Below are 562,650 nucleotides of genomic sequence, written 5' to 3'. Positions count from 1 at the left end.
ACTGTACATTTCTAGATAGCATGACTGGACATCTTTGCACTTTGCTCTCCTCAGAGACTGTAAAACACTATATGATGGATTGCTTGGATTCCTACAAAGTGTTCAGGGCAGCTGAGTCTTTTGTGCCACCCAGTGGAGAGCACCCAGAACACAGGAGCAGCGTCTCTGTGTGTTTACTCATCGTCTCTACCTTTTTTGGCTGCAGGAAAAAATAAAAGCATGGACAGGTCAGCAGTCCCTCACAGGGCTTATACAGATTGACAGACAATCTTTCACGCTCATGTTTGTACCTGTTGGCAGTTTTTAGTCTCAGCTCCTGACCTGAATGTCTGTGGACAAACACCCAGAGGAAATCCACGTGAGAGCACGCTGAGAACATGTCCTCTTAGAAAAGGCCACAGCGGGGATTCCGCCTAGTGACTTTATTGTTAATTCACAGTTTTTGACCACTGAAACTTCACTTTATATCCTACTCACAGAAGAAGACTTTAATGCCATGAAGTATTTTTAACAGAAATCAGTGGGCTGAAGGTGCCGTTGTTGATTTTATTTTGATCTTTGGTTTAATCATATTTCATTCTAACAGGGTTTGGTGTCTATTAAGATTACAGTGCTGTGTCAGTAAGAGTGGGTGGTTTTATTTCATTTCAACCAGAGCAAATCAAATCTCAGCTTTAATATAGATCTTGTTCCCAGGCTAATACATAGTCTGTCACTGTCAATAAAGCCTGCGAAAAGTCCAAAATTCAGATAGAAGTCTGGCATATAAAACCTCACCTAACAACAAAAGTATAAGCATCAAATATAATTCAGCTACCTAATGCAAACATGTAGAAGTGCTGTATATATTACTGGAGTATTATTACTATTAGTGATCAGTTAATTTTTTTGTGCACATTAATTTTTAAATTAAAAATGTAATATAGTAATAATAACAATACTATAAAATGTGGTAGAGCAGAAGCATAAATATCCTGCCTCCCACTTTTTGACCTTATCATTTAAATGTCGCAGCGGAAAGTGAGACTCATCATTTTCATGTTTCTATTGTCCAATCTATTGTGACTCATTGATATTTTCCACTGATCTCTGGCATCCACAAGACATTTTTGCACAAAGAACTGCCACTCACTGGATATTTTCTCTTTTCTGGACCATTCTCTGTAAAGTCTAGAGATGGTCGTGTGAGAAAATCCCACTAGATTAGCAGTTTTGGAAATATTTAGAGCAGCCTGGCACCAGCGACCATGTTCAAATTCACTTAAACCAACTTCTTCCACATTCTGTTGCTCAATTTGAACTTTAAACACATCTAAATGTTTTGAGTTGCTGCCACATGACTAGATGATTACATATTTCTATTGAGAAACAGTTGAACAGGCATACTTAATGAAGTGACCAATGAGTGCATTTAATATAAATTATTGTAAAATGCAAAGTAAATTTTTGCTGAAGGAGCCAGAACCTCCCACATTATGGTAAACCTAAAATGATGTTAGCTTGTTAGCATTATTTATCACAGACTTCAAATTTTTTTTTGTTTTTTTTTTTTGTTTTTTAACCTGTCCCGTTTGGTTCTTTTGCCATCAGAATTATTGTCTAAAGGCGAAGAAAGATGCCCAACGGATTTACTTTACCAAATGGACCATCCCAGCCTTGCCGTAATGGTCCATCTGATTCACCTTTTATTGTTTATTTTATTTTCACTTGCTGAATACGGGACAGACTTGACTGGTGGAAAGAAAGGGGAGAAAGAAAGAGGGAAAGAAAAAAAAAAAAACCTGAGAAGAGGGACGGGGAAAAAGGGCAAAAACCAAAAACCAACAGAATAAGCAGACAAAAAAATACATATCGATCACCTGGATCACCTGTTGAGAAAGAAAAAAGAAAGCAAGCAGAAGAAGACGAGAGTAATAAACAAGATCACAATGATATATGGGAATATGACAGTAAATACTAAATATTAAACATTATGGTGCAGCACGTGAGATCGACAGCGCACAGTGTGCTTTGAGGTAGGAGCTCAAAAGGGTGTAGTTTGTGTGTGTGATCACCCGTGTGTACACCTGTGAGCATGAACGCGCTTGTTTTTAAAAGGTTCCTTCATGTAATGATCTGCTAGAGGGTGTGGGGGGCCACTGCCCCGACCTCCAGGGCATGAAGCAGGTATGGAGGAGATCAAAACTCCAGACATCCAGAGGCCCCCAGAACACAAGAGACCAAGGAAGACCAACAGAGGGGCAGCCGCGCCACTATCCCAGAAAGAGCTGAGGAGAGTCCCAGATGAGGGGTCACTCAGCAGCCGCGGAGCAGAAGCCAGGGGGGGTTGCAGTGACGTGCCCGTGAGCTCCGCCGGCAGCCAGCTGTGCCTGAGTGACCGAGCCCCGGGCCGAGAGGCCGAGGGCACCCCATCCCCGAAGTGGCCCGAGCGAGCCCCAGGCTCCAGGCCCCGATAAGCAGCCGCCAAGGAGTGAGCCGGTGGGTACCCGGGCGCCCACCCCCGGACACAAGACTTCAAATTTTTATATTAACAACTGAATCCGATCTCCATCAGCTAAGATTAAAACGCTATCTGGCATCTGTCTTTTTTCTAAAGGGCAAAACTGAAAAGTTGTTTTTTTCACCTCAACACTTCGTGGCCTTCATGTGATTTATAGACATAGTTATGATTGGCTGAAGATTGCAAGCATTTCATTGGTGGCAGATCCGAAGAACAACAGTCTGAAACCAACACTGTTTTCTCAAACCTCCCAATTTCCGTAAGTGTGTACGTACTAAATAAAGTTAGCATTAGAGCTAAATGCTAACATTATCATGACAACATGCACAGTGCTGTTGCTAACGCTAACTCAAATATTAAAGCACGCATTTACATATTCCAGGAGTAAAACACCCAGTAGATAAGGCTGTTTAATGAGCTAACTGTATAAAATAGGACAGAAGACAGCAGTGTTTCCATCTGATAAAACAGTGCATCCACAGTGTAAATAAAGGCTCTCTTGCCTTTGAATATTTTAATTTAAAATGAGCATATATAGCATTGGGACAATTGACATTTGGGGAGCAGGAAATGTGCATTTTAAGTTCCTTAAATAGCATCTGAAATAATTCAAGCCCTGTGAAAGAGTCTAATGTTTCTAGAGCATTTCATGCTCCACATTAACACCGGCCTCAAACCAGAGAGAAAGCAAATATGCAAATGCTTTCTGAATCCACACATAATCAAATTTACAGTTTAGTATCGCTGATAATACATTTGTTCTTTACCCCTCTGTGATGCTGTTGACTTATTGTGCTATGCTGTGTCACATTCACTGCATGTTGTGGCCTAATTTCTATTTCCCCGACTAAAACAGGATCTTACAGATCTTTGAACATTCCCGTGAAGCAGCTTTAGCCTCCTTACATTCCCTGATAGAGAAGCGGCTTTTCATTGATAACTGCTTTTCTGACAACCCTCTGCCCATGCTGCAATTTCATTTGAAAATGAATAAATAAAGATAATGATAATAGCTTTTTGAGGGATGTGATATTTCGAAGAATGGCATTAAAATCCACCTACACTAGATCTTTGTATACACAGACAATGGTTACTTCAACTACACTAAAAGCAGAGACATTTAAGAAACATTTCTTTATATTTTGCCTCCAATCAGCCTAATTCTTATGCTCTTCAGCAATAGTCCACACTTTTTCTTTAGCTAGCCGCTGTTTTTTTATCCCCTTTCTGTCCTGACCATGTATGTACCTGCCTTTTTCTGTTTGTTGAGCCACTTAAGATTGACCTATGATTCATTCAAGAAAAAAAAGGTCCTAACTCGAGGGATAAACTGGTATTGTGGTAAACATAACAGACATCTTAGCACAGAACCAATAAATCTTTAGGCAGGTTGTTACCAGCAGCCTGTGGCAAAAACTACATCATTTGTTCTCATTTCTCTAGTAGAATTTATGAAACATTTTAAAAATAACACAATTTGACAGGTTTAAAATGGTAGTTTGAACCAACAAGGTGATTCCCAAAAAGCTATTATCTGAAAACCTGACATATTTCTAGACAACAGGACAGTGGAGGACAAACGAATAAGTGTCCATAGCAGATGAACAGCATCTGAAAATTATGTTAATTCAGGAACAGGAAAAAACCCACCTGACACAGGACCTGAGAGATGCATCTGACCTCATCAGATACATTGTCAGTGGAAGGCTGGCTGTCAAGAAGCAATTTATAAAGAAGGGAAACAGGAGGAAAACACTCATGTATCCCAAATATTTAATGGCTCAGTCATGGATTGGCCTCCCCAAAGCTTTGAATGTCCTACATGAAGGCTGAAGAACTGCTCCTGAAAACTACTTTAAGAAATTACAATAAGGTTTGCCTGAGAGTGTTCAGGTTGTGCTGAAGAATAAAGGTGGTCATACCAAATATTTCAAGCTTGTTAGAATTGTGCAAACTCAGTTTTTTCCTTAAATACTGTATTTCTGTGCGTTTTTACACATTTTTTTTTAATAAACTGCTCCACTTATTTCCCATTTTCCAAGCAAATATTAAACAAACCAAAGAGTGTCACAGCGCTGTACATTTGCAAAGACTAACTCGTTCCTTGAATAAGTGAACCTCCTTTGTTCCCGATAACATGCTGGAAACATCAGAGTTTAGAGATGACAGGAGTTTGAGGAATTCTCACTGTGAATTCAGAGCTATTAGTTTACTGTGGACATTGACTGCTTCCCTCCTACATTTCCATTAAAAATGTATGAGTCACAGTGACAAGCTCATATTGTGCAGCCTGGACACAGCACTCTAATAGAAGCTGTGTGTGCGTTTGTGCGCGTGAAGCTGGATGTCTGCCACAGGTTTTCTGATATGAACCCTGAGTATAATAGGCCCTCTATCATTTATCACTCTTTACCGTCACTACAGAGAAGATTAGATTTTGACGAGCATACAGAATATACAAAATGACCTTGTCTTTGCTGGAGACATGCATCTAAGTTTTATTTTTCTGTTTTTTTCCCTCCAAAGGGAGATAATACAGTTCTACTTGTGCAGCAGAGTGTCACACATTCCCAACCCCTCTCTGTAAGTTTGAATGTACAATTTACATTAATTGTAGTCAGAAGTAAGTCTACTGTAATGTGAGTCAGGAAAGTCATGCTGTGAAAGTGCACCATCCTTGTTCAGTTTCTCTCCAAAGGCTGAAAACATTCTGATTTAATCTTAATAGGCAATTTGCTTCATGCTAGCAGTGCATCTGTTTGAGCTCTCCCTGTGATGCCGCACGTGTCAGAGAGCCTGAAATAAAACAATTGCTCCCATCTGAGACTCGCCTTCCTAACACTGAACCCAAATCTGTTCCTTCCTAAGTATTTTCTTCAGACTAGATTAAACTCCAGGGGTAACAAAAAACAGCACAGAAAGACATTCATAATATGAAAACTGCCCTCTGAGCCTTGTCAGTTGTACTCTAAGTCAATTAAAACGTCTTCACAGCAGCCCCTGCTTGATAAATTTCATCCGAAAGTTGCTGGCAGTGAGCTGAGATAGATAGAAAAAAAGTGCACTTGCTGTACATGTTGATATAATACTGGGCAAAATGACACGTTTCAGTACAGATGCTGCTTGTGCAATGGGAGGAGAAGTCTCTGAAAGAGCCCACTTTTCTTTTTTTTTTCTTTTGTGAAAACATAAAAGAGTGATTGTTTGAGGAGAGAAGGAGACACGCTGTCACTGTATCAAAAACCTGGGCTTATTATGTGTCATTATTTTCTCAATTAGACTATTACATGACTAATCATTTGGTCTATAACATCATGTAATAACACGGTAAAAGGAATCTGTGCAGCTTCTGAGTATCGTGAGATAAAAAACAACATGTTTAAATGTTTTGTTTTGTTTGACCAAAACCCAAATAACTACAGTTTATTGTTGCACAAACAAAGAACAGCCTCAGATACTCTGGAAGTCGTTTTGTTTCCCCTATTTACAACTAAAAATTGCTTGTGCAGCAGCTTGTTTGCTGCACATCCATGATGGGACTCGCCTGTGAACCTCATCCTAAAGGTGCTCTATTAGATTGAAGCCTGGTGACTGTGTAGGTCATTTGAGTACACTGAACTCACTGTCATGTTCAAGAAATCAGTCTGAGATTATCTGACCTTTGTGACATGGTGTGTTATCCTGCTGGAAGCAGCCATCAGAAGATGGCGACAGCAACAATACTCAGGTAGGTTGTAGATACTCAGTTAGAGGCCAGTAGACATCTCTGACACTAATACTCCTTTTGAGAGCAATGTCTGTAATCCCTAGAGATGATTGGGTGGAAAATGCCAATATCTCTCAATCCAGCCTATTAAATCCCCTTTCCTCCCAATTCTGATGCTCAGTTTGAACTTCAAAATGTTGTTGTCTACATGTCTAAATGCTTTGAGATGCTGCCGTGTGATTGGCTGATTATATATGAGTGAACAAACAGATGAACAGGTGTAACTAATGAAGTGGCTAGTAGATGTAAGACCAACTAAATTTTAATGCATTATTTGTTTCCAATATGCTGCAATGCATGTCTGATTCTTTATACTAAGAACTGCTGAGCAGAACATTCGTTGCCCTATAATAAAGTAAATCAAAATTCAATATGTCAACACTTTGCTTTATTCATGCAGTTTTTCAAGCGATTTTTGCACATCCAACAAAATAGTTATCCCCAAACATGGTGATTGTTTCTACCTATCGACTCGGATGTTATGTTGTGTATGTGCTGTTGTAAAAAAAGTTTCTGTTTGGTGATTCTTCCTTGTAGGTGATGTTTGTGTATCATAACTGTACAGCAGAAAAGTGCCCCACCGTGTATTAGCTAAGCCTTCCTGCAGCTCCTTTATAGCCGTTTTCATGATCTTTCTGATGTTGGCATCCACAGCTCGCCTTGTTTTTGCTTTCTCTCTGACATTTCAAACATTGGAAATTTCATGTTGAAAGCACTGCGGTGACTTTTAATATCCTCTCCCTGATCGGTTTTTCAGATCCTTGGTCAGTTAGGCTATAATTATCGACTGTTACCGCGAGCTTTGAACAATCAGCTCCTTCTTAATGATAATTCATGACCTGCTTTACTACCTGCTTTTAATTGCTAATGAATCAATTAAGAGTTGTTTTTTTTATGTATGCTTTCTGCAGGGTTTCTATGTAGTTCACTCGTCAAACGTAGATTGACCTGATGGCCAATATATTATAATATTATAATATTCTGATACAAATCTTGCAAATTAATATGATACAAAAATCCCAAATGCAAGTTTAAAGCATTAAAAGTAACAAAATATAACTAATGATAAAATATACAAAACCCACAAAAATCAAAGAAAACTAACTGTTAAAATTACATCTTCAAATTTTTATAACATTGTTATGGCTTCACATTATTATTAACATGGAAATATTTACGATCCATTGTTCATAATTTTGTAGACATGTTCCCAAACTTCGTTGTGAGTAATTCTATCAGTTTACTTTGAATAAGTCAGTTTCTCCTTTTTCTAATTAAGTGATAATGAAAATCTGTTGGTAGCATCTCTGCTGTTGTTCCCTGCATGCACACATGCTGATATTTATTGATGCCTCCGGGTTTTGTGAACAGATTGTTAATTTCCCAATAATGAGATATTCTTACAAGGGACATTTGACAACTAGTGCAAGCACGGAAACCAAACAGGGCTGTAGCAGTGCTGGTACCTCGGTGATATTATGCAGCCTCCGTGTCGAAGAAAACAGGTGCACTTATGAATTCAGGCCAGCAGAGGACTCCCCTGAGCCTCTGCTGGAATCAGCTGCTGCTTAGTGTGCAGTCAGAAAAGACCCTTTCCTCCCTTTTGTTGTTTATTCTTTCCAGCACTCCTTCATGAGCGTTGTTGCACAAGGTCATTGTTAACTGGCTTCACACAACTGCTGCAGAAAACACACGAAAGAAAAACAGAGAAGAACATATCCACGCATAGCACATGATGTGTGTTTTATATCTAGCAAATGTATTACATTTGCGATACACAGACAGTATTTTCACCGTGAAACATGGTGGAGAAGCAAGACTTGAGGCCCGTGATGCAATCTGGCAGAAGAGATAAATGGACTCTCAAGCATAAGTGGCAATTACATGAGAGTTCTATTTGTACCAAGCAATCAGTGGCTGAAGATCTGGAAACCGAGAACACTTTTTTCCCCTTCATTTCTGCAAATATCAGATTCAGTAGATACTGTTAAGTGGAGCTCATCGAATCTAGTCTGCGTTTCACAATCCCGTAAAACAAGTTACATTTTAATTGCTTTTCCATAAAACATGATTTCCCCTAAAACAACAGGAAAAAACTTACACTGCAAACTGCTGTCTGAGCCCCTGAATATGTATATAACAAAAAGCTCAGAACCACGTATGTTAAGCGGGATGTTTGTGACAGAAGTGAAGCGCTGATGATGCGAATTTTAAGCTGTAAATATGCATGCATGGATGCATGGATTACAGCTTGTGTAGCAACAGAGATAAGACGAGGAGATGGGCATCAAAATTATCTTGAACTGAGCCTAACTATGGAGCCAATTTTCTGCCTGGAAAAGAAAGATATAAATGCAGACATTTTTGTTTTTACTTGACAAAAATAGACCAATTTTTGACTACTACTTACATCATTTTGGTCTGTATACCTTCGGTTTATTTGCCTATATATTCCAGCTACTGTAGCTTCTCTCCCAGTGTCCCTTTGAGCTTTTCTTCACTGTAAGCAGATCCAATCAATGAATTGAAACATGCCAAAAACAAACCTCCAGCAAGTTTCTGCTGTTAATCAACCTGCTGACCTATAATCTTCTGACTTGGAGACATCCCAAGGTTGTTGTTTTTTTGTGTTACTTACAAAAAATAACTTCAACACATCGTAATTTGCGTTTAAGAGATACTTCTGGAGTGATAAACATGAACTGTTCTCACCTTTACCTTGAAACGATCAACTGAATGAATAAACTACTGAGAATTCACTTGACTCATTCTGGTAAAAGACGCTGATTTACTCCCCACCGTACATTGTTGGGTAAAGGTTAAATTTAAAGGTTGAATCTTTTTTGTAGTTAGAAGAAAACATTCACAATGAAAGCAAGTTTGTTTTCGGTACATCTTTGTTGCATCTTTGCATAATAATAAACACAGTACTAACCATGATGAAAGTTAATTTGAACTGAGCCCCCTGTAAAAACTGAGAGAAGCCTCACATGGATGTGTTTAGTAACCACAAGTTCTTCCTGATGTATATTTACAGTTTTAATCAATGTGATGTTATGCGGTCATGTACAAAAGAAGGGACTCTACGTGGTTCTGAGAAAAGTTACTCTCTGATTCAGTTGCTTGTAGAACCACGTTTAGCACCAATAATCTGAAGTAATTGTGTTCTGTGTGATTTCATCAATCTCTCACATCGTTGCAGAGGAATTTTCGCCCACTCTTCTTTATAAATTTACTTCAGTTCATTGAAGATTGTTGGCATTCGTTTATGCACAGCTCTCTCACCACAACATTTCAATCAGGTTCAGGTCTTTGATTGTGGGTCATTGCAGGAACGTGATTTTCATCCATTCTGTTGTAGATTTACTGCCCGTGCATGCGATCGTTGTTGCTGTTGGACAGGCTCACATTTGACTCTTGACAAGCTCATGGTTGACTGCTAGGTGCCCAGATCCTGTGTCTGCAAAACAAACCCTCCAAAGGACCTTGTTGCAGAGGTCTTGTGGTTTGTTCAGTGACTTTGCAAATCTAAGCTGTGCTGCTATATTCCTTTTAGACAGAAGACGGTTTCTCCTGCGAACCCTTGTGAACATGTCATACTTCCTCAGTCTTTTTCTTTTTGTGCTGCTGTTTTAAGATTCATCTCTTGGGATTTCTGCAGTTTGTCTGAGTGTCACACAGGTGAATTTTCTGGGACATCCACTCCTGGAAAAGTAGCATTCACACACACCTGAATGCTCGAGATCAGCAAACTCCCAAAACTTCTGCGTTTATACAGGTGCTCATCCTTCAAGTCAAGTGATTAGCTGGCAGATTTTGCCTGCCTCTTACACTCTTAATTCCTATGGAAGCAGTAAATCTGCACTTAGTTTTTTCCCCCACAGAGTCCTGGGAAAGCTTTCTTTTTTTAAACAGGACTGTGGTTGGTATATCTGCCCCATCACATGACACAAGCTGTGTTGAAATCAATTTTTGTAAGTTCAAACAACTAATAAAGAAGTTCAGTAAATGGATGAATCAAATAATCCGATAAATCAAATAAACTGGAAATTAAATACGACCGAGGTTTGAGCGAACAAACCATCTTAATGAAGCTGAAAGAGCGTCACCAAACCAACAAAACTACGCTGTCAGTGCTTCGTTTAATCAAGGTAGAAGAATGGCACAACATCAAATTTTCACACAGCTTTTTTGCTCATGTTTTTTATGTTTAGCTGATAAGTTACATCTTTTAGTAAAACTAACGCCCAACAGATTTTAATGTGGATCCCCAGTAAATCAAAATTATGAGCTGGTAACTGAATCTCCTCCTAATATGAAAGCCATTAAAGAAGCAGTAATGAATTAATAAGTAAGACTTATGAGCTGGTAATTCGACTTTATTTGTTTTTATAATCACTAACTTTTAATCCATTTAGGCATTATAAGAGTTCTGATGGAGAAGATGTGACTACTGGGAAAGACAATTATTTAAAGTGAAGGCAGCACGCTGTAAATTATTGATCTCTGCAGTGCCCGTCTGCCATTCTGTCTGTAGTGCATGAATGATGGCTTGGGATTAAAAATACATGTTAAATGAGCAGATAGAAGCTGTAACATTCGTCACACAGTGCACTGTACTGTAAGCGGCCTCATACAGGCTCCTTTTATATAAGCTTATCAGATGCAGCAGGAGCCAGGGCTCCTCCAGGGCTCTTCCAGCCACGTGCACAGCTCAGTTCAAACCACTCTAAAACAATATAATGTGACAGCACCATTTAAGAGCGTGACAAAGGGGGAGCCATGTTGCCATGTATTGCTCCCTCTGCTGGTCAGGGTCCCAGCAGATTTAAGTAGACAAAAAAAAAGCTCTTGAGTCAAATGTTGGTGCAGTAGTAGCTGCTTACCTTTGCACTCTGGTGCATTGAATGTAAATGACTTTCTGCTGTCGGCCCCGTGCTGCTGTGACACTCAGCCTATAAATAAACTCTACAGTCCCCCCGGCTATTTTCTCACACACACATACAGTGTACACACACACACACCGGGGAAACAAAACCCCTGCTCCTGTGACTAATGAAATCTGCTGACAAGATATCGTAGCAGGTCAGCAGCTAGAGGACCCTCGATCATGTAAAAAGAGATAAGAGGAGCTTAATTAGTGGCAGCGGACCGGGATCCAAACATCCTGAGAGGGATGTCAGCTTTTATCAGCGAGATTCGAGATTTTTTTTTTTTCTTTGGTAAGTGCCGTGGCTGCTGCGAAAGTGAAACAGTATGGAGTTTGTCATAATGAGATGGAGCCAGACGGTGATCAGAGCCACATAAGGTCAGAGCCGGGGGGTGAGAGGCCGACAGCTGAATCTCACATTCTTCACTGCAGTCAGACAGACTGCCACATCCCACCATCTGTACCTCCCTGTACTGTCAGCACACACATATATACACACATATACACACACCTACAGCACAGGGCGAAAAAAAGACCAAGTGTCACCTTAAATCCTGCTTAATCCTAAAAGGGGAAAAAAGATACTGAGTAGAGTCTGGATTGCATGTTAAGTGCTACAAGGATGTAAGGATGTCTATCTATCTATCTATCTATCTATCTATCTATCTATCTATCTATCTATCTATCTATCTATCTATCTATCTATCTATCTATCTATCTATCCAAAACTGTATATGAGTGTCAAATCTGACTTTAAAAACTCATAATTAACACCTGGCACCATTGTAAATGTTCCCATCAAGTTTTCCCCATAGTTCTCTGCGTGACCCCTTTTTGGTTTTAATAGCAGAACTAGCACCACTGACCTTTTATCTCAACGATTAAGGATAAAACTGCTTTAATTTCAGTGGTCACGCATAATTCATTCAAATTTTCTTTTTCACATTTCCCCCAAAATTTGGTTGTAATTACAACACATTCAAACAGAAACCCAGCCAGTGTCAAACCTTATTGTTGAATGAACTCCACAACCTTCTGAACACAATAGGTGCAACACTCTCTCCCACAGCATCTGCTCCTTTAATTGAAATGTTTCAAAGCTGAGTTGATCAGCAGGCCTGTACAAATGACTACAGCCTTGGCTGAATGTCTAATGACTACCACTGATTATTCACTAATGCACTGAAAAACAAACTGATTCATAAGAACTCTTCCAATTTAATGAAAGATGCAAAAGCAAGTAAAACAGGGGAGTTTTGGAAGTACTCCTGTATTATCTTTGCATGTTCACAAAGGAGAAAGGAAAACATCAAACACACAACTCTAACTACATCCAAGCAGAATGCTGTTAATCGGGTCGGCGTTATTTACTGATTACTTCTCCAAGGTTTTCCACAGAAAATAAGACCTTTATTTCCACCTGATACCTCCAAGACTCTAGCCGCTCTCTTGTTGAGATGCCTCTGTGTTATACCTACTTTGCCATTGTGGCCCTTAATAAGGTCCACACTTCCACAGAGGCAGAGATCGAATCTATTGTGGGGCCCCTCTTTGTCTCCCACCGTGCAACAGACATCTGGACCCCCTTTTCTGTTGCACAATTTCCAGTCCTATTCAAAGGAACAAAGGAAAGCAGGCATCAAGCATCCAAAAGTCACTCTCAATCATGCTGGACTTTCACAACCTGACATGAGCACAATGAGGTGGAGGGAGATGAAGCAACGGCACCGAGGAACCGGTCTGGGCCCTGCCCCAAGGGAGCTGTTTGTGTCCAGAGCTCCCCGAGAGAAAGACCCCAGCCAAACTCCAGAGGCTACAGCAGCGCCAGATTGTAGAAGAGTGGGTGTGAAACAGCAGCTGCTGAACAAATCTCAACAGAATCAGGGAGTGGATGATAAACAGCAGGACTGAGATGATGTGAAGTGGAGAGGACGCAGGACATGTTAGCACACACGGTTGACGCTCTCTGTCATCATTATCAGCCTCAGCAGCAGCGACAGTGATGATGAAAGTGAGAAAGTGATTATGGCTGTGCTGAGGTGCTGGAGTGATTATGGATAAACAATGGCAGTTGTCGCAAATTCAGATTGTTACTTCTGCGTCGGAAGCACCTCTCATTAGGGGCTTTATAGCAAAAGGGAAAGATGCACAAGCAAGCATGAGGAACAAGTTTCATCTTTGTGAGCATCCAGAAACTGAGACTCATTTATGTGAAGTGTCAAGAAAAAGGAACTAACAAAGTGAAGACAACAACTAGTGGCTAAAAATGACTCAAATATCAATTTAATAGGTGATAATAGAAATGAAAAAAACTCAATTTAAGTTTTAATCATTAAAAACTTTACCTCACTGACACTGTTTTGGTGTCACTTTGAAGGAAAACGGAGCCTTTTACTTGAATAAATTTAGCTTTTATTGAGGTTGAGGAAACTTAAAATAGCATTGTGCAGAGCATGGAGTCACAAATCAGTGTTCCTGAGCAAGACTCTGAATCCCAAAATGCTTTTATGTCCATGTCTGCCCAGACTCTTATAACATCTGTAGTGATGACTGTTAAATAATTAAGTTAATGTTAGGCGGCATGGTGCAGTGGTGTGGTTAGAGCACTGTCTGGGCTTGAATCCACCTGGTGCTGAGGCTCTTCTGTGTGGATTTTCCATGTTCTGCCGGTACCTTCTTCTCCCACGCTTCCTCCCACAGTCCAAAAATATCCATGTTAGGTTAAAGGCTGATTCTAAATTGGCTGTAGGTGTAAATGGTTGTCTGTCTCTCTGTGTTAGCCCTATAATAGACTACAATCTGGTCCAGGTTGTATACCTGGATGGAAGTTGATGGAAAACAAAGCCGCCAAAATTAGAAACATCCTGAATCAGATTTATGAAAAACTATTCTACTGTATTTCGAGCTATTTTCCTAAAAGCTCCCTGAAAAACACTGAAGTACACAGAGTACTAATGGAAGCTAGAAAGAGAGATCATATTTCTCTCTTATTATTATCTCTTCATTGGCTCCCGGTTAAGCCCAGGTTTGACTTTAAATCCTCTTCCCCGCATACAAAATCTTAGATGATCAGACAGTATCATATCTTAAAGACCTCAGAGTATCATATGGTCCCAACAGAGCGCTTCCTTCTCAGACAGCAGGCTTCTTGCGGTTCCTAGTTTCTAAAAGTAGAACAAACTACCAGGCTCCTCTCTTCAGCTCCCAGTTTGGGTTCAGGAGGCAGACACCCTGTCTACTACTAAAATGATGGCCGGATCCGGTGGCCATGAAACATCCCTTAGTTATTCTGCTGTAGTCTCTGCTTCTGCTGAGGACTTCCCATGACACTCTGAGTATTTTCCTCCACTTTCCTCTTATTATTTTCACAGCTTCATGTCAGTAACTGCTGTAGTCTGTGCTTTTTCTGTCATCAGTGAAATCTTTCCTCTTAATCTCAGACTGCTCCTGCACCCGCTGTACCTTTTGGGCTTGATTTCTTGGCGATCGCTTCCTGTGAAAAAGGAGTTCTTCCTTACCACTGTCCTCAAGTGCTAGCTCAGTAGAGATGGTCAGATTGGCAGTGTTTCCTCTGTAATGTTGGACTGTCTTTATCTTTCAATATAAAGTGCTGCTCGATGGCTGTGGCTGTGAACTGAACCTAAATAAATAAAACTGAATTTAACCTGTCCTGCTGTTACCAAGTTACGGCTCTGAGTAAATGACCAGAAAAACGTCAACACTTCAGCGCTTTATCCTGGGATGTTGATCTAAAACATGTAGTTTTTCATAGATTATTGAGCTGTAGCCAAAATAAATTTTTATTGTTAAAAGGAACTTTTGACCTGAATCACCCAAATTAAAGGAGGTTATATCTTCCAGGTCCAAGTATTTGTTTGTTACAAATTTGAGGACATTTTTTTTCAGGCATTAAAGAGATGGATGGACTCACAAGTCAAAAACGTAATGCAGTTCTGGCCAAGCTATGCTGACGCCAAGGCATTAAACATCCCCATGTTTGCAATGTAACTTATTCTACTGAGATTTTAGATCTTGGAATCTGAACATCAGTTCTAGAATTTACCCCCTAACCCACTGGTTCTGGTTCTCAACCTTTTTGTCTGACTCTGAAATTGTGATGCTGCCCTACATTACAACCCAAGAGCATTTCTATTGGCTTACATTAATATTAGACATAAAACCACCTTTAAGGTCTTCACATTATTAGCCATAATTTTCAGTATTTTTGTCATTAGCCAATATAGACATTAAAAACACACCCTTTACCTCAAACACAAGTATCATTTCTAATAAAAGTGACTTCCACACTGACGCTTATACTACCACAGTTCATAAGAAGACCAGCAGCTGTGCCCCTTCTGCAAGTTTTATTTCTCGCTCCCGTCCTGTGAGGACACTTTGAGAGCGCAGATGTCGTGTCTGTCTCTTTAAAACACAGACTCCTGGAGGTTGGCGAGGATTGTTGCGGATCTGGGAGTGCGCAGCTCGGCTCGGCATGATCAGCGCTTCATATTCGCTCAAACTGACGCTGCAACCCGCAAGTGCCCGACTCAGAGCAGAGGAAGAGGAGAGGAATTGTTTTATTTATGACCGGGCTAAATATAGTTAACCCCCCCACCCCCTCTTTTTTATTTTATTTTATTTTTTTTTATTTTTTTGTTTTGTTTTCGGCAGCAGCAGAGGGGGCATCTTAGGAAGAAGTCGCTGTGCGTGTGAGCGACCATGCGGACACTAAGAAGTGATGCTGCTGAGTTTTGTTATTAGGTTCCTCCTGCCGGGCGGTGCTGATGCTGATGCTGATCCTGCTGCTGTCATGGGTTTCTGGGAGTGACATCAAAGTTTTTTTCGGGCTGATCTCAAACGTTTGAATATTCCAGCTGAGACTTCGTTTTCAAATCCATCAGCTCGGCTAGTTTTCTTTAGTAAAATCCGTTTTTTTTTCTTTTCTTTTCTTTTTCCCCCTTTTTTCCCATGACTGGAGTTTTGGTTTAACTGATCATTTTGACGCTGAGCGGTCCGTCAAGAGAGCTGCAGACTCCGGCGGATTTGGCACCGGGAGAGGGAGGAGATGAACGTTGCCAATTTACTACTTGTGACTGTCTCCTTCGTCAGCGTTTCTTCAGGTAAAACGATTTCAATTCTACAAAAGTCTCGTATAACTGGCTCTTTCTCTCTCACACACGTGCACGCGCACTAACAGCCCATATGGCGTGACTGCCTCCTAGTTGTGCTTGGCTTGTCTTATCGTGTTTTCTGTCCCTCCAGATGGATGTAGATGTTGTGTTTAGCTTCATTTCAAACACCCCTACAGCTGTGGGAACTGAACACGTCCTCCCCAACAACAGATGGATTTTAAACTGGAAATGTCACATGTGCATTCATTTTTATTTATTTATTTTAATACCACCGATGAATGCCAGCAAGACTCATGTTCTCAGTGTCCCCTTGGTCCCTGAAGTGGCCACACAGCGAAACCATTAGACCACAGCAGAGGTCAAAAGAAGCTCCACTCAGGCAAAAGCGAAACCATTAAACTCTCACTTTTAATCCAGCTGTGAGCGCAGAAATGGTGAGGGGTAGTGCAATAGCCTGACAAGCCACCACCCTCCAGGCGTGCTTATAGAGGCGCACACATATTACCAAAGATGCTTTTAAAAGATCATTTTTGATTACCTTTGACAAAAGGATTATATTTTAACCGTTGCTCTAGTAACAGCTTAAATTTCCAAGCCTTAATCCAAAGCATAAATAAAAGCAGGGCTCAGAAAAAAAAACAATTCATGAGAGTGCAGATGTTTTGTTTTGTTTTTTTCATTCTCAATGGGGCTCAATTTTTTAAATGTTAAGGAAAATAAATTTTGACTCAGACATGAAAGGAAATAAATCTCTCATGATTAAATGATGTATTTACATTTTAGACCAAAGCCTCATTAATACTGGATTTGCACAGCCAGTGGAAACACTGATATTTTAGAGTTTTTAAAAGATTAAAAAAAATTACACAGACAGTTCTGGAATTATTTAAACTGTACCTCCAAAAGGATCTATTGGTACTGCTGTAGAACTTTTTGTCGCATAGTTTACTTGATGGCTTGAGTGACAGCTTGTGACACAGATGTTATTCAGGATTATATTAGATTTAATAACTGGACTCAAAGACGGTTAATCCTGAAAACAGTCCTCAGAAAACTTTTAGAGTTAATGATGGAAACATTTAAAACCCTTGTTTAAAGCTGCAACAATGTCCACACATATCCCCAAAATTAGGTGCAGAGAAAATGCTTCACAGGAAGCTTTTTGTTGCTTTTTTGACAAAAATGATTATTAAGCCTTTAAAGTAACACATTCAATTTGGTTTGCAACATCTATTTGAATCATTATGACATCACAGGCCTAGAGACTGGTTGGCAACCAGTTACAAAAAAAAGAAGAAGAAAAATACGTATTCCCTTACTGGTTGGTGATTGGTTGCTGAAGGTTAAGCAATTGCTTTGGTCACTAGCAAACAGCCGCATTCATTAGTTAGCATGGAAGAAGCCAACTTATTTGCAAAGACTGTCTTTGAAGGCAAATGTTTTCCGTTTCTTGGTTGGTGACTGTTTGCAAACAAGTTGTCACCTTCCATGCAAGCACTAGATTCCTCTTTGCAACCAATTTCACCTCGCCACTTATGGCAACCACTCACCTGTCTACACATTTTTAACTAATCACCTGTTGTTTTGTTTAGTTCTGACCAACTCTGGGGCTAAAAGATTTGTCTTCTGCTGAACTGTGCTTGCACGCTTGTTTTTGCTGGCAAGTTATAGCACCCGGGGGTTTTACTCGCATTGCTGGTAAATGTTAAAGTTTTGGGCCATAAAACCAAGTGCAGCTCTATTTTACAATGTCTTCAGTCATAAACTAAAAATTTTGCTTCAAACCCTGAGCTCTTTGACCCCAGTAACTTTGCTTGCAACCCACATTGCTTCATTATTATAAACTGGAACCACCTCTGAACATTAAAGGTACTTCTCAACACCCACACCATCTGCCCACATCTATTGATCTGGAGTGGGTATTTCCTCTTGTCCCGCCTCTACGATACAGCGTGTTCCCATATGTATTTTCATAAAAGCACTCGTGAAGAGGATCCGAACAGGCTTCATGACTCCTGCTTGAACCGCGCTGAGACAAAAACACCACCGGTACACACAGCCTAGCAGTTTTTCACAAAGCCTCCGTGTGATTGCGAACAACAATGGCCTGCCTCACAATGTGCATGTAATTCAGCCCAGCAGCTCGCCTCTTGCGCAGACATGCAAACCGAACCTCAATTAATAGACTTCAATAAGTCTCATTGAAATTTCTGTTATCTTGAGCTGTATTCAGACTCAGCTGTTGTGGTGCTTGCTGCAGAACTAATCGATGCTAAACAATCCTTAGCTGGTGATTTGTGTCCGCTCCGATCCCTGCGGTCATTACTTAGCGACAAATATGGCTCAGGGCTGACTAAAGCTTCCTACAGTACTTCTTGATAAAAGGAACACAGATGATGAAACCGGTGCAGAGGGGAGGTAGTCGTCTAATGTGCCACAGCCTCGAGTCATGTTGCCGGATGCTGATGATGTCCCACTTCTGGTACAGTGGCTGATGACATCATTTAGAGTTTAGATGATGGAAGAGGAGGACGGTTGCTAAACAAAGGCTTCAGTTCTCAGTCTGATGCCAGAAGAAAATCAAACCCGACTCCTCGGCTTTGAAATGTAGTCTGCTGTGACATGTTATCACCCTCCCGCAGAGATTACTTGGCAATGTCACAAGAACTCCTTGAATGTTTTTGGGCCTTTTAAGTATGTAAATGAATTGAAATGAAAAAAAAAGAAAAGAAAAAGACATGAGTGAATTTCAGCAGACAGCCACGAGCCCCAACAACAAGCTGCCAGCCTTCTGCTGCTGTCTCACTTTAACTTACGTGTAAAGTTCGCCTCTGAGCTTTCTGCAGCTTGTTGTTGGTTGTGTTTCTGTTTTTGTTTTTTCCGCCAGATATGAAGCTGTGAGCTGAGACAGGTCCAGGTGTTTTCGTGTGTGTGTGTGTGTGTGTGTGTGTTTAACTCCGAGCCTGGGTGTTGATAAAAGGCTCTGAGATATGAAGCAAAACAGGACGTCCCCTCGGTGTCTCTGTTGTTTTCACACATTAGCATGACTGCAGTACACTTCTGCCGCTGGGGAGGATGCGGGGTTAATATTTGTAAATACTAATTAATGAAAGCAGCCTCCAGCCTAATGAAACACCACAGCTAAGAGCCAAGAAACGCCAGATATAGCCCGAATAACCAGCTTGTAAAATGCAATCTTGATCTCCCTCTCAGCTCCTACCCGGCTTACTTTGCGTGTTAGATGAGGCAGAGATGTAGGAGACGCCATGAGCAAACATGTGGGCGTGTGTCAGAGAGAGAGAATTAGGACCAATGCAATAACTTGTCTATCAGATCTGCCTGTGGCATTAATGAGCTTTCATTAAACTGTGGTTGCACGCTTTCTCTGGATTTCTTTCTCGGTTTTTTGTTTTTTCTTTTTCTTTGTGTATAAAAGGGAAAATTCCCACACATCAGTTGCAGTTACTACAATTATTCCATCCAATCATCGTGGATGATTCATCACGGATCATCAGTTCATAACGAGTTAAATCTGTATCAGCTCTAAATCTGCTTAGATTTTTTTAACACCACTGAAAAGAAAACAAAAAAATCCTGCATGAATTTATGTTGTGTGTTGCAGATACCATCACGGACATGATAACACTCACAAACCACTCTTTTAGGTACATCTGTTTAACTGCTCAGTAGTATAAATATCCAATCAGTCAGTCACATGGTAGAAACTGTGCATTGAGGCACAGCTTAAGATGTCCTGCAGTATAGTTCGACAACAGTCACCTCAAGGCACTTTATATTGTAAGGTAAAGAGAAAATCCCAACTATCAAACGATCAGAATGGGGAAGAAATGTGATTTAAGTGACTTTGAAGGTGGCATGTTTCTTGGTGCCAGACATGCTGGTCTGAGTATTTCAGAAGCAACCGTCTCGAGGGTTTACAGAGAATGGTCAGAAAAAGAGAAAATATCCAGCGAGCGGCACTTCTCTGGGTGAAAATGCCTTATTGATGTTAGAGGTCAGAAGAGAATGGCCAGACTGCTTTGAGCTGCTGGGAAGACAACAGTAAGTCAAATAACCACTCGTTACAACCAAGGCAGACGAGGAGCGTCTCCGAACGCACGACATAACGCTTGAAGCATGTGGGCTATACTGCTAACACCAAGAATTTCCCGCTGCTCAAGTAAAACCAGGTTACTTGAATGTATGGTGCTATTGTGCTTATTGCTAAAATTAGCCTGTTTTATCATATTTACTTAAGGTAGAAATGAGATTAACAGTGACAAACTGAAGGGTTCAGGTTTCAGGTCAGTGCATACATGTCTCGTAAATGTTTTGCAGCTGCACCGGGCTGACTTTTTCAGGAAAACAAAGCTTTAAGATCCACTCTCAGCAGTGTTACTTTGTAATACGTCAGTAATGGCATTACATTTCTGTTTAATGCACTAATGTCAGGCAACACTGCTCCTAAATTAAGTAATCACATTACATTTACTCCATCCATTTTCTGCCTGGTTACTAGGGAAGCAGTTTTAGCAGAGATGCTCAGACCTCTCCAGCATGATAAAAACCTAATGTGCCTTTATGTGTACACACACATGCACGTAGCCTTTAATTTTCTGTGCAAAGGTACAAACATTACAGACTGTACTCGGACTTTTTCCACATATACAGGTTGTTTTTATAGGCCAGAAGCCTGGGGTGGGGGAAGTAATAAGGTGAACAAAAATGGTGCATAGATTCCAAAGCGAGTCTTACATTTGGATCAACGGGAGGGTGAATGTGCCTCAGTGCTACACTAGATAAATTAAAATTCTAAAACACAAGAAAACATGGACTCAGAGACTTATCAGCGGAAACACACTGACATCCACGCTCTCTTCCTAGAGCAACACCAGTCTGCAGTGTCTCAAGATTTTCTCCATCACTAAAGAAAATCTTCTCATCCAAGCAATAACATGACGCACAGTGAGATAAATGTGCGCACCTCTGACATTGCGAGACAAAATCTTTGTTGCCGTCATCCACATGCAAACACAGAAATCTTCATTTTACGGAGCTTTTTCAAAAGCTGTTCATGTGTGGACGAAAAAGCCAGGCTGTAATCCACCATCCACTTCTGCAAAAACAGCATCAAAGCTTCCCAAACACCGAGCTACTGACAGAAAACCCCCGATGCAAAGTGATGCTCCACATTTGAGTGTGCCAGTGCCATCACCCGAAGCTTGGTTTTTGAAAGGGTAACAAAAGCTACGATGAACCGGCTTACGGCACCACACCTGGTTTAACATGAGTGGTGGTAGGTTTGTGGGCTTGTTTTTGCTGACTTTGCTGTTGGTTTGTGGTGTTTTTAAAGAAGGATCAATTTTGAATGGATTCGTGCTGATCCGTGGGCATATATAACATCAAAGTGTCTGAGACTTCCATGGCACTGCATTCATAATGCCAAGATAATGTCACGAGTAGTGAAACAAATTACTTTCTACAGGCAGTAAATAAGTGCAATCAACTTTTATGCAAAAACAAAATCTTTTTTTTTAAATAACAAAACTAAGACTGAATATTGAACCCTAAGTGTAAATAGGCAGCCTTTTCAATAGTTTTAAGAGCTGATTATAAATAAATTACCATAAGGATATTGATACAGCCAATATTTATTGAAGTGTTTCATTTAAGAGAGAAAATATCTCTTTTCATGTTGAAGTGTAAACATGTATCAGATGGAATTGACTGCATTTCTCTCTGTAAATCACCTCTTGCTCTGATACATTCGTGTGTTTACCGCTTAGCCTTGAGAGTGTTCCAGAGTGTGATAACCTTGCAGGGGGGCGGCACACTCTCGCTTAAATAAAGCTCCCTTCATATTGGACGTCAGCTCAAGGTTGACTGCCATTCACTCTTATGGCTCAACTTGCCTCTGCATTGCCCCTCACGCTTGCAGAAGTTAACATGTTTAAAAGCTTCTCATTGATTCGTCCGCTCTGACGCCGCAGCACAGCGATGAAACATGTTTAGTCGCTACAGGGGGCCGAACAAGGTTTTGTTTTCTGCTTTAACTTACAATTGAGGGTTGCTGGATCAACACGCACGTTAAATTGGATATTTCACCAGTGTGGTGCTCATATCTGCCGATGTCCTGTTGATTTTAGCTGTACTTTCTGCTGAGAGCTTTAACCCTCGGTTTTTTAAAATAGCTGCTCTCATAAATGTGAGTCTGTGCACTAAATGCTGCAACAGACTCAAGTCAAAGCTTTGCATTTTCTGGGCTTATTTTGAAACTCTGCCGTACAGCTTGCTTAGCCAGTGCACTTCCTAACTTGTTCATCTCTTTTAAATTAAGTCATTTCACACCAGGATGCGCCAAATTAAAATTTTTCACACAAATCAAGTCACACTCTAAATTCCCCTATGCACTCAGAGATCTCCGAGGACCCGCGGGCTCTAATGGGCCGTGTTTATGATCCGACTAAAAACATACTTTCTCTGAGGTCCCCATTATCAGCGGTGACATTTATTTTTCCACGACACAAACAGGTTGACAGAGTTTCTTTTTTGCCGAAAGGTGCTTTCAACCACCGCACCGCAATCTTCTTGTCACGAGGCAAGCATTGCTGTGAAAATATTCTTTCTCACAAAGAAAATGTGCTGCTGTCATGCTCATAGCGGCGTAGGCTTTTCACTGATTGCACACTTGTCGCAGGAGCAGGTTGCTGCTTGTCACTTTGGTCACCTGAAGCTGTTTTGCTGTTATTTTTCTGCTTTGACAAGACTATTTTGTCTGTAACACATCAGCATGGTGCCACGCTGATTCTGTTAGCTGTAGTAAGTGCCCGTTGACTCTTATTAATAATACCAAAGCTGGCTATTTGGTTGGAAAACGTTGCCTCTAATGCACTTTAAGACACAGCTGGGCTGAGTCTCCCAAAATGTAAGCACTGAATTTGCTTTCAGGATTTGGAAAAGTATCCAATTCAAATATGAGAAAACGAAGACACAAAGATTTGTCACAGTGACATTTGTGCTATTCAAATCAAGTGAATGGGACGAGGGCACAGTGAGTACAAGGACAGCTCAACATTGCAGAACAGAGAGCTTTAACTACGGTATTATACACTCACAATAAAGGGATTAAAATGACCCCTTGTTAACAGTTGATAGCATTATTAATGGCAGACAGATGGCTTTATGCAGTAGGCGAAATGATGAGGTAATCGCTGAGATTAGCTGGTATTACTGTAAGTATACATAATGTCATTTGTCTGTATTAATCTGACTTTTTATCTATTCTTCTTGGAGAAATAATTGTAGATATTCATAGAAATAAACGGCTTCAAGAGTTTGTTTTTATTAGCAAAGCTTTATTTAGTTAAGATAATATTAGATGAGACTTCATCGCCCTGAAGGAACTTTGTCTTGAACACAAAATTAGAAATACATAGGGCATCCATTCAACATCAAAATGTCCTCTGCAAGAGAGGTCCCATGTGCATCTGTTCCCATGCCACGATCCCTCAAAATGACAAATATAATACACATAAGCGTGTCCCACGGAGGAAAAAATGTGTTCCACTCAAATTGCATTAAAGAAAGCATTAAAGCTGCACCGATATATTATTGATGTGAAGAGTGGATGTGTAAAAGGGTCACTCTTAGTGAGAAACCCACTGAGAATCACCAGCCAACAGCACACTTCCTCTCTACATTTTCAGCTCATTGTTTAGCTCTCCAGTCCACAGTGTCGTACGGTTCATATCAGCCAACAGTTTTTACCAAAAACGCTCTTTTTCATAAACCTGCCAAGTGCTGTACTGAAGATTGATGCTGCTAGCAACTAGCTGCAGAACAAAATGGGGCATCTTGTAGCTAACGAGCCAGAGCACGATTTCACTCCTGAGGTGGTGAACAAAAACGGAGCATAAAGGATGTTTTGACTTGTGTTCATCAAGTGAATTTTGTTTGTTTGTTATTAAGAGTTACTCGTCGTAACTATAAAGTAATAACATGTTAAGGTTGTATATACCAACATCAGATGTCATTTTCTTTGCTCTCTCTAATACAGTTTGAGTTTGCTTTGAAAGTGCACAGAGTTCATTCGTCCACGTTTCATCAGTGATTTAAATTGAAGGTCTGTCTTTTATTAAAGATTTGCCTTCAACAATAATTGAACAGTAAATAGTAGAATTTAATAGTTCATTTCACTAAATTTATGGATGATGAGCTTGATGACTCACTTGCAGCATATATGAGGTTGTCAAGTCTTAAAAAAAATCATGCTGATGTCCTAATGATGTCATGGTGAAGTCATGGAGATACTGAATATGAAACCAGGCTTCCAGGAAACACAAACAAGAGGCTATGCTATGCTTTGTGGCCAGTGGACACATCAATAAATCAATGTGATGATCCCATTAAAGTTTTTTTTATGCCGTTCTTTTTTCTTTATATGTATGTGGCTCAAATCCTTTGAAATGGCTCTAATCTGATCAGAATGTGATCCATTGTTTCCATAATGCTGGAAATCTGGCCTGTCGTTTCAGTCGTACGTACGCTCTACCAGCTTGAGTCGGAGAGATGCTGTGCTCTATGGGCCCAAAATTACGGAAGCGTGAGGAACACGGAGGAAGCTTGGCATTTATTTTTTGATATATGCACTACTGAGCAACTCGTGTTCAAATAACTGAGGCACCATCTTGTCATCAATGCAACATGCACCTGAACCCGTGGATGTGGATTTGAAAAGGTGGAAGGAATCTATTCAAATACGCTTGCACTACGCGGTGCCAGTTTAAGTGTTTTGTTTTGCTTTTTTTTTAAAACAAGAGTTACTCATTAAAAGTGCCTCAGCAGTAGAGCTTGGCCTTTTACTGCTTTGACCTTTATTTTATGATTTATATTTCCACCTCAGTTGAAATGCAGCACTGAGCTCCTGGGACCTCTTTTAAGAAGTCTGGTCTCTCTCAAGTACATGTATATATAGTGCTTTTTTAAAAAAAAAATAAAATCCAGTTATCACTCAAGAGGAAGTGAGCACAGAGTGATGTAACTGTATTACATGATCTGGGATTAGAAATCCTTTATGTGCTTACAAACAAGGTTCAACACCAGGACATCGCTGGGCTGCAGATCCTCCCTTTATCAAATGTTGTTCCAATGTCTCAGTTTCAATATAATATATATTATCCTGTGTATAATATAACAATATAATATATGTAAACAAAGTGTGTTTTCGCATCAGTAAAGGTGCCATATCTTATTTTAATGGCTCTGCTAGCATTCATCCACAAGCCTGCATTAGTGTTGTGAGCTGTCCTGGTTTGTGACCCTGGTGCTGTGAGTGCTCAGATCGCGCTTTAGATGTTTACTTCAGGTTTGTGCCATAACAGCGACTTCTGCCTATGAAAAAACATAACCATAAATCTGCTTATAGCTAAAAAGTGAGGATTTATCCTGAAGCCTCCTGATTTAAGTGTAATGTAGCAGCAGCATGTGTGTCATTAGGTTACTCCTGTCTGTTCCTCTCCAATGATAATGGAGGATTTCCATGCAGTGTAGATTATGTGCTAAGAATAAGTCCTCAGAAAGAGCAGCACAATAATCAGTGGCACAGTGACCATTTCATTTTCTCTCTTTCTTTCTGTCTTTTTTTTTTGGTTGGGGGAACTTGAGCGGCAGACCATCTGCTCCTCAGAACCAAACTAAAAGCGGCAGTCTTTTGAATTATTCATTTTTTAAAACGAAGCACATTGTTAGAGACATTTGGTCGTGGTCTAAAAGCTTACCTTGGGTCCTGAAGAAGTGGGACTTTCTCTCACAACCGAGCGAAGATAGTAATGGATCCCCCAGAGAGACGGGGATATGGGAGTTATCTACGTATGTCACTCTGCGTAGCTTCTTCCTTCAACTTTTTTTTTTCCTTCAAATGCAAAGACCTTGTCTTATACTCAGCGTTCAGCCAGCTATCATCTCTACAACTATCCTGCCTGACACAGAGATTGGCTATTACCATATCATATGGCTGATTGAATCCTCTGTGCTGCCGGTGGCTTTGCCGGTGGCTTTCTCTGCAGCGTATGTACACTGCGTCCTGCTGTTTAGAGAATATAGAAAGAGCAAATAGATGTCAAATTGATTTATTTATCTAAAAGGCACAGGTTGTTGTTGTTGTGGGAAAATGTAGCATCTTACTTTGAACTTCAAACAGAGATTACTGATGATTTTCCCCTTCACCACACAAATTTATCCAGCATCTCCGAAAGAAGATTTTTCTCTCCTTTCAAAAAGGTTTCGCTTTTGTCTGTCCCCTCACAAAGAAACTGTTTTCATGAATGACAGCAGGTCATCCCGATAGATAACATCTCACCTTCATCTCGGCTTCACAGGGTCTCGGCCGCGTTTTGAAGACAGCCCGCCGCGGATTGCGGAGGACCCCTCGGATTTGATTGTCTCCAAGGGGGAGCCTGCCACCCTCAACTGCAAGGCAGAGGGCCGCCCCATCCCCAGCATAGAGTGGTATAAAGATGGTGAACGTGTGGAGACAGACAAGGATGACCCGCGTTCTCACCGCATGCTCCTGCCCAGCGGCTCCCTTTTCTTCTTGCGCATCGTGCACGGCCGACGGAGCAAACCAGACGAGGGCGTTTACACCTGTGTGGCCCGCAACTACCTGGGAGAGGCCATTAGTCGCAACGCTTCACTGGAAGTTGCCGGTAAGGCCCTGTGTTATTGATCATCGTGCTAACAGTCTTTGTTTTTCCTTTTGCACTATATCTTGATGTGTATGTTATGTGTACACAGATGCCTCACAGTTGTGTCCCAGATCTTTTTGCAGCTGCCTGCCAGCTTTATGGAGGTTCACTGGAGAAGTGGCCGTGCTTAAAAATAATGACATGAAACACACAGATAGTAGGAAGGAACTTCTAAAAATATTGAGGTGTAGGTAAAATCAGTGATAAGTAATGGCCTGTGGATTCGTCCTTATTTTTTGGCTACTTTGGCAACAGTGATGCAATTTGTCTTCAAGTCTGTGTGTGTTAGTTGTTTAATTGCATGTTTAGAAGAGGCAGTCATGCAATCATTTTGTGCCACATTAAGCAGCTTAGCTACTAAACATAAATATTAAGATATAACAATACACAACACATGAAAATGATTTCGGTTTTTTGAAGTGAAACTGTGGTATATAATGTAATGGGTGCGGATGCTGACCATAGTTAGTGGAGTTTGTGACACTACCTGATTTCACAAGAAACTTGACCCTTATAACTTATAATGTTGGACTTATTTCAGCTTTAATCAAACATCTGTGGCTCCATTCTGCACTATTGTGTCGACCATAATCTCCACAGATGGAAAACTGTTTATTACACATTTGCTAAAAAGAGGGCAATCTCAGTCACCCACTGCAGCTGATGAAGATTATTTGTTTATAAGCTTCAGTTCCCTTACTCCGTACTCATCTGCAGAACAACACCCATCTTTGACTGATTGTTGTAGCTGCAGCTTGCACAGTTTCTGCATAACTGCATAAAATTTGTTTTTATCAGTGCAGTTATCGGTGAAAAATGTGCCTTCAAAAAATATTAGCAAATGTTTTATTTGATAGTAGCAACATGTTTCATCAAAGCTGAATATCTATGAACTGAAAAGACCGTTTGGGAGAGGAATGTTGCCTGGTTCTTGTCTCATACAGGATTCTAGCTGCTCAGCAGTTATGGTTTTTCTTTATTGTATTTTTCATTTCATGATGTGTAAAATGTTTTCCGCCTGGACTGCAGGCAGGTAAGTTCATCTTTACGAAGCCACGCTGTTGTGATCTGCATTTCAGCATTGTCCTGAAGAAATATGTTGTTCTAAAAGCTGTATCATTCCATCGCAAATCGGCGAATTTTTAGAATTTTTCCTGTTTGATCTCCAAGTTGAGCAAAAAATTCTGTGCTCCAAAGATTGAACATTTATAATGAGCACTGTGAATTTCCAGCTCCACACGTCAAGCACTCTTTAAGACATATTCTTTTGAAAAATGCTCAGTTGACCCACACCAGAAGGCAAACATCTAAACATTTAAAAGAGCCTGCACATTTCTGCAACAAATCTTTGGACACCTGAAGCCAAGATAAACTTGTACCTGAATGATGGGAAGAGAAAAGCATGAAGGAGGCAAACGGCTCATTATGCGAAGCATACCGCATCATCTGTCAAACATGGTGGGGGAGACGTGACTGCACGGGCATGTATGGCTCCCAGTGGACCCGAGTCACTGGTGTTTATGGATGTTGTGACTGCTGATAGAAGCAGCAGGATGAATTCTGTAGTGTACAGGGATATACTCTCTACTCAGATTCAGCCAAATGCTGCAAAAGTGATTGGAGAGTTTTTCACAGTGCAAATGGATAATAACCAAAAAAATACTGCAGGAGTAACCCGTGAATGTCTCAGGGCGAAGAAAGTGGGTATTTTTCAAGCGAGTCACCTGATCTTTAATCATCAGTATTCTTTTCAGTTACTGAAGATAAAACTGAAGGCCGATGGCAACAACTGAAGGCAGCTGCAGAAAAAGCATTTCCTCCAACTCAATGGAGGAAACACAGGATTTGGTGATGGCCATGGGTTCATAATTTCAGGCAGTCAATGACTGCAAATGACCTTCATCCGAGATTAAGAACAACCATTATATTTTACATTTTTTTTAGTTTGTGCAGTTACTTTTGAGTCTCTGAAAAGCAAAAGATTTTTTTTTAAATCACTTGAATCAAAGTTGAAAGTTTGCGCTTCAATCAGATCTTGATTGTTTAGTTTAGAACAGTGTAGTTGTTGTCGGAGGCCAAAATTACAAAAAAGTGCAATTATCCGCTCACTTGTGGAGATGAATGTAACTGTTCAGGAGATGCATGGTTGTATGTTTGCCATGTTTCTTATACGCTGACACTATTGTGTCTACAGATTACTGTGAATGAGACTTTTGTTGGAGAGCCGAAGCACCCAGAACCATCAAGGAGGTCATCACTTTTCTCTTTTTTAGTGAGACCTCACCATATAGAGGAATTAATCCAAAAAATACATTACAATACGTATGATTATGTGTAAAAAACATTATAATTGTATGTGATAGAATTAGAGAAATTGGTACGTCCTAAAGTTAGTCTCTTAATGAAGCATTTCTAGGTTGATAAACACTGTTATAAAGGCTGTTTGTAGCTGATTTCAGCCTGGCATGGTTCCTGTAACGTGGCTTTGTATTGTGCTTCTGTTGGTCTTCAAAGTGCAAGGTCCCCGCAGCTTCTCAAACAATTGTGACTGAAAGTAACACTGAAATTAGCAGCGCTGATTAGCCATTTTGCTAATTGCAAGCAAGCACACACCCAGCATGACCCATGGAGCCAAATTTTAGGAAATAATGCCAGGCTGACATAAATTATGCTTTGATAAAATGAGATCATTATGTTGCTATAGTTCAAGTCTACAAACTACTTAAGGAAAACCTGAGCCAAAAAAATAAAAAATGCAGATAGTCATTATTTGCTAATTACTTTCTCTGTGATTTTCTGTCTTAATGGATTTAACATTTAGTAAAGGAAATGCCAGAAAATTCCCCATTATAATTTCCTAAATCTAAGTTCACGTCTTCAAATGTCATTTCGTCAAACTCCTCATATTTGAGCAATCAGAAGTAGTGAAATATGAGGATTTTTACAGCCGACACTGAAGATAAGGCATTACTCATCTTTTCTGTTGGGGCTGCACTGATGAATGTTTATGTCGGCTGTACTGGACTTCTCTGTGGCAGTTAGATTACCATCTCCTCACCTCAGAGTCACCTCTCAGTGTGTACAAACAAGATCAGGAGAGCATGCCTTTAAAGCTTTGTTATTTGTTTGCTTGCTGCTGAGCAGTACAGAGTGTGAGCTTCCTCATCTGTTGGTGGAAGTGCACTGAAGTAGAAAAAAAGACTCCCTCATGGAGCCGTGTCTGTTATTTTTTCTCCCCCGTCCAGGACACGTGCCATTGTCTTCCCCTCTCCTCGTCGCGCCGGCGTGACTCGGCCCTGGGCTGAACTGCAGCTCTCTTTGGCACGAGGAAATGGATTAGTCAGTGGGTTGATTAGGGGAAGGAGCCTAACAGATTAGCAAGGTCGAATTGTCCTCGTTAAAAAACACAAAACAGCAATTTGAGCAAGGCCTTATCTGCCACCATACTGAGGCTTCTTTTCTGGCAGTGTGTGTGTGAGCGCTCACGGCTGGCTGACCTCATCTGTGGCTTGGGTCCAAAAATAGGGACAGCCTCCTCAGATATCCTGCATATTGACAACCATAAGTGTCTGAAGTAATGCAGATATCCAAGCTGGGAGGAGATATAAGGCTGTCATATTGCCTCTTTTGAGTTGTTGATAATAAATGTAGCTTTGTGTGCTGCTGATTACAGTGCAGTCATACTGGTGAAGGGATGATTCACCTGCAGGCACCGAGTGACTAACAGTATTAATAAGTGCCTGTTTTGCTCTAATCTCAGTGCCTGCAGCCTACCAGGGCATATGCTAGGACAGCATGATGGTGGTCTTGGATTCCCCCTCCCCTCTGTGTGAGGTTGTGCTGACTGTGGGGTAAATAGTGACCCAATTAGCACTGGCATCGGGGGCGGGGGGAGTCTGCAGTGTTAATGAGAGGCTAGTTTTAAGCTGGTGGCCTTGCAGAAATGTGTGTCGGTTGTGGCTCGGTGGCAGGAGTCTGAGAGACAACAGGTGGGAGGAGGAAGAGCTTAAACCTCCCACTGAGCAGAAATGAATACTGATGCATCTGTGTGAATGCTGCAGCTCAGAACAGGGAGCAGGAGTGCTGACACTAACCTGGTTTTCACCACATTAATTACTCATTTATTGCCGGTGAATGATGCATAATGCATTTGGCTGCATGACTAAGACTTTTATCTGCAGTGCACTAGCCACATGCCATACTTTTGTTTGAACTACTTGGGCAAATTGTTCTTATTCCTCTGAACTGCAGGGTGTCATGGATAACTGTAGGGCCCGGAGACTTGTAGAAGCCCACGTGAATCATATTTGGAAACATTTTTGGAACGTAAGCCACATTTTTTCAGAGCACCACTGCTACAAATTAAATTCTAGCTGATCACAGAAAACTAAATTAGAGATGCTTAACATTTTGCCCATTGTTTCATCTTTCTGTTCATTCACACTGATACATTTAAATTCTTTCACAGAAGTATTTGTTTGCTGACACTGGGGTGAAGCACATTTCCATTTTATTATTTTTCCACATTTTTTCCACTGTGGTTGGTTTTATTCATGCAATGCTTCTTCTCAGGGGACACCATGGATGTGTTAAGAGAGCTGACTATGGGCGCGACTCAGTGGCAGAGTACATATCACATGGGCTAAAAAGCCCTTAGGAACAGAATTGCTGGTTCAGGGCCTAGCGGCTTCTAACTGCATGTCATTTCCCTGCTCTCTTGTCTGTCAGTCTCTGCTGTGCACGGTCAAATAAAGACTAAAGGCTGCCAAAAACATGTAAAATAATAGAAAAGACAGCTAATAATTTGCTGTCACTCACCAATTTGCATTTCATGTGGGCAACATTTCTTTCCAAAGTGTCACAAATTGAATAACTGAATTGAATTATTTCCTGGCGTAATGCTCTTTAGATAGTTTAGTTTGAAGGTTGGATTGAAATGTTTCAGGGACTGATATTTTGCCCATCTGTTCTGCAGTCAAATTAGGGAAGATGGTGGTTGAAGCCTGTGGTTGTGGCCAATGAACTTGTGATCTTGTTACTTTCAAAATGATTGCTTTGAAGTTTGGGACCAGGTGTGCAATTACCTGGAGTCAGTTGCTGTCTTCGGAGCAACTTTTGTGCATCAAGTCAGTGTGCCATCAATCTGCAAATGAATGGGGTAAAGTAGGCATGAAGTGTGAAAATCCAATGAAAATTGCAAATCCGTTGTTGTCTACATGCACAGAAATTCACATTCCCTACTATGAGTACAAATTTGAAATAGAAATTCAGAAATTCCTCAACAAATACTGAGTAGTTGCTACAGGATGGCAATTTAACTGAAAAATGATGTAGGCTTTACTTTCATATTGAGATTTTGCAGACATGTGACCACCTGACTAAATGAGTATTCTGCGGCTGGTTGCAACTGATAGGACAGAAACAGAGTGCACTGAAACATGTCCACTAGAGGGGAAAACATAGCAACATTAGTGAAATTTATTTCCACTGAGATACAAACGTTTCTATGTGAGCTGTGCTAAGAAGCTATCTTAGCAGGCTATGCTAGCAGTTACAAACTAATGCTAGCAAATGTCTGTAAACTATCGAACAACAATTGTAACAGTAGCAGTTCTGAAACCGAGGCTGAAATCTCCTTAGAAATGTGTCGTTGTTCCAGCTTTTCATTTGTTAAAAAACCTTTCTATAACTAAGCTGTTAATGCTTAGTTAAAGCATACTAGTGTTGTGTGTTTTAATGTTAATGAATAACATTAATAATGAATTTTAATCTCGATCCTATTTTGATCAGTTGATCAGTAAAAAGATTTTTCTCCATGTTTAGCTCATCTGGTCGAGGCTCCATCCATCCACAGTTAATAAGAATTGCTACTCCTCCTGTAGCATTGGTCAGAATCTAATCAAACTTGCACATAGTGATCACTCAGTAGGTATTCACCAAAATATTGCTCAAGGTCAAGGTAACATTTAGTTGCAGTAACTTGTGAATTAAAATGGATTGTGAGACAGATGAACTAGTAAATGACTGACGTATGTTCTGGTCGTTATTCAGCCTCTAATTTTAAAAGCAGGGTGTGAATGATGGCTCAGAAATGAAGGCATGTTCTCCAACATGATTTGGAGAATCAGCTATAAGTGGTGTGCTCTTAAAATGTTAAAACGATTTCCCTACTAGAACTACTAAAACCGACGTTTGGATATACGATTAAAGTGCTTCCTGCATTTTATTACAAGTAAGTATCAGGATCAAAGGCTTTACTATTATTTCTGTTGATATCTCATGTCTTATTGTTTATTGTACACCTTCCTCAGATTAAAGACTTAGCTTTTCAATTTGACACCTTTTGAAAACTCTGTTCTGGGTCATTACCCCATTGTTGTTGTTGCAGTGCTTTCCAGTAGAAGAAAAAGGCATGATCACATTAGCTGCCAGCCATTTTAAGATGTAACAGGTTTTCTTTGCAGAGCTCATGTTTCCACAGAAACTCTAAGAAAGAGGTTTCTATAGTAGAACACTTGAAGTTGTGGCCTTGATTCACACAAAAGAGATGAATATGTAAAGTGTAGCAGAAATGACTGCTGGCTTCACTGAACCATGAGATCTGTCCATAATTCCTTAAAATTATCAAAAAATTTAGAGTTCTGTCTTCAGGACTATTCCTATTTGCAAATTTGCTGTTTAAGTAATGTGTTTTATACTATACTATGCATTTTTTGCACCTATGGTCCAAAAGTTACAGTTTTTGTGTAGCTGCTGCTGCTCTCTTCCAGAGTACCTTGTAGTAAGGAACGTGCACAGCTGCGAAATGCCAACAGCAGTCATAATTCTGCCTTTTTTCCTTCTCTTTTCACCGTAGGGCTGCCAGTAACCGGCTGCCTTGCCTGCCTGTTGAAAAACCAGAATAATGAGACGGTAGGAGTGGACTGAAATCCATTCCCTTATTCTTCCAAAGCGGCTTTTTTTGCTTAAAAAAAAGAAAGAAAAACAAGCGGGGGGGGGAAAGTAGTAGTTGTGCCTATTTAGAAATCATGAATGTGAATGTCTGGCTGTCTCGGCAAGGAGAAAGTCACATGGTGTGCCAGGATTAGAATAAAGTAGGACAAATAAAAAATAAAACTTGCTTAAAAGGCTTTAGAGCCAGATGTTCCTCTTACTCCTGATGAGGGATTATGAAGGAATCAAAGTTCTGTTTGCAGCTTGCTTCTTGGCTTCTCCTGCTTTCTGTTTTCCTTTCAGCATAAAGAATGCGCAGGTATTATCTCTGATGAATACAGTTTATAGAATATTTGTTTTTTGGTGCATGAAATCAGTCAGCCTAAATTTTAATATGCAGTTGTGCAAATATGAACCACTGGTATGATTTATATGAATCCTGTCAGGGATTACTAATATTGCAAAATGTCTTCACTCAGTGCCGATTTGTAATTGAAACAGCATCGCATTTTTGGAAAATGGAAGGATTCATGACCAAGTCTTTGTCATAATGGCTGTTTGCCCTGGAGTGCCTTCTCATCACCCATCAACACCATCAGACAATGGGTGGATTAAAGCAATCTCTCTTCTCTGTAGGCAAAGTCTCCATTAGCTATGACAGGGCAGTATCACAGCAATGGGATTAGACCACCTCCCTAACGGGTTTTCTGCTCTCCGGAATAAAAGAACAATCGAAGTCAAGCAGCGGGTCGTCTGCGACTCTCCAAAATGTGCGCTTGCTGCTGACCTTTTACCCCTCTGTCCACCCTCCTACCTGTCAGCCATGAAAACACAGAGCTAGTTGTGCGTTCACACATCTGTCAAGGCCCATGCTGTCTACTGTGTCTCCTTCCCACACTTGCTGTCACCTCATGTTTTGCACAAAACCTCTGCAGATTTTTCCCCCCCACTCTCCTGTCTGTCACACTCACGCATCATGTGTTGTTTTTTTCAGCCGCTGCATATAAAGAATCCATGGACTGCTAGTCATCCATATACAATATGCAATACAAAGACCTTTTCATATGATTAATCGCTATTGTTCATGTTTCCAAAAAAACATTAACAGATGGCCTTTCTGCAGTGTTTAGCTCTCGTCTGCTCAAGTCTATAATATCACTTAAAAATCAAGTGATGAATATTTTTGGGGAGATTAAGTCTCTTAATCTGTATATCCCTGAAATATTAAAGTAGTTGAAATGAACAGGCGCTCCTGGAATACTCAGCACATAAAAGAATATACCACCAAAAGTCATTTAGGTCTGCTTTGCTGTTGTTTAAGCTCACAGAAAGTGCCTTGGGGAATATGAGGATTTGTCTCAGCAGAGGCAGGGTCAGCTCTTAACTGCCCTGCAGTAACCACACTGCTTGTCTGAGCCCAGTGTGAATGGATAGAGGAGAGAGTGCGGGGCCTGGTTTGGAAGATTGCTTGCTAGACCCAGTCGTATTATGTCTGAGAAGTTATATTAGGGACAGCGGCCCCTCAGGAGACGCGGTTCGTCTGTGTTTCTGAAGAAGTTTGTCGATTTCGTGCTGGGACCGTCATTGCATACAAACATCCATGGGAAACTCTGTTTGGCATGGCAGCCTTTAAAGTCGGAGCAGGGAAGGATCACATTAACTTGAACACAGCTTCAAAGAACATTTTGGAGCTTGTGTTGTAGTGTTTGGGGGTAATGATGGCAGAAATTCTGCTCTCTGGCGTTCGTTTCGACCCTCAAATGTCCCACTTTCTGTGAGACTGTGCCTGGGGACTCTGGGACTTAAATGCTAAAGGTGTGTACGTGCATGGGCTTTCTGTGTGAACTCATGTCTGTGTGTGTGTGTGTGCATGTGTACAGTTCAGGGATTAGCTCCTTGCCCATAACTTTTTCACTTCAGTCACCGTGGCAGTGAAACAAAGGCCTCGGCGCTCCTATCTAACCAGGCCTTACAGACTGAAGTCTAAAAATAATGCAGCACTTTCAATTAGCCCTTCAGCTCTGCAAAGCATTTGAAATAGGCAGCCAAGTGAGCAGCTTCAGGGTTATTTGATGAACAGACTGTTGTAAGGAATATCGTTTTTGGTTATACTCCATCCATTTTAATATCTTAGAAAACCCAGACATATTCTGTGAGTAGTTTTCAGTTCACGCTGATTGCTTTTAGTCATTGGTGGGTTTGGTAATTTGTTTATTGAGCACAAATGAGCTCACTCGTACGCCTCAGAATTTGTTCAATTTACTGCATTTTAAAGCAGCAGACTCAGATCAAGGGTTGTCATGATGCCAGTATTTCAAAGTCATTGCTGATACCAAAGAAAATACTTGACAGCATTGTCAATACCACATAGGAGTGGGGAAAAAGAAAACAAAAAGCTGCTGGATGCTGAAATCTGTCTTTGGGCTGTTTGCTGGAGCCTTCATTTTCATGAGAAAACCATCTTTGATATGATTGGAAATCTGTCTGGACAGAGGTACGAAGGTCTAACCTGTACTTGTGCCCTTCCTGCTCGGTCTCACGGCAGTTTGTGAAATGAAAAATTAATCTTTTTTTTTCAGGTTCATAGACATGAATAGTTACTTTTTGTGTAAGAGAAAACAAATTTATAAGTAATTTAATGTATTTCAATAGGAAATATATTTTGTGTCAGAAGCAGCTTTTCAGAAGCAACCAAGAGATGATTGCATGGCAACAAGGGAAAAAAGTTTTAAATGAAATTAAAACTTATTTTATTTTTCTAAATCTAACCAAAACGTTTAACAGCTAAACTTGACCGAACTGCACATTTGTTAAAAAAAACTTATGACTTGAACTTATATAACAGGCATAAAAGGCAAGAGAGCTTACTCCTCCACCAAACATCCAAAAACTAAATGTGGACTTTTTTTGCCTTTTAGTGAGTGCATATACTGATGTTCAGGGGACATAAAATAATTGGGAAATTCATGTTAAGGAACACAAAAACAAAATTCAAACGGCACAATTAAAAAAAATAATGATCATGACTAGATTGCAACCTGCCACAGACCATGCCCTGCAGCAGGATACTGTGCCCAGCCCACACTGGCAGAGAAATGCAGACCTTTCTGGATCAAGAGCAAAGCTAGTCCCTATAAGCTTCCTATCCAAGATGCTGGGTTGGTGCACTAATAAGAGGCAGACACAACCAATGATCCACAGCTGTAAGCTGCACTCATCCAGGAATGAAGAGCGACAACAGAGCCACCCAGCTTGTACAGTGCATGCATCAAGAAGCGCCCATACCTCATATTAAACACGATGTATATATTGTATCTACACATATGATAGCTTTGGTCTACATATAATATTGTGTTTCTTTCTTTGCTTTTGGTTTTGCTGAAGTTCCTCAACTGTCGTGTTGGGAACTTTTTGGAGGGTATTTTTCTTTGTGGCAGATCTTTGGTCCATGGATGCATAAAGAGCTTCTGTACCGCATTGTTTGACTGTGAATAATAATTAGTATATCACTGAGGGTAAATGAGAAATTTAATGATGTCAAAGGGGTCAGAAGTCTTAATTTCCAAAAGGCTTCTCACTTCAAATCTCGTAGCATGAAACAAAAAGAAATTGGAAAAAAAAAAAAGATTTCAGTGGGTAAAGAGGGTAAACTTCCTCTTTGTTTTCAATACAATTTCGTTACAATACAGGCTGAGTTAAAGAGAGATGGGCAGAGAAGGTAAATGAATTGACCGTCCGGCACTTCACTAAGTATTGAATATTTATTGCTGATTACCCCGAGACAATCGTGCCTGTTGAACAAGAGTGAGAAATTATTTTCCGTCTTTAAATAGCTGCGATAAAGTGATTTCAAATGAGATTTTATTCAAGCCCAGTGGATCTGAATATTGATGCTGTATTAAAAGGCCAGGGCCGCCATGTTGACACGGACCTGTCAGGCATGCCGGTGGATAATTAATGTTGCATAGATTAAGTCAGGTACTCAGAGTAATTGGCTGAGAATAAACTAAGTGCAAGTCGATTTAAGGTGGCTTACAGAAATGTCACAATTCTCAGTGACTAAAGACTCCACTAGCTACCGTAACACTTTCTGCAGCTCAACAGTTTACAATGAAAACCAGTTTTACTGGAAATTTAAAGTTCTGCCAATCTTAATTTTCACACAAGTGAAAAAAGCTGCAAGTCGTTTCAGATTAAAAAAAATAAGAAGCTATTGAATAGCAAGGTATGCTCATTCTGCAAGTAAATAAACTGGAAGCAATTCATAAAAACACAGAGAAAAGCAACTTTTAGCTCTGCAAGTTTGATTTTGGCAGATTTTTACACTAGATGCCCTTCATGACACAACCCCAAAGAGATTTGTGTCTTTTCTCCTTGAATGGGGGACTTTTTGCTTGTTAAGTGAATGTGTAAACTACTACTGCTACTACTACTGCTACTACTACTATGGAGCCACTCATGCAAAAAATAACAGGAGTAGAAAAAGATTGCAAAAGTGTTATGTTATAATTCTGAACAAATGAAAAAAACACCTTGAAAAATATTAATTTAAACCATCCAAGAGGCAAAATATTTTCAACCGAGGCAAGAGGGTTTTAGTATTCTAATAGCGGCATTGCAAATACTTACAAATGACCAAAGGTTTCTGAAATAACCTCTAAAAAAGCAAGAGATTAGCTCTGGTATGCAAATGATAGCCACTGGGATATTATGTCCTCTTGACTTGCAGCAGGCAAACTTATTACTTAGTGTTTCCTCTACCATTGCATCAGAGTCAAGGATGTTGCAGAGCAGCACTGTTTCTCAAATAGATAACAACTTGTTACCGTGCCCCACCAAACCCATACAGTCATACACGCCTAGGAGCGTGACCCCCCCTGACATCCACCAGTTGTGTACTCATGGATGCCAACCACGTAATGAATGGAAACTTTAAGCCTAATGATTAGAACCAATGATGCTACCAGTGCTCAACACTCAACTTAACCTGTATGTTGACACGTATTTTAAAAAAAGCTTTAAGCAAGTTTTTAGCAATTGTGACTCTAAGGCAGCGGTGAGCAATTAATTTTCCCAAGGGGCCTAATTGTAATATCGGCTAGCAGGTTATAAATAGAACCAATTAATATTGAGCAGAATTGAATTCAGCTTATTAGTGCAGCCCTCCACAGCAGTGCCAGTTTCTCATGTGGCCTCTTGAGAAAATGATTTGGGAAAATTGGCCACCCCTACTCTAAGACAAATTTGGGCTTTCATTGCTGGAGTGTTGGCTAAACTTGCCAAAATCAATAACTCTAACCCTAAGTGCAGGGCAGAGCCACAAACACAGCCCTATATTCAGAAGAAGGCTCTTACTATTGATGAGTCATCCACAGCGGACATTCGGAGAACTGCAGTTCTTAGCACTTGATTGGAGAAAGTGAACTCACATTTCTTTTTTTACACTTGTTTTGCCTTGTAAAGACTTTAAAAAATCCTTTTCAAATGTGTGTCTCGCTTGGCCAGCTGAGAGGTGTTAAATGATTTGTGTTTGGTCTGCTGCAAAGGCAGTCATTGAGTGGAGATTGGCAGAAAAGCACAAGATCTTTTATCTTTGCACCTCAGAAAGATCGATGAAATATTCATTACAGTGTAAAAGCAGACCGATTGATTATACTGGAATAATACACTTTGGTTCAGAAAGGATCCTGTAGGAGTGTGTCTATTGAAAATGTGAGCCTGTCAATTCGGTTCAATTGTACAGCAGGTCTCTTGAGAGCGTTCAGTTCGCGGCTCTCACTGAGGCTTTCGTCTGTCAATCACAGCACAAGATTAGAAGATATCAGAGGTCGCCGTGTCAAACCTGTCGTCATCCACAGGGTGGCGGGAGCTCAAACTTTAGAATTGACACGAGCGGATAGGCTTTGCTCGGTCGGTGCTGATTTCTCTTGACTCAGAGCTGTGCTGCAGATTTGTAAGATAGCACTTGAATCAGAGACACAATCCTCTCGTTGATTCAGAGGCAGCTTTTCTTTTTTCTCTCCTCTGCACACGGGCTAAATTATGAATGTGCTGTTATTTGTTTACTCCATGTTGGAATGAGAGATGTGCATTATTCATCTGTTCTGACAGGAGAGACATCAGAGTAGGATGCAGGCTTTAAAACATAGCACAGGCTAACAAGGACAATGCTGGGGATGTAAGCAGTCATGCACATGCAGACACAATAATTGACTTTCTCTCTAAAAAAAAAATGTGTTGAGAAAACTCAGAAAGATGGTTCACCTAGGAGAAAGCAGCCTTAATTACTTCCAAGACAAATTGGTGCTTCATTTGTTGATACTGGTTATATGGCTGTGTGCCTGTTTGCTGATATGTGAGTCTGATTTCCAGTCCTTGTTTTAAATACATTACTCACACAGGGCCCTCTGAAGCTAATTAGATTTCTTTGTGTTTTCTTTTTAGTCCTGAGAGATGATTTCCGGCAGGCCCCGAGTGACGTGGTGGTAGCTGCCGGTGAGCCTGCTGTGTTGGAGTGTGTACCTCCACGAGGTCACCCCGAGCCCACTGTGTCCTGGAAACGCAACAACGTCCGAGTCAGCACCAAAGATGAGCGCATCACTGTAAGTTCAACGATCATTAGAAAAAACGGTCATTTTTAGTGAAAAATGCAGTGATTTGTAAACCCGATAAACTCTACTGCATTAATCTTTACATCTCTGGACCATCTCCAAAATCTAACCCTCAGAGGTCAAATCATAGCCGGTAACCCTAAACCTAACCATATATTTGGGAGAAAGCCAAATTTGACTTTCTTTTGTAAATACTGTTTGATCTGTGTAAGTAAGAATGATGATTTTTTTTTTTGTTCTCTAATTGCAAAGACTTTGGGGGATGACTAGAGAAAACAAAAATTTAACCCTGTGTGCCTAGGGTTAGAGTTCTGGTCATCACCAATGGTGACCCAGACCTCAAACGGTTAACCAGTTTTAAATTGGATGCACTCTCACCTCTGGTAAAAATCTCATTCCATGATGTTTTCAGTTGTCCTGCTAAACAAACAACCAAATAAATTAAACCAACCTCCCTGGCAGAAGAGGTAGAGGAAGATGGATGTCTGGTTTTTGGATTTGGTCATCAGACAGTGATCACGAGGGGCTGCGTGGACATCTCAAAATTATGATGGTTCAACAATTGATTCAACATGTGCCCCAGGCGGTGGATTTCAGGTGGCCTTCAAAGCTAATAGATCCAATCTTTCCCGCATGTCCCGAGCCTGTCTCGGGGTCTCCTCCCTTTAGGGAATGCTTCAACCACCTCATCTAATCAGATGCCTAAACCACTTTAACTGGCTCCTTTTGGAGGACTAGCGGCTCTACCCTGAGCCTCTCCCAAATGACAGAGCTCCTGAATATTGGGGTGGAGGGATTGGTATACCCACAAGAAAGAAAGACGTACCTGTGGGCTGTCCTGTGGGCCACCAGATGAAGGAGGAGTCATGGGAGTTTGGTGCTTTGTGGATCAGGGGCAGAGGCACAGTGATCTGATCCTTGGTTGGGAAATGTGGCTAAACTAACCTGCTAAAGTAAATTCTCTAGAAAGGTACTGAGGCACAAAAATAGCTACAATGTTTTTATTTCCTTACTGTTACTTAATTACTGATCTGTTTATTATAGACCTACTGTAGTTTCCAATTACTAACATCCATGATCAATAATTCTGGATATAAATCCAATGAAAACCAACATCAAACTGTACTTAATAACAGCCATAGCCTTTATACATGAATCTAAATATTACTGGTCTGTGCTGTGAAGCTCCATTGTTGCCAAAAATACAATAGAGACCTACATTTGAAATGAACACGAGCCCTGAAGTTTATTCTGAGTTAATCCCACATACTCTCTAGTGATGTGAGTACTTCGCAGAGCTCCAAATGCGTGTGAATCCATCTCCGAAAATAGTTCACAAAGGTACAGTTTCACTTCTGACTGAGTCACACTTAATTAAAATCTGTGATCTGTCTTTCATTATTTAACTTTAAAAAATTATCTATATAAATATCTATAGATTGAAAAACTACAGATATTTGTAGCAGACTGTTTTCATCCTTAAGGTGTCAAAAAGTTGCTGGTGTTTTACAAACATCCCAGCAGCTCTGGTGTCCTAATGTGTGTGATTAAGGGAGATATTGAGACAGATCACCCACATCATCACATGGTTTCTTTTTCTAAATGTGACCAAAGTCATTGTTAGCATCAAATCAATATATTTTTTTTGCCTAAAATATGAGTTTAAAAAACCAGTAAGCAACCTGTGATTTATTGCAGAGTCACTACAGACTGCAAAGGTAGACTTTGCATACAGTTGGCGGTGTTTGAGTACCTGGGGTAGGAATAAGTTGAAAATTTAAGGTTAAAGAGGTGTTCAAAAAGGAAAAGTCTTATGAAAAAATTACCAAACAAAATTAATTTAAACTTAACATGTACAACTGTGAGCATAGGTTCTGGTTTGTATTTCTTTCCTCAGGACTGATAAATATTCCCTCAAATGGTCTAGGAAAACTCTGTTGTACAAGTGGGAGAGATATCAATTCAGACTGACAACAGTTTCTGTTGACTATCATTCAATGCGGACACCTTCGTACGCTGCGGAGCGTAAAATGTCTCTGATTCTGCTGTCGCTTTTCTTCTGTCCTCTCATGTGTAAAAACAACAGCTGGACACAATCTCTGGTTGTTGAAAAGTAGATTTGGAAATGTGAGAAGTCACAGGCGGATGAAACATATTGTTTACGTCAGTAGCTCAAGCAGGAGCTTTAAATTGAACTTAATTTCAAGTAAATCTGTGCTGAGAACCTCAAGCATAAGAATGTAGGTAGAAAGTAAACCTCACAGCAACGTATACACGTACACCTACAGTGACTCATACAGTGTTTTGACTACGAGGGATTAATGATCTTTGCATCAGTGCAAACATAACTAAACATGTGATTACTCAGGGGATGCTGAACGCTAATCGCTGCCATTGTGTTTTTCAGATGCGTGGTGGCAAACTGATGATCTCTCACACCAGGAAGAGCGATGCAGGCATGTACGTCTGTGTGGGCAGTAACATGGTTGGAGAGAGGGACAGTGATCCTGCAGAGCTGGTGGTGTACGGTGAGGTTCAAACAGTTACGTAGTCAGTCCTTCGAAGAGCATAAAGTGGTCATGTTTAAAGGCATCTGTTGTCTAGCAGAGCGCCCCGTGTTGGTGCGAAGGCCTGTTAACCAGGTGGTCATGGAGGAAGAGACTGTTGACTTTCTATGTGAGGTCCACGGGGATCCCGCTCCTACTGTGCGATGGCGGCGAGAAGAAGGAGAGCTTCCCCGCGGGAGGTGAGCTGATGGGCATGACCGCAGACAAATAGAGAGACAGACTGTTGATGCACACACAGCCTGAGAGCACTCTTGTATTAACACATGTGCCCCAGAAAACATAAATATGTGCAGGAGCTGTTTATTAACTCGTGCCTTTCTATTACATATCACACCTGCTTCACATCACACTTCTGAGGCAGCAGAGCGCCTTCTCCCTCAGACTGATTCCACCTCGCTGCCATAACGAACACGTCGGGAAATCATTCCTACCGTTCTCTATAAAACCGTATAACACCGTTCATTCTGTGACAGGTGATCACACCTGTCAGGCATAAGATCCCAAACATATTTTTGTATTATGTCTTCATGCAGCTGTTTTCTAGGATTTATCAATACATTTGCACTTCTCTCTTACAAGTCATTCGTACTTTTACTCTCTTTAACAATCTTTGTTTTTTAATCACTCTTGTAGAAATATATATAAATTCCTGCACTATCTCATAGTAAAAGACCTTTATAAGGACTTTTACTATGAGATAGTAAACCACATGTGTTGTTTATTTGTTGTTTATTGTCTACTGTATCATCTTTACTCTTTATCATGCTGCTGTAACACAACAATTTCCCTTGTGGGATCATTAAAGTATCTATCTATCTATCTATCTATCTATCTATCTATCTATCTATCTATCTATCTATCTATCTATCTATCTAATCACAACTAAATACATGAGTATTTGGACAATTACAATTTTTATAACTATCTCTGTACACCACCACAGTGGTTTTTAAATCAAACAATCAAGCTGTGATTGAACTGGAGGTTTTCAGCTTTGATTCAACAGGATTGACAAAAATACTGAATTAAGTGTTTAGGAATTAAAATTTCTCCAATTTTCAGAGGCTGGATAATTTACTGACAAGCATTTCCATGGCCACATGAGGCCGGCTCTGTTGTTATACCATCAAAAATTAAGCAGTTAAAAGTCCTGGAATTGATTCCAAGTAATGATCTTGTATTTGATATCTTTTCACTGGAACTATCAACATGAGAGCCCAAGAGATGTTTATGCAAGTGAAGGAAGGCAAAGTTTAAAAAAACAAAATAAATCAGAATAAGAGAGACAGCAAAAACTTTTGCAGTGGCCAGATCAACATTCTGCTACATTCTTTAAAAAGAAATGCCCATCTTAGAAATACTAAATGGACTGAAAGGCCACAGAAGAGAACTGAGGAATTACTTCCATGAAAATCCACTAAGTCAAAAGGTAGACTGTCCATGTCAAAGCTTGCAATCAGATGGCTTTGTGAATGGAAATACAGAGGACAACAAACCACTGGTTACACTCAACAGGAAGAGCAGCAAGGCCAGATTAGACTCCGGAAAAAATTCTTTGGACAGATGAAGCCAAGAGGTATCAGAATGACAGGACGAGAAAAGTATGGAGAAGCATACTTTGGCGCTCTGATCCAGCGTACCACAACATCTGTCAAACATGGTGGAGGCAGTGTTATGGCATAGGCCTGTATACCTGCCAGTGGAAACATCACTAATGTTTACTGATGATGTGACGGCTGATAGAAGTAGCAGGATGAATTCTTACGTGTACAGAGATATACTTTCTGCTCAGATTCAGCCAAATGCTGCAAAACTGGTTGGGCCACACTTCACAGTACAAATGAATACTAGCCTAAAGCATACTGCAAAAGCAGCCTAAGAGGTTCTCAAGCCAAAGAAATGGAATAATGTTCAATGGCTAAGTCAGCCATTTGATCCCAATCCAACACAGCATGCTTTTCAGTTACTGAAGACAGAAACAAAGGCAGAAAGACCCACAAACAAGCAGCGAGTGTAGGCGGCTGCAGGAAAGGCCTGGCGGAGCATCTTAAGGGAGGAAACACAGCGTTTGGCGGTGACCATGAAATCTAGACTTTAGTTTGTCACATTAATTCTGAGCCTCTGAAAAAAGTGGATTGTGTGTAAAAACCAGTTTTAATCCTTGATCAGTTTTTGTTAAACGCCTTGAATTAGTGATGAAAGTTTGTACTTTAGTCACATCTTGTTTGAAAACTTAATAAAAAATGAAAAGACTGAAAGAATTTTATCGAGAGAAGTTTCATCCTTCTTATAGTAATGACGCTACAATAAACTATCATTTTTAGCCAAGGCTGATAAATATTTCTATTATTTTGAAACATAATGTTGCTTAATGACTTAAACAGCAGAGATAAGAACTTTACATAAAGAATTTTCACATTTTATGTAGATATAGTTTTACTTACTTCAATTTAGTGAATTAATGCAGTCTTACTCCACAATGGCTGCTGCTGTTAGAGTCTTTTACAGATTACAGCTTAATTTGAAGCTTGCGATAGCAGCCACTAAAGGGATGTGTTACTGGAAATGGGGGAAAGCTAACTGGCTTTGACGATTTTCCAACAGTTTCACACAACTGTGTCAAACATATGGCCCTTGATTTATTAATTATTATATTCTTATATTTAACATGACCTGCACACACTGGGGATTGTAGGGAAAAATGTGATAGTCAGTAATATTTCATAAATGAATAAATATTCATGTTAGATATCACAGTTCTTTGGCTGATTTTTCTGTGAATTGGGAAGTCTTACTTTAAACTTGGTGATCCCTACAAAAGCCTGGTGTAAGAGTCTTTATATAGACATTTTAAAATGCTACTCATATATGTCTCATTAAACGTGTCCATATACTGTATTATCCATTAATGGGAGACCAAATGCTTAAATGTATGTCCTGAACAATTTTGGCAAAACCTGCACAAAAAGCAAAGTCACGGTGACTGCGGTGTAAGAGTTTATTTGTCCAGTTGGCGACAGGATGATGAAGATTGTTGTTTCATGTTTGCAAAGAGCTTTTCTGTCTTTTATCTTTGACTTTTACGTATCTTTCATCTTTTTCCATTTCATGTCTTTCTTCGGTTGCTCACTGATCCATGAAATAAATGGAATTAAACAGATTTTACTCTTTGTGTTTCAGTAATTGTACGCCTTGTGTAGACAAAGAGAGTTAAAATTATCGGACTGTACATAATATAAATAATTCTGCTCTGTCTTTATGTTTAATCTACTGTCCGTACAAAACCAAGTGAAAAATCCTTCGATGTGTTGAGGTAATCTCATTTCTTTCTAATTGATTTTCATCAGTTTCAGTCATTTTCCTGGAGCCTGTGACAATATCTAAAGCAGATAAGACACATTGTTCCACCGGTTTCAAGATAATGCCACCTGATAGCAAAGAAATCCTTCTAAGGACAAGAAATTCCATTACCCCAAATCACTGGCAGAATTTTTCACTTTGTGCAGATTAGTATGGTTACTTATTTATTTATTTTGCTATGCATCTGCCAGATCTTTCATTAGCTCGCTTTTTATTCACAGGTTTGAAATCCGCAACGGCAACAACCTCCGTTTGTTCCGCGTGAAAGAGCAGGATGAAGGGACGTATACCTGCACATCAGAGAACAGTGTGGGCAAGACGGAGGCTTCAGCCATGCTGCAGGTGCACGGTGAGAAGCACATCATGCATATTGTATACAAACTCACACACACACACACACTTAGACATGCATAAAAAAAAGCTCTCAATTCAGGGCCATTTTCACGCATAAGGTAGAGTCACATGGCGGCTGCATCATGCAAAGCCTGTTCCCACTTGATGTCCAACGCTCACTGTGTTATATCAGTCCCTGTCCAGCGGTGCTGCCAGGAGCTTATGCTAAACCGTATGGATTACGCCATTTGACAGATGTTTGGTAGATGTGTGGGTTAACTCACTGCCAGAGAGCAGTCTCAATATTAATAAGACATGACTCCCCCTCCTCTCTCTTCCTGTCTCTTTATCTCCCTCCTCCCTCCTCGTCCTTTTCACTCACTCGGTGTCTTGGTTTAAATAGTCTCAGACGACTTCATCCGCTAATGCCTTTTTCAGTGTAAATGAAATCCGAACCAAGCGGTTTTCTGTTCACACTTTTCTGTTTTGTTTTTTTTGTGCTTTTACATGCTATACTTTCCGTGTAGTTGCTCAGCATTTCATCCATCTCATTAATTCTCCATCTCTCTCCATCGTGTTTCAAACTCTATCATCATTCCGGTCGGCCGGCTCCGTGAGTTCACTTTCCATCTAATTCTTATCCACAGAAGGGCATTTATGTTGCTCATTTGTCTAGAAAAAAATAATATTTTCTGTGTGACGTTCTTAATGGTTTTTAAAAGCAACTATAAATGCCTAATGGTGTAAATGAGTTCCTCCATTAGGTACTGACATGTTGACAACATGCCTGTTGCTGCAGTCAGGCATTAAGTAAGCCCCAGACACAGTGACTTAATGTACAGCAGATTAAGGACTCCTATCAAACACACATCTGCTGTGTTGAGAAGAGTGTGGCACCATAATTTCTAAATCCTTCTCTCTTTTGCAGCTGGAGGAGTTCAAAATGCAGCTGAAAGGCTTTTAATTACAACTAAACTGAAGTCTGAGGCTGAAATAACAACGTATTTGACCTCATACATTATTACAGAGCACTTAAACTAATATTCTATCATTACACTTAGTACTAGCAATATGTTTGGTAGAGATGCATCAAGCTGTGGACCATCAAGACCAAAATTACCTTGATATTTATTGTGCTTTTGCGCCTAATTTGGGTCAAGCTCCAAAAACAATGTTGCCTACATTTCCCATAATGCATTTATAATATAATATAATATATAATATACTTATATTATACTATAATATAATATATACTTACGTTGATTTAATACTCCTCAAATTTGAACTTTTTTATTAATTTGTTTTTTATTGTAAGCTTTTAATTTTGGTCTTTAGTCAGGACAAGACATGACATCATTAGACTTATTTTCTCAATAAATCAGGTCCAGATCAAACTTACCTTCTTATCTCTGCTTTATAAAACCATAGTAAAGGAAGTGGTCAGAAGGTAGTCAAATAACTGACGAACACACAGTACTTGCAAAAGGTACCCTTCATATCTTTATATTTTGCTTTGAAGGAGCCAGATTTTCCTGTAATATTTTGAAAGTGTCGTGTGCATTAGTTCTCCAGGCTTTCTGAAGGTCATTCAAGGGTTTTCTTTGGACACTGGTTGATTTTTCACTCATTTTCAGCCCAGTCCTTGGAATTGACCAAGAAAGAAGCACCTTGACACTGACCTATGAATCATTTAAGCACGAAAAAAAGGCACCAAACTCAAGGAAACCAACATGTCTGCACAGAGATTTTAAAGAACCGATTTTAAATTGTATCTTTAGGCACTTTGCTGCTTGCAACCTGCTGCAAAAACACATTACGTCTTCTCATATCTTTATGTGAAGTTATGAAAAATGGCAAAGATAACAAAGACTGACAGGCATAAAATAGAATTTTTGCACCAACAAGGTGGCTGGCAACACAATACTAGAGAATTAAATATGGATTTAAACCAGCAGTTGAACTATCGTGATTGAGCTAGACAACAGTAACACAAAGTTACACATAAGCAGTCTCCTTGTTCAGGACAATGTACACATGCATTCAGTTGTGGTACCAATATAGAGATCTGGACTGCCAAAAACAGCAGATAAGAAATAAATCAGGTGCCAGATATGGGGAAAATAATAGGCTTTCCAATTTTAAGCACCAATTTACCAGTAAATCCCTAATTGGGACATAAAGCCAAGAGCTCAAATTCCCAATATCCTTTCTCCCAGACGGACTACTTTGCACCAGCTGCTAGACTTCTAACTAAAACAGGACTTACAGAATTAAACTGATGACTAATTTATATCCATATACATTGCAAATCTTATTCAAAATCTACATAAAATCTTTAAAATGGTTTAGAGTCACTTTAAGACTCCATGATAAAAAACAGCCACAAGTAGCACCAAAGTGAATATGAAATAAATGAGAGCAATCTTGTGCTATATGTGACTAACACATCAGATCTGCTGAAAGACATTATAACATCTGAAGAAAGAGAAAAAAAAACTTCACAGAAAGATCATCACAACACTTTAATGTTGATAAAAGATGTTCTGCGGCTGGGAAAATGCTCTCGGTGAGAATATTAAGACACGACACAGATGACTCAGTTCTCTTGTGTATTGAGCCAAATATGCATTTGTGTGCTCTAATACGAGTGTGTGTGTGTGTGTGTGTTTGTGTGTGGAGCTACATATGCACTATGCAGAGATTTGTAGAGAGGATGCATCCAGGCTAGAGAAGCTTCCCATTTGGTGGGAAGTGAGAGCCAATTATTCAGGCGGGGGCAGAATGCAGTGGTCAGTGTAAATCTACAGAGGATGTGATGATGTGGATAACATGGTGATCTGACCCAAGCTGGAAATTGGCAGCTCTTCTCAGACCTTTCCCAAAATAACTCAGTAAATGTCATCAGAATGACGCTGGCTTTTGCTGCCATGATTTTCTTTCATTCCCCCCCCCCTTTTTCTCTTTAAGAGGACATGGAGGTGGTTTTTCTCATTAAGGACGAGAGGGCGATGATGATGAATATGTAGCAACAGATCAAAAAACTCAGAAGGTCAAAGAAAGACTCTTAAATCTCACTCGTTAAGAGCTAATGAGCGCTTTATCGATCCAGCTCGGGGTTAACAGCGGTGGCGGAAAATAACTAAACCGAGAGACGTTCAGTATTTCAATATCATTACGTTTTATAGATCCACTTTATTATATGACTTTATTTTACTTCACTGCATTCACTTGACAACTGTTTGCTTCCTTCCTGCTTCATTAAGCAACTTAGGTCTTCAGAGAGTTCCTGTTTGGCAGTTTCTCATCCTGGCTTGCAAATCGAATATATATTTAAAACAAGTTCAAGCAGATACAAATGCTTAGAAGCAGTTTGTTTGCTGCTGTGAAAATAATGTGCCGAATACAGCGAATCAGCAAGTATGCGCCCTTATGGATGGCACAAAGAGTAAGAAACTACCGTTTTGCTGTGTTCGCATTCCTAAGGAAAAGGGGGAAGTAAAGAAATATTGTTGCTGTAGTGTTGGTGTCTTTAAAATGGTTTGCCATATTGGATTCAGAATGGTTCCTTCCCATTGAAATTAAATGAACACTTTCCCACTGATAAATTATAGAGGAGAAAATTGGGTTGGCTTTTCAGCAGAAAGGGAGCGTTCAAAAAGCAGGCCATTTCATGCACAAGTATGACTTTTAATGGGTGGTCACACTTCTCCTTCTCTTCCAGTACCACCTCAGATTGCTACAAAGCCCCGAGACCAGATTGCCACCCAGGGGAGGAGCATCACCTTCCAATGCGGCACCACGGGAAACCCTCCACCTGCCATCTTCTGGCAGAAAGAGGGCAGCCAGGTAAGGCTGGAGCAAAGCACAAGGTGCTCTCTAATGCTAAATACTGCAGCAGCAGAGACATCCAGGACACTAAATGAGTGAATATAAATACATTTGCTCCCCTAACAAGCCCGGGCTTGCTCTTCATGAGGACTTGGGGCTTTCTTTGTAAACTTTACTTCAAGTATTCTTTATCACATCAATAGTCAAGAGTTTCACACCTTCTTTGTTTAAAAGGCGAGAATGACTCACCACAATGTGAGCAGGTTTTTTGTCTGATTTAATCTTACTTTTTCTGACACCTCTTTTTTAGAGTTGCCCACACTGATCAAGACACATTTTTCCAGGCGAAATAAGCAAGAGGCGAGCGAGATAATGCGGCACATTTGCATTTGGCTCAGAGATATGCGCAGAGACAAAGTGTTGGAAGATATTGCAGTATTGCGTTGGCGAGAAATGTTTCTCGGGTTTGCGTGCCACACTGGTTGGGGGGGGGGGTCGACGGGAGAGGGAAGAGAAAGTAGAAGAGACTGAAGGAGGGCTTGCGGGAAGCACACCAGGTGTGGAAATTGCTTCTTCAGGCCAGGATTGCAGACGAATGCTGCCCTCCTTCCACATTATTCCTGACCACAAATGCCACGTTGCTTAATGGCAGCTGGGGTCACTGAGTGGAGGAGAAGCTTCAGGTGTTTTTGGAAAGGTTCCACAGAGTAAACAGGAAGTTGAGCTACTGATTTTGTGAATAAGCTTCAGTCTGCAGGATGGGTTGATGCCTTGCTTGGCTGTTTGTAGGGCTTTTTGCTGTATTTGTGGGATTATCTGTAGCCTTATAACCTCGGTCCCTCCACTGGAGTCTAAGCCTCTTAGAGGAATGAAATGGATGGCTGAATGGATTGATGCATCCCTCCCCCTTGTTCCCATCTATCTCACTTACAGGAAAACAAGACGGGATAGCTATAAAATGTCTGTCTCTTGGGCATCATCCCCCCAAAAAACAACACAACAACCAGAGTCTTTCAGGGCTTTTTTCTTTTTTCAAATGTGAGATTATCATTAGAAGTTAATAGTTTGAGCCCCGGATTTGGGTGAAAACATGTAAAATAATGTGTCAAAACTAATTTGACAACAATTTTACTTTAATGATTTATTAATTCTTTACATAATTCATCAACTAAAAGTAAGGCTCCACAGCTCATCTCTGCGAGGATGTAATTAATGGAAGACGTACTAATTAGCAGTAAAAGTACAAGCAGAGCTGAGTCTGATGGGAATGTCATTAGCTTTGCAGGTTTTTATTCATTAAGCACGGCGACAAATTTCATTTTGATCTTATGGTGGTGTTGCATGAGAAGTTACAGGATCACCAAATAATAATAACTAATCTGGAGCTGCACATGAATATCTGCAATATTTTTGAGGGACTTGAGTCCATGAGTTATTCATTTAAGGTGGTAACTGTTAAACTCCCTTTAACAGGAAGAAACGCCCGGCAAAAACAGACTCAGGAAAGGGAGGCCATCCACCACCACTGGTGAAGATCTTAAATCTCACCTGACTTAAATGCGGCCAGTGCTCCACTTCAAGGTCACCTCCATCAGCACCTCTGGGACACTTTCAAATGTGCTGCTATTTTTAGAGTTCTCCAAAATCTAAAACCGCTGATCATAAGTGTCCAGGCCTGAATGTGGTGCACAGGGTGAGGAGTGGGATATCAGTGTGTGTGTGTGTGTTTTCTTTTTGGCAACGTTAGTGAGGTTGTCCTGGAGTGCATGAGAAGAACATTGGCAAAAGAAAAATCTGAACTGCGGTACATGCTTTTGTGCATGACTCAAAGAGAAAGAATGAAGCTTCCAAAGACTGATCTAAAAATACCACATATGCTTTTGATGAGTGGATTTCTGGGAATTTGTGATTGTGATTTTTTCAGTTTTATTTGGGTCCATATTAAAGTTGTCCTTGGACACAACCAGCCATTTCAAACAGCCAATTTGAGCTGCAGGAAATTGCGACTGAAATTGTTCTATTCTTATTTCCTTTTCTATAAACTTACTCAAATAGCTGAGGTAAATGATTTGACAATAAAAACATTGATTTACTTTTTGCTGCATGTATTTTTCTGTTTAGATGTTGTTGTTCCCCGGCCAGCCGCCTTCCCAGTCTGGTCGTTACTCTGTTTCCATGAGTGGCGAGCTGACCATCACAGATGTCCACCCTGAGGACTCGGGCTTTTATATCTGCCAGGCCATCAGTGTAGCAGGAAGTGTTTTGACCAAGGCACTGCTGGAGGTGGAGGGAGGTAAGACCTCAATAGGTACAGTTACTTTTAAACCTGAGGGGTTGATTCTTTGTTCTGCACCATCAGCTAATGAGGGGAAAACATATTAATTACTTAGTAGGTGCACAACAATGAGCCTCATACAGACAGAGACGGTGCGCAGTTAGAGACCCCATGCTGGATGAGCAATGAATTGAAGGCTTAATGTTTTCCCACAGGCAGCTTGTAAGCACCAGATTTAAGCTTTCTTTCACTCCTTATACAGCCTATTGTTTTCTGCTTACTAAGCATCTTAAGTATTTTTACCCTTTGCTCTCCAGCTGCTGGCGACTTTATAAAGTCGTCCTTCCTGCAGACCTTTTATATGCCTTTCGAATGTTATCTGTCCGTCTTGACTTTTCTGCACTGTGATCTAATTGGAACAAGGATAACACCCCTGACATAATATTCCGCCTCTTCTTCACTCAAACTGGCAGGTCCTTCAGGTCGTATCCCGCCAATCATTCGCCAAGGCCCAGCCAATCAGACCGTATCTCGGGGTGCAACGGCACAGCTGTATTGCCGTGTGAATGGAGGTACCTCAGTCGAGATTTCATGGGAGAAGGACGGAGAGAGACTTCAGGGAAATACACCTCGACTGACCTTGATGGAAAATGGCACGTTGCAAATCGCAGACGTAAAGGTGTGTATGCGTTTGGGTGTTTGCGGACGAGGCATTTGTTGGAAAGGGCACGGAACGAGCGACTTCTGAAAGGCAGTTGCTCTTAAATGGAAGGAACGGAGGGAAAGTGTGAGTGTGCACGGAAAGATGGAAATTATATTTTTTTAGAAACTGTAGAGAATAAAATACCTGTGTGATCTCTGACCGTCTGTCACCTTCCCCGCAGCCCCCATAGTAACCCATTTCTTCCTCATTTCCATCAGAAATTCCATTTCTGTTTGTAAAATTAAAGTGAGTCTGAGTTAAAAAGACCAATCTCTCTAAGGCGGTGCGTATCTCTCCAGTGTAATTATGTGCTCATGCGGTGTGTAATTGTAATGTTAATGAAGGTGCTTGTTTGTAAATGCTAATGTGTTCTGCTTTGATGGAAGAGCAGTCAGAAACCCCTTTGTGCTATAACCCCACCTGGAGGTCAGCGAGCCTGTGCAGGACAGAGCAAAGGCAGCATCATTTACATTAATTGACTGGCGATAGATGATTCATCATCTAACAGGCTTTTAATTAAATCTCCTGGCTGGAATGTGCTTATTCACGTCCTCCTTCATCCTTTTTCTCAGCAGTGGTGCTCAGCTAACTTGGAGCATTAAGGTTTGGTCCGGTGCACCGCTGAGGCAGGGGAAATCTGCCATGCCAATGTGCTCAGTGGAACAGAAGAGATGCATTAGTGTGGCATCAAGGGGTTGACAAAGGGGGAAAAAAATGGGGACACGGAGATGATGAGTGAGGGACTAAAAATATTTACCCTGCTGCTGCCCCAACCCACCATCAATATTTTAGCTGTAGTTGGAGTCATCTAAAGAAGTTCACCTGCCCACAAGCTGTGCAGTCTGTCAGCCAGAGGTCAACACTGCGGTGGATGATCTCATACGGTCTGACGATAGTTCCAGCAGACTGGCTCTCAGCCAGGACACGGCCAGAGCGAACAGCACGAGTATCAGTGAAGCATGCAGGCACATACTGTACACTTCATAATATAAAAAGAAGGTCGGGTAGGCTGTAGTGTCGCTCGGTGACAGTTGCTTAATGTAGATGGAGTGTGCGTGGCTTGCATTTAATTGCACAAACATGGCTGCTTAATTGGGTCCAGTTTCACCTGGAGCTTAAAGGTATAAGTGCCAATTTTTACATTTTTAAAATATTGTTTAAAATATGTGTTTTTGCTTTTTTGTAGCAAACCTTTAAGTATGCTTTTTGAATAATTTATTGAAGCATAGAAGCTTAAAGCTGAACAACAGTCGCAAGCAGGTCTAGCATTTTAAATTCGCCAGCGGCATTATCGGTGTTTTTATCTTAACGATAATTCAAATGTCTGTGCGTGCTGTGAGAAAGGTGCTGGCTCTTGTGACGGAGCTGAAATTGATTAAAATTATCACCTTATTCTGCAGCTGCACTCAACTCTGAAGATAATCTTTTTTTGGGTGTCTTTCACTGTGTTAACTGTGCTGGTTGCGTCTCACTGCTCTCATCAGCGTCTCGCACTTGTTGTCAGTGAAAATGCACCAAATGGCAGACACCTCCAAATAAACGTTGACGTGCTCCGTAGCCGATGGTTGCAGAAATCACAGAAAAGTGTGTTGTACCCGTTTATAATGTCATTGCTAATATAACGACACGTATGAGTTGTTTACTGCTCGCTTCTGATTTAAATGCTTTTGCAGGCTGAAGTGAGCCACTTAATAGTTTCCTCAAAAAAATGTCCAAAACAACTGATGGAAAGATCTACATTTATATTTTGGTACTAATTAGACTCAGCTGGTCCACTGGCACAATTGCTGTAATGATTTCCAGCGGAGGGTCAGATCACCTCGCAGAAAAACAGCACATTATGTGAGAAATGCAGCATTAACAATGAAAGAATAATTATCTGGTTTTAAATGAAGCAGCCCTCTCAAGGACATTAATATTCTGTGTATAATTAGAAAACTGCTCTTCACAGAGCTTCGAATGGACAACATTATGAAATTTCAGTCAGGCAACTATCATTTGCAATAAATTATTACATCAACTGAAAGAGCATATAAGTGGGCAGTTGGGGTCACCTAGGAGGTCCTGGAAATCATGGTTTCTGCCTTTTTCTCTCATTCTTTAGTTTAGTTTTCAATCACTTTGTTTTTTGTTCGCTGTTTGGTCAGACTTAGGAACTGTTTGCGTTAAAAGTCCCCTGCTTGTATCGCAGGACTGAAGCCAAGGAGAGTGCAGCGGTTTTGACTATGTGGCAGCATTTAACACCGTAGGAGTTATAATGATCACGCTGATCAGTAAAAACTCTTACTAACATCTAGTAATCCTAAATAAATACATCCTACATAGGATATCTTGTTATTCTGATGTCTTCAGAATTTAATCACAGTCTTTTAATAGTTGATGTCGTACACAACACAGCATATAATGCTTCTTTTGGCTGCTCCCTTATTCACAAGGGGTCATCACAGCAGGTAGCTCAGCATGTTTGATTTGGCAGATTCTAATGACAGATGCGCTTCCCCACAAGGATTTGTGTGTCCACCCAAAATCAGATCACAGATCTTTAACTTGGTTGGCAGATGCATAAAGCACTACTGCATGGAGCCAATACACAAGCAATATATAATAAATCACTACTATTTTCATCACATAAGCAAATTAACACTATTACACCAATAACAATCACTGTAGCCATTATTAATGATCATTTTGTTGTGATGTAAAACTATTAATTGCTAAAGTTGTACTAATTAAAGCTAAAGCTACTTTCAGCTGCTCCCTCATTTGTAAGGGGTCGCCACAGCGGGTACGTCTGCATATTTGATTTGGCAGATTTTCCCGCCAGATGCTCTTCTTGATGCGGCCCCAAAGAGAGACACAGCAACACATTAACTAAAGTTGTTTAAACTCTCGGTTTATTATCTATTAAGAACTAATGCTTTTTTAATAAGTGAGAGATGGCTGAATATTTACTGCTCAAAAACATTAATACAACACTCAAGTTGCACATCAACTCTTAATAAATTAAATTTTCAAGGTAAAAATTGTTACTGACATAAAATGCTTAGCAAATTCAGTGTAAGGTTTATGCCATCAAAATCATTCTTTTTATGTTTCTGTAATGTTTAGTCTGCCAGAAAACACAAAATGACATTTTTAATGCTAAAATATAATTACCATAATAATATAATCATTTGTTTTGGGGGGTTTTTGCAAAACAGGAGAAAATTATAGGAAAGCACATTGTTATTTATTGATTAAAATGCAAAATTACATTTATTCATTTTATTCATGAAAAGAAAAAATATATTTTTAGTGGCTGAATGTTACTTTTGATTAATTTTTGACTTTCTCGGCTCAAATTTGGCAGATTAGATTCAAAATCGCATCAAAGTTAAAACTGTTTAAGTCTTTCCTTTTAAGCTGCAATGAGTTAGATAAGGAGAGATCACTTGGAAAAAATGAACATGATTTGTTAAGATACAGAATTTGATTAACAAGCTGTTTGGCGATTAGACTCTGATAAACCATAACAGCAGAATGGAGTCCCAGCAGTGATAGGAATTATGATAGGACTCCACTAGAGTATAGCAGAGGGTGAAGATGAAGATGGAGGCGTGGATGGGGCGCTGAGTGACCAGGGTGAGGCAGAGATGGGGGAGGAGGAGGTGGGCTGCAAGGGCCTGAAAGGCAGAGTGACAGAAGATCGCTGAGATTTAAAGTACGCTGACAGAGTACTTTGATTGGCTCTTAAGAGACAATCAATGATTGGCTCTTAAGAGACATGCAAGAAAATGATTGGACTAGATGCACTATAGCAATGTTGGAATGAATTTGACACTGTGGGAAAGAGGAAGTGATGTAATAGACCCAGGAAAGCAGGCAGATGAGTGATTACTGATATTACTCACACATAAGCTTCATTACAGTGTTACACTCCCCTAAAAAGGTAAAGTTACAAAAAAAGTGTTGATGAAAGAGAGATGAAGGCAAAATTATGAAAGTAAAGCTTTTGATTAATAATTAAAAAGAAAGAGATGGACAAGCTGCTATCCACTTCAAAAGAAGAGAAACATAGCAAAGCCCAGGAGGTCGTCACTAAACGAAAGCACAAATTAAAAAGGTTAATGACCGACAACACAAACACAAACAGCTCACAAGCTTCAAAACCAGAAAAGCCTCTCTGGCACTGGAGCTCTCTTCTCTCTGGTCTTAAGTACTTTGGCTTAATAGCTGAGTAGAGTCAGTTGCACGAAAGTGGGTGGCATCTACTACTGAAGAAAGAACAAGACACAGCCCCAAGGTCAAAATCACAGCAGGCCCGTAGCAACAGTTAGAGCGTGCTGTCTGCAAGCTCCTCGCTCCTGCAGTAGCATTACATGTAGAAACAGGGCAGAGATGAGTATGAATCACCCTTGGAGCTTACAGGTGGATGTTGGGGTGGTGAAGGGGTTGAAGGAGCAGGTAATGATGCGGTGACACGCTACTTTTACAGCTTAAACAAACCAGTAAGGGAGGATGAGTTTGGTATGTGATGTATGAAAAGCTGTGCAACTCAAGCTGCCTGAACTAGCTTGCAGGCTTAGCGTCTTTATTTTTGATTTACTTCACTACTGCTGCGGTGGATGCTATAGCTAGCTCATGCCTTGTATAAAACTGTTTTTGACATGTCGTAAAAGTCTAGTGGAGTGGAAGCATAAAGTGAAAATTAACAAAAATTGCTGAAAAAGTGAAAATGTTTGTGCCATTTATTCTGTTAAGTTCTTTTTTTAAAAGTCTGTCTCAAATGCTGACTGCTGTTTAACAGGACACGGACTCGGGCATGTACACGTGCGTGGTTTCCAGCACCACAGGAGAGTCGAGCTGGAGTGGGATGTTGACTGTCAGAGGTACTTAGACTGAAACTCGCCACAGTCTCTCTGTCTGTTACACTTCACACTCTGTCACTCCTCCACTACACCTCCTTTCCCAAGAAACTACTTAGTCTGCCAGTGTTCTTCATAGGAGCACAATCTGTAGCCTCCACGAGACAAAGTACAGTTTGAGATAAAATGTTAATCAAACTCAACCCACTGATATGATGTAATTATGGGTTGTTTTTTGTGTGTTTCTGTAATGAAAGATGGAGGTTCTTCAGTGTCCAGAGCTTCTGAGTTCATCCAGCTTCCAGGACCTCCGCAGAAGCCTGTCATAACGGAGGTGACCAAAAACACAGTCACCCTCACCTGGCAGTCCAATCCACATGAAGGCGGAGCCGCTGTCACCTCCTACATTATCGAAGCCTTCAGGTGAGTTTTCAAAACAGGAGCATACTTTAGTTTTTCAGTCTTTTGTAAACTTGTCTCCATTTATCTGAAACTTCTGGATCACAGCAAATACAGGATAACTATCCATCCATCCATCCCACCAACCATCCATCCATCCCACCAACCATCCATCCATCCATCCATCCATCCATCCATCCATCCATCCATCCAACCATCCATCCATCCATCCATCCATCCATCCATCCAACCATCCATCCATCCAACCATCCATTCATCCATCCACAGTAAACTATATGCAAAAACAAAGCTCTGGTCAAATGTAAAACAAGACAAAGCTTTTTAAAATTTTGTTATAGTAGTAAAGCTTATTAATAACTTTTTGCTTTGCTGTAAATAGATTTGAACCCTTAATAATGGTGAATTTCCTCTGCTTAACAATTTCCACTCTCAGATCTTCTTCTTCTACTCTCACAGACATTTTCTCTATTTGTACCCTTTACCAAATCTGGTCTGAAAAGAAACATGACTGACCAAAGTCTCTCATCATGGGTTAGATTTTCTAAAGCCTCAAATCAGAGGAATGGCAGAAATCTTGTTCACACTCAGTCCTCTTTGAAAAAAAAGCCTGCTGAAAGGTTTTTATGCTTTTTTATGTTGTTGTTCGTTTTTTTTGTCCAGTAATGGTGACACGTTGACTTGCTGAGGTCAGGTCTATATTGAGTCAGAATGTCATTAATAGAAGATGAAGAAAGACCATGAAAAACTACTGGTGCTACCAGACGCTTTAACAAGTGTAACTGGTGAAATGTGTTTTAAAGCCCTAAATCCATATACTGGTAGTTTTGCCTCTGCACTCCACTATAATGGATTTTTAATCAAACAACAAATATGTGGTTGAAATACAGACTTTCAGCTTTAATTCAAAAGGTTTCACAAAAACTGTTTCGTAGTTACAGACATTTTAATATACAGAGTCCCCAATTTTCAAAGGCACACGATTAACTGCACTGACGAGCAGTTTCATGGCAAAGTGAGGCCTGTTCCCTTGTTACTTCATGGCAAATGAAGCCATGTGAAGTTGATTAAAAGTGTAATTATATTTGTATTTTCTACATTTGGCTGTAATTTTGATTATGAGGCCCAAAGAGATTTTAGTGCAAGTTAAGGCTATTACTGGATGGAACCCCACCCCCACCCACCCAAAATACACCAATTAGAGACAGCAAAAACTTTTGGAGTGCCCAAATCAACTTCTTTTTCTTACGGCTGCTTCCTTTAGAGGTCGTCACAGCAGATAATCTGCCTCCCTGTCCCCGACACTCAGCGCTCTGCATGTCCTTTTTACTGCATGCATAAATCTTCTCTGTGGTCTTCCTCTTTTCCTCCTGCACGATAGCTCCATATTCAACATCCTTTGTCCAATATATCCATTATTCCTCTCTGCACATGTCCAAACCATCTGACTATTGCCCCTCTAACTTTGTCTTCCAACCGCTGAGGTGAGCTGAGCTGTCCCTCTGATGTACTCACTTGTCATCCCGATCACGCCTAAGAAAAATCAACTATGCCAACCTCCAGCTTGGCCTCCTGTCTCCAAACCATACATCATAGATGGTCTCATTACCATCTTGTTAACCTTCCCTTTTACACTTGCTGCTATCCTTCTGTCACAAATCTTTTTTTAAAAAGACAGCTAAAATGAGTGATGACAGAATTATTTCCATGGTTAAGAAAAAACAAAAACAAATCACAAACACTGTCAGTGTGGTAGCTTTATCATTGCTGACAACCAAAAGATGCCTTCATGAATGGAAATACAAAGAGTTTACAACAAGGTTCAAGCCAGAGGTTAGACAAAATATTTAAAAAGAGTACAAACCTTTCTAAGAAATTCAAATGAACCAGAATGAGGGGGAAAGAAAAAAATTGTAAAAGAGAGAACAGGTCATGATCCGGGTGGCGGAGGCAATGTCATGGGCATGAAACTGGATCACTAGTGTTTATCGATGATGTGACTGCGGACCAAAGTAGCAGGATGAATACAGGTGATGTACACAGGGCTATACTCTGCTCAGATTCAGGCAAATTCAAATGGAGAAATGGGATACTCTTCAATGGCAGAGAGACCCACAAACAAGGACAAACTGAAAGGAGCTGCAGTAGAACACATATTATTTTGTTTTTTGAATTTTATGTACTTAATTTTTACCTTGATATACTGTCTTCCTGACTTAAAGTTCAACAGGCAGCCTCGATTTAACTTTCCACCCTTGATAAAGGTCTCACTGTCTGACTGACTCTTCCCAGATAATGAAGTCTTCTTCATTTAGACTCATTAGACTTTGGAAATGACTCATCTCTGCCTGAGGGAGAGACACTTCTGTTACCACACGTTGCAAAGTGAAACCCACCGCATCAGTGTTTAGCCGCGGCTTTTCCGGGGAGAGCCATAGCAGCCCTAACAACCAACTAGAGTCCTGAGCGAGACAGGGAGAGTGAAAGAGGAGACAATTACTGCAGTGGTCAGCTTGGCAGCTCTGTCCTGTCCTGGGGCAATGGCAGGAGGGGATGTGAGCCGAGCTGGAGAGTTCACTCATTATAGAAACAGGACGGGGGGTACAGAAAAAGTGTATAGACACAAACATGCACGCACACGTGCACGCATATATTTCTTTCTGTGCAGGCAGAAAGCTCAGTCTGGCACGCTTGCACACAGAGCTGATAAAGATCCATTCAGTGCTACACGCTCCAACTCCAATGAATTGTTTGTTTTTGTGGATCAGAAGGAACAAAGAAAGAAACACTTTTATGATTGCAGTATGCCTTTTAATACCAAACATAGCAAGAGTTATGTTTTTGATTTTAAAAGCGAGGCAATCTAGATGGAGTATTTACTATATAAACGTAGCAGTTACATTTTCCTTTTTTCACTGAAAACAAAACAAAAAAAAGATTTTATAAAAAGAAATGCCAAAACTGTGGCAAAACCTGCTTGATGTAATTGCCTCGCCATTTCCTCCTCCATGGAGTTGAGGAAAATGTTAAACTGCGCTCATGCTGCTTGATAGTGCCCGTACCTGCACAGCATAAAGCTGTTGTATCCTCGCCGGGCTCATTCAGAAGTCATCATTATAACCTGCTGCAATTAAAGAAGGAATAAAACTTTGTTAGCAAGCTGAGAGAAGCAGCTATGAGGGGGTTTTTTTTTTCTTCAAATGAACAGAAACTCGTGAATCCAAGAAGCGACTGGTGATTTCTTTAATTTGTTTGCTCATTCAACAGAGGCTGCTGAAACATTTCTTGTTCACGTGCCTGCTGAGCGTCAAGCGAGAAGATTGATATCTGTTCATTTAATATGGGGCTGCAGCCAGAAGAAGATTAGCACTGATTTGCATTAAGACTGTGGTGCCATTTTTGTATTTTTAGTTTTTTTTTAGGAGCCTAAAAGAAATTATTCACTGTTTTCCATTTTAAATATCACGTGGGGAGGGGGGTTGGAGCCTATCACCGCTGTCATTGGGTGATAGTTGGGGTACACCCTGGGCAGTCTATCATAGGATTAAACTACAGACACAGACAACCCTTCACAGTCATACTTACAGCCAATTTTTATTCACCAATTAACCTAACATGTGTGTCATTTTACTGTGGGAGGAAGCTGGAGTAGGTAAGCACATGCAAACCACACAGATTCAAACACAGAACCGCTTTGCTGTGAACCATCAGTGCTAACCACTGCAGCACTGTAAAGAAATGCACTTAAGACTCTCTGTTGCCTTCAGAACTGCCTTAATTCTTCATGGCAGAGATTCAACACGGTGCTGGGAACATTCCTCCGAGATTTTGGTTCTTATTGACATGATAGTGTCACACAGTCACTGCAGAGAAATCTCCTGTTGGACAAGGGTAGCGACAGTACTCAGGGAGGCTATGGTGTTTAAACAATGTTCAGTTGGTACTAAGGGGCCACCAGCAGCAGCCTGAACCATTGATACAGTACAAAGCAGGTTGGATCAGTCCTGTTTATGTAAAATTCTGTCCCTACCATCCAAATGTTGCAGGAGAAACTGAGACCCAGACAAGACTTATCTGCTCATTTTGTCCACTTCCATTTCCTGTTTTTAGCAGTAGTGGCAGCTGCTGTGGTCTTCTGCTGCTGCAGCTAATCTGCTTCAGTGTTCAGAGAGGCTCTTCTGCATACCTTGGTTGTAACAAGTGTTTTTTGAGTTAGTGTTGGCACTCTGGCTGTTATCCTGAGATCTCTGACATCAGCAAGACATTTTCACATAGAGAACTGGCCCTTATTAGATATTTTCTCTTCTTCAGACCATACTCTGAAAAACAATAGTAATCCCGGCTCGTCTGGCACCAACAAGCGTACGATATTTAAGATCACTTATGTCACCTTTCTTCCTCATTCTGTTGTTTGGTTTGAACTTTAGCACATCATCTTGACCTTATCTCCATGCTGAACAGCTTTTACTTACTGCTTTGTGATTGGCTAATTGGATACTTTTAAGAACAGGTGTACTTAATAAAATAAGTGTATCTAAAGTATATCTAAAAAAACTAGATATGAAACTGCTTAAAAGAGATTTAACTTTTTTTGCCTTTTTTTTATGTTTTTGTTCTGACAAAATAATTTTCCATTTAATTAAGAAGAGAAAAAAAACAACTGTGGCTCATATTTATAGCTTTCTTTCTCCGGGTTATTTCTATGCTTGCCTTGAGATATCGCACTTCATTTTGTTATGCTCACAAGATTAAAAAATGTATTTATCCCTTAATGAGGGTGACTACCGTAACTGCAGTTGCCATATTTCCTAAGTATGCAAAATTCAGATCTCTCCTGACATCTCTCCTGGCTGCTCTACTTTCATCTGTCTGTGCAATTAGGGCATGAGCAGAAGAGCTGTGATCAAGCCCATTACCTTGTTATCTCGTGGCAACACGACAGATAACGAGAGAGAAGAGAAGCATCTCTTGAAACTGTTTATTGTAGTCCTCGTGCCAACTTTACATGCAGTTATCTGAACTCTTTCAGGCAGCAAACACACTCCCGATAAAGACTTGACCTACCCTTTAAGTCATGTTCACACACTCTTGTTTTGATCTCAGTCGTTCACTCTGACAGTCAGATCTTCATCACAAGAAATTCAATTTTAAGATAGTGAAGGTCTACATCCTCTTTTCTTTGACGTTATCCGTGTTGCAGCCAATCAGTGGGCAGTACCTGGCAGACCGTAGCGGACCATGTGAAGCAGGAGAGGCACACTGTTGTCGGACTCTTCCCCAACACCGTTTATCTCTTTATCGTCAGAGCAGTCAACTCGTACGGCCTCAGCGACCCCAGTCCGATCTCCGAGCCTGTCAGGACACAGGGTGAGTTACATAAGACAAAAGAAAAAACAATCATTTTTTGATATAATGTTTTTCATTATATTATTCACAGTTCAGTCTTGGTTTCAGTTTCCATGAGGCAGTATATTTTAGATACTGGATGTAGAGCTGAGGCAGAGATAATGTGCTACATGCTTTGGAAAAAAAAACTTGCTTTGCATGTGCAGTCTCAAAACTAATTGCTTTCTCAGTGTGATGCTCTTCTGCCGGGAGCAATGTTGAATTTCATCAAAAAGTTGTTCCCTGCTTTTGCTGAATTTCTGCTATTCAGCTGTTTTGTTTTCATGTTGTCAGGCTGGACTGATTAGATTTCTTTGCTGTCTTAGATGGGAGTCCGACTGAACAGGGAGTGGACCACAGACAGGTGCAGAGAGAGCTGGGAGAGGTGTCTGTCTACCTGCAGAAGCCGATGGTTCTGTCTCCTACGAGCGCCAAGATTTCTTGGAGTGTGAGATTAATACTGATGGGTTTCAAAGTCAGCTTGTAGTGTGCGGAAGACAGGCTAATCTCCAAACATTAGCTTCAGAAACTCTGCTCAGCATTATAAGACACCAATAGATCAACTTGTACAGAATAAGCTGGTTACGCTTCCCTGCTTTTGATAACTGATTTAAATGTGAGGCCATGTTTTTGTGCCTTTTGTCTTCCACCTTTTTTAGGTTGCCCGTCAGTCACGGTATGTTCAGGGTTACCGTATATTTTATCGAACGATTGGCAGCTCCTGGCTGGTCCAAGATGTGGAGGCCACGTCCGACTACAGTACCATCTTAGCAGATCTGCACAGTGGTACCGAGTACGAGGTCAAAATCCGGCCTTACTTTAATGAGTTACAAGGGCATGACAGCCTCATGGTTCTCCTGCGTACCTCGGAGGAGGGTAAGCAATGCGTATTAATAACCTAATCATTAGCAAGTAATGCTAACTAGTAGTAAGCAAGTACAGTACTGTGCAAAAGTCATTTGGACATTAGCTGCTTTCTAACTCAGTCCAGTCCTTGTACCTGAACATGTTCAGAGGAACTTTCTTTTTTTTGCTTATTAAGCCGCTTATCCATTGACTCATTCAAGCATAAAAAAGGCACTGAACTCAAAGAATGAACCAGCGATGTATCGACACATAACTTGGGAAAGAACCAATTTTAAACTGTATTTTCATGCACTTGGTTATTAGCGGCCTGTTGCAAAAACCTATACAGATCTACAGCAGAGGGAGAGTATCTGAAAGCCATGTCCTTAAGAGACCGAAAAAAATATCCAGACCTGACACAGGACCCAAGAAATGCATCTCAACCTTCAGTTGATCGCTGAAGCCTCGTCACAAATGGTCTCAGTGGAAGGATGGCTGTCAAAATGCCATTTTTAAGGAAGAGAAAAAGTGAGAAAAGGCTGAGCTGTGCCAAATTACACAAAAACTGAAAACCAGTGGAGACGTCTTATGGAGCAAAGAATCCAAATTTACATTTTTTTTTTTTTGTTCAAATCATCAATTTATACAGAGGATGTCAGGAGAGAGGTTAATGTGGACAGAAATCTGTGGAGGCTCTGTCATTACTTGGGGCTGCATTTCAGCCAGTGGTGTTGGGGATCTTGTCAAAATTGATGGAATTATGAACATGGATAAAGTACCATCAGATTTTGATCTACATATCAATATCATGTGGAAATTAAATCGGAAGACTACTTAATAAAATTAAAAGAAATCTTGCCTAACAGAGTTCAGGCTGTGTTGAAGAATAAAGGTCTTAATTCCATATGTTGACTTTGGGCTTGATACAATTTTACAAACTCTGTTTTTGTCTTATATTTTACTCAGTTGCTGCTCCTGTTTTTCATTTTCCCAGCAAAAATGTTAAAAAATGAGGAGTGGCTCATGGCTTCTGGACAGTAGCATATGTGTTTAAACAAATTTGAGATACCAGTTAAATCCACTTTTGTTTCTTTGTAGTCAATGTGAAGCCACAGCCAGCAGCTTAGCTTTGAATAGAAACTGGAAATAACAATAATAATAATAACAATAGTTAGCCTGGACTCAAAAGCTTATAGGTAGAGTTTTAATAAAAAGGGGTTAGTGTTATGTTAGTTTAGGAGCTTTAGAGGTATGATTTTAACCATAATCTCTAGATCAAGCCACTTGTGTCCAGCTTTTGTTGAGCAAAGCGAAGGACTACTGCCAAGAAAGTAAAATAACACGTTTCTCTAAATGTCCCTTTCAAAGCTCTTTCATTTATTGCTCGTTTTTAATTATGAACTATTTTTTATTTATAATATTTAGTCACATTTATCAGTGTGGAGGGATTTATTAGTAAAGCAGTTTAAAGTGCTTTAGATGAGGCAAAGAAATCCTTTAAAAACAGTATTTTTCCAGTGGAGTTAGCTTATCAGACAGCAAAGGAACAAATGAGTTCCAATTAATTTAGCAAAAATTCTAAAGTAACCTCTTAATTTTGCAAAATAAAGACACTGTTTAATTTGTATGCTTTTGTTATAGAGAGTGCTTATAAATAAGTAATTAAGGATTATTTTCTTTCAGGTTCTTCTAGTTTCTATAAATTATATCTGTTATTTGCAGGAAATTGTGCAGGAATTACGGACCTGTAAACATAGTCTTATCACAGCTCTGGTATGCATTAATAACTATAGTAACATCTCATGTTTTCTTATCTCTGTTTGTAGTTTTGAGTGCCCCTCCACAGGCTGTATCAGTGGTGCAGCTCACCAACAGCACCAGTATCAGCGTGTCCTGGGAGCCTCCGCCTCATAATATTCAGAGCGGCATAATTCGGGAGTACAAGGTGAGGCCACATTTGACTGTTTGTCTTCTTCTCCGGTGTTTATTTCTGCTGTTAAGCTCGTCAGCAAAGCGAATAAAGGGAGCAAATTGTTCTTTCGATTTGCATTTGTGTGCAGGCATTACTCAGTGTTTCCCAGGTTTGGTTGTTTAGATGCTTGTGAAAAACACAGATTTTACTGAACAATTAGTAATTAGTCATTGCCTTTTATGTGTTGCCAGTGCTTGCGATGCTGCTCGGTTTTGTGTCATCAGATTCTCGGCTGAACAGTCACTGTCCCTGTCATCTGTTTGCTCTGTGAAAAAAAACACAGAGTTCTCATTATCTGTCTCTTAGAATGAGCGCAACACTGATTACTAATCATCAGGCTGCTTATCCAGAGCGTGGAAAAAAAACATCAAAATAGAACATGGAGTACTATTGTTTTGATTCCCTCTCGCTGTCTTGTGTCTCCACGTAGACAGTTATGAGTCTGATCATGAGAATCCATATTCTTTTGAATGTGTGACGGCTCATCAGCCAAAGGCAGGGATCATATTTAATCCCCTTAAATATTTCAATTTCTCAGAAATACACCTAATATTTTGTTCAAGTCTTCAAAGGCTGACGTGAGAAAATATTGCACGGTATTACCTGACACATTTTCATTGTAACTCCCAGTGTCTTCATCACAGATACTCTATAGGAGATTTAGAATAAATAAAAGGTTTACTCAGTGTTGATGAATGTGGACAGGTGTGGGGATTATGGCAGAGGTGATGAGAAGCCTTGGAAGGGAAGATCTTACATACTAAGCACTCCTTGTACCTATTGTTTATATCCTACGGATAGTAGTCTTGTACCATTGTAGAGCAACTTTCATGTGCGAGTTGCCTAAATTGTGAGGACCTTAAACTCTGGTGTCACTCAGGTCTGGTGTCTGGGCAGCGGCGTTGAGCAGGAGAACCAGATAAACCGAACCGTGGATGGAGCAGTCCTGTCCATCCTGCTGACGGGCCTGCTGCCTGAAGTCCGTTACACCGTGATGGTGGCTGCTGTCACCAGCCTGGGTGTGGGCGCTCAGAGCCCGCCTGTCAGCCTGCTTCTCAGTGAGTCAGTCAAACTGTTACAGTTACTACACATGCCGAAATATGCCAAGACGCACTCTGCAAGCTGAGTTTACCACATGTAAAATGGAGAGTTGACTGCGCTGTGTGAATACGATTAAAGCTGGTGCATCACCAACACTAATTTTTGCAGGGTGTTTGTCACGAATTCGAGTCAGTAGTTGTGATTGCATAATAAGTTTGGCATTTATTTTGTTTAGTTTTGTGTCTCTGTGGCTCTGCTTTTTAATTCACCTGGCTATATTAGTCACATACTCAGAGAAGATGTGCTGCTTCCAAAGAACACGTTTTGCTTCCAGTGTTTCCTGAAATGTTTTTCTTTTATTTGTAACCCTTTTAGAGAAAACATGGGAAACTTACCTATTTGATTTATTGATGAAAGTTAGGTGAGAACTTCTATATATCGGATCTAACTTGGCTTATCAAAAAGTCTAAAAACACCAAAGGTGGAAAAACTAGCATGTCTTCTATGTCTTGTTAATCTGTACCAGCACAAGTTACAGTTTTATGATACAGTCACACTAGGGAAAGATAATTCCCTAGTGTTGGGTTGTACCCCAAAATAATTGCAACCATGTGTAGTGAACTTGGGAGTCTCCACCAGAGCAACAGATTTTAAGCCCTATGGGAGTGTCCGCCAAGAGGGTCATGGACCCCCTATTGATCCTCTACCTAATCACACACACAGCCAAGGTGTGAAAACGGTTGTGAGTCACAGTCAGCCAAGGTTTCGGGTGAATCCACTGTGAAACCTGGCACCACCCTATTTCCTGAGGTCAAATGGCCCAGGATGTGAGTGGGCGTTAAGGCATCTGGGAAAGGATCTCAAAACTGGATTATAGATGGCTAACATAAACTGCTTGTAAGTTGTAACTTTCCACCTGTTGTTCCTTTGGGGTGTCACGTCCTTCCCTTAAAATCGCCGACACATCTCCTAATGTGTGTCTGTGTAGGCAGGAAGTATGTCCACAAATCAATCAATCAATCAATATAACTTCCTTCGCGTTAAACCAGTTTTCAAGTGCTCTAATGCCCCAATTTGATCCTGATCCCCTCGACTGTGCCGGCCCATTAAAAGACGAATTTACTCAGTTTACTATTTACTCAATCTGAATGATATACGAGGAAACAAAACCATTTAAAAAGCTTGTTTTTTCTACTCTGAAATGACTGACAGCTCTCTGCTTTGCCTGTGTATCATATGGCTCCATTAACTGGATCGCTTCTCTTTCAGCTCCCCCGCTTGAGAAGACTTCAACGACTGTGACTAAGGGTGATGACCTCAGCATAGCAGAGCAGATCACAAGCGTCATCAGCCAGCCAGCCTTCATCGCTGGGCTGGGTGTGGCTGCGTGGTTGGTGCTGATGGGCTTCAGCGGGTGGCTATACTGTCGCCACCGAAGGAGGAAGCAGCTGGGACACTATACCACATCCTTCGCATACACCCCAGCAGGTGAGGGCGTGAGGGGGAGGGGGGATTAACTATGACTTACCTGCTTTGGGTGGGTTCATTTGCAGAAAGAGAAAAAGGTAAAAAGCAGGAGAGGTTATTGTCACAGGACTCGAGATGATTTGATGAACCCTGTCACAGACTACTCGTTATGTAACAGAGACATAAAAGAGAAAAAAAAGACGCAAACCATCAGATTTTGTTTTCATCCAGTGACAGTGACAAAGTTCTTAATAGACCTCTGGGGATATCTGGAGCAGTGATGAATGTTTTCAATTTTGGTTTGTACTTTGCAAAGCGATGCCTGCACTTTAATCGCATATTCAGTTAATTAAAATATATTTATTCCCACCGGGTAGTCTTCATGGCAGGAGCAAAGAAAAAAAAAAGAAAACCCTCAAGAGACACTCTGAAGCATATGTAAAAAGCACCGCGCACACTTTACTTGATGCCCTTTGGCTCAGAAGCACACAGCACATCAGTTCTCAGTTCTTCTCTGACTTTGAGATGTATTTGTTCAATAATGGCTCAAGGCCTTAGGAGCAAACATGCAATTTAATTTTCCCATTAATATTTCATAGTGTTGCATGTATTCTTTCACTTTATGGTATGGATTTATTTATTTAATTAAAAATGGATTTTAGCCATCCCTAACTCCAGATACAGCAGCAGAAAAATGACATCTGCATTTTTATGTATTGCAGGCATACTCTATATAGATCTGCTGTGTTCCTCTTGGTGTATGTAGGTCAACAGTGCACCCTCATAAAATATCAATTCAAATCTGCTTTCTTAAACCCCCGTGTGGGATAAACTGTTTATTTGGTTATGGAGCATGATAATTCGGTCCAAAACATCTTTATCTTTCAGTGGCTCTTTGGGGAAAAAAAAAGGGCTTAAGGCAAAAGCTTTATCTTCTTTGCTGTTTTCCAAATTTATAACTTTGCTCTTTTTCCTCTTGCAGTTGGCTTCGCTCACAGTGAAGGATCAGGAATCATTAATGGAGGGTAAACTCTACGTTATGATTTGATTCATCAGATGATTAGTGTCACTGTGTGTTTCATAGAAGCAGTATTGATATAATCTCATCTTTCTTCCCAGGCCTGGCTTGTTGGGATCAAATATGGGCAACTACCCCTGGCTGGCAGACTCTTGGCCCACTCCAAACCTCACTCACAACAGCAAAGACTCGGTCAACTGCTGCTCTGGCAAACTGGATTCAGAGAGATATTACAACAGTAAGAGCTCTCTGATGTGAAATGCTCGAGTGCTGAATAAAAGATTGTCATTGTTATTGTAACATAGTCATTTGCTGTGCAGCTGTTGGGATCATAAACTACCCGAACCAGTCAGAGAAGCACAGCGCGGCGTCCAACGACAGTCCCATCTACAGCACCATCAACACAACGGCTGAAGACGACCTCCTGGCGTACTACGACACCTACTCGAGCACGTCCTACAACCAGGGTCCAGACCCGTACAGCAGCAACCCAATACTGTCAAACAGTGGGTTTGGAGGTCTGGAGCAGGACCTGGATCACTGGACCATAAAGTCTGGTCACTCTGGATCTGAATACGCCAAGCTTCAGTACACCAAGAAGAGCAACGGTGAGAATTTTGTGGAAGCGGAAAAGATCAAAAAATGTAATTTTGGACAGCTTAATTGGAAATGTGGTTGTCTGTCTGGCTCTTTATACGCAGTCATGTGAAAAATAGATTTCCTGTAGTTGTGGTTATGGCAGCTTTATGCTTCTTGTAAATCTGTTGAGACGGTTAATGACCACTTGAAAATCTCATATTCATTTAATTTTGCGGGGAGCAAAACACCTGTTCTGTTATTCAAAATGGATAATTTGTAACCACCTTAACCTTTTTAAGATGTTTTAATTATGAGATGGCACAGTAATGAGATCTTTTCTTGGACGATATAGAACGACATGATTACACGAGAAGGTCTGCCTTTATTTTCATTTTCTGAACGCATTCCAGTTCCATAGTAATAAGTTAACTTCATAAAACTGTGTAGACTTGTGATTACGTGTAACAACCTGAGACATGTTGCTTGTGTAATTACATTCATTAGAGCGCGGCAACCTTAAAAAGGAAATATTAGTGAGTTGCCTTTTTTCTCTGTAGCTTGACACTGGCCAAAAATGTGCTTTGTTTTATAGATAGTTTATATGGCTGCCATAGTGCAATGTTTTCATCACTTTTCTTATATGCAAGTGTTGTAACTACCTACAACACTTATACTTCCACCCACATGTGAAAGCTTGGGTAGCTTCATTAACTCACATATGATATATACTTAAATTCCCTTTTATATCCAATATCCTGGGCTTTGAATTGGCTTACTGAAAGATGCTTTGCGAATAAGCCTGCCATGCTCTGAAACTTTGAAACATACTGTGCGAATGGAAAGGTATGCGGAGGTTAAGTGCTTCATTCCTTTTGATATCCAGTGATTCTACAGAAGCTTAAGGTGCCCTTGAAGATATAAAATGGTCAGTAAAAGGAAAATTCTTTGAGGTGCTAACGGCTATGGACACAGAAAGGACATATCTAAAAACCTTTACTTAGCAAGCAGTTTGAGCTTTAGAGTGGAAACGAGTAACACAACGATTATGGCTCACACATTGCTTTTTTTTTTTTAGACAAACTGGTAAAGCAGAGGTCTACTGGGTCATCATCCAAGTCAGGTCCTCTCACCTGGGTGGATGTCTTGTCTCTACCTCTTCCTGCCAATAAAGACGGACACCGTATAAAAACACACAAAGAAGATGAGCAGCACAGGTGAGACAAATCACTGCACTGTTAAATGCTATTCAAGCTGAATGTCAGGTTGTTGTTAAGGCCCCTTCTTTACCCCCCTCCAAGAACAGTGACATTTATTTTTGTGTGATCAGTCAGTTTATTTTTAGCATGGAGGCCTCTGCCTTCACCTATATGACAGAGGCAGTTAAGGCAGATGGATATCAAAACTGCCCTAGAACTGTGCTGTGACTGCCAAGCAAAACTTGAGTGAAGTTTGGAGTCTGGGGAGTTTTCAAATTAACAGCTGTGTCTGCAGGCAGTGAGTAGATTGTGCTTTGGGGCTGCAGAAGGGAGCGTCCACTCTAACTAGTTCTGACAGATTAGATTGCGGACATATCGGGGTGGGATCGGAGGGCTGGTCTGACTGTGCCGTGTCTTTCCTAACGACATTAGCCACCATCTGACAGGTTGGATTAGTACTTTGCCTTTTCAATGACACATCGTTCATTAAATTAGCCCTGACGGCATTGAAGTGACAACAGAAATTATGGAGGTGGTTCTGGTCTTCGGGAATGCTACACTGGTTCCCTTTTCCCACAAGGACTTGAAATTAGGTTATTATTTTTTTTAATATATATTATTATTGAAGGGTCTTTATGTTGCAGTATAAAGCGCCTTGAGGTGACTGTTGTCATGATTTGGTGCTATATAAATAAAACTGAATTGAGTTGATTATTTATATATATATAGTCTAGTTAGTGTTATGTCTGTGCACAGTTATTGGAAGTATCTCAACACCAGATGTTTGTTCCGACATGTGTTACAAGCTTGTGTGATCTAGCAGCTTGACATTTGTGTGTTTTAGTTTGCAGATTATCACAAAATCCTCATAGACGGAAAAATCAACAAGTAAACACACACATCTGTAGTAGCTGTAAGCGCAATTATTTGTTTTAAATCTAAAATCTTGGCTCATTTCAGCTTCTTTTCTCAACGTGCTGGTCTGGGAAGCCTCTGCTATGAGGAAAAAAGTAAACAGAAATTTAAAAAAAATGTTGTTTTCCATAATTGGTTCAGTTTCTAACGACCCCACTTCAACAAAAGCAAGGCTGGTATTAAATTCTAAATGAGCTGATGTTTTACTTGTAAGTTCAAACATAACAAATGTTTGAACTTAGTTGTCTATGTGAATAAAATGCAGGTTTGTGAGAGTGAAAAAACATTACATTGCTGTTTTTGTTTTTCTGCCGCCACAGCAGGTAGCTTTACATCTCTGATTGTTTAATACTGGGCGGTACTTTGTGAAAGACTTGAGTCGCCCTTCCTTTCTAAAGTTTTGGCTTTCTGGAGGTTTTTCAAAGGTTTTTTTTTTTTTACCTTGGCTTGTTTCAGTCTAGTCCTTGTACCTGACCATTTTCAGAGGAAAGTTTTTGGTTCCTTGGTGCTTGCAACAACTCAAACGAGAACTTGAATGGACTAATGAACCCAAAGGAGAGAGGCGCAACAGTGAGTGTCTACAGCCATCTGTAAAACATGGTTTTACTCTGTCATGGTTTGGAGCATTTCAGCCAGTGGTGTTGGAGATCTTGTCAAAATTGATGGAATTATGAACACAGAAAAGTACCTTCAGCCTTTTATCAACCATCTAATACCATCTGGAAAGCATGACAATGACCTGGATAGGAACACAATGAGTCATGGGTTGGCTACTCCAGAACCTGGATTTGACAGAGAATATGAAGTCAGCAACATCCAAAGAAGATCTTTGAATAGCCTTCGAAAAGCCTGGACAACTTTCCCCGGACTTAAAGAATCAACAAGAGACTTCAGGCTATGTAGAAGAATAAAGGTGGCCAAATATTGATTTTCAAGCTCACTGTAACTGTACAGCCTCTGTTTTTGCCCTATATACTGTATTTCCATGTGTGTTTACACGTTTCAATAAATTGCTGCAAGCATTTCCAGTTTTCCTGGCAAAGTATAAAGAGATAAAGGGTGGCTCAAGACTTTTGCACAAAACCGTATGATACTTAAAATATTCAGTAAAAAACGAATAGTGTAAACCAATGACAGGGATTGGTGGTTAGTTCAGCCATCCGCTCACATCTGCACTGTTGTTTATAAGCAAGTTTTTATATGTGGTAATTCCCTCAAAGACGCACACTCACTGCCTTCTCTCGTCTCTTAGCTCTGAGGAGGACGACGATGACTGGTGTCCTCCTCTGCCAGCCAGAACCTACCTGATGGACACTTCCAGGGAGGAACTCCCCAGCCTGCCCTCTAAACCAGATGAGCTGTCCTACACTGCAACTTTGACATCTCCCCACCAGCAAGATGCATCCAAGCCTAATGACAGTCCACGGCTGCAGCATTTTGACCTCTTGGCACGTCACCACTTGGTCTCCCAGTCTAACCCCGATCTGTTTACCAACATGAAGGCCCAGGATGCCAGTGAGGTGTACCGCACTAGCCAGTGGGTAGATGATTTCAAGGGGGAAAGCCTTGGTAAAGGTCAGTTTGAATTCAGCTTAATGCTTCACAGCATCCACACACAACCACGTAGTGTCATGTATAATTTAGTTTATGATGTAACTAAACGGAGAGAATTTGTACATGAAAATCATGTTGCATTTATTCAGAGTGACGCTCAGCGTTTCTTAGTTTTCCCTGTTCGTGTCCTGAGGATGACATCAGTGTTCTTTCCCGTCAGGACAATTTCCTGTTACAGCTGCAGAGTCGAGCCCCACAGCCCCGACGCACAGATCCAGGAGTAAGAAGAAAACGCCCAAGGATGGACCAAACAAGAGAGATCTGCAGAGTGAAGCAGGTATGATGCGCTCCACCTCATGCTTCTAATTTCTGTTTTAGGCTGGAAAAACGAATGAGGTATATTAACCACTCTGGTAGCTTGGCTCTCTGGAGTGCTCTGTTAGTGTGTTAGGTCACCAGTTAAGACTGTGTATAAAAAAATGGTTGTAGCCTCCAGATCTGAAAAGAGAAGCCAGTGAGGAAGTGGCTCAAATGTGAATTCTTTCTAGTGGCCAGCAGGGGGCGAGTGCTGCAGTTTCAAAAAGAAGTCTGATTGTAGAGAACAGAAGTTGGTAACCTGTGGTTTACGAGCCTCATGCGGCTCTTTAGCCCTTCAGCTGCTGTTCCCACAAGCTTTGAAAAATAATTATGAGAAAAAAAACTAATTTGAACTAATTTATCCTCTCCCAATTACATCCATTATCCATCCGTCTGATACCCCAGCCTGTGCAACTGTTTTTCTCCCATTGTTTGGTAGGAGGGGCTAAAATGGCTCTTTTGGCTCTTTTGATGCTGAGGGTTGACGAGCTTTGTAGAAGTCCAAAGAAAGGGTACACTTAATTTATGACCTCTGTAAACACCTTTCTAAAGAGTTTATAGTCTTTAATGCAACGTAATGCCTTTGCTTACTAAACTTCAGCCTTTCAAATGTAAGTTGACTTAAAATGACTTAAATATCTCAACAGCTGCTGGCTGGACTGCCAAATTGACTTTGTTTGCTTTTTTCCTGACCTTCATTTTCCCCAGAGACTGAATTCTAATAGCTTTGGTGATGTTTATAAGGCACTATAGTCTATTCAGTGTTATAAGTTATCTAACAGCCACACCTTACAGTTACTTAACAAATATCATCATGCTAATATACTGCTTTAAGACTTTCAATACCTCGAACATTATACTTGGCGAACTCTCGGAAGGTCATCAGTGTTATTGTGAGCATGGCAGCATTCTGGTGTTAGCACTTATCTCAGTAAAGCACCCCAGAGTGGTTAGCATGGCAGCAGACTTCATAATCAAGCGCAAGAATTCACTTTGGATTATTTCTGTTCTTTTTGATATTTGTAAATGTTTAGTAAAGCTTATTTATAAAGTAATAACTTTTTGGCAAATATGATCGTTCATTTAGTCCCTGAGAGTTTTAAATAATGTGTTCTCTTCTGTGAATTTGGCTAATAGCACCATGTAAAATTGCCATTTGTAGTTTTCCATTGCTGCTTTTTTCCTAATTTAACAAACAAGATATAATCAGTTAGCCTTAGAGGCACTGCTGCTGCTGCTTTAGAGCAGCGCTAAGTTAACCGTTCCCTACTGTTTCCAGTCTTTGTGCAAAGTTAACTGTGTGCACTACTATGTTTAGCTTCATATATAATAAACAGACACAAGAGTGGTATCTTCTCATCTAACTCTTGGCAAGAAAATAATTAAGCGTCTTCTTCCTAAAATGTCAAACTATTTCTTTAAAGTGGAAATTCTCTGTTTATTTATTTTTTTAATCATCAATTATGCGCAGAGCTCCCCCCTCCACCGGCGCCTCTCCGCACAGATGACTCCCTGCAGCTCTTGGCTGATGTGTTGAGCCGCAGTCGAGCAGACAAAGAGGGGAGTGACTCACCCACTCTTCAGAAGAGGGGAGAACATTTCTCACCCGAAAGGAGAGGATCTACAAAGTGGTTATCGCAGGGTAAGCACATAATGCAGCATCCTGGAGCATCATTCAGCAAAAAGATAAAAGAGCAACATCTGTCTTTGCATGGCATGCTGCCTTGCTTCAACAGCTGGACCTCAACTCGATGTGTATTAATATTATTGTGATGCTCCATGCAAATCCCTTTGGGCTTAGAAAGAAACAACTGCCGCCGAATGTTTGCACACTTATCATCCCATAGTCAAGCAGCCTTGCTTTTAGTAGCAGGGGGTCTATTTTCACTGTGCTCCATCACTCAGGGTTTAACCTATATAAATACAGCTGTGACTTTGAGTGATCTGTTTGTCATCTGCAGATGAGAATGTAATCCCGTATGGACAGTCAAGCATCGTGCCCAACGTCCAGACGTCAAACTACGGGTCCCTTGGTGGAGGAGTGTTTCAGCAACCATCTAGTGCTGGTCTGAGGAGAGATGAGGTACACTGGGGCTGATACCGCTGAAGAGACATAGCCTTTATAATGTGGGTCACAGTCCGTTCAGCAGCAACCTGAGGGCAGGCTGAGACAGTGAATGGCAAAAGTTTACTGCAGGTTTTGGAGGAGGTATAAAAATAGTTATCTAAAACTCAAAAAAGTACTGCAGTATATATGTATAAATGTGGTGTTTTTTAAACCTTTAAACTAACGTAAATAGATACAGGTGAAATAATTCTATGCTTTACCAATAAGCATGCAACACACTCATTTGCTGAAATCTGTCTTTTTCTAATTAAAGTCGCTATCTTTAGGCTTAAAGTTTAGCCTGTTTGTTGTTTGCTCAGTCACACAGCCCCAGAGACTGCGTGACTGAGCTCTGACAGCCGCAGGTCACTAGGGAAAAAACCTCTCTGTGATTGCTCCCGTAGTTTGCATAGCTAACTAACTGTGAACAGCATGACACAAACTAAAAATGCAGAATGTTTGCCTTCAAAGTAAAAGTTTGACTTTTTTAAACATGTTGGTTGCATAGACAGAATAAAAGATGGATGTAGCTCCAGTGATGTCATCCTTGAGATTAGTGTTTTTACCGATGTGACAAAGAGGAGTAGTCTGGCTGTGAAACTGCTTGCTCATTGGCTAACAACTTGTCCAACACAAGTTTCTTTCCAGTTTCACTGCCACTCAGTGAGCAGACGTGTGACTGTCTGCTAGATACTAAAGAAACTACAAGAAGGTTTTTGGTTGCGACTAATTTCACTTTGTGGCTGGCCAACAGAAATGAATCAGGGGACACACATTTTTCCCAAATGACCAAGAAGGTTTGCTAACTGGTCTCTAGCCTGTGTGACTGACGCCTTAATTTTAAGTAGTGCTGTTGAAACGTCCAAATATAATCCTCTTATTTTCTAGACATCCCTCTGCCTGGTATGTCCACGATCACTGTTCAAATCTCATTTTCAGAGCATGATTTGGTGCCTGTTATTGAGATATGATTCAATATATCTGGTGTATATATTTTTTTCAGAGTCTTTGGGAAATAAAATGTAATATAGTTGGGAACATTTAAGAAATACATCAAAAAAACCATAATGCCATCTGAGTTATTGTTTTTGGGATTCCTCAAAGTATATTAATTTTAGCAATTTGTCTTTTTTAAACAGTTTTTTAAAGAATGAGCAGTTTTCATACACTACCTACTAAACAACTGCAGATAAAATATCATATAAAGCCTCAGCTTTCAAAAAAAATCATTCAATCATTCAAGCTCATGCTTGTTATAAACTCTATTTAAATGATGTTGATCTGTGCAGTCATACACTGTCGTTCCATTAATCTCTGTTGTGTCTTTCCTTTCCAGAATCTCATGTAGACAGTCGCCGATTACGCCATGTGACACCGTCCATTTTTCCTCCCTGATTTCCCGTCTTTGCGAACCATCAATCTGTTGCCATGGTATCTTCTGAAAAACTGAAGACAAAAGGGAAAGTGTCGAGGCTTGCCATCTGCCTTTTCACAAACTATTTCTATTCTTTTTTTTTTTATTTTAGTGATTTAATCTTTATTTTTTGTGATTTCCTTTACTCCTCCTCTGTGTATATAGACATCTTTCCAATTTTTTTAAAAGATATGGTTAAATATATTACAAAAATCTGCGGATCTGCGGGAAAATATTGTATTTTTAAGAAATTGTGGGGGTGGGTAGGGTTGAATCCAAGTATTACATTGTTGTACAGCTGATTATTGAATGTATCTTCTGTTTACTCCTGAACCATCAACCCATAATGATGGGAGACGTCACGAGGCAGATAATGTGCTAATAACCCATCATGTCGGTGTGCGTGCGCGCGCATGTGTGTCGTGTTTGTGTGTGCTACTGTTTTTTCTGTAATCTTTGTGTGACTGTGTACTGTGGTACTCCTGTAGATCACCGGTGTGTTCATTTTTAAACCAACCAATAAAGCATTTGTTAGAAAAACGTTTCCATCCATCTCTGAGTTACACTGAATGATGGTGATCTGTGCACATCGTGCACTCGGCCCTCTTTATGTGCATACATGAGTAAGCGTTGATTTAATGCCGTATTTTTGCTTTTCGATAACGATATCCACAGTCATCATTAAAGAGTCACCAAACTGTGTTTAACGGCCAAACTCATAATGAGTATTTGGTAGCGAAAGATCAAAATAAAAACCTTATTAAATCCAAGCGAGTCTGAAGGGTTCATATGAGACAAGAAATTTACCATGAAGTTAAAAAGCTATGCTAAATCAAGCATGTAAATTATTAATTACACAGCACACATTTCCTAAATGTTTAAGTGGAATGAAATGTGTGCTTTCTTTTGTTCTTTCTCTCCAGGATGCACGAGGTCTGCTGTGTGATACAATAGTATCCCGAGAAGACTGCTGCTGTGAATTGGCTTTGTGTAAATAAAATAAATTATTAACACCTGCAAAGCTTCTCCTCACCCTCACCTGTATGTTGCGTTTTACTTAAATTAGTAAATCTCAGCAGTACTAACACAGTAAACTGAGGTGGTGAGCGTGATAAACAGTAATATATGCACTAATCAGTAAACAACAATGCGCTTGCTTTTAGTTTAAAGCCACTAATATGGGAATGTTTGTGAATGTTTATCTTTAAGATTACCTTTTTGATCAAACTTACAGGTGGAGCTGGATTGTGGGACTCTCAACCATTCTTGGTGCAGTCACAGTAGGAAAAAAAGAGTTTTGGGAGCACAGTACAACCAAAATTATTGCAGTGGTGTGAAATGAACTTGATCTCACTGCCTTTGAAATGGTCGATTGAAAAATGGGGATCAGGTCTGTACGACTACTCTTAGCTGATGTCTTTTATTAACTTTGAAGCATCGAGATGATTGAATGGGATCCATTTGACTATTACATGAAATCTGTTTGTGATAATATAGCAATTGACATCTGTTGTTGTCTACGTGCACAGAAATTTGCATTAATGTGAATTCTGCACATTAATTCTGCACATCTAGTGTATGAATATTACCAATTAGGGACCAGTTGAGTCAAGTCCCCCATTGCCAATAGACACGCTGCAGATAGGTTGTGTTCATCGGTACAGTCTGACTCAGTGAATGTGTTGGCAATCCGTCTGCATTTGTAAATAAGATGGCAATTAGTCGCAAACTTTCATCTGCCTGAGAGTGACTGCAGTCAGTCCAAGTTAGACTGTGATTGTTTACACAGAGGTTGCTTCCCACCAGGCGACCTGTGCAACCTTGCGATCAAAAATGATCTCCCATAAGCATGCAACACCCTCAGCCTCTGGGTAAACAGTTGTTCGCTGCAAGTATTTGCAAAAAACTGAAAGATTCAATGCAGTAACCAACAGGCACCTGCCAACGTTTCCTGCTTGGAGGTTACTGCCCTACTTTTTCTCTAGTGTGACTAGGCCAGTAATTATGGCTGTAGGCTCAGGCCACTGGAGGAACTCCAGTGCACTGAGACTTTCTTAACTCCCTTTGTTTTCCCTATGAGGCTGCTGCATGTCATTAACATCTTGTCTAGTGTGCATTATTATCCTGTTTGCTGTATGTTGCCTCTTTATGTTTCTCTTACCGTTATCCCCTTTTTATTATCCCTTCAGTCAGTCAGTTCCTGTTAAAGGACCGTTCTTTCTCCCCACTGTTGCCAAGTGCTTGCCGACTGAGTTCAATTGTTCTCAATTTAGCCTTGTTTATATACAGCTAATACATAACAACAGTCCTCTCAAGGTTCCTTGGAAGTCTATACATTGCTGGGCTGACCTTGTGAACTATAAATATAAAATCGAACCAAACTGAGAGAAATCATCTTGGGCTTTGTATGTTTAAATAATGATTGATAACGATTAAAGACACCCTGAATAATTTAAACACAACCATTTTGTAATGCAAGCAATGTGATCAGGAGAAGGTTTAAAGAGCAGAGTGAGGAAAAAGGAAAATGGCAGAGGAGTAAATTACAGTTTTTTCCACCACAGCGAAATGTCCCTGAGGTCTGAATGAACTTGGATATTGTTATATCATGCTCCCTGTAAAATGTCTAATACTTCATACTGTATGTGATTTGATGCCTTCTACGGATTGCAGTATTCTGAAAATGCCTGCTTTTGAATGCGGTTTAATGAGAGGAGGAAGCCTTCATCTTTCTGTATGTCTCCTGAAACGTGACAGCAGCGAGATATAAAAGGCTTTTCCTCGTGTCTGCACCGTCATCTGCTGCATGTGCCTCTTTTGTGCAGATCTTATTAGTGGAAGTACTACAGTGTTTTGGCAGGGAGACAGTGGATGGCGTGGAAAGCGAGTTGGACTCCACTGCCTTCGGCAAATACACGCTGGGTCCCACCAGGCTAGGATGATAATGGTAATCCGATGCAATTTGAATGGGTTATGCAATTTAGAAGGGTTCGACAAATTTATGCTTTTAGCCCTGTAGCGTGGATTAGGGTCTCTGTGGTTTGCTGACCCCTCCCACACGCACACAGGCTCAGTTTGTAAAAGAGACCACTTTTACATGTATCTAAAAATGTACAACATTAGGTCGACAGTAGATTTGTCATTTTTTGCTGTAGAAAGATATTTTGCCTTATTGGAAATTTAGTTCTCTCTTCTCGTCTATATAAAAAAAAGTGCACGTGCATAATAACTACAATATGAACAACTGTAAATTGGAGCACAAAGTGTCTGTGATGTACGAGCAAAAGTAGCCCGTTTTGAATAGGGGCTGAAGATGAATTTGAGGAAGCTTTCCCAGATTAAGGTAAAAACAGTTTAAGTGTTGAGCCCTGTTCATGCATCAATCTGTACACAACAGAGTGCTTTGGTTAACAATAGTAAACACTATTTTTTGTACAGGGGATTTTTAATACGTGAAGGGCAAACTGCACCAAAATGCTCTGTATCTGGGATCCATGTGGGATTAATTGTCATGATTTGCAGGTGCACGTCATGTATTTGAAGTGAGGACCCAAAAGCGGACAGTAGGATTAAATTTAACCAAAGCAAACCACATTTTAAGGCTGCACAAAATCAAACGAAATACAAAACAAAAGGCAAAAGGAGGCGCAGACTTTCACTAACACTAAACTGGGAAGAAACTAAACACTAAGGATGTGAAACATGAAACCTGAAGCTGAGAACGTGGAACACGAATGAGACACATTGGGGGAGAACTAATGATCTGGCGCAGGACAAGAGGAGACTGGGAAGAGACACTGAGAGATGACAGGGAAACAGACAACTTAGCAACAAGACAAGACTGACTTCACAGGGAGGCACCAATGACTAACACAGGAAACAAGACACAAGAGGATGGGGAACAATGAGGGAGGAATTATTGTAACACAATGTATAACAGAAGAAGACTAATATACACATTACACAACCGTAGGATTCATAAGCAAACAAAACTAGAAAACCCACTAAACTCAAAACGCTGGGTCACAGACCCGGGACCATGATAATACATTAACCTTACTTACTGTGTGGAGCATTGGATACCCAAACTGCAATGTAAACCTAATATGGGAAGGTAAGTTAATGTGCATTTAAGAGAAAATTAAGCGTACAGCACATTGGTATATTTCTGCAAGTCAAAATGCAGCTAATGAGTCAGTGTTTGGTGCAAGATTAAATAAAATGCACCACCTAGTGGTAATAACTGAGACAAGCAAGTGATGGCCTTTGACTCAGTTATTACTCAGTTACTACTATTTACCTTTTCCTTTACATGGTTCCCAGTAAATGCTCGAGAATTTAATTGTGTGAATGTTTTTTGTGAAACTAGGATTAAATTCAGAACAGGTCCACTAGTATTTATAGCAACTAAAAGTACAGACATATTGGCTGGTTGCCCTTTGAAGCTCATTGTCAAGGGGGATATAAAGATAAACTGCTGCTGTGCTACTTGATTGAAGATGTCACAGCAGCAGACATGTTAGTACCAACACATTTTACATGGGTTCAACCTTTGAATTTTATAGTTTGCATTAAAACCTAAACTTGCTCTGAATAAACGTACATATGTTAAAAAGGGTTTGTGTAAATCATAATAAAATGATTGAAATGCAAACAATCAAACAAAATGTTTCATAAATGGATTTTATCCTATTCTTGTGCTACCAGTGGTCCTGTGCAGGCCAAGCTCACTAATGAACAATGCTGAACCAGGCTGCTGAATCCATTTCCATTGTGTACACCTGTGTGTGCTCTAAATGACCTTTATGGAAATAGCCAGTGACTCTGACTAAAGAAATTAAATAACCACCTTTACATAAACTCCACCCACTAATTTTTTACACATTATGCTTAAATAAATTTCATCATTGTTCAGCATGACTCAAACTATTAACTACTGTTAATTAACTGCTATTGTCATGTTTTTATAGTTCTGTTATATGGGCTTAAACAAGATTTGGATACACCAGATGAGACAGAGCTGAGATTGATATAAAATATGATTTCAGTTTAAGGAAGTTAAATTGTTTAGATGTTTTTTTTATCTTATGTATTTTATCTTGTTTATTTTTAGAGAGATTGTGCTGAGTTTTTAACAACTTAGGCGTCTCCTCATGAGCCTAAATCTACATGTAGGTGACAGTAGTGTGACAGTTTCCCTCCTGTCCTTATAAAAGAAGCTCAAGTTTGAATTTTTCTATTTTCTGTCTGCACTTTTTTTTGTGTGTGTGTTGTGTTGTGAATAAGTAACCATACTAATAAAGAATTAGTCCAGTTGTGTGTTACATTAACGTCTGCCTTAACTCTTTCCACCTTGGACACCTGCTAGGCGTAACCCTTGTTTGTCTTTTCTGAACTGAGTGGTTTCTGTCATATTTCAGACCTGCTTTTAGAACAAAGTGACTTGGTGTGCATCACAAGTTATTAAGGGTGGCTCTGCCTAACTGGGGACCCCACTGGAAAAAGCCTGAAATTTTGCTTTTTGGTCTTTATTTGATACCGAGGTGTCAAAACACACCATTAACGATACAGGGAAGGAAGAGCTATGCCAGACTTGGAATGACTTTGTGTTGCGTTACTGATTTATTCCAAACTCTTGGAAAACAAACTCTTCATAATTGGTTCTCTGATTGTGCTCCTGATTGGAAACTCATCTGTCCTGACTCTTTCAACAGTAACACCTCTTCCTATAGAATATGCTACACTATCAAGCAACCAAATGAAATGTTAATTTCTGACACGCAACCCTCTCTTTTACAGCCCGCTCTTTCTGCCAGGTGCTACAGCAAAGATAAACCACTTGTGCTGCAGCTTCTTCACCCACATTATACAGTTTTATTAGCTGCACTCATCACACTTTCACGTCAACTGCAGGCATATGGTCCAGCAATTTATTTTGTTTATTTCATCTATAATTAAATGAATTCCTCTGGGCTCACTAGAGCTAAATATAAAAAATATATCAATTTAGATGATCATAATTTGTACTTTCAACATTTTAATGGAATTAAAATGATGATGAGATAGTTGCGTCATCATTTTATTCAGCCTTATAAAAGTTTTTGTGAGGTGTACAATTTGAATTTTAGTAATGTCTATATCAAAGAGAGAAAGACCCCAATATTTATTAAAAACAATACTTTAACATGTGAATAATGGGCAAAATGATTTACCAAAGTCACATTACATAATTCAACACTGCAGAGGATTCTGTTTCTACATTTTGCACTATGTTAAATAATCTCTCTTTCAGCAGTACTACGGTTGAGCAGCGCAGGCCACGGGTTTACTGTGTATGGTTGTGGAGCGTTTTGAATTAAAAGCCCTGTGTCATCAGTATTGCCGAGATGTGCGCAGCGCTTTAACGGTTTTGTATTTTCAGCAGATTCCCTAAAACACAAAACTCATCCTCTGTGATTGGTTGTGGCTCAGCATGCTCCATTGTTCCATCAGCCCGTTTGTTCGCTTGGTTTCCTATGCACAAACAAAACTTTCCTGCCATCCTGGGCAATATTGGGCTCCTCCGTGCTTTGACAACCCGAATTATTGGAATCTCTGACTTTTTCTAAGGGGAAAAAGAGGTATGTGATCAATATGGAAACATAGTGCAATTAACTGTATTTCGTATGGAGTAAGAAAGAGGTTTTTTTTAATGTTGTTTGAATTGAGCTCAGTGGGTGAATCCTTGTTTCTCTTAAATTTCACTTCAATTAAATTTAAAACAGGGTGGAAAAGCCCACTTTATATAAAATATTTAAACAATATGCCATGTGTTATGGATGCACCACTGAATCTAGATGGAATAAAATTCCCGAGCTCGTGTGCATCATTTACACACTGTTCACTGTGCCATGTTTGGCAGACTTGGGTATAATTTAACATAAATATATGTGGCTTTGAAAAATGTTTATCAGCCCTGCATGTGCTTTTAAAGATATAGACACTTCCTGCTGCAGCAGAGTTAGAGGTTAATGATTTGTCAGATTGAGCTTGCTGCTTGTCCATGTCTTATAAGAAGGTTCTTTTTTTCTTTTTCATATATATGCAATCAGATCTGTCTATAGCTCCAGCATCTTATTTGTGGCATCCTGCTGAATGTATTTAGATATTGTTTTATTCATGCCCACTGTTACTCCTCTCTGTAACAGGAAGTACTTGCTCTAATTGGTATAGCCGGGGCTCAGATGTGGTGGTGAGGCCCTGACCTGTTTTCTGTCTATGTGTCAGTCAGTGTTTTTTGGCAGGATGTACAGCTTCATGGGAGGTGGGTTGTTCTGTGCCGGAGTTGGGAACATACTCCTCATTGTCTCCACGGCAACTGACTACTGGATGCAGTATCGGCACTCCAGCAATTACATGCACCAGGGCCTGTGGCGGTACTGTGTGCCCGGGAAATGCATGACACATACAGACAGTATTGGTAAGACCTGCTGGTTGTCTTACACTGCATGTCTACAGACAGGCATACCCTCATTAATATGTCTTAGTTTGCACACAATTAGTCCAGAACCTTGATCAACACTGGAATACTTCCCCTCTGGACTTCATGAGTATGGAGGACCAAAACTTCCAAAATAAAATAAAATAAAATAAAGGACTTAATGAATAAATTAATGTTACAATAAAAGCTGAAAAAAACAAATAATAATTTATTTGTTATTTAATAAATATATTTTGTTATTTCCAATTGTCACTATGGTTACTTCCTTTAGAGTTGATGGGTATGGAGAACTGAAACCCCCCCCCAAAAAAAATGTATTAATCAATAAAATAATTAAATAAATGACTCTCTGACTAAAGAATTTCACAGTAAATGAAGAAATAATTCATATAGCCATTAACTAATTGTAAAATGTCAAAACATTTATGCTTTAAATAGCACCTGCAGTTATTTATCTCTAAAATTAAGTGGTTAATAACATTTATTAATGAATATAGATGCATTCATTTTAAAAACATTTCCCCTTTCCATTTTACCTTTGTTTGGAATAATATAAAATTATTTGACTTAGAAACCTGCCCTGAGAAAACATCACATCTACACTTCTTTATGTGCACACATAAAAACTGTGCATAGTCCAGACAAACTGTTTTATTTGTTGGCAAACATTTCTGAACCTAGTGTTGATCGACAAAACCCTGAACCCACAACATATTTTGATGTTTGGTAATGAAGTAGGAATGCGGGGAGTGATGTAAAAAGAGCATTAAAAAATAAGGGAAATACTTCAAAATTGAAAATAATATAATAAAGACATGAAAGGCTTGCATTGAATTATTTATTCATTTATTTATGGCTTTGGCACTTTCAGTCCTCCATACAGTGGGACTGCGAAATTGTGCTTCCACCTCAAGTAGGTGCGAGTCACACTAGTGGCACAGATGTTTTTAGGAAATCTATTTTCGGTGGGGAGCCTGTATGTGAGATTTCATCATATGCTTTTATTTGCACCAGCCACACAACATAAAACAGCTTTCCATTTTCTCTTACTTCATCAAATTTTTTGACATGCACTAGATGGCAAGCTAGATCTGTCTCCTACATTAGGACAAGCAAAAATACAGGCGAAATATAACTTCACAAACTGAATGTGTAACAGAGAATAAACATACTTCTAAAGTCTGCATTTATTAAGTCTGGCCTGTCTTGCTCTGGCTCACAGCATACTGGGATGCCACCCGGGCCTTCATGATCCTTTCCCTGCTGGCTTGTTTCATTGGCATTGTGATTGGCGTCATGGCCTTCATCCACTACTCCTCCTTTGACGGGTTTGACAAGACATTTGCAGCTGGCATCCTCTTCTTTATCTCCTGTGAGCTCCTCACATGCAGTCATATACAAGCTTTCCTGGTATAGCAGAGAATTAGCACCTCCAGTACTTATGCTATCTTTTTGTGCAGGCTTCTTTGTGTTGCTGGCGATGGCTGTATACACAGGGGTGACGGTGAATTATTACGGCAAACGCTATGGCAGCTGGCGATTCTCCTGGTCCTATATAATGGGCTGGGTGGCAGTGGTGCTCACGTTCTTCTCAGGTTTGGATCTCATGATGCTTTAAGTGTTGAGTTATGTGTTTTTATTTTATACTAAACTATTTACCCTGCCCTGTTTCCAGGTATCTTCTACATGTGTGCCTACCGGATGCACGAATGCCCAAGAAACTCTAACTCGCGCTGACCTGCCGAACACTTCAACATATGTTCTCACACGTGTACCAGCACTGGTCCATAACCTGCGACCAGGAGGAACCAATACACCCCCTTGAACTTTCCAACATCTTCTTAAATAGTCAAGACTAAGCAAAATAAATGAGAAAAATGTTGTTGCCTGTCTTGTCTCTGCTCTATCATTGTGCACACTATCAGGACCAGCAAATAAACTTGATGGTAAACTACCCACAAAAACACAAAGGAAGCCTTGAAAAACTACAAGCATATCTGCTTAGTCATCGGCTTTGATGCAGTTTCAGATTTAAACGTGAAGGTTGAAAGCCATGCCTGAGAAAACACCCCACAGTGATGCTCAATTTTCACAGGAAAGCTTTGAGGTTATGAATAAATGACTCGGAAATCATGAAAATATTTCATTTTGTTTAATTTAGCTAATCGTTGTGCAATAAGCAACAGTTTTAGCTTCATATATCAACCCAGAAAAACACTGGGAATGCAAATGTGAACCATCTTAACTTAAAGGAACTTCACTGCCAAGAGAGACTGTTTATCAATAAAGTCACAGTGCAGATACAGCCTTAAGCCTGGCATACAAAACAAAGTTTAAAAAAGATGAAGAAAAAAGTCAAAACAGTCAACAGAGAACGGAAGTTAATGTTTTGAGTATTTAGATAATGCTGCGATAACATGAATGGTGTTACTCTCACACGAACATTTCAGGAGCAAAGGGAACAGGCTCATGCACATCTGTTCAAGCTGCGGCTTAGTCGACCTCCTCAATGGTGGGGCCGGAGGATCCTCCTCCTCCAGGAGCGGCACCACCTCCGGGGAAGCCGCCAGGCATCCCCCCTGGAACTCCACCTGCACTTTGGTACAGCTTGGTCATGATGGGGTTGCACAGCTTCTCCAGCTCTTTCTGCTGATGTTCAAACTCATCTTTTTCTGCGGTCTGTAGAAAAGTTACAAGAGGGACTCAAATGCAAGTTTATCCTGAGCATTTATTTTCAAGGTTTCTAATCACAGATCAGCACAAACTCATACCTGATTTCTATCCAGCCAGCTGATGACCTCATTACATTTATCCAAAATCTTCTGTTTGTCTTCGTCGCTGATCTTGCCCTTCAGCTTCTCATCCTCCACAGTAGACTTCATGTTGAAGGCGTAAGACTCCAGACCGTTCTTGGCAGCGACCTTGTCTCTTTGCACGTCGTCCTCAGCCTTGTACTTCTCAGCTTCCTGGACCATGCGCTCGATGTCCTCTTTGCTCAAGCGACCTGAGTAGCAGAGCAAAAAGATGGCTTAATTGCAAAGGACTCGATTTCCACAGTCAGGATACAGCGCTACAGTTTACTTCCTAGTTACCTTTATCATTGGTGATTGTGATCTTGTTCTCCTTGCCGGTGCTCTTGTCGACTGCAGACACATTCATAATGCCGTTGGCGTCGATATCGAATGTCACCTCAATCTGTGGAACCCCACGTGGGGCTGGCGGGATTCCGGTGAGCTCAAATTTCCCCAAGAGGTTGTTGTCTTTTGTCATTGCTCTTTCACCCTCAAACACCTGATGACAAAACATCAAAAAAGCATTTTCAATGTTTCAGTCTTCCATTTAAGTAAACAAATGGAAGAGGGGACTGAGGTTTTAGTTTTACCTGAATGAGCACACCAGGCTGGTTGTCTGAATAGGTCGTAAAGGTTTGGGTCTGCTTTGTGGGGATTGTGGTGTTTCTCTTGATCAGCACAGTCATGACCCCTCCAGCAGTCTCGATGCCCAGAGACAAGGGGGTCACATCCAACAGTAGCAGGTCTTGCACATTCTCAGATTTGTCACCTGCCAAGATGGCTGCCTGCACAGCTGCAAAAAAACAAACAAAAGTGAAACCAAGTCTTAAATGTTGCTCATTAGTAGCTCTGTAGTGCAAGACAGTTGTTCTATTTCTAAGCACACAGGGGCCATACCTGCACCGTAGGCCACTGCCTCATCAGGGTTAATGCTCTTATTGAGTTCCTTCCCATTGAAGAAATCTTGCAGGAGCTTCTGGATCTTGGGAATACGAGTAGAACCCCCCACTAGCACAATGTCATGGATTTGGGCCTTATCCATCTTGGCATCACGGAGCGCCTTTTCCACAGGCTCCAGGGTTCCTCGGAACAGATCTGCGTTCAGCTCCTCGAACCGGGCTCTGGTGATGGAGGTGTAGAAATCGATGCCCTCGTACAGAGAGTCGATTTCAATGCTAGCCTGAGTGCTGGATGACAGGGTGCGCTTGGCCCTCTCACATGCCGTGCGCAGACGACGCACTGCCCTCTTGTTGTCACTAATGTCTTTTTTGTACTTGCGTTTGAACTCAGAGATGAAGTGGTTCACCATGCGGTTGTCAAAGTCTTCCCCGCCCAAGTGTGTGTCACCCGCTGTGGACTTCACTTCAAAGATGCCGTCTTCAATTGTCAGGATCGAGACGTCAAATGTGCCACCGCCCAGATCGAAGATGAGAACATTTCTCTCTGATCCAACCTAAAAATTTTGCATTTAATTGTAATTTGTAGATTTAAGATAAGATAACCTTTATTAGTCCCACGCGTGGGAAATTTGTTAAGACATATGCCCCGTGTGAGGCTCGAACTCACGACCTTCAGATTATGAGACTGACGCGCTGCCTACTGCGCCAACGAGGCCTGAGGATTTATCACTTCTTTTTTTTTAAATTAGGGCTTTCAACACAAAATCAAAATACTCTACCATACCTTTTTGTCCAGGCCATAAGCAATGGCAGCAGCGGTGGGCTCGTTGATGATACGAAGGACATTAAGCCCAGAAATGGTCCCTGCATCTTTGGTGGCCTGGCGCTGAGAGTCGTTGAAGTAGGCAGGCACAGTCACTACGGCACTTGTTACCGTCTGGAAAAAGAAAACAGTAGGTTAGAAATTTTAATAAGACTTTCAATGAGAACTGTGATGAGCAGGTTTTTCGAGTTAATTTTAAACCAGGAGGTATCTAGGCTGTTAAAGTAAACATGACACAAGCAGTGCAGTCTACTGTTGACATTTCTGTGTCTTGCTGGCAAAGAGAGACTTAAAATAAAAGATTATAAATCTTTTTGTTCAGAAGTACCTTGCCAAGGTATGCTTCTGCAATCTCCTTCATTTTAAGCAGCACCATGGAGGAGATCTCCTCTGGGTAAAACGTCTTGGTCTCACCCTTGTATTCCACCTTTACTTTGGGCCGTGAAGCATCATTGATCACTGTAAAGGGCCAATGTTTCATGTCTGACTGGACAACGCTGTCATCAAACCGGCGTCCAATGAGACGTTTGGCATCTGGGAAGCAATAAAGGATTAATACGCAGAAACATCACAGCTCATCTTCTATTCTTGACTTTTCTAAAGAAAAAAAAAAGCATACCAAATACTGTGTTGTTTGGATTCAAGGCCACTTGGTTCTTGGCTGCATCACCAATCAGCCTCTCCGTGTCAGTGAATGCAACATAACTGGGTGTGGTTCTGTTTCCCTGGTCATTGGCAATGATTTCCACTTTGCCATGCTGAAAAACGCCTACACAGGAGTAGGTAGTGCCCAGGTCAATACCAACTGCTGGTCCCTTGGACATGGTTCCTGAGAATAAGATCATTATTTATAGTTGGTAATCACAGACTGGCACTAAAGTGACAGTGTGGATATGTAACAGATGAGTAACTTAAGCTCTATCTAAGCACTGGTGGGGTGGGGATACCATGATGCACTCTTGTAGTATGGGGTAATGAGGCTATTATCAGAGTCTGAGCTGTTCAAACAAATGGTTTCAGTGAAAGTTAAGTCCACCACACCTGTTACTAGGCCTCCTCCTTTCTGAGAACTTGGTATTAAGTGCCTTTATTACATTAACAAGGGACGACAGGAAAGCATGGGCCTCTTCCAAGAATAAGGTATTTGGACACTTATAATCAAAATCAAAATTTTTATCTCTGTGTTTTTAGTGTGCAGACTGCTGCTGGTCTAACAAGAATGTGCCATCCAAAATCACTTCTAGTGGCCATTATAAGAAACTAATATTCTATATTCTGTTTTATAATCTCAAAAATATAAACTACAAAAGGGATTCTATCAATACATTTCTGAGTGAAACTACGTGGAAAACGTTGGGAAAACAGATAAATAGGAAAAGCCATGTTTACTGTTGCTACAGTAGCAGATTACCAACACACTGTAATGATACCCTAATCTTAAACCACATGGGAGGTCATTATAACAAACTTTTCATGCCAGTGGGTGGGTGGGTTCCTCCTGTGGGGCATGCTGCCAGTAGTGGTGCAGCAGAAATGTGGAGACTGGCAGTTTGATAACAGCCAGGGCTTTATGGCTTGGGTTAGCAAAATGCAAAGCAGAGCTGATTGATATATAAATATATATATAAACTGATTAGTCTCTCAAAAAGAGCAAACTTAATAACTTGGATAAGTGGTAAAGCCCCAGTTCGGACTGTGATTAACAGTGGGTTGATTTTAGCTATGATTTATTACAGTCTGCATGAACATTCCTATATTGATAAAGATAATGACAGGTAGGTTTTAGCTTGCATTCTTAATTTGCAAATTGCACTGACTGCTGTTTATACTGATGTGCTTCGCTAACACTGTTTATGGACACTGCAATGCATTTGTTTTGGGAGTGATGACGGGAAAGAGTGACTGTGCAGCAGCAAGTCCATGCCAATCTATCAGCAGCAGTGCGAGTGGGCGTGCCCTTTCATATTTCAGAAGCCTGCGAACTTTCTGGATCTTTCTTCCCACTTTATGCAACTTTAACGCATATTAGAAACTTCATCCCGACAGTTTTGGGTAAGAGGGAACATGCAGCAGCAGTAGCAGTTTATACCTGTTGTTTGTCATTCTAACTGTCAAGCATCCTATCGGTTAAGCTAGACTTAACATGCATACTTAAGGATGTGTGGCAGTAAGATAAGCCTAATAACAAAACAACAGCAAACAAAAGCACCAACTAGCTTAGATTACCACACTGCAGCCGTTAATGATGTTAACGTGACGCTAACCACTTGAAGTTAGCATGCCACACGCTTCTCCTCTCTATACTCACCTCTGTTGTTTTCCTACTGTGGCGCAGGTTGCCTTCGCCCTGAGTGACTGGGTGTGACGGGTCCTGATCCCCGCTATCAGTCAGTAGTGTGTGTGTATGTGTGTGGGAGCGGCCGGACCTCCTCAATATTATTCCCACTCCGAACTCTCTAGAACACAGGAGGAGCGATGCTGGCCAATCCTCTCCCGTCAGTTTCGACTGCCTCGACCAGCGGTCCAATTAAAAATACCGTCAGCAGATTTCCAAAGCAGTTGCTATCAGGAAAATACAGAGTGAAAAAAAACTAAAGTTGAAGTTTCGTTTCTAGCAATTACTAGCAAACACACTGAGGAGAATGACCCAGCAGTGCCAAACAGTTTCTGGTTTATTCCACAGGTTCCCGCCTCAGGTACTCCTGAAGGAGTTATTTTCGTTGCTGGAGTTACCTGATATGGCGTCCTGGGCAAAAGTGACCTTGTGGGCACCTTTTCCCTCTTTGTTCAATGTGCAAATTTGCTAGATTTAAGCACACAAACTTGTTATCAGTAGTCTTTGGGTCATTTTAAAATCTTTCACGTGTTACAAATATTTCTTGGACTTGAACTATACCTAATTCAGCCATTCACACCAACCCGCTTAATTTCACTGGTTGATTTTGCAGCATTTAACTTTTCAAAGCAAGCTTAATTTTTAGATCCTAAAAAACAGATCTGACCAGACCATTGCATTAAGCTTGATTAAGACTTCTCAAGGAAAACTATCATTCGCTCATGAGGAGGTACTCTTCAGGTTATGTGGAAGGTTAAAAGGAGTTTCCAGGTACATTGTAAGAAGCATAGTTTTTTAGGCATTAGGCAACAAGTGCGCTTGTTGCTCAAAAAGCACACCAGTACTATATACACAAATAGTGAAACACTACCATTTTACCTCAGACGCACAGCTAGGCACTGCTCTGTTGTGCTGTGCGCTTCTGCGATCTGATACTAAGTGAATACTTGGCCAGTATTGCCAATACCAATACTGATACTTCTAACTTATAAAGGTAGCTTATGTAGAGAGCAATGTGTCATGACGTATGAGATGAATCATCATCAGTTTTCAGGTTCTATACACATTTTAATGAACACTAAATAACTGTGATTTACACTTTTCAGAATAATTATTTAACATAACAAACACAGCTTTATAGATATAATATAAATGACAGTATAATATAGACACAATATAGACACAATATAGACATGACAGTCAATACAGAAAGGTTCTGAAATTTTTCATACTGAATTTTTGAGGTATATTTTTTCATTTCCCCATGATTCAGTCAGCTACATACTGAAATTAGAGGCTAGAAACAGAGTATCAGTCCTATCGTGCTAGTATCGATCTGATACCAATATCAGCTTTGGTACCGGTACTATCAATATTTAGATCAATCCATCCACCTCCACTGCTCCAGGTGAATAGGCCCTCTGACGTTATTTCTGCCTCCTCAGATGTGGTCCCCACTCTGCCACCAAGAGTTCAAACTACCCCACTGACAGACTGATATATGTATGAAAGCTGCTGTGATACAGCTTCAACTCCTGGATGAAACAATGAATTTCCCCTGCTGCTGCATTCTTGTAAAAAAATTGATTAACTCGTAATAAATCTCTTTTTCTTCCTTTTCTTGTTTAGAAACATCAGTACCTGCTCACCATCACTCAATGTCAAGAATGTCAAGAAGGGAAGAATTTTCCCCCGAAGTACAATGTGTATATTTGTTACACGACAAGGTCAACATTTCTTTTCCCTCTTATAACCACAGACCCTGAACATGCAACACAATGCAACCTATACACAAGAGTACAATTACACAATACAGTAATACGATTATGCTTGCAACTCATATTGTTTATTATATATATACAGCTAGAATCAGAACATTACATAAACCTGAAGGAGTCAAACACACTTTAAAAATCTTCTGGTGTCTTTTTGGCACTGTATTTAAAGCTTTAATTGGTTTTGCACCTCCTGCCACAAGATCATTAAAGTCTGCTTCCCAATCATTCTAGACCATCCTGCAGCCCAAGCTTATTTCAAAAAGGGCATCTTTGCTGACCTCGCACCAACATTCTGGAATGATTTCCCAGGTGACCTCAGAAATGCATCAACCTTGGCTGTCTTTTTTTTTCTCCAAGCTTTTGGAAGCATTTGTTTTAGGAGTCTAGACTGTGGTTGTGGTATTTCATGTAAATAGTGTGCGTGTGCATAGCAAGAATTTTTAGAAACTATTTTATTTTAATTATTAAAGTCCAGCTGCCACATAGTTTAGTTTCAATACCCATAAGTGACAGGTGCCCTTTAAAATGTTGTCCTTAATTATTTTTTTGTCATCTTAAACATTTCCAGAGAACCATTCTTCTTGTTTTAGTTTAGTTTTAGTTAACTATAATAACTTTGGTCTCAGTGCTGGAGGCTTTATATGAACAGGAGGAGTGCACAGCTTATCAGAGGGCCTCATTGTCTCCAGGGTCCTGGGCATGTGTCCACTTTGCCCACATAACAACACAGTGTCCTGTATCTAGTTTATATAAGCCAGTTACATAAGCCAAAAATATGTGGCTCTGTAAAGGATGAGATTGTCACATAATTACCTGATAGAAGAGCAATAAGCAATAGTTAACTTCTTGCATGAGCCCTTAAAAACAAAAACAAAACCCTTCAATGTATTGTATGTGTTTAAGAGGGAGTTAGGACATTGAATTCAAGTAAAATACAAAGCACTAATAAACCATAATAATACTACTCATATCTGGTCTTCAGATCTTGTCACCCTACTGCAATGTTGAATTCATCAAGAGAGCTGTCACTCAGCTCCGCTGAGCAGAAAATCCCAATGGATACTATGACCCTATGAAGTATTTTAAAACTTTATTATGTTCACCTGGTGGTTAGAGTTTACAAATTAAAATTTTGCATATAAAACATGGTGACTTTACATTACCTTCCAGTTTCCAGTAACAGTATATACAGTCATGGTAAAAAAAAAAAAAAAAAAAAGCACACCTGTTGTCATTTCAACAGTTATCAACTAAGATCATTGCTGATGTCTTTTCTCCTTGACATAGTTAACACACAACTAAATGCTTTAGTCAAAAGAAGTGCCAAAACAACTGCTTTTAGGTGGTCGTACTTGCACGTGCTCAATTAATCAAGTACATGTGATTAGTGTCATCTAGCTGCTACTTATTGTCTTAATTCCACTCTCTTAATGGCAGCAGTAAGGGTGTACTTAGTTTTTCACACATTACTTCTGCATTTTGACTTATTTTCTGTTAAAAAAAATAATGACAATAACCCCATTTTGAATGTTAATCTGAGGTTGTATTTAACTAATTAACTATGATTTTTATTATATCCTGATATGTAAAACCTTAGAATTGACGGAGTGTGTACTTTTGTCTCACCAGCCCCACCCTCACCCACCCCCCCCAAAAACTGCTCTAAATGCTAATATTACATTTTAATTTTTCTTCTGGAATAATTTTATTTTATTTTATTTTTTTAACATTGTAGTATGCTATGGTACAATTAATAAAGTAAATATCAGAAAGTGAAAGAATATTGCTCTTTGCAGTCTGTGAAGTACAGACTGAACCAGAAAGCATTTGCTTAACCACGCCTCTATGTGCCATTGCTAAATAAGTATTAAGGACACTGCTGGAGGCTTCCTCTAAAGTACACAACCTGAACCAACACCTAAAATTTATGTGAGAACAGACACTGAGATCAGGGTGTAGTTCTTAAAAAAGCACAAGTGGGTCACAGATCATCAAGCTTTATAAAAATAATGGTAAAAAAAAATCCTGGGATTGGTTTACCATTTTCAGTACAGTATGAGCTAGTGCTATGCTCTGAGATGACCTTTTAAACAAAAAAGGACACCTCCTATGTTACAAAAATGTTATGATACTGCTCAGGTGTTGCATATATTCATGACTTTCCTATAAAGCAGGGAGTAATTGCAGTCAGTAGGTGTGGTGCTAAACGATTCAATGCTTTTAGATTAATTTTACCCTATAAAGTTACAATTATAAAAAAAATCTACATATTTGAAACTATCATTAAAAATAGAACTAATCAGTTCATTTGCATTTTAAAATAATGTAAACCATGTGAAATCTGACACATAATAAAAGATATCAAAATTTTTCTAATTTCTATATTTATACAATATAAGCCCCAGGATGTATGTCATTTACTGTTTAGGGCACAGCCTGCAACAAGCTACACAAAATTCATCCCACAAGCCTGTAACAAAGTGTATCCATATGCTTGCATCAGTATTACAATCATGGAATATAGAAGCTATACAAAAATATGGTAAAGTAACATATATAAATTTACTTATATTTTCGATTACATAATTCAAGGTATGCACTGTTAGGGACAGTATACAATTTTTTTGGATAAAGTTAACAACTTGACACAACACTGAGAAAAGAAAAATGATTATATTGTAGTGATCGTCATAGACATATTCTTTATTTAACATATCCATGTGTTAAAAAGACATTCTAAGTAATTATAAGTCTTACATTTTATTTTAACATTTTTTACAAAAAATCTCAATGTTAAATAACAATTAGTGTGGACCCAGTGGACAAAAATACCTTGCTTTTTGCACTCAAGCAAAAAGAAGCATGAAAAGCATGAAACACGTGTCATTTTGTATTAGAGGAAATGGAAATGTGTTACAGCATAAGTTGAAGTTTACAACAATTTTACAACAACTATAAATGCGATGATTGCAACCAAAGCCTGTCTGAACTTCATCACTGGAATCAACTTTATCAAGACCACCTTATTTAAATTGGTATTATTTACCTTAAAATGCTATTGTGTGACACTGGTAAACCCAGTTTTACCATCTGATTGTGGCTGACCCATTTGAGAAGAGAATATGAAATGAAAGTAAATCAACTTTGACTTGGAATTTTTGAAATCTGTCAAGTTCCCAAAAGCTAACACAGGTTAAGCTGAAAGGTAAAGTGTGGACCAATAAGAGGACCATCAGTGAACATTCCAGGCTCTGACTGAGCAGGTAATACTAGTAAATGTATGTACTACCCTGTCATATACTGATCCTGCTGATCTGACCTGACTCACTACTCCAAAAATGCTGTTCAGAATTTAATCTAGCATAAAATCAGTGATCACCTAAAAGGTCTTCATCCAAACTGCGCTCAAAGTCTGATGATCTCTATATTTATTTTTGTTTCAATTTTAAGTGAATGAAAAAATTATAACCTTTATGCTTTTGCATTAAAGAAATATTTTCATTGCATTATTCTGTGCATTTGCGTATCACAATATGGGTTTAAGGTCCACACATAATTCCTAAGTAAAGCTGATGACTATTTAGCTACTACCTTTCCTTGAAAACACAGAAATTTAGAGTCACCTATTATTCGATCACTCTTTACTTGCTAAAGTTTGCCCTGTCATCAACTTTATGTCTATTTTATGTTCTGATGTTAGCTTGCATAATTGTTTGTGTTTGTATAATTGTATAACTGGCCATGTTTCAGCCTAATATACTGTTATAATGTAAACATTTTTAGCTCCTATTTGTGAGATAAATAAAAAATAGCATCTCCTCCTCAGTATTGAAGTGTTTCTTTAAATGTAATTTGAATTCAAAAGAACTTTAAAGCCATAATTTTGTATAATTTTGTTACATTTTCTAAATGCCTGGAAACAAAGTTGTTGTTACACACTGGCCCACATACTTGCACTGCTACTGATGCGTCTGTGATAAGCTAGGTCTAGAATCTATGCGTCACACCTAAACGCACTATGTGTCTTTGTTTGTTTTTCCCATGAAGCAAGTATCCTCAGGTTACCAGTCACCAGGGATCCCTTGGCTGTGCTTCCGAAAATATTGTTTGCTCATCTTCAGTTTGTTCCTTTGTTGTATTTTTATTTTTATTTTTAGAGAATCAGGTAGAAATTAAGATTTGTTTCATAATCAAGTATAACAATCATACTTTTATTACTGAAACTGAGCCCGTTTTGCAGAAACAACATGAGTGTCACAGACTTACAGACTATCAGCACTCTTTTAGAACAACCTGTTTTTGAGGACAGGTCCTGTTGCAAATCTGCCACAGGCTTGAACCAGGTTAGCAATAGTGTTTCCCAAGGGGTCCAGGTTTTGACCTAGCAATGCCTTGAGTAACACTGATGGTGTTGCTTGCAGACAAATGCTTTTTTTTTTGACAACAAAGAAGAGATTATAAACGGCATTTGACATTAGATCCCTGTAATCTTGCTCAGGTTGTCCCTTCATGTTGTATTATGGTGGTGTTCTTTGGGGACTCGGGAGTCCCTTTCGTATCTTGAATGCTTCACAAAAGACCTTGGTTTTCCTCTGAGATAGGTGTGTCTTTAAGTTGGAGACTGTACACAACAGTGCTGAACGTTCTACTTTCAGTTTAGCGCCTGAGGCCAAAACAACAAACGACCCATTACAAAACTCTGACGACAGTTACTTCTGTTTTTATAACATTATAAGATCTCCAAGAGGACTTGTGATCAAATCACTGATCAGGGCTTTTCAGACACCTTTGAAAACAGAATTTTATTTGTTTGTATACGTTTCCTAGGCAACACGCACTCAGCTCATGCCCAAGACTGCAATTAAATGTTTTTCAAATTCGTAAATTTATTAATTTAAAATAGATCATATATGTTACGTTACGTTAAACAGCACAGTTTAATGAGTCTTTGTACAACGTGTTGACACTCCTACAAAATCCTATAGTGCAGTTTGTTTTTTGGCTATGAAACTAAATATGATGTTTCACTTCAGATAAAAAACATTAAATTAATAAAATAATTAAATTAACATAACAAATGAACACAAGGTGAAATATTATAAATCCTTGGCATAAATGTCAACATTTAAATAAAGAAAGTGTATGGAATGTTTTTAATTCATAGACTAACTTTATTATGTGGAACTTAAATTAAAGGGCAACATAATATGCAATAGTGCAGCTGCTAATGAAGTAAAAGTCTGACATTATTGTGCTTGAAGAGCACTATTCCATTTTTTATTGTTGTCAAAAAAATCCACAGCTCGATGTTCAATTCTACACAAAAGAATTTCCTAAAAATACTTTGATATTTTCTTCAAGATCAAAAAAAAAAAGAAACCAAAATGATTTGAAAAATGAAGATGTTCAAGGCTCAGTGTTCAGGTTACACTATTGTTTTCCATCACCCGCCCCTGTGGGGACAACGGTATAAATAGGATCCTAATCTGGAAGCTGAGAGGAAGAAGACCCAAGATGAAGGCTTATCGGTGAGTCTAAGAATTTTTTTTTTTTTTAATCTGATATAACTCAGATTATATTTATTTATGAAAATTATTCAAATTAAAGTGTCTGCTTCAGGAAAAACATTTTTATGTATTAGCACAGAAAAATATGAATTTTAAAAGTTAAACCTGAGAAATATCAAGTGTATTGTGAGTATTTTGAGATATTTTTGTACTGAGACAACATGATGAATGTGTCTATGCAGAAGTACAATTACTTTTTTAATCATCTGAACTATGAATATGCTATCAATTTGATGTTAATGAACTTGACTGAAAATAGTGCATGTATTCCGAATTCCTCTCAAGTGGCTTCTTACTGTGTGTTGTACAATGGCCTTAAGAAACTAATACCTCTGTAAGCTTTGCCCTGGAGGGAGGTTACTCCGTTGTCTTTGACACAGAAAAAAAATCTGTCTGTTTTTGAAAAGTTTTTTTTCTACATAAACACTTTTTGTTAAAAGAAACTGGTGAATACCTTATTCTCATTGTTTTGGTGTTTTCTCACAGGTCCACACTGAGAACAATGAAGCTGCTCATTCTTCTGTTCCAGCTTGGTCTAATTTTGAGGGCTGATGCTCAGATACCAGATGCTTGTATTGTAAGTCCTACAAACAGAGCTCCAGGTTTGTATCATCATTTTGTCCAGTTTAAAAACACTCTCAAACTTCCCATAATTTGTTCTAAATATTTTATTTATTTATTTTCCTAGAAAACTCTGACATATTTGTGACCTGTGGCACTGAGAGTATGGACCTGAGCATCTACCTTTGCCCGATATACTATGCTTCTTACAACGAGTCCCTGATGGTCCTCAATAATCAGATCACCAATCCTAGATGTTATGGGACTGCTAACTTCAATGTCACCCCACCAAGATTAAGATACAGCTTTCCCATAAATACAACCTCTCTATCTTTCTGCAATAATAATTTTGAGGTAACCTATGCAATAGCTTTTTGCTGCAGATTTATAATAATTTTTAAAATAAATTTATTGTACGCTGTCATTCTAAAAACTACTTCTCTCTCAACAGATAACCACTCAAGTTGGGACTGGGCAGTTTTCTGACTTTTCAAATATCCAGTACGTCAACGTCTCTGGCACTGTTACTTCTATAGACCCCGCTGCGGGCACGATCACCTACAAGCCCCAGATCCTGTATAAGTTCTCCTGCAAATACCCCATGCAATATCTGCTCAACAACACAAACTTGGCTGTGTGAGTATGCAATGACACATGCAAAAAATATGTGCACAAATGTATCTGTTATATTAAATGCATAATATGATTTTCTTTTTCATTAACTACAGATCTGGTGTGACTCTGGCCATTAAAGACAACAATGGCACCTTTCTCAGCACACTGAGTATGCAACTCTACAAAGTAAGACCCTTTAAAACTTTTGGAAGATTACAAAAAAACTTTTCAAACTCAGTTACTCAGTTACTTTTCTGTGGAACAGGATCAACAGTACCAACAGATCTTAACCATCCCAGAAACAGGACTTGACTTGAAGACGAAGATTTATGTTTCAGTGAAAGCCACCAATCTAACAAAGAAGTAAGCTTTAACTATTTACATTAGACTGGCTGCATTAACAGAAAAGACCCATAAAAAATCTCTGTCTGTCCCTAAAGGTTCAATGTGCTGCTGGACAGATGCTTTGCAACAACAAGTCCATATCCCATGCAAAGCACCTCTTATGATCTGTTTGTGGGGTGAGTTATACAAATGTAACGACAATTCATCTAATCATTCACATACACTGACACTCATTTCAAGCGAGCCCTTGATACCTTCTCAAGTGCATGTATTTTGTTTCACTCTAGGTGTACACGGGCTCCACAGACTGTGGTGGAACTAAACGGAGTGTCACATACTGCAAACTTCAACTTTGAGGCCTTCAGATTTGTGGAGCACAAAAATCGAACAGTTTCCACTTTCTACCTGCACTGTGTCACCAGACTCTGTGAGGCATCCACATGTAGCTCATTGATGCCTGTGAGTGGACGTGACTTGTTTTTACCAGACATCTTGAAAGAATTCATTTTTTTTGTATTACTAAGATAAATAAAATGTATTTCGTTTATCTTTATTTTCCATAGAGCTGTGGCACCCCTCAAAAAAGGAGAAAGAGAGAGGTGGAGACTGTGTCGAGCAATGCTACAGTCACCTCTCCCATCATAGTTGTGGGCAACCAGAAAACTGGTATGTGTGTAGAGCAAATTACAACAGATAAAATATGTATTCTTGTGTTATTACCCTTTTATGCCGCTTAATAACGATATAAAAGATTATTTTTCACCTGATCAAATCGGGCAATGCAGCTAGTGGATGAAAAGAGGTTACATTAAATTACAATTAGTAAAATAATAAAATAATATTTTTGCACCATGTATAAAATTAAAATTTCGTTAAAATGATGTTAACGCCATAACTGCATTAATGCAGCAAATCTCCGTTAGCGAGTTAGCCCTGTGTGTGGGGCTGCATGGCGTCAACGCGTTAGCGCGGTTAGCTCGGTGCAGCCCCATGCACGGGGCGATCCGCGCTAACTTGCTAATGGAGATTTGCTGTGTTAATGCAGTTATGGCGTTAACATCAATTTAACAGATAAACGCTGACTGCACTAAAAAAAAATTATCAAAACTTAGTCTTTGATGGTGGATTTTGGTTACCCTGTCGAGTCTGAGCCAAGTTATTTCTCCTCTGTTTTCAGGCTTTATGCTAAGCTACCTGCATAGCCTGAATGCCCCTAGCATCAGTTTATGAGATTTCTAGTGTGTTTTCAGTTTTCTAGTGTGACTTTTTGCAGAAAAGCAACTAAGCAATTTTTTTTCAACAGCACAATAAGCACAAATTTTGAATTCTGTCCATTTCTGACCATGACTTTTGATTCACTTTTACAGGAGAAGATCAAAATTCTGACGGTAAGAATGTATGACATTTCTCTGTTTGTGTGTACAAATTTATTCAGAAGGGATTACTTGTTCTGTCTGTAATAAGCAATGCTGACCCATTAGCTATACAATGTTTTGATACCTTGCTTTTCTCTGTTCCTGTTTGTGCTGTTTTTTTTCAACAGCACAATAAGCACAAATTTTGAATTCTGTCCATTTCTGACCATGACTTTTGATTCACTTTTACAGGAGAAGATCAAAATTCTGACGGTAAGAATGTATGACATTTCTCTGTTGGTGTGTACAAATTTATTCAGAAGGGATTACTCGTTCTGTCTGTAATAAGCAATGCTGACCCATTAGCTATACAATGTTTTGATACCTTGCTTTTCTCTGTTCCTGTTCACAAAGGTGTGAGAAATGGGGGCAGCTATAGCGGGCCTCTGGCGGCTGTCGTCATGTGCTTCGCCATATTTTCAGCACTGCCCTGACCATTCACGGCGGGAAGTACATCAGGCGCACAAAGAGGAAGTTCTAATATCTTCTGAGTCAGAGTGGAGTCCTTTTACAGATCTCCGAAACTGCTAGTGCAGTATTTCATCATCTACAATGCATGGTCATTATACAGTAGATAATAAAACAGGTCATGGGGAACAATAGTAAGGAACATTGCATGGTCTTTTTCACATTTCTATGTAGCTTTTTCATTTCACAAACATTTTACATGGTGGTCGGCGGTTATCTAAGCATGCAACTTCAGCATAAATCATATATTTGTTTATGGGGAGATAAGGGCTCAGAATAATTTAAAATAACTGTGTATGACAAATAAATGATTTGAACCAGGATGTCAAGAGTCTTATTGAAGATAAGGAATGATGGCACCTTGAAATCAATGACAATGAACTTTTAAATGGGTTTTGAGTTGAGAATGGTGAAAAAAGTAGCTGCTCATGCTACATTGTTTTGTTTTTTTTCCTCTTTCGGCTGCCTCTTATTGCAGAGGGACAGCAGAGGGAGCTAATATGTTGATGTTAAATAATAAATACTTGTTGACATTTATCAAGTTGCATATTTGTGTCGTCCTTATAGATCTAAACATCTTTGCTATATTATAATCCCTGACTATTATTATTATTATTATTATTATTATCTCCCAAAATGCTTCATTCACAATTTTAAATGTGGAAGAATGGTACTGAATATGTTTCCGACAGAATAATTTAAAACGCCGTATATTCACAGACCAGCAACAGCAGATATTTTGATACAAGTCTTGTGCATAATATATATATAAAAGTAGAGACTTACTCCACCATTCATTTTGTTTTAACACTCTTTTGGGGGGTTTTCCAACTCCAGAAAGAGGTATATGCCATTTTAGCTGCTAAGTGAGCCCTGCTGCTTGTTTATCAGGTGACTGTTGACTTTGTGCAACTAGCATAATGAGAGGGACAAGGGAAGTAAAGTCTTAAGTAAAACAGATAAACAAGCAAACCTACAGCCTAAAGCTTTGTAAAGCTGAGACTGAACTCTTTCATTTTATCATATTATTTCTCATTTCCACATTCTGTGTTTCCATGATGTTCTAAAAACAAGTACTAACTATCAATTCATCCATTTTCTCATCTGTTTAGTTAGTTGGGGTGGAGGACAACATATCTTACCTGTAATATGACGAATGGTGAAAAATCCTTCAAAGGGCTGACATAGGAGAGAAAAGCAGTCATCCACGCTATGTAGACAATTTAGTCCAAACACATGCATCTACAGTTGTATGGAGGGGCTTACTTACACTCATGTCATTGTAATTTTGGGGGGTTTTAATGATTTCTTTGAACTTTTCTTTTGCCAGGGTTGAATGATTATATAGCATACAGTGGCTTGCAAAAGTATTCGGCCCCCTTGAACTTTCCCACATTTTGTCAATGTGCTCTGGTCAGATGAGACCAAAATGGAACTTTTTGGCCAAAATGCAAAACGCTATGTGTGGCGGAAAACTACCACTGCACATCACTCTGAACACACCATCCCCACTGTCAAATATGGTGGTGGCAGCATCATGTTCTGGGGGTGCTTCTCTTCAGCAGGGACAGGGAAGCTGGTCAGAGTTGATGGGAAGATGGATGGAGCCAAATACAGGGCAAACTTGGAAGAAAACCTCTTGGAGTCTGCAAAAGACTTGAGACTGGGGCGGAGGTTCACCTTCCAGCAGGACAACGACCCTAAACATAAAGCCAGGGCAACAATGGAATGGTTTAAAACAAAACATATCCATGTGTTAGAATGGCCCAGTCAAAGTCCAGATCTAAATCCAATCGAGAATCTGTGGCAAGATCTGAAAACTGCTGTTCACAAACGCTGTCCATCTAATCTGACTGAGCTGGAGCTGTTTTGCAAAGAAGAATGGGCAAGAATTTCAGTCTGTAGATGTGCAAAGCTGGTAGAGACATACCCTAAAAGACTGGCAGCTGTAATTGCAGCAAAAGGTGGTTCTACAAAGTATTGCCGTTAAGTACCTTTGTAACTTGAATTTTTCATTAAATGGGGGTATTTGTAAGTCGGGGTTCCACTGTACTAAGAAATCACCCAGCAATAGTATAATTATGTAGTTGTAAAAAGCTTGATAATATATTAAGTAATCCAAAGTATTCAGAATACGTTACTCTCATTGAGTAACGTAATGGAATACATTACAAAATACATTTTGGGGCATGTATTTTGTAATCTGTAGTGGAATACATTTTAAATGTAACCTTCCCAACACTGTCGACAGTCCAGTGGACGAATCCATGTACCTTAAAATCTTGGATGAAAACCTCCCTCCCTCAGCCAGAACACCGAAGATGGTTCATGGATGGGTCTTCCAGGATGAAAGTGACCCAAAAAATACCACCAAGGCAACAAAGGAGTGGCTAATAAGAAGCAAATTAAGGTCATTGTACACGCCTTAGCAGTCTCCAGCCATCAGTCCAGTAGGAAATCTGTGGAGGAAGCTGCCAAGCAGGATTTAGAGAGTTTCTGTGAAGAGGAGTTTGCCAAAATCCCCCCTGAGATCTGTGCAAACCTGGTAACCAACTACAAGAAATGTCTTCCCACTGTGCTGGACATGCAGGTCAGTTTCTAACTTTATGTGGATTTTTAGTTTTATTCAGTCTCTTTCAGTCTAAAATGAAACTTACATAAAAATCAGAGACTGTTAGTTTTTTTTCTTTGGTTAGAAATAGTTCATACATCCACCAGCTTTTTTTTCTTTACACGTTTAATGCTTCCTCCCAAGCAGGTAGTGTACGGTGGCTCCTGTGGAATTTTTAGCTAAAAACATTTTGATGATGTGGCAAGAAACCTCATGAGAACACGAGGGGACAAAAGAAGTGAGGTCACAGGCCTGACAGACAAAACAAGTCCTGAAACTTAATATTGAGCTCTGTAAAGCCAAGGAGTGCAACCCTTTTTCACATGATCATATTAGGGTTTGTTTTTTTTGTGCTATTTTATTTTTATTATAAACAACAGCAAAAAAAATGCCTTGGTGGTGGGACGTGATCAGCAAGCTGTTATTATTATCATTATTATTATTATTATTATTATTATTATTATTATTATTATTAATGACAGTACAAGAAACATCTGGGCCTCTTTGTCTTGTACAAAGTGAATTTCTTTACAAAACAATTAAATTTAGACCAGTGACATATGATGTATAATCACAAACACAGTGAAATGTAGATGGAAACAATGAGCAAGTCCTTTATGCTTGATGTTCTCAGCTAATGTTACCACATTGTCTGAAGAGTCTACACCTCTTTCTCCTCCTCCTTCGCCTCCCCCTGTTTGTTCTGAGACTTTTATACTATAAACTGAGAGGTTTTCAAAGACTAGCCACGGGACACAAAAGGAAGTCTTACAGGTGAGTGCCATAAAGCAAAACGTTACTAAATCTAATCATAACATAACACAGTTAAATATGTTTCTCCATTTGTTTTGTTGTTTTGTCACAGAGAACAATGAAGCTGCTCATTCTTCTGTTCCAGCTTGGTCTAATTTTGAGGGCTGATGCTCAGATACCAGACGCTTGTATTTTAAGTTCTACAAACAGAGCTCCAGGTTTGTAACATCGTTTTCTGCAGCATGTTCTCTAGTTTAAAAACATTCTCAATCTTCCACTGATTTGATTGAAATCTTTTATTTTTCCTCTCCTAGAGAACTCAGATGTATCTGTGACCTGCGGGCCTGAGCACATAGACCTGAGCATCTACCTTTGCCCGATGTACAATGCTTTTTACAACGAGTCCCTGATGGTCCTCAATAATCAGACAAATAATCCTAAATGTTATGGGACTGCTGACTTCACTGTTGACCCACCAGTCTTAAGATTCAGCTTTCCCATAAATCAAAATTCTCTCTCTTTCTGCAGTAATAATATTGAGGTAACCTATATAATAGATTTTGCTTCGGTTTTAATTTTATAACAAATTTATTGAAAGCTGTCTTGCTAAAACATATTTCTCCATCAACAGATAAGCAGTCATATTGGGAGTGGACAGTTTTCGGACTTCTCATATGTCCAGTACGTCACCGTCTTCGGCACTGTTACTTCTATAGACCCCACTGCAGGCATGATCACCTACAGGCCTCAGATCCGGTACAATTTCTCCTGCATATACCCCATGCCATATCTGTTCAACAACACCGAACTGAGTGTGTGAGTATGCCATGTGACGAACAGAGTAATACCTGCAAACTTAATCTGTCATACTCTAAAATAATATTTTTATTTGGTTAAATGAAGATCTGGTGGGACTTCAAGTATAAAATACAACGATAGTAGATTGATCAACATGCTGAGTATGCAGCTCTACAAAGTAATCTTTAAAATCTTTTAGAATTAACCAAAATATTTAAAAAATACTTTCAAAACTTCATTTTCCCCATTAATTTTCTCTGGAACAGGACAAACAGTACCAAGAGATCCTAACTATCCCAGAAACAGGACTTGAAGTGAAGACAAAGATTTATGTTGAAGTGAAAGCCATCAATCTAAAAGACAGGCAAGTTTTAAAATTTACATTAATAACCTTTTTTTTTAATTGTCTTTAAAAAAAAAATAAATCTCTGTTTGTCCTCAAAGGTTCAATGTGCTGCTGGAAAGATGCTTTGCAACAACAAGTCCAAATCCAATGCAAAGCGGCCATTATGGCCTGTTTGTGTGGTGAGTGAGATACATGTAATATGTACCCATTTACACACTGACACATTTCAAACTTTCTCAAGTACATGTTTATCATTTTACTATAGGAATACATGGGATGCACAAGCTATGGTGGAGATCAATGGGGTGTCGCAAAAAGCGCTCTTCTCCTTTGAAGCCTTCAGACTGGTGGACAATGAGTATGAGGCAGTTTCCACTTTCTATTTGCACTGTGTCACCAGACTCTGTGAGATGTCTAAATGTCGCTCCTTACTGTCTGTGAGTCCGCTTCATAGATTTTGATCTTTAAAATATTATGTCTTTAACTTTTGCTCAGTTCTGTGAACATTTCCATTACCTGTTTGAAGATGGTTTTGCATTTTCCCATCATTTTACGTCCTGTCTTTTCATGTTTTTGACAGAAATGTGGATCTCTTGAGAGACTGTCCGAGAAGAGAAAGGCCAACAAATACGTCTCAGAGAGCACTATAGTAACTTCACCTGCCATCCACGTGAGAAGCCAGAGGAGGAAAGCCGTGACGCCTGTGTTGAGTGACATAGGTATGCTTTCGTACTCGGCAGTAACTAACAGCACAAACATAAAAGGAAACAAAGTAGAAGATAAACAGTGTTATATTTTCTTGTTTGTTTGGTACTTATATATGCATTTCCAATATTTTGGGGGTAAATTAAACCTCTGAAGGCTCAGGTGAGCATTCATATTCATTCATTCAAGATTCAGATTATACATCCATTCCAATCAGTCAGAATTAAATTAAAAAATGTCATTTTTTTAAAACCTGTTAGGCTGCTCTATGTTTTCTTATCAGTTGCATCCTTTTAATTCAACTAATTTACACAATAACAGCAAGAATTCAAAGCTTTATAGCCACTCTGTTTCAAAACAGGCCCAAACCTCTGAATACATATTTTTGCTTCACTTCATAATTGTTCTGTTTTCTTAGTAATGCATTTTTTTAAATGTGTTTTTAGTTGTATAATTTTATAAATGCAAGAAAAACATTGTTAACACATTTATAATAGATTGTGTGGCCTGTATTGTTAGGCTCAAGCATGTCTTGAGGTTTTGAGGCTTTTTTTGCAGTTGTGTTTTTGGCTCATTTGATTTTAGTTAGGGTTAGGGAGTCACTGATGATGACTCAGTCCTAAGAGGATTCACTCCACGTTTATGTTTCTTTTAAAAGCAAAATTAGCTTTAAAATGAACCAGTTAATTAACATTACGTGTGTTCTTTCCTTTAGATCAGGGGTCCCCAATCTCAGTCCACGAGGGCCGGTGTCCCTGCAGGTTTTAGATCTCACCCTGGGTCAACACACCTGAATCACATGATTAGCTCATTACCAGGCCTCTGGAGAACTTCAAGACATGTTGAGAAGGTAATTTATCCATTTAAATCAGCTGTGTGGATCAAGGACACATCTAAAACCTGCAGGGACACCGGCCCTCGTGGACTGAGATTGGGGACCCCTGCTTTAGATTTTCCTACAGATCTGCCAGCTGACTCAGTCTTTGATGGTAAGAATCTGTGTTGAATGTGATGTGTGATTGTGTTGAAGTTGTACAACTCATAAAATGGTCATGTAGGTTTAATTGAAATGGATTAATTCATTGTTGAGGACTTTTAGATCATGACAAACATTAAACTGAGCACAGGGCAGAATATATTTTCTGAACCGTTATGAGCTTGTTCCATGGAAACTGCTCTGATTGAACAATTTGATGCACTTAATTAAACAGAAATTAAGATTTAACACAAATTTAGAAAAATATAACCACTAAATCACTCTGGTCCAGTATATTGAAACCAAAAAGAAAGGGAAAGGTCCAATTGCACAAGTTTATTTTAATACGTCATAAAATTGTATAAATTTTTTGTTACAATAGTACAAAAATCCAGGCATTCATTTATAATGTTAAATATTACGTGTATGTTTATTCACATGTGAAAAAGTTATGCATGAATATTATTAAACCCTTGAACCCTACAGAGAGGGCTTTGTTTGCTCTGCTCTGCTCTGTGGGAGGCACTTTGCTGCTATTGTTTGGTCCACTTGGCGTCTTAAATGGAAGTGTTTACTGTAAATCAGTACCACGTTGTTTTGAATCGTGACCTTTTCCTCAAATAAAACAAAACTCATCTGATGGGAGTGGTTACCTCTAATGGTGACAATACCTCCATTCGTAGTGCACATATCAAATGATGGGAAACGCATGCGATCGCCTTTCGTACTGAATACCAACGCAGTTTCACATCTATGGGAGGGAATACGTTTCGAAAGAAAAGTGTTAAATTGCTTACAAATGATTATACCTAAGAATCAGTGTCACTGCGTATTAAAGCTGTATGACCAAACATCTTTTAAAAAGTCTTTTAGGCTTTATATTAGTGTGTCTTTCATTTGTTGCCTGCTTGTGTTATATCTACACCGTACATATACATGTGTATCTGTATCTATGTGTATGTACAGTCTGTATTTACACATGTATTATCACCTTGGTTCAGTAACATTTTTTATGCGTTTTGTGTTAATAGTTCATTGGTTTGGCTGACCAAATCAGCTCCTTTAGACTCTGACCTCCTGCCCCTGGAGCATTCGAGAAAATATCTAACTGCGAATCATCTTCAGCCAGTTTGCTTCACAGCTAAACTTGCAACGGTGATACGTCATTACTTCCTGAATGTGCCAGATGCTGGCCAATCAGCTTCTCCAGCGTAGCTTTGTTCCAACCTGGGTTATTGACTGTTAGGTTTGTGAAAAGAAGCATCTATCAGTACTACAAGAAATGTATGAAATGTATGCAAGAGTGTTGGAGATGGGTGCAAAACAATCAAATGTGGTAACCTTAACCAATCACAGGCGTCTACTACAAAGCTAGTTGGACTTCTTTGCATTAGATCAACCTAAAACTACAGTAATAGGTATCATCACAGTGGCATTCTCTCTTTGTTAACCTGATCTTTCTGCTTCAAGGTCCGTGCACATCCGCATATTGTTTGATTCTTCCTCTGCATAAAATAGAACAGTTGAAATAGAGCTCAAATGGAGGGTGCACAGGTGCGTCCTTTATGTTTTAATCAGTGAAGCATAAAAGAGATATGACACAAAACCATGGCAGGAAGTCGAAGACATGCTAACAAGTACTTGGCACAAGTTCTTTTTAGGTTTTAAAGATGATTTGGTTTAGGAAAAGTTGGTTTGATATCCGATATCCTGACATTTTGATGTGAATATCAAAAGAAGCTCCACGTACAAGTTCTCAGACACACTGTTAAACTCCATTCACATTTGATATCATAAAATACAGTTGGGCTTGAAAAACTGTTTATAAGTTTATTTATTTGGCACAGCTTTAAAATGAAAGATAACTCTCTCCTTATGTCTCGTCCTGAATTTGCATGTATGGCAGGAGGGACTAACAGGAACTGAAGATGTATGAACTGAGAAAAGAGGCGAGAGAAGTCTAGAAATCATGCCTACATAGTCTTAGTTACTCTTTCCCACCTCGGGTGCAGCCTTTTCTCTGAAAATTCACTCTTCTAACTGTATGTACCTGTAATGTTTTGCTTTGACAAAAGCCTACAAAACCCCCATGGGCCTCTTTTCTTTTAAATATGCAACATTTTTCAGTATAAAAATGCAAGTCCTGATGTTTTTTTTGTTTTTCTCATACAGATTCTCCATCGTTGAAGTGCAACAGGATCCCTGTAATGCTTGTAATTGTGTGCAGTGTCATCAAAACTGTTTTACTGTCCATTTGAAAAACAGTCATCCCATTATATCCCACAGTCATGAAGGAATATTGATTAAAAAAAATGTAATGCTGGATAAAAGAAATGTCAGTTTGGTCAGCCATTATTTAGGCTCAATATTTACTGAAGTTTGGAGATAATAGTTCATATTTTATGCATTGAAAAAAATATTTAGTGAAACTGTTTTAGCAGTTGGATTACATTGAATTCAGTCTGTATGGCCATTTTGCATTATGAATACATGTTGCTGTTAACAAAAACAGAGGTTTACAGTCATACTGGAATGCCTGCTGATGTGCATACTGCTCTGTACACTTCTGTCCTGTATGTAGGTTTAGAATATTAACACGTTTCAACATTTGCAGGTAATTTGTCAAAAACATCAAGAGAAGTTCAAGTTTATTGACGGTGGATCCAAAACAAAAGTTAATCTATGAACAAATTAACCTGACGTTTTATTCAGCATGACAAAATGTAACTTTGTTGCCAAACCACTAAACTTGAGCTGTGCCTCTGAAACACTCCTTTCCATGTCCTTCCTGGTGACTCTAAATGAATATCTTGACATCATCTCAGCCTCCTGTCTTTTTTGCCAGTGCCACCGTCTCCAAATCATACATCATATCTGTCCTTCTGCCACAAATCACTGCTGACGCTCGTCTCCACCCAATCACCCAGCTTCACCCAGTTCTGCTACTTGCAGCTTCACTGTTACACCTGCTTCCCTCCTATCCTCTCTCCCTTCAACTGACTTTCATTCCTCGTTTCTCCAGCGCATACCTACACCTCTCTTGGGCTTCGCACATCACATGAGCCAATTCTGAACATTTAAAGCTCCTTTTAAAAATCCCTACTACCACCTCTACATGCCAACCTTTTCTTCTCTCTCACTGCCTCCAAGCACTCCCCCCCCTCCTCCTTTGGTTTTGTCCAACAGTAGCATAGAGTTTACACCAAATACCTTCACCGACACAACCCTCCACATTTATCTGAGCCCCGGACTGGCAGTAAAAGTGCACTGACTTCTTGTTATCTGTAACGGTTATACAAAAACAGATGTTGAGAAATATCAGAGCTCTAAAAAAACACTGAGAAAAACCTGCTGTTAAATTTTAAATTTCTTATAATTTACTGAACAAAATAAAAAAGAGACTTGTTCAAATGATCTGTATTAAGTGTCTTTTATTGCACTTGTGGTTAATATAATTAACACGGCCCTTTAACAGTTCATCACACGTGAGATCTGTTTTTGGATTGAATTATATTTTTGAAAATACTGTCAATAATTGTTAGTCCAAGAAGCCATGTTTTCTGAAGACTCAGCTAAGTAAACGAAGGCTATATTGGCACTTCCAGGTGATATAACATTGATAACTTATAGTATATACTAAGGGTAAGTTCGTCCAAATAACAACACAAATAAAAAATACCCAGTGTCTTATTAATGTTCGGTAATAGACAGATGAAAGTGATGTTACTGTGTCTTATTAGAACAGAACAAACAACTTTAAGGTGCTGGAATTGTAAAAATAATGTCGGCATTGGTCGATCCTCTTCTTAATTCTCATAGCTGTGAAGGATATGAGTCTAAAAACAAAACTCACTCTCCAGAGGTTTCTCTAAGTGTTCATACCACCTTTATGCTGGGTGGCCCACAGGTTTCTGTAAAATTTCAGCCAAACTGATGACTCCAGTGTTTCGCTCCGCTGCCTTTCATTTATTTTTAAACTTTGAAATGTAAAAGCAGTTTGACTTTATACTCGTCTGTAATCTCGTCACAGTTTGAGATACTCATTTGAAAGCAGTCTTTGCAGAGTTCAGCATTCTCAGCGGGAGTACGGCTTCCACCCATTCATTCGGGGTAGCCATCATGCGCTCCCACAGCGCCACCTCATAAGGACTCGAGTCCATCCAGTCCACCACTGCTCCGTAACTTCTGCCTACAGAGAGAAAGAGAGAGACAAATACAAGCACTGAAAACATCGTCGTTCCAGCATGAAGCTGATAAATTAGAATAATTATCTCTTATCTACATCATATAAAGCCTTTGTTTTCTTTCTACACACTTTGATCTAGAAACATTACTCGCATTATGTCACTGCCTTATTTCAATCTCGGCCCACTTCAGGCTTCTGATGTCTTTTACACACATTCTGTTTTTGAAAATTACATTCTGTACACTTTTATGTTTCTCAGACTATAAAGGCTGTGCATGCGACCAGCCAGCGAGAATGATCAAAGCATTGAAGATTAAAGATATTTCACATATATATACTAAAATGAGCACGTCTGGCTGCTTTCACTCATAATGTAAACATCAAAGCTCCAATAACTTCACAACAGAAGGTATTTTCAGTTTATCGTTCAGGTGCCACCTCCACTGGCAGCTGGAAACTTTGTCTGTCCCATCTAACCCAGGTTGTCGTCATGATGTCTACACGACTGAAAGCACCGAGCTGATACCATGTGTCGCCAATCCAATATTTGCATTTGCATTTGCTTGGACAGGTGTACCTAATGAAGCGGCCGCTGAGTGTATCTCATCAGATTGCGTATTTTAACAAGTACTTCCTCCATCAGTAGCCTACCTGTTCCAGTCCCCAGCCTCAGGCCCCCCAGCAGGTTGCTTGCGAGCCTGTCTCGGTCCCACACAGTGAGCTCCACGCATGCCTCTGTTAGATCAGCCTCTCTGATGCCATCATACACCATCGTGTGGTTAAACACCGGATCCACCGTCCTCCGCAGCACACGCGTCTTCTGGCGACCTTTCCTGCTCGTGTCTGGCAGGACGAAGCTTCAAATAAGCGGGCAAAAGAAAACATGTCGTGACTAATACAGAAGAACTCCATATATGACCAACTTGAGATGAATCAGCTGTGCATACCACTTTACATATGGGTCGATGGTAGCCCTGATTAGAGGCAGGTTCTTGCATTCTTTCACCCAAATGTGAATCTCTCCAGTGCTGGAACTGTCTTTAGCTACACCTTTAAAGAAAATGACATTACATTTTTATGACTCTGGTATGAATCTGGTATTTCTGTTATTTCTACACAAGTATAAGACTGAACTCAAAAACTAAAACATACTGCAGTAATGGAGGTTAATAAATAACATTTTATTACTGGATTTAAATGATGCTTTACTTTCCTGCTTTTAAATTTCCTAAACTGGTAATCTGGTCTTGCACACACTTTGTACAGTGATAGTCAGCTATAGTGCTGAGTATTTACGCTGTTCCCGATTTCTTTGGTTTGTTGCATATTTGTCATGCTTAAACGTTTCAGATCAAACACATTTTAAATATTAGACAAATATAACCCAAGGAAATACAAAATGCAGTTTTTACCCCTCTGCTGCAAAAGGCTGATGGGATATTGTCATCACCCTTCTGGGCGAGTTTACCCTCGTACCTGGCAAAGTAATTATACCCCTAAATCTAATAACTAGTTCTGGCACCCTTTTCAGCAAGAACTGCAATCAAGTGTTTGTGATAACTGGTAATAAGCCTTTCATGTCACTGTGGAGGAATACAGGCCCATTCGTCTTTGCAGAATTGTTTTAAACAAGCCACAGTTGAGGGCTTTAAAGCATGAAAAGGCTTTTAAGGTCACACCAATCAGATTTAAGTCCAGACTTTGGCTAGGTCACTCCAAAACCATCATTTTGTTTTTCTTCAGAGCCATGCCGAGGTGGACTGTGTTTTGCATCACTGTCCTGCTACTCAAATCTGCTTGAGCTTCAAAGCATGAATTGATGGTCAGATGTTCTTTTTCAGGATTTTCTGGTAGGGAGCAGAATTCACGGTTCTTTCAATTATAGCAAGCTATCCAGGTCCTGAAGCAGCAAAGCAGACCGTCACACTACAACCAGGCTCTATTTAGTGATTTAATTTTATTCAGGCCTGGCAGTAATCAGGCCTGAGTGTGGCTGATCACAGCATTCCCAAAAAAAGTCCTAATCACAGTTAAATCATGATTTAACATGGGAGGGACAAGCACTTTTTTAAAAACAGGGTCAGCTTGGTGTGGGTAGGTTTTTTTCCCTTAATAAATGACGCTATCATTTAGACATTTAAATATGAAAAACAGTAATAATAATAATAATAATAAAAAAATAAGTAAAACAAATACTTTTTTTTTTTAAATGAGGAAGGGAATGACACTTTTTACTGCACTACAGTACCTAAATTTCCAATATCATCTATGTAGGCTAGATCATGTCATTATGACAAAAGAAAAAAAATCCTGCTTGACCTTTGCTAATTTGGCTAATTTAAAAAAAAAAAAAAAAAAGTATTTATTTATTTTTTGGTCAGGGGTCGGCAACCTGCAGCTCACAAGCAACGGTTTAGAATTTTAAATATAACCCTGGTAATACATAGACTATACGCATTTATTTATTCTCTCTCAATTATATTATATCATCTGTCCCCCACATGCTCTTCTCTCCCGTTGATTGGTAGGAGGAGCTAAAATGGCTCTTTTGATGTGGAAGGTTGCTTACACCTGACATATGCAGTATATTGGGAAGCTATGGATAGGTGCTAATAAACACAATTGTGATACCCTAAATTAAACATAACACAAAGCACAAGATGCGACAATCAGGTAGCAACAGTGAAGCTGAAATCTCTTAAACCTGTATTCTGTCTGAAGGCCACCAGATGGCGATAGCTGTGGCTGCAAACAAACTTCCTGGAAAAAGTTCCTTAGGAACTCCACTTTTTTACTCATGCATGATTAAAAGTTCAAAATAATTCTTATTTATCGTTCACATTACATGGTTTGTTTGTTTGTTTTAAATTGGCAGGTGTCAACTTTCATCATTTAAAGAAAAAACAGTCCACAGAAGCACTGTGAAAAATATCTCCATCCAGACTGAAAATGTCAAACAAAAGATGTTGATTTAGAAATGTTGGCCAATCAGAAGCCGAGCGGAAGGCCTGAGTTTTACATTTGAATCAAGAGTGAGGTTCAACTTTTCCTAAACATCAGACTTGACTGAAGACTTGTCAGGGGAAACACTGACATCCATATTGTATTCATGCAACTGCAGATATTAAATATCTTGCCTTTGTCTGCCACTGCAGGAAATCGCCTCATATAAAAAAATGACGTGTTCTGCAGTCTGATGTCAGAAAAGGAAAAAGGCGCATGCCTTTGACGTTATAGGACAAAATCTGTTTCCTTGCACAGAAGGAAATGCAGAGTATGAAAATCTTCAGCCTAGAAAAAGTTTTTCAAAAGTCAAAATGCAAAGAAAAATACCTGTGTATGTGTGGACAGGGCATGACACAAGCCTTTTTTAACACCTGTCCCTTTAACCCGACTTTCTTCTGATTGGCTCCATGTCAGAATAACAGAAGCTTTGACAAACAGGTGAGCGAGGCTGCTGTGCTCACTGTAAACAATACTGCAAATCCAATTTATAAAAAACAGAGCAGGATTACTTGCAGACCTTCGCTGTGGATTATCTGTGGCAGGAAACGTATGGCTAGTTTCATCTCTCCTCGATCATTTGATGGCGCTAGCGTGGGCGTCGTCTAAGACACGGGAGACATTACATAAACACCTGAAAACTTCATCATGTGACATCTGATATAATCAACTCAAACAAGACTCTGGAAAAAAATGAGCAGATGGACCACATTCTCCAGATAAACAGCCGTTATGCGATGAGAAAACAATGCCGCAGATAAAGAAGCCTTTGTGTGTGTTTATTTTTTTTCTTACCCTGGCTTTCAGGGCTAAGTAGTTCATCTGGGTGTGGTCAAAGTCCCACTTAGACAGTTCCACGTCTACCTCGCCCAGGAAACTGTTCTTGCCAAACGTGTCATGATGCCAAACAGAAAGAATGAGTGTCTGGGTCCTGAGATACTCCATGCGAACTCGATACTGGGAGGACAGGAAAGAGCAGGGCGCTTTTATTTGTTGTCAGGCAAGACTTACAGTGTGGGAATATTTGTGTGTTGGCAAAATATCCGCATATTCTTACTCTGAGGATCTCGTTAAAAGTCGGGTTTAACGTCTTCTTTTTTACAGATGTTTTCCTCTTTCCGAGATTAGCTTTATCAGGCGCCAGGTAGCTCTTGACATACCTTAAAAAGTAAGAAAACAAATCTTACAGAATATATGGAGGAAGTAGTCACAGTTAGTGGCCAAAAATGGGCTTTCTGGTTCACACACAGTGCTAAAATGAATAATAACCTATTCATTTTTGTGTGATATGGTGACAGAATATAGTAGAAATGGATAGATACAATAAGATAAGAAAAAAACCTTTCTTACACTTCAAGTTTCTAGTGAAAGCTGAGGAAACATCATGAAGCACATGCACTGCTGTTCTTACCTTTCCACTTTGCTATATAGCAGGTAAATGCTAGTGCTATAGTGGCTACACCCATCTCTTATACACAGTCAATACTCTGTATTATTATTTTACAGTGACTTAAAAGAAACCTGGTGTCCTTTTTTGAGGGGGACAGGTGAAAACATGATGCATGAATATCACGTTTCCTTTCATTGGTTTATAATCTAGTATGGAAGTAGCACTCACGGATCTGAGCGGCCCCTTTTCGGGTCGACAGCGGCCAAGTCTCTGCACTCAGCCACAAAAATGTGAAACTCTCTGAGCCGCTGGACGTAGTTGATGGAGAACTGGATGCTTCCCTGGACCTCCACATTCGCAAAGTCTGCACTGTACATGGTCATCACACTTCCACTTAGCTGAGCGCATACACAAACATGAAGATAAACATTGTTTATTATAAAACAAAGCACAAGAAGGTCTGATGCATGCATGTTTGAGCTTTTGGTTATTGAGTTTTATTGTGCAGCAGGTACAGAGAGAAGGAATGTGTGAGGTACAAACAGTGACCAGAGTTCTTCTTAATGTACTTTTCTATACTTTGACCTGATCAGTGCTACAAACCTTAGCGCTGGAAAGTTGCTGTGAACTGCACTGAGGTATGGGGAAGATTCAAATTTACATCTGTCAGAGCTATCAGTTTTCTCCTTTAAAATCATTTCTATGCATAAGCTTAAAAAACAGCCCTACTTGACAAACCTCATATCTCACTCAGTGTTTCAGTATTTGTTGCTCCAGGGCTCACTGGAGCTTTCTAAGGCCTGAAAAGTGGTAAAATCACAACAAAACTTCAGTTTACGCTTGATTAAAAGTGTTCACTAATGAAGATTTGGCCAAAGACCAACTTTGTTTAGCTAATGCACATCTGCTCACATCTGGTTAGCCTCCCACTGTTCAGCTGAGGTGCAATGCACAGATGCTTGGCAGCTTTGGGATCTTTCTGATTCTGGCTGTCATCCCGACATGGATGCAGTGGTGGTCGAAACATTTATTTATGTGAGTGTCAATACAACTGCAGATATTCTACTTCACATAATATTCAAAGTATAAGAAAACGGATGATTAATGCTCATATTAAACATGGCCAAAGTTTACAAAAAACTGAGGTCAGTATATCACTGACCTTATAAGCTCCAGTTTTGCCCCTCCCACCTTCTGTTCAAATCTTTTGTTTGCAAAGAGCAGCAAATAAGGTGAAGATGGACTTAAGAGGGAGGCTTTAAACCAAGATGAGCTAAAAGGGCTGGTTTCAAATAGTGGATAAACTGTAAGGGTACACCAAGGTCCAAAATAATGATTTTCTTTCTTTCTTTTTTTCCAGGAGCTGGAAATGAGCGCTTAAGTGTCGTAGTAAGCCATGACATGTTTGAGGCTGTGCCAGTAATAGCATGAATGCTAAGTGGAATGCAGCCTTCAGTACACCTGTATTTTTACTGTAAAGCTTTTGCTGTGAAAAAGGTTTCTCTAGTCAGCTTAAAGCCAAGAAGCAGTTAAAGTGACAGATGAGTGAATGGGAAGCATGCGCATGCAAAGCGATGCATTCTGCTGTGTATAAACATACAGAAGACACAGACGGCCTGCCAGAAGAGATGGTGAGGTTAGACATTGAGCTGCCCATTATTAGTCTTTCTCGGGGGTAACTGTCCTCGCAGGTGGAGTCAGTGGTTTCGCCAGGATCCTACAACACAGACAGCAAAGAAAGCTCTGTGCTCGTAGATGCAGTGCAGGCTTTTTCCTACGGGACTAAAAGATGCAAGAAGTCATTTTACCTCCTTCTGTAAGAATGAAGGAACTGATTTGCTCATCTTCTTCAGGTGGTCTGGATCCGAAAATAAGGCCGAGGAGGGTGATGCGATAACAGAAGCTAGAACGTGGTTAGTTGGGAAGCAGAAGATTAAAATACTGATTACATTTCCATTACGATTGCAAGAAAATGTATATCCTCCGGAGACCCAGCCTAATTATACATGTCCTCTGTACTAGACACAAAAATCTGAGAAAAAGTTAAACTGAGAGACACTTTGTTTTCATTGGTTCTCAGGAGGCTAAAATAAGATAAGGATTTGTCTTATCATATGTCTCACACAAAGTTCCTAATGTTGTAAATCTGTTCAACATTTGGAAATAAAATCCCTTCTGAAAGAAAAAAGGCAGTTTCTACCATCGCTAATGCGCCTGAGGTCAGAAGTTGAGTCTTGTCGTCTTTCTTGTCCTTTGAGAAACAGAATTAAGAATCAGTCATCTCAAACTGCTTCTACATATGGAAGATTCGAGCTTTAACATTGAGAACGTGCTCACGTGGTGATAATGATGCGGTGATATCCTCCATACTTTTAGCCAGAGTTTTGGGCCGTGTTTCTGCTCGCCGCAGTGCTTTCCTTATAGGATTCTGGTCATCATCATCATTTTCACCTGCAATCAGAGGAAAACGCTCTGATTAACTGATTAATGGATTTGAAAGCTGAGAAAGCACCATGAAGCAAATTAAGGGCACTGATTAATGGCTGTCGTCTGGATCCTGCATACATGGAGGAAACTTTTAGACTTGGCAAAGGTAAAAGGAAGGTTTGTCTATTCTTATTTGAATGATAAATAGTCTGAAATATTTTTAATAAACTGTTCTAGTAAACAAAAAAACAGAAGCATGGAAAAAATGACAATCACAGTATCCCACTACAGTGTTTTTCGGTTAACGGCATTGCAATGCAAAGAAAAGAGGCTAATCTGCTAATCTTTGGCAGCTGATTATGAAACAGCTTTTGATCAACCGATTATTGCAGCTTCGTTTACTTTGAATTCACAAATGAAAATCCAAGTGTTTGAAGTTTGACGTTTACAATTAGGTAATAATGAAAATACAAAAGAAATAAACCTCTAAAAGGTTTGAGGTTTGAGGAATACTACTTTAAAACTACTGTTGGTGAAATGTTTTTTTGTTTTCTGGTTTTAATTAAGTTACCCAGCCCACAAACTAAACACAGGCAGCTGACTGCAGGTACACAGTCTGTTTACTGAGATTTACTGTTGCCAACACAGATAACCCGACACGGACACAATGTTAAGGACACAGCTGGATCGAGGCCATGATGACAAACTGTATAGGAGTGTACACACAGGAGTCCGACCTACACAAAACAGCTGTTGAAAAAAATTAGATTGATATTTGTGATGAATGGGGGGGGGATGCTCGTTTATTTATTTTCTGGTTTATTTTTTGCAAACTAATTAATTTAAATTTCTTGCAAATGTTTCCAGCAACCCACTGGTACTATTTGCAGAGGTCACCCATAGGTTGATACAGATCACCTGACGAGAGGATAATCTGTCTTCAAACAATCCCGGGCCACCGTGAGCACACCTGGTCTGCGATGTGTCTCTCTGAAGTAGGGACTGCTGGTTGTATTCTACTTATAGACAGTCTCTGTCTGGGCTATTCAAATAACCAATTTAAAAAGGCAACAATATCACAAGGTCATTGCTGTTCAACCACTATTTTCCCTAGCATAACTGTAGCTGAAGGAAAAAACTTTATGAAGACATGTATAAAACTCTATTTTAGAGAGGAGTTCTTGCTTTGAGTTGCAGTAGAAAGTAAAACATCAGAATGAAAACTGGTGCTTACGGTTTGAACTGTTTCTCGAGTTGGACCAGGTTTCTGATGTGCTGCTCACAGAGGACTCCTGGCCAGTGTCTGAGCTGCTGTAGTTTGCCCACAGGGGGCGTTGACTCATCTTGTTGACCTTCCTGCTGTATCGCTCCTCAGAGCTCACCGGTGTGCTGGCCCTCACTGGCCCAGTCAGGTCCAGTTCATACCCAGATTTGCCCTCTGACCCCTCGTCCTTCACGGCCGGAGCGAGCGAGGTGTGGACGCTGGTCTTATCCGTCATCCCCAGGTAGTGGCGGTAGTCTCTAGGAACAAAGGCGCGTGCTCGTGGAGTCAGAGCCTCCGTTTCCTCTGATCTTCTCGGCACTATACCTTTCTCAGGGTTCTGTCTTTGCTTTCTGCTCTGAGAGTGAACAGGGCTGACATCCATTTTCAGTTTGCTTTGATCTTTTTCATCGGGAATGCTCAGAGCGAACATGCTGGTGGCACGGCGCATAGAATTACCCCGACTGCTCGAACAACCAAAGCTGTCTTTTCTGCTCTTAGGAATACGACTCTCTTTTCCTGAGCTGTTTTGTGGTTTTGAAGTTTTCTCCTCTCTGCTGGAATCTTTTGAGCTCTTTCTGGACAATCTTTGTTGGCCTGACTCAGTTGAGTTATAATTAGGTGGGTTGTTTTTGCCATCACCCAGTGCTCTGGACCCAGAGCCCGTCTGTCTGTCATGTGGCGACTTTGATCGATTCAGAGGAGGTGGAGATGATTTCATCACAGCTGGTCTTGTTTTCTCGACAGCAGATGATAGTCTGTAAATCTCTGGATCAACAACCTTTACGTCCTGAGACGACAGCTGGGCACTTATTCCCTCTTTCCTTTTGGGGCTTTTGGGTTTGTCAAAGGAAAATGGTCCCTTGGAGTCTGATGTGGCCTCATCCCAGAACTCGCGTAGAGTGTTAAACTGGGCCCGGCTTGTGCCGAGGCTCGGAGACAGCCTGTCTATTCTCTGACTCAGTGGCATAATAGAAAAATTATGATGATTTTTGTCATAGTTTTCATTGTCACTGCCTGACTCATTGCCAATTGACCTCAGGTCATATTCTGATTTTGTGAATCTTTTATTCAGCTTCGCCTGATTTGCTCCACGAGCCACCTTACCGTCTCCGAAAGCTCTAGGTTTGCCGGTATAAAACATGGGCTTGTTCCTCTCCTGCTCCCAGAAGGATTTGAGCTGCTTTATTCTCTCTGCCGTGCTTTCTTGGTTTTGCAACGCCTGCCTATTTAGATGAGGACTGTTAGTCCTGTCTTTATTGGATGAGTCCTCTTTTCTTTTTGGAGACATGCTCGAATGAATGCTTTTATCCTCACCTGAACCTCTTTGAATTTGTGCTTTTGTGGTGATCTGCACATCATTCCCAGGTTGCTTATAGTCCATGTACACATTGTTTCTGGTTAAACAGAGCTTCTCAGAATCCAGGCTGGCCCTTGTTAGAAGGTCTGTATCCAGCTGAGACACAGGGAGACTTTTTGAGAGCTCTTCTGGCAGCAGGACTTCTCTTGGTTCAGAAAAGCTGTCAGGTTTGACTAAAGAGATGCTCTCAGACTCTGGACTGATGGCCGTCCTTGCCGGTGCTCTTGTTGTGCAAAAAACCTCAGCATCTGAGCCTCTTCTGTCACTGGATAGCAACATCAAATAGTCTGACTTGTATGTTGAATCATCATTACCCTCTTGGGGCAAATTAATCACCAGATTGTCTGCTTGCTGGTGGTTATGTAAATGAACACTCTCTCCTACATCTGTAGTGATTAGCAGCTGCTGCTCTCTTTCATCACCTGGATTTGAAGCGTATTTATCATAAATCTCATTCCCGCTGTATATTCCAGGAACCGATGCCATGTCAGACCTTTTCTCTGCCGTCAGCTGAGCAGATTTTTGACCTTTGTCGCCAGATGAGACCGACTTCCCAATGAGTATTTTAGGGCCTGTATTGCTTTTCTCCCAGAACGACTTCAGATGAGATATTTTAGGTGGTTGGCTTTCATCTGCATTATCTTTCACATCTTGTGAATGCATCCTCTCTCTGGTACCCATCTTCACCTCCTCTTGTGATTCAATCACTTCCTTGCTGCCTCTTCTGTCGGCAGCTCTAAGCTCTTTGTCATCGTTGATCTGTCTTTGCAAATGATTCCTCTTTGTTTCAAGTGTTTCCTTTTTCCTGTCACTTATCATATCCACAGCATCTTTCGACAATAAATCCTCAGCTCTTAATCTACTGACTTCCACATGTTTGTCAGGGCTCTTTGTAACCACTGGATCGTCTGAATTTAGCCAATCGCTGCTGTCCGTGCTGCGGCTGAACCACTCCAGCACCTTTGCAATGGATTCCTCATCCTCACCAGTGGGACTGGTGGCCTGAGTGGAAAGCTTAAACACATTTGCATGATTTGACCTCTGGGTTTGCTGATGAGACTTATCAATGAAGTTGAGATCATAGGATACAGGGAGATCCGGATCTAAAAAGCAACGTGGGAAAATAGAATTAGATACTTGGCTCTACTTCAATAAGCGGCGGGATTACAACATCAATTTAATGAATAAATAAAACAGTATTAGTGTACAAGGTGTAACCAAAGAGGGCTACAACCCAAAGAGGAAAAAGCTTTTCTGACTTCAATTTCAGCTCTCTGCCCTTCAAGGTCTTCTCCTTGTTCACCTCTGGACTTATTCCAGCACTCCTGTGTTTTTAAAGTCACTCTACAGAAGTCAAGTTCTAATCACTTGTCACTGTGATGCTTTTTGCATAATTTGACACATTAAATTAAGTTTAAAGGCCCCCAAAGGTTCTGACCTTTAACTTTCTCATCTTTAAGTTGGTGGGAGTCAAATTTGTCTCTTTCTTTTATGTGTTATAAGCCGGTGCACTGTTCTCCTTCGGCTGCCCTGGTACATTACAGAAGAGTTTAACATTGACAGTCTGACTCACTAAATTCACAGCACACAGTAGAAAAAATGTGAAAAACAAAGCAAAACACTGACTCTCTCTCAGATAAGCTCCTAATTTGATGTGTCACCTTCAAGTTTAGACTGCTGATCGATCTCTTCACTGGTGATGATCCCCGGCATGAATGTCGGGTCACCTTAAACCTGAATTTGAGGTTAGATTTCTGGTGAAATCGCAGATGTGTGAGTGCATGAGGAGTGCTTGCGTACTGTAGGAGTGCTGGAAGCTTGCAGAGGTGGAAAATAAGATGACCCTGAAGGGGAAATGGACCTCATATAGCAGTATAACTTTGCAGTGTTGCTATATTGATGGCAGTGTGATTTCATATTTAGTCTAAAGTAAAACATTTTAACAACATTTTAAGAGACCTTAGCAAACCCTTGATATTTCATTCAGGCGATCGTCCCTTTTAATTGTGTCTTATATTTTGTTTTATGGCCTAATACATTCAGATAATCTTATTTTCCTAATTATGGTTTAGAGCTCACTCTTGAATCTTAGCACTTTAATATTCAAATGGTGAATATTGTGCTTATTTTACTTGCTACAAATCAGTATGTTAGATAGTCGTCCACAGTGGAGTTAAATTGGATTTGCTGGAATTAAGATATATTATCTTCTGTTAAATTTCTGGACATTGGCTGAAGTGGGAAAAAAAGATTAATTGTATGTCTGTAGCAGACAAACAGAGGAAAATACCAGAATATGGAAGATACACTCGGGGTCACAAGATAACTAAAAGATTAAGAATGAAAAAAATATTTTCCAAAAAAATCGATGTCTGTTTTTCAGACTTTTCTCTGATTTTATTTATTTTTTAAACTTTCACCTCTTTTCATTTCCTCCAGTCCTTGAAAGAGAAATAAATGCCTGAAACCCCTGCCCTGTCGTACCTTGTTACTGAACTTACCCACAATGTTTTGGGGCGAACTCAGCTCCTCCTGCCTCATTGCTGGCCCCACACGGCCGTTGTTTTCTTTGTCCTGAATGTTGGTGGTAGGCAGCGTGACAGAATTCAAAGGTGGAAGCTCTCTTTGAGGTTGGTCATCTCGTTCCTCACTCCTCTGCGATGTTCCCGTCTCAGTGGACGCATCACTTCTTGTGTATCTGGATGCCCTGAAAAAAGCCCAGGTTGTGAGTTACAGTGGAAGGATGCCAACGTTTAATTACAGGTTCCCAGTATAAGTTTTCCACTGACCTGTCTCTTGTTATAGGGTTTCTCTGTCTTTCCAGACTTGAATTGGAGGAAAGCTGAGAGTTGTCACACAGTGACTGCAAGGAGTTTTCATCTGCAGATGTGGATGACCAAGCTACCTGATTAGACACCGCACTTCTTTGAGGCATTTCATCTTGGCTCTTCAGGCCAGACTGATTAGAGCTCCCGCTGGATCCCCGCTGCAGCCTCCGTCGTGGTGTAGGAACAATCCCCGCTGACCCCGGCTGAGCATCCAAACCCAGGCCGTTGCTTTCAGACTGACCAAGAGGACGTCTGGAGAGAAAGGTCCTCTTCTTTGGCACTGGCCTGAAACCTACAGAGGAGCCCTCTGATGTGTGATTGGCCTCACCTGCTGGGTGATTCTTCAGTGGAGAGACAGGCTCTGAGGACAGAAAAGATAAGAGGCTCACTGCGGGATACCCTCAGATAGCCTCGCAAAGATCTGTATGTTCAAATTTCAGTTCAGACCTGTCTCCAGTGACTCCTGGTCTCGACTGGCTGACAGGTAATGATTATTTTCAGGAGGCTCAACAACAACAAGGGAAGCACGGTTAAAAGGGTTATGCCTCGGCTTGAAGACAGAAAAGAATGAAATACGCTGTTAACTATACAACAGGAAAAAAGAAAGGAAAAAAGAAAGTCCAGCCTGTTTTTCAACACGTACCATTCTCGGGGAGCGGATACCTGAACTTTGATTCTCTTTTTCTGCATCACTGGAGAAAAAAGAATAAAAAAATAATTGGTGTATTTTTTTTATCTAATATGTAAACAACACCGTGCATGACTGAGACTCGCGACATTGTGGAGTAATGATATTAAAGAAGCAAAACATGTCTGCCCAACCAAACCACCCAAACATCAAAGGAGCAAACATATGAGAAACACTTGCAACATGTTTTCTATGTTGTGGCTGAATTAAATTAATCTAATGCAATTCATTTGACTGCATTTAAATCTCATGTGATGTAATGAAGCAATGGGGAAATAAATGCACTGCAAACCAACACTGTCAGAGTGCAAATACCAAATATTGACTGCACTATAATACAAGTGTGCTGAATGTGTGGCACAAAGTGACTTCACTACACAGTCAACGGTGTGACTAATCCAGTCTTATATTAACAATAGGTCCTAAAAAAAACAATCTTCTCATTTAAATTAGAACCACAGGACAGGACGATCCTGACATTTTTTTCTTTGCATAACTTAATTTCAAAGATAACAACAACATCTCGTAATGTCCCAATCGGAGTAATTGCTCTGAGAGTTTTATCGAGTTAAACACTTTGCCGAGAAGGTACAGTAGCTGCTGCCTGGCTATAAAACAGATGTATTCCTTGTCAGCACCACCTATGTTTACACAGGCTGAGTCACAAGACTCCCGAGTACATATTCACACACGGTGACGAGAGAGATAAACAGAGCTGGTTCAGCCTCAAGTGATAATATCAGTGTCTGGTAGCGTTACATGTGAACGCATCCTTCACGTTCCGTTTCTCGAGTCAAAGTGAAGCTGGTACTGGTATCAGATCGATATTAGCACGGCAGGGTCAACTTGTAATTTTGTTGTATACAGTTTGTTTTGGATATCATTGAATAGACCTCAAACATGAGAAATGCCTGAACCTTTTTGTGTTGACAGTCATGTCTGTTTTATTCATAGCCTACAGCACATTTAAACAACAGAACTTGACCCAAAGTGCTTTAGAGGGCGGCGCATGGCCCTGGATTTTCTTCTGCTGCATCATATCGATAATAACATTTGCAGTATTGCACAGCACTATAGGAAACAACTGCGTACCTAATCTGCTGTGGCTGCTCTGCTTCCAGCTGTCTGGCAGGTTTCGGTGGAGGAACAATGTCTGAAGCTCGACTGCTCGCGACCTTGGGTCTGTCAAGTCTAAGAGAACCATCTGCAGGAGAGAGCGGTTTGGAGAAGTCTGTGGATAACGACACTGTCCAGGTCGATGAAGCAGAATAATTTTCACCACATGTTCAGAGGGAATTCATTCCTGGCCTCATTTCTGACCTCAGCACTCTGTATGTATTTACCCCCGAAAGGCTAAAACATTTAAATCCAGCAGATCAGTAAAATCTGCACTTGCCTCTGTTGTGATAACAGGGTGCTGAGGTCAAAAAGAGGAAGTGATTTTTTTTCCCTGAGCACGAAATGAGCATTTAAAACTTTTAGCGAACACTGCAGAATGAGCAGACCTAAACTAGCCGCTTTTCCTTGTTTCATGGAAGCCAGAATGATTTCCGAGCCGTGGATCTTGTCCCTGTGTCTGCGTGACTTGGCCTCGTAAAACCACTCTCCTGTCAGGTACTTCAGTTTAGTGTCGGACTGGGAGGCATTGTCTACTACGTTCTCCAGTTTCCTGTTAGGATATAATAAAAGAATAAAGAATAAAATAAAATAGACATACACAAAAGAGAAATGAAGTGAAAACGCTCAAGTGGAGAGGTTTGTTCTGTATAATTTCTAGTTCTTTTATGCAGTCTGTTAATCCTAGCTGAGTGGCACGTCTTGCTGAATGGCTACAGACACAAAAAAGAGCAAAAGCGAGACAATGCTCGCTTTCGGTTGCACTGAATGAAGAATCTGACACCATTTTAATTCACTTTGAGCAGGACTAATCTGCAAATATGGGGTGAAATACAAAGCCAAGAGCGCACAGAGGACAGACAAACCACCAAAAACCTTATAAAGGTGTTCACAATGCAATCAACATAACACAAATTCTCTTTTGTGTTTTTAATCGTGTGCAGCATTTTTCAGATTTCAGCTTAAGCAAATGAAAAGCTTCTGATTTTACTGTGCAGGAATTCGGAAAACATTTCCATCAACTTTAAATTGAATCAAAGAGGGAACAAAAAAATTCCTCCGCCTTGAGCTGACTGCTCCAACTCATCTTTCCTCCCTCACAGAGGAACTCGGCGGTCATGTGAAAAAAGGGTAGCACATTATTACAGACTGTTGGCTTAATCCTTTTACACTAGACTGGCCGAGACACAGCGAGCATTCAGCCCCCCGCTGATGGAAAAAGTCAGGCCGGCCAATTGCATTAAGGCCACAATAAAAAGCATGCTGTTTGATGGCATTCTCGATTTTTGAAAATGAAATCAAAACATGGTACACAGCATCGGGGATTTTTGATAGTTTGCACGCATGGTTGCAATTTGAAAGACGAAGTGTTTTGTTGACGAAGCTTTTGTTTCAGGACATGGGAGAGGTCAGAGAAGATGTGAGCTTCTTGTTTGTCTTCACACACCCTGAATATGCACAGCTAGGAAGGCCTGACCCCGCCCAAAGGTGCTAAGACGACAGGGAAACAGCAGATGTCAACTGTTTTAAAAGTCCTAAAAAGATATGACCAAATTAAACTTCTTTTCCCCAATCACGTTCGACACACTTGATGCATCTCCCATCACTGAGGCCTTTAAGGGTTTCTATTCCTGTCCATCAGACCAGCATGATCCTCTCCCACGTGTGGACTTGGCTGTAATCTAATTGCTCATCTCACATTGAGGTTTCTCAGCTACGGAGGCAGCGTCTGTGTCCAGCCAAGCTGTTACTGTGTTATTGGATTATGAGCAGACAAATATTATTTTGACGATCCGACAAAGGCCTCTTCTCACAGAAGGGTGACAGAGGGACTTGGGAGTTCTTATTAAATCAATAAAATGACATTAGCTCAACAACATGCCATTAACTTAAGAGTCAGCCCAAAATGTCTCAGTGCATGTAAAGAACAGAGCCAAGCAGCGACGCACGAGTAAACAGTGGCTTAAAGGACGTCCAAAAATATGACTTCATATCGTCATACTGAGACTCAAATTTCAACCTGACTCTCTCCTCCTCTGCCTTCTTCAGTTCAGCATCCCTCCTCAGCACCGTCATGATCATCGCCTGCTCCTCCTCTGTCAGGTGGCTCAGGTCTATCATGGTTCCTCCTCCTGCTTTTCTCAGCGGACACGTGTGGAAATGGTTGCTGGTTCTGTCAAAGTAGCAAAGTATACAGCAGTTAATTCAGATCCTGTAAAGTTCTCAAAGTTTAGAGCTGTACCCTTAACTCTTTACCCCTTGAAAGCCTACCAGGAGTAACCCCTAGAAGCTCTTCTCTGAACTAAGTGGTTTCTTTAATATTTCAGGTCTGCTTATAGAACAAAATGACTGGGTGTGCATTAGAAGTTAATGAGGGTGGTCACTGTCTATGCAGCTACCCCTCTATACAGCAGGCTTCTCATTAAGAGTGACGTGGAGCCCATTTTTTCCAATTTAAACCAGAAACAGGTCCAGTATTTAAAGCAATGAAAATAATTCCATTAGAGGAGTTATTGTTAAAGCTGTAGCTCCTATATTTTCTACTTTACCCAAGTATATAGCTGCCTTAAGCTGCTTTAAACTTCTAGTGCACTGCTTATGGTTCTATCATGTGACTGATGGAGGTTTAACAAGGTTTACACAGAAAGTTAAACCTACAAAACCATCAATGTTAAAGATCAAATCAGGGGTTCCTGTTGTTTTTTGGCTTGTATGTAGTTTCATAGTCACATGTTATAGAAGTTCACACAGTGAACTTCTGGATATTGAATATGGGAACTTAGTGTTTTTGAGGAGCAAGGAGGAGGTCAGGTTGGAAAGTAACCAGCTCCTTAACCACCGGGAACAGCTGCTTACACACTGATGCTATTGATAAACAATAGTCATATATATTAATAAATATTAATAAATGAGCCACAGCCACGTATTTTACTGTTACTTTAAACATAATTTGGGTACTTATTAGAGTAATAAGGGTGCCTGAGGAAAAATATTCCATCAGTGGTGCTAAACTTTAGCTTGTGTGCTCTTTTTTATTAAAAAAAAAAAGTTTATCAAGCGAAAGAGATGCTGATACTTTAACACTCTAAACTTTGATATCTGGACAGTAACGCGAGGAATCGTCTGGTCTTTGTGGAGCTGATGATTCCTTCAGAGATAAAAGGGAACCAGCAACAGGGCGGGCGCAAAAGTTTTCTTTGGCTGAGCAAACTTAAGCACATGAACGTTGCATAGAGTTAAAACTGGTTTTAAATGAAGCACACCTGAGAAGTCTCATGTTAAAGTATTAACGTGAGTGGCAGAGGTTTACCTTAAATCTCCGGAGAGTGTCACTTCCTTTCTTTCCACTTCAAACTCAACAAGTGACATCGGGTTTTTTTTTTTTATATATATATATATATATATATGCCTACCTTACAGGACACCTGAGGACTTCTCACAGCCCGCTTCTGTCTTTCCCATCTTCATGTTTAAAAAAAAAAAATCACACGGGAAATAAAGTTTTTACCTCCTCCACAGGTCTCCTGCTGCTGGATGCGCCGGATCTCCGGACATGCGCGTGGGAGGGGGCGGACTCAGAGCGCGTGCATGGGGAGGATCTGATGAGCAGTAGGGTGATCTGCAGTTTTTATTTGACTTTCAGTTACTGTATAAATATTTATCTTTATTTACTGAATGTCTTTCATGTCAAGTTCAAGCTTTAATTTTAACTGATCTAACACTTAAATATGAATGCATTATGCAGTCAGTGGTGTAATGCCAGGTAGTGTCCAGCAGGTGTCTCCAGTTGACACACGTTGACATCATCGGTCTGTTTGACAAAAGGGTGTGAGCATCCTCACGGGCAGGCGAGGCTCTAGGACAGCCCAAACCTCAAATACAAGCTTACAGCAAGGCACTGTTTTCCCTTCTGCCTGCACTCTGAATACTGTGAAATTATTTGGAGTAAACAGACCATAAATATTCCCACGGTGGCCCTGATGTGGTTTCAGGACACAGCCACAGTTTCAACACCTGAGTCTCTCCTGGTTTCATGTTTTCAGCTTAGGAAGAGCACAAATAAAAACGGTCGGAAAGTGAACTGTGACATAAGCTGCACAAAAATCCTGTTATAGGTTTTATATTTGAATAGCTCACAGATTATACTTATTTTATTTAGGTCTAATACATTTTAGACTATGACTTCTCTAGTCAGCAAATTAAACCTTACTGTATAGAATATTTTTCTCTTTATCATTTAACCCTCTTGTGACCCCTACAGCCAAAAACAACATGGTTAGTAACCATGTGACTATGTTGTCTACTAAAGCAGGATGTCATCTGTTGGATAAGATCCTTCAGGTGTCTCTGATCTTAAAGATGAAGTAGGCAGAAACCCATAAAGGAAACACTCTCCCCTTTGTTTTAAGCTCCTTCCATCAGAGCAGCTGAGGGTGTGTTTAACTCATCAAGCCCTCTCCCTCATCCCAAGCAGCAATTTACTGAATGGCCATTTGTTGACTGGCTTCAGAAGCAAGTTGATGTCCACAGACTTCTAATGAGCGTGTTTACAGCCTGGAATAAAAAACCCATTATAGTCTCCATGTTAAATTCTCTTCTTCATAAAAACAAAAGTCTGGATCTTTTTATAAACCCACTAAAATAGACTTTAGGAATTAATGATAACTACTAGGGACACGAGGGTTCACAGGACGGGTGTTAATCTGCAGTGTTTAACCCTTAATCCTACAAGAAACCATATTCAGTCACTTCAGCACTCAAATTGGCCTCCCAGTTGAGATCAGGATATCCTGCATATAGTGATGTAGCACCCCAATCCTAACACTACAGCACAGGTGGGCAATTCATTTTCCCCAAAGCCACACCAATGAGTTCACAGAGAGATTCAAATTTATACTGAGCAGAACTGAGTTTAGTTTATCCATGTGGTCCTCCACACCAGTCCCAGTGCATGCAGCCCCTTGGGAAAATTAATCTCCCAACCCTGCAAGGTGTGATCAACATAAAAATTAAATGTCAAAAGCTACAAATTCTTTTAATATCTTCCAATTAGACTTAAGGGTTGAAAGACTTAATACTAGTGAGTTAAACTGGAGAGTAAATTTGTTTCTATTAGTATGTTACTATGATTTAAGTATAGACTATATACAAAAGATTGACTGATTTTTTTTAGGAGCCAGATGTGAGCATATTGGATGAAAGGCCAGTGATACAACCATAAAGCGCTAACATGTGTATTTGCTAATTAGAGCCAATTAAAATACCTGAATTTCACTCACTAAAGCCGAAAAACAAACTTCTTGGAACAGACTGCGCCCACACAAGATTCAACACGTAATTTAGTGACAGCCTGTTGTGTGAAAACGTGCTATAATCCAGTGCTATCAGGTAAACAGCTTCAACTATAAACTAGCAAAACATAAACAGGAGTTTGTGGAAGCTGCTCTTTATTTGAAAAAGAAAAGAAAAGACTTCAGTCATTGTCTGCTACACGTTCTAATTACATAAAGAAAACATCTGCGGAGACAAACGCAGAGAATATCCTGAATCAAACTTAGGTAGAGTCAAATTTGATTGAATTGCTTTCATATTTCATACATCTTTCAACGTTTGCGTTCAAAGAACAGTCAGGTTTTATATACACAGAGCACCGATCAACAGTGCGTCTCCTCTGCCACCCTGCCCTCGGGATCTTTTATACAATTAATTTACAACTAATCTGCGACTCTTTTCCCCTCCACTGGACGCGCCATCCGCCCTCCCACCCCCGCCCCTCTCACTGAGGAACTGCAGTGTGGAAAGATGTGTGCAACATGAAGACAACTCGTTCACATTCAGAGTAAAGGCAGCCTTGATTACAGTCAGTGAGTCAATGGCATGCCAAGCTTAAAGCAAATGGAGCCCACCACCCAGTGCGACGCCTCAGATTCATGGATGAAGTGTGTTATTTTTTTGTTTTTTTGTTTGTTTTTTTCCAACTAGTCAGAAAAACGGATCCATTGCAAAGTAAAACCCTAGGCACAGAATCAACTATATACTGTTAACTGACTTGTACTCTAACCCCTGCATTTTAATTACAATGGGGACTGTGAAGTCCTTCACCTAGTAGAAAATTTCTTAACACAAAAAGAATATTTAGTGCTCTATCATTCCGCTTAATAGGTGTCATTTATATAATAGCTATTATTTTTTTTTTAACTCTATCTCTTAATGATAGTCTGAGATCCTTGTTTAATGCTGAAGCACTCCCACGTGTTCTGTAGTTTTTACATTATTATTATTTTTTTCCCCCAATCTTAAACCAATAATCATAAATAAATACAAACAACACACAAGGAATGTCTACTGTAAACACGGTAAAAAAGACAAAAACTAAACAGGTGTAAACGTCATTAGCATCACTACTTAGTGACAGTTAAATAACCGTAGGGAATAGATGACTGATGACTGGATCAAGAAAGGGAAGGACTGCTCTACTTTCCCTTCCACTCCCTCCCCTCTGAACATCAACCCTTTACATCCAACCACAGCATGTCCAAATACATCAACATTTAAGTTTCTCAGCACCCAAAACTATCTTTACAGATTACACTGTAAAACAGATAAGGAGTCCTCTTAAGGGGTGGGTGGGTTAGACAGCAGCATCACTCGACGTCTCGGACAAGTTATAGAATAATGGGTGTGAGCTATCGCCAAACGTCATCTGGACATTGTTAGCATGGTTTCTGACAGTCGCTGCACCGTTGTGTGAATGTTTCTCTGAAGACTGCAACGAGGACAAAGTTTTGCTGCTTGGGTGCTTTCATCTTCCAAGAGACACTTCCTTCAAATTACATGAACTGCATCTGCAAGAAAAGGTCATGCACAATGTTAGAAACTCACTAAAGTGCCTGCAGACATAATCCAGTCCAGCAACTGTTAACAGTCAAAACCTTACACTTCCTCCCTCTCACAGCATGTCTGATATATCCTGGCAGTGATAACAAGTCAGAGAGGAGCCTTCTCTGTTAAGGGCCTATGCGACTGAGGCCTAAGACCAGTTGATGACTGGTTGCTTGGGAAAACCAATGTATTCCCTGACTGGTTGGCAAGTGGTTCCTGAAGTTTACAGGTGAAATCTGTTGAAAAGAGGGTGCTGCTCCAAAAAACCCCTCCTTGCTTCGATCACTGACAGATTGCCATGGTCATCTGTAGTTTGGATGGTAGATCCTGAGCTGTCAGCTGCTCACCCAGTGGAAGTGAAACTGGGAAATGTGACAAACTGGAAACAGACCATTCACCTTTAACGTACAACTTTTGCCTTACTGTTGAATCCAACAGTAGCATCTTTTATACAAACCGCAAGCAACCAAAGCAATCAAAAGGAGATTTTTGACCAGTTTCATCTTGCAACTATCAGCAACCACTTGCCAAATGGTTGGGGGATGAATATTTCTTTATCCAGGTTGCTACTGATTAGTCTCTGGGCCTATAGGACTGGGGCCTTAAATTAACCCAAAATCTTCATATCTAGGAGTCTTAACACTGTTAACCATGAACCAGCCTGTTCATGAGCACATTCTCTAACGACAGCACCATGAATACAAAGAGCATTCAAATTTATGCTGAAGTGTTTCTTAAGTGCAGGGCTTGTTGTTTTTAGACTTCCTGAGTACAAAAACAAACAAACAAAAAAGGTATAGAAATTGTTAGCAGTGTTGAACTTCTCCTAATTTAAGCTAGAGTAGTTAACAGAATTAGGTCCACTATTAATTAGTGTGGTTACACTAAAATAATAGAAACTTGATGGAAATTAGTCTGACAACTGTGAAATTCATATTAGTGGCTAAATCCCACATAGTCGTTAATTTCTATTACACTATCTGCTAACGCCATCATTTCAAACACAATGTTTGTTTCTCACATAAAATAAAAATAACTCTATTTGGATCATGATGATTAATTTAATTTTTCTAACACATGGATAGCTTCATTAGCAACTACTGCTTATGTAATTTTTTGAGAGCAAAATCAGACATTTATCATTAGTGTATATATATATATATATATATATATATATATATATATGTGTGTGTTAGGTCAGAGCTTAGCAAACATGTTGTTAGTTCACCAATGGTTACACAGTTCAGAGAAAACAGGTTTGAGCAACATGTGGTGATAGTGAATGAACTAGGGGTTAGAATGAGTATGGCTAAATCTGTCAATAAGGCAAGAAATCCGAGCAACACCACGTTAACATTAGTAAAAAGCAATACATCTAATCAGATGGAGCAGATGGATTTATACTGAATACAAATTAAACAAATGGATAACTGGACATGCAAAGCATGCAAGTGCATCCACAAGCAAAGAGCATGATGTACCTAAAGAGATGCTCTACAAGAAATCCTTGAGAGAGAGGTGTGCAAACGGGTCCTGTCCAGGGGCTCGGAGAGGACTCTGGCTGGAAGGACTAGAGGCTGCAGAGGGCTATTTCAGGGAGAAATACAGGAGGTAGGAGGACCAGAGGAGAAGTCAGAGTCAGTACAGAGACTGAAGGAGGGATGAGATTAGTCTGGAGAAGCTGTGATGTATGAGAGAAGGGTTAATAAAAAAAAGGCTTTTTTTTTTTGGAACAGGGAGTCAAAACAAGGGAGATGATTCACAGTTTTTGTCCCATTCAGCTCTACAGAGTGAAGGGTTCATTTGTTAAAACTGTCATCATCCTCAGCAATATCACACTGACAACAAAGCTTACACAGTGACTAATCATGGTACACATCACAGCACAATGGACACACCAGTTTACTCAACCTGATAACTGTGCAAACTTTACTGTGCATCAACCCGGAGCAGACTAACGTGCACCCACCTGAGCACTAGACACAGAGCTAAAGGGGTTGGGTGGCCTCATGACCGGCTGGGAGTACATCATGGTGGGCGGATTCATCATCCCCATAGAGCCCATTTGTTGAGGCTGCAGCAAGTTAAACATCAATTTCAGAGGGGTCAGTAGTGAGCACAAACAACACAATCACATCATCCTGAATCTCTCAGCTCTATCTGCTGATGAAAACTGAATATTAATATTTATAGACTGAACTAAATAAAAAACTACTGAGAATTTACCTCTCACTTTATTTATCAACCTTGCGAATATTTACAACAGCAAACAGTGACTCACTTGACCCACTTTAAGTGCATTTAATTAATTCTCCAAGTGATAAAGAGCACAGGAAATATTTATCTAACAAACTGATTTGACAACATCCTGAATGGATATGCAGCTCATTTTTCTTTCACACTTCAAAGCAAATGAGGAGTTTTACAGAAGCTTTCCATGTACTTACCATGCCATATCCCATCATGCCTGTGGGTGTGGTGGCAGGGAAGGCCATGATCGACGGAGGCTGAGGAGACACGAACAGGTCAGGTAAGACAGGACAAGGCAACAACATTAAATGTGACAGCCACGGTGACAGGGGTACAAAGGTCGCGACTCAACAGCTGGTCTAGCTCCTTTTTAATTACCTCCTCCTCGTCAGTGCACGCTGATTCTTTACTTTTCATACTGTGAAATATGGAGCGCAACAAATGGAAACCTTCGAAGCTTTGACAAAATTAAACGATGGTTACTTTATGAGCAGATAAAAACCTCTACTCCCACGACAATAACGTGCAGCCACACTTTGTTTTCCCCATTTTACCAGTTTTCCAGCACTAATGTCTGCCGTCTAAAGCCCTCCAGGGCTTGTTAAGCCCTACTGATTGTGCGAAACGTCCATTAAAAGAATCGTGAACAACATAGCTTTACACTGCTGTAATTTTGTCTCTGTACACCTCAACAATGGGTTTGAAATAAAGCAATCAACATTTGATTGAAGTGAAGACTTTCAGCTTTAATTCAAGGAGCTTAACACAAGTATTGTATTAATGTGGCTGTGGTAAAGACCTGACGATGCATCTCAAGGGAGGAAACTCAGCATTTTGCTTGATTTAGCATCCAAGTTTTTCAAAAAATGCCCATATCTTTATGTTAATTTGTCCAATTATTCTGAACCTATTAAAAATGGACGTAATTTGTTAAAACCTTGATTAAAAGCTGAGGACTTGCACTTCAATCACAGCCTCATCACTTTACTTCAAACCCATTAAGCTGTTGTGCAGAACCAAATTACCAAAACTGTGCTTTTGTGTAAATACCTATGAGTGTATCTGACAGATGGTTTGTTTAAAGCACCAGCTACCTGTTCCAAGGTTCTGTTTATAGCTATGGGTGTAATTAGTAACAGAGTTGTATCATTTATGTAAGAGAACCCAGATGTTCTGGTTTCATGTCAGCTCTCTATTTGACAGCAGAATAAGAGCAAAAGATCTGCAGTGAAAAGTTTGTTTATGTCACCATGGAGACAGGGTTCCAGGTCGTAGTTGGCGCCGCCTTGGGCTGCCAGTTGGTGCCGCCGGTCATCCTCTTCTCCCCTGGCTGGCTCCAGTGGATATCACTGCGGATTAACACAGCCAATGTTAGCACCAGCCCTTAAGTGGCCCGAGAGCACAGAGCCGCTAAAGCGCATGTGCGCATACACATACACACAGAGCAACGAAGCATCACTTACTTCTTCATCGTGCCATTTCCAATGCCGAGGTCTGAAAAAGGAAATACAACGAGCAGCTGTTAGCCTGCAAATGTTTCCCCCCGTTTAATGAACACGTGCTTTAATTAGAGCAGCTAAAAGCAAAGCATCACACTCACTGCCCACAAGGTTGGCCAGGGAGGAGTCAAGGTCATCTGACACCAACTTCTCTGGCTGCTGATTGGACGGCTGGTTAGAGCCGGCAAGAGTCGGTTTCAGGATGCCCCCAGTAATATCTGACAAGACAGAACAGAGGACTGGCTCAGAAAAGAAAAGATATTAGTCACAATGTAATAATGACAAAGACTGTCAGTAAAAAACGTATAACTGGGGCTTATTTTCTTATTATAAATTCTATTATTCATGAATTTTAAATCTTTCTGTGCCAGCTGACACAGTATTGCCTTTTTAGTTAATCTAGTAAACATAAAATTACTACAAATGCGACTAACGTACCTCCAGTGTTAGTCTGGAGAAGCTGTGATTATAAAAAAAACAACACTTTTATTCATTTGGATTTTTGTTTTCAGCCCTTTAGCTCAGTTTTTGGCTTCTACCTATTCCTGAAAAAAAGATATGGCCACAGCTGCCAACATCTGGAATCATTAAAGCTCCTGCAACACTTGTGTTATACCAGAATTAACAAGTATTCAGCGGCCGTGATCAGGGTCCCTTTATCCTCTTTTCCATGCACACCTTGGTGTCAGCTGCCAGCGGTATGGCACCAGCTAGTAGCTAACTAATATGATGTTTCTCTGCAGTTTGGTGTTGCCAGATAGCTTTGAGTGAAATTTAGAGATTTTTAAAAAAAAGAAAGAAAAGAAAACAGTTTCTTGTTTGGGCCAAAAACAGCGCTATGAGGGCAGGAAAGGGCGAACCAAAACAGCTTACAATGCCGATTACAAGTTCTGCAGTTTTCTCCCCCGAGCAAAACATATTATGTTAGCAGCATCTGCTTTAAAGAAATTAAAGTAACCACTAACAACGTGTGAAATAGTGGATATTTTCTTCTTGAGCGATTGAAAAAGAAAAAAACACCAGTAAGTGCTAGAGGTGTGTGCCTGTTTTGGACTGATTATATAAATGAAAAGGATATAATCTGTATGTTTTATGTGATTTATTCCTTCTTATAAAACAAAGGTGATGTTTTTGTTTAGAGGGCATTGATAATCACTCTCTGTAATCCTTTCAGGGTTTTCTGGAAACTGTTTTCATTCTCTATTCAAACAGATGATTTGAAGAGATTGAATTTGTTATTTTATCATTGAAATTCTGCACGTACACTGAGTTATCAGTGTTTAAAACACTTCTTAAAATCAATTATACCCACCAAAAATCTTTTTTAGCCTAACTCTGATTTGAGGTCTATCATCTGTCAGCTTCTCCACTATATGCAGTTTTTTGGCTGCTTGCAGACACACAGACAGTGTGGGGTAAAAATAACCCAGAAGAAAAACAACAGTATGTTCCTGCATTGGCGACTTGCAAGATGGGGCTGAGAGCTGCAGGTGTTTCAGCTGCATCTGACGTCAGGACCAGACACAGCTATCTAAAGCAAATAACATGACTTAGTGCAGTTCTAAATAGCAAGATTTCGGTGTTTTTCTTCAAGCAACTACAGCTAAAATAAATGGTAGAAAAAAAAAAAACATTAATGTGGTCCACTTTTTAAAAAAAAAAAAGTCTTTCAGATATTTCCTCCCCCTTTTCCTGAGAAAAGAAAAACTTTCTTCAGCTAAGTGAAGGAGGGCTTTTGATCCATCATCTGTAAACTATAATTAAGCACAGTCTGCCTTACTAAGAGACAAAAAGCTATTGCACTGGTATTGCCAGTTCACTTGAATGTAAAATCCTTACCATCAGAATTGAGGCTACTGCTGCCTGCGGCTTTGGCTCCAAAAACGGACTCAAAGTCCACTTGCAGTCCCCCTGCTGTTGGCTGTGGAGGGGCCTGTGGTGTTGAGTATCCTTCAGAGAGATGAAAGAGAAGAGCGCTGTAGTTACACAGTTACAAGATGAGAAATACTCTAAAAACTGACCACGGCCTGGACCCAAGGTTTCTGCACCAGCACTTCTAACTACAGGAATTCTAGACATTTGAACAGGGAGCAGAATAACACAGCTTCCTCTACAGGATGGAAAAACAGCATTGATCTACTGATGAATGAGGCAGAGAGATGCCTTCAGTACTCTACCTCTGAATAGACCTGCTACAGAAGAGGGCTCAGTGGGGAAGGGAGCCTGATGTGGGAGGTGCTGGGCAATGGACACTGGACCACAGAAGGAGTCTGACACGCCACAGGAAGCAAGAAGAAGACAAAGAAGAGAAAGAGAGGAAGAAAGAAAGTATTTCAAGGCCAGGCCAGAGAGACATGAAGGAACTGACAGCAATATTACGTAAAGAAAGACGAGAGCCAACATGTACAAAAGTTATTAAACTCTTAAGCAAAATTTGAGGAGGATAATGTACTGCAGCAACCCAAAGGCAAGCATTAAAGGAATAGTTTGACATTTTGGAGATTAATACTAATTGCTCAGACTAACATATGTTACACTAACTTAACATGAAAACTGAAAATAGGTGGACACCTAAAGAAAATGGCTGGTGGTAGATCGGATCAGCTGGAGGAACATTATATTTTGATTGGTTGTTTTTCCTGTCAAGCAAGTGATGCAGCTGTGAGCATTCACAAAAGGTCACACGGCAGCTAGCTTGGTCAGACTTTGCCAAATTGCTTGCTTAATATCAAACTGTTTTGCTGCTGATGAGAAGCATGAACCAGTGAATTATTATTTTTTTACACTGATTGAAAAGACCAATAGTTTCTGTATGCTTTGATACCCCACCTAAAAGAAATGGCTTTTAAATATTTAAAGAAAAAGTCTCAAAGCTCAAAATAACATTATACAAGGCTTTTGATTAAATCCCAGTCCTTTAACCAGGCAAAGAGTATCAACAAAACTGTCATACTGTAAAGAAGTGCCACAGTTTTGGTTGGCTCACGCTTCAGTCTGAGGGGATTTACAGTAGTATTATTTCTGAGTGACACACTGACTAAAAGAGTTCAAATTGTCTACATTTTGACATAAACTCACCAACCACAAGTGACTTTGAACGTGACATGGTTGTTAGTGCCACACAGGCCAGTCTGAGCATTTCAGAAACTGCTGATCTGTTGCAATTTTCCCACACAACTATCTCTAGGGTTTACAGAGCACATCAGGTGCCACTCCTGTCAGCTAAGAACACAAATCTACAGTTTGCACAGCTTCACAAAAACTGAAAAAGACTGGAAAAATGTTGCCTGGATTTTGAGTCTCGATTTTTGCTGCAACATTCAGTTGGTATGGTCAGAATTTAGCGTAAAGAACATGAAAGGATGGATCCATCCTGCCTTGAATCAACAGTTCAGGCTGGTAGTAGTGATGCAGTTGTGCAGGGGATCTTTCCTGGCACACTTTGGGCCCCTTACAGGGTTCGTACGCTTTTTTTCAGGGTCAAATTCAAGCACTTTTTAAGCACTTTCAAGGTCCCTTTTTAAGCTTTTCCAGCACACAGTTGCAGCAACTGTGACGTTCACTAGTAGAACTGACACACAAAACAAAACAAAACGACTACACTACACACTAACTACACAAGACAACACACTAACTTGAGACTCCAAACATGATAAACATCACAAATCTCTCACGTATCAAAACTCTCTCTCTCTTTTTCGCTCACTCGCTCTCTCTCTTCCCTCTCTTCCCAACAACCAAATACCACATGTTGCCGTATCATTTTTTGATTGGTCGACATGGTACATTTTTTCCCACCAATAGGGAAGGAGTGTTTTTTCTTTTTTCACTCACAAGCAAAGCGTGTTTGCTAGCGCTCTCCATAAAAAACGCAGTTTTTACCGTTTCTTCCCGGAGTAAACGCCACTGTTTTATTCAGAACCGTCCCCCCCAAAAACATCGGCTTTACGTGACCTATCAACACAATTTAAAAACTGGTATATAGCTTGAAGTCCGCACATTCGACCCAAGTTGAAATGGAGACTCTGGGTCCGTCGACCCCAGAGGGTTAATCAGAAAGCCTTAAGTTAGCTAGTTATGTATCGGGCTAATGTTTAAAGCTTTCACTTGAGTAAATTAACTCATATTACTGCTAAGTAATGTTAGCTAAGTTCACAGCATATTCCGTAATAGCGCTGCCATACTGCATCACACTCAGTGCATTTCAATCATTTCTCCAGCGAGTTTGATAGCTAGCAAAATAATAACCATAATTTAAAAAAAATAGCATGTGTAACGTACGCGTATTGGAAAATTATTTACTAGGACTCACCTATCATGCGACTGGAGAACGCAAACTCCGCCATTGTTGTTTTCCATCAAACACTCATACGATAAGCATACCATAAGCACCCATACGAACCCTGCCCTTAATACCAACTGAGCATCATTTAATCACTTGCTGCTGACTACATCCACCCCTTTATAATCACAGTGTACCTGACTTCCACTAGCATAATTAGTTATAGCTCAAATAATCTCAAACAGGTTTCTTGAATAGTTAAGTTATTGAATGACTTAAGTGTATTCAAATGACCTCCACAGTCACCAGACCAACCCAACAGAATATACTTAAGATGTGATGGAACAAGAGAGCTGCATCATGGATGTGCTCCAATAAATTTGCAGCAACAGTGTGATGCTACCATGTCAAAATGGCCCCAAATCACTAAGGAACAGCTCCAGAGCAACGCTGTCACGGTCACTGATCCAACCCCGTACTCACCCCTAACCTAACCCTAATTTAACAAATATTACCATTTGTTAAAATATTTTCCCAAAATGTCAGACCTTTCCTTTAACACTAGTTTCTGCCTATATTTCTACCATGAATGACAAAATAATGGCTCTTTGGGGGAGGGAGGGGGATTTGCATAGGATCCTATGTTTGCCAGGAAACATAGGCTGTGATGGGGAGCCATCATAGTACCTGAGATGGAGTGCTCTATCCGCACTGTGCGTTTGTAATTGGTTGAAACGGATGAGTTTGTGTCAATAAAGGGATTGTAACGATCTGGAGAATCAAAAATAGTGTTGGTAAAAGAAGAACATATTTCCACTTAAAGCTCTAAGGCATCTTTGCACTACAATGCAACACCAAACTGTTCATTAAAAGAGCCCAAACTACCTCCACAGCAGGACATGGAGGATGCTGTTTGGTACATGAGAGGAACTAAGAGGCTAAGAAGCTAACGTAATTTGAGCTTGAGCTTAGAACAGGAAGACAGGAAGAGAGAACTGAGACGTGTATAAGCAGACAGGTAATCAACATTCAAACTAAACCAGCAGAGGGAAAACATGCAGGCTAATCATGCTTATAAGAAGCTACACAGAAATGAACAAGCACGACAAGACTTCTGAGGAGAAACAAAATGATTCGTTACCACCAAACACTTCATGACCAGATGTCCTAGAGGAAAAGCTAACACCGTCTGAAGACACGACAGGTAAGTGAGTGGCATCGACAACGAGTTTTGAGAGGAAAGGGTTAAGGTTTGGCATGGAATCATCTCCAGCTTCAGTAGACGTGAAAGGATCTATGCGGGCAGAGGAAAGAGAGAGAGACAGAGAAAAGCAAAAGACAGAAGAAAGTGGAGAGCAGAGGAAGAGGTGGGATTCAGAGTCAGACAACAACAAGAGAAGGAAAGCATGCAGAACAAATAAAGTCCAGAAGCAGATGTTGGTTGGAACGTGATGGGAGAGGCGACAGTTTACCTGCCCATGCTGTCGCTGCTGGAAGCCCTGTGGTGCCTGATTGCATGGAGGGCTGGAAAGTAGGCTGCAGGTCAAAAAGGTCGCTCTCCATCTTCACTGCACTGTGGACAGAAGAAAAAAGCCTGGTAAACAAATCCATAATACAGGCCCGGAAACTGCTTGATTGTAGTGTTCATCCTGGTCTCTTCTGATGAAAGCGAAAGCATTTGCCAAGAATGTTTTCATTAATCAAGAACGAAAGCCTAGTGGGGAAGGTTTACCCTTTTTTTTCTAAATTAAATATTATGCTTTCATAGCTCTTGTCATATTTAAATGTACAGATTGAGCAAAATTACTTTATTAAAACTTTTACTTTGTCATGTGGCTCCCTGATTCATAAATACATCATCTTATACCACCGACCACCATTAGTACATTATTTTAATAATGTATGTCTTTTCCAACCTGAAGTCTCTCCCTTCAGCTTTTCAGTATAAATACACTCACTTGTTACTTTATTGGGTACACCTGCTCAGTTGCTCATTAACACAAGTATATAATCAGTCAATTTCATGGCAGCAATTCAATTCGTTGAGGCACGTAGAGAAGGTCAAAACAACCTGTTGAAGTTCAAATAGAGCATTAGAATATTTCAATGAGTGGCAGCTCCTGAGGCAAAAATGCCTCGTTGATGTTAGAGGTCAGAGGAAGAAGGCAGCAGTAACCTGAATAACCACTCACTACAACTACGGTATGCAGAAGAGCATGTCTGTGTACACATGTGCTACAGGTAGTAGAAGACCACACCAACTGTAATTAATGCTGTTCTTAAGCTAAGAACAGGAAACTGAGGCTAAAATTTGCATTTTTCAGAAGACTGAAAAACATTTGTTGTTCAGAAAAATCTTGATTTCTGTCGTGACATTCAGATGGTGAGGTCAGAATTAAGTGTAAACATGAAAGCATGGATTCATCCTGCCTTGGTTAAGTCAGGTGGCGGAGGTGTAATGGTGTGGGGACATTTTCTTGGCACACTTTGTGCCTATTTGAACTAATGGAGTATCACTTAAATGCCACCGCCTACCTGAATATTATTGTTGACCATGTCTGTCCCTTTATGACAACAGTGTACCCCTTTTCTAATGGCTGCTTCTAGCGCCAATCTAATAATAAACTGACTACACCTCTGAGTTACAGACCGCAGCTGTAGAAGAGCAAGCACTATGAAGGGTGAAAAGTACCCGTTATGCTTTCCCTGGGCACACGGTGAGATCTTTAAATGTAATCTTTTGAATGATCACCAGTCTCAAACCCAAAATCAAGAAAACCAACAAAATACTTTTCAGCTGACCACCTGATTAATAAACCGCTTCAGCTATCTCACATGTACATCCTCTCATTTCACTACTAGCATGAGCATCTCATCACGGCTGTTTGAATGCCTTCTTCTGCAACGACAATGCTGGCAAAGGTTTCCTACATTTCCTAATTACTAACAATTTTATATGTTATAGATTAGTTACTAAAGCGCTTTTTTTTCCTGAGTACAAAATATAGATGTAAGCAGTACCCATTGGAGCAGCTGGGTGTAGAGAAGAGATCAATGGCTGGTGCTGTGCTGATAGTGCCCCCAGTGGTGGAGATTGGTGATGTATCAGTCGTGGCAAATGAAGGCCTCTTGGAGAGCTCTTTAAGCCTTTGTTCCTGATGAGTAATGAAGTCCAGTCAAAAAAAAAAGCCAACACTGGGGAGATTTAATGCATGCCACGTGAAATAATGTTTCATTTTTCGTTTCAAAAATGCATTAACCTTGAGAGCTTTGAGTCGAGCCTGTTCCTCCTCGAGAGCTGCCTGCTTCTCTCGCTCATCGACTTTAGTGAAAGACATCCCTGTGCTGGCCAGTGATGACACAGCATTGGACAGAGTGCTGGCCCTACAGGGAAACAAATTCACACCAGATGCAGTGCAGCACAGATAGTCAGTCAGTATGACTGATCCAATATAAATGTTGAGGCAGTTGCTGTGATCCAAGGCAAAAATAAGAGGATTTATATACCTGCTGGCTGCAGTGGAATCTTTGACCTTTTTGCCCTCTAAAGAGGCCAAGTGTTGCTCTAGAGCTTCGAGAAGGCTACTAGGAGCCTGTCGTGACAGAGAACAGAGTCAGTGACTTCCTGAGACAGAAAATGTAGTCTACATAAACATGAAGACCATAAAAGACAGTGGTGAGCAACCAAGATGGAGTACAAAACACCACACCATGAAAACTCAGGTGTAGAGAGCCAATTTATGTCTCTGATCAGCACATTTTTGGTAGCTTTGGGCTATTAGTTACCCACCACTGATCAATAACTACATTCCAGCCAAAGAGCTACTTTGGATGAGAGTAACATCTGTGTGGGATGACGTACAGCACCACAACACTTTCAGCAACCCGGCCGTTGTTGAAGTGGCGGTGTCTAAGCACAACGGGGCAGCCATTTTACAGGAGATGAGCTACGCTTGCTTACACCTCAATAACACGACCAAAAGTGAACAGAATTTTACCACGGCGAGTGTTTTTTCCTTCAACTGTTTTTCACCACGATGTAGGAGACAGAGTCAGAGCAGAGGCATGCAAAAAGACAACACTGAAGCAAGTCACGGACATAGAAGAAGAAGAGTGGAATGATAGTACTTACACAAACTGTGAACTAAAGTGGAAAGATAAGGGGAAAATACAGAATATAAAGGTGGTGACAGTGAGAGGAAAGGCTTCTTAGCTGCAGTTTTTCGGGGGTAAATTATTTATGTAAAACTGGCCCCCCAGAGACGAGCACAACAGTGTGCACAGTTTATTGTAAATTATGAAACATCTGCCACTATGCAGGCTTCAACTATAGTGTGAGGACTCCACACCTTTATTTACTGTCAGAAGAATTAGAAGAAGGTACTAGGGGCAAGAAGAGAAGGAGGAGATTCAGAAGAGGAAGAAAGAGGATAGGGAACTGGAAGAGAGGACCGCCTCCTCTGGCAGACATGCGCCCAAGAAGGAAATCATGCAAAGTGACTAATTGTAAATAATATGTGAGCCGAGTTTACTATATTCTAGTCTAACAAGGACAATGCTAAATCAAAAAAAGAAGAAAAAAAAGCAGTTAGAGCTGCCAGTAACAGAAAGAAAAAAAAAAAAAAAGTCTTCCTAATAAGAGAGGAAACCTCAGGTTTTCTGACACTTACCTGTGAAAGGTCTGGAATGTCTCCTCGATCGATTCCCACCTGCTGTTAGAAAGAAAGAGAGAGTTGCGTTTGCTTCCCTGCACTCATGACAGCAGGAGCATCTGTGGAGATAAATGTAGTCTAATTTACCTCTGCTACTTTCAGGAATTCTGATATCCGGGTCATTCGAGTGAGGAACTTCTTGTAGATGTCCAGACCTTCTTTGCACTGAGTCTTCTTCATGTCAAAGTATTTCTCTGGTTGGTTATATATAAAAAAGAAAGACTGTATTTACTTGGAATGACCAACAACAGCACAGAATTTACAAAGAGAAGGTGAGTCCACAAAGGTCTTACCGAGCAGGTTGATAATGCCTTCATTATAAGCAGCAAAGAGCCGGATGGAGTCTTTGAAGAGCAGCATGAAGGCTGCATTGATGACTCCATTAGTCAGCTCGTTGGCATTGACCTGAGGGAAAGCAATCAGCCGAGACATTTATCTTTAAAGCTTCTGCACAGCGATTTGTTGACACACAAAAACAAAAAGTCTGCTTCTGAATTAGGGAAATACAGCAGTCTCGGTGCACTCTGCACACTCCAGATGAGCAGCTTCTTACTACACGAGCTGCAGAACCACGGGGGGGTGGGCTTCACCTTAAACTCACATTGAAATCGAGAAGGGCGTCCATCTGGTTCTGAATAATGGGGATAGTCTTCAGCAGCTTCTCTGTATTCATGGTCCTCATTACGCCGTCCACTCTGTGTGGACACACGCAGAGTCGGAGCAGGCGAGGGCAACGAGGAGAGGAGAGGAGAGATGGGGAAGCAAACAGTGCAGATATTAAAACAGGCTGACTTATGGGTTTACACTGATGATAGTGCTGCAAACAGTTACTGATAAATCTGTCAGCAGGCTCTAAAATGTAAAAAAAAAAGAAAAACAGAAGAAAATGTTGCTGTAATTTGTCACAGCTGAAGGGGAGATCAATCTGAAGCCTAGAGATTTTCTGTTAAACATATACAGCTTCAAAAAATTGTTTTAAAAAATTAAAAATTAAAATCTTCATACTGGAGAAGCCAGAACAAGCAGCACCATTTAGCACAAAGCTCTATTGTCCAGCAAACTAGTGTTCCTCCATTACAACAACAAAAACTATATACTAAATTTTATTTGGAAAACAAATTACAGACGAATTACAACAATTCTGTTAACTCTGCTGTAGAAGTATAAAAATGCTCAACAATTAATCGTTTGTGGATCAACTGATTATTTTATCATTTGCTATTTGACTCTATACACTTAAAAAAATATGGGTTATTACTATTAATTTGATACAAGTGCTGCTGAGATGGCTTAACAGTCAAAAATGCAAAAAAAGAGCCAATTTAGACAGTTTAGACAATGTATTTAAAGCCGTGAGTAACTGATCACTATATTTACTATTTCTCAAAGGTAAGAGGATGAATTAAAACAACCCAGCTTTAGTCAAAATGAGCGTTATTATTTGCTGCAGATGTAAGCATTCTTTCTTTAAACATATATTTAAAGGGAAAGCACGTTTACAGCTTTTGTTGTAGATTACATCGTCACAGAATAGGAAATCTGTTTCAGTGCTCACCCGCGTTTCACTTTTGTGAAGTCAAAGGCAACCTGTCTGTATGATACTGCTTTCTCATTCAGGTATCGACTATACCTCCTGATGAACGTAGACATGTCATAGCCTGGACGCAAGACAGGAGGTGACAAATAAGCATTTATCACAATTTATTTTGTTGAAACTTCTGCGATAAGAACAAAAAAGTTACCTTGTAGTCCACTTTTGTCCAAGAAGTTACTGAGGTTGAAAAGTGTATTCCTTGAAGCCAAATACTGGACAAAACGCTGCAGGAGGGGTGACAACAGTTAAAGACAACACCACTAATTGGTGAAACAGACACTTAAATATTCTGCCGTTAAAGTGGAACCAGTTTATTGTCTTGGATCGTAATGGGAACAGGATCAAGTGTCTCACCTCATTGCCGTAGACCATGAGGTGGTGTGTAGTGATGAGGGACTTAAACACAACCACCCAGCTGGTGTTGGTGGTCCTCTCAAACAGCGAGTCAGCCAGTTGGGGAATGTTCACGTTCATCTCGTTGGTGCAGTGAATCAAATCTTAAAACAAAAGAGATTTCATACAGTTAAATTAGAGTTTTTAATAACTGGAGGCTGTCCAGTGTTGTCTACTGCAGTCTGAATGAGGCATTTTACTGCTTTTCTAGGCTTATCTGAAACTCCACTGTTCTGACCCATGGCCTGAGATCCCAGCAGTTTCCATTTGTCTGCTGATTTAGACGCATTTTATGCCAACAAACATTTTTAATAATGTTCATCAGGAATCCATTCACAGTGTATCATAATTTTTTTGTCAGACAGGCCTTATGTTGAACCAGCAAACAGACCAACACCTGCTGCTGTCTACTGTGACAAAGTAGAAACTAACAACAAATGCGCAAACTAAAAACTGGTCTACAGTGTTCATCTGATTTCCATGTTTTCTACAGCAGCTCACTGTGCTCACAGTAGTGTTCAACTTGTTCACCTGTTAACCCCAACGTTGGCAAATAATCCCAAAAATTACGACGCAGGCTAATTCTCATTACTACGTTTTGTGCTGGCGATCAGTCGAGACAAAACTGAAAATGGTGAAGGAACACTGTTCAAAAAGAGATCTGAAAATGCTGTAAAGACCAACTATGTTACTGATGTTTTCTAATCTAACACAACACCATCAGTTTAACAGAAAACACCACTGAAAATACAATCAGCTAAGACACTGTAATTGATCAACTGTTAAGAAATTGTCCAACATTTGTGGTTACCAGAATTATCACTTGCTAAACAAATGTGACCAACAGCTTTAAAACCTGAGTATTTCCCATCTCGTTTAGTCATTTTACAGTTTAATTTCATATTGTTGGACATAAAATAGGTGAATATTTGATCACAAATCTCCAAGTCCAATACGCGCACCTAAAAAAATAATACTGTATCGTTGATCTCTGTATTATTAATGGCAGCTCTGGTGCTGTTTCCTCTAACATCTGTCAATCTTAGACTTTTTTTCTGCTTCACTTAAAGTCTAGGCAGTTAATTAAACAATCACACCAATAACTTACAGATCAGGTAGTAACAAAAGGTTCTTGTAGTCCTGAAGTCCTGCTACTATTCTATCCAAAATCCTCTGGAGCATTGAGGTAAATTGGCCAAATAAGGGTATTTTAAAAAGGCGGTTTTCCACATAAAATTTGCATGATAATGAGTAAATCATCATACTGTTGTCCGAGTACAATCAGGGATCACTGCAGCAGAAACATGAAACTAATCTAGCTTATTACTGGCAGCAAACCACCCTTCTATCAGACCAGCATAAAGTGCAGGGCCTAAGATGTTAACCATACATGTTCTGTCCCACTTCCTCTGATCATATGCTCACCCCGCACCCATATGCTGGTTGAATGATACTACTCGAAGCAGCCGAGTACATCAGTGCTAATGACCCTGCCATTCACAGAAGCGATCAGACTGAAGGGGTAATTGGGCCTCCATTTCTGTCCTATATTTGACTTTTCAAAAGGCGGGGGACTCTAAGTAGGACAGGATAACCTTCCACAGAAGCAGCAGCAGAGAAGTTAGCATGGGTGGCTGAACTGCCCAGAGAAGAAAGCGACGACAGAGAGGAGACGAGGCAGGAGGAGGAGGAAGATGGGGGAGGAGGATGCACTGACAGCACTGTCATGTTATAATCAGCCTGCTAAATGTCCACAGTGGCTGACATGAACGATTTCTAAGTGAATCAATTCACAAGACACAAATGTATTCATGTAACTGTCATGACAATGAATGATGCCGCTGAACTGTGCGGCATTAAAAATAAATCCGCATTTGGTCCTCAATATGCAGTTTAAATCCATGTAACGACCATCAATGCATGATCAGCTAGAATGTGTTAAAAACAGGGCTTTATTTTAAAAATATTTATAATAGAGAATAATAATTTGCTGCTAATTTAGTTTATCTTGGAAAAAAAATTGAGAGAGAGACTATGTGAGCACAATAATATAAAAGAGTATTTTTATAACACTGATTTGTGCCTGTGACCCAGAAATCAGTCTTAGTGTGTCATCTTAAACATGCCTTTAGTCCTAAAATGCATCAGAGTGAGGACAGAGCAACTAAGAGAAAGGAGGCTTTCCACAGGAGCTATAAGACAGGATATAAATGCTGCATTAGTTACTTAAGTTGTGATAACTTAAAAAACAACAATGACAAAAATGTAAATGTGTGTAAATTCTTCCACCACATTTTGACTGGTCATTGTGAACTTTTTTAATACTGATCTGACATGCATCATAAAATAAAGTTGCATGCACCAACATTTTGGCCCACTGACTCAGCTCCACTACTCAAACTAAGCAGTCACTCTGGTACTAATAGGAATAACTAACAGAATGTATTTATTAACTGAATAACAAAATTAATTATCAACTACTCTGCAGACTCTGCTATTGAATTCCCCATCTTTATTTAAATGTGACTTTAAAGTAAAAGTTGAGGGTCAAACTATGAGACACGGGTTTTTTTTTTGTTTGTTTCTTTTGTTTTTACAATTTCTGGCATTTTGTGGATCAAATTGTTAATGAGTCTATGTTAATGACGTCTACTTAAAGCTGATTATGATTACACAGTGTCACATAAGAGGTGGCTATCAGACTTTGGACTTCTATTTACGAAGCACCTGTATAGTTTTAGTAGATTCAAAGTTCAGCTACACTACAAGCTACATTCACACATTTGATTTTTATTACTGTGCACTTTGAACTCTTCTTCCATTCCACGTACGCACAAACTGCCGAGTGCATCAGAATATTGAAAACTGACAAAACTGAACATTTGGTTGTCCCGTTTACTTTTTCCTTTGATAAAAGAAGTGCCGATTTCATTAACAATGATGCCGACTTTAGAAAAACCTCTATTACGTCGGCATTAAACTGGATGATTTTTGACATTTGAGAACTTCGACTTTCTTTTTACACTTGAAAACCTCCATTAAAAAAAAAGTATCTCCTATATCCAGATTTAAAGACATGGCTCCAACAAGTAGTCATTTATTTGTCTTCCTAAATAACCATTTAAAGCTAAAAAATGAAAACATTTACAGACTACAGCTTCACAAATGTGCAAATATAATTGTTTTCTGTTTCTACAATAGGCCGCATAAACGATCAGATTCCTGTAATGTTTCCTCTGAATGCATCTGGAGCCTGAAACACTCGACTACACACACACACACACAAACACACACACACACACACACACACACACACACACACCCCCCTTTACTGTCATTAGTCACAAGTTTTAAAACTTTGTGAAATATGTGAATCTGAAAGAATTCTGAGGATTATACAGATTAAAATTTACAGATATTAAGCTAACTGTGGCTTCTTTTACTCATAATGCACTTTTAAAAAAGCACCACATGTATTGTTCTGGTGTGTCTCCAGTTATTCACAGTACTTTACTCTCTAGTGAAAGCATGTAATCCTCCTAAACGTACTCAAAATGCAGAAAATTTGTGTCAAAATAGAGATTAAAAATTGAGAAAACATAAGCAGTTGAAAATAATCCCTTTGACTGCCTGCCAAGCCAGCTGACCGACCTTTCTTAAGTGTCAACATACAATAAGAGGGCCTTGTGGCATTATGTACGCACACACATTCAGGTTGTCCTGTGTGTGCTGAGACACATCTCAGTCACACTGGATTTATGGCTTCTGTTGGGATCAGTCCAACAGTGTATCACTCTGCCAACTTTCACTCATGTCACCTCAGGGGAGTCGCCTGAGCAGAACAACAGGTGTGGAACCTGCAGCTTTACCATCAACCCAAAATACTCACCACAGTTTTAGCTTCTTGAGTCCAAAAATCACTGTGCTGGGTTAGCAGCCTTGAACATGGTAGATAAATATACAATCCCCCCACCCCCACCCCACCCCCACACACACGCACAGTACCGAACTCTTATGAAGACACAGGGCCTTCATAAAACCATGTTCATTGCTTTAATTTCTGTGCATCGAAATGCAGAATAAAATTACCACTGCATCTTTAAGTACACACAAGCAGTGACCCCTCTGATGCACTCATAAGTCAGAGGAGGGTTTAAGCCCCTGTGCCTGCGTCAGGGTGCATATGTATTCTTGTCATAGATGTGTCATGTACTGTCGTGTCCTTTAAGGTACTCCAGGCACAAACTGTGATTTTTTTTTTTGCTCCTTCAGTGTCACCTCAGTGTATCAGCAGGTATCAAATTACTCACTCCACTAAAGATGAGAGCATTCCTGGAAACGTTGTGCAAGGGCCCACAGCTTCCTGATATATTTTGTAAGGATTTTCTGTATGAAGCAGCAGTCACATAAGCGAATTACGGCTATAATTTCAAGCTATGAGTAAATATAGGAAGTAGTGGGAGCTAAAAAAAGAAAAAAAAAAGCTAGGTTGACAGCAACTTATATGTAAAACGAAAAGGCTAAATTAACTGTAAGCATAAATAAAGGCTGTCAATCTTAAAATTCCTTAATTACGTTCAAAACTATGTCAACAAGGCCTGTGGTCAGTGTTTAAACAATATAACTAATCTCCCTGTCATGAGCAAGCGCTAGCATCTTAGCCTATGTAGCCTGTGCTAAAGGCTTTGAGGCCTAATAGCTCAACCATCGATATAGCTTAGCTTAGTTTCCACTGGTAAAAAATCCAGTGGTGGTTTTACCCCAAAACCCGTGTGGTGTTTAAAGATACTCACAATCCAGATGTTTCTTTTTCGGGCCCATTATTTCGTGCGTGGTGGCCTTGCATACTGTTTTCGACACGGCGGATCCCGTTACACTGTGCTGGGCTGCAGTTATCCTGTCCGTAATGCTCTGCCCCGACATCTTCGCTTCCAGTCAGTGCAACAAAAGGCTGTCAAATTATGAGGCTCGTCTGGGTTTGCCTTCAGATATGAGCTCGTACGAAAACAACAACAACAGCAAAAAATTAATAAACCCTCCACCTCCTCCTACACCGCTACCTCACCGGACCCCCCCGCTTCACCCACCTTGGTGGAAATGAAAATCAGAACTAAGGCTATGGCAGGCGCAGACCGAGGGAGGGCGGAATAATAAAGACAAGCGAAAAATGACAACAACAATAAAAAAAAAAAATGTTCGGTAGTTTATATATTGTGCCGCTCGTCTCCGTCCAGAATCAGTCAGTTTTTAAGGATGCCGTGATTGCAAGGTCCACTCGCTGACTCACTCGACCCGGATCTCAGCCTCGCTCTCATCCCGATGTGGCACACCAGATCCCTGCGTCTCTCCGCCCGCCTGCCCGCCTGCCTGCCTCCGCCGCTCCTCCTTCTCCTCCGCCTCCTCCCGCCGATATCGCCGCCGCCACCGTCGGTCGGCTTTACAAGCTAGGACTGAAAAAAGACCACTGAGGAGGGCAAATGGCGGGCCTGCTTTCCTCTTTTCTGTTATGAAGTGGGGAAAATACTTATACACGACACACTGTGCTGCAGATCCGGAGTCAGATTTGCCTCCTCAGACACGCCACTAGGTCCGCTGCCGTGCAGGTGTGTACAAACTGATCGCAGACCAGCTGAAATAAAGCAGATAGGCTCAGTCAGTGAGGCCTGGATGTCGAGATGAAGCCTGTATTTTGATTGAGGACAGGAGTGTGCAGTGAGAGTTGGACTTTTGTGTTTTCAGTATGTACAAATGAATAACTAATACTGAGTTTGACTAGTATATGTGATTTTAATTTATTTTAAAAATTTTAATGGCCAGTAGGATAAGCAGACCTCCTATTTACATGCTTTTCCTGATTTAAACTTAAATTTAGTTTCCTGTTTCTTTTTGCTGTGAAATGAAGTGGATATAAATTTATTACCTCAGAAACTGTTATTATTCCCTGTCAATAATAATGATCAAGTTCCAGTGTGTAAAAATGTGTGATTGCATTAGCAAAAGTGTGGCTTTGGTTTGCTAGAGCAAGCATTTTTCCCAGGAATGGCTGTGAGGCACAAAGAGCCCAAGGCTTCATGGTAGGTTGAACGGGTGGTTTATCTTACTCCAGAACACAGAGACTGTACAGTTATAAACTTGTTATGATAACTTCCTCCAGTCCTTGAGAAATTCCCATTATCACTGCTGAATGACGATACCCTCATTTATCTGTCTGGTCAACTTGGACTTGTCGCTAAGGCTAGCCATCCTGTCTCCTTAACAAGGGCTTTGTTATTTGAACACATCCACAACCTTTACAGTGAAACATATTGAACTAAATAACATCCGTAAATCATAACAGTAAGTAAGGTTGCAACATTATGAAGAAATGAAGAAAAATTAAGAAAAATTCTACACAAATATCCAATCCAATCCAACTTTATTTATAGAGCACTTTAAAAGCAACATGGTTGACCAAAGTGCTTTCCATTAAAAAACAGTGATAAAAATTAAAAACCATACAAGATATTTAGTAGTTCACATGTATTATTATTCAGTTCAGTTTTATTTTATTTTCTGTGCCAGTTCATAACAATAACCACCCCAGGTGCTTTCATATTGAAAGGAAGAGTCCTCCAGAAGAACCAGGCTCAAGGAGGGACCACGCCATCTGCTGTGACTGGTTGAGGGAGAGAAAGGAGAGTGGGAGGAGATGAGGACAGAACACAAACTGTGGGGGAGAGTAGATGAAAGTGAATGGCATGCAGATGTGCTATAACCAACAGGAATGAAAAGAGAGTAGTGGAGAAGTGCTCAGTGCATGATGGGAGGTCCCCAAGCAGCCTGAGCTTAAAAGAGCATAAGTAGGGGATTGTTCAAGGCTACCTTATCCAGCCCTAACTATAAACTTTATCAGAAAGGAAAGTCTTAAGCTTAATCTTAAAAATAGAGGGGGTGTCTGTCTCCTGAACCCAAACTAAGAGCTGGTTCCATTTGGACAGGGGCCTGATAGCTGAAGGCTACCATGCTATTTTTGGAAACTTCAGTAAGCCTGCACACTGAGAGTGAAGTGTTTTCTTATGGGATAATACAGTCCTACAAGGTCTTTAAGATATGACAGGACCTAATCATTCAGGACTTTTGTATTTATCTCTCTTTCTGCACCCTGTTAGTTCTCTCACTGTAGCATTTTGTAGTTATTGAGGAGTCACAAATGTGTGAACTAGTTTTTCAACATCCCTCTGAGACAGGGCTCCAATTTTGGCAGCAATATACAGATGAAAAAAAGGCATTTTTGGATATTTATTTGGTTTATGTTAAAGGACAAAGAAGGTCCCTAAAAGTAGCACTGTAGGCCCAGGTAATATCATCAGTACAACACCTTCTTGTCAGAAACCCCGACTCACTCTCCCTGCTTTCCTGTCTATTCTTCACTATGCCATCTAATAAAGGCAAAAAAAAAAGAATACATGTCTACTAATACTAATAGCACTAGTAATAATATTTGTAGTAATAGTAGATAGATAATATAGATGATATGATGCTAACTAATAGTTTTCAATTCAATTTTATTTATATAGCGCCAAATCACAATAGCAGTCACCTCAAGGCACTTTATATTGTACAGTAGATGCAGAGAAAAACCCAGCAATCATATGACCCCCTATGAGCAAGCACTTTGGCGACAGTGGGAAGGAAAAACTCCCTTTTAACAGGAAGAAATCTCCGGCAGAACCAGGCTCAGGGAGGGGTGGCCATCTGCTGTTTTGTATCATCTGCCTTCATAAATAAAAATGACTGAGTACCATTTGCATAGCAGTGGAAATGTATACAGGGCTTAATAATAATATAATATGTATAATGTAAAAACTACTGGGCCCAGAATATAACCCTGTAGAACTCCATGAATTGTGTGTGAAAGAGATCATCATTTACATGAACAAACTAGACTCTATCTACTGTTGGCACCTTTTGTGCCAATTGTGTACACCACTCTCAATCAATTAAATGTCAGAAATCTCTTCACTATCTGAGGCCGTAATGGGGATGACCTCTAGATCCTGGCCGAAATTCTTCAGCTAGAGCATTACTTTGCAAATAATCATGTAGCTTACCACAACTCTTATAAGTGATCATTTTCAAAATAAAAGAAAGGAAATCAGTCTGCTATTAGTTAAGACACTTGGATCAAGTAAAGGGTTTGTAAGTAATGTTTTAATTGGATTATAACCGTGTCATATGTAGCCTACTGATGAAGATGAACTGATCATATTTAAAATTGTAGCAGTGATTAATTGTAAGACTTCTGTGAGCAGTTGTTATGCCATTTCAGATAAGATAAGGAGAGCAGACAGGGACTCCCCACCATTTTCCCAATCTGGATACCAGCATATATGTCTTTCTCAATAAGTCCTTTTTTAAAATTTTGAATAGATAAAAAGGTTTGCTGTCATGACAAGCAGGCAGTTAATAGTGCATGCTGAAAGTACAGTGGATTGATATTGCACAAAAGTTTCATTCAATAAAAGACTTCAGCATTTATTAGATAATTAATTATTAATATTTTCATTTAAAGTTAAAAAGTTAAAAAAAAAAGGCTTACCCCGCATTCACCTACTGACTTGAAAAATGTTCATAAGCCAAAAACTTTCACTGTTTTTACATCTAGGTTGCTGTGTACAGAAGCTGTTCATTTTAGGTATTGTTGTTTACACTGTTGAGTTTGGAAAGGAAACATTCATTCTGGTCCAGTAAAAATGTCAAAATCGTGACTTCAGACTGAGGCTTTATACTGTGTCTGTCTTTGAAATGAATTGATCGGGTATTTTTTGTGCATAGATGTAAAAACTGTAAACATATATTTTTTGAATTACCTGAAATGTTTGATTACAGTGTACTGAGCTGCCTCACGTAGTCTGAAAGACGGTGATATTTTCATAGGGAACATAACCTTTAATAAAGTGTCCTTACAAAAGAGTCCATTTTTGCTTTTAGGCAGTGTGACCTTTTTCCAGTGTGACTCTCATCATTCATTTATGATAAACAGATTGCTCACTCCGAGATAAACATGTAAATATGTTCCAGTGGTCAGATGTTAACAGTAATTTCCTGCTGACCATAATCCTCACTGTCTTACATGTAAGTTCAGGTGTTTTCTTCTCTGGATGCTAGTTATAAGAGTTCAGACACCATGATACATGGCCCTGTTCATAGTACTTTTCTGTGAGATGGGTGGTGGGTTGAAGCATTGTCCTTTTATATAGTAAGATATTAATGAGGAAACATTTCAGCCCTCAAGCATCAAAGCTATTTAAATGACTAAAATGAAGAAGTGCGATCATTTAAGGCCCCATTATACTGTAATGTTTCTATTTTTCACAGCACAGAAACTGCCCCCATTGAGATGGTAAATGACCTCAGACCTCACATACTAACGTAAGTCACTAATAAGGTTGCTGTCCTCATTTTACTTGACTTAAACGCAGCCTTTCACACAACTGATAATGCACTCTTTGCTGGGCAGGTTTTTCTGATAATGTTCTCAAATAATTCCAATGCTTCATCACTTGTAGAGATCAAGTATCAAACATACATGTCATTTTATGCGGTGTACCACTGGATAGAATTCTGGGCCCACTGCATTTTTCATTATACATGGCGGCTTTATGACAGATAGTGCTGGGAATAGGGAAACATGGCTATCTTTAACCTAAATTAACAATCAGATGACTGCAAATGTTTTAATAAAAACTTAATGATCATAAAATGGAAATCATTTTAATTGGCCTGAAAGTCAAATGCAATCGGCTCATAAATTAGAGAGATTAGCCAACAAGGTATAACCACAAGTTAAGGGTCTTTGGGTTATTTTAAGATTCTAACTTGAATATTGCCAATATGTGACTCTTTCCACAACTCTGAAAAACATGTTCATACATTCATCTCTAGCTCACTGGACTACTGCATTGATGTTTTACTGGATTTCTTTAAAAGACTATCAATAGGGTGCAGTTTACGCAGTAGTCTACTGCAAGGTTATTACGTTAAATGAGTAACAAAGAGCACATGAGTTCAGTTTTAGCAGAGCTACGCTGGCATCCAATATCCTGCATTTGATTTTAAAGCACTCTTACTTGGATATATAATCTTAAATCGTCTTGGATCATCTTACATTTCTCACAGTCTGACACTTTACATTACAACTCAAAATATTAGGGAAGCTAACTCTATTGATCATTTAAAAAAACTCTTAAAAACACATTTTAATTTGACTTTTAATTAGTGTTTTGACTTTAAAAATTTGATTTGTTGTGCTTTTCATTATTCCTCTGTAAAGCTGTACATACTGGTGATTTAAGCCATGTTCAGAGATGCAGAGGATAAGCATATTTTTTCAGTAATATCATATCAGCTTCCTGCTTCAATTACTTCCATGTTTGTTTGTTTTCATATACCTGTGACAGATATTGAAAAAATGTTCTGATATATTTAATTATGGTTTCCAATGATTTTTATTTAAAAAGGAGTTAACCCAACTTTTCTTAGATCTAAGTGTGAAATATCTGCCTCAAGGGTGCAGCAGTATATTTTGTTACTCTTGGCCTCTTAGCCATCGTTCAATATTAAACATTTTAATAGATTTAAAGTGATGTAGCTATATCAGTAATGTACAATAGTTTCCCAAGACAGTCAAAACATAAAAGTAAGTAAAATTTAAGATTTGTAATTGCTTATAGCATTTGGGTTTGGATGTGCTGAGGTCTGTCCTAAAGGCAGTCCTAGTCACATCAGAGGGCAATATACCAACATGGACCACTCTCTGGGGCCTTGCAGGCCATTAAAGCTGGGTCATGTGGTCACTCTTGTCTCTTCCATCCATCCACTCTGATTCAACCTCATTTCCTGCAACAACTCCAAACATGACACACATGCACACTGTTTGTGTTTCTGTGATTTCCATAGTACCTCTTTGCTTTGTGTTGGAGTTTTAATAAACTAAGCAAATCTGTCACATCCTTTGAGCCACATTTTGACAGCAGGGAAGTTTTCCATTAGACAGGCTGATTCAACATCAAACTGATGAGATTTTTTTCTCTTTTTTTGTTACAGACTTGATATTTTATGTGTTTATTGACATTATTTATTTAAATTCACTTGCAACATTCTGCAAGAATGAATCTAATGAATCAACATTTGTAGACAGGAGATGAGAAATGGAACAAATGAGAAAAGAAAACCACAAACAGATGAATATAATAAAGGCAATAAGAGGGTTGCATCATTAGAGTTTGTTTGCTTCATGGAAATAAGACATTTTCATGTACCTCCTTCATACTGCACTTTATCTTGGTCCAGTCCAGTTCCATTTCTTTAGTGTAACCAGAAGAATATTTAATAATCCTGAACAGCAATAATCACTGTTATTTACTCCCATTACTGCAGTCTAGGGCTCATTTTCAGTGATGTCTCTAAAATGTTGTTTATAGGAAGAGAGACTTCTGTCCAGATGCTCTGTGCCTCGATAATCAACAATTCCCTCTGGCTTCTTTCACTGACATTTGGGATAAAAATATAATTCTTACTTTGATTAATGAAAATCTGGTCTTATCTTGCATAAAGATTGTGTTTATTATCATTTATTATTTAATGAATATGCTTAAAATGTTGTAAGACCATATATCAAACTCCAAATCTAGCAATGATGCTGTAAAGTTGTCTACCAATGTTGCACCTATAAAAGCTATAAGTTACACTAAATGCTAAATACAAGAAATTAAATGTTTTTGGTAACTTATTTTACCTTTAAAAAAAAGTCAGAACCAAGATCGGCTGCTCTGTAACACATATGCCATTCAACGATAAATATATTTTCTAATCCAAATTCAGGTTGGCAATTCTGAAGAGGCACAGGGTTGACAAAACTGAAGACAAGAAATCAGCATGAGAAATCAGATTATTATAAAATAAATACCGTGAAAAATGTGGAAAATTGTTTAATGTAAGTGGTCAAGGTGACCGGGGCTGGTGCCACCCCATTCCCTCTCTGGTCACACCCCTGTATAGATTATCCGTGTTGCTGTAAAAGACTAGATTCATAAATATGATTTAAGAGGCACCAACATTTTCGTAAGTATAGTATCACAGCTTGAGCAGTTAAGAATATGGATGCACAGATTTTTAGTATTATATTATAACAGTCACCCCTCCTCGTGAGGAGAAACATCCCTGAGTTTTCTTCCAAAGTGATTTAGTGGTGCTCTAAATGTGCATAACTTTGTGTTTATAAAAACAAATAAGTACATGTTTAGTTTTAATTACCTGGGTTCTGAGTCTGTACATATACTATAAAAAAAAGAAATGTGTTTTTCTTTATGATAATTTTGTGTTGTATGCAAAGGAACTCTTTATAATATTCAACTTGTATTGTTTTGCTCATCTTTGCTTTTTAAAAAGTTTTTACCTGTAGTTGCTGTGCAAAATTATTATTACAATCATTACTATAGGACTGTACTATAGGACTGTGTTCTCACAATAACAACAACATAAAGCTAATGATATTTCTGGTTTGTACTGGCAAAATCTTTAAATATGAGTACTTTTAATATATACACACCGTGCTGTTTTTAAAACATCTCCTACTCTCCCCTACTTCTCATGTGTCCCAGTTACTCACTACTCTGGGCCTAATCATGCATGCCACTGATTACCAACTGATTCCCAGAGCACAGGTGATCCACAGAAACCATCAAAACACTAAACGCAATCTTTTGACCAAGTCACACAATAAAACTCATAACAACATAAAAATCTGATAATATCTGGAAACTGGGCATAATGAAAACGGAGACTGGATAGTCCCTTTCATACATCTTTATTCAAATGAGCATTTATCTGTATGCAGTGTGCCACAGAGACCACTGGGGAGCAGCACAGAGCCATGATTCTGACCAAACATGAAGTCTGTGGTGTTGGTGTTCAAGGATTTTGTATGCCTGGTAAATCATGAATTGTTTTAACCACATAAGATTCAAATTTATGACTAATTAATGTGGCTGAAGTTCATTAATACGTATAATGATAGGGAGGATTATTCAGATCTTCCCTTCAGTTTCACTGTGATGTATATCAATGGGCTTTACATTAATGACTGATTATGAAATAAGCTTGATATCTAATCTGGAATATCTCCTGAATTGAATTATGTTTTGGGGTATTTACAAGTGGAAACATAAATAAAAGACTAAAAAAGACCTGCACTTTCCTCGTGAGTGATATCCTTGACAAGGTCATGATAGTGGAAAGCAGTGCTCCTCACACATTGTTCTCTAAATATGGGGTTGAGATTCATATGTAAACAACAATTCATCCTGGAGTTATCCCACCCCACTGGGGACTTTTCCCATTTTCAGCCAAACAAAGGAAACGGACAAAAGCCTCTGTAAACATATCCTCACATAAAAACTTGCCGTCAGTGAGATGACTTCCACAGACAAGCTCTTAATCATCTGTATTAGCAGAGGGTTATAAATAATCATTGGCTATTTTCTTTTTTTTTTCCATCTGTACTATAAGTCACGTTTTTAATCATGCATTATGAACCTGTCCATCTGCTGTTGTCAAAAATTAAAGATTTTTTCTGGCTTTGGCAAACATTACTCACCGAGGATCAGATCGCAGCAGGGCCTTTGATGAAGGCTTCACTTTCCTGCCTGCATTAAAACTGGAGCATCAGATTACAGCCGCACTCTCACAGGTTTTGTGCTTCAGCCCAGATTGTGTGATTTAGATGTCTGTTTGTTGAGTCTGGGTGTTTCAGGCTGATCAGATAGACGCGGCTCTATCGGGCAGATCTAAGTTTGGCAGGTGGTCCCGAGCCATTAAAAGTTTCTGGACATGGTGACCTGAAGAAATCATTCGCAAAGCTCATGAGGGCTGCACAGAAACTCGTGGTTTTATGGCAAGGATAAGAAAGTTCATTGATGTTTAACAAAGAGTGATTTTGATGCCAAATTTGAAGAAAACCAGCAGCCGTGTATTTCCACACACTGGTGAGAGATATTTAGTTTACTCTTGCATCTTTAAGAAAGAATTGTACTGAACGCACAGTGTACTGGCTAAATAGGTCATCTGCTGGGTGGGATTTGTAACAACAACAAAAAAAAGCAGGATACATGGCCATCTGATCTTGTTTTGCTCAGACTTCATATTGTATTTCAGCACTACCTTATCAGAAAGGCAGGGGGGATAGCAAACACGTGCAGCAAGCTGTGTAGGGCTGTGAGTCTGGATCTGACACATAAAACCACAGAGCAGGATGTGCCTGAACCAAGTGACATACATTACATGTGTTAGACGACGGTAACAATATTAGAGGCAGGAAGGGAATAACAATCAAAGCATATAATGTTTCAATGAGCTCATGCAAAAAAAAGACTGAATGAATAAATCTAATGCTTTAATATAGAGTCAGTAAAAAAAAGGATACTCTTTCTTTGTGTCTGGACAGTACAACAAACCACTCTGGTCCTAAGCAGGTGTAAAAATAGGTAACTACAACACCAGATGAACTACAAAATATGACATATTACAACGTGTCATCATTTGTTTAATAAAAACTGAAACAAAATGCCAAAGCAGGGGGTAAAAAACCGAGTACACGCTTACTGTTTCCATATGAATTAAAAGGGTGCCAGGTGCTGGTAATTAAATTCAACTGATTAATTGCTCACCAGTGAATCTGAGCACCTCTATAAAAGCAGAAGTTTTGGTTTGTTGGTCTGGAGCATTCAGGTGTGGGCTAGCAAAATGCTAATGAGGAAAGACATCAGCAATGATCTTACAGCAGCGATCAATCAGGGAGTGGTTATAAGGTCATTACCAAACTATTTAAAGTTCATCATTCTACAAGTGAGAAAGATTATTCACAATCGGAAAACACTGAAGACTGTTGCCATTCTTGACAGCAGCGAACATCCCAGCAAACTGACCCCAAGGTCAGACCGTACAAACTGCAAAAAAGAGCTACATGTCAGACTCTACAGTTGGCAATGTTAAATGTTAAAGTTCATGACAGTACAATTAAAAAAAGACTGAACAAGTGTGGTTTGTTTGGAAGGGTTTCTGAAAAAAAGCATGGCAGTAGAGCTTACATTTGCAAAGCTATATCTGAAGAAACCACAAGACTTCTGGAACAATGGACAGACAAGAAACACAAGTGGAGATGTTTGGATATAATGTATCGAACCACGTTTAGTGAGAGCCAAACAGCAGATCAGGCACGATGGTGTAGGGGTGATAAAGGCGTGTTTTGAAGCCACAGAACCTGGGAATCGTGCAGTGATTGAGTCGACAATGAACTCCTCTGTATAGCTCTGTATACCAAAGTATTCTAGTGTCAAATGTGAGGCCATCTGTGTGACAGCTAAACCTTGGCTGAAAATGGGTCATGCAACAGGCCAATGATCCCAAGCACAGCAGCAAATCTACACAAAGAATGGCTGAAAAAAAAAAGAATCAAGGTTTTGCAAACCTCAGTGAACTGAAGCAACGTTGTAAAGAAGAGTGGGCCAAAATTCCTCTACATCGATGTGAGAAACTGATAAAGTCAAACAGAAAAAAAATATCATTCAAAGTTATTGCTGCTTCTACAAGCTACTGGATCATAGGGATGTATTTAGTTATTCACACAATGCATCATAATTTTGTTTTTGTTTTTATTATGAGATATGAGACATATGAATTTCCCTCTGGGATCAATAAAGTTATTCTCATTCTTATTGTTATTAAAGAACTAGTGGCACAGTGTAATATGTCATGTTGCTCTCAGTTTGTATTTACTTAATTGAGAGAGGGTTTACGTTCATGATTTACTTTACCATGACTGTGTATGCATATTTCTTATTAAATGTAATCTATTATCGTTTTATCCAGACTGTTTGGTTGATACAAATAATTGCAAATCAAAAATAATACCTAGAAAAAAAATTTATTTTTCCACAATTTTTTTTTTTTTTTGATGAAACTCACTTTGTAGTAGTCAAGGATTTATTTAAAGACTCTTAAAACTAAAAATGTTAAAACTACAATTAAAAATACTGCCAGAGCCAGAGAACAGTCAGAGAGTTTCAGAGTAGTGGACAGTGGGCAGAGACAGGAAATCTGAGAAGCGAGAGCAGGGCTGACATGCAGTGAATGGTTTGCTTGGCGGAGAATTGAAAGCTTAATGCTCACGGCATTTGGGCTCAGGTGATATGACCACAGGTCAATCACACAGTTCTCTTTATTTATACAAAACAATAGAAATCCTCCCTGTGGTAACATAGAAATGATCTATGTTACCACAGGGTTGGCCATCAACACAACTTCCCTTTCCATTCGTGATGCCAGGACTTCCCAGATATCTCCACTCAGATCTCAGGCCACTAATGGTAAATAAGTTAGAATTTCTATAGCGTTTTTCTACTCTGAGCACTCAAAGTGCTTTTTTACCACAGGCCACATTCATGCTGCACTTTATCCTATGCCTTCAAGCACTTTCTAACTATCATGCACACTCTGTGGGCAACTTGGAGGTCAGAACACTTCGACATGCAGACTGAGTAGACTGGTGGATGACCTGCTTTACCTCCTAAGATCAGCCATGTGCTGCAAGCTGTGCTGCATAAAAAAGTTTTTCTAATTAAAAATGACTCATTGAGAGATTTAAAGCTTTACTTGTAAAGTTGTTAGCATGAAAAGAGGGTATTGAAATCATTGATTTACCCATCAAAAAGCTTGTGACTAATATGCTTCCAAGAATTTGTATCCAAAAAATTTTTTCAAAGTGTTTCTGAGACTCCAGGAAAAGTAATGTCCTGTTTAGAACATTTCTGTTTCAGGGAACTGCACGAGCATGAATTTTAGAAGCAACTTTCAGCAATCTTAAGCATGTGACTGTTTCAAGGCCCTTTAGACACCACCGAAGGTGCTTTAATTCCACATCTGTTTGTTTGTCATTACTCAGAGAAAGGAATGAAGACAGCAGGGTACAGAAAAGTTTATTTCTGCTCATCTAAAAAGCAATGAAACTATTTGCTTTGAGATATTTTGTCCTCTTTTTTCCTCTACAGGAAAGACACAGATGCAAAAGAAATAATAAGAATGAAAAATAGAAAATTGTTGTCACATTGTTCATAAACTACAGCAAACCAGACTTACATTGATTGTCTGTCAAATGAGTCACAAATTGGATTAATTTTTAAGCAAGTTCTTCTCTGTGCTTTGTTCACAGGTATTTTACAGTCTGCCAATAATCCAATATACCAACTTTCCTATTAACGAATTCCATGAAAGCATCAAAACCGAGCATGCTGAAAAATATGGCACATATTGTAAAGCTTATTGAGTTCCTTTATTTATATCCACAAACACATTAGGACAAAGTGAGCCACATATTTGCACAGAGTGAAATGTTCCTCGATCACGGTGAAAATGGGCAAATCTGCTGCTAAACACCAAATCCAGTAATCAAAATATTTCCTAAAAAATGCTGTAGTTACAGCTGTCATGGAAAATTATGCTTGCTCATATTTTAAGTTGTTTTTCCATATTTGTGACCCATTTGTATAAATTCATGCTTTCCACAGGCTTGGACTGAGCTCAGCAGCATCACAGAAGACTCCAGCAACAATCTTTTAAACCTCTTTAAATATGAGTAGATCATTTTAAAGGTCATGGAACTTCAAAAGAAGAAGTTTTTTTGTGTTCTGCTACAAGTGCAACATAATAATGTTTTGTTAGATGGACTGCAGTAAAATCCAAGGTGAGCGGGTTATCTCGAGGCAGAGAAACACGGCGTAAAAGCACACGCAAGAGTCCACTTTTTCCTTCTGCAATGCTGAAAGCACTGTGCCGTAGCTGTATACACCGCTGAATGCCTTTACTCTAAGTGATGTCTTGTGCATCACAATTACCCACACACAGCCCTGCATCAGACCGTGAGTTGACTTTTATGTTGATGTGAATGTGGGCCGCAGCAGGAGCTGATGACAGCTTAATTCCTGAGCTGGGCCCCCCCCTGCTGAGGCTCGCCGTTTGTGTGATCTGACAGACAGAGATCAGACTGTGGAGAGATGAGTGGGAACCCTCTGAGTACGCTCAGGTTTCTTGGCATGGTGAAAAGATTTGTCCAGTCCATTCAGATCTGATGGAGTTTCCCATATTCTGCACCGCAGCTGGTTTTTGTCGAGGTATCTTTCTCATCTGTGCGCAAACAAGAGATACATGTGAGGCTGACGCTGTGTTTAGTTTAGGTACTCGGTGCCACCAGAGCTGCATGCCACAGAGTTGAACTTTTCTCTCATCGCTAACCAGGTGAAGCGGGGTTCCAGCCAATTACTTTGGAAAAGGCAGGAGACAGGTAAACAGGTGTGGAAAAATAATAGATGTGGGGGTGGGGTTGTGGGGTTGGGGGGGGTGGGATGAAATGAGCCGCAAAGAGGGGTGACCTCAGTTTAAAAGGGGTTGGGTAATGGAGGCATTAGGCCAACATGAGCAACTGAGGTAAAAGGGTGCAGCGGGAGCAGGACAAGAAGGATTAGGGGACGTGGGGAAAGAAGGCTGAACTACTTTGATAGAGGTCAGAGCGTGGAGCAGTCAGGAAACAAGAAGCATTGTTTTTGAACATCTAATTTTGAGATAAGTGCTGTTTTTTAACACGTACCTGAGGAATGTGGCTAATGCAGTGGTGACCTTCTGAAGATGACAGCGGACAAACCTCTCTCAGGCGCGGAAATGACACGAATGAGTTTTATCTTCCTGCTGATGAGTAACGCCGCGTCAGTCTCCACACAGTTTAATGGATACAACTGCGATGCCAACTACCACAGCAGGTTTCCAGGTGAGAATCCTCCCCAGCAGGTCCTCTCTTTGCCGTCCACACACGTCTGCCAACAGGTGTGGAACACGGTAGATCTATGAGCAGCAAAAGTAGCAGCCACATTACAGTGAATATGAATACTTCTGGTAGGTTGATGTTTTTTTACTGATGGTGTTTCTAATAAGAGTTGGGAGTTCGCCTTGTAATCGGAAGATTGCCGGTTCGAGCCCCGGCTTGGACAGTCTCGGTCGTTGTGTCCTTGGGCAAGACACTTCACCCGTTGCCTACTGGTGGTGGTCAGGAGGCCCAGTGGCGCCAGTGTCCGGCAGCCTCGCCTCTGTCAGTGCGCCCCAGGGTGGCTGTGGCTACAATGTAGCTTGCCATCACCTGTGTGTGAATGTGTGCGTGAATGGGTGCGTGAATGGGTGGATGACTGGATGTGTAAAGCGCTTTGGGGTCCTTAGGGACTAGTAAAGCGCTATACAAATACAGGCCATTTACCATTTACCGTAATAAAATTTATTTCCTTACTGAGAGTTAATATTGAGGACAATAAAATTATATCTTTATACTTAGATAGATAGATCATCAAAATACCTTTCTATCTATCTAAGCTGGGAAGCTTCATTTATAATTTAAAAAAACATGTGAACCACGTAAGTAATTTAATCCATCAAATATTTTAATTACAATGTTTATGGCCCTATTATGACAAACATTTCCAGGATAAAGACATATTTTGAGGCAATCTCCTGCTATGATCTACAAAATTACACTAGATTGATTTACCTGATTGATTTTGCCTCCACATAGCTCTGTTAATAATTTCATACTTGTGTGAAAATTCCCATACAAAAGTGAATAACAATCTTAATTACAAAAATTAGTAACTTCTGCCTTGCATAAACCAGCATGATGCCGCAAATCTTGATTTTTATCTTTGCCTTAGCAAAAAAAACTAGAGGCTCACGCTTGGATATGTACCAGCTGTTTAGGACTCCAAAAAGTAATTTTCAAGCAGCAGCCATTCTGGAAACACACACCGAGTGCTTACGATTTCAATTATTACAGTTACATTGCCAACTTTTCTCTCTGAGCCTCCTCCTCCCGTTTTCCTCCAGGTGAAAGGGACATCAGCGTGTACTGCGGGGTTCAGACCATAACCTTGAAGATCAACTTCTGTCCTGTTCTCTTCTCCGGCTACACCGACGCAGATTTGGCGCTCAACGGCCATCACAGCGAAGCCCAGTGTCGTGGCTTCATCAACAACAACACCTTCCCCACAGCACTTCTGTTCAGCATCAGCCTCAGCACTCTGGAGGCCTGCGGCAACAGTCTGGTGGTAAAGAATACTCGTGTACTGAGCATGGCTTTATTCTAATCAATAATCAACTTCATCATGTTGTGTATTGACTTTGGCGGAGAGCAAAGTGACTGGCCGATGTTTCTCTCTGCAGGTCAGCACAGCCTACGGGCCCACTGCCTATGGGAACATGTCTCTTGTACAAATTGGGAATATATCAGGCTACATCGACACCCCTGACCCACCGACTATAATCAGCTATCTGCCTGGTTTGTTGTATAAATTCAGTTGCAGCTACCCGCTGGAGTACCTGGTCAATAACTCACAGCTGGCATCGTGAGTTTCTGCCAAAACATCCATCAGTGTCCAAAAGAGACTTGCACCTTACAGGAGTTGCTTTGCAGAGTTAATCCTGAAAGTCTGGCTTTAAGATATATTCATTTAATTAGATTCACTTATTGCTTTCAAAAACTGTGCTAACAATTAAATTCCCAGTTTAAAAGCTTCAGTGACTTTGTGCCTCGCAGTATTTTTTGAAACCATTTATTTTATTATTCACATCTATTATTCACATATATTATTCTCTGACCTTCGTAAATCAGACAAATATATAAATAAAAGCGCAGCTGATTTATAACTGTACTAAATCGAAACCTCTGCTCCCGAAATGTTATTTATTAAGCTAAGGCTCACAAAGGCTCCATCTCTCCACAGATCCTCTGCAGCTGTGTCTGTCAAAGACAGCAACGGTACTTTTGTGAGCACGCTCAGTATGATCCTGTACAACGTGAGTACAAAGCAGCACTGGAATAAAAATATATTTCCATTCCTAGCTTAAGAAGTGCAGAGGAATTTATATGAAACTAAATAGAAAGTGTTATTCTAGACATTAGAATTGGCACATGACTGGATAAGCATGTTTGGTTTGTTTTTAGTGACTCAGTTTGATGTTCATATAACATCTTTTAATGTCTTTTAATTAGCAGTGCTTATATTTTCACTGTTTCCATGAAAACAACAGAACCAAGTGACAATAAGCAGCTGGTTTTCTGTAATAACCTGTGCATTTTTCCACCAACAACAATAGTCCACAAAAGGTTTGCTATGTAATCCTGTTTGAAATCACACTGCTTAGAATACTCTGTACTTACTTTAACCAACATAATCACTGTGTTGCATATAATTGTGCTCCTTCTTTAACAATTTATGTCACATATGCTTGTTTGGCTACAGACCTGTGCAAAAATTGCTCTGGACAGCAGAAAAATAGCACAACTATAGAATAACACCAGCTATGTAAAGACTGATTCAGTGTCTTCACGTTTTGATTGAATAATCAACATTTTTTTCTTTTTCTTTTTTCTCCAGGATTCAGCATACAATCAGCCTCTCTCTATCCCCATGGCTGGACTGGCTCTAAAAACCAGAGTATTTGCTGCTGTGAAAGCCACAAACTTAGACAAACGGTACTGCACAAAACCCAGCTATTCACTATTGAATTTCCATAATTTTCACGTCATAGATGTGCAAGACTCTTTACCATAACAAACCTATTACTGCAGCAGAAAGGATATTTTAAATATAGTTCTCCACAGCATCTTTCCCACTATCATTTTTACAGATTTACTCCTCTTTTCTTTGCTTTGCCTACATTCATTATGCTATTATGTTATTATTCTTCATGAAGGCGCCAGGCTGCAGTTTTCTCATGTGCAGTTAGATCTCTATCCTCCATCCCATCTCACATTTTTGTCCCTTTGCAGGTGGAACATTTTGATGGACTACTGTTACACAACCCCCTCAGGGAATCCTAATGATGAACTCCGCTATGACCTTTTCTTTGGGTAAATCTTGCGGGTTTTTTTCTGCTTCAAGATAATGACTCGATAAACCACAAAAGGGAGTCATTACCTATTCAGGTTCTCCACATGGCTTATCCTCATTGAATGCCACGTTTTCTCTTCCTAAAGAGTTGTTAAGGGTACTCATAGACATTAAATCTAGCATTTCTGCTGGGTCTGAATATATGTATCTGCTTCCATACAGTTGCTATAAAGATCCCCAGACGACAGTTTTGGAGAACGGGAAGAGCCAGATGGGCCGTTTTTCCTTTGAGGTTTTCCGTTTTGTTAAACACAGACACCAGAAGATGTCGACTGTGTTTTTGCACTGCGTCACCAAGCTTTGCCGAGCCGATGACTGCATCATGTTAATGCCTGTAAGAGTGAAAATCTCCGTTTGTGACTCACCACCTGTTTCCTCACCTCACTGAGGACTGAAATCTGACGATGTGATTGGCAGATCTGTGGGCGGCGGCGCAAAAGGGATGAAGAGGAGACCCCTGATTCCATGGCAGCAGCATCAGGGAACGCTGTCCTCTCTGCCGGTCCAATCATCACCAGGAGTGGTATGAACTATAAACCCACTTTTACTGGAATAGTTTTGAGAGACATGCTGCTTTGTTTTCCTGCTGAGAGTGCAGCTATCCAGTCAAAATAAGAAGCAACAGCCTGAAATGTCAAACTGCTAATTTAAAGCTGATTTCAATTAAGACCACTGAAGTAAAAATGAATCCAATAAGCGCTTTAAAAATTGCTTTACAGATGAAACTCCTGTCAACAACTCCCAGCTCGGTAAGTGCCATTACGCAATGTTGCGAAACATAAAAGTGTTGTAAACTATCATGACAGCAGATTCCCTTTGAAATTACTGTTTACAGCAAACCCTCTTCTGTTCCTGCAAGGGAAAGACTCGGGCTCAGCTTGTGGTAAAAACCACATCTCAGAGCTTGTTTTCAGTTTCTTTCCCTTTCTATCTTCCAGCCTTTGGAGATATCCCCCAGCCAATGAACCCAGTGACCAGTGCTCTGATCTCAGGTGTGGTCATCCTGGGTGTGGTCAGTGTGTGCTTCTTCCTGCTGTTGCTCCGCTTCCTGCTGAAGTCCCGCCCCCCAGCGACAACAGCAGCCTCAGGTGTTTGGAATCCAAGCTTTAAATAAACATCTGCATGTTGTGCAACATGTGTATCATTTAAGGTGTTGTATATTTATTGCATTCAATACCTCAGAATGTTTCATCTTTTGTGGGTTTGCATAATAATCGTGTTTAGAAAATGTTGCATTTAATGACTCCATTTTTTTAACAAGTGTTTTTTTCTATTTCTTTCCATTTTTGTAACCAGTATATGTATAAAATCACAGATTAGAGACACCATTGTTTTGTTTGGTCTTTGTTTTCCTGTGAAAAGTTATAGTATTCAAACCCTGTACAATGTCAAAAGGAAATAGTGAGTGAATTCAAGCAGGTGGATTTCTTGATCTATTTTTGAATTCAGCTTCCAGTTTTTGTTTGCATTCAAGTTTTAAATATATGTTTGTGGTGGATATAAATTCTGATTTTAAAATAAAAACAGTAAAACTAAAAAAAACGACAAGAAAAATAATCATTTTAAGATTAAAAAAAGTGTCTACTTTATTTGGCCTGGGTGTTTGAGGTTTCGGTGCGATCTTACCTTTTCCTAGGATTATGCTCTTCTGGACAGAGACCTGTGATGTTGCCCCTGGGATCTGCTGGAGACACTGTTCAAGTTTCGGGGTCACAGCTCCTAATGCTCCTATCACCACTGGGACCACTCAGTCCCTGACACTTCTTTATTTTCTCATGCTCCCTCTAACTGCTGTTGCTGTCTGCTGGAAATTCCACATGTATCAAAACTGTGGTTTATATATGTGTATGCATGTGTGTGTGTTCTGTGTGTGTTTGTGTCTGTGTTATGCATCTCCAATGATTAGCTGTTGATGTCTGATGTTGCCTGAACATGAATATATGTAGCTTTGCTTTGTTTGAAAGTAAATAGATCACTGAAAGAGCACTTCTGAAGCTAAGAATTCACTCTGAAGTTTAAGAGATTTGTTTTTTCAAATGCACACTAACAGAAATTTTAAACCACAACCAGATAGATACAGATGACCTTTCGGCAGGCTTTTGACTGTCATTTCACAACATCTTCACCAAACATACACAAAAGTGGTATTTACCTCCTCATCTGTGTCTCTACTTCTGTTGAACTATTTCTGTGATAAGAAAACCATCAGCTGATAATAATGCAGGTTCACTCACTCACTTCTCTCAAAGCTCTGAGGATTTAAGTTTATTTTAGTTTAAAACATTTCCTTAAACATGAAGTCCGTGAAAATTTAACAACCTATTACATCTGAAGGATTAAGCATGTACGTCTGTGTATATGGACATTCTGACGCTGGTGAATCTTTTCATGAGCAGTAAACTTGTTACTAATTAGATAACTAGTTGACTATAACCAAGGCTGACCTGGGTTTGAACATCTGTGTATCCATGTGTTTGAACAAACACAGAAAAAAAAGTATAAAAAACGTGTGTGTGTGTCTGGGTTGGGATTGTGTGTGTGTGGCAAAAAATGTGGCCTTGGATACAGTCTGAACAGCCACAAATGTGGTAATGAGTATGCACCTGTGTTTATAATAGAATTCAGTGGACATACTGATGGGCTTATTATGGTCTATCACTGATTTATCAGCACCAGTGTGCAGCTATATTCTGTCTTAAATTCATATTATTTTACTTTCTCTGAAATACCCATAGTGCATTTTCCTGCATTATGTATTTATATTAGATATCTTCGCCTAAAATTTGAATTGGTTCCCCAAAAACAGAAATCAGGGTCTAGCTTATTTGTCCATCACAAACATGTCAGATACAGCGATCAAGGTCAAGCTCATAAATGGGTGTGGTCCTACCCTTGAGTACTCTCCCATAAATGAGCTAAAACTGGTGTAATCCAATCACACAACGATCTCTAGTTCACCGTTTTCTCCTTAATATCTTATGTTTTTTATAAATGTTGCTTATATGTGGTGAAGTAAAGATAATATTTTTGATATACTGCAGGTCTCAACAGAATCTTTTCCACTATCACTTTTACATATTTACTTCTCTTTTCTTTGTTTTGCCTACATTCATTATGCCATTATGTTATTATTCTACATGAAGGCGCCAGTCTGCAGCGTTCTCATGTGCAGTTAGATCTCTATCCTCCATCCCATCTCAAAGTTTTGTCTCTTTGCAGGTGCAGCATCTTGATGGATTACTGTTACACAGACCCCTCAGGGAATCCTAATGATGAACTCTGTTATGACCTTTTCTTTGGATAAATCCTGCCTTTTTCCCCCCTTCAGGATAATGACTCGATAAACCACAAAAGGGAGTCATTATCTATTCAACTTCTCCACATGGCTTACCCTCATGAATGCTTCTTCTTTCTTCTTCATAAGGCATAAACCCATCAGCTTCTTTGCGACCACCTGCCTAATATTGTGTGGGTCCACCTCGCGCCTCCAGAACAGCTGTGATCCATCAGGGTGTGGACACAGGACCATTGGGGGTGTCCTGTGGTCATGGAACTTGGGTCCTCTGGGATGTAAGTCTCTATGGATTAGGTCTGGGGAGTTTGAAGACTAGGCTGGTGCTTTGAGTTCCTGTTTTTACGGTATAGCATCCTGATAAGGTAGGCTGCTGCTCTGGAGTGGTATCATTGCCATAAGTGAGTGTTTTGGTGGGTAGTACATGGCAAAGTAATATTAATTTTTCAGAGCATAGTGTTGTAATGAGAGGGTGAAATTTGTGTGTAGTAGTAGTAATCATCACTGTGGACACAAGTGCTTGTCCAGTAGAAATATAAAGCTACAGTCAGTAGCCGTTTAACTGAACTTACAGGCTGTGCTTTCGTTCAGCTGTTCATCCACCAGCACTTCCAGTTCTCTAATATATCTAAACTTGTGTAAAAACTAAAACCAGGGGTTGACATATTTTAATTACCTGAAGTGCATTTAAAAAACTGTCTTTAAAAAACAGATAATCTCAATTCTCCAGGCTTCTCGAAGGACATTCTAAGTTCTTCTTTGAACTCACTGTCGATCCTCTCTCCTGAGCTCGTCTGTACATATTGATGATGATTTGAACTAAAATTTTCTAAATTGGACTCATCACTCCTTAATACCTGCTGTCACTGATTTTCAGTCCAGTTCTTGTGTAATTTTCTGTACTTTTCTCCCTTCTTGCCAGCCACTCTTCCACTGAGACCATTTCTGACGAGGCTTCAACAAACAGTAGATGGATCAATTTAAGAGCCAGATGCATCTTTCAGGTCCTGTGTCAGGTATTTGCTGGATTTTTTCCTATTTTTTAAGGACATGACTTTCAGATGTTGCTCATCTGCTGTAGTTAGTTTGTCAGGCCTGCCACTTCTTATTTTGTCCTCCACTTGTTCAGTTTTGTCAGTTTTTTAAAGATACACTGCACACCATGCAGAGATGTGCCAACAGGTCTTTGGGAATCAAGTTGTTAGAGCAAAAACACTATTTTATGTCTGTCAAACTGTGTTATCTTTGGTATTTTTTGGAGCTTCGGCTAAAGGAATGGGAACAAATTATGTGTTTTTGTAACAACCTGCTAGTAACAAAGTGCCTAAAGACACAGTTTAAAATTAGTTGTTTACTAAGTTGTCTGATATGTGTAGACACAACAGGTTCATCCCTTAGTTTGGTGCCTTTTTCATACTTGAATTAATAATAGGTTCATGAGGATATTCCATAATACTGGATGAAGAGAACAACAATTAATCAGAAATACTCAAATTTGCTAATCTGGTGAATTTTTACATGTTTATTGCTTTATACATAATTAGTTCAATCTACTTCCTGAAAATATTATATGTTTTTTTCCTTCACATTTTTGTGCAAAGTTACATTTAAAACATCTCTGTATCTGTGCAACACTAAATAGATTTTGCATTTAGTGGAACAGAATGAGCACACAACTGAAGCAATGTTCCAGCATTACTCCGTTTAAGAAGCAGTGCAAAGTTTTTGCAGGAGGAAGCAGGGCTTTCAGTGTATGTGTGTGTATATCTGTAAATATGTGTATCTCTTGATGCCTACTTAGGTTGTAAAACCAAATACATGTAACAAATTTTAAGGTATAATTTAATATAGGATACAGCACAAACAGGAAGAACAGGATTATATATTAATAGTGGGATTAACCAAGATCATCCACTTTCTATCCTTTTTGCACAGGTTGTTTATTAAGATTATTATGATAACATTTTTTGTATCTTTTGTTTAATTTGTTTGCCCTCTTTTCTTGTTCTTGTATTATTTTAAAATATTTAAAATAATTCCACAGCAGATAATATTCAGTAGGTTAGTTTTAAATGGCTTAACAACCACATGAAAATAATCAGGTACAGGGACTGAATTTAAAATGAGTGAAAAAGAAGTAAAAATCCAGAGAAAAACCTTGAAGGACCTTCAGGAAACCTGGAGAACTATTGTTCAAGAGCAATTTAAAAAACTAGTCTGGCTCCTTCGAACAAAATACTAAGAAATGAGGGGCGGCTCAGGATCTTTGCACAGTATACATGGTGCCAGGTTCCTATGAAACTAGCAAAATAAAATAAATCTGTGGGGACTGTGAACAAACATGGGAAGCCACTGGTGTGCATGTTTATTGTGATGTAGATGTCTAATTGGTAATAATTCATGTGCTCAAATAAACTTTTTTTTTTAAATATCCCATTAACATCATGTAAAAAGTTATTCCATATACATAAATTCACATAATAATGCTCTGAAGATATTAACTAGATATGAATCTGGCTCTGGTAAATATTTTAAACATCAGGAGTCACATTTATGACCATATTAATACATAACATGTCAAATAGGAAATAAAGTCCTTCCCTTCATGACTTCATGACTAAAAACAGGAATGTTCTTATTGTCTTCTTCGCTATTAGTGTCTATCTGGGAATTTTCCTCATGTTGTGACCTTGCAGGTTTCCAGTCTCATGGAAATGAGCAAAATACAAGGTACTGCCAGGGCTCATTTGACGACCGCCAGAATTAATCTCTCAGATTTTTTGCAGTATTGATTTTCCTTTTCGGTGACCTACGTGAATGTCTGCTGGCAGCAGCGGAATCTCACGTGTCGCGCTCTGAGGCTGTGTTTGTGACCTGCACGGCTCAGCTGCATTCACCGCTCTTTATCACCCTAATCCCTCATTTCAACAGCCATTTTGTGATGTATTCAGCAACTACAATGTCTGCAGATAACTGTATGAGATGAGTAAATGCTATCATCCCCCCTCTCAGTTTACCATCAGCGATAATTGATTAAGCCCACCTCCCAAAATGGAAATGAGGCTGAGATACGGCTTTGAATTTTGAAGCCAAGTTCAGGTGAGTCATGAGCGAATAAAATGTATTTAGAAAAGATCTGGGGAATATAAATAAGGGAGTGCACTGGCGAGAGGACAGTGAAGACTCTTTGCATGTTTAAGCTCACGTCCTGACAGTAATATGTCCTTCCTGTCTGTGCGGCGTGGTTTCCACACTAAATATACAGCATTCAACCAGAGACTGACAAAAGACACCCATCAATCATCTCGACTATGATCGCAGCGTTCTCTTCCCAGGTGGCTCGCCTTACACGATCTGATTTCTAAATGTCCTTTATTTATTTATTTATTATTTATTTTTTCAATTTAAGTTTTAAAGATGATTTTAAAGATGAAACACCAACAAAGCTGATAAATGTCTCTTACTTCTGTCTTATGACTGTCAGCCTAACTGATGTGGGTGCTAATAATGACAACTCGCTAATTCATGAGAATCTAAAGCGTCTATAAAAGATCCTTTGTGACAGTTTCCTCTAATTAAAGCTAATTCAGATAACACAAGACTACAGGTTCTCTTTTTTCTATTGTATTTGAGATCCCAGCAGATCAGAAAACCAAACATCTTTATTTTAGTTCCATACGAGGGAGCACAGGGCCTGTGCAAAGGAATACAGCCTTATGGACATTATTTAAACATGTAACTTTAAAGGCCAGTGCGCTGGGTTTCATCATTAGCCTCTAGGAAACGACCACAGAACCTCAGCTGGAGAAAGTGAACTGTTTGCACAAACTAATGCAATCCCTGGCTTTGACCTCGTTTTCGTTGAATCCCGAAGCAGTGTTGAGACCACAAAACAGTCAGCTACCAGCTATACACAGCTTTATACATTGTTATCATGAATAAGGAAGGAGATAGCAGGTGTAAGATCCAGGCAACGGTGTCTATTTGATTGACAGCTGTGGATTAAGCATCTATTTTTAAGTGTGAATCACCTTTGTGCACTTACAGAGGTTTTCCACATTGTGCTGGATATTCAGTGCATGAATTTGATCTTTTGATATCGTCTCTGTTTGCTGAAGCTTTTTCACAAAACTTCATAGCAGGCAGAGTGGAGTGATGGCTTTATTAATCCCCCTCATCCCGATATCCCTGTGCACTGTGGGCAAAGATGGCCTTAGCTAATATGCAAGTAGATCCAGGGTCTAAAATATACATATACCTCCAGTAATATTTAGTTAAATTTTCCTTAGCATGTTGCACCTCAATTAGATGCTTTTGGTAGCCATCAACAAGCTTCTGGCTCGATATTTCACCACTCTTCTTGTCACAATTGGTAGAGTTCATTTAAATAGCTCACAAATTTTCAATGGGACTGAGGTTGTAACTTTGGGAAGGCCATCCCTGAAGCTTTATGTTATCCTGCTTTATCCATTCCAAAACCAGTTTTGATGTGTGTTTGGGGTCATCGTCCTGTTGGACAGCCAACTTTCTACCATCTAGATGTTAATTTGAGGAGAAGTTGAAGAGTTTCGAGGTAGTTCTCCTTCTTTAATATTCCAAACACAAACAGGCCCAGAGCATGATGCTGCTACCTCCATGTTTGACAACTGGTACGGTGTTTCAAACAAGCCTCTTGTTATTGTGACCAAATAGCGCCATCTTTGTTGCATCTGACCATAAAATCTTTCTCCAGAAGGCATTTGGTTTGTCAATGTGGGCAGTTGCAAATTTCAGTCGTATCTATTTTGGAGCAGGGGCTTCTTTCTTGGTCCACACCCCCTCAATCCACAGCAATGTAAAATTCACCTACAATTCATTGATTATTTTGGAAAATATAAACTACCAGTTATAGCCAATCATGATCACTAATGAGAAGGAAAACCTTAACACCACCAAAATGACGAAAGTTTATGTATATTTATGACCCTGTATGGATTAGAGAAAATCCAAAATTAACTTGTAGAAACATGTACCACCCTGAAAAAAAGATGTGAAGGGATTTTTTTTTCTCTCACTTGTATTTTTCTAGTTTTAGTTTCCTGTGCAGGTGGAGATGTGGACTGGAACTGTCTCTATGGTCACTGCTGGTGGCCTTCACACCTGTGCTGCATTTGCTAATTATCTAAAGTACTTAGTGCCTGCAGAGGCTGCTGAACTTCACCTGATCATTTTGCCTCCTGAAGTGAATATGGCTTCTCATGAAAACCCATGTTACAAGTTCCCAACATTCCTTAAAACAGGCTCACTAAATAAGGCATCTCCTTTCTTTCATTCTCTGACAATGTTCGCATTCTGACCTGGGTCTGGAATAACCTTGCTTCTCCTCTCTCACAGATACAGCCTTCATGCTGCCCAAAGGTTCTCCAAGTTAATTCACTCAATGTACAATAAACAGTTAAAAGAAATCATTAAAAGCCTAGAATTACTGTGATATTCATGCCCGCGAGTGTATGTAAACCTCTGACCACAACTGTATTTACACCACATACAGTGAAAGTTTATTAATTGTGAACCACATCCGGGACCAAATGGGTTGTCGGGCCATGCTGGACACCTCGGTGACACCTCCTGTTCTAACATTCGGCTTCCCCATCACAGAAGGAAATGCATTTGGAAGTAACTTCTTGGTGAGTATTGCATCAATGATGTGTCCTAGATTCAAGTCCTAAGGGATGGTGATCATGGAGCTTTCAAACCTGAACAGAGGAGAGTCGGAGCAGATTTAAGGATCTAAAAGGGTATGTGAGTGTTTTGGACTGTGTAAGAGCACTCCAGGAAGAAAAATTCAACCTGACACACACACACACACACACACACACACACACACACACACACACACACACACACACGCAACTCAAGTCCTGACTTAATATAACAGATGCATGCACCCACCCAGCCAGTCACCCTCCTCTCTGATGAGAATGTGAAAGTTAAGAGAGCTGTTCTACTTCCTTGATGTGATTTCATCACTGCAGCTTGCTGTGTGAGAAATGTTGGCTAACATTTATTTTTTAACCATTTTTTGAAAAAATCATGTTTCTATTAAATAATTCTTCAGGACACGAACTCGCAGGATACGGGAATATAACGGGGGCGGTCTGATCCCTCAGCCCAAGGATCAGACCACCTTTACACTGAAGACCGCAAGTATTACTACTCCTCTGCTTATCCGCTGGAATATATAATCAATAACAACCAGGTAGATGTGTAGGTGTACAGTTATAAGAACTGGGCTAAAAAAAATATACACCATGAACCTCATGTCTTCCTTCCTTGTAGGTCCTCTGTTTCTGTGAAAGACGACAATGGGAGCTTCATCGGCAGCCTCAGCATGTCCTTGTGCCGGGTGCCAACCTACGCCTCTCATACACTATACAGTTCTACCTGAGATAAACTGTAACTTTGGGAGATTAATGGCTTGCAGCAGTTCTTTTAATCTTCTCTTCCTTTTCGAGGGCATAAATTACACCACGCCACTTGTCATACCACCTGTGGGCATGGAACTAAAAACAAATGTGTACGTGCAGGTGGCTGCATCCACCATGACATTGCTGTAAGAACCTTACAGGAACTCTGCAGCCTCTCTTTGTCTGGTTTAGACTTGTGTTTATAAAACCTAGAACTTAATTTACTGAAGTACTGCACTTCAGCTGTGAAATGCTTTACTTAAGTTATTCAGTTTTATTCTACTTTATACAACTTCTACATTTCACAGGGGAAGACTGCATTGTTTACTCTCGCCATTGCATTTAGCTCACTTTTGTATTTTCAGAGTAATATTTTACTACTAGGGCAGCTGTAATTCAATATAAAGTGCATAGAATAAAGCCTAGTATGAATGTGTGCATGAATATGGCTTGTGAGCGAAGAAAAGCTTTGAGTGGTAATAAGACCATAAAAGCATAACATTATTATTACACTATTATTATGTTAGACTGAAGCGGATGGTGCGATTCCTTATAAAAGCCATTGTGTGGCTGGAGGAGCCCATTATAACTGAAACGTTTTCTCTCTAAACTGCTTCACTTGGATTCATTTAAGTAACCGTTTGAGAGCCAGACATATTTTAGAGGTAAAGTAAGAAGTATTTCAGACAGTTCAGACGGTGCATAAGAAGTATAAGAGGTAAAACAAAAATATGCAGTGACGCGTTGGAGGGAGAGTATCCCTCATGATGGCAGCAAGCAGTCAAAACTACTAAATTGTGCAAATTTCATTTTGATAGATCAGTAAATGTACTGATCTATGATTGTCAGTGCTGGGGTCGCTACTCAAAAAAAGAAAAAATAGCATTATATATTACTCGTTACTTTTTTCAAAGTCTATGCTGTACATTAATTACACACCGGAGAAACTAAATTATTACTCTAACTGTTACATTACTTTCACTCTACTCTGTAAAAGTAATGTAATGGAGTAATGTGAATGATGGTAATTATCTGAAGTGCATTGTGTGATAATAACAAATTAATAATATAAACCTATAGGCTACAGTTACACACACCAACCCTGCTGATGATCATCAGGTGCAGCTGCTGTGTTGGGGTCACCATTTACTCAGCTTTAACATCATTCTGGGTTCTTGGCTAGCTTTTTGTTAGCATGCTGTCTGTGGAGATGCTCAGTGAGAGCTAGGTGTTAGCCATGTTATGCAGGTGCATCTGTCCTAGACGCAGCTTGTGTGTTGCCATCACACTTTTATCCCTTCGTGCAGTAAAAATAAAAGTGATATCCAAATCTCCACTCCTCAAAAGCTGGAGATCACTCACCGTTTTCCTCCACTAGGGAAACAAAGTGAAATCAGCTGATTGTAGCGGAAGCACAGAGAAAGAAAATACATTTGTTTGATTTTTTCTCTTTCTGTCTGTGGTGCACAAATAACTGAATAACTGAGTCTTTGTAACTTACAGCAGTATTGTAACTGTGATGTAATTACTGAATTTAGTGCCGTACTCTAGAACGATAGGAGTTTTCTCTGCACCTTTAGTGGGATTTGGAATACCAAAATTTTGGTTACTTTGTTGTAGAGTATTTTTACATTTTTTGCATTTTTGCATGTTAATACTTCATCCAGCTCAGGAGTTAAAATGTTGCTGCCATGATTTCATAACTAAAGTAAACTAATAATAACTAATAATGAACAACAGCTCACAAGGGATCGCAAAATTATAATTAGCGGAAATGATTCATGCCTTAAATGAAAAAAAAAAAGACTTTAAGTTTACATGACTTGAGAGGTACTTTCAGCTGCTGCCTTATTTCCCAAGGGTTCAGTACTGCAGATGGATCCACATATTTGATTTGGCACACATTTTATACCGGATGCCCTTCCCGATACAAGCATCCCATTTATCTGGGCTGGGAACAAGCACTGGGAGTACACGATCTTCTAAGGCTAGGGTTGTGTTTCCTTCCAGTCTTAAACTGGGGATCCTTCATGTATAAGTTTGTGTTGTGTTGCTCACTACACTCAAAATGTACTCTACTTATTATTCTCTTCCTGCAAACACATCAGGAGACCTGATTATAAATATGTCTTTGACATAAACACGCAGAAAAAATATATTAGCTATAATGGCAACAGGGCAAAATACCACAGTAATTTGAATACAACTGCAAAACATCATTTGAAGGTTTGTTTTGTTCTTTGCAGATCCAGCAAATGAAAAAAAAAATATCTGAGTGGTTCAAATCCAGTTACGTGCTAAAATTGCCCAACGCAAGTTAGCCAATCAATTTTTCAGTTTTCATTTTAATGTATGTTAATTCACTCAAAACATACCTCAGCAGGAACCTCTGCTTCTATCCTGCAGTCATTCAGGATTTACTAAGACTTTGACTTCATCTCTTTTAATTGTGCAGTTATCTTTAAGCCTTATTTAGCTGTTATTTTTTTTTTTAGCAGAAGCGAAAGGCAAGACTGAAGGATTATTTATATCTTTCATTTACAGTAAGCATTCAATTTCAGTTTTAGTATAGCCTGTATATAAAACAGGGACGTAGCCGCTGTGGAACTCATTGGTGTGTGAAACTGAGTGGATAATTCTTGGATAAATCTTGGTGTTTTGATAGTGGACAAGAAATCATTGTTTGGTATGGACTTGTCAATCTGTCATGTAACGAGCGTGTGGCAGGCAGAGAGTGGACAGAATGTAAAACTCATAGCCAGCTTTAAAAAAAGACAACAAAAGGCAAAATATAAAACCTAAGCGGGACGGGAACGGACAGACAGACTACAAGCACCATAAGAGAGAACAGAGGGAGACGCAGACAATATATACACAGGGGGGTGATTGAAGAGGAGACACATGGGAACACAGCTGAACTGAATCATAACTAACGAGACAGGGGAAGCAAAAATAAAACAGGAAATAACACACACACACATGTGAACCTGACACTGGGTCTGGGGATAAAAAGACATGGAGACATGAGAGACTTTCCTGGAATTCATTCATGGATCTAACATAAGAAAATATGCATAAAAATGCTTTTTTATTCGCCATACTGTCACAGTTAGTAATTGTCAGCAAGATCAGACATGAGAGTAACAGCTTCAGTTTCAGTAACAGCTGCTAACAGCAACAAAAACAGCATCACTAAGCAACAGCTCAGGAATCAGAAGCTCAGGATATCACCTCAGTATCACTGTCACTAGTCAGAAATGAGCTTTGTTGACTCATCAACCCCACACTGGACTCCTTTGATAAAGTTTTGCAGCTTTCCCAACAGTAAATTTACTCTGCTCAGGGAAGCAGTGGACTAACAGCCTACTACAGATAACTGTGAAGTGTTTGAGTTTTTTTCAAGTGTTGACATTATTCAAACACCTTAACATATAGTGTGTGAAAAAATGTATACTTTACATTCAGTTTTGGCAGTGGCATAAAGTTTGTTTTACATGTGCTTTTGATTCTTCAGTCTTTATTTGTTGCTTTTACACATTTTTACGATGCGGTAAATAATAGACATGAAGATAGGTTTTAACATCTTTTATTTACAAATAAAAAACAAACAAACTTTGTTTCAGCCGTGATGCCATTCCCAAAACTTTTAGCCACACTATAGAAGAAACTTGCTGGCTGTCCACGACCATTATATAATGGCTCTGAAAGGTCAAACGCACTTCAACACTAGCAAGTACAAAAATGCACAAAAGCACAATGGAAGTTGAATAAAATAGAACAGAAAAAGAGAGAAAAGCTGCAGAGGTGGCAAGCTAACAGTAAATGGCTCATAGCAATCTGCTATGAGCCATTTACTGTGAATCACGCACTTAAAACACACACTTAAATGCAACGCATTGCTTCTTAAAGGTGTCTCAGCCCTTTGCGTGTTTTGGTTTCGTTGTGTTTTTTGTGCTTTTGTAGCATTTTTCTGTTTGCTGGTGTTTTCTTATGTTGGGGTGCACCGTACCATCATGGACTACACAGGGTTATGGCATAGCCTACAGAGGAGTCTTCATCGCCTCTGTTGCCTCTAACTAACTATAATTTATTTATTTTATAGAATAAGACCTGAAACTACAGATTGAGACCGTGAACTCTTTAGCAGAGTCTTTATGAGTATTGAAGTGAGTGTTCTTCTCCACAGTCACCTTCTTTTTGTATCCAGAGGAATCTCCCCCTGCTGGTTAGCAGATTTATTGGCCTCACCTGTTAGATCCAGAATATACATTTACATTTTTATTGCAATCTGTGGATGTTGGCAAAGCATTCTGAAGAAGTTGTTTGAAAAAAAGAGTCTCCAATCACATGACTGTCTGAGGATCCCACCTGTAACCTTCTTTCTCCACAGGTATCTTTTTCTTCTTCTTTGGTACAACGCCTCCATCTCTCCACCTGAAAACATCCTGTGGAACTGGCTCCCTTTTTGTAACTTGAATTTCTTTCATTCCTCTAAGATTCGATAATGAGCTGTGTTTCTGAGTCCAGCAGCTACTTAAAAATTTACACATGCCTTCAGGTTTTTTCTTCCTCCTGTGTAATAAGCAAAGCACAGCTACCTAAATCCTAAGGGAGCTGTAGTCTTAATTTTATTTCCCTCCCATTCATTAATACAGTGCCTGTATCTACCTGTGTTAGGTGTAATTGGGGCACTTGCGAGCTTCACCTTTTATTGAAAGGTGCTCCATTGATGAGCTGACTACCACGCTGGAGAATGGAGATAGCCAGAAGGCTCGCTTCTACTTCCCAGTGTTCCGCTTCATTGAGCAACAGAATGAGACCATCTCCACCTGCTATCTGCACTGCATCACCCGACTCTGTGATTGCAGCTCCTGCAGCACCTTCAAGGTAGGAGGGTAGCGTATGAATTTCAAGCAGAAATCTCCAATTCAGGCCAGATCCCCAGCTCATGTCTCCACATATGGTCTGATCCACAGCAATGCCAGAGGAAGAGGAGGAGCATGAGGAGCACAGGGACCACAGTGGTCCAGGAGGGCATCGCTGAGCCGTCTGTGCTCACAGTGGCTATAAGAACCGTATGTTTGTCTTTCCTTTTCTGCAGATTTCAGACGGTGCATCTAAAAGCGATCCTCAAATACGCCACAGAGACATGAATAACATTCGGGTGGTAGAGCTCTGTATCATTAAAGGCTTAGTTTGACGTTTTGAGAAATGCTGTTCACCTCCTTGCTCAAAGTTTAATGAGAAGACATACTATGCTCACCCATTTTTTATGTTGAACTGAGCTAACGATCTGCACATACACTGTGACTGTACAAGTTTAACACTGGTACCGATACTCTGATCCACCTCCAGCACTGAGCTGGATGCCTGTTGAGGGGCCTAAATGGAAAAAAAATAACAATGACTATAAAACAAAACACAGAAAATCATTCACAGAATTCATTATCAGCAAAGGAGAACAGATAAAAGGTTATAAAACCTATGATAAGAACGAATAGTCTGACTCCTACCTTCAATCAGTGCTTCGCTTTTGGCAAATGTGTAGTTTGAAACGTGGCAAAAAAAAGAAAGAAAAAAAGAAGAAGCTCATTACACCTTTATGATATTTCTTCTGGTTTCCCTTTTCTCCTGTAATTTAATTTTTCTTTCCAATATTTTGATAATTATAATATTGTGTCTCTCATAATGAAATATTGATGTTTCCCATCTTTCTTGCAGCCATTCTCTCCAAAGAAGAGGCTAAGTGTGTTATGTATTAACTCGACACCGATGTGAGCAGCTATTCACAAAGTTTTTTACTAATTAGATTCCTCCAGAAATGAAAGGACTTTCTTATCTGCAGCGAGTCATATCATCGTCTCTTGTCTGCTGAAATAAAAGCGCCCCATAATGGTGTCCCTCTCATTTGTGCACAGCGCTGTCTGGTGGACGGTCTGATGGAAAGGGCGTATCTTTTGCCCTGGGAATGGTCGCTGCTCTACTCACTGTGGCACAGCTGGCAGCCATTTTGATGGTGGCATCTTTTTTTTTATTGAAAATTGAAGCGGCTGAGCTAGCAGCAGCACATAATATTGATGAACAGAGGTCAGTGCAGGGTAAACGACATGATGAGTTTGACAGGGTGACATTCACATGCGAGTGGAGGTGTGTAATGTATATATGTAAGACTTAATCAAAGTGATTGATTGGAGCACTTGCTCACTCCTTCAGAGTATTTCGAGCTATGAAAGGTGAAGTCTGAGTAATTGTCAAAAGACAGGAAGAAGCCCAGCTGTCATCATTTTTGTGAAACATACTTGTTTAAGAAAGAGGGTGGAGTAATGAATGCAATATTTTTTGGTTCATCACTGAGTTTTAGCAGCACTGTTATTTGAATTCAACAAACCTTTCTTTTTTTCCAGAGGCTTTAAGTTAAGCTACCCAGCTGCTACTAAACTGGTCATTAACACAAATGTCTAATCATCCAATCACATGGCAGCAACTTATGTAGACATCATCAAGATGACCTGCTGAATTTCAAAGCTAGCAACAGAAGGAGGAAGAAAGGTGAGCGATTTTGAATGTGGCATGGATGTTGGCACCAGACGGATTGATCTAAATATTTCATAAACTGAGTAGAATGGTGCTTCAAACTGATAGGAAGGCAACAGTAACTCAAACAGCTCGTTATAATCAAGATGTGCAAAAGAGCATCTCTGAATACATAACATGTCAAACCTTGCAGCAGATGGGCTGCAGCAGCAGAAGACCACACCTCGTGGCACTCCTGTTAGCTGAGAACAGGAAACTGAGGCTACAATTCACATGGGGGTCAGTAAAACTGGACAGCAGAAGACTGAAAACATGTTTCCAAGTCTGATTGGTTTTATTTCCGCTGTGACATTCAGATGGCAGGATCAGAATTTGGCCTACAGATCATAAAAACTTGGATTCGTCCTGCCTTGCTTCAATGCCTGAGGCTGCTGGTGGTGTAATGATGTGGGGGATATTTTCTTGGCACACTCTGGAACTCTTAGTACCAACTGAGCATCTTTAAACGCCATCCCTTCATGACCACAGTGTGCCCGTCTTCTGGTGGCTGCTTTCTGCTCCCTGCAGGATAATGTGCCATCTCACAGAGCTCAAATCATGTCAAACTGGTTTCTTGAACATGACACTGAGTTCACTGTACTCAAATGGCTAGTCCCAATCCGGTAGAGCAACTTCGGGACATGGTGGAACTGGAGATTTGCATCGTGAATATGTTGCCGACACATCTGCACCAACTGTGCGATGCTATCATGTAAATATGGACCAAAATATCTGAGGAATGTTTCCAGTACTTTATTGAATCTATGAGATAAAGAATTAAGGCAGATCTGAAAGCAAAAGTGGGTCCAACCCAGTACTGGCAAGGTGTACAGCGAGTATATCTTCAGCACACAGACATTTCTTGGCAACAAAGTGAATAAACATATTTTTCCATAATGCGAGAGGGTCCCTCTAATGTTTATCTGGCATTGCAAAAAACCAGAAAAGACATCTATAAGTTTCTATAAGCATTTAATTTGCCTTACTGTCAACATGCAAATAATCTTTGATTAAAACACTCGGCTTCTTGTTTATTTGGCGAGCAGTTCATAAATAAAAGTCTACATCTGTGCATGACTCTGGAACACGGATGACGCGCAGTGAACTGCACATGATGTATTTCTAATAATCCTCTAATTCCGAACCTGCGTGTGATGGTTTTACACTCAGCATAGATTCGCTCACGCAAGCCAGCTCTGATGCATTGCTAAATAAGTACAATGTTACATTCCAGACTACAAGGGATAATTAAATGATAAAAGTATCACACAAAAGAGAACAAGGGGGCATATATGGTTATTTATCAGCTGCTTTGTATGGTGTATTCCTGAAAAAAACATCACGGGAATACATTTACTTATACTTGCAATACAGTATCTTCAGAAGGTGATTTGTTACTGATGTCAGTCAATTTTCCATGCATGGATTATTACTATTAAAGCTCACAGTGTTATCGGAGGCATACGATAGAAGTGCTGTGTTAGACTGCATCTTACAGTCTGCATGAAACAATTCCTGACATACAAGAAGGCTTTGGATGTCTTCAGTTCAAGGAAATGAAAAGGATTAATGCATTAAACTGAGTAAAACTGGCACACATACTTCTATGCTGTTTTATAACTGGAGGCATGTGGATCGTACACAAGAAACGAATACCAGTATTTGAAATTTATGCTTTCAGGAATTTCCTTCGGTCTAACGTTTGATGTGCACAGAAGATAAAAGAAAGTTTGTTTTGAGGTTTGCAGGGTGATGCTTTTGTAATGGTCCTCCACTAGAGGGTGTCTAATCACCATTTTTTTTCTAATCTTTTTTTTAAGGCTCTGCTGTTTACTTGTCAACAGTGCCATTAATTAATACATTTTGAGCACAGGAATATCCAGGATAGAGGATTTAGATAGGATTAGCTTTCTTAGATCCCCACAATCTTAACCTTTTGCAGCAGCTCTTAAAAATAAATTATTTTGGCTTTCAGAAACCCAGAGAAATCTACAGGCTCCCTGTTTTTCTGGCCATGATCGGCGAGATCGATTTCTGAAAAGTGAAACATCTTCCCCTGTACACCGTAAAAAGAACAAGCAAAGCAATCAGCTGACTTGACAAACGATCTAATTAGGAGTTGCAGTATTGTTAAGTAGGCCATGACAAACTTCACGACAAGACGACCCACTTTGAAGCATGAGGGGGATAAATCAGCTGAGCTGGAAGGCAGTGCTCCATTACCACTGCAGTAACTGTATGTTCAGGATAAATCTCCCATTTATGAGTTCCCTGTAATTTAATTAAACCAACAGGGATAAACGTGTGCTCTGTTGCTCTCTAATGGTGTGGACATTAACCTTTGAATCCAGCTGCTTTGCCCTCTAAAATGTTAATAGCCGCGGGGGATGAGCAGCAGCTAGAAATCTGTATTGCACTTCCATATGTTGCTCATGACAATGCACATTTTAATCACCTTTTATTTAAAGTCATGTTGCAGTGCATCTCTAAAGGGAGTGTTTTTTGTTGTTGTCTCCCGTTCTTTTTGCTAGTTTTGTTTTTTTTTAATCTGTCTGCTGTGTCTGAGGATTTGGGCTCTTTATTATAGACCTTAGCGTTTTGGCCGGTTTTGTCCTCAGCTGAAAGAATAATTGTCCTGTCATTTCCATTCTAATTAATATGCATATGAGTCTGTCTGTAGGCTATACATTAGGCTTAGCAGACAGCGCAATCATAAAAAATTGATGGACCAGCTGCAATTTAGGACGAGAAGACTCGTGCAACATGAAGACTGCTGGAATATGATGACTTTGAATAAACAGTGTCAGAGTCTTGCTAATGGGCTGACGTGATGCGTTAATGTGCTAACAGAAAATAAAACTGGATTTCTTTTCTTTTCAAGGCAGAAGAAATATAAAATACTTCACCAAGATAACACCGGACTGCTGAGGAGGCGAAATCAAACTGGAAGGTCCAGCTGTTCCATTAACCTTTTGTAATGAAGCAGAAGAGATGTGAAACTTGGAGAAATGTGATGTCGAACGTTGAGAGGAAGAAGAACCGTGAGCGAACAGGACAGCAATCCTTTAGCAGTAAATCCTCCGTGTCTTTATATGAATTTTTCAACACCTGAAGAAATACAGTAATTGGGTTTCTTGCTGAGAACTTGATGAACTATTACTCGCATACCTGAACTAACAGCCGAGCTGGGGTTCCTCAGCGTAACAAAATCCACCTATCAGCTTCTCTAATTATACCTTTATGTCTTAATTTGGTTGTGTCATTAAAAATAGTCTTGCACACAATCTCTTGTAAAAACTTAATGGATTTTGTTACCTTTTGTTATCTTTGGAGCCACGCTAATCCCCATTTTCACCAGTCTTTGTGCTCGGCTTAAAGCTAAGCTAACTCCCCAGGCTTCAGCTTAGTAGAAGCTAACAGACAAATGTAACAGTGGTGTCAGTTTAACTGTTTGCACATTTTAGTGGGGTGGTCAACTGGCCTTAAAGGAAGACTTTATATGCAATCCCATTTTCCAAGATCCCACTGATAATTTGAAAACGGCACTAATGATGAAGGTAGCATGTTAACAGCCATAGCTGTAGGAAGATGTTTCAGGTAGATGGTGCTATGGGGATGACACTATTTGTTATGGTGCAGGCAGGGTTGGGGTGGTTTGTCTCTTTCTAAAGTTTATCTCTGAAAGTCTCAGGTGGAGGGCTACCTTCCTAGACTGCCTGCTCCAGGCGATCTCATCACGCTCTTGACATTTAGAGGTCAGAAGGCACTGTCGTTCTCCACCTGTTCCATAAACCAGTTCACCTGGATTCCTACCATCCTGAGAAATTTTGCAATCATCACAGGCCAGTCTTGCCTCAACCGGTCAACTGTTCTGAGTACGTGCAAAGTAAAGCGCTCACCTGTACTCCACCTGCCTGTTTGCTCTCCACCTTCCTGCCAGCTAGCCGTTTGCACCTCCAGGGACTCCATTCAAGAATAAGGCAAGTACACAGAGTTCACAAATATTGCAAGATGTTCAGGTAGTCTTAACCTCATTCTCTGGCAGTGCTCCTGGTTGCGTTCCTGCTAAAAAAGTAGTCTTCTCGAGCCGGTGACCTGCTTTCCATAAACACTCCTGTTTCTCAGTAAACTTAGTAAAACTGCTGTCAGTGTGTTGAGTCTGATTCCTGAGTCCAATTTGAGCTCTCTCTCAGCACTCTCAGCACCCATATAAATAAGAGCTCTATAAGTTATTTATGCTGTGAAATGTACATTGGCTATACATGCTTTCCTTTATGACTGTGGTCAAACACTTTGATAGTAAAATAAAAATATTGGTCTTTGAAAACAATCATCTAACAAAACATTCAAATAGACACTTTGCACAGGAAGCCGATAACCATCCACACCTTTACTGTCGTAGCTGACAGCGAAGACAGCTCAGCACCTCAGTCTTTAGCATAACACACCCAAACATTGTTATTTCAAGGCAAAACTGGTGATGTGCCGATAACAAGCATGCCACAAAAAACATTCATCACTAGCTCTGCTCTAGCAGTTGTGAAATCCAGATTTTTTAAATATCTAGAAGACGAGAGAAGGATTTGTGTACTCACAATCAAAGTGAGGACATTATATCAGTGATAATAATTAAGTATAAGGTAATGGTTATTTAAGCTGACTGTATGATGTCAGAGGCTGAATAACTGGCATTACTCTAGTGCTGATACTCCAAAAATGCTCTTTTACTTTTTCACTCTTATGGAACTTTTCATTATGTTGGGCATATCAATGAACATTAGCTCAGTGCTGCTGTTATGATGATACTGATGTTCTGCTGGATTTGGGTGCTTTTCATGTATTCACTGAGAAGTTTTTACTGCCATTTACTTGTTAGGCCTGTTTACAATGACTCCAGTGACTACACTGTAGTCAAAGCATGACTAACCTCAGCAAACATTCAAACCAAACATTGTTTTAACAAATTTCTACCAACATGACCAACTATCAAGTTCTTGTTCCAGAGAACAAATTAATTTCTCCAGTTGCATTCTTAAGATTATTGCACAATCATATTTTTATTGTTTACAGCCAGTCTTATCACTACGCATTAGTAATTAGCTTCTTACTAAAGACAGACCTAGCCAGCATATGTCCCTGTTTCACAGGCCTAGAGACCAGTCAGCGATCCCCTGTCAACCTCTGGTTGATAAAACTGGTTGGCAAGTGGTTGCTGGAGGTTGGTGGCAATTTCTAGGCGACGTTGTTTGCAAAGAGGTATATGGTGCTGCTCTGACAACTTCCTTGCAATAGTTTTGAGGTGATAGCAACTTGCTGCTGGAAAATGTTGATTTGTCAGCAAGCAACCAAGTACTCACTGAGTGGCAGTAAAAGTTTGTGATGCAAACCAGAAATAGAGAATATTCACCTTCAAAGTAAAAGTTGTACCTTTTGGAGTGTGTGTAAGCCTCAACTTTTACTTTGAAACTAAATATTTTCAAAATATACCATTACCATTTCATGCTGCACTTTTTTAGGTTTCACTGCTACCTGGCTAGTAGTTAGCAAATGTTTGCAGACAAGTTGGCATCTTCCATAGGCTTCAGTCAGACCACAGCAATCTGCTAGCACCAGACCAATAACAACAAGGTTTTTGGTGCAGCACCTTCTTTGTATCCGGTTTTATTAAGAATGCCAGAAATCTCCACCAGCCACTGAATGCTCTCTGTTTGGAGTTTGTGTGACACTATACTGTTTTACTGCCAGTCAGGGAGTAGTTGGCAACTATTTGCAGACAGGTCAGTGCGTTCCATGCAAAGCATGGACGATTACAGCCACAGACCAAAGAAATCACAAGAAGAGTGTTAGTGAAGCACCCCTACATCTATTCAACCAATTTCATCTAGTGTCATAAGTGTCCTCCAGCATCCAACTGTTTGGGGAATACACATTTTTCCACAGCTAACAGTGGTTTCTAGCAAGTCGCTAACTTGTTACTAGGCTTTTAAATAAGTCATTTAAAAGCTTTCAGAGTCAAATTTCTCTGCTTCTTCTTCTATTATGTCTCATTTTGACAGCAGCTTCACATTTGATGAACAAATATATGCTGCTGTCATAGCTAGTTTCTCCCAGGTGAGGTCCCTTGCAAAGGCCCTTTCTCTCTTTTTCTCTTCAGTCCTTTATTTCATCCAAGCTTGACTATTGCATTAGGGTTGTTTTTTTTTAGAAACAGCAAGGCTGTGCTTTCTTGTCTGCAACTTGTCTCCTGACAGGCACACAGAGGCCAGCCCATACAACCCTTGTTTTAGCTTCTTTGCACCGGCTCCTGATAAGTTTTAGAATCAATTTTAAGATTTTATTCTTTGTTTTTAACTCGTGAATTAGACAGACACCTTCTTACCTTTCTGTTCTTTTAACCAAGTACACTCCCAAAAGCTAATTGAGGTTAACTGACCAGATGCTCTGATTGTACCAAGAGGCAGATCAAAGCATTGAGGAGATCAGGCCTTTGCTGTAGCTGCTTCTAAAGTTTGGGACAGCCAGCCCCCTGAAAGTAGGATCTCAACAACACTTTACATCTTCAAAACCCGTTTGAAAACTCATTTTTATTCTTTGGCATTTAAGCCAGACTGAGTCTTGACAGTTGTTTTTCATCTGTCAGTTTTTTGTGCTGCTTTTATTGTTTTATTCTTTTAGTTCTACAGCACTTTGGTCAGCGCTTGTTTTTTTTAAAAAAGATGTGCATATAAATAAATTGGCTTGACTTGATTCACATAATGACAACTTTCTCCTGGTTTACATTATTGCTTCAGGTAGTGAACAGACATAAAAATGACAGTCTTATCTAACAATGTATCAATACAATATGTAATAATGTAATAATAAACAGTCTCTGCAGTAAAGCAAATAGCTTGGTGAAGTGTATTCTTAAGGTATGTCTTTTATTTATTGGCTTATCTTTTTCATGGTTATTAATGAGTATTTTTGCTGTTCTTGAGATTTAGTTTGAATTATTGTTGCAGGTTTTGTTTGTTTTGTTATTTTTTATGTTTATTTTTGCATTTCTGACTTTGGTTATTAGGCTTGTCTCCTTAGTGTTTTGTTGTCAAGTCCCTGTTTAGGTGTTAGGTGTTTTCCTATTATTGTATTTCCTGTTTTATTTTGGTGCTCTCTTGTCCCTTGTGTCTTGTATTTGATTTTACTTCCCTCGTCAGGTTATCATTGATTAGTTTCACTTGTCTCTTGTTACCCAGCTGTTTCCACTGCCTTTGTTATCCCTCAGTGTGTTCTGTGCATATTTGTGCTTTGTACCTTCAGTTGAACTTTTTTGTGTTGTACTTTGTGATTCTGCATTTTGTTGCTTGTGTTTCTTTTCTGTTTTGCCTCTGATTTTTGTATTTATGTTTTTGGACTCATAATAAAGGCTCAACTTTTCTTTCTTTTTTTTCATTTCAAATCCATCTCCGGAGTCTGTGTTTGGGTCCTCCACTTCTGCTACACTCCAAAACATGACATTTAGAGGTCTTTATATGCAGCTAGTTGTTGTATACATTTGACGGAGTAGTCTCCCTCTTTCTTCTGAGATTATGCTACACATCTTGCTATCTCCTGCTTTGCTTTAACAAATAATGTCACCAAATTATGATAAGGTGGTCTGAGTTTTTTCGCTGAGCAAGAATGTGAAGAATCCTTTGATGTTCAGTGGTATAATAAAACCAAGCAAACATGAATGTCTTATATCAGCTAAAGTGTATTCTTCAGTGTAATAAAATGAGAATCTAAAAGATATTTCCTAAGATTTTACACAAAATCAAAACATATTTAAAGGTCCTTCCAAAAACGTCATATAAAGCCTTTTGTGGCTTTAGGGAGCTGCATAAAATCTGATAAACTGATTCAAATCACTTGAGTCAGCATCGGGTGGGGTGAAGACTACAAGTCGAAAAAGAGGGAAAAAATCTGAGGATGTGCAGTTGGAAAGAAGAGAGCTTACCAAGCCTCTGTAGACCTCTCCTCTCTTCTTGAGACTCGCAGCTCGAGGCTACATGTGCTACTACCAGTGTAACACGCATGGATCTGCTTGTGATTTCAACTGAACCTGAGGTTTCCTCAGTCTGCAGCTAGTATTTATGTGATACAATGTGAATGCAGCATATGCCCAAGTGTAGCACAGCATCAGTGCAGTGTGTCGGGTGTGTGTGGGTCAGTGTTGGTCCAATTAGTGCTGAGAGCCAGACCGGACACACTACTCACTCACTGTTGAGCCTTAAGGGGGTATTGTGGGATAAATCCAGCAACGATCTATGCTGGTGCCCATTTCACCATAAATGTCCTACAAGACCAGATTACTTCCAATCATCGATCGCTGCAAAACGTGAGACAAAAAGATAAACCAAAAGCAGTGGGGAAAAGTCTCAGCCGTCATGAAGACAGTTTGATTGGCAGGTAGCTTGAAGCATTATATGTGATGTGTGAGCATGAAAGCTTAAGACTCTTATTAGCATTAATTTTCAAAAGTAAATGTGGAGCTTTAGAAACAGACTTATAAGTCTAGAAAGACGCGCTTGACGGGTGTAAATTAGGGGATAGAGAGTAAACTTAGAGCCAATCACATTCCAGTGAGTTCAGCTCAGTTAAATGCCAACAATAAAATTAGTTGTGAGAACACATTCAAATGAGAACAAGAAAAGTATGATTCACTCTTATTACAATTAGTACCAAAATATCTTTTCCGAATGTGTTTCAATCCGAGGATTTGACGAGCTTCTTCGGTTTAAATGAGTGCAATCAGAAACTCTGATTGCCAAAATGAGCAATGGAAAAAAAGGTCATGACACAAAGTGGTGGTGATTGTTCATTTGAGCAACATGTTTGGACGTTTTAAAGCTAAATTTAACGACTCTGCTATCTTTGAAAAACACTGGAAGTTGAAGAAGCATGCGCTGGGGACTTACCTTGCTTTTGCCTTCAGAGCCACCTCAGTTCTTCTTGAAACACATTCATCAAGGTGTTGGAAACATTAGTCTGAGATTTTAGTCCATATTGACATGATAGTTGCTGCTGATTTGTTGGCTGCACATTCATGATGCGAATCTCCCGTTCTACCCCAGAGTTGGACTGTTAGACTGTTGAGGCCATTTAAATACCGTAGAATTATTGCCATGTACAGTTTGAAGTCATTTAAACTTTATGACATGACACATTATACTGCTGGAAGCAGATTTCAGAAGCTGAGGTCATAAAGGGATGAAAATGGTCAGCAACAACATTCAGATTGGTTGTGACCTTTAAACAATGCTCAACTTTTACAAAGGGGCCTGATTTGTGCCAAGAAAATATCCTCCACACCATTTCACCAACAAAAATCTGAACTGTCAATGATGAATTCATGATTTCATGTAGTTTAGTCCAAATACTGACGCTACAGCTCAAATGTGCATCAGAAATTGAGACTGCTCAGACAAGGCAACATTTTTCCAATCGTCTGTTGTCCAGTTTTGTTAAACTAGTGCAAATTGTGGCCTCAGTTTCTTGTTCTTAGCCAACAGGAGTGGCACCCTCCGCTGCTGTAGCCCAGCTGCTTCAAAGTTTGTTATGTTGTGCTCTTCTGCATACCACAGTTGTAATGAGTGGTTACTGTTACTCTACCTAACAAAGTAGCGGGTGAGTGTATATCCGTCTAAAAGAGCAGCACAGTTTTATTGTGAGTTAATACCAAAAACACAGTCATTACTACTGTAAGTGAACCAAAAATAGTGAGACAGACATGCAGGTTGTTTAGTCTTTTAATCAGATTTAATAGAAAGAAAAGGCCATAATCTTTTTTACTTAATTATGGATTCTTTTTCTTTTGTTTGTTTGTTTGGGGTGGCTGTAGCTGGGGTGGCTGTAGCTCAGGAGGTAGAGCAGGTCACCTACTGATCGGAAGGTTGGAGGTTCGATCCCAGGCTCCTCCAGTCTGCATGCCAAGTGTCCTTGGGCAAGATACTAACCCCAAGTTGCTCTCCGATGCATCCATCGGAGTATGAATGTGTGTGAGTGTAGTTAGAAAGCACTCAGTATAGAGGTAGTGCTTGTGAGAATGGGTGTGACTGGGTGAATGTGGCGTGTTGTATAGAGCGCTTTGAGTACTCCGGGAGAGTAGAAAAGCGCTATATAAGAATCAGTCCATTTACCATGTTTTTTGTTTTGCTTTTTGGGCTCTGATATGTCACAAATAAATAGCCTGGGACATATCATGTGCCAGTATTTCAAAAATAATAGAAAATAGCTGTAGACATTTACAGGGAGGACAAAATCATTAATAATTGATGGATCTGTTTTGTCCTCACCAACTCCTGAAAAACATAAGTAGCTGCTGAATTCTCCACCATCACCAGTTCATAACCCCATCTTCTGTTTAGTGCCAAGCAGGGTTTTCAGAGCTTGTTTTACTGAGAAGTCTGCAGATAAAAACATTATTAAAGGAGTTAGAGCGAACCCAACCAGATCGCTATATCTGAACAATAAAATGTGTTAAATTGCTCTGCAGAGCTGAAGAAGACCACAGAGAGACAGATCTTTCATGCCATGCATTGTTACTTGATCCACTGAACTTTAAATACTATTGTCTGTGTCTTCAGCACCTCATTACTCAGCGCATCAGGTAAAATTACAAGAAGGTGCAGGTCTTTGGTGTGCTGACTGAAGACAAACAGATTAGCGGCTTTTGGTGTGCAAACAGCTAAAATATCACATCCCCATTGAAAAGGCTGAATGATACTATTCTGAATGAGCGGATGCCATACCTGCTGTTAAAATCCTCTCAAAGGTTTTTCAGGACTTTTAGATTATCAGCATATGCATCCTTTACACCTGGCGAGCACAAAAAAACACTGGCCACCCATGAGAAGTATTAACTGATGCCTGTGCCCGACCACTTCAGACTCCCTAAAAGCATCAGAAAATTCGCTCTGTGAGTTCAGTTGAGTTGAGTTTAAAGCTCTCAGAGTTAGAGCCCATTATCTGTTATTTTCTTCCTTTTAGAATTATGGCAATTTCAATTCAGAATCATTTCATTGCCTGCATTTGGATATGCCATTGTTGTGTCTTGAATAAATTGCCCGAAAAGTGAAAAAGGCCAGCATCACCTTGTCCCACTTCATCTTAACTTATTTGTCAAGCTGTCCATCATCCTTTCAACAGGGGGGCTCCTTGTTAATGATTGATGCGGCACCTCTTAATGTGATGGATGAATCGCCTGCTGCGTGATGGGACGGGGGTGAGTCACCCACCCACGCTCCCCTCCCCCGCCGCCCACAAACCACTGCTCTCAATCTAAGGGGAGACGCACGCCTTGTGTCCATCCACACAGGAACAAAGAGACATTCAATTTAAGCCCCATCAATAATGTACAGCCGAGTAGGGCCTTTAGCTAAAGAAGCCCCGTAAAAGCTGGGTCGCTGTAGTGGTGAAGCAATACTTTCTGACTGGTTTATTATCTCCGGATCTGTACGCCGAGTCGTGTACAGTATTGTTTTATTTATTGTAGCATGGCAGGATCACTGTGATGTCTGAGAGCCCTCTTGAGCTGCTTTGTTTCTCTGGAGGCTGGAGCTTGGGCGCTGGAGAATATGTCAAAAGCAAGATAAGAAGAGTGCCACAGTTTTTGATTTATCACCCATGTCATATATTTGCACACGCTGCCAGTAAAAGGGAAATATGCATGCTTTAAGTAGAAGCTGGACGTAAGCATGACTGTGTATAAAATGTGACACTTTGAGAGGTTTTTTTGGGTTATATATTTATATTAAAACTATAAAGACACAGCGTGACAAGAGAGAAAAGACAATAAAAGAAACAGAAAATGGAGCACGAAACAATCCAGCCTAATAAAATAAAAATGACAGAAAAACAAGGCTGTAAAAATAAGCTGCAGACAAAAGAAGTTATCTCTGATCTCGTCATTACAGAGTTGAGTCTGACACTCGGAAACAGCCCACGTAAGGCTCTCAGACTATGCGCAGCGTCTAATGGCTAGGCTAAAGGTCAGGGTCATAGCTTGAGGATAAGCAGAGATGTGTTTGGAAGCCAATCAATATCCATCCTGAAATGGAAAAGGAAGCAACACCAGTTACTTTCTGGCTGGGTGTGATCGTCTGTAGGCTACCACTTCAAATTCTTGCTTAAATGCTTTTACACTAAAACAATATGAATAGGGTAAATGACTTTGGGAGGCTTTGTTTATGACCCAGTGTTGCCTAAATAATAAATGTGTTATAACACAATAGTTATTAAAGTTGCTATTTTAAGAGGACAAATTCATGCAGGTACATCAAAGTCTTGAACTCTGTTGGCAGCAATCTGGGGTACGTTGTGATAGCGGAGACACTAGAGGCCAGTTTTTAGCTAGCTGGAGGAATAAATGTCATCAGCGCAGCTGGCAGTACCAGTGCTAGCTGTCAGTAGCAGCAGACTTTAACTTGATATGAATTCTACATCCATTGTTGCTTTACTGATAAGATCACCTCATCATCTCAATTTTAGGATAATTGTCGCATTCCATGCAAAAGAGTTTAGTATTACATGCAATCAAAGTCTAAAAGTCTAAGCATTTGCAAACTGCAGCAGCAAAGACAAGAATGACAGGCAAAGGCATAATCACCATTTTCAGTAAGTGCACTGTTTAAGACAACACAAGCCCCTCAATACTCAGCCAGAGAACTAGTAACTATGTAGTGTTCATAATATGTAAATGTAGTAACCAAAGTCTCACAACTGAAACATCAGGAAATGTTAACATGTTTAGGTTGTGCAGATTTTGTATTTATTATGCTTAGCCTTACAGTTTAACATGCTAGCATGCAATGATTAGTGTTATACACAAAATACAAGTGACATGTTGGTCCAGTGGTTAGCACCATTGCCTGCTATTAGTTTTGCAATAGTAAAGTAGTTATTGAAGCAAAGGTTGGCTTCATCTTTGGGGACCATAAATATGTGAATCACATTCAGTTAAAGTCATGAACAAAATCTAAAGACTGGACTATGCTGTTGGTGAAGCCATGTGGATTTAAAAAAAAATTAGCTTATGACATTTGTAACAATTATGATACCGATTGCTGAAAGCATGTACACATTTCTCTATGTTAGGCCTCAACATTCAGTTTCAAAGTTGGGAGAGACAGTAGGCATTATTTCAGATGTGTCTTTGTTACTTGCATCAAAACATTCAGCTGTATCACCTGGGTAAGACTTGAAGGTGAGGCTATAGCTTTGACTCCTGTGGCCCAAGGATAACACATCACAGAAAACAGAAACTGACCGCAAAGAGCCCCCCTGCTGTGCCTTTTTTTCAACTGGAAAGAAGTAAAATTTCCAGTACCAACAGAGAAAATAAAACTACTTTAAAAGAGTTTGATAGCAGCACAAAGTTTTCTGGCTTTACTCACATGAGTAGTGGTGTCAAAACCCATAGTAAGGTCTAGAATGACCAAAACAGGTGTTTTTCCTCTGTCACCTGCTAAAAGAATGTAATTTAGTGCTTTCATAAAGTTTAAAAGCCTGTCCAACACTTCTGCCTGCTGAATGCAATCAGCTGATTAGCAATTAGGTTTTCAAGGAGCACGAGTGAAGCCGGCCCTCGTCGTGCTTAAAGACTGAATGAGAGCTTTACTCTGGCTTGACATTTGAGCATTGACCTGGAATAAACCTTCATAATAGGTTTCCTGGTGGCCAAAAGCAGCTGGAACCTTTTTTGTATGACATGGTTATTTTTCCCCTCATTTTTTTCTTTGTTACCATCAAAAGAATGAAATCATTCCCACAAGATGTTTTTGCACTGGGTAGTTAGGCTCAAGCAGCGGTCACACCTGTTCACATGAAGGAATCTGTAGCCCATTTTAGCCCCTCTGTCAGCCTGAGACCAGCTTAGGGGACAGAGTGCAGGGGACAAGCAGCACTTACACAAACAACTGCATCCCCCTCGAACAATACAAATGCCCTTCGACACTACTGGCTGAGATGGGCAGCTTTGCCCCCAATCCATCTGTGGCCACTGGGGAGCCTGTGGGGATCATGGTTCATAATTCATAGAAGCAGCCAGACATCCAGAGAGAGACAACCCTATGCTTGCCAGGATGAACCAGCCCCTTTTCATTATGCATTGGATCTCCGACTTCAAGACTCAGAAAGCAAACGCTCAATGCTCTGATTTTTCTTTTTCGCTCTTTTTTTTTTAGGCCTGTGCATGTGGGTTATTAGCTTCAAATATGCACACACACACTCGCACACAGTCCCTGGGCTGGCAGCGTATACAGAATATATAGTAATTGCATAAATTCCAGAGTGAAGCTGACTCTACTTAGTGTTTGCATAGGTCAGTGATTAAGCTGGAGTACTCTGGGGATGTGAAGCGGTGACAAACCAACTGCATGACAGGTTTTGATAAATCCCTTCACTGAAGTCTCACACTTACCTCTCAGTTAAATCCTGCTGCGTTCTCACGAGTTAAGAGTGAAGACGAATCATAACAGAAAGCTGAAGCCAGAATTAATTTATTCTATTTCCTCCCCAGTCATGTCTCACGTGAGCTTGTTATTGTTTTCCATGTTGCTCTTCTCCTCTAATGTCGCTCTTCTAAATGTTGAAGCTATTCAAGTAGATACATTTCTGCAACAGTGGGTGATAGAAATAGTGCAGTTTGGGGGGTAGAATAACAGAACAACTACGGTTCAAAGCTTTGCAACTGAACCGGAAACCGACAGGTCCCAGTAGCGTTTCTTTTTTTGGTTTCATTACATTTATTTCCACAACGCTTTGTGCTTGAGTTGTTTTCAGGTTTGGTCATTTTTCAAAGAAATCCTTAAAGAAAATTTTCTTCTTTGTAAGCTGTGCTCCCAGTGCATGTCACATGTTGCAGGGCTGTGTTTGTTCATCGGGGCTTCGCTCAGTGAACTTCCTGGAGAAAAAAAAGTGAATTTCTAGGATTTATATTTTAGTTGCTACTCTTGTTACAAAGAAACTAATGTGTCCTCGAAAACCGAAAATCCCATAAGAAGTTAAAGAACTAAATAAACAATAGTGTTTCTGGCAATGCCAGTACGGTTATATTGTTGTAGATTATCCTGCCTCACAGCTTGTCAGAACAGAACTTGGTTGCTGGATATTTTTTAAGCTGTAAATATAATTAAACTGCTAAGGGAATGTTAATTTTAGGGTCCAGAGCAACAGACATAGCCGTCATCCATGGACTGACTCAGGAAAACACAGTCATGCATTTCTACATCATTGACAAGCAGCTATTTGTATGTTCAAGAAACAAAATTCTAGCTCTTCCCGCTTGCAGCACCACAAAAACTGTAACTGTGCAGTTTTTGTGTTGCTGTAAATGAGCGGCTCTGAAGCCCCGCGGTGGGCAAACTGTTCATTTTTTTTTTAAATACTTGTAAAAGCTAACAGTGATAATCACGTACTGGCTGAACCAAACAGCAAACTCTGAAGCAGGATAAAAGTCTGTTACTTGGTTTTTATGTTCAAAGCTTGGGTCATACACTTGTAGACAGTCCAGGAAACAGGAAATACTTGACAAAAGTAGCAAGCAAGAGGCAAGAGTCCAAAAAAACCCACAAAAAAGTCCAAGAAGCAGAATCTAGAGGGATACAGGAAAAACTGTACTAAAAAAACTGGTAGGAGGTCATAGATGACAGAATCATAAAGTCATGAGAAAATGATGGAAAGTTTGGGTCCAACATGAAGTATTCTAATCTTCAAATTTATATATATATATATATATATATATATATATAGATAGATATATATATATTACATTTCTCCTGTCTAATTATATTTGTCCAGCATTTTTTTAAATTTATAGGCACCTTCTTACATTTTATACTTTTCTATGCCTCACTACTTCTCTCTTATTTGAATGTTATACACTATGTGGGGTTAGTACAGCTGTAATTTCACTATGTTTGCATAATGACAATAAAGGACATGAATGGTGAATAAATGCTGGGTGAGTAATTAGGCCACAGGACACAAACAGAGAAAAAAAACATAAATAAAAGGAGGAAGAAAAAAACGTGCAAAATTAAAGCCAACATAAAACAGGAAATGAATTTATTCAGTTTTTGCAGGTCATCATAATTCATTCGAATTGGTAATAATCACTGATTATACAGTGCTGTGAAAAAGCATTTGTGGCCTTCCTGTTTTGCAATTTTTTAAATAATATTTTCATTTATAAAGCGAAACCTCCAAACCTACCTGGCTCTTTGTGGAAAAAATAATATGACTCTAAACTTAATAACTGGTTGTGCCACCCTTGGCAGTAAAAACTGCAATCAAGAATTAGCGATAGCTGAGCCTTCACATCGCTTGTGGAGGAATTTTGGCCCACTTTTCTTTGCAGATTTTATAAAATTCATCTACACTTGAGGGTCCTCAAGCATGAATGGCCTGTTTAAGGTCATGCCAAAGCATCTCAATCAGATTTGAGTCTGGGCTTTGATTAGGCTACTCCAAAAACGTCTTTTTGTTTTCTTGAGCCATTCAGAGGTGGACTGTTGATGCATTTCATTTTCCTGCTGCATAACCCAAGTGTGCTTGAGCTTCGGGGGATGAACTGATGGCCGGACAGTCCTCTTTAGGATTTTCTGGTGGAGAACAGATTTCATGGATCAATGAGGCAGCAAAAGAGCTCCAGTACATCACACTACCACCACCATGTGTTACTGCTGGTATGATTTTCTTTTTTTTTTAAAAATGCTGTGTTAGTTTTATGCCAGATCAGACCCTCCAAAAACTTCTGTCTCATCAGTCCACAGATTATTTTCTAAAAAGTTTTAAGTTGTGTTTTTGGCAAAATGTGAGACGAGCCTTTGTGTTCTTTTTGGTCAGTAATGGTTTTTCTGTCAAGTCTCTTTCTTATTGCCTGATCATGACCAATACCCTCAACTGCAGCATGTGAGGCCTGCAGTTCTTTAGATGTTGTTCTGAGACCTTCTTATGGAAGCTTGTTTCTGCACTCAAAGTCGAGTAGTGATCGCATCAGCGAGCTACCAATGTATAGTAAACATGAACAGATTGCTTTGTGCTGATAATAGCACCATGCAATTCAGCTAGTAGACTTCATCAAAACCTGAAAGTACCCAGCGCTTTGCTCATTCATGACCCGTATCACTGGAAGCTGACACCTGCCACCTTCTGCTTCTGAGTAACAAGGGAATGACGTTCCTTCACAGAGCTTCCTGATAGTTATTTTCTTGAAATTTCAGGTTATTAACTTAAAATTTTGAGTTATTTGCAACTTTAGATACAGTTATGAAGCTATGGATGGCAAAAAAAAAAAAGATTTCAATGGCAGAAACAAGCTTCCATACCTTCCAAGATGGGTCTTGAAGTAATTCTGGTAGGCCGGCCACTTCTGGGAAAGTTCACCACTATTCCAAGATTTTGCCATTTGTGGATAATGGATCTCAGTGTGGTTCATTTGACTCCCAGAGCCTTAGAAATTGCTTTGTAACCCTTTCCAAACTGGTAATGACTTTGTTTCTCAATTGTTTCATTAGGACATGGCACAATGTGTTGCTTTTTGTGATCTTTTAGCATACTTCATTTTGTCAGACAGATTCGATTAAGTGATTTCTTGAGTGAAAAGATCTGGCAGTAATGAGGCCTGGGTGGGGCTAGCGGAGCTCAACTCAACTTTCCAGAAAATGTGGTTAATCACAGTTAATTCATGATTTAATAAGGGAGGACAATTACTTTTTCCACATAGGGCCAGATAGATTTTCATTGCTTTTTAATCTTAATAAAGGGTAAAATCATTTAACATTTGCATTTTGTATTTACTTATAAAATATTTCATATGAGTACTTGCAGAGGTCTCATCGAGTCAAGAAGACTCTTTAACTGCTACAAAGTTCTCTCATCTCTGGTCAAATCCAGCAGCTCAGCCTGGCTACTTGGGTCTGGAATCCTTAGCTGGGAAGTTGGGAAGTGCATCCCAACCCCTAAAAAATGTAGGTATTTATACCATTTTTTGCTAGCCATATTTGGCCCTGGAAAAGGGGAAGAAATTGGATGGATGGATTTGTGCACCTCATCGCCACTCAAGTCAAATGTTGTAATTGAGCTCATGAAAGGTGCTTAGTCAGGTATGTGATAATTACCATGTTTTGCTTTTTAATAATTAGCTCACAGTCTTGAGATGGTTTTGCTGACTCATTCATTAAAGACGCACTTTTTTCCTGTGCCACCTGCATCAGGATCCAACAGTGCTTTCTCTGCCTCATTTTCCACAGCTGCATTGATGACATCAGATTAGAGTGATGCACACTTTATTAAGCATGCAGTTTGTTTTATTATTTTTTTTAGAGTTATTCCTCATTTGTCTTTTTATCCTTTTCAGTATTCTCTTTTGATTATAATCCTGCAAGTTTAAAACAATCATCACATTTCATTTAGTGCTAACTAGCTAATCACACATTTAGTGGTTGTTTATTGACTTTTAACGTTAAATACTTATTGATTTTAGCTTTTCAGGGTCAGTTTTCAATTTAACCTCTCTTCTCTAACTGGTGTTTTAATGGTGGCACTCCTGACATGCATGTAGAAAAGCAGAAAGCTGTGATTGTCATGCACACGGCGGGAACCTGGACACAATCGCAGAACACGAGAGTAAAAAAGTTCAGGATGTTTACTGTGAAGGATAAAATAAACGCAGTCAATTGTGAGCAGGTCTCCGAGGAGTGGCATGGCTGGGGGGCAGTTAGGTGATCTCCTCTTTGTGACTCAGTCTCCTCTGACAACTCAGTTTCCAATTTTCTCTTTCTAAAACTGCTTTTCTTTCAGCAGTGGGCATCTAAACACAGAGAGTGAAGGCAAAATGAAGATAGCGAGGAGCCAAGCAGCAATACTGCATGCAGTGCATCAATCTGAGATCAAATGGGGAAAAGCCTCCATCTTAAATAGGTCAGCTGTCATTAGCCCAACTGGAACTAGTCAGCAATGCCTAACAGGTGCAAGTCCAAGAGGGCAGGAACCCAGGTGAGGAAAAAACAGGCCAAGCGGCCAGGCGATCACAACCCTGATTCTGTAGTATCAGTGTAATCTCTGTAACAGCCTTCCCGAGTGGTTTTTTTCCTTCCTGATTGGACTTTATGTTGACTTTCCCCCTCCAATCTAGCATCAATGTAATCAGTGTTTTCCTGAACTTTATCTCAGTAAGTAAACAAACAAAAAAAGAAACATGCCATCTTTTATTGAAACACATTAACTGTTGTTACTGCGGCTACAAATGTCAAATGTAAGCAGAATGAGGAAAAGAGACGGCTTTGCATTAGCCTTGTTAGCTAATAGTCATTTACAGATTTAATATATACACTCTTTGGTCTTTTCCTTCAGATCTGTCTTAAGATTTCAGGCATAGATTTTCGTCCATAGAAACTAATTTGAGATTATTTGAGGTTCATGACATGATGCATTATCATACTCAAAGTAGTGATCAGAAGGGTACTCTGTGGTTACGAAGAGATAGACTCATGCCTGCTGCGGTTTTTAAATGTTGCAGTTGTGCTCACTAAGGAGCCCAAAGTGTCCTGAGAAAATAATATCACCAGCCTGAACTGTTGATACAAGGCAGGATGGCTCCATGCTTTCTGACCGTGACCCTACACTCTGATCCTACCATCTGAATGCCACAGCAGAAATAAAGGCATGTTCCAATTTTCTATTTTGGTGATCCCATCTGAGCTGTAGTCTAAGTTTCCTGCTCTCAGCTGGAATGATGTCCGATGTGGTCTTCTGCTGCTGTAGCCCATCTGCTTCGAGGTTTGGTATGTTGTGTGTTTAGAGATGCTCTACTGCATATCTTGGCTCTAACAAGTTACCTACTGTTGCCTTCCTTTCAGCTCAAAAGAGCATGGCATTTCTTCTGATCTCTGACATCGAAAAAGGCATTTTCACCCTGAGAACTGCCGCTCACTAGATAATTTCCCTTCTTCTGTAAACCCTAAAGATGTTTGAAAAATACTCAGATCAGCCCATCTGGCACCAACACCCATACTACATTCAGAGTCACTTCAATCACTTTTCTCCCTCGTTTTGATGCTCAGTTTGAACTTCAGCAGGCCGGGAGCATGTCTACATGGTCAAAACGCACTGTGATTGGCTGATTAACAAGGAGTTGAACAGTTATACCTAATAAAATATATATATATGTATATATATATATTTTATTTTATTTTTTTGCTTTTGTTATGTGTTAGGATTAAAAATAATCTTAAAGCTTTGTAAATACCTGGCACCTCACAGGAGACTGACAGTTAAATACTATGGGATATATTGGAACATTTAGCAGCTATAAAGTTAGATACCACCCTCAAGAGAGTAAATATTGGACTTATATTTATTTGGCAGCCAGAAAGACCGCTCCAAATGAATGCTAATGTTGCTTTGTGGCTGCTGGATATACAGATATTCAACTGTTTGCTAAATGCTCTCTGTGTCCCCGTTATAAGGCGATAATAAGACTGTTGTTTTTAGGTCGTTGTGCTGCTGTGGAGCAGTTTAATCAATCACTTTTTTGCTAAAGCCCAGTTTCAGGCGTTTACAAATCTCTGTTTTAATGAGTGCAATAGGCTGGAGTGTCCTTGAGCAAGACACAGACTCCAACTACCAGCTCTAATGGCTTTACTTTGGCCCACACTTTTCTCTTTGACCACCATGTCCAGAAAGGGAAATAAAATACTCTTGTGGGACTAATAGATATGGCATTATTATTGCTATGAATAATTTAGTATTTTTAAAGCTGTTTGTATCCAGTCACCATTTCCTGCAAGCTCTCAGCAATTCAACGGATTTCCATTGCCACCTATATTAAGAAGGACAGATGTAATACCGCTATTATCAAACAGTAGACATAATAACTAATAACATGTTTTTATTATAGTCGATAGACTGACAAAGCAGGAATGCTCACTTGTCCAGTAACGGCGCACTAGATAACTCTTTTTCGCATTAAAATATTTTATTCCTCGTTTAGTCAAGCACAATGATGAATTGCACTTTATGCTCTTCATTTGTCTCCTCTGTCTTCATCAGCATTTCTTGAAACATTTGCTCATTTTTCTCTCTGGTAGAGTGTGAAAGAATGATTTCTCACATTGGGGTGAAAAAAAAAATTCAGTGACTCTCCTTGCTGGTGTTCCTCCTGCAGCATCTGTCTCCTTTTGTTCCAGCCTGATTCTCTGATACTCTTATAAGTTTTGCATAGTTCCCATGGTTTGACAAAATATCTGTGCATCCTGACCATGAGACCGCATTTCATACTGATTCTCTCCTTTGACTGGAAATAGCTTTCGGGGTCTCCTATGTGATTGCCACCCTCTTTTTGCCAATGTGTGCATTTGCATCACCCCTGCATTCATATGCATGTTTGCTTAATTAGGGGAACCCAACTGCCTTTGTTTGCTGTTTATTTGCTCTTTTCATCTTTCCTCTACATGCATGTCTGTTCCTGTGGGTGCACATATGCATATAATTTTAGCAAAAGTAACTACTGTCAGCGAGTCGAGCGTAACCTCTTTGAAGTCATCATTCTCTTCTCTGAGGGAAATTGACATGTTGTATTATGTGTTTGTACGTATGAGTAGAGCAGAAAGATTTTCTTCCAGTTACATTAATCTGAGGATATTTGAGAAATGTCTTCTTTTCACTGTGTATATTTCATAATCTTTTGTGCTTCAGGGCTACATGCATAATGTGACTAAGAGCCCGTAGTTTGCTGAAACACTTTCTCGTGATGAATGCATCGTCACTATATTATAATGCTTTACATGAATACTGTAATACAAATTATACTCACTGATGCACTCATATTACACTGAGACCGCATGAAACCTCCATCTACCGTCTAATGTACCCATGATTATCTCGCTGAAATTTCCATCTCTTGCTACCGTTAATCCATTTCATTCATAAATAACCACTTCCTCTTTTTACTACAGCTGTAATGCATGGTTTACAAGCAGCACTTATCATAAAATCTATATGGTGCCAAGACACCTAAAGTAAACACGTGAAAAAGGTGGACAAAGTTAGCGCTGCGGGAAGTAATCGATGCGCATAAGAGCCCTTCATTACTGCAATTAAAAACGTATTCATACGATACAGGATTAAACTAAAGTTCATCAATCCCCCGTATACATTTCCACAGTCTTTCTTATTCGGCTCATGCTCAATCTACATTAAACTTCACAAACCATCTCACTTTTGCTTATTTATACGAGGACTGTTTTAGATATTTACCTGGAGGCAAAAAGATTAAGTATGTGCTTCACAACCTCCTGTTCCTTTCCCTTTTTAAAATGCTGAAATAGTGCCGGGTCCCTGTGGGAGTTTCTAAGGAGGGAACCCAAAACGTAGCAGCTTCAGTGCACAGAGAGCCGCTCCCATGACACATTTGTACCGAAGAAGGGGATTTATCCTGTTTTTTGGGGAAGCAAGATCTGAGATCTCAGCATCTGCTATACAGCTTGGCACTGTGAGTGCTGGAGGCAAGGCACATCAGCATCGTTTGATTAAAGATTTATACCCTTTCAGACATGTTTTCTCTCATTTTTAGCAAACCTTATCTCCTGCGTTTTGCTGAGAGCTGTTTAAAGTGAGGGAGTGGCTCCTGTCTCGATTGTTTTGCCAGAGTTTTGTAGTGGGTAGATTCCCAAACAGAGATGTGGATTTTTAAAAATATATAAATACACTGTTTGACTGCCTTAAACACACGATAATAAAAGACACAATGAGGCAATATTAGAGTTATTTACATTTTTTGAATATTGAAATGGTGGAAATGATAATTAGATTTAATAAATTCTTTTGATTTTCAGCTTTGGATTATCTCCAGTTAATGCACGACTGGAGCAGAGTTGAACTTCATTCACTCTTTTCTAAACAAATGTTTAAAAGACTCCATTCAGCAGATTTACATTTGAATTGGGGATGGCTCTGCACTGTTTATAAATCCTGGTCCACTATTCTGACTCCTGAATGAATTTATTTAATAAATATCCATCCATATTTATATGAAAAGCATCCTGAACCAAATATAATTATTGTGAGAGATGGCAGCCCATTTTAAAAACAAAAAATGTATAATGTGGTCCTAAACATGCAAAATCTCAAATAGTAAAGTTGCATTTGAGGATGCTCATTCTATATTTCTCCCAGCACTACGCAAAACAGAATAACTAGAGGCCAAATGATGTTATATCCACATAGATGTGATACTAATTTACTTTTATTTGGACTTCAGATAAAGAGCAACTACTGAACAATATTAGCTTTTGCGTTCTTTACACAAGAGACTTTTTCACATGGGCAATTTAGCAAAGGTGTTACTAATGACATTACAAAACACCCATAGGATTGAACGTGCACCAGGGACCTGTAACTGGAGCTGACATCATTATTTCTTATCATGAACTCTTACTCCTTACAGCATTCATCTCATCAGGTTATCCAATTCAGGGTAGATTGGGATTGGGGCCCATAAGGAAGAGTCGGGACAGGTGACCAGTTTGCACAGAGAGACAGACAACCATTCACACTCACATTCACATCTAGGGCCAATTTAAAATAGCCAGTTAACCTAAAAGTCAATTACTGCTTAATAACTGTGGGGGGAAGCCAGAGTACCCAGAGACAACAGGCAGAACATGCAAAGTCCGCAAAGAAAGGCCCAGCCTGATGGTGGATTCAAACCCAGGTCCTTGTTGTTGTGCTTCCCATACTTAGCAGCACAGTCCAACTCCAATGTTACATCATAGTTATGGTTTTTAGATTCATCTTGGTTTTAGGAACCAAACTATGGTAATGTTATTTTTTTAAAACAATACTGATGAATTAAAAGGTGAATATTTTAAAACATTTTGATCATATTTCCCAACGTTTTGGACTAATATATGATGAACTGCACTCCAGTATCACCATTGTAGCACAAAATGTCAGCCAATCACAGTGCTGATATCTAACGAGTTCACTATTTAGTTTTTTATCCAGTATTTAAAAGGTGTACGTTTAATTTTGGTTAATTCTTGGCTGAAATGGATATAAATTCCCATCTGTCTCAGCTTAGTGGATCTTTGCATGCAAACTAAACTAAAGCGGTAAAAACAGGATACACTTTTACCTCCTAAACCAGGACGTGCCAGAGCCGCACTGACGTGTGGGAATAAATTTGTCGAGGTCTTGATACATGAAATCAGATACAAAAGCAGCAGATGGGATTTGGGTGATAGTAAGAAAATGCTAATTAATGGTGCAAATCCAGGGATAACACTGCCGTCTCACAGCTGGCCGGCTGGGTCCTTTCAGTGTGGAGTATTTAGTCCAATGACACACATGTTCGGTTAATTGGCTGTAAGCATGAATAGTTATCAGTTAACAGACCCTAACCATCCAACTGACAGCAGGGATATATACATATATGTCTATGCTGCATTCCTTTTTTTCACTGGTAAATACAATACAACAATGCAATGAGGCACAACTTCCCAATTCCAATAATGGGTCCATCCAAAGAGCATATGAATGCAGTGTCAGTCAGTCAGTCAGTCCTTCCCTGATAAGACCATGACCTTCAGCATGCACTTTGCAGTCAAGTCTGAAGCATCTGGAGTGACAGTAAGCTCCTTCTGAAACTCTGGGTCTCTGCTGGATTGCTCCCACTGGGTTGGGAGTGAGTTGCTGCCTCCATGAAGGATCTCACTAACTTGCTCTCAAGTGATTGTAAAATGCAGAGATTGACAGCTGGGTTGGTGCAGTATGGATGTGACTGCTGTACCAGGCTAAAAGGAAAAGGAAGCTGCACCAGAGGTCAAAGCTTACAATTTACAAGTCATCTTTGTTCCAGCACTCACCTATGCTCATGAGGGCTGGGGACTGACTGAAAGGGTGAGATCGTGAGCACAATGAAATGGGCTTTCCTGCCTCGCCTTGGAATCCCTCAGGAGAAGCTGGAAAATGTTTTTTTTCTTTTTTGTTCTTTTTTTGGGAAAGGATGTCTGGAGTGCTTAGTGTGCCTCTACTGCTGCCTGACTTCAGATAAGCTGCAGAAAATGGTTGTATGACTGACTGGTACTTTCACACAGAGAGTAGCTGCCATTGTTGCCTCTGCAAAGTGCCCTGGTATCCTTCTTGCTGCTTTTTATTTCATTTCCAAGAGAGGGCAGACATTAAAAATGCACTCAAAGGCAGGCCCAAAAAACTTTTTGTTATGTTCCCAGCCCTGGAGTAACCTGGCCATGAGCCTAACATGAGACATGACTCCCGACTCCACACACCTGGGAAAAAGCCAGCAACACAACCAATGAAAGATGCTAAGCAGCAGTTTAAGGGTTTCCCTATTCTTCCCTATCTGAAAATAAAAGGTAAACAAAAGACAACTCTCTAGCTCCTTAGTGATAAACAAGAGACAAAGTGTTTCACTCCTTCTTGACTGGTGCAGTGCTCAATATTTACAGTGTGTGAATATTCAAAACGATCTATTTACAAAAGAAGGCTTCTGGCTTGCAGTCGTGAAACTAGGTGCACAATTTAGCTCGGACTATTAACTAAAGAATTCGAATCAAGATTTCTGACACAGAAACACACAGAGCTACTAGCAACCTGACGGCTAGTTGTTGGGTTTGACCAGGAGAGGAGCGAGGTGGCTGTCAGCTGTTGGTTCAGAGGCTGCTGTCCATCCAATCATCCAATCCAGGCGCGGGAATCTATTCAAACCAGCCACTCAGCAGTCACTTGTCTCAGCCAACACACACATGCACACCTTGAAGGAAGGAGAGAGAAAAAAACACATACACTCACACACCCACATATACTCTGATGGGAGGAGCCAAAAACAACACAGCAGATACATGGTTCTGAATCATAACGTTGCAAATGGGGTCCATAATTGTAAGCAGTCAAATTTAATCCACAATGCTAATCCAGAAAGCCAAAAACGTGAGGAACAACACTGGTGATAGACGGGAAAAGGTGAACTGATAACTGACGGTTGAAGGAGAGATATTTTAAACACGCAGGTGAAACCAGTGAAGGTGGGGCAAATAAGGTGGGAAATGCTCACAAAGAGACCTAGAGATGCACAAAGCAAGTCAAAGGAACAAAGGGAAGTATTTGAAAAGGAAAGGCATCAGATGCACACATACAGTAATAGGGAGGGGGGGGGGGCACTGACGGGAAAGCACAGGAGAGACAGGTAAATGCTGAAGACTGAGATAAACGAGTAAAAACAAGACGAAAGCAAAAGGGCAAAAAGACACAGTGACACTTCTATCCCTGAAATATAAGCTCATTACAACTACAGAGGTCTGTAGCTTAAATTAACCAAAGCGAACAAGATCACACCATTAACAATCGAGTTTTGCAAACAAGTATCATCAAGCAGTGCTTGTTGTTGCTTCTCTCTTTGTCTGTGTCTGTGGCAGTGCTGTAAAACACAGATCTTACTGTATAATTTGTTTTAACCAGAATGGTTACTGAGTTATTCTCTAACACACTGTTTTCTTCCTTTCTGCTTTAATTTGTCCTGGAAAAAAAAGGTACCCATTATGTACACACTAATTGCACTGTAATTTGCACGCTATAATCTGTTGTCACCAGATACACTACAAACACAAGCCCTAATGTGCTGTGAAATTGGTAGAAGGGTTAGATTTTGCTTTCCTCAACTGGAAAAACTGGTTCTCGTGCTTTTTATCTTACTGTTAGTGTCCCCGTTGGTCTTTACGAACGGGGGGAGCATGCAACAAGTCTGAGCGAAATCTGCGAGGAATGTCAGATTTGGCTTGGAAATGTGGGATTTTACTAACGGAGGTTAAAACGAGAGACGGGTCAGAAGAGAGTGAAAACAGAAAATGTAAATTATAGCTTTGGATAAAACAAAAATACCTCCTAGAAAACGCTAAAGATCACAGACTAATGATATATGAGTAGAGTCATTTTGCTTTAAAGACTATTGGCTCATATTCACCTGAGTGGGCTGTTTTCTACTGGGGGTGTCAGGTCTGTCTGTGCCCTGCAGCCTTGGATAACACCAGTGACTTTTAATTGGTCTCTCTGTCAGAGAATCAAAATGCAAAGCCTGCACTCAGACCTTTAATTCTCCACTGGTTTCCAGGAGTAAGATCTTTAAGAAGTTCCAGATTTTTATAAAGTCATAAGATGCAAATGAGCAAGTACAAGGTGAACGTGTCATCCAAAACATTTCTTTATTACTCATACATATATACACATACATATATACATACATAAATTGGATGCCATTACATCATTAAAAGTGTCATCTAAAGAAATGTTGTAGTAAATATTAAGTATAGTGTTTGACTACAACCAGAATCAAAATAATAATAATAAAGTTAGGTAAAATGTGTAAAATGTCGATAAAGTCAGAATGCAGTCATCGGCAAATCTTTTAAACCCATATTTTATTCACAACAGAACAGAAAACATTCTGAAGTTGATGACACCGACACATCTTAAAAAGTTGGGATGGGGGCAACAAAAGCAGGAAATATAACTGGTGGTAAAATCAGACAGCTGGAGGAACATTTTCCAGCTAATTTGATTAATTGGCAACAGATCAGTAAGATGACTGAATATTAAAAAAATATATTAGAGATGCAGTTTCTCAAAAACAAAGATCGACAGAGGTTTATCAATCTGCACAAAACCGCACCTAATAACTATGGAACAATTTCATATAAAATTATGAAAGCTGTGAATGTTTCATCGTTTACCGTACATACTATGACCAAAGGTTTCTAAGAATCTGAAGGGACAGGCTGAAAATCTTTAGGTGGACTTCTGTCATGGAAGTCATTGCATGGGCTCAGTCACATATCCATTAAACACTGTCTGTGATCACAGGTTGCTATGCCATCCACAAAGGCAGGTTAATGCTCTATTGTGTAAAAAGGAGAAAGTCATATGTGAACATGACCCAGAAATGCTGCCGTCTTCTCAGAGCCAAAGCTCAGAGGCAAAGTAAAAAACTGTTCTGTGATCAGATGAATCAAAATCTGAGATTCCTTTTGGAGAATGTGGATGCAGCATCCTCTGGACTAAAGAAGTGTCATAATGAGATCCAAACTGGTCTCAAAGAGCAGACTCAGAGGCAGTTGGCAGGATTAAATGGTTTGTTTAAGGTGTTGAGGATATGAGGAAGTATACAGTGGTTCTCCCGGAGGATAGAGATAGTGTTCAAGATGAATGGTGCATGATACTGAGTATCTGGGGTTGTTTAATGGGGCCTATTTGTTAAAGACGCGAGAGAGAACTGGTCATGGGTCTGGCAGGCGGCTGTCCTCAGATTCTGGGATGGAGCTGAGAGAGAGGGTAGGCAGATGGCTGGCAGGTGAATTCCTTTCCTCACATATTTCGGCTGGCATGTTGAGGCTTGAGTAAACCAATTCCCAGTCGTGAATTCAGGTAATGATGTGAAAAGCAGAAAAGCAAGGTAAGGCGCTCTAAACTCAAACAAAAACAAGACAAGCCTAATTGTCACCAGACAAAGAGGCTCTGGCAAAGAACTGCAGCACAACTCAACCCTCAAATACTGCTCCATTAATTGCATCCTTATGAACAGGTGCAGGAAGGACAGAATTGCCAGGAAGACTCCACCCCGGTGCCTGGCAGAAACACCAAACCAGCTCCGCACCTCCACCTGAGCATGATTATAAAGGAGAATGAAGACAAGGGACACAAACAAAAACCAACAGGAAAACAAAACCCAACCCTAACCTGCCGAGCCATGACAAAGAGAGGCGCCATCTGGCTTTTTAACAGCGCTCAGTTCAAAAGCCTCCATCCTCGATGATATATAGAGATGCATTAGCACAGTTACAAATCTGGAAAGTCACCATCAATGCTGAAAGGTATACGCAGGTTTTAGAGCGACATATTCTTGCAGTTAGGTGACGTCGTTTTTAGAGAATGCTTTGCATGTTTTTGCAAGGCAATGCCTAACCGCATTCAGCTGCTATTACAACAGCATGGCTTCACAGTAGAAGGGTCACGGTCTTAACCTTTCACCAGTTTAAAACGTCTTCATGTTTTCATGAAATGAAAAATATCACTATTTGAGATATTTTGCTCCTGTCATATTCAGACTGATCTAATATTTTTCTTAAAATGCTGCATTTCCTCAGTTTAAACAGTTGGTAAATGGACCGGTTCTTATATAGTGCTTCTCTACTCTACCTGAGCACTCAAAGTGGTTTATACAACTTGACTCATTCACCTATTCTTGCAAGAACTTTTTTTCTGTGCTTTTTCTATGTAAGTGCTTTCTGTCTGCAATAACATGTCGACAGTCCCATGAATCCAAGGGTATGCAGACTGGAGCAGCCAGGGATCAAACCGCCAACCTTCTGATGGTTTACCCCCGAGTTGAAGTCAAGCCTGAACCCCATGAATATGGGTTCATAAGATTTGCAAGTCATCATATTATGTTTTTATTTTCAAGGCATCTGAACTTTTTTGGAATTGGGTTTGAATGCAGACTCATTTCAAGTGAGTTAGAGATGTATTCAGTGGATGGAGATTCATTGCTGAGGAAATTTCATGGACTTACTCACAAGCACATCACTGTTGATTTGATGCCTCTGGAAATAGAGGTCTCCTCTCTGAATTGGAGAGGGTACCAGTTGCCAAGATTCAGGCAACGCTGGGGAGCCAACCCTTGACCCTCGTAAGAGGAATGTGGCTTGTCTCGGCAAGGACGCCTTGTTTGGAGGGAATAACAGGTGGAAGGCCATGCAGGGGCCTCAGTAGTTAAAATAGCTCTGGGAAGCAGATATACCACCATGGGGATTGTTTACCAGAGATAATATAACATGACAGTCAAAGAAATTGTGTTTTGTTACAACCTGCCTTGTTCTTCTAGCCCTGGCCATGACTCAGAGAAAGTTATAATAATGTTTTTCTCTGTAACATAATAGTAGCAAGACAGCATCAAAACACAATAATCTGCATGAGTCATCTGATTTTATACAGATACCTCAGAGGTGAAAAAGCAAAGTGAAGATACCTGGCTACTAATGTAGTAACCAGGTCCTTTTGGTGGGTCAGATTTGATTAAGGAAGAAGATGACGAATAAGTAGACAAAAATACGGAAGGCCACTGTTCTTCTCCCTCAATGAATAATCCAAAATCTATGAATACACAAATGTTATTGTTAAAAAATTATAACCGGTTGTTTTCCTACTTTACTGAAAATCACTGTACTGTATGTGCACTCCAGAGCCCCTCCCACACACACACGCTTTCCATTCATCTGACGCTATCTGAATGTGTTGGCTTCATGTTTGAATGCACACGCTGATTGCTTTTCACCAAAAATCGTGATGGCAATCTTACTAGGTTGGATGTAGTAACATTTACACTTCGATCTGATCTGTGTACATTAACAAAAAATACCAGTGTTCCTGAACTCATTGAAAACATGATTGTTTTACAGTAAACAGCATAAACAGCAATAAAAATTATATGACAGTTTGTTTATTATAAAACAGACTTCCAATTAGAGCCCCGTCCACATACAAAGCAATTCGGTCTTTGTGCATTAGTGGACATTTGATCTCTTTAGCTGATGATAACTTGCTTGGGTATTTCCTACTCTGTCATATATCAGTCAGGGACATTTAATAGTCCCCTGTCACCACATCACTCTTCTTGTATGTACCAAGATGTTCCTCAATGATACAGTGTTGTTATTATCTAATGTGGAAAGGAGATAACTATGGCCTGCATGTGAGGGGCATCTAGCTCTGGCTTTAAGCCTCAGTCTCACAGGCCTAGAAACCAATTGGTGACCTCTTGGCAACCTCCACTTGCTAGGAAAAAAAATATGTATTCTCCGGCAAGTTGGCAAGTGGTTCCAAGAGGCTGCAGGCTGTTACTAGTTGAAATCAGTTGCAAAAATGGTGTTGGACCAAAAACTTCCTTGCAATTTCCTTGGTTGCTAGGAAATTACTGCAGTCCCCATAAGGAAGTTGCCAACTTGTCTGTAAATACTCTCCAACTGCTCTCCACTGAGCAGTGGTGACACTTGAAAAAGAGTAATGAAAATATGGGCCTTCAAAATAAAGGCTGTGACTTATCACTTTCACTTGAAAGCAAATCTTCTCCAGTTCTGGTTTGTATTGCAGTTTTTACATTTTCACCACTGCTTGACAAATAGTTGTCTAGTGTTTGCAATCAAGTCAGTTTCTATCATGGAAACTATGTGCAACCATGACAACCTGCTAGTGACTAAATCAATCACAAGGAAATTTTTGGTGCAGCACTATACACCTCTGAGACCAGTTTCACCTTGTACCTTCAAGAAACCTCCAGCAACCAGCTGCCAACCAATTGAGGACTGCCAGCGGCTTGTGTGACTGGGGCCTTAGCAACAAATCTTTGGATGCATAGCTAAAGGTGCTCTGTCTGTTTTTTGAGTTAAGGATTACGACCAGGAAGTGTTGGACTCACACTCCAGAATGCCAACATGAAGAGTGCATCTGGGGATTTTATTTACAAAATGCAGAAATGTGCACAGATGTTTCTATATAGGCTGACTCCTAGGTGGTCTGTGGCTGAGGAGACAAGGAGGAAGTAAACAGCAGGTAAGCAGTTTTTTTTAAGAGATGGGTTTCCAGAGACACAGTTGATTGACTGCCAGTTAGCATAATGAAGATCTAGAGCACAAACGAGAAAGGAATCACAAAAGCAATGAGCAACTAAGGTATTTTTACATGCTACCACCTTGACAGCTGTAAAAATCTGGAGGAGAGTGGGCGGATGCAGGTTGGTGATTAGATGATGAAGCACAGGTGTGCTATGCCAGAAATCCATCTGGCACATTGAGAAGCTACACCTCCAACAGGACCTCACAAACAAAGGAAAAGACAACCCAAGGCACACACATCCACATCATCCCCCCTCTAGTCACATCTTAGTCCCTCCCAGTAACGATGCAAGCGGAGGAGGCAAGGAAGAGACATGAGAGAGGAGTTTAAATGTCTAAATGAGACATCCTTGCCTCACTCCCTCATTTTCAAGTAATGCCAGTTACATATGAGGTGTGGCAAGTCTGCATCATTAATTCTTAGCCTGACAAATCAATAAAGTGCTTGTTGTATTTTATGAAATGCAGCTGTATCCATGGCATGATTTAGGTTACTTTCAATTAGATTTATGACATGGAGCAATGTGACAAGATACCCTGACTTTAAAAAAAAAAAAAAAAAACTCACACAAGAATACTGGAGGACACAGATTTTATCTGCAGCTTAAATAACTGAAACAACTAATTAATAAAGTCTTGGTTTGTTCCATTTAGCTGCGTTCCATGCCTCTTTTGCACTTGAAGGTAAAAACACTTTAGCGAGGGATACACCTGCTCATCCTCTACTAAAGCCCCTCTACCTCCTCCCCCCTCCCTCCTCTCTCCTCTCCCCCTGCTGCAATTTAGGAATTGAGATATCCTTCAACATGGCGTACTCGGATTAATTTCCAGATCACAGGCAGGTGGATGCAGGACAGAGGAGACAAGCAGACACAATTTAGAGAAATGAGAAAAGCCTGCAGTCTCGGTCAAAGAGAGAAAGGGGAAACACACTGACCAAGGGAGGGACACAGGGAAAGCAGCCAGCTGACACCAGAGGACATACTTAGACCGTATGAGGAATATTAAGTGACATATGTACGACTGACAGACATGTGTAACAGACTGATGGAACCAGCAATCTTACTACACCTTGGGCTAAGGTTTCACATTTCTGCATAACAAGTACGTAAGCTGCTCATTGGACCAGAATTGGCTTCCACCCGAGGTGTAATATTCTGTTGGCAAACATGTTAAACTAAAAAGCTCAGAAAAAAAGCATTTCCCCTATTCAGGAGATAAATGTAAAAACAGCTTTTTAGTTTTAAATGCATCAAAATGCATCATACTGCACAGTGAAGGTCAAATATCCAAGTGAAGCAACAATAAGCAAAATGTTTTTCAGTGCATGCCAGGGGACTGTACAGTTCCCCTTTTCATTTCCAAACAGCATTCATATGCCTCTGTAATATGTTTACATGCATTTGTTAAAGAAATGCAACATCTTTGGAAGGCACAGAGCGATGATTAGGATAGCTGGGGAGCGTTCAAAAGCTCTGATGGAGCTCTGGGTTCACGTTATGTCTCTCGCTTCAAGCAGTGTGGACGCCTTTATGTTTAAACCAGTAGGTTTAAATGTTTCCTAACTTCAACCACACGCTTTGAGTTGCCTAAACATACAGTTCAACTCATGCTTCTGTTGGCACAAGCAAATAACACTAGAAGGATTTGGAGATTGCTGCGCATGAACATTTTGTAACATGGTACACGTGTCTGCTAAAATGGGTCCTAATGATATTACTGGAAAATTGATATAATTTGATGTAATTGTGTGCTTGCTTTCCCGGAAATTGGACTGTTCAAGGGGAACTCTTGTTTTTTTTTGTTTTTTTTTATTAAGTTTAAGCCAAAAAACCCTCTCCAGCACAGACATGCACAGCAGATTCAGTAATAACAGCAGGAAATATGTTTAAACTATAAAAGGATTAAAGGAAAACAACATACAATAAAAAACTAAGACTAAGCAAAGATCAAACATGTGTGCTAGTTAATCCTATGACATTAAATGAAATATTGTTTCCAGGACATATGTTAGTTTAAAATAACCAGTCTTCAGAATGAGTATTGTGTCATGTGACTCATTATTGAGGCTAAAAGAGGAGCTTTCTTTAAAAAAAAAAAAAGAAAAGCCATTAACCTATAGGAGGAGGATCCTCAGGTCTGCAGGTAAATAAGGTGAACAAACCTTTTCTCTTTTGTGGGGAAGGGAATTGAACTCAAGCAATTTAATCTGGTGTAAAGTTGTGGAATCAACTTTCTGCAACAGTGCCTCCAGAAAATTCACATCCCATAAGACTCATTAGAAAGCTTTCTCTCTAAAGTCACAAAAGACATGCCACTGTTTTCACTGCTCATATGCTCTCTGAAGAGTTGCAGGTTAAACTGCTGGAATTGTGGAAACTGGGATGATTGGATCCCCCCGTGCTGTAAAACAGCTAAACTGTCTTCCTTTCTTTCTGAGTTATTTGCATTTTTTGACATTTCCACCCCACGTCTGGGTTGTTTTTAAGCATTACCCATTGCTACATCTCACAAGACGCTCAAATCTTATATGCATATTGCTGAAATACCAGCTCTTGGGATATTTTGAATTGGGGTCTGGCTTGTTGGGTCATTTGGCATCCCAGGCCCTGAGATCAAGAATCAAGAATGAAATAAGAAAGATTAAAATGTGCGGGGAATGTGTTTATTTTCCTGTCCAGCATTTAAGATCCTGAATTGTCCTTTCCAGACATGATGTAAGATCTCCTCATCTAAATCTCTCCACGATAGCAAGTAGCGTATTTTCTAAAATGTCAAACTATCCATTTAAAAGCGATACATATTTAATACACTCATGGAAGATTTCTGAGTTTCCTGAGTTCAAAGCCGATTTTCCTGTCATCAGATTCACTGCAAAGATTTTTTTTCAAACCTGTAACAAGTGCTGCATACAGAGGAGGTACATGTATATGTACTAAACACTGCACATTAATGAGTTTTATGAGTGAAAGGACAAACACACATCAAGGTTTTCTGGTTAATGTCACACATTAGAAATTACAGACAGCAGAGTCACTCGCAGGTGTTTTCAGGAATGTAAACAGGCCATTATGTCGTCTATGCATTAGACCAGATTAATGTTTTGTTGTCCTCATGCAGTTGCCAAGGCTGCGGGAAGATGAATGAAATGCAACTTGATTCTGCAGAAGTGAGACACAAGGATACACAAAGAGGGTGATTTAAAAGGGTTGTCTAATTAGAGATAGAGATATGTCGTCCTTTTCATTATCAATCCATACAGACGCCCGACATGAGAACAGGGTTGACACGGGTGAGTAATTGCATTACCCCTCACCTCTATCTCCCTTATACACTTTAACAGTATGCAATGAGAGAGCTGATTCCCCCCGCTGAGCAGGAAGAAAGACAAACAGCTTCAACACGACAAAGAGAAAATACTAATGTATCAGTTTTACCGGCCATTTAATGTAACATTTAGATTAGATTACGTCTGACAATTTTCCCGGACAGTTTCGGAAGTTTTATTATTTTTTTAAGGCAATCATCAGTTTTCCATTTATTGGCAAATGGGAACTGATACAAAAATGATGCCTGGTAATTATTTTAAGAAGATGAGCTACATTCTTGCGATATCAAGTCATAATGTGATTAGATAGTATTAGAGTTTTGCTGCAATGTTATTTTTTCTTATGGCTTAATCTACTGAAGTTAAAGATAGCGCTCGACCCATGTAGGATTCTTGAGGCTAATGCTGATATATTGTGATGTCCTGCTAAGACTCAGCTATTCATTCTTGTCCTCTGTGAGAGACACAAGTCTGAGACCTCTACGTCACACAGAATTTATGCAATTTGTTTAAGTCCTGGGCTTTCTATCGGTGCCACATTTGTGGAGGTTTGACTAACAGACAACATGCATTTTCTTTTCAAAAGGACTGGCATTGCACCGACACATTTTACAACAACAAGGGAGCTTAAGCGATACATTTTTTGCAGATATTATGTTTCTATTGCTAAAAATCAAATTGTTTCTTCAATATGAGATTCTTAACTTTAGCTTAGCAGGATTGCAAAAAAGGAACAGTTATTTTAACCCTTTCAAAACAAAGCTTTAATTCAGCATCCTTTGCAGTGGACAGCAGGAGTTACTAACTCTGATTTTCTTCGTACATCCACACTTCAGGAAGCAGAGGGCTGGGTGAGGCAGGAAGAATACTCTGAATTGTAAAAGGGGAGTCGGGCTTATAGCTGTCAGGGGATGAGGTGGAGGAGGTGAGAGCTCAGAGGACATGCAAGCTTTCAAGGAGCCTGAGCAAGGACAATGTGATGGCGCCCACCCTCCAATATGGATAAGAAGCAACGTGGAAGCCACGGCTCTGACGTTTTTTCATTCCAATGTGCAGAATGGAAAATAAATGAATACACTTACACACGCATAAATGCAGAGTAATCAGCTAAAAGTTTCATTCCTCAAACTATTTACTCTTATAATTTATATTATTAATATTTGCTAAAAGTGCACTAAGCCATGCTTCGCCTTTCTTTATCACTTCAGTTTCAGTCCTAATGAAATTGGGTTGAAAGACTTAAACATGCAGGACGATGCTGACCACAACCTCTGAGACTGTCGAGGCACACAAACCAGAGGGAGGTGCTCATCTTTGCAGACACCCTTAAAATTGAAAGCATTCGTCACCATATCTGTGTACACGGTGTGACTCAGATACCCAGGGATCTGGATATACTGGGTCAAGTCAAAACAGATTCTTCACGATTAGGCAGTCCATCAATGTAACAAATGGGATTGATTCCTCTGATACGGGGAAAAAAGAATAATGCCCTCTGCAAGGTGAGACCTCTCTTAAACAGAGTGCCAGAAGGCAGTGTCACTCTGCTGAGACGATGGAGGGCCTGGGGAGATGAGCTGATGTTTCCTTTCTCACATCTTCAGAGCCCGAGCTTCCACAATACTTACTAGCCACAACAGACTTCAAGTGTTGTCACTCTGCCCCAGGCTGTGGTGAGCTTTCACCTCCCTTTTTTATCAATAAGGCTGACCTATGAGAAGTTATTTGTTAAAACATTTATTTTTAGTGTTCAGATGTGTTTCCTGTTTCAGGAACTTTTTTAAAGTTCATGGAAATTCACAGGAAAATGAAAACAGTATCATTGCATCATATCACATCATTCTGTTATCAAGCAAAGGTCCAATGTCCACTACACGGGACAGGAGATCAATCAACCACAACAACACAACAATAAGGGTCAAGACTTTGTGTCCAGACACACAAAAATACACAGAATTCACTAAATTTGTCCTCTGTAGTTATTTATTTGCTTGTTTACACACTGCTGACTTTGCTCAGATCAGCTGGCTGTTGTGTTTGTGGTGATGATCTATCAAACCCCTTTCCAGTCTTTTAATCATGTTGCAATACTTTGTGTCTTGTTTTACAGTATTTAACAGAAACAAGACCACTCAAACCTTTTGTGTCCTAGACGATGTAGAATCAGGATCTTTTTATAAATGAGTCATCCAAACCACTCAGCAACATATTAATGACTTCTGTCGTTTGTGGATGGGCCCTCGTAGACATTTTCTTGGCTGAAGTTCGGTCTATTTTCAGCATCTTCTTCCATCCATATGATGGTATTTGTCTCTGACTACTGGAGAACCTCAGCATGATCTTCTATTGAAAACAATTTAACTCTAATAGTGGCTAATGATATCAGAGAGTATTAGCCAATATAACTTGGTTGGGCCAATAGTCTTGAATTATTTATTTTTTCAAAGCTTGTACAGGACAGTAAGCCTACAAACAACAACACTCTGTGACGTTACACTTCAATGAAACCATTCTCATGCTGCAACTGTTTACATGCTGATGTTTTGCTGGTGATTTAATCGTGTTGGGCTGCCAATATTTGTTAAGCAGCACTGATCACATAGTTTAGATTTTGCAGAAATAGGGCAAGAAAGCAAAAAGGCAAAATCCAATTTTATTCAGGTTCAAAATTCATTTGAAGGCGAGAGAGTCGAGTCAAACCCCTCAAAACCACAAATATCAATTCACAGTAACGCTACAGGAAAAGTCAGACGATCGCTAGGATTCCTCCACTGTCAGTAGCAATTCATCCACTTGCTTGTTAAGATATTTCAGTCTGGGCCCACTACACAAACCTAAAGCTGTGAAGTGTAGCCAACAGGCATCAAATCATTGGTGGAAATGTTTGGCTTTACTGCTTGAAAAATGATACAAAAAAAATGATCAAACATCAAAATAATGACTGAATGATTTTCAAAACATTAATACATGTTCTAGTCTAGCAAATAACATTAACATTTATATATCAGTGCCCTTGAATGCACCAATGGGTAGTTTTCAAAATAGCCTTTACTTGCATATGATGCATTATGTATCACTGACAAAGTCAGCAAGTTGCTCATAGTGATGGATTAGCTGTCTGGAACAAGTTTCAAACCTCTACAAACGTATTATAGTGCACTGGAATGAATGGAAAATAATGGTTGGCAACAAGATAGGATATCAATCTACAACCTTATGGTTTGCTCTGGAAAATAGCCAGTAATGCAAATTAGGACTATACATGCTTTGTAACTAATGGGTTGGAGGATATAGAAGAGCCATTATGATTCTTTAAAGGCCTCTCTGATGATATGGTGTGAGCAAAAGAAAACCATTCAGCCCCACTAACATTAGCTGTGATGTTGAATATTTTGCAGTGTGCAGCCCTTGGAGGCGTGGCAGGTTCACGGGAGGTGTAAGCAGCCCATTAGAGCGGCCCAGCCTTGCTTGAGGGAGGTAATCTTGTTTTACTTTGCAAATGCATTTGCTTCCACTTAATTGCACCAGCAAGCCGTGTTTCAGAGGGACAATTTTTTAAAAAAAAAAATGAGTGATTGTTTTGGCTGCTTTTGACCCCTCGTGAATGTTGGGGTTAATCTGATTAAATTACTGACTGTTTTATTAAATTACAAAGATTTGGTCTTGGAAACACCGGTGATGTAAGTGGGGGAAACAAGGTTTGAACAGTTGTAATGGGCAGTGTGAAAGCATAGCGTTTGATGGATATCTTAAAATATTATCCTTCACACCGAGGACTTTTAAAAATAGGACTGAGTCTTTTTATAGGGCTGAGTGACTCTGATATTTGCATGGTTGAGTCAGACGCTGCAGAAACTTTGTCTGCAGTGCATGATAAGCTGCACCTCCTGATTCAGCCTGACAGCAGCTCGACAAACTAATAATCGTTCACAGAGACAGACTTAGGGCTCTCTAAATGTTTGCCATTTCAGTGATATAAGGCTTGTTTTTCAAAAGAGAGCATCAGTTTGACCTAAATGTTAGATATTTCTTCACCATGGATGTCACAGCAAACATGAGAAGATTCTTTAATCTGCACTTCAATCTCGACTCATTAATATTTTTACATCAACAAAGGATCAGAAAACTACCTTTGATTTGAAAGATGTGGCGCATAATAAGCTCATGATCAGGTGATTTCCATCAGCTCTGCAGTGGTTTTTATCTCATAACACATGATTTTCAGGCCCACTCTTTGTGGCTCAGTCACACAGGAGAAAAAATGGGACGGCAACTTCCTTGCAACAAGGAAAAAAACTGTGTTTGCATTAAAATTTTTCAAATAGTTGCAGCAACCAAAGTTAGTGCGTTCCACTAACGGAACATTTTGGAAAAACAGGATTTGTTTTGCTTCTTAGCAATGTAGAGCGATTTGTCTATAACTAGCAATACAGCATAATACTAGGTTTTTTGGACTATGTCTAAGAATGTGCTACATTCTGCATATAGCTTAGTGGAATTACAGATAAAGGTTTCACAGCTTTATGACTGTTTACGCTCACAGCCTCCAATTTAGGATTTGTGGGGCTGGTTCAAATTTCCAAGTGGGAAATCCGAGTTGATGGGGTATTCCAACAAGGAACTCAAAAATTCCAACTTCCGACTTAATCTGGACCACACTGTCTGACCCAGAGATTGGTGAAGGTTTGCAAATAACTGCCAACTAACTTCTAGGATTGCCAACACATTGCTCTCAACCTGCAGTAACTATGTAACTATTTGTGAAAGAATCTCTGCTTTAAATCTGTGAAGTTCTGGCTGGATGTAAGCAGTTAATGTGAATTTCTGTTTCTGTCTATGTAGATGGCAACAGATTTGCACGTTTTACCAGTTTATCACAGTTAATTGGTGTATTATCACAAACAGTTTGCATGCAACTGCCAAAGTGACCCCATTCAACCACAAATTAACTACCTGACTGGTTTTTATTATCTGTTATCTTATTGCAGGGATTTATTGCCATTTTGATGCTTGCTTTGAAGATACCAACTCCTGCAAGTGGCCACAGTCCTGGCTCCCTTCTTCAAAGCCACTATTTGAAAGGCAATGAGATTGCAAGTTCGTTGCACACGGTTGCAGTCATTTAGGTCATGCTGGAGACTCCGACTACTGTTTTTCCTAGTGTGACTGTAGCATTAGCTACATTTCCACACCTGGTGGGAAGAGGTGCTCTTCAGGTAAGGTTACCAACATGGGTACAAACTGTGCTGTGATCTGTTTGATGATGCAACAAAGGTCAGTTTAGGAGGCGGGAGGTTGTAACGTAACTCACTCATTATTCACTCACAAATTAAAAACAAGATTTTACCGCGTTTAATTTAGATTTTACACTTTAGTTACTTAGTTATAACATTTTGTGACTACTTTATAGTTTTGCTGTGAGACCAGCCCCTAAAAGGAGAGCAATCACTGATTTATATAAATCAGACACTGAACATCACTCTGAATAAAGACTGATTCTGTTTTGTATCTGCTTTAAAATATTCAGCAGCTTGCTAACATGTTTGCCATTGCAACTTTATGATACTGCAAAGTAAGTTTGCGGTGTACTTTTTAATTTGTCCTTCACAGAAAAGAAACCCAAATGTCTGACATTTTATAGAGTGAATGTCAGCTATTTCAAATGAACACAGGGTTAAGAGGTCAATTTCAGTTGGTGACACAGCATTTCTGACTTTTACATTTTGATTTAATGGCACTGATGCAAATTTCTGTGGTCGTTCAAATGTTTGCTCCCTAAATAGAAATGTTTAATTTTGAAAGTTTAGCTACAAAGCCAATAAATTGCAGGTATGCATCACAGCCTTCTAGATTGTTCTTAATAGACACCACCTGCTTTTAGAGTCACCCGGTTCCTCAGTCAGTTGATTTTTTTCAAAAAAAATGGTGCAAGTCAGCCTTGGAAAAAAGAAGTCATGAAATTCAGAGCAGTCTCGCCAGAGCAGGTTTGGGTTGAATGGAGCAGCTAGCTAATCTCCATATGAAATGCATACAACAAAGGAGAAAATTAGCTGGAAAGAGTAATTGTTTAGAATAAAGTGCGGGGAAAGTAAGCACAAGAGAGTGAAGGCAGCAGAGCAGCGACATGTCAGCTTTAATAATGAAGTACTCTGCAAGTGTCCCGTGAGTTCACACGAGGAAGCTATTTTTGCCCAGAGTGATAATAATAATAATAAAAAATTACAGTCGGCACATGGCAGAATTAATTCTCTGTTGATTTTTAAAACAGGATAAGATTAAAGAGTTGTGGCCAAATGTTAATCTAGAGAGTGGAGTTTGTCAATCAAAAGGCTGTTTAATGGCTATAAAATACTTTACTATTTGATGGTGTAAACAGTCTACAGTCATGGGAATCATTTGATTATAATATTTCCATCAAATAACAATAAATAAGTCTGAAGACAATAACTAAAAAAAAAAAAGAAAAAAACACCATTTCAGTAAAAGCATACCCCAAAGCCAACACAAATCAACAACAAATTAGGTTGGTGTTACCTAAGGCATGTCACAATTTTTAAATGTAAAGTGAACAAGAGAGTAAAGGATGAAAACACTGAGCAAGGGGAAGGTATAGGGACTCTTGAGTCCCTGACATGGCCTCGGGCTGGTTTCAGAGTCATTTGCATTCTTTCAAATAGTCCTGGAGCCAAACCAGACAACATGCCTTCTTTACTACTGCAGGCTGCAACAGCAGCCAGCTCTGCACCACCCAGCTATGCCTCCCTGTAGCAGAAGCCGCATTGTCACAGACACGGCATGAGGTGAAGGCAGAACTGGCCAGAAACTGAGCTTATTGTTATGGTAATTCCTGTTTGTTTGGAGATATGGTGTAAATGTAGGTGTGGCTAATTGCACTGGGTTCTGTAGGTCACCACCAGTGTGCATAAACTCTACAGCTTGTTATTCAGAGCAGCCCCAGGGTGCTGAAGAGATAATGTCAGCACGACTTGGGCCAACAAACGGAAGACTGGTCATGTCCCAGACTGGTATTAAACCTTCAGGGCAAAGATGCTCCAATCCATCCACATTCCAGAGTCAGGAGGCTTTAGTGGTCCCTCCACTGCAGTGCAGTCGACTGTGTTTAAACAGTCTTAATCAGATCTGTGTGTTGGACTGTTGACGGCAGGGCTAGATCTGCATTGTTGCCTTTAACAATGAGGAGCTTTATGGCTGTGGTGTCAGGTGACACCTGTAAGGTGCTTCTTTCACAGTGTGCAAACAAGGTATTAGTAAGTCAGTTAGTGAGCAAACTTTAGGTGCCATTTTCGAGACAGCACTGTTTTCCTGAGAGAAAGGACAGCAGGAAAGACAATGTGCAAAAACATGGAAAAATTCTGACCAAACACTACTAAAGTATCATCCCGGTAAAAAGCAATTACAGTAAAATGCTGTTTTAATTAGAAATCATTTGGCCCAATATACCCATGGTCTCTCATGACGTTTCATTTGTTAAATTCTTTCTCTCGAGTAATGTGAAAATCTGTAATTCAGCTCTGTCTGTAAAATGAGCCTGGTTGCTTGGTTTCTGTCCCCGACGTTTAGAACTGACTGATTTGATCACCACAAGATATGAAAGATGTTCTATCTATAATTGTTTTGCAAGAGATTCAATTAAAACATCTAACAAACATCAAGCAATCATAAAAAGTCTAAGGAGAAATCAACCGGCATCTGACAGCAGATATATTTTGAAAATGTGATGACTGCAACTTAAGAAGAAAAACAGTACGAGGTAAAGCTGCTCTGCCACTGTGCAACTTGAGGCAATCGATGAATTCAGCAAATAAATGCAAGACGACTGTCAATGCATGCTGTGTGTTGGTGTTTGTGAGCCACTGTCACCGATTGGGACCAGAGCAAGGACTGTGAGCAGTAGTGCATTCAGAAATTTGACACCACCTCAGAATAAAAACAAGTCCTATTCTCTGTTGGAGAGAGGCAGAAACTCAAAGAAGGGTTCACAACCTACAGATGTTTATTTCCTTTATTGAAAACTAGCATCACTGGAGATGAATGCATGTTAGTTTAGGATGCTTATTTATATTTATATCACGCCAAAAGAAAAATAATTGAGAGGCGGATCTATAACCAGTGGATCTATAACCAGAATATAAAAGCACCAACTTTCTGAGGTAGATATTTAATGACTTGTTAACAAGTAAACATGTGAAGACAGGAGTTTCTGATTATTCTATTTCATACCTCTGACCACTGCTATATGTGAACAGAGCACTACATATTTTTATTTTTATCTATGGTGGTTCTTGATTATTTTCATATCTAAATGTGGAGAACTGGTGAAGGTTCAAAAAGTAAAGCAAGACACATTTAGAGTTGTTAATGACTTCTTTTTGTGTTAGGCTGCCAACAGTTTTATGCAGTGTTATTAGTTTTAGACTTAAAGAGAGGCTCTAATCAATATTTTCACATTAAGATGGTTCAAATGACTAATGAGCAAATTTTCTTTCAGTGGAAAAACCCACTTGAGGTTATCTCCCACCACTACAGCTTTGCCGTGCTTTTCAGCCTAAAAAATGTACCATTTTGGCTCAACTATATCATAAAAACTACCACTGCACCAAACAGCAGATAGACTTTGTTTGCAAGTAACAGAGTGGAGCTTTATTATGTTGACTAAGTACAATTATTTATTAAGTATTGTTATTACTAATGGAGGCCAAGGCGCAAATAAACATCTGACACACTGAGCAGGAAGCTACAGGAAGGTCAGGTGAAGTGGCCATACTGCTAGCGAGTCAGCTATGTGCTAAGCTAGCGAATCATTAAACAATTAACATTAAAAGATGTGCTTTGGATAAAGCATGCAAAGATTACGCTATGACATAAGATCTCACATTAGTTGTTAATTAAATTGGCTACATAAAAAAATCCACTGTACATTGTAACAGGAACAGGAAGTGATACAGCAATCTTGCGGTGTATGGTGGAGAACAAAAATAGAGCTAAAAGGAAATTGAATGAAAAGAAAAATTCCAAACAGTGGCTCTAAATCAGTGGGAAAAATTTTTTGATATAAACTACACTCACCAGACACTTTACTAGGTGAGTCATTCCAGAATTTTGTTGACAGTTTGGGCAATAAAAGTTACATTATAAAAGTAATAATCTTATTGTGGGCGTGGTCTCTGGCTCTGCTGCAATGGAGGGGTTGTACAGTAAGATCACAGGGCTGTGCCTGGAGGACGAAGGGGACAGGTGTAATGAATACAACTAATGTACTCTGCCCTTTTTAGTGCCTGGACCCAGGAAGGAGCAATGTGTGGTGTGTGAAGGAGCTGGAAAGTTGGCTTCCCGGTGGAATATATACGGTGCCGAAGCAGTGGGAATGCTGTATTTAAAAATAAAGGTGCTCAGAGTGACACTGGAACACTGTGCAGGTCCTGATCATTTCACACTTATTTAAAATTTTATGTTAAATAAATCAACAAAAATATATCCAGCTCAGGGACCAAAGGTGCACTTTTGATCAGATATTTTAGTTCTTGTACTATGCTTGGCACAACAGTATCCCACCAGTATATTTAAAAAAATATTGTTTAATAACCTCTTGACATTAAGTTAAAGATACTCACCCTCATAATGGTTATTCATTCAATTTTAAATATGACTTGACTGATATAAACTTTTCTCAACTTCTCAAGACACATTTTTTCTTATCTTTTTTTTTTTTTTAGCTCAAATCTTTGATCAATAAAATGCTTAACAAATCTATTAGACCAGCACCCTGTGTAAGGTGTAGACCACAGCTGCCCTAAATTAACAGTACTAGCATTTACCAAAATATTTTTTTATGTTTCTAATAGGGTTAACACACCAGTATGTTCAAGCAATGTAATCAAAATATGTTTAATGCTAAAATATAATTATTACTGTTGTTAATTTAATTTTTCAAATCATCCATTTTACAAAAAAGCAGAAAAAGTAAATCATGTTATTATCCTTTGATGAAGATGCCAAGTTACAGTTATTTACTTGAATTCCTAAAACAAACAAACAAACAAAAAAAACTGTTTTAGCATTTAAACGTTGAATAATTTCTGGAAAAAGTTCAGGAATTAAAGATTACAAAAACTGTGGATCTTGTATTACCTTAGAAAACAATGATGTGATTACATGATCATTTATTTTAATAATATGGAAACAAGGTTATAATTAACAGTAACAGGCTTGCACAATCTAACAGCGTCGAATAGATGCATTAACTTTGACTGTATATTATGACATAAACACAAATAAACACAGAGGACCAGATGGTTGTTTGATAATATTTTATATATATTTTTAACAGATGTTTATGATGTTTTATGTGAGTGGAAACAAGGATTGAAAATTAGTGTTTACTCAGAACAAGATGCTAGCTGTGGAATGTAATAGACTGTGAAAGTCAAGGATAAATGCTTCCTATATAAATAAAGGAAGCAAGCTCTGGAATTAATTTGTCTTCTTTCAGTAATTTGGGTTACATGGTTGCATTGGTTAGCGTGACACGCTAAGTCTAGTTAGAAAATGTTGAAAAAATGAAACATTCTGAACTGACCTTTGGTGTTTATAACGTCAATTCCTCTTTGTCATGTTGCTCAGAGTTTTGTCTCTTCTTTTTTCAGACTAAATAGGTTTCACAAGATTGTCCATATGTTGTGGGAGAAGAGAAAGATACTTTTTGAGTGATTCTCAAAGGCTGTTTTCTATGTTAAATGATCATTTGGAGCCCCTTTTTCCAACAACTAGGTTCACATTTTGTCTCAGGACAGGTGTACAGCTTGTTAGTACTGGGTTGGATCTCCTTTTGCCTTCAGAACTGGCATAAATATTTGAGGCATAGATTCAACAAGGTGCTGAAAACATTCCCCAGGGAGTTTGGCTCATATTGAAATGATAGCAGATTTGCAAATTTCTTGGCTGCACGTCTATGATGCAAATCTCCCGCTCCACCACATCCCAAAGGTGCCCTATTGGATTGAGATCTAGTGACTGTAGAGACCATCTGAGTACAGGGAACTCATTCAAATAAGCAGTTTTGAGATTTTGTTGAGCTTTGTGACATGGCCTGTTATCCTGCTGGAAGCAGCTATCAGAATAATGTGGTCATAAATGCATGAACATGGTCAGCAACAATGTTCAGGTAGGCTGTGATGTTTAAGCAATTCTCATTTGTTACTAAGTTTGCCAAGAAGATATCCTCTACCACCACCACCAGCAGGCGCTTGAATTCTTGATACAAGGCAGTAAGGATCCGTGCTTTCATGCTGTTCAGGCAAAATCTTGACCCTACCATCCAAATGTCACAGCAGAAATCGAGACTCATTAAACCAGGTAGCATTCCTCCAATCTTCTATTGTCCAATTTTGATGAGCCCATGCATATCATAGTTTCTCGCTCCTACCTGACAGGTGTGGCACCCATTGTGTTCTTCTGCTAGCCATCTGCTTCAATGTTTGTCATGTTGTTCATTCAGATATGCTGTTCTGCATGCCCTGGTTGTAACGACAGGTTATTTGAGAAACTATTGTCTTCCTCCAACTTCAAAGCACAATGACCTTTCTCCTCTGACCTCTGAACCAACAAGGCATTTTTGCTCAGAGAACTCCTCAGTGGATATTTTCTTTGCGTTTTCAGACCACTCTCTGTAAACCCAGTAGATCAGCAGTTTCTTAACTACTCAGACCAGCCCACCTGGCACCACTTCAGCAGCTCATCTTTACCTGCCATGTGATCAGCTACCTAGATATTTGTGTCAAAAGCAGTTGACAAGTTCAAATATAAAGTGTATGCATATATAAATGTTGTATCCTGTTTATGCTTAAAGCTTCTGAGCTTTGAATTCGTATTAAAGGCAAATAAGGAACCAGTACCATCTCACATCATCATTTCAGTTTTATAGCCTATAAAGGTAAATAGGCTCCTCAGATACTCGCCGGGATGGCTAAACCTCTCCGGGTTTCTGTCACATTTATGGGGACATGTAAAGTGCCATTATGTGAAATGTTTTCCTCTGTTCATTAATACTGGAACTTGAGTGGAAACACTTCCTCACTGTCAGATTTTTGGTCATAGATGATCAAGTGTTTTCAGTTTTCTTCCATTTGCTGTTTGTATTTGAATGAAATCCCGACTGGGAGCTTGCTTAGGCTACACATGCTGTGCTAATGTGGCATTTGCCAGAAGTGTGTTAAATAATCTTGCAAACAAACATATACAGTGACAACAATCAGCAAAGACAGCAAATTTTTGCCACAAGTGAACATTAAAGTTCCCAAACTCTCTAAACCTCATGTGGTGACGCATTTTCAAACAGCCGAATAGGAGCGGGATTATTCTAATGTATGTAAAGCTCAGAAACAAAGCATGCAGACCTCGGTCTCCGAAAGCAGGAGGTCTTGTTTTTCTACATTGCACAAATTTCTATGAAATCTCCGCAGTCCCTCCTCTCAGACCATACAAATGGCACCAGCTGATTCTGTTGTTGCAGAGGGGAAAAAAAAAGTTCATCTTTTATATTTGATTACTTTGTCATCCGTTTGATATTCTTGACATGCCCTTTTCACTCCAATATATCAGGAGATGGTATCTTTCTTCGGCTGGTATCTACCCCTTGTGCTTTAAAGATTAACTGCTGAACAGAATGTCAACCTGCTTTCACCACAATGCTGCTTAGAAAAAAAAATCAGGAAAAGTCAGCAGCAAATGATAGTGCACAACAAATTGTTCAAATAACTTAGAAATCCCCGCATGTGGATGAATTAAAAGTTTTTAAATTGCCTTAACATGACTTATCTGTTGTTTAAGAGTTAATTTCATGGAGCATTTGGGTGTTGCATGTCATTACGAGAAAGTGGCGGAAGATGTATTCCAGAAATATTCTGTGCCGCATTAGAGAGGGATAACAAGAGTATGCCAATTGTGTTTATTCGGAGTTGTTTTTCAAAGCATCAGCCTGCAGCAGGCGGCATTTAAGTACCGCCGATTCCGCCGGCAACGAGCCGCCATTAACTGACAAACCAACAAATAGTTTCAGGCTCAGGTGAGAAATAAACAATACTGACAGCTGACAGATGCCTGAGTTGTAGCAGACCAGCCTACATCTTCATGAATAATTTCTCTGCCTTTCATGTTGCCAATGAATAACATTTATGCATTCACAGCCAGGTAATTTGGGAAACAGACGCAACACAGCAGCCAAACCTGCCAGACTGGGTCAAATATATCACACACCGGCAGCTGCATCCACCACAGAAAGCAGGCAGACACAGACTGTGAACGTTTCCACCTGTAGTACATCTGAACTCTATTTTTTCCCTCAGCTCTTGCTGTAATTGATTCCCCCTCACATGTTTCAGCCACATGTTTTGTTTTTTTCATTAAATTTTTTTTTAATGGGGATTTTTTATATTAACTATATATCTACGAATATCTCAATCAGTGCTACTTCATTTATTCTTCTTGGCCTTCCTAAAATTGCACGAAATTAGAGGAGTTTCTAGGAATTGTCCCCTCTTGATTAAGACTTTGCCTTTTGAAATCTTGAAATGAATATTAGTGCGTGTGCCTTCATCTAAATGTCAGGAAAAGGCAAATAGCAAAGTGTGCGCAATTTCCTCTTTAGACGACCTGTGCTGTGATCATCATATCAGACAGCAGAAACTTTTCAAAGCTCTCATTTAATACTCCAAGGAACCCCACTTTTGTGCTCTTTAAAACTGCGTTTTTTCATTCCTGTAGCATCTTCCCATCAGGCCACAGGCGTTTAGAGATCATATTCTTTCACCAAGCACAATGAGGAATTTGTCTCGGTGAATTTGCACCGACATCCAAGACAGTTCCACAATACAGGATTAACCAGCTAAAGGCAGCATAAAGACCTCACGCATGATAGCAAGACAAGCAGATTCATGTAGACTATGAAAAGTGTATTCAAATGTTCGTAACACGGTATGCAGCAAATAATGTGTCAGGTAATGTCTCTTGGCTATAGGTGGCCAAAATCATTCAGTTTCTCCTGTGTGTTTAAAAGCTTCAAATCCAGCATCTTGGGTGTTTTAAAGGCGCATTTAAGCTTCTAATGTGTTCAGAAATGCTTTTTGAGTCATTCATAGAGAGACTAGTTTTTCACTATAATGATGTTTTGATGCACTTGGTACCACAGTGCCCACCCTCCACTTGCTGCTTTTGCTCCTTTTCAGACCACTGCTGTAATGCTATTTATAGATTTGACAAAACAAAGTGAAACAACCTGCATGCCAAACCATTAAAGGCAAGGAAAGAGTCATTTATGTAGAAGCTAAAGGCACTGAGGGAGCAGTCAGAAATGTGGGCAGGCTTGAGGCAGTCGCTTGCTTTTAAACTTTTAGCATTTATTAAAAGAATTGTATTTTTATCAGTATTTTTATATTGATAACAAGAGAAATGACCAGGTTCTGCAGTTCCTCTTTATCTTCTTTAGCATCTGTTGTCTTCTGGCACAGTGCTTTGGACTGAAAGTTGTTGGTGGAGACCCAGCTGGAGATAAAATTAATGCAGCATTGAACTTGTATTTGCTGGGTGGACAAATTATGACTCCATTAAATGATAAAAATATGCCTTAACTGTTAATTGTGTGACTAAGCAACAGGTTACCAGCAGGTTCATGAGATCAGCGTAATAGGTACCAATCTGTAGGTGTTGTTTTCACAGTTTGTTGTGCAGCTTTTTACATCAGGTTGCATGAATACGCGGTCATTACCTCGAGCTTACAGTAACCACGGGCGGGCAACAGGGTTTATTAACTGCCGCAGCACATGAAACAGTGCACAAATCTTTACAGAGATATTTGAAAAAGAATGAACAGAAATATTCTGTAAAGCCTGCATACGCAAAAATTGTTGCCCTTTTAAAGCACAAGAAGAATAACATAAGACGTGATTTGTCCTCCATCATTTGTTTTACAGTCACCGTCAAGAAGAAGTTTCTATTGATCGGATTTAATATGAGTGAGGCATGGATGGCATGAGGAGCTCAAACAAAGAGATCCATTCTCCTTTTCTTCGTGTAAATGTGAGGATTAGTTGGGGGGAAAAGTTAGGCTCTGCAGAGAACAATGAAATCAATAAAACACAGACTCCTCACAGAAAGAGAGGTAACTCTGCATCGACTACAGGCTGCTCACACACTCAATCAGATTAACTAATGAAGCAATTATTGATCCAAAGTGGGGATGTTGGCTGGCGCAGGACTAGCCATTAAGTGGATCTTCCCCTCCCTTGGCCATACTGAAAATGTCAGGGTCAGTGTGTTCACTTCTTGACACAGTTTACTGAAGCCCAATCTGTAGGAAACTAATCACTCGTCTGCCTCCCACCGGCGGTTCTGAAGGGGGCCGACACCTCGACGGGATGGAGGAGAAATTAGATTTTCAGCAAAAGTTGGAGAAGAGCCAAATTAACCCACTCCATATTAGCTCCTTAAACTGGGAAAAAAAATGAAGGAACGCAAAAGAGAAGTGACTACTGCGGGGCTGTAAATGAGTGGGATCCTGTTCAGTCTGCAAATCGAGCCGCGCCGCCAGTTCAGGTTACTGCTGTTGCCACCGTTCTGACAAAGCTGAAGTTAATTATTTTTATACTTGAAACAAACCTATGATAATTAGTGCGTATCTACAACACGAGCGAGCGCGGGAAGCGAATAAATAAATAAAGAAAGATCATCTGTCTGCCGCATCCCTGAATGTCAGAAATGTGTACTTTCATTGCCTGAGTCCATAGCAACACAAGGTTGTTTGTTTCCATGCTCATAGCAGGAGCTGTGTCACAAGATGTCTCACAAGATGTCAAAATAGGAGCGCTCATTCTTTCATCAAATAAAAGACAGCAGGAGCTGGTACAGTTCCTCCAGTATGACATGATATATTGTAATTCATTATTCTGTGTGTAATCTCTTTCTCCAGTCATGGGGACTGACTGAAAATGCTCTCCTGTGAATACAAAATCAACCTGAGCTTCAGCTGCATTTATTCCGCCGAAAAGAAAAAGCATGACGTGAAGTTTCAGCACAGCGTTCGCACAAGTTTTCTTTCACTGTTTAGTCCTTGAGCAGCCTCACCTGAAATCCTAATTATGACCAACATGTTATTGTTTGTAATTGAACACAACGCTCCAGGCTTGGTCATCAGTCAGTCTCATTCACTTTCAGTCACACAGAAAAAAGCAAATAGTTCTCTCTCTCTTATTTTTTTCCCTTCTCTCGGCGCACTGAGGCAGGAAAAATATTGCTTTGCGGTTAACTTCTAATCAAATTGCATTAGGTTTTCACAGCCTGTGCCCTCACTCCATTTGCACAAGCCATCACAGACCTACATGAATTTCGCACCCAGGGTGAGGAATACTTACTTCTTCACCCCCAGTAGATTCCCCCTAACCCAACACACACTGTTCACACACACACACACACACACACACATTTTTGCGATCAGACAAGCATGATCATGCAGTTACAGCACAGCAGTAAATCATTTTATTTGCAGCAAGTGTGGTTTTAATGACATTTCACATGCTCACATGTTATTTTTACCTGCTTCTGAAATGGACTCGCTGGAACTGCCATTGTTATATCAGTTTTAGAGCGTTGCACTTTCACAGAAAACAACCCTCATCTATAATCACGTCCTATTTGTCATCACATGGAAACCACGACACGCTATGCAAGTGAATGCAGACGACTGCTAACACGACACAGAGCAGGATTCGACTGCCAGCGAAGGGAAGTAAAAAGCACTCTGAAGCTCTTACATTAATTCTAAGTGTTATATAGCCATTAAATGGATATTCATCATGCCGGCATTGCCATTCATTGAGATCTATGAAATTATTGAAAATTTAACAGATGACAAAAGGACTGTATAATTAATTAAGGCTTAATTATGTATGTATGGAATGGAATTTAATATCCTCATTATAATTAACCTTGGATGCACATCCTATAGGCTGCTTCCTCATAAATCTTCTGCTTTTTTTCTCGTTTTTTGGTGTGTTTTTTTGCCTGTGAGGCACAAAGCTGTGTGACGCTCTGTGGTGTTTTCTGCATGAAACAAGTCTAAGGCGGGGGCTGATTGAAAATATACCTCAGCATGTGTGCGTGTGCATCTCTAAGTGTGTGAAAGTTCATGTTGGATGCAGCAAAAGGGAGAAAGTAACAAGTACTCAAGCACTCTGTTAAAGTGCAACTTTGAGATTCTGGCATTTTCCATCTTTTCAGACTCTTAGTGCATTTCTTATGGATATCTTACTTGGAGGCAGTAATATGATGGCTGTACGTTCAAGCTGCCGTGAGCATTCAGATTCCTCGCTGTGATGAGCTCATCAAATGTCACTGCTGTCAATTAAAAATAAAAACAAACAACAGAAAATGATCTAAAAAAGCAGCTTTGCATATTTAATAATGACAGGTTATATTTTTGACAAGAGGAATGTGCTTGTTCAGTTGATCCAGAACAATGAAAACATTAAAAAACTTTTTTTAATGATTATTTTTGTGATAAGTGACAGCTAAAATAAATGGGCGAGTATCAAAATAAAACTCATTTGCAAGTATCAGGCGACAGATCAGTCGTTTAAAAGCAGAAAACGGCAGCTTTCCCCCGTCCCCATCTTCTTCCCCATTAAGCTTTTGATTCACCGTAAACTGTTTTGGATCCACTGATTGGACCAAAACTAGAACAAGTGAAAATGTCACCTTGGCATTTCTCATGTTTGATAAACCGACTGGTTGACTGATTGATTCGCTGAGAAAACAGCCCACTCCTAATAAACTGCTAAATAATACATAAGTTGAAAGCTGGGTGAGTTTAAAATGCAGGTGGGGTGTTTGTGTACTTTTTGAAAAAGTCTGAGGTGCTGCTTGACTGAAGGGTTCCCTTTGTGTGTGTGTGTGTGTGTGTGTGTGTGTGTGTGTGTGTGTGTGTGTGTGAGTGTGTGTGTGTGCAGTCAGGATGGTGGTGACTGTTGGAAAGAGAGAGAATGGGTGGGAGGGTTTGAGGGAAATAGGAGTTTCAGATGAGAGAAGGAGGGTGAGGGAGAGGGGTGGGGTGGTGGTGCAAGGGGAGACATGAGGGGGTCTTAAAGAAAGAGCTGGGGTGGGGTGCACTTGTGTGTGGGAGGAGGTGAATGAGGAGGAGGAAGAGGAGGAGGGGAGGGAGGATGTTGCTGGAGGGGAAGGGAGGAAGTGGTGGTGGGAGGGTGGTTGGCTCAGGAGGGGAAGGTGGAGTGGGTGGAAAGGGGGAGAGGGGATGGGGGGTATCTCGGGGGCGGAGCTGCAGACTGTATCCCCCGCCCTCGCGCTCGTCCGCGAGCCCCTCACAATTACCTGTTCTACCAGAACTGACGCGAGCGCGAGTTGGCGAGCACATGCCACGCTGGAAGAAGAGCCAAAAAGAACTGAAGTGAAACTGCGGCTGTGCAGCACCAGGCTCCCGAGGACGATTTAAACCAATCCACCAAAAACAAAACAAAAAAACTCAAACCAAACTGTGTGTGTTTTTTAAACAAACCTCTGGAAGAGCCCACTGAGGATCTGTGAAACTCGCAAGGATGCACTTGTTGTCCGCCGGCTGCGCGTCTGCCGTCCTCCTCGTCGCGCTTCTCAGCCAAGGTAAGCTATTGTCTCACCGAGCGGGCAGCTGTGGCGCTGGAAGCCGCAGGTACGAGGGGAAAGTCCCGTACCTGCCGCACGCAGGTGCCTCCAAAACTTCAGCCCGGGGTTATCGATCACATTTCCGGAGAGAGAAGGAAAAAGGAATGTGGGTGTTTCGTAGTTATAAGTTAGTAGCCTGCAGTACAGTTTTATGTAGCAGCATGTGATTCACCAGGCTACTAACACGTCCCCTTTCTTTAAGAAAAGAAACTAAATGGGCTTCCTATGAGCCACAAACTTCGTGACCACCTCTCTCCATTGTGTTAAATTATGAATAACTTAAGTATGTAATCTGTTTAAAAAAATTAATTACTAAGTAGTTTCCTAAAACTCCTCACCTCGAGGTAAAACTGTCCTCCGCATGCAGCTCATGTCTTTAAAAGTGACTTTTCTTCTCTATAAACTGCCCATTGTGAGGTGGTCATTCTCACCCAGTGTTAACATGTGCTCAAGCCATGATGTCATAACCACCACCATGTCTCATTTTTTTATGTGCGTGCGTGTGTGTGTGTTCTGTTAACACGGGCTGCTGAGCAGAATGATGCTGGCTCACATCCTGTATGATTTATTTTAATTATGGGCTGTCTGTTAGGTGGAGGGAAGCACTTCTGACAGGCTCCTAGTAATTACACTGGGATGTGGGCAGTTGTAATGGTTTGCACAAGTGATTAAGTTTTAGCAGAGAAATTTGGAACTTTCTGTGTGATTTCAGTGCAGCTGTTGTGCTTTCAGTGTTTTTTTTTTAAGCTGGATTTTCATGATTTTGCTATTCCCTCGCTCATGGTGATGAAACCATGGCAAAGGATCATTCTTTTTTTGAAAACGTGCTCTTGATGTTGGGCGTGGTATGTAGTGTGCCTGTAGATTTCCATACAGTCTCCTCTGTCACGCCAACAGGTAGCAGCGCCATGTGTTGGTGTCACTCAGCCAGGCCATAGGCAAATCCATAGGCTTTCAAGTGCTTCCTTGGGTAGGAAAGGGGCGGAGTGGCTCATATCACCCTGCTCCCCTTCACCTCGTCACACAACGGTGGCGCCTGTTGTTGTAAATTAACACCATGCAGCACCTATCAGTCAAGCTCAGGTGGTTTGTTTGAGAGGAAACGAATGGGCTTTTTAAAGTGTTTTTGCACGGCGGTGCCGCTGCAGTGCCGTGCGCTCAGAGCACTGGAGGAGAGTGCTCTGAGTGGGTAATGAGGGCAGACTTTACGGTTGTCCACGCTGCTGTGTATTTACACATGTGGCCTCAAGTGATGGTGAAAACATGTGCGTTTGCTTAGACCACAGTTGGCGAGAAGAAGAGAGGGCAAAAGGTGAAGCGAAACTTGTCCGGTTTTCTCTTGCCAATTTGCTCAGTGCGAGCAGAATCTGCCTGAAGGTGTTTATTGAGTTTTGGATTTGCAATAAAAACTGCATCAATACTTGTAATGAAAAAACAAGCCTGTGTTTTATTATATTTGCTTCGCTGAAGGCCGAGCCATGGCTGCTACCAGACACAACAGAAGGGGGGGAGAGAGAGTCCTGAATTAGTCCTGGAACAAATATTCCAGAAAGATGCATCTGTTTTTTGTTCACCGCCTTGTCTCCACCCTTCCCCCACCACCACCGCCGCCACCCTCCTCACCTCCCCTCCTGAACAGACAGACAGTGCTCCGTGCCACAGCTGGTATTACTTGTCAGGCAAGTGGGGCTCTCCCCTTTTTTTTGCTAATGGACTAATCTGTTGAGGGATGGGTGAGGGGGTGAAGGGGTCACCCAATTTCACCGGAGATGGGTTCGCTCTCCTTTCTTTCATCTCTAACTAGGTTGTGTCAGGACTTGTCTCCTGAACGTTTTGATGTTAATTCCTAAGGAAAGAAAAAAAAAGAAAGCAGCTTTAATTGTATGTTTGAGTTACATGTAAGATTTTGTACAAGTGTTCATTTGGGCACTTGTGCACGTCTCATCTTGTTTATAGGCAGCTTCCTCTCGATGTTTGAAGACTGCTTGTGGTAGTTTCTCCTTTGAAAAGAGATTTCTTTGTGACTTGGAAAGTATTGTATTCCTTCATGCAAAATTCAGATGCATTGAAGGGAAGGACGACAACTCAAGCGAATCATGGCTTTGAATAGAAATCCAGCATCTGCACTTCACTTGCTGTCAATTTGAGGCCTAATCTCTTCGAGTGGCTGAGCCATTTGTTGATCAAAATCTGGAAATGGCCACGTTTTTGCAAATGTAGAGAACCTAATCCCATTCTGTAATCAAAGTAGAGCAAACGCATGGGAAAGGAAGACAATCTGCTAAATTTAAATGCCTAATTTGGTCCACCAAATAGGAGTAATCTGACTGGCAACATCTTAAGCCAATAAAGGGAGCAAACCTTCCATTCATCCATAATATATCTCACTTATTATAATAGGAATGCTTCAAATAGTCCCAAAAGCGATATCTATACAAGTTATTATCCTGCTGGATGCTTAACCCGTATTTGGCGGCTCATAATGTCTCTCAAAAGGCTGTGTAGGACTCTCAGTCGTATGTGTGGAGTGAAAGTGTGAAGTGGAATCTTTTCTGGTATCACACAGTTAGTGCTCTTGTGTTTCGGATGAAAAAGACCATTTTATTGAGTATGAAGTGAAGCAGATGCTATTACTCACCCAAGAAGCACAAAGCAAGTGAGATATAAGAAAGAGACAGATGTTCACACAAGAGACTTAGGTTTCTGTGCGCTTGTTTGTGTGCATCATGTGCTCCTCGGTCTCGATCAGAATAAGAAGTGGAAGTTTGAGCAGCAGGCAGAGCTGCTGCTGCTGATGGAGAGGAGGGGGAAAAAACAAAACAAAAGGGCTCCTCAAACAAGAGAGGGCCGTTTAGACAGGCGAGGTCATACTGTAAATTAGAGCAGCATTATGGTGGAGAGGCCAGTGTCACTTCCCAACGGGGGGTGCAGAATTCCTAACAGCGCTCCTGGCACCAGGACTTTATAGCAGGGATGTGAGGACCTCGCTGGAATAAGCAGTCACAACTTTTTAAACAACGTTTTAAATTCCAAAATAACTAAAAATAAAGATGGAAGTTTTGCGTGAAACTTAAAATAACCCGGGGTTACGATGAAATTAAAGCTGTTAGAGTCTTTGATGCGGCACGAAAGAGCAAAGAGCAGGGTTTCATTGCAAATCTTAAACTAGGAAAGCTCACATAAAAGGCGATCATTAACCTGCTCTACTTCTGTGAGAGGGAGAAAAAAAAAGGCTTTGGATGCTACAGTTTCTAAGAAACCAGGCCGGTGCATTAGCTTGTCCCCAGAGAAACGATGCTTATGACAAATGTGCATCTTTACCATATGGCGTGGTGCATTGGGCCTGCCCACATACAGTACACCGAGAGCTTTAGTGCTCAGTGGTGCAAAAAAGAGCTTGGCTATTTGTATTTCTAATGTAGTACAGTTCGATAGAAACAGTGTAATACTAATTTCTTTTTGGTCTTTGTCTGCTCTGCCCCCCTCACGCAGAGGGTTGCAGCGGTGCACACCCACACCCACACACACACACAGGCGCACTCCAACCACACTCTTGTTTCTCTCGGCCCCCAGCAGGACACTGAACAGGTGGAGGAGTGTGGGGAGGAAGGGGGGTGGTCTTTTTATGATTCCTGTTTGTGTGTACAGTTACCGCAAGAACAGCTTGTTCCCATCTCTAAGCTTAATGATAACTTTTCAAATTGCAGTCCTATTATTCACTTAAAGATTTTTGCAATATTTTTAATTCCTTCTAAAATGTCATTGCCAAACCAAACTTCACCTTCAGATTAGATGTAGCGCGACAGCGTCGAGAAATATGGGCGAGTGCGTGAACATGCTGAGCTTCCTACATGTCAGAGAGAGCAATTCCCTCTCTGCTGGACTAACCAAGCTGGGAGATGTATGAGTGGCTTTGCCTTGAGAAAATGAAAGGACTTGGGTGGCAGAAGTAATCACTCTCAGGCAATGACTCAATGAGGAAAAAGGTCTTTTGTTCGCCTGTGACAGTTTTACACACGGGATTATCAGTAAAACAGCAGCAAGTGAATCTTAATTACACTTTGGTGATTGGCTTGCCCTACTTTCAGAGCCTGAGTGTGCGATATATTCCATTTTTATAATCTCAGCCAAAATTGCCTTTTCAGTTGTCCATTTCTTGTTTCAATTAACTGCTCAGGTTCAGAAAATTGTTTAAATTTAGCACTTTATTGACTTTTTATACATTCCGCTTTACAACTCGCATGCTTACACTGAATAAAATAAAGTGAGAGGAGTCTTTATGATACTTTACCAGACAGATTAATGTCTCATTTCCCCCCCTTTCTCTTGTTTGTCACTGTCGTTTAAATAATGGTTTATTTGTTATCTGAGAAGAGGCACCACAGTTCCATTGTTTCAGCTATAAAGGAAGACTTAACAACATGAGAGAGCGATAACTGTGCAATGCAGTGTTGCTTCTTCCTTATTTATGCAGGAAAACCCCCATTGATGTGCACGAAGCCACTCGTGGTTTTGGTGAACGAGGAGCGGCACCCTGAGATTGGTCGGTCCTTGGTTCGGGGACAAAAAGTGAGGTTGTTTCGGTCTTTTGTCATTGACGCATCCCCCAGCTTTCACTGGATTCCTGTGGTCTCCCACTGACTGTATTGTGACGCTGGCTCTTTTTAAACAAATGAGTGTATGATAGCGACTTCTTGCTCCCGCTGCTGTCTTTGTCATTAATATGGAACAGCACACACCCCTCAGAGAGGGCACAGAGTCGCTGCTGTCGGTCCCGGCGCTTCACATGTGCAACCTGACTGGGGGGAGCGTCTCCCCTCCAATTGAAAAGCCTGTGGCCACACCCATCTTTAACAGGGCCTGGATCTTTGTTCAAATCCTCCATTAGAGTTATTGCTCTGTTTTAATGAATTCTTTGAGTGGCACCCCCTCTTCCATTAACTGTGATGTTAATGAGCTGACCTCAGTTTTAGGAATACCACAAAGGGACACATGTATATGGGAAGCCACATGGTGGCTGCTTATGTGGCCTTTGTTTTTTTGTAGATTACATTTAATGGGCTACTTTTTCCTTATTCAAATTTATCCTGTAGGTAGGTAAAAGAAAGACAAAGCCACAAGACCACTGACAGGAGAGTCTCACCACATGGGGGCTACCAGTAGCAGGATGTCCCTCCTGCCCTTAAAAGGGGGTCAGACCTCTGATATTTATGCCTGCACTCTCATAAAAACCTCATTGCTTCTTTATATATGTACAAGAGACACTGAGCAAGATAGAAGGCTTCTGTTATATCAAACCTATATTTTTTCTTTGTCTGTGGTTCAAGGGAGCCAGGCAGGTTGACACAGCTTTTGTGCTAAAGGTGAAACATTCATTCCAAGCCTCGGGCCACTAATAAAATGACACAGAGTTTTGTCTTCCCATTCATTTCTGAATCACCCTCTGTTGGCTCCAAAGCTCTTTTGCAATACTGAGAAGTTACTCTATTCATTCCGACACTGTTTAGCAGTTTTTCATTCATGAAACATTGCACTGCTCCCGGTTACGTTCCACCCTTGGGACGCAACAGGGAGGTTTTGTCTGCGTTTGACCTCAGTATTCACATTCTCGCCATCTTAAAAGCTGTTTCTTTGTGTTGTGCTGATGTCCACCATCCTCCCTTCATAGACTGCAGCAGCAGTCTGCAGTGCCTGAAGCTATCTTTGATTACATGCTGCTATGGCTGAACTTGTAAGGAGACAGGAGTTCCCATTCAGGGACGACTTCCTTTCACAGAGGATAGCAACAGCATATCCGTGATTGGTATTAAAAGCCCATCATTCTGACAGTGTTTAATATCAAACAACGGGAAAAATTAAACGAATGGCGGATCTTTCTGAGTCACCAATGAGTCAATACGCTGATGACTGCCATGAACATTTTATAACAGTGTAATACGTGCTTCTAAGATGAGTACCTTAGTCTTTAAATGAAAGAATTTTCAGGTTGTTCTAAAAAATGGTCGGTGTCTCTGTAAAGATATTCTTTGGAGGATTTCAGCTTGCACTATTTCATAGGGGTTAGTGGTGGCCGATACAGGCTCAAACTTATATCACGATATTTCAGGAAAAATACTTATGATGATATAGAGAAGAAATGCTGTAAATGTTTAATAACTGTAAGTAAATGGGGATTATTTTTCATCCTTCTTTTGCGAGGGATCCTGTTATTAACTGCCTAATTCAAAGTGTGAATTTACTAAAACAAGGTGCCAGCAGCAGCAGCAGCAATATAGCACAATAATTGTGAAATAGCAACAACATCCAGTGACACAGCATGAGTCAAATGTAGCCTTGGTAGTGTTTCTCTGGAAATTTTCAGTAAAAGTATAAAATAACCTCTTAATACTTTTGTTTAACAATGACTAAAGTAATTTAACCTTGTAACTCACCAGGACCCATACAATAGTGTCATATAATAATCTTAGGCTGACCTTTGTAACCAGCTGCTTTTCCACCGTGTCAACGCATCAGTAATTTCAATCCACTGATTGCTTTTCCTCTCACAGGAAGAGCAGTGGAGCAGTCTCATGTAGTGTCACTGAAGCAGTACAATGAGTGCTCCGGTGACACTCGGTGGAGTTATTTGTTTAGTTTTGGGTCGCTAGTATCCCCGCCTTTATAGACTGGTTTGCCCTTGATAATGTGTTTTTGCCTGGAGAGGTGAAACAGGTTTGTTGTTTCCACGTTTAACCAGAACATTTTTCGCACATTTTTTGGAAAGCACTGTGCTCAACAGCAGCAGACACATCCCTCTCACTCTCAGACATGCCTGGGCTCATCTCCTTGTTGTGCACCCTAAGAAACATAAACACATAATGCTATAGCAATAAGACATTTTTATATCATGTAAAAAATATATACCAATATATACCAATATTATCGCAGATGATATAATATGGAACAACCATATTAGGAGATGTTACCATAAGTATCATAAGTACTGTAGGTACTGCAGGCAGTACACATACCAAGGCTGCAATTCTTCTAGAGCTGAAGGGGGCAGCATAGGTACACTGTCCTTGTATGCTGAAGAAGACGGATGGCCACAAGCACAGGAAAAACTACACACAGAAGAAGGTGACTAGGTGACCCAGTAAGAGTTGGGTGATAGTAAAAGTAAAAACATACATACGATGCTAACATGTTTTTCATACCCAACAAATAAATACTTCCAATTTAGCAAAACAGGCAAATACCAGCATCCAGATTTGTTCGTTCGAAAAGATCCAAAGTATTATCGTTCTTACGTTATTCTGAGACAGTATTGTTAGCTAATGTTAATGCAAATAACATTATATTTCATAGTAATGTTACTAGGCTACTCGGCAACCATCCTGGCACTGTTCTGGGACCTCCTCTCCTTTCCACCTGCATATGTGGAGTAGATAACAGATACGACACTGATTAAGTCAGAACCACCTTGAACGGAGGATCTGGTATGAAAAAGGGTTGAAAAGCAGTTTGCAGAGGTGTAGCAACACTGGACAGGCAACAGCAACTCAAACAGCACCTCTTAGAAGAGTTAACCAATTCTATTTTTGAATGGTATCAGCTTAACCACATCCTTATGCGGACTGGTATGTAGATAAGCTGATATCGAGAACTGCTGCTTTGTAGTGTCTGAGAACTAACGTATGCTTGATGAGAAAAGTTCCAATGCACAAAGATTCAGAAATCCTTTTAATGTTACTCTGGTTTGTCAAATACACATCAAGGTTGCCACTACAATAAGCAAACTGAAACCTGAGGCAGTTTAACACTTGAAAAGTAATTAGACAAACTGAAGTAATTAGCTAAACATGAAAGATAAACATTTAAAACTGTTTACTGAAATTATATGCTGAATTATATATATAAAAAAAGATAAAATAAAGGGAAATCCTAAAACATAAATCAGTCCATGAAGTGAGGATGTTGTGATTTCCCTTCTGAAGTTGAGGCCTTCTTTCATTCTAGTATGTGTTTCAGTTGAGACTTGTGTTTGGACCCCTGGGCATGCATCTCCTAATGTGCAGCTGCCTGGAAAAAGTTAGAAGAACTGTAATCCTCACACCAGATTACAGTATGTTACTCAAAACTGTTTTTTTGTTAATGCATCTGCAATTGCAGCAATGTTTCCTCGCATTCAGCTTCAATTTTTATTCAGAGGAGTCAAGTGGTGGGTTTTTGCGTGGCAGCTACCCCTCAAGCGATGCTTTGGCTGATGCATGACTTGTTGATGTGTTAGATGCTTCGTGATAAAATGCTCTGCTTTGCTGTTAAGTATTCGGCTGTTCTGCTGCCAGACCTTACGAGGAAGGTGAAGAGATGCTTGTCTGGTAATTGGATGCAGTACTTAATTTTCTAATGGGACGACTTAAGAGGTCAAGTAGCCTTGTGTTCCTGGAGAGAATTTCAAAGCATTAAATATCCCACTGGTGCAGTTTAAATACATATAATTGACTTGACTTATCCTCTAAATGCAAAATTCTCTGCATGTATCACTTTTAATCTTACTGTGGCTTTGCTGTAAAGTGGTCACAATGGAAAACAGCGGGGATATTTAATAGTAAACTCACTATTAGCTTGTTAACACTGGCCCTTGTCACATAAAAAAATTGCATTACTGCTATTGCTGGCTAGACTAGAATGAGGATGTTGCTAAATGAGCTTTGAAGTGTGTAATTTTGAATAATGAAGAAGCCAGAATCCATTACCCTGCCATTCCTGTCCTCCCTCATACAAGTAGAAGCTATAGAAGAGATAACACATCATTTCCTCTTATAATGATGCCAAGATTTCATTTAAATGTTCAGGGTCAAACAGCAAAAAAATTAATAAAAAAATAAAAAATTGAGAGCTGAAAATAAAAGCTATAAATGTAGGTTTGGGATGTTTTGGTTGAAGCCTAATGGATTTTCGACTCCTTTTCATGAAAATCTCAGGATTGATTGTCTTATTGTGAAGGGCTTGCCAGAGCATGCTGATTTATAAACAGAGCCACCACCTATGGATGCGCTAAACCAAGACAACATCACAGCCAGAGTTTGTTTTTACAGGCATATTGGTTCAGAATACAATATTTCCCAGTGGGTTTCTAATAATTGGACAACTTTGTTACCTTTCTCCTTGGGGCAGCATTTGTATAGATATCATGGTTGAATGGCTATATTTCTTTTTGTGATGTCTCTTGTGTAATGCATTTTCGCGTCACAGGTCATTTCATCGCCTAATATGCATGTTCTTTATATTACCAACAACTGAAGACAGTAAAGGCCTTTTCTTTTTGTCAGTCTTTACGAAGCTTAGCAGTGCTTTGGCCCAAATACATCAACATACGTCGATGCTTGTAGTAACAATACCAGCAGGTGTTTAGCACAAATAATAGTTCTTTATATACTTGTCAACACCCTTTGCTGATGTCGGCGCATTATAGAAAGGAAAGGATTCACCAAAGAGACACTACATGCACAAAAGCATTGGGCTGCACTTAATCTTTTAATTGTTTTGTGTTTTTAGCCTCATAGCCACAGGTGTATAAAATCAAGCACCCGGCCGTGCAGTCTGCCTCTGCAATCATTTATAAGATTGAGTCATTCGAAAGAGCTTACTGAATTCAACGATTGTACTGTAATAAGATGCCACCACCAGTCAGTTTGTGAAATCTCTTCCCCCCCTAGATATTAAGTGGTATCACTGCTAAATGGAAGCATTTAGGAACCACAGCAACTCAGGCACAAAGTGGTGCTGAGCCACATGGCGCGTAAAAGGCGCCAGCGCTCTGCTGACTTCTTCTGGCATTAACATCAAAAACCGCGAGCTTGGTGGCATGGGTTTCCACGGCTGAGCAGCTTCTGCAGGTGTACTGTGTAGGGAGCCCAGTATTTTTGTCCATATAGTGTATGAGTAATTTCCCATTTCCTGCTCAGTCAAAAGTCAAAATATATTTGCTTTAGGACCTTATTAGATAGAACATTTGCATATTGGTCCATTGGAGAAGATGGTGCCATCAAAAGTTCAAGCCACCTAATAGCGTTACTGATACTTGTTCATTGGGACCAATGCAAGTACTGAGCTTTAGGAAGTAATCACTGCCTGCATGGGTATTCTTTATACATACAGTATGTATATAATTGCAGTAGAAGTTACTATATATTGAAGAGGACAAAAGACAGGTTCACAGGTTATTATCTTTTTTACATTGTGCATATTTCATAAACCACTTAGCAGGTCTTTATAGAGGTACCCCTTGCTTCTACACCAGCTGTCATGATACTCTGCTACATGTGCTGCAGTATTGTAAAGACTGCATATTTCACAACACCTTTTCTGAATTGTCTTCCTGCATCATGTTATGCAAACAACAGTTTAGATTGGTGCATATTGGGCGGCAGACACCCTGATGTGTAAGAGGCCAGTAGGGTTAGGGCTTGTTAGAATATGTAACACAAAATGTATTTGACAAAGATATCGTGTATGTTTGACATTAGATGGTGAAAGTCAGCAGCCTTCTCTATATATCAGGACTGAATGGTGAAGCAACCTACAGACAAGCCCGGTGTTTTTGTTCAGTTTTAAATCATTTTTTGGACTTCAAGGGAAGCCTTCACCCCCGAGACCTTGTTTTTGTCTGGCCGTGAAGCAGAAGCAGCACATGGCTTTGGAGGACTTTCTGAACAGTGTGTTGACTCACTTTGCTTGAAGGGGGATAGTCTGTGCACAACATTCCCATGGAGACTTTTGTTCATGAGCTCTTCAGGCCACATTGCTCATATTTTGAACACCTTTCAGTAGCAGAAGAGTTGTTGGCACATTTTTGCTTATTGACAGGTTTTTTTTGTGAAGCGGGATGTCTCGCTGCTGCCAGTACATCTCACTATCTGACAGATCTGCAGGGCTTTTTTATGCGCTTGTTTGGGATGTACCGCACAGGACAAGAAACAGAGTGAGGTTGGGTGGGAAGCACTGCAACCATAGGGTGGATGGTTAAAAGCACTTAGCTTGATGTATAGCTTCTCCTCATGTCATGATGGAAGAAGAAAATGTAATAGCCACCGCTAATGAAATTATTATGCCTTAAAGGTCCTTTGTAACCAAGATGACTGTGACATATACTGAATTACATCAACTAAGAGCGGTTATCTCATCTCATAGAAACAAAAGGCACAAACAAAAGAACCAGATTTGGCCTGTTGTGACAGTTTTATGTGTCTTTAGACAACAACAAAAAAGAAGTATAACACTAATGGTGACCTTGCGTGGACAAAAGATAAAATGCATTTTGGATGTAGGTGAATTTTTTGCATATATTGCTAATCTCCAGCCTTTCACAGTCCTCCATCAAAGTGGACGTTGGTCCAGGGGTATTAAACGTGAAACCACACAGACTTGATGTGCAAGCAGGTACATAATCCTTTGTATGTATTATCTGCATTCCATGTATTCCTCCCACTGCTCTCCGCTCTATTTAGCCAGCAGAGGCTTTACGACCCCCCTAGAGTCAAAAGCTGAAGCAGGACACAATTTGAAACCGTCATGCACTCTTAATACCAACCAGGCTGTTTGGCTCATTGGAATGGGGAACACTGCTTGCTCTGTTTCACAGTGAAGGGTTAGAAGGTCAGTTCTGTCATTATGAGTGCACAACAGCATACACGACTCTTTGCCCAACTAATATAAAAGTATCAGCCTTACCGCGGCAATTACCGGAGATGAAAGCTACAAAAACCATCTGCCGAACAAATGGAAATACCTACCTGTTAATATTTTCTGTTGTTTACAGCGTAACAAGACATACATTATTGATACGGCAAAGTAGGTGGCGTGAATTAAATTCATGCAATAATAAAAGCACTGCACATATTTCCATTCATCATCCATTTTGAGTTGGGAAAATATTAGGCCATGCCTCATGCAGCATCTAATGAGGCACTTTAAGATCGATAAGTGGATGCATTCTTGTTTACCCACGTAGAAAAGGTATGATTCCTGGCCTGATTTGCCTCCCCTCTTCTTTTTTTTCTTTTTTTATTTCCACTGCTCCCATGAGAGGCTGTGTGTGGTTTGTTGCCAGGATGCTTCAAGAGGGGTGTGTTGTGGCAGCAGGTTTGATTGGTATCCTCAGGCACCACCTGAAACTGTAATATGGTCATACAGATGGCATAATAGTAAACACAACTGCTCCCGCAGGATCAATGGGCTACAAATGTTCAAAGGATTTCCTGCTCAGGGAGGTGTGGGGGCTGGGACTGGGTGGGGCCGCTTTTAGAGGAGAGGGAGCACTTGTGGGACAGGCAGTCAGGCAGGCGGGTACTTGAACAAAAGCTGATTGCAGTTGTGTAAATAGTGGAATCTGAAGCTGCCAGCTGGGGTAATAATTCAAAATAATAATAAAAAAAGATCATAATTCACTGAATTAATTACTAGAATGAGGATGCTTTTAGTCTGATGACTCAGTGGATGTTTCAGTCTTGACCCTCCAGTTGGGCTATGTCGGTTTGCATATGTAATTTGCTGAGCATGAGTATCAGTGAGAACTGCATTGGTGATTGTCATCATTAATATGCGTCGCAATGGGCAAAAGAACCTCACATGCTCCCAGAGCCCAAAACGCTGTTTTTGTTCGATGAGCCAACACTCCAAAGCCAAAAGGATATTTATTCACAGCGAAACAAAACAGAGGGAAGTTGTGAATTGACTTAGCTGACTGGCAGAAATTTAAAAACGATCTACTTTGATAATTCATATTTAATACCAGTGCTCCCTTTTCTTTCATATTATAGTAAAATGTTGATTTTTTTTGACATTTCATGGACAAAACAATTGTTATAATAAGAAATCTAATTTAAAAAGTGTAATTTGATTGTAACAATGAGCAGTAGTTGTAGTCCTGATTTAAGCCTTGGCCAGGGCTAAGTGACTGTTAGAAAATGTCACATCACTACAAGATGTTCTGTGAATTTTCCTTTTTTTTTGATTAATAAGATTGAAGAAAATGTTAAAAACTGCCATTTCCAGAGCTCAAGGTGACATCTTTAGATTGCGTGTTTCTCCACCAAAGATATTCGATTTACATTTACATAAAACTGAGGAAAGCAGCAAGTCCTTAAACTTCCATGCTGAAAGCAGATTTTAACTTGACTAATGACACAGACAGTGACTTGCCTATCAAAATTGTCAACTATTTACTTCTTTAGTTGAACTCACTCAATTGGCCACCCGTCCCAGAACCAGCCTGGCTTCCCTTTCTTCCCCCTCCGTTGCAGCATGCTGTGACTCCAGAGGACCTTTTTATGCTATTAATAAAACTGATTACAAATGATGTTCTGCCTCCAGTCCAGACAGCAGACACTTACCCTACAAGTCAGTCCTGCTCTAGTTGGCTCAGTTGCTTGAGGCGAGCGAAGCTGGCAGGTTTATGGCCAGTATGCAAAAAAAACTGATACCTCCTGTCTGATGTGATACCTCTTGAAGAGACCTGGTGAAACGACGAGCACTTTGATGTCAAGAAGGTTGTTTTGAATGTGTCGGGAATATTTTAAAGCTCCCTGTTAACACCTCTCACTGGGAAGGGGTGAAAAATCGAGGACGTTTTAAGAATTTGAGGATTCATTCCTTGTGCTTAGATTTGCAGATATCAGTTCAGACTTGTCAGTAAATTCAAAGCTCGCTCTACCCATTAATGTGAAGAGCTACTCACTGCTGCCTCCATCACTTCACCCCTTTAAACCTTAAATTTGTTTTATTAGACTGTAAACATTTATTTAATTATCCGTGTGACTATATTTTGAAGCCTTAATTGGGCTGATTATACTTTCCTGTGAGCGCTAGAGGGGAAGAAGGGCTGTAATTTTAATTACATGTGCTAAAAATAAAGTTTTCCAAAAGCAAGTCCTACCCTCGGAGAAACCACGTCCGCTTATCCAGGCCTCATCTCAAATGCAGGCGAAACAGCATGAAACCGTAAGAACCATGTGATCAGATACCTGTTATCACAGCTGCGATAGATTCAGGAGTGTAGCAGGAGTTGCTGAAATCCAAAATTATGAAGTAGGAGAGCAAATCAGAGCTGCAGATGGTGTTTTCGGGACATATGTTGCCTCTCATGTTATTTCTACTACTTAGCCACAGCACAAATGTGGGATTCTTTACCATGCATGGGTTTCACTTGTAAAACTACCATGTGTTTCAGCACGGAAGGGACCAACAACTGGCAAGCAACAAGAGATTTTAAAAAAGTCTCTGGATTTGAAATGAAGCGCAACTTTAGGCCAATAAAATAGAAGGACTCTTATTAGCGTTTCAGCAAGTGCACGATTAGCCAACTTAAATTCAAAGCCTGTGTGATTAGGAGCAGAGTTGTTGCATGTGGATGCAAGCTCATCATTAGGCATGAGCGAGCAGGACAAATTCAATAATGCTTGTAGGATCCTTCAGTTTAATGAAGTTTGAAGGCTCCTTGGCATATGAGAATGTTATCACATTTAAATGGCTCAGAAATAATTAAAATTGAATGACTAGTTTCTAATCACACGTCTGAACTGCCTGGATTGAGAGTTAACAGGCTTCAGCCTTGCTGCGCACTACACAAAAGCAACATTTGAAATAAACTCTTACATTTACCTCACAAGTCATTTCTGCTGTGTTTTTAAATGAGAAACTGAATGTTGAACTTCACTGGAGGAACAGTTCATTTTTGAGTCTTAAATGTGTTTAAACACATTTCTTTTCTTTTTTTTTATGCTTCACTTTAACCCTACGCCTCTTCAAATGCCTTCAAGGTGTTGTGCGATCATTTCCACATGTCACAACCCTAATTAAAATAAGCTTTATCTGTATGGCAGACAGATTCAGGTTGGAAATGGCCAGTTTTCCATTTTAATGGGTAGAAATGATACGATAATCCCTTTTGTCCGGCAAACTTGCTTGCAGGCCGTGTCTATTTTTAGGAAAATGACTTTGAGAGCAGAGAGAGGAGAGAGGTTGTGTGGTGGAGGACTTTAATATCCTCACGGTGATGGAGTTTTTAAACTTCTTGCCTGAGAAACACGGTCATCGTGACAGGGTCGAGACTTGGCGATCCATTAGGGCTTCTGATAGTGTCTCCTGCTGACGGGGAACATAAAAAGTCCAGTCTGTTCATTCACAAAGCCAGACCCTTGGGTGAGCTAATGTAAGCTCTTCCGGAAACAGAAGAATGAAGTCATTGCCAAAATGTTAGGCACCAAGTTGCATTAGGAGGGGTTAATGGATAAGTAGCAAGCGTTGAGGCCGTGCTTTGTTAATGGCCTAATGTTGCCTTTAATGGTACGTCATTAATGGGAGTTGATGGCGGATGTTTGGAGTCAGGACAGTGAGCTCTCTTCTGATCTGCCCCAAGTCTGCCTGCAGGCAACTCACAACCACTTCTCCCCTCGGGTCCCGTGGCCTGCGCCCCTCAAATACATAATTCACAACATAATGGATGTGATTTCTGAGTGCACTTACCACCCGTTCGCTCGAGCCCGCTGCAGTCTTAAGAGCACTCCCCGCACCCATGCAGCTCGTCTGCTGACGCAATTTATGACATTTTTTAAGAGGTTTTTACGGACGCTCGTGTGGTCGAGTGTGTAGAGGAGAACATTTCAAAGACTAACGATCACGCCACAAGATCAATTTCTAGGCAACCTTATGGCAAGTCATTTAGAGTGATAATCACCACTCTTGTAATGTGCTTTTATCTTTGCAATCTGCCTCGCTCAGAGAAAAATGACTCTGACACTGCCAATAATGGGAGTCGTGTGTCACAGATATGCTATATAAAAAGGTGCCTATGTTTTCCTTCATAATGTCTTTGAGCCTTCTGGAAACATTTATGTGTCTTTCAACTCCCAGTACCAACAAGAACTCTCTCTTTTTGTAACTCAGATATTAGTTTTGTTATAGGTCTTCACTGAAGGTTAGGAGAGCAATTTAAGCTAAATCAAAGCTGGATCGTCTGCTTTGATTGTGCTGTCATTGCTGCTGGAATGAGACGGCATTTTAGAGTAACTTGACCATAATTAATTTAAATATATGACAATGCTTCTCTTTTAGATTCTGATATTAAACTCACTGACTAATCAAAGGGAAAAATGCAAGAATGTGCTGCAGTTTCCTCATGTTTAGTTTTTTCTTTGTATGGTGTAAATCTTTACGTCTCTCATCAACCAGCTTCAAAGCTCAATAGTTGATTAATAATGATGCAAAAAGTCTGATTTGTGCTGTAATATATGTGCTTATATTGTGCAGAACTCACGACATCGTGCACTTGGTTCTGGCTGTCTTTTGTCTGTTTTGCTGCTCAGTTCTATGTTTTTCTCATTAACTGGATCACAGGTCAAACACAGACTGTGACAACACACCGTGCGTTTTCCACCGCACTCACTTTAATTTAATGATTTAATGGAAAACTTTTGTTGTCTGAGACATCAACAGGAAATATGCTCCCTTTTTCCACTCCCTCACAATCACACACCGTCTTCATTAGTTAAACAGAGTGAAACAGAGTGAAAACAATTGTCCTTAATGGACCAGAATGCAATGCAGTCACAAGGCAACCTGTGTTTTGAGATGTGGAGCAGGACTTGTGTCGTCCTCTGGGCTAATTATTTCGGTGCTCACGCTGCTATTCGTTCCACCTACACGAATAACCCACAGCTGGTGCAGAGTGTTTGCACCTGTTCTCTGAGGATTATCAACAGGTATTCCGGGAATTGTAGGAAGCATGAGCAAGCAAGACATGATACAACTCGTGTAGTGTTTACCCAGAAGGTGGCACTCTTAAATTAACTTCCACAATGCAATTTTTTTTTTCCACTCGGTTACTGCTGGTAATATAACATTTCATGATTGATTGACTGAAATGATTAAAAAGACAAATGTTTTTGGAGTTTAGCAATTAGAGCTGAATCATCAGGACAGCAGATGTAGCATGTGTGACATTTTCATTTAAAGCTTGCTCAAACCTGTTTGTGTGTAAATATTTGGCGTCATCTTTCTCCAGCTGACTCCCGCCCACTTAGAGTCAATTCGAAGAGCAAGCAACAACCAAATCTCCAAACTAATAAAATCTGTAAATAAAGAGTGTTGGCTGTTAGCTGCAACTCCAGGGCTAAAAAAAATGAGCAGTTCCTCAAACGGCCACTTGAGACTCGCACCAGAAGCGAGTCAATGCTCACAACTTTATATCAAGAGTTTTTACAGCATGGGACACACAAAAACGCTGTTTTGATCTTTTGAAGCTATTCATGGTGGAGCAAAGTGGGGTGGTAACTTTTATAATAAGGGTTAAAGTTTCCATCGTCCTTTGCCTGACAGCTGGATGCCACACAGGTGACTATAGCTGGTTACCTCGGTTAACCCTTTAAAACCGGTCGGAGCGGGCACGCTCTGTTTTGGGTAACTATTTTTAAATCCCGGTAGCACTGCAACCACAATAATTTTTTTTGCATATGAAACCGGAGGAGTTGTACTTACATCTCATGCCATCAGCTTGTCCTAGGTCACAGTTTCCTTCCACATATAGCTTTGCAAAAACTGCATAAAAAGCGCTTGCAGCAACAAAAACACAATATTCCAGAAACACGCTTTGCCGATCCGATCAGCTGTTCATAGCACTTCCTAGGTTGGAATAGACGTCAGCCCGAACTTTCGCATGTCCGCCATGACCTGCCCGAAACCGGAAGTGACGTCATTCTCGCGGAAATGTAGTTTTTTTTTTACCATCAGGGCCTCATGAGCCTGTACTGGTGTTTTTAAATGTTATGTTTGAATTTATGACTTTCTGTGTCGTTTCTGGGATGCTTTGGACTCATATTGCACTGCTGGAAATAGTTTATTTTGATGCATATGCTGCTTTTTTGCAAATTTGCACTATAATATTTATTTTCGTTTTTCCTGCAGTATATAAAAATTGGTGTATTTTAAAAATAAAACTATGAAGACACTCAAAATAAATTTCCTGTGGTGGGAAACTATTTTGTGCAACTTTTTTGTATTTACAGTTTTGAGAGATAAGCCTCTTACATTTCTCTAACTAGAAATATATGTTAAAAAAACAAAAACGATTTTCAATTTTTTTGTAGTTTATTGCACTTTTTGGCAATTTATGTATTTACTATGCACTTAATGCATACATATTATTAAAATGTGGGCTATAATGGTTGTATTGATGTATAGCAACTTGAAATGCTCCCAAAAATGGCACTACAGCATGTAAAAATATAATATAAGCTCTGGCGGACTTGGTTCTGTGGTAGGTCTTAAAGGGTTAATAGAAGTCACAGGGTTGGACCACTAGACCATTGTTCATGCAAGTAAAAGACATGCATTATGGCTTCATGTGTGGCCAACGAGCCATTGAAAAGTCTCAAATTTCAGTATTTTATTTGTATGTATTTGTATGCACTTACAACCCTTTGTAGCTTCTTGTGTTAGCTTCTAATTTAGCGTTCAACTCTCTCCTCACAGCTCCAAAAAAGACCAAATGCTAATTTGAAGCATTAAATTAGGAGTTAGAGGTGGCTACAATCACCTTCTTTGTGCAGCTTTAAAAGATCAGACATCTATAACATGAAAGGTTTTTCTTCAGCAGCGTGGTGCTTCTTTAGGGAGCCAGTCATTAATTACACAAGTGGATTAAAACACCTGAAAACAAAATAAATCTTTCCCTCCTTCTTGGGCCCTCGTCTCATCCTTTGTTCTCTCGCCTCAATCCCTGATGAGAGGCAGAGGCAGCAACCTGATCCCTCAGCAGCAGGCCTGCACAGGTACCGGGGCCTCCTCGGGACAAATTTGAAACCAGAGAAAATGGAGCCAGCATTTTTAGTCATAAGGGAACAATGGGGACTCGACAGGTGAGACTGCAGGCAATGCATTAGCCCCGTTCCCGCCTGCTGTGTTCTGTGGGTGTCTGTTGACCACACATGAAGCAGCAGCTGAACATTGTTTATTTTGCTTGAGGGGGAGAGAGAGAGCTGACTATATGTCTCTGTAGAGAATAAATATTCTTCACCGTGGAAGCTACGCTGTATATCTGGCGGGAGAGGAGTGTAAATCAGGTTAGCACGTCAGGCCAAGAGACAAAAGATCCACCTGCAAAACACAGCCATGACAGTTGGCCACCGCCAGTGACCTGATGTTGTTCTCTGTTGGCATGCAGGCTGCGGCTTCAAAAAGGCTGATCTCTTATCATTTTCAGGTTAATTGTCAAACTCTTAATAGATCTGTGATATCTGGCCGTCACCTTTCTGAATTAATTCCAGACCATAGACTGTATTATTTTCAGAAGCTGTAACTTCTAAGCCTGTGATGTGGTTCTGTGCCATTATCGCAGTGCTGCTAAGATTAGAAGGCTTCTATAGTTCTTTTATCAATAAACTACTATGTTATTTATCCTTTTAAGACTGAGAAATATAGCTTACAGTCCAGTTTCACACTACACTTAATATTCCAATATATTCCATAATCCAAGCTGCATTCTCATCTTTTGCACACCACAGATGGAGTAGACTTCAGAACTTGCTTAGGTTAAACCTGTATGTCACCTTTGAACAGTTTAATCTTTATTTCGATGATGTTTTGTGTAACGAACGCTCTTGCATTTCTTTATCTTTCTATCTAATAGTCATTGATGTCACTAGATAATGAATCATGATGGTGAACTTTGCATTTTTTGGGGGTTTTTTTCAGTAATGTGAATAATGACGATGATAATAATATAAAAAAGGAGCCAGAGCCTTGAAGCATTCGGGGCAGCTCATCATCTTTGCATTCTTATGTTTTAAAAACCTCTCTCCATCCACTGCAGAGATTTCCAGATTTATCATGAATTCTTCAACCGGCTGTTTTGTTTGCCAAGCATTAGTGCTTTTGTTGGTTTTTAGGGCACAGTGGCCCAAAAAATGTTTCCATGCTGCTGAGGTGAAGGAGGGGAGCCATTAGGCTTAATAGACTCGGACTAATAATACCGTGTGTTGCACACTCTACATAATTCTCCATTTGCTGTCCATCCTCCTCCTCAGCAGAGCACAGGCTTATTTTGCCCTCAAGTGACAAACATGGCTCTGCTCAGTGGCTGGGTAAATGTGAGGGTTTTTTTTATCTATTTTTATTTTAGTCTGGTTTATGAGAGCCTCTTTTTTTGAGCAACAATGTCACATGTACAGCTAAATAATCACTTGATTAGATCATTAGATGGCCAACAGAAAATGCGCGACTATTTTGACAAATGTGGTAACGTTAGATGAGTGCTGTGACACATTGCCGATGGAATCATTAAAGCTGTCTTCAAGAAAATAATTACACCAATCATCTTCTTTGTGTCGTGGTATTGTAAACTGAATTGGTGCGTTTTGGACAAAAGAAGAAATTGGAACGTCTTAGCACGCCAGTTTGAACCAGCAAAATTTTCCATATACTTAATGCTAAAAAAATGTTGATCTTTGAAGCATAAGCATCAGACAACATACAGAAAATAAACTAGGCACCTGTGGAGAAGCTCAAAGGACATTGTAGACATCAATGATAAAAATGCACCCATCAACAGCAACTTACTAACAAATCAAAGACGCCGCAGCAGCAAAACAACCTAAAACACTGTTCCTTCCTGACGAAAGTGGCGATGATGTGATAACAAGCATGCTACAGTCGACACAAATGCACTGGCATAATCACAAGCAAAGCTAACACGTCTGACCGTCAGCTGTCACTCGCAGTGCTGTTTGCAGCGACTGTATGGTGGCAGAACAGGAAATAAACTGGTCTTACTTATTAGTGATACTCCCAAAAGTGTCTTTTCAGAATTCACCCTGAAACATTTCATCAAGTCATAAATATCCAGTTGTTGGCTTAATGCTCTCGTGTCAGCAAACGAATAGCCAACATACTTGGGCTGTCATCATGAGTACTGCAGAAGCAGCTTGGTGATTCTGATGATCTGCCAGGTTTCGCTGTTTCTCAAAGATTCATTAAGAAGGCTGAAATTTGCTGCACCTGTTGGAGGTGTCGAGGGTGCTGTAGCACAGCTCACAGCCTGGGTAGTGCAAAGATTTTTTATTGATTATTTTTTCAATCCGTAATTGGTTTAGCAGATGAAAAGTTTAAAATAAAAGTGGAAAAAATCAACCTTTTGCAGTCTCTTGTGGTCAACTGTGAGGGCTTTAATCTGCATGTGTCATCCAGAACTTCTATTATATTCACCTGACTGTTACATATGATGAGAAAAAGAACACTCACACTTGAAGAGTCTAGATAAATTAAAGGGTTTAATTAAATAATCAGCTAGTTGAAAATTTGACAGGTTTGCAGTTGTCTGAATGTTGGATGTGGATACCTGAAGTTTTTCAACACGGGTCTGCAAAGTGATTTTTGAACGTTACACTGAGAACATGGCCTAGCGAGCATGAAAATAAATTGGCCTGCTATTCTTGAGACTAATTTCCCATCCTAAGGCAAGGCCATGCATCGATTCAGTGTCATATTAATATCAAACAATATTGCAGAGTCTTCTCCATCATAAAACTAATAAATGTGTTAGACTTTAGACAACGTTTTTCATGGAACTTGTAGATAAGAATCCATAGAGAGTGGCTCACTTATTAAAAACAAAAGAGACTAGGCTGGCCTAGTTCAGCTGAACTGCAGACAGAGCCTTTAGGGAACATTGCCAGAAAATGAAACCTTTGTCCCGAGTCTTTCTGTCCACAAATGGACCCTTTTTTTCCAGATTGGTTCTTCTCTGAAAGACCTCTATGCCGTTGAAGGTCAAAGAGACACGGGGCCATATCTTTAGGGTGTTGTGCAGCTTTCTGAGCCCTGAAACAGATGGTGCTTCATAAATGAGAAAAATGGTTCTAAATCCTCACCTCTCAAACGTTCATTTCTCATATTACAGCTTTTGTCGAACCCAAAGTGCTTCAACAAATTCATACCTGCTGCTTACTTGTGGAAAATAGCAATTATCCAGCAATCTTTGTGTGATAATCAATAAATAATTGCCGGCGTTTATCAAGCACAAGTACCACAATGTTCTTTGGTGTAGTAATTTGTAATAATTTGCTGTTTTTTCTTGTAAGACGCACGTCTGGATTTTGCTGATTTCATTAAAATGTTAAAGGCCTGAAGTGTAACCTTGAGCTCTGACATGTCTAGTTGTGACTAAATGTGGTCATCAACCCTTTCACACAGAATAATTCAAAGGCTGAAAAAGCGGCAGCGCAGGCCAGTAGTTTTATCTGGTCGTATTTAGGAACTGTTACATGGGCATGCTCCCAATTTAATGTTAATGTATTGACAATTACAGTACATCCTAGTCAAAACTTTATGAAAGGAATCTGAAGAGAAGCTCACTTCTAACCAATGACAGCAATACTGTTAATAAACTGGTGTTTTTGCCAGTGTTAGCTTCTGTTAGCTGCTGTTAGCCAGCGTTAACTCTGAAGTGGATGTATCATTGCTGGACTTCATTATTTAGAGTACGTTTTTGCTTTGGTGAAGGAGACCTTCTCTCTTAAGAGAGAAGTAGCCTTGTTTTCTCACAAACTTGTAACTATATAACTGAATTTCAAAGGAAAGAATGTGGATCCGACGACAGGTACGTCCATCTTTTAGATCTGTGAGAGCCACACTAGACAAGACGTGCTGCACTTGTTGCAAACAGGCAGGCTCTGAGAGAAAGCTCCTTTATTTGACAAGGTAAAGCAAAAATCCATCAGTGAAGAATGTATTAATTAAGTTTATTACATTATCTCAGGTTAGTACAATATGTCTGACTAATTTTTACCTGTCCAAAAATAAAAATCAGCAATTGACTTTATGACACGTCAGATGCCGTCAGTCTAATGGAAAGAAATGCATGCCTTAAAGCGGCTAGAGCTTTGGATGTAAGGATTTTTTTCTCCCAGTGGGCTCACGCCAGTGTGGTAAAAAAAAAGAAAGAAGAAAGAAAATAGAAGCTGATGCTCTCAGTTTTATGCTATAAAGACAGTGACAGGCAATTACAGCGAAGAAGAAAAAAACCGAAAAAGCTAAATTATAGAGCACGCATTGTTGACGTTTGGAATGGTGGTTCAGCCTGCAACAAAAAGAGGAACTGTGCGAGAGGGATGTTGTGCAAGCTGTGCTGTCAGTTATCCATCAGTGACATGATTACACCCCTTCCCTCAAGAGAGACAGACGGAGATAGTGAGGATGTAGCTGTGTATTTTTTTTATTTTTTTTAAGAAATCTCTCTACAGCTAGCTGGTCTGGAACGTTTCCTCGGCGTGAACTGATACTGTAGCAGAATTTAAATACAGTCATGTGCTTGTCATAGTCAGTAACGCACGAGCTGAGCGTGTGTACTCAGTGAAAGAGTTGGCAAAACAACAGCCTGCAAAGCTCATTTATTACCAGATATCTCCTAGGATTCTTTGGGGACCCCGGTGGTCCTTCTGACACCTTTCCGTGTGACAGATTTGCGGCAATTTTTCACGACAGCGAGTAATGAGAGTTTGAGCTTATTAAACCAGTGATCTCTCTCATTTGAGGTTCTTAATATGGCTAATCAAAATTCAGCACTTGTTAAATTATTAAAGAAGAGACAAGGACGAGAGGCAGAATGTCACGGGAGGTTAGGTTTTCTTTGATTTCTTGCTCCTTAGGCAAACGGCGTTCACTATAAGAATCTAGCCTTTCCTCGAGTATTATTGATCCAGTTGAAGTGGTTCTGTCTGCCCCTTCACACTGAACCGCTTCTGAAGCAAGGCTATTTGCCATCAAGTCTTTGTGGACATGCGCCATGGGATCCCCATTCAGTGCACAATCCTCATTTTCAGCACTTAATAAGTTTGGGCCTCGGTTTTCTTTTGGTTGTTGCAGCTCAAAGGGACACACACAAACACACACACACACAAATAGGAGGGCGTAAGGTAGCAAAACAGGGATATAGAGACTAATGCGGGGAGGTTGCTGATTTCCCTGGTGAGTTTATATCTGAGCTGTCGTCACCTGTCTCTTCTCGGGAATAGAGGCGCCTTAATCAGGAACATAAAAGTATCTCCTGCGGTGCTGCCTCCTGTCTCTGTCACTCGCCTGTCTCTTACTTGAGTTACCATTGCCAGAGTAGCAGCTAATTTTTCATGTCCAGTGTAAGAAAGAGAAAAAAGTACAGTGAAATTCAAATTCAGACGAGCAAACACGTTTTTTTGGGGTGGTTGACGAGACTAAAAAGTCTGTAATGCTTTTTGTAAAACTACCAAATGACGTGCACTAGAATACTGTCTTACTTTAGCCCATAGCTTTAGTTTGAAATCCCAGAAATACTGAATCTTTTAAGCAGCCTTCAAAACCGACTTTTTTATGAGCTTGACACAGAAAATGCAGTTTTTTTGGAGTAGTACTTTCTACACAGCACTATCCCAAATTAGTGTTTGTTTATTTCTGTTATGGGGATTTTCTTTGTGAATTAATTTCTGCTAAAGAAATGTACGTTGGTTCTTGTGTCCCATATAACACATGGCATGAAATGTGTCCTCATTTAATGTTTTTAGTCATTACATTTTGCTAGGAAACTGGGAAATACGTTCAGCAGTTTACTGACACATATAAAAACACGCATGTTCATGCAGTACATCTATGGAGGCAAAACCTCAGCTTGTACAATTCGAATGAGCTTAAAGGTCAATACTTTGTATGGCCTTTATTTTTCAACATTGTCTGAACTCTCTTGTAAGTTCTTTAAGATGATACCTCACTGCTTCAGTAATGTTGAAGTCTAGGTTCTGGGAGGCCAGTCAATGACTGATCTATCAGGTATGCTTTTGCTACATTGGCGGTATGTTAGGAATCATTGCCATGCTGAAAAATGCAGCTTCAAACTGCGATAGAGCCTCCACTGTGTTTTACAGATGGCTGTAAACACTCACACTCACCTCCCAAAAATTTCAGTGTGGGACTCGTCACTCCATCAGACCTGTTGCCACTGACTTTCAGTCCAGTTCTTGGGTAATTTGGCACACCTCAGCCTTTTTGCCCCGTTTCACTTCCTTAAGAATGGCTTCTTGACAGCTACGCTTCCACTGACATCATTTCTGATGAGGCTTCAGTGAGCAGTAGACTGATCAACTGAAGGGCCAGATCCTGTGCAGGGTCCTTGTTGGATTTCCTTCTTAAAGACAGATACTGGTCACCTGTCCAGTTTTCTCAGTTATTTTAAGGACGCACTGCCAACATATGTGTGTCAAACTGTGTTATGTTTGGCATTTATCGTAGATTCACATAAAAAACAAAATGGGAACAAACTATGTGTTTTTGTGACTGGCTGCTGGTAACAAAGTCCCAAAGATACAATTTAAAATTGATGCTTTGCCAGGTTTCCTGTTATGTGTTTACACAACACTGGCTGAACTGGAATTATGTCTCTTTTGGTTCTTGGATTATTCATAAGTTAGTGTTAAGTGGCTTAAACAAACAAACTAAAACCATTATGCTGAAACTGGACTGAAAATGAGTGAAAAAGCAGCCCATGTCCAAAGAAAAACGTCAAAAAGTTGGAGAATTTTTGCTTCTGCTTGGAAGTGAAATTAAAACAAATGAGGGGTGACTGAAGACGCTGCACAGTGCTGGATATAGTAAGTATTATATTATATAAAAGTGTTATTACTGTCTTCAGACATACACCAACAAGGTAAAACCATAAGGAAGTGGTAAATGTTAAATATCCTCCTCATCATATAGACAATGATTACAAGCTGATGATTGGTATGCATGGTGTAAACTTGTGTGTATTTGTCAACGGGAAGTCGCTCAGTTCACCTACTTTTGTTGCAAAAGGATTACCTTATCTCAGCGAGCAGCAGGAGCTTTGTCTTCTGTAACTCAACATGTGCGATTAGTTCTCATTGTGTGACAGTGTAATCTGCACAGATAATGCTTTTTCCCTTAATGCAGACTCTTTTAAAGTTCTCAGAGACACTGAAGGCAGATTTATTTGAATATTCAAAACGTCTATTTGAATTTGAAATGCAAGGAGTTTATTATACAGAGAGTGTGATAACCTTTGCAACACTGCTGGGCTTGCAGTGTACCTCTGTATTGTCTCCTGAGTGCTTTGCGTCTTATTACTAAGACACAGCATATGTGGGCTTGGTTGCCAACTTGATTTAGAAAAACGCTTGGATTTGTCCTCAGCCATTAGAGCATTCTGGCATCAACGTGGCCAGGAGATGCACACAATAAAGATAGTGAGAGGCTATTTTTGGCACCTTAAATGCTAAAATGTAATCTAGCGGGATGTCATCAAATATGACACATGCAAAAATGTGTCCCTTGAACAGAGAGCTCATTAATGGATTCCTCTCAATGTATTCACAATGCCTCCATTTTTTCCTTTTTGCCACACAGCGTGGGCAATCTTTTATGCCTGGATCAGAAACCTGCACGTTTCATTTACTTTAAAAACAACCAAGTGTAGGATGGCTACATCAGCATGCCGGGTTCACAACCAGCAATCTGCATTATTTCAGGTGGATCACACTCATGTACATCCATTTGCCAAAACACTGAAAGTGAGCAAGACTCTGTGAAATGCAGGCAGAAATTTACAGTCCAGAAAACGACCCAGTGGGTGCATTTATTCTTAGCTCATGCATGCAGTAAAGCAGCATTTCTCTTATATTACACTGCTTTAAAAAAAAAAGAAGGTACATTTCGTGAATACACGAATACCTGAAGTAGGTAACATTTTTCCCCCAAACAGCAATTTGTTAAGACTGATCATTGCACGACTTGATTCCCGAAAAGCTTTTAACAGATTTTACATGGAATAAATTATAGGAAATGAGAGAATCAGTGCAGGAAATGCACGTACTTTAGTTGACAAGTGACGGAGCTTACCCCTGTGTTTGGTGAAGAATTCCTGGTAAAGCTGTCAGCAGTTGAAATGTGGCGAGGTTTGTTTTGTCCCGTGCTGTCACTATTAAATGTCGCCGAGCCTTATTTAAATGCAGGGATTGTATCTATGTGGGTGAAGTGCCGTGGTAGTGCTATGTGTTCTCAGATAGGGGTTTTTTTTGTTTGTTTTTTTGCTTTTACTGGGTGGGTTACTCTGCTTTGATGCTCACACAAGCTGTTTCTGCTTCATGCAGCTGTAAGCACTGATTACAGCCACCACCGCCGATAGACTTTAACACTTTTTTAGAGCCTTTTTGTTCTGTCTATATCTTGTTTTCGGTCTCTGCATTGGTAATTTCTGATGTTTCCATCCATCACTTTGTTTCAATTTATTCAGATGGCATAGTGAACAAGGACACCTTCAGAAAGTTCAGTCTGTCTGTTGGGCTGTTAAAAATAGGTAATTATTTTCAGTAGATCTCCCAGTGCACCTGTTGAGGAGGTCGCAGCGACTCTTAACAACATGTAAATAGCTTTAGACAAAGTTAGTTCAGCTTAGCACCTACGGTTCAAAAGGGCAATTATTTAGCCAGGCTTTGGCTTTTCACATAGATAACAAAAAAACCAACAAGGTGTAACATGTAGAGTACCGATCTTTAGAGGTCCACTTTAGACAATTGGCCACTTCAGGCTTTAACACATGTGAGTGATATCAATGTTTTCATCTGGTCTGACTCTTCCAAAAAGGTAGGCTAAAGTAAACTCCCTCACATAGAAAACAGTTCGCCTTGAGCTGAGTGATCTAAAGAGGTCGAAGCTCCACAAACACTTGTAATGTAAAAAACGGTTTTATTACTTGACCAGTGTGGGTCAGTGTGTGGCCCTCGTTGGTATAATCAAAAACTACATCGCAGACGCCACTTTAAATACAGGACGTGTTTGAGTGGAGGAAAAAGAATTATCTATCCACCAGACTGCACGTATGCTCTGAAATTTGTCTTGCAATTTTTAAAAAAATTTTTATTGCCGAACATGTACTAAATGTGTCTGCTTTCTAGCATTCTGTGTTTCTGTTGGTTGTGCAAAAATGGGTTGTAGCAGCACGGTGGTGAAGCGGTTAGCACCGTTACCTCACATCAAGAAGGTTTCTGGTTCAAACAACCTCTCTGTGTCTCAATCGGTTTCCTCCCACAATCCAAAAACACACATGTTAGGTTAAGTTGGTCTTTCTGAATTCAAGCCAAGAGTGTGAGGTAGATGAAGTGTGCGAAGGTGACATTTAACCATACAGAGATCTTTCAGTGGTCAGCAAATAATTACACATTGTTTTGCTTGATGAACCGCACAAGCTGCTGGAAATAAGGAGTTGTGCAGTGTTGTCTTGTGGTATGTGAAGGGCCTTTAAGTGAACTTCCCAGGTGTTTAACGGGTTTAAAGTGAGCCCATAGACTGTATATAAAAGATGGACGGATCTACTGTGGCTAGCAAATTCTCACTGTGAATCTTCAAGATGAGCATTGTAACTACAGCCGCCTTAGGTTTTTGAAACAAAATGTCAAAGAAAACCCGGGAAATGCCATTGTGACCATATTTGCAAATTTAGTATCATGTTGTATTCAATGTTTGACTCTCAGGAAAATGTTGATTGATGTCACAGGTTAAGGTACCCAAAGAGCTGTTTTCCTATTGACTTCTATACAACCACCCTTTTTTTTCAAGCAGAGGAGTCTGCCCCTGCTGGTACAGCCGAGCTGAGGAAAAGGTGCGAAAGGTGACCTTCTGCATTCTTATGCTACGCGTCGGGTTATGGATGAAATCCAGCAGAATGAAACTCCCGCGGTAAAACACGTTCCAGCCATGTATTCCAGCCCTAACCATAACCTTATCCCTAACCTTAACCAGCAATTTAATGACATTAAATACTGTTTTCCAAAGCGATTTAAGTAAAACGAACGTTCGTTTTACTTAAGATTTTTATAGAAGATCTTAATTAGTTTAAAGGACAAGCAACACAATAAGAGTTAAGAGGCAGATAATCATTTCACAAGCTGTAGATTCTACATGTGTAGATTCGATCCAAACGGTTCTCATGTTTCATAATTTTTCCGATCTCATAATATAGGGGCGTGTTATTGAAGAGTAATATATCAGCGATTTGTCACCTAGCATAAAATGTTACGCTTTGGGAGTGAGAACGTGTTGGCTGGTGTATATATAAGCACCTATAGCAAACACAAGGTGGGAAAATAGGGCTGTGCAATTAATAGCATGTGGCTTTTGAAGTGATTTTTTTATTTAATTACTTGAATTTAATTATAATTAAAGTTTGAGGAAGTTTGAGGAGTCTCTGAGCAACCATGTTAAATTATTGTAATCTCCTTGATGACCAAAAAATGTTTTTTTTTAATACTTTGAGAAAAAAGAAAAAGATCAAACTTGTTTTTTTTGGCCCCCTACGAGGTAAAACTTCCTTGTAGGGTTTAGAGGAAAGGCAGAAAACAGCTTTAAAAAGCCATAGAGCTACGAGGCAGACATGCCTTGTTTAAAGTCTTCTTATTAAATTGTCTGTGTTTGTCATCTTCCTGCAGTAGTGACTTCAGAAACAGGCTTTACGGAGTTCAGCGATGGGCTCGGTGCTGTTTCTTGTGAGTTGACAGCTCGTAACGATGAGTGACAGGTGTCGGCGTGCGAACTTGTTCAGCTTAGTGTCAGGAGGACGGCAATAAGTGCAGACTTTGTTGACTCGAGGCAAACTGTCTGATTTTGTTGTCTCTCTAGTTTCATCACACATGTACATAACTATTTTATGGACTCGTTTAATAGTCCTGATGAGAAAATGACACTTAACGACAGGGGGTTTACTGTGTGCGAAGGAAACCAGGCAGGTATTTGCGCACCTCTGAACTTGCCGACTGTGCAAGCATGCCTTCCGGGTCCCGGTTGTTTCTCTGTTTTAATACAGACAATGGTAACCAGAGTAAGAGTATTTACCTTCATTCAAACAGGATTCAAATGAGTATCACGCACAGAGCAAATGAATTCAGTTCATCTCTGTACCACACTAAGAAAACCTTTAAAAGTCTGATGTGTTCAGAGGGAAACTGAGAGTATAACTTTTTTTTTCTCAGTGCAGAAATGGCATTTTGGTGTGCAGCTGGGTTTTTTTGTGCACGAATATAATCAGACAATTTCAGGGTCGAATGCACGCAGAATATTGGAGGATCTTCATTGTTTTGCACTTTCCTTGTAAAAAAAAAAACACACACAAAACACAACATTACTTGTCTCTGTTTCAGCAGAGAGAATCTGACTGGTCACCGTTTTCTTCTCGTACACTTTACTGAGCTGCTCTCAAGCTGTTTTGGATTTTAGCTGTCAGATTTATGCTTCCACACATATGCTTGTGCGTTTACCTCTGCCTGAACTCCGAGAGGTCTGAAATGTAAATTTGAATGCCAGAAAAACTGAGCAACACCTCATTTTCAGTCGGGCCATGGCAGCCTCTTCTTCCCTGCAGCCCTTTGGCTCTAACCCCTCATCGCAGCCCATTGAGACACTTCGCCTGGCACCCCCTCCCATCCCCCTCTTGAACATTTTGTCTCCATGGCAATGTTTTGAATGAGATTTAGGGCAGGAAAGGTTGTTGTTGTTGTTGTTTTTTCCCCAAGGGAGCTGAAAAATTAGCAGAACTCTATAGAAACTGCTGTTCTCATGTGTTTAGGCGAGCACTAAGTGGTGCTGATAAATGTCAGTAAAATGTATGCAAACAGGAGGTGCTGTAAAGCATTCAGAATAATAAGCATTTTCATTTTCTGTCCTAATAATTCGTGCTGACCAGATTAGCCATTCTTAGAAAGCAATTGAAAATGTGCCTTTGGTGTTTCTCTTTTGCAGTCACCTCTTTGGAGCTTATTACTGGCCAGTATGGGGAAATGCTCAAGATCCCGTGCAACAGTGGAGCCATAAAGGCAGAAGACATCGCCATCACTAAATGGAAATATGTAAGTCACACTGGAGGTCAGTTGTTCTCAAAATGGCGAAGTAGGTCTAATGCCCACTTACTGTGTCTGAAGTCGAACCACGCCCAGTCCGAGTGCATTAGACCATGCATCTGTCCCTCCATATGACACTGCATGAACAGTGCATGCTTTTATTGTGAACACGAAGCCAGTGCCATATGCGAGCGACACATAACAAGCGCACTCTGCTCTCCAGGACAAAGGGGATGGAGTTCCAGGATACCTGCTGGTCAAGCAGAAAAACCAGAATGTCTCAATCAGCGCCACTGATGAATACAAGGTCCGTGTGAGCATGGACGAAAACTCCAGCCTGCTGATCTCTGCCGCCAAGCTCAGCGACCAGCGGACTTTCACTTGCATGGTGGTGACCGGCGGAGACGTGTTTGAATACCCAGTTAATGTCCTAATTCACAGTGAGTCTGAATTAGCTGAAAAAGTGTCGAAATGCCCTCGTTCAAGTGCTGTGACTGACACAAGCAACATCCAGCCTTTCCATTCATACTGTTTTTTTCCCTCAACTACAGAGTTGCCGGCAAAGTTGGAGATTTCTGAAAAAGCAGAGGAGCTAGAGATTGGAAGACTTACTAAGGTGGAGTTTTAATGATAAACATTTTAATGCCTACATTATTTTAAACAATGAGTCATGAAGGGAAATCCCTTACTTGAGCTAACGTGTCTTGAGGCCTAACAGAGACCGTGCCTGTTACTGTAGTAATGACTTCTTTGAAGTGATTCTCATGAATTAGTAAAGAGTAGAAATCTCGCTTGTGCTACAATTAAAAGACCCAAAGGATTTGAGGGGCTTTATAAATGCTTTAGGCATTTCATGGTCTATTGCATGGAAAACTGTTTAGTCCTCAAATACCAGAGTGGCATTAACAAAAAGCTAATTTGCTCATATGTTTGGTCATTTAAAAATAGTCATGAAATGCATTTTTTTATTCATCCTCTGAGTGCTTTTCTTGCCTGTTTCTCACTTTTTTTTTCTCTTTTTTTGCTTTGCAGCTTGGAAAATGTGTTGCAAAAGATGCCAACCCACCTGCAAACATCACATGGTTCAAGAACAATAAACCTCTGGAGGCTGATGGGAAAGGTGAGCATTCACCATCCCTTTTGTTGTCTTTGAGTTCTAAAAAAAAATTTGACATTTATAAATATTGCATACACAGATGGTTTTATTCTGTCTGACAGGGACAGTTGCTGTAAATTATTCTGCTGTGATGAATTGCGCTGCACTCTCATGACGGCGCGCCTGTGTGCAGTGTTTTGGTCATTGCACATTTTTTTCCTTGTTAGAGTTTTCGGACAGTGCTTGTTTGTTTTCTGTCTAGGGATTTCCATCAAAGCTTCTGTTGCGATAGAGTCTGGTACCGGCCTCTCGACCACTACCTCCATACTCGAGTATTCTGCAACGAAGGAAGACACAGGCGCCAAGTTCGAATGCCGTGCTGACAGTCTACCGCTGGAATCCTCTTCCATGAACTTTACTATTACCTGTGAGTCACTGAGCATACTTTGTCTAAAACCTTTTATCTTGCTTTTGTTTTTTTATCTGTAAATTCAAAGAAAGGGTTTAAAATGCAAGATGATCATCGTGAAATCTCTGAAAGTTTACACTCTGTCTAAACTACATGCCATATCCTGAAAACGACACCCACTCAAACACCCACAATATTCTACTTCAGCTTGAAAGTCTCAGTAATCCACTGCCTGTAGCAGGACAAAACTATAAAATGTGCCCGTATCGGAGGATTGTTTTAGCACCTCATTTGTAATTAATTATTGCAAAAATATTTGTAGCAAGCTGCTGTAGCCAAGGCACAACTTAATAATGCTGCTTATAACTCTGTGAATTATCCACAGTATACTATAACACAAACTATATACAGTCAAAATGCTGGACCTGAACTTACAACAGGGACCTTCACTCTATGCAAAGTAAGCAGAGCCATGAAAATTCTCCCCTCTGCTGTGGTTGGGAATTAATGACCAGCCATGGCCAGGTAAGCAGCGGAAAAAGATTTGGGATGCATACAGTTCTGTCCAGACTCGTGCTTCCCCCCATTATTCTGTATTTTGCTTACAAGCAGTCAGACTATCTTGTAAGTTTTAAAAGTGGTGTTGAGCAATAGTTTTCAAGGCTTTCTGAAGTTTTGGGGGGGTTTTTGGACATGGGCTGCTTGTTCACTCGTGCCCACATGTAGCATTATTGTGCCAACAAAGCAATACCCAGAGAGCTACTAGCCAGAAACTTGGTATATAACGGCTTGGTGTGCAGTGTGTCCTAAGTGACAGCAAAATGAGAGGTAGCAGGCATAAAAAACTATCTATCTATAACTATCTATAGCAGATGAACAGTGTGTCAGTCATGCCTTTAAGAAACAGGAAAGTATGTGAGACCAAACAGATGTCTGGCTCTTCGGTCAAGTCATTCTTAAGGAAGGGAAACAGAGAGAAAAGGCTGAGGTTTGCCGAATTAAAGAAGAAGACTGAAATCAGTGGCAACAGATCTAATGAAGCGATTTAAAATGTTTGGTTCAAATCATTGTCAGTGTGTACAGAGGAGATCAGGAGCCATCTGTAAAACACAGTGGATCTCAAACACAATGCCAATACAGTAAATACCTGGATAGAAAAAAAACACACACTATCCATCATGGATTGGCCTCCCCAGATTCCCCGGACTTCAACATCATTGAAGCAGTGTTGGATCATCTTGACAGAGAATGGAACAAAAGGCGACCAAGATCCAAAGAAAACCTTTGAATGTCATTCATGAGCTACTCCTGAAGACTATTTAAAGAAATTAGAAGAAAGCTTACCTAAGAGACTTCAGGCTGTGTTGAAGAATAAAGGTGGCTATAGCAATTGGTGACTTTTAAGCTCATTAGTATTGTACAAACTCTGTTTTTGGCTTAAGTACTGCTTTTCTATTCAGTTTTGCAAGTTTCAATAAATCGCTGCCCCTATTTGCCATTTTTCTAGCAGAACACAAAGAAAGGTGGACCTTTGCTCAGTACTGTGATTTGGTGCAAACTTGAAGGAAGAAGGCGCTGTGTGAATGTATATAAAGTTTTAAAGAGGACATACAACCAGGCGTTTTTTTTCTCTGGCTACACTGTTTTGTTTCAGGTGGTTCTGTTCAAGATTCTTCTCACTGACGTCTGTTTCCTCCACCGCGATGAGAATTACAAACATGTTTTATTCACATTTTTTAAGTATTGACACAAATGAATCAGTGATGCTGTTTTCTTTTCTAAGCATCAATAATTAAAGTATGTTTCTGTTGATGAAATTTTACTTTTTGGTGAGAAAACAGCTTATTTAATATGGCATGACAAGAATTTCAAAATGGAGTGAAAGAGAATAAAAGTCTCCCTTTTTAATTGAAGTCAAGCTTCTTGCACATCACACGTGTAACACAGCAGCAGCTCGTGATCCACGAGAAGACCAAGAGACATTTTACAACTGTAATCAGACGGTGCATGTGGTTTTTGCGAGTGCATTAACATTTTTTTTTCTATAATTCTCTCGCTTCCAGTCGAGACAGACATGGGTAACGGCACCTTTTGATGGTGAAAGTTGAAAAATGAGGTGTGGATTCTGAGATTTATACCGAGTGCAGCATTAAATATTGAAGTTGCCTGCTCAACACGGCCCAGAGTAGAACTTATCAGTGCTGGAACACTTTCTTTCAAGAAATTCTTGAAAGAGTTTGCCTTAGATGGAGCAGAAACATTGAGCTTTGAAAGGATTGTTTGGTTGAGTGCCTCAGATTATGACTGCAATTCAACCACCTCCTCTGCTGCATTTTGAAGTTGGTCATAACCAATACTGAGCCTCAAAGTTAGAGCTCTCTGTAGCGTGCTGACACAGTGGATGAGTGCAGTCCCCATTGCATTCAGCCGGTTGGGGAGCACGCTCCACTTGTTACACCCTCCACCCTCGCCCTTCTGACTTTCTTGCTCCTGTTTTCTGCACAGACTCCACGGAGAACATCATGCTTGAGGTCAGTCCTCAGAAAGAGCTTAAAGAGGGAGACAACTTGACTTTGAAGTGTGTGGCAGATGGTAACCCAGCTCCTACCAGCTTTAACTTTCACCTTAAGGTATCTCATTAAAAGCTTTGAAATTCCTTCTGTTCATCCAAACTAGTGCTTACTTCATCTAAAATGTATTTATTCAGTCTTTTATCCTCAGCAACGTAAATGAAATGCTGCTGTTTTCACTGTTTTTGCAGGGGGAGCTGGTGACAGTGGAAAACACGGATACCTACACCATCGCGAATGTCTCACGCAACGCCACCGGTGAATACAAATGCTCCCTAATTGATGACACGTCCATGGAAGCGACCAGGAACATCACCGTCACCTGTAAGAAGACAAAAATAATAATTTCTCTAGAAGTAGAAATTACTGCAATTTTACCCCACACATCTGCATCTGTATCCGAATAATTTCCTTTTCTCCCTGCAGTCTTATCTGTTACGAAAAGCCTTTTCTAGAGAAAAGTCCTAATATCTCTCTTTGCAAGACTGTCTTCTTCTGATTTGGGGAGAAATTGTTGTGTCAGCCGCACTGCTTCTAATAAGCTGCATCTGCAGGGCTGTGAGCCAAGTGCAGAGTTATATGGTTAACAACAGAAATGTTTTGACCCTTAACAGGCCTCTGAACCATCTTTCCGCCATCCTCTCCTCTTTTCAGACCTAGACATCAATTTAAGCCCCTCTGGGAATATCGTCAAGCTCGCTGGCGATGCCTTGAATCTGAGTCTTCAGATTGATTCTTCCGGAAAGGCAGAGGTCTCCTGGACAAAGGTAGAAGCGATCTTTTATATAACAAAGCTCCAATCATTCGGGTTTGTGCTTGTTATTGACAGTGCCGATATTCTCTTGATTTATTTCAGAATAATACTAAACTGGACAAACAGCCCGACTTTACCAAGCTCGGTTACTCGGACTCTGGTCGCTATGAGTGGACGGTGACAGTTGGACACATCACCCGGACAGCTTCTTTTGATCTTACTGTCGAAGGTAAGGGTTTGAAGAAAACTCTTATGCAGGGAGAGAAAACTGGTACCACTCTGTCTCATATTTTAAGTTAGTTAAGTTCTGCAGCCAACAGGCAGTTTGTGAAGGTTAAGAATGGATGAAACAGCCTGACTTTGTCTAAGGGTAAAAAATATCAGCTTAAAGCTAACGCATTAATTAAATTTGCGTTGTTGTTTTTTAATTCATATAAAAATCAGTGGTTAAAAAAAGTTATTTTAACGGTTTGATCAGACTCCAGATGGTTACTCGCAGCCACATCTTGTTTTTACACTTTATTTTCTGTACAAATTTTGAAAAATAAACAAGACAGAGCATGCTAATTGCTGATTTTTGGAGGCACTAGTGGGATTATTTTCCTTTGGACTGGCTCACTGATTTTCTTTACTTCTAGTTTTCAGCCAAATGGCTAATGACTCTAGACTCATAGGGACATGAGAGTGGTATTCATCTTCTCATCTAACTCTTGGCATGACAGCGAATATAAAAGGATTTCTCTAAAAAAATTCCTTTCCTCAGTGGATCAGATTAAACCACGATAAATCGAGCTTTATAACACGTGTTCCCTTACAGGTCCTGCAGTTATAAAGAGCCTGTTCAAAAATCGCAGTAATGACGGCCAACATAAAGTCTTGACTTGTGAGGCTGAAGGCTCTCCAAAGCCAGCTGTTTCCTGGAGCATTAATGGCACTCTGGTATGTACCCTTTACATGCTTGGAAGTTTACCTATTATCAGAATTGCAGGAAATTTATCCTTGGATAATTGTTGCAGTTTCTGAAGGTCATATCCATTATTTCTTCCTAACAGTACATAAAAGATTTGTTTTATGTGTTCACTCCTCCTGTGCTGGCACAAAAAAAGAAATCCTCAGAAAAAAACACTGTGTCAGACTTAAAGAGCCATGAAAGGAAAACCACTGTATTAATAGAAAACATGCATTAGCACCACGCTTACAGTTGTGTGAAGTCTTCAGTTTATTGTCACATCAGAACAAACTACAAGTGTTTTTTTTCCAAGATAAATGCAGGCAGTTATTGCTTCTGTTATGGCGAAGATTGCTCTGTGGCTGGTGATGACATACATCTTAGAGGCTTCACAAGATTCTGTGAATTTGAACACAGCTAAAAGCAGGTCCTTCGGGATCGATGTATACCGTTAACAAAATCAAATCTTGTGAAATGGTGAAAATATCAATGTACCTTCTGGTACTCAAGGTAAACTTGTTTATGGAATCTACACCAGGGTCATGAGGGAGATGTGTTTGTTTTTACACAGTGCGAGCATAGCTGCTGTCAGCACATTGCAAATTCAGGGATTCTTTTTAGTAGAAAACCAAACATTTTGCTTGTTGGGTGGCTACAAGTCATTCTTGAGAGTGTTCTTGACTTGTTTATGAAGTTGTTAAAGCTTTTTTTAAACAAGGAGAGACTTTGCATTCATCCACTTTAGTTATCTTCTGAGCTTCTGAGAAGGAATCCATGATTCCTTCTTGTTTTAAAAGCCGACTGTTGAGTTTGCCACTTGTGAAGTTTTTGCTATCGCTCTGATAGGTATATTTTGGGGGTTTTTTCATCTCTTTGGACAACATTTAGAGACTGCCAGTGGAAACTTGCAACACTTGGAATCATCCCCAGATCTTTCAACTGCTTAATTTGTCATGAATAACAAGGGAACGGGTCTCATTTGGCTGTGAAACTGCTCATCATTCAATTGTCCAATTACTTTTGAGTCTGAAAGTGGGTGCCTGTCTGAATCTGGCATATCCATGGTGAACTCCACCACAAATAATAAAACTACCATATAAGAAATAAGATAATTAGCTAATTTAAATGTCTGTACAGACTATTCCCCAAAAACATCAACTTGTTTTGTTTGTTTAATTTCATATGATTATAAGTTTAATACTGAAATCTGGCAAGTGGACGAGTTCTTATATAGCGCTTTCCTACTCTACCTGAGCACTCAAAGTGCTTTTCTATTAAACATTCACATGGATGGATGCATCAGAGAGCAACTTGGGGTTAGTATTTTGCCCAAGGATACTTGGCCAGGGCCAGCCAAGGATCGAACCACCAACCTTCCAATTAGTAGATGACCACAGTAATAACAGCAGTGAAGATGAGTATTGTATCTGTACCTGTATATGAAACTGCTACAGTTTTAGTGACGTCTAATTTCAGTCACAGGACAACAGAATTCATCATCGTTGTCATCCAGGGTAGTTGGAAACCAGTCATGACAAGGCGATTTCTCAGTGGCAGCTTACGGAGAAAGGTTCCCCCCATGTGCTTGTTAACGCGCCTGTTTTCAGTCGCAGTTGGGTGTAGCAATTTATTTGTTAAAATAACAAGATGGGTATCGGCTTTAACAAATGACCTCCACACCCCGCCCTCCTCCACCTCGAGACACTCTTGAGACTGCAGTGAGGTTTTCGAGCCATATAAAATCATTCAGAATGCTTTGAGTGTTTCTGTCCCGTTTTCCCTTGAAAGCATTACTCCTTTGTTGGTGAATCAATACTGGTTGTCATAGAAATTCATCCTCACAGTGGTTCTCCTATATAAGATGGCAACAGGTTAGTCCTGCAGTAACTATTTCATTGACATCTTTAGATTACAGCGTCTGAATGTCCTCTACAAAGTAGCCAATAGATGGTTTATATGGAGAAATTAGGTCCACTTTCGGCTTCATTAAGAGCCTGATAGGGAGCAGATGGTTGTGAATATGAAATAAAAAGACAAATAGAGTTGCATGGGTTTAAAACATAGTGGCATTTGTCTTACAGCGAACCTCAGTGTATCACCAGCAGAAATGTGAAGGTGTGGCTAAACAGAGGCTGTGTGCTTAAGCCTCCTACTATTGTCTTTGTCCAGAGACAGCTCTTGCTTTTCTTTACTTTTTCCCTTTTTGCTCCACAGTGAATGAATACCCCCTGTTTTGTGCATGGCAGTTTGCACTGTTAGTATTTTCCCCAGCTGTCACACTTGTGAACTTATCTGGTCCAGGCGGTTGTGGTCAGTGTTTCGAAAGAGTACATTTCTTCATTTTCCCCAAGGCTCAAACACAGTATTTTCCAGCAGCCTGTCACGAGAACAAAAATTGTCTGTTTTTTAAATGGAGCCTCTTTTTTTCTTCTTCTTTGTTTCCACAGTCTACCTGTGTGCGCACTGATAGCAGAGTCACTCAGTGAAGCGGTGTGAATTACACATAAACCTGGGGGTGTGCGCAGGATGGTTGCAGTTCTTCTCAGCCCTTTCAGTCATTGTGTAACCACGAGAGGAGCCTTAAAATCTTTAATTTACTCCAAAAAAATACACAGAAGTCTTTCAGGAAATAAAAATGCATTTTGAAAGTAACACATTTCAGCAATTTAACCCCCTTCCCCCCCATTCAGAAAAATGCGAAGACTTGAATATGGGATCAGTAATAAGTATTTACAAAAATGCAACATCCTTTTGTATATGCAGAGGATGTGAAAAGGGTGTTGGCAGTTTGTCTTTGTGTCTGGGGTTTTCCTCTGAGACTCAGGAGTCTATATCCCAGAGGCACACACGCTGTTTCTTTGTCATGCAAGGGCTGACTCACTTATTGGTCCAACATCGCCCCCTCATGGTGCAAATCTTCTTCAAATCATCTGGATCAGATGTGCAAATATTAACATTTGTTTCTTCTCTCTCTCTCTCTCCCTCCTCTCTCTCTCTCTCTCTCCCTCCTCTCTCCCTCTCTCGTTATTCAGCTTAGTGAAAGTCCTTTCATCAATGGCAAGATTACACACAAGATCAAAGTTGTGCCCTCTGCAAATCTAACTGTCCACTGTACAGTGACCAATAGGCTTGGCGTTGATTCCAGAGCTATAAATGTGTCCTCTTGTAAGTACAAAGTCATAATTTGGTCCTTTTACCTCCTTCGGCTTCATTTTTCTTTCATGAAGTCACTAATCTGCCTTCCTAAGTGTTTTCCTACTGTTCTTACTAACTCTTTCCATCTGCATGTTAACTTGACATCATGTTTACATGCCTTGACAAAACGACAATATTGTAGCAGGTATGTACACCAGGGTAAATCCGCCCAATTTGGGATTTTTTGTAGAGTGTGTGGAGTCATGTCGTTGCACACCAATTTGGTGGCCATAAGGGCAATTATTTAAAATCAATTGTTATTTTAGGATTTATAGTCCACTGATGAGTAAGCAGGAAAAAAACACTGTTAAATACAGGATGTGTCAAACATACACAAACACTAATAGTTCTTTCAAGAACTTCATGTAATGGTGGTAGTTGTCTATTAAAGTCCAGCCTTTTTACTCTCACCATCACTGTCAAACTGTAATTAGTGCATGCACTTAGCACTTAGTCCACACTCTTGTCTGACGGTGTCCAAGTGTGTTTATATCACCATTTGTTCTCTCTTGCCTACTCATTCCTGTGTGTTTGGGATGGCATTTCCACATCGTTCTTTTCTCTCTCCCCCCCCCTCGCTCAGTGGGTGTATGTTGGGATGCTGGATTTAATCTGTTCCCTCTTGGAACCTTTTGCATGCAAAGTCGAGTAGATGTAGAGTAGTAATTTTTCAAGCTTGTTTTTTTGTTTTGTTTTTTTCCCCCTTCATTTCGGTTGGACGTTAATGTTATTTCATATCTGATTTCAGTAATTGAGGAGGTGAGAATGGATAAACAAGGTAAGTTGGCGCGGTCTTCCTTCTTGTAAAGAAACAGTAGAAAGTGGGTTGACAAAAGTCTATGGGGGAATCAAATGTTGCTCACTAAAAGAAGACTCTTTATCAAATATTTATCTTTAGCGTCACCTTGGACTGTAGAGCAGAAAAAACAATGTTTAGACAGTGCGCTTCTTTTAAATAAATATAGTTATGAAGCAGTAGGAGGAATGGAGCTACCAGCATCCTGACAAGATGCCAACATTGTTCATAGTCCCATTGACGAGATTAAAGTGGGGACTGCTCCCATTAACATTCAAATCAATGAGTCATAATCATGCACAGTGCGGATGTGTCCATTCATCAATGCATTTAATGCACACGAGAGTATTTTTTTATTCTGTCCAGGCTGGAGCAGCATACAGAAACATGACACTCACGCCTCTGATATTTCTGTTTTGTCTTTCTTTACAGATCAGTCGGAAGACAGCGACCAAACCAGATTGGTGGTTGGTGTTATAGTGGGTCTCCTCATCGCCACTTTGGTTATAGGACTGGCATACTGGGTTTACTCGAAGAAATCCAAGTAAGAAGCACATTTAAACAAATGCTGCTACATAACAGTGTTTATAAAATTCACCAGTAACCCAACAAGATAAAATGAACAACTTTGTAGACACAATTTTACCTCCATCTGGATCTCCTCATTAATTAGGCAGTGTCTATATTCATGCATTGTGGTTATTCTGATTTGCTAAAACGTCCTTTTCTATTTCCAGTCGAACATATTTTATTTAGATTCATTTTAGCCTGAAAACAATCTTTACATGCAGGTTTGTGTAGTATTCATGTAGCAGAAAGCAATTATGCGCATAACATGATAAAGCTGTGTGTTACATATGCACTCATCGACTTGTTAGGTACACCTTACTAGTACTGGACACCCTCCCCTGCCTTCAGAACTGCCTTAATTCTTAACAGGGTGCTGGAAACATTCCTCTGAGATTTTAGTCCATATCGACATGACAGCACCATGCAGTTGCTGCCAAGGTGCGCCAAGAAAAATATCTCCCACATCATTAACCCTCCACCAGCAGCCTGAGCCATTGATACAGGGCAGGATGAATCCATGCTCTGGTGTTATTTATGCCAAATTCACACCGTAACCATCTGAATGACGCGGCAAGAATTGAGACTCATCAGAGGAGGAAACATTTTTTCCAATCTTCTGTGTGTTGTTTTCCAATTTTGGTGAGAGTTTACAAACTATAGCCTCAGGTTCCTGATCTTAGCTGACAGGAATGGCATCCAGCGTGGTCTTCTGCTGCTGTTGCCCATCTGCTTCTACATTAGGCATTTTGTTAATTGAGAGATGCTCTCCTGCATGCCTTGGTTGTAAGAACTGGTTATTTGAGTTACTGTTGTCTTCTTATCAGCTCGAAGTAGCCTGACCATTTTCCTCTGACCTCTGGCATCACCAGGGCGTGCACATAACTGGAGTTTTTTTTTTCAAATTTGGGAAAACCTTAGCAAATCAGCAGTTTGTGAAATCAGACCATCTGGCATCAACAACCGAGCCACAAGCAAAGTCCCTTTTAAATCACCTTCCCTATTCTGATGCCCAGTTTGGACTTCAGCAACCATGTCTACATGCCTAAATACATAGACTTGCTGCCATGTGATTGGTTGATTAAACATTTGTATTAACAAGAAACTGAACAGGCATACCTAATGTAGCTTCTGATATGAACTCCTCTTGCCAACAACATGTATAATTCAAAAAGCAGTTCTCCATAGCTGGAATAACACTGTTTGGCATGAGGTTTTTTAGTCTATAAACAAATGGATATTTGATTAAATGCTTTGTTTTAAAATATGAGATATGGACCATATGAGGACACTAAAATAAAAGCAATTAACTCAAAATTCAATTTTCATCCAAGACCAGTTAATAGAAGCTGTAATTTATTCAGCTGTTGATGTACTTGAGTAAATTTTCCAATTATCTATAAAGAAAACTGATGTCGCTCTCAGATCTGTGCAGTAAATATAAAGTTGGACTTAACATTAACACTCAAAACAGACAAAAACAAGTGGCTAATGTGGAAATGTAGTTTACAAGCCAGACGAGGTTTGAGTCTATTGAGTCATCGGAGCGTTGTCGGCTTTCACGCACCAGGCGCCTCAGCACTCAGCGACCACACTGAGTAGCTGTGGTTTCTAAATGCTTCCACTTTGCAATAATAACACTTGCAGATGATTGTGGAATATCCAGGAGGAAGAAATTTCACAAAGTTGGTGCAACTTGTGTTATACTATTACATAACCACACTGGACTTCAGTGAGATCTTTATAACGAGCTCCTTGAATTCCTTTACAAATATTTATAAAGACATATTGGATAGGTGCTCGGTTTCATATACCTGTAGAACAGAAACACTTGAATTAAAAGATTAGGAGATGTGGCCCAGTATTTTTGTCCAAATAGAGTTTGGACACAGCCAGACTCGCTGTTTCACTATTCATCCTGTTCTAACCTTGTATACGAGTAGTATTGATCTTCTGATCTCACTTTTGGCTGTTCCTTCAAATGAATTAACAAATTAAAATACATGGTAAAATAAATAAAAAATCATTGCAGTTAATGTAGGCTTTTAAGGACTATTAAGGTCTTGGGTACCTGGGCAGCGCTCCATTTTGCTTGCTTGTTAATCAGTCTTCCATTTGCCAAATTAAGGGAGTTTGCTCTTGATTGATTGTGGACAGTAGTGTAAGTACACAGTAGCTGTAGATGGATAGCTTCCCTTTAGCCTAAGTGGGCAGTTTATACCGTGTATTATTCTGCACACGTGTAGTAAGCAGTCACACCGTCATATCATCATGCAAGGACCGATTAATAAACGACTGTTTTAATCGAAACAGGCAAGGAAGCTGGAAGACCGGTGAGAAGGAGTGTGGGTCTTCCGAGGAGGAGAAAAAGCTGGAGGAGAAAGTGGAGGAAAACAGCCAAAAAGCTGAGGTGTAAAGAAACAGCAACTGTTCTTGAAACGGCGATGCGAAAGGTAGAGCAAAACATTTTCGCCATGCACATAAAGAGATTGACATACAAAAGTTGTACAGAAAAAATTAATAACACATTTTTAATCTTTCCCTTCCAGTGAGAACGTGGAACTTTTGCACATTTCTCTTCACCTCTGTCTTTGGGGAGGGAGGGGGGGGGAAAGAGTGTACACTGGGATGAAGACAGTTTGGATTTGGTTTCAGGGAGAATTTTACTAAAAACAAACAAAAAAAAGCATATCCAAACATCTCCCCGAGCCCATCAACCCCTCACTCCCCCCATTCCTAAAAAAAAGAAAAAGAAAAAAAAGAAAAGAATGGATACTGTATGTGATATACATAGCCTGTCTGCACTACTGATACATGTGTAAACCTGTCTACTATTAGGATTCATGTTCGTTAGAATGGAAATTGGAAAGCTGAGAAAATGCAAAATCACTACTAGACCAGTTGCCTTTGATGTAAGGATGTGTAGGCCTGCGTTAGTCTGTGTTCGACTTTTTCGGCCCTCGGGACATAGCAGGGACCAAGGGACATTACCGCCATAGTTTGTGTTTTTTCGGTTTGTCTTTTTTCATTTCACCTCATCACAGTCAAACAACCTCTGCCTTTGACATCGAGGTCATAAATCCATTCACTTCTATCATTATTTCAGTTTGTTCATTCAGGTTACAAAAAAAAAAGCTGAGAAATTGATAAAATCCTGAAAGGGCTAAGGGTATTAGCATTAGTTTTAGATGTTGTATATCAGCAAGGACATGATGTTTCACAAAGGTGTTTTTTTAATTATTATTATTATTTGATTGTGTGTAACCAGGGGAGAAAATTGCAGAAACTCGAAACTCGCCAACGTTCTTTACATTTAGCGTAGCCACCTAACGACACAAGCAGGTAGATTATTGGGAGAATGTATAGCACAGTTTAAACCTTTTTTTATTGGCTGTAGTTTGGCTGCACACATAGTTTTTTTTGCATGAAAGCAACTTAAACATGAAGTTCACTTTCATGCTTCTCTTTCAAAAAATAGTAGTAAGGAAAAGGTTGTTTTTATGTAACTCCTCTATAAGTTTGTGCTCCATCAGTGTTGAGGTACGAGTGTTCATTCTGTAGCTGTGGCATACTTCTGTAATCAAAGACACCCAGTGAGCGGGATGTTTGTCTTAAAGTAGCCTTTACGATATGTTTGCCTTCTTTTAAAAATCTACCTGTAACAGCTTAAGTTTGTGATGTGCACTAGGGTTCATGTTTCATGTCGAGTTTGTGTAGAATACGATGGAATACCTGCAGCTGTACATGTCACGGTTTTGGTCCCTCAAGAGCATTTAATGAATTTGAAAAAGCAACGAGGCCAGGATGTAGTTGTGACGTACGTGATTTTACTTTTCCTTTTTGCTATTTATATTGTACAAGACTAAAATATCCTGGTAGGCGCATTCAATAATGGTCACATAACTCATGTCTCGGATTTAAACCACTGATAAATTGCTTGCAGACTCTACAAAAAATGTCATTAAGTTCTGAGTCATCAGTAGTTTGCTTTGTGTCTGGTTGAATAATATATTCAGCATGTGAGAATCTCAGACCTCCAAGCTGCTGTTTGTTGCCTACCTTGTGCAAAACCATCTGATTGGAAGAATGACCAAAGAAAGTGAACATTGCCATGCAAGTATTGTAAATATCTGATGTTTGTTTTTGTACTTTTGTTTAAAATAAAGTGTACATTTGGAACAGTTATGTCCACTCAATGTTAATTATGTTGTTATCATTTTTCTCATTTTTTTCATCTGGTCATCTTTTGAAATAAAAATAAACACGGTTCGGGTCTTTCTTTTTCATTTCACTTGCACGCATACGCAGAAAAATGACGGCACAGAGTTAATGTACAGTGACTGATTGTGTGATAACAAATCTGTCAATACTGCAGAAAATATGCAGAAAACAAGGAAAGTGATGAGTTTTGAGAAACAGTTAATGAGACTCAGTCTTGAAATTTGAAAAATATTCCTGCATTAGACATACAAAATTACAAAACCTGACCTTTTGTTGTTATTACCGGTGGAAACTATTGTAAATATATTCAATCCTTTCATCTGTTTTTTTTTTTTTAGAGGAAGGCAGGATTTAGCCCTGTTTCCATGAATTATTCAAAAAAAAAAAACAGTTAAAATATTTGGCCACAAAACTTAGCAGAATTTTGGATTTGATTCAAAACCCATCTGAGATTTTGCCAAGGGCAGGATCTACAAAGACATTATTACTACAGCATATTTTAGTCTGCAGTATCAGGTTTCCATCTCCTTCCAGAAATTGACTTTGACATTTTGGAGTAGGTGTTGTGTCAGGATGAATATGGATGAACAGGTACAGTGACATGAAAAAGGTATTGAACCCCATCCCAATTTTTTGGTGTATGTGTGTTTGTGCGTGTATCTCTTACTAAACTGTGTCAGATCTTAGGAATGACTGTCTTGCTGCATAATGCAGCTGAACCTGAGCTCCAGCTCACACCGGTGACCTGATGTTCTCCTTCAGGATTTTCTGTCAGACGCTGGAATTAATGTTTCTCTCAACTGTGGCAAGCTGCCCCGACCTTGAAGCAGCAAAGCTGTCCCACAGCATTACTCTGCCACCTCCATGCATGACTGAAAGTATAATGATCGTTTTGTTGTGTTCTCTATTTAGTTTGTCAGCTCTAATGATCCCCTGTCTCCAGTCACTTAAGCATTCTCCCAAAAGGTTTTAGGTATATTAAAGTGTGCTGTGGCAAAATCCAGATGAAGCTTAATCTTCCTCTGGGTTGGCAGTGACTTGCTTTGGCACACTCCCATGGAGGCCATTTTTGCCCAATGTCTTTCAGACAGTAGAATATTGAACTTTATTGATGAGAGAAAGGCCTGAAGTTCCTCTGGTCTTCTGGGAATTCCTGTCACCCCAGTGCTGTTTGGCAAAACCTGAGAGGACAGCAACTACTAGGAAGGCTCGCTGCTGTTGCGAAGCCTCTGCATTTGAAGATGGGGTCTCTAATCTGATTAGTCTCAGAGATGCAGAAACTTATTTATTAACCTCTCCTTTTTTGACATTATGATCTACTAGATCTTTTGGTAAACTTCATGCTACCGGAAAGTCCTAATTTGATTGGTAAATTCTATTTACCAGGTGTCAGTTTGTGTAGCTGATACTATATTTTAGATTTTTGGTAACCAAGAGGATATATGCTTTTTTGTCTTTTACATATTTTATTAGATAAGCTTTGTTGCTTCAGCAGTTATTGGTTGGGTTTCATAAACTGAAGTTTATTTTTTTTAATTTTTTTTTAATCAGACAGTTTAGGATGAGATGCATTCAAATAAAGAATACATGGAGAGAGCTTAAATATTTCTTCGCTATTCAGTTTTGAGATCCCTTTTTTCTTCCATGTCAAAGTGAAATATTGCACTTTTCGCTTCACTGCATTTATTTCAAAGCTCCTAACATGTACCTCTGGCCTACACTTCATACGCACAACCTATGAAGAGCACATGAAACAGGGTGTTGTGGAGTAAACTGCACAAGTAGATGTACAAGGTTTCAACAGGGGGAGGACACACAGAGGCAGAGTAAAACCCAAATCTGTAATCCAGACAGGCAGAGGTCATACAAGTGTGATCAGTCAGCAAGAGTAAACTAAACCAGGAGGGCACAGGCAAAAGACAGTCCATAAAACAGCCCAAAAAGTCACACACACACACAAGGAAGTCAACAATTAAACACAAAGGTCGCGAGAAAATTCCAGGAAGACTTGACTGAACAAGAAAATGTGGCAACTTGAACGTGAGCAACTGCAGGTGTATACGCACACACTGAGTGTGACTAATACAACACAGGTGAGGTTGACCATATGGACCATACAATTATTAAAGGGTTAATAATAATACACAAAGAACAATAATTACAAAATAAAACAGGAAATGATTTATCATAAACCTAAACACGACAACATATAGCCTAATGGCGTGTCAAATCTCTCAGTACAGTGGACTGAAGCTTAACATTAATATCACTCTGAAAGGGGTGGGTTAGCATAAGATCTTTATTCTCTATAATATTCAGATCAGTATATTTATTAATGTGTGCTGTGCTTCTACTGATGTCTGTGTGGGTTTTACTATTGCACTTTAGTTAAGTTGTATGTTTAGCTTCAATAAGCAGAAGGGAATGAATCTGCAATCGGAGTGAGCCATCAAAGCCTGCGAGGACAGGGCCCCAGCCATGCAGGCAAAGACACTTTTTATATGCCAATAACTGAAGAATGTTTACTTTAACTGATTTAAACATAAATGTGATTTTTCATACACTCTGAGACAAGTTTATTTCTTAAATAATCACTGTCATTCACTGGTTCATTCACTACGACAGCAGCACAAATCACATATGATTAGTCATTCTTCTCCTTTGCAGCACTATCTCCATCTTAACTTGCTCGGAATACAGGCAACATAACAACCAACATTAACATTTGCTGCCACCATGTGGTCAAAGATTTAACTGCAGTGGGTAGTGACGGCGTCAAAGGAAAGAAAATTTTGGTCTTTTTTTTGTTTCTTTGTTTCTAAAACTAATCAGAAGTTCACTAAACGTACCACAAGCAAGCTACACAAATGACTTATATATTATATATATATATTATTATATATTATATTTGAATTAACATTATTTAGTCCTGAAAATGACTTAACTTACATTATGTTTGATGCTTCACTAACCACTGCAGTATACTAAGAAGCTAACTACAGCAAGTAGGACCACTATGGAATAGGAAAAAAGAGTGGGAATTGTAAAAGACACATTCATAAGTTGATCCACTGCTAAATGAGGGATATCTGCACCTTTACAGGGAGAACAAAAAAACTAGTTAAAACTGGTTTGTGTCTGTCTTTAGTGGCTACAATGTTTAGAGAGTTCATGCAGATTTGTCATCTGGTGTGTTGTAACTGTATAAGTAAAAAGAAGACCTGAAAAAAAAGGTTTTCTCTTTGTTTTTGAGTCACATTTGCTTGTTGAAGATCAACAGGAAGTTCAAAATAAAGAAGACAAAAGACAAAGCAACGAGGAAAAGGGCAAAGTTTCTGTGTTTCTTTTCTAAGTATTGACTATATCGATTTTCTTTCCACTTCATTGTATATTTTCATCCACTTCTGTTTAAAGCTATAAGTTGAATCAAATCAGCGAGGCAAGTTCTGCATCTACTTATCCATTTTCTTCTGCTTATCCACTTCGGGGTCACAGGGTAGCTGGGGCTTAGCTTTTTCTTACTAATTCTTTCAAATTAAAGCAACAAAAGTGTCTCTCCTAAACAAAAATATTGATAATAAAAAGTCTTATTAATTTTAATTTTAAATTAATTTCCTTGAGCCATATTGAGAATAAGTGATCGCATGTGTAAATGACAACTTGTTGGCTTCCACTGTGTTTTAACTTGCTATCTGCCACATGTGATTAAACAAAAACCCAAAGAGCACAATCACAGTACTTACTAGTGTGAAAAAGTGATTCAATAACTTGGATTCAGTTTCCAGAAGCATTTTTCGAATGCACTGATCATAATTTCACTAAGGTCCATTATGAAGGGGAAAAGCCTAAAATTTTGAGGAGATCTCTTCCAGCTTTTATGAGTACAACTTCTGGGTGCACATACACATGATGAAATAACACAATCATTAGTGAAAATTGAAATGCAAAGCTGCAACAGTTCTTAACTAAGACCTTCAGCTGGTTTACTTTGCATCATTTATTATGCCCTCTAAATGTTACCTGTCCCCTTTATTGATGAAACCCTTTCTCCTCATTTGAATTAATCAATTTAATCTGTGTTTTCCAAATCCCGTGGATGGCAGGTACAAAAGGTTAGAAACACGGGAAATTGTTTTCTATGTTGTTGTTGTTCTTTTTCTGTGCTGTTTGAATGTAACGTTGGGTTTGACTGTATCATGCATGAATGTTGGGAGGGATGTAGAGATCTGTGGTTTTATTGGTGGTGTGTTGAATCTGTGAATGTGATGCGTAGTATAAGGTGCTTTGAGAAGTCCACGAGAGTGCTATATGCCAGAGCCAGACTCCTGGTCCATTCCATATAAGCCCATAAATTAAATATAAACTCATAGCCACTTTATTAGGTACACTGTTGAATTGCTGCTGGAGGCAGCAGTAACTCGAATAACCAATTTTTACAGCAAGAGTATGCAGAAGAGCATCTCTGAACACACAACATACAGAACTTGATGGGCCACCGCAGCAAAACACCTCACCAGGTGCCACTCAGCTAAGAAGTGGAAACTGTGGCTGCAGACTCACCAAAACTGGAGAATAGAAGACTGGAAAAAGAGACTTGATTTCTACTGTGAGATTCAGGTGGTAGAGTCAGAATATGGTGTAAACAACATAAAATTATTGATCTCAAAGGAATTTTTTCACTACCTTGTTGAATTGGTGCTAAGAAAAATAAAGGGAGCTCTGATGGTCAGAGGCATCCAACATAGTACTAGCAAGGTGTGCCTAACAAGGAGTAGGTCAAACAAAACAACTTTGGACATGGCTTTTCTTTAACGCATTACTAATGTCCTAGCTCAGAGGTGGTTATGTTTTACTTGGTGACAGCGACTGCTGGTCTGACAAAGAAGGCAAAATTAGATCATTTCATATCACAGTATTGAGGAAAAGAAGTCAGGAATGATAAAAAAGAGAAATATTACAAGAAAAAGCTAAAAAGCAAACTCATATAGCAGTGGGTAATAGAAGATGCCGGAACAGGTTGTGTTACACTTGTATTCATATACAGGTAAATTTTCATCCTTGATCTCCACCCAGATATGTTTAACAGAATTTGTTTCTAAGTATTCAGGCATAGGTTTTACCACATCCATTAACCAAGCTCATTTTTTCTTAACTGGACATATCATAAAAATGACTTTGTTTTTTTAACCCTATCCACAAGATAAAAGAATGGACACATGATTCATCTAAATTGCTCATAGCTCTTGGAAGCCATCAAGTTACATTATCTATCTTGATGCAGCGTCACGGTGCATCTACAGAAGCCTTGAGTATAAAAAAGACACAAACAAAAGGTTATCTATGAGCCAATAAATGAGGACAAGATGTTGTGGTAACTGCCAGTTAATACAAAAATTAAATCTTTGATGCAGGGATTTCCCAGAGGCTAAAACATTCTTATATCCAGCAGATTTCATCTCTTTTGTATGGTTTACCTTCTTTTTCTGGTTGTTCATGAAAGAAAAAAAGTTTGATGAGCTTTGAGGTTTTTTTCCCCTAAACAGTCTCAGGTTATTTCTACTACATTTGGGCAAGTCCCATAAAAGTGGATGGAGTAAAAAAGGCCAATGGAACTTTAATTTGTGCAAAACATAAAGACAGTCCAAAGATTCACAAAAATAAGATTTCTCAGTCAGCTAGTGAACAGTCCCATATGCAGCCGTCCAGATGGCATAAATGGTCATGATTAATTATCAGTATTAGATAGGTTATCAGCAGGAATGACAGTCTTACACCATCATAGTGATGGACCCAAATGGTTTCTTCTATATTAATGGCAGACAGAAGCCCAAGGCTGCTGGGGCCATTTCCAGCACGTCTTCAGTACAAATTGGTCCTGGCTTCACAAAATGTACATGTGCTAGAACACGTATTAAAACCAGGGGTTCCTTTACCTGCTGCATGTTTGTGAGTTCACGAATGGTTGATATTGTGAGCTAAATGAAAATCGACCCACGCTGATTTTGGGGGGAATCATTTGGGTTTAGTGCATATTTTGGAGAATTATTTAAGTGAAAACATTGATCATAAACACTGATGACTGATCATAATTAATTTTCAGTCTATAATTATATAAACTACGTGGGTTCAGTTATTGCACATACTATCAGTACTCACTTCTTCCTGCTTGTCTCTTTAACAGAACATGAGACAAAAGAGGAACAGGAGTTTAATCACCTGCTTAAGCGCCCCTGGGGCAAACCAGCGTGACAGGTTCAGGCACTTCAGTCAAACTAATTCTATTATCTGTAAATATTTAAAGGTTTTATATGATTTTAATATCTATATGAATCCATGTTTGTGTAAATATTTATTCTTTGTATCAAATTTTGTTTGGTGTTATGTATTCCAGATACCTGAAACAGGTAGAGTATGAAGGGAAAGCAGTTGTTTCCTGAGGGATTAGTGTGCTTGTGAAGTCCTGCTCTTTAACAATAAAAGCCACAAGTTGGTGCTTGAATTTTATTTCAGCCCCATGCCCCTTTGTTTAAAGCTTGACGCTACCATCAGTTGAACTGATCATTCAGAATGGAGACTGTTTTGTATTTCGTCACTCAACTGGATGTATGTCTCCTAATATGGAATCCACACAGCCAGCAGATGTCATAAGTTTACAACTTCCCTTTCATTATAATGAATTGAACCTCTTGCGACCTCTTAAAGTAAAATTCACTGCTGCGTGCAGTACATGTGTCAAGATAAATATTGTTTTAGGGACATTTTTCAGACAATAGGTTTCGCTGTTACATGAGTGTTTGACCTGAAAATGAACAAATGAGCAAGTAAAACTTTACAGTTTCCCAGATGCTAGTTAAACATCCAGTATAAAATTAGATATGCGAGCTTTATTACAAAATTGTGCAAACTCCTTGCCTCAAACTCCTTGTCTCTTGTTAAGCGCTTAACATGAGTTAATTATATTAACTTTGTTTATTTTGTGGTTGCAGTACTTAAGAACACTTCTCATTATCACTGCAGACATCTCAGTCATGGTGGCCTTTTGCTCAAACTGTTGTTGAAAACACAGACACTGGAAAGCATGTTACACATGCATGACTCGTGATAATGACATGAGTCTTACAGATACAGATAAATAAGTAAACTTTCAAACTTCTGCGGTAAAAATGAATTTAAATAATCTAATTTAAATTAGTTTAATCTGCTTTATTTCTATAGCCTAAACATATCACAAAACAGGCGTAACAATGAGAAATGTCAGTTACAGTTAGAAAAGGTCACTGTTTGCACTTACAGTAAGTAATTAGCCCATTCCACTACACAGTCTGTTTTTGTCCCGTTGTTTTGCTGTTAAGATATCTTCAATCAATATTTCTGTCTTTATAAAGTCTTTATTTCATGATAGTAAGGAATAAACTCCCAGACCATTCCGGTCAACACAAAACACTAGCATGAGATTTCCTGGCTCAACTTGTTTCTCCAGCTCTGAGATGTCTGAATCTTTAAGCGTTTGTCTGTTATATGTAGTCATTATTCAGACAAGTCCTGCAAGTGTTACCTGCTCAAGACCTGACTGACGTACATCATCATATGTAAATGTTCAACAAAAGCTTTCTAAATACTCTTTGTTTTAAACTCTTTTTATCATACATGAGCCACAACTTACTGTGCTAGTTTCAATTGATGTGGCTTAATATTCTCCCAGGACACGTATATGTTTGGCTTAATAAAAAAGTAAACAAAAAAACTAAGTTCACCGCATGATACAAAAACTTCTATAACTTTAACTTGAAGTAACTGTTTTCTGTATGACTTTATCAGTCTCTCACATCATTGTGGGGGAATTTTTATTGCACTCTTCTTTACAGTGTTTCTTCATTCATTCATACACAGCTCTCTTAAAGTCTTTCCACTTGGACTGGGCCACTGCAGCACCTTAATTCTTATATTTTTCAGCCATTGTGTTTTAGACCTGCTGCTGTGCTCGGGAATATTCTCCTGTCTAACCCAGTTTTAGCCAAGCTTTATCGGTCACATTTGGTGCTAGAACACTTTGGTACACAGAGAAGTTCATGGCTGACTCAATCCTGCAAACCTAGTCCAAACCATCACGCCTCCGCCACCGTGCTCGACAGTTGTTCTTTATGCTCATGTTGTGTTCGGTTTTCCAAGAACTGTGTATTATGGCCAAACATCAAACAAACAACAACAAAGCCGCAGTTTCTCTGAGAATTGCACAGTCTGAGCTTGGGGTGAATTTGCTAGAACATCCACCGCTGGGAAGATTGGCAACTGCCTTGAATGATGGATTTCAAGTTATTCATGAATGGCCTTATAATCTTTTCAGACTGCTGGTCCATACTAGTTATTTCTCTGAGATCGTTGCTGCTGTCTTTCCTCCTTGGTAACGTGTTAACATATATGATATTGTGACTCTTTTCCATTTAAATAATTGAAAAACTGTAAAATGCATACATCGCTTCCACCGTTGTTATAATATAATAATAAAAATAACTAATTTTCCTTTAATGAAATGATGCATGCATGACAATATTTTAAATAAAAAATAATAATGTCATTTTTTAATGCCTTATTGCAATTACATGGTTATGAACACTCTCTCCAGCCCCCAGTTTGAGAATAAGAGAAAAAACAACATTAATAACATTGCTATAGTGAATTTGTCTGGCCACAATAATCAGGCAGTGAAGTGAAAAAAATATTAAGTTTCACCATTCATTGTGAATCTTTAACAGGAACAGAGAGAAAAAATCGAATGCAGTCAACCACAGTAGTTCTCAAACTGAGTTCCACTGTACATAGAGCTGCTGCTGGTGGAGTGTGGACAACCATTGTTAAATCCTTAATTAACTGTGATCAACCACATTTTGGTTTTGGAAAGCTGAGTTCAGTTTCACCAGCCACACCCAGGCCTGATTACTGCCAGTGAATCAGCCTGTTTCACTTAAACAGAACTTCTTTGACAAAGAGAAGCAGACTGAAAGATCTCAACACATCATGCCGCAATCTAAAGAAACAGCTGAGAAACAAAGAAGTCATTGGCGTCTATCGGTCTGGGAAGGGTTACAAAGCCATTTCTAAGGCTCTAGGACTCCAGTGAACCATCATCCACAAATGTAGAAAATGTGAAACAGTGATGAACATTTCCACGAGTGGCTGGCCTACCAAAATTACTCTAAGAGCACATCAACGATTCATCCAAGAAATCACAAAAACTCAGAACAACATCTAACAAACTTCAGGCCTCACTTGCTTCAGTTAAGGTTGGAGTGCATAATTCAACAGTAAGGAAGAGACTGGGCAAAAATGGCATCCACAGGAGAGTTCCAAGAAAACCACTGCTAACCAAAAAGAACACAAAAGCTCATCTCACATTTGCCAAAAAACATCCTAATGATCCCCAAGACGTCTGGGAAAAAATATTTAGTTTACTGACAAGACAAAAGCTGAACTTTTTGGAAGGTTTGATTTCTATTTCATCTGGTATAAAACTAGCAGAGGCTTTCATAAAAAAGACACTCATACGAAGAGTTAAACATGGTGGTAGTATTGTGATGGGCTGGGGCTGTTATGCTCCTTCAGGCCCTGGACGACTTGCCCTAATTGATAGAACCATGAATTCTGCTCTCTTGCAGAAAATCCATGAGGAGAATGTCCAGCAATCAGGTTGTGCCATGAAGCTCAAGGGCACTTAGGTTACGCAGCTGGACAATGATTTGAAATATACAAAATAACAAAATTAGGTTTTTAGAGTGACAGGTTGAAAGTTCAAGACTAAATTTGATTGAAATTTGCATGTCCTTAAAAAGTTGCTCATGCTTGAAAAAAGTCCATTGAATTAAAACAATATTAATTTTATTTTTTTTATCTGAAAGATGTGAATGCATGCAAAGAAAAGAAAAAAGAAAAAAAAACTGGAAGGAGGCAAACAGATTTAATTAATAATTAATAAAGATTAATAAAGTTTTTAAGTTTCTACCTATTAACTTACCAATTTTGTGAATTAAGAAATTTTAGCAACTCCCAAAAACTTTTGCAGTGTATGCTTTATTAAACAGTTTCATCATTTCATCATTACTGTGTCTAATAATGACTATTTTTAACAAAGATAAATATTAAAGAAATAAAACGTTTACACGTTATTAACCTTTTGTTATTGTTATGCCCGTGTGTTGGCTGATATAGAATCTCTTTGTGGTTATATTGCTATACGAAGCTGTATCTTTAGACAGTTACTTTAACCGTCTACAGATACAGCTAAATATTGAATGTCTTCTGGTTGATAGCAACAGGCCAAACGCGGTGGAAAAAGACAGACAGGGACACCACGGAGTTATGTGTGTCCTGTAACTCGGGCCAGTTAGATCTTATTCGTCATTGGTACATCCGGGTACCTTTTTTTTTTTTTGATTGACAGTTGCCATGGCAACAAGCTAGAGCATCGCCATTTTGTCAGGAGGGTTTTTTTCCCCAGCTCAGTCTTTTCAAATGTTCTCCCTTCCCGCCGGAATAATGCTGTCAGTGGATATATGTCTGACGTTTTTGGATATCGAAATGCGTCTAGTGGATCGGATTAAGAAGATCAAGAGGCCGACGTTTTAACACAGTTGAAATAATTAGGCGGCGCCGCACTAACTCAGTTGTCCGTGTCTCTGGTCCACCGGGCCGGTTCACTGCGCAGGTTTGGACCGCGCGCCATTTTGTGAAAATTGACACAAAATTCCTAACCAAAATTACCAGAGGACACGGATTCCGTTTCACGTTTAAAATACTCCGGATTTAACCGTGTTCTCGTGTTTGTCGAAGTGGCCGGCGCCAAATTTGCGAAGACGGCGTAAAAATCTGAATTTGGCAGAACATTTATTTAGCGGTGGCTAGATTCGTTAGCTTGAGGCTAGCCACGGAAGCTACAGCTAGCCAATGTTAGCTGCGTTCATTTTGTCAACTAGCTAGCCAGCTCGCTAAGGTTAGCTGGTGAGTTATGCGTGCTAGTTAACGTTAGCATGTTGCTTGTCATCAGCTGATAGTAACGTTAGTCAAGAGTTTCTTCGACAGGCGATGTTTTTCAATAGTGCTTGGGACATGAAGAGCGCAATGAACCTGACTGGCGAATTATTTTAGCCGGTCAGAGGACGGGGGAATTGGATTTAACGTTAACATTACTCGCTAACCGTGCAGGGAGGGGAGAATCTCAAACTGGATAAGTTTCCTCATCATACAGGTTATTGGACTTTAAATGAAGATCGTGCCATCAGAGGTGAGCAAAAGCCTATGCGAAAGCGTTCAGGTTAACGCTTTCGTGGATGTATATGTTGTGTGTAACGTCAATGGTTAACAATGATGGACGCGATCGTGAAGTTGAGAAAGGTAGCTTGTGGTATGGCGGCTAGCTAACGTTTTGTGGCGGCGCCGACTCCGCTGGAGCCACCTATAACGTTTGCTTTCAGTCAGTAGGTCAACTGATTATTAATGTCAGACAGAAACAGCATCCGAACTGGTTTTTGGACTAACCCCAGAGAGAGAGGGGTGCAGCGGATTGTGTGGGTTTGGGCGAAGAGTCATGCTGGCACAGCGTTAACGTTAAAGCTAGCCCTGCGATATTACACAGTGTCATTGTAGGATTGAAGAAAATGTTGCTCTGCTGGCTCATATTTCCGTTGTGAATTACTGTCTAACTATATTACTTGCAGAGGTGTAGTTTTGTTTTTTACAGCAATGGAGTGCGGAAGCTAACCAGGCTAACGCCTCGTAGCTAAATCGGCTAACTCGGCTAATGGTTAACGCTGACTTGTTGACGAACCAGCTGAATGGGCCCCGCAACCCGCTGGCTGCACACACAGCGTCACTAGCTAACGTTAACACTGGATTGGTGAGAGATATGCTTGCTTGTCCCGCAGTTTTCAGGGTAACGTTAACGACGACAGCGTTAGCTAGTTAGACTGCTAACGGTAACGTGAGCCTGAATACGTTTGTCATTTATGCGAGGAATTGGGAGTCACACACACGAACGATATGTAGCAAGACTGGACGCAAATTAACACTGAATATGCTTCCTAAATTCCAACCATGACGAGCGCTACCCCATCATCTGTAAGTACAGAGCTACCCGGGGACGGTCTTTATACATGAGCGTTAGGCTTTTAATTGTTTTGGGTTGGTTTCGTTTGATTCAGCTTTGGAATGGATCTAATCAGTTGGGCGTGAGAAGATGACACGCAGACTTGTTATAGAGGTCTTTAGCCATCACTTATGATATGATACGGCTACTAATAGCAAGCTAGCTGTCGTTATATTTACACCTAAATAGGCCCGTTGATGCCGTAATGACTAGAGCCAGGAAAGGAACTGTTCATATGTCAGTACTGAAAATTAACAAGAATCAGACATTTAGGGGGAGACTAAAGAGCCACAAGTGCGCTTGCAAAATGGCTTTGTGTTAAAATAGAGCTGATATTTTCCCTGTGGGGTTTGTCTTTTTGATTAAAAGACAATTTTACCTCTTAGTTTTGTTAGTATAATGCCTGCCATTGTGTTTGTGAATTTCTCTCAAACCAAACTTTTTCAGTTCTTTGTCAAAACAGTAATGGCAGTAAGGCCAGTTGGATTCACAGTAGCAGATGGCTATTTTAATAAAATATATTGTGTATTTAATTTCACCCCATTTAGATTATATTTTTAAAATCGGTATGAACATGCTGAGAGGAGGTCAAGTGCTCTTCTAGATCCACAACAATGCAAATCCTGTTTTAGTTAATGTCTCTGATAGAACTATTTAGAAGTTTCACAAGAGCTATATGCAAGTATTTCAAATATATAATTTCCTGGGTTTTAACTATCTTTACAACAAAAGCACAAGTAGCTTAAAATTTTCAAATTTGAGGTCTGTTTGTAAACTCCCTCCATTAACACATCTACCCCAAGTGAGCTTCTTAAAGTTTTGGGGTGTCTTCTGCTCTCTAGCAGTTCTCTGTCCCTTCTTATGAAAAGTTTAACCCCTATGAAGTTAAGTCCCACCAAAGATGCACAATGATGATATTCTGTTTTTATTCTTTGTAGTGGGTTGTGGTTTGCTGCTGGACTCTCCTCCCAGGATGATATGAAATTTTACAGGAGAAGATGCATCCAGGTTAGCTGCTATATATTAAGCCTTAACCCTTTGGTGAGGAAGTAGTGCTCTTCTAAGAGCTTCTCTTTCAGTTTTGTTGTTGTTTTAAATTCAGACTCACAAATTTGTAGGACTCTCTTTAGGGGGTAAAAAAGTCAAGTAAAGATGAATAATTAAGAATTATCAGTATAGTATTTACCATTTAATTCATTGCAACTTATTTGATTGCAGAGCTCAAAGTAATTAAAATTAGTTTAGTTTTTGTTTTTTTGTCTGAACTGAACAAGCAGTAAAACAAAGTAGTCATGACAAATTGAAGTGCTTTAAATTTAAAATATGTTGTAAAATGTGTCTATTTATGTATATAAAAGTGAAATACGAGTGTTACTTTTCACATAGTGTTTGACTGTGCTCCATGTTCTTACAGTTCCTCTTATTTCTGTCAGTGGATGTGTATCTTTTTTTCTTTTTTTTTGCTTTTCGAAAGCTGGGTCAGCTTTGTAACGCTCTCAGATGGAGTGCAGGTTTTGGGCTGTGCAGCTATTTTGCTGTCAGGCTCTTGTGTTGAAAGCAACGTCTAAGTGTGCCAAAGTTCAATTTTATTTCTTGTTTATTTCTTGTTTTCTCATTGGAAAATGGGAGCAGCTCTGCCCTGGCAACAAAAGTAGGCTATTTGCATACTGCGTTGTGATTGGTCTGTGCATTGATGGGCTTGCCAAATCACGCTGTATCTCTGTGGTGATAGGCTATGCTAATTAGGTGCTGTTGCTGGGATTCTGAATAGTGGTTACTGTGTAGCACTGGTGAATTGTGTTGTCTGGTGAGAGATGCTGATAGCTGAACATGCTATTTAATAATTTTTTGATTCCTTCTGGCTTAAAATGAAGGATGATTCACTGTACAGTGTGGAGATGCTTTATTTTCACCCCTTTTCACTGTTAAACCTGCTGTTTTGCTCCTTTTTCTTCACAAAGGTTGATATGTTACTATTGTATTTTATTTTGTGGTAATCCTTTAATGCTGTTTTTTTGTTTTTTGTTTCTGCTTTAAATGCTTAACAAAAGACACTTTGTATTAACCCGATATTTCTCCTAAATATGTATTAATCCTTGCTATTCTCAACATGATTTTCCCTCTTTTTTTTGTTTATAAAGAGTGATCTTATTTCACTATACATATAAACACTAGAAATGCATAATTTGCATAAGTATTTTATTTTCCCAAAGCTAAATTTAGGTTCTTTTTTGTTTTAAGGGAAGCATTGCCTGTTTAAGTAGCAAAAAAAAAAGGCTATTTGTATTTTGTCTGTACAGTAAGTAGCAAATATGTTTTTACTTTGTCTTTTTGGCCACACATCTTTTGTGTGGAGGTGGTAATACAATAGTTTCAAATCAGGATTATTACATTTTTTTTTTCTTTTCTTACCTATAATGTTGAACCAGTTAATTTTGCAACTCAAAAGAGTGTTAATTTCTTCCAGGAGGAGAGACTTCAGCATGCAAACCTTCGTCCGTCCGGCTTGCGCCCTCTTTTTCTTTACACACTGCTGGTCTTCAGATGGCTGCTCCAATGCCCCATACGCACCAGCAGTACAGTGACCGCCACCAGCCAAGCACTGACCAATCCGTTACGGTTTTACCGTACAGCGACCAGACACCACAGCTCACTGCCAATCAGGTACACTAACCCTACCCGTCTCCACCTCCTGGATTTCCTTTCATCTTAACCCGGCAATACTTTTTGTGGTTTAATAAAGTCCGGTTCACCTTTTGTTGCTGTCACCAGGCAGAGTAGCTTGTCAAATGTTTTCTTCACTCTGTTCATGTCATATTGTGCAAAATTAATTATAGTGCATTTAATGATAGCCCTTTGACACTAAGCTGTAACATCCAGAGCTGCTGTGTATAGTTTTCCCCTAAAATGCTGTTATTTCCCTTTTGTGACGCTTCAGAGGCACATGCCCCAGTGCTTTCGTGACCCAACTTCAGCTCCCCTGAGGAAGCTCTCCATTGACCTTATCAAAACATACAAACACATCAATGAGGTTAGTTTTGTTTTCATTACATGTATCTAGAGCTGCAATAATTAAATATGAAATTAATAAGCTGTTATTTTTATTATTTTACTACGTTTCAGTCAATTTTACAAGTAGAATTGTGTATACTTTTATATTTATTGTTTCTTTTGTCATGTGTGATATTGTGTTAATATGTCAAGAATTTGGATTGATGGTCAGACAAAACAAGATGTAGGAAGGTGTCACCTTGATCTGACAGCCTTTTTGTTCTATTTATTGTTATTTTGTTATTAAAGTGATGGAATTTTGCACCTTAAAAACTGAATACTTAAGTGTTTGGCATTCTTTCTACATTGTAATAGTCAGTGAAACTTATGTGAACTGTCTTTTAAACTTACAGGTGTATTATGCAAAAAAGAAGCGACGGCACCAACAGGGTCAGGGTGAAGACTCCAGTCACAAAAAAGAGAGAAAGGTCTTTAATGATGGCTATGACGATGACAACTATGACTACATCGTCAAGAATGGGGAGAAGTGGATGGACCGCTATGAGATTGATTCCTTGATAGGAAAAGGATCATTTGGACAGGTACTTAATTTATACATTGTGCACCATATACACATGATTTGAATTCATGGCATGGAGAAAATGCAAGTTTTTATGAGAAAATTATGGTTTATCTTCACCAGAAGATTTGTGGAGCAACAGCTGTAGGTTTTTCAACAGTCAGCATGTAATTTTCAGAAACAATAATATTTGTCGTTTTTGGCATCTTTAGGTTGTGAAAGCATATGACCGAGCAGAGCAGGAATGGGTTGCCATTAAGATCATCAAGAACAAGAAAGCTTTCCTCAATCAAGCCCAGATTGAAGTGCGCCTCCTAGAGCTCATGAACAAACATGATACCGAGATGAAATACTACATTGGTAATCAACTCTTGAAATTTGCATCTGATCATAAAAAAAAACATATCAATGAAGTTAAAATCGCTTTTTCTGTATTTGACTCATATGGGTACAATTTGGTTTGCTGCAGTTCACCTAAAGCGTCACTTCATGTTTCGGAACCACCTCTGCCTCGTGTTTGAGATGCTGTCCTACAATCTATACGACCTGCTCCGAAATACCAACTTCCGTGGCGTCTCACTCAATCTCACCCGGAAGTTTGCCCAGCAGCTATGCACGGCGCTACTCTTCCTGGCCACACCTGAGCTCAGCATCATCCACTGTGACCTGAAGCCTGAGAACATCCTCCTTTGTAACCCCAAGAGGAGTGCCATCAAAATAGTGGACTTTGGCAGCTCATGCCAACTGGGCCAAAGGGTACTTTTACAGTTTTCCTTAGCAACATTAAAATCAACATATATAAAAAATATTTTGGGGAAGTGTGCCATAAACTTTTTCCCCCTGAACTCTTGGTGTTATATTAGATAAAAGGTCTCATTGTCCCTGTTCTTTTACCCTTTTTGTAGATATACCAGTATATCCAGAGTCGCTTCTACCGTTCCCCAGAAGTGCTGCTGGGAATGCCCTATGACCTGGCCATTGACATGTGGTCCTTGGGTTGCATCTTGGTAGAGATGCACACTGGGGAACCTCTGTTCAGTGGAGCTAACGAGGTAAAAAATCTGAAACGCTACTTAGGTTTGTTCTATGCTGTAACACCACTAATAATGACAAATAGCAATAGCTTTTCACCTCATGTTTACATTTTTCTTTAAAATGTCAGATAAATGTTTAAGAATAGTCATCTTGAGATATAATTTGAAATTTAACTTGATGTATTAATAAGAAGTTTTCAGTCTGCTTTAAGTTGCAAGTATAAATGTCAAAGGTTTTGTCAAATATTCCTTTCTGTCAGCATGACAGAAAGTAACTTTATTATTAACGCTTTGTCCAGGTGGACCAGATGAACAAAATAGTTGAGGTTCTTGGTATCCCACCTAATCACATAATGGACCTAGCCCCAAAAGCCAGGAAGTTCTTTGAGAAGCTTTCGGATGGTACATGGAGTGTTAAGAAGACCAAAGATGGCAAAAGGGTGAGCTCTGTTCTTTGTGCAGCCGTACTCTTACAACAATTTGTTTTGTTGAATGTTCTGGATTCATTACTGTAGATTTTGGTGCTACACGAGTTGTCTTTAATGTGATGGTCCTCTGATTTAAATAGTATAAGCCTCCAGCTTCACGGAAGCTCCACTCCATCCTGGGTGTGGAGACAGGGGGTCCAGGTGGCCGGCGGGCGGGGGAGTCTGGCCATGCTGTTGCTGACTACTTGAAGTTCAAGGACCTGATCCTCCGGATGTTGGACTATGACCCTAAGAGCCGCATCCAGCCCTACTATGCTCTGCAGCACAGCTTCTTCAAGAAGACTGCGGATGAGGGGACCAATACAAGCAGTAGTGTGTCTACAAGCCCCGCATTAGAGCAGTCCCAGTCTTCAGGAACCACCTCCAGCACCTCCTCTAGCTCAGGTAACAACCACCAGCTACAGATTCTGGGTGCACTGTTAATCCTTTAAATTAGTAATATGTGTTCATTTGTAATTTGTTGCATTAGGTAACATGGTTAAGTAACCCAAAAAATTTGCTAACTTTGTTTGGTAAAGTGCGGTTTTTGTAAACTGTTTTCTTAACTCTTACCACAAGTAAAATGACCAAGAAAAACAACGTAGTATGAAATCCATACAGCTGTGTGGGACAGAATTTGACATATTTGAGTTGCCGAGGCTGTACTTAAAATACTTTTGTTTAAAACCCAGGAGGATCATCTGGGACAAGTACCAGTGGCAGAGCCAGATCAGACCCTACCCATCACCACTTGCATAGTGGAGGACATTTTGGCACGGCCATGCCTGCCATGGATGGTGACAGCCTCTGCCCACAGGTCAGTAAGGTAGCTGAAAATTAAAAAGTTGTACTAAGTTCTTGGAATGCTCATAGATTAAACCAAAACTTAATGGCTTTTTTTAAAGTTCATTATGCTCTCACAGAAAGGTTTCAGCTGTATTCCACTACTGACTCTTCTTATTTGACAGGCAAGACAGCCTTACCCACCCCCGCTGGTGTGGGGAGGTGGCGTCGGACCAGAATCAGTCACTGGAGAGACCCACCCAGTCCAGGAGACCACCTTCCATGTTCCCCCTCAGCACCCTAAGGCCCTGCATCCCCACTCACATACTCATCACCACCATGGGCAGATGATGGCTACACGTCCACGCCCACGCCACTACACTTCCCCAACACACAGCTCCTCGACACAGGACTCCATGGAGGTGGTTCATGGCCATCTGTCCATGACCTCCCTGTCTTCCTCTGCCTCCTCTTCCTCTACATCGTCCTCTTCCACTGGGAACCATGGCAACCAGGCCTACCAGCTCCGCCATTTGCCCGCTGGAGCCCTTGACTTTGGTCAGAATGGTGGGCTGAGCATGGGGCTAGGTGCCTTCTCGAACCCACGGCAGGAGACTGGCATGGCAGCGCACCCTGCATTCTCCATGGGAACGAACACAGGGCCTGCCCACTACCTAGCGGAAGGCCACCTGGGCATGAGGCAGGGCATGGACCGGGAAGAGTCTCCAATGACTGGAGTGTGTGTGCAGCAGAGTTCTATGGCCAGCTCGTGACTGCACTGACATTTGGCTGTGTGTTCCCCCTGTGCGTCATTTTTAAGGTGGTGTTTTTTACTACAAGGTGTGTTGAGAACAAAAGCTGCTCACGTCAGAAGGGAGATATCACTGAACCGCTACTACAGAGATAAACCTTTGTTAAAAAGTATATATGTAATTTTCATCAGTTTTTCTTTTGCAATCATTAGGCACAAAATAATACTGCGGAATAACCATAGTGAGATTGAGACATCCATTTTACCATTTCACCAGTTTCATGTAACCACCAAGTAATCACCATATGGTATTATGTGGCAAAATCTTCTAAGGAGCATTTCAGAGCAAAGTTTGAAGCTGTTTTGCAGGTAGCTGTTGGTGATGAAATGCTTGGCGTCCTCCTTCGGTTCAAACCATGGACTGCCTGACATTACTGTTTCACTGGTTCTTAATTATTTTTGCCCTTTTTTTGTTTTGTGAAGTTTCACGTAAAAAGCTGCTTGTAAATCCTGTAGCTTGACAATGAGGGGAAGTGTTTGCGGTGATATTTCTTGTTGTTGGTCGGTATTGTGTAACTCTGTCAAAGGGGAGCACATAGCAGTGGAGTCCCTATGCGTGTGCTGGCCGGGTGGAGAGGAGACCCCGCAGGTGGATACTGGCACCAGCCGGGGTCCAAGAAGAGGGAAGCACCACCCCTCAGGCCTAGAGGCCCCGTAGTCCTGCAAGCTGCAACCGGGCCCGGCACAGGCGAGAGCAGCGATGGGCGTGGGAGACGAAAGGATCCAGCCCAGTGAAAGGAAGACAGTCAGTGGCTGGTTCTAGATAACCCTTTGGCCTTATGACTCATGGACTTGGAATGGGATGGAGCTGGACATTATCATTTGAATTAAGATGGCTTTTCTCTATTTTTCTCTCTAGACAGCCCTTAATTCTTTAAAGAAATTAAAACAACTTAGAAAAGGTAAACACGAATGGTAATTTGAGGCCTTTCTCGACAAAGATTTCGTCTTCAGCAGGGCCCCACATAACAGGGTCTTATTGTACACAACAACCTCCTAAACATTAATTCCTTGAAATTTACTGGTTAAGGATTTTGCAGTGGAAAGAACTATCTATTCCAGAGTCTACCCTTTTATGTTTTGTTATTTTCTTCCCCCCCCTTCTGCATGTAGTTCCTCATCAGAACCACCTGCACAAGTCTCTCCATCCAAAACATGGAAACTGAAGAAAAAAATGAGTTAAGTGACTGCCTTTTTTCTCCTCAAATTATGCTGTGAATTTTACAAGAATTTATTTTCCCTTTGGATATGTTTTTATACCAAAGCAGTTGTTTTATAGCATATAGGTGTCTGTAACCAATAATGTAGCAGTTCACCACTTTGACGCAAAGTTTATCAAGATCTTATTTTAACGTCAACACAAACAGCTGCAATATATTACTTTAGCAAAACTGGAGACCGTTGTCGAGACCGTTGGCTATTGTGTATTCTGGCCAGATTTGTTTGCAACGTTTTACCAAAACTGTTTCCATATTAATTGGTAGATTATTTTGGGAGTCTTTTAAAACTTTGGTATGTTAGAGAATTTGGTAGTTACTCTGCAGGCTCCGGAGTAGCAAGATAGAGGCTGATGGTTTAAAAAAAAAAAAAAAAACTAAAAAAAACAAAAACAAAAAAACAAAAAAAAACACAAAACAAAGGAGACTAATGCGTTCTTTCTGTGTCGTCGTTTTTCTTTTGCCCCCATCATACTATTTCAAAGGGTGTTGCTGCCTTTCATACATCATTTGGTCAACTTGGCTAGTTTCTGCCATGAAGCAAGACTGTGGCAAACCAGTTTGTGTTGAATGGTATTGTTCTGATTTGGTAGGGCAGATCCCCACGATTGTTGTCCTATTCAAAGGGAAAGGGTGTCTGTCAGCCCACAATAACATGCCTTGCCTAGGCAGAAAAGCATGTCCTCAAAACATTAAAGTCAATTACCAGATTTATTATTATAATTTTTTTTTTATATCAGGGATTTTGAAGTGCTTTCTTTCTTCTGTTGCTCATCTTACCAGCTTTGAAATTAGATTTAAAAAAAAGAAAAGAAACCCTGCCCACAGCCACCTTTCAAATTTAAGGGCAGGTCACAGGTCATGTTGTTTGTCATCTTAAAGGAAAACCATCATACGAAATCATGCTTGGCATTTTCCATAAACACAAATGTAAAGCTACCTATATTGAGATTGGAGTTTTATCTGGATGTCAAGGTTATAATTGCAAATTTGCAATCATTTTTCATACCCCGCAGAATTTGAGAAATTTAGAATTAGCCGGTGGTTTTTATTGCTGGCACTCATACTGGTACTAAACATTCCAAAAATAAAGACTGAAAGAAAAAAAAATTTGACTGCAGTGACTCGTAAGTGTGCGCCTATTTCAGATCATGCTGATTGACCTCTTATTTAGAGCAGTTGTCATGAAATGCAGCCCCTTTTTAATAGTTGAAATAGAATTTATGTATATACTTATATTTTTTTAATAAAGGAAGTATAGAACTCACTACCTTGCTCCTGCTGGTATGTTGATTATGTTTGTCAATTTGGTGACCATTCAGTGGGCAGGAACTCCTGTTTTCTTAGTGGCAAAACCTTGCCTTTTGGCAAAGGTACTTGACTACATCAGGACAACACTATGAGGTAGGGTTTGAATCAAACAGGGAAAGCTAGATCTTCAAACCTTAATAATTTTCACAGGGTATATTGTAAGTGCATGTACATCACAAACCTTACTTTTTGGTTATATGAGAAGCACATGGTTGGAAGAAAAAAAAAAAAAGGTTCCATCGTTCATAAGCCTGTTCAGTTTGTGGGTTACACACAAACACGTATACTTGTTGACATATCTGAACACCCGACAGAAGTTGAAATCCTCTTATTTAATTTGGATTTATCCTTTTCATTTTTGAGTTCACATTTTTTCACTTTTTTTGTACATGCAACATGCACTATAGAATTGAACAGCATGGGGGAAAGGATAAGTCCATGTATCCACAGATTGTAAGATCTAGTCAAGACTTTGCTGTGTTTATGACAATGCCCTTTGTATTATATTAAGACAGTCTTATGTATGATATATAAAAAGAAGTTAATTGAATTGCTCTGTGTGTCTTTATTGTCCCTTGAGCCATCTATGTAAAATATTCAGATGCATATTAACATGCAGTGCTAGAAAACGTAGTGAAAACACGACATTTAGAAAGGGATACAGGATATGAATGTCCGCGACGGCTCGTTGGTCTAGGGGTATGATTCTCGCTTCGGGTGCGAGAGGTCCCGGGTTCAAATCCCGGACGAGCCCTGAATGTTTTACTCGAGAGAATGTATAGGATTTAAGAAAGAACTCTTCCTGATAAATGGTAAACCGTCTCACTTGCAGACACCCTACTTGTCATGCTTAGAGATAACTTTGGGTTTTAAAGTCTTGTCCATTTACACTTGTAAAGCGGTAGTTGACATTAATCGAGGCCTTTCATGGTTTTTTTTGTGTGGTTTTCTTTTGGACTCATTTGTTATACTTTTATGATAAATATTGATAAGCCGAAAGTCAAAAAAGGCGGGCTCGTCCGGGATTTGAACCCGGGACCTCTCGCACCCTAAGCGAGAATCATACCCCTAGACCAACGAGCCACATACACAGCCACTCACTCCTGCAAGTTATTACTGCCTCAGCCAGCTGCGAACGCCTACTTCCAAAATACACGTAATGTTGCTAACCACAGAAAACACCCTTACTATTTAAATAGTTAATACTGACCTGAAGGATTCAGTAAGGGGAAAAATTATGAAAACACATCGCGTTAATATGTGCATATTTCTTTAATTTGTTAGCTACCTATTTAAATCACATGCTGCCGGTTAGTAAAAACAGTAAAGACACCCGTAGTTCTTCGGGTCGTCCTGCCCTAGCGGCTAACGGAGACGTTAGCTAATGAGGTGAGCTCAGTGCCCCTGGAAGCGCGGCTGTCGCTACATTTCAGGAAGAAGAAGAAGAAAAAAGAAAAACTCTGTTTTTTGCCTTTTGATTGGTTGACAGGTTATCTGTGGCGTCCAGTAGTTATCACGGGCAGCTTAGGTACGTCCAATCAGAGGCTCCGGGGGCGGGACATCCTTTTGTTAAAAGCGATATATCCCAAATTTAAGCGCTGTGAATGTGTGTTGGTGTATTGTGTATCTTTTAAGTGTTTTCTTTGCCAGACACTGTCTGAGATCATGTTAGTCATCTCTTAGCTTTAGCCGTACCCATCGTCCACTCAGCTTTCTACAAGAAAACCACTGAAGTCCGCGGATGACAATAGGCAGCCAAGTTAGCTAAGCTAACCACCGAGCCTGAAGCATGCCGAATTTTTGCGCGGCCCCGAACTGTACGCGGAAAAGCACGCAATCTGATTTGGCTTTTTTTCGGTTTCCACGGGACCCGGAGAGGTAAGTCTGCAAATATGACAGTACCCTACGAGCTTTAGTATTCAGAAGAGTCTGGAAGACCATGTGTAGTGTCTTAAAGTTGTACTGAAATGAGTGAGAAATCATAACACCAGCAACCAATCTGCAAAGACCACAAACAAGGCGCGATAAATATTTTCTTGTTAATTTTCCAGTTATTGGGCTGTGTTTAATCACTAGCTTTTAACTGAACTTAAAGTGTTTAGATTATGTATATATAGACTCTATGGCAGACCGAGTTTAGAGCTAACTTTCTGTTATGTAATCTAAGACGTGTAAACTAGGTCCTGACAATGGGAATGTAGGTATAATGTTGTTTCTGCTATGGTCTGCATCTCCTTTTCTAGACAAACATTAAAAATGTAGCAAAAGCAAATTATTTCTTAACTCACATTTTCAGTTTTATTTTGATTATGTTGTTGTTATTCCATTTTAATAACAAGTCATTTGAATTAATAAGTTGTCTGTAATGATAGGTTTGAGAGGTGCTGCTTCAAATATTAAGTTCTGAATTTAGTAAAAGTGCTAGAGTAATGCATTTGGAGTACCTGATTTGTAGTGGAAATAGAAATGCTTTATTGTACTTTTATTGATGTATTGCAAAGGAAACTGGTAGGATATATTGCTGTTTCAGTAGTTTTTCTTTCTTCTCAGCTCTCATATGGACAGTTGCCGTCTCAATCCATTTCTGTATCTTAGAATGTCAAATAAAACCTGTGCCACATTTTCTTATAGATGCAGAATCTGGGTAGAGAACTGTCGCAGGGCCGATCTAGAGGCAAAAACATCAGACCAGTTGAATAAGCACTACAGACTATGTGCTAAGCACTTTGACCCGGCTATGGTGTGCAAAACGGTGAGTATTTCGTGAGCTCTGCCTGCCTTCTCTGGCAGTATGTGTACATTTGTTTCCTCAAATATGTGCATCTTTTAAATGTTGCTTATTTGAATTATGTGAGGTTTTTTTGTTTGTTTGTTTAGTTTTTTTCTATATTTTTCCCAGAGCCCTTATCGGACTGTGCTGAAGGATACGGCAATTCCAACAATATTTGATCTAACAAGCCATTTAAAAAATCCTCACACCAGACATCGCAAGCGGATTAAAGAGCTTGTAAGGAAGATATTTGATAGCTTTTTGGTCACCTTTTTTTTTCTTTTTAAATAAGGTTAATAACTTGACTGTTTTTAGTTTTGGTAAATAACTTCTTTTCTTTTTTAATTGCAGACTGAAGAAGATATACGGAAGATAAAAGAAAGGAGATGTAAGCTATTAAATTACTTTGTTTTTTTGTTTTTTTTTGTTCCAACTTTATTATCAGTTTTCTTGAAAAGATTGTTGTTGTGTCATCTCTCTTCATAGTGGCATCTTCTATTGACCAGATTGCTTCCAAAAAAGATGCAGTAGAAGATAGCACAACAACCAATGAGGATGAACCTCAGCTGTCCACGGAGGAGAAGGCATTTCGGGAATACCTGAGATCTTTGTTTGAAGCCGTGGTCATGTTAGGAAAACAAAGCATACCGTTAATGCCTCTTAAAGCATCAGAAACAGAACTTAAACCCAACAACTTCCAGGCCCTCCTAGATTATCGCATGAACGCTGGAGATGAAGCTTTGAAGAAGCGCTTTGAGGCAACGGCCGTGAACTCTGAATACCTTTCTGTAACTCAGCAAAGTCAGCTCCTGGACGTTTGTGAGAACACGGTGAGGGAGGAGATGCTAATGGAAGTGAGAGAGAGTCGCTTCTTCTCCCTAGTGACAGGCGACCTTGTGGAATTTGCCAACGAGAAGCACCTGCCTCTGTTTTTACGCTTTGTGAACCAGCAGAACGTCCTCCGAGAGGAGTTTTTGGACTTTGTGCCATTTGATGGTGATGAGCCTGCACTGGTCGAGAGACTGGAGGCCCAGCTGACTGATCGCTGGGGGCTCAGCATGGAAGACTGCCGTGGTCAGGCCCATAAGGCCACTGGGATTTCCACCACCAAGATGAAAGCAGTAGCAGTATTACTGATGGAGAAGTATCCCTTGGCATTGCACATGCCTTGCTCCCATATGGCACTGAACGTTCACCTGACCAACAGCCTTCCATTCCCCAATGTCCAGGTGGTCATGGAAACCCTGAGGAGGATTGGTGCTTTCTTTCAGACCCAGTCTACTCAGGATGAGCTCAAGAAAGCCATCTCTACTCACTACCAGAAGAATGAAGAGAAAGGAGCTGCACTAAAACAAGCTTGTAGCCCAGGCTGGACAGAAGAACACAACGTCTTTGATGTGCTGCTGGATATGTTGCCACCATTGCTGCTGTGCATGGACAATATTCGAGACAATGAAGAAGGAAAGTTTGCTGCCTCTGTGGTGGCAGATGGATATTCAATAGCAGAAACTCTTGCAGACTTTGAGATTGTTGTCACCATTGTCATCCTGAAGAATGTCCTTACCTTCACTAGAGCCTTTGGGAGGAATCTCCAAGGAGAAACACTCGATGTGTTTTTTGCTGCCAACAGTCTAACAGCTGTCCTGCATTCACTTAATGAGGTCAACGATAACATAGATGTCTACCATGAATTTTGGTACGAGGAAGCTGTGAGCGTGGCTACCGTGATCGAGATTCCCGTCAAAGTTCCGAGGCTGTTTCTACGGAAACAGCGTGCAGCCGATGTGGGTGAAATTCAAGCTGAGCCGTATTTTAAGGAGTATGTTACCATGCCTGTAATCCACGGGATCATGCAGGAGGTGGAGGACATGTTCTCTGAGACTAACCTCAAAGCCCTGAAGTGTCTGTCGCTGGTTCCGGCTGTCATGGGCCAAATGAAGTTCAACACCACTGAGGAGAACTATGCAGATGTTTACCGGAATGACCTCCCCAATCCTGACACGTTACCTGCAGAGCTTCACTGTTGGAGAATCAAGTGGAAGCACAGAGGCAAAGAGGTGCGCCTGCCCACCACCATCCATGAAACCTTGCAGCTCCCAGACGTTAAATTCTTTCCCAATGTGAACTCCTTCCTCAAGGTACTTTCCACCTTGCCGGTGCTGAAGCTAGAGGACAGCAAAAGTGACACGGCAAGTGGAAGGCTCCAGGCTTACCTCGACAGCATGCCTCCTCAGCAATGGAACAAAAGTCTTGCGATGCTTAATGTTAACACTCATGTCAAACATGACCTGGATGTCATGGTGGACAAATACTGCAGACTGTATCCAGAGGATGACACTGAAGTTGACGCAGAGTCCGAGGAAGTAGCCGAGGAAGATGCTGGGATGAAATGATGTGATGCAGTGAGCTGAACAGAACAGTCTGAATTGATTGCATAATTTTCGGGGGTGTAAAAACATGTGGATACAAGTACTAGTAAATTTTAATGGAGATGTAAATTAGCGCTTGACATTCATCTCTGAAGTTAAGCTGTTATTGTATTTGGTCAAATGAATAAATGGTGTATTTAAATACACCACACACTTAATCTTGCATTGTAAACAAATTCACAAATTTGTCTGGAACAAAATGAATACTCATTATTCCTTGTGAACTTTTTGAAAATTGTAAATCAAAAAAAGATCTGTAAACATTCAAATTCTGTGTCAACTTGTGTTATTAGACAAGAGTCTTCTGTAAAGTTTTATATATTTTTTTTATCTTAAAGTGGATCTGTCAAGTACATTTACAGCTCCCTGTTTCTTTCACTGATCTCTGCTAGAGTAGCTCCATATAATTTGCAGTTCAAAACAATCAACTGCAGCCCCTTAGTTCATCCTGTGTCTGAAACATGCCATTTTATCTTAGTCAAAAATCAATGAGCTTCCAGTTGGGAGGGAAAAATGTTTATTTCCCGATCGGTTGCTGCAAAATTGATTGCTAAAGAGGCCTAGAGACCGGTCAGTGACATTTTTGCAAATGTTTTAGCTGCTGGCAGATTGCTGCAGTTTCCTGTAGTGTACATGGAGCATCCTAACTTGCCTGCAGTCAGTCACAAACTAACCATCAAGCTGTAATGTTTGCATACAAGTCAACAACTTTCATGCAAAGTACAGCAAGGAGGGGTTTTTTGTGCAGCACCCTCTTTGCAGCTGCTTTCACCTACTGACGACCAGCAACTGCGTAATAAATACACACTTTTTGCTAGTAACCAGAGGGTTGCCTACTGATCTCTAGGCCTGTGTGACTGAAGTCTTAACAGGGATTAGTCGCTGGCTTCATTGTTTGAAAGTTTGGTCATATCAAAATGAGCATTCTTTTTTTTAACATTTAGTTTATGTCATATATGACAGGAAATGGGTCCACTTTTAAGGGCTTTCTATGTTTTGTGCTTGATGGGTTTTACTACTGAGATTAACTGATGGCCTGATTTTTGTATTTTGTTTGTTTTTTTTGTTTTTGTATTGTGCTTTTAATTCAAACCACATGATGGAGGCAGATGCCCCTGTTGATTCACAGTGCAGGAAGCAGGAAGAGCAGGAGAGGGAGCAATTCCATCAATATCAGCAGCATCCCTGAATTAATGCTCAGGAAATGTTTTCTACTGTAGAGTGAATTAGAATGTCAATTATTTTGTACAGTTAAGTGCAAATCTGTGGAAAGCTCATCCCTGTACAGGCTAACATGATTTAAATGGTCGTGCATCACTGTTCTGATTGTAATGCAGTTAAATGTTTGCTTCACTGTGCAGATTGATGCAGGGATAGGATAGGAGTCGGCATAAATGGGTTTGTTTGTTGTTGTGATTAGCATTTATGGAAAGATGGTTTCATTTTCACCTCTACGCATTTTATATAAAGTTTGTTTTGCTTAAATAAGACTCTGTAAAGAAGACCAATAAAGCCGCAGGCAGTGACCAAAATATTATTTATTGTTTTCTTAAATATTTCATCATCAGATTTTGTACCTTTAATCATGCCCGCTGCATTCAGTGGGACTTGACTCGATGTGAATTTCGTTTTATTTGTTCTGATTTTCAGCCACGGTTTTTTTTTGTTTTCGGCCATTTCCTAAAAACGGAACAATGGGCTTCTGCGAGGCTTGCATCCACTGTGGGTTTACGTTTGTGACATGGCAGCATTGGGGTTAACCGTGTCTCCTCCCTCTTTGCTGGCCAGACGCTGACGAGCTCAGGTGATAGTTCATCGTGCATACTCAGTGCAGACCCCCGGGCTGTCGAAGCATCACACAAATGTGGGTGGGGTCGCTTTGATGCGCAACCAGACACCAATGTATACACTCCACAGCAAGCCCCCAAAGTGTGAAACTTGAACAAGAGCAAACATCCTGCAGGAGGAGGCAGAGAGGGAGGCGTGTGGGCGCTTCTCCCGTAAGTCTCGGGCAAAGATTAGATCTGCTCATCGGAATTGCATAACGCGAGAGTAATCCTGACTGGACAAAAAACGAAGAGTGTTCGATTCGTGAGTAGGACGTTTATTTACGTGTTTATCCCCGATTTATTTCCTTACCCTTTAGCATCTTTTCTCTGGTCAGCTTCCTAGAATCGAACATTATGGCATGGCCGTGCATTACGCGTGCTTGCTGCATCAATCGCTTTTGGTCCGAGCTGGATAAAGCAGACATCGCGGTGCCTTTGGTTTTCGCCAGATACTCCGACGTGGCCGACGTACCGCATGTGCCCCATCACCCGCAGCCGAAACTGAAGAAGGCCGGTGCCATTGCCATAGAAACCCAGCCCCATCCCGGCGAGCAGGAGGCTGGGAAGGCACCGCCCGCGACGGGTGCCGCAGCGGGCAAAGATGGCTCTACTGCGTCCGTCATGCGCCAAGACTTCAAGGCGTGGAGAGTGCGCCCCGAGGCCAGCTGCAAGCCCAGAAACGAGTACCAGCCATCGCCGGCCCCTTTCAACAACGAAACTCAGTATCAGAAGGATTACAAGCCCTGGCCTATACCGAAGAAGCATGACCACCCATGGATCCCCAAATCGAGCCCCACCGCCGGCGGTCCGGAAAGGAGCGCAGGAAGCGGTAAGTTGGAGCAGGTGGCCGCTGAGGCCGAGAGCGGGGTGGAGAAGAGCGAGATTGAGGAGAAGACGCAGGAGAAGGAGTCACAGGAGGTGGTCAAGAGAAGCGTGAAGAGGGAAAAGTCATCGGAGAGGAAAACAGGTGAGAAGACGGAGGGACAGGTGGCTGCAGATGTGAGCGCGGAGCAGAGGAAAGGCAGAGCGGCTGCAGACGCTCTGAACAGGCAGATAAAGGAGGTTATGTCGACTTCTAGCAGCTACAGGTAAGAGTGTAAGACTGTGACAATGCGCTGTTCGAGGTAACACTTTTTATTCTACACTCTATTACATGTTTGATTTTCTGTAACTGTTACTGTGCACTCTGTAGCAGCAGAGGCTGTTAGCAGGAATATACACAGCATCCCTGAAAGCACTTCAGCTGTCACGCAAAAATCACTAGAGGATTTTTTGGTAGGCTATTGAAAGGGTCTCTTGTTGCAATCTCCAGTGATATCAGATGTAAACTGACACTTCTACAGATAAAGGTTCCAGTATTGATTTTTTTTTTCTGCTTCAGCCTTCCTGGGAGTACTACCAAATCAATGCCATGGGCCATGAATGAGTAAAGCCACTAAAAGGATCTGAATGTAATCATGTGCGCCTTAACAGGGTTTTTTCTGCTCAGGCTTCTTCCAAGTTTGAGTAGGCGAGGCATGCAAGTTGAGAAGACATGCTTCACAGAAATTTCATGGAGAAAAGCTCATTACAGATCAAAACTGAATTAGTCTACTTCACTGTGTTTTGCAGGCAGTGAAGTAGAAACAGTTTGGATCAGAGAATTTTAAAATGTGAAACCAATGAAGGAGTAAACCATGTATACAGGCGTAAACAAGAGCTTCTCTAACCCAGAACACACACTCACTGGGCAGTTTGTTAAGTACACCTGTTCAACTGTTCATCAACACAAATATCAAGTCAGCCAATCACGTGGCTGCCAGAATGATAAATTTAATGAGCGTGAGTTTTTCATAGCCTCCATTAAAATTGGACAATAAATGCTGGAAAAACGGTGCCCACTCCAGGCCTCAATTTCTGCTGCAACATTCGGAGGGTAGGCTCAGAATTTGGCATTAGCAACATAAAAACATGGATCCATCCTGCCTTCTGGGCCCCTTACCAAGTGAGTACTGTTGCTGACCACGTCTGTCTCTCTATGACCACTTTGTACCCATCCTGTGATGGCTGCTTCCAGCAGGATAATGTCACAAAACTCAGATTATCTTGAACTGTGTTTTTTTTTTTTTTTTTTTTTTTTAAATATGACAATGAGTTTATTGTACTCACATGTGCTCCACAGTCACCAGACCTCAATCTAATAGATCTAATAAAGCTCCTCTGGGATGTGGTGTAATGGGAGATTTGCATCATGGACGTGCAGCTGACAAATCTGCAGCAACTGGTTGATGCTATCACTAAGATCTCTGAGGAATAATTTCACCTTATTGAATTTATGCCACAGTGAATTAGGACAGTTCTGAAAGCAAAAGGGGGTCCAACTGGGTACTATCAAGGTGTACCTAATAAAGTGACTAGTGAGTGTATGCATAAATGATCTTTCTGAATGGCTGAGTGGAAACCTGAAGCTTCCATTTGTGCAGTGAATAAAACACAGTTACACATTGCAATAAAAGCTTCCATTTATTAAAAAAACAAACAAAAACTATTTTCAGGGGCATAATAACAACAACAATAACAATAATAATAATAATAATCTGAATCTGAATTAGAATTCCTAATTAATTTCCTGCTGTGTAATAGAAAACATGTGTAAGCTGTGTCTCACAACGAGTCCACTTCCTGTCCACGTGTACCTGAAAAGAAAGCACGTGTTGCCCCTTCCTGGTCTTGCAGAGCGTGGACAATAAATCTGAAGGTCAAATTTTGATTTGACTGCTAAAAATAAACTGACAGTCCTGCAGAACCTGCAGCTGAGCTGTAATCAACATGAATACAGTGTGCATGTCTAATGGTTGGTACATGAGCGTCTGCATAAAAGTGAGGATAGCCTCTAGTGGTGATGTCAAATTATCCTAGGCCTCTATGCCAAGGATAATCTGTACCTTGCAAACCTTTCATAGAAAGCTTTTTATCATTATTATTAGTATTATTATTATTATTATTATTATTTTCATTATTTGTAAACCTTCTGTCTTTTCAGCATAATCAGTGGCCGCTCTTCTCTCAATTCAATGCTTAATTTTGGCTAGCCATTAATTTTAATGTTGTATGACGAGCACCGCAGCTGTGTTCAGTTTTAATAACTGATTCATTGATCAGTTTTCAATTTATTTTAGAGTCAGTTGATTTAATGACTATGATTTTTTACTTTTTCTTAAATATTCAATAATAAAAAAAACATCTAAATCTTGTTTCCACTGTTCTTAGGACTGAATTCAAGGCATATAAGGATGTGAAGCCAGTGAAGCCCATCAAAGCTCCATCCCAGTATAAACCCCCTGGGGAGGAGACCAGTCTGGAAACCAGCTATAGTGCCACATTCAAGGGGGAGCAGGTGAAGGCTCACCCAATGGACAACAAGCTGCTGGAGCGCAGGAGGATACGCAGCCTGTACAGTGAACCCAGCAAGGAGCCTGCCAAGGTGAGATGACGTCCACACACGGATCTGCAGAAACTATACCTCTCCATCTCCATTTTGACTTCTTGTAATTGCACACATATCAAACCTAAATTAACCCGGCTGTATGCTAGAGTTTGTATTTCCTGATTTGAGTTCTTACTCACTGAAACCCATAAGTGTTATCTCGTTATACACAATATACAAGCAGTGCCTAATAGGGATGGGTATTGATAAGATTTTAACGATTCCGATTCCATTTTCGATTCTGTTTAACGATTCGATTCTTTATCGATTCTCTTATCGATTCTTGTTTTTAAAAAGGAGAACACTAAGGTCGATTAGCTTAGAACTGTTTTATATCTTCTCTTTCAACAAGATAGAAATTTAGGAGTAACATGGCCTTACAAACCCAACAGTGAGATCTTAAGAGATCCACAGCCTACGGCTCTTCAATGGGGTGTCACAGGGTCCCCAGGAAAAAAAATTGTAAATGTAAAATAATAAAATAAATATTCTTCTGTAGCAATAACAAAGTATAACATAAATTATTCTGTAGCAATTACACAAGAATATTCAGTAATGTCCCTGCCTACAATTAAACACATTCACTTACCATCTGCTGTGGCAAATGGCTGCAAGGTTTTGACCACAAACTAGTCACTGCTCGGTGAGATTCGGGCCTGAAAAGAGACGCTACCGGTAGACTGCAGCGACAACTGCCAGCGAGCGCCAGCCAGACTCTGTCTGTCTGTCTCATCACGGTCACCTAAATGCACAGTAATGGCAGGTTTTGTAATAAAGCAGATCGCGCTAACATAATATGCACTGTTAGTTGATTATTTACCTGCCGCATTAACGGGAGATGACGTGCAAACGTTACCGCTGCTGCTGCTGGGTTGAGATTCACGAGTCCGGAGCGGAATTAAAGACATTCATTTAAGTTCATCGCGTGTTTTGTGAGCAAATGCTTTTGCATATTCGTAGTGTTTCCTCCTTTAATGAAATATCTACTTTGCAAGTATTGCAAGTTGCCCTGAACGGATGACAATCCGTTCTCATAAAGTATAAACAAACTTTTAAGCGTTTGAGCCGCTTAGGCGCCGTGTTTCCTGCCAGGTACGCTCCGACGCTCCGCAACGTGGTGACGTCATTCGGGGCGACTAGAATCGATAAGGGAATCGTTTGCAAAAATGGCAAACGATTCCAAGGAATTGAAACAGTGGGAACCGGTTCTCAACAAGAACCGGTTTTCGATACCCATCCCTAGTGCCTAATAACACGTGGTCTAACTTACCATAAACGCAAACTAGAACAGCTTTATGTCTCAATATTCTTATTTAATTACATGATGTGCATTTGTCATTGCTACATGATTCTGCTACACTACGCTCGACTAATCAGCATACATACTGTGTATTTAGCAAGCTGCATATACTAATGAATAGTAAAATGGCCACTGCATCAATTTCAGAAGCTAAAGTAACATTCCATCATTAGATTATGGTAATATGACGTAATCCCTTCATTTGAAGATATTTCCCACATACAGTAAGATCTTTTTGCATGTAATGGGTTTGAATTGGTTAGTCATGTGTCTACAGTGGTGTGTTCATGTGGCCACTCCTTCTCTCATTCTTGTAGGACTTCTCAGAGACTGAGAGCAGCTCTGTTCTAAATCTGCTGTAGTCAGGTGTGTTCTCTGTTTCTTCTAGAAGGCATGGAGGCTGACCTCAAGGTTGATAAGGCCAAAACATGCATATTGTCTCACACACACACACACACACACACACACACACAGTATGCGTCTTGGCTAGTGTGAGCCTCAGTCACATTTATCACCCAGCTGCCAGATGCAGTCCTCCCAAAGTTATTTGTTCACTGTTTGCCCACCTCTCAGCCTGCACCAGCCACTACCTTTTGTGGAGATTTGTAGTTTTAACGGTTCATCATGGGGTTAGGAAAGAAAAAAAAACATAAAAAAAGGATGGGATTGGAGGAAACAATGAAGCAGAGATGCTATCAACATGTATCAGATAAGAATCAAAACATTTGTTGCAGCAGTGGACCTAAAAACCGTTGTTTGAGGCTCCTTTTTGTTAGTAAAAGCTACGCTGGGCAAGCTGCCACTTTTCTTTTTTCTTCATGCAGTGGCTGACCATGAATTGGCGTACAGATTATGAAGAGGAATACTAGGAATATGGCAGTGCATTTTTGATATCCTTTGTGCCTCTGTCTGATTTATGTAGCAGCAGTGTGCAGGTCAGTGTGACACAGCCACGTGGATCTAATTGTATTCTTTGGAACCCACGTCATCAACAGTAAGAAGCAAAAGATATTTAGTGTTAAATCTAATCTGGACTTTGTTCTGAAAATGTCTGGCAAACCTGATGGAGTGCAGTGCATTTATTTATTTATTTTACACTGGTGCCATGGTAACATAGTCTTCCTAATCCCACACTGACCGTCTCTGGCAACAAAATTTATTAACAAGGTTTGCCATGGCGACGCCTCACTTACTTTACACGACCGCCGTTTTACTCTGAGAAATAGAGCTCTCCACATTTTTTTAATAGTCAGAAATAACCTTTCACTGCCATCTCTTACAATATTGTTTGTAAGGTTTATTTATTCAGCAAAAGTTGAGCATGATTTGCAACTTTGTCGCTGGATGCTGATGCTCATTTATAAAAGCTGGGAGCCCCTCCATCCCTCTGTTATCGCTAAGGCAACTCCAGCTCAAGAGCAGAAATGAGCTAAGCGCCTGGCTTGAGGCCACGTTTATCTCTGCACCCACTTTTCCCCACTCAATCTGTTGATCTGAACAAATCTCACCGATGCAGGCCTGCTTGTCAAGCCTCCACCAGTATTAGTAGTTGAACCAAATTACTTCATTTTATAAAACATAATACTAACATCATATAGTAATATAAACTAAATACCATGTATGCTTTATATTCCTTAAAAATTCATTAAATAAGCAACTGCACGAACCACTTTTTAGAGAAGGAAAGGCACAAACACACTTTTTGTGCTATTTTTTTGGACCTTTATCTTCATTGCACTAACCCAATCATGCAAGTATCATGTATAGCATATGGTGTCATTTGCCTGAAATTATCTTGAGTAGCAAGATAAAAGAAGGTTTGTATTGCATGATAAAATAGGACTTGATTCATAATCTATCAGTGAGCCTACAGTAAGTAAAGATGTAAATGGTTAGCTTAACATTTTGGGAAGTATGCTTATTTGTTTTTTTGCCTGGAGTTAAGAAAATCTGTTACAAAAAAGAAAAACACAGCCAGCAGTTAATTATCTTAGCTTTGCACAAAGGTTCTCAAAATGTGGTCCACGAGTCAGTACCATTCCATGGTAACACAGTATGTGGAAAGAATACATGAATGTACAATACATTTAATTTATATGCAAGTCACACTTTAAATTTCCAAGAAAGTGTATCGCTTCAGTTTCACCTCTGCTGTTCTAGCAGTCATAGCGGTCTAAACCTTACTGTCATTAGCTGTTAGTTTGTCACACCCCACGTGGTGATGGTGCTGTTGGTTGGTTTCATTATGTCACCCCCACTGGTTAAATGTGAAAAACTAAACTAAATAAAATGTAGAATCCTAGAATATTCCCACAGTGTCAACGACATGCCTGATCATCAGCATCAGAATTCCCTTCTAAGCTGAGATCTGCAACTTGTTATTTCAACATGTTAAAATGGCAGTTTTGCATTGGGGCTAAAGTCTGCACCATCCTGCAGTTAGAAAGTCTGGCTATAAGGCATTTGAACAAATGTGATTGGCTCAGTTTGTTGGCTTTGCACCACCTGTAATGGGCTGAGAGAGGTGGAGTAGCCACACTCCTGATCAACCCTAACCCCATTGTCATTGAATGCACCATTCACAGTTAGTATCTGTGGTACATGATGCTGTAAAACATGTTACAGAGCGAGTCATTTTTAAACATTCATTGACTCTTAAACTTCAGAAGTCTGCAGTAAGTTTAAGTAAATGGAACTGGATGCTTCTGGATATTTACATATGTGGTTAGGAGCCGGTCAAGCTCAGCAGGAAGGCAGAGAAAAAATCTGTGATCAGAAGATAACCAGGTTATTTATTTTATTAGGAATCTACTGTAGTCACATATTTATCAATTATTTTATTAAACTGACAGCAGTTTGTGCTGCTGAATTTTCAACATGATTTCATATTACATATTTAAGTTGTTGTATTCGATTGTGTCTAAAGAGGAAAACAATAAGGCCAGGTGTTTATCCAGAATTTGTGCTTAGCTGAGCTAAGGTAATTGGCTATTGGCTTTAGATTTAAAGCCAATAGCCAATAGATTTATTTAAATGATGATGTTGTCATCCTCCAAGCAAGAAAACAAAATAAATTCCATTTCCCAAAGTATTAATCAGTTTCTCTGACATCAGTTTAATCTCTTCTCGCATCTCTTCTCTCTTTCAGGTGGATAAACCAGTTTCCCGCACCAAACCAAAAAAGTCATCATCAACACCAACAACAACAGGGAGGATGCAGAAAAAAGCTAAAGAGAAGCAGATTTCTAGTTCCCAGTCAGCCAAGAAGAAACCTTCTTTGGGCGCCTCAGAACCCAAACCAGGCGGAGCCGTCACAAAGAAGAGCAAAGAGATCAGCAACAGACTGGCAGAGGCGGGCAAACAGTAAAACAAGCTAACGTGCTCACATGAGGCGAATCTCTTCCCCTTGGTTTTTTTCCTTACCTGTTGTTTTTGCTGTCCGGTCATATATAGTTCACCTTTGAATGGGCACCGATGTTGAGCTTTTAGAATAATGCAAATAATTTCACGGCAAACTATGCGTGTGTGAATGTGTGAAAAGTACGTGAATGTATTCTGGCGCACAGAACTGCTTTCTATTATCGAGCACATAATTTTGCACATTGTTTCTATGAGTTCTGTTTCGACAGCAAACCTTAAAAAGGAGCCATCGGTACACATGTAGTGTGTGTATGAAAGGGAATTTTTACCTTTGTCTGAATGGATGATGAACTCAGTGTTAAAATGATTGTAAACAAAAAGAAAAAGGTCAAAGAGAGGCTTTTTTTTGTTTTTCTGTATCACTTGAAGGGATTTTTGTGAAAAGTGCATAATCTGTTTCACAGTGAATTACAGTGCCTCTGCTGTATGGTCCTGGTTTTCATTTCATTGTTCTGGATGATATCTGCTGAGATAGAAAGTGAACTGTAATATAATTACTACAGCTTGCATGCAAGACCCTGTTTTCGGTTGATTAGCTGACTGTCTGTCACAGTCACATCCTAGCTTGTAAATTGAGCTTTCAAAGATAAATGTATAGGGTTAAATCCTTCTCAAACATAATGCATGAGTAGAAATAGATTCTGATCACACCAAAAAGGTACATACAGTGAGTAAAATCATAGTCTAGTGGCTATTAAAGCTGTAAAATAAACACACCAGCAATATGGTTTCACCCACAAGCAATCTAAATGGAGATCCACTCCCTTGATTTAATAAGAAAACCATAGTTTTCACGATGACTCAGTACTTTGTGGCATTGTACTCCACCCTCCCCTCTGAGCTGTGACGCTGTAGTTGTGCTAAATAATTTAAAAAAAAAAGAAGAAAAGACACATAGGCCTAAAAAAAAAGAGAGAGAGAACTAGTTAGATTTGCTCAACATTTTTCACTCTGAATGCGCTGATGTGTCGAAGGACAAGGAATGGGCCAGGACTCTTTAAACTGCTGCTGTCTGAAAATCTAAAACTCGCATGAGTTCTTCGTGACATGAGGTGTTCTACCTCAAAAAGTCATCACAGCCCAGCCTTCCCTCTCTGGTTGTAAACACAGACGTATACCGTGATACCCTCAGTGGCCGACACGGCCGCAGTGTGTGAGGGCCCAGTCTAGCACTAGCCACCGTGGCTCTGCTTCCAGTTTTAGCTTCTGTGTGTGTGAGTGCGTGAGTGATAAACTGAGTGAAAGGGTTTTTTTTTGTGTGTGTGTTTGACCTCTTCAGCCTGCTGCCTGCTAAGCATCAAGTCTGACCCAACCACTACAAGTGCTGCTATGCACTCCGACACTCTGGTGCTATATCTCTCATCTTATATGCTGTCTGGTTTGGACTGCGCGTGGCGTCAGACCAGAGTGAAGTGATGATATGACATGCGTATGTCATACTGCTGTTGTGATATTGTGCTTGTATTCTCAGCTTGCTTTGAATGAACTGATTAAAGTGATGCAGAATCCTGCGCTGTGACTTGTTGAATTTATTTATCACAAATATCCAGAGTTCAAGAAAAATGGGCAGACTGTTTCAAACTGATAGGAAGGCAACAGCTCAAAAAACACTTGTTACAACCAAGGTATGCAGAAGAGCATCTCTGAATGCACAACATGTCAAACCTTGAAGCAGATGGGCTACAGCAGCAGAAGATCACATGACTCCTATCATGAAACTGAAGTTGCAGTTCAGAAATTGGACCATAAAACATTGGTATAACGTCTTCTTGTCTGATGAGTTTCAATTTCTGCTCACATTCGGATGGCAGGCTCAGAATTTGGTGCAAACAACATGAAATCATGGATCCATCCTTCCTTGTATCAACAGTTCAGGCTGCTGGTGGTGTAATGGTATGGGGGGTATTTTCTTGGCCCAATTTGGTCCCCTTTAGTAACCAAATGAGCAGCATCTAAACACCAAAGCCCACTCAATTAATGTTGCTGACCAAGTCCATCCCTTTATGACCACAGTGTACCCATCTTCTGGTTGCTTCCAGCAGGATAATGCGACATGTCACATACCTTAAATCATCTTAAACTGGTTTCTTAAACATGAGGTTCACTGTATTCAAATGGCTTCCACACTCACCAGATCTCAATCCAATAAAGCACATTTGGGATCTGGTGGAACGGGAGATCAACATCACACATGTGCAGTCGACAAATCTGCAGCAACTGTGTGATGCTATCATATCAAAAATGTTTCCAGCTCCTTATTGAATCTATGCCGAGAATAAGGACGACTCTGAAGGCAAAAGGGGTTAGCGCTAGCTTTCTGTACCTAATAAAGTGGCCAGTGTAGACTGACATAAAAATGCGAGGAGGGGAAGCCCACAAGAGTCCAGAAGAACTGAAGTCATGATAAAACCTGTAAATCTGTGTGGTTACTCGTGTTTTCCTTGAAATATCTTTCTACAACTTAGATCTCACCTCCTAAAATATTATTTTTACATCAAGAGATACTTGTAACTTAAAGAATTTCCAAAGAAAGCCAAGTCAACTGAAAACTTAAGGTATCTGTGCCAAGGCATGAACTAAATAATTAAGCAAGAGTACTGAATTGCTATTTAACTTAGGGTTGCAGGTTTGTATTTCTCCAGAAGAGAAATCTGAGACATTCTCCTTCAAGTCTGGATTTTGTTGTTTTCTGTTGACCTTACAGTTTGTGCTCTGCAGATGTTCCCTCCTCCAAACTCTGGTAAAATTAAGAGCCATTTAAAGGTTGCATAAAATATATTTTATGCGAGCATCGTTCAGTTCGGTTTAAACAAGGGAGCCAAAGTGCTCTCATCTGAAAACAAAACACTCACTGTTAATGAAATCATGAAAGGGCGGATGTAAGACGGGACAGAAACATTAATTTAACCCTTTATCATCCTTTTTGGTGTCTGGTGGTCATTTTCCTGTGAATCAGTCATCCTGACATAAATCTGCATGAATAATTCAGTCGTTATGGGCCCTCGTGTTTGCAGAGCAGCATGAAATATTGAATAAGAGATCAGCAATGGCGCTGGAGCTGCCTAGGCTCTGCCCCCCCCCACTCTAAAACACATTTCTGGCTGGTCATGGTCCCTCCCTATATTGTACTGTCGGTGAAAGTAAGAGTTCTTATTGTATTGTATATTTTTGAAGCTCATTATGTTGGAAACGATAAACTTTAGTGACCGTCACAAACAAAACAGGAGCTGTGACAGTAAAAAGGGTTTAGGCTTGAATGCATGTGTGGGGAAAATGGCATGTACAATATTTGTATTAAATATTCACAGCACAGAAGAGACTGCAGATGATTTCCCACTTTATTCATTTTATAGCAGCTCATTGTTGAGAACACAGAGGCCTGAATCACCTTGAATTCGCACCACAGTATAAGGCTGCTGTTATGAGTACCTGCATTTTGTGCAACACTGAGCAACTTTATTAGTGTAGCACTGACTTCACATTAGGAGACATGCGCTCTCGTGAAATACTGTATTTCTTTGACAGACAAGGGACTGACGGTCAGCAAATCATGACCTCTAGTGGAGGGGATCTATGGCACAATCTGACAGTGAACCTTGTGAACCTTGATTGAAAGGTGGCTGCAGGCTGAGCTCAGGTTTCCTTCTGCTTACAGTAGCTTCCTGTTTCTGTTGGCAGGGCTTTCTCAGGCTGGTAGGGATAACCAGTTCCTTCAGGTGTAAATCATCTCTTTTCTGTCTATTAACAACATGTGAAACCTTCCCAGTGTTAGAATACAGTACAGTACAGCACGACAGAAGGGGAATAATTAAGCCTGGGTCATAATTATCAACCACACTAGAAAAAAATGCAGGTATTTTGCTCAAAGATCGAAATCATTCCAAATAAATAAAGTGAATAAAATAAAGAATAAAGCTGCATGCATGGATGATTTTCAGACTGACAGGAAACATTTCTGAATTCATACAAGAGAGGACTATTTAACTGTGAAAATTACTGCTATCATTTAATCCGTCCACTGTACATGAAATAGCACGGTCACAGCAGTCTTTATTGTACAGGTCTGTTTCTTTGTTCACACTCTGTGTCATGAGGAAATGCTGACAGAGGGGGAGAAGGAGTTCTTGTCACTTCCTGGGAGGAGTTTGGTCTGGCGTTTAAAGATAAAAACAGGCATAAGAGCTGTGGTTTAACTGCACTGCCAAAAAAGGAACAAAGCAGACAGAAGGCTTTCTGAGGTTACAAGTGGTGGAATGTGTCCGGTACTTAAGTGCTACACTTAAACACAGGGTTGAGTTTCTTTTACTATAAAATCATGACTGAGCTGATCAATTAATATAGAAATGTATATATATTTTTTTCTAAAAAGTTGATTACAACATCTAAACTAAACTAAACTGGCTGAATTTAAAAGATTTTATGTTTGTGACTATTTTATGTCCTCTTTTTTGATGTTTTTCTAAGTAGTACTTTAAGTGAACTCAGGGCAGGTACTGAAGTATTTTATTAGTATTTTTACTTAAATGAAACTCCATAACTAAACCATACTACTCCATATTCATTCAGAGGATCTTGTTATTTTATGTTTTATGGTTATTAAAATGTAAATACAAGATAAGAACAAATTAAAATAAAAAATTGTATATTTGTGTGTGTGTAGTGTGCGTATTATCCCTGCAGTAAATAACCAAATTAAATTATATTTATATTTTTAGTCTGATACAATGAAGAAATATTAATTGTAGCCCAAAATCATGATATCATCACAGCATTTAAGGAGGTCTTGAATTGGACCTTTTTAAAGTTAATTTTAGGATACAAAGGGAACGGTTGACTTGCTCCTCCACTACAAAATACATCTTTCTCATAAATGTGAGGATTTGTTTTAAGAAATTAAGAATCAGTTTTTCTTTTCTTTCACCTTTCTTTGAGTTTATGTATTTATTTCAAATTGAAATTCTATGGCGTGGCACAAAAATAACGCCATAAAATTCGAGCTGGATAAGTTTAAATACCTGGAATCAGCCATCCAGAGAAGAAGAGAGTGCAGACAGGGTGGAGTGGGTGGAGATGAGCTTCAGGGGTGATTTGTGATAGAAGGATAGATGTAGATAATCCATTGTGGGACCGTCTAAAGAGAGAAGCTGGAAGAAGAAGAAGAAGAAAAAGAAGAAGCAGAAGAGGGGGATAAAAAGAAGAAGAAGTGTATAAAAACAAAATGCTATTTACTTCAGGCTTTAGTTTGCTCTGGTTTCCAGTGCAGTAGGTGGCGATATGCTCAGCTTTCCCGGCACAGTTTTAATAATGAACGAAGAAGAGGCGACAGGAAATAAACAAAGCCAAACAAGCTAAGAGGAGGGAAGAACAAGGAGGAGCTCAGATCTGCGGCACCAAGTGATATTAATTGCTGTAAGAAACATTTATGAAAATCTTGTGTATCACTAGAGTTAGAAACAACAATATGAATTTATACAATTCCGGGTTAAAATGTACAAACTCTATTCATTCAGGAAAAGTCGGATAAAGAGCACAGACCTGTGACAGGTTTCGCGGGAGCTAAGCTGTTAGCCAGATAAACATCTACACAAACACAACTTCTTAAGGATGAAGTAAACTGTTGTTAGCTGGGAACGGCCTCATTAACTGTTATGTAGTTTTAAAAAATATATGTTTTGGTGTGGTTTTAGTTATTCATTCAGTCAGATAGTAAGGACTTTGGCGCTAATTTCAGCTAATGACTCTTCAAACATTTACAAACATGTTTGTTTCCATAAGTCCTCGTTAGCACATGCTAACTAGCAAAACGGCGTTTTTAATTTAGATGTCGTAGTTCAACGTTTACTTTTCTCCCTGGGTTAAACATATGTGCCTACTTTCTGTGTGGCTGGTTAGGGTGTGACGGGCTGAGCTCACAGGACTCTCCGTCATGATGACAACAAAGAGACTCGGGAACTTCGAGGTGGTCTGTGAGTGGGGTTCGTGCAGTTTCACGGGCCGCTCCATGGAGGAGCTCAGCGACCACATGTGTCTGCATTTGAAGGACTACCTGGGGGACAACGATGCCCTGGAGGAGCTGGGTAAGCGATTTTGCAGGGGTGGGCGAGGGGTCAGCTTTTGTTGTTGTTTATTAGCATGGGGTTTAATGGTCAGTGTTTGGTCCAAGTGTTGTCCAGTTTAAATATGCCTGTTGGATTTTACAAAGAGGTGTTTCTGTTACTGAACTCTCATTGTTGTTGTGTGTAGATCAGTGCAAGTGATTGGATGTTATTGTCATTTAAAATTTTGGCTTCCAGTGATTTATATGAACAAGATTACAGAGATAAAAAATATCATTGTGCTGCTTTCTGTTTTGTATTATTTCTCTTGTTTTGCCTTTCAGCTCATCCTCTGTTTTATACTTTTGTACCTCCATCGGCCAGGCTGTGGCGCATGTTTTTGTTCTGGGTTCTTTTGTGACCTCTTGGATGAGTCGCTGATGCGCTCTTAGAGTAATTTTGGTGATTCAGTAATTCTACCTTTCTGGATATTAGATTATCTCTAGCTAATATTAAAATTAGTTTCATGTTCTGAAACAAATATGCAAAAAATAAAAATCAGGAAAGGGGCAGGTTAATAAGTTTATTCTTTTCATAACGTTTAGTAAGTATTATTAAACTATTTTGCAAACTCCTGTTAAATAACCATCATCTCAATATAGATTAAACTAATTGTGATTATTTGAATTTTTTGTGACGTTTGTACTATTTTACTGGTAAATGCTCATTTTGATCACTGAGCCCTACCAGTCATCTCTGCATCATCTAGTCATAACCTGCTCATACTACAAATGCTACGAATGGCAGTGCTGCAGAGTGCGCTATAAAGCCCCCTGCTTCACGGTGTATTTATGAGTCACAGGTGAGCTGAAAACTGCTTCTGTATCTACAGTCAGATTTTGCCGGTAAATAGCTTTAGTTTTGTTTTGTGACAGCAACTGCTAGTTGTCCAACATTTGTCTCTACTCAACACCAGACTACACAGTGGGATACTTCTCAACCTCATGCTGATCACCAGTTAATCTCGTTTTCATGTTACTGGACATCTGGGTCCTTTAAAGTTTTACGAAATTAATTTGTGGATCATTCTGTAATAACATTGCAATAATTACTGATTCCCTTTCTTTCTTTCTTTCTTTTTCGTTAGATGAATATGCTTGTCTCTGGAATGGATGTGAATTTCTATCCATGGGTAGTCCTGCAGAGCTGGAGGTCCATGCTTATTTCCACAACTATCATGGGAAGCTCAAGTTCATTGGGTCACAGCTGCTCAAGTCCCGTCCAGATCTTCCCAGCTGCAACCAAGGCATGCACAGCAACAATCTGGTCCCTGAAGGATCAGACGGATATGTTTGCCAGTGGGAGCAATGTGATGTAGGTATTTTTTGTTTAAGTTATCCAGTCTTCACTAAACGACTGATATATTATCATGGGATTTATATTTTTGTCCTTTTATTCCTTTTTAAAGTGTACATTTAATAATCCTGAGTGGTTCTATCGACATGTGGACAACCACGTAGAAAGTGCTGAACCACAGTCTCTGCCTCAACAACAGCAGGCGCTCTTCTGCCAGTGGGCGGGTACGACCGGGAGTTTTTTAAACGTTCATGAGACGCTATCCTCTTGGACACCGTGTGACGTTTCCTGTTTCGTTCACAGGCTGCGACGCCTTTTTCAAGATCAAATACCGTTTGAGGGAACATATGCGGAGCCATACTCAGGAGCGACTTGTCGCCTGTCCTACGTGTGGCAGCATGTTCTCCAGCAACACAAAGCTGTTTGATCACCTGCACAGGCAAGCTGAGCCAGTAGGTAAGACGGACGCTTAAGCTCGCATTAAATTTCTATGATGTTGATGTTTTAATTGCGCCGCCTTATTGCTGATGTTTGTATGTGTACTTATCCTAACAGAGACGCTGGTTTGTGACCACTGTGGGAAAGCTTTTTCCAGCGAGAGGCTTTTGAGGGATCATGTTCGTCAGCATGGTGCGTTTTATTTCTAAAATTTCTTTTGGGATTAAATTGTTTTTATGGCTGTTTATCTTGAAATATTAGAAATGGAGAGAGTGGTTTACGAGCAGTTTATCTCACATTGCTACAGATTTTCTTCTGTTTCTGTTGTCAAGCTCCCTACTGTGTGGTTCATTGAGCTCTTATTTTATACTGAGCCATGTCATTTGGTTGGTCAGGTGTTTTTTCTTTTTACTCTCAGTGAATCAGGTGAAGTGCCCCTTTTGTGACATGACCTGCACCACTTTGGCTGCTCTGAAGATCCACATCAGGTTCCGCCATTGTGATGAGCGTCCGTTCCCGTGCGACTTCTGTGACAAAAGGTAGATTCTCAAAAACAGCTGATCAAGTGTTCAGTTAACAGCAAACACACTCTTAACTCCATCTTTTTCTTTAATATGGCAGTGAAAGCTGGGTTATCAAGTTTCAGTTATTTCAGTAAAATTCTCTTCCATAAAATGTTTTTATCATTAACGTCTTAAATCGTGTATTTGTGAGGAACCATGTAGCATTTTTGACATCCAAAGTCAGAAAGAAGTTTTCATTCCAGCTGACTCATTATTTCCTTCAGTTTGTGTATGTGTAAGTAATCCCTGTGAGGCAAAAGCTCAGCCTTGAGGTGACTTTAAATGCTTGATTTCTAACAGTTTACTGCTCTTAGCTTGTCAGTATCCTTAACATGGTGCTCTCAGGTACACAGCTCTGTCTGTGAATACAGGACTCGCTAAAAGAGGTCTTTCAGACTGAGGAAGAACAAAGTGGGTGCACCGTGGGCCTGGTATATAATAAACAGGGATTATTTTTAACTGTGATTTATGCAAAGCTACTCTAGTATAGCATCAAAGAACAAAAATGGGAGCTGGAAATGAGCTCAGGATAATATCTGCTCTTTAGATCTTTTTATTACATGTTTTTAGTCAAAATACTCCCTTTAATATCTGCTTCAAATGTAACCAGTCTTTAGTTGTATCTTAGAAATATTGTATACCCTTTAAGGAATTCTCCTAATAAGACCATAACAAAACTATTAGGAAAGGTTCGTTAAAATATTGTGTTTAAAGGGTTTTTTTTAAGAAAGAGCCACAAAATATGAAAAAAGAAACCACTTCCTTGTTTTATTGTCTTTCAATCATTTATGTCTCTGGGTGAGATATATTGGTTTGCAGTCTCCTGTGATGTCAGAACAGCCTAAGCATCGCCTCCAGCTGACCCTCCCCCAAAGGAAAATCAGCAGGATTGACATATGTTGTTTGTAACAGTTTTTGTTTGATTTGGGGCGTTGTTTACTCAAGCATAATGGACATTTTTATTCATGAAGTAACCACAAAGAACAAGAAAATGGAGGCACTTCTGTTCAATAACACAGACTTTACTGCCTTAACTTTATGCTGACCAGTCATGCTTATGTGCATATTCATCCCCCAGAAGAGCCCATTTTGAGCCAGGAAAAACTCTGCAGTGTGTAATTTTATTTCTTTTATTTACTCAGTAGAGCTGTGTGCTCTGACTGTTCCTGGCTGGAGCTCAGTCGCACAGAAGCTCGTTTGCATTTAAAGCTCCCCGACACGGCCTGTTTGGAGGAGAGCTAAAAGCAGGGGTATAAAGGCATGGAAGAATTAGTGACTTAGTGAATTAGTATTTTTTTAGCTGAAACTTGAAAAACATATTAATAGAACACATGAGGGTAGAAACGGGCCATAATGTGAGACTTTTTAAGTAGCAGTGCAATTATTAACTCCTATGTATTGAAAATGTAAACAACTCTAAGTAAGAAGTAAGAGGCTCAAACACGCGACATCTGAGTGAGAATGCTGCAGAGCCACATCTTTATTACAGAAATCAGTTTTTTACCCCTCAGCCTTGAAAGGCTGATGGGGTATTGTCGTAACCCTGCCGGGCAGGCAGCTTGGACACCCAAATTTGTGAATACAAAAAAGGAGGCGACGTAGGATTTTTAAATTAATTCCATAAGTGATTCTACAAAAAGTCTCAGATGAGTTTGAAACTCAGTGACTTGGTGGTCAAGGTCAGAGGTCAAGTTTTCTAAAGTTTTCTTGCAAATGCGATAACTCGAAAAAGATGTCACCAAGTATTTCAAATTGACACCAAATCTCCCACAAGTTGGAATCTGAGTGAGGTCAACTTTTCTGAAAATCACTTCTGATTTTTACATTTATACCAGAGGTGCATCTACAGGGAGGCTGAGGGGTAAAACCTACAGTTGCCAGTTTTTTTTTAACTGTTTCCATCTTTATTTCCCCACAGATTTAAGAACCAGCGCGATCTGCAGAAGCACACAGAGGTTCACAATGAGGGCACCATGTACAGCTGTACAGTGGAGGGTTGTGATTATACTTGTCATACGTTCCAAACAATGAGCCAGCATTTCAAGAGAGTCCATGAGGTTTGTAACGCAGTGTTGTCCAACATATTACCTGGTCAGATCATCACTGTAGATATACTAATGGTTTTTTGTTAATGACCAACAGGTTGGGGGGATGGCTAAATATAAATGCCATATCTGTGATAAGGTGTTCTCTTGGTGTTACACTCTTACACTTCACCTTCGTAAGAAGCATGAGCTGAAGTGGCCCTCTGGACATTCCCGCTTTAGGTGAGTCACCTGTGGTAATAGTCATCCTCTCTGCTTTACAGTCCTCTGGGCACGACAAATATAATTTAAGTAGATCTGAAAAAAAAGTAAAGACTCAAATGGATTCCTCTCCTGTCTTATCATACAGGTACAGGAAGGATGTCGATGGTTTCCTGAAGTTAAACATGGTGCGCTTTGAGACTGTTGAAGTGACAAAGGAGATCATGAAGAACATGGCTAAAAAGCCTCAGAGCCTTCAGAAAAGTCCGAGTGGCAGCAGTCAGGACGAGAGCGCTGCTGTCACGCCAGAGAGCGGCCAAAGCTCTCCCACAGGATCCTCCTCACCCTCCTCCAGCTCCTCCTACTCCTCAGAGTTCTCAGGAGGTGAGGACATGTCGTGTCAGGCCAGCCCCAGAGGCAGCGACTCTCCTGTCTACTGTGTGATGAGCACCATTCCTCACATTGAGGACGAGTCTGCAGGACTGACGCAGGAGGACTGTGATGGTTTTGGGGCTTCCGGAGCCGTCCAGGCTCTGACGGAGGTTGCGAGGGGCCTCGGCATGGATGTGGTTTAAATGACCCACACCCAGTGTTGGCTATATGCAATTAATTTGGTTTGTTTTTGCATATTTTGTTGTGGAGCTGTTAGTGGAGACATCATTGGAGCAGCTGTATTTTTTTTTTTTTTTTAATTTATCCTAACCCTTCCTCACATTCTCCAGCATTTCAGATATTTAGAAGATCATGCATCATTCGCACACCATAGCAGCTCTTATAGACTGAAATACCACAACCTTGCTTTTAAAGGCTCCGTACAAATGTGAACCCCAGGTAAAAATTTCTGTTAGCGTTTTTATGAATGGGGGAGGAGTTAAAAGCACTAGAAAGCTTGTTCCATGAAATGTTCTCCAGGCACTGAATTTTGAAGACTTTATTTTTTGTTGTGACCTTTAATTTTATTGTTACACAGTTAAATACATTTTTGAAACAAGAAAAGTTTGTGCCATGTTTTTGTGTCTTTTTGTGGCTTTGTGGTTGTACGGATGCTAATGAGGGTTAATCCACATCTATTCGTACTGGATCGACTTTGCATATACTTCCATCATTAGGTCAAAATTGACATTCAGTCAGGTGTCTGACCTGAACATGACATCAGCACTGCAAGCTTTTTAACATCCTCATTTTTAGCATTTAGCTCAAAGCTTATGTGCAAAATACAGCCTTACAGACAGAATCTGTATAAAATCCATAAATCTGCAGTTTTTCATATTCCAGTTTTTTTAGAGGCCAACCTGAGCCCAACTTAAAAAAAAAAAAAGTAAGCACATGAATCTGAATCTGCTTATACTGAAGGTGTAAATAATCAGTGCTGCTCACTGTGTGGAGTACCACAGAAACCTAAATGACCAGTGAACACAAGACAAGCGCTGTAAATATATATTTTTTAAATACCTCATAGTACCCATCATGTCCTAATGATCTCTGTGAGTCCTCTGTTACCAGCTCCCAGCTTGAGTTGGGGAACCCAGTCTGCTTTTAAGATTAGATTAAACTTAGTTTTTAGGTCAAGCTTACATTCAGAGCTGGATCAACCCCTCAGCTATGAAGCAAATGGCTCAGACTGCTTGGAGACCGTCCCTGAAAACATTCAACATGCATTTATAAGCCATTATTTTATGTCTTTAATTTGTGTGTTCTCTCTTGGAGTTTGAAATGTTGCTGTTTTTTTCCATTATCTTCAATTTTTCCTTCACTTCACCCAGTTCCAGGACATGCTTGCCCTCGATGAACCTGGTTCTGTCAGAGGTACTTTCTCCCACTGTGGCTGATTACTCAGAGATTCCTAGTGCCTTGATGTGACTGTTTTTATTTGGCTCTGTATAAATAAAACTGAAGTGAGAGATGAAATTTGAGAATGTGAGCTCTCCCTTTCAGCCAGACTCTGGAGACTCAGGGTCCCAATACTGCATTGCTAGAAAGCCAGTATGAGGCCGCTGGCATCTGCAGCGGTGTTGACACTTCTCTAGACAGAAGTGTCTCCCTCCCTCGAAGGAAATAAAGAGGTGACGTGATACCTCTTGTTACAAGAGGTTTCCTGATTGCCTTGCAGGTATTCAGCGAGTAGTCTTTAAGGGTGTGTTTCCTTAAATGGAAACTGTGTGTGTCCCTCATTGTCTCCCATGAAGAAGTTTGGCAGGGATGCGACTTGGTGCCTGGATAAGACGCATTAAATCTAATGCTGTTAGGATACAGGAAAGAGCAATCACTCATGTTAGTGTGTTGCACTTGCATGTTGTGTGCTGGTGGATGTGTATAAGTTGTGATGAATGGAGATGGATAATACTGCAAAGTCTGAGAAGAACCAAACGGACTGTTGAACATTTCGTGCCTCATTCTCTTTGCTTTGTTGATGGCTTCACACTCAAACTGCCTCTTCCTGTCAAGCGAGCCGCTGTGTCTGCCATCAAGGTCAGAAGTGACTATTAATTCCCTGAACTTCTCTTTATGAGTTAAATCCTTTGTTGGGCTAGATTGGCGGATCTGGTGCTTCTCTTTCTCATCAGGTGTTGAGTGCTGGTCCTGCTTCTCACAGTCAAGTTTCTCCCAGTTTGCACGGCTGTGGGTAGACACTGGTGGAGGCGTTTGAAGGTCGGAGACAGAACTGTCACAGCTTGCAGTTACACTCTTGCTTCCACCTGAAGAAAATTCAGATGAAGAGTCTAAGTCCAAGAAAAGGATCAGTGCTACATTTCTGTTTTTGCTGCAAAAACGACTTAATCATTACTGGTGTGAAACTCACCTGAACATGGGTGTGCACACGGCTGGTGTATTTCCTTTTGTTGCACAGAGGCAGAGGGACTGCTAGCAGGACACTCAGGTGTCAGCTCCTGTTGACTGCTGTGCATTTGTTGCAGTTTCTGATAAATTAAATATTACATGTTGTTTATAAGACAGATCAGCTGTGCAATACAAGATCAGTAAGATCCATTAATAATATCCCTCTGCGAACTTTTCACTATACTGTGAGCAATACAATTCACAATAACAGTATTACTGTGACATAACTCTGAGCTGAAAAACAATAAAACTCAGTTTATCTTTTAGGAAATGAATTACACTCAAAATAAGAGTATGAGGATGTGATGAAGAGCATCTCTGAATACACAGCAAGTCCAATATTAAAGTAGATGGGCAACAGCAGCAGAAGACCACACCAGGGTGCACTTCTGTCAGCTGAGAGCAGGAACTGGAGCCTACAGTTTGCATGGGATCACCAATGATTCCACACATATGAACTCCCAAAACATGCAGAAACATTCAAAACTACCACAAATCCCAACAAAAAAATAACAATTAAATGCATTTAGCGCTCACCTTGAGTTGTTTGTGGTAGTAAATTTTCCACGCAATACACACATGCAGTGCGCCCCATCTCCCTCGTCTCTGGAAAAGAAATCATTCATTTTAATGAAAACAATTTCATCAATTAAAAAGAAAACTGAAGTAACATTTTATATATTTTAGTTACTGTATTGATGAGATTCTTGAGTTTTTTACTCACTGTTGAGTTAAAGGATCTTTTTGTTGCTCTGTGCGAGGCTGTGATGGGTGCAAAGAAGGTCCTCATTGTTTGTCCGGGCAGGTTTGTGTTAAACTGTAGCAAAATGTGAAAGATGGATATCAGTGAGGAGTAGGTAAAAGCGGGTGAGGGGCCTGGGATAACTTCCAAGTCTGAGCAGCTTCACATGAGGATAGTTAAAGTAATTAATAAAATCTGAATTTTATACACATCTCACATTTCTGTCCTGAGGTCCCATCATTGCTGGATTTGGCAGGATGCTCGAGGACTGGTGCAGGACGGGAGTGAAGGCATGCTGGGGGATGTTCTGATGCATGTGGAGAAGTTGACGGTGCAGGCTGTGGTCGCAGGAAATAGACTGATGAGATAGAAACAAGTGAGAGTTTTAGTTTCTGAGCTAAGATGGCAGATCGCATGCTGTAGAGCAGGAGATTTGAAAGTCTATGGGGCAGCAAGTGCAAGTTAGTTAACCACAACATAAGCCTTGTTTTCTTGCCCTATATCTGTTTACATTTTGGTAAATTGGCTTCATTTAGAGTATCAGAAAATCCCATTTAAGGCGTTTCACCGTCTCTTATATTGAAACTGAAGAGAACTTTCAAACAGGATGATTTTCCTGGGAAGTTTTGGATACTATGGAGTTCCCCGATCTCCAGTTCATTGTGGTTTTTGATGTAAGGGCACCAGCCAGTAAGAATATTTTCTAAAACATATTGTACAGTATTGAATAAACCTTTTAGGCAATTTGCTTTGCAAATCACATGCAAATGACTGTATCTTGTTAGGTTGCATTACAGATGGTAATCCAATTGAGGTATTTTGTGTGCCAATCCATTTAATTAATTTAGAATCCATCCGTTTCAAGGACACATGATTAGTAATGCTGTTAGTGAATGGGGAGCAAAGTGATCTGTGTTGAATTAGAGAAAATTCCTCTCTAGTGATTTATTGTAAATGTGGGACACATAGGAAACAAGCAGAAAATAACCTGATCATAAGACAGTCCTCACCTATTTCATTCATATCAACAGGTAATTAACCAGCACACAGTATTAACGCAGTGGCAGACAACTGTATTGGTCTCTGTGCTTGCAGTGCACAGTGGGCTCTGTAGTTTTGGTCACTGGGACAACAAACATTTAAAAACTATAAAAAAGAAAACCTGCGTACAGTCGGGTGTACTCCTTTCCAACAACCTGTCTTCGCTGCAGCAATCCAATAGCCTGATCCCTCCTTTCTCATAAAGACAAGATTAGCGAGAGGCTACACATCCTATGTTCTCTAAATTTCGTGCATGTCAGCGTGCCACAGAAATCCCTTAATCTTGTAAAGGAGCTGTTTGTTAGGCGAACAGCAAACAGAGTGAATAAGGCTTTGGAAACATCTTGCTGTGTCATCGGAGGGCGCAGATAGCACCGGGGCTCGCCTCTGACATGACATGTGCTCTTTTTTTTCATGCTCAGAAAAAAAAAGGTTATTGATTTGAATCCTTTATTTTTTAACATGTCATTAGTAAAACAAACCGGCACAAACGACAGCTGAACAGTTTAAAGGTCGTTTCTGAGAAATGTTTAATTCACTGCTTCTAATGTTAATATTTCCTGGTTTTATATGATCATGAACTAAACTTCTAAGAAACATTTACTGTTTTCAGGCAGTTTATTGGTCAAACAATTAGTCAAAAAGCAGCTTTACAAAAATGGAAAAACAGCTATCACTTGCAGTATCAGAGCAACTGTAACACAAATTAATTTGATTTAATCACCTGAATCACCTGATCACATAATTAACATAACATGGGGAAAATAGATGTATTTTTATGTTTGAGAAGTAAATTTACACAGTATATATAAATTGTTCCCGTCTTACAGCAGGGGTCCCTCTCACATTTTAATATTTGACATTTTCCCTTCCAAAGTCATGTATGTTATATAAATTTTTGAGTCTTACCTGTGAGCACCAAGTCCTTCAGCTGCCGGATGGTTGAATAACATCCAGCCTGATTATCACCCAGCAAAGCGATATCCTTCCTTACATTTAAATTTCAGCTAAATGGTGAGGGAAAAAATCCAGATCAATTCAGCTGAGCATGCAGGAGTGTGAACCCTGTTTGTTGTCCCTCTGCAGGTCCTAACTTCATGTCAGCAGGAACCACCTGTTGCTGTGAACCGGTGTCAGCTGTCTGCTGGCCCTGGTCAATTAGTCAGTGTTACTTACCAACACTGGGAAAGACCATTAACTACTCCTAATGGCTTAAACTAATCCCATCAGCCATATAAATCTTTGTGATTGAGTTTAGGAAAAGACAGCTTGTGTGGCAGCAGAAGGGATTTCACAAAGAGAGACAATACAAATCTGGCATGCAAATAAGTGCTGCACCTCCAGCCGTTTCTATTGTTAAAAGAATCCCGTCCAGCATTGTGCAGGACAGTGCAACGTGTAAATATTCAGCAGGCCGGTGTGGTTTCAACACTAATAAAACATGTTTTGTTAGTGAGCAAAACTAAACTTTATTATGAAATTAAAATACTGTAACCTTGTCCTTTTCTCCAGTATGTGGTCTAAGCTATTATCGATCGTTTTTAACTTGCCTGATGAACCCATACCACTGCGAGGTGTCCATTTGTCTGTCTGTCTGTCCTGTCACAAGTCACAAAGAATCACTACTCCTCCTTGAGCAGGGGTGTCAAACATCAGGCCTGGGGCCCAGAATTGTCCCGGCAAAGGCTCTGGCTTTGGAAAATATGAAAGAGGCCATAAATCTTTGGACTTTTAACTGTAATTTTTTTTAGTCTTACAGCTTTTCCTGCTGTTAAAGACCTCCCCCGCAGCCATCCATACTACACCACAGGAGTCACATAATGGATACATTTTTCGTCTACTACAGAAAGTTTGGTTACTAATAAAAGTGAGCTGATTTTACACATTTACATGCACAAAATTAAACAGGTGGACTTTCACTTGTCCGACCCACATTAGATCAAAGTGGGCTGCATGTGCCCCTCTGATTATGTTTCTGTACCCAAGTTGTGCTCAAGGTCAAGGCCACATTTGTCATTTTATGGACACTTTTCTATTTTCACAGCATGAGCTTCATGCATGCTGCTCACATACCATCTTTAACATGAGATTCTCCATGCTGATAAATTTTGCATGCACAGCATAGCAGAGAAAGGAGTTCGTTGCTTTGCCACATGTGCTGTATGCCACATGCATCCTTTTAGATGGCAATGATCATGATGTACAGGAGGGGCCCTGTTGGTTGACTCCCACATTAGGAGGAAGTGGTTGGTGACTTCCTATCACCAATGAGCTGATACCAGCAAGCAGGTCAGCGCTATGCCTGATGATGCTGTGTTCATGTATTTTCATGCTCTTTGTTTGTTCCTACAGCTATTATGTTGTCAAAATACTCCTGAACTCAAAGATTTTCATTAACAACTTAAAAAGAGACATCTGAATCCAAACAGTAAATAATAAAGTAAGTAATACAGTTACGCAATTTTTAATTACTTTGGTAACTTTTTACTTAAAACGTAAAATCCCCAACACCTGGGACAGTAGTGCGTCCTAGTACGCACTATGTGGCCACACCTTTTTGAAACTAAGCACAAGCTGGAATCATCCAGAAAATGTTGTTACTCTGTAAAAATCTATCAGTTGCCCCACTTTGACACACAGGAAGTTAGTGTTTCAGCCAGAAAGAAGCATGTGGTCACATGATGTTACTGTGAGGCTCAATATGGAAGCAGCGTCAGCGCTAATATGACACCATCATCCACATAAGAAACTCTGGCTGGCTCCGAACATATCTACTCCCAGTATAGCGCTAGTGTTCGGCTTTCCACATGAAATGGGGTTAAATACTCGGATTCTTTGAATTCTGTCATGTGGCTCAAGCTCCATGTCCCAAATGGCCCCAGACAAATTGGGCTACCCTTCAATTGGATCCCATTAAGCAGAACATAAGACGATGATTGGATGAGGCTTTGGGATGACATGTTCTCCTCGATTAGCTAATTCCATTCTCACTAACCATCCAAATCCGGTTAGTGTGGGCAGGGTTAAAGCTGCTCCTGCACTGAACATTATTCACTCAGCCAGCGATCTATTGCCCTTTTTAACCTCAAGCGCCAAGACTAATTAGACAACTTAAAGCGGCTTCTTCAGAATGGAGCTACAAAGACTACTTTAGCTATTAAAAACCTTTCACTGATTAAAACAGATTTGGAGATTTCTATAGAATAAGAATCCTTTTCTATATAATTTTATTTGTATTTACACAAAATTCCCATCACAGCTCTGCCCAGTGTGAGCCTGGGCACCAATCAGGTGGTTGATTAAACACACCTGTGTTAGTTTGCAGAGCCTATGAAATGGTGATTTTAAATCTAAATTGCCAAACGAGCTTCCCCACATATTACTTATAAGTGCAGAAGGTTAACTTTTTGTTATTTGTTTAACACAAACTAAGCCAAAATGAGAAAAGAAAGTCCTGCTTCCACAGGAATCGCGAGGGTAAGTAGCAGCCAGGTGCTGCCTATTGAATGCACTTGGTTAACTGATCCTCAGCAGGTGTGGGCACCTCTATCAAAGCTGATGTTTTGTCTGTTTCTGGTCTGGAGCTTTCAGGTGTGTGTTAACACAATACTGGAGTTTTCCCAGGAGTGGATGCCCCAGCAAATCCATCTGTCCGACTGATAAAGCCTGGCTCCAACAGGAAAATGTCTGGAAAAAGAAAAAAATCAAGGTGCTGCAATGGCTGAGTCAAAGTCCAGACCTCAGCCTGGTTGAAATGCTGTGGTGGGACCTTAAAGAGACCTGTGCATAAACCAATACACATAAATATCGTGAACTGAAGCATCGCTGTAAAGAAGAGTGGGCCAAAGTTCCTCCGCAACCTTGTCAGAGACTGTTAAAGTCATACAGAAAATGATTACTTCAAGCTATTGCTGCTGAATCCTGAGTGTACTTTTGACACTGCTTCTGCATTTAGGTTTCATTTTTAGTTTCATGTGTTCTGGTTCACGTGGGGTTGTTCAACAGTTGATCTGTCTGGTACATAAAACCCGATTCACTTTTTTCATTACTGCATAGCCATTACTTTGTGTCATCTGGTGCATTATTATAATTAGCTTGATTAAAATCTACAATATGAGAAGCTGACTTTACATGAAACATGCAAACTCATAAGCTCCTAAAAATAACAACTTGCAAAAAAGGCCACAAGGCTGAAAATGTGTGACACTGGAGTTGCACGATTTTGGTTCAACAGCTCACATGAGTATATTAGAAAAGTGAAATGCAAGTTAAATGCACTTAGTATGTTATTTATTGTTTTTAGGAAGTTAAATGTGGCATTCTTTGTCCTCCACAGCTGTACAGGAACACTGGAAGTTGTTAGAGGGATCTCAGTCACGGCAACGTTTTGAAAGCAGCTTCCTGTCAAACAAACAAATAAATCAACCATCCACAACAATCAAAGGCTAAATAAATTAAATTAAATTATCATTTGAACCTTAAATTCAATTTAAGCATTTCACTTCATTTATGCAAGTATTTCACATGTACCTGTTTACACAGAGTTGAATTTATTTTGTGCCTGCATGCCTTGTTCATTTAATAACTGGTGCTTATGTTTGTGATAAGCAGTTGTACATTTACAGGACATAAGGGATTATTAAACTCCACTGGGGGAAAATGAGCTGCATAAATAACTTTAAATCATTTTTATGTTTTTGTTTTGTCACATTTTCATATTTTCAGTCCATAAGACTGGCATACTGGTATGAAACTGCCTTCTATATGGTAATCAAAGGTGTTAAAGGAAACCCCTCAGAAACGTGATAAATGCATATTTTAGGACAGTGATGAACAAACAGTGAGCTGCTGCCCTCTCGTGCCCTCTCTCTGTAAAATCCTTTGAGACTGGTTTCAAAATGAAACAGATTTCCTCATTTAAAATTGGACTTCTGGATCCTAAAGATCATCTTTATAATGAATTTTAACACTTTAAAGAGAAACTCCACCGATGAAGCAAAATCCTACATTTAAAAATGACGTCCTTCCTTTTCAGACCTTTTTGTTGTGTCTTTAGCTTCACGTGAAAAAGACGTGAGTACTGTACTTAGGTCAGGTATTGAGGTTTGGAGGATGTTCGGAGGAGGATTAGTTCAGTTATTAGACAAAGGATGTTGAAGATGGATCTGCCGGGGGGGGGGGGGGGGGGGGACCACAGAGGAAATTCATGGATGCAGAGAAGGAGGAGGGTTGGTGTGACAGAGGAGGCTGTTAGGAATAAGGTAAAATAGAAGTTCCACTGAGGCGACTCCTAAAATGGTCACCTGAAAGAAGAAGAAAAGAAATGCCCACATATATGCTTGTTTGATGATCAGAGATGTGACTGAGGGTTTGTGTGGGCAGCACAAGAATTAGTGTTTAGAAACCATTACATTTTGTCTCCGCTAGAGGGCGCCAATAACCATATTATTCAACATGCTTTTTCTAATGGTCAGATTTTAGGAGTTCTTATCAAAAGCCATTTGTAACACTATTATTGATAAAATATATATTTAAATTATCTGGTGCTTTATCCTCTATCTGCACAGTTATTATCCTCATGGTCCGCAGTGTCCTCACGATGTTCCTGTTTCTGCAGATCTACCAGACAAACATGAAGCAAGTGCAGAGAGAAGAAAAACTCAGAGGTGGAGGCCAAAACAGGAACTTCCAAGTTCTCACTGAACCAGTTGTGGTTAACCACTTTAACCGTTTTGGTGCCACTGTTTATATACCTGACAGTCCTTTCTGTTTAAATGTTCAGTTTCTCTTTTTCAGAATCCTGTTATTGTTCATTACTTACATGCCTTACTCCAGAGATTAATTATATTTTAAGCATTTCAATGTGACTGATCACCATTGTGTTAAAATGAAAAATGTATTTTTTCTCCCCTTGATAGTTCAGATTAAAACATTCTGTAAATGTTATTTATTAAGACTTTTCTGCGCCTTATATTTCACCTTGCCTCCCATGCAAACAGGAGCTCAGGTCTCTGAAACCCGGAGCCTTTCCAGGTTTCAGTGATCAGCTTCATGCCTAAATTGCCTTTATGGTAATGCTCATTCTTCACTTTGATTTTCTGATTTGCACCCATTTTATCTTGTGTAAAGTGCTTTAGAAGTAAAAAAAATAGATAAAGTGTCAGCGTGTATATGTATATGTGTGTATGTATATGTTGCTTAATATCTTAGTTATTATTAGTTTTAAATTCCTAGAGTAATTCTATTTTATTCTTACCTACCCCATGATTCAGAAGCTTATAGAACCACTGTTAATAATAACCTTAAGATGACCCAATTTGGGCCAAGCTTTAGCTGTTGGACTACAAAGGTGCGTTAGGGACACATTAAGAAAAAAAATGCTATTGCTCTTTTTGCAAATAAAGTAAAAATAATATTTAGAGAATTGTGCCTTGCATAGATAAATTAGTGAAAGTGTGCTTCAGAATCAGTTTCAATAACAAGGAAATTATTTTATCTTTTAACACATAAACACAGTGTAGTAATAAATGTAATGACTTGGAAGAGATGGCGCAAAAAGCTGCATCTAGTCAGAAGGAAAAAACCAAACAAAACTGGAAAAGTTGGCAGATTTGCGCAACATGAAACGGCTGGCAGCGGATAGACGCAAAGACAACCGATGGTCAGCCTCGTGCAGTAGAGAAGATTTATATCACAAGGCAGCTTCTTAACAAGTATTTAGACTTTAATCTGAAATTTTATCTTTTTCCCTTATGTGCCCCTAGTTCTCCGCCATAGTCCCACTACCCAGGCCCTGTGGCCAGCCAACAACCCCAAATCAGCACCACTGTGCTTAACAGTTAGTGTGAGGCTGATATTCTGCCCTGTCTGTTACAGCTGAGCATCTCCATTTCTGACTTGTCTGTCCAGAGACTTTATGCAGGAATTCTAATTTATTCAGATGCGACTTTGCAAACCTGAGCTGTGCTGCCATGTTGTTATTAAAGACAAGGGGCTTTCTGCTGGCAACGCTTCTAACAGTGCTGTCATGAACTTTAACATGCTGAGGCCTTTTATAGTCTGAGAGGTAGCGCCTGTGTTGTGTTTTGCAGTTTCTCTGAGCATTGCTCGACTGAATTTGTCAATACTGTCTTGAACATTTTCCCCTTTTTTCAGTTTGGGAAAGATTTTAAGGCCATTTCCAGATTGATGGTTAGTTCATTAGGAGCACCGTTGATGTCTTTCTTCCTCAGTATCATTTTAACACACATCACTACTCCAGACCAGCAAACTGTCCAACACTACCGTTTTGCTGACGATCACTAAATTAAGTACATTTGACTGCTTCTTGTCCTCTTAATTCCTATGGATACAGTCAGTATGTAATTAATTTTTCACACACTGGTTTTGTCAAATAATGAGGCAGCATGCCACATGTATCGTTGTTGTTCATCTGAGGCTGTATTTATATACAAAACGACTATATGACAGCTGCGAGCAGCTACACAGATAAAGACGAAGACAGTAAGGTAGACACTTTATTCCTAAAACAGAAGCTGCACCATCAGTAGCGGCACACAATTACTATGTACACATATACACACACAGTTACCTAAATCTGTTATATAAAATATATAATCTGACAATGTACCTTTTAATTCCTCTTCAGAGCTCACTGAGTTACTGTGCAAGAGACTCTGGAGCCAAAGTAGACAGAGAGGTAAGTCTCATCCACTCATTGGGTGGGACACAAATGCCCAGGCCAGCTTTTACTTCATTATTACAGCATGGCAATAGAAAGGTCTGTACCCCTTTGAAAAAATAATATTCTAAAAGCAATCTACAGCAAATTCACTTGAACAGGATTTTCGTGTTGTATTTGAGAAAAATTACACTTTTGAAACCAATTCCTGTACAGTGAGATGTACACACCCTCTAGGATTTGTAATATATAAAAGATATTAAGCATTAAAAATTCCACATTTAAAAACTTACAATAAATAATATATGCAGGCATTTCATTATGATAAAATCTCATAGATTGCAATCTACAGTCATTAAAAAGACATTTTTCTCCTTTATGAAATGTCCCTTGATCATCCAAAGTGATAAAATGGATTCTTGGCATCTGATTGATTCATTGGAAACTTCCAGTTAGAGTTCTGAGAGATACACCAGGACGAGGAGGAAGAGGAGGGTGCTTCGTCCACATTTACCCTGATGGAGTGTGAGGTCCTTTCGAGTGTCGGGGTGTCTTTGTAGCAGGAAATCCACAACATGTCTGAGCGATCCCTCCAATCAAATCTCAGCAGTTTGATCCCATTAGAGTTCAGAGCATGTTCATGATAAAGTTGTACATCTGGGTGAGCACCACAAAGTGAACAGGCAGACAGGAGCGCCGGTCCTGGGTGGCAGGGTCACACGTCAGCCAGGAGAGGGCGTTGTATTGCTCCAGAACAAATCTGGCATGAAAGAGGAGGACATGGAAATGTTAATAAAGCTGGGAGTGAAACAAATGTCTTTCTAATTACTTAAAAATTGAGTTTGGTTACAGTTCATACCTGAGCACATCAGAGGTGTGGTTAGAGTCCAGGGGGTGGGAGTGTTTACTGTGCAGAAGCTCATCTGATTGGACAGAAGACACGTGCAGGTGAAGAGAGGCCTGGAAAAGAAAGAGACAAATGAAATCAGAGTCTTCAGATTCATTCACTGAGCGTCAGGTTCAGCACATCTGCATGTAGAGCTGTAAAATCTCATTATTTTATCTATTTTATCGGCTGATGTAAAAGAGTCAGTATTGTTAAACCAGCAAACAAGCAGCACTGTTGATGGGTCAGAACAAAAACGACAAAGAGGCATTTTGTTGAAGAACGGCATTATTGTGATTACTCAAGACTTCATAAACATATAATTTTAGTAGTACAGATAATTAGCAGATTAATATTACTTGAACGTGACTGTTACCTTGAGAAAGAGTGGGCACTGGTTCTTGGCTTGGGGGCAGGCTGACCAGAACCAGTCGGGCAGCGGTCCGGCCTTCGCTGTGGAGACAAAGTAACCCAAAGCCATCGGCTGCTGCAAGATGTTGAGCGCTTCCTCGTGAGACTCCATCCGATCTGTACTCTGACCCTGCGAAACGAAGGTGATAAAGTCATCGATCAGGGCATCGCTGCAGCCAAAACAGGCATCATATTTTCCTAACCAAGGGGCACCTAATTCTTTTTGCTCATTAGTGTGCTTTTCATTCAAAAAAACCTTTTTTTTTAATCTAACTATTAAGTTGAGGACGAAAAACAGAAGAAGTTGTTTAATTACTGCCGAGTGGTTCATACAACACAGCCTGTTAATAATTTTAAAGTCTGCATCTGACATTTTATATTGACGAGTGTCTACATGAAAAAGGTGGCAGACCTTGCTTCCATCTCCCCCTTGGGGGCCCGGGGAGTGAACAGGGGAGGTTGTGGGGGAGTTGGGCAGGATGTTGATGAAGTCTGGATCCATGTCTTGTTCAAACAACTCAAAGATGTTCATTCCCTCTGATCCATCTGCAGAGAGGGAAAAATGTCATTCTGGCTTTCCAGCTTTGAGCAGAAATATATTGTAGCAGCTCTGTGAGCTGTGAAAACATACCGGGATTTATTTGGTTAAAGGTGTCGATGTCGATGGGCTCTGATGTGTTAGTGTTGACCTGCACCATGGCTGACGTGGGGAATACCAGTATGTGTGTGCAGGATGTATCCTGAGGGGTGCTCAGCTGCGATGTTTGCATGTTAAGGGTGGTGCTTCGACCAAACACGGAGCCTGTCGACACTGAGTCTGCAGACACGAGACGAAGGAGAGCGCTGTCAGATTTACAGGCTTTTTCAAAATGAAGTGAAGCTAGCCAAACTTTAAATATTATTTCTTTTACCTGGCATAATCACAAAGGAACCCTGAGGCTCCATGGCAACTAAGCAGGCGCTAAGGATGCTGGGAGTGTCAGCAGCAGATATGCCGCACATCCTGCACGTCTCCTTCAGTCGCTTGCTGAGGGACTGCAAGTTCCTCCTGCTCAGCAGAATACTCCAGTCTGAAACGGACAAGACACAAGCACATAAGTGTGTGTGTGTGTGTGTGTGTGTGTGTGTGTGAGAGAGTGTGTGTGTGTGTATAAACTGCCCACTCTGCAGACACTGTTGAAGTGTGTACCTCTCAGCTCGCCGTGGCCCATCCTTCCAAGCCGCCCGATAACGACCCTCCATGGCAGTGACGTGAGCTGCACCAGGCCGAGGCACCACTCCCACAGTTTCTGCAGACCCAGCCGTCGGGCTGAGCCCTTTTTCCTGCGAGCCCTGCAGCAACAATAATACAGACATGCATTTATGAGTTAGTTTTGCTTTTTAATTAGTTTTGAATCTCTACCTTTCAGTTTCATTTAGCGTCATTTACTTGCCAGAGTGGGTTTAGCCTTTATTGTTTAAAAATGTTTCATTTCAGTCTTAAAACAAAGACATTTATCATATTTAGTATTTAGTCTTTGTTAACTATAAGATTGTTTTACACTTAACTACAAAGACTTAGGTATCAATAACCAAACTGATTCTGTGGTACTGAGGTAAATCTTTCGTGAACAGGCACCTGTTCGGCACATCGATGCTGATGATGCAGGTCTCCAGCAGTTCTCCGTGTTGATCCGTGCAGGAGGCCAGCAACCATCGCTGGTCATGTGACAGACAGTAGCCGACAAACAGGACGTTGTACTTCTGCGATGCCTCACCAAACGTCTCCCCGAGCTCAGTCTGCTTGTCCTTCACTGGAGCCAAAATGAAGGGTGGCGTGTAGAGACGCAGACACTCGGGCCTCTGCACAGCACACAAACACACACACAAAAAAAACATATTCAAGTTAAGAGTGACAACAGAAGGTACAACAGCATAATTGTCTGTACACATACAGCTTCAACAAAACTCAGAAGTTCAGCACCATGTAGTTACCTCTGGGTTCTTGAGTGCCATGTCGATGGCAAGACCAGGACCAAAGCCCGTCAGAGCCTTGAAATTGGTGGAGTTGGGAAGAGGCCGACGACACTGAGTGAACACAGAGAAAGCCAGCGACTTGAGGTGCTGACTGTAGACGTGGCGCCCTGCGCTGTGCACCGGCTGGAGCAGATACTGGCAGGGAACAATCTGACACAAGAGGAGGAAAAAAGGCATTTTATGGATTTGTTAGACTTAAGCTTCACTACACATTTGTTTTTACTGAAGTTTCTCTGTGTTACTGACTGGGTTGTGTTGTAGATGATAAGTCATGGACATGGAAATCTCAAAACAGGTCTTTCTGACAATTACCCACTTTTTAGTAATAGTTTGTGGTGAAAAAAACGTTAGTGAACCCTGAACTTCAAAAACGACACACTACACTGCTGTGAGTAAGTTTAATCCCAACATGAAATTTCTGCTTCACCCAAAGATCAGAATTGATTTTAAAAGTATTCATCCAGAGAAATGCTGTAAAATTCTCTGTAGCTCCCAATGAAAGGCATCCACACCTTCAAATCTGTGCAGTTTATATTTGAGTGATCAAATGTTTGTCCCTCCCAATATTAAAACTTTGTGCACATCAGTACTTGTAAACATCTGCACCACATTACCAGTACCGTTACTATACTGGCAAGTGTGAGTGATTATGGTAATTCTAATTATGATAAGAAGTACAGGTGTCTTTAATATTATATTGTTCATATAAGACGGAAGTCAAACCAAACCGTTTGTTTACTAAACTAAGAATATTGCCACATCTTGGCTCGAAGGCAGAGTTAATGACAGCACATCTGAGAGATTAGTATGTCTGCAGCGATAGGACTGAATGGATATTAGCACACCCCATTATGCTGCTGCTGTACTGAAACCATTAGCACATTCACACCTCTTGTGTTTCAGAACTCCCTCTGGCATACTGATGCAATCTTGTGCCACTATATCACAGGTGTGGCAGTTACCACCTCCATTAGTGCCTGCTAATGATTCCCCTGCTCCTTCTCACCTCCCTTTGTGGCAGCTGGTAACCCTCTCTGTTATAACCAAAGTAGAAAACTGAGCAGATGTTATTAAACTGTAGATTATATTTAGAAAATGAACTTATTTTGTGAAATATCTTTGACTTTTGGAGTCTGTTCTTTTATACACTACGCTGAATATTTAGCCGCATCTTTAATCTGCAGTTATGAAATTTTAAAACCATAAAGAGTGCTGTTCTACCTGCACAGAGACAGAGTTTCTGATGCAAGCAGGCAAGATGTGGAGCATTTCCATGTAGCAGCGCAGCAGGCCCATTGTGTAGGTACTCGAATGGACTTCTCTGTCTGCGTCTTCGTAGCTGAAGGGGTCGACGATGTACACCACTATAGCAGGCGGGTAAGAGACAGCGTGGGACTCTCCATCTGTTGGCTTACCCACTTTGTCTCTCTCCATTGTGCTGTTAAAAATTAGGCAGATAATTACTAAAACAGGCCAAGAAATTATCTTCATCAGATCTGTCAATGTTCATATTACTGTCCACAGTGTGCAACTGAAGCTTTTTGCATGTGTCCACTGCAGCCTTAACCTTTTTCTAGACATTACTAGAAAGACATGCACATGAAAAAACAAAAATTAACATTCAGAGCAGTCAGATTAGATATTAGCCACTATTTAACCTGCCAACCCAAATACAAAGTCCACACTTTTCTGGGCTCTGTTGATCCACACTTTTTAGTTGTTCAGTGTATTCATCTCTAGCAAATGGATGTTTGTATACTGCCTCGTGCACACTTTAATTAGGTAGCTCCCTGACATAAACTCCAGTATTTCCAGTATAATTGTACCTGCTGTGTGCTACATGTGAAAGAAACTGTCCAAATATCATGTATGAAAATGGCTCAAGCCAAATCTTGGCAGGCGCAGCTCCCATCAGAAGAAATGTAAAAATAAAATTACTGAGATGAAAGTAGAGACACGCAGCGCTCATGAGATTTGTTTTGGCATAACAAAACTTCAGATCTCACTAATATTATACTCCCTTCAAAACATGTGACACCCTGCTGATTGTGCAGTGTTACCAATGTGGTCATTCATCAACCCTAAATATAATCTACTACTGATAAGACTATTTGGTCAATAAATGCCTAAAAACCCCATATATCAAACAGACCATGTGTGCATGTTGGTGACCTTTGAAAGAAGGTGTCTCACAGAACTGTCGAGGAACTGAGCACGTCAGTGTGTTTTTATTGTCTTTGTAAAGCAGTTGTAGAAACGATCTCCATCTCAGCTAAAAATAATAACTGAGCACTGGTTATCTATCCCGTGAATGCATACCAGTTATGAAAAGGCTTGTGAGCTAAGTACCAAACTACAACGCTCTACTACTTGAAATACTCTGTGAAATAGAAAGATGAGCAAACTGGCATTTGCTAGGAAAAGATTCAAAATATAATCTGGCTCATGAACCATCACAGTGACCGTGCATAAAAAAAAAAAAAATATGACTCTGTAACAATTTTTGAGAACTATGGACAGATAGACAACAGGCGCCTCGTTACGGCATAAGGTCACAGGTCCTTTGGCCAGGTGATGTAACAGCAGATCTACCTACCTCTCTGGGCTCTCAGTGGGTCCTTGAGACGGGTAAGCAGATGATCCATTTTCAGCCAGGCCCCCTGTGCCCTGCGAGTTTGGCTGGGGTCCATTCTGAGACACTCCACCCTGCAAGCCTGCTGTTCCAAATGGCGAGAACGAACTTGGCTTGGCTGAGGTCATTCCCCCGATAGTCTGTGAGCCTGAGGATGAAGAGGGAGGGGTGCTGTTGACCTGGGCAGGCTGGGCAGGCTGGGCAGAGCTGGTGTTGGAGCCGGTAGTGTTGGTGCTCTGGAGTCCTGATGAAGTGCTGGAAGAGCTAGAGGTCTGGAAGGAGGGGGTGGCGGCTGTGGTAGGGTTCCTCTGGGTCAACAGAGAGCTATCCAAAGACTGCTCTGACAGGTATGGAGCTGAAATGGATCCCAAAATAAGAATGAAATGATAAATCATCATTTTTACAAACCATGTGATTTTACCTACTTTAGGTTTTCAGCACTACAAGCAATCAGGTTACCTAGATCATAGCAGCACACTTGAGCAAAGAGTTTGAGCTTATTAAAGGCTTCATTGTTTCCTTCTCTGGCAGCCATCTTAACGAACCAGTCACTAAGAGGCTGCTCTGTCATGTTCCTGCCTTCTTTGGTGCCAACCTTCAATATGCCCTCTGGGTGACTCTTGCAGATGGGCCTGTGTTGCCCCAGCTGGCATGCCTGTCGAGAGGGAAAAAAAGAAAAGAAAAGGAAAAAAAAAAGAAAAAAAGAGTGCAACAGTGTGAATCACTTTTGCAGAGCTACAAAACTGTTTCTGCAGACATGTCAGCACAAGAAGGGTGAGTTTAATAAACTGCCAGGTGCATACCTCATACATTGCACTTAGATCTTTGAAAAAGGTCTTGGCCCCGCGGAGCAGAGACTCATTATCAGGGCAAATGACAACATATCCCACATCCCTCTGGGAACCAAATGGATCCAGGAGAAGCTTCTCCCAGTAGGGCAACCCAAAAGGAGACAGTACCACAAAATCATATTCGTAACCAACCAGAAAGGTTGGGATGGGCAGAGGCTCAGGAGACTCATCAGTACCTGTGAAGGAAAGGAGACAAGTTAGTGTCTTTGAAGACAACAAAGCCATAAACTTCCACAATATTCTATAAAACAAACAAACAAACAACAAAAAACGCTTTCGACACACCATATGATCCCCTCCCAGCCATTTTATGGAACTGCTGCCAGGTAAGTGGCCCCTGAACGCCCCAAGATCGCACACTCCTTTTCTTCTGAATGGTGTCCTGCAGCACAGGCTGGAGGGACAACAACACCCGGAGGACATCCACAGAGTATAGCTTGCTCATGTCTGCTGCTACAAGTGGAGAAACAATAGGAAACAAGTATTACATTTCTGCTAGAAATACATAAGGAAGAATTCTACATTTAAACAAGTAGTGATGTGAGAATACATACATTTGCGTTTGGGCCACTGATGAAGACAGGTGCTTTTCACTAGTGTTTCATCGACTTTGCCTCCTGACATATTGTCCATGAACTGCCTGCCATGCTCCAGTGCCATGTAGCAGTCGTTATAACAGTCTCTCTCTTCCACCCTTAGGAACGAACTGGGGGCTGAAGTTGGTTTGGGGTACTCCACACCGGCCATCGCGGCAAATGGATTGGTGCACTGGTCCTGCAGCAACAGGATTAACTCATCTGGAGGCTTCTCCTTCAGGCTGCTGGCTTTGTGTGATGTAGAAGCTCGCAGCTCTTCGAAACACCGCTCTGTATCTCGAGCAGCATCGGAGCCTCGTCCAACTACGTCCAGTTCATCCTCTAGAAAGAGCCCAGCTGACTGGCCAAAGCGCCGATTGGTGACAGCGCTAAAACCACAAGTGCATATATACTGGGCCTCACCGTTGTCCTTGAGGTATACGCCTACATCTGCCCCACGGATGTTCATGTTACAGACACATACACAGCAACTGTCAAAGTTGCAGTCCTTGAAGAGGTTCATGACTGACTCTGAAAGTATGAGCGTGACGTATAGGCTGTGAGCCTCGGGAATTGAGGGCACAGTGGCTGGCTCAACAGAACTAAGGGGTCGGCAGGTGGAAGGCGTGGAGGCAGGAGAGTAAAGGTCAGAACTGTCATACTTGAGGGAGCCCTGGACACTGGATGGGCCGCGTGGAGTCCGTGGAGTGCGGGGCGTGCGAGGTGTGGGCACAGAGAAGCGTGGTGTGGCTGGGGATGGTAGAATACCTGCACCACTGTTGCTGGGAGGAGCACTGCTGGACATGAAGGGCGGGTGGGTCTGCGGGGTGTAGGTCTGGCTATAGTCAGGCTCCACACTGGGGACATTACTGTTATATAAAGATAAACAGTGATTAGGGTTTCATGTTGTGATGTTTGGTTATATAGCAGCTGAAGAGTTTACATGCTTTTACATTCCTTCTTGTTCTACATACATTGCAATGTTAATTATGTGCAGCCACCGACATGATAGCTGCACATAATAAACTTGTTTCAGACATAGGATGACCTGATGGCTGGTGGTAGGCCCTTTGGAAGATAAATAATGATCACTTTGAACTGTGAAACCTGCAGAATTGTGAATGAATAAAAATATAGAGCTGGAAATAAGTGTAATAAGTCACTTTTCAGTAGAAATTTGAAGTTGTACTGTAAAAGACTAAAACTCAAGAAAACCCCTTCTTGATCAACAGATCACACATCCAAGATGGGAAAAAGTTAATTCAGTACATGCATTTACCTATCTTTAGTGAGAAGACTAGTGTTGGACACTGGGGGTATCAGGTCCATTTTGCCCAGGGTCCAGCTCGCCGTGTACACACAGTCTTCTGGTAGTTTGACAGGCAACAGACACTGGCTGGGTAGTGTCTTCAGGGGGGCGTACATAGAGCAGCCAATGAATGACTGACACATCTCTGGTTTGTACACAAAGGAGAAATCCTGAAAGCAAAAACGCAGGTCACTTAACAATAAAGAAAAATGATCACAGTTTCCTCTCTACTTGCTAATTGCGTGATGTGTTTTACCTTTATTTCAGATGGCTTAGGGCTGCAGAAACCCTCCTCCACCTCCATCTTGAAGTGGTTATTAAGCTGGCTGCCGTCCAACAAGGTGAGCCCCGCCCCTGCTTCTAAGCTGTCCTTGCTGCCGGAGTTCATGGGAGAATAACCCTGCTGCTCCAGGGAGGGTGGGGTGGGAAACATTGTGTGCAGGTCTACTGAGCCTAAGGAAAAGACATTATTACTTCTCTTGAAACAACAACTTACGTAGTTATGATCCATGATGCACAATGAGTAATTGATGATTAATTTTCCTACTTATGCAAGACAGGGGATCCAGTGCAGTTGGCTTAGTATCTTTAGAGCCAAACTTGTCATCTGTACCAACACCAGCTCTTTTGGATCCAGGCTGTGCAATGGGGAAAACAAGTCAACATATTCAGTACATCTTGGCGTTTTAACAGGCTTCATGAGGAGACATCACCATCAGCTCCTGAATATGCCACAACATGCACTTACTGCTAGCTCATCTTCATCTGAATTGAAGATTTTATCCAGGTCGCTGTAGGACACAGCCAAGTCGTTCTCGTGGATGAGGCTGGTCGAGGCTGAGGGTTTACTGCCTGTAGGACACTGTCCATCTACACCACAAAACAAATTGAGGGACATTTTTTGAATTAAAGCAAACAAATAAACATACATAGAAATCTCCAAGCAAGAATGAATAAACTTCTTACCATCTGCAGAAGTTCCAGTTCCTTCATCCACCTTGGTCAAACAAAAAGATGACAGTAATTATCGTCATGACCACTTGTTTGTCATTAAAATTTCCACTATTTGTACTTGTATACAAAGCTCTGATTATCAAACATGTTCCTAAAATGAAGGTCACTATTTTGCACGCCATAGAGTGCTGATTTTAAGAGTTAGCCATAACACAACAGGGTGAGGTTTGAAACATCTAAAATCATCTGCTGATCCTCATTACACAACTTTTCTTCTACAAATTCACAAGAGAATTTGATAAGAAAAATTTGACTCAATTATGAAGATGACTAAACAGATTTTTAGTGATTCCCTAGGGTATACATACTGCCACTCTAACCAAAACGTACTTTAAATCAGTAAATATCTGAGCAAGCAAACATGACTGTGAAGCTGACAAGTATGTAAAAGCAAATTTCATTAACAGGAACTGTGATAGAGACACATTTTGGTTACTAATTAAGTACTAATGGTCAATACCCAGCAATATCAGTGTGTGCTCTCAAAAGGCAACTACTACTATGCAGCTCAGGGAAATGAAGGAAATAAACACTGGAACAGAAATGAAAATATTTAAATTATTCACCTCCTTTAATATAAAATACAGAAATGTTGAAAAAATAACTAGTTCCAACATGTACTTTACCAGGGACTGAAAGTAGATTTCATCAAATATCATAATAAACAAGGATTTCAGCCTTTGTCAGGACCCACCTTGTGTTTCTTGTTTCCGTCCTTTTCAGCTCCAGACTTGTCCTTCTTCTCAGTAAAGCTAAACTCCTCATCTCCTTCGACGAAGGCATAAGGGTCTGGCTCCTCACTGGGCTCTTCATCTCCTGAGGTGGAAGCAAGATGGCTGTTTCTCCGCTGTGTATAAGTCTTGACGAGCTCTTGGGACACTTTCAGGGGATGCGAGGATCCTGACATCAACCTGGGAGGGGCGTAGGGGAGAGACATTTTTAAGGCATGCAGATACATTAGTTTTAAATTCACAAAAAGAAAAAAAAGAATTTTTTTTAAAGCATCCGCTGATCATCAGATACTCACTCTGTGACAGAGACTACACCACTTTCACTTCCTCCACCACCTGCAGAATCCTCTCTCATTTTATCTAAAGGTAGCTGGGGTGTCAGGAAGTTTGAGGGCTTTTTTTGAGGGAGGAGGAAATACTTCCATGGATTATGGGTGGAGTCATCACTGGGGCTGATGGCAGAACCTACAAAGATGGTAGGTTCAAGGGTTTCATTGTAGGTTGAGGGAAAGGGCAAAGGCATAGGCATGTTCTCCATCTGAGACTCCTCAGATGAGCCCTTTGGTGGCATCTGACAAGGTTCCACTGATGGTGGGTAGAATGGTTGGTGAATGGGAGTTGACGAGCTCTTCATGCCACCAGGAGTCATGTCAACTTCTACGTGATCACAGGGATGTGGGCTGAGAGGAGGGGGAGGTGGAGATCCAACAAGGTCTGCAGGAGGGCCATGGGCGTGCAGCGTAGGGGCTTTAGACTGCACCGTGTCCACATGGTGCAAGCTGGGATACGAGCCCTCTTCCTGCGATCTGAGGCAAAGCCTCTGGGTCTGAGGCTCCAGGGATTGCTCCTCGCTCACAGAGTTGCGGTGGTGAAAAGGTGTCTGTGGCCTCTTCTGCTGCTTCTCCCCCTTCTCCAGCTTCTCGCCCAGCTTGTGCTTGGGGGCTGGCAGGACAGGCTGTCCTGATGAAGGTGGGTGTCCTGAGGTGCTGCTAGACCGCTGTTTCGAATTCTTATGTCTGTTTGGAATAAAACAAATAATGGTTATAAAATATTTTAAATAAATAACTAAATTGCTGGTGAATTAACTTCACTAAACATACCTTGAGCAATTACAATGCAGCCTATGAGCTGGCTCCACAAAATCCCAGAGTCCTGTTTTTTCTGTCTCCTCCTCACAGGTTCCATTTGTCAATGAAGTAAACTTATTCCTAGAAAGAGTGGGAATACAAACACGTTATCCATCTGGATGGAGGTAAAACCAGAACAAATGCAAATTTAAAGAGATGGCATGAAACATACTTGTTCCCTGTATGGTTTAGGTTGTACTCCTGCCATACAGACTCCACCATCTGGCTGGCCATCCTGCGAGGGATTTTACCACCATGTAGAGTGTTGTTAGAGCTGTAGCCATCAGATGCAGAAGACAACTTGAGCCACTTCTGGGCAGGCTGATACTCTGTGAGAAGGTAAAATAAAGATGATAAAAATAAATACAACCGCACTGGTATTCAGAGTCTCACAAAAATAAATGCTGATGAACATGTATTTTTAATTCTGCAATTCTTACCAGTCTGAGCCTCCTCTGGTGACGTTGGAGGAGTCAGAGTGACAGAAGACATGGCAGGATCTCTGTTAGCAGCCTGGCCCTGCTGAGCACCACACAAGCTTCCTGAGGCGTTGGCTGAGCCCTGAGGGACCACAGTAGGGAGGTCCGACAGAGGGAGAAGCACCAGGCAGGAGGGATAAACCATCCTTACTCCCGCTGAAAGTAAAGACATTTGTTAATTTTAAAAATTCAGCATGAAAATTCAAAACAGAACTGAACAAACCAAATATACATTTTTAAATGCAACAATGTTTTGGTATAACTGACTAATTTATTCACCATCACTCTAAAAATCAAGGCCCTCTGAAGTTGTTTTTATACCAAATTCCACAGAATAAAAAGTCCACAGATTACTACCATTAAAAAAAGAAAGAAAAAAAAAGAAAGATAGTGTCTCTTAAAAGTACTAGTGACAGAGAGAACAATTTGGACTGATTTATTTAAAAAAACAAACAAAAAAACAGACACATTTTAGGGCTCTGTTATAGCCGTGGACAATCTATTTATCTCATAAGTGGGAACACTCGTTTTTCTCGGGCTTTCCCATATTTAACATCTCCGGTGCCTCCCGTTTTGCCGTTTTCCCAGGATACACTCGTAATTTACACGAGATTCAAACTTTATTATGAATAATTGTAAGGCTGCACAATTATTCTGATTGTGATCTCAACCATGACTTTGGCTTCCCACAGTTAAATGAACGGGGGATACTGGAAGCATGTGCTTCACCAACAGAACGCAAACCAAAAGCAAATTAGTTGCTCTATAAACGACGACGTATCACAGCCAATCACAGCTGTTCCCTGCACCGTAAAGCTTGAGGTTTTCCTGGATAAGTCTGTATCAGTAACACCACGTTTAAAGAAACAAATTCAAAAAATTCAAATGTCTAGTAAAGCACAAAGTGAAGACCTTGTCCCTTGAAGCGGAAGATAATCTGTTTGGAAATATTCAGATTTATGGTAAGTGATGTTAAAGACGAAATCACGTGTAGGGCTGCAGCTATCGATTATTTTAGTAATCAAGTAATCTACAGATTATTCCATTGATTAATAGAATAAGAAATAATTTTATCTTATTAATGAGCAATAATAAATAGTCAGAGCTCAAGAGCTCCTTTGGTTTTTAGAAATTGCGGTGATTTTTGTTGCATCCATCATCGAGAAAAAAAACCCCTAGGTATTTACGTGCCACATTAAGTTTTCTTTTTTTAAAGAAAACATTTTCTTAAATGCAGAAACATAAATACTCTCAAGTAGAGTCAAAGTCAAATAAATTAAGATAAATATGCCATCTAAACTAAGGCATAAAAAAAAAATCTTTACTCTGTCTTCTTGGAAGGCTTATGTGTTTTGGTACATGTGCTTAAGTGTGAAAGTGAATGAGTAAGTTTTTGTTTGTAAGGAGAATGTGGTGGCTGCAACAAAGAAGCAACCATATCAGCATTCTGAAGTTTGCCCTGTGCTTTGATGCAAAGCTTATGTGCTGCTAAAAACAAGATGTTATGATGGTGTAGACATTATTTAATATTAACAATAATTCACTGTCCAATCTAAAACCCCTCAGTTTCACATTTCATTTCATTTTTACTGGGTTGTGAAAAACGCTTTAATTTTTATATTTTTAAATATTAACACAACTTAATTGAGACAGTATTTTATATTATTTCACTTTCAATCTGAAAAATGTTCTGAAAACCTTGAAATATATCTGGTCTAGAAGACACCATGCCCTGCTTTAGACTCATCCTTGTTTGCTTCCATGTAAAATAGGATGGCTGCCATCAGCCTTCAGCAAGTTGTATAATTTAAACATGGTATCAGACTAAGTTAAAAGTTCATCTGCATATTTTAATACAACTTCTGGAGGCTTACTACAGATTTTTCACTATGTAAAACAAATGGCGGTGGATGAAGCAGCTACAAAGTTTGCCTTTCTTGAGGTCAGTGTTTGTTGATCAGGTGCTTTGATGAAAGACTCGATTTTCCCCAGTAAAGGTGTTAATGGTGATTACAGGAACAGTGTTGCTGTTTTGGATGCTAGAAACACCGTTTCTTTCCCTCTCCCTGAGCTCACCATCTTTGGTACCGGCTCTGCCTCTTTGCGGTGTGTAAACAGACTCCGGCTCCACGTTAAATTGTGCCATCGTCTTCATCACCACTGCTGTGTTATCAGTATTTCTGTTTAAAACTGGGGGCTGTGTGGGCTTAATGTTGTCAAACTTTTGATTCACACGCTGCTTTTATATACATTTGTATTGAAAGTCTGTTTTTAGCCATAAATGTTGGTTTCCATGGTAACAGTGCCGCACTACAGAGCCATGCCTTTAATGAAGCTCTGAAGCAAGATTTTGTGTCGCGAATTTTTAATAATTGAATTCTTTGAAATACTCGACGAATCGTTGCAGCTATAATCGCATGCAAGGAGTGCTGTAGAATTGTGTCTTATTGAACCTCCTAAAAAACACACCACGAATTGCAGTATACTGAAAGCATGAAAGCCAAGAAAGACAATGCAATGGTTGCTAACATGAATTGTCCAACATCAACTCAGACGTCCATAAAAGCAAACCGGCGTATCCATCCAGCTCACAAATATGCACTGAAATCACAAATGAAATCTGATTCCATTTGGCCAAAGATGCATCTCCAATAAACACGCAATCACAAGGGCTTCAGGAAAATTGTCTACATACTGGACAACAGATACGTTTTCCCCTTGCACAGTTATTTTTCCAGCGTGCCAAAAGCTGAACTGTATGCAAAACATCACAAGGGACATGGACAGGGATACACAGCTGTCGAGTACTTTAGAGGTTTTATTGATACCCATCCTGCATGCACAATAGATGAAATAAAAAGACTACATTTGCTTCCAAGAGATGCACTGGTCAGGTGAATAAAGGAATGTAGTACAGTGTAAATGTGAAAGCAGTGCCCTGTTCATTTATTAATCTTGTCTCAAGTTTTGGTACAATTTTTTAAATTTTGATTTATTTTTTTTTCTTAAGAATGTACTGAATTTAGATGAATAAGGGGGATCTATTTTACTTTGATCCAAATATTTGTACATTAGCAGGAATGTAGCACAACATGGATGTTAAAGCAAACTTTAAGTTTTGTCTAGTTTTACCAAAATTGCCAGATTGGGTATGAATTGCAGTCTGCACACGCACAATCCACCCACATGCAATTTCAATCAATCTGTCAATCCAACCTGGTGACCCACAACCTACTTCAAAGGATGTACAGTTATTCTTGGCACAGGTATCTAGATGGCTTGATATTTTAGCTGTAGCTTTACCACTTGAGCTCTTCTTATTGAGCACATGAGAAGCTTGATTTAAGTAAAGTTGGAAACCTATGCACCAAATCAAACCTGCTAGACTGCTAACTCAAATGTGAACAAAAACACAAACAACACATTTTCCAACCGTTTTGAATTAGATGAGTAACACTCAAATTTTCCATCAGAATGAGCCGCCCCCTGAGCTGGACAAACAGTACTAAACTCTCTGTGCTCTGCCAACTGGATTGAAGTGCAAAACCGCAAACATTTTTAAAATAGGAACTTAGTGTTTTTTTGTTTTAAAGGTTTTCGTTTTTTTTTTTTTTTTTTTTTTTTTTAAACAATGCATTCACTGTGATACTGTGCCATCAAGATCACCCTCCTTCCTACAAATAAAAAAACAAATAAATAAATAAATAAATAATCCTCCTGGACTCTGGGTTTTTTTTTTAGACCAAAATGTTGGCAGGTATGTCATCCTCATATCAAGAATAGCTGAAAATGTAGTACTGTATTTTTCAACTGACAGAACTAAATAAATGAATATCAATAAACTTACCTTTCTGTTCCTTGCTTGCATTCAGTGATCCAGCACCACATTATTAACATATTAAGAAGCCTTACCAACAAGGACCTCCACAGCTGCCAGGGAGTCATCCTCCCAGTCTGCATCTTCCAACTTTTCTTCCTGGACCTCCTTGGGATTGGGGCTGATGGGATAAAACTGCCTCCACTCTTCGATGAGCTTCTGAGTAGGGTGGTCTGACATCTTAAAAGCCTGGCCGGTGAGGGTCCCATTCAAGCCATATGGGCTCAGGATGACTGTAGGGCAGAGTTACAGTACTTTAATTCTAAAAACAAAACTTTGGTCTAGTTCCATTTAACGCATCACTACTGTGCACAACTCTTGTGATCTTACCTTGCAAGGGGCTGGAGCTTTGCTGTGCAAGGCTTAGGTGTTCCTCGCTCAGTCGCTGAAGAGGCTGATGCTGAGCAATCTCAACACTCGTGCACACGTTGCTGTCCCCATGTACAAAGAAGTTGAATGCACAAGAAAGGTGCTCGCTGCAAGGTGAATCAAAGACAGAAAGAGGTACTGTTATGCTTAGAAAGATTGGTACACAGCAGAAGCTCATCAGTAAATGAATAAACAAACACTTGACTCAAACACCTAGAAGATAAACTCCCTGAGGGCAACTGAGATTATCGGTGTACTCTCTTTCATTCACTGTTAAGGAATGACTCAAAGAAAAAAGGCAGGGCTGATAAGGGTGAAGATAATGGAAACCATACAGTTCCTTTCATATTCCACTGGCCTCATTGATTCATATCACGTGTTCAGGTGATAATGGTAGGTTCCACATACACAAGGCTAATACCGCCAATCAGATGGTGCACGCAGTATACACACTGATTTAAAAATTGCAGTAAAGCAAACTGACAATATGAAGCACAAATATGCATAGGAAATTCTTATAGCACTGAAATGTGAAAACAAAGCCATCTTTATTTTCTAACCACGTCTGGAAGGCCAGGCAGCTAAACTCACTAAAATAGTACTCGTTGACATGATTTCTGTAAAACCACAGCGCAAACTCAGCAGTTTCCAAAGACTGCTGTGTTTACCAGTCAGAGAGGGCAGGCGACAGCAAGGCTGCCAGACTCCTCTGTTAGAGGTGCAGCTTCTCTGCCACAAAACACGCTTGTGGACCTCTTTATGTAAAAACAGAAGCTAAAAACCAGTGAGCAATAAATCACCTCCTCTTCAACACAACGGCCTTTTTATACAACTGCTAAAACTCTTTAAAACCATTGAAAAAGTAGCCAGAGGGAACTAAGCCAAAGGCTTGTACATCAAACACAAAGTCACCCTGGATGAACACACACAAGAAATTGAGACTCAAATGAGCTTGTCGGGAAACTCTGGGGTCCTCCAGGCTCCTTATTCAACAGCAGATGCTAAATCTATGTCACCACCCTTATGGTACAGCATTACACAACTCCATTCTGAACCAGGCAGATATTTATGTGTTGCTGTTGCTAGCTCACCTCAAGCTTGTATTTGTACAACAACAACAGCCCAGTTTTGGGCTTTGGAGAGATGTGGACAATAAATGGCTCTCTTTAACCTTTTTTTTTTTTTTTTTTTTTTAAAGCCTACAATTTCACAGAAAACTATGGATGCAATACTGTTCCTGCTGTCTGAGCCAGTGAGATCAGTAACTGCGATAATGGAATTATTTATTCTATTTTGTTTTATGTCATTCCACATTAACTACATCACATGTCAGCAGTGCTGTAGTTAAAGCAGCACATTTTGCTAGAAGCAGAGCAACGCTGCATGAAGGGCACCAGCAGTTCAATGGCATTTCACACTGGCTACAACAACAAATCACCTTATTTGTTACTTAATTTTGATTTTACAGCAAGCAGTGAACAGTGCCTTCTCACATGGCTTTTCCATTCATCTTTTCTTCATTATGTTAGGTTTAAAACTCCAACAGAACCATTTATTTCACTTAAAGTACCGTAACAATTTGTTATCACCTTCCTTAATCAACTGTCTCATCTGCTCTGCTTTATGAGTGGCGAGAAGTGCACACAGTGAAACAGAGAGCAGAATAATAGAGCAGAGACACCGGGGTGGCTGTAAATTACAACAAGACACAAAGACTCACACTGAGCTGAAAGGGGCAAATAAATTAGATAAATGTAATTATATATTAAATCTAATTAGATCTTTTATTTATTCCAAAGTAATATAACATTAAGAATCAATGAATTACATTTTTAAATGTAGTTATTTATTTATTACACAACTTGGATGTTTCCAGTAAACTTATTAATTCAACAATGGTATTGGACGATTATCTGTATCAGTGCTTGGACTCAAAAAGATGGATTGGTTCACAGCAAATGAAACAGCGTAGCATGACAATGTGCCATGCCAGTGCTGTGATTCGAAAGCTGCCATAATCCATCACATCATTAGATCTTGTGCAATTCCACGAATCAGAATTTTCTGAGAACTGAAGGATGTCAGAGAGGCGAACCAACACTGATTCAGTTGTACATGAATAAAAAGGTACAGACCAGTCATGTATCTATTAAGGGGTTATATCAGAGATGCAGATGTCGTGTTAAAGGCAATACTTTAATGTTGTGATTACAGTGCTCAAAGAAAGACTTAAAAAGTGCGCAAAACACTATTTTCATTATAAGAAAAGGGTGTCTCAACCCTAAAAACAGATGTAAGCTGACCACAGCATAGTCAAAACAACACAAGCAACATTTCCCAACCTGCGTCACAAATGAGAATGTGAATGACTAAAGAATGTGAAAGGCCAGATATTGTTATACTAACTTCACACCATAAAGAGTACATCAGCTCAGCTGAATTTCCCCAGTAACTTAAACAGTACACATGTACTTAAATTACCCTCTGTTTTTAGCATGTCTAACACATGCGTGCCGCTCTGATTAAAGAAAGCTGGAAAAAACAAAAACATACATACATCGAATTTTCAAAAAACACTCCAACAGCCAGCATGACTAATGTTTAACCCTTCAGCACAATCACAATTCATGGCATTTCACTCCACTGACATGTTTACCTTAAGCAATTGTATTAGCCCTTTTGTGTTATAAAAAAAACCACCCTGACGTATGCGTAAGCTCAGGCTTAATGTGGAAAGGAACTTCTGTTGCGTCTTTGGTTCATAGTGAACTTTGTCTTAATTTAACAATTCACAGAATATCCTACAATTTTTCTAGAAAGAAGCAGGACATACCTTTTGTTAATGGTCTTCTCCTCCTTTTGGTATGGCTTGACAAACCACTTGCCAATACGAACAAAGCCCCGGTTCATGAGGCAGCGCTCCAGCAGGTTGTGAATGGCTTTGAACAGGAGAGTTCGACACTCATAGGATAGGCCACTTTCCCACTCACCATCCTCCTCACCTGAAACAAGGCAGATGCAAACATGATGACTTTAACAATCAAAGCTTTTTTTCCTGATAAAGCTAACCAGTGTTAAATGTACTTGGTTTTGTCATACATGCGTAGCCTTAATTTGGCTGTGCAAAAAACAAGAAGACCACAGTTACACCTGCTCTACCGCGTATAAATACAGGAAAACATTTAATATTAATAAAAGTCTTAGTTGCTGTTATGTAATGACGTGATCCAAAATAAAAGGCTTCAACCCAGTTACTGACTTATGTAACAGAAAATAAACTATTTTGTTAAATTACAGAGAAATTATTAGATTAGGTGAAGCTTACTCATGCCATTCCTCTCTGATCATCAAGAGCTATACTCCCTGCATAGTGGAAAATTCAAATTTCCAACTATCTTTGGAGCTCAAGAGAGATTTGAAAAATTGTTGCCAACTCTGTCTCTTTAATGAGCAATTTCTGCAAGTAACACTTCACCCCACCTGGGACAAAATACCTGTGTGTTAGCCCCTAAGGGTACTTTTTCTCTAAGAATATGAATATGAATATCAACAAAGCAGGATTGAATCTCCAGAAATCCAGAGGTGTGTCAGGTGACTATGATGCACAACAACTTGTTCTAATCCTACCATGCAAGTCTGTGTCTCTGTGGCCGTGGGCCAATCAATTCCACAAGGCTTTAAAGACATTCAAAGACCAGTTAGCCACAAATTCAAGGGCCTTAGAAATTATTTTTAATCAGACTTTGCATCATCAAAAATGTGTAAGAAAAATATTTGATACAGTAAGCATTTCAGGACAGCATCTCTAGGAAGTATGTTATTAATATCAACAATTACACACTTCAATTTAAAATTGTTCAGATGGCACAAACTGAACTAAGTGCTGTGAAAGCACAAGAGTCCACATATAATTTGGGGTAAATCACCAAATAATATTGGAATTTAATTCAGTGAAGTGAAATAAACATTTTCATCTAATAAACTCTGATGCTGTCAGAATCACAAATCTTGCAGTATTCGTGGAGAGGTTAAATGCACTTACTTAAGAGCTCATTGTGGATAAGCTCTGCAAAACTGGGGTCATCACCCCACCAGAAAAGCCAGAGCTCTCTGCGACCCGGGGTGTGGTGCCTCCTCCAAACACTCAACACATCTGCCGCCAAGCATCGGCTGAAACTGCACAAGATTGGGTCCTCCTCAGTCACAGGGAAAAGGATAGGCGAGGAGGTGGGTCCTTGCCACACAAAACGCCGCCATTTTATTCCAGTCAAATCAGCCTTAAAGAGAAGAAGAATAGTGATGTGAGAATGTGAGAATGAACACAGAGACACAGAGAATAACTGCAAAGCATAAAGCCATTTTCCAGTTGTTTACTGCACAACTCTTCATGCATCTTGACCTAACACACTGCAGTAACAAGACAGCCTTTGCTGCTAAAATTACTTTCAATTCAATTAATTTTATTTTATTTATATAGTGCAAAATCACAACAACAGTTGCCTTAGGTGCTTTATATTGTAAAGGTATAGATCCTACAATTATATTGAGAAAACAGAAAAAGGAAACTTTGAATAAGCAAAGCTGAAAATTGAGGTTTGTTTACACTGTTGAAAGTTTTCCTGTACTCTTTACACTTGCCAAGATGATCACGCCTGAAGCCATAACACCCAACTATAAGGAAATAATTTACAACCAGCAAGTTAACAACCAATGACAGACCTGTCAGTTTAAAACCAGACTGGTCTGTCTCAAAATGGTTGGTGACAGCCACAATTAATTTGCATGCAGTGCAGTTTAAATCAAGGAAAAACAATATGTTCAGCTGGTTTTAGAGAAACTGCTCGTTTAGTTGTTCTTTTTACCACCATGTAAATAACGTTATTGCTAGCGGAATATTTTAGCACTCAGTGCAGTGTAAACACAAGATCGTGCCATATTTATCAACCAGCCTTCAAAATAGTTGTCATGCAGAATGTGCTGGCTCTGTTATGAAAGTTGGCTCAGATCACGATTTGTTAGTTGCAGGCCCGATGCCTTCACTCCAATCTGCAACTGACGTTACAAGGCTTGTTGCCTTATTAGCCAAAATGGCTTTCTGGCCTCTCAGGATCGCTAACGCTCGCTAGCTCACAGAACAGAGTCTTACCAGGCAGAAGAGGTTGGAGTGGCAGTCCTCCAAACTGGCCCCGTTTGGTACAAAGCACGAACTCATCCTTTCACTGCGTAGTTGTAACGTTAAAATCCATGTTCTCAATCACCTTCGGGGGGCAATAGCCGATCTGGGTAACTCGCTTGCGAAGCTATGTTCAGCTCTAATTATCCCGTTAAAGCGCTGCCAACTTGCTAGCTTCAGCTAGCTGACGCTAGCCAAACAGTCAACTTCTAACCGGCGCTAGCCACCACCACTAGCCTGGCAGCTAAGCTAACGTTAGACAGACAGCCAGAACGCGTCAACTGTAAGCTTCTCGCTATACGATTCATCAATCCTATTTGAAATGTATTGTCTGATCTGGTTAGCCGCAAGCTTGCGGCTACATCACCTCAACATTAAATAATCATCGATAACAAATCGAAGAAAGACTAGCGTTAAATACACCACCGGAAAAAGTTAAATGCGCAATAAAAATACGAGCTCAAAAACTTAAAAGAAAAACTTAGATGCTGGTATGCTAATGCTAATGGCAGCTAGCTGCTCTGAAACAATTTCAAAGCGGAGGAACTCGCCCCTCCTCCCCCTGAGCTAGCCTAGCCTGCTAACACATTCGCTAACATACCAGAGCTCCAGCGTTAGCTCGCCAGCTAAATAAAACAACCCGCTACGCCGCCCTCCTTTTCACCAAAACCACCATGGTGCTCCGTCATATTAAAACTACCCTTAAAACGAATGAAACACCCCAAACTAGCGTGACTACTCATCAGCTACTCTTCTCTGCCTGCTCCATAGGTCCTGCAGATTTCCATTATTTCAGTTCATGTATTGAATTCTTTAATGGCGGCCAGGAGGACAACTCTGCCTCTTAGCTCCTATTGGCCAATTTGTGGTAATGGGGGCGTGATCCAGCTTCAAGTAGCTCCATGACTTCACAGTTTACAAGATGAAAGCTCCAGTGCATCTGTCATGCAGTGGTCACTCCTCAGTGATGCCTGTTAACGTGCATGTTTCACTGTGCAACATCTGCTGCATGGACAGTTATGGGAAATATTTGGTGAATTATTGTTGGTGGTGGGAACATGTGTGTTTGTTTGCATTGTTATGTAAAGGTAAAAAAAAACAAAACCAACTGACTTATTCTATTGTCTTCTGGGGGCGTTTGCTTTGTGCATTGAATAATAATAACTAGATGACACGAAGTCATCTAGTTATTATTATTTTTATAATTATTACTGAAATTCTTTCAGGAATACAGTGGTGCAAATAAAGAACCAACATTTGCATGAAACACAAACACTGATCAGGCTACATACATATAGTTGACAAATTAATATGTATATATGGGGAAAATGAACAATAAAGAAAAAAACACATTCAGTACTGAGATTTTATTTAAGTGCATTTTTGAAATTTACTTTGAAATTAATATAAACAAACTTTTTCATGCATTGCAACAACCCTTAAGAAGCAAACTCAGTTCAATCAAATAAAACCCCTTTGTTCTAGATGAATCTGCAAATATGTTACTGCAGTTTAAATTTGTGTGCATTTCAGAACAGGTGGATTGCACCTGATAGAAAAGGCATTAATCACGAGTTAAATCTTTATACTTTTTAAATCTAACAACAACAACAAAAACAGACATAAACAAATAAATTCAAGGGAAGATTTTAAATAATGAAGAAATCTAGGTCAAACTGTGTAGACAAAGATGGATACGTCACTGATCCCAGCGGTGTTCAATAATGTGAACCTCAGCTGCATTTTTGCATGGACAACTTTTTCTCTACCCCCTCCTCAACGTTATTGCAGCGCTAAGTAAACAGCTTCGCCATCCACCGGGCTGGTTATTTTGGTGCTTTTTATGTCACACGGGCTGTGAACTTGATGCTTTCACACGCATTGGACGTGCACACCTTCCTGTCATTTCCACAGCAGACCACAGGGCGGAGCCTCCGCACGAGCCTTCAATGGTGAAACTTCCCTCCCCCGAGTGGGCGGGGCTTCGGATGCTTCGAGAAAATGTCAACAACATGCCGCAGACTTCCAGAGAAACAGAAAGTGAGGAGGAAATGAGGGACAGACAACAAAGAAAGGAAGAAACCCCGGTGTCTCATAACATCGTGACTTTACTATCTCAGTTCGCAGATGATAATTTAACGCTCGTGCGGGTAGGAGTCTCCTTTGTTTGAAAGCTGGGATGCATAGACAGCATGGTTACTTGACTGTCAGCCTGCATCTGCTTTTAATCTTTCACTTGGTGGTACCCTATATGTTGAAAGGAAGGACTGTGGTCTCATGCAAAAGCCTTCATGGCGCTGACCAGATGTCCTTTCTCTAGTTGTCCCCAGCAGAGTATAGTGCTCATGTGCATTATCAGTGACCAGCACTTTAGCCTGGTTGGCAACATCACTCTCATCCCTTTACTTTTCCCTTGTCTCCCACAGAATATAAGCACTGGACTGGCCATTGCTGGTGTAATTGTCATAGCAAGGAGTATCAAACTGGTAAGGGAGAAAGACCCTCAAATGTTCAAAATGTTGTGTGCTATCTCAATTCGCTCTATCAAATCGACATCCTACTACATAGGATGTCATTTTTTCTGTGTTTTTCTAGAATGAGTCATTCACTTGTCTGTTCCACCTCTGTAGATCACAAAATTTCAAGCTGCGTGTGACATCCCCACACGTTTTATTGAGAGGAACGTCAGCCTTCGTGGGAAAGTCCATTCCATCACAGAGAAAGGATTTAAAGTGGAGCACGTCCCAATTTATCTGCCTGTTATCTCTCCATTACTTTCAAAGTATAAGGGTAATACAGGAGAGAGAAGATCATGAAAGCATGTGCACTATCACACTAGAAATACACGGTCTATACTATTCAGAGCCACTAATCTATGGCTTAGCAGCGTAATTATTTCATCTTTTTGCACCATAATATAATTGTGGCGTTTTTACTTTGCAAAGTCGGATATATTTTATTAAACTGCCATGACTGAAAGTGGCAGGTAAGCCTGTTAGCTGCTATATCAAGTCATAGTAGTCACTGAGCAATGAAATCATAAGGTGCAGCATCAGCTACTTCACCGAGGACACAGATAACACGTTTGCCCCACCTGACTCAACATTTCAAACCTGATCAGTCATTTAGTATAGAGAGGGTTCAATTTGTCTTTGCATCTAACAACAATTTTTTTTCTTTATTATTAAATGTAAAATGCAACATTTCAGTAGTGACACCACTAAACTGTTACATTATGCTTACACTACTAAAAAAATACAGTTTCAGGCCTTGCTCAAAATTCATATTCTAAACAGAATACATAAAATGTCAGGTAAATGCTTTGTCTTTCTTCTTTTCAGATGTGTCTACATCCCTGCTGCTGGTCCATCTTGCAGGAGTGGAGCTGACACCACAGGGGAAACTATGGCTGGAGAAGAACGTGGCCCCTTCCCAAATGGTGTGGTTGAAGCTTATCAGCCGAGAGGACGACATATTGCATTGTTTGGTGTCTCAAAGCAGGGTAAGAGAAACCTTATGTGGAAAATTGAGTAATTAATTTCAAGTTATAAAGTGATATTTCCCTGTCTTCTCGCATCTCTCCAGAAGGGGTCATTGAGGAGCTACTGTATGAACGAAGAGGTACTCAGGCTCGGACTGGCTCGCACTGCCCCCGTAGCTGGTGTCCTCCCTGACTCGCGCCTCTACTGGCGTCTCCACAGACGACTGCACAGGGCAGAGGTGAAAGCTGAGAGGAAGGGTCGGGGTATGTGGAAGGAGGACACCCTGTGGGAGAGAACTTCCAAAGCTATCAGGGACAACGCTGTATTCAGACTGTTGAAGAGGATCTTTAAAAGAACCTGATGCACCAAGTGAGCGATGATTTCCAAGTCAGAATCACAAAAAAGTTTGTTGGAAGTGTGGAAGTGGAAGCCAAAAATGTGATATTTTACATTCCCTTTATTGTGCACTTAGGATTTCTTTAAGTCTTTGATCTGCTTTATTTTCTCTAATACTTAAAAAAAATTCCCAAGAAGTACATTTATACATCAAATCCTTAGTGCACCTGTTGCAAACGATTGAAACGTGTTTTACTGTGTTTCTCAGTCATAAAAAGCTTGAAATTCTTAAAAAGGTTGTTGAACGCTCTTCTTCAATCCCTGAGCTTTCATTACCAATTAAACTAGAGCTAGACACAGCCTCGCCTATTGGTGTGTGTGTGTCTGTATGTGTGTGTGTGTGTGGGAAACCCCACTAAACTCAAGACGGGGGTGGGGTATTTAATGGTGTTCAAAATAAAGGGGGGTCCACTTGTCCACAGTTGCTATAGAAACACCAAATGTGAAATACAAAGCGACTCCAAGGCTAAACTCTATATTGGTGGCCCCCAAACCCCATGGGAGCCTTATATATTGAGTGTGTGTGTGTGAGGGGGCTTTTAAGTACCTATAAAGAGGGCCCTTTTAGTTGTAATGTGACCAGTACATTTAAGCACTAAGCACAGTGGGAAATGGGAGATCAAATCTGTTTGTTTCAGAACGCTACATGCTGTTATTGCAGGCATGATTGAAAAATCTCATGAGTGATATTTATCTGCAAACGTTATTCTAATCAGCATACATTGACACCTGCACCAAAGCTAATTTCCTGTTGAGGATCATGCTCCTGTTATTGCTTTTTCTTTGCCAACATTACACCTTGTGCCTGTGGCTGTTACTCATGCTTCATCTGAGCAAGGCAGATGAGGAGGAGGAGGAGGTCCTGCAAAAATGAGGCCAGTCAGCGATGCGTCCTGAGGGGTGCGGGGTGGGGGAGTCACAGTGTAGCGAGAGGTGAAGCAGTCAATCCAGTGGGGCACAAGGAGATTAGTGCAGAGGAGGAGGAGGAGGAGGAGGGTCACTGGGGTAGAAGGGGATTTTGAGTTTGAACACAAAGGCAGAAGAGGAGGAGTCACAGTAGTAGGGAAAGGGAGTGAAGGCGGGGGATGATGAATCAGATTTCTCTTTTGTTGTGCAAATGTTACTAGCCACTGTTACTGCCTAAGAGGCTGGTGATTGGTGGGCTGGTTTAAATTGTAAGGTGCATTTCAGGCTGATGGCTGTTGCTGCTAGACTTTGAACTGTCACTGAGGGAGGAGTGGGAGGGAAACCACGGCTGTGACAGACAGCAGGAGGAGGGCAACGTTTCTAAAGCGACTGATCACAGAGAGAGTGTGCCGTTTAATCAGGATGTTTAAATGTTTTAGTTAGCTGTTGGTGTAACTTCCTCTTGTATCTCAATTAAATAATAGTAATTTGATATTTTTGGAGATAGCTGAGCAGTACTGATATATAGTAAATAGTTAATAATTAGTTTACATTTGTCCAAAGGTAACCTTGATTTAGAAGAGCCTGTTTCTTATACACTACCAGAAACATTGATGACTGTTACAGTGACAAGTATACTACAGTTAACATTTTGTGCAGATAAAGAAAAATAGAAATGGATATGTCATAGTGGAGAAAGTATCAGTAAAGACGCCAGCTTACGGAACCTTATGCCTTTAAATGTTGAAGTATTTAAAAAGCCTGTTGTGTCTTTTTAGTTTTAACTTAAGTAAACTGAAATCTGAATAAATTATGAAACACAATCCAGTCCGAAATCCATTCCAGGCTTTCCCCAGTTCACTAGTCCCACACCAGTAGTAGTCATTTGAAAAGGCACCATGCTTGATCTAGTGGTGGGTTCTTACCCACACAGTGAAGTTGTTGGAGTCTTCCCTTCCTGAAACCAGACCACTGGGACTATAACAGTGCACTAGTGCCTAATGCTATGGATGTCCAGAGCCTGAAGGACTGCTGTATTACTACCAGTGAAAGTGGCAAGATTTTGTGAAGAAGGACAACTTAACTTCAAAATCAGAAACTGGACTAAAAGACGTAAGTGGGCTGATGGATTCTTTCTTTCTTAAATAAATACGGCAAGACAGCAACTCATTAAGTGTTACTAACTTAAAAGGCTTTCTTTCCAACTGTGCACTTTAAGACTAAAACAATCTGCACTCAGTCTGCTGTCACTTTAAATGTACTGTTGTTAGGACATTGTATGCAGTATCCAAGCAGCTGTGCACCTGTTAAACCTGTGTGTCTACCTGGACACAAGCTCTATAAAACCAAAACTCAAGACATTTCCAACCTTATCTTTATTGTCCTGCTCCAGGTAAGACAGAGTCAGGCTTAAAACGTATCTCGGATCACATTGACCAAACCAAAGTGAATAGGCTCATGTGATCATTTATACATTTCTGTCTTGTTCTTTGGCTTGAATGCTGCCGCAGTCAGTAATTAATCAGTGTGACCGATTAAACATTTCTGTGACATTCAATTTCGGCCACTTTCAGTGCTCTTTGCCATGCGAGCTTTAACAACACAGATTTGCAGCAGGGCAGCATAACAAAGGCCTTTATTACACTCAGCCGGTAGCCATCCCAGAAAAAAAGAGATGGGGCACTCCCCCATCCCAGAGCATACTCCTTGGGGATTTTTGATTTGATTTGAGTGGGTTGTTGTGAGTGGCTGGCCCTATGTGAAAGACAAAGAGATTTAAACACACAGGAAGCACAAAGTAACTCTCCTCTCTGGTGCTACTGGCTCATAAACTTTACAGAATGCTGTCAGCTTTTAATACGGGGACTGTCTTTGTGTGCTTATTGGATGAAGTGTACGCGGACGGGTGACGAATTAAAGGAAAAACGTTAACCTGTGCAATGAGAGTATCCGAATGTGGGGAACATTTTAATGGTAAAGTCTGGGTTTTTGTAACCTGCGATAAAACATTTTTATCATCTTTGGAGTTGTGTCTTTTATGATGACAACCCCCCCATCCACAACAAACAAAGTGTCATTAAAGCTTGATAAAGTTGACACAGTTTGACAAAGTGCTGATGAGAGGTAAAAGGGTGTCACATAGCTTAAAGAAGTTAAGCTGCTTTCCCCCAAGCCATTTAGAAAACAACAGATAGCTAATCAATGAAACATTAAAAAACAATAACAAATAGAAGGTAAGAACACATTGTTCTAGTTTTAAGACATATTTTAAAACAGGCAGTGAGGAGGCCGTCCTAACATGGGCTGAGAGGTCATTCCACAGTTTTGGTCCATAAGGTTAGACTGAGCTCGCTATCCCCAAATTGGAAATATCTGTTGGAAAAATGGTAATCCATGTTCCCCAAAGACTTAATATAGCATAGAATGTAGAATGGCAAAACACACTGAAACTACACTAGCATGTAGCTAGTATGTTGTTTTTTATCTTTAATTTGTCAGCATACTATAAACTGTCATTAGTATATCTTTTTTTCATGTGCAGTTCTGTCTTGTGAGCTTAGTTTTCTATTGAATGAGTCAGCTGTTTTTTTCATCTTCTGTCACAATAAACACGCACTGGTAACAGCTATACCACTTTGCAGCTATTCTATCACACACCCACATGCACTGTAAAAGCTTTGTATGTGTGTGTGTGTGTGAAGGAATGCATCAGCCGTAAAGTGACTCCTTGTGTTGTGTGAGTTAAAGTATTGTGAACAGTGTATCAGCTTGCTGGTGTTGGGTTGTAGGAGTGGAAACATGATTCCTTATGAGTGCTGGGATCACTCATAATCATGAATAATTTACATTTCTTGGTGGAAAAGAAAGGAAGAGGTGATAAAGTGAACAGCTGAGGACTGAACTTTGTTAATTTTGTGGATGTAACTTTCTAACAACTTTCAGTCAATTATGCTGTAAAATGCATAGCCGCAACTTGCGCAAAAACACTTGTTCCTCATATCAGTTTCGTCACATTGAAATAGGAAATCATCTGTGACATCTATCTGCTAAAGTAGGACAGCCTGGAAAATGGACTGGCATTATTATAGCACCTTTCTTCTTAAGTCAAGGACTCAAAGTGCTTCCTACTGCAAATCTTATTCAGCCAATTACACACACACACACACACACACACACACACACACACACACACACACACACTCATGTGCATGCATCAGGGGCAACTTGGGGTTCAGTATCTTTCCCAAGGATACTTTGACATGGGATGGGAGAAGCCAGGAACCAGAGACTGACTTTCCAATTGGTAAATGAGTTGCTCTTCCACCTGAGCAACAGCTGCTCTAGTCTGAGTCTAACTTGAAAGTGGGAAGATTTAGGAGGGGAAGTTGAGGGATGGCTTTGCTTGACATAAGCATGACTTCTAACCCTTACCCAACACTCAATTCAAAGGTAAAGCATGGAAACCTTACCACAGCACAAGTTCTCCACGCAGATTTTCGCTATTCAATTGAGACTGAGCTCATAAAGTTTTCAAAGATAACAGTAAATTTTGATATTGATAATATATTCAATGTATATATTAAGTGTATAGTAAAAGTATACCATATTTCTTTTTATGATTCTAAAAATACAACAAAACAAACAAATAAAAAAATACAGGCTTTGGGACTGTTACGGACAGCGGAAAAACTCCAGTACTCCTTGGTATTGTGCTCCAGGTCTCTGGTATTCCCCTTCTTCCAAAAGATATGACCTCCTTTAGAGTTTTGACGATGATGGTGTCGTGCTGTCTTACCACATCAGTCCAACCCACAGATGTTCAACTGGGTGTAGATCTTGTGACTGTGAAGGCTGCATATTATTCTGACCATTTTTTATGCTAATCTAGCCATTCAGTTTCCCCTTGTGGTCTGTGGATGGGGACGTTGTCATACTCCCAGAAACATTTCCCATTAGGGTAGAAATATTTCAAAAGTGATTATTCAGAACAATTTTGTATTGATTTGCAATAACCTGAACTCTTAGAACAAAATCATTCTAGTGAAAAAGTCCCCCTACACCAAAACAGAGCAAGTCCTCTCACCGTAGGAGTGAAGCGCCCAGGCTTTTCTTTTAATTTATCACCTGTCTGTGGGTGGACTTATCCTGCTGACCCCTCTGTAACCTCAGGTTCTGCCCCGTATCCTTATCAGGTCAAAGCTCTGTGAAACAGCTCTGACTGGGCAATCTAGATGTTACAACTTCCTTGTACTTCCTTGCGGTCTGGTTAAAATATCTTGTAGTTGTTTAAAGAATGAGTTCACTTGTCAGCCAACCGAATTACACAATTCTACGCACAGACATAAACACCCAAATTAGAAACGTATACTTAAACCTGTTTGAAAAAAAAACAAGCAAATTTCTAGTTTGGAATAATGTATTAAACAATACATTACAGTGTACAGTATTCATAAGTGTTCAAATGCCAATTCTTTGGCATTTGTTCCCCATACTTCCAGTACAGTCTGTAATAACGCATTACTGAATTAGTAGGTCACTCAGCCTCCAATACAAAACTATCTGTCTAGCCATCAGCATACCAAGACTGTTTACTCTGTTCTGATAGCTGCTTAACAAGAAATTGCAAGGTACTCATTGACCATGGAGGTTTTACAAGTAGTGTGCTATTAGGATCCCTTTCATTCCCATTGGAGTTGTCGTTAAGGTCAGTGTTTAGAGAGTAACACAGCTGTCTTCAGTATGCACAGAACACCTCTGCTTGTGTTCATGGAGTCAGTTTTATGGAGTGTATTTACAGATTTTAGGATATTATACGGTAGAGTAAAGAAATCTGACAAACTATGTACTCTGTGTAAGTGTAGCTGTACTAACTCTAAACATGACTGACAGATGGCCTCATAAGATAAAACAGAACAATCATTGTACGTCTCATTATTCATGTCTGAGCAGAACACTCTTTGTAATGTGTCAGTATGGCGTAACAGATGCTGCTGTCTTTGTGTCACAGTCATGAGAGGGGGACATTGTTCGATGTACTGATATATGGGCACATATTTAAGTCATGTCTCAAGAACGTTGCAAGTGGCCTTCAAGAAAAAAAAAAAAACTCCCATTTTTTTGGAACATGATGCTGTTTTTTGCCCTTTTTTTAATATCACTGCCCCCAAAACTATTTTGTTCTAGGCCCGTAGAGCTTTTCATTAGCACTATTTATGTAAAGTGTGGTTTCACTGCCGTTTAAATAAACTGGTGGTGCATACTATGTTCAGGGTGTCCCCAAAATCAAATATTTTAATTCTTCAAAAAACTCTCAGTCTCACTACAGACATTATGTTTAGCCTAAGGACTTTTTCATAGCCACTAATCCAGATCATACAGAAACATATCAATGACTAACCTCATTCTCTTGGCTTACATTTTATCCATTTTTTGTGTCTTCAACCTATTTTTTCTGTCTCTGTGATGTGGGGACACCCACAGTGTTACTGAAAACTATAAAACCACCTTCCTTCATCTTTCCTGTGCTAATGTTCATTATTAACCTAACTATAGCTCTGTGACTGACCAAGAGGTAGCAGGTCATTATATGTTAACCCTCCAAATTGTCAGTGCTATTTACATGTCTGACTTCCTTTACTTCCACAGTTAAGCAGTGCTGTACATGTTTGATTATTTGTTCATTTATTTATTTATTTTAAGGACTATTTCTGTTAGATTAGGTACATTGTCTAAATTACAGCTTTATTCTAATTTCTTCCAACCTCATAATTCCTGTTTTTTTATGGATGTCTTGACATTATACTTGGTTGTACAGCCTGGGAGAGCAGCAATACTATATGTATTGGAATTAAAAAAGCATTTGGACATGGGAATGGCTGATAACATATAACTTATTAAAACATGTGCAAACATCTGTGGACATACAGTATGTACGGCACAAATAGAATTTCTAACCAGTATGAAAATTAGTAACTGACCACCTTTATTCTCCAACACAGGGTGAACTCTCTCAGGGAAGCTTTCATTGTAATTGTAATTTCTTAAATAGTCTTCAGGAATAGTTTTCCAGGCTTATTGAGGCACATTCAAAGCCTTTTTGTTATGTTCTCTGTCAAGATGATCCCACACTGCTTCAATAATGTTGAGATGTAGACTTTGGTGAGGCCAGCCCATGACTGATAGTGTTCCATTGTGTGTTTTTCCTTTTTCGGTATTCTTTTACTGCACTGACAGTATGTTTGGGATCAGTATTATACAGAGAAATCAAGCTGTTGCCTGTCAGTTGCTTTCCAAATGGTGGTATTGCATGATTATTGCATGATGGATCAAAGTCTGATGGCTCTTCTCTGCGTCCATAGTTCCATCAATTTTGACAAAATCTCGAACACCACTGGAGATCCAAACCATGACAGAGCCTCCACCGTTTACAGATGGCTGCAGACTCTCACTCTTGAACCTTTCTCCTGACCCTATCCATACATACTGATGAGGTTTAACCAAAAACTTTAAAATTTTGATTGATCAGTCGATAACACCTCTTGCCACTGATTTTCAGTCCAGTTCTCGTGCAATCTGTCAAACTTCAGCTGTTTATCCCTGTGTTTTTTCCTGTAAGAATGGCTTCTTGACAGCCACCGTTGCAATGAGACCATTTCTAATGAAACTTCAAAAAACTTAAGGTACTGTTTATCTATAGATAGTTTTATAGGCATGCCAGTTGTTATTTTATCAACCACACCCAGTTTTGTCAAAATGTTTGACAACTCAATGTTTGACTGGTTAACAACTCCTTGAAAGTCACCTTTTTGATGCAAAAATGCACATTTTTGACTGTCAAATTTTATTATTTTTGTTGTTTTTCATAGTTTCAACTAAAGAAAGGGGACTAAATTATATATTTGTACCAAAAGACACCATTTAAAACTTGTTCTTTGCCAAGTTGTCTCTTTTGTGTAGACACAACATTGGTTCACCCCTTGAGGAGCAGCCTTTAGAGGTTCATTCCTCTTGAAATGGTCAGATACAAGGATTGGATTGAAAATGAGTAAACAGAGGCCACAATCCAAAGAAAAACTTCAGATCTTCAGAAATACTAGAGAAATGCTGTTGTAGATCACTTGATTGGAATGGAAAAAGTAAACTGGATGAATTTCTTGATTCTGCATGTAACAGCTAGCTTGTTGATGTTAGCTTGCTTCCTGGCTAATACTCTAGCTGGCACAATACAAAGTTTTGTTTTCATCCACATGCTGAGTTTGTGTTGGAGTCTGTGTTGTACTGAGATCCAGTTATTTGTTGTGTTAGTGAACTCTCAAGTGTTCCCAAGCAGACATTAGCGAGTGTTGTATTCTGTTGACACTGTAGCACACCGAAAGGGAGGCAATGAGGCAAGGCACTGTGAAACATACATATGCACAACAATTTCACAGAAAATCCAGCATGTGTCCTTCACGCAGAAATCAGTCTGATGCAAAAAGCAATGAAAATCATTGAAAAGGTAATTTTCTAAACTATGTTACAACCCAGTCTCACACTGGCAGTAAAATATGCAATGAATGCTTGAAAACTGCTTCACATTCTCACAAACAAAAAATCTTTAGGTTGGAGTAAAGCAAAATCTCAGAGCAGGTGCAGAAAATGGCGTGAGCCTGCGGTTTTGTTATAATTTCAACATACACATCCTCCGCATCCTGAATATGTGACCATTTTTGTTGTTCCTGATCTGTTATGCTGTTACCTCACAAAACAAAAAAATCTATTATATATCTAAAACCTTTAGCTGCACCCAAGCCCTTAAAGAACTACAGGATACTTTAAGTATTATCAGAAAAGGTGTTAACAGTTCTGTTTGCAAATTATCTAAACCACTTCATTCGATGCTAAATCTGAAAAGGAATGGTTATGCAATGACTGCAATTTACCATTATAACGAGGAACTGCAAGAAAACACTAGAAAAAGCTATACTCTAATGAACTAAAATAATCTAAGAATTTAGAGGAAGGTTTAATATTTGGGGCGTTCATGAATGTGTGTTGAGACTCTTGGTGTGTCTGAGACTGTGAGCCGACGGCTTTCAACACTTCTTTTTTTTTTGTAATACTGTACTGATTTTCCTAAATATTGCCTCTGACATATACCCTCCGTACAATAATAATTAAAAATACTAAAACTAACACTCAAAACGAATCAAAAACTAAATTAAGGCTAAACATTTTCAAACAAAAATTAAGCTGAAATGAGTAAACATGCTCTGGAAATTAACTGAAACTAAACTGACTTAAAGACAGAAAGTCAAAATGAAATTAAAATGAAAAAAAATGATTAGAAAATACAAAACTATATTAACTCTGATTAGATCTCACCCTGGAGATTTAACCCACATCCACAAGCAGAAGCTTCAACATACTACAGGTAACCTCTGCATTAGCACTGCATGCATAAAACATCAATGTATTTGCAGCTGGCTCTAAATAAAAAAAGACAGGACAAGTGGAAGTATTGAAATGCTGCACACATATATTTGAGGTAATCTTACTCCGGTATGATTTAAATATCTACTACAATAAAGCTTTTGACTTGCAGATATCTTTGACCTACTTCCTGTCAGGACCTGAAATAGAGTAACTCTGGCAGTTTGGCAGTGAAATATCTATTTTTATTCTGCTCTCTCTCCCAGTCAGTAGCCCAATGGAAAAGAAAGAATGGACTGTACTCCCTTGAGGTTTTTGCACTCCATGGTTAAGTAGGGTACTACAGTTACATGCAGTAATAAGACTCATTTTACTAACTCACAAGACATAAGCATGACAGCACCCCCACACACATGCACAAACAGCTGAATGATGATGCAATGATGCTTATTATTTTGCATATAAACATGCTTAGCTCGGCTTAGAGCAAAGACCGCAAACGCAGTAATTTACAGGTAAGGTCTTGTTTGTTTAGTACAAAAAAAAGGCTATTGTTTGCTTCTTGGTTACCTCCCAATGATGGCAAGTCTTGATATACCCAGCCTAGAAGCAGCCTGCCACACACCCCACTGTACAACTAACTTTTACATTTAATTTTGTTTGTTTTGAACAATTAATGGATGATTTCTGTACTAATTAGTAAACTTTTGAGATGGTGGGATATGGAAGTTTTATCTTAAGATAGAGCTAGTGCGCCATCCTGCTTCCTCCTGTTTTCAGTGTGCTAAGCTATAGCTACTCAGTACCTATCTGTGTAGCTTTACATTTAATATTCGTGTTTTCATCTATAGTATCTTCTGTTAAGAAAGCATCTAAATGTTTTCTTCAAACTGACGAAACCCTGTTTCTTCCAGCTTTGTGGTTCTGTCTCAGAAACACCACTTACTAAAAGAATTGTCAGTTCAGATGGTCATTGCATTGTTGATATCATTTTGCTGTGCGCCTTTGCACAGCATTTATAACGTCTGCCGACTTGTAAGTGCAAACGTGGTGAGTTCTTGCCGTGTGATTTGTCTTTTTTTCGTAATCTATCTGCATTGCAACCTGACATCCCGTTAAAGCTGCGCAAACAATATCCCCCATCATCTACCTCAGCTGCTCAACTCCTGTCTCTAATTTCGACTCTGTTATGAAAACAAACAGAATTTAGGAACATTATTCTATAATTAAGCAGTAAGCCTCAAGGGGCTGCGCTCTACAGTGAATTCAGAGCCCCTAAGAGACTTTGCTGACATAAGGTGGAGCAGAGCTGAGAGAAGCCTCAGATTTTTGTGCTTTTGGCATGAAAGCAACGCAAAAGTTGTCTCATCTCCTTTAATTAAAAAGCTTTTTTGTTGAGTAGGAATAATGACACAAATTCAAAGCTGTGTTCCGCCAACTACCAGTGCACTAGGCTGCACTGATTAGCTGAAATATGTGCTATCAAAGCTTTCCTTAACTCCTTTCTGTGCCTTTGTTGTTCTTCTTGAAACACTTTCTTTGTTGTTTTCCTCCATACCCTGAAGTAAAAGGTGAATATTTGTGCTTTCATATGGTTTGTGCTTAAGTCAGTTGTTTCTATTACATTTAATTTTCTTTCTTTAAATATCTTGTAAAGTTAACTTCCTGCAGCTGCCAGTGCACACCTAACCAATAAATGTAAAATCTGACTGCTTATTGAAAGTGTAGTATTCCAACTGTCTACTACAAGAAGAGTTTAAAAACATGAAACTTTTCGACTGACACTACAAGGCATTGCCATTTTTGGATTATGCACACTCTGGCTTGAATGACACGGGTCTCGTATTAACAGGATACATGAGTCTCGATCCATGTGGTCTATGATAAACACCATTCACATTACAGGTCCGTTTTAAAACAAGGTGGTTGCAGGGTCACAGGAAAGTACTTTCACCTTCAAGACACTTGACCCTTGAGCTTTGTGTGTTTCAACAGTCACCTCTCCTCAGGTCAGCTGAAACCAGACGCCAATAACTGTCTCAGGGGCTCCAAGCCTTTTCAGAACTACACAGCTTTGGTGTGTATTTGTATGTGTGTGTAGTATGACGCAATAAATCAGAGAAAGACAGATGAGCAACAGGTGGGAAATCACTAAGAGCTGCCATGGAAATGGTAGGAATGAAAGGTAATCTGGAGGAAGTAAAGGAAAAAGAAGAGAAATGGAAAGAAGATAAATGGGAACACATGTAGAGAAGTAGATGGGAAAAATCAAAGGAGACAAAAAAACTGAACGAAGAGAACTGGCTAGAGAAATGGGACCTGGTTGGTGAATGCAGAGCAGGCGAGACAGCAGGGAGCCTGGGTCGTGTCTAAATAGCAACAATCGGATAATTTAATTCAATTCAAGCTTTGATTACAGAAGCAGGAAAGGACTACCGAAAGATTACTTTCATGTTGACTTTTGCCGTTATTGTAATTACGTCTTCATGTCCAGAAAGCATTTAGTCTTTAAACCTTCAGTAAGCCTTATTTTGAAACGGAATCACTTGCTGTTTGGAGATTTGTGACTTGACTCACAGCTAAGGAAGTGCAGCAGATTTATTTTATTATATTACATATATCATCATATTACTTTTTACATTTATCCAGATTTCTGCAAAAATGTTGAGATAAGATAATCAAATTGTCCTCTCCTTCATAGGTCATCCAGTTGTTTGTCCTCCTCCTCTCAAAATGAGCTCCTGGGTGGTGAACAGGAAAGGAGAGCCGCAGTACCGACGGCACTTCTTGGCAGACAATAGCATCTTTCATGGTAAATATCAAATAGACACACACAATAGTCTGACAGCTGCATGTCTTGAGAATGGACACTAGAGGGAGATGCATTGCCAAAAAAAGTGCTTAAAGTAATATCAGACTTGTATCACACTGCAAAGCCAATACAACAAACCCTCCCTATTATGGTATAAAAAAATAACTGCAAGCAACTGACTCAGTGCATAACGTACATGGAAAAGCTGTTCATAGATGTTTGTATTGGCAGGTTATTGGACTTTCTTTTATTGCTTTCTTTCTTTTATTGCTGAAAAGCATCTCTTTGCCTTGCATGAATTGCTCACCATGGAAAAGAATATCTGTGAAATGAAAACAAGATATCTCTTATCTGTTTCTCACATTTCCATCAGTACAAGGTAATGTTTGTATGAAGCTGTTATCAAAGCAATGATTTTCAAACCATTTAATAATATACATAATTGGAATGATCACAGAGACAACATATCAAATGTTGAAACCGACGTATACCTAAGATATTGTAACTGCTGGTGTTTTTAAAAAAAATATAGATTTGATGATTTTTCTAATATGTTGGGTCAATGGGAATAAGGAATTATAAAATACCAATTTGAAAAATTTGACTACTAAGTAGGTTAATTTGTAAGAGTGCGGGGCGGAGAAGTCTCAGATTCATAAAGAATCAAGACTTTTTTCAAATAAAACCGGGGAGGGAGTCACCATTCTGAAACTTTGCATGGGAAAGAAATCAAAAACATCTACTGGACACAGTGTCACCAAAACAAATGTCTGTATAAGAAACAATGTGGAAAAAAATAGATGAAATATTTGTGACATTTGGGCACTTGGCATGCACATGGACTCAGGAAGTGATTGCCAGAGAACACAGTTCATTCCCCCCTCCACAATTAAAACTGCCACCCACACCTTATATGTGCAACACCCAGAGGTGAAAACGTATTCTGTTCTTTGATGCATTGAAATTATTTTTGGAAATCATAGAGGCTACAGCGAAGAAGAACAATCCAGATTATTAGCAGCTAACAGCGCAAATGCCTGCTTGATCCTATGAGAGTGCACTGGTGCCTTTAGCATGGGTACCCCTCATCTGTGTCAGTGCCGGACAATATATACATGTTTTGGAGTAACATATACTGTATTCCAGTCAATTTCTTTCTTTTTCTTTTTTTTTAAAGCTTTGCTTATGTCAAACTATATCATTCAAATAACAGCATGGCTTTGTAGTGAAAGAATCTAGGTTCTAAACTAACCTGCCTCCAGTCCAGACCTGCCACCCACCCAGTTTTTGTCATATTGCTGTAAAATGACAAAAATTGACGACTGAAAAAATTGCTGCTGAAATGGATTGCTTTTAAAACTCCAGCAGTTCATCTCCTCACCTCCCAAGCATTTACAGCTTGTTGTTAAAAGAAGAGGTGCTGAAACACCGTGGTGTTAAAAATGCCCCCGTCATCATATTCAAAATGAACACATTCACAAAAAAATTAGGTTGCAACATTTATGTATTGCATTAATAGCATTTTCAAGTAACGGGGACATCACGGCATTTTATTTTTATTCACACTTCACTTCTTTGGAAATGTCATATTTTCCTTTTTTGTATTACACATCATCTGAAACATTGAGAGACTTTACTGTTTACGTTAGATATAATCTAAGTCAGTTTTTCCTTACAATTTTTCTTAATCTGAACTAAATCCAGACATGCAGTCGCATCAGTTTGTTCTTGATCTCTGCACTGACAGCTCTGTCAGAAAAATCCATGAAAAATCTCTGATGGGTCGGTTTGCTTTTGTGTTTGACACACATACAGCAGACAAACCATTTACAGCCTCACCTTGACAAACTGCCTCCCGACTCTCCATCCTACTTCGGTAGACTGTGTGCTATGCTCTGGCTGTACCATCTCTTGTCAGTGAACTGTAGTAGAAAACAGGCATGACTGCTTCAGTGCTCTTCTGTGGATGATGGACTGAGCTGACTGACAAAGAGAGAAAACACAATTGCTTGTTTTCCCATCTGTTATGCTTAGAAATCACCATGTGTATGAAATTTCAGACAATTTCTCTCCATGTATTTATAATTTGTATATGTAATTTCTCTGAGGATGAAGTTGCCTTTTCTTTTAGAATCTGGGAGCTAATAATGTTGTGAAAATGAAAAAAGAGTAGCCTGCTGAGCACAAAATGAGAATGCATTTTCAGTTTTTTTTGTTTTTTTTTTACTAATCTGGTGACATTAAGCTGTTGTGTCATTTTTAAGAGGTGAAAAAGGAAGAAAAATCACACACGCTGTATGAAATCTGCTGCATCATTTCTGGGGTTAAGATTTATTTTAAATCTCAGTTTCTATTTTTCCATTAATGTCCCTGACATGTTTGCCCTTTAGTGTCAGGACATATATTTATTTCCCTTTTCACTTCTTCACTCTGCCTCTTTTGCTTCTTCCAAGTTGTTTGCGGCCTTGTGAATTTTCAAGGTGGCTGATTTTGTTTTTTGTTTGATCATGATGTATAAACTAGACACTGCAAGGTGTTTGGGGCTGGGCCCATTAATTGTCTGTGATCAGGCAAGTGTGAATGAAGAAAAGTTTGTGTTTGAATCAGAGTCACCAATTACCTTCTAATACACAGGATGCTACACTAAACTGAGGGTGACACTGGTGTTCAGACATGCATTTTTGTTTCTTCAGACAGCACTAATCGATTTGGTAACCTCTGCCTCTGGCTCCCAGTGTTTGAACACTGCGCGTCTGTGTGTCTGCTCGGTCATTCCGAAATTGTCTCTCGCAGTCCTAAATGAAATGGCTTTAATGAGGACCAGTGGACGAAACTAATCTATGAGATTCAGACTGAGTAAACTTTCATTAGGGAAATGACTCTACTGGGATGATACGCTCCCGGCTGGACACACACAAACATAAAAACGCTCACACGCAATTTAAACGCTAAAAAACCTACCTATTTATTAATGTTTACACGGGACTTGCTCTGCCTCTGTCGCTCTCTCTGGGGAACCAATATGTCCCAGTGTGTTTACTGCATTCCTATTATTTCACGAAGCCTGCTTCCTGTTGTGTTTTGGGGTAAGCATGGAGAGAGACAGGCAATGTAAAGTGGGTCATAGCGCTGGCATCGCTGCGCAATTGTGCCGCTTTTGTTGTTTTTTGTTTTTATCGTTTAAGGCTACAGTCAATCACTGACCAAAAACATATGCTTGTAACAAAACAAACGGATGTTGCACGAGCTGATTTTGGTGGGGAATTTAAACTGTCGTCAAGCAGCTGATCCACGCTGTCGGGCAAAAAAAAAAAAAAACTGGTGAAAATGTCCAAATGACCAACTCGAGTGGCTAAAGCCAACGCGCTGTGCGCTATCATTCACGTTCATTCATTCCACGCCCGTCTTGAGCTCTCGCTCATTAACATCCACTCTCCGCCAAACCCATCGAGCGTGTGAGAAATCGGCTTATCGTTTTGCTCCTGTGTTGCGCCTGGTGAGAGGAGAGGATGTGCGCGCACAGGCTGTGGATGTGAGCTTTGGTGATTTGTGAATCCACTCTGCAGACAGTACAGGGAGGCAGGTACTGAGGAGCACTTTGCTTCTGGGGCTTGTTTTTGGATTCTTAAAACAAGTGTCACTTTATGATTATGACGCGCTTATTGTGAACAGTCTAGTCATCATGGAGAAATGGACTAATCGGATACTTTTTGGTGGCATCTTGGCATTTCAAACTGCCACTATTAGGGTATAAAATGATGCCCGAAGCGCATGGAGGGATTTTGTGAGACCAACAACTTCAGTCCTAAATGGCAGAGCTTGAAGTTTGCAGAAATCTTAGTTTGGAGAGGGGTAAGTGATCGTTTTCAGTACTTGGACATTGTGATTATTTAGTGTTTCAGTCTCACAGAAGACAGTGCGGTGCACACATTCCTTCGCGTGCGCACCAGCCTAAATCGTAAGCAGGCTGGAGCGTAATATCTCCACTGCGCTTGTTGTGGGGAATTTTCATCACCCACTCTGCTACAAACGCTGGAAAAATGAACCTAATCGCATTGTCATTTGCATGAGGGATTCATTAGGCAGTGTTTAGGCTGATGTTTATTGGCGTTTCAAATACAGAAAGAATTAATTACACTCGGGGCAATATTTTAATTTTAATTTGTTAACTGCTGAGCGTTTATGTCAGTTTATATGAGAAATGTTGATGAGGAGCAGCAGCGGGAAACTGTCCCTGGTGCTGAAAATGCCCCTTTGTACGTGTCACTAGGGGGCAGAAAACCCCTTTAATTTCTCGATTGGATAACACTGCCCTCAGTCCATATAGATCTGCATCCTGTAAGATCCGGATCTTCTGCACTGTTACACAAATCTATCCATATCTGAGATGTTCACAAGTTCTGTCAGTACAATGCCTCGGTGAGAACATGTCTCAGAAACTGACACACCACATAGCATTACCACATGCTCAGTAAAAGAGGTGGGCTTGATTGTTGGTGGCATCAAGAGAAATAGGATCATTTTGAAAATCAGGCAGGGGATGTTAAGCACCATACAATGTGGCAGAGCTCTGGGTTGAGTCTTGATGGCCAAATTGAAGCCCTAACAATCCCCGGGCTATTACAGCAGCCCTTTTATGATGTCAAAAATATGGAGAATCCTTGGCACTTAAAAACAGAATACGTCAAGCTGTCAGCCCCCGCCACCACCCCTTGCAGTGCCAGGATTTGTGTGTTTTTCTTTCTTTCTCATTTTGGGGTTTTAGAGGGAGGGCCCTGCTAGCCTTGGACACGACACTAGCTCTTTATTCGTTTTGAACAACTCGTGTGCTTCATGGACAATCCAGCTCTTGCTGTGAGAGAAACTGAACAAAAAATGAAAGGAAGAGGAAGGTATGGAGGAGCATGCATAGATACTAATCTCCTCCACATGGAGGAAATGGCTTTTCCATGTAAAATGTGTTTTTCCTCATGTGTCTCTCCTGCACTGATGATGATGATGATGAATCACAGCACGTTCCCCCTGTCTTCTCTCTACCGTCATCTTTGTCTCTGCCTCTTCCTTTTTTGTAGCTTTGGGGCAGAAACAGCAAGCAGACACCAGGAAGAAACACACTCTCAGTCCTTTAGATCTTCTCTGTTCTCCAAAAGTATTTCTCTTCTCTTCTCTTCTCTTCTCTTCTCTTCTCTTCTCTTCTCTTCTCTTCTCTTCTCTTCTGACAGAAATGAAATAAATATGATACCACCAATCTTGTCCAATTTTAAATAGGCAATCTTTCAATAAGGTATAGACTATATATAATATGATACTGAAACACAGTACTGCTGGAAAAAGGGCCCATGTCTCTTTAGCTGTTCCACTGCAGAGGTGTTTCCAGTGTATCCAGTTTAACATTAATCAGTTTCCTGTTTATTAATAATGTTCTTTCCTTTTCTTCTTTCTCCAAAAGGATCATTTTTTTATATGAACAAAATTTAATTGCTGCTGGGTTAATTTATCAGCCTGCGTGCTGACATAGACACTGGCACATCACATCTGTTCTTGCCTTGGATTGTAAAAAATTAAACTCCTTAAACCTACTGGGGTTCTTTTGGTAATTGTCAGCATGAATCTGCAGCCAGGCAGCGCATTTACCACACCATATTAGCGTTTTAAGTGGGAAATAGAAAGGAAATTATCCATAAATACAGGCTTTTATTTAATTTCCTTTCATCCCTTCATCCTTTAATGAGCTACCCAGAGGCCCAGTTTGCTTTTATTCAACACTTTTCGACCTCCCTGATAAGAAGCACAAGGCAGGCAATCATATCTTCTCTCAAATATTTTTTGTGAAGTTGTTGAGATCACACAGGTTCTTATGACAGTCTGGCTCTGCTAGAGATACTACATCTCAATCATCCTTCCTGGCATTGGGAAGAAAAAAGAAGAAGCTCAATCATTGCACGAACAGCCAACAATCGTACACCAAATGTACACATAAAAAGCGCACTGACACACATGCAGGGTTCAGTTCCCGCCTTTGAAGTCACTGCTGAACTCCTCCTCTCGGGGACCCCTGTATCAGCTTTGGCAAATGCATTATCATGCCGCAGTTGTCGTGTGTTTATTTTTATTCCGGTGTTGCTCCACACTGCACCCGAGGGAACCTGGAAACCCATTTGTAGCACTGGCAGTGTGAGCATTGCCCTAAGAGCTCTTAATTAGGTGGAGTAAGCGACTGTGACATAAGAGTGAGTGTGTATTCTTTTATGTTGCTAACAAGAAGCCTTACCGAGTGTTCTTAACTCTACCCCAGAACATTTGTGTAATGACTTTGTTTTAAAAGGAATTTCGATTTGAAAGTACACTCCAGATCCTAGTGAAAACCTATCGGCACTGTGTTGCTGTCAAATATTAAGCACTGGAGGTATACAAATGATTAGTACTGCAGATTTTTATCTTGGCAGCCATTTATCTGTGACAAGTTGATTAGTTTTAGTGCCATTTACAATCTATATATAGGCAGGAAATGTAGACATAAATACATAAATACATGTCCAGAATTTTAACATTAGTGTGGGCTGTTTTGTTAGAAAATGCAGCCATCCATAGTATAGCCACGATCTCAGGCACTGACTGTTTTGATTTACTGTAAGAGTAAAGTTGCATAATAATATCAGATTTGGAGTCACACAATCTGAAATCACCGTATTGGTGTTGTTTCTGTATCATTATAATAATGATTCAGGAGCATCAATATTGCTCAGTTGGCTAACTGAGCATTTAGTTATCATTAGCCGGGAAGTTAACTAATGCTTTTAAAAACTCTCATTAGCAAGCCAACACGGGTAACCTAAATTTGGCTTACAGCAAACACAAATTAATAATATATTTATTATATTGAATAAATTAATAAAGAAAACAGAGATTAATATACACAAAGACATATTTTTTCCCTTTACCTCCCACAGTGCAAACCTATGACAGCGGAAACGTGATTGGTCTGATTCCAGACAAACGTTGTTATGAGGCAGGACCAACACCGACACACGGATCTCAGATACACATGAATATTATTTGATTGTTTAGCACTGACACAGGAATAAAGTGTAAAAATTGAAAACTAGTGATGTTTTAGCATTATTCATATCATAACATTGTTATGTAGCCTTGTTGAGCCTGGGCATTAGTACGATATAGACTAACAAATTAAGCTATTCCTTCCTTCCTTCCTTCATTCATTCATTCATTCATGGGTATAACCTTTTTGATAGTTTTTCAACTGTGATTTTTCTAGCTTTGGATCTTTGGGTTGAAACAAATGAATCAAAACCCACCATGAATTTAATGCCCTTCAAATGGTGATCGCTTTTTTTGTGTACCAGGTGTTTGTGATTGACTCTGGGGCTGAGAGACAGTTGTCTGCGTGCAGACTCTATTTTTAAACTAATTTGAGCTTCTGCTGCAAACTTGTGAGAGTGGAGTGGGAGAATTGAAAAATAAATTAAGAAATTTGTATGCAGGCTCTTACATTTTATTTGGTTAAATTCTGCACAATCTGTTCATTTACTAGCGATAAGAAATTCTTCACAATGTCACATATCTTGTATCCTTCCATCAGTCTTCTTCTGCTTATCCAATTCATAGTTGCAATGGGACTGGAGTCTATCTCAGCTGTCATGGGTAAAAGGTCAGGTACACCCTGGATATGGTGGATATGGTGTCTATTGCAGGGCTAAGACAAAGAGACAACTATTCATGTACACATTCAAGTCTACAGCCAGAAAAAAGACACAAATGCAACAATTCAGTGAAACTGAGAGCCTGAATTAATAGCAAAATATAATTTTTATTGACGTCACTGCAGTTTTGCTGCGTGTTCTGACTCATGGGCAGTATTCTTAAGTAAAACACTTCTAATTGTTCAAATCAACGTAGATATTAAAGTGGCTAATTGTTCATTCTGCTCAAAAGTTTGGGACTGATGCAGTCTAGTTCAAGCTGTCGCAATGAGATGATTACAGAACCAGCCAGTACAGGCACCACACAAGAGGTTATTATCTCAGAATTTGGTTAATTATGACTTAGTTTTTAGATTAGGATTATAATTCTGTGGCTTTTTCTGTTTTTATGCCTTTCACAAGAAAATTACTTACCATAATTATGTATCATAAATCCACGCTACCATTCCTGTGGTGACGCAGGATAGTCGGTTTAGACTGGTTTGCACCTATGATCAAAACTTACACCTCAGTTATTTTTCCACTGTAGGATAAAATATTTTCTTTTCATATCTTAACAAGAAGTAAGTAGTTTTAGTTTCTGAAGCGCAACCTAACCTTAACCTTAGCGATATTATTATTAGTGTTAGTATGAAATTGCACAATGCAACACTGCTAAACAACAGCGGGGGGCAGTAGATCATAAATCAGTCATATGTCTGCTTTTAGAAGGCAAAACAATTTTTTGTTGAGGTTTGTTTGAACTCTGTTTAAACTTCTCAAGTTCTGCTGCAGGGTCGGGATTTGGCATAAACTATGTGAAAGCATGGACCCATCCTGCCTTGTATTAATCGGTCCGTCTGCTGGTCATGATGTCATAACAGAAGGCTGTTCTTTAGACCCCTTAAGACCAACTGAGTCCCATGTCCCTGCCTTTATGAACACAGTGTACCCATCTTCTGCTAGATGCTTCCACCTCACTGTGTCACAAAGCTCAAACAATCTCGAAAGGGTTTCTTGAAGATGACAATGAGTTCGCTGTAGATTTCAGTACTTTTTATAAATACAATGGAGTTTTTTTATGCTGAAATTGTTGGTCAAACTGTTATGACATAGTTACACCCCCCCCCCGCAGAATATAGTTATGATGATTGCACATTTATTAATCAGTTTTTAATATTGTGCATTTTAAAATTCCATGTATGCAGGAATAGAAATGGCAAAGGTCGAATATTTACTTGCATATATTAGCAAATGACTGTTCTGATTTAAAAGAGGAACATCAGAAAATGTGTCATGGCTGTGCAGCTTTGCAGTTCTTTAATTAGCGTTTCCTGCATGCGGTCTGCATTCATACAGGTTTCCCCTGTGTTTCCTTTCAATCACACATCAGGTGGATTATACTCCAGCTGTCCCACAGGTAGGAATGTGAGGGCCTGTCTCTCTGCTTTAGCATTGACTGACAACAGATTCAGGCTATTTACCTGCTTTCCACCTCATACATACTCGGAATGGCTCCAGGCCACCATCACTATGAACAGAAACATGCAACAAGACAAAGTGAATCAATTAAATGCCACATCAGGATTTGTTACCCTAAAAATTATGTCCACACAGTAATCACATTGTTGGAAAGCTTACTGATGGAGCAGGTGATGGAATTTGGAATTTGCCAAGGCATTAGAAACAGCAGTGTCACAAATGAGCTGGGGGCCATTTATCCCACCATGCTACGGCCTGATTTCCCCACAAATTTAACCAGAAGTCGTCATCTGTCACAGAGCTGTGCACCTCACTAATTTAATTTCATAAGCTGTTGAATATCCTGAGAGGAACAGCGAAACAGGATGGAGACTGGATGATATAACGCATGAGTAAGAAGAAGATATGATGGGATTACATGAAGTTTAATTTGCGGTTTATCATCTTTGATCTATTCTGTTGCAGTGATATGAAAAAAAACAAACAATCTGCCTGATTATCTAATCTTAGAAACACAGACTGGTTCTTGTGGATGTTATATTCCAAAAAAAATCCTATATAATATTATATTACCTAGAGCATAAAGAAAATTGCATACAGGGAAAATACCACCAGAAATAATATTCTGTGAAACACTAAAAACTGGCATAAGGACTTTCACCCCTCTTGAGATTTGGCTCCATCAAAGGGAAACTCCTCGCCTCACATATATATTTATTTATATATTAGATTTCAATCTGATTTCAACTTCTGTGCAATGCAGTTTTACAATTTTGGAAAGGGACTTCAAAACTACCTTTTCACTGACTTGTGGCAAAGAAAGATTAAATATGGAAAGATTAAAAATTTAAGGCTGTATTGGAAAAAATAAATATATTCAACTAACACAATGCGCTTTTAAAAAACAGCTTTACTTTTAAGTTATATTAACATGTAACAAAAATTAGATTGGTTCTTCCCAACAGAGGCTTTGCAGCCTCAGCAGAAACATGAGCAGAAAGAACCTGGAAACCACAGGATTCCCTTCTGCAATGACCACAGTGTAACATTAATGTCTACATTAGTGCCAGTGGCGCTGTACACAGACTCAAGACAGTCAGCAGTAAAGGACAGCATGACTTTCTTGTACTTAAGGAGCTCCTCGCGTACCTCCTCTCCTGTGTGTGTGGACAAAGCCTAGCACCCTATCAGTCCAGCCATTCACGATTGCAGGCACAGATGATCCCATTCAGCTTTGTTCTATTAAACTTGTGACTAAACAGCTATAGTTAATGCATGTGGAGGTGTGACATTAAGCATGGTATGAATTCCTTTCTCAAGCTTTTTTGTCCAATCTTCAAGGAGACAGTGACCGATAACGAATGCTATTATCTCTGTATTTGAGCATTTATTGCATCTGGCCTCTCTTCATCACAGCATGCTCTTCTTGTCTTAAGTGCAGCTGTTCTAAACAAACTGTAAGTGCTAGAAAAGAGACGCATCAGTCCAAGACTCCTCTGCTCAAGGGTAAAAAGAGAAAAGAAAAAAAAAGCTGGGCTTTAGTATAGCCTGAAAGACCCAAGCCTTCCCTGACTGCAGCAATTCATATCGTCCAGCTATTCTATAGCTTATTGAGTTTGATTTTAACACCAGATTAGGGTATGAAAAACAACACATGAGCACATTAATTAAATTACATTATAGAGTCCTTTTTACCGCATTACGTTGCTCTTAACAAATGGCATCATTCATCGCCTGATCAAATAAATTTTAATGAGAGAAGAGGACTTTACCCCCAGGAGGGGGCTTGTGTATAATAGCAGAGCATTTAGTGCAAGATAGACAGATGTGCCATCTCTGAGTTTTCCTGTTGTACTCACATCCCCACACACACTCCTCCCACATGCCAGCCCATTAAATCTTACTTTTGGTAATGCATTATCATGAATGTTATGTCATCATTCTTATCCCTGCATCCCGCTAGTTGACCTTAATGAACCCTGCCGATACAGAGACACAAATCTGCAGTATCCTCCTCCCATGCTCTTCATAATCACTCCACAAACTGCACAACAATACAAATCTGTGTGTCAGAGCAGCATGTTGGCAGCCACAGTCACACAGCTGCACATGTTCTGAAAGACCTGCGAACATCAGAGAGAGGTGGATGGGAAGAGCGGGAGTGGTGAACAGATGACCAACCGAAAGGTGGAAATGTGTATTTTTAGAGAGAGAAGGCTGTCAGATGAAGGTGACGCTACAGATCAGAGCGCAGCACAGAGGAAGATGAACAGCAGGAGTGTTGGTGTGCTTGCTTCTTGTTTTGAGTGTGGAGGCTTACTGTCTGAAGAGAGTGCGTGCTGTCCGTCAAGCCTAATTTGAGGAAAAGCGCAAGTGGTTTTCAGAGGGTTTAGCTACAGGTAAAAGCTGAGTGTGTTTCATACTGGGACTGAGCTGAGGCACACTCCTACAGGCGAATTTGGATTTTTTTGCCGAGGAAATGGAGGAAATTTGTTCACTTTTTGGTCCAACTTCTTTGTCTGCTCATAAAGTACAATCCACCTTTATTCACGGTCCTGCTGAAAAGTCTGCTGCGTTAACAGTAGCGACCCTTCTGGCGCGTAACATATACCACATTGGTGGCACCGTGGCTGTACCACAGAAATGCAGGCTTACACAGACTGGTAAGTTGATGTCTGTGATGTCTGTGTGATTTAGGTATGTGTATGGATCGAGACAATAATGCAGACTGAAGCAAACAAATAGAGCTGACTGGATTTTCATCATCCTTTGCTGACTTTCTATATTTAAATTGATATATGTTGTGAAAAACTCGTATCTTCGTGTTTCTGTACAGGTTTTCTAAAACTGCGCATGAAGACAAACATCTTGCATATTGAACACATCACATCCTGGTGCTATTCATAGCACAGGAGCAGAGCAGGAGCTCATGTTTATGCAATGGAATATCCCCAGAATAATCAAATTGCTCACTTTCAGCTACCATAACTTTGAACCAGCAGAAGAGCCCTCATGAGGGAAGATTTGTCTAGTTTGTGTGTTGATTTCTGCATATTTTATCTCACATTGTAATGCTGGGTAAATATAATTCATTTTGTCCTTCGGACAGCCAATCAACCGAGACCGATTCACATCTCAAACTTGCGTGTACAAAACAAAACCTGCAGGTCATGAAAGCTATCGGGCAGAAGTCTCCATTCGGACAGCTTTATTCTTGTCTGAATGCTGCATTTGTTTTTCAGTAGTCAAACTGGCTCAGATAGTTTGAGTGTTGGTGCCTTATGCCACATGAATAGTGCATGAAGTATCAGGCAGATGCTGGTGAATATGAATTTATGTAGTTATGAATAAATTATGATAAATCTGTGGACTCTTGTCCATTCTAGTCGTCACCCTTAGACCAAATCTTAACAGAGATCTCATGTAGGGCCATACTACAGAATTGAAATATTAGCCTGAGTAGATTAGACAGTCAAATGAGGCCACGGCTGATAAGAATCTCACATCAGTGTTGAGATTAAAAAAATGACAGTTAAGATTGAAAAAGATTAATGAAAGCTGTTGTAGCTGATAATCGAATACCAGGTATTATGTGTTTGTGATCCCAGGCCTTATAATATGGATCTAAGTAAGAACAGGCTTTGTTCATCAGGTTATCACAGAGGCGTCTTCATCACCTACCCCATTAAAATATGTTTGAATTTCCTTGGCCTCTGTGGAAAGACAAAGCTTTGATCTGCTCTCTGCTGTGCGCCGACAGAGATGATGAGATTTTACACGTGCACGCTCATAAACACTCACACAACAGCACATGCATGTGTAGCAACTGTATTTCATTCAATGGAAATGGAAGCTAAAAAAGTAGAAAAAAGGCTGCTCTTCATATTTTCCCTACTCTTGTATAGCTAAAAAAATCACGTTTTTACACTTGGATGGAGCTGCTACGTGTCTAAAATCCTTTTTCTTGGAAGGTTGCCGGCAAAGCACAAAGACCACCATCAGAGGATAACTCGCATAAAAATGTCAAGTGGGGTTAAAAAGGCAGTGAATTCATTTTGGCAGAGGTGTCTCTAAGAAACAGACTAGAATTACAAATTTGAACTGAAATGGTAAAATTCATATCTGCTCCTCAGATGGTTTAAGCAGGGAAATTGGACAAGAGATGAGTGTCAAGGTGTTCAGGCCGCCGATTATTTCATTCAACATCACTGATCTTCAAAGAGCTACTTAAATTAGTTCTCATCTATTATTATGAGCTGACTCCCCTCTCCTGTGTAGATATTAACCCACCTGCTCTCTTCCATTCTGCTTTTCAGCTTTCGGCCTAACTAAGTTTGAGATTTGGCTCTTTGTGGTGCTTATCATGCAGATGGAAAACAGAGTGACAGGAGAATGCCTGCAGAAAGGTCAAGGAATAGCAGGGATGGACTGAAGAAAACAGAGTAAAAATTGAGATGCAACAAGGGAGGAAGTGAACTTACTTTAGGTTGTTCTTCAACGCAAACTGATGATGAAATGATACCTGGATTTCAGTCTTCTGTTTCTGGAAAGCTGCCTGTTTTTTTATGTTGAGCTGGATGGATAAATAAAAAAAAGACTTCTGTATCCCCTTTGAGATTTTTCTTGTGAAATATATCTGACTGCCTCTCCGAAAAACATTTTTACATATTTATGCTCCGAGGGAATAGTGGGAGAATGGGCATGTACTTTCTAGGGCTGTTGAATAGCATTTATTCACTTTGGGGCTGATTTGTGATGTTTCACATCCAACTGCTGGCGGAGTGGTGCTGTGAGCTTGTCTAGTCTGAGTCATGGATTTTACAGTCTGACATAGCGAGAGAAGACCCGGAAAAAAGATTGTGGATGTGATTAGCATTACAGGAAACCCACATGTGACAGTGACTTCCACTGAAATCCATTGTTAATGAAGCTGTGGATTTCATAAGTGGCCATGAGAGATAAATAATGCAACATGGCCTATTTTCTTGTTTTTGATTAATTCTTTTCTCTAAATCTCTCTGCGTCTTCAGTGTCCCATTATTTTCTACAGCCCTGAAGGCTTTTTACAACACCATAAAGTACTCATCCATTATGAGCTGATATAAAAGTTTGTGGTATTCCCTGTTTTGTGATAAATGATTAAAAATGGCTTAAAGCTGGGTATAGAAAAATAGCAAAATAGCATATAGTGTTTATATAACTGTTAGTGGGTCTAATGAAACCTTGTGCCTGAGATTCTGTTTCTTCTGAACTACAGTGGACTTACTACAACACTGAGGAAAAATAGTTATGGCACTCAGTCATTCATTTATAACAGTGATAAACAAAGTTAACAACAAAAAATAACTTATGAGGCTACAGTGATTAGTGAATGCTGATGGAAGAAAAAAAAAGATCCAGGTTCTGGTTGTATTAAAGCTGATAGGTGTATGTACTGTAGAATATTTCAATGTCATTGTGAATTAATTTATTCATAGGGCATTGTCACTGAGGCGCTTAATGAGCAAATCTCCCAAACAAGTTTAGACAGTTTGATCAGTTTAAATTTAGTCACACAGGCCTAAAGACCAGTTGGCAACCCCCTGGCAACCTGTGGTCCCTAGAGGAAATGCTTATTCCTTGACTGGTTGGCGAGTGGCTGCTGCCAGTCATTTGGTGAAAAAGATCGCAAAGAGTGTGCTGATTTTAGTTCGATGATTGCCACAATCACTTGTAGTTGGCGTGGAAGACACTGGCTTTTCTACAAACACTCCCCAACTGCTTGCTGACTGGTAGTGAAACTTATAAAAGTGAGATGCAAACCAAAAAGTAAAGTTCTTTGAAAGTAAAAGTTTAAAATTTTACTTTGAAGGCAAACTTTCTCTATTACTGGTTTGTTTGGTTCTCTTCGCGGTTTCATTGTCACTTAGCGCGTAGCTGACTTATTTTTACAAACAAGTTGGTGCCTTCCACATAGTTTTTTTGGTGACTGCAGCAATCTGCTAAGAATCAAAGAAATCACAAGGAAGTTTAGCTGTTTGTGACTGATTTCACCAAGTGACTGCTAGTAACTTCCATCAACCACTCGCCAACCAGTTAGAGAATACACATTCTTCAGTAGCAACCAGTGGTTGCCTGGGAGTTGCCAACTGTTTCTAGGCCTATCTGACTGGGGCCTTATTTTGGATACAACAATAGATTTTAATGTTTTGTGTATGTGAAGTGCAGAGGAATGAAGATTTAGATATACTGGACGAATCACAGCCCAAATTTCTGAAGTATAACTTCAAAGTCAAGTGAGGGGCTTTTGAAGATACCCAATGTGTTAAAAGAGACAATTTTGCTTACTATTATTTATCTATTTTTCTGGTTCAAACAAACAGTTGAAAAGAGACCAAAACAGCAGTTCATGCAAAAATATTAGTAAGTTCAGAAGTATCGCATTAGGTAACATTTATGTAACAAGAGCTCAAAATGGTGTAAAAAATGCATCTGGTGTATAATAAGCAAAAGTGGAGGTGGGTCATTTACAGAGAACAAAAACTGTATTTGTTTTATATTTACATAAAAACAAGAAAAAATTTGTGACCGTAATCTAATAAGAGTAAATATATTTTTGTTAACTCGGTGACGCTGCCCTTCCCTTTTTATATCTTAGTCATGCCCATTTGTCATATCAGATGTTCACATTACTAATCCTTTTACTTAAATTCAAGCTTATCATTTATAAAAGGTGACCCTTGCAGTCCATTACTGTTGGCTAAAACTTAATCCTACCCCAACTCTATTGATATTTCTTCTGATTTGCTGGAAACTGGCGGTTAGAGTAAATAGCTTGTTGTGTAATTTGCACATATTTGTATGTATCTTTTGATCTTTGTTCTCTTTTGTGTTATTAACATGGCAGGCTGTGTGACCATCTTTGCATTCATAATGTGCTGTGAACCTTCAGAAGTGATACGCAGCTTTTGGACTCATATGTTTATGGTTGTGTTTCCGTACGTCCCTGGAGTGAGCATCTGTGACTAAAGAACTCATCTCGTATAGAAAGCAAAATTTGTGCCATTGCTAAGCCTGTCCTCAGGATAGAGAGAGTGCAGATTGTACTCAGCGCTCTGCTGAGTGTGTGCTCTGTCAAGTATGCTTAAATATGTGTTTTAGAGCCACAAGAGGTTTGACTTTTGCTGTCTTTGAAGATAATCACTCATGTCATCAAAAAATGCATTTTGAAATTTATTTTTGTGTATTTGTGTATTTGCTATTACAAATATAATACAACTTAACTATATTTTACCTTTTTCAAATTTTGATATGGACTCTTTAGGCAGTTTTTCTTTATTTGGAAACCCTGATGATTTTGAGTCTTTAGGTTCCTTCACCATTGATTTGATGCAGGAAAAATATACTAGTTATTATCATGTATGCTTTTAACTGTATTCTTCTTAACATCTTAACCATTACTTTTTGCAGTGCATGTTAATTTTACTAAATAATATCATTGCTGTGTTTGTAATATGAAAAAATGTTTTGATATATAGAGAGTTTTTGTTTAGCATGTATTCTCTCTGAGTACATTTTCTTTTTTGATCCAAGACATTGAAATGAGACATGAGAACTTGAGCTTGCTTTCATTTATATACTGTGTTTAGAAGAAGAATTGGCATTTACCTTACTGCACCACTAAATGTTTAATGGTTTATGGGCAACTCTTTACAAGTAAACTCTGATGTGTATGTTTTATTTCTTGTTTTAAACTGTCAGCGATCCACTTTGGTTTATAAAATTAATGTTCACATAGTATTTACAGGCTTTTTTTCCTTTATCAGTAACCTCCTAATTACAGTCCCTTGTTGGAAAGCAGAAGTACATGAATTACATCTTGTTGGGCCTATTACAGCTGTCCATATACCCTTAAATTTGGTCCCAATCCCAAAGTAATTTTGTCATGACTAATTCATCAGTTTTTAGACACAGAGGGTTCTTGTGGGGAAATTTCTTAATGGCCAAGCAATCATAGAATACAGAATGCTCAATAAGACATCAATAAGTGCTGAATAAGGACTTCTAAATGGCCCTAATGCTACAACTATGTATCCTAATAACTAGCTGACCATGAATACTTGTACCTTAATACAAAGTGTTACGCTTGGCAGTAATCACCTCCCATCTCGAAGGGTTGGGAAGTGAATTCCTCAGCTCCAGCCTGTGGTGTGGCTCCACATTATACATCTAAAGTCAGACATGAACTCATCACCATAATCTACTGAAATAGCTTATAGTTTACAGTTAAAGGGCTACTTCACTGCTTTTCAAAGTGGGGGAGCACAAACTTGGAAAATTTAAGATTAAGCTGTTTTATATATATTACAAGTTTTGCTGCTTTAATTCCATTCTTCAAATTTTAATCTGCCTCCTATAATCTTTTTTTTTCTTTCACTAAGTAGCCCTTATAATAAATAGAATCATTGTATCCCATTCTAAAGTTTTCACTGATTGTCTGGTGTGTTTTCTCTCACCTTTATCTGAAAAAAATGTGACTTCTGGTTGAAATGTAAATTGTGTTTCCACAGGATGAAAAAGGGAACAGGGAACAAACAAGGAGTATGATGGTCTTTTACTATCACTACTCTTCAGTGGCAGCAAATGATTCGTGTCCTTTTGAGATTGCTTTAGCCTTCAGGACTTGGCTCCAGCACTCGTGCTGGCAAACATCTTACTAGTTGAATTTTCCTTAAGAAAGTAATTTAGCTCATAGCAGATTCAGAAAGCAGGCAGCGAAGCTGGCAGTTCTAGTCTTTGTCACTACATGAGCCACAGGATATTTCAGATCTTCACTACAGTGTCATGCTTGTTGTTGTGTCTCTTTTACACATGGATTGCTATATCTATAAAATTGCTCTCATCAGGTCTGATCTTTGTAAGTAAATAAGTGTCCCTGAGAGAACAGAGTTTACTCTCCAACCGTGTGTTTCTGTTCTATCACTGTCAAAACTTAATATTAAACTAAAATGATTATTAAAATTTGGGAAATGCAGTCTTGTCAAGAGAGGGGGATGCTTTTAAAAGTGTGTCAGCCTTGTTTTAAGGCCAAACATGTGAATACCTGTCACTAAAATATTAACCTTTCAGGTATTTCATAACATTTTTTCTTTTTAACCTCTTCATTCCCCTCTCTACTTTATACAAGTGTTGTATGCATGTATGTATGGACTGATGCATGTTAACACAGAAATGATGCATACTTATGTGAAAACATGAAATATGCACAGCCATGCATGCACACATACACGCAGAATCGTGCACACACTCCACTAATGAGGATGGAAATCTTCCCCTCTCTCTGCTGTCATCCCTGTCTATATCTCTGCCACCAGCTGTCACGCAAAGTAAAAAGTTTGAAGCTTTGTCTTTTATCCTTTCTCAAAGCTGGACAGTGCTAGACAGTCAAGCAATCAAACACAAAGTCAATTCTTACCATCATTTCAGTCCCTCTGTGCTTCTCTTCAGAACACCCTGCCCCCCTCCTCGCCATACTCCTGTTCATTTCAAGTGTCTTTAATTGAACCTTTGCCAGTAGATAACTACCAGAAATTGAGTTTTCAGTTCCTAGTATAGTGTAGACACACATATGTACAATGTAATGCAGGGGCAGACAGTGAACCTTTATCTGCCTGTGTTTAATGTGTTTAATGTGAAAATGTTAAGCATCAGTTTGCAATAAGTGTGTGTGTTTCATGTTAAAGCTGATGGGCAGAGACTTTTAAATTCCACAGTACTTGATGATGATGGCAGGTGCACATACCAAAACGTTGAAGCCTGGCAGTGAATTCATCTAAATCCAGTCACCATAAACCCTTCTCCACAAAGACAACATCAACAAATCATAGATTTAAATCATATTGCTCACAGTGAGGTCTGTAGATAATCCAGAATAGCAGCAACACGGATTCTGCTTTTGAATTATTTCAGTTTATTGCAGAAATCCATTCAATACTGTGAGACCCTCAAAGAGAATTGCATTCAATCCAGCTGTATTGGGGAAGAGGGAAAAATGCAGAGACAGACACCAGAAACCACTGAAACACTAAAACTGAAAAAATCTGCAGAGGTATGTAACAAATTCAGCAGCCTTTAATGAAGCCCAATCTTAGCTTCCACCTGCTTCATCATAATGTGAAGATTTTTTCCTCAAACAGTTCTTTAGGCTCTCTGTGAAACTTAGAACAGAGACATACACATTAGATGAGTCTCTCTCTCTCTGAGATCGCTCTACTTCTTCCTTCTCTGAGCTGCTCTCATGGGGAGGTCAGCGGGGTAACAGAAAAGCAGCCCTGTGTGTTTACACAGAAGAATCTCTGTTCATTTTGGTGTCTGACCCACATCAGCTGCTGGCTCAACTACTAACTGTGTGACTCTGTGACACTTTGCCACACTTCTTCCTGAGAAAATACAGTTAAAGCCAAACACCTGTTCCTTTTTTTGTCTTGATATGGTTCTCTGCTAACCTTGTTTGTGTTTGTGTGTCTGCATTATTTGTAGTGGAGCGATGCATGAGTGTTATGCAGTCAGGGACACAGATGGTAAAGCTGAAGGCTGGATCCAAAGGGTTGGTAAGGCTCTTCTACCTGGATGAACATCGTTCCTGCATCCGCTGGAAGCCCTCACGCAAGAGTGAGAAGGCCAAGAGTGAGTATGCATGCACACACACACACACACACACACACACACACACACACACACACACACACACACACACACACACACACTCCTCTGCATCGACACACAGATTCAAAATAACATACACAAACTCTTATTTGCATCTGTCCTTCTGTCCGGCTTTCTATCAAATTATGGTATAATTTCTAAACATCGTGGATACATTTAATGGAGAAAATCTTCTTTATTCCAACTTTTTTTCATAGTTTGTCTAAGTTGAAGGTGCACATCAAGAAGTAGCACTGTACAAGCCTTCAACCTAAGTGACCATATGGGTGATTTGCCTTGAGTCTGAGCATGCGATTTCCACTATGGTCCAAAGATTCGTACTGAAGCTTAAATGTCAAGCACATTAATCCCCTGACATATCAAAAATCTGATGTTTTTTTTTTTATGTAGTTTTTACAGGCAACCATACTATGCTTTAACCTAGTCTATCGGTCAAATGGTTGCTTTTGTAACTCAAGAGTGCAAAATAGTGACTGAAAAAAAATGCTGAGAGGAGTTGGCCAACCAGGCAAGTTCAGTAATGAATCCAAAAGTTTTTAAATCCTGTTAAAAGGTTTCTTTGTTGAAAAAGGCTCTTTTGTTACAATATAAATGAGGAGTAAAGTCTGAGAAATACTCACGATTGAAAGTAGTGTATATTTTTGATTAAAAATCAGAAATGAGCAGAAGTCTTTTGTGTTAAATCAAGTGATTTGTCGACCCATCCATCAACCCCAACTCGGTTTGTAGAGTCTTTGTGGCTGCTACCACAAGATGCCGTATGACCGAAGTAGAGTGCAGACATTTTACAGTAGCAGCATGAGATATATCTATTGATGAAAACCAGATCATTTCTCTGTTTGATGTTCTGATTTTTAGTTGCTCAAGTCTGCCTCAAATTGCTGGCCCGTTCCTTTAGTTGCTGAGATGATTGTCCTTCTTAATTTTCTTCAGTTGTGTTCCAACTAGGCGATATGAGGAAAATGTGGACTTTAAAACATTCTTCATTTTACACTGTATGACTTTTCAGCTGGTGGAATAAATTTGTGGTACTGCTGCCTTTTGCGGCAACAATTTTACAGCATGCTTTGCAAATTACCACATTTTGTGCAACATCCTCCTCGTTATATCCAAATGACAGCGAGTCTCATTCCCTCGCTCGTCTGAAATTCCCGCTGTTGCCATATTTTTCCCTATCTGGTAGTATATAAATACGCATGCTCAACGCAGTGTGCCAGGTAGAACTTTTTCTGGTTGGGAGGGGTGGGTTAATGATGCATTCGCAGTTTGTGGTAGAAAAAAACCTCAGTCAATTACATGCAGACAGCTTAATATTGCCTTTGCAATTTATACTTGGTGGTTAGAATAAAGCCATTTTAACCATCGTAATACATTGAGTATATCGCCCACCGCTAGTTCTAACAAGACTGTGCTATAAAATGCTACTATTAAACTACTGTGTCATACATTACTGTAATATTCTACAGCATCTTACTATAACACACAAATGTTTTATCTCAGCGAAGTTCTCTTAAAAAATCAGTAGCTGAACAACCAAAATTTGCACAAAGGTACATATTAGGCCCCTCAACGTTCCTATGTATATTATGAATACAGATATTATGATGTCAAAATATTGCCTAGCAACTACATACCAACAGGCTAAATTGACCTGTTTGTTTTTATACATCTTTAGCACCTTAGGAAAGAATTGTGCCATTTTTATTTCACAACAGTAACATCATGTTTACATACCCAAAACTCTAATTGGCTGTGATATATTATGACATCATTATGCTGCATAGCCGCCTCCTAACAATGGCCTGAAGAAGACCAAACAATATTGCAGCATGCACTAGGTAATTAATATGAATTGCTGAATTTGGTTTAAAATCATGAAATAAAACAAATCCTAGAATAATGTCATCGATATTATATATTGTCATTTGCACCTGTGTAACTTGTTGGAAAGATTGTGATTTGGTTTAATACAGAAAAAAATAATGTGCTATGGGTTGAAACAAGACGCTTTTGTTGTTTAGATCTAAACAAATGAGAGAGAGAGATTACAAACCCCACTCTGCTCTTTGCATGCCTAATTGTCTGATCACGCAGATGTTGCACTATTTGATATTTTACTGTTTCTAGTACAATACTCAACAGTTAAAGCTATAAAAAGCTATCAGCATAAGATTATTTCTACTTACATAATAATAGCACTAATAATACTTTTATTTATTTATTTTTTAGCACGTATCATGTTTCAAAGTGCTTGAGAGATTGTGGCTATTTCCTTTTTTTGCAGCAGTAAACCTTTTTTTTTCCTGGAATGTCTGTTGAAGTTTAATAATCTGAGTTTGCCACATTGCTCTGGCTCTGAGAGGATTATCGTAATATGTTTCACGGCCCCCTCAAAGCATCGTTGGCACTTTTTTATTTTATATCAACCCACTAAGGCATACATCTGTCTATGGACCTGTCCTTACATGTGTACATGGCAGTGTGTGTGTGTGTTTGTGTGTGTCTGTGAGTAGACTGTCAACATTAGATAAGCCTCTTAGATACTCTCCATTGACATGATTAATAGAAACACACAACAACTGCCTGAATATTTCTTTGACAGTGTGTGTGTGTGTTTCTTATCAGTATCAAAACAAGGCGGCCATATTGTTACTTTCTGTCATACTGTAGCAGGATTTCAGAGATGAGATTATGTAAGAGTGTGATGGTGGATAATTTTCGAATGGATCATAACAAAATGTATTTTAGGATGAGTAGAGAGGCAATTAATTTAATGAAAAACTCATCAATTCTTTAATTAGTCATATATATATTATGCTAAAACAAAAAGGTTTACTGTTCTGAGTAAAAGGGTTTGTGTGTTGATGAGGGTCATTAACAAAACATTTTATAGACATAAGGAAAAAAGCAGCAACAAGCGTTGCATTGAGTGGATTTTAGAGTCAGCAAAGGTCAAAGTTTACTGCAGGCACTCTCTCTCTCCTCACAAAGGTACAGACTCATAGTTAGCTGGGTTTATACTGAAATCTTATTAGGCTGTGATATGGTGAAGCCTATAGGAGCAGCTTATGTTCTTTCTCTGCCTTTATGTATTTCACATAAAAGCAGTGTGTGAAGGAACTGGCATCTTTTTAATCATGGTGATTTTTCAAAAAGCTTTTCATGTTCTTTTCATGTCATCCCTTGTTTTATGTTTTGCACTTATTCTGCCGGCTTCGCATTTTTGTCATTATGCTTCTGTAGGTTCTTCTGTTTCTTGAAGTTAAAGGCAATTAATTTTGTTAATTCATATTTTTTTCAATTTGTCAGCAAATAATGAACTTTAAATTTTCCATCCTGTCTCTTCCAGCCCTCAAACCCATTCAACCTTATTTAAGAATTCATCTTTAAAAACTCTATTCTCTTCTTATTTCCCTCTCTTTCCCTTCTCTTCTCACCCCCCACCTGGTAGATTGCTGCCCCTCATTGAGCCTGGTTCTGCCACAGGTTTTATCCTGTTAAAAAGGAGTTCTTCTGTCCTATAGTCACCAAGTGTTTACTCACTGGAAATACTCTGGTTGTTGGGGGTTTTCTCTTTAACAATTTATGGTCTTTACCTTGGAATATAAATTGCCTTGAGACAACTGGCTCCATATAAATAAATTTAAACTGAACCAAATGCATATCATTTTTTATTGATTTTTTTAAAAGCATTTGGGTGCTGCTTTTTTTCATTTTTGCTATAGATTAAACATCAAATTTTTATTGTACACTATAATTTAGAGCAAATTGGCATTCACGGGATAAATGTCTGTGTCTTAGATGTAAACAGATGGCATAACTCTGTCACTTTTCAATATATTTTTTGCCAACAATGTTATACTAAGGCTTTAGTGTTTACTACTATAATACATCTATTATACGAGGTAACTAACTAGATCCTTTTTAAAAAGTTTCATATCAGCAGCCTTTCATTTAAGTTGTTATTCAGTATTAACCAGAGAGAAAATTATTAATGATACCTACAAGCTGCCTTCTTAATTAATTATTTTTCTCCTTTCTTTCCATCTTTTCTTTTCACTGTCAGTCACCATTGATTCACTGTATAAGGTGACAGAGGGCGGTCAGTCGGACATCTTCCATCGGCATGCGGATGGCACCTTCGACCCTGCCTGCTGTTTCACAGTTTATCATGGAAACCACATGGAGTCCCTTGACCTGGTGACATCAAATGCAGAGGAAGCCAGAACCTGGATAACTGGTCTTCGCTACCTAATGGCCGGAATTAGTGATGAGGACTCTTTGGCCAAGCGCCAGCGTACACACGACCAATATCCTTTAAACAAATAGCTACACAGAAATCATGAACATCGGTTTTATAGGAAGGAAAACAGTTTTGTATTCATATTTTTTAAGCTCAGAAGGAAACATTTAATACTTTAAAAGAAAATGCTTCACCACAATGCAAAGTATAATTGTTTTCCTTTAGAAAATAACGTTGCATTACCGCAAACTGTCAAAAAATTGTTTCTACTATTAAAGCTGGCAATCAGCATATTCTTGCCTAAACTGTTTTCATCCACGTTTGTCTGTGTTTCCTATTAAACAAGTGGAAATGCCCAAAATTATCCTGACAATTTTTATAAACATATAATCATAAAACCTACCTCTTTTTCCTTAATGTGTGTGTGTTTCACATGGATGAAGCAGACGTTTGAAGAGGCCGATAAGAACGGAGATGGCCTACTAAACATTGACGAAATCTACCAACTTCTTCATAAGCTGAATGTCAATCTGCCACGCAGGAAGGTCAAGCAAATGTTTCAGGTTAGAATATGAAACCATTGCAAATCATTCAGCCATTACAGTCCACTTGAAGCGTTGCTGCCAAATTGAACAAAGTCAAACAGACAGTCAGTTTCAATTCCTTTATATACAATATTTAGGTCAACATAAAGGTTTTGCATTTAAGCACATTAAAGGAGCTCAACTGCTATAATTATTATGCCTATGTGTAATTCAAATATATATGTTAGAGATATTTAGTAGTATTTTAGCCCTTATGCACAAGATAATTTTATAGGAAAAGAATATTTTAATGTAAGAAGAGTAGTGATAGTGAGGAATGTCCCGGCTGCATAAACCAGGAATGTCAGTCTCCTTTTTCTTCATGTGACAAATTTCATTTTGCTGGGTTGCTCCAGTAAAACTATTCCAACCCATATAAAACATCTGATTCCCATTACTTTCGGTGTAAATAAGTTTAAGTACACATTCAATCCAAGAGATGCCCTGAGAAAGATTATTGCAATTTCAACTTGGTTTTAGTTTCTCTACATTATAAAGAAATGCAGCTGGAGTAAATCAAGGAAACTAGTTACTGTTGTTCACTGGGATTGCAGAGGCAGAAATAAAGCAATAGATTATATGTGAATTCACAGATAATTTCTATTATTTTTTATTTACCTTAAATGGATCAGTAATTTCTTACTTTTTAATATCTTTATCAGCAAGAAGACTGTAAATACAGTAAAACATTGACGTTTTATGCCCTCCTCATGTGAAATGTCCACATTTTTCAAAGCCATTCTGTGGGCAGGATTGGACCCTCTGGTAGCCCCCCTGCCACAGACTGTATATACTGCAGGCTTTTCTAATGTTAATTGTTGTGTACTTTAGGAAGGTACAGCATTAAAAATAAAGCTCCCACTTTTAATTACCACAAAAACAAACATAAATGACACAAGGTAGTCCCTCCCAACAAATGTATCCAGCCACAAAGACATCAGAAGTAATTACAACAATCTGACAATTTGTTACTGTGAAGATCCAAACTGGGATGGTTAAATCATTCTCACATCCCATCATCAAAAAAATAAAACTCATCTTAACGGCTTGATTACCTGTGTAGGTGTCCTGGCACAATAGGCAACTAGGGCCACAACTGTCAAGTTGCTCAGGTATGACTACATCAAAGAAGTGTTGTTGTTCTCTCAATTTAACAAAAACAAAAACTCAGCGAAACCATACTTGATGAAATCATTGGTAGGCCTATTGCTCAAATGTAGAGGCTGAGAAATGGTTTCAGTGCCTTTAAGCTTTTAAATCGCTCTTCGTGAGAACATATTGTGTGGTAAATCCCTATTTAAGCCAAGAATTACATCATTTTTTTAAATAAATCTAATTTGCTGATAAGAAAAATCTGAACATTATTAACCCTCTTAAGCCTCCTCTTTTCCAATCTTTCATTAATTCACAGATGATACAGTGAATCTCAGAATGTTTCATCCTCTCACAATGGAATAAATTGAAAGTGTTCAGTCTCTGCGTTTAGATTAGAAAGAAAATTTCCTCAATATATCTTTTTCCAGTGATGCACCAGGAGACATCATCACCTGAACAGCTTTTGGTGCTTAAAATATCCAGAATCTGTCTGTTTTCTGTCAATGTATTCCAAGTCAATCACAGTGATTTATCCTTTTCGTTGTGTGTAGATTCTGTCTGTGATCGAGTCCCCAATGCTCACAGTGAGCTCATTATGGGATTGCGATGGAGGCATTAGCTAGTATTATTAGATTTAGTGTCGAATTGGCCTCCGTGAGATCCAGGTAATATGAGACATTGGATCCCACAGAGCCGGTGGAGCGTGGTGGCAGGATAGAATAAGCAGCGAGCCCAGCTGTGTATGTCCCCTGGAAACATCTAGTGAGATATGAGTAAAGGAAAAAAAAAAGAGGAAGTAGTAATGTGTTTATATATATAAAAAATGCTGGTCCGTGGTGTCTGCTTGCTGCTGCTGTGAACCTGTGCTGTATGAGTGTTAAAGGATGAGCCAGTATGCAGCTGCCGTGTGTACCCCTGCACAGTTTAAGACTATTTGCATTGTTTTGTATGTTGGTAGGTTTGATAATAGCTTTTCACTTATAGGACATAGAATATGCAACTTCTTGCATTTTGATCATTTGCATCAAATATCAAGGAACACATAAATTAACAGGTGGGAAGAACTCACGGCACTTTTCAGACTTCTGACAAAATGTCACATTGAACTACAGATTCACTGGGAAGAACAAGCACCAACGGTAGATTTAGTCAGAACTGAAGAAGATGAGCTTAACATGACACACAGTACAACAATGTTCAATTGTAATTTCTGTCCCAGAGAAGCTTTGTGCTGATAATCACACTGCAGAGCATGAGTTTGCATGAAAATAATAGGCTTTCCAAGCTATAGTCATATTGCCAATGACATATCACTCTGTCATCATCACAGGAAGCAGACACAGATGATCATCAGGGCACCCTCACATACGAGGAGTTCTCTGTCTTCTACAAGATGATGTCTCTTAGACGGGACCTGTATCTGCTGATGATGGCATACAGCGATAGGAAGGACCACCTGACAGCAGAAGAACTGGCCAACTTCCTGCACAACGAGCAAAAGGTGCGCCAATCAAATTCTCAGCAAAGGATGTTAAAACCCACCACAGTTTTATAATGAGCAGTCCAAACCAGAGTCTCAAAAATCAGCTCTTTTAATTTGTAATTCGGCCTCAGAAAAGAAATTCATTATATTCCTATTCACTCTCTCCTTGTTACTCCAGTGTCTAACTCCCTTTTCCTAAGCTGTGTGCCCAGAGGAATCTGCTCCACTAAGCCAATGCATTGCATCTAAAATTGGTTTGTGTCATGGGAGCACTTGACTTGTTTTATATGACTTTTCTATGCTCTTTTTCTTTCTTCTCAAGGTTTTCTTTTTTCTAACAGAGTTTTTACTTCTCTTACATTTCAATGGTGTAATTTTTCATCATGCTCCATTTTTTCCCATACCGATATGCTCAGGTTAATATGTTTCTAAAATTGAGCTGCTGAATTTAATTCAAAAATGAGAAGTCACATTGACTCCCTCGACCTTCTAGGCTTAAATAAAACTAGATGCATTACTGGATTTCAAATGCTGCAAATATAGGTCTTTTCACATTTTATGTTGCTTTTTTTCTGTATAGATGACCAATGTGACTCCAGAGTATGTTGCAGAAATCATTGACAAGTTTGAAGTGTCAGAAGAAAATAAACAACAATGTGTTATGGGGATTGAAGGTAACTTTAACTTCTTTATCCTCCCTTTCAAAGTTTGCTGTTTGCATTTCTAAATCTTGGTGTCAGCCTCTCTCTTTCCTTCACTGTGTTTGTCATGGCACATCATCACTTTGCAACACTAATACTTAATACTTAATACTAATTACTTTTTTTGCAATTAGTTTTCATACTCTTAAGATCAAGACCAGCTATTGATAGAGTTGATGCCATTTTGGTCTATTGGAGGTGACAAAGGGGCCAGTTAAAAAAATAAAAATAAAATTATGAAATATTATTTTACCCTTTATATGTTTCCAGGTTAAAATTCATAAAGATATTAGACATTCATAAACAGTTTTTCTTATTATTGACTGTAAATTCCAGTCCTCATAATAGAAATACTATAAACTGCTGGCAAGAAATGATGGGAACTATAAAAGGAGGACCATGAATGATTCTGGTTTTATCTCTGAGTGTCATTTTAAGTAACATCCCATGTACTCAAAGGGTGACCTTAAAGGAGGAGAAGGCGTGAGGATGGATGAGGACAGCCAAAGTGTGAAAATTGGCAAATCAGAATGCGGGTGGTGGAAAAGAGAAAAGTCAGTGAGGCCAGAGTAGATGAGGGGTGGGAGGACAAGGGGGTAAGACTAATCTTGTCGTCTGAGGCATGAAGTCCGCCGTTGCCTGTATGTCTGGCCACCCAGATCGGTATGACCCTGTTGCAGCTCTGAATTATGGGTGTTCAAATAGAAGTCACAGGATGTACATGTTTTTCTATAGCATGAAGAATAAGATGTGCTGTACAGTTTTTGGTCTCTTAACATCTGTGTTTCCAACAGATGTTAATATTCATGCCTCCAAGTGTACTGTTAAAATCTAAACAATCTCAATATACCATGGTCAGGCACATGTGATCAATCACCAAATTTGTGTTACATCTTTTTAATCTCTTTCTTATTTTAATTCTCCTCCTCAGTCTGCTGTCCCACATTAACTCTCTGCTTCTCCTTCCTTCCTTCCTTTGTCTTCCTTATTTTTGCTTGCTCTTGGTATTCCTGCCTCATTTCTTTGCTTTCTCGCTGGATGAAAGGAAACTTTCTTCCTTCTTACTCCCATTCATGCTGTACCACCCCCAAAAGTTAACAATGTTAAGTATATCTAACAGTGTGGCTTGAAACCACAGCGCTGTGGTTTTTAGAGTTGTTTGTCATCTATTTGTAGTTTTTCTAGAGACTGACTTGGTGATCAAGAGATGTGGGTAGAAGTTATGAAATAGTCCCTATGGGTTGTTATTCAAAAAAAGAAAAAAACATTTTACTAGTTTAGGAAAAATAAAGATATATAAAAAAGGGGGTCATTTTATTTCACACAAAAGCTGTAAAACATAACTGAAACTATGGTTTCAGTACTTCCTTTAGTATGGATGTTTAGTTTTCCCCTATAATTTTTTTTGTTAATTAAAATTCATATTTTACTTTCAGGTTTTACAAATTTCATGCGCTGTCCAACGTGTGACATTTTCAACCCACTGCACCACGAGGTAAATCAAGACATGGACCAGCCTCTGTGTAACTACTTCATCGCCTCCTCTCACAACACCTACTTGACCGGAGATCAGCTCCTCTCCCACTCCAAGACTGACATGTATGCCTGGGTGCTGCAGTCTGGTTGCCGCTGTGTGGAAGGTAAAGATATATCTCTATTTAAATGTGTGATCTGACCCATTGCACGGAAGTCAATTAAGCATGTAGGAAAAAAGTGGGAAAAAGGAAGGTAAAAATATTTAAATAGATGAAAGATGACTTCCATTACACTACATCACTGGGTCTACTGCTTAATGGTTCATGCTGTAGAACAGTACCCTCATTAATGTAACTAGTAACACCTGAGCCTTTCTTATTGTAACTAATCAGTATGTCTATGGTGAAAATGTAATTAGACAAGATTTTTTTGGTGGCTCATAATTGTAAAAAGGGATCTTGATTTCAGCATGTATTAAATTATTTGTGTGTGTGTGTTTTTTCTCACTGCATGGATCCTTTTGGGGACAAAAGAGCTTCACTTTAACATAAAATATAACCTTACAAACTGTAATACCCCAACTGGTCATAACATTTAAAAACATGCAGAAAACCTGTGAAATCAAATGTTATTCAAATATCTTTTGTGTTTCCCATATGGAAAGCTGAACAGTGATAACAGACTAAAAACGTAAAACAGCAGCATTGTGCTCCTGCATTTTCTTCCGAGGAGAGAACTGTATATAAATAGTTTCGGTATTTATGAATCATTGCTTCTTCTTCTCCTACAGTGGACTGTTGGGATGGTCCCGAAGGAGAGCCGATGGTCCAGCATGGCTACACTCTGACCTCAAAGATCCCATTCAAGTCTGTCATAGAGACCATCAATAAATACGCCTTCATAAATAACCAGTGAGTCAAAACTTCTGTGTGTTTATATGTGTGTTTTTTTATGTGTGTGTGTCTGCAGGAGAGAGACAGAGTGTTTGTGAATGCTTAATGGAAACTAGACACTTCCATTATCCCATTATCCCATTACTTTAGTGGGAGAAAACAGCTTTGAATACCAAATGGAAATGATGTTTGCCTTATTTATCCTTCAGTTTACTCACTAACATGACATAAACAGAATTTCTGTTTTTCACACACTGCTATAATGAAATATTGATGATTACATTGAAAGTTTCCCCAGAAATGTTTAAATACGAAGTTGCAGAAAGTAGATAATAAGAGAACACTGTGATTCCTGGCACTAAATAGTACCTATTACCCAGCCATCTGTTTAGCAGCACTTCCTCTAGCTCCCCGAGGAGCCACAGTTTGTCTCTGTTAGGTCCAACATTACCCAAACAAAGTGTTGAATGATGCAGCTTCCTGCTGCCACATTGGCTCAATTTGACATCCAGTATTGCAGCTTCTTGTGATGGCAGCGATTGTGTTATAAAACCATTTATCTGTTTCTAATAAAGACAATATTGGAGTACCCTCAGTTTCTGTAAGTAAACAAAAAGTGTGACTACATTTGGCAGCATTTTGAAATGTCTGGTAAAGTTAATTAAAAGTCGTATGCCTGTTGTTTAACTTATTTTCAACTTAACTTTGTTCATTTTTGAGACATTGTTGGCAGAAATATACGGTTATTTTGAGTTTAAAGGGACCAGATTGACGGCGTGTCCTATTCAGAGTTTGTCTGTAACTGTTTACTTTAAACCATTTGGACACTGATATTAATGAAGCTTAAATTTGTGTTTTTAAAATTCATGATACATGTTCTATAGACCTGTATAACTACTATGTTACCTAGCTGGATCAAAATTTGTAATAATCGGTTATTATCCGTTTGCATCGCTAAAGACTGTCTGATCAGTTTTGCAGTATTTGGTGAACTCTGAGCAAAGAGTATAGCCCCTACACATCTGAACACATCTGCCTGCCTGAGGTAGATGTATCATTTATTCAATTAGATGTTACGATGTTGTTTTTCTTAACGATGGAAATAATACCATGATTATCCATTAATTTTTAACCTCTTGCACTACCATCTCTTTAGGCCCCATATTTGAAAATCCAATAAAAACTTACAAAGTAAAACTGAATTGTCTCCAGGATTTTCCTCTAACTGTTAAAACTTAAAGCTTCTGTAAGTAATTCTTAAACAGGTAATGTCATGGCGCTGGGTCTGTGATCCAGTGTTTATGTAATTGGACCTTTTTGATTCCGGTTTATTTAATATTCTAAGGTTTAGTTTCTGTTTGTTGTTGTATTTTTGCTATGTTTAGTTTTTTTTTTTTCGGGCCCTAGTTTTGTTTTTTAGTTTTCAGGTTTCGGTTATAATGTCTTCGTGTTTTATATTTACTTTCTGTGTTCTCCCCCAGTCTCAGTGTCAAGCCCATGTGTTTTAGTCATGGCCTCAGTGTTTGTACTTCCTGGTTTTATTTTGATAGTCTTCTGTTTCATGTGTATTTTGTTTAGTTTTGCTTCCCCTGTCTCGTCAGCCAGATTAATGTCAGCTGTGGCCTGTTGCCTCGTTATCCTCCTTGTGTGTATATTGGCTGTGTCGCAATTCAGGGGCTGCATCCTTTGGAGGCCGCATTTGAAGGCCGATTACGTCACAGCGACGCGACGAAGTCTATCAATTTGAAGGCTGCTCCAAATGCGGCCGACAATTGCGTTCTTCATTTCCCCGAATTTGAAGGATAGGTCGGGTTAATCCTTCGTGGCCCAACCTATCCCAGAATTCCTAGTGTGGCACAGCCAATTCCAGTTTCCAACAATGGTGGCAGCTACTTAGTTGTAATATAACTCTTATCACTCTTTTCAATACTTTATTAATTAAATGATTATTTATAATATTTGTTTAATAATATAAAAATACTTTTCAAATGCGGCAATGGCGGAGGAGCATGGCTAAAGAGTTTGAAATATTACTCTTTCTGGGTCACAAAATAAACTTTTAACATATTTTCAGAGAAGTCTGTTACCCACCAGTTCGATAGCTGACCGGGAGGTCAAGGCTGACTAGAGCCAGTGAGAACACCGGACTCCCAGCACATCGTTTTCATACCCCCCGCGCTCTTTCCCTACTCAGGTTAAACACGATATATAAGTCACTTAGATAACTTAAAAATGTTATTGTTTGGCTTTTTTCAGTGTTTTATTTGTTCGTGAGTAAATCGGTTTGGCTGAGATTAAAGTCATAGTTTTCACACAGCTGAATAAACTTCAAACACAAAACTGACTAAACAGAAGGGTAGACTGTCCCATTTCACAACCTCGCACTTCTGGCCTTCTCGGTCTTCAGAAGACCTGGCCCACGTAGACCGTGAAGGTCGGGTCCTCCAAAGGATGCAGCCCCTGAAACGAGACACAGCTATTGTTTACATGTCCCTCTCTTCTCTCCCCTTGTGGGTAATGGTTCTGTCCATCTGTTTGTCGTCCTGTCAGTGGGTCAGATTATTTTATGTTTGTGACCGTTTACTTGGGTCTTTTGGCTTTTGTTCCTGTTTTTATTTTAAATTATTTTAAAGCATTAAAGTTGTGCTTTTGAGTTTGGTACTGTGTTGCTGAGTCCTTTTGGGTCCACAACTCTGCCTGTGACACACCTACAACTGCAGTTATGACAGATAATGGATTTTTTATTTGGGGGGAAGGGGGGGAACTCAAATTAAAACACACAGTCTTCCATCACGTAACTGTTTGATTCCACTGTTATGTGCAGCAGCAAAACTACAAAAAAGGTGCCTTTATCCAGCAAATTGTGGACCTAACTGCACTGAGTACAAGTCACTAGTTTAAGCCATTACAGTTTTTTCTGATGGCTTGAGCACATTTTTTGTAACTATTGGCTATTTTTTGCAAAACTCTACACACAAATAAGAAAACTCTTCACCCAATCAGCAAAACATTGTAGTTTTCTTGTAAAAGCGAATAACCCTTGCTTAACTCTCCACACCTTTGTAAAAATGGTATTTTCGTATCCAACGGTTAACGCAAGCCATCATATTAATAAGCACACAATGCACCAACTACACACTGATGGTATGAATAAAAAACACATCTGGCTTTTGCTTTCTCTGTGCACAAGGTAGGCTATGTCAGTTTGAGCTCATACTTTTGTCATAGATCCGTAAGCACAGAGGGATCCAAACTTCAAGTACTGGTGTTTATTCACACACATCAAAACAAACACAAGTGTTTATTTCCAAGTATAGGATTATTTGCAATCGCCATAATGACTATATGGGTTTCTTGGTCTGCAGTGAACATGCTTCCTCTGCCCCCAGCATCTGGTCATTTAGCAATTCTGTAAAGTAACAATTTCAGTATTTTTACATCTATGGTATTGTTGTGTTTTTCATTAGAATATGGCAGTGCTACAAATCTTAGTGCAAAGTGACTGTACTAACCGATTCTCATTTCAAAATGTCCTTATGATGCTTGCTACAGTGTAGCGGCTCGAGTTAGGCTGGACCCGTTGGCCAGCTTCCCTCAGGGTCATTCCATGGTTGATTACATGGTCCACTATTGTAGCTCTGATGTCATCAGCAAGTCTATTTCTTACTCTTCTTACCCTTCCTCTCCCCCTTCCTCGTCCTCCTCTTGCTCCTCCTTGTCCTTGTCGTCCTCTTCGTCCTACTTCTTCACCTCCACATCCTCTTCCTCGGCCTCCTCTACTTCTCACTCTTCCTGCTCCCTCCATTGTACTCCACACACAGAGCTTACCTGTATTATAGTGCATAGGCTGATTGCAAAGTGAACTAATTATCTAAAAAAGTTTTCACATGTGACAGTGTGCCAGACAGTTGGCAAAATAGTGTAAATAATGGCCTTAAATGTGTATAGTTTTGCTAGGAGTGTGTTGATCCTTTGGAAATTGAGTGTAAAGCAGTGAGTTGTGTTCACAGTTCTGCAAAAAGAGTGCTGTGCAGTGGATTGTAACTACAGGTTTGCAAAGTGTGTGTTACAAAATGGCAAACCGAGTGCAAAGCAGTGTTTGTGCTTTTAGTTTTGCAAACTCAGTGAGTGGTTTTGCTATAAGTTTTAATAGTTTTAGAAATTGTGCTATAAGAATCACAGTTAGGGTTTAAGCATTCAGAAAAAACTGTAATGACCCAAGAAATAAAACAAAGATTTCATGATGATATGCTCTAGTTTAAAATAAATGTTTAGTGTTGTCATGTGAAACTTGCCAATTATGAAAAAATTGCTGATCCTAATTAACTTAAGTGTTTATAATAATAATGACAGCAAGAACAGACTAATAAAATGAATGTCATGTGCTTTATTGCTCTCTTTTCTCTCCTGTTGCCGTTTTCACTTTCTATATTCAATAAATTTTTTATCATCGGTGCCACCTGTTAATGTGATTAATGGGCCCGAGGCTATAATGGAAGAGAGTGAGTCTCTGCTGTCCCGCATCACATGCGCGCACACACAAACAGGCACAAGCACACATTACGCAGTTCATTGGGCTGCCTCAGTGTTTCACCTGAGAGGAGCTGCTAGATGTTTGAAATGAAATGACTCTCTCTCTGTTGTCTCTTTTGGTCTTCAGCTCTTTGGCAGAGAACTAGTGCGTGCGTCTGTGTGTGTGCGTGTGTGTGTGTGTGTGTGTGTGTGTGTGTATGCGCACACATGTCCCTGTGTGTGTTGTTCATGCAAGTGTGTGTTTCGAGGATCAGAGGTGGGAGTGAAAGCGAGGCTGTGTCCCCTGAGGGACAGCTGTCAGTCTGACAAACCTGACATTTGAGCTGTGCTGCTGTGTGGCCACAAGTCATTTCACCTTTTCTAAATGAAAAAACACACACACAGCCCACTGACTCGCATACACCATGCCATGCCACAGAGGTGCAGCTGTATTTTTATGATTTACCTCCTCTTTGCTCTGTTGGATTGAGGTGAGAAATGGGAGCACAGTTTGAAATGTGATTTATGATCATGTCAGCAGATCCATCTCACTTCAGTCCATTGGTTTCGTTTAAGGCACATTTTGAGAGTGTGGACAGCGTTTATGTAACTTAAAGAAAGCTGAGTATGTCTCTTGTTCTTTTATTTTAAAGGTATCCAGTGATTCTCTCCATAGAGAACCACTGTAGCATCCAGCAGCAAAAGAAGATTGCACAGTACCTGCGAGAAATCTTTGCAGACAAACTGGACATAGGAGATGTACTGAGTGGAAACTGCAAAACATTACCCAGTCCTCACAGCCTGCAAGGCAAGATACTCATCAAAGTAAGAATAAATCTAAAGTGGTTAGACGAATGGAAGATGGACTGACAGTGCATGCTTTTAAATGAATGAATGTCTTACTGAATTCAAATATGACTTGTCAGTTAGTGCACTTGTGAATGAATGCAACTGCATCAGCTCTCCTCTCACTTCAGTGAAGAAAGAAGTGTGCATGTGCCAATTTTACTTCATGTGCATGAGTTCAGAAGGTACTGCAAGGCCACTAATTATTTCCCATAAACACATGAAGTGAAGGAAGAGGAGCAGGGAGAGGGAGAGGGTGTGGAAGTGGTGAAAAACTAGGTCAATGTATTAATCATAGGCAAGAAAGAGAGAAGAACGAGACGCTAGTATATGATGAGTGAGGCTTTAAGTTTTGGTAACTACAAAACACAAAAAAGAAAAGTCTGGAGAACTGCTGAGCTCCAGTTTAATGATTAAATTATTTTAGTTTTCGAGGCAACATTGATTCAGAGGATCAAATCTTCTTCAGGGTGCTGGATCAAAATGTATCCTTAAAACTTTCAAAGAGAATAAATTATTAAATTGCAGCCCAACCTTGTACCGTCTTTAAGCTTTTTCTGAGATGTTGTGACAATTTTGTCTTTTTTTGTGCTTGGGTGTGTGATTAGGTTTTAAAACAACTGTGACAACTAATTGTAACTAGCAATGTTGAATTGAAAAATATTTTATAATACAACCCACCACATACAACATCACAACAAATCCTTGAAATATCAAAGTTTATCATCCTTATTTATTTATTTGTATTTAGCAAATTGAATAAATGAAACCCAAAACAGTTTCTTGTACTTATTCAAGCAACTCAATACATTGCAATTTTCCACAAATGACAGATGATAACAAAAAATGCAGTTTTTCATTAACTTAAAATTCAGTTATCTGAGGCTTGTGACATGGCACTTTATCCTTCTGTAAGCAGCCTGTCAGCAGATGGTAAACTGGGGTCATAAAGGGATGGACATGGTCACCAACAATAGTCGGGTAGGCTGTGGTGTTTAAACGATGCTCAGTTGGTAGTTAGGGGCCCAAAGTGTGCCAAGAAAATGTTCCTCACACCATTCTATCACCAGCAGCCTGAACTATTGATACAAAGTCAGCATTAATCCATGTTTTTATGATATTTACACCAATTTACATTTCTGATCCTGCCACGTGAATGCTCCAAGAGAAATCTTGACCTGTCAGACTACATTTTTTTTCAGTCCAGTTAGGTGAGCCTGTGTAAAGTGTAGTCTCAGTTTCCTGTTCTCAGCTGACAGGAGTGTCATCTGGTGTGATTTTCAAATCAGTCTGGTCTGACTTAAGACATCCACAAGGATTTTTTTTTAAGCAGAAAAGTGCATATTTTCTGTGTTTCAGACCATACTCTGTAAACTCTAGAGATAGTTTTATTGGAAATTCCAATAGATCAGCAGTTTCTGAAATATCTGACCAGCCCATTTGGCACCAACCAGCAGGTCAAAGTGCACCTTTCTTCCAGATTGCAATGCTTGGTTTCAGCTTTAGCAGATGTGCATATACCATGTGCATATACTTAAATCTATCCATGCATTATTATTGGCTGGTGAGACATTTGAAATTGACAGATGTACATAAAAGAGTGCCTGGTTAGTGTACACAAATGTTTCCTTTGGGGTAATTTTAATAGTTTTTAAGTTGGCATGTGACTGTTGTAGTTTGCATCTTAACAGCAGCCAGTAGGCTTCTTACCATAATATGCTTTATGATTATTTTGTACTACGTCATTTAAAGATGAAACATGATTGATTTTGAAGTTTCTTTTAAGCTTGTTCACAGTACACCTCAATGTGAACAAGCAATAACAAAATATACTTTACCAAATTTTTTTAAACACACACAATCTTTTGTGTATTACTAAACTGGTGTACTTCCACAGCAATCAGATATATTCTTCAGTCCATGTAATCATAAAGATAAAAGCAGCAATTTAGAGTGACCTTACAATGGATGTTGCACTTGCAAGTTTATCTAAAAAGCTTACCATGTCTAGCCTCACAAGCTTATCTCTTTAGAGCAATAGCGTCTCCCGAGATGCAGTAAAGGTGTCCAGCAAAAATGATCTCTAAATTGTGGTTGATCTAAAAAGACAAGATCTTTATCCACCAGTGCAGTAGGAGTTGCCCAGAGACTCCAAGAGAGAGTCCAACAAAAGCTTTCACCATTTGTTGGATTTTTTTTTATATATATATAAGAATGAGATCCAGTGCAGCTTATCTGTAATGTTGAAGAAGGTCTGCATTGTTCTCTGTGAAAAGAAAACCTGGATCTGTCTTAAATGGTCAGATGTCTGCAAAGTTAAAGAGCATTATTGATTTTCTACAAAGGCCCTTTGCTCCCCATCTTTTTTGTCCCTCTGTTTGAGAGGCTTTCAACTTTCTCAATAAACCAGAAGAGCAAGAGCAGAAGAGGCCAGAGAGTCACAAGACAATGAAGAAAACTGGCGTAAAGATTTTTGACAGTCACAGATACATAGAAGGAAAGGGGATATATTACTTGCTGAAGTGAGGGTGGTGATGTACTGCAGTAAGCATAGAGTATGCCATTGATAGTGGAAGGAGAAGCTTAGAAAATTTTAACTCCCACTCACACCTCCAGAGTGGCTTACTAATGGGCTTCCACTGTGTGCTGAAAGGAGTGCTCAGAGAGCTTCTCAGAGACTGCAGATGACTGTTTAGAATGTATGTGGTTGCACATATGTGTGCTGTGTTCTGTGTTTATATCCTTTAATTTTTGCCTGCTGAATCGAGTAAAGCATCTTCAAAAATTACGAGGATGCTCATTATCTGCCTGTATATATTCTGAAGTCAAACATATTGAATGTGAGGTGTTATTCTTGGACTATCTTAGGAGTCCAAGCAGTGTGGGTGTTCATGTGTATAAAAGGGATGAGCAATGCATTTAAGACATATGCATGGGTCAAATGTCTATCCTCTTATGTCTTTGTCTGTGCTTTTTTCCCATGCAGGGAAAACGCCTGCCTGCATATCTGTCTGCAGATGCTGAAGAAGGGGAGGTGTCCGATGATGACAGCGCTGATGAAATTGAGGACGACTTCAAGCTCAAGAGCAGTAATGTAAGAGAGAGGAATAAATCTATGAATGATGATGATGTGCACACAATGAAGCATAAACCCTCAAATTATCACGTCCAAATAGACATGTTGTTTTGGATTACTTGAAACCTTCTTGCTTGTTTTCAATTAGATGCTGTCATCCTTTCTTGACTTTTTTGTATCTATGCACTTAATATATACATTAAAAAATCTGTATCATAAATAATAACATGAAAATAAGATGGTCAAGCACACTGGAAGATCAGTCACCCAAGAAAACCTTTCATTTTACTCATTTTCAGACAACTCCAATATTCCTGTCTTTCCCTGTCACTGAAGGTTTGCACTTTTTTAGCAGCATGCATAATAACACAACATGCTCTTATACGATCCATAATTATGATTATTATCAACACGTTCAGACAATGTTTTGACTGGCACAAATATAAAGAAAACAAAATTGTAAAGCTAAAGTTGTCTGCTTTTAAGAATAGCTTTTCTTTGCAATTGTTTTTCCATCAAAACACTAGTGACAATTATTAGAAATGTAAATAAATGGCATCTACGCTAACTTTCTTGAAAAATATAAAATTCAAAAAATGCATTTACTTATATTCTCTATGGAAATAATCGGAAGTTGTAGCACTTTTTATAACAGCTGTGCAATATTAATAGTGGGTAATAGAGTGGAAACAAGAAGGTAATAAGATGAAAATAGCAAGTTATTATCACTTGATTATCAAAATAATTTCATATTATTAAACAAGTATTATCTTGTACCAACAGTATTTGCACCACAGTAATATTACCCTGAAATTTATGCAATTGGGTTATAAGGGATCAGAAACTAAGGGTCATAATATGGAAACCAATATATGCTTATTAGGCAAAACCAGTTAGTAACAGAATATTACTATGTTGGTAACAGTATTATAATATGATGATAATATGATTATGAGACTATTATAATATGATGCAAAACTGCGTATTTCATTTCCACATTAAAAAAAAAAAAATGATGTAATATTACTCAGGTAGAACCACTGTCGATACAAGATATTACTTGGATTTCAGTTGAATGTTGCTTTGGTAATTAACTTGCCATTTCCATGTTATTACAGTCTCATTTCTATGTTGTTATCACACTGTTACCATATTATTACTGAGCTGTGTGTAAGAAATGTCTCCAGATAAGTTTCTAAGCCACACTTGTTTATACCATGAAAATCAACAATCAGGGCAAGTAACACTGATTAATTAACGATGAACTTAAATTATGATAAATCATGATGTTGATAAATGATTTATCTTAATTCAAAATTAATAACAAAAAATAATAACAAAAACAACACCCTGTCAAAAAGCAAACAGGCAAGCGAACCAAAACAACCCAAACAGTTTGGACTGAATTAATCCCAACCGCCACATATGAGACCATAAACAGAGGTTAGATAATGAGATCTAAATGGTATTGTTGTTCTAGAGGTAATGAGTTCAATAATTTTTGCTTGCAAAGTTTTAATGATCGTCATTGTTGTAATGTTTTGAAATAACCGGTGCTTAATCAAGCAGGCGTAGATTTAAGTCAAAAGTAAACAGAAAAAAAAAATACTTTTGATGTACTCAGTACTCAGCCTGCTAGAAAATATGTCCAAGAATGCCATCAATGCCAGCTTATGATAACTGCTCTTTAGTTTTCCCTGAGCTATTTTCATAGCTATTCTTAATCATCATCATATTGTGATACAATAGTGCCATGGTCCTCCTTACAATGCTTAAAAGAGGACAAGACTCTTCCAGATGGTATAGTTGTGTAACCAAATATGGCATCATTTTTCCACATTTAGCTGAGAGGCACGAGGCTGCAGATGCCACTTCAGATGATCATTGCCAATTTAAAACGGGAGATGGCAGGTTTCCACTGATGGGAGGTTTTGTATTGAGCTCATTAAACCAGTCTGCTTTCACAGCAGTCACAGCTGAACATTACAATAATAGTGTGGTGTAAGTTTTGTACAGTAATGATGCATCGGATTTGTAAAAAGGTGACTTGCATGGTCTTGATTACTCAGACTGTTTGTAAATATTTATTTTTATTGTCATTTTGAATGGAATGATGCACATACTGAGCTCCAGATATAATTCACTGAGAAAATTGCTCATTCACATTCAGCCATTCATTTAGCAGGTGTACAGTTTTATACAAGAGGGAGATGTTTAGTCATTATCATTACCACTTATGCACTTCTGACCTGTGGAAAGGAAATCGATACTCCTCAGATATACACAAGATTATATGTGATTATATGCAGTTATCATCTTCTACTTCTATTTCTTGCAAATATATGGTACTGTGTATACAGGTTTGATTTATGGCAGTTTGGTGTTGCAATTTCAGGTGCCTTGCATTAGCGATAAGGTGTGCTCCTGCTTCAAAAAGGCATTACTCTACACCATACTGAAAACGTTTTCCTTTTGTCCCTTCTTTCACCTAGGGCAATGGTCATCACCAGGTGGAGTCTCACATCAGAAAGAAACTGGACTCTCTTTTAAAGGAGTCTCGGATCGGAGACAAGGAAGACACTGACAGCTTCAGCATCAGAGCTTTGCTCCGAGCCACACACCAGGGTCTTCAGAAGAATCTGCGGCAGGTAAAGCCCCAAGGCGATATGTGGGGATGCGTATGGAGGAGAGTTATACTTGTTAACAGATGAAGAGAAGAAATCAAAAAAAGAAGGGGATAAAACTAGGCCATGGGATTAGTCATGGAGAAAATAAATGAGCAGACTAGTTACTGCACCACTCATAGGTCAAACACACTCACCAAACACATGAAAACACAGAGACACACACATCTGTCTGAAGGAGATCTTATGTTTCCACCCACGTAAGTGGTGTTTCATCCAAAGGATGTCAAAACAGACTGAAAGTGATGAGAAACTAAATGTCTGCAGTGTTACTTAATATTTAATTTCCCTGCTTGCCTCTTGTGCTATTTTTAGAAGCTTCAGTTTCCTGACAGCCATTTTAATGTAGTGGGTGTTGTGCATCGGGGTTTCCTATTCATTTTATTCTACTCATGGTTGGCTGGTGATACCCTTCACCTCATTTTGTCACCACACTTTTTTACTTATTTATTTCCAGGTGTTACTTACTGTAATTTTTTTTCTTTTTCCCACCCACTTATCAGTTGTATTGTACTGTACTGCCTAATGTCTTTTATACCTATCTCTTGAGATTTAGGCTTTAAGTGACTCACTTGGGTGCTAATGTGACTGTTATAAGATTCACACCAAATGATCCCCACGCACAAATCTAAAAAATTGCACGTGAACACAAATATGAAAGCCTCTGAATGCATTTTTTTTAAATATATATTTTAGAGCTCCAGAGGGGTTCTGAAGAAATCCCAAAGCAGATCGTTCATCACGACACTCAAACAGAAGGTAAGAAGCATAGAAAAGGAGGTGGCTTTATGTGCTTGTTTCTTATTCTATTTATCTGGGGTCCCAAAATGTAATTCATCTTTGTTCAGCTTCAGGTTAGGTTGTAATCACTTATTTTAGTTCTTAGAATGTTAAACCACTTTCACATGATCTTTTTTGGGAGGGGAAACTAATATTCAGCAGGATGAGATTTTGTTTTATTTGAACGGCAGACCAAACTTGCCCCAAGAAATCAATGCTGTCTTTGTGCATGAAGGAAAAATTTGCAAGCCTGTACTAAACGGCTGAAATCAATGAGTCTCTCGTCAGAGCAGCCAGTCTGATTGAATTCACCCAGCTTGGTGATTTAATGCTCCATCCGCTCAACAGCACAATTGCAGTTTGTTGTATTCATACCATGTTTTTCTCTTTATTTTAAACCACGAACCAAACTAGATATAGAATGCTAATTAGTCAGACTTTACTGTAGATATTGTAACTGTCATGTATGGCTGGAGCAGGCAGGAAGTGGACCCAAATGCAGACACTTGTGCACGGAAAATAACCTTAGAACAGCAGCTTTATTTCTTGCTAGAGGAACATCCTTCATGACATAAACTCACAGAAAAACAAACCAAAATCCTGAGAATAAAACTAAGAACAAAACACGGGGCAACTAGCAACACCGAGAGACTCACAGTACATGAGGAGGTATGACACGACAAAGGGCAAAGGAAAATATCGGGCTTAAATACACAAGGGAGTAACGAGGGAATAGGAAACAGGAGGGAAACACAGCTGGGACTAATTAGACATAATGAGACAAGGGGAGACAAATCTAGATGCACTGCACACAGGACAAGGACTATCAAAATAAAACAGGAAACACAGGACAGGTTCGGACATCGCAGACTTCACAAGGGGACACGGTTGACAGGGAAGACATAACTAAACATAGATACAAAACAAAACCTAAGAACCAGGAATCACAAATACACAGACTAGACACTGACTGAGGAGACACAGAGCACGGAGCACAGAACAGTAACCAAGAGACTAGAACCTAAGTAGCAGTGAAATAAAAGACTATATAATAATACAAAATACAAAACAATGACAGTAACTGTGTGTGGATCTTCTTACAGTCTTTGTGCTACGCCAAGCCTGACAGTGTTAGTGCTGCGTTGTATTCACTGTATATGAGAAAGAGACCAGCTCTTCTTCTAGGCAAGAGCTAGTGTTACACAAACTTAACATTAAATTTATACCAGCTCATCATCTAATTGCAATATTGCAATGCATTTTAGTAACAACCCTGAAAATGAACATAATTTTTTATCAACACTTGTTTAAAATAGTTTGGAAAAAAAAGCCAAATAACTTTAAAGCCTTCTTGAAGGTAGTGCTTACCTCAAAGCTGTTATGTTAGACTACATATGTTTTTATTAAGCAGAGCTTTTATTTGGTGCAACCTTCCCACACTGTTTGCTGTATTTAATCATCAGAGACAGCTCTCTAACTGATAAGCATCACTTACAAGAAGTGAAACAGAAGCAACTGCTGCTTTCTATCAGTTGAAAGCTTCTTTTGAAGTCATTTATAGCAAATTCTAATGTAAATTACACTTTATGACACATTAAAGAAAAACCCCCAGAATTTTTAACTCTGGCACTAGAGGAATGGTTAAGCTTAGTTTCTGACATGTTAAATTTGACATAAAGAGAATGGTCCCTGCACATACCATAAACTAGTACATGCAAAGTTTATGAGTAATCACCTTTATCCTTTGATTAGAGATTTCCATCTTGATGGGAGTAGTCTCATCCATTGAGCAAAAGAGGTCACTGAATGGTTTAATGAGTATGAAATTATGTGAATCTAAGTTACAGCCTTTGAACTCATCAGATCTTAACAGAGCTGACCCTCTGCAGGAGATTTTGTACCAACTTCTTGAACAGTGCTTTCGTTCTTCAGCATGATTTCAATTTACCATGCATATAATGTAAGTTCGGGTCAGTTTTAAGTGGGTGGTGGTTTTTGAAAAGATTCCCTAAACATTCCCACATTCCTCAGTTTGGTTATTTCTCTCTCTGAATTTCTCTCTCTAGCCATTCGCTTCCTTTTACCTTCCTCATTTTCCTCTACTGCCCACACACATCTACTCTTCATTCTTTTATGCCTCCCTCTTTGCATTTTGTGCACCCTCCCACGTGTGTGTATATATCTGTGCACACATGGGTGCAAGTAATCTGCTGGTAGGCAGCCTTAACCCTGTAATTACTCTTCTTAACTTCACTTTACCGCTGATAGAACAGACTAACTAAACGCACAACAAAACTAAGAAAACAGAAACAATTTATTCAAAAAAAAGTCTTGCAGTGATTGAGTATGCTATGTATGAAACATCCCTGGCATGCACAATCACACACTCAAACATACTGCAACAGCCACAGTGAAAAGGACTTGCTGAAAAAAACACTAGCGACAACTCGTGGGCATAAAGAACATGTGCTGTGAGAATGTAGGTGGCTTTATGGATATTATATATGTTTTGGTTTATACTTTTTATTTAGAGGGCAAACCTTTACAGTAGTGTAATTGTGTGTTTGTTTACATATCCCTGTCTCTTCACTGTCCAGAGGCACTCCAAATCCAGGCTGACATGCCAAAGCATGGACAAGGAAGAAGATGGTCAGGAGAGGTCTGGGAGGGAGGCTGGAGGACAGTTCAACAGGTGACCTTTGAACCACTTCATCGCAATACTGACAATCTCTGACAGCTGAGAGGTTGGATACTTGCTGACTGCTGGGAGCATGAAACAATTCAGGTCACTGGTTGTGCTATGCAAACACTGAAGCTTCTCCAGACAAATATTGTATGTTTGCTGGAGAAGACTGTTTTTGTGGGGAAAGTTTAAGGAGTCAAATCTGGAGCTACCACCAGCATAAAAGACGAGAACCTAGATTTTTTTTTCTTCTCTTCTTATTTAGAGTCTATATTTAACAGTCACCCTTTTCCACTTTGCTCAAATTTATCTGTAATGTTCAGCCTGCATGCCCTGCTGTGCAATTATGCCTTCCCTACCCTGATTTTACCCTGATTTTACTGACTACAAAAGCACAATAATACCAAGAGTCTAGCATGCATGAAAGTGGCGCCATAACAGAATACATCACATAATAATAATAATAAAAACACATCCCACAGCTCATCTGCTTATTAACTTGTAGTCAAAGATGGATGTGGTATCCAAAACCATAATTAGAAAAACTTTGGTCATTTATTTGACAAAATTGTTGATGCCACATTATCTGTCAGAAGTAAAACTCAAAATATTCAAAATACTTTTCCTGACCTTTCTCTAATTCCGGTATTGCTAGGTATTTTGCCTTCTCTTATATCATATCAATATTTTGCATATTTTGCAAATGTTACCTGTCACTAATGAGTAGTCTTACAATTCTTGTTTTCACCTACAGTAATAAGTGGTAATTATTACTGCTATATCATTTTACTGCTATATCATTATCGAGAACTAAAAAATGCAGGATTCTAATGTTTTACTTTCATTTCTGCAGTCCCCCATCTATCCTCTCAACTCATTATGTACTTAAAAATAACAGAGGAAGGGGTGATAAAATGACATAATTCAGTCTTATTGTTGCCACTAATTTGGTCTGTATTTTATTTAGAATCACATCTGAAAGGAATCATACCAAAGTAAATTGTAGTATCTCCATTTTCATCCTCACTTTGAATATAGTCCACTTCTTTTTCAGTTTTATGTCCATGTTGGTCTTGTTTTCCGCCCATTTCTATTTGAGTCAACCCTGGCAAAGAAATGTGGAAATCCAGCTTTGTTTTCCTTGTTCAGCAGCTGTCTGCAACTAAGACCTTTGTCTGTCTTTGTTCTTCCAGTCTCTGTTGCATATTCATATAGGCATGTCCCAGGGAACTGTCACAATACAGATTCCCGCAAGCATGTGTCTGAGTGGCTGACTTTTTTTAAGACTGTGGGTGCCTGACAGTGTAGTTGTTTGTGTGTGTGAATCTGAGTGAGTCTTCTGCACTGCATATCCTCTGGTCCCTATTAAGCTTTTTGCCTTTGATGCTCTTTTCCTGTGGTTTCCAAGTTGCCTCCAGTGGACAATCTTCTATCCTTCAATGCTTTTCTTCTATAAATACTTTAATGGATGGATGAATGTTCAAGTCTTAACTACTATCCTTTTTATTCCATCTGCCTCGATGATCTCACTTTGTCATCTCTGTCCTCTTTTTAAAATCGGCCATCTGACGATTGTTTCAGGTGTGGAAGAAAGAGGAAGACGATGAAACTGAGCAGAGATCTGTCAAATCTCGTGGTGTTCACCAACTCTGTTGCCTCACAGGAGTGTCTTAATGAAGGTGAAACACCAGAGCTATGACACATGCACACACAAGCAAAATGCAATCTACGTATTAATGGTATCTTCTTATTACAACTCCACGTTTTTCTTCAGGCACTGCAGGTGACGTTCTGTCTTTCAGTGAGACCAGAGCACAGTCTCTGGTGAATCACAGAACAGAAGAGTTCCTGGCTTTTAACCAGAGGCAGCTGTCTCGAATTTATCCCTCGGCATATCGCATCGACTCTTCCAATTTCAACCCTCAGTTCTACTGGAACGTGGGTTGTCAGTTGGGTAAGATGACAAATTACAGATCTTATAAGGTTCTAGAAAACTTTGAGAGAAAACACAGCTGTTTAAAAAAATGCCATACTCCTAGTTCAACATACTGACTGGAAGGGTGATTTGTTGATTCTTGGCTGTTTTAATCTGCATGCTAGAACCTAAGTATCCTTGGGCAAGATACTGAACCCCAAGTTGCTCTCTGATGCATGCACGAGAGTGTGAATGTTAGATAAAAGCACTTAGGTAGAAAAAGTACAGACAAAAAGGACACATGGGTGAATCATACATGTTGTATAGAGTGCTTTGAGTGCTCAAGTAAAGTAGGAAAGTGCTATATAAGAACTAGTCCATTTCTACTAGTTTATTTATACATTAACACTGCTTAACAAATGCATGAACACATACAAATGAGCTTATCTGTGGCCTTCACTTGATATAATCTGAAATGTAGTTATTTGAGAAGAGATAGCAATTTTTCTTAATCTAAAACAGTTAATTTCTTTTAAGCAAAACAAAAACAGTTCCATCTAAAGAAGGGAATATTTTAAATTTCTATAGTATCATGCACAACCATAGAATACAGAATTGCAAAATACTCTGCAATTTTACTTTTTTAGAGGTGTTTTTCTTAAACTGTTAAACTATTTGTCTATGCAGGCTTTCAGAACCCCATCTTTGCTTTTGAAACACTCACCATCTCTGGGACGCTCTATTTTTGAGTTATGTTGCTATTTCAACTGTTTTGAGTTATTCCACGAGGAATTTATTTATTCATTCATTCATTTTATTTTTATTTTAGATTAAACAGCTTAGTCAGTCATTTGTGACCCTAGTCATACATGTTTGAAACCTTTGAAACATCTTCATAAGCCTTTGAAGTCAAACATCTTTGAAACAGGTGTCAGATGTATGACCTATATATATATATATCTATATATATTTGATGTGTTATCTTTGTACTATTTTCAACTACATATAAGGCTAGACTTACTGTACTGGGAAATCATTGCAGTCTATTTGTATTCATGTTATGCCATTATTACTGGATAATGTGAAACCAAAAATGCAGACTTGCAGATCGGGTTAATGAGCAAAAGGCAACGTTCATTAGGGGAAGCCAACAGAGCAAATGGCAAATGAAAACAGAATCCCAAAATCCAACCAGGGAAACTACTCAGGCGGATAAACAGGACAAACAGACATGTCAAAGACCTAAGGCAAACTGAGGCTTCAATACACACATGAGGTAATCAAGCAAAGTGGACACAGGAGGGTGACTGAAACATATCCATGATAGCGAGAGAGGGAATGTAAAACTCAGTACTTGGCACACAAGACCCAGGCTACCAAAATAAAGCAGGAAATAATAGAAAAAACAGTGACAGTGACACAGAAGGGAAGGCCAAAAACAAATTAATAAATAAATGAAAAATAATAAAAGCCTACACAAAATTAATCCCTAAGCAAAATATTAACCGAAGCCCACTAACTGAAACCAAGAATTCATATTACAGATAATGATCAAGAATAAACTAACTAAGAACCCACTGGAGCATAAAATAATAATAAAAAAATACAAAAGATGCGAATCCATTAACATCATTATTATTAATAATAATATTAATAATAATTATTATTATTTCTTTTAGTTGCACTCAACTATCAGACAGAGGGGAGGATGATGCAGCTGAACAGAGCCAAGTTTATGGTGAATGGAGGTATTGGATATGTCCTCAAGCCTCCTCCAATGTGTAAAGGTACAGCAACAAACTCACTGCATGGACACAAATAAGTCAGCGTTTATAAATTATTATTTGTGAATAGCATTAACTGATAATTAAATCAGTGCCTATTTGTTTTTCTCCTTTCTCCAAGTCCCAGGATTATAGTACATTATACATTACATTGTACATTATAGTTGGAATGGAAACATACTGGAACATGTTAACTCAGTGTTCGTTGAAGAAAGCGTAATAAGAATTTAACTGTAAGAGATATTAACTAAAATTTTAGTTTTGCTAGAGCAATCAGAGGAAGAACTTTCTGATCATGTTACATAATTCAGCATAATGTTTGGGAACTCTGCTGTGTTTTTAACGTGCTGTAAGTTTGAGGTATCCTTCTCTTCACCCACCTCAGTTCATTAGAGAGATTTCATTTTACAGTACAGCGTTGTTTGCTTTATAATTATCTATCCAACTGGGATTTAGCTGCATGACATGAGAGAGGCACTGATGAATTTTTTAGCAGGCTTGCTTCAGATGTAGTTTGCAGTTCTGGTCTGTACAATTTCTTTACGGTTTGCTAAATGTGTGCAGCATGAAAGCAAGTCATGGATTTTTTTTTTGTATTTACTGCTGGAATTAATCAAAGTTGGTGCGCTGCTGTCTGTTATTCCCTCTAGGCACCTTCAACCCATTCAGTGATGATCCCCTTCCAGCTTATCCCAAGAAACAGCTCATTCTCAAGATCATTAGTGGACAGCAGTTGCCCAAACCGCCAGATTCCATGCTGGGGGACCGTGGAGAGGTAAAAACATACCAAAACACATGCACTGTTTCCACATTCTCCATCTGTCATCTCTTCTCTCCCCCTCTCTGTCTCTTGTTCTTACATGCTATTGCACACATTTGGACAATTATATTTGACTGTTTAGAGATATTCCAGTTGCTCTCTTTGTTAATATAGCCAGGGTCATGAAATGAAATACAATTCATTTTATTGCTTTTTCTCCTCCATCAGATTATTGATCCTTTTGTTGAAGTGGAAATAATCGGTTTGCCAGTTGACTGCTGCAAGGAACAGACCCGAGTTGTTGATGACAATGGTTAGACACACACAGACCATTATTGCACATTTCTGTACACTGACCTAACCTGAACTATATACAACGAGTATAAATTATGTATTATTTATGTATTATAATATTTTCTCATAACTGTTTTACATGCTTTTGTATTTTACTTTGAAGTTGTGTAAAAAGGATGAATGTGGAATATTTGTGTATGTGTGAGTTTTGTTTGCATATATTTTCTGTTTTACAGTGTTCATACTATAGAACAAAATGCATGTATGGCATGCAAAAAAGCAGATAGTCACAGCTCTTTTCACCTCTGTCATATTCTAGTAATCAATGGCATTGTTGTTAAAAACAGAGCAAACCAATGAAATAATGCCACAGATGTTAGATTTTACTCTGGGCTGTGAAGCACAGCCAGGATAAAAAATCAAATTAATTAATTACAGAAACAATGGAAGCAGAAAGGCGTGATCTTCGGGTATCACCTCAAACGTGACTCCACAGATGAGAGCACTCTGCAGGGGCAGGGAGAATGCGTCCTCTGGGAAAGGTTATGGAGCCTGGGAGCTCAACAGTATTATAAGATTAGTGTGAAATCCTACCTTTTCTCGACGGAAGTCTTGTGGTGTGTGGGTGTGTGCTTTAACAGCATACTAATGAAATGGATAATAATAATGATAATAAGCTTACTGTATATATATGTGTATTTTCTTCAGGTTTTAACCCAGTATGGGAGGAGACTCTGACCTTTACACTTCATATGGCTGAGGTGGCATTGGTGCGTTTCCTTGTCTGGGACCATGACCCGATTGGAAGGGACTTTATTGGTCAACGGACTGTTGCTTTCACCAGCCTGATGCCTGGTTTGTAAAGACTTTGCTCTACATATTGTTAAAAAAATTTACTTACTGCGCATGAATGACATAAACATAAGAGGGGACACTGTTTGTCACTGATGGCTAGAATCACTACAATACTAGGATCATTTTCCTTTGTAGATTAGATGGTGATATTGCTAAAGGATATATAATCTCCTGGTTGTATTAGGTAAACCATGATTTCATGTAACTATACAGTGAAAAAAAAGTATCTTTTTATTCTTTTCTAAATTTGGATCCATTTAAATTTGTTTTGAAATCATGAAGATCACCCTGCATCATTTGATAATAGCTGTTATCTGTATTAAACACACTGTTTAGCTCACATGCTTTCTCCCTTCATCTCTAACCACAGGTTACAGACATGTTTACTTGGAAGGGCTAACTGAAGCTTCCATTTTTGTGCACATGTCAGTGCATGATGTCTATGGGAAGGTAAGTGCCCTATACTCCTGGGGAATCCCCTTGTTAGCCTTTTTCATCAAGTGATTTTTTTTTAACAGGTAAACAGGAAATTGCTTTTTTTTCCTCAACACACCAGTCCATTTAAGCTATGCTCAATACTTTTTCTTTCTAGTGGAGCCCTCTAGTGCTGAACCCCAGCTTTACCATAATGCACTTTCTAGGATCTAATAAGGTATACCCATTTACTAGGGTCTGTGTGGTGCTGCATGGAAAAGCAATGCATGATGCAAATGTGCAGTCTGGCTTATCTTCAGTGACTTTTTGTCTGTGATATTTCAATGACTGAGTCATGCAGTTTACTTACAAATTAAGTTTTCATTCAGATTTTATTTTTACCTGTTGTTGTCTTATTATGAGTGTACATGTAATTATTTTGAATGTAAGCATGTGTGCACAACCAAACAACAGCTTTTTGCATTTTGTTTGCTGTGGCGACTAAGGAGTAAGGGTGCCATCTATAGACAATGTTCATGAAAGCAGGTAGTTGTTAACTGCTCATATCCAGTACATGCCAAACCTCTCATTGTTTATGTAAAATTCCACATCATCATTTTAACTTCAAACTGAAATGTTGTAATGAATTTAGATTATTTTAGGTCGACACACTGGCTGATCAGGCATTACTTATACATTTTTCTTCTTGTTTGGCTCTTGTCCTCAGAGTAATCAGCTACGAGGTATCCGAGGTTTCTTTAACCGTTCTTCCAAGTCCTCCGTTGATACAAATTCCAGTGGTCCTCGAAAACGCTCCATCAGTGATCACCTCCTGCGACGCACTGCAAGTGCCCCGGCAAAGGGACGAAAGAAGACAAAGATGATGCTGTCAGAGTCAGTGGCTTCAATATCAGACCAAAAGAATGGCACAGGTGCAGCTGCTGCAGGAGGAGAGGGTGTGTCTGGGAAGGAAGGAGGGATGGAGAAACGTCTCCAGCCCCGAGCCCCACTTATTCACAGGCCGATCTCCATGCCCTTAGACAGACTTCTGCAAGGGCAGCTTTCCATCTGCTCCCCAGACAAAGAACAGCATGACATGGGTGCAGACACTGTTATTGGTGGGTATTTTCCATTCATCCTGCAGTCAAAGATGGAAATAAAAACAGGAATTATATAAATTATTGAGATGGTTTAAATACCATCATATGAAGAGCCTTGAAAGACTGTTTTTGTGACTTGGCACTATTGAATTAAAATTTAACTGAATTAAATATATTTGTAAGATTCGTGATGTAATATCGGATACTAACACATATCAGGCCACAGCAATCTGTGGCAACAACAACAGAGTCAAAATGTGAATCATTTAACTTTTTAATGCCTTTTTTAAGAACTACAGCATATTTCTAAACTATTATATTTTTGTGAATTTTACATGGAGTTGCCTTGATTTGCTTTGCAGATTAATGAATGTAAAATGTTTGCTGATTTCTCTCCCTTGCTTTACTTCATGCTACAAAACTCATGTACAGTAACCATGTGAACTGACAGACTACAGCCTATTCTTCATAATACCTTAACGTGCCTTTTCTGTCCCATCTTCATTTGTGTGTTTCCTTGTAGTAGAGAACTGACTAGGATATGCCTACAGGTAATCTAAAATACCTATTGTCTAAAGGTTGCATCGTTCAAAAACATACCAGTATTGCGTCCACCCAGTGTATTTTGTTGGAAAGTGGTCTGAGAAATATATTACTGTGCCATGTTATCCCATTTGACCATCTCCCTCCTGATCTGATCTTTGCAAACATGGATTCTTTCTTTATTTAAAACCTCCACCATCTTCTCCTTTCACAGTTGTACTTGGTGAACCATTCGTCTGTGTTTTGCTGTTGCCTTGTATTGGCTGGATTGTTAATTGTTGTCAGTGTTGGTCTGCTTGGTATTCAAAATCAGTTATTGTATATAAGCATCTCTTTATTAATCCCTTTGTTCATTTATCTGTGTCCACAGGATCCTGCCTTTTTGACAGGCCCAGGTCTTCCTCTGTTGACCTACTCATCGAATCATCACTTGCCACAGAATCAAACGCCCCTTCTCCCTCTAAGACATACAGAAACAAAGAATTTCACCAGTCAGAGACTTCTTATCTGGTTGTTGGTGTTGGAGAAGTGAGGAAGGAAGAAGACTATGCGAATTACCAGCCAGAAGACAACAAGTCCAAGATCATCTCCACAGGAACAGAGAAAAACTCTCTTGTATTGCCTGCAATGAATAGCCAGATGCAACTGGATAAACCAGAAACATCATCAAGTAGCACAACATTCACAGCTGCACCTTCAGTGTCTTCATCCTCCTCCTCTGTCCCCTCATCTGTGGCCCCTCTTTCCCCTGTCAACAGGTACTGTGATTTAAAGAGCCCCAGCTCTATGCATGACAGCACAATTTCCAGAATTATTGATGCTGTATCCTTAGGCAATGAGGAAGACACATGTGGCTCTGTTTCAGCTCTTATTGGTCAGTTTGAAAGCACTGTTGACCAAAACAGTTTCACATCTTGTGATATGATCCCGTCCCATCACTCAAACTTGAGGCCTACTACCCCTAAAACACTGGAAGAGTTCAGATCTCCTCTGAAAACCAGTGCAGATTCCCCCTACAAGAAAAATCCCACAAGTCCCCAGAAGGCAGTTCATAAAGCGAATAATGTAAATTGGGAAATCTGTTCACCTCACAAAACTACCCAACCTGCACCAGCCCTCATCTCCAGCCCAGAAACCACTGAGCTCGAGGAGGTCTATACCATTCTAGATGAGGAGGTTTTGTCGCCAGTATCAGTGTACAACCTGAAGAAACAGACAGTCCATGTTCAGGCAGACACTTTAAAGAGCACACCCTCAAGCAGTTTGGGGTCATCTCCAGCAAAGGTGGTTCAAGGACTGGGGAAAAGTCATAATATAGGCTGGGATTGTGTGGAAAGAAAAAGAGATGAGGAGATAGAGGAGAGGGTGTATGAAGAGGTGACTGATCCCCCAGGACCAATGAGTGAAACAGAACAAAATACTTCTAAAAGGTACATAGGCTCTTCTGTAAACGGTCACAGTTTTCACATTGCCCACGATTCATCTGGAAAGGTTTTTACAGAAGTGGAGTTAAATGTTGATGAGGATCCACTGGAGACAATGCTGACTTCCCCAAGACATTATGAGTTTGGGCTTATGAGTCCTATCAAACGCCAGGCTATTTATGAAAACCATGAGTCCACTCCTAGCTGCTTCCTACAAAAACAGCCTTCTTCATATTATGATTCCCAACAGCAGTACTCATCACGTTCCTCTCACGTTGCATTTTCACAGCATCATTCCCCCATGAATCAACCTTCTTATCAGCAGTTCAGTCACGATGAACACCATGACAACTCCCAGGCTTCCCTCCACTATAGACTTTTTAACTCTAGACCCTCTAATCCCAGTCCAGTGCGTCAAAACAGCTACCCCATACCTCAGAGAAATTCCGAGGCCCTTAACCACACCAGAGACTTCAGCACTTCCTACCAGCAGAGGAGCTACAGTGGGAATCGTATCCTAAACATGTCTCATCAAGACAGGCTGGGGTATGAACAGCTGGAGAGGGAGCAAGCAGGATGTTACCAAAATGGTATTTGCTCTTCGGAAAGCCTCCATGATCAATCTGCTACATCTGTAAACAGCTGTAGAGACAGAGGCCTTTATTCCCCCTCTTCAGACTGTGAAGCAGTATACAGCCATCTGGACTATGACTGCATTATGTCCTCTCCAGCTCCACAGAACAGCCAGCTACACAACCAAAGTCAAACACAATCATTTGACCAACAGCAGTCATGGAACCAAAAGGTTTCTCAGATTAATTATAGGCACCAGCCACAGGCTGAAACCAGAACTACACGACAGTCTAGTTTAAAGCCGTTATCACCTCTTTCTCAGTCTGATACTATAGACTCCACAGCCCCCAGCCCATGCAAATCCAAATCCCTGGGAGACTTAACCTCTGAAGACATATCATGCAACTTTCAGAGCAAATACCACATTATTAGTCGCAGTTTCATCACGCCCCATATGAGGAAGCAAAAGAAGTCGGGCACCATAGAGGGAGTAACTTTCCAGTCACAGTCTTGTGATCCTCTTACCGAACAGCTACGTAAGCTGGTCAGTTTGGAGGGGGATGACAGTGACATTGATAGGCCCCAGTCTCCTCAGTTGCAAGCAAAATCCCCACTGTCACAGCCACAGGCACCAAGTTTAGCTCCTGTTGTGTCCAGGGATACAGATGATTCCCCTCCACCCCTAACACGTCGCCTATCCTCCCGTAGTCAAAGCCGTGTACGTCACATCAATAGCCGGGCTCGGGAAAGACAGCAAGAAGCTCTAAAACCTCGCTCAGGGGTGGTCATCAATAGCACTGCCGGCATTGGTGGGGTAGTATTAAGGAATAAACCAGCCTCACAGAATCCTCCAACGAACAGACACTCTACTGGTTCTTACATAGCAGGTTATCTTGGTCAGCTGGAGGACAGGGGACTTCCCGAAGGAGCTTGCACATCATTACGTTACGGAAATGGTGACCATTATGGAGATCGATACTATACTGATGACTCTCTTCCACCTGCAAACACAAGCCACTCAGTGTCTGAGCCCGAGGTCTACTTTCTGCTCAGACTCTAATTCTGATAACTTTACATGAAATTAAGAATCTGCCAGTGATTCTTGATTAACTTCAGTTATACCAAAAGTCTGGGGATCAATGAAATAAGCACTTGCCCTTGCTTGTTCTCATATTTGTTAACCCCGAGTTGAATAAATGTTTATTCTGGGCTGTTTTTAGAAAAGATAAAAGTGAAGCATCTCATATAATCCATGGTTGGATCTGACAGCATGAATTGCCTGTATGAAATGTCCACTATTTCAATAGTGAATGGTCTTTCTAGTCGGCTATGTATCGTCTGTATTCTGCTTAATGTGTAAATGTACTTGGGAACTTTGAGTCCCTCCAAACGGCTTCCTAGACTGATTGTACAGATACTTGTTATCTTTGTCTCTGTGATGTACTGTCCAAAATATGTACACTGACTATGAAGCAAAAAAAAAGAAGTATTGGCTGTTAAGCAGAGAGGGAATGTCTTTCTTTGTATCATTTGAATGTGTAGTAGTATCAAACAGCTACTTTGAATTGATGGGTTTCATCTTCATATCAAATGTAAGTCTTCCTTCTCTTTCCAGCGGTATTTCTTTATTTGTGTTGTGTGTAAATATTCCTGACATGATTTTTCATCTCAGATGAGTTTTAGTTGAGAATCAGTTCTAACTGTACATTTATGTTTGTGCATGTTACTTGTGAACATGTCAAGCATGACTATGCACCAGTTTATAAAATAGGTGTTGCATTGACCAACCTTATTTGCACAGAACAAACGGTTGTATTGGATACAACAGAGGGCATAGGTTTGTTTGTATTGGGTGCAATACAGTACATAGACTTCTTTGCTTGGACTTGTTGCTCTTTTTGATTTGTAGAATTTGAAAATGTGATTGCAAATTAAGAAAAAATTGAGTTTAAAGGTTTTTATTTTTATAATTGCTTTGATACAGACTGCAAAAATGATCTTTTAGTTCTGTTCATTTTTATTTTGTATAACGTGATGGACTGAAAAGGCAGAGTGACAACTACACCGGGCCAAGCAGAGGAGAGGAGCGTAGTAAGGCTGCAGTTTTGGTGGGTTTTTTCTTTTTTGTTTCAGTGTTGCACCATCTTTTTTCTTTGTATGGCTGCTCACTGAAGAACTATGAGCATTTTCTTATCAATGCAATAAAATTATGAGATATTTGGTTTCAACAAATGACACGTTTTTTTTTTCTGCATAGTAACAGCTAATCAATCAAGAATGCGGCTGAAGCTCAAAATCGATTCATTGTAAGACATAAACAGCTTCTTCTTTCCCCATATGCCACCTAAAACATAATGGGATGTAATTGCTCATGAAATGACTGTGTAATACAGCTGACAAATGATACACCTGTTGCTCTGGGTACACAACTCCCACAGTACAGACATCCAGGGAAATATGAGAGAAAAGAGGCATACAGCTGGATAGTTTGAATGTTTTTTGATTAATTCAACTTTAGGCTCATTAAGATAAGATTGGAGCCAAGACTTTGCTTTTCTACCCTAAGGCTCAGTATCTTGGTCGCCTTAGTTCATCCACACAATACCAAACATCACAACATCTATAACAGTGGCTGTAAACTTTGCTTTCCAAATGGAATATTAAAGTTACAAGCCACCTAAAAGCAAGAGACAGTGAAAATTGCCTTAATTATAAAGCTAATTTAAGGGTTTTAGAAATGCTATGAGACGTTATGTTATTTTTCTTATGTCAGCATAATACACATGATCTACTCTTTAGGTACACCTTGCTAGCACCAGCCTCAGAGGATGGATACACTGTCATAAAAGGATGGACATGGTTAGCAATAAAAGGTAAACTGTGGCGTTGAAATGTTGCTTAGTTGGTGCTAAGGGACCAAAGGTGTGCTAGGACAATATTCCCCACACCATTAAACCACCAGCAGCAGCCTGAACACCTGACAGAAGGCACAATGAAGCCATGCTTTCATGTCGTTTATGTCAAGTTGTTATTACTGCAGCTGATATCGAGTCATCAGAACAACATTATTTACATTTTGTAATTCAATTTTCCCAAAGGAACTGCTGCTTACTGGATAGTAAATCTTTTTCAGATCATTCTTTGTAAACCCTACAGATGATTGTGTGCAGATTGTAGTAGATCAGCAGTTTCTCATACTATCCTCTCCAATGCTTACAACCATGGCAAGTTTCTTAAATCACTTTTTGAACTTCAGCAGACTGCCTTAAATGTATGTGATTGGCTAGTTGGATATTTTTATTAACAAGTAGTTGAACAGCCATACCTAATGAAGTGGCTGGTGAGTGTATATGTACATAGTCTACAGAATTCTGGTCAGTAGCTGGTTTTGCCAGCTACATACATCAAAAAGTAAAGAAAAAGTAAAAAGAATTAAGACTCAATTAGAAAAATCACCAGATGAAAGATTTTAAGGGCAGCTGGGAACGAGGATAAATAGTTTTCTAGTTATTTTTTTTGGTTAACTCCTGCGCTACACTGACCACAGATTATATAGAAAAAATATTCAATATTCATTTTACACTTTACTGTAATTTCACTTGAGTTTGAATCATCTATAATAATGTAATGTTGAGAATTTGAGAACACATAATAAAACAACTATTAAACAAGTTAAGGTGTTGCACTGGAATTCTGGAAATAACTGGAAATCTTTCTGACAAATAAGGTTTTCACAAGAATTTGCAGATGTTCATTCCTTGTATTTAAAAGCTCTAATTATTATTATTAGCATTTCTAAAATATTATTTTGAACCTGCAAATAGCAGGGGAATAGTATTTTAATAGTAATTGTAGTAATGGTAGCAATCTTGAAAAAAATGTGCTTCCACAAGTGCCTCTGTAGTCCAACTGCTCTGGGAATTTGTGCAGTCAGAGCGCCTTATTTAATTTTTTTTTAATCTATTGGCTTAATGTAAGCATTTGTTGTGCTCATTTACTACACCAACACTTCCCAATTACCTTATTTTATATAAAATACTCATGACCCCCTGGGGGTACAGGATACAGGGTACAGGAACCATACTGTACTCTCATACACACACACACCACTGCCAACTTCACGCATGCTAATTACTTGTTATCATTCAAGTGTTTTTCCACTATTACTCTGGAGAGGAGTCATTTTATTTTATCTCCTGCTTGAGTCATCAGTTTTACTTCCTTTCAAAATGCTTCCCACCTGTTATAAATACCCACATCAACTCCTGACATGTGCAGAGAGGGAGGAAGATATGTGTTGGTCGAGATAGTGGGGACTTTGTAACCAGGTGAAATCATGTTTTTGTTTAAAATGCCCTTTCTTCTTGAAGAACCCAGATGAAGCCCTATAGGATTTAATTTAATTTTTTTATTTAGTAAAAGTGTATTTGACTTAGTTTACAGGTTTGATGAAACTGTTTTGTGCTGAATTGTGTTTTACATTTACTAGATTTACTGTAATTATGATTCATGAATTTTCTGACATTCATGTGTGACATATCCAGAATGGCTGCTTCCACATTTTGGCTCCCCTTGCATCCCACTAAGTGGCTCTCCTCAGCCCTCTCCCTGCTGCTTGTCAGCATAATGGGTAAACCAGTGGGATTGCAGGGGGTGCAGGTGACGGTGTGCTCCCAGTTGGGTGCGCCAAGCAACAGGGGTGTCTTCCAGGATGGAGATGTGATTATCGGTGGACTCTTTAGTTTGCATTACATACCTTCAGCTGTAGAACAGGTCTACACCAGACTGCCACATTATGAACCTTGTACTGGGTAAAACTTACTCAAAGCATGTTTGTTTGTTTGCTGCAATATGTATCATTTCATATTATGAAATCATATCCTGTAACCTTACCTTTCACAGGTTGTTTAATTCACTATGATTTTTTTCCTCCTGTGGTCTCAGTTTAGAATTACAAGCACTAAAATATATGTATGCTATGGCATTTGCTGTGGAGGAAGTAAATCAAAACAGCGCTCTGCTACCAGGAATAAAACTAGGTTATCATATACTTGATAGCTGTGGCCGATACCCCTGGGCTCTGCAAAGTGCTCTCTCACTGGTTGGAGGAGACAGACACAACTGCAATTTAACAGCCTCTACACTTTATTCTGAAGCTTATGAACAACCTGGAGAGACAGCAGGTTTGATTTGAAGTGTCATGAAGTTAAAATTTGCAAAGTTCATGTAAAACAACAAGTAATATGATCCTATGACTGTGTAAAGATGCTGTTTTTATTTATTTATTTATCTAATCATCAGGTGTTCAGCCTGTTCCTTTACTCATTGGAGGTCATGCATCTACAACAGGAGTGATACTGTCCAGGATCCTAGGGCCTCTCTCTGTACCAGTGGTAAGTTTTTATAATGGGAAAAACAACTGATGATAATATTGTATAGTCATCTTTGAACAGCTAATATGTTTCGTAAGTCGTAAAAAACTGATATTTGTGTGGCTCACAGATCAGCTACTTGGCTAGCTGCCCCTGTCTTAGTGACAGGTCCAACTTTCCTAACTTCTTCAGAACAATCCCCAGTGATATTTACCAAGCTCGAACCATGGCACAACTGGCCATACGCCTCAACTGGACTTGGATTGGAGCTGTGCTTGCGAACAATGATTATGGTCAAATGGCAATACAGGTGTATGTTTTGCTATTATGCTGTAAATTGCTGAATAAAATCTTTGTGTCCATCTTATATAATAAAAGATAACATAGTGGTTGTTTTGACCTATTTCAGGCATTTCAGGAAGAGATTAAGGGGAAAAGGGTGTGTTTAGAATTCATTGAGACTGTCCACAGAGAAACTATTGTGAGTGATGCCAGACGGGTGGCGCTTACGATCCAGTCTTCAACTGCAACTGTGATTCTGATCTTTTGCTGGTATACAGATGTACAGAAAATATTTGTGGAACTTGCCAAGAGAAATGTGAGCAAAATATATTGACACTAGTAGAACAGGAGTTCATCAGTAAACACAAACTTGTGTTCTGAAAAATAAAACCACAGTTTTTTATTGCAAACTTTCCTTATTTTGATATTTCCTTAGGTGACTGGCAGACAGTTTCTGGCCAGTGAGGCCTGGAGTACCAGTGACGATCTTCTCCAAGATATTACCATCTCTAAGGTGGCAAGTGGGGTTCTTGGTGTTGCCATTCGGAGTTCAACAATACCTGGATTTGAAAATTATCTAAAAAAGTTGAGCCCATCTCATCATCCTAATGATGACTTTTTGAGAGAATTTTGGGAAAAGGAGTTTGGATGCAGTGTTGTGAATGCCTCACACAATATTTCTACTTCATCCCATGTGAAAAAAGCTTCTCTACCACCCTGCAGTGGGATAGAGTCCATAAATGAAGTGCAGCATTTCTTTAGCGACATCACCCAGCTAAGAGTGGCGTATAATGTCTACCTTGCTGTTTATGCTGCAGCCCACGCCCTTCACAGCCTACTCTCCTGCCCCAGTGGAAACATCCCCCCTCAAAACAACGTCTCTTCTTGTTCCTCTCCAAAACACATCAGAACTGTAGAGGTGATCATAATTATCACTGTGTGAGCTATTAAACACGAGTGCTGGACTTAAAGATTTCAATAAGTTGAATACTATAAAGCACTTTCATTAAGGCTTTTTATATTCTCAATACTGTGCTTTCAGTTATTGCAACACTTAAACACAGTGAATCTCACAACACCACAAGGAGAAGTGCTTTATTTCCAAGGAGGTGACCCCCCAGCAAAGTATGACCTTGTGAACTGGCAGAACACACCCAAGGGGACACTAAAACTTGTTGTTGTCGGTCATGTAGATGGTTTTGACCTCCACCTTAATGAGTCAGCTATTCAGTGGAGCACAGGATCAAATCAGGTAGTCAGATTAACAAACTGCTGTAAGGTTACTGATAAATTTGCTGCAGAAAGTAGTGTTCTTGTCAATTTTTATAAGATTATGGCATGTGTCTTGTGGTTTTTATTTAGGTGCCTGATTCAGTGTGCAGTAAAAGCTGTCCCCCAGGTACATGGATGGCAGATAGGAAAGGGGAACCTGTCTGTTGTTTTGACTGTTTCCCATGTGCTGAAGGGGAGATTAGCAATAAAACTGGTAAGGAAATGTAAGCAGAGTTCTGGGGTAGTGTTTACCCTGACCCTTGTCTACTTTAAGTTCATCTGCACTTTTTAGTTTCCTGTTGTCAATCTGCTTTTCCTCACTTCTTTACCAGATTCACTTCAGTGTGAGCAGTGTCCGTCTGAGTTCTGGTCTAATGCTGAAAGAATTGCCTGCATCCCTCGCCAGCTGGACTTTCTTTCCTTTAATGAAACTTTGGGCATTACTCTCACGACAGCAGCTGTGTCTGGTGTCACTGTGACAACCGCTGTCTTTGTCGTGTTTCTTTTCTACCGTCAAACACCTATGGTGAGGTCTTTGACAAAATGTGAAATAGAGTTTAAAGTATTGATTCATTGTTTCATATTTATTTATTTTTTCTCATATCCAGGTACGAGCCAACAATTCAGAGCTGAGCTTCCTCCTTCTTCTGTCGCTCAAGCTCTGCTTCCTGTGCTCGCTTGTGTTCATTGGCCGCCCGTCAGTCTGGTCCTGCCGGTTTCAGCAAGCTGCATTTGGGATCAGCTTTGTGCTTTGTGTTTCTTGCCTCCTGGTAAAAACCATTGTGGTTCTGGCTGTTTTCCGCTCAGCTCGGCCTGGTGCTGAAACTTTAATGAAGTGGTTTGGCCCTGGGCAACAGAGAGGAAGTGTCTGCTTCTTTACCTGTATACAGGTGCACATATTCCTGTATTGATGACATAATGAGAATGTTTGCTAATAGTGCCCGTTCTCTATAGTGGCTCACAATCTATTAGCTGTCTCATCTACAAATAAAGTAAATTAATGTACAAATAAAGGACATTAATGTACAAATAAGGTACATTAAAAAATGTGGGCAACAACAGTGGAGTAAGGACATTTAAATATTACTTTTGGGCATGATTTTTACAGTAAAATTTCACTGGAAATCCCATGCTTCATTATAATAATAATTTTTTAAATAATAATAACTTTGAGGTTTGTTTGTTCTCCATACAGGTTATCATCTGCGTTATATGGCTGTCTCTCAGTCCCCCCAGGCCTCAAAGTGATCTTGGTTTTCAAGGGTCAAAGGTCACCTTGGAGTGCACCATGGAGTCTGTCGTGGGCTTCTCACTTGTCCTAGGCTACATTGGCCTGCTGGCCTGTACTTGCCTCCTCTTGGCTTTTCTTGCTCGTAAACTTCCAGACAACTTCAATGAGGCCAAACTCATCACCTTCAGCATGCTGATTTTCTGCGCTGTTTGGGTGGCCTTTGTGCCTGCTTACATTAGCTCTCCAGGGAAGTATGTTGTTGCTGTGGAAGTTTTTGCAATACTTGCCTCTAGCTATGGTTTACTGCTTTGCATTTTTGCCCCCAAATGTTTCATTATTCTTTTGAGGCCTGAGAAGAACACAAAGAAACATCTTATGGCTCGATAGTTTTTTTTTTCTTATTCGAATGTGAGTGTAGAATTCTTTTTACATTTGTCTTTTATTAATAACTGAATTGAATTAGAAAAAGTAGTGGTGTTCTACTGCTAGTAAATAATCGAGGAGAGAATCCAATATAAATGCAATTATGTGTTCTGTATCAGTGTATTTAGTGGTTCTTTTTTGCCAAGTTTTGATTAAAACCTGCACCAAAACCAAGTAAAATGCTCCGCTTTGTTTTTTCCAGGCCATTTTTAGTTTTTTTGTTTTTTCATTATGCCATCCACATAAACTGATTTAAATTCAGTGAGAACTGATTGCTTTTGCAACTTACTAATATGTTATCTTAATAATAAATTGAGAGTTCAGGACAACTTATCACAACCATTATACACCAGTTTAAAGACAACAGGCCAACCCAAAACACTTATAGATATCAAATACTCAAAGATGTGCTGAGGCAACTTATGATATCATTCGGTAGTAAATAAATAAAATGGCATTGGACTTTGATAATGGAAGATACACACTCCATACAGAGAGGACTGATCTGTCAGGCAGATCACATTAATATCTTATATATTATAAATATATACCACAATCAAAGTTCATGATAAATAGGTAGATGTCACATACACAAGTAACTTTAAAGATGGAGTAATATGTAGGTTTTGCTAAAACTGCATGTACCAAGTAATTGCCAGCAGATGGTAGTGTCATACCATTTATTGGTACTCTGATCCTTCCTCTGGTTGCTTTGAAAGTAATGTACAATAACTCGCCTTTGGCTTACATACAGCACTCTTATCACAGTGCAAACAGGCTTTTCTTTGACCCAAAGAAATTTGTCTCAGTCCAAATACAATTTGCAATAACAATACAACAAAGTTAATGGATTGCACTGTTAGTCCATGTTTTATTTTCAAAGGTAATTTTGGGGTTAACTGTGTTTCTACTCGCATCTCTCTCTCACCACCATATGTCACTTTTGACTCTGTGTATTTCAGTTACTGACATCTGCCACTTCCTGTAAACCATTTTGAATAGACAGTATGTTTTATGTGTGGCACAGAATAATGATTTGAGGTTGGTACATTAACCACCCTACAACTATTCACAGCCGTGTTTTAGACGAGAGCCTACGCCGTTCATGTATATTGGCGTAAGGGCACTCTCTGCAGGCCATTTTCAGATAATTTCCTCTCTGAGTGGATTCTTTACAGTGCCATTTCTGAGACAGGGGCAATCTGCAGGGGCTTTTTCATGAACAGGTTCCTTCCCAATCAACAATTTTTCATTTGCATGTAAAGCTGAAAAGCTGGATGTAATTTCCGTTTGAATTTGTTGCCATGACCTTGAACGTGTTATATGAAACTACTCTATGCTTTTATACTTAAAGAAAAGAAAACAAGTCTGTTTAATAATAATAAGGAATTCTGAATATCACTTTGTCCATTTATAATAATAATAAATAAGCAAAACCGTAATAATATTTTAATCTATTGTTACTGCATCCATTTACATTAATCATTTAGAGGCCAAATAGAAGTAGAGGCCGTGTCATTTCTTGCCATGTTTAAGCCATGTTCCACTTTCTTTTATTTAATTGTGAAATTCCTATACATACTGCAGGCTGTTTACACCTTAGTGCAGATGATTGCCAGCAGTGAAACCTAATGAAAGGGTCATAGTGACCTGGAGTACAAATTGTTTGGAGCTTCTCTTCCTTTTTCCACTAATGTATAAATATCTCAAATTACGATGTCCTCCTATATGAGTGACCAAAATGCTCTTCGAAATGCTGATTTTCAGCCAAACTATTCTATTTTTTATTTTTTATTTTTTTAAGTGTCCTACATGATTTTTTTTCAATTCATTTCTACTTCTACTCAACTTCTATTTCAAGACACTTTATATTATGAGGTGAAAAAGCTACAAAAAGAAAAAAAAAAGAAAATCTTAGTGATCAGATGACCCTTTTGAACAACCATTTGTCAACAGTGGGAAGAAAAAAAATCTCCTTTTAGCAGGAAGAAACCTCTGGCAGAACCAGGCTCAGGGAGGGGCAGCCATCTGCCACTACTAGCTGGGGGTGAGGAGAGGGGGACAAGACAAAAGACAAGAGGAAGAGAGCCAGATAATAATAATGATTGAGCGCAAAGTAGGTATAAACAGAGAGAATGAAAAGACATGACTGAAGAAGAAATGTTTATTACGGGAAACCCCCATCAAAGACCTGTTGCAGCACAAGAGAATTAAGGGTCACCTGATCTACACTTATTATAAAGCAAAGTTTTAAGCCTAATCTTAAAAGTGCAGAGGGTATCTGTTTACCTGAAGCAAAACTTGGAGGTGGTTTCAAAGAGGGGCCTGAAAGCTGAAGGCTCTGCTTACCATTTTACTTTTAAATACCCTAGGAATGACAAGTAAATCAGCAGTCTGAGGGCAAAGAAGTATAAGAATGGCCCTGATTATTCATGACCCTGTATATGAATAATGTGCCATGTTTTCTGAAAAACCATAAAACACAGCACAATGCAATAAAAATTACCTCACAGCTTCCTTGGCACTCTGTACAATGACCCTTTTAATAGGACTTAACTCCATGGGAAATAACACGCAAAACATGGTTTGCTGGTGCAATCTGTCAGTGAAAAAAGAAAAGGATTAAAGCTTCAACTATAGATCAGATTCAAACAATTTAATCAAATGTTTTTCCTTTGTGAATCCTTTTTTGTTTTGCATTGTATAATTCTTTTCAAATAAGAAGTGCAAGCTCATTTGGATTATGATAATCACATGTGTGGTACATGTGAACAAACACCTATATAACTGAATAAAATGGACTGACAACTATATAAAACTTTTCTAGTCATACTGACAACTCACACTGCTATGACACAACCTGCACTGTTTGCACACTTGCCTGCATGTAGATATAAAAGTATCTATTCTGAAGGACAAATCATTGGTGGTTCACACTTGAATATGTGGATTGAAATTTAATTTAAAACAGCCCAAACCCAATTTAACACAATAGATCTCCCAGGGTAAATACAGGGATATTTTTTACACATACTTGTCACTGAGCATGACCAAGTTGCATGGATTTATAATGTTTTATTGCTCCTGGTGGTACAGCTTATTGCATTTTTGTATTACTATTGTTTCCTATTTTGGAGTCAAATCACATGTTAACTTATCTAATCATAACTGATTAGATTTATGTGAACAGCTCACATCTGTACACAGTCAGGAATAGTCACTGAATAGGCATCCCTGTCTTTGTCACTGTTGTGTGAACTCATGGATGCAAAACTCACCAGAGCTGCAGCAGTCTTGTGACAGATGTAGCTGCAAATCTCACCGTCAGCTGGTAGCGATTAAGTGTCAACACTATGGCCTCCTTCCAAAATACAAGATACCAGATCTGGCTCTCTCAGCTCCAGGTGTAGAGGAAGACCTGAACTCATTGCTTGGTTATATTTGTTAACATCTGTCAGGTTTTCAGTCTAGTGCAAATTTGATATTTTAGCAGGTCAAATATGCCGTTTCTTATTCCCCGGAGACATGGGGGTGCCTCTGCAAAGCATTGGGCATCCCGGCTTAATGCCAAATGTTGAGTTAGAGTCAAATGTAGCTTGTAAAACTGTTGCTGCAAAAATCCCAGCATTTGTCCTCTGAAGATTTTCAGGCTTTCATCACCACGTGGTTTCCATTAACACTGTTGGCTATTATTTGCAATATTTTCATCAACCTAAATAATACAGTGAAATAGCTCCATTTCTATTACAAAACATTTCTATTATAAAAACAACCATTTGAATGGGTGTGGTCTGTGTGGTTTTTTCCGTTGTTATTGAGTTCAAATTAAATCTTCTAAACTTGGTCAACAAAATGTTTCCAAGGAAAATCTATTGGTCTACGTAGTCACCGCCCTCCAGGTAAATACTCCAGTTTCTGCAGCACACAGCAGTCACCCTCAGTGATGTTTTGCTCATCTTGTTTACTGCTTTAAATATCAGCCTTATAGCTCTTATAAATACCTAGAACAACATCTTTGTTTTGCAGAGCAAGAGACAGGTATGTCAGTTCAGATATCTTGCCAGCTTTTAGTGGAAGCTATCTTTGTTGTCATATTGTCTTGAAATGTTTTCCTTCAGCAGTAAACATCCAGGAACAAGTATTTTTCTTACTTTATAAAGAAAAATATAATACAATTAGGTATTTCGGGAACTGTTTAACCTTAGCAATACAGATTTTTTTTTGTTGCAAATGTTATAAATGTATGATACACCATTGAGAAGTTATTTTAATATGATATGCATATTTGAAATATCCAGAACAGCTCTGTCCATGTCCTGGGCCAAATGGATCTTCATTCTTTGGTCCTGCACTGCTCCATCCCTGCTCCTTGTAGGGCTTGTGGGCAGGCAGCTGGGGCTCCAGGTGGGGGTGCAGGTGGTTCAGACGGTGACCTGTTCTCGGTGGGGTACACCTGGAGACCAGGGTTTATTTGAAGATGGAGATGTAGTTATTGGTGGGCTCTTTAATCTTCATTACAATCTTCCAGCTATAAACTATGACTTCACTCAGCTGCCCTACAACAAAACCTGTACTGGGTAAATCTATATGCATTTTTTTACTCTTATAACTTTACAATTTCAATGCATTTTGGAAAAACAGGAAAAAAACAGAAGATGAACTCTATTAGTTTTATTTTTGTCTTTTCTATTCCAAATGCAGTCAATTATTTTCTTTCCATTCTTGTTAATAATATCATGATATATGAATATCACCTAGTAATTAATCTACAAACTGTTACAGTGCAACAGTTTCATAAAAAAAACTTCATAATTGTTCCTAATGTTGTACTTTTTTCTTTTATCCTGGGTTCCCAGGGTGCAAAATCTTCCATTGCAGTACATCTATGCTATGGTGTTTGCAGTGGAGGAAATAAATCATAGTACAAACTTGTTACCAGGTATAAAACTGGGCTACCACATCCGTGATAACTGTGGCCTCCCACAGTGGGCTTCGCAGGCAGCACTGTCGCTGGTTGGTGGAGACAGCACTAACTGTAACACAACAGCCCTGCAGTCTGGTTATGGACAAGAAAGAGGTAATAAATCTAGTTTTCCAGTAAATCAAGTATTACTAATTTTCTTTAAACTCTAACTTTATCTGACTGTATTTTCCAATGTCATCAGGTGATAAGCCCATTCCTTTGATCATTGGCTGCTCCTCATCTGCAACAACTCAGACAGTCGCCAGAATCCTGGGGCCTCTCTCTGTACCTTTAGTGAGTTGTACTACATATATATATATATATATATATATATATGTACAATGTACATGTTTTTTTTCACCCACAAATCTATAAATGAATACAACTTACTTACTCTTACTCTGACTGATCATAGTGCACATGAGTAATGCATTAATTTACTCTTGCTGAAAAAACAAAACTACGAAGACTCTAGCAACACAGCTATTTAGTAGAACCCTGTGTTAAATTTACTATATATTTCAGTATATTTATATGTATATATATTTATGGGTGAGTATGATTTTTTTTTGTCTTTCAGATTAGTTATACAGCTAGCTGTCCCTGTCTGAGTGATAGAAGTCAATATCCTAATTTCTTCAGGACCATGGCCAGTGATATTTACCAAGCCAGGGCTTTTGCCCAACTTGCCATACATTTCAACTGGACCTGGATTGGAGCAGTGATAGTAGATAATGATTATGGGCATGTTGCATTAAAGGTGGTTTATTTGCGATTTGCGATTTTATCTTTGCAAGAAATCTTCACAACTGTTTGACACAAATCTAAAGGTTCTATGCTTTTAATGTACATTTCAGATATTTGAGGAAGCGATTCAGGGAGCTGAGGTGTGTCTGGCATTTGTAGAGACTCTTCAAAGGGAAAGTATTGTGAATGATGCCAGACGAGCAGCACTCACAATTCAGGCCTCAGCTGCAAGGGTGATTTTGATCTTCACGTGGTATACAGATGTGTTGGAATTATTCCTGCAGCTTGACAAGTTAAATGTGAGAAACTATAATAAAATTCATAATGCAAGACAGAACTGAGTTTTGTAACAGAATATTTTTTTTCCTTTTATTCTGACTTTGTCCTTTTGCTCACTAGGTTACTAACAGGCAGTTTCTGGCCAGTGAGGCTTGGAGCACCAGTGGGGATCTGCTCCAAAATCCAGTTACAAGCAAAGTGGCAGCTGGTGTTTTTGGTGTGGCCATTCGAAGTTTAACTATACCTGGATTTGGAAATTATATCAGAAGTTTGAATCCATCTCATCGTCCTCATGATGAGTTCTTAAGAGAATTTTGGGAAAAGGAGTTTAAATGTAGTCCTGGTTTCACATCTGTCTCTTCATATGCTTCTAAACCCTGCAGTGGTACAGAAACACTGGAAAAAGTACAGAATCACTTTACTGACACCTCCCAGCTAAGAGTGACATACAATGTCTACCTTGCAGTTTATGCTGCAGCACACGCCCTTCACAGCTTACTCTCCTGCCCATACACAGACAGCAATTCTGAAAATGAAAACTCCACTTGCTCCTTTCCAACAGATATTAAACCCATAGAGGTTAGTAACATTGCTTTCACTCCAAAATTTCCATGTATACCGTTTTTCAAAAGCTACATTTGCAGTCGGGACATTAAGAATTTACAATTCCACATAAAATCAGACTAGTACTTTCTACTAAAACACTGAATAGTTACTGAATATTTACTCTTTCAACATTTCCAGCTCTTGCAGCATGTGGCCAAAGTAAACTTCACCACACCACAGGGTGAACAGCTTTATTTCCAAGGCGCTGACATCCATGCAAAGTATGACCTTCTTAACTGGCAGAACACTGGTGAGGGCCCAGCAAAATTTGTTTTGATTGGTCGTGTGGATGGGTTTGACCTCCACCTTAATGAGTCAGCTGTTCAGTGGACAACAGGATCCAATCAGGTAGCTAAAATAGGAGAATTAAAATGTTTTGTGGGCCATAATACATTGTATACATGAGAATAGGATTTTATTTTGCTGTTGTTTAGGTCCCCGTTTCAGTGTGCAGTGAAAGATGCCCCCCAGGTACACGGATGGCAACCAGAAAAGGTCAACCTGTCTGCTGTTTTGACTGTATCCCATGTGCTGATGGGGAGATTAGCAATACAACTGGTGAGGAAGATATAATTTCCTCACAAGCATTTAATCTATTCAGTACTCCAATTTTAATTCATCAGTCTTTTATTATATCATAATCCTGGCTTTAATAGTTTCAGCACATCTACACTTTACTGTATGTATTTTCTTCTCCCAGGTTCCCCTCACTGTGACCGATGTCCATCCGAGTTCTGGTCTAATGCTGAAAGAACTGCCTGCATCCCCCGCCAGCTGGATTTTCTTTCTTTCAATGAAACCTTAGGAATTACCCTGACTGCAGTAGCTGTTTCTGGTCTCACTGTGACAACAGCTGTGTTTGTGGTATTCCTTCACTATCGTCAAACACCTATGGTGAGAATGCATATCTGTGTAACAGAGACACTGTACAGTTTTGAGAAAAGTTTCCAAAACATTAAGCATATAGGAATCGTTTGAAAAAATACACAGAAACTGATAATAATGATATTCCAAATCTCATGTTAAGGTCCGGGCCAACAACTCAGAGTTGAGCTTTCTGCTTCTTGTGTCAATCAAGCTCTGCTTCCTGTGCTCGCTCGTGTTCATTGGTCGTCCATCAGACTGGTCTTGTCGTTTCCAGCAGGCAGCTTTCGGGATCAGCTTTGTGCTTTGTGTTTCCTGCCTCAAAGTCAAGACCATTGTGGTTCTGGCAGCGTTTCGCTCAGCTCGGCCTGGTGCTGAAGCCTTGATGAAGTGGTTTGGTCCAGGCCAACAGAGAGGAAGTGTCTTCTTCTTCACCTGTGTGCAGGTGTGACATGCACTTTTTGAAACCATAAACTATTACTCTTAATGGGATTACAGAAATTAACTTGATTTTGTACAATGCTTCTCCATAAAGGTTATCATCTGCATTATTTGGCTATCAATCAGCCCCCCTGTTCCCAAATCTGACCTGGATGTCCCAGGGCTAAAAGTTACTCTGAAGTGTGCCACTGCCTCTGTGGTGGGTTTCTCTCTGGTACTTGGCTACATTGGACTACTGGGCTGCACCAGTTTCCTCTTGGCTTTTCTTGCCAGAAAACTTCCAGACAACTTTAACGAGGCCAAACTGATCACCTTCAGCATGCTGATTTTCTGTGCTGTTTGGGTGGCTTTTGTTCCTGCCTATGTCAGTTCTCCTGGAAAATATGCAGTTGCTGTTGAGATTTTTGCCATCCTTGCCTCTAGCTATGGTTTGCTGTTCTGCATATTTGCTCCAAAGTGCTTCATCATTCTTTTGAGGCCTGAGAAAAACACTAAAAAACATCTGATGGGTAGATAGGAAAGCAAATGTAACCATTGCCACTGTAATTCACCTTTTTATAAATGTTAACAGCTGGAATACAGTCATTTTATTTATCTGGTCATATATCATTTAAAAAATATGATTGTTTATTGTCTTATTAAATTGTGACATATCCTAAAATTTTATGACAGAGCTGCATTTGCATCACTATCTGCTAGCTATTATCAGTGTTTACTAAGCTATATGAAATCAGAAATATTCACTCAGACATGAATTGACAAAATATGTCAGGTTGTCAAAGAAAAAAATTGACAAATTTCTTAATTTCTTTTAAATTTTACTCTTTTTGAAAAAAATCTGCATTGCATCTATTTTATAAAAATTGCTTAGGTAACAAACACATTCATAAAATAAAAACACCATTATAAAAGAAGTCCAATGTTGTGTTGTTTTTACTTTTTTTGTGGTACAAATGTTTCATTAAAGTTGAGAAATAAGAATTTTAAATGCCTTTAGTCTTCTATTGAGATATGCAGTTTAATAGAAGTTAATTGTTATACAGAAAAGATTAATACGATCGGAGTACAGATGGGATTTCAGTGTTCCATACTGTTTTATGAAATTTCTGTCTAGTAAATAAATAATTGACTCACATTTCATATGTAAAATGGCATCTGGAGAGACAGAACACTTACATGCATGCAGTCTTTATTATGAGCAACATTTGTGTCATGATCTTCGTGCCTCCTCTGTCTCCCTGGGTGGAGCTCATCTTGGGCTCATGACTTTAATCCACGCTCCTGGCCTGATTACTCTCCTGCTGCTGATCTGCCTGATTACCATTATTTAAGATGGCGGTTCAGTGCTTCTCCTCGCTGGATCGTTGAGTAACCTGTGTTAGTGCAACCTTGGCAAACCCGTTTTTCCCCATGTGAATCTCTAGCTTGTTTTCTGACCGTGTTCTCCTGTTTATAGATACCCCTGGACCTGTTCCCGTTTCCTGTCCTTGGATTACCTGCGAGTGGTTGAGTGGCGAGATGTGTGTGGAACAAGAGTGTGAGTGTCTCAAGAGGAATGTGGAGTTATTGAAGAGGAGTGTGACGTGTGTGTGGGCTGCCACACCTGCCGCTCGTCAGTTGTCATCAGTTGCAGCTGATGGCCTCATCAGGAGCACTCTACTTAAGGGTCTGGCGGAGCTCCGGTCAGCACAGGATTATTACATCTGACTTGTCAGTATAGCCATTGCATGCTGGTTTGGAAAGCCCTCCCCCAGACCCAGGAGATGTTGCCCTTTGCCCTGGGGTGGAGACAAGCGGACCGCCCCCGGTCCTGCAGCAGCAGGGGGATCCCTGGGGATCAGTCTTCTGGATGCTATGTAGTGGCTCCCCCGCTGACCCCAGTGGGCACCCCCATTCCCCAGGTTCATTGGAGCTGGGGGACCCACGCCCATCCGGACAGGGCCCACAGTAGCAGCATTGCTAGGCCCCACAGAGCCCCCCTGATGCCACCACAGAGAAAACTAAACCCACTCCATCATTCAATCATCTCCCAGACTACATAAGACAATAGACACCCAGGTTGACTTCGTTCTTCACCTCTGCTAGATCTCTTTCCCACCTGCAGAGTGAACTACTGGAGAGCAGAGACCTCCTGCAAGGATGTAACAACCTCCCCACAAGCTGAAGAGGCACCCCGTGCCAGAACCGGCCCCCCCTGTGCATGCACCCCGCAACAACCCCAGCGACACACCAATCAGGACCCAAGCCCCCAAGGCCCGGCCAGATCCCAAGACTGGAGTCAGAGCACCCCCAGAACCCAACGCCCCCAAACCCGCCCCGGAGCCTGGGTGGGTCTCACAATCCAAATCCCGACATTGGGTTTTGAATAAATTAAATGTGTGCTGTGTGCTTTTTGTTCATTCTTAAGTTGTAATTCTACATAAGAGCCAAAATAACAATTGAAATGATGAAGGCACTGGAAAATGGCACTAAAAAAGACAAAAGACAAAATTTTCTGTCTTTCCAGAAAAACAGAAACTTCACACCTGTTTATTCTTTCCCTCCCAGTAGTGGTGTGCGATACTGCGTATTTTGGTATCGATCTGATACCAAGTAAATACCGGCCAGTATTACCGATACCAATACTTTTCAATAAATAAGGTGGAATCGTCATTGAATTGCTAAATCTCAATTAATTTTTATGACCTTAAGTGTTTTTTGTGATTTTTCCTTTTTTATCAATAAATAGTTAAAGCCCAAGACATAATTAGAACCAAGTTTATAATTAAATAAAAAATGCTTTATTATTGTGGCGGGCGTGGCCTGCGATGCAATCACGCCTCACCATCTTAAAACCTGTGCACTGCTTGTATTGTTGTTGTTGGTGGTGATGTGTACGGCTGGCAGCGGGAGAGCTGCACCCATTGAATGTGCTGTTACAGACACTGTGTGATTATTGTAAGAATAAATAATGCTGCGAAGCATGAAAATGGCATCGGGTCTGCCGTGGTGGTTATCAATTTTTTTTTTTTTAGAAAAATCTTAAAGTGGACGCAAACCAGTAAACAAATTAAAACAAACAAGTACTGCTGAGAAACTACAGGGTGGGCCATTTATATGGATACACCGTAATAAAATGGGAATGGTTGGTGATATTAAAGTCCTGTTTGTGGCACATTAGCATATGTGAGGGGGCAAACTCCTCAAGATGGGTGGTGACCATGGTGGCCATTAGGGCTGGGTATCGTCACTGATTTCTGGAATCGATTCGTTTCTGATTCACAAGGTCCCGAATCGATTCGATCCACGATTCGATTCAATTCGATTAGATTCAATTCGATTAGATTCAATTCGATTTGAATCTGGGAAATTTTGACAGTCAGAAATATTATAATTCAGATCAGTACATTTACATATTTTTGTATCTATAAAAAGGAAGCTGACACACGCAAGACTTTATCAAAGGTGTGAGCGTCACAGCAGATGCCTTTGTGTCAAAGTAGCTGAAGATAAAACACAGAAAAACATGAAGGTGGTTTTCCTGGCCTGGGATTTTATAAAAATATTCTGCAGTACATCAAAAGCGAAAGAAAACCATTAATCAACATATGAACGTTACCTCTGACGCTACAGCGGTTTTATTAGAGACACTAAGCGTTTTGCATTTTGCATAATTTTAAAAAGTTTAAATTTGTTCAGTATTGAATGGCAGAAATTAGGTTTTCTTTTCGGAAGTATGTAAAACGAAAAAAAAAAAAAACAGCAGCCGACAGCGCTGTAAACAACAGTAGACTTGTGCGTAACAAGCAAGCGAGTAATGCAGAAAACAGATTTTTAGACGGGAAACTGTTCTTGAAGTACAGCGAGAGAGAGAGAGAGAGAGAGAGAGAGAGAGAGAGCTGTGCATGAAGTGTGATTTTATCATGGTGGAAGCAAAGCAGTAAAAGTCAGAGTGATTTCATGACGATGTTTATGTGAAGCGTAGTTTGGATCGTCTTTTGCTGCTGGTTCAGTCAATTTTGTTTGGAGAGAGATAAAACTAACAGCTTTAGAATCAGCGCAAAAAGGGCGTGAACACAAAGTGCGGACCCGCCTAAACATCAGAATCAGCGAGCTGTCGGCTTTCAGCCCCGACCGTGTCCGTGCAGTTGTTGTGCCAGAAAGTGATTGCCGTCCGCGGGAGCGCGCGCAGCCACTTAAAGCTGCAGCGCCCGTCGGGTGAGAAAGGCGACATCTCACTGATTCTGATCCGCGGGTCCGCGCTGTGTGTTTACGTCCTTGTGCAGAATCCCTGTACCTGCTCTCATTTACTGTCTTAGCTGTTTGGTGGTTGTTGAAATTTTGTGAGGTTTCACCTGAGATTCTGGCGTTTCGGGCAAAATAAATTTATATTAAAAAATTGATTCAGGATTTTAATGAATCGATTTCACGTTATCCAAGCCAGAATCGATTTTAATCGATGAATCGATTATTAAAACCCACCCCTAGTGGCCATTTAGAAGTCGGCCATCTTGGATACAACTTTTGTTTTTTCAATAGGAAGAGGGCCATGTGACACATCAAACTTATTGGTAATGTCACAAGAAAAACAATGGTGTGCTTGGTTTCAACGTAACTTTATTCTTTCATGAGTTATCTACAAGTTTCTCTTTGTTCACAGCCATTGACATGTCGAAGAGGTTAACACGTGAGGAGCGGATCGAAATTGTGCTGATATCTGGTGAACGCAGTAACAGGGTCATTGCAGCAGATTTCAATGCTACGAGTAACGCAATAGTTACTTTTCAAGTAATTAATTACTTTTAGAATCTTGTAACTCAGTTACTAACTCACTTACTTTTTTGAAGAAGTAATTAGTAACTATAATTAATTAAAAGTAACTTAAAAGTAACTTGCCCAACACTGCTCGTAATACTGTGGTACGAAGAACTGAAGAAGTTTCACCTAATCTCAGTTGGATGCAAAAGGAGTGAAGTTTGACTTTTTTTCGTTAGCTTGCGACGAAAGCACAGATGCATCTGACACCGTTCAATTACTGATTTTTTTGGGAAGAGTGGACAATAAAATGAACGTGAGTGAAGAGCTACTTGACCTCCAGAGCCTTAAGGACCAAACAAGAGGAACAGATTTATTTGCTGCTGTTTGTTCCGCTGTAGATGACATGAAACTACCGTGGAAAAAAGTCACTGGTATTATTACAGATGGCGCACCTGCCATGGCTGGGGAGAGAAATGGATTAACAACCCAACTCTGTAACAAAGTCAAAAAAAAAAAAAATGATCGTCAAAAAAAATGGTCAAAATGATGGTAAAAAAAAAAACAACAACTAAAGAACGTGATGGACAGATTTATATGGCCCTCAATGTTTTGTACTTTTGAATAAGTTAACTCTTAATGTTTTTTTCCTGTTCACATGTTTTGAATTTAGATGTTTAATTTTTCTTCATTTTGTGTTTTTCAAATACATTCCTTTGGTAAAAATATTTAATAATAAATAATTCATAATAAAATATTTATAATAAAATTTATGTGTGAAAAAAGGAAAAAAAAATATAAAGTCATTCATTTGCATTTAATGTTAAGGATTCAAAATATTTCAGGCTGAATGGTTGGCCCCCACACATTCTCACCTTCCCAAATCTGGCCCTCTTTGCAAAAAGTTTGAACACCCCTGCATTAAACCCTGTCATAGGATTGTGTTACATTACACCCACAAAGGCTGGATTTTAGGCCTTTTGCTTCATGTGTGGATGAAACTTAGCTGAGGGATCATGACACTGGGAAAGTCTGTACCAGCATACTGGAGGGTCTATCTGTTAGCTGAACCTCTGATTCAGGAGGAACAACGAGGTTTTCATCCAGGCTGTGGAACTGGACAAGCTCTTTATCCTCTCAAGGATGTTTGAGAAAGTGGGCAAGTGTGGACAGAATATCTTGGTCTGTCCAGGCTGGTGGATGTTCTCTACTATGATGGTCTCAGGATTTCATCTTTGCTTTTTGCAGATGATGTGGTACTGTTTTCTTAATCAGATGGTGACTTCCAACTTGCATTGGAGTGGTTTGCGGCCAAGTGTGAGAATCAGCACCCTCAAGTCAGAGACCATAGTTCTCAGCCAGAAAAGGTGGAATGCCAACTCCATCTGGGACAAATTACTACCCCAACTGGAGGAATTTAAATGTCTTAGGGTCTTGTTCACGAGTTTGGGGAAAGTGGAGCATGAGATTCACTGACGGATTTGGGAAACAAGTGCAGTGATACAGTCACTGTACAGTCTGAGCTAAATTTTTAATTTACAGGTCAATTTAGATTACAACTTAGATTTAGATTACTACTATTCAACTGTGGCCATGAACTCTGGGTAGTGATCAAATAAGTAAGTTGTTGTCCCTCTCTTTTAACTCAAATATGGACTGAAGCTCTTTAATATGATGCTGTTGTACATTCCACATTAACTTTGCTGAACATGAATAATGATATGTTATTTTTGCTATTCTTCTTTTGTGTCACTTGATATGTACACAGAAACACCTGTTAGTCTGACAATTCTTAACTATGTTATTACTGATGACTACTTTACTCACAGAGTGTTCCCTGAGTTTGCCTGGACACAAAGCAATCTCAAATGAAAAGTATACTCCTCCTTCTTCCCTAATGGGTGGTGTGCAAGATTAAACAACACAGTAAGTCAATAAAAGGGAATGGAAAACAATAAAACCTAATGACTGATCTCAACAATTCAGAAAGCTGTCATGTGCTCATCTTTGCGAAACAATTTAGTCGTGGTTGTTTTGTTGTGTTCCTGTATTTCTTCTACTCTACCCACTCCTCAGTTTTCTTTGTCCTGTCAGCTGCAGGGACAGTTTCATCTAAATGAGATGCACAAAACTGGAGATGTGGTTCTGGGTGGACTGTTTCAAGTCCATTTCTTTTCAAGTGTTCCTGATCTGTCTTTTACCTCGCAGCCACAACAGCCGACTTGCCATGGGTAACAAAGACAGGGAAACAGAATGAAAAACACAGAATAAGAAAACTGTCAAACTTGGTGCCAGTATAAATATGTATTTTATATCTGAAATAACTACACAATGCATCTTCTTTTTCATTTTTTTCCTTAATATATGTCTTTAATTGTTATTCCGTTTCCTTAATTGTTTATAGTATTTCTACTTTTGCAACTTTTTCAAAAGGCACTCTTTTCTTGTAATTTAAAATCTGTATTGTATTATATATATTAGTAATTAAATTTCTCTTGTCTTAGTGTGTATGTCCTAGGATTTAAGCTCGCACAAACCATGGCGTTTGCTATTGATGAGATCAACAGAAACTCAAACCTGCTACCAAATGTGACTCTGGGATATACTCTGTATGGTAACTGCTTTGAACTTGGAATTGGATTCCGTGGAGCATTGTCATTAGCCAGTGGTCAAGAGGATCAAATTGTAGTAGATGATACATGTGTTGGAAATCCTCCAGTCGTAGGGATTGTGGGTGATTCGTCCTCTACAATTTCTATTGCAATCTCCAACATCTTAGGCTTGTACAGAGTACCTATGGTAAGTTTTCTGCTTGACCATGTAACAGTTTTCTTGGATAGCGTTGATTTTATTGAAAATGTAAAACCATTTTGTGAAATAAAAAATAATGCAGTCATGATGACAAAGTTAAGATATCTCTACGTGGATAGCTCTACAATATACAGTCTGTATCTTTCACAGGTGAGTTATTTTGCCACATGTTCCTGCCTGAGTGACCGTCAAAAGTATCCATCCTTCTTTAGAACGATCCCAAGTGATTCTTTCCAGGTGAAAATTTGTCATCAAAATTAAAATGGAAAAACAAAAGTCTGTTTCAATATCTGTGTAAAAGAAGAACACAGACAGATATGAAAATATTAGAAATAAGAATATAATTAGTTTTGAGAATTATGCTCTATTTCGTTTCTGTATTGTCTCAGAGAACAAAGCTAAATTGCAATTATATTTAAATGCTGTTCTGTGGACACTGATAGACAGATAATGCACTGAAATTTTATTTTGTTTCTCCTTTTGAATGCCCTCACACTTTAATCTGTATTCACTTAGGTACGTGCAATGATCCAGATTCTAAAACATTTTGGCTGGACTTGGGCAGGTCTGCTTGTCACTGATGATGATTATGGGCTTCATGCAGCCAGATTCTTTCAGTCTGAGCTGAGTGTGTCTGGTGAAGGTTGCCTGGCCTACACTGAGGTTTTACCCTGGGACAAAGACACAGATGAACTCAGGAGGATTGTGAATGTGATGAAAACCTCTACAGCTCGAGTTGTCATTGTCTTTGAACATCCCAGTCGCATGATACACCTTATAGATGAGGTTTCACTTTAAAACACTTTAATAATTACTAGTTACAGAGATCTTCATAATTATATTGTGTAAAACACATATTAAGTATCATTGTGAGTACAGAAATGAATACAGAAAAATAATCATTCAGAAATCATTTTAAAGATCAAAAACTGTTTCAGTAAAGAAGTTGGAGCTTCAATATTACTTCATAGATTTGGTCTAATCTAATTCACAGGTAGTAAGGCAAAATGTGGCAGGCCTACAGTGGATAGCCAGCGAGGCCTGGACAGAATCTGCTGTGCTCCAAACACCTCACTATATGCCATACCTGGGTGGTACACTGGGTATCACCATTCGTCAAGGAGAAATACCAGGGCTCAGGGAATTCCTGTTGCAAATACGTCCTGATCGACATCACAACACTAGCTACGGAAATAGCTTGGTGAGAGTTGAACACTTTTACTGTGTGTGTGTGTCACAACAGTTATATATTTTCATAATGTGTAACAAACATTTTTCAAAATATTTCAGGTGAATCAGTTTTGGGAATTTACATTTCAGTGCAGGTTTGCTCCAGCTCCAGCAGGCTGGCTGGAAGGTGGAGGTGCACTATGCACTGGACAGGAAGATCTAGGAAATGTGGACAATGAGTACTTGGACATTTCCAACCTGCGGCCTGAGTATAATGTGTACAAAGCTGTTTATGCACTGGCATATTCCCTTGATGACATGCTGCGGTGCAAGCCAGGAAGAGGGCCTTTCAGTGGGAACAGCTGTGCCTCTTTGCAGTCACTGGAGCCTTGGCAGGTGTGGTATCATTGTACACTCCACCTTTGAATACATTGTTTTTGCTTGCTTTCAGAATTTCTGAAAAGGGATTTGCCATACTTCTGAGCAAAAGTAGTTAAGGTATTTTAGTCATGGAGGTCATTAACTTCTATACAGGATTATTAGTAATGTGCCTTGGTTGATTAAGACTTAGATATAAATGACTTTATATATGTAGGTACCATAGATATAATGTTATATTTGATTACTGAACTGAAAAATTGCCACTGTTTGCACTGTAAAGTTACTGGAGCCATGGCAGATGTGATATCATTTTACACTCCATCTATGAATAAATCATTTGTTCTATAATTAGTTTTGGAGGAAAAAGTAATTTACTTATTATACATTTCTTTTAAACAGCTTGTTTATTACATGGAAAGAGTGAACTTCACCACTCCATTTGGTGATCAAGTGTCATTTGACGAGAATGGTGATGTGATACCAATTTATGATGTTATTAACGCGTTGTGGCTCCCTGATGGAAGCACGAAACTTCAGAAAGTAGGTGAGGTTAAAAGGACAGCTTTCAAAGGTGAAGAACTCATACTTGATGAAGACAAAATCTTCTGGAACTTTGAATCCAAAAAGGTTAGATATGTTTTTATTTCACAAGTACCTTTTATGACATTTACAGTATATAGAATTGTAGCAGGCAATAAATATTTATTTTTTTATGTCCAATAGCCACCTCGATCAGTATGCAGTGAGAGCTGTCCTCCTGGTACCCACATGGTGAGAAGGAAGAGAGAACCCGAATGCTGTTTTGACTGCATCCCTTGTTCTGAGGGAAAGATCACTAACAAGAGCAGTAGGTCTTTGTCTTTCTGTATGACATATTTGATTTAATTTCTGTGAAATATAGGATGCATTTCAACATCAACCCCTTTTTGTCAGACTCCTTGGAGTGCACCAGTTGTCCAGAGGATTTTTGGTCAAACCCACAGCGTGACCACTGTGTTCCCAAGAAGACGGAGTTTCTTTCCTACCATGACCCTTTGGGTATTTGTTTGACAGCAACCTCCTTATTGGGAACATTTATATGTGCTGTTGTTCTGGGGATCTTTATCTGCCATCGCACAACACCTATAGTACGTGCCAACAATTCAGAACTTAGTTTCCAGCTATTGTTGTCACTTAAGTTGTGTTTCCTGTGTTCACTTTTGTTCATTGGACGACCCAGGATGTGGACATGCCAAATGAGGCATGCAGCATTTGGCATCAGCTTTGTGCTGTGTGTCTCATGCATCCTGGTAAAAACCATGGTTGTTCTGGCTGTGTTCAAAGCCTCCAAGCCAGGAGGGGGAACCAGTCTGAAATGGTTTGGTGCTATGCAGCAGAGAGGAACAGTTCTGTTTCTTACAGCTATTCAGGCAGCCATCTGCACTACCTGGCTTGTCTCTTCCTCTCCAACTCCACATAAAAACACCCAATACCACAATGACAAGATAGTATATGAGTGTTCAGTTGGGTCCACTGTTGGTTTTGCAGTGTTATTGGTTTATATTGGCATACTGGCTTTCCTCAGTTTTCTAATTGCATTCCTGGTGAGGAATCTCCCTGATAGTTTTAATGAGGCCAAGCTCATCACATTCAGCATGCTGATCTTCTGTGCTGTGTGGGTGGCCTTTGTTCCTGCTTATATTAGCTCACCAGGAAATCTTGCAGATGCAGTGGAGGTATTTGCCATTCTTGCTTCAAGTTTTGGACTCTTGATCACACTGTTTGGACCCAAATGTTACATAATCCTGCTGAGACCAGAGATGAACACAAAGAAAGCTATTATGGGCCGTGGGATTGTGTCGTAAAATATTTTAATCTATGTTAAAAACATATTTATTTTTTGTGCAGTAAATCCGAAAATAAAATATATTAATAAAAACAATAAATGTAAATATTAAAAACCACTTGAGAAATCTAAATAATAGAGAGTTATTTACTCTTTTTCCTCTTGTCTTTCTTTTAAATAAATCTTTTCAAATATAAGCACTGACTGTGTTACACTTCATTGTCAAAATTTATCTATTATGTAAGTTAAATGTAATTATAATTCCTTTAATAAACTAAGCTTTAATTTTGTGCTTCAGCCATTTTTGTGGTATATGATGTAAAACACAGTAACACATGAAGCATTGTGCAAGGAAGTTCTGTACAGATGTCTTCCAGGTTTACACACCATCTTCTGTGGTAATATTGCTTACTGCGATCCTTACAGTAATATGAATGGATGTTTCAATGATTACGTTAGTCTCTTGTGAATTAGACATGAAGCTTAAATAATTCTCTGAATGGTATTCTGGCAAGTTGGAGTACTGAGAGTATGAAATAATTATCACAAATTAAGAATTCTCTAAACATAGACACACATTTACTAAACGAGACCTGTAGCTATGTTTGTGAAGCTGCAAATACTGATGGTAATGGGTAAAAAGGAAATTCAACCTGTGGAGTATCTTTTGCTTCCACAATCTGAACATTTTACTAGAGGGTTCTTCAGCTTCATATTTTGCCTTCCCAGAGAGATCATATAGAATCCTACACCTTACAACCACAGTTACATTTTTAACATTTTTTTAAAAACTTTTTAGCATCTCTTAAAACGTGAATTGTGTTTGATCTTTACCAAGAAATTGAATTACAGTGAGTTACAATTTAAAAAAGAGCCATCTCATGGTAGTTCATATTGTAAGGTCAAACATTGAATTATTTAATTTTTATACCATATAAAATCATGTAAGTAGTTCCTTAAAAATGATTTTAAAATGCATTTATTAATTAATGTCAGATACAGCAATATTATATTAAAACTGTAAACCGTTTTCACATTGACATGATAAGTTAATATGGGTGGTGTTTTGTTTTCGTCTAAGGTTTTTCTATGAAACTACAGTCGTACGGTATACACATTTGCAATAATATATTAAAACGTTGCACGATCATTCTTAATTCTGGATAAAGTGAATCAAGGTTTTTCTATTAATTTAACAACAAACAAAGATAAATACATAAAGATTAAGTGATGATATAGATAAACAGAGAGATAATGAATATTTGTCATATTTTGTTAATTTACTTTTGCTACCTGGCCATCATATATTTCTTGGTGTTTCTCTCAGGCCTCAAAAGAATGATGAAACACTTCGGAGCAAAAATACAGAAAAGTAAACCATAGCTAGAAGCCAGGATGGCAAAAACTTCCACAGCAACAGTGTATTTACCAGGAGAGCTAAGGTAAGCAGGCACAAAAGCCACCCAAACAGCACAGAAAATCAGCATACTGAAAGTGATAAGTTTGGCCTCATTGAAATTATCAGGAAGTTTCCTAGCAAAAAAGGCTAATATGAGACTGGTGCAGGCCAGCAGGCCAATGTAGCCCAAAATCAGACAAAATCCCACCACAGAAACCATGGCACACTCTAGAGTGACCTTTGACCCTTGAAAACCCAGATCTTGTCGAGGCACAGGGGGAATGAGGGACAGCCATATGGTACAGATGATAATCTATATGAAAAATAAAATGTTTTTAGACAGATGTAAAAATACAAAGACTTAAAAATTCAAAACAGAACATCTGTATGACCTGTATGCATGTAAGAAGGCAGACACTTCCTCTCTGTTGGCCTGGACCAAACCATCTAATCAAGGCTTCAGCACCAGGCCGAGCTGAGCGAAATGCTGCCAGAACCACAATGGTCTTGACTTTGAGGCAGGAAACACAAAGCACAAAGCTGATCCCAAAAGCTGCCTGCTGGAACTGACAAGACCAGACTGATGGACGACCAATGAACACGAGCGAGCACAGGAAGCAGAGCTTGATTGACACAAGAAGCAGGAAACTCAGCTCTGAATTGTTAGCCCTCACCTAAAATTAAGAAAGTGCAGCTTTATAAAAGCAGTGACACAGATAATATCAGCTACATGTGGAATAATTCTGTTGTTTTAATATTTTGTCAATTATTTAATCCTGAAGAAAAAACTGACATGAGATATCAAGTAATACCTAACAACAAAAAAACTGCACTTGCCAACTGCACACGATGTTTTCTTTAAAATGTACATTATAATTTTGTGAACATTTCTTTCTCACCACAGGTGTGTGACGGTAATGAAGGAAAACCACAAAGACAACTGTTGTCACAGTGACACCGGTCACAGCTGCTGTAGTAAGAGTAATTCCCAAAGTCTCATTAAAGGCAAGAAAGTCAAGTTGGCGAGGGATGCAGGCAGTACGTTTAGCATTAGACCAGAGCTCTAGGGGACAACGCTCACAGTCAAGGGAACCTAACAGTAAAAAGAGTGGACAAGGAAAGAAGAAGAGAACGGAAAATCAAACAAGAACAGCAGAAGTACATGACTTTAAATCAAATCGATTTACAAGGAGGGGTTTAGATTGTAATTCCATTACCAGTTTTATTGCTTATCTCTCCTGCAGCACATGGAATACAGTCAAAACAGCAGAGAGGTTCTCCTTTCCTGCTGACCTTTCTGGTCCCTGGGGGGCAGATCTCACTGCACACCGAAATAGGCACCTAAATAATAAGCCAACACTTATTTTTAAGCACAATATGTGTATTCCAGTTAAGAGCAAGAAATGCACAAATTACAGTTTACATTATTTTCATATAAAATACCCGACTGGATCCTGTGATCCACTGAATAGCTGATTCATTAAGATGGAGAGCAAACCCATCCACATGACCAATCAAAGCAATTTTTAGAGTCCCATCAGGTGTTTTCTGCCAGTTAACAAGGTCATACTTTGCTGGAATATCGGCTCCTTGAAAGTAAAATGTTTCATTTTGTGGTGTGGTGAAGTTCACTTCTTGCAAGTGCTGCAAAAGCTGTAAAATTATAACAATCGTGAAACTAGAGTTATTAGAGTTCAATGATAAGTGCAATACTGAAACATATGAAAATGTAATTACAGCATTGTGTACTCATGGGTCGGACCAAAACCCTGTTCAGTGTCTAAAGAATGCAACATGGATATTTATTTAATTTTTTAGGGAAAGGATGATATTCATGATTACTTTACCTCAGTGGCCTTGATTTGTTTTGGAGAGGAGCAGGTGGAGATGTTGTTTTCAGAAGGGCTGTCTTTAATGGGGCAGAGAAGGCCGTGGAGGGCATGGGCTGCAGCATAAACAGCAAGGTAGACATTATATGTCACCCTTAGCTGGGATGCATCTGTAAAGAGATTCTGCACTTTTTTCAGAGACTCTGACCCATTGCAAAGTGATAGTGAAGCTTTATGATCAGACATAACAGGAGGATTTGAAGTTAAAATATTTGATTTATGGCTAGACTTTAGTGTGGAGACAGGAGAACTGAGCATTGAGGAGGAATATAAATGAAGATGCCTGGTCCTGTGACTACACCCAAACTCCATTTCCCAGAATTCTCTTAAGAACTCATCATCTGGATGGTGAATTGGGTGTAAATGTCTGAGATAACTTTCAAATCCAGGTATAGCTGAACTTCTAGTGGCAACACCAAGAACACCTTTTGCCACTTTGCTTGTAATTGAATTTTGGACCAGATCCCCACTAGTGCTCCAAGCCTCACTGGCCAAAAACTGTCTATCAGTCACCTAATAAGCAAAAAGAAAATTATTTTAAAGTTTATTTTGTTTTTGAATATAATCTCTAACTTTTTTTCAGCATGCATTATATGCGATAGGCATTACAGCTTCTCACATTCAGTTTCGCAAGTTGCAGGAACAGTTCCCTCACATCTGTATACCAGGTGAAGATCAAAATCACCCTTGCAGTAGAGGCTTGAATTGTGAGGGCTGCTCGTCTGGCATCACTAATGATATTTTCCCTTTGGAGAGTCTCTACAAATGCCAGACAGACACCTGCTTCCTGAATCTCCTCCTGAAATACCTGACATATACAGGTGAAAGAACCCTATTACATTATCACACTGTAAATGTCGTTATATAATGTACTTATTACTGTATATTTTAGAGATATGGCTGAGTAGTCTAAATGACTGAAATAAAAGATGCAAATACCTTTACTGCCATGTAGCCATAGTTATTGTTTGCTACAACTGCTCCAACCCAAGTCCAGTTGAAGCGTATAACAAGCTGGGCAACAGCACGTGCTTGGTATATATCACTGGGGATTGTTCTGAAGAAATTTGGATACTGGAGCCTGTCACTCAGACAAGGACAGGTGGATAGATAGCTGATCTGAAAGACACATACACACACACACACACACAAAACCTGCATCTAATAAAGTTTTTGTTTCTGTTTAAAAAAAATCAGTTTCTCCACTGTCATAAAAAAGCATGAATATTTCTTCGAGTAAAAGATATAAATTCAAGTAAAAGATGGCTCCACTTATCTAAAAACAAACAACAAAGCTCATATACAGTTTTTATGGTGCATTCAAAACAAAACTCACGAAAGGTATGGAGAGTGGCCCCAGCACTGTGGAGAGTATTTGGCTTGTTATGGATGAAGCACCACCAATAATCATGGGGACAGATTGACCACCTGAAAACAGAAATTATTGATTTAGTCAAACAACATCTTGTAGCAGGAATAGAAAATGTAGAAAGCAAAATTGCTGACAGATTTTTTTGTATGTTTTCTGATCAATGAATGAGTTACCCCTCCTGTCTTTAATTTCTTCTCCATTCCCACTAGAATAATCTGGAGGGTTTGTAGAGTTGCAGCTGGTGTTGTCTCCACCAACGAGTGACAGTGCTGACTGGAGAGCCCATGGTGGGCGCCCACAGCTGTCAAAAATATGATAGCCCAGCTTGATTCCTGGTAGGAGCATTGTACTATGATTGATTTCCTCCAGTGCAAACACCATAGCATATATGTACTGCAGAGGAACATATTCTAAACTGAGAGGGGGGAGATAAAATTATAAAATATAAATTAGTGAATTTTGTTTGAATAATTTCTGTAAAACTACAAGTACAAATCAACCAGCAAAACACAGTAATTACTCCTATGTTGTATCTATATATGCTCTCATTCTACAGTAATCAAAATATTCTCTGTAACTTAGAGTTTTACCCAGTACATGGATTGTAGCGTGGCAGCTGAGTGAAGTCATGGTCTATAGCTGGAGGCTGATAGTGAAGAGGAAAAAGTCCACCAATAATTACATCTCCATCTTGAAACAGACCCTGGCTACTTGGTGTACCCCAACGAGAACATGTCAACATCTGATCAGACAAAAGTCCATTCCGGATTCCCATTTCTCTTCCCACAAGCCACACAAGTAGCAAAGATTGGGATGACCTGGACCACACAATGAAGAGCCAGGAAAACCAAGACATAGATGCAGCTGTTCTAGACATTTAAAAATGTACAGTACACTCAATTTGGTTTATTCTCATGAGTTCAATCAGTATCCATAAACAATTCCTAGAATGAAAATATCAGATTAGACTAAAGCCCCTAATATAACAAACTGTACAATTTAAAAATGTGTATTTTCATACACCAGCTATAACATCAGTTGGCTGCTGACATCCATCCTCCTCCTTGGAAGTAGATGAACTGCAGATGAGGGTACTTTATATAGAGGCAGGGCCTTTTGGTGAGCAGGTGAACATGACGACACATATACTCCCAAATCAGTCCTCTCAAGACGTGACACGACAGTATGAGTGATCATTATGCCTTGCAGATAGAAGATGTGGAGTTAGGATGTGTATGTAGGTGTGCCTCTTATAGTATTTGGCCATCTTTTAAAATGATCTCTTTATTACTTCTGTAGTGATCATGTATTATTTTCATATTTGGACTGAAAAGCTTCCCCTAAAATACTACAGTTCCCAATTACTTTAATGGAGGTATCAAGAGATAAAATATATGAGTACAAATGCACATTTCATGCAAAATAATCAAACGCTTAAGGATGTTTAAGTCATTAAGAGTCACAACTTTATTCCATAAATATATAAGAATGTTAATTTAACTTTATGGCTTTGAAAAACTGTTCCAGCTAAAACCCTTACATTGTGAATGTAGAGGTTCAACCATCTTTAACAACCTCATTTGACCTTAGTATGCTCCTTTATCATTTATTGTAATCCGTGATCAACGCAAAGTTATGTGGATATTTACCAGCTTTACTGATTGCCACATATTGGTTAAATGATGACAAATCAGGGACAAGACTAGTGAAATGACAAAATATTAGCCAAGGTGAAGATCAATTTAACTTTGAATTACAAAAAATGCAGATAATGGATACAAAAAGGCTGTTCATTCTGTATTTTGTTTTTTTTTTAATTTTTGTTTTGTATTTGTTCTTTACAAAATGGAGATATCCATAACATTGATAGCTAGAGGACTATTGATACACTTTTTTTTGTACACACACTAACATTGTCATGGTCCTGGGTTATTTGACCCAGCGTTTTGTGTTTTCTATTATTGTTTATTCTAGTTGCGGTTTCTAGCTCGTTCGGTTCGGTTCTTCCTCAGTTTAGAGTTAGTCATCCCTGCCTGTGTGTTCCCTCTGTATAAAGTCTGTGTTTCTTTGTATGTGTGAGTTCCTGTTTTATTTTGAAGGTCAGTGTCTCAGGTTATTGTATTCTGTGGCTGTGTCCCAATTAAGAGACCGCACGCTTGAAGTACGCGAACTACGCGTACTACGTACGGTGCGTACTATAAGTACGAGAAGTGCGGAAGTGAGAAGCTTGTGAAATGGGACGGTCTAGCCTTCGTCGCGCTGTTCAGGTTGCCTAGCAACCATGATACTCACCGCGAGACATAGCATTGTTTGACAGAAATGAAGGAGAAAAAATGTTTTGTTGGTCATTCATTTTTGTCATGACATCACTTTGATTAGTTGAGTATCTGAGGCTGAGACCACGGGACTGTAAAACATGATAGTTGGGCTTCATTTCTGTACTGAACAGTCATTTTAAGATTAGTTAGTAAATAACAATTAGCTAATGTTGTTCATGAGACTAAAATCATCTCACCTGTAACCGGAAGGTCGCCGGTTCGATCCCCGGCCTCTCTGTCCTGGTCGTTGTGTCCTTGGGCAAGACACTTTACCCTACCGCCTACTGGTGTTGGCCAGAGGGGCCGATGGCGCGATATGGCAGCCTCGCTTCTGTCAGTCTGCCCAGGGCAGCTGTGGCTACAACCGTAGCTTGCCTCCACCAGTGTGTGAATGTGAGCGTGAATGAATAATGTCATTGTCAATAATGTCGCTTTGGGTGCCTTGAAAAGCGCTATATAAATCCAATGCATTATTATTAATATAGATATATATGTATATTACAGGATATATTACAGCAGTGAGCTTGAACTCTGGGTCAAATATTCAAGTTGCAGTTATTTATATTTCCTATCACCTTAAATCTTCACTCAAAGACAAGTACCTTTGACAGTGTATATACAGATGTATTATACATAAGAGACAAATATTGGTCGTTTAATATGTTGGCATTACATTACATTTGGCTCAATGCTTACATACATGTGTAAAAACAAAATGTACGAGCTGTGAAAACTGTTTCTGATAGAATGAAGAGTAGATTGATATATTAAATATTCCTTTATTGGGTGAGAATATCAGACCATGTCATAACTGCTTTAAGTCATCAGAGCCTTAAACAGGCTGACTTCTGCTAAATGGGTCAAACTGGGCAGAAAGTATACAAACACAAAACATCCTTATAGAATATGATGTAACACTATAGATCAACTTACCTCAGAATATATAAAGCATATAAACAATTACAGCAATATGATGGAACAAATACAGCAGTACTACTAATCCAAAATACTCAAAGCTTCATAGAACTGAAACAAACATTTATTTTTAGCTCCATTCTGCTGCTGATACATTCTTTAGGTTTCTGAGTATTAAACTTGTTGCTGCCTTTCATAGTGTGTAACTTGAAGGCCCTGAGTACTTTCTCACACACTCAAACACTGGAATGATAAAATTATTTGAACATTACCTAATAAGACTGATTCAGGACAGACAATTAGTTATTTTAAACTTTCCTAGCAGTCCTTCACAAACAGGGAACAGTTTGTCTATTCTCTCCATCTGTCAGCTGCTGCTGGCTCTTCCTCCTCCTCTTCTTCACACACTGCTGAGTTTGTCCTGGTGGATCATCAGGGGTGCAAAGCCTCACAGATGATGTGCAGCAGTGGGTCCCTCAGTCTGTCCTCACTCTGGACACTTGCAGTTGTCACACATGGAAATCAAATGTGTGATAAGCTGCAGGATTCAAACACAAGTGTAACTTATAAATACATGTTCATACTTTTATTCCACAATCAGAGAGAAAGAAACAGAGAGAGTGCAGGACAGACAGACAGGTGACAGTCTCAGGTGTATACACTGCTACAAAACAGCACAAGAGAAGGAGGATTTAGTGTTTGTGTTATTACGAGTGCTAAACAAAAAGAGTTCCCAGATGGTCCAGTGGACACATGTGTGACTCCTGTGATTAAAGCATCTTTCTTTCAGCTTAACGAGTGAACCGTCAGCTCGTTCAAACACACGTTAAAGTCCGTTTGGCTCGACACCACCGAACAGAGGCAGCAATATAACATAGCTAACATTAACAGTGCAGTGGATCCTGCTTGTGCCGTGATATTCAGGACTGCAAACCGAGCAGCATCACTGACTTTCAGCTTGTTGTGTTTGTGGATATATGACTGACTTTAATTATCCATAAAATCATCACATTCTCTGTAAGATTAAGGTCAACTATAGATATATATTTTGAAGTAGAGGCTTTAAAACCAAGTTAACGCTGAAAGTACAAACATCACTAATGTCACATAACTTTGCCGACATGTGGCCAACAGTAATGTTTTAATGTTCTTCATTATTAAACATTTGCACATAAATAAGTGACATCATATTCAGTATTTACTTTTGACAGTTCACTCTTCGGACGCTCCCTTCTGCCGTCTGCTGTATTTTGCGGCAAAATTATCCACACCCACCGCCGCGCTATGAATTGTGGGATATATGGGACCACGAAGCGTGCACCGGACCACGCTTGATATTTGGGGAAATCGACGGCGCATTTGGAGTATGCATTTGAAGTACACTTCGAATTGGGACAGCCGTCGTCGCGTGGCGGTGACGTAATCGCACTCAAAATGTGTACTTCAAGCGTGCAGTCTCTTAATTGGGACACAGCCTGTTTTACTTCGCTCAGTCTCCTCAGCTCCAATTTTGCCCAGCTGTGTTTCCTCCTGTTTCTCATTCCCTGATTGCAAAGTTTCAGTCTGTTAGAGAAGTGTTTCTTTCTCGATCCGTCAAGCACCACTGTGGGACTGTCTGCTGCATAGAACCAACTGGACGGCCTGTGTCTGTCAGACCCCAACACAAAGCCCCACCCCAGCTTTCAACTCTGCACTCAAGCTACATCCACACGTACACGGGTATTTTTGAAAACCGAGATTTTCCGTTTGAGTTTTTAAAAAAATCCCGTCCACACATGCAGTTTTGAAAAAATATCTTCGTCCACATGTAAACGCTAAAAACATAATGTTGGCCAATCAGAAGTCTAGAAGCCTGGGAGGTAGTGGTGAGCAGATCGATCCAAATATCGATTCTATCGATACCAAGTTGGCATCGGTATCGGATCAATACTAGCCTGGTGAGATCGATTCTTTAAGTTCGGCTGTTGTTTGCAATGCTGGGCTTTCGACAAAGACAAAACAGCCAGGTCACTGGACTCGCCGCTCCTGTGTCAACGCAGAGCAGGCACACTTTGCGCCCCCCCACCGTGTTTAGATGTTTGATTTGATTTATGTTGCGCTGTCACGTGATGTGACTTGACGCTTTAGGGGGGTGTTAAGTTGTTTATGTAGCTGTTGCTGTTCTGTGAGTCTATGGTGCAAGTGGTGTGATATGCCCATGTAGAAAGAACGGCACTGCGATGCTGGACTTTCCCTTACTCTGGGCTCCCTCTTTATTCTGGCAACTGGTACAAAGAAAACAGCACACAGTCGTCATCAACAGTGTGGAAAACAACTGCAACATTCAGTTCACCAGCTTGGGAGTATTTTCCTTTTTTTCCAAACATAACACTTAACAAATGACTAATATATATTTATACAACACAACATCAACAAAGTCTTTCTTTAAAAGTTCTAGCTGTAACCAAACCTGTGATCATATAGTGGCAGTATTATTTATTTATTTTTCTCCTTGTGGTAACTGAGAGATGAGAGACATTATATCTCCTTTTTCCTAACCAACAACAACAATAACATATAAAAACAGCTTTTCTATAATAACACAATTATCATTGTTCATCTTTTTTTTTTTGCCTATACAACAGCATCAACTAAAACTTGTACTTAACAGTACCTACCTGGTACAAAGAAAACAGCACACAGTCGTCATCAACAGTGTGAAAAGCAACTGCAACATTCAGTTCTGTTAACAAGAATTAGAACAATTACAATCTCATAGAGAAACATTAGAGCTGAGTGCAAGTCAAAAAGCACCCGACTAGCTAACGAGTACTCACTTAGCATGCTAACTAAAAATGCTACTCGTGAATTACTACCAGTGTAGGGACTAACGCGTTATTAAGTAACGCGTTACAGTAACTACGTTATTATTGTGGTAACGAGCACGGTAACTAGTTATTATGCCAAAATCAGGAACGCATTACTCGTTACTGGGATTTAGATAGGCTCGTTATTCGTTACTTCGTGTGGTGGCTATTGCGGAGCTTCCACAGATTCAGTAACATTAGCAAGTGGTGTAGGCCAGCAGGTGGATGAGAGAAAGTGGAGGCAAGAGGAGAGACCCGAAGCGGCCGCCCGTCCGAGTGTCAGGTGAACGGAACTTCAGGTAAGAAGTTATGACCTGCAGTCTATCTGGGTCAGATATAAACCAAGTTTAGGTGGAGTTTATTTTCGTTATGCTGACTTTTGCGTACTGCGTGCTAGCTAGCATGACGGAGTTTCTATACAGCTGTGTGGGTGCTATGTTACTGATGTTGAACTTTATTTTGTTCATAAGATTAATTATTAGAATTGCCAACTGTGCCCTAAAAAACGGAATCGTCTCGTTGTTGGGAAGCATTCATGTAACAACGTGTTTTGCAGGTTACCTCTGTGGTGGCCATCTTGTTTTTCCAGTAAAGAGGAGGCCTGCCTCAATTGTAGCTCCTTTATAGGCCAGTCTGAATTGAGAAGGCGTGGTCTTTAGAGTATTTAAAGGGAGCAGGAAATGGATTGGGGGCCATTTTTGAGAAGTTGCTGTCTGTATGTGCATGATATTGGCAAGAGATAATAAAGCAATTACTTCAGTTAAGACAGTGTGAAGTCTAATGTTTCCCTCACCGCGCCTCCCGGTGTAACACTCGTATTCAGAGAAAACATTATGCGTTTCGTATTGAGGTGAAAAGGAACACAGTTTGTCCCGTACTTCAGCTACAATGAAAAACACACAAAGCTGGAGTTATTCTGTGTTTACGCTGTCAGCTGCCTCTTCTTCTCTCATTCTCTCCCCTCCCTCTCTTGTTTCTACTTCAATTGTGAAACTGATCAATGATCAGCTGATCGGCTTTTCTCTCTTGTTTGTTTATCGCCCACTTTGCGCCAGAAAGAGGAAACCAGCGGATGTCGCGTTAAACAAGAGCAGCACGTTTAAGCTTGATCAGCTGTTGTTAGAATTTATTTAATATTAATTTCTAGTATCAGCTGATGTTTGCTGGAGCCACAGCTGGAAAAGCTGCTTGTCATGATATCGGTTTGGATATGTGGTGAGAGGGAAACATGAAGATGAAACCAGGAGATGTCCTTACTGAATCATCGGAGCTGAACAGGTGATGGAGAAACAGGTTTACCTTTTAGGTCACATGACTGAGTTGAAGTTATGAACTGTTTCTGAGAGACAAATAACACCAGGATCCTTTTCTATGTAGCTGACAGCTGGTAACTGTGCAGGGGCGGATCTAGCAAAGTGATGCCAGGGGGCCAGGTAGGGCATTAACAGGGAAAGGGGGGCACAAAGAAATACTTTTCATTCTTATTCTCATTTAAAATGTCTAGCTTTTAATAAATAATTATCTGAGTCTTACAACAAACGATTGATAGATTGATACATATATACCATCAAGACAGTGTACATCACTGTCACAACAGTGTTTGTTTTCATTCAAAGGCTTTATGATTTTTCCTATAATGGCGGGCCGGTCTGTAGTCAAAATGCCTGGGTCGATTTTTTTGTCCCAGTCCAGCCCTGGATGCAGCTCATCTGCTCATCAGAGTTACTTTTGATGGAAGTAACTAGTAATGTAACTAAGTTACTAATTTAAAGTAACTTACCCAACACTGGTTACTACCCATGCATCAAAATGCCTGTAACTTTCAGGATACATGCTAGTACTGCTTACAATCAAAATACATGTTGACAATTATCACTATAAGAATGTTTTCGTTAATACACATACAAAATTGACAACAGCATCGCTCACAAGCACCTACCACCAGCTTGGGAGTATTTTCCTTTGCTGAGGCATGCGCTGTGCAGCAATTTGGAACCTTAAAAGTTGCAGTTGCAGTATTTGTCCACCAGGTGGCTCCAACTATTCACAAAGCACATCAATTTTGAGGAAATTCATTAAGCTATTTTCTAACACTGTTACATTTACATATTATATTTTATTATATTACATATTATATTTTCACCAGCTGTTTTTGTTGTTGAGAATTTTATTGTAATTTTTGTATTATACAGGGTGGGCCAATTATATGGATACACCGTAATAACATGGGAGTGGTTGGTGATATTAAAGTCCTGTTTGTGGCACATTAGTATATGTGAGGGGGCAAACTCCTCAAGATGGGTGGTGACCATGGTGGCAATTTAGAAGTCGGCCATCTTGGATACAACTTTTGATTTTTCAATAGGAAGAGGGCCATGTGACACATCAAACTTATTGGTAATGTCACAAGAAAAATTTACAAGTTTCTGACCACTTATAAAATGTGTTCAATGTGCTGCCCATTGTGTTGGATTGTCAATGCAACCCTCTTCTCCCACTCTTCACACACTGATAGCAACACCGCAGGAGAAATGCCAGCACAGGCATCCAGTATCCGTAGTTTCAGGTGCTGCACATCTTCCACTGAAGAGTCCGAAGGCCCGTTCAGCAGCCTGTCTCTGCTGGAGGGCCCGAGGAGCCTGTCCAGCCACCTGTTCCTGCTGGAGGGTCCGAGGGGCCCATTCGGCCTTCGTCTGTTGTTCCCGCGGGGGTTCTGGAGAACCGCACCAGCCTTTGTCTGTCTCTGCTGTAGGGACCCAGGGGCTTGTCCAGCCGTCTGTTCCGGCTGGGGGTTCTGGAGAACCGCTCCAGCCATGGTCTTTCTCCACTGAAGGGTCCGAGGGGCCCGTTCAGCCTTCTGTCTCCGCTGGAGGGTCCGAGGGGCCTGTTCAGCCTTCTGTCTCCGCTGGAGGGTCTGAGGGACCTGTCCAGCCTTCGTCGCCTGCAGCCCCACCATCTGCGGCTCCCTCGTCCTGTCCGGCCTGCACGTCCTCGTCCTGTCCGGCCTGCACCTCCTCGTCCTGTCCGGCCACTTTCCAGGCCGTTGGCTGGACATTATCGCTGTCGCGGCCGCGGAAAAGCTGATTTCCTTACTGAGGGAATTTCATTCATATCCAGTTTGAGGTTGAAAAGTGTTGTGAGAGGCTCTGCCACAAAATCAGCTGCCAGCTTCAAGAAGTAAGGATCTAGTAAATTGGGTCCTGAAGATTTTCTATGATCTAACACTTTAAGAGCTTTACAGACTTCCTGCACAGAAAAAGGAACAAAGTTAAATGGCTGACCAGTGTACACTGGAAAGTTTGTGCAGGATTTTACAGAGAGTGGATTTAGAGAGTCAAACAAAGAGCCGGGAGATATAAAGTGCTTGTTAAAGCAATTCATAATCTCCTTTCTATCATAAACAGGAACAGAATCTTTAAAAACGTAGGTGGGTAGAGCATGTGAGCTTTTACTCACTGAAAGAGACTTAATGATTTTCCAGAACTTCTGTGGATTATGTAGTTTCTCTGTGGTGACAGAAAAAATAAACATATTCTGAATATGTCTATTTTGGTGCTATGCTTCAGAAACTAATTCTGAAGGTGTGTTTTTTTTTTTCTCTTTGTTTTAAGAAAATGAAGAAAATCATTGTGAATAAATATGTAAAGTGGAAAAAAAGGATCCACAATTTTCTTTTCCCCTTTTAAAAATTTCTTTATTGCTTGTATTTATGTCGGAAATTTCTGATTGTACATTTCTTGTGCTGGTGATTAAATTGACTCCGAGCTTCCTCCAAAAAAAAAAAAAAAAGACATTCTGCTTTAGCTTTCTTAATAGAGGAAGTACATTTGTTTCTTAATTGTCTGAAAAGAAGCCAATTAGTGGGAGAGCCAAATCACAACAACAGTCACCTCAAGGCACTTTATATTGTAACGTAGACCCTGCAATAATACGTACGGAGAAAAAAAACCAACAATCATATGACCCCCTATGAGCAAGCATTTTGGTGACAGTGGGAAGGAAAAACTCCCTTTTAACAGGAAGAAACCTCCAGCAGAGGGAGGGGCGGCCATCTTCTGGGACCGGTTGGGGCTGAAGAAGGAAGACAGGATGAAAGACATGCTGTGGAAGAGAGCCAGAGATTAATAACAAGTGTGATTCAGTAGAGAGGTCTACACATGTTGAGTGAGAAAAGTGACTGAAAAGGAATTACTCAATGCATCATGGGAACCCCCCCAGCAGTCTACACCTATTGTAGCATAACTAAGGGAGGATTTAGGGACACCTGATCCAGCCCTAATTATATGCTTTAGAAAAAAGGAAAGTTTTAAGCCTAATCTTAGAGTAGAGATAGTGTCTGTCTCCCGAATCCAAACTGGAAGCTGGTTCCACAGAAGAAGGGCCTGAAAACTGAAGGCTCTCCCTCCCATTCTACTTTTAAATACTGTAGGAAAAACAAGTAAGCCTGCAGTGCGAGAGCAAAGTGCTCTAATGGGGTGTTATGGTAATAAAAGGTCATTAAGATACTCTTGCTGCAGCATTGTGGATTAACTGAAGACTTTTCAGGGAGTTTTTAGGACATCCTGATAATAATTAATTAATAATGAATTACAGTAGTCCAGCCTAGAAGTAATAAATGCATGAACTAGTTTTTCAGCATCACTCTGAGACAGGATATTTCTAATTTTAGAGATGTTGCACATATGGAAAAAAGCATTCCTACATATTTGTTTAATGTGTGCATTGAAGGACATATCCTGGTCATCAAGATGGTGCTGGAAGAATGGAAACTGGCTGAGTGGAAACTGGCCTTAGGGCAGTGATTGGACGAACCATAAAACTCTTCCTTGCCAGCAAACTCCCGAGAGGATGAATGGATGACAAGTCCTGTGGGCCCTTTTCTTTCCTTGCTTTATATTCTCCATTATCTACAGAATCGGATCATGGAACGTTAAACCAGATGCTTTATCCAGACAGTTCTCCTCCACAGATAACCAACCCGAAGATGAAACCATCCTACCTCCATCTTATATCACTGGCTCTCTAACATTGGAAATTGAATTCTTAGAGGATGCATAGAGGAAGGAACCGGATCCCAGTGGTGGACACCCCAACCAGCTCTAAGTGCCTTGCATCCTCTTGAAAATTATTCATTGGAATATTCATGGAAGTAATTCTTTTCAGGACTTGAGCTCAAGTTAGTTTATCTTAGTTTCCATCCACAGAGAAACAGAGCGTGTGAAACAGGAGCTAGAATTCGCACTCTGCTGCATTGCCTCCAGAACACAAGCCACCTGGAGGGGAATAAGGTGGAATATGGCCACAACTCGATGACATCCTCAGCCACAGATCTGTCACTGTTTGAGGCATCCCTTGACTACCAATCTACTCTCTTCCCCTCTGCTTGAGGGTGAACTAATGGTGCCCTCAGCACAGTATCCACAGGTGTTGCTATCTATAGAAAGCAACCCGATCTGAACTCCTGAGAACCAGACGTGTAGCCAATCTTCATCGAACTGCTGCAACAGCCTATCAACCAGGTCAAAAGGTTTGTTTTTCCACAAAGAACATTCCCGTCCACATGGAATCAAAGAAACCCAATTTCACCAAACCTTTTGAAGTTGATTCTAGCTCCCTCTGCTTCGTCTCTCTCCTTATCTGTGTGTGTGTGTGTGTGTGTGTGTGTGTGTGTGTACAGTGTACTGGGATTTATCTGGACTTTTCATAAGTTCCTGCCTTGTGGTTTCTACACACCAATGGATGTTCACTCACCTGAGACTGATAACTCGCTAGTACCTTGTCTTAAGCGAACTGCTGAGGATAAGTCTTCGCTGGATCATTGCCATTGTCACCATTAGCAAGCCTGGGCCCTGTACTGTATGTAATTTTGACTTATCTGTGAACAAAGCTTGCGTGCTTGTCTTTGTGCTTAGATGTTTATATTATGCTAACATAGCTGTGTTGCTATCGATCATGTAGCACATCATTATATACCAGCTAACCCAACTTCAGTAACCCTAAAAAAGTCACTGCTGTTTAGTTTTCTGTATTCATTTATGTTGGAAGTGATAGCAGAGCTGTACGTTTTAATTTTTTCAGAAATCTCTCAGTCAGAACATGGTATATCATGTTTAGGTGGAAACTAGCGAGATAACTTCCTGCTAACTTCTAACTACGTTAAATTAAAAAAATTCTGTTTTCATGAATGCCCGGATGTTAAACGTAATTGTTACACCTGGTAAAGCAGCAACGCTAACCATTTTATTTAAGATTAAAGAATTCAGACAGTTTTTAACTCTCAGTGATGCTGCAATGTTCGTTTGACTTTGGGACATGAAGCTGACGGAGTTTTGGAACCAGATTAGGCTCCTGACTACGGTAGCCATAATGCTCAGACAATCCATCAAGCGGTGCAACTTCGTAGCTTACCAAAGTCGCACTAAAACATTTTTTGACAGCTTTTTGAGTGCCGTGTACCACATAAAATCAGTTCGACGTCAGTAAGCACAACCAGAATTCATACATAAGGCACACCAGATTATACGATGCACTGTCGATTTTTGAAAAAATTAAAGGATTTTGAGTGCACCTTATTCTGCAGAAAATACGGTACATAGAAGAAAATAATATATTGCAATATGGATTTTAGGCCATATTGCCCCCAGCTCTAGTGTCTGAGAGGTGGATGTTTTCCAAGGTAAAGAAAATGCTGGATAATACCTTTCACCCACTCCATGTCATGCTGGCTAGTCAAAGAAGCACATTGAGTGAGAGACTGAGATTACCAAAGAGGACCACTGAATGACACAGGAAATCATTCCTGCCCGTGGCCATCTCCCTGTACAACTGCTCCATCTAATACACCGTAAACACTGCAATAGTTACACCCTTTTTGTTCATGCTCTTTTCGACTCTGTAATATTCTTGTCAATATTCTTGATATTTATTTAAAATCACCTCTGTCAATTCTTGATATTTATAATTGAGTGATTTGTATATATTAGTGCTATTTCTTAAATTTGTAAAAATCTGTAACATGTCATATTGTTTAAATTGTTTAAACTGTTACTGTTAATGTCTTGGGGAAACTGTAACCCACATAATTTCCTGAGGGATTAATAAAGTATGCTGATTCTGAATCTGATTTGGAGATAAACTCTCTGGATGAGAATCGTTTTAGAGTCTGTTTGGAGAGATCTTTAGAGAGCTTTGTGTGTCTGGGAGCCTGGCATTGTCACTACTCTTTAGTTCTGATTGTTGCACATTTTGAACTGAAAACAAACTGCACTGAAGTTTGAAAGTTGAGACCTGTATTTGACTCCTACCTTAGTTGTTTTCGTGAAATGATCAGTATGGTTTTGATCACCATCAGTTCAAGACAGACCACATATACAAGAATATAGAGTAAAAGTGATAAATGAATCCAACTTCAAAGCTTAGTTTATTAAAAGAATTTCAATTACATTTAACTTCCTTAATAGGTTAATTTTTACAGTGGAGTGTAAAAAAAGTCAATGCTTCTCTTTGAAAAGTTTGGTTGTTTTGTATTTAAACTGGAATTTAAAAGAACAGCAACAAAAAAGATTTAATATTTAGCATTTATTAATTTTATTTGTTCATTTAATTTTTGGTCTAAACTGTGAAAAAAAAAGATTATTTTGACGTGAACTGAAAATTTTATGACAAAATTCCACGACCCATAACAGCTTTCTTTGTGTTCATCTCTGGTCTCAACAGGATTATGTAACATTTGGGTCCAAACAGTGTGATCAAGAGTCCAAAACTTGAAGCAAGAATGGCAAATACCTCCACTGCATCTGCAAGATTTCCTGGTGAACTGACATAAGCAGGAACAAAGGCCACCCACACAGCACAGAAGATCAGCATGCTGAATGTGATGAACTTGGCCTCATTAAAACTATCAGGGAGATTCCTCACCAGGAATGCAATTAGAAAACTGAGGAAAGCCAGCATGCCAATATAGCCCAATAACACTGCAAAACCAACAGTGGACCCAACTGAACACTCATATACTATCTTGTCATTGTGGTATTGGGTGTTCTTATGTGGAGTTGGAGAGGAAGAGACAAGCCAGGTAGTGCAGATGGCTGCCTGAATAGCTGTAAGAAACAGAACTGTTCCTCTCTGCTGCATAGCACCAAACCACTTCAGACTGGCTCCCCCTCCTGGCTTGGAGGCTTTGAACACAGCCAGAACAACCATGGTTTTTACCAGGATGCATGAGACACACAGCACAAAGCTGATCCCAAATGCTGCATGCCTGAGTTGGCATGTCCACATCCTGGGTCGTCCAATGAACAAAAGTGAACACAGGAAACACAACTTAAGTGACAACAATAGCTGGAAACTAAGTTCTGAATTGTTGGCACGTACTATAGGTGTTGTGCGATGGCAGACAAAGATCCCCAGAACAACAGCACATATAAATGTTCCCAGTAAGGAGGTTGTTGTCAAACAAATGCCCAAAGGGTCATGATAGGAAAGAAACTCTGTCTTCTTAGGAGCACAGTGGTCACGCTGTGGGTTTGACCAAAAATCCTCTGGACAACTGGTGCACTCCAAGGAGTCTGACAAAGAGGAGTTGATGTTGAAATTCATCCTATATTTCACAGAAATTAAATCAAATATGTCATACAGAAAGACAAAGACCTACTGCTCTTGTTAGTGATCTTTCCCTCAGAACAAGGGATGCAGTCAAAACAGCATTCGGGCTCCCTCTTCCTTCTCACCATGTGGGTACCAGGAGGACAGCTCTCACTGCATACTGATCGAGGTGGCTATTGGACATAAAAAATAAATATTTATTACCTGCTACAATTGTATATACTGTAAATGTCATAAAAGGTACTTGTGAAATAAAAACATATCTAACCTTTTTGGATTCAAAGTTCCAGAAGATTTTGTCTTCATCAAGTATGAGTTCTTCACCTTTTAAAGCTGTCCTTTTAATCTCACCCACTTTCTGAATTTTAGTACTTCCATCAGGGAGCCACAACGCGTTAATAACATCATAAATTGGTACCACATCACCATTCTCGTCAAATGACACTTGATCACCAAATGGAGTGGTGAAGTTCACTCTTTCCATGTAATAAACAAGCTGTTTAAAAGGAATGTATAATAAGTAAATTACTTTTTGCTCCAAAACTAATTATAGAACGAATGATTTATTCATAGATGGAGTGTAAAATGATATCACATCTGCCATGGCTCCAGTAAATTTACAGTGCAAACAGTGGCAATTTTTCAGTTCAGTAATCAAATATAATATTACATCTATGGTACCTACATATATAAAGTCATTTATATCTAAGTCTCAATCAACCAAGGCACATTACTAATAATCCTGTATAGAAGTTAATGACCTGAAGTTAATAAAATTCTGAAAGCAAGCAAAAACAATTTATTCAAAGATGGAATGTACAATGATACCACACCTGCCAAGGCTCCAGTGACTGCAATGAGGCACAGCTGTTCCCACTAAAAGGCCCTCTTCCTGGCTTGCACCGCAGCATGTCATCAAGGGAATATGCCAGTGCATAAACAGCTTTGTACACATTATACTCAGGCCGCAGGTTAGAAATGTCCAAGTACTCAGTGCCCACATTTTCCAGATCTTCCTGTCCAGTGCATAGTGCACCTCCACCTTCCAGCCAGCCTGCTGGAGCTGGAGCAAACCTGCACTGAAATGTAAATTCCCAAAACTGATTCACCTGAAATATTTTGAAAATGTTTGTTACACACTATGAAAATATACACACACATAGTAAAAGTGTCCAAGTCTCACCAAGCTAATTCCGTAGCTAGTGTTGTGATGTAGATCAGGATGTATTTGCAACAGAAATTCCCTGAGCCCTGGTATTTCTCCTCGACGAATGGTAATACCCAGTGTACCACCCAGGTATGGCATAAAGTGAGGTGTTTGGAGCACAGTAGATTCTGTCCAGGCCTCGCTGGCTATCCACTGTAGGCCTGTCACATTTTGCCTTACTACCTGTGAATTAGATTAGACCAAATCTATGAAGTAATATTGAAGCTCCAACTTCTTTACTAAAACAGTTTTTCATCTTTAAAATGATTTCTGAATGATTATTTTTCTGTATTCATTTCTGTACTCACAATGATACGTAATATGTGTTTTACACAATTATGAACTATAATTATGAAGATCTCTGTAACTAGTAATCATTAAAGTGTTTTAAAGTGAAACCTCATCTATAAGGTGTATCATGCGACTAGCATCTTCAAAGACAATGACAACTCGAGCTGTAGAGGTTTTCATCACATCAACAATCCTCCGGAGTTCTTCTGTGTCTTTGACCCAGGGTAAAACCTCAGTGTAGGCCAGGCAACCTTCACCAGACACACTCAGCTCAGACTGAAAGGATCTGGCTGCATGAAGTCCATAATCATTATTACTGACAAGCAGACCTGCCCAAGTCCAGCCGAAATGTTTTAGAATCTGGATCATTGCACGTACCTAAGTGAATACAGATTAAAGTGTAAGTGCATTGAAAAGAAGAAACAAAACAAAATTTCAGTGCATTATCTGTCTATCAGTGTCCACAGAACAGCATTTAAATATAATTGCAATTTAGCTTTGTTCTTTGACACAATACAGAAACGAAATAGAGCATAATTCTCAAAACTAATTATATTATTATTTCTAATATTTTTATATCTGTCTGTGTTCTTCTTTTACACAGATATTGAAACAGACTTTTGTTTTTCCATTTTAATTTTGATGACAAATTTTCACCTGGAAAGTATCACTTGGGATCGTTCTAAAGAAGGATGGATACTTTTGACGGTCACTCAGGCAGGAACATGTGGCAAAATAACTCACCTGTGAAAAATACAGACTGTATATGTATATTGTAGAGTTTTTCACGTAGAGCTATCTTAACTTTGTCATCATGACTGCGTTATTTTTTATTTCATAAAATGGTTTTGCATTTTCAATTAAATCAACGCAATCCAAGAAAACTGTTACATGGTCAAGCAGAAAACTTACCATCGGTACTCTGTACAAGCCTAAGATGTTGGAGATTGCAATAGAAATTGTAGAGGACGGATGACCCACAATCCCTACGACTGGAGGATTTCCAACACATGTATCATCTACTACAATTTGATCCTCTTGACCACTGGCTAATGACAATGCTCCACGGAATCCAATTCCAAGTTCAAAGCAGTTATCATACAGAGTATATCCCAGAGTCACATTTGGTAGCAGGTTTGAGTTTCTGTTGATCTCATCAATAGCAAAGGCCATGGTTTGCGCAAGCTTAAATCCTAGGACATACATACTAAGACAAGAAAAGGTTAATTACTAAAAAGTATAGTACAATACAGATTTTTAAAATATAGGAAAATGAGCACAGTTTGAAAATGTTGCAAAAGTAATAATATTAAAAACAATTAAGGAAAGTGAATAACAATTAAAGACATATATTAATGAAAATACATTTTTAAAAAGAAGATGTTTTGTCTAGTTATTTCAGATATAAAATACATATTCATATTGGGATTAGGTTTGACAGTTTTCTTATTCTGTTTTTTTCATTCTGTTTCCCTGTCTTTGTTACCCATGGCAAGTTGGCTGTTGTGGCTGCGAGGTAAAAGACAGATCAGGAACACTTGAAAAGAAATGGACTTGAAACAGTCCACCCAGAACCACATCTCCAGTTTTGTGCATCTCATTTAGATGAAACTGTCCTTGCAGCTGACAGGACAAAGAAAACTGAGGAGTGGGTAGAGTAGAAGAAATACAGGAACACAACAAAACAACCACGACTAAATTGTTTCGCAAAGATGAGCACATGACAGCTTTCTGAATTGTTGAGATCAGTCATTAAGGTTTATTCTTTGCCATTCCCTTTTATTGACTTACTGTGTTGTTTAATCTTGCACACCACCCATTAGGGAAGAGGGAGGAGTATACTTTTCATCTGAGATTGCTTTGTGTCCAGGCAAACTCATGGAATACTGAATTAGTCATCAGTAATAACTCACTGAAGAATTGTCAGAGTAAGTAGTTGTTCAGTAGTCAGTAGTTGTTTCCGTGTGCATATCAAGTGACATAAAAGACAAATAGCAAAAATAACATATCATAATTCATGTACATCAAAGTTCATGTGTAATGTCTCAACAACATCATATTAAAAACTTCAGGTCATATTTGAGTTGAAAGAGAAAACAAAATTTTTGAGGGAACGATGAAAAACATAACAAAAACAAAGTTGCATGAGCATGGGCGGGACACAAAGGGCAAAAGGAAACTAGAAAACTTAGTGGATGGGGAAGATTGTCCTGAGTTCAAAGTATAATTGAAGGACAGCCCAAGGGGACGGCCCAAATGAGAAACTAGACAGTGAAAATTTTCAGGGCTAGTGCATGAATGCAAAACATGGGACAAGCAGCTCTTCTGTATTCAAAGTGAAACCCCACCACCTGAGTCCCAATGACCAAGCTATTTACCCTATCTCTAAGGGAGAGCCCAGGCACCCTTTGAAGGAAATTCATTTCCACAGCTTATATCCACAACCCTTATTTGATTACTACCCAGAGTTCATGGCCATAGGTAAGGGATGTAATGTAAAATGACCTGTAAATTAAAAACTTGCTCAGCTCTCTCTTTACCGCAACAGACTGGTACAGTGTCTGTTCATTTTCCCCAAATCTGTGAATAAATCTCAGGCTCCACTTTCCCCAAACTTGTGAAAAAAACTGTTGAGGGGACAACAAATTACTTATTTGATCACTACCCAGGGTTCGTGGCCACAGTTGAATAGTAGTAATCTAAATCTAAGTTGTAATTTAAATTGACCTGTAAATTAAAAACTTAGCTCAGACTGTACAGTGCCTGTATCATTGCACATGTTGCCCAAATCCATCAGTGAATCTCATGCTCCACTTTCCCCAAACTCGTGAACAAGACCCTAAGACATTTAAATTCCTTCAATTGGGGTAGTAATTTGTCCCAGATGGAGTTGGCATTCCACCTTTTCCAGCTGAGGGGTGCTGATTTTCACACTTGGCCGCAAACCACTCCAGTGCAAGTTGGAAGTCACCACCTGATTAAGCAAACAGTAACACATCATCTGCGAAAAGTAAAGATGAAATCCTGAGGCCATCATAGTGGAGAACATCCACCAGTCTGGACAGACCAAGATATTCTGTCCACACTTGCTCACTTTCTCAAACATCCTTGAGAGGATAAAGAGCTTGTCCAGTTTCACAGCCTGGATGAAAACCTCATTGTTCCTCCTGAATCAAGGTTCAACTAAGAGATAAACCCTTCAGTGTCCTTCACAGTGTCATGATCCCTCAGCTCAGCTCCATTCAAACATGAAGAAAAAGGCCTAAAATCCAGCCTTTGTGGTAATGTAAGACAGTCCTGTCACAGAGTTTAATGCATGTGCTTTTGGTGATAGTTATTCCTTCTTTAATCAAATAAGGGATCTAATCAAAATATAATCAAGAAGAAATCAACACTCTATCCAGCTGTTTTTGTCTGAATGTCAAGCTCGAGCATCCAAATTCTTTCAGAATACTCCCTGATTATATTTACAAAGCATCTGCTGTTGCCCAGCTTACTATATGCTTCAACTGGACTTGTGTTGGTTTAGTTCTAGCAAATTTGTTGTCTGGGGGTTTTTTGCCCCCTGGTAGGGTCTCCCATGGCAAATTGGTCCTGGGTGAGGGACCAGACAAAGAGCGATTCAGAAGACCACTATGAGAAGACCATCGAGGGGACTGTTCACCCTACTCGAGATAGGTTTACCGGGTCCCCGCCCTGCAGCCACGCCCGGGGAGGGTGCCCTAGGGTGAGCGTCTGGTGGTCGGGCCTTAGTCCATGGGGTCTGGCCGGGTGTGGGAGTAGTTCGGAGAGGCTATGAAAAAAGACTTTCGGACTGCCTCGAAGAGATTCTGGCAAAACCGTCAGGAGACTCAGGAGCTCTTCACCTCCAAGGTCCTAAATTATCAGGCCCCATTTTATCTTAATGACCTTATAGTACCAAATCACTCCATTAGCGCACTTTGCTCTCGCACTGGAGGCTTACTTGTTGTTCCTAGAGTATTTAAAAATAGAATGGGAGGCAGAGCCTTCAGTTTTCAGGCCCCTCTTCTGTGGAACCAGCTTCCACTTTGGATTGGGGAGATAGACACTATCTCTACTTTTAAGATTAGGCTCAAAACTTTCCTTTTTTCTAAAGCATATAGTTAAGGCTGGATCAGGTGACCCTGAATCCTCCCTTAGTTATTCTGCAATAGGTGTAGACTGCTGGGGGGTTTCCATGATCCATTGAGTACTTCCTTTTCAGTCACTTTTCTCAATCAACATGTATTAATAGACCTCTCTGCTGATTCAGTAAGAGTACTAGATGTTACAGTTCCTGATAATGCATTGCTTTAAATGGAGAGAATCTTGAGGGATGGCTGTTATGAGGAAAAGCAGCCCAGAAACTTTACCAGCAGGACACATCGTTGTGTGCCTCAACTTTCGGTCTTTTACCCAAGCTAATCTGCCATGTTTTTCTTCTTAGGTTGGGTTTATGGATTAAAGATCTGATCTAAATTATCACATTAAAATTTGGGACACTTAGTCAGTGGTGGACCTTCGATTCATCGGGTGTTTCGGTCATTATCACTACACCCTCATCCAAGGAGCCCTGCCAGGGTTGATCAGGCCCCGGAGTGTGTCACTGGTTTATGTTAAATTGTTATTTCTCTTCTTCTTTCTGCTGTTTAGTTTTCTACTGTTTATTTTCTTCTTTTAATTCACTGCAACTGAGAAATAATAATTACCTCTTTAGCATTTATGGAGCCTAGGACACCATAGGTACTATGACCATAGCTAATGAACGACACAGGAAATCATTCCTGCCCGTGGCCATCTCCCTGTACAACTCCTCCATCTAATACACTGTAAACACTGCAATAGTTACACCCTTTTTGTGCATGCTCTTTTCTACTCTGTAATATTCTTTTCAATATTCTTGATATTTATTTATAACCACCTCTGTTAATTCTTGATATTTATAATTGATTGATTTGTATATATTAGTGCTATTTCTTAACCCTTTAAGACCTATCATAGAACCAAGTCTGCCAAAGCTTATCTTTATATTTTTACATGCTGTAGTGCCATTTTTGGGAACATTTCAAGTTGCTATACATCAATACAACCATTATAGCCCAAACTTCAATAATATGTATGCATTAAGTGCATAATAACTACACAAATTGCAAAAAAGTGCAATAAACTACAAAAAAATTGAAAATCGTTTTTGTTTGTTTTTTTACATATATTTCTAGTTAGAAAAATTTAAGAGGTTTATCCCTCAAAACTGTAAAAACAAAAAAGTTGCACAAAATAGTTTGCAACAACAGGAAATTTATTTTGAGTGTCTTCATAGTTTTACTTTTGAGATACACCAATTTTTATATACTGCAGGAAAAACGAAAATAAATATTACAATGCAAATTTGCCAAAAAAAAACAAACAAAAAAAACAGCATGTGCATCGAAATAAACTATTTCCAGCAGTGCAATTTGAGTTTTAAGCTTCCCAGAAACTATACAGAAAAGCATAAAGTCAAACATGACTTTTAAAAACACCAGTATAGGTTTATAAGACCCTGAAGGTAAAAAACTAAATTTTCCACTAAAATGACATCACTTCCGGTTTCGGGCAGGTAATGGCGGACATGCGACAGTTCGCGCTGACGTATATTCCAACATAGGAAGTGTTATGAACAGCTGGTCGGATTGGCAAAGCATGTTTCTGAAATATTATGTTTTTGTTGCTGAAAGTGCTTTTTATGCATTTTTTGCAAAGCTACATGTGGAAGGAGACCGTGACCTAGGACAAGCTAATGACATAAGATGAAAGTACAACTCCTCCGGTTTCATAAGCAAAAAAAAAAATTGCGCTAGCTTACGTGGTTGCAGTTCTACAGGGATTTAAAAATAGTTACGCAAAACGGAGTGTGCCCACTCTGACCGGTTTTAAAGGGTTAAATTTGTAAAATCTGTAACATATTGTATTGTTGAAATAGTTTAGTCTATTACTGTTACTGATTGGAGCAACTGCATCTGACATAATTGCCTTAGGAATTAATAAAATATTCTGATTCTTAGACCTAGACTTAGAGCTTTTATTGTCATTGTGCAGTTTCTTGCACAGCGAAATTGGAAATTCTAGGAAACTGTTGGAGAGCCTTGTGTGTCTGGGAGCCTGGAATTGTCACTATCGTTAAGTTTTGATTGTCGCACATTTTAAACTGAAAATAATGTGCACTGAAGTTTGAAAGTTGAAACCTGTATTTGAGTACTGCCTGAGTTGTTTTCTTGAAATGATCAGCATGGTTTTGATCACGATCAGTTCAAGACAGACCAAATATACAAAAATAGAGATTAGAACTGCTAAATGAATTCAAGTTGAAAGCGTAGTTTATTAAAAGAGTTTCAATTACATTTAATTTCTGTAATAGGTACATTTTACAGTGGAGTGTAACAAAGTCAATGCTTCTCTTTGAAAAGTCTGGTGTTTTGTATATAAACTGCATTTTAACAGAACAACAACAAAAACGACTAAAAAACTGTCTTTAATATTTAACATTTGTTCATTTTAATTGTTTATTTAATTTTTGGCCTAAACTGTGCTAAAAAAAAATCCTTTTGACATGAACTGAAAATTTTATGACACAATGCCACGACCCATAATAGCTTTCTTTGTGTTCATCTCTGGTCTCAACAGGATTATGTAACATTTGGGTCCAAACAGTGTGATCAAGAGTCCAAAACTTGAAGCAAGAATGGCAAATACCTCTACTGCATCTGCAAGATTTCCTGGTGAACTGACATAAGCAGGAACAAAGGCCACCCACACAGCACAGAAGATCAGCATGCTGAATGTGATGAGCTTGGCCTCATTAAAACTATCAGGGAGATTCCTCACCAGGAATGCAATTAAAAAACTGAGGACAGCCAACACACCAATATAGCCCAACAACACTGCAAAACCAACAGTAGACCCAACTGAACACTCATACACTATCTTGTCATTGTGGTATTGGGTGTTCTTATGTGGAGTTGGAGAGGAAGAAACAAGCCAGGTAGTGCAGATGGCTGCCTGAATAGATGTAAGAAACAGAACTGTTCCTCTCTGCTGCATAGCACCAAACCACTTCAGACTGGCTCCCCCTCCTGGCTTGGAGGCTTTGAACACAGCCAGAACAACCATGGTTTTTACCAGGATGCATGAGACACACAGCACGAAGCTGATCCCAAATGCTGCATGCCTGAGTTGACACGTCCAAATCCTGGGCCGTCCAATGAACAAAAGTGAACACAGGAAACACAACTTAAGTGACAACAATAGCTGGAAACTAAGTTCTGAATTGTTGGCACGTACTATAGGTGTTGTGCGATGGCAGATAAAGATCCCCAGAACAACAACACATATAAATGTTCCCAGTAAGGAGGTTGCTGTCAAACAAATACCCAAAGGGTCATGGTAGGAGAGAAACTCTGTCTTCTTAAGAACACAGTGGTCACGCTGTGGGTTTGACCAAAAATCCTCTGGACAACTGGTGCACTCCAAGGAGTCTGACAAAAAGGGGTTGATGTTGAAATGCATCCTATATTTCAAAGAAATTAAATCAAATATGTCATACAGAAAGACAAAGACCTACTGCTCTTGTTAGTGATCTTTCCCTCAGAACAAGGGATGCAGTCAAAACAGCATTCGGGCTCTCTCTTCCTTCTCACCATGTGGGTACCAGGAGGACAACTCTCACTGCATACTGATCGAGGTGGCTATTGGACATAAAAAATAAATATTTATTGCCTGCTACAATTCTATATACTGTAAATGTCAAATAAAAGGTACTTGTCAAATAAAAAAATATCTAACCTGTTTGGATTCAAAGTTCCAGAAGATTTTGCCTTCATCAAGTATGAGTTCTTCACCTTTTAAAGCTGTCCTTTTAACCTCACCCACTTTCTGAATTTTAGTACTTCCATCAGGGAGCCACAACGCGTTAACAACATCATAAATTGGTACTATATCACCATTCTCATCAAATGACACTTGATCGCCAAATGGAGTGGTGAAGTTCACGCTTTCCATGTAATAAACAAGCTGTTTAAAACGAATGTATAATAAGTAAATTACTCTTTGCTCCGAAACTAATTATAGAACGAATGATTTATTCATAGGTGGAGTATAAAATGATATCACATCTGCCATGGCTCCAGTAACTTTACAGTGCAAACAGTGGCAATTTTTCAGTTCAGTAATCATGTATAAGATTATATCTATGGTACCTACATATATAAAGTCATTTTTATCTAAGTCTCAATCAACCAAGGCACATTACTAATAATCCTGTATAGAAGTTAATTACCTCCATGACTAAAATACCTTAACTACTTTTGCTCAGAAGTATGGCAAATCCCTTTTCAGAAATTCTGAAAGCAAGCAAAAACAATGTATTCAAAGGTGGAGTGTACAATGATACTACACCTGCCAAGGCTCCAGTGACTGCAAAGAGGCACAGCTGTTCCCACTGAAAGGCCCTCTTCCTGGCTTGCACCGCAGCATGTCATCAAGGGAATATGCCAGTGCATAAACGGCTTTGTACACATTATACTCAGTTCGCAGGTTGGAAATGTCCAAGTACTCATTGTCCACATTTCCTAGATCTTCCTGTCCAGTGCATAGTGCACCTCCACCTTCCAGCCAGCCTGCTGGAGCTGGAGCAAACCTGCACTGAAATGTAAATTCCCAAAACTGATTCACCTGAAATATTTTGAAAAATGTTTGTTACACATTATGAAAATACATAATTGTTGTGACACACACAGTAAAAATGTTCAAGTCTCACCAAGCTATTTCTGTAGCTACTGTTGTGATGTAGCTCAGGATGTATTTGCAACAGGAATTCCCTGAGCCCTGGTATTTCTCCTTGACGAATGGTGATACCCAGTATACCACCCAGGTATGGCATATAGTGAGGTTTTTGGAGCACAGCAGATTCTGTCAAGGCCACGCTGGCTATCCACTGTAGGCCTGCCACATTTTGCCTTACTACCTGTGAATTAAATTAGACCAAATCTATGTAGTAATATTGAACCTCCAACTTCTTTACTGAAAAAGTTTTGATTTTTAAAATGAATTCTGAATTATTACATTTTTGTACTAATTTCTGTACTGACAATGATATGTAATATGTGTTTTACACAATATAATTATGAAGACCTCTGTAACTAGTAATCATTAAAGTGTTTTAAAGTGAAACCTCATCTATAAGGTGTATCATGCGACTAGGATGTTCAAAGACAATGACAACTCGAGCTGTAGAGGTTTTCATCACATCAACAATCCTCCGGAGTTCATCTGTGTCTTTGTCCCAGGGTAAAACCTCTGTGTAGGCCAGGCAACATTCACCCGACACACTCAGCTCAGACTGAAAGAATCTGGCTGCATGAAGCCCATAATCATCATCACTGACTAGCAGACCTGCCCAAGTCCAGCCAAAATGTTTTAGAATTTGGATCATTGCACGTACCTAAGTGAATACAGATTAAAGTGTAAGAAAAATCTTTAAATATATTTGCAATTTAGCTTTATTCTTTGACACAATACAGAAACGAAATAGAGGATAATTCTCAAAACTAAGTATATTATTATTTCCAATATTTTCATATCTTTCTGTGTTCTTCTTTTACACAGATATTGAAACAGACTTTTGTGTTTCCATTTTAATTTTGATGACAAATTTTCACCTGGAAAGAATCACTTGGGATCGTTCTAAAGAAGGATGGATACTTTTGACGGTCACTCAGGCAGGAACATGTGGCAAAATAACTCACCTGTGAAAGATACAGACTGTATATTCGAGAGCTATCCACGTAGAGATATCTTAACTTTGTCATCATGACTGCATTATTAGTATTAGTTTTTTTTTCATGAAATGGGTTTACATTTTTAATTAAATCAACGTAATCCAAGAAAACTGTTACATGGTCAAGCAGAAAACTTACCATAGGTACTCTGTACAAGCCTAAGACGTTGGAGATTGCAATAGAATTTGTAGAGGTCGAATCACCCACAATCCCTACAACTGGAGGATTTCCAACACATGTATCATCTACTACAATTTGATCCTCTTGACCACTGGCTAATGACAATGCTCCACGGAATCCAATTCCAAGTTGAAGGCAGTTATCATACAGAGTATATCCCAGAGTCACATTTGGTAGCAGGTTTGAGTTTCTGTTGATCTCATCAATAGCAAAGGCCATGGTCTGTGCAAGCTTAAATCCTAGGACATACACACTAAGACAAGAAAATTTTAATTATTAATATATATAATACAACACAAGTTTTAAATTACAAGGAAACGAGTGCCTTTTGAAAAAGTTGCAAAAGTAGAAATATTATCAATAATCAGAGAAGCTGTCTTAACAATTAAAGACATATATTAAGAAAACAATGAAAAAGAAGATCCATTGTGTAGTTATTTCAGATACAAAATACATATTTATACTGGCACTAAGTTTGACAGTTTTCTCATTCTATTTCTTTCTTGCTTTTTCCATGTCTTTGTTACCCATGGCAAGTCGGCTGTTGTGGCTGCGAGGTAAAAGACAGATCAGGAACACTTGAAAAGAAATGGACTTGAAACAGTCCACCCAGAATCACATCTCCAGTTTTGTGCATCTCATTTAGATGAAACTGTCCCTGCAGTTGACAGGAGAAAGAAACCTGAAGAGTTGATAGAATAGAAAAAACACAGGAACACAGCAAAACAACCACGACTAAATTGTTTCTCAAAGATGAGCACATGACAGCTTTCTGAATTGTTGAGATCAGTCATTAGGTTTTATTGTTTGCCATTCCCTTTTATTGACTTACTGTGTTGTTTAATCTTGCACACCACCCATCAGGGAAGAAGGAGGTGTATACTTTTCATTTGAGATTGCTTTGTATCCAGGCAAACTCAGGGACACTCTGTGAGTAAATTAGTCATCAGTAATAACTCACTGAAGAATTGTCAGAGTAACAGGTGTTTCTGTGTACATATCAAGTGACACGAAAGAAGAATAGCAAAAGTAATATAACATTATTCATGTACAGCAAAGTTAACGTGGAATGTACAACAGTTCCACAGCCTGGATGAAAACCTCATTGTTCCTCCTCAATCAGAGGTTCAGCTAACAGATAGACCCTCCAGTATGCTGGTACAGACTTTCCCAGTGTCATGATCCCTCAGCTTAGTTTCATCCACACATGAAGCAAAAGGCCTAAAATCCAGCCTTTGTGGGTGCAATTTAACACAGTCCTATGACAGAGTTTAATGCAGGGGTGTCCAAACTTTTTGCAAAGAGGGCCAGATTTGGGAAGGTGAGAAAGTGTGGGGGCCAACCATTCAGCCTGAAATATTTTGAATCATTAACATTTAATGCACATGAATGACTTTATATTTTCTTTCCTTTTTTCACACACAAATTTTATTATAATGTTTTTTATTATGAATTATTTATTATTAAATGTTTTTACCAAAATAATGTATTCGAAAAACACAAAATGAAGAAAAATTAAACATCTAAATTCAAAACATGTGAACAGGAAAAAAACATTAAGAGTTAACTTACTCAAAAGTGCACAACATTGTGGGCCATATAAATCCGTACATCACTCGTTCTTTAGTTGTTTTGTTTTGTTTTTTTGACCATCATTTTGACCACTTTTTTTTATCATCACGTTCATTTTATTGTCCACTCTTCCAAAAACAATCAGTAACTGAGTGGTGTCAGATGCATCTGTGCTTTTGTCGCAAGCTATCGAAAAAAAAGTCAAACTCCACTCCTTTTGCATCCAACTGTCTCTTAATATTAGATGAAACTTCTTCAGTTCTTCGTACCACAGTGTTACGAGCAGTGTTGGGCAAGTTACTTTGAAAAAGTAATTAATTATAGTTACTAGTTACTTCTCCAAGAAAGTAAGTGAGCTAATAACTGAGTTAAAAGATTCTAAAAGTAATTAATTACTTGAAAAGCAACTATTGCGTTACTTTAAAAAAAATGTTTAACCCTCTGAGTTTCAGGGTATAATTGGCCATTTTGGACTACTTTTGATGTTTCCGCTACATTTCACCTTTAAATACTATTTACTTTGCCTTGTTTGGTATCATCCTTTTCAGCACAACCTCACATGTCTGAATTTACATAGTGGTGTGCGATACTGCATATTTTGGTATCGATCCGATACCAAGTAAATTCGGGCCAGTATCGCCGATACCAATACCGATACAATACTTTTCAATAACTAAGGTGGATGCCTCATTGAATTGCTAAATCGCAATTAATTTTCATGACCTTAAGTGTTTTTTGTGATGTTTCCTTTGGTATTATTAATTAGTTAAAACCCAGGACATAATTAGGAGAAATAATTTATTTATAAATTTAAAAAAAAAGTTTTATTATTGTGGCGGCTCGTGGTCTGCGATGCCGCTGCAGGTGAGATGGACTCACCTTCACGGCATCTACAATGATCCCTCGCCGGCTTATAACCTGTGCACTGCTTGTGCTGTTGTTGTTTTTGGTGTTGATGTGTACAGCTGGCAGCAGGAGGGCTGCAGCCGTTGAATGTAGCTGTTACAGCAACCGTGTGATCACTGTAAGGGTGGACAGCGCGCGGCTCGGGTTGAGCCGGAGGCTGGCACGTCAGCGGGACCTGCCAAGCTGGAGACGGAGGTCGAGGTGCGCGGGGGTCCTGCCACGCCTGAGGGCGGCATGCTGTCCGCGGCCGGCACGCAGGACCATGCAGCCTGCGTGCCGGCCAGCTGCCTGTGAGCCCCAGCTCACTTCCACACCTACTGCACCACCGCTGCTTGCCATATGGGTGGCCATCAGGCCAGCTCCGAGGCTTCCGCTGGAGGCGCGGGCGACCGCCAGAGTGGACACTTCCCCGTCGCTGGGCTGAGGCATGGGGCGCCGATGGTTCGGGCCCATTCCCTCGCCTGCTCGCGGGATGAGGTTAAGCGGGCGAGGGGGGTATGTGGCAGGGCGTGTTCTGCGATACCGCTGCAGGTTTGGTGGTGGTGATGTGTACGGCTGCCAGTGGGAGAGCTGAAGCCGTTGAATGTACTGTTACAGCAACCCTGTGATTATTGTAAGAATAAATGATGCCGCGAAGCATGAAAATGCCATCGGGTCTGCCGTGGTGGCGATCTTTTTCTTTTTTTTTTAATCTTAAGTGCAAGCAAACCAGTAAACAAATTAAAACAAATACTGTAAAACTATAATACAAAAATTACAATTAAAATTCTCAACAACAAAAACAACAAAACAATATATAATTAAAATGTAAACAACTTAACAACCCCCAAAGTGTCTAAGTCACGTGACGTGTCAGTGCAACACCGAAACATAAGAGTGGGGGAGAGGGAGCAAAGTGTGCCTGCTCTCCGCTGACACAGGAGCCGTGAGTCCAGCGACCTGGTTGTTTCGTTTTTGCTGAAAGCACAGCATAGCAAACAAGCAGAACTCAAAGTAAAGAATCGATCTCACCAGGCTAGTATCGATCCGATACTGATGCCAACTTGGGATCAATACTATCAATATTTGGATCGATCTGCCCACCACTAAATTTACAGTTATGTTTTCATTTTGACATACTGTTATAACACAATTTATCTGAAATCAGAGAAAAAATATAAAATTAGAAAAAGTTGTATTTTTTACTGTAACAACCACAAACATGTTTAATTAATCATATTTCATAACTTTAAATGCAAATATAAATTGTCAATTTTAAAACCATATGCACAAGTTTTGCAAACAACAAAGTTATTTGCAGCCATTTACCTTTTACCCTTTTTTTAAAAAAAAAATAACCATTTCAAACTATTTATTTAACAATCAGGTGTTCTGCATTAAATAAGATGCCACACAAATTATTTGTGCCACTCCAAAAAAATTTTTTCTCTCCACTATAAAGGAGAACATCACAGCCTGATACCTGCAGGTCTGACAGTAGCAGGTATATCACTCCTGTTTTTTACCTGGAGACGCCTCATTATTCTGACACACAACACAAAACTATCCACAACACTATACACTAACTACACAAGACAACACATTAACTACACACTCCAAACACGCTAAACGTCACAAATCTCTCACATCTCAAAACTCGCTCTCTCTTTTTCTGCTGTCTCTCTCTCTCTCTCTCTCGCCGTCACTCCTAAAACTTCCCCCTCTTCCTAAACGACCAAATGTCATGTGCCATATTATTTTTTGATTGATCGACATGGTGCATTTTTCCACCAACACGAACAGGCTGTATTTTGTTTTATTTTTTAAGTTGTTTGGGTCATAAGCAGAGAGTGCTTGCTAGCACTGTCCTTAGACAGTAAACGCGGCGAAACTATTCAGGAAAAACACCACATATATATTGTTTATCATGACTCCGATTTTACATGGCCTATCAGCACAATTTAAAAACTGGTATATATCACCTTGTTGTTTTGTAGTATTAAAGTGGCCATGTGATTGACTTACCACGACTAGCATGTCTTTCATCCTGTTTTCCTTCTTTCACCCCAACCGGTCGCAGCAGATGGCCGCCCCTCCCTGAGCCTGGTTCTGCCGGAGGTTTCTTCCTGTTAAAAGGGAGTTTTTCCTTCCCACTGTCGCCAAAGTGCTTGCTCATAGGGGGTCATATGATTGTTGGGTTTTTCTCTGTATTTATTATTGTGCTATCTACTGTACAATATAAAGCGCCTTGAGGCGACTTTTGTTGTGATTTGGCGCTATATAAATAAAATTGAATTGAATTGAATTGAATTGAACTTTATTCTTCCTCAGTCAAACAGCAGCACTCATGCGATTGTTTTGCCCCCTTAGCTCCAGATGTTGTGCCAAAAAGTGATCATCTGCTAGAAAATGATTGCCGTTTGCAGGAGTGCGCGCAGCTGCTTAACACTAGAAGTCCCAGAGAAGAGCCATTTGGCTTTTCTACCTATAAAACCCACCGTCGAGCCAAATGGCTGGTAGGCTTTTAGCTAATATCCTTAATCACCTGTGAACAGCTGCTTTTGTTATGTAAATAAGGTGGGGCCATGCTGAACCACTTGGAGTGGTTAGTTTCCTGAGCCACAAGGAAACTTGTGTTTCAGTTTGCCTTAGGGAGAAATCAACACACATGGGTGTATTTCCTTTGTTGCTGAGATTTATTGATAAAACAGTACAAAAAAACAAAAATAAAAAAACAACCATTTGTACACATATTTACAAATAACAATAAAAAGTGAGTGAGTACATTTCAACATTTTCAGCAATCACTCACAATCCTGGCACTGCTATGGTATCTGTAGTCTGCATGTACCACATGTGTATCTGTAGCAGTGAACACATCGCACAGTGGCATGATTGTTCTTGCATTTGTGTTTGACCTGACACGTGGCTCTTTTTCCAGGGCTAGTTGTGGAGGGTTGTGTCCGAAGCAACTGTTCTTTTCTTGCCTTCTTCCCAGCCATATGAGAGTTAGCCAACTCTCTTGCAAACGCCACCAGGAAGTCCACCCGTCTTTCCTGCGTCCCGTTGCATGCTTGATACAGCACATGTGCATTCAGTGCTGCCATGTCAATCATGTTATTGAACACGGCAACTGGCCAGCGCCGTGTTCCTCTGCGGACCGTGTACTCGCGCACCATCTGGTCCATCACATCCACGCCACACTTTGTGGTGTTGTAAAGGGTGACAGTGTTTGGCTTCCTTTTGGTGGTGTTATCAGTCTGAACCACGCTGTGCATGCTGCTAAGAATATAGACTGTCTTCTTCCGTTTGGCCGCATACGCCATCAGCGTGGCAGCAGAGGTTGAAAATACCTAAGAAATAAGATAAATTGTTATTTCCATAGCACTTTTACACACAATGAAACACATAAACATAGAACCACAAAAGACCTGCAGCCTACCTGAGTGGTGAATTCATTGCGATCTGTGTATCTAGCGGATTGAGGAATTTCCCGGCGAATCTTGTTGACTGTGCCGAGGATGGTGGTTTTCCGTCTAAGAAGTTTTTGCGCAAGTGAGTCTTTGATGGGAAGAGCTGTTCATCAACGGTGATATGTAGACCAGGGTTGTAGCACGTGATGCAGTTGGTGACAAATGATCCCCACACACTGGAAACTGCAGCAAACTTATCAGTCTTTGCTTGATCACTGCGGGTGGACCTGTCATCAAAGCGTAGGTGTTGCATGATGTCTTGGAAGCGGTTACGCGGCATAGTTCCAATGATCTGTGGGTTTCCCAGGTTTGCTGACCAGCAGTCACGTAGTGATGGAACCCTAGTAACCCCCCGCAAGATCAAGATCTTTGATCAAGATCAAGATCTTTGATCAAGATCAAGATCAAAGACTCGGTGCTGTTTCCTGCAGTATATTGCAAGTAAACCTGACAAGTTTGGGATCAAGTTTTGGGTGGCCTGCGACCTAAAATCCAAGTACATTTGCAATGTCCTCACATATCTTGGCAAGGACCCCAATCGTCCCAGTGGGGAGAGACTGTCTGAAAATGTAGTGATGAGGCTGATGGAACCATTCCTAGACAAGGGCAGAAATGTTACCACGGACAATTTCTTCACATCGCTTTCACTTGCGCAAAAACTTCTTAGATGGAAAACCACCATCCTCGGCACAGTCAACAAGATTCGCCGGGAAATTCCTCAATCCGCTAGATACAGAGATCGCAATGAATTCACCACTCAGGTAGGCTGCAGGTCTTTTGTGGCTCTATATTTATGTGTTTCATTGTGTGTAAAAGTGCTATGGAAATATCAATTTATCTTATTTCTTAGGTGTTTTCAACCTCTGCTGCCACGCTGACGGCGTATGCGGCCAAACGGAAGAAGACGGTCTATATTCTTAGCAGCATGCACAGCGTGGTTCAGACTGATAACACCACCAAAAGGAAGCCAAACACTGTCACCCTTTACAACACCACAAAGTGTGGCGTGGATGTGATGGACCAGATGATGCGGGAGTACACGGTCCTATAACATGATTGACATGGCAGCACTGAATGCACATGTGCTGTATCAAGCATGCACCGGGATGCAGGAAAGACGGGTGGACTTCCTGGTGGAGTTTGCAAGAGAGTTGGCTAACTCTCATATGGCTGGGAAGAAGGCAAGAAAAGAACAGTTGCTTCAGACACAACCCTCCACACCTAGCCCTGGAAAAAGAGCCACGTGTCAGGTCAAACACAAATGCAAGAACAATCATGCCACTGTGCGATGTGTTCACTGCTACAGATACACATGTGGTAAATGCAGACTACAGATACCATGGCAGTGCCAGGATTGTGAGTGATTGAAATGTACTCACTCACTTTTTATTATTATCTGTAAATATGTGTACAAATGTCTGTGAAGGTTCTCATTCATCCAGGTCATCGTACATGTACAAATGGTTGTTTTTGTAGAAATATTTTTTGGTTTTTTTGTACTGTTTTTATCAATAAATCTTTTGGAGATTTATTTTCCTGGATGATTGAGAATGCATCAAGACGAACACAAAATGAAGTTCACAGCTTTTAGCAGTTCCCCCTCCCCACACACAAACAAAGAGGCAGTTTGCAGTTAGAAATCCGCAATCATTCACACACCCCCACTCCCCTCCACAATTCTCAGGTAACGACCCAATTTACATATGAATTGATGCTAACAGACTAGCCAAGTTAGCTTCCACTTGGCTGACAGAGGGTTAGAAAAGCCTGGGACTTCTAGTGGTGCCGTAGCGCCCAGATTATTTACAGCTACATCCGTGCAACTGATATAAGGTGCAGTAAGCTGAAGACAGCTTCAACCGACTGTTCGTTGAAAAATAGTAACGCGACTGCACCGCATTTTCTTGTTAGTAACGGTAACGGCGTTGTAATGATAGGAATAGTAATTAGTTAGACTAGAAAGCGAAAATTTCAGAAGAAATTTTAAGTGTGCCTATGCCGCTGCTAATCAGTGTAGTTTGCCATTCATACGGCTACAGAGAGCAAAACTCAGAAGAGCAGCCATTCTCCACCATGAACTATGGTAAAAACAAACACCGCTCACGCTTCACAGATGACAGCTTACAGTTTTGTGTAAAGATGAAGTTACTTCGTACAGAGCCAATTTGCAGACGCTGTGCACACAGGTTCATGAGCAGAAGTCCCATTGTACCACGGCAGATCCGACAATATTTGCATGAACACGCTTTGAAGCATTACGTTATGGACCACTTTTCACACATGGTTGGTTTACCCACACAGCCGGCTGTACCTTTTCAACTCACAGCCCGACACACACCCAAAAAACAGCCGAGAGAGCACAGACTACGCCCGAGAGGCGTGATTGCAGATGCCGCTCAGGTGGGTCCACCTCCCCTGCAGCGGCACTGCAGACCACGCCACGCCACACACATCAAACACGTAAAATAAATATTTATGCACTTTTGCATTCACTTTTTGTTTTTTGTTATTTTTACACAGTGTTCTGAATGATGAACAATGGTCTACAGCCAATCTTGTGTATTATTATACAAACTTTGGTTGTAAGATTCAGATAACTATTTAATAAAAGCTAAATATTTTATATGAGAGTAAGAAAGAAAAGTATATCTTTGTGTCCACCTTTCTCTGTTAATGCCCTACCTGGCCCCCTGGCAAAAGCTTTGCTAGATCCGCCCCTGCAGTTACCAGCTGTCAGCTACACATAAAAGGAGCTTGGTCTTTATTTGTCTCTCAGAAACAGTTCATAACTTCCCTTCAACTCATTCATGTCACCTAAACTGTAAACCTGTTTCTCCATCACCAGTTCAGCTCTGATGATTCAGTAAGGACATCTCCTGGTTTGGACCAGCCCTTTTTTCAGCTGTGGCTCCATCAAACATCAGCTGATACTAGAAATTAAAATCAAATGAATTCTAACAACAGCTGATCAAGCTCAAATGTGCTGCTGTTGTTTAGTGCGATAAACAAGAGCGAAAAGCCGATCATTGATCAGTTTCATGATTGAAGTTGCAACAGGCGAGAGAATGACAGGGGAGGCTCCGTTATGACAGAATAAAATTAAAAAGTAATATTTTCTCTGAATGTGGGACGATTCCGTTTGTACGGCAACTCTACGAACTAACCCTTATGAATAAAATAAAGTACAACGTCAGTAACTTAGCGTGCACACAGCTATATAGAAACTCCCGTCATGCTAGCTAGCACGCAGTATGATTGTAAAAAGTCAGCACAACGAAAATAAACTACACCTAAACTCGGTTTATATCTGACCCAAATAGAGTGCAGTTCATAACTTCTTACCTGAAATTCAGTTCACCTCACGCTCCTGCCTTCGGTTTCCAGCATCATCGGCCCATATAAACGAAAAATAAGTCCAGCTAAAACACAGACTGTTGGCGAGCGATTGGGTGTTGAAACGAGTTTCAGCCGCGTCACTATAAGCCAAGCCTGGGTGCTTTTTCACGAATAGTCGCTAGCGGCGCTAGCTAGCTAGCCGGCTATCAGCAACACATAAGAGAACTGTCGCTACTATGGGATGTCTTGATAAAACGAGCAGATATTTGAAGTTTACACACCTACATTCTCGCCTGAAAATATCTTAAAAGTTTATTTTGTGACCTAGAAATACTAATAAAAGACATATAAAACGAAGTGGTGGCTGCCATTGTTTACTCTGTAGAGGCGTGCTATGAATTGTGGGATATGGAGTTTCCCCCCAAGCATACACCTTTTTGGCTGTACTACTCCGGGTATACCACTAGAGAGAGCCAACACACCACAAATGAAGTCTGTTTCTATGGCGCCAAAAGATGAATTGGCCTAAATTTCCACTAAAATCTAAATATTTAAAAAACTATAAAAGTCATGAACACCAAAAGTCATACCATACTAATCCAGCTCCAGCCGCAGAAAATGATATAACATATGTATCCCTTGTCTCAAAACTGTGCGGCAGAGAAGCGTGGGAAAATTTTCACTAAAATATTAATATTTAAAAAACTATAAAAGTCATAAACACCAAAAGTCATAGCACACCATTCCAGATCCAGCCGCACAAAATGAGGTAACATATGTGAACCTTGTCTCAAAACTGTGGGGCGAGTTACGCGCCGAAATTTAGGCGGAAGATGGAGAATAATAATAAGTAGGATAAATCTGACGAATAGTAATAAGTGTGCCTCTTGGCATAGGCACACTTAATTACTTGTTACAGAAAAAAGTAACACCGTTCCTTGTTACGCCGTTATTCCCATCACCGGTTACGAGCCAGGCAAACATTGACAAACTCTTGCTTCTTCTCAGGACAAATGTTCTCCACCATTTTCATCACGCAGTCTTTAATGAATTCACTATCAGAAAAAGGTTTGCAGTGCTTGGCAACCAGCTTGCCTTTGTGGCATTTTCATGTGACTCTTGTGAAAAAGTGCTGCTGTGCCGTTAAAACAGCTTCGAGTTGCTTCAATTTTTCACCACATTCTTTCCCAGTTAGCTTGTCGTAGATAGCATGTTTCGTCTGGTAGTGCCTCTTAATATTGAATTCCTTGAAAACAGCCACAGTCTCTTGGCAGATTACGCAGACACAGTTGTTTCGTATTTCAGTGACAAAATACAACGATTTCCACTCATCTTGGAAGTGGCGGGTTATTGTACGTGTGTATTCTATACTGTGGTCAACAGTGCTGACAGCCGCATATTACTGATGTTATGACAGAGGCTGCAGGCCACTGGGAATTTGAACACATTTGGCCCACAGGCCGGACTTTGGACGTGCCTGGTTTAATGCATGTGGTTTTGCTGATAGCAATTCCTGCTTCACCCAAATAAGGGATCCAATCAAGAATCAATAAAATTGAATAAGAGTATAATCATTACAATGAAATAATTTTGGTGTGTATGTAAGTACTCTTTAGTGTAGGATTTAATCTTCTTTTTCCAACCAACTGTGGATCACAAATAGGATTTAATATTTTTTTAGATTTGCTCTGCTCATTGCTGACATGCAGGACTGGAACGTGGAGGAAGTCTTGGGACCTTTCTACCTCCTCAAAAGGATTTCATCCTGTATGGCTAGAAGAATTCATCTACAGCTGATGTGTTCCCTCTGTCCTCGACTAAAACCTCATCAAAACTGGAAGTACCATTAGCAAAAGGTTTTTAGAATTTTTACTTTTTTCAAAAATGTTTAATTTTAAAATAATTTGATTATACAGTTGTTATCATCTGATTGAGCTTTTTGCTTGTCCCTGATAAATTGCTTAAGTAAAATATGTTTATGCATTTAAAGTTAATTATAGGGGCCACTCCGTTTTTTGGTCATTTTTAAAAGTAAAGGTATAATGTTTGTATGAGTATTAAAATACAGTTATTTGAGGTTCTTATCTGCTATTCTACCCTTTAAACGTTAGTTGGTTCCTGGGCCTACTTTCCAGGCCACTAAAATAAATCCTAACAAATTTCAAAGTGCAACCTGCAAATAGTAGAGATGAAAGCCGGCAACCACCAAAGAGGTGATTTTCCACCACTTGGCCATGCCTAGAAATTCTGCCATTGATGTTGGCTCTCTCTGTAGTATAGAATCACTTCCTGTATCAGTTCCTGTTACAATTCACAGTGGTGTTTGTGTAGCTTATATATTTAGTCCATTTAATTAAAAACATTTAGATAATGCCTCCTTTTATATTCAGTTCAAAATTTACTGTAATCTTCAGATGTACACTCTTTGTTGAATCACCTGCTAGCTATATTCACAGTTAGCATGCCTGACTTGCTAGGCCATGCTCCTAGCAAGTCAGTCACGAGCTAAGCTAAGCTAAGCTATTTAGACCATTTAATGTTATCTCTGAAATATATACTCATAACAATATTATATAAAAAATATTTTTTCAGGTAATGATGTAATATGCTTCTTTTACCTGCAAATGTCCGTTTTTTTTAAAAAACCTTTATTTAACCAGGAAGATCCCACTGAGATTAAAAACCTCTTTTTCAAGGGAGACCTGGCCAAGATAGGCAGCAGCAAGTATCTCACAGTTATAGAAAACACACAATTAAATGGTAAATGGCCTGTATTTGTATAGCGCTTTACTAATCCCTAAGGACCTCAAACAAAGTCAATGCTTCGCTTTGAAAAGTCTGGTTGTTTTGTATTTAAAATGCATTTTAAAAGAACAGCAACAAAAAAAACCGACTAAATAACTGTCTTTAATATGTAGCATTTGTTAATTGTATTTGTTTATTTAATTTTTGGCCTAAACTGTGCAAAATAATAATAATAATTTTGACATAAACTGAAAATTTTATGACACAATGCCACGACCCATAACAGCTTTCTTCGTGTTCATCTCTGGTCTCAACAGGATTATGTAACATTTGGGTCCAAACAGTGTGATCAAGAGTCCAAAACTTGAAGCAAGAATGGCAAATACCTCTACTGCATCTGCAAGATTTCCTGGTGAACTGACATAAGCAGGAACAAAGGCCACCCACACAGCACAGAAGATCAGCATGCTGAATGTGATGAGCTTGGCCTCATTAAAACTATCAGGGAGATTCCTCACCAGGAATGCAATTAAAAAACTGAGGACAGCCAGCACACCAATATAGCCCAATAACACTGCAAAACCAACAGTGGACCCAACGGCACACTCATACACTATCTTGTCATTGTGGTATTGGGTGTTTTTATGTGGAGTTGGAGAGGAAGAGACAAGCCAGGTAGTACAGATGGCTGCCTGAATAGATGTAAGAAACAGAACTGTTCCTCTCTGCTGCATAGCACCAAACCACTTCAGACTGGTTCCCCCTCCTGGCTTGGAGGCTTTGAACACAGCCAGAACAACCATGGTTTTTACCAGGATGCATGAGACACAAAGCACAAAGCTGATGCCAAATGCTGCGTGCCTGAGTTGGCATGTCCACATCCTGGGTCGTCCAATGAACAAAAGTGAACACAGGAAACACAACTTAAGTGACAACAATAGCTGGAAACTAAGTTCTGAATTGTTGGCACGTACTATAGGTGTTGTGCGATGGTAGACAAAGATCCCCAGGACAACAACACATATAAATGTTCCCAGTAAGGAGGTTGTTGTCAAACAAATACCCAAAGGGTCATGATAGGAAAGAAACTCTGTCTTCTTAGGAACACAGTGGTCACGCTGTGGGTTTGACCAAAAATCCTCTGGACAACTGGTGCACTCCAAGGAGTCTGACAAAAAGGGGTTGATGTTGAAATGCATCCTATTTTTCACAGAAATTAAATCAAATATGTCATACACAAAGACAAAGACCTACTGCTCTTGTTAGTGATCTTTCCCTCAGAACAAGGGATGCAGTCAAAACAGCATTCGGGTTCTCTCTTCCTTCTCACCATGTGGGTACCAGGAGGACAACTCTCACTGCATACTGATCGAGGTGGCTATTGGACATAAAAAAATAAATATTTATTGCCTGCTACAATTCTATATACTGTAAATGTCAAAAAAGGTACTTGTCAAATAAAAACATGTCTAACCTTTTTGGATTCAAAGTTCCAGAAGATTTTGCCTTCATCAAGTATGAGTTCTTCACCTTTTAAAGCTGTCCTTTTAACCTCACCCACTTTCTGAATTTTAGTACTTCCATCAGGGAGCCACAACGCGTTAATAACATCATAAATTGGTACCACATCACCATTCTCGTCAAATGACACTTGATCACCAAATGGAGTGGTGAAGTTCACTCTTTCCATGTAATAAACAAGCTGTTTAAAAGGAATGTATAAGAAGTAAATTACTTTTTGCTCCGAAACTAATTATAGAACGAATGATTTATTCATAGGTGGAGTATAAAATGATATCACATCTGCCATGGCTCCAGTAACTTTACAGTGCAAACAGTGGCAATTTTTCAGTTCAGTAATCAAATATAATATTATATCTATGGTACCTACATATATAAAGTCAATTTTATCTAAGTCTCAATCAACAAAGGCACATTACTAATAATCCTGTATAGAAGTTAATGACCTCCATGACTTAAATACCTTAACTACTTTTGCTCAGAAGTATGGCAAATCCCTTTTCAGAAATTCTGAAAGCAAGCAAAAACAATGATACCACACCTGCCAAGGCTCCAGTGACTGCAAAGAGGCACAGCTGTTCCCACTGAAAGGCCCTCTTCCTGGCTTGCACCGCAGCATGTCATCAAGGGAATATGCCAGTGCATAAACAGCTTTGTACACATTATACTCAGGCCGCAGGTTGGAAATGTCCAAGTACTCAGTGCCCACATTTCCTAGATCTTCCTGTCCAGTGCATAGTGCACCTCCACCTTCCAGCCAGCCTGCTGGAGCTGGAGCAAACCTGCACTGAAATGTAAATTCCCAAAACTGATTCACCTGAAATATTTTGAAAAATGTTTGTTACACATTATAAAATATATAACTGTTGTGACACACACACACACAGTAAAAGTGTTCAACTCTCACCAAGCTATTTCCGTAGCTACTGTTGTGATGTAGATCAGGACGTATTTGCAACAGGAATTCCCTGAGCCCTGGTATTTCTCCTTGACGAATGGTGATACCCAGTGTACCACCCAGGTATGGCATATAGTGAGGTGTTTGGAGCACAGCAGATTCTGTCCAGGCCTCGCTGGCTATCCACTGTAGGCCTGCCACATTTTGCCTTACTACCTGTGAATTAAATTATACCAAATCTATGAAGTAATATTGAACCTCCAACTTCTTTACTGAAACAGTTTTTGATCTTTAAAATGAATTCTGAATCATTACATTTTTGTACTGATTTCTGTATTCACAATGATACGTAATACGTGTTTTACACAATTTAATTATGAAGAACTCTGTAACTAGTAATCATTAAAGTGTTTTAAAGCGAAACCTCATCCATAAGGTGTATCATGCGACTAGGATGTTCAAAGACAATGACAACTCGAGCTGTAGAGGTTTTAATCACATCAACAATCCTCCGGAGTTCTTCTGTGTCTTTGTCCCAGGGTAAAACCTCAGTGTAGGCCAGGCAACATTCACCAGACACACTCAGCTCAGACTGAAAGAATCTGGCTGCATGAAGCCCATAATCATCATCAGTGACAAGCAGACCTGCCCAAGTCCAGCTGAAATGCTTTAGAATATGGATCATTGCACGTACCTAAGTGAATACAGATTAAAGTGTAAGTGCATTATAAAGAAGCAAAAACTTTAAATATAATTGCAATTTAGCTTTATTCTTTGACACAATACATAAATGAAATAGAGGATAATTCTCAAAACTAATTATATTATTATTTCTAATATTTTCATATTCTTGTGTTTTCTTCTTTTGCACAGATATTGAAACAGACTTTTTTTGATGACAAATTTTCACCTGGAAAGCATCACTTGGGATCGTTCTAAAGAAGGATGGATACTTTTGACGGTCACTCAGGCAGGAACATGTGGCAAAATAACTCACCTGTGAAAGATACAGACTGTATATTCGGGAGCTATCCATGTAGAGATATCTTAACTTTGTCATCATGACTGCATTATTACTTTCTTTTTCTTTTCTTTTTTTCAAAATATGGGTTTATAGTTTTTTTAATTAAATTAACGTAATCCAAGAAAACTGTTACATAGTCAAGCAGAAAACTTACCATAGGTACTCTGTACAAGCCTAAAACGTTGGAGATTGCAATACAATTTGTAGAGGACGGATCACCCACAATCCCTACGACTGGAGGATTTCCAACACATGTATCATCTACTACAATTTGATCCTCTTGACCACTGGCTAATGACAATGCTCCACGGAATCCAATTCCAAGTTCAAGGCAGCTATCATACAGAGTATATCCCAGAGTCACATTTGGTAGCAGGTTTGAGTTTCTGTTGATCTCATCAATAGCAAACGCCATGGTTTGTGCGGACTTAAAACCTAGGACATACATACTAAGACAAGAAGAATTTAATTACTAATATATATATGTATATGTATATATATATATATATATATATATATATATATATATATATGTACACGAGTGCCTTTTGAAAATGTTGCAAAAGCGGAAATATTATAAACAATCAGAGAAGCTGAATAACAATTAAAGACATATGTCAAAGGAAATAAAATGAAAAAGAAGATGCATTGTGTAGTTATTTCAGATATAAAATACATATTTATACTGGCACCAAGTTTGACGGTTTTCTTATTCTGTGTTTTTCATTCTGTTTCCCTGTCTTTGTTACCTATGGCAAGTCGGCTGTTGTGGCTGCGAGGTAAAAGACAGATCAGGAACACTTGAAAAGAAATGGACTTGAAACAGTCCACCCAGAATCACATCTCCAGTTTTGTGCATCTCATTTAGATGAAACTGTCCCTGCAGCTGACAGGACAAAGAAAACTGAGGAGTGGATAGAGTTGAAGAAACACAGGAACACAGCAAAACAACCAAGACAAAAATGTTTTGCAAAGATGAGCACATGACAGCTTTCTGAATTGTTGAGATCAGTCATTAGGTTTTATTGTTTGCCATTCCCTTTTATTGACTTACTGTGTTGTTTAATCTTGCACACCACCCATTAGGGGAGAAGGAGGAGTATATTTTTCATTTGAGATTGCTTTGTATCCAGGCAAACTCAGGGAACACTCTGTGAGTAAATTAGTCATCAGTAATAACTCACTGAAGAATTGTCAGACTAACAGGTGTTTCTGTGTGCATATCAAGTGACACAAAACAAGAATAGCAAAAATAACATATCATAATTCATGTACAGCAAAGTTCATGTGGAATGTCTCAATGGCATCATATTAAAAACTCCAGTCCATGTTTGAGTTAAAAGAGAGGGACAACAACTTACTTATTTGATCACTACCCAGAGTTCGTGGCCACAGTTGAATAGTAGTAATCTAAATCTAAGTTGTAATCTAAATTGACCTGTAAATTAAAAACTTAGCTCAGACTGTACAGTGACTGTATCACTGCACTTGTTTCCCAAATCCGTCAGTGAATCTCATGCTCCACTTTCCCCAAACTCGTGAACAAGACCCTAAGACATTTAAATTCCTCCAGTTGGGGTAGTAATTTGTCCCAGATGGAGTTGGCATTCCACCTTTTCCAGCTGAGAACTATGGTCTCTGACTTGGGGGTGCTGATTCTCACACTTGGCCGCAAACCACTCCAATGCAAGTTGGAAGTCACCACCTGATTAAGCAAACAGTACCACATCATCTGCAAAAAGTAAAGATGAAATCCTGAGGCCATCATAGTGGAGAACATCCACCAGTCTGGACAGACCAAGATATTCTGTCCACACTTGCCCACTTTCTCAAACATCCTTGAGAGGATAAAGAGCTTGTCCAGTTTCACAGCCTGGATGAAAACCTCATTATTCCTCCTGAATCAGAGGTTCAACTAACAGATAGAGTTGGATGTCTTGAGACCGGTCTCGAGACTACTTTTCCGTGGTCTTGGTCTCGTCTTGGTCTCGCTGTCTCTGTCGACATAGTGTTCGGGAGAGTTGGAGCCAACCACCGGTGGAGCGGGGGGGGTACTTTTCTGGGCAGAAGCCCGGGTCATTTTTGCAGAAGCCCGGGGTCTCTTGGAGTGTAATTTATTTGCCTGACTGACAACTGTATAAAACAAAAACTATACACAATATTCGAAGCACATAGCGCAGAGTCCTAAATTCCCCCTAATTTTGGTATGATCCTAGCTCAGGCACTAGGCGACTGAGCACAGCACTTACTCATGTGAGTGAGGGGGGAGAAGCTGCTGCCTGCGAGTTTGCTGTTGGAGAAGTGCAGCCAGGCAGACAGAGGAGAGTTTACGTTTGACCAGGTACCAAAGCAAATCATTCATACTGTACAAATAATGTAAATATAACGGTGTATCATAAAAGATTGATATCAAACTGATCACTTGACACATATTACGTTACTTGCTCTTCGAGTGAATCAACAAATAGCTTAATGAAAATGGAAACAACAATCCTGCTTTTTTTTTAGAAAGTCTTAGCTTACATTTGTGTTTATTTCATATTTTCAGTTGTTACCCTCCACGGCTAAATAAAGCACTCTAAATCGGTTTCAGTTATGTACTGATATACAACAATGGACATAAGGGGCTTCTTTCAAAGAAAAAACTCAGGTAAATGATATTTTATATATTATGCTTTGTATGTTGTTCGGTATATTTGTATGGAAAACAAGAGGAATTTCAATACACAGCAGTATATTCACAGTTGAAACCAGATATTTACATACACTTTAGGGAGAAAACATAAAAACATTTTTTTTACTGTTAAACATCAATTTAGAGTAAACTTGTTTTGTTTTAGATAAATAAATATTGAAATATATTTTGAATTAGTTAAATGTCAGAAGAAAGAGAGAGAGAGCTGTCTATTGTAATCACTTTCATCAAATTTAGGAGTACATACACACAAAGTTTATTGTTAATTAATAAGAAAACCCCAGATGATTCCATTCTGAGCTTAAGAAGCTTCTGATAGGTTAGTAGAGTCCATGTGAGTAAATTGGTGGCACACCTGTGGATGCATATAAGGCACCCCCAAAACACAGAGCCTGTTTCTTTGACATGGGAAAATCAAGAGATGTCAACCAAAACACCAGGAAAAGAATTTTGGACCTCCATAAGTGTGGCTCAATTTTGAATACAATTTGGTGCCATTTGCAATTAAGAAGTACAGACAATTTCACTTTTTACTCTTAAATATAACAATTTTTTAACAAATAAATGTTTATTTCTAAAAAAAATATATAAACATTTAGAGTATGTAAATATCTGGTTTCAACTGTATATTTGATGATGTTGGTGTTTGGCTTGATTGTCAGCACAAAGAGGGAGAGAGAGGAACAGAGAGGGAGATGGAGAGGAGAATGAGGACAGAACAGAGATGGAACAAGAGCCAGGTGCGACAGACATGTTAGTCAAATGGTTGTTTGCCAAAACTCATCAGAACATGTATCTAGTACCTAGTCTTACTTTTTAGATACTATTTATTACTTTTCAAATTCTATATTTATTAAGTTATGCAGGCTTGTTTGCACAACAAGGCTAAATAATTATATAACTTTTCTGAATCTAAATAGTGTACTTTGGTAGAATTAAAAAATAAGTGTAGTGGAGGTCTATGATGATTTTTAGTGCTACTATCATCTATCTGTCTTGGTTAAGTCCTAAGTAGTCCTGATTTTGAACTGTTGTAGTCCTGTTTTAATTCCGGATCAGTTCTGGGTCTGGTTGAATTGGGGTTTAGTCCTCGTGTCTTGATACAGCCCTGATTTTGTTCTGCCTTACTGCTTAATTAAAAAAAAAACCTAGTTTAAGGTGTCCTGCATATGTGATATATTTTTTTTCCTGTATGAAGTCATTCTTTTTTGAACAAAACTCAAAACACAGCCTAATAAATCTTTCAGTCATTTGTGGTAACGTAAGACAATCCTGTGACAGAGTTTAATGCATGTGCTTTTGGTGATAGTTATTCCTTCTTTAACCAAATAAGGGATCTAATCAAAATATAATCAAGAAGAAATCAACACTCTATCCACCTGTTTTTGTCAGGCTTGAGCATCCAAATTTTTTCAGAATACTCCCTGCAGGCTTACTTGTTGTTCCTAGAGTATTTAAAAATAGAATGGGAGGCAGAGCCTTCGGTTGTCAGGCCCCTCTTCTGTGGAACCAGCTTCCACTTTGGATTCGGGAGACAGATACTATCTCTACTTTTAAGATTAGGCTTAAAACTTTCCTTTTTTCTGAAGCATATAGTTAAGGCTGGATCAGGGGACCCTGAATCCTCCCTTAGTTATGCTGCAATAGGTGTAGACTGCTGGGGGGTTCCCATGATGCATTGAGTAATTCCTTTTCAGTCACTTTTCTCACTCAACATGTATCTGATGCCTTTTTTAAGGTCTGCTCTTGCTCTGCTGTATGGCGAGTTGCGTGCCTTTAACAATGCCTGAACCTTACTTGTCATCCAGGGTTTACAGTTGGGGTAGACCTTGTCCATGGTGACAGTGTCCATTAGTGATGTGTCGGTTGCGAACGAAACGGCTCTTAGAGCCGGTTCTTTGAAGTGAACGACGCGAGCCGGCTCTTTATTGGGAGCCATTGGTTTTTTTTCTTTCTCTCACCCTCTCTCTCGCACTTTTTTTCCGCTTCACTCCGCACGCGAGCCTTGTGCTTTGCGTTGGGCAGAGGGGCTGTAGTTACACTCGCAGTAGCACAGGAACAGAGCAGGAGAGAAAGAGAGCCAGGGAAAACAACGTTACATTAGAAAGGTATAGTAATCATCCACAACTATTTTCAGTTGCGGATGATAAAGGATTCAGAAAGTTTATTCATGCAGGCCCATATGACAGAGAATATGCATCTTCTTTTTGTTTTCATATTTTAATTTATATTTAATTGTGTTGTGGTTTGCAGTGTTTTGTGTTGTTTCACTTTAAATTTGTTTAGAAGGAAAAAGCTTAAAATTTCAATAGTTAAAAGTTGAAATGTGAATAGTTGGTTTTTGTATTATATGATTTATTTAAAACATTTTATGTGGAGTGAATAAATAAAAGTATAATTACGGTGGCCCCTAGAGACAAAGCACGTACAAACTCCAAAACACGTACGAACTCCGAAGCACGTACAAACCCTGAAGCACGTAAAAACTCCAAAACGGGTAAAAACTCCGAAGGACATACAAAACACAACAGAAGTGCTCCAGAATGCTGGGCGCAGTGTTGAGTTTTTGTTACCTATTGGCTAAACAAGCCAGGAAGTACCAACGACTGGATTTGGTGTGTGGTAGTAACAGGTAAATGAATATTTTTTTTAATTATTTGAATATATCTGAGTGCTTGTGTATAAATACAAAAACAATACACATATGCTTTCAACTGTGTAATTTAAGTGATGTAGGTAGTTCTGTTTTGGAAGTTCAGTTAACGTTAGCAATGTGTTTTGGAGTTTGTACGTGCTTTGTTTCTAGGGGCCACCGCATATATTTATATATAAACATATATAAATAAAACCACTTTTTTTTACATTAGTAATTCCTTTTGTGCATAATTTCATATTGTTGTTAATAATAAATTAATTAAAGCAACAAAACAACCTGAAGAGCCGGTTCGGAGCCGAAAGAACCGGCTCTTTTTAGTGAGTCGAGCCGAAAGAGCCGGTTCTCTGAAAAGAGCCGGAAATCCCATCACTAGTGTCCATGCAGTGCGTGACGTAACCCAGCACTGTGGATGTGTGAGTCTCTAGGCCATCATGTTCAAAGACACTTCACTCTGTGAGGGCAAAAGAGTCCTGCAATTGAGCAAGAGCTTCCTCAGAAAATGTGCTAATGCTTCTTATGGTGGGCTTTGTTCTTTTCCTGAGTGGTGTGTATGCCAGGACGATGAGCAGAGAGAGGTACTCAGGTGGGGGAGGGGAACAGAGCAAAGCCGCTGCTCCCGCACTGACTGTAACGCAGTCAGTTCTTCTTTTACTGTTATGCTGTTTTGTGGATCACAAGGTTTGAAACTACTTATAAACACACCAGGGGCGATTTTAGCCCATTTGTGGGGGTGCTGAATCAAAGCACCCCCAAAGATTTCTTACTTTTTTTTGACAATATTTGCTGTTTGTGTGACACACTGCTAAAAATATAAAAACCACACAGTGCTTGGTTGAGACATAACATTTTAACAACAAAAGTATAGAACCCCCCCCCAAAATGGTTTGTTCCAGCTCGCCTCTCCCCTCTAGCTCCGTTGCTGCCAGAGCTATGGTGGCTGAGACGCAGCGGAGCGGAGGTGTAAGTGCCTGGCTTAAAACAGGACATATTAGCTGCATTTAACCTTCAGTTACTTTTTATATAGTTAGGCAGGAGTCATACCATGTTTCTTTTTAGCTGAAAAACATTACACCCAGGTAACCTGCAGTGTTGAAAACTTGTTTTCCGGCGATGTTTGCTACCCTACCTACAATCCGTCCTGCTCTGTAGTTAAATCAGCGACATTTGACCGTCCTGTTGCTCCCATTGAAATGTATATAGCCTGTTTATGATCCGTCAATCAAGAATAACGTTGGATCAGTGTTTCAAAATTTATATCTTTTATTAGATGTTCATGTGGTTTGGTTATTTTCCTTTTGGTTGAAAGTAAACTGAGAGAGGACTTTTTGTTAATGATCTTAATAGTATTTTTTCATATTAATGTAATTTTTCATCTAATTGAATACAATCTATTTGTGTATGATTGTCAGTCCAAAGAGGGAGAGAGGAAAGAGGGGAACATGAGGAGAAAGGTCAGGAAGAACCAGGTAAGAAAACAGACAGGGAATAGTGACAGGCAAAACTGAAACTGTTAAACTGACAAAGAGAAAAACCCTGATTTTACTCATACAATCTGGGAGTTGTGTTCTCCCTATATTAAAGCTGCTATACAGAATCTGCTAAACAAACTGGGTTGAAACATTTTTGACCCTCTTTAACAACATTCCAACATAACATTATAATTGATTGGGGAGATTAAAATTAATGATATATTTTTATGTGGTTCAGCCACAACTCTACTAAAACCTCAGCCAGTAATAGGTAGGGCAACCTTTGGACCGTCCAGTTGTCTGTATGCCTGCCGCAGTACATGCACCACATTTGCGCACTGAATCAGAACATGCCAAACGGTGCCCTGGTGGAGTGAGGAGCTGTAAAGAGAAGCAGAGTGCTCTGTTTATATTCTAAAAATGTTTTAAGCTTGTTTCAAAGATTCTGTACTGCAGCTTTAAATATTTTCCAAAAGCACACTTATCAGTGTTTCTCAAACTTTTTACAGTGTGTACCACCTGATAAAAATGTCAAGTCTCCCAAGCACCACTATGAAAGCATGAACCCCATAAATATTACAACACAAAATTAGTATTATTAAATTAGTAAAATTAGTATCTTCAGTAAAGATTTTTATTTGTAATAATTTATTCTGTTTTGGGAGTGTTTTTTTATGTATCTGTATTATATTATACATACACGTTAAAAGTGAATCTCTGTCCAAAAAATGCACTCAGTTTACTTTTTACTCACTATGAGCATCATTCATTATTCTCCCCCAGTAATTAAGGTTAGGATATGTATTTTTTTTATTCCAATCCAATCTTCTTTTGCAGCATTTAAATAACCTTTATCTTTGATTTGATGGTTTTGTTACAGACTTTTCAAAACAGTGTTTTGCTTTTCTTTCACAAATGTGGGGATTAAATTGTGTTAAAATGTACAAAACAATAATGTCATGTTTTGAGACGAGGACCCAGGCACAGAGAGACTTGATGAATTTAAGAATCATATGATTTAAGAAAGAAATTTGCAGACTTGCACAGAGATGGTAAAATTATGATGACTGATAACGGAGACGAGGACAACAGACGACGAGGACAGGGAGGAACAGGGGTTTAAATGCACCAAGGAGACAGTCATAGAGAACTCGGGACAACTGGAGACATTTAAAGATGCTGGGAATGAGAGAGACAGGGAAGAAGTCTCATCGTGACGAGTAAAGTTTATCTTGCCTGGCTGGGCAGCTCTCTGGGTGCTCAGCACCCCCAAAGCTAGGATCCTAGAATCGCCCCTGAAACACACTATCTCACACACAAAGTAACTCCACCAGAGTGCCAATTTCGGGTCACTTTTGCCGGTCCAGGCCCGGATAAAGGAGCAAGGTTGGAATTGTGACATTAAAAAACAATAACTGCTAAAAGAAATTTAATTTGTAGTTGTAAATAAATTCTAAATGCATTTAGTACGTTTATTTACTCACTTTATGGCTCTTCCACGATCTTATTTCTCTCTCCAACAACTTAGGTTACAATTACATTAGCATGACCAATTATGCAAATTAGGCGATGATGTCATTTAGCGACTTCTAGCGACTTTTAGGACAGCCAATAGCGATTTTCCTCACTGAGGAGTTGGCAACACTGGCTGTTATTAGCACTGCAGGCAGTTCTCTGGGCAAGTAGAAGGGTTTGCACATGACAGACATTGCCTCAATGTCCGGGGAGCAGACTGTGGTGATGATCTTAGTGTTTGTGCACCAGTTGTTATGTGTGTAAATGCACAAACCTCCTCCTCTGCTTTTCGCCGCTGTAGTCTTTCTGTCGCTGCCTTGTGTTGGTGCATTGTGTGACCTGATAGCATCGAAACTACGGGAATTCCCACTCGTAGCCATGTCTCTGTGACAACCAGGACACAACAGTTGCGTACAAGTGGCTGTGCAGTGAGAAGTAGGTTCAGGTCGTCTATTTTTTTGACAATTGACCGTGCGTTGGTCAGGAAAGGTGCTCAGGAGCAGTAGTTTGAAAGGCTGCTTCTTTAGCGGAGCTAGCAGGCCCGACCGGCACTCCTGCTTTTGCTTGCGTTCCTTCCGCCACCTGCATTTCTTGGCAGACCCAATAAGAATCCACAGAGCACCGAATTTTCTCACTGTCTCCAGGGGGATGTTGTGCATCCTCTGATAATCACTGGCAATGGGGATCTAGCTGTTGTATCCAATGTTGCATAATTCCAGATGACTGTAGGTAAATTTGGCTTTACAGTAAGAAAAACTAAAGAAAAAGAAAAAGTGTAAAAACGAAAAAGAAAAGCACCTAAGTGGAGAGCATAGAGTTGCCATCTTGCATTACTTGGAGAGCCTTGTGTGTCTGGGAGCCTGGAATTGTCACTACAGCTAAGTTCTAATTGTAGCAGATTTTGAAATGGAAACAAACTGCACTGAAGTTTGAAAGTTGAGACCAGTATTTGAGTCCTGCCTGAGTTGTTTTCTTGAAATGATCAGCATGGTTTTGATCACGATCAGTTCAAGACAGACCAAATATACAAGAATATAGATTAGAACTGCTAAATGAATTCAAGATGAAACCGTAGTTTATTAAAATAATTTAGATTACATTTAGTTTTCATAATAGGTTAAATTTTAGAGTGGAGTGTAAAAAAGTCAATGTTTATCTTTGAAAAGTCTGGTTGTTTTGTATGTAAACTGCATTTTAAAAGAACAACAACAAAAATGACTAAATAACTGTCTTTAATATTTAACATTTGTTCATTTTAATTGTTTATTTAATTTTTGGTCAATAGAGTCCAAATAAAAGAAACCCAACATTTTTTTAATTGAACTGAAAATTTTATGGAACAATTCCACGACCCATAACAGCTTTCTTTGTGTTCATCTCTGGTCTCAACAGGATTATGTAACATTTGGGTCCAAACAGTGTGATCAAGAGTCCAAAACTTGAAGCAAGAATGGCAAATACCTCTACTGCATCTGCAAGATTTCCTGGTGAGCTGATATAAGCAGGAACAAAGGCCACCCACACAGCACAGAAGATCAGCATGCTGAATGTGATGAGCTTGGCCTCATTAAAACTATCAGGGAGATTCCTCACCAGGAATGCAATTAGAAAACTGAGGAAAGCCAGCATGCCAATATAGCCCAATAACACTGCAAAACAAACAGTGGACCCAACGGCACACTCATACACTATCTTGTCATTGTGGTATTGGGTGTTCTTATGTGGAGTTGGAGAGGAAGAGACAAGCCAGGTAGTACAGATGGCTGCCTGAATAGCTGTAAGAAACAGAACTGTTCCTCTCTGCTGCATAGCACCAAACCACTTCAGACTGGCTCCCCCTCCTGGCTTGGAGGCTTTGAACACAGCCAGCACAACCATGGTTTTTACCAGGATGCATGAGACACACAGCACAAAGCTGATCCCAAATGCTGCATGCCTGAGTTGGCATGTCCACATCCTGGGTCGTCCAATGAACAAAAGTGAACACAGGAAACACAACTTAAGTGACAACAATAGCTGGAAACTAAGTTCTGAATTGTTGGCACGTACTATAGGTGTTGTGCGATGGTAGATAAAGATCCCCAGAACAACAGCACATATAAATGTTCCCAGTAAGGAGATTGCTGTCAAACAAATACCCAAAGGGTCATGGTAGGAGAGAAACTCTGTCTTCTTAAGAACACAGTGGTCACGCTGTGGGTTTGACCAAAAGTCCTCTGGACAACTGGTGCACTCCAAGGAGTCTGACAAAGAGGGGTTGATGGTGAAATGCATCCTATATTTCACAGAAATTAAATCAAATATGTCATACAGAAAGACAAAGACCTACTGCTCTTGTTAGTGATCTTTCCCTCAGAACAAGGGATGCAGTCAAAGCAGCATTCGGGCTCTCTCTTCCTTCTCACCATGTGGGTACCAGGAGGACAGCTCTCACTGCATACTGATCGAGGTGGCTATTGGACATAAAAAAATAAATATTTATTGCCTGCTACAATTCTATATACTGTAAATGTCAAAAAAGGTACTTGTCAAATAAAAACATATCTAACCTTTTTGGATTCAAAGTTCCAGAAGATTTTGCCTTCATCAAGTATGAGTTCTTCACCTTTTAAAGCTGTCCTTTTAACCTCACCCACTTTCTGAATTTTAGTACTTCCATCAGGGAGCCACAACGCGTTAATAACATCATAAATTGGTATCACATCACCATTGTCATCAAATGACACTTGATCGCCAAATGGAGTGGTGAAGTTCACTCTTTCCATGTAATAAACAAGCTGTTTAAAAGAAATGTATAATAAGTAAATTACTTTTTGCTCCAAAACTAATTATAGAACAAATGATTTATTCATAGATGGAGTGTAAAATGATATCACATCTGCCATGGCTCCAGTAACTTTACAGTGCAAACAGTGGCAATTTTTCAATTCAGTAATCAAATATAATATTATATCTATGGTTCTTACATATATAAAGTCATTTTTATCTAAGTCTCAATCAACCAAGGCACATTACTAATAATCCTGTATAGAAGTTAATGACCTCCATGACTAAAATACCTTAACTACTTTTGCTCACGAGTATGGCAAATCCCTTTTCAGAAATTCTGAAAGCATGCAAAAAACAATGAGTTCAAAGGTGGAGTGTACAATGATACCACACCTGCCAAGGCTCCAGTGACTGCAAAGAGGCACAGCTGTTCCCACTGAAAGGCCCTCTTCCTGGCTTGCACCGCAGCATGTCATCAAGGGAATATGCCAGTGCATAAACGGCTTTGTACACATTATACTCAGGCCTCAGGTTTGAAATGTCCAAGTACTCATTGTCCACATTTCCCAGATCTTCCTGTCCAGTGCATAGTGCACCTCCACCTTCCAGCCAGCCTGCTGGAGCTGGAGCAAACCTGCACTGAAATGTAAATTCCCAAAACTGATTCACCTGAAATATATTGAAAAATGTTTGTTACACATTATGAAAATATATAACTGTTGTGACACACACACACAGTAAAAGTGTTCAACTCTCACCAAGCTATTTCCGTAGCTAGTGTTGTGATGTAGATCAGGACGTATTTGCAACAGGAATTCCCTGAGCCCTGGTATTTCTCCTTGACGAATGGTGATACCCAGTGTACCACCCAGGTATGGCATATATTGAGGTGTTTGGAGCACAGCAGATTCTGTCCAGGCCTCGCTGGCTATCCACTGTAGGGCTGTCACATTTTGCCTTACTACCTGTGAATTAAATTAGACCAAATCTATGAAGTAATATTAAACCTCCAACTTCTTTACTGAAACAGTTTTTGATCTATAAAATTAATTCTGAATCATTACATTTTTGTACTGATTTCTGTACTCACAATGATACTTAATATGTGTTTTACACAATATAATTATGAAGACCTCTGTAACTAGTAATCATTAAAGTGTTTTAAAGCGAAACCTCATCCATAAGGTGTATCATGCGACTGGGATGTTCAAAGACAATGACAACTCGAGCTGTAGAGGTTTTCATCACATCAACAATCCTCCGGAGTTCTTCTGTGTCTTTGTCCCAGGGTAAAACCTCAGTGTAGGCCAGGCAACCTTCACCAGACACACTCAGCTCAGACTGAAAGAATCTGGCTGCATGAAGTCCATAATCATCATCAGTGACAAGCAGACCTGCCCAAGTCCAGCCGAAATGCTTTAGAATCTGGATCATTGCACGTACCTAAGTGAATACAGATTAAAGTGTAAGTGCATTGAAAAGAAAAAATCTTTAAATATAATTGCAATTTAGCTTTATTCTTTGACACAATACATAAACGAAATAGAGGATAATTCTCAAAACTAAGTATATTATTATTTCTTTCTTTGTTTTTCTTTTACACAGATATTGAAACATATTTTTGTGTTTCAATTTTAATTTTGATGAAAATTTTTACCTGGAAAGCATCACTTGGGATCGTTCTAAAGAAGGATGGATACTTTTGACGGTCACTCAGGCAGGAACATGTGGCAAAATAACTCACCTGTGAAAGATACAGACTGTATATTGTAGAGCTATCTTAACTTTGTCATCATGACTGCATTATTACTTTCATTTTTTTCATAAAATGGGTTTATATTTTTTAATTAAATCAACGTAATCCAAGAAAACTGTTACATGGTCAAGCAGAAAACTTACCATCGGTACTCTGTACAAGCCTAAGACGTTGGAGATTGCAATAGAATTTGTAGAGGTCGGATCACCCACAATCCCTACGACTGGAGGATTTCCAACACATGTATCATCTACTACAATTTGATCCTCTTGACCACTGGCTAATGACAATGCTCCACGGAATCCAATTCCAAGTTCAAGGCAGTTATCATAAAGAGTGTATCCCAGAGTCACATTTGGTAGCAGGTTTGAGTTTCTGTTGATCTCATCAATAGCAAATGCCATGGTCTGTGCCGACTTAAAACCTAGGACATACACGCTAAGACAAGAAAATTTGAATTACTAATATATATAATACAACACAGGTTTTAAATTACAAGGAAACAAGTGCCTTTTGAAAATGTTGCAAAAGCAGAAATATTATAAACAATTAAGGAAACTGAATAACAATTAAAGACATATATTAAGGGGGAAAAAATGAAAAAGAAGATGCATGGTGTAGTTATTTGAGATACAAAATACATATTTATACTGGCACCAAGTTTGACGGTTTTCTTATTCTGTTTTTTTCATTCTGTTTCCCTGTCTTTGTTACCTATGGCAAGTCGGCTGTTGTGGCTGCGAGGTAAAAGACAGATCAGGAACACTTGAAAAGAAATGGACTTGAAACAGTCCACCCAGAATCACATCTCCAGTTTTGTGCATCTCATTTAGATGAAACTGTCCCTGCAGCTGACAGGACAAAGAAACCTGAAGAGTGGATAGAGTTGAAGAAACACAGGAACACAGCAAAACAACCACGACTAAATTGTTTCGCAAAGATGAGCACATGACAGCTTTCTGAATTGTTGAGATGAGTCATTAGGTTTTATTGTTTGCCATTCCCTTTTATTGACTTGCTGTGTTGTTTAATCTTGCACACCACCCATCAGGGAAGAAGGCGGAGTATACTTTTCATTTGAGATTGCTTTGTGTCCAGGCAAACTCAGGGAACACTCTGAGTAAATTTGTCATCAGTAATAACTCACTGAAGAATTGTCAGACTAACAGGTGTTTCTGTGTACATATCAAGTGACACAAAAGAAGAATAGCAAAAATAACATATCATAATTCATGTACAGCAAAGTTCATGTGGAATGTCTCAACAGCATCATATTAAAGAGCTTCAGTCCATATTTGAGTTAAAAGAGAGGGACAACAACTTACTTATTTGATCACTACCCAGAGTTCGTGGCCACAGTTGAATAGCTGTAATCTAAATCTAAGTTGTAATCTAAATTGACCTGCAAATTAAAAACTTAGCTCAGACTGTACAGTGACTGTATCACTGCACATGTTTCCCAAATCCGTCAGTGAATCTCATGCTCCACTTTCCCCAAACTCGTGAACAAGACCCTAAGACATTTAAATTCCTCCAATTCGGGTTGTAATTTGTTGCAGATGGAGTTGGCATTCCACCTTTTCTGGCTGAGAACTATGGTCTCTGACTTGGGGGTGCTGATTCTCACACTTGGCCGCAAACCACTCCAATGCAAGTTGGAAGTCACCACCTGATTAAGCAAACAGTACCACATCATCTGCAAAAAGTAAAGATGAAATCCTGAGGCCATCATAGTGGACAGTAGCGGTTTTTGAAACGGGCTACACGGGCGGTTTCCCGGGATGGCATCGTGGTGGGGGGCGGCATCACGGGTATCGGCAAAAATTTTAAAAAAAATTGCTCGTACTCATGCTGCCCCGACATCAGCCAGCGCATATTGGGAATGGCATAGGCACCGATCGGGTTTCTATCACCCATTTGCTGGGAGTAAGGGCGCCCCGCCCTCCCCACAGGGAGGAGAGGGCGCGGCGGCGGGGGATCCTCTGGCTGGCTGGAGCAGCATCTGATAACCGACTCGCAAAATAAAACTAAATAAAAACAAACCAACAAACACGAAAACACCAGACATTATGATACAGACTTATAATTTGCACCGATGTTTTTTAGAATTTCTACATGCAAGTGCGAGAGCCCTTGGTGCGCCTGCTTGCTGCTGAAGTCAAAGTAAACTTTATTGTCATCCCCGCAACATACAGTACAGTATATAGAGAGACGAGACGACGAGGCTCCAGTTACAGCAGTGCAAGTAAACTAACAATAAATATAAGAAGAGTAAGAAGATAAATATACACTTTAGGACTCGGGGTAAAGGGACCAATAACAATTTAAAACTTATATTTTATAGTTTGATGATTTCAAGTCTCACACACAACCCGTCGAAAGGGGAGGGGGGCCGGCTGCTTCCAAATAGAGCATATTTCATTCATAATGATGTAAATCCAAGTCCATTATGTATTCATGATTTGAATCCTGGGTTGTGCGAAATCCCAGAAATAAACCCTAGACAAAGCGAATCTATGGACGAAGGTGTAGGTCTGTTAGGTTATGTTAGGGATGGGGAATGGGTGTTCATACTGGAGTGCAAAATTAAAACCAAGATGGACAAGAAAAGGTCAAAGTCATCAGGTGCTCAGTTTAGAAAAAAGAGAAAAGAAGAGGAGGAGAAACGAGCAAAAGATACAGGTAAGCAGATGTGTCATTGGATAATGGCAGGTCATCCTGAAACAATCAGAATCAGAATACTTTATTAATCCCTAATGAAATGATGTGGGTTACAGTTGCTCCAAGAAGAAATGGTAAAAATAGCAACAGTAACAGAGTAAACTCCAAACACTATGTTACAGATTTTAATATTATAGTCATTGTCAATTGTTGATTTGCCCTGTTCTAATTGTATGACGAATTACGATGGCTGTTTGGTAGCTGTTTGCATACTATACTCTGTCTGTCATCATATGTGTATGTTTCTCTGGTGAAATCCAGTATGGTTCCGACAACAGTTTTATGTTAATGGGCAATCCTTAATATGTCTTGTGTGTGTGTGTGTGTGTGTGTGGGAGGGGGGGGGGAGCTAGGGCGCCAAATAGGCTAGGACCGCCACTGATAGTGGAGAACATCCACTAGCCTGGACAGACCAAGATATTCTGTCCACACTTGCCCACTTTCTCAAATATCCTTGAGAGGATAAAGAGCTTGTCCAGTTCCACAGCCTGGATGAAAACCTCATTATTATAAATTTTTTATTATGAATTATTCATTATTAAACATTTTACCAAAATATTGCATTTGAAAAATACAAAATGGAGAAAAATCAAACATCTAAATTCAAAACGTGAACAGTAAAAAAACATTAAGAGTTAAACTTATTCAGAAGTACAAAACGTTGTGGGCCATATAAATCTGTACATCACTCGTTCTTTAGTGAGTCGCTTGGTACCGGGCCGCGAGTGTTGAGGCTCAGGTGTGAAATGTATGGTTTTCAGGGTTTTTATCGTTTTTCAGCGTTATTTTGTTATGAATAAATCTTCTTTTTTTCGGTACCGGTACTAGTTTTATTTTGTTGTATTTATCCACGACACCTTAAAGGCCGGTCCGTGAAAATATTGTCGGGCATAAACCGGTCCGTGGCGCAAAAAAGGTTGGGGACCACTGATTTAGACTATTTAATGTTATCTCTGAAATATATACTCTTAATAACATTATATAAAAATATTTTTAGGGTAATGGTGTAATATGCTTCTTTTACCTGTAAATGTCAGTTTTTTAAAACCTTTATTTAACAAGGAAGATCCCATTGAGATTAAAAACCTCTTTTTCAAGGGAGACCTGGCCAAAATAGGCAGCAGCAAGTATCTCACAGTTACAAGAAACACACAATTAAACACAGGCAGCAGCAACACACAAAAAAGAATAAGAAAATAAAAATAAAATACGATAAAATTCAGTAAAATTCAAACAGAAAATTCAAAAATTCAGGTAAAATGACAATCTAATTGAAACAGTTGCATGTTGTGGACCCGGCTCAAGGATTCTTAGTTTAGATTTAAAAGCACTTCAGTCATTTTCCAGTCGTTCTGCAGTTTGTTTCAAGCCAAGGGTGCTAAATGGACAAAAGCTCTTCTGCCAAATTCAGTTTGGGCAAATGGAATAGAAAGCAGCAAGTAACCTTGCGGAAGAAGAGAAAATACCAACCAGCATGTTTAATTGCAAGCAGGGAACATACAAACTGTATAAATGAGAGTTCCACCGACTGGCCAAAGCAGGCCATCCTACCTGGGAGTATAACTCACAGTGGTGAGTCTGAAATTTATCATTAGTGATAAACCTCAGAGAAGCACGATACACAGTATCAACCGTTCGAAGACATTGAGCATTCATATATAGAATATCTCGATAATCTAGCACAGGTAAAAATGTTGCAGCAACAAGCCATTTCTTTGTATTAAAAGAAAAACACAACTTACTTTGAAAATAAAATCTCAGTTTTAACTTCAGATTTTTCACGAGATTCTCTACATGTGGTTTGAAGGTGAGCGAGTCAATCAACATACCCAGATATTTATATGTGTTAACCAACTCTATTTTATTACCCTCAAGAGTGTTTACTGAAGGAATCGTTTGGGCCCATTTCCTTGAGTTAGAAAACAACTTTGTTTTGTCTGCATTGAAAACAAGTTTAGGATGAAGTAATGAGTGCTGGACAGCAAAAAAGGCTTTCTGCAAGGAATCGATGGCTTGGACAAGAGTTGAACCACAGCTGTAAATAACTGTGTCATCAGTATAGAAATGCAAGTTTGCATCTGGCACATTTAAGCCAAGATTACATATATAAATGATAAATAGAAGGGGGCCTAATACAGAGCCCTGTGGCACTCCGTTGTGTACTGTCACAAATTCCGAACATAGACCATCAGATTTAATGCACTGAGACCTATTACTGAGTCTAAGTTTTAAAATACAATGATCAACAGTGTCAAATGCTTTCAACAAATCAATAAAAATGGATGCACAGTGTTGGTTCTCATCAAGTGCAACAGCAATCATTTACCACTTCCATTGCAGCTGTGATGGTACTGTGATTTTTCCTAAAGCCTGATTGATATTCAGATAAAATGGCATTGGTGTGTAAAAACTCATTTAACTGCTCACACAAAAGAGCTTCAAGAACTTTTGCCAGCACAGATAGATTAGATATTGGTCTATAATTAGTTAAAAGTGCTGGGTCAACCCTTTCAATAGAAGAACAACAAAAACTGATTTCCATACTGAGGGAATTTCATTCATATCCAGTTTGAGGTTGAAAAGTGTTGTGAGAGGCTCTGGCACAAAATCAGCTGCCAGCTTCAAGAAGTAAGGATCTAGTAAATTGGGTCCTGAAGATTTTCTATGATCTAACACTTTAAGAGCTTTACAGACTTCCTGCACAGAAAAAGGAACAAAGTTAAATGGCTGACCAGTGTACACTGGAAAGTTTGTGCAGGATTTTACAGAGACTGGATTTAGAGTCAAACAAAGAGCTGGGAGATATAAAGTGATTGTTAAAGCAATTCATAATCTCCTTCTTATCATAAACAGGAACAGAATCCTTAAAAACGTAGGTGGGTAGAGCATGTGAGCTTTTACTCACTGAAAGAGACTTAATGATTTTCCAGAACTTCTGTGGATTATGTAGTTTCTCTGTGGTGACAGAGAAATAGACATATTCTGATTTAGCTTTCTTAATAGAGGAAGTACATTTGTTTCTTAATTGTCTGAAAAGAAGCCAATTTGTGAGAGAGCCAAATCACAACAACAGTCACTTCAAGGCGCTTTATATTGTAAGGTAGACCCTACAATAATACATATGGAGAAAAAACCCAACAATCATATGACCCCCTATGAGTAAGCACTTTGGTGACAGTGGGAAGAAAAAACTCCCTTTTAACCGGTAGAAACCTCCAGCAGAAGGAGGGGCGGCCATCTTCTGCGACCAGTTGGGGCTAAAGAAGGAAGACAGAATGAAAGACATGTTGTGGAAGAGAGCCAGAGATTAATAACAAGTGTGATTCAGTAGAGAGGTCTACACATGTTGAGTGAGAAAAGTGACTGAAAAGGAAATACTCAATGCATCATGGGAATCCCCCAGCAGTTTATACCTATTGCAGTATAACTAAGGGAGGCTTCAGGGTCACCTGATCCAGCCTTAACTATATGCTTTAGAAAAAAGGAAAGTTTTAAGCCTAATCTTAAAAGTAGAGACAGTGTTTGTCTCCCGAATCACAACTGGAAGCTGGTTCCATAGAAGAGGGGCCTGAAAACTGAAGGCTCTCCCTCCCATTCTACTTTTAAATACTCTAGGAAAAACAAGTAAGCCTGCAGTGCGAGAGCGAAGTGCTCTAATGGGGTGATATGGTACTATAAGGTTATTAAGATACTCTTGCTGCAGCATTGTGGATTAACTGAAGGCTTTTTAGGGAGTTTTTAGGACATCCTGATAATAATGAATTAATGAATTACAGTAGTCCAGCCTAGAAGTAATAAATGCATTAACTAGTTTTTCAACATCACTCTGAGACAGGATATTTCTAATTTTAGAGATGTTGCACATATGGAAAAAAGCAGTCCTACATATTTGTTTAATATGTGCATTGAAGGACATATCCTGGTCAAACATGACTCCATAGTTCCTCACAGTGTTACTGGAGGTCAAGGTAATGCAATGCAGAGTAAGAATCTGGTTAGATACCATATTTCTAAGATTTTCAGAAATATTTTTCTTTATCTGAATTAAGAAGCAGAAAGTTAAAGGTCATCCAGGTCCTTATGTCTTTAAGACATTCCTGCAGTTTAACTAATTGGTATGTGTTATCTGGCTTCATGGCTAGATAGAGCTGGGTGTCATCTGCATAGCAGTGAAAATGTATGCTATGCCTTCTGATGAGGCGACTGTTGTTGTGATTTGGCGCTATATAAATAAAATTGAATTGAATTGAATTGATACTGCCTAAGGGAAGCATTTATAATGTAAACAGAATTGGTCCTAGCACTGAACCCTGTGGAACACCATAATTAACCTTAGCATGTGAAGTGAACTCCATTTACATGACCAATTGGAGTCTAAATATGAATGATATCTGCCAGCTTTGGGGAGAACCAGTGGTTTTCACAACCTTTTATCCTAAATCTCCTTAATGGAGCATGTTTATTCACAATTTGCATAAAACCCTCCCTAAAAAATGTCGATGCTAACTCTACATCAGGGATTAATCCTTTTTTCTTCCAATCATACTTAGATAAAAATGATAAAATGCTTGTTCATTAAAATGTTTAAGAGTCCTTTTAAAAATAAATCGATGTTGTAACTTGGGCACCTTAGTGTTTCTGATAACAGCAACAACACAGTGGTCACTTAAGTCATTACAAAAGACACTCAAGGATGAAAATTTATGAGGAACATTTGTCAAAATCAAGTCAACCAAGGTAGACTTTTCAGGGCTTTTGAGATTCGACCAGGTAGGTAAATTGACCAGCTGGGTAAGATTGATAGAATCACAGAAAGATTTCAAATAATCTGAAACAGGTTTGAGCCAATCCCAGTTAAAGTCACCAGCTAAAACAAGCTCACTATAATTTAGTCTGGACAGGAGAAAATTTAAAGAATGCAGAGCTTCTGTAGAAGCAGAAGGAGGTCTATAGCAACAAACAATTGTTATATAGATGTAACCCTGGTTAACATAGTTGTCAATAAATAAAAGCCTGTTAGTAAAAACAGTCATAAGAAATATATTACAGGTGATAAATAGTCAATAAATAGATCATAATGGTTAGAAAATTCATTAAAAACATCAGCAATGATATAATTCATGGTATAAGATTTCAAACCAAACAAAACACAAGGAGCATGAGACCACAACCGAGCCCAGAAACATACAGAAACAGTTCAAAACAAAAGACGCTGGAGTCCAGGGAAACAGTTTCCATGGAGAACAGAAGGTCGACCCGGGGGGCGACAGCACAAAAGTTCATAGTTCGACTGTTCTGGGGGCCGACCACGTGAGAAGTGGCAGTGGCAGCAGAACAGGACTGGAGGCCGGCCGCGTGGAGGAAGACGGCGGCTACAGAGCGGGTCCGGAGGCCGGCCGCGTGGAAGACGGCGGCGGCTCTCAAGCGTTGGGCGTACTGGTCGAGGCTTGGTGGGCGTAGGACTAGACGAGGCAGGACCAGACGGTGGCGTGGCAGTCACAGGCGATGGAGCTGGACCAGCTGGTGGCGTAGCTGATGCAGAGCCTGGACCAGGCGTGGGCGTAGCTGTTGCAGAGGCTGGACCAGGTGTGGGCGTAGCTGATGCAGACGACGGCTGAAGGGGCCCCTCGGACCCTCCAGCGGAGACAGGAGGCCGGACGGGCCCCTCGGACCCCCAGCGGAGACGAGGAAGTGCTGGCCGGGCTCACCAGAACCCCCAGCGGAGACGAGGAAGTGCTGGCCGGGCTCACCAGAACTCCCAGCGGAGACGAGGGACGGCTGGAGCGGTTCTCCTGAACCCCCAGCGGAGACGAGGAAGTGCTGGCCGGGCTCACCAGAACCCCCAGCGGAGACGAGGAAGTGCTGGCCGGGCCGACCAGAGCCGTCAGCGGAGACGAGGAGCGGCTGGAGAGGTTCTCCTGAACCCCCAGCGGAGACGAGGGATGGCTGGAGCGGTTCACCTGAACCCCCAGTGGAGACGAAGAGATGCAGAGCCAGCAGGTGCGGAGACCTCTGGCTCAGCGGACGCTAACTGTAGCTGCACAGGGCACGCAGTCGGCTTGGGATGCAACGGCTGGGGCTGTGCGGGGCAAACAGTCTGTCCAAGATGTGTCAGCACCACGCGGTCCTCAGCTGGCTGAGAAAGCTCACAAAGGTTTCCAGTTGAGGTTGGTAGTGACTGAATGGGCTGCTGAGCTGTTACGGGGCTGGTGACTGAGCTAACAACTGAACTAGAGACTGAACTGGTGACAGAACAGGAAACTGGGCTAATAACTGAGATAATGACTGTGCTATGGACAGAAGTGCAAGTTGTAGTGGTGGTTGCAGTGATGGTGGGTCAGCAGGTAGTCGAACTGGTGACTGAGCAGGTGTCTGACTCGTGGCTGCTCTCCTCCGGGGAACAGGAACGGGTGCAGGGCCTGGCCGAACACCAGCCATCCCCACCCGAGGAACAGATACGGGTGCAGGGACGAGCTGGGCTCTGGCTGCCTTTACCCTAGGAGCCGGAGTAGGTGCAGGAGCTAGCTGGATCTCTGCCGCTCCCACCCGAGGAACTGAGATGGGTGCAGGAGTCGGCAGGGTCACAGCTGACCTCACCCGGGGAGCCGGAACAGGTGCAGGCAACGGCTGGGTGTCCATCAACCCCACCCGAGGAGCAAGTACGGGTGCCGGGATGAACGGAGCCTCTGCCAGGCTGGAGACAGAAGCAGGGACCAGCTGATTAAAACAGTTCTGCGGGGCTACAATGCTGGTAGCAGTATGTAGGTGAGTCTGGTGTAGGATAACAGTCTTTGGTTCAGCTAACTCCACAGGTGAAACATTAATACTGGCTAACTCAGAGGAAACACTGCGAGCATTGCCAGAATCTGATGGCTCAGGAACACAAAGATCACTGGTTAGGACAGCTGGTGAATAACTTGGCACGGAGGTGTCACTCGGAATAACGTCTTTAGAGTCCAAACACAGAGTGGCGGAGTTATCTGATTCAGGCAACACAATGGCGGGCAAAACAGAGTTACTCACAGTGGGGGATAAGTCATGAAGTCCGGGATCAGAAAACTTGGGCTGAGTGAGTGACGCACAGTCGCTCTCACCCACGGGTGAAGCCAGCTCAGCTGTACTGGGGCGACGGCGGCGTGAACGCCATTTTCGCCAAGAAGAGGGAGGAGACGAGCCGGGCCGCGAATCCTCCAGCGGACCGGGCTGAACGTCCTCCGACTCTTCATACTGGAGAGGCAGCTCCGGGCGGATACGTACGGTGGAGACGAGGAAGTCCTGGATGTGGGGGTGTAGCGTGCCGAATAGCCATGGGAGTCCGGACACCATCCTCTGTAAACGGATGTCTACGGTCTCCCGATATTTTTCCCCTGGCAGCGCTGCCCACTCCTGACAGTGATACTCCACTGTGTAGATTAAATCCTCACGGAGCTCAGCGGAGGGGTTGTGAGTTGCTGGGTCCATTGTCTGGTCGCGTTCTTCTGTCATGGTTAGGCTGTGTGCAGGCAGGATGAGGACCCAAATGCAAACTCACGGAAAACAGGACTGAAATCAAAAAGCACAGCTTTATTGCTGGAAACGCAGATCACAGGTTACAGAAAACTAAACTGGGAAAACTAAATAGAAGGCGCACCAGGAAACACGGGGGAATCACACACAGCATGAGGGAGAACACGACACAGAACGGAGAGAGACGCAGACCTAAATACACAGAGGGTTAACGAGGGAAGTGGGAGCACACGGGGAACACAGGTGACACAGATAATTGTAACGAGACATGGCAGGAGAAACACGACACTGACGGGAGACTGTCAAAGTAACACAGGAAGTACAGAGGTGCAGACAGGAGGAGAGAGAGAGAGACAGGAGAGCACGGGCATAGCGGGCTGGGGAAACATGGCATAAAACACAAGGAGGGGAGACGAGGGTTCACAGATACAGAGGGGCACACAGAGGGTAACCAAAGGAACATCTTAACAGAATGACCTAGGAACCAATGCATAAAGAAAGAGGAAAATACAAAACACACAAAACCTAAGAATACTGGGCCAACATGGCCCAGGACCATGACAGGTTGAAAATAACATCCTTTTAAAGCCAAATAAAAGGTTTTGAGATAAATAGGATAAATTAACAGAAATTACTGAACTAAAAAAGGGAAAGAAAATATCTTGTTTTCTTTAAATGTGTGATGTTGAATGTTTTATGTAATGTTTGTTAACTGTCTATTCTCTGTCTTCACAAAATAATAAGCCGGCAATTTAAACTTATTTTCTGGTCTGTGGTCTTTATTACACGCTACACTCATTACTACTCTAGTAGTCGAACCTAACTGGTCCTAGTATACTGTAACGACTCCAGAAGTGTTACATAAAGTCCCTTTGCAATATTCACATTCAGAGCCAAAAATTCAATTTGCTTGCAAATCGATTCCGATAGAACTATTGTGGCATCAAATTTTGACTTAACAAAGGCAGCAACACCACCACCTTTCTTAAGCCTAGGGGGGGTCCAGTCCTTCAAGTGTCCACATCTCCTCAGACCTGACATGGTCTGCCCACATTCCGGTTCAAGCCAAAAAAGGCTAGGCAGCACCTGTATCATCTCCAACAACTGAGGAAGTTCAGGGTCTCTCCAGGGATCCTCAGAACTTTCTATACAGGCACCATGGATTGCATCCTCACACAGAACATCACATCCTGGTATGGGAACAGCTATGTCAAGGATAAAAAAGCTCTTCAAAGAGTGATCCGTACAGCAGAACGCTGCTACAGGGCTGCTCTCCATTCTTCCAGCCATCAAGATGATGCTGGAAGAATGGAAACTGGACGAGTGGAGACTGGCTTGAGGACACGGATTGGACAGACCATAAAACTCTTGCTTGCCAGCAAACTCCCTAGAGGATGAATGCATGACAAGCCTTGTGGGCCCTTTTCTTTCCTTGCTTTATATTCTCCATTATCTACAGAATCAGATCATGGAATGTTAAACCAGGTGCTTTATCCAGACAGTTCTCCTCCACAGATAACCAACCCGAAGATGAAACCATCCTACCTCCATCTTGTATCACAACATTGGAAATTGAATCCTTAGAGGATGCTTAGTGGAAGGATCCGGATCCGAGTGGTGGACACCCCAACCAGCTCTAAGTGCCTTGCATCCTCTTGAAAATTATTCATTGGAATATTCATGGAAGGAATTCTGTTCAGGACTTGAGCTCAGGTTAGTTTATCCTAGTTTCCATCCACAGAGAAACAGAGCGTGTGAAACAGGAGCTAGAATTCGCACTCTGCTGCATTGCCTCCAGAATACAATCCACCTAGAGGGGAATAAGGTGGAATATGGCCATAACACGATGACATCCTCAGCCACGGATCTGTCACTGTTTGAGGCATCCCTTGACTACCAAACTACTCTCTTCCCCTCTGCTTGAGGGTGAAGTAATGATGCCCTCAGCACAGTATCTCCACAGGTGTCACTATCTATAGAAAGCAACCTGATCTGAACTCCTGAGAACCAGTGATCAACATAAACGTGTAGCTGATCTTCATGGAACTATCAACCAGGTCAAAAGGTTTGTTTTTCCACAACGAACATTCCCCTCCACATGTAATTAAAGAAACCCAATTTCACCAAACCTTCTGAAGTTGATTCTAGCTCTCTCTGTTTCATCTCTCTCCTTATCTGTGTGCGTGTGTGTGTGCATGTGTGTGTGTGTGTGTGTACAGTGTGCTGGGGTTTATCTAGACTTTTCATAGGTTCCTGTCTTGTGGTTTCTACACACCAATGGATGTTCACTCACCTGAGACTGATAACTCGCTAGTGCCTTGTCTTAAGCGAACGGCTGAGCATAAGTCTTTGGTGGATCATTGTCATTGTCACCATCAGTAAGCCTGGGCCCTGTACTGTATGCATTTTTGACTTATCTGTGAACAAAACTTGCCTGCTTGTCTTTATGCTCAGATCTTTTGGAGAAATATTCTGAGGCGGATGAGGTCCTTCAACATCTGTCGGACAATGCTCAGTTGCCAACAGACTAAATAAACTGATCCACAAGGCCAGTAATGTTGTGGGAATGGAGTTTCCTTAGGGTAGTGTCTAGGGGTGGGCGATATAAACAGTATACGGTAGAACCGATATGAATTTGGCCAACGGTAGAGATTTTGACTATACTGCTCTACCGCGATAGCGCATGATGATGGTGTCATCAAGCTGCTCCTGTTTTGGTTGAAAGCATTGCAGCGGCTGCAAGCAATATCTGCAAATTATGCTGGGTGACAGTAATAGCAAAGACACGGAGCACGTTTTGGAATATGGGGAAAGCCAAAAACTGCGCTTCCTCCACTTCCGTACCATTCATTCATTAATGTTGAATTCTCTCACAGCTGCTCTATTCCCATGTTGTTGCAGTATATTAATGACTAAAGTGGATTATTTCAGTTGTTCTCCTGACTGAAGTTTGGTCCGTTTACAGCATACTGCCATGCGATTGCATTTGTCCCAAACCATCAGGAACCCTCCCGTTAATTTTTATCGAGTGGAAAAAAGTTGGCGTTCATCCTCCAGCTTCACTGTTTATGTTATGCTAACATAGCTGTGTTGCTATCGATCACGTAGCACATCATTATATACCAGCTAACCCAACTTCAGTAACCCTAAAAAAGTCATTGCTGTTTAGTTTTCTGTATTCATTTATGTTGGAAGTGATAGCAGAGCTGTACGTTTTAATTTTTTCAGAAATCTCTCAGTCAGCACATGGCATATCATGTTTAGGTGATATGTCATATCGGTTCTACTGTATACCGTTTATACTAGCGAGCTAACTTCCTGCTAACTTCTAACTCCGTTAAATTAAAAAAATTCCGTTTTCATGAATGCCTGGATGTTAAACTTAATTGTTACACCTGGTAAAGCAGCAACGCTGACCATTTTATTAAAGATTAAAGAATTTAGACAGTTTGTAACTCTCAGTGATGCTGCAGTGTTCGTTTGACTTTTGGTAAACAACTTCGTAGTTTACCAAAGTCGTACTAAAACATTTTTTGACAGCTTTTTGAATAATGTGTACCACATAAAATCGGTTCGAAGTCAGTAAGCACAACCAGAATTCATACATAAGGCACACCAGATTATACGACACACTGTCGATTTTTGAGAAAATTAAAGGATTTTGAGTGCACCTTATTCTGCAGAAAATACGGTACACAGAAGAAAATAATATATCGCAATATGGATTTTAGGCCATATTGCCCCCAGCCCTAGTGTCTGAGAGGTGGATGTTTTCCAAGGTAAAGAAAATGCTGGATGATACCTCCCACCCACTCCATGACATGCTGGCTAGTCACAGGAGCACATTGAGTGAGAGACCGAGATTACCAAAGAGCACCACTGAACAATGCAGGAAATCATTCCTGCCCGTAGCCATCTCCCTGTACAGCTCCTCCATCTAATACACTGTAAATACTGCAATAGTTACACCCTTTTTGTGCATGCTCTTTTCTACTCTGTAATATCCTTGTCAATATTCTTGATATTTATTTAAGATCACCTCTGTTAACTCTTGATATTTATAATTGAGTGATTTGTATATTAGTGCTATTTCTTAAATTTGTAAAAATCTGTAACATATCATATTGTTTAAATTGTTTAAACTGTTACTGTTACCTTCTTGGGGAAACTGTAACCCACACAATTTCGTTAGGGATTAATAAAGTATGCTGATTCTGAATCTGGTTTGGAGATAAACTCTCTGGATGAGAATCGTCTTAGTCTATTTGGAGAGACCTTCTAAGAAAACTGTTGGAGAGCTTTGTGTGTCTGGGAGCCTGGCATTGTCACTACTCTTAAGTTCTGATTGTCGCACATTTTGAACTGAAAATAATCTGCACTGAAGTTTGAAAGTTGAGACCTGTATTTGAGTCCTGCCTGAGTTGTTTTTGTGAAATGATCAGTATGGTTTTGATCACGATCAGTTCAAGACAGACCAAATATACAAGAATATAGAGTAAAACTGCTAAATGAATCCAACTTGAAAGCTTAGTTTATTAAAATAATTTCAAGTACATTTAACTTCCTTAACCTTCTAGGACCTGGCGTCCATATATGTGGACATCACATTTTGGGTTGGCTAGACCAAAATACTAAATTTTGCTCTACAAGGACCTGATTTCCACATGTAAGGACGTTACACTGCCACTGTTCTATGGAAATTTAAAACAAATGTCCTCATATGTGGATCGCGTTTTTCTCAGAAACAAACATCAGGTAAAAAAAAAAAAATCTGGTAATTCTTTGGTTTTACATTCATCTGGTCCCAATCAGCCCAAATAGCAAAGCGAAATAAAAAATGCATGCCATGAAAGAGTTTGGGTCTTAGGAGGTTAATAGGTTAATTTTACAATGGAGTGTAACAAAGTCAACGCTTCTCTTTGAAAAGTCTGGTTGTTTTGTATTTAAACTGCATTTTAAAAGAACAGCAACAAAACCGACTAAATAACTGTCTTTAATATTTAGCATTTGTTAATTTTATTTGTTTATTTACTTTTTGGCCTAAACTGTGCAAAAAACAAATAAATCCTTTTGACATGAACTGAAAATTTTATGACACAATGCCACGGCCCATAACAGCTTTCTTTGTGTTCATCTCTGGTCTCAACAGGATTATGTAACATTTGGGTCCAAACAGTGTGATCAAGAGTCCAAAACTTGAAGCAAGAATGGCAAATACCTCCACTGCATCTGCAAGATTTCCTGGTGAGCTAATATAAGCAGGAACAAAGGCCACCCACACAGCACAGAAGATCAGCATGCTGAATGTGATGAGCTTGGCCTCATTAAAACTATCAGGGAGATTCCTCACCAGGAATGCAATTAAAAAACTGAGGACAGCCAGCACACCAATATAGCCCAATAACACTGCAAAACCAACAGTGGACCCAACTGCACACTCATACACTATCTTGTCATTGTGGTATTGGGTGTTTTTATGTGGAGTTGGAGAGGAAGAGACAAGCCAGGTAGTGCAGATGGCTGCCTGAATAGATGTAAGAAACAGAACTGTTCCTCTCTGCTGCATAGCACCAAACCACTTCAGACTGGCTCCCCCTCCTGGCTTGGAGGCTTTGAACACAGCCAGAACAACCATGGTTTTTACCAGGATGCATGAGACACAAAGCACAAAGCTGATCCCAAATGCTGCATGCCTGAGTTGGCATGTCCACATCCTGGGCCGTCCAATGAACAAAAGTGAACACAGAAAACACAACTTAAGTGACAACAATAGCTGGAAACTAAGTTCTGAATTGTTGGCACGTACTATAGGTGTTGTGCGATGGTAGATAAAGATCCCCAGAACAACAACACATATAAATGTTCCCAGTAAGGAGGTTGCTGTCAAACAAATACCCAAAGGGTCATGATAGGAAAGAAACTCTGTCTTCTTAGGAATGCATAGATCACGCTGTGGGTTTGACCAAAAATCTTCTGGACAACTGGTGCACTCCAATGAGCCTGACAAAGAGGGGTTCATGGTGAAATGCATCCTATATTTCACAGAAATTAAATCAAATATGTCATACAGAAAGACAAAGACCCACTGCTTTTGTTAGTGATCTTTCCCTCAGAACAAGGGATGCAGTCAAAACAGCATTCGGGCTCCCTCTTCCTTCTCACCATGTGGGTACCAGGAGGACAGCTCTCGCTGCATACTGATCGAGGTGGCTATTGGACATAAAAAATAAATATTTATTGCCTGCTACAATTCTATATACTGTAAATGTCATAAAATGTACTTGTCAAATAAAAACATATCTAACCTTTTTGGATTCAAAGTTCCAGAAGATTTTTTCTTCATCAAGTATGAGTTCTTCACCTTTGAAAGCTGTCCTTTTAACATCACCCACATTCTGAACTTTAGTGCTTCCATCAGGGAGCCACAACCAGTTAATAACATCATAAATTGGTACTACATCACCATTCTCGTCAAATGACACTTGATCGCCAAATGGAGTGGTGAAGTTCACTCTTTCCATATAATAAACAAGCTGTTTGAAAGGAATGTATAATAAATTAATTCCTTTTTGCTCTGAAACCAATTATAGAAAGACTCTTTTTTTCATAGATGAAGTTTAAAATGATATCACATCTGCCATGACTCCAGTAACTTTACAGTGAAATCAGTGGCAATTTTTCAGTTTAGTAATGAGATATAATATTGTATCTATGGTACCTACATCTATAAAGTTATTTATATCTAAGTCACAATCAACCAAGGCACATTACTAAAAGTCTTGTATAGAAGTTAATGACCTCAATGACTTAAATACCTTAACTACTTTTACTCACAAGTATGGCAAATCCCCTTTCAGACATCCAGAGGCCCCCAGAACACGAGAGCCCAAGAAACCCAAGGTGCATTTAAAACAATGGAGGGCATGCCCCTCCCATGTTTTAAATGCACTTTAGAACAGCACACAGCAACACCACATATCAGTCGGCAGAGGGAGGCATGGGGTCTTCACACCCCTATTCTCTGGTTACCATCGGGGTGGGGGCTGGGAGGAGGTACCATCACCACTCTGGGGGTGGTGGTAGCTGGGGTATAGAGTATTTTTGGGGAGTGTAAGTGTGTGTACAGTGTCCATTTATGTCTGTTTCCATGTTGGGCGAGTGACAGTACATATGTGCATAAGGGTGGGAATGTACGCTTGTGTCTGTGTGTGCCTATTCGTCTGTGTCAATATGTCAGGTCGAGTCTTAGACTCCACCTCTCTGTGACCATCTTGGGCCCTCCCAGTTGTGGGAGCCAACGCCCCCCCCACCACCACCACCACATTCCCTGCCGGTGGCTGATGCCCACAGACGTCGGTGCGTTGGTGGTTCTGGGTTTCCGGGGCTGGGCGCTCAGATGTGTTCCGGCTCACTCCCGGTGGCTCCTTGGTGGGGCCTGACACGGTGGCCCTTCTGATAGACCTCCTTGGGCTCTCAGGCTCTGGGGCCTCTGGATGTCTGGGGCCTGGATCTCCTCCATGCCTGCTTTATGCCCTGGGGGACGAGGCTATGGCTCCCCACACCCTCTATTTCAATTCAATTCAATTTTACTCATACAGCGCCAAATCACAACAGTCGCCTCAAGGGCCTTTATATTGTAAGATAGACCCTACAATAATAAATACAGAGAAAAACCCAGCAATCAAGTGACTCCCTATGAGCAAGCACTTTAGCGACAGTGGGGAAGAAAAACTCCCTTTTAACAGGAAGAAACCTCCGGCAGAACCAGGCGCAGGGAGGGACAGCCATCTGCAAACCAGATCGTTACATGAAGAAACCTTTTGAATACAAGCGTGCTCACGCATACCGGTGTGCACACGGGTGTACACACGGGTGCTCACAGACATAAACTATATCTTTCTTGGCTGCTGCTACCTCAAAGCACATTGTGCTTCGTATTAGTATTTAGTGATAGTTACAGTTATCTAGGTTATTGCTGTGGTGTAATGTTTATTGTGTTGCTCTCTTTTTCGTTGTTTTCTTTTTCTTTTTGTTCTTACTCAACAGGTGATCCAGTGGTTTTTTGGTTTTTTTAATTGTCTTCTCTCCCTGTCCCTCTTCCCGTGTGTTTTTCTTTCCCTCCCTTTCTTTCTCACTTCCTTTCCTATCCCCAAGTCATGTCTGTCCTATCTGTAAAAACATAAAATAAAATAAATAAATGGACCAATACGGCAAGGTTGTGACGAACCACTGTCCCTCAGACAACAATTCTGATGGCTAAAGAACCAAACGGGACAGGAAAAGAAATCAAGCAACCCCCTCGAAAAATAAATAAATGAATAAGTAAAACAAAACACAATGTATTCAGAGATGGGGTGTAAAATGATACTACACCTGCCATGGCTCCAGTGACTGTAAAGTGGCACATCTGTTCCCACTGAAAGGCCCTCTTCCTGGCTTGCACCGCAGCATGTCATCAAGGGAATATGCCAGTGCATATACAGCTTTGTACACATTATACTCAGGCCTCAGGTTGGAAATGTCCAAGTACTCAGTGTCAACATTTCCTAGATCTTCCTGTCCAGTGCATAGTGCACCTCCACCTTCCAGCCAGCCTGCTGGAGCTGGAGCAAACCTGCACTGAAATGTGAATTCCCAAAACTGATTCACCTGAAATAATTTGAAAAATGTTTGTTACACATTATGAAAATATATAATTGTTGTGACTACCACAGTAAAAGTGTTAAGTCTCACCAAGCTATTTCCGTAGCTACTGTTGTGATGTAGATCAGGACGTATTTGTAACAGAAATTCCCTGAGCCCTGGTATTTCTCCTCGACGAATGGTGATACCCAGTGTACCACCCAGGTATGGCATATAGTGAGGTGTTTGGAGCACAGCAGATTCTGTCCAGGCCTCGCTGGCTATCCACTGTAGGCCTGTCACATTTTGCCTTACTACCTGTGAATTAGATCAGACCAAATCTATGAAATATTATTGTAATTCCAACTTCTTTACTGAAATAGTTTCTGATCCTTAAAATGAATTCTGAATTATTAAATTTCTGTACTCATTTCTGTACTCACAATGATACGTAATACATGTTTTACACAATATAATTACGAAGACCTCTGTAACTAGTAATTATTTAAAGTATTTTAAAGTGAAACCTCATCCATAAGGTGTATCATGCGACTAGGATGTTCAAAGACAATGACAACTCGAGCTGTAGAGGTTTTCATCAAATCAACGATCCTCCTGAGTTCATCTGTGTCTTTGTCCCAGGGTAAAACCTCAGTGTAGGCCAGGCAACCTTCACCCGACACACTCAGCTCAGACTGAAAGGATCTGGCTGCATGAAGTCCATAATCATCATCACTGACGAGCAGACCTGCCCAAGTCCAGCCGAAATGTTTTAGAATCTGGATCATTGCACGTACCTAAGTGAATACAGATTAAAGTGTAAGTGCACTGAAAAGAAAAGAAAAACTTTCGGCGTGTTATATTTTTTTTCATCATCCACAATACAGCATTTAAATATAATTGCAATTTAGCCTTAATCTCTGAGGTAATACAGAAATGAAATAGAGCATAATTCTCAAAAATAATTATATTATTATTTCTAATATTTTCATATCCTTGTGTTTTCTTCTTTTACACAGATATTGAAACAGACTTTTGTGTTTCCATTTTAATTGTGATGACAAATTTTCACCTGGAAAGAATCACTTGGGATCGTTCTAAAGAAGGATGGATACTTTTGACGGTCACTCAGGCAGGAACATGTGGCAAAATAACTCACCTGTGAAATATACAGACTGTATATTGGGGAGCTATCCATGTAGAGATATCTTAACTTTGTCATCATGACTACATTATTTTTTTCATAAAATGGTTTTACATTTTCAATTATATCAAATTAATACATGAAAACTGTTACAAGCAGAAAACTTACCATAGGTACTCTGTACAAACCTAAGACGTTAGAGATTGCAATAGAATTTGTAGAAGATGAATCACCCACAACCCCTACGACTGGAGGATTTCCAACACATGTATCATCTACTACAATTTGATCCTCTTGACCACTGGCTAAAGACAATGCTCCACGGAATCCAATTCCAAGTTCAAGGCAGTTATCATAAAGAGTATATCCCAGAGTCACATTTGGTAGCAGGTTTGTGTTTCTGTTGATCTCATCAATAGCAAACGCCATGGTCTGTGCAAGCTTAAATCCTAGGACATACACACTAAGACAAGAAACAATATATATACAATAAAATATCTGACAACAAAATATATATGTACAATGCAGATTTTTGAAAAATAAGAAAATGAGTGCAGTTTGAAAATGTTTCAAAAGTAATGACATTTTAAACAATTAAGGAAACTGAATAACAATTGAAGACATATATTAATGAAAAAAAAGAAGATCCATTGTGTAGTTATTTCAGATATAAAATACATATTTATACTGGAATTAAGTTTAACAGTTTTCTTATTCTATTTTTCTCATGCCGTTTTCCTGTCATAGTTACCCATGGCAAGTAGGCTGTTGTGGCTGCGAGGTAAAAGACAGATCAGGAACACTTGAAAAGAAATGGACTTGAAACAGTCCACCCAGAACCACATCTCCAGTTTTGTGCATCTCATTTAGATGAAACTGTCCCTGCAGCTGACAGGAGAAAGAAAACTGAGGAGTGGGTAGAGTAGAAGAAACACAGGAATACAGCAAAACAACCACGACTAAATTGTTTCGCAAAGATGAGCACATGGCAGCTTTCTGAATATTTGAGACCAGTCATTAGGTTTTGTTTGCCATTCCCTTTTATTGACTTGCTGTGTTGTTTAATCTTACACACCACCCATCAGGGAAGAAGGAGGTGTATACTTTTCATTTGAGATTGCTTTGTATCCAGGCAAACTCAGGGAACACTGTGAGTAAATTAGTCATCAGTAATAACTCACTGAAGAATTGTCAGAGTAACAGTTGTTTCTGTGTACATATCAAGTAAACACAAAAGAAGAATAGCAAAAATAACATATCATAATTCATGTACAGCAAAGTTCATGTGGAATGTCTCAACAACATCATATTAAAGAGCTTCAGTCCATATTTGAGCTGAAAGAGAATAGAAAACAAAATTGTTGAGGGGACGACAACAAAACAAAACAAAAACAAAGGGGCATGAGCATGGGCGGGACACCAAGCTACAAAGGGCAAGAGGCGACTCGAAAACGTAATGGATGGGGAAGATTGTCCTGAGAAGTAGCGTTTTTTTTATATGGGGGAAATGGGCGGTTGCCCAGAGCGGCATCGTGGTGGGGGCAGCATCATGGCAATGGCATTTTGGGCATTGCATTGGCACCAATTGGTTTTCTATTGCCCATTTTTGCCCATGTTTGCGAGGTGCTCCTGCTGATTGCCACACAGGGAGGAGAGGGGCAGGATGGCTGGGTGGAGAGGCATCTAATAAGCAGCTCGCAAAATAAAACAAAATAAGAACAAATCAACAAACTAGGGCTGTCAATGTAAATGCTGTCATCATGTTTAACGTGATTAAAAATTTTAACTCAATTAATCTATTTGGAGTGCAGAATGACTCAAAATCCTTGAAATGTCTCTGTCAATGCATTTTGTGCAGTTTTTCCAAAGTTTTTCCATTCTGTGCTCTAGATGGGTTAATTGCATTAAAAATATAAATCACGTTAATCGTGATGAGGCAGTTAACTCATTAACGTTGACAGCCCTACAACAAACACAAAAACTGAAGACATTATGATATAGAGTTATTGTTGATTTGTCTGCTATTCACAATGTATGATGAATTATAATGACTCTTTGTTAGCAATTTGCATACTCTCTCTCTCCCTATATAAAATATTTATCTGGTTAAATTCAGTATGGTTCCGAAAACAGTCAATCTCATGCTCCACTTTTCCCAGACTCGTGAACAAGACCCCGAGAATTCAATTAAATTCTTTCACTTGGGGTAGTAATTTGTCCCAGATGGAGTTCAGCCTTTCCAGCTGAGAACTATGGTCTCTGACTTGGGGGTGCTGATTCTCACACAACTCCAGTGCAAGCTGGAGGTCACCCCCTGATTAAGCAAACAGTGCCACATCATCTGCAAAAAGTAAAGAAATTTTGAACTGATTTTATATTCAGTTCAAAATTTCAATTTTTTTGTGCAATCTTCACATACTTTAACCAAAGCACACTCTTTGTTGAATCACCTGCTAATTATATTCACAGTATTCATTCACTGTGTCTTTAGGGATTCACTACATTAGCTTAGTTTACCTTGTGGCTGACTTGCTAGGAGCATGACCTCTTCAAACTCTCGCTCTCTGTCTCTCTCTCACACTCGCTCTCTCTGTCTCGCTGTCGTTACCGTCACTCCCAAAACTTTCCCCTCTTCCTAAACAACCAAATCCCAGGTGTTGACTTTCTTAAATTGGTCGACATGGTACATTTTTCCACCAACAGGAAAGAGGTGGCTTTTTTCCTTTCTTTACTGTTTTTGCGCTGTCCTTAGAAAACGCTTAAAACACACACACACACACAAAACGTGACGACAGTATTTAGAAAAAAGCATGGCTTATATATATTATCATAACTCTGGATTTACTAGCCTGTAATTAAAATGTAAAAACTTTCAATGTGGGCTGAAATAGAGACTCAGCATGGCTGCAGCTTTTTGCTATGTGTAACCCACATAAAATGAGGGTAGCACTTTAAGGACTGATACGTATGAGGAGAGATGGACAGCCTGCCCAACCAATCGAAATGCACAGGTCCCAGTATGCTTTGGCCAATGGGAAAGCAGCCTGCCGCTGTATGTCCCACCCACCTGCTCTGTGTTCGCTGCTACGTGTGTGTGTAGTCGCGTGCTGGCAGGAGAATATGGTCGTGTCCAAATTCATGGGCTGCATCCTCCTGAGGACCCGGCCTTCGCGGTCTACATGGGCCGGGTCCTCAGAAGGTCGGGTAGGCCGGAAGTAAACGGCTGTGAAATTGGACGGTCTAGCCTTCTGATTAACGTCACCGCTGTCTCGGTGGAGTTTAATAAACTCAGCCGTCTGCTCCTTGCTATGTAAAATATAACAGGACACTGGCATAAATTCTCGACCATCTCACACTTCTGTTTAATCGGTTTTCTGTTTGACGTTTATTCAGCTGTGTGAAAACCACCCGGGGGATTAATAAAGTTTTATTTTATCTAATCTAATCTAATATCTTTAATCTCAGCCAAACCGATTTACTCACGAACAAATAAAACACTGAAAAAAGCCAAACAATATCCTTTTTAGGTTGTCTAAGTGACTTATATATTACGTTTAACCTGAGTAGCGAAAGTCCGCGGTAATCTGAAAATGATGTGCCGGGAGTTGTGCCGTTCTCGGCGGCTTCAGTGACCCTCGAGCTCTCGGTTAGCTATCAAGCTGGTGGGTAACAGACTTCTCTGAAAACGTCGAAGCACTTTTGCAAATATGCGATACCTTGATAAACCGAGCAGATATTTGAAGTTTACACAGCTACATTCTCGCCTGAAAATATGTTAAAAGTTTATTTTGTGACCCAGAAAGATTAATAAAAGTAATTTTAAAACTTAGTAGCGGCCGCCATTGCCGGAAACTGGAGTTTGACTGGGCCGCGCTATGAATTCTGGGATATGGTGGGCCACGAAGGACACACCCGACCCATCCTTCAAATTCGGGGAAAAGGAGGACGCATTTGTCGGCCGCATTCGGAGGAGTCTACGAATTTGGACAGCCTTCGGTGCGTCGCTGTGACGTAATCGGTCTACAAATGCGGCCTCAGGAGGATGCAGCCCATGAATTTGGACACGACCAAAGAGAGCTGCGCTGCAAAACTTTGATCCCTGAGAAACTGAAGTTTTTGAGCTGGAAAAAGTATTAGATATAAGTTGCAAGCAACTGTGCTGCACATAAGTTCGCTGGTTATCAGCTACCTTTCATGTTAAAAGTAGCCAAAGTGAGTAAACAGGCGAATGCTGCAGTTTTCTGGTGACTTTAGAAAGTACCGCATGGAGCTAAACTGTTAGCCTTCATTAGCTCTAGTTGTTATCAACTGCCTGAAAGTTCATCTCAATCTGCTTCCAGAAGTAAGGTAACACTTGAAGCGCAACTTATGTTTATTTTCCTTCACGTTGTATTACTGTCATTAAAGAAAAAAACCATACCCTGTTACGTTATTTAGAGCCCCGCATGTTCCGACCGAGAGACACCATACCATTGTCTTCCGCCGTGATGCACTGAGATCGGTGAGCACATATTGTATGCCTCAGTTTAAGTCTGTTTTGCAATTTATTGTTCAGTAACTGAATTTATCTGAATTGTTTGATTAAAAATTGTTGCATATTCAATACCTTTACTTAGTTTGGTTATAAGTTGTAATGGTTTCATATTATATTTGAAGAAGTGTTTTGCAATGTACAAATAAGAATATTGACAATATATTGCAGTAATGCATAGTTTGTGTAAGAGAGATGTTTTATTTTTTTGCAAATTTGAGTATTTTAATTGCAAATTGATGTCGAATATGATGTCAACAAAATTCTAAGTTGTGAATTATAGCTAGAACAGCATAATTAATATTTGAATTGCTCTTCTGACCCTGTCTGTTGACAGGTCAGGTTTTTTTTCGTATGCTGAATTGTTCCTGAGGTGGATTCCTCCGCTGAAATAGATGGCGAGCCTTCCCACCTGGACTTAGAAAAACTGCTGCACCTTGCGGTGTGGTAGGACTGTATCACTCACACTTTCACACACAGCTGGTTATACATAAGACCACTGACTGACATTCTCTCACCCCTATTTTCTTTCACACCCTGGGAATTTTTTGGACTATACCCCTTGGACATTTTTTATTTGGGACTTTAAATAATAAGCTGTTGTGTAGAACATTCTCCACATGTGAAAAGAGTGTGAGATTTTCATTTGAATGTACATTGGATTTGTGTAATCTGTTTCTATAAGAGTTATGGAGTCAGGTTACTAGGGTGCACCCGAGCATTGAAACCCGAGCTTTGAAACCCAACATTGAAAACCAAAAGTAACACTTGGCCAAGTCATTATTTTAGCAGTTTATGTGTTTTACTTTTCTTTCATTTTTGTAAGTTTCCTTTCTGCAATTGTAAAGTGCCTTTAACCTGTGCTTGTCAACCTTATAGTTTATTTCACTAAAGTCGGCTGGTTCTTTTGAGTTACATTCATGTCTCTGTGTCTCATTTAAACACACCCCTGTGCTCCTATAGTCGAACCTATTGGCCCATTTATATATTCTTTTCAACAATTCCCCTTACTGTGTTACATATGTCAGCTTAAAATAGTCATGTAATTTGGAGGTGCAGCATGTCCGTGGACCACAGAGGGTTAATAACACTCACCTTCCTTCCATTTCCAGAGTGTAACATCCAACCACATGTGTAAAATCCGATTCCCGATGGAATTCCCATGGTGTTATTCAAAATGTCCTCTGGCACAATCATAAGCATCGCTTGCTACTGAAAACAAGAAAAAAGCCGGTCCTGCTATGGGCTGAACCATTTGTTAATAGTGCAGGGGGGGAACACTATCCAATATATTCAGTTTTAGCATTTATATTCACTGTTGACTGTAACTATGCTCAAACTGTTAATGCTATCTTATTTTGTATAAACAACACTGCAAAACTGCAGTTTCTGCATATGCAAAACTGGGGTGGCACTTGGGGTGGCAAGGGATCATTTTAGGGTGGCACTTGCCACCCCATGCCACCCTTCTAGATCCGCCCCTGCATTCAGGATCATTCTGTAACCAGTCTCATCTCACTTAATGTCCCGTTTCAGTGGAATTCAGCATCCCAAGAAACCTTCAGTGATCTCAAACAGGATTTTTCTTCTGCCCACATCCTTATATCACCCAACTACACCAAAGAGTTTATCATGGAGGTGGATGCATCTGATTCTAGAGTGGGAGCTGTCCTGTCCCAGCAAGATGCAGGTTAAATGCATCCCTTTGCATTATTTTCTCTCATTGGCAGAAATGAATTGTGATACTGGAGACTGGAGTTGCTCACCATCAAGATGGTGCTGGAAGAATTACAATTGGCTGAGTGGAGAGTGGCTTGAGGACACAGATTGGACGGACCAAACTCCCGAGAGGATGAATGCATGACAAGCCTTGTGGGCCCTTTTCTTTCCTTGCTTTATCTTCTCCATTATCTACAGACTTGGATCATTAAACCAGATGCTTTGTCCAGACCGTTCTCCTCCATGGATAACAAACCTGAAGATGAATCCATCCTACCCCCATCTTGTATCACTGGCTCTCTAAGGCTGCGTTCACACCGAACGCGATAGAGGCGAGCGAAAACGCCCTAAACGCCCCTAATTTGACGCGTGCACATTCGCACCTCAACGCGTGTCCAAGAAAAACCCATCGCGCCTCAAAATTGCATCTTTCCACGCGCGTGGACCGGAAATGTGGGAGGAAGTTGTGCCAGATGTGTTGTGCTGCAGATGTCCTCTGAATAAACACATTATCTTGTTAGCGGAAAGGTATTTGTACATCAGTGGGAAAATAGCGGGACAGTAGGCGGGCTTGCTAGCTTTTGCGCGGCTTTATCGGGTCAGTCTGAAAATTAAAAAGGAGAATGAATGAACTTACCAGGTTGCCCGATCTCCTCACTTCTGTGCCTCCAAGCTCGGTCCTTTTTATTCCTGTCTCGGTAGAAGTAGCAGCTGGCATCATACAGCTCTGGGTGATTAGCCACGGCAGTGATGAGTTTTTCCTCCATACTGAATGAAGAATGAAGGGCTTTGGTTTGATCTGCCCCTGTGACCTGGTTACAGCCACGTCACCGGCCTCCTGATTGGTTGTCGGGGCGCGATTTGACGCCGGAGTTCATATTTTCCAACTCCAGCGGTTGGTGCGGTACGGGTGTGTGCACAAAATGCAACACACAATCTGACACGCGTGGTTTTCTTCGCGAGTCAAACGCGCCCCACGCGGTACACTGACGCGCGTTTCACGGGTTTTGGCGTTTTCGCGACGCAAATCTGCTTCCGCATGTTCGCCGGATGCGCAATTGCGTGTCATCGCGCTCTTTCCATTGACTTTACATGTACACCTGACGCTCTGGCCGCCTCTATCGCGTTCGGTGTGTGCGCCGTAAGATTGGAAATCATGTCTTTAGAGGATGCTTAGAGGAAGGAACCGGTGTTCTGACAAAACGTCCTACCTTGTCAAAACATCCTACCGTAGCGCTACCGTAGCGTAAATTTATGGTCTTGTCTATCAATCCGTGCTACCTTATCAGAATATGCTACCTTACGTGGTTAATGGCTCCATCGTACATATCTATAGGTAGGACGTTCAGATGGCCAAATCACACTTAAAAACTTGGATTTATTTCGCTAGGACGTTCAGAACATGTTTCCTGCTTGGATTTATTTAGGTAGGTAGGATGTTCAGATGGCCAAATCACACTATCAAAACATGCTTACTGCTTGGATTTATTTAGGTAGGATGTTCAGATGGCCAAATCACACTATCAAAACATGCTTACTGCTTGGATTTATTTAGGTAGGACGTTCAGATGGCCAAATCACACTATCAAAACATGCTTCCTGCTTGGATTTATTTAGGTAGGACGTTCAGATGGCCAAATCACACTATCAAAACATGCTTCCTGCTTGGATTTATATAGGTAGGACGTTCAGATGGCCAAATCACACTATTAAAACATGCTTCCTGCTTGGATTTATTTAGGTAGGACGTTCAGATGGCCAAATCACACTATCAAAACATGCTTACTGCTTGGATTTATTTAGGTAGGACGTTCAGATGGCCAAATCACACTATCAAAACATGCTTCCTGCTTGGATTTATATAGGTAGGACGTTCAGATGGCCAAATCACACTATTAAAACATGCTTCCTGCTTGGATTTATTTAGGTAGGACGTTCAGATGGCCAAATCACACTATTAAAACATGCTTACTGCTTGGCTTTATATAAGTAGGACGTTCAGATGGCCAAATCACACTATCAAAACATGCTTCCTGCTTGGATTTATATAGGTAGGACGTTCAGATGGCCAAATCACACTATCAAAACATGCTTCCTGCTTGGATTTATTTAGGTAGGACGTTCAGATGGCCAAATCACACTATTAAAACATGCTTACTGCTTGGATTTATTTAGGTATCAAAATGTGCGTCCAGCACACAATCATCTAATGTTGACAAAGAATACAAAGAGACATGGAGGGGAAAAGACAGCTGTTTTTATTTGAAGTTGTTATGTATTTTCCTTACATTTTTTGCATTTATATTCTTGGTTGCTCTCTTTATATTTTGCACATGCAAAATGTGCCCATCTTTGGCAAGATTCACACTGCACCTGGAAAGGAAAAATAAATAGCTCATATTATGTTTGGTGAATACTATTAGTCAACATTTTAAACATGATTAGCAAGTAATGATACTAAGACTTATGTGTTTCTTTTGTTTTGTTTTACCATTTCAATCATGCTGCGGTCAGCATCAGCATCTAACATAGAGCAAACAATGCAGTAGTCCTCAGCGTTCCCTGAAACACATTCATGGTTAGGTTTTAATCAAACATTATTTATTGATTAATTAAAAAAAAAATAATAGTACATTTTTTCCACAAATACTTCATGGCAAATTAGTCCCCTGAATTTTTTTTAATTAGACTTTAAGAAGGGTCTTATCTGAAAATGTTTGAAAAGCACTATTTGGTACTGTGCTGTTTGAAAAGCACTATTTAAATTGGAAGTACACACTCTAATGTGATAAGGACTTTACTGGACTTACCTCGATGTTCAAGTAGGGTGCAAGCTATCTGCATTCGCTTCAGCACAACTGCTTCTGTAGTGGTTAACACCTCACTGACCTCTCCAAAAGCAAGGTACTGTTCTGCAAACTGTGAGATTTCTCATTATTATTATAATGTAAAGTCCTAATCGTAGCTAACAATAAATGGACTCATTTGAATAAGGGTTACTTTTAACAGCAAAACTCCGCAACTGCTGGAATCCTGTTGCTTGTTGTGTTGCATAGTGTGTAACTGCCACTCCATGGTGTCTTCATGCCCTCTCATCCTCAGAAAATTCCTAGTTGAACAAAAATGTTTGTAATGAAACAAGAAATGTTTTATGTTTAATACCTGAACATAAAACATACAAGAATAATACCTCAGTATCATACATACCTCCAGTTGCGCAGAATTTTCCTGTCATAAACACCTTCATTCCCCATGGGGTCTATGAGTAGTATTTTCTGTGCAGAAATGTTGACAATCTAAAGAAAAAGTTAATAAATTAAAAATTACAATAGTTTTTGCCACTGAAAACCTATTTAAGAATAACACTTTGAGCAAGAAACTGCTTCCCAACAAATTACGCAAATTAATAACTAAATGAACACATACCACAAGAATCCAGTGTGTACCAAAGTTCACAGGGCACAGCCACATGTCTTCAACTGGGAACTTCATCTGTGGGATTGGAAGTGCAGAGTAATTTCGATTTACTTAGCTACCTTGCGTCTCAGGGTGTTTTCAAATATAGTCTTGTTTAAAGGAACCGAACTCTGTCCTCAGAAATAGAAATGACTCAACTTTTTGGACCACTTCTGAACTTTCAACTTACCTTGGTGAGGCATCTGAACTGCCCAGAAAACAACGAGCTTGCAACTACTGAACAGAGCAGGTGTACAGCATTCTGTATAAGTATACAAAAATGTTACAGAACAATAAATACATTTTTTTGTATTTCAAAATAACTGGGCAAAGGACATTTCTTACTTACCTTTCGTCTCTCAATAACACGGTGCAGGTATGCATCAATGACCTGTTTTGAAAAATCAGAGTTTATACACCAGCAGCAACAATTTTTGAAGTAACTGCTTGAGTGCTGTACACAAAAACTTGGAAAGAAATATAATTGCTGATAAAGGTTTATTCTGCATATACTGGAACTGGGTATTATGATGTCACAGATGTCACAACATCTGTGTTGTGGTTGATAACAATCTTTTCTATGGAAGTGAATGGGTGAAACCTTATCAGAGTTTTGCTATATAAACCCCCCCACCTACCCGCACAGTTTAAACTATTAATGGTCTCTGCACTGCAAATGCTTCAGAAGGAGAGCACTTCAAAATCAGAGTCAATAATGATAAGTTATCTTACCTCATCAGAAAGCCACCGTGACCCCTGCACTGTTCGAAAAGAGGAATCAAATAACTTGTATGGTCCAACAACTGATTCCAAGCGCCCAGTATCCTTTGCAGCCCATAGCCTCTTTACTGAAAGAAAAATATGATAAGTTAGCTCAGGCATGCATGAGATTTTTAGTGGAAAAGCTGGGTAAAGGCCAACGGGCCACAACAGGAAAAAAGTCAACACAATAAACATGCATTTTCATGCAGAGAAATAGGAAAGGTACAGCGGGTGGGCAAAAGAGAAAATTACTGACAGGCAGATCCATTTCCAGACTTCCACAAGCTCAGTGCATGTTGCATGTTTCTTTACATCCAATATGAGTTGAAGACTGCAAAATGCAAACAAAGTCATGCAACGGTCAATCAAGTTGCAACGCCAAACTGGCAACAAATGACCAACGGGTCAAAAAGAGTTGTTCACTATGCCACCTTCACTTTCTAAGCTTTGTTTCCGGGACGGAAGTTCTTGTTCACGCGTTTCTGGTCCTGGAACAGAAATAAACTCCTTGTGGGAGCAACAACTTTTGTCAGCCGTTTTGGGTGCATAATGAATAATAGAGGGTCTGGTATCCTCTGGACTTTGCTGGCACTGAGGGTCAGCAGGAGGATGGCAGGGGGGCATCTTCAGGTCTGTGCTGCTGTTCACTGTCTGACTGTGAGTTGGGTATTTTTCATTGTCACTGATATTTACATGGTGGCTTCTTCTGTACGGCTTGATATGGTCAATGCTGTAGTGATTTTTTAAAGTTGCTCCTTCCGTGTTTTTTAATCTCACACATTTGCCAGTGATGTCTTGAATGGTGTAGGGTCCTGAAAAATCTGGATCAAACCTTCCTCCCTTCCTTCCACGTTTCCTCATGTTCAAGAGAAGAACTTCATCTCCAACGCTGTACACAAGGTTTCTGTACTTCTTCTGGACTCGTCTGGCATAGGCTTCCTTTTGTAAGTCTTGGGACTTTGCCATATTTTCCTCGACAGTTTTTTTAACTTGCTCTTGTGCGTCTCTTGTAGAAGATACAAAGTCACCGTAACTTGACTCCTCAGGGAGAATGATGGAGGACAACTAAAATTTTCACATTTTAAATTACAATTAAAATCATAAAGACAAATAATGCATGTGAAACATGAACTGAAAATTCTAGCTATAATAACTCATGTTTAAAAGTAAATATACTATTATAAAGCTTTGAGCACAGAAAGCCACAAAGATAGACTCATATCATTTTTTGTATAGTCACTTTTTCCTCTTGATACACTTCCATAGGTGAACACATTATACTTAAAGGTCTCCTCAATATTTATTACTTTACATAAAGAAACAAACATAAAGAAGTAACTAGTCACTTACTTTATCTTTTAAATGTATCTTGCATATAGAAGTTAAGCAGAGAAGATTAAAGCTGCAGCCAATATCAATATGCACAATTTCCAATTAAGATGACATTTAATTTATGCATTATCATAGTTGTTGCATAAATAAAATTCCTTAATAAAACTTACTGGGACTTCAACAGGAACTTCAGAAGGATACGTAGCTTCTCTCCCATACATTAAATGGAATGGTGTGTATTTGGTTGTGGTGTGGACCTTGGACCTCAAAGAAAACAGTGTAGCATCCAGATACACATCCCAGTCATTCTGTTGACTGTTGACTAATTTTCTCAGGGCTCTACATGTGGACATAAAAAACCCACAATAGTGACAGTGTCTTAAAAGCAAATGAAATGTTACATACAAATAAAACATACCTTTTTATGTTGTCATTTGTCTTTTCGTCGAGGCCATTTGTCTGAGGGTGATACGCTGCTGTGACACTTCTATCTATTTTCATTAAGCTGCAAAGTCTTGAGTTGAGCTTCAAAGAAAAAAGAAAATTGTTTTTTAAAAACAATCACACAAAACCTTTGGCCTGGCAGCTACTTGGCACACTGTGGCCAAGTATTTACCTAAAGAGGTATGGAAAAGTAAACCTAACACTTACCTCGTTAACAAATTCTCTTCCTTGGTCGGATAAAATTTGTTTTGGGCAACCATGTCTATATATGATTGAGCACAACTGATGAGCTACCTCAGCAGCACTTTTGCTTTTTAATGGAAAAGCCTCAACCCATTTTGAAAAATAGTCTGTTGCAGTCATAATGTACTGGAAGCCACTAGACGTTTTTGGAAGAGGTCCAGTTAGATCTATTCCGATTAGCTCCCAAACATGTGACACCTGTCAGTGATAAAAGAATCACATTAATATATAATGTACATGATAACATTACTATTTTCTACTAAAATGCTACTGATATTTACCTTTATACACTGCAGTGGTTGCACAGCAGCCAATGGTTTTCCCATTTTTTGACACTGGTCAATAGCCAGGACCTTAAACATATTGAATGATCTTTATATTATCCAACAATCGCAATTAATTAAACAACAAAATTGCTAATGTTCTATAAAAATACTTGATCAAGTGGCGATACAGTGTTAATTACTGTACATCAATCTGGTACGGGTCTTCAGGATAACTATGCATTCTATTGGTGCACTATTAACATACTATATATAAATGACAACTTTAAAAATACATACCCAATTAACAATGTCAACTGACATTCCATACCAGTAAAATCTGGAACACATTGCAGTTCGAGTCTTGAGTACACCAGTGTGTCCACCGATGGGACTTGAATGAAACTCTTGAAATAGTCCCATGGCTTCTTCTTTTGTTTTTATCACTCTCCTGTTTCCAAACAAGAGCACTCCGCCTATATTTAAAAAATGTAAAATAATTATAACATGTATTTAACCAATAATTACATTTAGTTATTTACATTACAATACTGACCCTTCAGCAATTTTGCGGCGTATCTCCTAAGGGTTTGCCTCTGGGACTTATCGTATTCAAATGGGTAGGACCCAACAGACAGAAACATGAGCAGTTCCTCGTATTTGTTCTCCATAACTAAGGAGAAAATCGGACAATTTCAACATGGCTTCGGAATCCATACAGTAAATAAAACGACTACACAACGTTATCACGCAATTAACAAGTATGTGGTGCAAAAGTACTTTTTTCGACATAATAACGGAGCGTTTATCCAACATAACAATGGCGAGTGGTGTCCAGTAACTGCAGAAGGACTAAAATAAATTTTAAAAGCACCAAATAAACACTTGGAATATGACTTCGATTGAGCAGCTTAAGGTAAACAATTATCATCTGTAATAAAGAAGTAAAACTTTTAATACAAACCTTTTTTCGAAGCAACGAGATCGGCACAAAAGCAACGAGATCGGCACAAGATCGGGGTAGGATGAAATAATAGGCGTGTACTATTTAAACCGGAAATATGGCCGTTTTGACTTGTGCGCATGCGCAGTAACAACAAGTAGGACAGCTTGATAGGTAGGACGTTTTGTCAGAACACCGGATCCAAGTGGTGGACACCCCAACCAGCTCTACGTGCTCTGCATCTTCTTGAAAAATATTCACTGGGTACTTACAGCAAGATTTTTGTGTCTTTCATGCCAAATCTTTTCTTCACAATCTGTTGTGGTGACCCGCTTTAATGACAGAAATCTGAGAATATGTCCTTGCCTGTTCACAGAATAAACCTCCCAGCACCTCCAAGAACATTTGTTGAGGCCTCTTCCCACTTCAAGCTAACCTTGGTCTCATGTAGCCTGAAACTTTGGCATTGGACTCCTGACGTCGTCAGGTAACACTGTTATACTTACCATCATTAACCGGTTTTCCAAAGCAGCCCATTTTGTTGCTCTCCTGAAGCTTCCGTCCATCATCAAAACAGCCCAGCTCCTCATTTGAACATGTCTTCTGACTTCATGGCATTCCCACTCATATCGTGTCTGATATCAACCCTCAAGGTACATCTCCAGTATGGAATGAGTTCTGTTCAGGACATGAGCTCAGGTTAGTTTATCCTCTGGTTTCCATCCACAGAGAAACACAGCTTATGAAACAGGAGCTAGAATTCGCACTCTGCTGCATTGGCTGTAGAATACAATCCACCTGGAGGGGAATAAGGTGGAATATGGCCATAACACGATGACATCCTTAGCCACGAGTCTGTCACTGTTTGAGGCATCCTTTGGCTACCAACCTACTTTCTTCCCCTGTGCTTGAGGGTGAACTAATGGTGCCCTCAGCACAGTATCATTTCCACAGGTGTTGCTATCTATGGAAAGCAACCTAATCTAAAGTCCTGAGAACCAGAGATCAAAATAAATGTGTAGTCGATCATAATCGAACTCCTGCACCAGCCTATCAACCTGGTCAAAAGGTGTGTTTTTCCACAAAGAACATTCCCCTCCACATGGAATCAAAGAAACTCGATTTCACCAAACCTCTTGAAGTTGATTCTAGCTCTCTCTGCCTCATCTCTCTCCTTATCTCTTTGTCTCTGTGTGTGTGTGTGTGTGTGTGTGTGTGTGTGTGTGTGTGTGTGTGTACGTGTGTGCGAGTGTGTATTCCGTGTACTTTGAGTACTTTGAGTTTTGTGCGTTGTCTGGACTTTTCATAGGTTCCTGCATTTTGGTTTCTACATAACACTGGATGTCCACTCATCTGTCATTGATGACTTTGTTAGTGCCTCGTCTTAATTGGCTGGTCACAGGAGCACGTTAAGTTTGGGAAGACACTCTAGGAAAGTGTTGGAGAGTTTTGTGTGTCTGGGAGCCTGGCATTGTCACTACTCTTAAGTTCTGATTGTTGCACATTTTGAACTGAGAACAAACTGCACTGAAGTTTGAAAGTTGAGACCTGTATTTGAGTCCTGCCTGAGTTGTTTTCGTGAAATGATCAGTATGACTTTGATCACTATCAGTTCAAGACAGACCAAATATACAAGAATATAGATTAGAACTGCTAAATGAATTCAAGTTGAAAGCTTAGTTTATTAAAATAATTTCAAGTACATTTAACTTCATTAATAGGTTAATTATACAGTGGAGGGTAACAAAGTTAATGCTCATCTTTGAAAACTCTGGTTGTTTTGTATGTAAACCGCATTGTAAGAGAACAACAACAAAAAAGACTGAATAACTGTCTTCAATATTTAACATTTTTCAATTATTTCTTTATTTAACATTTGGTCTATACTGTGCAAAAAAAAATTAAAAAAAAATTTATATATTTTATATAATTTATATATATATATATATATATATATATATATATATATATATATATATATATATATATATTGACATAAACTGAAAATTTTATGACACAATGCCACGACCCATAACAGCTTTCTTTGTGTTCATCTCTGGTCTCAACAGGATTATGTAACATTTGGGTCCAAACAGTGTGATCAAGAGTCCAAAACTTGAAGCAAGAATGGCAAATACCTCCACTGCATCTGCAAGATTTCCTGGTGAACTGACATAAGCAGGAACAAAGGCCACCCACACAGCACAGAAGATCAGCATGCTGAATGTGATGAGCTTGGCCTCATTAAAACTATCAGGGAGATTCCTCACCAGGAATGCAATTAGACAACTGAGGAAAGCCAGCACACCAATATAGCCCAATAACACTGCAAAACCAACAGTGGACCCAACTGCACACTCATACACTATCTTGTCATTGTGGTATTGGGTGTTTTTATGTGGAGTTGGAGAGGAAGAGACAAGCCAGGTAGTGCAGATGGCTGCCTGAATAGATGTAAGAAACAGAACTGTTCCTCTCTGCTGCGTAGCACCAAACCACTTCAGACTGGCTCCCCCTCCTGGCTTGGAGGCTTTGAACACAGCCAGCACAACCATGGTTTTTACCAGGATGCATGAGACACACAGCACAAAGCTGATGCCAAATGCTGCATGCCTGAGTTGGCATGTCCACATCCTGGGTCGTCCAATGAACAAAAGTGAACACAGAAAACACAACTTAAGTGACAACAATAGCTGGAAACTAAGTTCTGAATTGTTGGCACGTACTATAGGTGTTGTGCGATGGTAGATAAAGATCCCCAGAACAACAGCACATATAAATGTTCCCAGTAAGGAGGTTGTTGTCAAACAAATACCCAAAGGGTCATGATAGGAAAGAAACTCTGTCTTCTTAGGAATACAGTGGTCACGCTGGGGGTTTGACCAAAAATCCTCTGGACAACTGGTGCACTCCAACGAGCCTGACAAAGAGGGGTTGATGGTGAAATGCATCCTATATTTCACAGAAATTAAATCAATTATGTCATACAGAAAGACAAAGACCTACTGCTCTTGTTAGTGATCTTTCCCTCAGAACAAGGGATGCAGTCAAAACAGCATTCGGGCTCTCTCTTCCTTCTCACCATGTGGGTACCAGGAGGACATCCCTCACTGCATACTGATCGAGGTGGCTATTGAACATAAAAAATAAATATTTATTGCCTGCTACAATTCTATATACTGTAAATGTCAAATAAAAACATATCTAACCTTCTTGGATTCAAAGTTCCAGAAGATTTTGTCTTCATCAAGTATGAGTTCTTCACCTTTGAAAGCTGTCCTTTTAACCTCACCCACATTTTGAACTTTAGTGCTTCCATCAGGGAGCCACAACCAGTTAATAACATCATAAATTGGTACCACATCACCATTCTCATCAAATGACACTTGATCCCCAGATGGAG

General features: G+C 39.8%; 27 protein-coding genes, 2 long non-coding RNA genes and 3 other non-coding genes across 62 annotated transcripts in view; 18 read left to right on the top strand and 14 right to left on the bottom strand.

Annotated features, from left to right (window-relative positions):
- Positions 1-15,643: 15,643 nt before the first annotated feature.
- zgc:77784 (roundabout homolog 2) lies at positions 15,644-79,335 on the top strand. The gene is made up of 26 exons (XM_005459589.4): positions 15,644-16,319; positions 26,708-27,034; positions 40,451-40,608; positions 43,025-43,145; positions 43,225-43,363; positions 46,766-46,893; positions 50,599-50,723; positions 52,827-52,998; positions 53,454-53,659; positions 58,470-58,551; positions 58,785-58,950; positions 64,145-64,311; positions 64,656-64,777; positions 64,989-65,205; positions 67,002-67,120; positions 68,028-68,205; positions 69,458-69,676; positions 70,638-70,680; positions 70,775-70,911; positions 70,994-71,281; positions 72,328-72,466; positions 74,616-74,938; positions 75,138-75,254; positions 76,746-76,916; positions 77,236-77,357; positions 78,718-79,335. The coding sequence occupies exons 1-26, from the start codon at positions 16,265-16,267 to the stop codon at positions 78,727-78,729; spliced, it is 4,053 nt and encodes a 1,350-aa protein (XP_005459646.1). The 5' UTR covers positions 15,644-16,264; the 3' UTR covers positions 78,730-79,335.
- Positions 79,336-85,203: 5,868 nt separating this feature from the next.
- Positions 85,204-88,691, top strand: lim2.3 (lens intrinsic membrane protein 2.3). 2 transcript variants are annotated; one of them, XM_003455055.5, is made up of 5 exons: positions 85,204-85,415; positions 86,066-86,254; positions 87,498-87,647; positions 87,736-87,870; positions 87,951-88,691. In XM_003455055.5, exons 2-5 carry the CDS (start codon positions 86,080-86,082, stop codon positions 88,010-88,012), a joined length of 522 nt encoding a protein of 173 aa, XP_003455103.1. In that variant the 5' UTR covers positions 85,204-85,415; positions 86,066-86,079; the 3' UTR covers positions 88,013-88,691. The 2 variants fall into 2 exon arrangements, with proteins under 2 accessions (XP_003455103.1, XP_005459647.1); XM_005459590.4 differs by having other exon boundaries at positions 85,208-85,415; positions 86,062-86,254.
- On the bottom strand, positions 88,413-93,465 carry hspa8b (heat shock protein family A (Hsp70) member 8b). Its single transcript, XM_003455056.5, has 9 exons — positions 93,098-93,465; positions 91,409-91,618; positions 91,118-91,323; positions 90,751-90,903; positions 89,965-90,520; positions 89,658-89,860; positions 89,368-89,566; positions 89,047-89,279; positions 88,413-88,954 (listed from the first exon to the last, which is right to left on the bottom strand). Exons 2-9 carry the CDS (start codon positions 91,611-91,613, stop codon positions 88,769-88,771), a joined length of 1,941 nt encoding a protein of 646 aa, XP_003455104.1. The 5' UTR covers positions 91,614-91,618; positions 93,098-93,465; the 3' UTR covers positions 88,413-88,768.
- trnam-cau (transfer RNA methionine (anticodon CAU)) lies at positions 90,609-90,681 on the bottom strand. The gene has a single exon. It is a non-coding gene; the product is annotated as a tRNA-Met (tRNA).
- LOC102077226 (uncharacterized) lies at positions 91,625-95,691 on the top strand. Its single transcript, XR_267158.3, has 3 exons — positions 91,625-92,841; positions 94,754-94,851; positions 95,134-95,691. It is a non-coding gene; the product is annotated as an uncharacterized LOC102077226 (long non-coding RNA).
- A 4,725-nt stretch (positions 95,692-100,416) lies between these two features.
- LOC100700768 (zona pellucida-like domain-containing protein 1) lies at positions 100,417-104,397 on the top strand. Its single transcript, XM_019345224.2, has 12 exons — positions 100,417-100,430; positions 100,956-101,071; positions 101,158-101,384; positions 101,482-101,666; positions 101,759-101,831; positions 101,911-102,008; positions 102,086-102,166; positions 102,278-102,449; positions 102,554-102,656; positions 103,358-103,378; positions 103,598-103,618; positions 103,760-104,397. The coding sequence occupies exons 1-12, from the start codon at positions 100,417-100,419 to the stop codon at positions 103,837-103,839; spliced, it is 1,191 nt and encodes a 396-aa protein (XP_019200769.1). The 3' UTR covers positions 103,840-104,397.
- Positions 104,398-108,478: 4,081 nt separating this feature from the next.
- On the top strand, positions 108,479-112,565 carry LOC100697016 (zona pellucida-like domain-containing protein 1). Its single transcript, XM_003455057.5, has 5 exons — positions 108,479-108,560; positions 108,647-108,818; positions 108,962-109,100; positions 110,037-110,075; positions 112,235-112,565. The coding sequence occupies exons 1-5, from the start codon at positions 108,529-108,531 to the stop codon at positions 112,318-112,320; spliced, it is 468 nt and encodes a 155-aa protein (XP_003455105.2). The 5' UTR covers positions 108,479-108,528; the 3' UTR covers positions 112,321-112,565.
- Positions 112,566-113,476: 911 nt separating this feature from the next.
- On the bottom strand, positions 113,477-131,900 carry sytl2b (synaptotagmin-like 2b). Of its 3 annotated transcripts, none has more exons than XM_013277509.1 (20): positions 131,830-131,900; positions 130,342-130,494; positions 128,711-128,874; positions 128,298-128,409; positions 127,161-127,209; positions 126,965-127,067; positions 126,479-126,878; positions 126,191-126,396; positions 122,303-124,792; positions 120,979-121,092; positions 120,842-120,892; positions 120,450-120,544; positions 120,242-120,358; positions 118,870-119,039; positions 118,309-118,411; positions 118,047-118,208; positions 117,772-117,856; positions 115,196-115,298; positions 114,900-115,105; positions 113,477-114,251 (listed from the first exon to the last, which is right to left on the bottom strand). In XM_013277509.1, the coding sequence occupies exons 1-20, from the start codon at positions 131,874-131,876 to the stop codon at positions 114,103-114,105; spliced, it is 5,079 nt and encodes a 1,692-aa protein (XP_013132963.1). In that variant the 5' UTR covers positions 131,877-131,900; the 3' UTR covers positions 113,477-114,102. The 3 variants fall into 3 exon arrangements, with proteins under 3 accessions (XP_013132963.1, XP_013132964.1, XP_013132965.2); XM_013277510.3 differs by having other exon boundaries at positions 131,735-131,871; XM_013277511.3 differs by lacking the exon at positions 131,830-131,900 and adding an exon at positions 131,632-131,712.
- Positions 131,901-133,751: 1,851 nt separating this feature from the next.
- Positions 133,752-155,294, bottom strand: picalmb (phosphatidylinositol binding clathrin assembly protein b). 10 transcript variants are annotated; one of them, XR_003213748.1, is made up of 25 exons: positions 155,021-155,294; positions 154,727-154,884; positions 149,895-150,037; positions 149,689-149,764; positions 149,502-149,604; positions 148,548-148,641; positions 148,240-148,351; positions 148,034-148,140; positions 147,905-147,946; positions 147,367-147,378; positions 146,742-146,827; positions 146,495-146,618; positions 146,256-146,389; positions 144,707-144,807; positions 144,376-144,528; positions 143,922-144,005; positions 141,130-141,222; positions 140,792-140,902; positions 139,054-139,170; positions 138,917-138,947; positions 138,703-138,802; positions 137,651-137,710; positions 137,173-137,277; positions 136,685-136,884; positions 133,752-135,166 (listed from the first exon to the last, which is right to left on the bottom strand). XR_003213748.1 is itself a non-coding variant. In XM_005459592.3 (24 exons), the coding sequence occupies exons 1-23, from the start codon at positions 154,854-154,856 to the stop codon at positions 136,698-136,700; spliced, it is 2,211 nt and encodes a 736-aa protein (XP_005459649.1). In that variant the 5' UTR covers positions 154,857-155,291; the 3' UTR covers positions 133,752-135,166; positions 136,685-136,697. The 10 variants fall into 10 exon arrangements, 2 of the variants coding, with proteins under 2 accessions (XP_005459649.1, XP_005459651.1); XM_005459592.3 differs by having other exon boundaries at positions 136,685-136,790; positions 154,727-155,291; XR_002064575.2 differs by lacking the exon at positions 147,367-147,378 and having other exon boundaries at positions 154,727-155,293.
- A 13,093-nt stretch (positions 155,295-168,387) lies between these two features.
- On the top strand, positions 168,388-173,718 carry zpld1b (zona pellucida-like domain containing 1b). Its single transcript, XM_019367699.2, has 10 exons — positions 168,388-168,786; positions 169,887-170,107; positions 170,223-170,404; positions 170,783-170,855; positions 171,437-171,534; positions 171,832-171,912; positions 172,115-172,286; positions 172,370-172,475; positions 172,672-172,701; positions 172,891-173,718. Exons 1-10 carry the CDS (start codon positions 168,648-168,650, stop codon positions 173,064-173,066), a joined length of 1,278 nt encoding a protein of 425 aa, XP_019223244.1. The 5' UTR covers positions 168,388-168,647; the 3' UTR covers positions 173,067-173,718.
- A 67,913-nt stretch (positions 173,719-241,631) lies between these two features.
- On the top strand, positions 241,632-287,512 carry alcamb (activated leukocyte cell adhesion molecule b). 2 transcript variants are annotated; one of them, XM_005459599.4, is made up of 16 exons: positions 241,632-241,963; positions 272,810-272,916; positions 273,131-273,347; positions 273,459-273,523; positions 273,940-274,027; positions 274,266-274,430; positions 276,918-277,042; positions 277,174-277,306; positions 277,637-277,749; positions 277,839-277,965; positions 278,554-278,675; positions 281,718-281,850; positions 282,629-282,658; positions 283,109-283,220; positions 285,557-285,696; positions 285,793-287,512. In XM_005459599.4, exons 1-15 carry the CDS (start codon positions 241,903-241,905, stop codon positions 285,657-285,659), a joined length of 1,701 nt encoding a protein of 566 aa, XP_005459656.1. In that variant the 5' UTR covers positions 241,632-241,902; the 3' UTR covers positions 285,660-285,696; positions 285,793-287,512. The 2 variants fall into 2 exon arrangements, with proteins under 2 accessions (XP_005459656.1, XP_005459657.1); XM_005459600.4 differs by lacking the exon at positions 282,629-282,658.
- Positions 287,513-297,903: 10,391 nt separating this feature from the next.
- Positions 297,904-309,344, top strand: dyrk1ab (dual-specificity tyrosine-(Y)-phosphorylation regulated kinase 1A, b). Of its 5 annotated transcripts, none has more exons than XM_019367668.2 (13): positions 297,904-298,739; positions 300,539-300,608; positions 301,233-301,251; positions 302,068-302,264; positions 302,539-302,631; positions 303,005-303,193; positions 303,384-303,531; positions 303,641-303,927; positions 304,077-304,223; positions 304,505-304,645; positions 304,774-305,077; positions 305,365-305,489; positions 305,641-309,344. In XM_019367668.2, the coding sequence occupies exons 2-13, from the start codon at positions 300,579-300,581 to the stop codon at positions 306,226-306,228; spliced, it is 2,268 nt and encodes a 755-aa protein (XP_019223213.1). In that variant the 5' UTR covers positions 297,904-298,739; positions 300,539-300,578; the 3' UTR covers positions 306,229-309,344. The 5 variants fall into 5 exon arrangements, with proteins under 5 accessions (XP_019223213.1, XP_005459658.1, XP_013132961.1 ...); XM_019367669.2 differs by lacking the exon at positions 297,904-298,739 and adding an exon at positions 298,796-299,572 and having other exon boundaries at positions 305,641-306,228; XM_005459601.4 differs by lacking the exon at positions 301,233-301,251 and having other exon boundaries at positions 305,641-306,228.
- A 132-nt stretch (positions 309,345-309,476) lies between these two features.
- On the top strand, positions 309,477-309,548 carry trnap-cgg (transfer RNA proline (anticodon CGG)). Its single transcript has one exon. It is a non-coding gene; the product is annotated as a tRNA-Pro (tRNA).
- A 257-nt stretch (positions 309,549-309,805) lies between these two features.
- Positions 309,806-309,877, bottom strand: trnap-agg (transfer RNA proline (anticodon AGG)). Its single transcript has one exon. It is a non-coding gene; the product is annotated as a tRNA-Pro (tRNA).
- A 9-nt stretch (positions 309,878-309,886) lies between these two features.
- On the top strand, positions 309,887-315,119 carry thap12b (THAP domain containing 12b). Its single transcript, XM_003455074.5, has 5 exons — positions 309,887-310,672; positions 311,426-311,546; positions 311,694-311,801; positions 311,916-311,952; positions 312,051-315,119. Exons 1-5 carry the CDS (start codon positions 310,584-310,586, stop codon positions 313,955-313,957), a joined length of 2,262 nt encoding a protein of 753 aa, XP_003455122.1. The 5' UTR covers positions 309,887-310,583; the 3' UTR covers positions 313,958-315,119.
- A 562-nt stretch (positions 315,120-315,681) lies between these two features.
- map6b (microtubule-associated protein 6b) lies at positions 315,682-325,516 on the top strand. 2 transcript variants are annotated; one of them, XM_005459602.4, is made up of 4 exons: positions 315,682-316,084; positions 316,158-316,910; positions 319,072-319,285; positions 323,737-325,516. In XM_005459602.4, the coding sequence occupies exons 2-4, from the start codon at positions 316,177-316,179 to the stop codon at positions 323,953-323,955; spliced, it is 1,167 nt and encodes a 388-aa protein (XP_005459659.1). In that variant the 5' UTR covers positions 315,682-316,084; positions 316,158-316,176; the 3' UTR covers positions 323,956-325,516. The 2 variants fall into 2 exon arrangements, with proteins under 2 accessions (XP_005459659.1, XP_005459660.1); XM_005459603.4 differs by adding an exon at positions 320,906-320,954 and having other exon boundaries at positions 315,682-316,910; positions 323,737-323,869.
- Positions 325,517-329,272: 3,756 nt separating this feature from the next.
- Positions 329,273-335,642, top strand: zgc:112083. The gene is made up of 10 exons (XM_003455076.5): positions 329,273-329,417; positions 329,901-330,085; positions 331,191-331,417; positions 331,512-331,623; positions 331,703-331,855; positions 331,955-332,029; positions 332,256-332,376; positions 334,319-334,457; positions 334,543-334,667; positions 334,795-335,642. The coding sequence occupies exons 2-10, from the start codon at positions 329,935-329,937 to the stop codon at positions 335,219-335,221; spliced, it is 1,530 nt and encodes a 509-aa protein (XP_003455124.2). The 5' UTR covers positions 329,273-329,417; positions 329,901-329,934; the 3' UTR covers positions 335,222-335,642.
- LOC102078763 (uncharacterized) lies at positions 335,317-342,641 on the bottom strand. Its single transcript, XM_005459604.4, has 7 exons — positions 342,577-342,641; positions 340,177-340,274; positions 338,444-338,584; positions 338,209-338,301; positions 338,022-338,090; positions 337,447-337,564; positions 335,317-337,342 (listed from the first exon to the last, which is right to left on the bottom strand). Exons 3-7 carry the CDS (start codon positions 338,540-338,542, stop codon positions 336,597-336,599), a joined length of 1,125 nt encoding a protein of 374 aa, XP_005459661.1. The 5' UTR covers positions 338,543-338,584; positions 340,177-340,274; positions 342,577-342,641; the 3' UTR covers positions 335,317-336,596.
- Positions 342,004-343,489, top strand: LOC102078869 (uncharacterized). 2 transcript variants are annotated; one of them, XR_003213880.1, is made up of 2 exons: positions 342,004-342,744; positions 342,852-343,489. It is a non-coding gene; the product is annotated as an uncharacterized LOC102078869 (long non-coding RNA). The 2 variants fall into 2 exon arrangements; XR_003213881.1 differs by having other exon boundaries at positions 342,014-342,744; positions 342,859-343,489.
- Positions 343,490-346,685: 3,196 nt separating this feature from the next.
- LOC100702662 (mediator of RNA polymerase II transcription subunit 13-like) lies at positions 346,686-369,241 on the bottom strand. Of its 2 annotated transcripts, XM_005459605.4 has the most exons (30): positions 368,372-369,241; positions 367,268-367,502; positions 366,059-366,227; positions 363,187-363,332; positions 362,892-363,089; positions 358,941-359,135; positions 358,673-358,829; positions 358,474-358,581; positions 357,670-358,389; positions 357,337-357,553; positions 356,595-356,625; positions 356,377-356,498; positions 356,176-356,266; positions 355,885-356,081; positions 355,599-355,798; positions 354,299-355,188; positions 354,030-354,197; positions 353,697-353,920; positions 353,353-353,548; positions 352,858-353,248; positions 351,483-351,699; positions 350,220-350,411; positions 349,864-350,087; positions 349,435-349,577; positions 349,157-349,315; positions 348,877-349,062; positions 348,658-348,791; positions 348,211-348,375; positions 347,808-347,908; positions 347,576-347,708 (listed from the first exon to the last, which is right to left on the bottom strand). In XM_005459605.4, the coding sequence occupies exons 1-30, from the start codon at positions 368,435-368,437 to the stop codon at positions 347,576-347,578; spliced, it is 6,375 nt and encodes a 2,124-aa protein (XP_005459662.1). In that variant the 5' UTR covers positions 368,438-369,241. The 2 variants fall into 2 exon arrangements, with proteins under 2 accessions (XP_013132968.1, XP_005459662.1); XM_013277514.3 differs by having other exon boundaries at positions 346,686-347,708; positions 356,377-356,625.
- Positions 369,242-370,332: 1,091 nt separating this feature from the next.
- c18h3orf33 (c18h3orf33 homolog (H. sapiens)) lies at positions 370,333-372,575 on the top strand. Of its 2 annotated transcripts, none has more exons than XM_025898268.1 (5): positions 370,333-370,548; positions 370,825-370,884; positions 371,029-371,188; positions 371,740-371,900; positions 371,987-372,575. In XM_025898268.1, the coding sequence occupies exons 1-5, from the start codon at positions 370,348-370,350 to the stop codon at positions 372,239-372,241; spliced, it is 837 nt and encodes a 278-aa protein (XP_025754053.1). In that variant the 5' UTR covers positions 370,333-370,347; the 3' UTR covers positions 372,242-372,575. The 2 variants fall into 2 exon arrangements, with proteins under 2 accessions (XP_025754053.1, XP_013132972.1); XM_013277518.3 differs by having other exon boundaries at positions 371,984-372,575.
- plch1 (phospholipase C, eta 1) lies at positions 372,122-441,242 on the top strand. Of its 8 annotated transcripts, none has more exons than XM_025898263.1 (24): positions 372,122-372,249; positions 384,296-384,406; positions 404,107-404,253; positions 408,359-408,602; positions 408,969-409,098; positions 411,545-411,715; positions 412,278-412,371; positions 413,835-414,038; positions 414,665-414,785; positions 419,933-420,104; positions 423,112-423,219; positions 425,694-425,849; positions 426,582-426,644; positions 429,263-429,357; positions 430,930-431,027; positions 431,123-431,302; positions 432,943-433,050; positions 433,698-433,822; positions 434,036-434,120; positions 434,810-434,956; positions 435,327-435,406; positions 435,549-435,608; positions 436,098-436,488; positions 437,384-441,242. In XM_025898263.1, the coding sequence occupies exons 2-24, from the start codon at positions 384,328-384,330 to the stop codon at positions 440,068-440,070; spliced, it is 5,745 nt and encodes a 1,914-aa protein (XP_025754048.1). In that variant the 5' UTR covers positions 372,122-372,249; positions 384,296-384,327; the 3' UTR covers positions 440,071-441,242. The 8 variants fall into 8 exon arrangements, with proteins under 8 accessions (XP_025754048.1, XP_005459663.1, XP_025754050.1 ...); XM_005459606.4 differs by lacking the exon at positions 372,122-372,249 and adding an exon at positions 372,705-374,295; XM_025898267.1 differs by lacking the exons at positions 372,122-372,249; positions 384,296-384,406 and adding exons at positions 395,481-396,251; positions 436,997-437,021 and having other exon boundaries at positions 437,384-437,505.
- A 2,394-nt stretch (positions 441,243-443,636) lies between these two features.
- Positions 443,637-447,746, top strand: LOC100703470 (extracellular calcium-sensing receptor-like). Its single transcript, XM_025897914.1, has 11 exons — positions 443,637-443,821; positions 443,955-444,189; positions 444,320-444,403; positions 444,513-444,692; positions 444,792-444,980; positions 445,101-445,583; positions 445,707-445,916; positions 446,027-446,150; positions 446,269-446,462; positions 446,545-446,826; positions 447,132-447,746. The coding sequence occupies exons 1-11, from the start codon at positions 443,637-443,639 to the stop codon at positions 447,552-447,554; spliced, it is 2,589 nt and encodes an 862-aa protein (XP_025753699.1). The 3' UTR covers positions 447,555-447,746.
- Positions 447,747-451,901: 4,155 nt separating this feature from the next.
- LOC100703746 (extracellular calcium-sensing receptor-like) lies at positions 451,902-456,159 on the top strand. The gene is made up of 11 exons (XM_025897913.1): positions 451,902-452,167; positions 452,447-452,667; positions 452,756-452,847; positions 453,134-453,313; positions 453,411-453,599; positions 453,700-454,158; positions 454,324-454,533; positions 454,620-454,743; positions 454,886-455,079; positions 455,213-455,494; positions 455,585-456,159. Exons 1-11 carry the CDS (start codon positions 451,902-451,904, stop codon positions 456,005-456,007), a joined length of 2,640 nt encoding a protein of 879 aa, XP_025753698.1. The 3' UTR covers positions 456,008-456,159.
- A 6,156-nt stretch (positions 456,160-462,315) lies between these two features.
- LOC109204972 (extracellular calcium-sensing receptor-like) lies at positions 462,316-466,430 on the top strand. Its single transcript, XM_019367237.1, has 9 exons — positions 462,316-462,455; positions 462,729-463,023; positions 463,186-463,272; positions 463,552-463,821; positions 464,030-464,236; positions 464,326-464,601; positions 464,986-465,213; positions 465,310-465,433; positions 465,520-466,430. Exons 1-9 carry the CDS (start codon positions 462,346-462,348, stop codon positions 466,428-466,430), a joined length of 2,508 nt encoding a protein of 835 aa, XP_019222782.1. The 5' UTR covers positions 462,316-462,345.
- Positions 466,431-467,376: 946 nt separating this feature from the next.
- LOC100704286 (extracellular calcium-sensing receptor) lies at positions 467,377-473,624 on the bottom strand. Its single transcript, XM_025898494.1, has 13 exons — positions 473,587-473,624; positions 471,662-471,889; positions 471,278-471,486; positions 471,036-471,127; positions 470,639-470,818; positions 470,319-470,507; positions 469,999-470,212; positions 469,658-469,869; positions 469,254-469,463; positions 469,028-469,151; positions 468,710-468,903; positions 468,203-468,484; positions 467,377-468,123 (listed from the first exon to the last, which is right to left on the bottom strand). The coding sequence occupies exons 2-13, from the start codon at positions 471,844-471,846 to the stop codon at positions 467,701-467,703; spliced, it is 2,514 nt and encodes an 837-aa protein (XP_025754279.1). The 5' UTR covers positions 471,847-471,889; positions 473,587-473,624; the 3' UTR covers positions 467,377-467,700.
- Positions 473,625-484,705: 11,081 nt separating this feature from the next.
- Positions 484,706-488,990, bottom strand: LOC100704553 (extracellular calcium-sensing receptor-like). Its single transcript, XM_019367175.2, has 9 exons — positions 488,739-488,990; positions 488,165-488,459; positions 487,910-487,996; positions 487,361-487,630; positions 486,938-487,144; positions 486,588-486,863; positions 486,023-486,250; positions 485,804-485,927; positions 484,706-485,717 (listed from the first exon to the last, which is right to left on the bottom strand). Exons 1-9 carry the CDS (start codon positions 488,972-488,974, stop codon positions 484,807-484,809), a joined length of 2,634 nt encoding a protein of 877 aa, XP_019222720.2. The 5' UTR covers positions 488,975-488,990; the 3' UTR covers positions 484,706-484,806.
- Positions 488,991-493,855: 4,865 nt separating this feature from the next.
- On the bottom strand, positions 493,856-497,899 carry LOC100704822 (extracellular calcium-sensing receptor-like). Its single transcript, XM_013277493.3, has 9 exons — positions 497,775-497,899; positions 497,206-497,500; positions 496,948-497,034; positions 496,461-496,730; positions 496,047-496,253; positions 495,686-495,961; positions 495,074-495,301; positions 494,853-494,976; positions 493,856-494,766 (listed from the first exon to the last, which is right to left on the bottom strand). The coding sequence occupies exons 1-9, from the start codon at positions 497,882-497,884 to the stop codon at positions 493,856-493,858; spliced, it is 2,508 nt and encodes an 835-aa protein (XP_013132947.2). The 5' UTR covers positions 497,885-497,899.
- Positions 497,900-509,515: 11,616 nt separating this feature from the next.
- LOC109204973 (extracellular calcium-sensing receptor-like) lies at positions 509,516-513,590 on the bottom strand. Its single transcript, XM_019367238.1, has 9 exons — positions 513,451-513,590; positions 512,856-513,150; positions 512,588-512,674; positions 512,102-512,371; positions 511,687-511,893; positions 511,321-511,596; positions 510,733-510,960; positions 510,513-510,636; positions 509,516-510,426 (listed from the first exon to the last, which is right to left on the bottom strand). Exons 1-9 carry the CDS (start codon positions 513,558-513,560, stop codon positions 509,516-509,518), a joined length of 2,508 nt encoding a protein of 835 aa, XP_019222783.1. The 5' UTR covers positions 513,561-513,590.
- An 8,778-nt stretch (positions 513,591-522,368) lies between these two features.
- LOC109204974 (extracellular calcium-sensing receptor) lies at positions 522,369-526,415 on the bottom strand. The gene is made up of 9 exons (XM_019367239.1): positions 526,276-526,415; positions 525,705-525,999; positions 525,463-525,549; positions 524,979-525,248; positions 524,564-524,770; positions 524,199-524,474; positions 523,586-523,813; positions 523,366-523,489; positions 522,369-523,279 (listed from the first exon to the last, which is right to left on the bottom strand). The coding sequence occupies exons 1-9, from the start codon at positions 526,383-526,385 to the stop codon at positions 522,369-522,371; spliced, it is 2,508 nt and encodes an 835-aa protein (XP_019222784.1). The 5' UTR covers positions 526,386-526,415.
- Positions 526,416-540,644: 14,229 nt separating this feature from the next.
- Positions 540,645-552,150, bottom strand: LOC102080957 (extracellular calcium-sensing receptor). Of its 3 annotated transcripts, none has more exons than XM_025898490.1 (9): positions 546,306-546,939; positions 545,723-546,017; positions 545,483-545,569; positions 544,938-545,207; positions 544,522-544,728; positions 544,162-544,437; positions 542,094-542,321; positions 541,875-541,998; positions 540,645-541,788 (listed from the first exon to the last, which is right to left on the bottom strand). In XM_025898490.1, the coding sequence occupies exons 1-9, from the start codon at positions 546,539-546,541 to the stop codon at positions 540,878-540,880; spliced, it is 2,634 nt and encodes an 877-aa protein (XP_025754275.1). In that variant the 5' UTR covers positions 546,542-546,939; the 3' UTR covers positions 540,645-540,877. The 3 variants fall into 3 exon arrangements, 2 of the variants coding, with proteins under 2 accessions (XP_025754275.1, XP_025754274.1); XR_003213912.1 differs by lacking the exon at positions 540,645-541,788 and adding an exon at positions 551,181-552,150 and having other exon boundaries at positions 541,886-541,998; positions 542,094-542,163; positions 546,306-546,442; XM_025898489.1 differs by lacking the exon at positions 540,645-541,788 and adding an exon at positions 551,181-552,150 and having other exon boundaries at positions 541,951-542,163; positions 546,306-546,442.
- A 9,106-nt stretch (positions 552,151-561,256) lies between these two features.
- LOC100705093 (extracellular calcium-sensing receptor) overlaps positions 561,257-562,650 on the bottom strand; it is a 4,002-nt gene continuing 2,608 nt past the window's right edge. The window contains exons 7-9 of the mRNA XM_019367240.1: positions 562,457-562,650; positions 562,254-562,377; positions 561,257-562,167 (exon numbers count right to left, since the gene is read on the bottom strand). The exon at positions 562,457-562,650 is cut by the window's right edge and continues 34 nt beyond it. Of these exons, the coding sequence (XP_019222785.1) occupies positions 561,257-562,167; positions 562,254-562,377; positions 562,457-562,650 (1,229 nt within the window). The remainder of the gene's footprint in view (positions 562,168-562,253; positions 562,378-562,456) is intronic.

This window comes from Oreochromis niloticus, linkage group LG14 (assembly GCF_001858045.2).
Source record: "Oreochromis niloticus isolate F11D_XX linkage group LG14, O_niloticus_UMD_NMBU, whole genome shotgun sequence".
In the NCBI taxonomy this organism is placed as follows: domain Eukaryota; kingdom Metazoa; phylum Chordata; class Actinopteri; order Cichliformes; family Cichlidae; genus Oreochromis; species Oreochromis niloticus.
The sequence above is the reverse complement of the archived record's forward strand: the minus strand, read 5'-3'. Positions and strand labels throughout refer to the sequence as shown.

Bases quoted from the DNA above. Each gene is read 5' to 3' on its own strand.
- zgc:77784 (XM_005459589.4), top strand. From the start codon at position 16,265: ATGAACGTTGCCAATTTACTACTTGTGACTGTCTCCTTCGTCAGCGTT. The intron at 16,320-26,707 runs GTAAAACGATTT...TCGGCTTCACAG, and splicing joins CTTCGTCAGCGTTTCTTCAG to GGTCTCGGCCGCGTTTTGAA. The intron at 58,552-58,784 runs GTACTTAGACTG...CTGTAATGAAAG, and splicing joins TGGGATGTTGACTGTCAGAG to ATGGAGGTTCTTCAGTGTCC.
- lim2.3 (XM_003455055.5), top strand. From the start codon at position 86,080: ATGTACAGCTTCATGGGAGGTGGGTTGTTCTGTGCCGGAGTTGGGAAC. The intron at 87,648-87,735 runs GTGAGCTCCTCA...CTTTTTGTGCAG, and splicing joins CATCCTCTTCTTTATCTCCT to GCTTCTTTGTGTTGCTGGCG. The intron at 87,871-87,950 runs GTTTGGATCTCA...CCCTGTTTCCAG, and splicing joins GGTGCTCACGTTCTTCTCAG to GTATCTTCTACATGTGTGCC.
- hspa8b (XM_003455056.5), bottom strand. From the start codon at position 91,613: ATGTCCAAGGGACCAGCAGTTGGTATTGACCTGGGCACTACCTACTCC. The intron at 91,324-91,408 runs GTATGCTTTTTT...ATTGCTTCCCAG, and splicing joins TCCAAACAACACAGTATTTG to ATGCCAAACGTCTCATTGGA. The intron at 89,280-89,367 runs GTAACTAGGAAG...TCTGCTACTCAG, and splicing joins CACAATCACCAATGATAAAG to GTCGCTTGAGCAAAGAGGAC.
- LOC100700768 (XM_019345224.2), top strand. The intron at 101,385-101,481 runs GTAACCTATGCA...CTCTCTCAACAG, and splicing joins TCTGCAATAATAATTTTGAG to ATAACCACTCAAGTTGGGAC. The intron at 101,832-101,910 runs GTAAGACCCTTT...TCTGTGGAACAG, and splicing joins TGAGTATGCAACTCTACAAA to GATCAACAGTACCAACAGAT.
- LOC100697016 (XM_003455057.5), top strand. From the start codon at position 108,529: ATGCAAAGCGGCCATTATGGCCTGTTTGTGTG. The intron at 108,819-108,961 runs GTGAGTCCGCTT...TGTTTTTGACAG, and splicing joins AATGTCGCTCCTTACTGTCT to AAATGTGGATCTCTTGAGAG. The intron at 110,076-112,234 runs GTAAGAATCTGT...TTTCTCATACAG, and splicing joins AGCTGACTCAGTCTTTGATG to ATTCTCCATCGTTGAAGTGC.
- sytl2b (XM_013277511.3), bottom strand. From the start codon at position 131,690: ATGTCACTTGTTGAGTTTGAAGTGGAAAGAAAGGAAGTGACACTCTCC. The intron at 124,793-126,190 runs GTAAGTTCAGTA...GTTGCTTTTTAG, and splicing joins TTCGCCCCAAAACATTGTGG to ATCCGGATCTCCCTGTATCC. The intron at 120,893-120,978 runs GTGAGCACGTTC...TGTTTCTCAAAG, and splicing joins CACCGCATCATTATCACCAC to GACAAGAAAGACGACAAGAC.
- picalmb (XM_005459592.3), bottom strand. From the start codon at position 154,856: ATGTCGGGGCAGAGCATTACGGACAGGATAACTGCAGCCCAGCACAGT. The intron at 148,352-148,547 runs GTGAGTTTAAGG...GCTTTCCCTCAG, and splicing joins ACGCCCTTCTCGATTTCAAT to GTCAATGCCAACGAGCTGAC. The intron at 144,006-144,375 runs GTAACGAATCAT...TTGATTCTCCAG, and splicing joins TGGTCATGAAGTGTTTGGTG to ATCGTTACAATCCCTTTATT.
- zpld1b (XM_019367699.2), top strand. From the start codon at position 168,648: ATGACAGCGGACAAACCTCTCTCAGGCGCGGAAATGACACGAATGAGT. The intron at 170,405-170,782 runs GTGAGTTTCTGC...ATCTCTCCACAG, and splicing joins AATAACTCACAGCTGGCATC to ATCCTCTGCAGCTGTGTCTG. The intron at 170,856-171,436 runs GTGAGTACAAAG...TTTTTTCTCCAG, and splicing joins TCAGTATGATCCTGTACAAC to GATTCAGCATACAATCAGCC.
- alcamb (XM_005459599.4), top strand. From the start codon at position 241,903: ATGCACTTGTTGTCCGCCGGCTGCGCGTCTGCCGTCCTCCTCGTCGCG. The intron at 272,917-273,130 runs GTAAGTCACACT...TCTGCTCTCCAG, and splicing joins CCATCACTAAATGGAAATAT to GACAAAGGGGATGGAGTTCC. The intron at 278,676-281,717 runs GTATGTACCCTT...CTCGTTATTCAG, and splicing joins GGAGCATTAATGGCACTCTG to CTTAGTGAAAGTCCTTTCAT.
- dyrk1ab (XM_019367668.2), top strand. From the start codon at position 300,579: ATGAAATTTTACAGGAGAAGATGCATCCAG. The intron at 302,632-303,004 runs GTTAGTTTTGTT...TTAAACTTACAG, and splicing joins CATACAAACACATCAATGAG to GTGTATTATGCAAAAAAGAA. The intron at 303,532-303,640 runs GTAATCAACTCT...GGTTTGCTGCAG, and splicing joins CGAGATGAAATACTACATTG to TTCACCTAAAGCGTCACTTC.
- thap12b (XM_003455074.5), top strand. From the start codon at position 310,584: ATGCCGAATTTTTGCGCGGCCCCGAACTGTACGCGGAAAAGCACGCAA. The intron at 311,802-311,915 runs GTAAGGAAGATA...TTTTAATTGCAG, and splicing joins GCAAGCGGATTAAAGAGCTT to ACTGAAGAAGATATACGGAA. The intron at 311,953-312,050 runs GTAAGCTATTAA...CTCTCTTCATAG, and splicing joins GAAGATAAAAGAAAGGAGAT to TGGCATCTTCTATTGACCAG.
- map6b (XM_005459602.4), top strand. From the start codon at position 316,177: ATGGCATGGCCGTGCATTACGCGTGCTTGCTGCATCAATCGCTTTTGG. The intron at 316,911-319,071 runs GTAAGAGTGTAA...CACTGTTCTTAG, and splicing joins TCGACTTCTAGCAGCTACAG to GACTGAATTCAAGGCATATA. The intron at 319,286-323,736 runs GTGAGATGACGT...TCTCTCTTTCAG, and splicing joins CCAGCAAGGAGCCTGCCAAG to GTGGATAAACCAGTTTCCCG.
- zgc:112083 (XM_003455076.5), top strand. From the start codon at position 329,935: ATGATGACAACAAAGAGACTCGGGAACTTCGAGGTGGTCTGTGAGTGG. The intron at 332,030-332,255 runs GTGCGTTTTATT...TTTTACTCTCAG, and splicing joins GGATCATGTTCGTCAGCATG to TGAATCAGGTGAAGTGCCCC. The intron at 332,377-334,318 runs GTAGATTCTCAA...ATTTCCCCACAG, and splicing joins TGCGACTTCTGTGACAAAAG to ATTTAAGAACCAGCGCGATC.
- LOC102078763 (XM_005459604.4), bottom strand. From the start codon at position 338,542: ATGCATCAGAACATCCCCCAGCATGCCTTCACTCCCGTCCTGCACCAG. The intron at 338,302-338,443 runs GTGAGATGTGTA...ATTTTGCTACAG, and splicing joins TGGGACCTCAGGACAGAAAT to TTTAACACAAACCTGCCCGG. The intron at 338,091-338,208 runs GTGAGTAAAAAA...TTTCTTTTCCAG, and splicing joins AAAGATCCTTTAACTCAACA to AGACGAGGGAGATGGGGCGC.
- LOC100702662 (XM_013277514.3), bottom strand. From the start codon at position 368,437: ATGAGTTCGTGCTTTGTACCAAACGGGGCCAGTTTGGAGGACTGCCAC. The intron at 366,228-367,267 runs GTAAGTGCATTT...GCCTTGTTTCAG, and splicing joins TATCCACAATGAGCTCTTAA to GTGAGGAGGATGGTGAGTGG. The intron at 363,090-363,186 runs GTAAGATCACAA...TCTGCCCTACAG, and splicing joins AAGCTCCAGCCCCTTGCAAG to TCATCCTGAGCCCATATGGC.
- c18h3orf33 (XM_013277518.3), top strand. From the start codon at position 370,348: ATGGTGAAACTTCCCTCCCCCGAGTGGGCGGGGCTTCGGATGCTTCGA. The intron at 370,549-370,824 runs GTAGGAGTCTCC...TGTCTCCCACAG, and splicing joins ATAATTTAACGCTCGTGCGG to AATATAAGCACTGGACTGGC. The intron at 370,885-371,028 runs GTAAGGGAGAAA...CCACCTCTGTAG, and splicing joins TAGCAAGGAGTATCAAACTG to ATCACAAAATTTCAAGCTGC.
- plch1 (XM_025898261.1), top strand. From the start codon at position 396,068: ATGGAGGAAATTTGTTCACTTTTTGGTCCAACTTCTTTGTCTGCTCAT. The intron at 431,303-432,942 runs GTAAGATGACAA...TATTTCTTTTAG, and splicing joins GAACGTGGGTTGTCAGTTGG to TTGCACTCAACTATCAGACA. The intron at 433,823-434,035 runs GTAAAAACATAC...CTCCTCCATCAG, and splicing joins TGCTGGGGGACCGTGGAGAG to ATTATTGATCCTTTTGTTGA.
- LOC100703470 (XM_025897914.1), top strand. From the start codon at position 443,637: ATGGGTAAACCAGTGGGATTGCAGGGGGTGCAGGTGACGGTGTGCTCC. The intron at 446,463-446,544 runs GTGAGGTCTTTG...TCTCATATCCAG, and splicing joins TCTACCGTCAAACACCTATG to GTACGAGCCAACAATTCAGA. The intron at 446,827-447,131 runs GTGCACATATTC...TTCTCCATACAG, and splicing joins GCTTCTTTACCTGTATACAG to GTTATCATCTGCGTTATATG.
- LOC100703746 (XM_025897913.1), top strand. From the start codon at position 451,902: ATGTCCTGGGCCAAATGGATCTTCATTCTTTGGTCCTGCACTGCTCCA. The intron at 454,159-454,323 runs GTTAGTAACATT...CAACATTTCCAG, and splicing joins CAGATATTAAACCCATAGAG to CTCTTGCAGCATGTGGCCAA. The intron at 455,080-455,212 runs GTGAGAATGCAT...TCTCATGTTAAG, and splicing joins ACTATCGTCAAACACCTATG to GTCCGGGCCAACAACTCAGA.
- LOC109204972 (XM_019367237.1), top strand. From the start codon at position 462,346: ATGCACAAAACTGGAGATGTGGTTCTGGGTGGACTGTTTCAAGTCCAT. The intron at 464,237-464,325 runs GTGAGAGTTGAA...AAAATATTTCAG, and splicing joins CTAGCTACGGAAATAGCTTG to GTGAATCAGTTTTGGGAATT. The intron at 464,602-464,985 runs GTGTGGTATCAT...TCTTTTAAACAG, and splicing joins AGTCACTGGAGCCTTGGCAG to CTTGTTTATTACATGGAAAG.
- LOC100704286 (XM_025898494.1), bottom strand. From the start codon at position 471,846: ATGGGAATCCGGAATGGACTTTTGTCTGATCAGATGTTGACATGTTCT. The intron at 470,508-470,638 runs GTATTTGCATCT...TGTATATGTCAG, and splicing joins ATGGCTACATGGCAGTAAAG to GTATTTCAGGAGGAGATTCA. The intron at 468,485-468,709 runs GTGAGAAAGAAA...TCTTAATTTTAG, and splicing joins ATTACCGTCACACACCTGTG to GTGAGGGCTAACAATTCAGA.
- LOC100704553 (XM_019367175.2), bottom strand. From the start codon at position 488,974: ATGTGCTCATCTTTGCGAAACAATTTAGTCGTGGTTGTTTTGTTGTGT. The intron at 486,251-486,587 runs GTGTGGTATCAT...CCTTTTAAACAG, and splicing joins AGTCACTGGAGCCTTGGCAG to CTTGTTTATTACATGGAAAG. The intron at 485,928-486,022 runs GTTAGATATGTT...TATGTCCAATAG, and splicing joins GGAACTTTGAATCCAAAAAG to CCACCTCGATCAGTATGCAG.
- LOC100704822 (XM_013277493.3), bottom strand. From the start codon at position 497,884: ATGCACAAAACTGGAGATGTGATTCTGGGTGGACTGTTTCAAGTCCAT. The intron at 497,501-497,774 runs GTAACAAAGACA...TTCTTGTCTTAG, and splicing joins CAACAGCCGACTTGCCATGG to TGTGTATGTCCTAGGATTTA. The intron at 494,767-494,852 runs GTAGGTCTTTGT...CCTTTTTGTCAG, and splicing joins AAAGATCACTAACAAGAGCA to ACTCCTTGGAGTGCACCAGT.
- LOC109204973 (XM_019367238.1), bottom strand. From the start codon at position 513,560: ATGCACAAAACTGGAGATGTGATTCTGGGTGGACTGTTTCAAGTCCAT. The intron at 511,597-511,686 runs GTGAGAGTTGAA...AAAATATTTCAG, and splicing joins GTAGCTACGGAAATAGCTTG to GTGAATCAGTTTTGGGAATT. The intron at 510,427-510,512 runs GTAGGTCTTTGT...CCTTTTTGTCAG, and splicing joins AAAGATCACTAACAAGAGCA to ACTCCTTGGAGTGCACCAGT.
- LOC109204974 (XM_019367239.1), bottom strand. From the start codon at position 526,385: ATGCACAAAACTGGAGATGTGATTCTGGGTGGACTGTTTCAAGTCCAT. The intron at 524,475-524,563 runs GTGAGAGTTGAA...AATATATTTCAG, and splicing joins CTAGCTACGGAAATAGCTTG to GTGAATCAGTTTTGGGAATT. The intron at 523,490-523,585 runs GTTAGATATGTT...TATGTCCAATAG, and splicing joins GGAACTTTGAATCCAAAAAG to CCACCTCGATCAGTATGCAG.
- LOC102080957 (XM_025898490.1), bottom strand. From the start codon at position 546,541: ATGTGCTCATCTTTGCGAAACAATTTAGTCGTGGTTGTTTTGCTGTAT. The intron at 546,018-546,305 runs GTAACTATGACA...TTCTTGTCTTAG, and splicing joins CAACAGCCTACTTGCCATGG to TGTGTATGTCCTAGGATTTA. The intron at 545,570-545,722 runs GTAAGTTTTCTG...TATATTTCACAG, and splicing joins GTTTGTACAGAGTACCTATG to GTGAGTTATTTTGCCACATG.